General features: G+C 43.2%; 5 protein-coding genes, 2 long non-coding RNA genes, 1 other non-coding gene and 1 pseudogene across 20 annotated transcripts; 3 read left to right on the top strand and 6 right to left on the bottom strand.

The window, feature by feature from the left end:
- Positions 1-10,340: 10,340 nt before the first annotated feature.
- Positions 10,341-12,178, bottom strand: LOC128118115 (small ubiquitin-related modifier 4-like; annotated as a pseudogene).
- A 1,946-nt stretch (positions 12,179-14,124) lies between these two features.
- Positions 14,125-37,920, bottom strand: Mtfr2 (mitochondrial fission regulator 2). Of its 2 annotated transcripts, none has more exons than XM_052751149.1 (8): positions 37,795-37,920; positions 37,289-37,389; positions 27,209-27,313; positions 26,685-26,797; positions 23,310-23,554; positions 18,320-18,662; positions 17,169-17,340; positions 14,125-14,821 (listed from the first exon to the last, which is right to left on the bottom strand). In XM_052751149.1, the coding sequence occupies exons 1-8, from the start codon at positions 37,805-37,807 to the stop codon at positions 14,816-14,818; spliced, it is 1,098 nt and encodes a 365-aa protein (XP_052607109.1). In that variant the 5' UTR covers positions 37,808-37,920; the 3' UTR covers positions 14,125-14,815. The 2 variants fall into 2 exon arrangements, with proteins under 2 accessions (XP_052607109.1, XP_052607110.1); XM_052751150.1 differs by having other exon boundaries at positions 23,310-23,464.
- Positions 37,921-38,119: 199 nt separating this feature from the next.
- LOC128118483 (uncharacterized) lies at positions 38,120-42,590 on the top strand. The gene is made up of 3 exons (XR_008221237.1): positions 38,120-38,232; positions 39,516-39,623; positions 40,738-42,590. It is a non-coding gene; the product is annotated as an uncharacterized LOC128118483 (long non-coding RNA).
- Positions 42,591-43,828: 1,238 nt separating this feature from the next.
- Positions 43,829-78,629, bottom strand: Bclaf1 (BCL2 associated transcription factor 1). Of its 4 annotated transcripts, none has more exons than XM_052751139.1 (13): positions 78,477-78,625; positions 70,006-70,066; positions 66,029-66,142; positions 64,274-65,176; positions 62,225-62,890; positions 61,915-62,084; positions 59,562-59,667; positions 58,527-58,611; positions 55,375-55,550; positions 54,025-54,205; positions 52,981-53,127; positions 46,396-46,608; positions 43,829-46,254 (listed from the first exon to the last, which is right to left on the bottom strand). In XM_052751139.1, exons 3-13 carry the CDS (start codon positions 66,130-66,132, stop codon positions 46,249-46,251), a joined length of 2,757 nt encoding a protein of 918 aa, XP_052607099.1. In that variant the 5' UTR covers positions 66,133-66,142; positions 70,006-70,066; positions 78,477-78,625; the 3' UTR covers positions 43,829-46,248. The 4 variants fall into 4 exon arrangements, 3 of the variants coding, with proteins under 3 accessions (XP_052607099.1, XP_052607097.1, XP_052607098.1); XM_052751137.1 differs by having other exon boundaries at positions 64,274-65,182; positions 78,477-78,624; XM_052751138.1 differs by lacking the exon at positions 70,006-70,066 and having other exon boundaries at positions 64,274-65,182; positions 78,477-78,624.
- A 34,736-nt stretch (positions 78,630-113,365) lies between these two features.
- On the bottom strand, positions 113,366-256,757 carry Map7 (microtubule associated protein 7). Of its 9 annotated transcripts, none has more exons than XM_052751140.1 (19): positions 232,800-232,907; positions 232,028-232,167; positions 167,612-167,707; positions 163,885-163,962; positions 148,912-149,075; positions 147,468-147,585; positions 143,471-143,581; positions 139,482-139,595; positions 134,836-134,984; positions 129,604-129,719; positions 129,045-129,316; positions 126,383-126,593; positions 122,649-122,823; positions 121,664-121,765; positions 121,254-121,304; positions 120,855-120,912; positions 119,526-119,625; positions 117,227-117,450; positions 113,366-115,199 (listed from the first exon to the last, which is right to left on the bottom strand). In XM_052751140.1, the coding sequence occupies exons 2-19, from the start codon at positions 232,158-232,160 to the stop codon at positions 115,189-115,191; spliced, it is 2,283 nt and encodes a 760-aa protein (XP_052607100.1). In that variant the 5' UTR covers positions 232,161-232,167; positions 232,800-232,907; the 3' UTR covers positions 113,366-115,188. The 9 variants fall into 9 exon arrangements, with proteins under 9 accessions (XP_052607100.1, XP_052607101.1, XP_052607104.1 ...); XM_052751141.1 differs by having other exon boundaries at positions 134,836-134,960; XM_052751144.1 differs by lacking the exon at positions 232,800-232,907 and adding an exon at positions 232,575-232,793.
- LOC128118482 (uncharacterized) lies at positions 256,664-264,374 on the top strand. The gene is made up of 2 exons (XR_008221236.1): positions 256,664-256,778; positions 260,217-264,374. It is a non-coding gene; the product is annotated as an uncharacterized LOC128118482 (long non-coding RNA).
- Positions 263,539-481,324, bottom strand: Map3k5 (mitogen-activated protein kinase kinase kinase 5). The gene is made up of 30 exons (XM_052751136.1): positions 480,471-481,324; positions 411,359-411,498; positions 396,266-396,289; positions 391,859-392,052; positions 390,544-390,712; positions 389,282-389,388; positions 386,301-386,471; positions 361,324-361,436; positions 352,559-352,718; positions 350,245-350,398; positions 342,396-342,503; positions 332,398-332,447; positions 329,563-329,658; positions 325,723-325,804; positions 313,690-313,823; positions 306,450-306,577; positions 305,940-306,076; positions 301,397-301,502; positions 296,556-296,713; positions 293,603-293,780; positions 292,816-292,836; positions 285,514-285,691; positions 285,255-285,423; positions 280,177-280,362; positions 276,478-276,583; positions 273,376-273,619; positions 268,279-268,391; positions 267,353-267,465; positions 265,564-265,640; positions 263,539-264,896 (listed from the first exon to the last, which is right to left on the bottom strand). Exons 1-30 carry the CDS (start codon positions 480,919-480,921, stop codon positions 264,836-264,838), a joined length of 4,128 nt encoding a protein of 1,375 aa, XP_052607096.1. The 5' UTR covers positions 480,922-481,324; the 3' UTR covers positions 263,539-264,835.
- A 9,533-nt stretch (positions 481,325-490,857) lies between these two features.
- On the bottom strand, positions 490,858-490,960 carry LOC128118803 (U6 spliceosomal RNA). The gene has a single exon (XR_008221330.1). It is a non-coding gene; the product is annotated as a U6 spliceosomal RNA (small nuclear RNA).
- A 19,592-nt stretch (positions 490,961-510,552) lies between these two features.
- Pex7 (peroxisomal biogenesis factor 7) lies at positions 510,553-576,330 on the top strand. The gene is made up of 10 exons (XM_052751135.1): positions 510,553-511,022; positions 512,638-512,695; positions 514,102-514,252; positions 528,216-528,293; positions 528,687-528,795; positions 542,055-542,161; positions 543,487-543,600; positions 546,412-546,467; positions 563,782-563,881; positions 575,852-576,330. The coding sequence occupies exons 1-10, from the start codon at positions 510,908-510,910 to the stop codon at positions 575,918-575,920; spliced, it is 957 nt and encodes a 318-aa protein (XP_052607095.1). The 5' UTR covers positions 510,553-510,907; the 3' UTR covers positions 575,921-576,330.
- The last annotated feature ends 386 nt before the right edge of the window (positions 576,331-576,716 follow it).

The raw sequence follows: 576,716 nt of genomic DNA, 5'->3' as shown, positions 1-576,716 counted from the left end.
TAAGTTGTCTTCTGACCTCTACATATATGTAGCATGGGTGTACCCAGATACATGCACACAAATTAATGTAAAAATATACTGTTCCTTTGACATTTTGATTATGCTGTGGAGAGGTTCTTCTTTAGTCATGTGTATTTGGGGTCCTAAATCCCTCCTGCATTTGAGTGTCTATTTCTTCCTCTTGGTTGGGGAAATGTCTGCTCTCATTTCCTTGAAAACATTCTCAATGCCTTTAGTGCTGATCTCCGTTCCTTCTATCCCACAGATTCGTGGGGTTGGTCTCTTCATCATATCCCAGAGTCTTTGTTCTTTTTCATTGATATTTTTTCCTTATTAGTGTCGGAGTGTAGAAAGTTGTCAACGTTGTCCTCTACCCTCAAGTGTCTTCTGCTTGGTTGAGTCCCTTGGTGAAGCTTTCCATGTTTTCCTTTTATTTTATTCATTTTTTTTTCATTTTCAGTAGTTTCTCTCTTTTTTTGAAATCTCTTTTTAATTTTCTTCTATTTTTCTGTTTCTTATGTGTTGCTGCCTTTCCACTCTGTCATAGAGTGTATCCTCTTTCAGGTCTTTGTTGTGGAATATTACTTTAACTCTATAAAGATGTGTTACACTTGTTTATGTTGCGGAACATTACTTTAACTATGTAAAGGTGTGTTGCTTTTGTTTATGCTGCATTTGTTTAATTATGTGTTGCTGTTTCACCTTGCCTGCCTAAGGCACCTGATTGGTCTAATAAAAAGCTGAATGGCCTATAGCTAGGCAGAACAGGGATAGGCGGGGCTGGCAGGCAGAGAGAATAAGTAATAGGAGGGATCTAGGCTTGGGAGAGAGGAGAAAAAGAGAGAGAAGAGAATGAGGGAGAAAGGGAGACACCCAGGGCCAGACAGCCAGGCAGTCGACACAGAGGAAACAGTGAAAGCAGGACATGCAGAATGAAAGAAAAGGCCTCGAGGCAAAATGTAGATGAAGAGAAACAAGTTAAAATAAGTTATAAGAGCTAGTGGGGCAAGCATAAGGCCAAGCATTCATAATTAGTAATAAGTCTCCGTGTCATGATTTGGGAGCTGGTTGAAAGCCCAGAGAAAGCCTGCTACAGGTCACTGATGATTTTTACCAGAGAACTTTTGAAATCTTCATAAGGCATTTTGCCCATTTTAGCATCTTTGAGTTCAGCAGTGGAGTGATGCTCTTTTGGAGGAGTCGTGGGTGTTGTTTTTTCATGTTTCATGCACACACATGTTGCTGCTTCCTGGTTTAGCTATCTCTTCTGGTTTAGGGGAGCATATCTTTTTATTGAACATCTTACTCTTGAAAGCTCAGTCCACAGTACCATTCAGCAAGTGGAAATCAAACTACTATAACAGCAACATCACCAAATCATACAAGATAAACAATACATTTAAAGATCAATTGAAAGAACTAGAGAGATGATTCAGCACTTAAACAGCATATACTGCTCTTGCAGAAGACCCAAGTTTGGGTCCCATCTCAGGCAACTCATAACCACCTGTCACTCCAGCTCCTGAGGATCCAAAACCTTCTTCTGGTCTCTGTGAATACCTGCACTCATGTTCATATACTGACACAGAGACACAGAAGCATACATATAATTAAAAATAAAGTTAATCTTTTTAAAAAAATCATATAAAACCCTCTAATACATCACAAATGATCATAAAACTGAAAATAGGAAAACTACTGCAGGAGTGAGGAAACAGTAAATAAATAGGATAGAGGAAGAGGACAGGAAAGGGGGAGCAATGACAGAGAAGCCGTTCATCTATTAACTGTGTGTGTGTGCACATGCACACACACCCCACATACACACAAACATGTGCATATGCCATACACACACAAAATAAAACTAAAAGCGCCAGGTGGTGGTGGCACATGCCTTTAATCCCAGCACTCAGGAGGCAGAGCCAGGCGGATCTCTGTGAGTTCGAGGCCAGTCTGGACTACCAAGTGAGTTCCAGGAAAGGCACAAAGCTACACAGAGAAACCCTGTCTCAAAAACAAAAAAAAAACCTAAAAGCATATTGTCTTAGGGTTTCTACTGTTGTCAAGAGATGCCTTGACCACAGCAACTCTTATAGAGAAAACACTTAATTGGGTGGCTTACAGTTCAGAGGTTTAGTCCATTATCATCATGGTGAGACATGGTGGTGTGCAGGCAGACATGGTGCTGGAGAGGTAGCTGAGAGTTCTACGCCTTGCCCAGGCAACAGGAAGTGCACTGTGACATTGGGGATGGCTTTAGCATATGAGACCTCAAGGTTCACCCTGTAGTGACACACTTCCTCCGACAAAGCCACACCTCCTAATAGTGCCACTCCTCATGAGCTTATGGGGGACAATTACATTCAAACTACCACACATGTATAAACAAAGTTGGATGAATGAAGGGGAATAACAAATAAAAATGTTTGGGGGTTTGTCTGTTTTTAAAGGGAAAAAATAAGGAGCTAGAGAGGTGGCTTGGCAATTAAGAGCACTTTTTCTTGCAGAGGAACCAGGTTCAATTCCCAGATGGCAGCTCATGGCCATCCGTAACTCCAGTTCTAGGGGATCTGTTGCCCTCTTCCGACCTCCTTAGGCACCAGGCACAATTGTGGTACACAGACATGCATCTAAACAAAACATTCATATACATAAAATAAATTAAAACCTTCTAATTTTTTTTTTATATACATGCCTGGCATGGTGGCATATACCTTTAATCCCACATCTTTAGTCTCAGCACTTGGGAGGCAGAAACAGGTAGTTCTCTGTGAATTTGATGCTAGCCTGGTATACAAAGTGAATTCCAGGACAGCCAGGGACTATACAGAGACCTTGTCTCAAAAAACAAAACCAGAAACATTCACTAAATGTTCAGTGTTTTAAAAGTGGGGGTGGACCACAAGGGAGTCGGGGAAAGATGAAGTGTTGAGGCAGTTCTTTCTGGTTCCCTGAGAATTGGAGGGAGAGGGTTGGAGGAGCTCTGTGCTCTTCTCTTCCCTATGGTTAATGCTGTTGCTAAGTCTATATTGGCAAGGGGTCTGGGTTCACCACAGTTGACTTCACCATGTCAGTGTTTTCTTTGCAAATCAGGGGTCTCTCCTGTCACACTTAGATTTGCAGTCTGTGGGCTGGGCAGGTCCTCTCACCCTCCCAAGACCCCAGATCATACACCCTAGCAGAACTAATGTTTTGAGCTGAGGGGTGTCTCCCAAGTGTGTTGAGAGTATGGGAAGCAGCCACAACAAAGAGATGCTAGCAGCTTTGGATTTTGACGGCACCCTAAGTATTTATCACCTGCTGGAGGGATGCAGCTGTGGCTTCTAACTACACCCTTGGAACTTGGGAGTTCTCAGCCTCTCCAACATTTAGTGACAGGCAGCTGGCTTCAGAGGTTATCCCACCTTCTGTCTCTGGCTAGGAACTGTCAAAGCCCAGAATAATTCTCAGTAAATGAGATCCTCTCCAGGCCATGGTGGGCTGAGCTCTCTCCCTATGCACTTCCCAGCCTGAGACAGGGTCCTGCCACCTTCACCCTATTAGGATCTAGCCCTCCTGTTCTCCACAACTGTGTGTATGGGCCTTCCCTCCACGAGTGGATGAAGCGGGCCAAACTGAATCTTATACAGCAGGCATTTTACAATGAACCATCTCCCCACACCTTTAAACGGTTTTCATAAATAAACCAATAAAAATAAAATATTCATCCGTGACCAACCACAAACAAAACACTACTGCAAATATGGGAGCTGGATAAACACATGAGGAAAGATCTTAAGTGAGTACAAGCATTAAAATCCAGGGTATGGATGACATGTAGTAAGTAAGCAAAATGCTTAGACCATAAAAAGCATGAAAAGGAACATAGGGAATTGGTGTTCAAGACAATTACACTCACAACAGTGTGAATGAAACTGTGTTCTCTTGGCAGCTAGGATGAGTATTTCTCCCAAAATGGGGATGGTGCCTACTGCTCTTGGAATGATAGTCTACTGAGCCCTGTGGGGCAGAAGTTGATCACTTAGAACTTCTCCCAGCCACCGGGGACAGCAACCAAAACTGCCTTGTCCTCTGGTGAGGCTTCAGAGCAGTGGTTCTCAACCTGTGGGTTGTGACCCCCTTGGATATTTCATATTGGAATTTACATTAGGATTCATGAAAGTAGCAACATTACAGTTATGAAGTAGCAACAAAATAATTTTACAGTTGGGGGCTACCACAACATGAACTGTATTTTTAAAATTTTTTTAATTTAACTTTATTTTATGTACATTGTTTTGCCATGGGTGTTGGGTCCCCTAAAACTGGAGTTACAGACAGTTGTGAGCTGCCATGTGGGTGCTGGGGCTTGAACCCAGGTCCTCTGGAAGAGCAGTCAGTGCTCTTAACTACTGAGCCATTTCTCCAGTCCCAAGGAACTACATTAAAGGGTCGCAGCATTAAGAAGGTTAAGAACTCCAGCACTCGGGAGGCAGAGCCAGGCGGATCTCTGTGAGTTCGAGGCCAGCCTGGACTACCAAGTGAGTTCCAGGGGAGGCGCAAAGCTACACAGAGAAACCCTGTCTCGAAAAAACAAAAAAAACAAAAAAAAAAAAAAAGAAGGTTAAGAACCATTGCTTTAGGCCGGGCGGTGGTGGCCCACGTCTTTAATCCCAACACTCGGGAGGCAGAGCCAGGTGGATCTCTGTGAGTTCAAGGCCAGCCTGGTCTACAGAGCAAGATCCAGGACAGGCACCAAAACTACACAGAGAAACCCTGTCTCGAAAAGAAACAAACAAACAAAAAAGAACCACTGCTTTAGAGTAGTTGGATTCCTTTCACTCAGGCTGCTGGCCCTGGGCTATTACATACTGCATAACAGGAAAGAAGTATAGAAATAAATTCTGGTAAGTCACTAAGTCACCTAGCTAAAAGTTCTACAATGCTTTTTTTCTTTTTAATTTGGATAATGTCATTTTACTAACAATGTACTTTTTAAAACTCAGTGTTGCCAGGTCCACATACACACATACACACACACACACACACACACACACACACACACACACACACACACACACACACATCCTTGTAATCCTAGTGCTTGGTAGACAGGGACAGGAGAATTATGAGTTCAAGGCCAGGTTGGGATAGTTATTCTCTGTGTAAGGAAAGGGAAGGAGAAGCTGAGTACAGTAGTGCACGCCTTTAATCCCAGCATTTGGGAGGCAGGGGATCTCTGTGAGTTCAAGGCCAGCCTGGCCTACATAATGAGTTTCAGAACAGCCAGAGAGATACATAGTGAGACCCTGTCTCAAAAGAAAAAAAAAAAAAGAAAGGAAGGAACTTAAGAAAGGAAGGAAGGGAGATAAGACACAGAGCGTACAAGTGGGCATATTTCTCAGATCCTTGGCTTCCTGGGTTCTCTGTCATGGTACCCTAGTCCCTTACTCCCGGAACCAGGTAAAGGCAATAAGAGGGTATAAGCTATGGAAGATAAGAGAGGAGATTAGGGAGCAGGATGAGAGCAAATATCTTAGAATGGAACTCTGTGTTTTGTCAGTTTTTCTCCAAAAAACCTTACCCTAAAAAAATGTATCTCAGATGACCAAGGCTGATAGAGATACAGGAGAACCAACAAACCTCCACAATGATGTGCAGTGTACAGACTACAATCCCAGCTGTAAAGCTGGTTCCTCAAATGGCACAATCACATACACTAGCAAAGTGTCTGAAAAGGGAACACCTAAGGGAATATAGACTGGATCCAGTTACAACCCAACTGAGTAGACTTTAACTAAAGAATTCTGTCTAAACATTTGATAATAACAAGCTAAGTGAGAGGTGCAGTCAAGGCAAGCTTGTTTTATTGTTTTTTAAAGACAGGATTTCTCTGTGTAGCCCCGGCTGTCCTAGAACTTGCTTTGTAGACCAGGCTGACCTGGAACTCACAGAGATATGCAAGGCAAGCTGTAAAGGTATTTTACTGTGTGTCTAGGACCTAAGATGGTACCTGGAGCACAGCATCCATTTTAGAATCTAGATGTCAGAAACACAGCTGTAAGTCAAGGTAGGACAGTCCCCTATATATACACAGCTGACTTCTACATGTGCATTTGAAATATGTGCATGGCAGTGGTGCACCAATGCATTCATACATGAAAAATAGAGAAATGCTCATTCCTCCCTATTTTCCATCAAAAAGAGACTGGACCAGGCAGGTACGCAGCTGTAATCCCAGCTATGCAGGAGACACAGGCAGGAGGATTGCAAGTATGAGGTCCATCTCGACAAGATCTGGTCTGGAAATTAAAAATCATGAGATCATATATATGCAGGGAACATTATATGAACTAAGCAGGTTGTATTTATGTATTAACGAGAGAGAGAGAGAGAGAGAGAGAGAGAGAGAGAGAGAGAGAGAGAGAGAGAGAGGGAGGCAGGGAGGGAGGGAGAGAGGGAGGAAGAGAGAGAGAGAACACAAGGGAGGTTCATGAGAGGAGTTGGAGGGAGGAAAGGGAGAGGAAAAATGATGTAATTATAATTTTAAAAAATAAAAAATGACTATAAAGTTTTAAAATGACTAGGGAGACAGAGCCGTGGTGCAGCTCTTGCCTAGCTAACATGCACAAGGTCCCAGTGTTCACCTCCGGTACAGAAGAAAGAAACAGCAGTCGATGTAATTCTGCCACTGTGGGTGCTACTGTGAACATAGAACTGTACTGTCTGATGGTTCTTCGTCCTTGAGCGGTCATTATGAAGGGCAAGAGGAAATATTTCAGGACTCAAAATCAAAGGAAAACACAGCAGTACCTTCTTGGATTTGTCTACTAATAAAACAGCATCAGCACACTGATTTATGTGGCTCCAGAAAAAGAATAAGGGCTGACAGGACATTTCAGTGGGTCACAGTGCTTGTCATCAAAACAAAACCCAAGTTTGATTCCTGAGCCAACTCCCTCAAGCTGTCCTCTCATTTCCACATGTGAGCCATGGCATGCACACCTACACACACACACACACACACACACACACACACACACACGAATAGTGAAGTGACAAGGCTTTTTAAAATATTTACTTTATATCTTCTGAGTATTTAATCATAAGGGATTTCGTTGTTTTGAGTTTGGGGTTTGGGGGTTGTTGGCTTTTTTTTTTTAATATAACTGTATGACACGGTAGAACACACCTATAATCCTAACAGTGGGAGGCTGAAGCTGACATCTTGAAGCCTCTTTTTCTTGTTGTTTTTACACACACACACACACACACACACACACACGGAATGCACAAAACAACCTGCTCAGTCCATGTTACATATATGTATACATATATAATATAATATAATATAATGTAATGTAATATAATATATATAATATAATCTATAGAGAGAGATACATATATATACACACACACACAGCTCTATGGCTCAGTCACACAATTTTTACAAAGTCATTACTTCACACCGAAGGAAATTGAAGACAAAGAGCTGAAAGCCTTGGTTATCTGACATAGTACCTGAGGGTCAGTGTAGGGACTGGCTCTCAAGCCTCATGGTCATCCATGCTCCTCCCACCTAGCCTCTCCCTGTGACTTCTACACAGAGGGAAAGAAACATCCATTATAAAAAAGTACATGAACTCATTTTACTGTTTGCCATCTGAACTGGAAATCAAAATGAAAAATACAAGTGATTTTTTTTTCAGTATTTTATTTTTGAAATAGGGTCTTGCTATGCGTTGCAGGCTAGCCTCCAACTTTTAATTCTCCTGCTTTGGTCTCTCAAGCACTAGGAATACAGGTATGCACCACCCCGTTATGCCAAAATAAAGCTTGCACTAAAAAAAAACTATTATTTTATTGTGCAGTGCAGCATCTACTGGGTGGAATGCCCAAACACTGGTAAAATCCCATAAAGCATTTCATTCATTCCCCACTGATTAAGGGATTCCTGGAAGAAGACGCAGTCCATCAATGGCAGAGAAATCAGCATCTATGGTATTGTACCGTCCAGCTGCTTTAGTGACTAAATTTGACTGTAATATCCCATTTGAACAGAAAATAACAGATGGATATAAAAGTCACGTACATCTTAAAGAATACCGGGGGTGGGGCTGTAAGATGGCTTGGTGGGTAAAAGCACTTGCCACCAAGCCTGAAGATCTGAGTTCAATTCCTGGGACCCACATGGAGGATTTCACAGGTACACCACGGAAAGTTTGTAGGTCTATGCACGCACACAGAGAGACACACAAAATATGTCATTTTAAAAAAAAATACTACAAAAACAAACCTATTTCTGATGTAAACACTAGAGTAGCTTTTTTTAAACTACTTTTGATATAACTAGTCAAGGCTATGTTCATCTTCATTTAAAATTTTACCCTACCAGCTAACCTTGGATCCAAACATCTATTCAAGCAATGTGAGTTGAATAATATAATGATTTTAAAGGTACTACGAGTGACTTACTGAGATGTTACACGAATGTCCTAATTAATATGAATATTGGGGGCTGGGAATGTAACTCAGTGGTAAAGTTCATGCTTAGCAAGGCCCAGAGTTTGACCCCTAACACAAGACTACTGTCCCTGGGTAACAGTACTAATATCATCATTCTTGTGGGACTCCTAGCAGTGGAGTAGGGTGCCTCTGGTTCTTCTGCTGCTTTCGGGACCCGTTTTCTCCTACGGGGCTGCCTCGTCTAGCCTTGATATGAGGGTTCGTGTCTAGTCTCATTGCAACGTGTCATGCCATGTTTGGGTGATATCCCTGGAAGGCCTGCTCTTTTCTGAAGGGAAAAAGAGAAGTGGATCTGGGAAAGAGGAGAGGTGGGAGGGGGCTGCGGGGGCTAGAAGTAAAAGAAGGGGAAACTGTGGTCGGGATGTAATATATGAGAGGAATAAATAAAAATATTCTTAGAATTAATAAAACCTAGTGATCAAAACATTTTGGGATTAGTCTTTAGAAACCTCACCAGAGGCAGGGAGTGGAGACTGGCAAGTTAGCTCAGTAGTGATTTGTCTAGCAATCATAAGGCCTGGATTTGTTCCCCAGAACAAAAAGGGGAACTATAAATGCCTCAGAGTCAGAGTACAACACTCACTTAAAATAAATAATCACCGAGTCACTTGAAAAAAATCACACCTCATGATAACCAAACTTATTACCAGCTCCATCATCCACTCATTCCTCGGGCTTGTTTCTTGCTTGGCTACTTTCAAAAATCAAATTCCTCCTCAAAGGACAAATAATTACTCTTTTGAAGTTGTTTTCCAGAATCCGAGGCAGTTCTTGGGTAGACACTTCCATGCTCCATGAGCAGAAAAAAAACTGGGCTCACAGTAGGACTCTGACCACTAAATCCACAGTGTGGTCGGGGTATTAACCTTGCCCCCACATCCCCAGGCTAGCCTGTGGTGCTGATCAGGACCAAAGGGCCACCCTATGGCTCAGGAATGAATGGTTCCTAGCAAAGTGACACAGCCAAGGAGGTCCAGCCTTCTGCCGGCCTTAGACAATCTGGTATAAATCCTAGCCTTGAAACCTAGCTGCACAGATTTGATCAATTAGCTTGCATTTTATCTTTTATTTCCTTAGGTAAAGTCTGTTAGAAATCATAAAGGTAGTAGTTTGTTTGTTTTTTTTAAGTTTATTTCTTTTTTCTTTTTTTTCTTTTTTTTTTTTTTTGGTTTTTCGAGACAGGGTTTCTCTGTGTAGCTTTGCGCCTTTCCTGGGACTCACTTGGTAGTCCAGGCTGGCCTCGAACTCACAGAGATCCGCCTGGCTCTGCCTCCCGAGTGCTGGGATTAAACAAGATGCTTGGCTTGCAGAGAAAGCTAAGATTCATTTTGTACCCCTACTTGAAGGCAGCTTGCCCTACATGCCAACAGCTATGTGTAAAAGTGCTAGAAAACTATCCTAAGCTTTACAATGACAACAACATTAAAATTCGTGAACAAGGTAAGCAAGGATTTTGTTTTGTTTAGTTTTAGGTTTTTGTTGTTGTTGTTAAAACAACAAGAACAAAAAACTTCCTGGGTATGAAGAGCTGAGTGACCCTGCCACTAACTGAGAAGGGGCTATTTTCACAGAATTGGTACTCTGCTCCATACTGCTTCCATCTGATGTCAACCAAAACAGAACGTTGGCCGTTCAGTCTTTGCTCTGATTTTTTAAGTGCAAAAGGCTTGTGCACATATGCCAGCTTTATATGCAATAGAGTACAGTTAGGGAAGGTCAGTGAGGGGACAGAGAAACTGTACTGTGGTAGTGGGGACATGATTAGAACCAAATTGGGTCTTCCTAATGGAGAGTGTGTTTCTGATCAATCACAAAATCCTGGCACAGAAGTTTTCTCAGTAGACACCTGTCTGCTGGTAGAATACATTGGATCTTCACCCTCCTCTTCCAAGTGTACACAGACGTGTCTGCCGTCCACCTGGAATCTGATCTGCCTCGCAGACAAATCCTGTGCTTCACAACAGGCTTTCGTTAGCTCACTCAGTGGTGCCTGCCTCTTAACCTTAAACTGCGCCACAGGACCATCTGCCCTGCCATCTTCAGATTACTGAGACCACTGTTCTCAGTCTCCAGTCTTTCCCTGGGTTTCTCACTGGCCATGGCCATCCTGGAGTCTCTCTGGAGGATGCTTCACAAAAGAGGAACCACGTCCACACCGAAGGACCACACAACACCAGGGGCAGCAGCAGAAGGTGGCTGCATTGTGAATCAGGCAGAGGGTTGAGCTGATTGTACATAAGTTTTGTTTTTTTTTTTCCCCAATACTGAGTTGGACCTAGAGCCTTTTATAATGCTGGGCAAGTGCTGAGCTATATCCCAGCCTTCCTTTTCACTTTTTTGTGACAGTGTCTAAATTCCCAGCCTGACCTTGGCCTCACTCTGTGGCCCAAGCATACCTTGAACTCGCAATCTTCCTACCTCAGCCTTTCAGGCAGCTAGAATTACAGTTCTGAGTCACTAAACCAAGGGAGTTTGGGATTTGTTTTTGAGACAATCTCTTGTAGGCCGAGTTAACCTTAAACTCCTGATCCTCCTGCCTCCGCCTCTCAAATGCACAACCACACCCAATTTAGGCCCAATCCTGATAGTTTTGCATTTACATCATGACTATTTTGACAAATGGGATACCGTGTGTCAAAAGAGGTCTAACAGTGGCATATACAGATTATTAATCAGGTACCCTGGGTTCAATCCCAGCTCTCCCACTTGTTAGAGGAGTCCTATACACTTTGTTGTCTTTATCTATAGAATAGGGATAACTATCTCTCTTGAAAAGCTGTGCTAAATGAAGTAAACTATATACCTAGGAGGAAGAAAGAGTAAATAAGACCCAGCTCCTATCCTCAAGTTGCTCAGAAGAACCTGGTGGGACTGTAGAGAGTCAGGCCAGGAAGCAATTATTGCAACAGATCTAACAGCAGAAAGAAGCTCATGGTTCTGAGTGAAAGAGTAGGCAATAACACATCCACTGAAAGGCTTTAGAAAAAAACATATTGAACAGGAAGAGGAATCCTATGTGGTAGAAACGGCAAACAAAAAGACATGGGGTTGTACCCGTGTGTCCTTTTGTGGACCAAAGTTGTATGCCTCTCTTGAGCATGAATGAAGGACTGAAGTCACAGGGAATGGTGGATGCCATAGGGTGGGGGAGTTTGTCAGTGGCTCGGACTTCAGAGCCAGACTGCCTGGGTCACGAGTCGTGGCTCAGCAGCTTCCAGTGGCATAATCTCGGGTCTAGTACTGACCTCCCCATTCCTCTGAAATGAGTGTGATGGTGCCCATGAGGAAGTTATGGAAAGGACTTAACAAGTGAAAGTTCATTACAGCACTCAGTATTATGGCTAATACAAACTAAGTGTTCACTGAATGTGGCTGTTAAGATTAGTCATCATCTAACCACAATCAGGTTATGGAGGCAGGAAGCACGGTATGGCTTCCGGGGAAGGCTGGCAATAGCAGGCTAAGCACAGCCCTGTAGCTACCAGCTGTTTAAGGCAGAACTAACCTGAAGGGTCCTTGGGGAGGACAGCCAGGCCAAGGCCACAGACAGATGCTGCAGGCTGCAGCCCACCCAGAGGGAACCTTCAGCACACCTGACTCCATCACACACACAACTCCACGGCCGAGTGGGTGGTTCTTGTAGTAGGAAGGTTTCCCCGGTCCTGCCAGGCCTCTGCAGTCCTGTGGTCAGCTTATAAAATAATCACTCAGAAGCTTATATTAATTATAACCGTCGGCCATTAGCTCGGGCTTATTACTGACTAGCTCTTACACTTAAATTAACCCATAATTCTTTTTTTTTTTTTTTTTTTTTTGTCGGAGCTGAGGACCGAACCCAGGGCCTTGCACTTGCTAGGCAAGCGCTCTACCACTGAGCTAAATCCCCAACCCCCCATAATTCTTATTTATGTTTAGCCACGTGGCTTGGTACCTTTTCTCAGTTCTGCCTTGTCAACTTGCTTCCTCTGTGACTGGCTGGCAACTCCTAACTCAGCCTTCCTCTTTCCAGAATTCTCCTTGTCTGCTTACTCTGTCTATACTTCCTGTCTGGCTACTGGCCAATCAGCATTTTATTTATCAACCAATCAGAGCAACACATATTCACAGCATACAGAAAGACATCCACAGCAGGCTCTAAAATTGCTAATGCCCCACTCAGGATTAGCTCTTGACCCAGATGCTGGACTAACATCAGGGGACATGAAGGGAAGATGATCTTTTACACAATTACAATACATGCATGTATTATAATGCATGTATAAACTCTAGTTACTCAGTCAAACTTCCATCACCTTACCAAGATAAAGCTGAGATAAAAGCAAAACTTATTGTCATGTTACTCACAGCAATCCTGTGCTTTTCCTAGCAGTAAAATAGTCCTATCAAGCTTAGGAACTTGGAAGAGACCTAAAGTAATCTTGAATGTTAACTAAACACCACCACGCCTTGCTTAATTACTGACTCTTAACAATTATCTACTTGTGGGCCAGCCAGATGGCTCAGTGGGTAAAAGCACTTGCCGTTGGACCTGACGACTTGAGACTGAGCCTCCAGAGCCCTTACGAAAAATTCCTCAAAACTGTCCTCTGACCTACACATATCCACATAAAACAGGTAAATAAACAATAAGTATAATTTAATTAAAGATATGTATCTATTTGCTGGAGGAAAGTTGAATTAGCTTAATGATATGAGTAATCTTAGGTTTGTCAAGGATATGGCTATTTATAATTTATGACTCCCCTTTATATAAGCTGCTTGTGCAATTACTACTTAATCTAACCTTGTTCTGTCTATGACTTCTAAACAGTTGTCATCTGGATGTGGTGAACAGCTGCTGTCAGCCTGGGCGTGCTCGGTGTTGTACTTCCCTCTAGTGGTAAATACAGAACATTGCAGTCTTAAGGTTTTTTGACTGTTGAAATTTGTTGCTGCAGTTTTTACACACTTTATCTGTAAACTGTCTGAAACGCTTTCAGTAATAACACAAAGTTTAAATAAATAGGTTAAAATTTTATAAGTGTTTACAGTGTTTCCCATGGTTAAAATGTGGGTTGGAAAATCCATCTGCCTGGATTCAAATCCTAACTCACTATTTAAAAAGCTATGAGATCCTGGGAGACTAACTGGGCTAGTAACTGCCTCTGCCCAGTTTCTCATCCACTGAGTGGAGGAGGCTAACAAAAGCCTACATCCAGAGTATTGATGTGGGGATTGAATGAGTTAGTATATGGAAAGCACTAAGACTAGCCATAGTGCCATTCAAAATGGAGACCCTACTGTATGATGGTTTTTATTTCTAAGTTCTTTACAATCAACATTAATAAATAAGCGATGGGCAAGTTAGGCTCTTCTGAAATCAGAGAACCTGGCAAAGGGGGTGGGTGCTAAGTCCACTGACACGGACTCTACCTCCCTACTCCCTGACTGCAGCCTAGGCTAAGGCATGTCGGGAGACACGCAAATTTGTGTCATCACATTAGCATACAGACAAGGAGAGAATGTCTACTGCAAGTTATGGGTTTCATTTGTACCCCCAAGAAGCTCTAACTATACAACTACCTCTCACAAAGAAATCAGACTTTAGAAAATATAACTTGAATTGTTATAAAACTCAACCAAGTTCAAAAGATCCATTTATTGTACAATCTATTTACAAAAAACAAAACAAATAGGGTACAAATGTAATAGAAAACAATGGAAACATGCCAGGTATATGTATGTGCAAAGCCACTGCAGATAAAACCTACCAAGAGTCTACTTCTACTTGCCGTACTTGGCAGTCAGAATAGTTGATCACCTCAGGAAGTTTTAGAAAGTTCAATCCTTTATAACTAAAACTGTAACTTAATGAAAAGAATTATCTTTTGCTCACTGAAAATCTCCAAGTTACTGAAGGCCAAGTCAAGCAGATCACACCAACTTACAAAGGAGTTTAAATAGGGAACCATAACTGTGTAGGAGAGTCACTGAAGCATGTATTCCATTTTTCAGTAGCACTCACATAAAGCAGGAATCTATATACACCCAACTCTCTTCAGTAGCCAGTTAACTGCTAGATCTTCCAAACCCAGGGACCAGCATTTTTAAACACCTTTCTCAGACTGGGCACAGACAGGTCCCAGGATATGGCTTAGTCACCCGAACAGAGGTTTTGATTCTCTGAAAGGCAGCGATGGATACCACAGAGCATTTCTGGATCTGTCTTTCCAAGTGTAGGCAGAGCTTTCCCTTCTGATACCGTGAATAATGGCTTTTATATATCTGTTCTTCCCTTAGATCGCCGACTTTCTGCTGGAGAAATGGGACATCAAAACTGAAACAAAGAAGATGTTTAAACAGAAATTACTGAACTGTGAGAGAGAGAGAGAGAGAGAGAGAGAGAGAGAGAGAGAGAGAGAGAGAGAGAGAGAGAGCGAGCAGGCCAGGCCAGAGAGAGAGAGAGAGAGAGAGAGAGAGAGAGAGAGAGAGAGAGAGCGCAGGCCAGGCCAGTACGAGATGACCCTTAGAGGTTTAGTTCATTCAACAGCAAACAGTGAGAGTAAGCTATGTTAGGAGCTGGGCTCAGAGCTGAGGACTCTTGACTTATAGTTCCAGTCCAAGACTGACAGCCACTGGGGGCATCTACCACAGCAGGAGTACAAAGAAAGGCAAAACCACTCATCTCTTGGGCCAGAAATCAGAAGACAGAGCCAGAAAACGGTCAGGGTCCCACAATTCCCTCTACAAACATGTCCCCCATGACTTGACAACAGCACCCCCCAGCTGCACCATGCTGTGAACACAGACCTCTGGGAGATGCTACCCACATTCAAACCAAAGCAAGTTTCAGTCAACAACAGTGAGTCCCTACATCCAGCCTGAAACTAAGTGCTATTCATGTAAATAAAAAAGACATTTCTTCTAAAATGCTCGTGGTAAGAAAGTACTAAGAAAAGACAGGCTCGGTGGGTACAGACACCTGTCTCCAGACATAAGGATGAGATAGATCTCCAGGACCCACAAGGTGGGAAAAGAGAATCAACTTCCTCAAGTTGACACACACACACACACACACACACACACACACACAACTTTTAAATGCTTTTTAAAGAAACAACAAATGAGCATCAAACAGCACATCACAACCTAGTGATACTTTCTCTGATCCACTACCACTGGGAAATAGTCTTCCTATGCACACTGTAAAGCTCTGTAAATAAGGAAAAACTAAAAACAAAGATGCTAAGTGCTCGTTACAGATGCAGGAAGGGTTTTTGTTATTTCTTGCTCATTTTCCAAATACCTCCATCTAAGTTGGGCTGACCCACACGAGCAGAACTATGGCTACAGAGGCACTTTTCCCTTGCAAAGAACAAGCGCTACACAAATGGCAGAATTAAACCTACCTCAGACCGTCGCATACTGAAGACGCAACTTGTAATGCCACAGAGAACTACTTTTTGCCCTCTTTGTTTAGGTTGAAGGAGGGCAGGTACTTCGTTGGTTTGTTTTAGGGTACTGGGCATTGAACCTACTGCCTCATGCATGGTAGCCAGGCATGCTCTCATTTAACTAGATCCCTAGCCCTGAATTTCTTACATATATAAAACACAGTGTTCTGAGTTAACATCTGCTTAAGCATCACATAGAGCACACACACACAGTGGCAACCTTAGTTAGGGACCGCACCTAACTGGCAATGTGCCTTCCTGGAAAGACACACCCCTCCCACACCGTTATGCTATTTGAGCAGCCACAGGCATTTCAGTTTTCCAGTCTCTCTCTGCGGCAGGGCACTCTTGGGTGCCATCTACTGAGTTTAGATGTCATCCCTCCTCCAGTCCTCTTGGTTGCAAGGTTTATTCTGATGTCTGACCTCAAATAAACGAGTAGGAAATCATCCCGTAGATTACACCTCTTGATGCATCCAATAAACACTGCTTTAAAGATAACTGATTCTGGCCTGGTGGCACAAGCCTTTAATATGTCAGCATTCAAGACACAGAGGCAGAACTCAACCTAGTGAGTTCTGGGCCAGTCAGAGCTCCATGGTGAGCCTATCTTAGGGGAAAAGGTGTGTGATCCTGTTTGCTTTTCTTTAAAAAAAAAAAAAAAAACACACAAGGTTAACATCTCATTCAAATAAATAAGTCAAACCCGCCATATTTGACAGCATAATGGAGTATTCAGCATTCACATGCAGTATGGTTAGGCTGAATCTATTACACAGCTCTTCCCTAGTGCTCTTAAAATTTCAACCATCTCATTCAGACTACAGTTAGCAACATCAACTTAGCACCTACCTAGGGCAAACCATGATAAGCACATGCATCTGTTTTTTCAAATCATGTTTTATTTCATGGTAAGCTAAAAGCAAAATTGGCAAGAAAAAAAATTAGCATTAAAAAAACAAAACCAAACAAAAAACAACTAATAGATAGGCCCACCACAGCAACTCAGAAGCTCTACTCTAGCACTTGAGAGGCTAAAGGTGGAGTATTTCCCCAGGTCCCAGGCCAGCCTGGGCTACCATGTGAGATCTCACCTCAAATAAATAAGTAATAGAAAACAAACAATGTATAACTTATCCTCTATAAATACTTCAACAGAATCTGTATACAGACACTGTCACAAAGAACATACTTGAGAAACTAAGTCAATGCTTTATTACCACAACTCACCCTTGAACTTTCTGGACTAGAAAATGGAGAACACTCCCAAGATCTACTTTCTTTGTCAAAGGAATCATCTTGAAATGCAAACTTCTGCTTAAGTGCATTGGCTATTAAAGACACTGGATCCCATTGTGAACTTTGTCTTTTCCTCTTCTGAATGGGTCTACCACCTGGTGACCTATTTTTAAAAAAAGACAATCAAATACATTAAAACTTTCATGCAATTTTACCTCTTTGTTCACAAACATAACAGGAATATGAGCAAAATACATTATAATCTAATTAGTCTTTAAGAGATTTCTGCCTTGAACTGAGGAATCTAAAGAGTACTAAGAATTCAATATCAGAAAACCAAGAAACCACATGGGTTGGGGCCTCTCACAACCTGTCATGACCCAAGGATCCTCATTTTCACTGCTACAAACCTTAATTTTTAACCAAAATTCCCAGTGTAGAATTCACTAGGCAGACCAGGCTGCTGGCCTGGACCTGTGATCCTGCTTCTGCTGTCCAAGGACAGGGACTACAGGCATGCACCATGATGTCCAGCACCACTGAACAGAATTTAAAGAAATCTTTTTAAGAGCCAGGCACTCAAGAGGCAGACACAGGCAGATCTCTATGAGTTCAAGGCCAGCCTGGTCTAAAAAGTGAGTTCCAGGACAGCCAGGACTGTTACACAGAGAAACCATGTCTCGGAAAAAAAAAAAAAGAAAGAAAGAAAGAAAAAAGAAATCTTTAAGAATGTTTGAAAGGACTAGATTCCATGAAAAGTCATTTGGCTAGTTGTCCAATAATTAGATCATTCATCATTCAGTCAGTCTTCATTAAATTACAACTATTTAAACATGCTACTTCTGGAATTTTCCATTGAAGGATAACCAACCTCAGAGAAAGCAAAATGTTGGGTAGAAGGAACTACTATATTCCTAATTCTTTACAACATGAAGCAAGTATAATTAACATATCAAAAAACAGTGAAGTATGGTAAGACAATATAAGAAATAATCAAAAAAAAAAAAAAAAAAGAACTAAAGGTGATTGTCTCCCAGAGGGTGGCCACACATGCTAAGAAATAAAATATACACACCAACTCTCAATTTCTCTGAAAACAACTGATAAAATTTCAGTTCTTTCCCCAAATTCTGGCGACATACCTTTCAATGGGACGAAGTCTGACCTTGTTCATGTCCTTGAGAACGTCCAGCATGTGTGGAAGGTCACTAACTCTCTGGCTTTCGGAATGGTGGCTGCCACTCGTCTCGTCAACACCCGAGTGTTGCTTTTTCACTGCAGCTGCCGGATTACCTCTGTTGGTAGGTCCCCGTTGCATGGGAGGAAAACACGGCTGGAAAGAAAACTGAGGCAGAGGTGGTGGAGGAGGAGGAGGAGGAGAAAGTACCGATCTAGGAGGGGGACCTGGCTCCGCACTCAGCCCAGCAGCCGCTGATGAAAAGGGCACTTGTTCCACGCTGGATTCATCACTGAGGTCACAGAAGCCTAAAACAAAGTAGTCTGTTGAAAACCCAAAACCATGCGCAACTCACTTCAACATAATATATAAAATCAGTGTGAGACAAGTCACTAATGGCCTCTGGGATACAACTAAATTTCTGACAAGAGAGCAAGCCAACCCCATCTGCTGAGTAAGTCCTAGGAATGGCCATCTGAAGTGTCAGTTTGTTTCTAATCCAGTCAGGCTGTCTCAGGGCACACCCTGAAGGATGCAGTGTAAGAGGAAAAAAGTGATTCCTAGGAATCCATAGAAAATCTCAACTTCACTCTCCAGTTTTAAAAGCAAAACATTAACAACTTCTAATAACTCAAATTGATGTATCCACTCTAAAATGACATTTGAGAAACAGGTATATGACTCTACAGATGATATCCTATGATGAATATTTAACTTTCTCATAAATCTACACCTAAAGAGCTGTGAGTAAACATCCTTGCTTAAAAAGAAAGAGTAGCCAGGCAGTGGTGGCGCACGCCTTTAATCCCAGCACTTGGGAGGCAGAGCCAGGCGGATCTCTGTGAGTTCAAGGCCAGCCTGGTCTACAAAGCGAGTTCCAGGAAAGGTGCAAAGCTACACAGAGAAACCCTGTCTCGAAAAACCAAAACAAAAAAAGAGTATACTCATGTATAATTGTTTATATACCTATATAAAGTATTATATAATTTAACTATATATATTATATTGTAAATATATGCTGTATCTATTAGTATACTATATAAGTTATTTGTATATTATGTACACATAAATATATATGTAAATTTTTAGTAATCACACTTACATATAGCCTCTTACAACCAAATCTGTTATGAAAAGAAATCAGAACCTATATAGCTGAAGTCTCATGGTTTTTAAAAAAGATTTTCTTTTTATTGTTAATTATGTAGGAGGGGTATATGCACGTGAGCTCAGGTGACCATGGAGGACAGAAGAGGATGTCAGATTCCTCTCCAGCTGGGGTTATAAATGGTTATGAGTCACCCAAAATGTGTACTGAGTGTAGTGGGTAGCCATTCCAGCTTTGATGTGGAAGTTCCAACCCCCATTGAGACTTCGGCAACTGTCACGCCTACAAGGAGGGGCCAAGGGAGGCACCTGGAGACCTGAGATCTGGATGGGCTGTGCTCTCACTCAGTTCTGGGACCTTGGATGGTGAAGGTGGGCCAAGCAGAGCTCCAGAGAACACCACTGGACTGCGATACACCTTCCCCAGACCCCGCGACCTACCTATCCCTTAACTTGTAAGTTATGCCATTAAATAAATCTCCTTTTAACTACGTGGAGTGGCCTTTATAATTTCACCAACATCTGGCGCCCAACGTTAGTGGTACGAATTCTTGAAAAGACCCGAGCTACACTCGGCCGGTTGTGGTGGCGCACGCTGGTAGGATTTGCTGAAGGAGGCAGAGGCAGGAGGATCCCAGCTTGAGGCCGGCCTAGGAGGCTTGGGAGAAGCTTCAGCCTGGACAGAGCCACAAACAGTGGTGGGACCATGGAAGCAGTGGCTACTGCTCCACATTGCCAGCTCCTTCTCATCGTGTTGGTGACTGCGGTGATGCTGCTACCTGGGACGAAGGGTTTACTGCTGCTGGTTCAGAGAAGAATTGCCAGGACCATCGTGTTACAAGAGAGCATCAGCAAAGGTCAGTTTGGAAAAGTGGCAAGACAAATGGTGGGGAGAAAATGCAATGAAGATTTTCTGTTCTAAGGAAGAATGGTCATGGTTCCGAGAGACAGACATTTATCAGTCTGTGATTGCTCCAAAACCACAGAGGAGGCACAAAAAAAAAAAAAAAAAAGTCTGTAGGGAACCATGACCACACCTAACAGCAACTTTGAAATCTTCAAAAGGATGACGGGACCCCACAAAGATGATTCCACATGGACTATGATAAAGCCATTAAGCTGATTAACACCATGGAAAACTTGACTTTGGACTACAAATTGGTCAGGACAATTTCGAGATGACTAGCTGAGATGATCCAGCCTGACAGACTACTCGAGCAAGGACTTGTGACAAGCCCTGAACTTTCCTTATATGCAGAGACTGGACAAATGATACAGAACTTGACAATTAACCCAAAATTTTTCTTTTCAAGATTCCCTAAAGATATCTTCACTCCTAGAAAGCAAAAAGAAAAAGAGAATAAGATATGAGATAGATCATTGAATCTACTCTAAGAAAAAATATAAAGAAATAATAGGATAAATAGGTAGATCACTGAATCTACACTGAAGAAAAAGGGGAAGATATAAAAATGACAAAAGGTAGACTACTGAATGTATTATGAAAAGAAAAAAGAGAGAATATGGATATGATAAGATAAAAAGGGAGATTATGGAATCTACTTTTAAAATGGAACTACTTGTTTTAAATAAGATAAGTAATGAAAATTTTTTGGTCTGAGTTTATCAGATGTTACTGGACTGGACATTGTTAATATATATAATGGAGTTTTTTTGCCTGAATTTGTCAAATGTTTAATGGACTAGACATCATTAACGTAATTTTCGACTGTATATATTGTATAAACTTATTAGATAGTTTTTCTTGTATTAGTTACAAGCTTTTTAAATTTTAGACAAAAAGAGAGGAAATGTGGTGGTATTGTGTTCCCCAAAATATTGTGTATCCTAATAAATTCATCTGGGGTCAGGGAACAGAACAGCCACTAGATACAGAGGCCAGAAAATGGTGGCACTCATGCCTTTAATCCTAGCATTCCAGAGATAGAAATCCCTCTGGATCTCTGTGAGTTCAAGGTCACATTGGAAATAGCCAAGCATGGTGACACACGCCTTTAATCCCAGAAAGCCAGCCTTTAATCCCAGGGAGTGGTGGTAGAAAGCAGAAAGATATATGAGGCGTGAGGACCAGAAACTAGAAGCATTTGGCTGGTTAAGCATTTGGCTGGTTAAGCTTTCAGCTGAGACCCATTCTGGATGAGGACTCAGAGGCCTCCAGTCAGAGGAAACAAGACCAGCTGAGGATCTGGCGAGGTGAGGTTAGCTGTGGCTCGTTCTGTCTCTCTGATCTTCCAGTGTTCACCCCAATAACTGGCCTCGGGTTTGATTTTATTAATAAGACTTTCTAAGATTCATGCTACAACTGAGGACCAAACTCAGGTCCTTTGGAACACCAGAATGTGTGTGCTCTTAAGATACATCTCCAAAAGCTTAAAAAAAGACAGCTGGAAAATATAATTCACCTGAACTTGGTGAGAGTATCACCAAAAACTAAAGAAAAGCTCAAGAGATAGTTCAGCACTTAAGAGCACTGGCTGCTCTTACAGAGGACTCGGGTTCAATTCCTAGGGCCCACATGGCAGCTCATCACTGTTTCTAACACCAGTTCCAGAGGATCTGGTGTTTTATTCTAGTCTCTGCAGGCACCAGGTATGCAGGTGGTGCACATACATGCAGGAAAACACCTATACACATAAAAGAAAATAATTTTTTAAAAAATTACCTAAAGACCAGGTGCTGGAGAAATGGCTCAACTATTAAGAGCATTTGTTTTTCCAGGACCAGACTGCAGTTCCCAGCATCCACTTGGTGGCTCACAACCACCTAAAACTCTAGTTCCAGGGAATCCAATGCCCTCTTCTGACATCTGTGGGTAGCTGGCACATACATGGTGCACAGACATACATTACAGGCCAATATTCATGCACATAAAACAAATCTAAAAAAAGTTAAAAACAAAAACAACTAGACTATAAATATTCATGGTCTCAAACCTATTCTGCCCTTTCAGCCAATATATCTTTTCTTCCTCTTTAATTTCCATTTTTTTCTTTCCTTTTTAAAAACTATTTATGGGCTGGACAAATAGCTCAGTGGTTAAGAGCACTGACTGCTCTTTCAGAGGACCCCAATTCAATTCCCAGAACCCACATGGCAGACTCAAGTTCCAGGGGATATGATACCTCATACATAGAGGCAAAAAAACCAATGGACATAAAATAAAAATAAATAAGTCATTAAAAATTTTTAGAAAAATAAAAATTATTAGTTTGGGGGAATTGGTATTAGTTTTTTATTTTGTCCTATTTTGGTGTTTCTGAGAGGTTTACAAGAAGCCCAGGCTAACCCAAACTCTGGGTAGCTACAGATGAATTTCAACAGATTAATCCTCCTGCCTCTACCTCCCAAGTTCTAGAATTACAGGAGCACACACTCATGCCCTGCTTTATGCAGCACTGTGGATTTAACCCAAAGCCTCGTGAACATGAGGCAACACTCTATCAACTACCCCAAAGCCTTATTTTTGGTTTCTGAGACGTGTTCTCACTCTACGGCTGAGACTGGCTTAGAACTCAAGGCAATCCTTCTGCCTCAGCCTCTTGAATTCTGAAATTACAGGCATGAGCCACTGGGCCTGGCTTCCAATGCTTTGCTGCAGAATTAGAAAAGCTGACTTAGAAGTCATGACTTACAAACAAACAACTATCTTCACTAGTCCAGCTAGCTCTTCTATGCAGCCCTTGGTTTACTCTGAGTGACCACCAGACAGAATTCCATATGGCCATCAGCCTTCAACGAGGGATTTACTGTTGTTTATATCAGAATGGTGCTCACGTAAGTGTCAGCTCATGTCACTCTCGTGGAAACAAATCTCTCGTCCTACTCACCCGTCTCTTTAGTCTCTCTCAGCTCCACAGCTCTCTGCATTACCACAATTGCAGCAATCTGGGACCGAAGCAAAGTGAGCTCATCTTCAAGGGCAGCTATTTTTTTAATTGCAGCCTCACTTACTGGCAGATCGTTTTTCACTGGTTTGTTCTGTCTTAGAGAAGGTGATAATGGATCCCAAGTTATTTTTGATGAATGAAAAAGACCAATTTTCCCTTCCTTCTCCTTTTTCCATAGACTATGTCTGTGGGTGAAAGGAAAGAAGAAACAAAGGGAGGAAAATGTTCAATTGAAAAGGAAAAACTCAGCTACCCACGACTTTAGTCCCAGCACTCGGGAGGCAGAGGCAGGCAAATCTCTGAGTTCGAGGCCAGCCTGGTCTACACAGAGAAACCCTGTCGAGAGAGAGAAAGAGACAGAGAGACAGAGAGAGACAGAGACAGAGAGACAGAGAGAAACAGGGCTGGAGAAGAGATGGCTCAATGGTTAAGAGGACACACCACTCTTGTAAAGTTAGTTGGCTTTTTTGTTTTGTTTTCTTCTTTTGAGACAGGTTCTCATGAAGTCCAGGCTGATCTGGCTCCCAGAATCTACGTCAGGTAGTTCAGGCCCTGTAACTCCAGCTCCAGGAATCCACAGCCCCAGCGTTCACAGGCACATACTCCCTCCCCTACCACACACATGACAAATAAATCAATTCTTTAGGAAAAAGAAAACAGGGGCCTGGGACGCAGCTCGGTACAGAGTGCTTGCCTAGCATGTGCAAGGCCCCGGATTTAATCTCTAGCACACAAATATAAACAACAAGCTAAACAAAATCAGAGTACCTCTCTCTGCCCTGAGATGATCCCTAGACTCACAAGAAAGAGCACCTCACATTATAATTGACTTTTGCATTCATATATAGAACACATGGCCAATAAGAAGCAGCAAGAAAATGAGAAAATGAACCTTTCCTCAAGGTGTGAAACAAAATAGTCACCCTAGAATTGCTTTACTGATTAGTTTTAACCTTTGTGTGAGTTTATTCGGAAAATCTACATACTAAGTTCTGAAGGGCCTTGCAGTCAGGACTATATTAGGGTTAGCTTATATCTTCTAAATTTCTGAAAATTAATAAAGCAGTTTGATACATAATAAATTTATCTAGAATCTTTGACTAATTTACATGCATCATGTTAAATGCCTCTATCTGAATAGCCTAACATATAAGTCAGTACTTGCTAGGAGTACAAATACATCCAAAATTTGAAATATAGCCCACTTCAGTATTCATGGAGTAATTTGTTTCAAGAACCCTGCAGACACAAAAAGCTAAAGATGCTCAAGTTCCTTATATAAAAGGGCATCTATGCATATCCTTTGCTTATTTTAAGTTATCTCTAAAATACTTGATACCCAATACGAGACCTTTATGTCACTTCATTTTTGTAAATACAGCATAGTATCTAAAATACAACAAATTCAAGTTTTTGCTTTCAGGAAATCTGTGAAATTTTCTCTCTAAATATTTTCCATCTACCATACTTGATTTCATTGTGTAGAACCTATATGAGAACCCATGGATACAGAGCCCATATGAAAACCATGATAGAGGGCTAAATGCATAAACCTAACATTTATTTTTACATGCCTTACTTATAAGAAGAGAAAACAATATTAATATGACCCTGGCCCCTGCTGATAACCCACGGACTCCTTGACCTGGTATTGGGTTTGAATACGAACAAAGCATTCAAGGGCTCTGCTGACAACACTCTGTCCCGGAGAGCTCACCCAATTACTCACACAGCCAGCCTTGATCAGCAATTTCAGGATTTCCTACCTGGTCTGAAACCAGTACAAATACGGTAACAGAAAAACAAACACCCACTCAACATAGGTAGACCACAAAACTCCCATCAGTTCCACAACCTAACTCAAGATAGCCAAGGTCCCACTGCAAAAGTAGAAGCAATATGAAAAATCAAGACAATATGGACCCCAAACATCATCAGTACTATAGTAATATTCCTCATCAAAAAGAATCCAAATGAATCTCAAGACAAAGAATTTTAAAAGAGTAATTATAGCCGGGGCGGTGGTGGCGCACGCCTTTAATCCCAGCACTCGGGAGGCAGAGCCAGGCGGATCTCTGTGAGTTCGAGGCCAGCCTGATCTCCAAAGCGAGTTCCAGGAAAGGTGCAAAGCTACACAGAGAAACCCTGTCTCGAAAAATCAAAAAAAAAAAAAAAAAGAGTAATTATAAAGAGTTCAAAGAGCTGAAACAGAAAATAAACACCTGAATGAAGTTAAAGACGACAAAAATAAATTCCTGGTTGAGGTCCAAGAAAACACAAGCAAGTGAAATAATGAAACAATCTAGGACATGAAAAATGAATTCAACAGAGATTGAAATGTTGAAGAAAATACAAATGCAAATGAAGATGGAAATGAAAAATTCAACCACTCATTCAAAAATGGAAAGCCTTACCAACAATATGATGTGGGAGAAAACAGAGTGTTAAAGTCTGAAGAAAATATAGAGGAAATGGACCACGAAATCAAATAAAATGATAAATTAAAGAAAGAAATACACAGGAACTTTGGGAGAAATTGAAAAAAGAAAATCTGTGAATCATGAGAATAGGAGAATTCCAAGGCAAAGGCATAGATCATTCAATAAAATCATAGAAGAAAATTTCCTATAACTAAGTAAGGAGATGCCCATTCAGAGCCAAGAGGCAAGCAGAACACCCACTGGACCAGAAAGAAATTCCCCATGCCATATTATAGCTAAAACACTGAACACACAGAAAAAAGAAAGGATGTGCAACCTTCAAGAAAGAAGTTACAATTCATATAAAGGCAAACCCATTACATCAAATATCAACTGACTTCTCAATGGAAATTTGGAAAGCCAAAAGATCTTGGAGCAATGTACTTCAAGTCCTAAAAGACAGCCCTCCACCCGTGTATAACTGAGGACACCATTAATTGGACTCAGAAGATTTTATACCCACGAACACACACACACACACACACACACACACACACACACACACACACACACACACACACGACAGCATGAAATTGGGAAGAGAGTGGAAGGATATAGAAAGAGTTGGAGTGGAAAGGTGATTTGTAAAAAATAAAATGTATTTGTATATGAAAGGGAAAAATAATTTTCAAAAATTTAAATGCAAAACATTTTTTAAATATATACTAAGAAACACCTAAAAATGAGATGCCATTCTTCTATTAGGAAAATATCAGGACATACCATGTCACAAAAACAGGACAAAATTGTCCAGTCAGCAGGAACAAACTTCAGTGCACGCAGGAATTCAAGTTTTAGGCTACACCCACATCCCAAGACAAGCATATAAAATTACCGAAATCTGAGATGAACGGCTTCTTCATCATTTGCTACACACAAAACATCAGCAAAAGATGGAACCATAGGTTCATGATCATCAGACTCCTCAGAGTTCAAGTGAGGGAGCAACTAGAACAAAAGTGGAAACAAAGTCAGAGCTCCATCGGGAATCAGGGAAAACACACGTCTCATGCTTCCTCACAGTAAATAAGTTAACAGTCCAAAACGTAAAAGGGAAAAAACGCTGTAGAAATGTTACTCTACAACCTATGCATACAACATTTTCTCCCCGTGACTAATCTCATCTATCACACAGCAAAAATATTTTAAAAAGTAGGGTTAAAAACAAGCTCCAGGTATTCTTTGTACCTGTCTTTGGATGTAATTAAAGAAACAAAAACACATGTGAGATTGATTTATTTCGAGCAGTCAGTAAAGGTCCTTGGCTTGCAGGCACATTTCTTTTCCTTCTATCCTATTTTCCTGGGAGTACCCAGCATTACTTTATACCCAGGACTTAACACATGGTGACTAACTTACCTCAAAATTAGGTCTTCGACAAGGTTCTAAAGGAAGTAGTCTCCCAATAATACGAATGATACTCCGAGTTGACCCATAGTCTTTATTTGGCCAAATCAGCAAATCCTATAAATAAAGCTTTGTTTAAAATACACTCCAGCTAAATATGTTTATATATATCTAAGATGTAATAGATGTAGTAACATTTATGTACACAAAGAAAACATAATAGCATACACTTAAAGTGTCTTCCTTGAAGAATTAAACTTTATTAACATTACCTTGGAAAAAAACACTAAAGTGTGATCAGTAAAGTTTAGCATGGATACATGAGATCCATGCTAAATTTGATATCCAGAACCCTTGTTAAGAAAAAGCTGGTCATGGTGATGCACTCCTGGAATCCCAAAGCTGGAGAGGCAGAGATGGGCAGACCCCTGAGGTCTCCTAGCTAGCCAGCCTAGCTGAATCGAGGAATCTCAGGCCAGTAAGAAACCTGTCTCAAAAAAGGGAGAAGGATGGCTGGAGATGGCTCAGAAGTTAAAAGCTTTTCCAGAGGACCTAGGTTTGACTCCCAGAATCTACATGGTGGCTCACAACCATCTGTGACCCCAGTTCTAGGGGACCTGATGCCCACCCTCTGGCACACAAGTGGTGCAGAGACACATACAGGCAAAATGTACATCAAATAAAAAAAAAAAAGTCAAAGTTCTAAGGAATGAGCTGTGGCCTCCACATGCACACACATGCAAACATATTCTCACAGACTGGATACATATCTGTGGTGTGTGTGCTGGGGTGTCCACCTCCATCCCAGCACTTGGGAGACAAAGGTAGATGATCTCAAGTTTGAGGCCAGCCTGGGCTACAATAGAGCCTGGGCTAGCTCAGATATCTAACTGAATAGCTTGGAGAATGTGGTGGCTATTCTTGGTTGGCAACTTGACTACATCTGAACTAACTAAATCTAAAGGTGGAGGGCACACCTGTGAGGAAATTTTTGCTTAATTTGAAGTAGGAAGATATACTTCTACTCCAGATCTTGACATGGGAAGACACATGCCTTTAATCTGGGCCATATCTTCTGCTGGAAGTCTATATAAGGACTTGGAAGAAAGAAGCTTTTGCTCTTTGCCTGCTTGCTCTTGCCTTGCTAGCAAGTTCATTCCTTCTCTGGCATTAGAGCCTTCCTCAGGATTCCACAGTCTACTGAAGACCAGCTGAGACATCTAGCCTTGTGGACTAAGCAACATCTGGATTCTTAGACTTTCTGGCCATTGCCAGCCATTGTCACATTAGCTGGACCACAGCCCGTAAGTCATTCTAATAAAGCTCCGTTCTATAGAAAGAGATTCATTCTGTAAGTTCTGTTTCTCTAAAGAACCCTGGCTAAAACTTTATGCAGAAAAGTTCTCTCTCTTTACCTACAAAATAATTCCATCTTTTGAAGCAAAAGCTGGCAATTTCAGCTACTATGTGAGGGTTTATATATAGCCCCAGCCACTCAGCAGGCTTAGGAAGTAGGACTGTTTAAGAGTCCCCGAGGTATATGGCTAGCCTGGGCAACTTAAGGAGATAGAAAAGAAAAGAAGAGAGAGGACAGAGATAAGAGAAACGTCTGACAATTTCAAAAATACTTGTTATTCCTATTAAGGGAAAAATTAAAAGAACAATAAATCAGATCCTAAACAATTCAGAGTTGTTTATATGGCAGTTTGCATATGCTGGAAATCGGCTCTTTACAAAGCACTTCAATTGAATGTCCTATTATAACAAATATTCTGTCCTTATTAGTGTAAACTATAGCACTCTCCCATTAGCTCCCTCGTAAGAATATTTATAAGTAGCATAATCAGTAATCAGATAAATTCACAGTTTTAGAACTCAGAAGAAAACCTGGATTTCAGAATCACTGGCATGCAGAATGCGGTCCAGGTGAAAAGTTAGGAGGGTTTCTTGTACCTGTCATTTCAGACAGCACTCTCACTGAATTACCCAAACTAGCCTTGAATTCAGTCTGTACCCCAGTCGTCTTCAAGTTGAGATCTTCCGTTACAGGAGTCTTTGTTTCACTGGCAGCTCTCTCTCCTCCTTCAATTGTGAACTCTTGGAGGGCAGGCCCAGATGGCTTCTAATTTTACTTGCATCCTTTGGGGAAGTAACTATCCCCATGGATATACGAGTATCATCTCAGATGCTCTCCAGAAGAAATATATTACAAGTACATATACTAATGTATAATGGATATTTTTAAATTACTAATGAAATGATTTTACCTTTTTTCACTAGGTCTTCAAAATTTGTTATTTTTACCTATAGGAGAACTTAATTCAAATACTTAAAGTACTTAAATGTGGCATGTGGCTGGGTGTCATGGAATATGCCTGTAATCCCAATACTTGGGGTTGCTGGGACAGGACTAAAAATTCAAAGCCATACTGGCTTGTATTTTAGCATATACAAAAACCCTGTGTCAAAATTTAAAAGGAAAAGGCAGGGTAGGAACATGTCGCCAGTGGCTACCATATAAAAAAGCACACTCTAGAAGAAACGGATCCTAGATCTATTGATATCAGAATTTTGGAAGACCTAAGCATTTCTATTGAAAGTATTCTACACTCAGTGGTACAAAGTGTGCTTACAATTCCTAAGGCTCCAGGTTCAACCACACACACACACACACACACACACACACACACACACACACACACACCCCAAAAAAATAAATGAAGGCAGGGGAGATCGCTCAGTGAGTAAAGACACTTACCACCAACCAAACCCGATAACTTGAATTCAATCCCAGGATCCCAATATGGTAGAAGGAGAGAAACAATTCCTTACAGTTGCCCTCTGACTACCACACATGTACCACAGTACACACGCTTGCACACACATGCATACATATATATATACACATACATATACACACACATAAATAATTAAAACAATGTTTAAATACCTTTAAAAATAAATAGGTGGTGGAGAGACACTTAGTGGTTATGAGCACTTGAGGCTCTTGCAGAGGACCTGAGTTCGGTTCCCAGCACCCACATGGCAATTTATAATTGTCCTTAATTCCATTTCTAAGTAATCTAACACCCTTTCCTGGCCTCCTTGGATACCAATCATGCACACGTGGTGCATATACATGCATATAGGCATCCACACATAAACACAAACTAAAAATAAATATTGGACCATTCATATGCGCAGCCCAGCTAAGAACCAGAGGTCACAGTGAAAATACATAGTATCCAACTTTTGGTTAATGTGTCTTCTTGACTGGCTCTGTGGTTTCTATCCCCAGAAACTCTGGTTCCTCTAACTCTTTCATTCCTTTACTGGCCATCTTTATTACCACCTCTATGCCTGGTCCAGAGCTCTCATTTGGACTTTACTGATTTTCCTACCAAGCATGGATGTGCTGGTTAATTACTTCAGTGATAATGCTCATTCCATTCAAAAGTACTTCATACTCTTGTTGCTAATGAATAACCCCTAATTACTCTTACAGGGGAAAAACTCACAAAGTATTTTTTCAATTACAAATTTACATTGACATCACAAGCATGCTGAGTTCTCACAAGTAAACAGTTTGCAATCACTTCATGTCATGTATGTTGATCCTAAGCCAAATAAAGCTACCTCCAATATGTTATCCCCCTACACCAATTCCAGTACATACAAGTGACCTTGCCTCTATCAAAAACCCAGAACACTTCAGAGGCAGGGAGCATGGGTTGGCTGGTGGAACACTTACCTAACATCTTGGAGTTCTAGTCCCAAAAACAGAAAAACAAAAGCCACATTTCATTTCTCATCATCCAAAATCTCTCCCCACCACCTCTCATTTTTGTTCCGTTTAGGATGGAGCCCACTCTTCCTTCCCAGCTTTTGGATTCAGAGTCCCTTCCCCACCACGCTCTCCAGTGCACTAGTCTGTCACTTGGCATTTGTTTTTCAAATTTTGTTTGTTTGTTTGTTTGTTTTGTTTTGTTTTGTTTTGTTTTGTTTTTTGGTTTTTCGAGACAGGGTTTCTTTGTGTAGCTTTGCGCCTTTCCTGGAACTCACTTGGTAGCCCAGGCTGGCCTCGAACTCACAGAGATCCGCCTGGCTCTGCCTCCCGAGTGCTGGGATTAAAGGCGTGCGCCACCACCACCCGGCTGTTTTTCAAATTTTTAACCGAACTTGAAAATATACTGAAGTTAATTGTGCTCGTTAGTTTTTTGTCAACCTGACACAGCACGGTCATCTGGGAAGAGGGAATCTCAATTAAGAAAATGCTTCCATAAGACTGGACTGTAGGCAAGGCCAAGGGACATTTTCTTGATTAATGATTAATGTGGGAAGGTTCAGCCCACTATAGGCAGTGCCACCCCTAAGCAGATGGGAAAGTGGGCTGAGCAAGCCCAGGAGAGCAAGCCAGTAAGCAGCATTCTTCCACTGACTCTGCTTCAGTCCCTGACTTGACTGCCCTTGGTGGACTGAAGCTTGTAAGCCAAATAAACACTTTCATCCCCTAAGTGTGGGAGCCCACAAGTGACTCAATTTCCCAGTTTGAATCTGAAGTCTATTCTGAGTCAACAGAGTTCAAGCTTGTTGGCTCCAAGGCTGTGAGAAAGTTCTGATTAGCCCGCAGAGTCTCCTTGAAGGGCTGTGAGAAAGTCATTAGCCCACAGAGCCTCCTTGAAGGGCTGTGAGGAAGTCCTGATTAGCCCACAAGAAGAAACACACTATCTAGCTAGATGCAGGCCACTGATGCCAGCCAGAGGTACATTGCGATAGAAAATGAAACCGCCTGCTCCTTGATGCAAGGCAGGATAGACAGTGGTTGAATGCCTGTGTTATGCATTGTTCTACCTCTGTCCTTCAAGACTGTACATAAGCTGGCTGTGAAATAAACTCGGGGCTGTCCGGCATTGACCGGCAGACCTCTTGACTCTTTTCTGTCTTCTTCATTGTCTCTTCAATCCGCACACCTCTACCCAGCTACCCAGCTACCCAGCTGACTGTCGGCAGGTCCGACACCTAAGTTGGTTTTGGTAAGTGTTTTAGCACAGCAATAGAAAGCAAACTAATAGACTAACTCTAATACTGAAAAGAAATCTTCAGTACTGCTGCTCCTTCCAAATGATGCTTCTCTCCATCTCTTTTCCAAAGTTTTCAAATGAAGGTTACTGAGATCACTCTTCCCTCCCTCACATTCTTCAGACCACTCCAATTCAATCCCATCTCCACCAAAAGAAATTCTTTCTGGGGGCATGTTTGGTGTTTTTCTGTGTGGTGATATTTTGTTTGTGATCTAACAAACAAAGCTTGCCTGAAGATCAGAGTGCAGAGCTAAGCCACTAGTTAGCCATAGAGGCCAGGCAGTGGTGGCGCACACCTTTAATCCCAGCACTCCGGGAAGCAGAGGCAAATGGATCTCTGCAAGTCAAGGCCACTCTGGGCTACACAAGATTGATTCAGTCTATAATAGAGACAAAGCCAGGCAGTGGTGGCACACACCTTTGATCCCAACACTAGGGATCTCATGCCTTTAATCCTAGCTAGGGAGGTGGAGACAGGAAGTGATATGGCTGGGCAGGAGAAGAATATAAGACCGGAGGAGAAAGGAGCTCTCTCTCTTTCAGGCTGAGGAGTTGGTGAGGTAAGAGGTGGTGGCTGTGGTTTGCTCTTTTGTCACTCTGATCTTTCAGCATTTACCCCTATATCTGACTATCTGTTTGGGTTTTTAATATTTTGGGCAGGGGGAGGGGACTTTATCCTGAGCACTGATTACATCACTTTCATCCTTTCCTCTCCCCTCTCGAATTCCTCTCATGTCCCTGTCCCAAATTCATGATCTCTCCTTTAAATAGTACTATATACTAATGTATGTATGTGTGTGTATATATATACATATGCATGTACATGTGTATACATAACCACAAGGGTCCATTTAGCTTTGCCTATATGTACATGTGTCCACATTTGACCACTTGGAATTGTATAACCTATGTGGGAGTTCATTTCTCAATTGAGTCTTCCTCTCTCAGAAGCCACTGACCGCCTATAACTCTTCCTGTAGGGGTGGGACCATGTGGAACTAAGCCTGTCTGAATTGGCATGTCAACTTTGGTTTTTTTGTCAGGGTCCTGCCATCTAGCCTAGGCTAGTCTTGAACTCCTACCTCAATGGGGAGCAGATTAAATCCTAAGTGAATGCATATTGCTTATATGCACATGGTCAGGTCCAAGGTTGGAATGCCTCAGACTCATGAGCAGCAAGGCCTTCCCCTAGTCTGAGTTTGACTGGTTATAGTGCATACAGAAAGTATCAACCACAACTTCCTCCTCCCAGATAACTGCAGTCTGAGACTACTCCCCTAAAAAGAAGCCACCCCAAGATTACCTAACACACCTTTGTTCAACTGTATATAAGAAACCCACATCCTTGTCCAGCTGTATATAATAAATGCGTCAAATTTCCAGGATGCTGGGGCACTTCCATCAGAGGGCACGGCCCACTCTACCCCACCCCAGCTTTTTCTACTATGTGTCTGTCCTTTCTTCATTCCTTATGAACCTGGTCAGATCAACTCCAAAGTTAGGTAGGCACAACTCCCCTACCCCAGCCTTCTGAATTCAGAAGATACAGGCACATCAGAAATTGTTAAAGGCCCAGTAATAATCAGCAAATCTCCAACTGCTAGTCCTTGTTATTGTCTGTCTCACTATTACTGAAATGTTTCAATATCTAATGACATCTTCCATTGTTACTTATCTCCATGGTTTCAAACATCAACGGAACACAGCAAACTCCCCAATTGGGATGTTTTTTCCTTTCCTAGCCTCTTCTAGAACCATAAGTCCAACTATCTGTGGGATATTTTTTATAAGTAGGCAACATCATATTTTAATTTACTTTTGTTTAAAATCTTAGCATTTTCCCTGATACTTTCTTCTAATTCATGCCACCACCCTTATGGATGAGTTGCCATTTTGTAAGCCACCCAGGATTAAATATTTCTTACTCATATTTTATTTGTTTGTGTTTTTGAGGTAAGGGTCTATGTAGCCCTAGCTATTCTGGAACTCTCTACCATAGACCAGGCTGGCCTGGAATTCAAAGAGATCCACCTGCCTCTACCTCCAGAGTGCTGAGATTAAAGATGCAAACCATCACATCTGGCTCTTATTCCTACTTTTAACACCATAAGGACAAGAATTATATATCGCTCCTCTGTATCACTTACAGAACCAATACTATTGTGCTGTGGGATGCCTTTCTGTATGCTGTAAATATGTATTGCTCTGATTGGTTGATAAATAAACTGCATTGGCCTATGGCAAGGCAACTTAAAGGCCGGTGGGAAATCCAAGCAGATACACAGAGAGAAGAAAGGAGAGGAGGGGGAGATGCCAGCTGCCTCCAAAGGAGCAGCAAGATGCCAGCAGACCGGTAATACCACAGCCATGTAACAACTTATAGATTAACAAAAATGGGTTAAGTTATAAGAGCTAGCTAGCAAGAAGTCTACCATAGGCCATACAATTGGTAATTAATATTAAGCCTCTGAATGATTATTTTATAAGCAGCTGAGGGACCGCGGGGCTGGACGGGACCTGAGAAAACTTATGTCTACACTATTGAGATGCACATGTTCAACTCAGAGACAAAATTAGATGCATAATTATCAATCTTAGAGTCATCTTCTCTCCCTCGGACTTATTCTAGGTTTATTGAATTTTTGTGTTCTCATACTACATATATACAAACAAACTTAGTCATAAATTATCTTAAATAAAAACTATTTTTTTAAGCCGGGCGGTGGTGGCGCACGCCTTTAATCCCAGCACTCGGGAGGCAGAGGCAGGCGGATCTCTGTGAGTTCGAGGCCAGCCTGGTCTCCAAAGCGAGTTCCAGGAAAGGCGCAAAGCTACACAGAGAAACCCTGTCTCGAAAAAACCAAAAAAAAACAAAAAAAAAAATATTTTTTTAAGTATACAACTGTAATTCTGTGACAGTCAAGTCCACATTTTACTTCCTGTGGTGATTTGAAAGAAAATGGCCACCAAAGGGAATGGCACTATTAGGAGGTTTGGCTTTGTTGGAGTGGGTGTAGTCTCGTTGGAGGAAGTACATCACTGCAAACTGGCTTCGAGGTCTCATATATGCTCAAGCTACCACCCAGTGTTTCAGACCACTTCCTGTTGCCTGCAAGCCAAAATGCAGTACATTCAGCTACTTCTCCAGCACCATGTCTGCCTGCATACCACCATGTAGCACCATGATGATAATGGACTGAACCTCTGAAAATGTAAGCCACCCCAGTTAAACGTTTTATAATGTTTAAATGTTTTATAAGCATTGCCGTGGTCATGGCGTCTCTTCACAGCAATAGAAACCCTAAGACACTCCCTTTGTTGTATCTCTTATTGGGCTTTGAAAAGAGATTACTAACCACCTTGCCACTGTTTTTAAACCAAAACTATCAACGTTAACCTACTGCACACTCATCTTTCTCCCAGCTACAGAGAAGTAACAAATAAATGTTTACATAGAGGTTTTCTCACCCAAATGGATTGAATTTAGAAGCCTTGCTCATTCTTGCCAAGTGCTCTGCCACTGAGCCGCTGATCTGTACACCACTAGCCCTGCTTTATGACTTTTTGTTTGGAGGTGCAGTCTCACTAAGTTGAGTTGCCCAAGCTGCTCTTCAACTCACTCTGTAGCCTAAGGAGACCTTGAACTTGAGATCTCCCACAACTAAGATTACAAGACTGCACTACCAGGCCCTGGTGTTAAGTTGTTGTTATTGTTGTTCCCTATCTGCTGCTGTGATAAACACCATGACCAAAAGCAACTTAGGAGAGGAACAGGTTTACTTGGCTCAAACTTCTGTCCTATTCAGGGATACTACTGCTGTGATGGAACATCATGTCCAAAGGCAAATTGGGGAAAGGGGGAAGCTGTCAGGACAGACACTCCAACAGCAGAAACCTGGAGGGAGGAGCTGATGCAGAGACCATCGAGGAGTGCAGCTTATTAGCTTGCTCCACCTACTCTCTCTTATAGAACCCAGGACCACAACCTCAGGGCTGGGCCCTCCCCCATAAGTCACTAATTAAGAAAATGCTCTACACACTTGCCTATAGCCTGATCTTATGAAAGCAATTTCTCAATCAGGGTTCCCTCCTCTCAGATGACTATAGCGTGTGTCAAATTGACATAAAACTAGCCAGCACAACTTCTCAGTCCCAATTCATCATTGAGGGAAGTCAGGCAGGAACCCAAGCAGAAACCACTGTCCCATGCTCAACTACCTTTCTCATACAGCTCAGAACTCATCTGCCTAAGAATGGTGTCCTTCACAGGTGGCTATCAACAGTAAGGATAATCACATAGAGACAAGGCCACACAGGCCAGTTTGATCTAGGCAGTTCCTGGAGGGTCCCTCTTCCCACGCGGACTCTAATGTCCAAGATGACAAAACTACCCAGGGCAGAAAACATGTTCAAAATGATGCACCAAAACCCAACCTGAGGGTGTACATCTGTAATCCCAGCCCCTGGGAGGTGAGATAAAAGGATAAGGACAGCCTGGTCTACAAGATTCCCTGGCTCAAAACAACAATAATGAGACCGAAGAGCAAAGTCAGCAAAATCCAGACATTCAGCCTGGGCTACACTGTTGTATATTTACAGCATACATTAAGTTACATCATCACCTGTCGCCAGGTGCCTTTCCAATGTCAGCTATGCAACAAGTGCACCCCTTAAAAGTGCACCCCAGGCACAATTTGCTATCTTGCCTCTCTTCTTCCTCCTGTTTCTTCCGTCTCTCTGTCTGTCTGTCTGTCTGTCTGTCTGCCTGCCTCTCTCTGTCCCCACTCCAGCATGGCCTTTCACTCTTGCACGCTCCCCCTCCCCAAATAAACGTCTTGCACTAACCCTGTCGCACATGACATGTTTGCTTAGTGGCATACATTGACAGGGCCCGCTGAAAGGTACCCACTTCGCCCCTCTTTTTTATTTACCATTACATATATGATACCCTGTCTCAAAAAGACAACGAGGCCCAAAAATAAAGTTAGCAAAATTCATTAAAGACATTTACCTGGTCTACAGGAACACCAAAATATGCCAGCATGTTTCTTAACAGATTCAGCATGAGAGACATTGGTGAAGCAAGTTCAAGGAAATATTGTTCGTTGGTACCTTAGAAGAGAAGTTATTATTACTCTTACAATTAACTGACACGTAGATCGCACTAAAGAGCCCAAAGAAACCTTTCATGATGTGCTACACCATCAACTGACTGCTCCTGAAGAGCTTTCATTTTGAAGGAAGAGGAAGAGAAAAAGAAAGGGCACGCGGTGTGTGTATGGGGGGGAGGGGGGGGAGGAGAACACTAACAATGAAATTTTACTGTTACGTTAAAACCTTACAGTGTTTGTCAAGGGTCCCTGACAAGTCAATGTGCGACAGCCAAACTACACGGTCCCGGGGGCTCTGTCGCCCCCGGAAGCCTTCAGAACCGCACCGCCGCTCCTTCCACACCCGCCCCTCCGTCACCGACCGCGGACCGGAAGCCACGGGTCCGGCGGAGCCCGAGACACTCACCCTCCCGCTGCATTGCACGCCGCCAGGGCGCCCGGGAGCCCCCCAGCAGCGCCGCCACACGGGCGCGGGTCCGCCGCCAGGGCGGGCTCTGAGGGTCCGCACCGCTCGCACCCGGCCGGCTCGCCGCTTCCGCCTCCAGGACCAACTATCAAGCTCCGCGGGCCCGGACTCGGCGTCTGTCCCCATTGGGCGAGACTAGAGAACGCCGCTTGTGATTGGAAGGCCAAGAACCAATAGCCGCCCCAATGGGGCGCATGCGCAGAGTGCATTCCAGCGGTAGTTGTCTGGGTACTGCCGCATCTTTGTGCCTCACTCAGTCCTTTGTCGAGAAGGCATTGCCTTCTACACTTACCGCAATGGTGACATGCCTTCCCAGCAGTCGACGGATTCCGCCAACGGACTTGCGGGTGTTTGGTCATTCTGCGGAAATACCTAGCCGTAAGCTAAATGCTGGAATTGCTCATGTTGAGGCACAATATCCAGTCTAGTTTGTTGTGTACCTGTATTTAGTGTGCGCGCACGCCCACACGTGCACATGCCACAGAACCTTTGACAAATTGTCAAAGGACAGTTTGTGGGAGTTGGTCCTCACCTTCTACTATGTGGGATCCAGGGATTAAACATGAGACCTTAGGTTTGGTAGCAAGGTGCTTTTCCCACAGAGCCATTTTCGCTGGCCCTAAGACAAGACTTTACACCTTTACATTTCAAACTTTTGAAAGCTAGTGAAAATCAAAAAGGTTCTCATTAAATTACAGCCCCCCCCCAAAAAAAACTGTTTTTTGCATTGACAGTAAAACATAATGGAAAGAAGAGTGCAACACACTGTCTTATGTATCTATACTGCTACAATCCAATCCAAAAATTGATATTTAATTACAAAACTTCAGTTAAATAATTCTAAAGATTTGGCATGCCATGAGGACATGGCATAAAGTTCTGAAAAAATCTTAAGGATAATACGTTTTTTCTGATTTGTTAGGAATGTTCTCTTAATCCTAATTTTAGTTGGTAACAATAAAGCATCGATGTGTAATTGAAATATGTCAAGTGATCTAGAATAGGAAATCCAAACTAGAAAAGGTGCAGCATAAAGGAACACAGAACTTCTAAAAAACATCCAACCCAGACTACATAAATACTCTGGAAGAATGTGTTGTTTTGCTTCTTTGGTAGTTTTTGTTGATGATGATGGTTTGGTTTTTTGAGACATGATCTCACATTAGCAAAGGTTGAACTGAAACTGCTGCCCTTGCATCCTGAGTGCTGGGATTATTTATGGGTCAGATCAACACAAGTCCTTGAGTCTTAAGTGTGTGATGTCTTCAGCTGTAATAGGGATGTACCTTCAATTTCTGAGAGGCAACTGAGGGCAACAGCAATAGCCTAAATAGTTTTTGGAGTCTCTTATATTCACCTGACCAACAACTTGAAAGGACACTTCTCATGCCTGGTACTGGGATTTTTATTGGGTTTTTTATATAGCTCTTATGGAGACCATTATCACTCCAGTGGCATAATCTCACTTAAACTATATAGTTTATGTATGCATATATACTCATTGTATCACATGTAAATTTAGTAAATATAAAATGATTCTGTATGGCTTTTATTATGCTTAGTACTATTTATCCCCCCCATCTCCTCCTGTATTAACTCCCTACCCCTTCCCAACATAAAGCTTACCACCCCTCCCCACCATTTCTCCTTTCTCCCTTCAGACCACCTCTATCCTGCTCAGTTGCAAAGGAAGGGGAGAGGGAGGTCATGATCCCTGGCAAGCAGCCATGGACAACCTTGAATGGAAGAAGCTGTGCCAGGGGAAGCAGGTAAGTTATCCCTGTATCTGAGCCATTAGGGTCTAGTGGGTCTCAAGTCCCCTAATAACTTTTCTTTTTTAAGTAACCACTATCAGGGTTAGAGAGATGGTTCAGCAGTAAGAGCACTGGCTGTTCTTCCTGAGGACCCAGATTCAATTGCCAGTGCCCACGTGGCCACTCACAACTGTCTATATAGCTCTGTGTCCAGGGGATCCAACACCCTCACATAGACATACATGCAAACTACAAATGCACATAAAATAAGTTATTTTAAATTTTCCTACATTTGACTTTATACCAATGTTTACATACATGTTATGTATATGCACCATGTGCATGCCTGTTGGACCCCTTAGTATTGTGTTTATAGATGGTCATGAGCCACCATGTGAGTGCTGGCAACTGAATTCAGGTCCTCTGGAAGAGCAACTGTTCTTTACTGCTGCAATCTCTCCACCCCTCACATTTTTACTATAAATCCTATCAACTAAATATCTTTTTCAATTACAAGCAAAAGTTTATTATTTTTTAGTAGCTGGGTACTGGCACAGGCCTGTAATCCCAGCATCCAGGAGGCAGAAGCAGAATGGAGGTGAAGACTATCCTTTGGGACACAGAGATCTTGTGGCCAGTCTGGGTTACTTTGAGTCTGTTCCCAAGGTTTTTATTTGTCTTGGTTTTGGTTTTTTGTTGAAGTGTCTCACTGTATAGTCCAAGCTGGGCTCAAACTCACGCTCCTCCTCCTCCTCTACATGAACTCTTTATTCACCTCTTAGTAGCTGTGATTACCTACCTGTTGGAACACAGTCCAGGTTTGGAGTCGTATTAGAATTCTAAGTGCTTGTGGGAATACTACAAAGAAAATAAGAGTCTTGTCACCTGTTTCTTCAAATCCCAGAACTGTTTTTGGAATATTTCCTTGTGCCTCTCAGGTGCACTGGATAGGATATGCATTTATGGAAAAACGTTTTTACCACGTATGACTCATCCTTTTGATTGTATACAGTGTCAACTCATGAGAACTTTACTCATGTGATTTCTAAGCCTGAGGATAAATTGCCTGGGGCTCCAAAAAGTTGGTTATTGCATGAGATCCCATCTCATTTCTCTGCTCCATTTTCAGGTCCCACGCCTCTAAAGCAGTGACACTACCCAATGACCAGCACAAGAGTGGACCCCACAATATTATGTCAGAGTGGGGAAGAGGTTCATGATGCCCTGTCCCTCCCTGAGGATCTGCAGGCAGGCAATTAAGGAGTTGCTGAGGGAAGGAGGGATTTTCTTCAATAGAATAGCCATTGGTCAACTGTCCATACTGCTGTAACATTTTTAGTGTTTTGTGTTTATGTGTACCACAAGCTTGCAGGAGCGCACATAGTTCAGGGGATGGCATCAGACCCTTAGAGACTGAATTACAAATGATTATGTGCTGTCATGTAGGCAGCAGGGACCAAGCCCCAGTCCTCTGCCAAGAGCAGTAAGCTCTCCTAACCTGAGTCCTCCCCAGCCCCTGCTCCAGGACCTTTAAGCCCACTGATTCACCAAAGTTCCATTACCAGCCTTGAAAAGTCAACATCCACAGTCATGGTGGCAGCTTGGCAAACCTGACAGGGGAGAATGGATACAGAGGGCCTTCAAAACCCAGGCACAGAAAACTCATTACTTCCTCCTATCTGGAGACTTTCTTCTCAAAATTCCTCAAGGCTTACATACATTCTTTTCAGGATTCTTTTTGCAAAGACTCCTAGAGCAAATCTGCACTAACAGCTGTCACAATTCTACCTTCAACTCCGTGTTTCCTTTCACTGGAAATGCAGTTAAGTCCATTTGAAGCATGGCAGTCACCAGAAGCATGTACCTAGTTTATATGACAAATAGAGTAATGCTGTATTACAGTGGAGCCATGCTCTTCCTATTTGGACAACAGTAGCAACAGAAATTGGAACAGAAACTGTTCCTGGAGTTATTCAAAGTTGCAGAGATATGGTGAATCAGGCCAACCAATGTAGGAACGGTTTCAAAATCAACTCAACTCATGCCAAGTGAAAGTATTCTATGTCCATTCAAACACAGCATGTTACAGAAATAAATTACATGTGTACTCTGAGGTGCTCTACATGAGATGTTTGCCCCATGTCTCAAGCATTTAAATACCTGATTCCAATTGTTGGCTGCCTGGGGAGGCTTAGGAGGTGTGGCTTTGATGGAGAAGTGCGTCACTGTCAACTTTGAGATTTAAAAACCTTACCTCTGGCCATCCCTGATTCACTCTCTGCTTCCTGTTTGTGGCTCAAGATGTAAGCTCTCAGCTCTCTGGTTGCTGCCAAACTTCTATGCCATGAGAATGATAGGCTCCTGAAACCAAAAGCCCCAAATAAACTCTTCCCTACTGTAAGATGCCTTGGTCATGGTGTTTTATTGCAGCATCCAATATCAAACAGATACTACTCCCAATCTTGTAGAGCATGTGTCAGGATCTAGTGTTCAAGAAACTACACCTAGCCACACACATTAACGACAATGAATTGTCTTGCCTCCATTTGCCGTCCCATTTAGCAGTTTGGTTTCAAAAAGCCAATATTCTTTCTTGAATTTAAAAAAATTAAAAAATTAAAAAAATTTGCTTCTCTAGTAAACTTAGGGTATACCCACAAAGAAAATTTTAAATCAAACCCAGAAATTCAGAAAGCTAGCCAGGCCTCGAGTTCAAGGTCAGCCTGGGAGATAGTGAAGCCCAAGCCACCTTAGGTGCTATAGTGTAAGAACATCTCTAAAAACAACCTGACAAATGGAGCATGCTTTTACGCAGAAAATCCATAAAAAGTACTGTTTTAAGTTACTAACAATATGACACATCCTTTTTTACAAATGTTTATTTCCCTATCAAAGATTTTTGTTAAGTCTGCAATTTGTCAGAATGTTCCAATTTAAACCAGGCATAGTGGTACACATCTTTAGTCCCAGCACTAAAAAAAAAAAAAAAAAAAAAAAAAAACTGATCTAGAAATTCTAAGACTGCTTGAGCTACACAGCAAGACCTGCTTCAAACTTTAAAAGTTTGTAAACGCTGTGATTCCTGGGCCAGCAAGGAGACGGGTGGAGGACAACTGCTGCCCAGCATGACAAGCTGGGGGGGGGGGGGATGACACACACACGACACTGTATCCTCCCTCAAGCCATATCTCTGACCTACCTCCACACTTCCACACCATACACATCTACACACAAAAGTGCTGGAAGGTGGTCAATTTTTCATAATGGGGAAATGGCTCATGGGTTAAAGTGCCTGCGGCTCATTCAGAATCAAGTTCAGTTCCCAGCATCCACATCAGGTGGCACACAAAACTACCTACTCTAGAGGATCCAATGCACTCTTCTGGCCTTTGTGGGCACCACTACCCACCCCTGCAACACACACAAAAAAAACATCTATCCAAATAAGAAATCTTGTAAAAAAATCAATTTCCACTTCAGTAACAATGTTTTAAAGGTAAAGAATTATTTTGTATTTCTTTTGTATTTCCAGTAATTTTTAAGAAAATTTCAATTGTAGATCTAAAAGATAACAACTTAAGAAAACAACTCAGTTATTTTGTACTCTTTAGAGGAGGGGGTATGACTCAGTAGAGTGCTTGCCCAGCATGCGCAAAGCCCTGGGTTCAGTTCCCAGCACAATATAAAATGTGGCTGATTTTTTGTGAAAAAAAAAAAAAGACAGCTACAGCTCTGGGTGACCTCAAACTGATAGCCCTCAGTGCTAGGATTAAAGTTCTGTGCGTTTTGGCTGTGGTGTATGCCTTTAATCCCAGCACTCAGGAGGCAGAGGCAGAAACCAGCCTGGTCTACAAAATGACTTCCAGTAAAGCCTCTCTTACACAGAGCCTGTCTCGAAAACCCAGCCAAACAAACAAAAAACAAAAAGTTCAGTGTCTTTTTCTTTTCAAGGACTTCTCTTTGATGACTACTAGCCTGGAATTCCTGTGTTTTCCAGTATGGCTCACTAAAAACTACATGCATTCTCATCTTCCAAGGAAAAGAAAAGTGATTAAGACAGTTTTGAAGAATCTTTAAATAAAAAACATTTATCAAACCACATACCAAGTTTACTACACTTGAGTTGATATTCTAAATTCTAGAAACAGGCCATAGAAAAACAGCCGAGTAGAAAGTACACCCAGGAACAGCCTCCCAATCAGGTAAACAGACAACAGCTATTACCACTTAGGACACTTTATTGGCATATGACAATTTACAAGGGTCCCTGTTGAAATATACACCACACTTGAATAAGAATCATTTAGCCAGCTACATTCATTCTCATGGGGTAATATTTTCCCTCAAATTATAATTTAATTCCCAACACTGATTTTTAACTGTGACAAAAGGGAACAATACCAATTTCAATCCTTGAAATAGAGTGCAACTGGAAAAGGCTTTGCTTTTTATTAAAATGCCTAAGATGTTGAAAAGCATACACACCTAAGAACTGAGTCATGGCCTTCGGAAACTGCTTTTTTTTTTTCCTGGAAAAATCCTTTGGTTCATTTGTATTTCTTTTCTCTGAGCAAAGGAAGTACATTAATGCAGCTACTAACAGTTATTTTCCTGGCACTTATAATCAAGCAGCTCTACCAAGAGGAGCCATCTAGCTTTGTAACATGTCATGAAATGAGAAATAAATAGTGATCTCAAAAAATACACACAGGCTGCTTTATGTTTGGCTCTGAAAAACAGAAGATTCACAGTGGTGTTCTACTGCAGAGTTCTTACCACCATACTTTACTTTAATGTAGTGAGATCTTCTTTCTTAACTTTAAAATGAAAGTAATCAAAGGTTACAGCATTGCATTCGCACTTAAAATATAACCTGTTACTCCCTATTAAATTATTTTTCAGTAAATCTACTACTTTTCTTTGTTGTAGGAAAAAGTAAAGGTAAACATGCCAAGATTTGGTGTATAACCAAATAACTGTTAAAAGTTAAATGTATTCATATAAAACAGAATGGTATGAAAATTGTTAGGGAATTAAATACATATTGCTTTTATATTTTTTTTTTTGCTTTTATATTTAAATATTAATCTGAACAGGATGGTACTAATTATGTCCAGATTGATGTAATAAAGTTGCTTTGCAGATATTTTCTGATTTACTAAATAATTCCAGATAGACAATTAAGGGGAGAAATCATGTGATACTGAGTGAAAAACTTAAACATATCACATGTTGACTTTTTGGTTTTAATTTTGTTGCCAATAGCTCTTAGCAAATGTCACTAGATATTCAAAGTCTAAAACACATTGTAAATCATCAAAACAGAGAATGAAAGAGCCATACACTTACAAGTTTTAAAAGTTTACATTAATAGCATAAGCATTATCTCCTTTAAATGCAATGTGGCTGGTTTAACATGTTTAGAAAAAAAAAAATCAGTCTTAGCATGAACTTTACCCCTCCAAGGGCTATTAAATAGCAAAGATTATTATCTACCTCTTTAGGTAAGGTAGAGTACTTGAAAAGAAAATGGTCGTTTTATAAACTTAAAATAATGGGGGAAGGGGTGGAGGTCAGATCAATGATACAAGGTTCCTGACAGAATCTTTTATTGGTAACATTAAGAGAAAACAAATTATTTAACTACTAAACAGTAAGTTGGATCTACCTAATTATATGGTTAAATTATGGACTAATCTACAGCTGTTCAGAGTATCCAATAAATATGTAAGCTATTCAATCAGGTACTTAATGACTGACTGCACCAAATTATGCTTCAGGAATAGGACTCCCAAGTTTTGCTGTTCTTGTTTTTTAGAAAATACAACCAGGGCTGTGGAATTAGGATTTTTACTTACACTGATAATACAAACCAGTTTCTCTCTCTCCTAGGTGGCTGGTATCTAAAACCATGACTCAAACTATCAAATGAGAATGAAAGAGAATATTCAATTTTGAATTCATACAGGAAAGGCTCTTAAAATGATTTTACAGGCCACTGCTTGCTTTCAGTAAAAATACCACTTTCTCAAACCTTCCTAACTTTTAATAATTTGTACTTTTTAGCTATTAACAAAGCTATTGTCCTTATATATTTGCTGAAGTGTGAAACTAGTTTAGCAGAATAGCAACTTTTGTGGTAGTTTTGAAAATTAGTCGCCCTACAATGTAGTGTGTTCAAATTAAAAAAGATGTTAAACAGATGTGTCCAGTTAAACAATTAGTGTGGTCACTATAAACAACGCCTGGTCAAGGTTTGTGTGGATTTGTGTGGAGCTGACGTTCACTTCGGAATCAAACGTTAACAAACAGGGAGGCAAGAGAATCAGAGCTGTCCAGAGCTGGACTTGACCATTTCTTATAGACAAAGCAGAAATACAATGCATGTAACAAAAACAGTCAAAGGTTTTTAAAAGTTGATAGTTACAAATATGGTACGGAACATTTCCTACTTTATTTCAATACAATTTTCAACATACAGTCTACTATGTTTCCAAGGTATTTGAAGACTTAAAACAAAATTTCTATAGACTACTTGCAAACAGTAAATTTTAAGTAAAATGTTTACATTCTTATTTGAAAACAAAAATCAGGTTTAAAAAATGTGTGTCAAGTTCTGCTCTCTGTTGCAATCTTCAGACTATTCCTAAAAAGGGAAAAAGAAATTAGAGGTCAATGAAGCTGTGAGTAGTCAATGTTAATGATAATTATTTTTACAAGCTGATCAACTGACTTGCCTGCCACGCTCACACTAAATCAAATCTGTCCAAAATCAGAGAATGTCTACCTTTTCTTCTTTGCGTCTGTCCTTCTTCTCTTCATTATTTTCCATGGTCTCCTCTTCATCTTCAACAATCCCGTCCCCTTGGTATTTGTCATGAGTCCATTTTGGACTGCTACCTGATTTTTTGAAATTAAAGCGCCCTCTGCCGCGTTGAAAAGTACCACGACCTCTTCCTCTTTTGGCCCAATAATCCACACCATCATCTCTGTCATCATGCTATAGATAGGTTTGAAAAGAAAACACATCAATGAAATGGCTTTCTTGTTAAGATATTAATTAAAGTCACACTGCAAGCAATGTGATTCAAAAAAACTTCCCCACAAAAATATCATAAGGACACTACAAAAGCCAGAAAATGTCACTGTAATACTATAAGTAACATTTATTACATGTTATATAAATTATGCCTAGCAGGAAAGATTCTAAAATTCTACACTGAGATTTAAATCTAGATGTGAATATACATCTATCTGCAGCCTAGGCGTTTGAATGGTAAATGACAGCAGAGCCCCATGGCAATTTATCTCAGCTATTTTACAGAAAGTATCGAAGCTATTACATTCCAACTTAATTTTTCATTAGCTGTATTTAAATTGTTACTCTCCAACTTACAAACTGTTCTATTAAGCAAAACAATCTCCAAGGCTGAAAAGTACTTGTAAGTTTATAAGTAAGTATTCCCATTCCAAAATACAATACAAAAGGCCAAAGGTCTCCCTAACTCATTAATTAAATCTGCCAATTGTAAAATGTAAAGCGAGGCAGGATAATGGCCCTCTACAAGAAAACAAGCATAATGCAAATGTCATATTGCACAGCCTTTTAAGTACTTATACTGAGCAACTACCCAATTCTCTAAAATCTTTTAAAATGTGTCACAAAGACTTGATTGCAAAACAGAATAAGCCTTTATGCATAACCATTTTGTAAAGATGAACTTCTTATGCAACTTAAAAATTGGAAATATACAGGCAATTATTAAACTGTTTTAAAGAAGAGTTCTAAACTGTTAATAACTAGTATCTTGATAGCTTTATCAAACCAATGAAGATTGCTAGGTGTGCATGATTCCATAACTTCTGAGCTCAACAAAATGTTAGAGACATCAGAAAAGAGTCATTCAAAACAATGTCTATAATTACATTGTTTCATGCTCCCTCATGGGATTAATACCCAAATTTTAGAGCCTTTTTTTTCTAGATGTGGCATTTATTAGTTCTTGAATTTTAGGAAGAGGTGAAGAAGTTCTGGAGAAAACACCTGCCATTTACATCTTCAACAAAAACTAACCCAATTCTCTGAGAATTTGCCTCATTCTAATTCAAAGACACAGCCTAGAGGGAGCACTAGAGAACAGAATCAGTAAAAAAAATACTGGCTCAGTGTCTGAGAAGCAAGAACTCAGTGATTCTCTAGTGCTTCTAGGTATGGTAAGACACTGCTCTGAATACATGTACTCATTCATCCAATCTTTAGAACCAGGTATGCTGTTGACTATCTACTCCTTCCTATCCTATAAAACACCAAGAAACCAAGAAAAATGAAAACTCTTACTGACCATTATCTACAGGCTACAATCCCCACAAATCCTGGGGACAGTAAATGAATATATCAGGCAACTCAGAGTAGAAATGGGGGGAAAGGCAGTAGCAAAGCTGGGTGCCAGCCAAATTAGCCATTCCTTAGATACACACTCATCGGAAAGTTGAAGTAAAAAGAAAGCAGAACCTCAGGAGACTACGATGTTTCCTTCAGAGAAATCCTAACAGGAACTCCGGGAAATTATGGAGACTAAGCACACTCTTTTTTCTCCTTCTGCCATTTTCATGTGTGTGTGGCATGTGTTATGTATGGGTGCTTGGCCAAGGGTGTGTGCATGCCTGTGGAAGGCGTGACTAAAGCTGGGAACATTCTTGACGGTTCACCTTTTTCACTGAGGAAGGAAGGGTCTTGCAAACAGACCCATCAGTGTGGTAGCTATGGCTAGGAGAATCCCTTATCTCCACCATGGAGGCAGGAATTACACACCACAAACCCAGCATCTGTATGAGCATCTGGGGAATTCCAGCTTAACCACTGAGCCTCCTCCCCAGCCACTCAAAACAGTCTCAATTTTCAAATTCTTACCTTCAAAATCTCAATTTCCTAATTTTAGTCATTAAACTTTTCAGAGGTGACAGTTAAAATGGCTTTTGTTTTTGAAGGAATCTATAATGGACTGAAGCTCTCCTGTATCCTCACCTCTCCCCTAACACAGTTATCCAGGTAAGGAGACCTATAATCCCATTCAGGAGACAGGAATGACATTTTAAAGTTAGACTGTTCTGCAGCACAAAATCCTGTCTCGAGCTCCCCTCATTAGTTTAAAAAGTTAAATTTCAAAAGTGACTCCCAAACCTGACCCCTCCTCCATCCCTAAGCTCCTCACTCTAGCAGGGATTAATCATTTACTTTTCTTCTGAGAACTTGCCCTTTTCTGTATTTTCCCACTTGTTCCAACGACTTGTGTTCATCTCTCAGGATCTACCTGACACTAGTCTATTTCCTACAATTCTTATTACCGATTATCACACCTCTTCAGAAAGCCAAGGTTGGAGGTAAGAAACAAGCATTACTGTAATTCATCAAGGTAGTATGAGGTCCACAAATCAAAAATTCAGCTTAGAGCATAGTGCACAGACTCAAATACTAACTCCATTCTTACTAGCCCAACGGTCAAACTTCTGAGTAACTTTATCCCTCTTCATCTATAGTACAGCACAGTCTCAACTCAGACAGACTTTTAAACTTTACATTTTTTTCATGTCTGACAGTAGGGTCACTATGTAGCCCTTGCTGGCCCCATGTTTGTGTCTACCCTTCTGCCTGAATGCTGCGATTGCAGGTATGCACTGCCACGCCCAGCTTCACTGGTACTAAGCATTCAAATTCTACGGGGTTAAAAGTTCTACACTGGTATATTATTGTTAAAGAACCCAAAGAAATTAAACCCCATCTTTTTTGAACTGTTATTTTTGCTGGTATATCTATTCTTAATACAGTCTAAAGTCAATGTACATAAAATGAAAAATATTTGAAATTAAAACACTCTAGTGAGCCAGGTGGTGATGACATATGCCTTTAATCCTAGTACTCAGGAGGCAGAGGCAGGTGGATCTCTATGAGTTCAAAGCCAACCTGGTCTACAGAGAGTGTTTCAAGACCACCAGGGCAACACAGAGAAACTCTGTCTCAAAAAAAAAAAAAAAAAAGAAAAGAAAAGAAAACTTCTGGTAAATCCAAGCTGCCATTTCAATTGCTCTTAAGTACCAAAATAACTTTTAACCATCAGTCTGTGATATGTGTATACATATATTATACAGATCAAAACTTTAAAATTACAACCCACAACAGGGCAGCAGTGGTGCATACCTATAATCCTAGAACTCCAGAGGCAGAGGCAGGCAGATCTGAGGCCAGCCTGGTCTACAAAGCAAGTTCTTGAACATCCAAGGCTACACAGAGAAACCCTGCCTCCAAAAAAAAAAAAAAAAAAAAATTAAAATGACTGCCCACAACAGCAACAAATTATCACCATTTATGTAACTAATTTTTTTGGTTGTTGCTTGTTTCTTTCGATACAGTGTTTCTCTGTGTAGTCTTAGCTGTCCTGGAACTTGCTCTGTTGACCAGGCTGGCCACAAACTCAAGAGATCCACTTTGCTTCTGCCTCCCAGAGTACTGGGATTATAAGTGTGCACCACCACACCCATCAAGTAACTAAATTCTTAAAATAACACACTAATAAAATTACTGCACATTATAAGACAATCTAAAATGCCTATGTCCAAATTGAGACAGCAGATTCTGATAAGCAAAAGAAAGTCTGGTCTAAATTCTATCTTTTGGTTGAGTACAGCATCAAACCTATAATGCCAGAACTCAGGAATAAGCACAGTAAAATCAGGAAGTCAAAGTCATCATCCAGTATACACCAAGCAGGTTTGAGACCATGTCTCAAAAATACACTAGGTTTTGAAACTGTTAAAGGGGTGTAATAGTAGTATGCCACACACACTCCTTTATTCCCAGCAGTCAGGAAGCAGAGGCAGAGAGATCTCTGTAAGTCTGAAGCCAGCCTAGTCTATATAGAGAAACCCTATCTTAAGAAAAGTAAAAAGACCTAATGGTTACATATTTACTAGTTAATGCTTATTCTCTCTTAACTTTCTGATCCCTCAAACTTGAACTATTTTTGTCTGGCATTTTTATTACTCTTCATCCGATCTTTTAACAACATGTATCCTGTGTGAGCTTATCCCATCTTTAATGGTGACTGTCCTATGATGATTCCTGGATCTTGATGTCTCTCTAAATCTTCATTAACAACTTTCCACTGGATTTACTCCTGCTTTCTCCGATCACTTCCAATTCAACACGGATAGGGAGAATTTAATTTTCCTGAAAACTTTGTCTTTCCTCTAGGTTTTGAGTTACACTACACCTGATCAAATTATTTCCAAGTTCCCATTAAAGTCAGGGGTGGTGGGCCACAACTGTAACCCTGGCCAGCATTTAGGAAGCTAAGGCAGGAGGAGGCCAAATCAAGTATGAAGTCAGTCAAAGCTCCACAGCAAGGAAAACCTTGCAGGAAATGCTTTAAAAGCCTTTCAAATGCAGACCCTTGGGTCAGGCAACTGCTACCTCCCTCTTCAATTGCTTTCATTACTAAAATACTATGGACTACCACAATCCTTCTTGTTTGTTTGAGGTTGTTTTGTTTTGTTTTCAGGACAGGGTTTCTCCGTGTAGCCCTGGCTGTCCTGGAACTCACAGACAGATTCTCTGCCTCCTAGTGATGGGATTAAAGGCATGTGCCACCACTGCCAGCCCTACTACAATCCTGATTCCTGGGTTTTCTCAATTTTCCCAAACATATTTATACCAAAAACCTAACCCTTTGACCCTTCTAGTTTGCTCAGTCTACCTGGCCATCTTTCTGTTAGGACTCAAGACAACTTCTCTATAACTCTCCTAATCAGCTCAGTGGTAAAGTCACAAGAACTCAAAGTTTCTTTCACTTACTTGTCCTGAAGCCCCAAACTAGGATTTTAAACTAGTTGCCTTTTAAGAAAATTAAAATAAAAGAGTAATTTATAGGTTCTATTTTTTTCTTAAAAGATCACAATGCTTAATTTTAAAACATTTTTTAGCCAAGTGTGGTGGCATATGGTTTAATCCTAGCTCTGGGAAGGCAGAGACAGGTGGATCTCTCTGGGTTTGAAGCCAGCCTGGTCTACACAGTGAGTTCTAAGACAGCCAGGGCTATGTTAGACCCTGTCTCAAAAAAATAAACCAAAAAAAAAATGTATTTGTGGTAAGTGCACACGACCCCACAGGTACCCACAGAAGAGGCTAAAAGGGGGTGTCAGATCCCAAGATATGTTTATTGAGAATTCAACTTTGGTCCTCTGTAGGAGCAGCAAGTGCTCTTAGCCACTGAGCCATCTACCCAGCCATTTATGATCAAAATCCAATGTAAATGAGTCTTCTTCTAAACCAATTCATCAATAACTGAATCACACACCTATTATTTCCAGATTGCTATCTCAAGTTAGTAGTTTCTCAGCAGAGAACACGAACTGAATGACTGTTAATCATCCTGCATTTAAAAGTTTATAGAACTTTTCCAAATTTGGGGTCACTGATGTAAACAGGAAAGTAGAAATCCATTTAGAAGAAGTGTACTGATGATAATTTTCCAAACAGATTCGCTTCAGAATAAAGATTTGGCCTCTAATTAGGCAAATCTGCTATGGACACTCAGATTTGCTTGCCCTCTAAGCCCATTACTATTTCCTTACTTGCTCTCAATTTTCGAAACCAGCCCCAAAACAAGACTTCCCTGAAAAACTATGACAAAAACTAATACTTCTGGTAAGTTTTGGGACCTTAGCATCATCTTTCTCTACAATACAGAACATACACTCTTTCTTATCCCATGCCGAACTCAACACAATTACCATACTATCTATAGCTCCTTCAAGACCAATAACCTCCTATGTTACCCTTGAAAAACTATTTGGACAGGAAAAGCATGTCCATCACAAGCAAGGATGAAAGCCAGCATATCTAGCAATTACATTTTTCAAAACTTGTTTTTCCTATTATTCCAAAGAATTTTGAAAACCTTGAGATCCTTCATTACAAGAATTGTGACAAACATTACTTTTCTTGTCTTTAAAGTTATGATAGAAAATACAATTTAATTAAGAGGTTTCTACACTTAGAACTGTCTTAAGACAGATATGAAAGAATTAACTACGGTATGTTTTTTCTCTGAATGCGACAATCAAATCAGGCATATTTTTAATTTACCTTCATCGGCCTACTGTATGTGATGTTAAGTCAAGCATATAATCAGAACTAAAGGGACCCACATCTGACTCAAAGCTTCAAACAATTTAAGTAATGGTATTAGGAGAAAAAAAAATGTTCGCCCACATTACAGTGAAATCTCATAATGGTGAATATCTGTACTGAAATGTATTCACCTAGGATGTTTTGAAAATAAACGCAAACCAAATAAAACAGATTTCTAACACCCACCAAGAAGTACTTCTTGCTCTTTGGGGTATATTCTGGATCCCATTCCTCTTCCTTCGGTCTCTTTTGAAAAGTAGTATTTGAGTTGTTTGGACCAGTATTTGTCCCAGCAAAAACTCCTCTGGCTCTTCCTCTGCCTCTAATTCGAAACTGATTAACATTAACAAAGCTGTTTAGTAACGCAATCAAAGGTATTTAGTTACATGCAAACTCTAGATTTTACTGCAGTAACAAAAGCAAAATGTATGTGTGCATGTGTGTCTGACCACCTGTCTGTCTTCACAGCCACTGAGGATGAAAAGGGTAGCCATTTTATATTATACCATAGGCCTACGGGAAGTTGAGTAGATTAAGAAAAATAATATATTGAAGTATAAGATGTATTTTCATGACCTGGAACTAGTATTTTTAAACTATGATATAGTTAGCCCCCCCCTTTTCACTAGCCGAAAGTTATCTAGTTCCTTTGAATTATATCACGAGAACCCCAGTTGTTTAACCACATCTGTTACCCTATAAGAAATGTCTTCCTTTCCCTAAATGACCTAGTGACTGTCGCAACATCCAACTAGATAAAACTAAAGATAAAAGTATGGATGGGAGAAAATACCCGACCTTTAAGCCTGTAAGTTACAGTAACCTTGTAAAACATGGAGATAATGCATGCTATGTAGAATCAGGAAAAGTGTAACTGGTACACAAATAAGCAAGGACCTGAATAGGCAAAAACGAAAACTAATAATACAGAGATGAGTAGATTTGACTGTTTTTAAAATAGGTTTTTTCAAACTAGTGATTTAATAAGTGAACTTTTTAAACTGTTACTGATCTGGAAAAAACAAGTATCTGTTTATATAGATGCTTCAAGATCTCAAAATGGCATTTCAGAATGAAGATAGTATTTCAAATACCATTTCATTTCTCAAGACTGATTCTGATTCTGACTTTGGATAAGACGGCTAATAATCTACAGGGTATATTTGATTTCCCTTGTCACAGTTCTCCAAGGTAAAGCCTCCTGAATGATCAAAGACAACTATGACTTACAAAGGTTCCTCGAGGTCTGCTAACTCCTGCAAATCCCGAGTAGTCTTTCATCTCATGGTGAGTTTTAAACTCTTCTTCTCTTTCTTTCTTACTCTCTTTTTCTTCTCGAGAGCTGGGTGAGGAAGGGGATGCTGAAGAGGATGACGATCGAGAATGGTCTTGCTCTCTACCTTTGTGTTTGCTGAAAAATAAAGAAAAAAATGTGCTTTTTTTTTTAAAAGACAAAGAATTCTTTAGAATCTTATGAGGAATGTTTTTAAGTTAAAAAAAAAAAACCTATCCCCTTTAAATTATACACAAGTAAAATCGGGTGTAAACTCTGACAGTCTATTTCCAATCTTCTTCAATGGTTCTTTCACATAATTAACAAACACACTAGAGCCTACCAGCTAGACACTGGTAGTTTGCAAACGTCAATGATGCTCAGTTCTTCATTACATTAACTTGTAATCTTTTCTTATTTTAATAAAGGAAAGGAGAGGGGGTTTCTGTTGTTTGTTGCAGTGCTGGGGATTGAACCCAGGGCCTGACACATGCTAGCTAGCTAGGTAAGTACTCTACAACTAAGCTACAACCCAGACCGAAAATGTTCTCGAGTCCAAGTTTTAAATGACTGCAGTTTATATACACCCTGAGTAAGAACAGTTTGTACGGTTTGGGCCATAGCATCATGATAGAAATAAAAGGCACATGACATTACAAATAACAGTCATAAATTTAAAAACACAAGTAAAATCCACCATTTACCTAATGAACATCAAGAAAAACAATTATCTATAATACATTGTATTCCTACATTTGACTTTATGATGATCAAATTTACATGATTCTAATGCAACACCCAAAAAGGTCATACCTGCAGTAACTCTTACCAATGCTAATAGTATCCACGGAATTATAATTTTCAAAGACTAATGCACAATCCTATTTCCTAGTTTTTCCTCCCCCCCATCTCTCCCATGTTAAACCACTAGATATCACTTTAACAGTCTTGTACTCTGGGTGTTATGAGTTGAAAAAGTGCGGAATCAAGCATAACGAACCAGTTCTTACACAAACTGTTTCTAGAAATGCACTGCATTGAAGTCCAACCTCCTGATGTAGCCTGGATAATAGGACACATTAATTTGTCATTTTTTTTTTCAGTGTTAGCTTGCTATTCCAAAGTTTTTGTCCTCATCCACCATAAGCCGTGTAAAAGACAAATACATTTTTGCTGTAAAACAAATAATTTTAATTGTTTAAATTTAAACATTCGATTACATAGTCAAAATTGAAAGCAATTAAGCTGACAATTATTAAAGGCTAATTAGAAGCTAAACCCTAAGTCAAGACAATTTTAACAATTACCTGTCATCTTTGTAAGATTTGTATTCCTTGTAATCTTTTGGAGGTTTTTCTTGCTTTCTTGATCCACTAGATTCCCTGGAGCCCTTGGAATCACCCCGTTCTTTACTTCTTTCTTTACGGCGACGGTCAATGTCATGCCGAAGATCAGCTGAATCACACCTTAATTTTTTATCTCCCTGTAGAAAACACATGTAAAATACAGAATTCAGGGTGGAAACAGAAATGCAAATATACATGCAGCATTACACCAGGTTCTACTGCATTTTAGTATCAAAAACCAATGCATCATTTACAATCATCATCCTTGGAATTTTTTAAAAATACCTATTTTTACTGAGCATTTGTGTACATACACTAGAATTAAGTTACTAAAATCCTTAGATTTGTGGTATTTATTCGAAGCAATCTATAATAATCTTCCAACAACAAAGTGATACATCCTCTACTCAGAGAATCATGATTAACGCTCATTCTTCCAAACAGCTTTTAGGAAATAGTTGAACAGTGTCAAAAGTTATCATCTATAGTTGCAATGTGGCTTTCAGCCTATGATCTTGAGATCCTGATGTTAGGGGACTCATTAACCAAGCCTCATTATCATCAAGCTCTTCTTCTCAGATAAGTTGATAAGCCCAAGAAAAGATACTTCAAAATTAGGGATTCTGTAGTTTTCATGACATGCAAGTGGAATTCAATTAAGAAACTGAGGTTGAACAAAGGTCAAACAAAGTCAAACAGATATTATTGGCAATCCTGTACTCAGTGTATCTTGGGCCATATACTGCCCTTTCTCAATTCAGGTATTGCAACAGACATTAGTTTAACTGGGTCACAGTTCACCTCCTCCTTGTTCCATTGCTTTTTCAAATACTATATAATTTAGGAGTTGAAAAGAGGCATCTAGGAATGAAGAGAAATTATACATCAGTAAGATGCTAAGCAATGTGGACATCCTTGACATTATTCAACAATGAGAAGTATTTATTCCGGGAAGTCTAACTGTAATAATCATAAGCATGAACAAACCTGAAATATATATATATGTATATATGTATGCATTTCTCAATGTGATAAGTACTGCTCACCAATTTGTTCCTAGGCTAACAAATCTACTCATAAGCAAAGCCTTCTTATTCACCTGGGTATTACTAACTCCACAAGAAACAAGATAACCTAAGGGAAACTACTTTGTAAAGTTTGCTAAGCATCTAATTTCTTATTAACATGTTATTCATTAAATTAAGACAGAAAGATGGAAAAGCCCTAGTATCATGTCCTCCTAATCACCTATCACTTCTCTTTCAGACCAAAATTTAGTCTGAGTACTAAGAGGAGAAAAATACTGTCAGAGCACAAAGACAGAGTGAACTGTTGGGGAAATTAACACAATTAACACTTACTGAACCTAAAGTATTAAGGTCAAAAATTTTTTAAAAAGTATTAAACTGGTTGATTCTTCAGTCCATTTTTCCAAAACTGTTATCTCCTGTGCACAGACATCACCTTATCCCTAAATCTAGAGTTCAAAATCAATTCAGTCAGTATCACACCTACTGAAAAATCTCTATACTGGAAATGTCAGTAAGTCCTACCAACAGAAGTACAAACAATCCAAGATAGCCCAATTACTCCACAAATCCACAAAACAGACATACTATTTTAATTAGGAAAGTCAAGGTTTAAGATGCTATTTTCCAACCAAAAAAAAAAAAAAAAAGTTAAAAGAAGCTGGGTGGTTGTGGCATGGCATACACCTTTAATCCCAGCACTCAGGAGGCAGAGGCAAGCGGATCTCTTGAGTTCAAGGTCAGTCTGGACTAAAGAGAAAGTTCCAGGACAGGTTCCAAAGCTACACAGAGAAACCCTGTCTAGAAAAATAAACGAACAAAAAGTTATTTTCCAAGCCAGGAAGTGGTGGCGCACACCTTTAATCCCAGCACTTGGGAGGCAGAGGCAGGTGGATCTCAGTGAGTTCAAGGCCAGCCTGGTTCACAAAGTGAGATCCAGGACAGCCAAGACTGTTGTTACACAGAGAAACCCTATCTCAAAAAAATAAAGAAGTTATTTTCCAAACTCTTAGCATTTTCAAAATAGAATTGATCCCTTCCTACCTCTCCTACATATTCCACTACTTCGTAGACAGTCATATGAACTAGTGTACCTAATAAACGTCAACTCTGAATCCTCAGAACCCACGATGACTGCACTGCACTCTCACCACGCCCCTGGCTTCCTCACTTTACCTGTAGGATCTATACAGGTTCTTTTCAAGTTTCAAACCAAATTCCTAAGTAGTCCAATAGAAACAAGAGTTCACTTAGCAAATCCATTTTTAGAATACCTACTTCTTTTCTTTCTCATCACGTAGCCACAGCTGGCACTTAACTTATATGTAGCTCAGATAGGCCTGGAATTCAGAGATCCACATGCCCCTGCCTCCTGGGTACAAAAAATAAAGTTGTATCCAGCCTAAAGTGCCTATTTCTTTCTTTCTTTCTTTTTTTTAAACTGGAAATATTTTTTGCATACAATATATTCTGATTATGGCTTCCCCTCCTTCTACTCCTCCCAGTTCTTCCCCACCTCCCCTCCATCTGGATCCACCCCCTTTCTGTCCCATGTTAGAACACACACAAGTATCTGTTAAGACGGAAAATAAAAACAAAAACAAAACAAACTGAATTAGGACCAAAAAAACAGAAAGAGCCCAAGGGAAAAAAAGCCTATTTCTTAAATCACATAAAAACCATGCACTAGCCAGGTAGGATGGTACACATGGGCAATCTAAACGTTCAGGAAGCTGAGGCAGGAGCATTGCAGTGAGTTCAAGGACAGCCTGGGTTGTCAAAACTTGCTACCCTCAAAAGGCCTAACAGCATTAGGGTAACGTCTTTGAAGAAACAGAAATACAATTAACTTTAAGGTACACTCAAATTCTGACTCATTGATCTCACCTCAAAACCTCATAAAAACCACAATATAATTTATATCACAATGTTTATAAACTTTACTCACCAGTCCCTATTCTTAGGGCTGACATTATCATTGATAAGCATTTTCAAAAAGTATTCTTGGTTTAAATTACAATCCCATAAATATAATGCATTTACAAATTCTAAAAAGATAAGCAAGTATACTTTAAAAAAACATACCTTCTGATTTTCTTCTTTAAAAACTCTCTCCTCCCCTGCTAAACGGGTATGCTTCCTCAGAGCACTTGGAGAGATGTCAATCCTCCTTAATATAAAAGAAAATGTATTTTAAGTTTTAAAATTTACTTTCTGATTCAAAAGGAACAGTTCTACCCATTGTTGGAGGGTACTAGACAATTATGCCTCTTCTAGAGAAACCAATTTGTCACTTTAAGTCTATTGATTTAATTCCTAAAACAAAAAATAAAAATTATAGATATTAAAAATCAATGAAAAACTAGATATGGTGGTAAATGCCTCTAATCCACAAGTCGAGACAAGAAAGTTTGAGTTTGAGGCCCACATACACCACATGAGTATGTGGCCAGCCAAAGCTCCGCAGCAAAATCCAGGCTCAAACACAAAACAAACCAATTAAAATGTTTTGGGTGATGTTTATATATAAATGATAGCAGACCTTTTAAGCATTGTTATATTTAAACCACGAAAAAGGGAAAAGTATTCTGATAATTTTAAGTAATCATCATGCAATTATAACACATTAGTATATTCAATATTAATATTGCTATTAACATTCTAATAAATTACTGGTTCTAAGAGTTCTTATAATTTCATGTATTTGGTTCAATTTTTCTGTGATTCTGAACCTTTCTGTTTTAAACTCTTATTAGTTAAAAACTTCTCAATGCTTCTTTAGGAGCCATCAGCCACCAAAATACTTCAGCAACTAAGCAGCAGCAAGTTAAGAGACTTTTTTACCACTATCCTGTAAAGTAATCTGTAGATGAAATACTGATGTCTAGCATTAACTAACTTGTTCCAAATGCAACAAAGTGCCAGAACCCAGACTGAACACAACTGGCAGAAATATTCATGCTTTTTCATTATAAACTCTTCTGCTTCTCAATTTTTAGCTCACACAGACTCAGCAAATTCAAGGGTTCTTTTAGGTATTCACTCCCCAGCCCCAGACCCCAACCCTACAGCTGTTTCAGTCCTATAGTGTGATACATGCAAGTTCCGTCCTGGACCCACCTGTGGATCTCAGGGCTCTTCTGCCGGTTACTATGTTCTTCAGTAGCTTTCTGGTATGACGTGAACCGCTCGTTTAGGGTCACTGCAGGTGACTTGAAGTATTGCTCTGTTGATTTAGGAGAAACACTGCCGAATTAGGAATCTTAATTTTAAGGGGGGATTTTCATTTGTGATAGAAGGGCATGGAGCAGGTGAAAGAAAATAAAAATACTCAAGAAAGCTAGCAGAAGAGAATCAAGTGTTTAAAATAAAAATTCCTGCTCTCTGTTACTTCCTTTGTACCTCAACACATGATTTCAAGGGCCTCACAGGTCCCTGTCAATACTAAATACAACCCCAAGACAATTAATAGATTAATCAAGACTTTAACTCCATGCTGATAAACTATTTCCTCAAACAAAACAAAAAACCATAATAGGTGGTATGTCCTTAAACCTGCCAATTAAACAAAGTTGTCTCTTCAACTAATCATTTGCAGAAAGCAAAAATAAAAGAAAATAGTATCAATAGTTTGAGTAAACTAGTAAAATTATTTTAAGTATGATGACATATCAACAGAAATGGCTTTACAAAAAAGTGAATATTGCCATTCAATTGGGAAAAAAACTTTGAAATTGATTTACATTCACTAATTCCTCCAAAAAAAAATCTGGCATCTTGGCAAACCTGACAACACATAGGATACGGTATCTTTCTTTAAGCAATTTTTAAATGAGTAATAACAATATTGATTAGTTTCTACACCAGTTGAAGATACACTGTAAATGTAAAAGAGAGACATATAGAGTCATGAACTATGAAATGTTACATTATGAAGCAAGCTATCTGCTTAACAGGTCAACATACATCTGTGTCAACTTACCGCCCAATATCCAGCACATGTCTCATAACCAATCATTACAACTTGAAACGGCCACTACAAGGGTAGTGCCTCAATCATAATTCCATGAAACCCAGGAATTTGAGCTAGCAACTCAGTTTTTATGCCATTTTTGCCAGGAAGACAGAAGATTCAACTTTGCCTGTATCTTTCAACAGCTATTTTACTTTGAAACATGGATTTTGCCATTTCAAAACATATTCCAGGACCTAGTTACAATGAAAAAGAAAACATCACTGGGCATTTTCAGCTCTATATAAAGTAAGAGCTGTTCAGATCGGTTGCACAACACCAATTATGAAACATAACTACAGATCCTCTAAAAAAAAGAAAAAAGAAAAGGAAAAAGGAAAAAAATGTATCAAAATCTGATCTCAAAATTCAACAAAGTGTGGAGACAGGTCAAAAAAAATGTTGAAAAAAAGAAAAAATGTTAATGCTTCCTAATTTTATGTGCCACAATACTATAGTCATAAAGGTCATACTATGGTTCACAAGCTTATCTACAGCCGAACAGCAAGATTCTCTTGTTACCATGCTGACTATAGCCAAAAAGAAATTCATTAACTATTACTCAGTATAAGGAATGTGAGTGACAAATTTCAGCTATTGTGAGTTGTTCATGCGACCAACTTTACAAAAAAAAAAAAAGAGAGAGAGAGCAAGACCAACAGCCATCAAGTTTCCTGGAAAAGAACCTGCTAAACACAAAATAACCAAAGCAAAACTTACCTAATTGACCCTACACAAAATTGTACCCTAACACCGTTGAAATTATTAGCAGCTTTTAAACTACAACTACACACTGGTGAAAATATGATTTCAGCTACAATGAACCCTTTTATTTTTTTAGAACCTAAAGAAATATCTTATTACTCTATCTAATTCATCATTACTCATATAATCACTAACACAGTTGTAAATTTCTTAAGCTTTTACTGCTTTAAGAATTCTTGACTATTTTAAATAAACCAAGAGAACTGAAGTATTAAATTAAGTAGCACAAATTTAGCAACTATTTTTCCAATGCCTCAGATTTCTGTAAACTGATTACAAATTCTTGTAATTGTAAAATAACAGAAATAATACTGCCTAGAGTTGTTATAAACTTATGCATTATGTGTCACCAAGTCATAGGCATACAATGACAGTTCATCTTTAAACAGTCTTAGTCTTCACTTGACATGCAGTATGACATATTTAAATTTCCAGCATTAAACAAACCTGTATTCTACTTTGACATGATACAGATTATTGTGTTTTAACTTCAGTCATTTGATCATTTTATATTCATTAGTCTCAATGCTAACAACACTGGTATCCGCTCTACAAAATATTTCCCAAACATTTAATATTTAATAGTACTGATACATCATACCTACTAGCTCAATTAACACAGCTATTATTCAACTTAACTCTTTATTTTGCATGCAAGAAAAGTTCACTTCATGATACTAAATATATTAAGCATACCTTTAACATGATGAACCAAGGATACAATGTGTTGTATAAATGACTCTGAAGTGCTTTTGCTGGCCTGAGGCAACTTAATGTGGTCAAAGATGGATCGGAATTCTTGCTCCTTCTTGACAGAATGGACAAGCGTACTAGCAAGTAGCCTGTCTTTAGTCAAGGATGCTGGCCTAGAATATATCAAAAACAAACACACATACACACACACACAAAATACAGCATTGGTTGAATGTGTAAATTCCATGTTCAGAAAAATAATTTTACCCTTAACTACCTCTAGATTACTCACTAGGCAGCAATGTGGAATTACCTGTTAGAATCATCAAGAGGAACAGGTGCCATTTTGAGTTTGACTTCGGGACGATGAGAGTCACTGGCTATCATTTTGATCCTAAGCGGGCTCTCCTCTCTGAAGATAGACTTTTCTCGGGTCTCTAGATTCTTGTGTAGAGGGGGACTGTAATCAAAGAGGTCTTTGAGCTTTTCAGACTTTACCTGCTCAGGTGACTGTGTTTCTTTCTTTACTGTTATTCTTTCAGAACCTTTGTCCTCTTCCTTGTGCTTATCCTTTGCAGTGCTAGGCCTTTCCACTAGGTATCCAGTCTCTTTCAGTTTGTAAGTTTTTTCTTCTCTAAATCCATCACTTTCTCTATTGCCTTTTAGTGAAACTTTGGACTTGTACTTGGGTCCTTCCTCCTCAGTATTCCGATGAGATGAAGTAGCAAAACTTTTCCCCTGATCAGCCAGGACCGATTTCCTAAACTGTCTATAATCCTCTGTCTCCTCTGTGTCATCCCCTTCGGAATCATTGAATTTCTGTTTTCCGGACTCTTTATCACTGAAGTAGTCTAGAACTTCCTGGTCTTCCCAATCTCCCTCTCCCCTGCCTTTCTCTGACCCTTTCTCCTTTGGAGCCTCTTTATCCCTGGGATTACCCCTATCAAGCAGGAACACTCTAGACTCTTCATCTGTGAACCTGTGAACGAGAAAAGGACAGTAACTCTGGATTGCATTCACTGTAGAAATTTGCATATTTAAATGTGCTGTCCAACGAAAGAAAATCATCCTACTAAAAAGTAACCTCTTTTTTGTTTTTTGTTTTTTTTTTTCCAGACAGGGTTTCTCTGTGTAGTTTTGGTGCCTGTCCTGGATCTCGCTCTGTAGACCAGGCTGGCCTTGAACTCACAGAACTTTGCCTCCCGAGTGCTGGGATTAAAGGCGTGTGCCACCACCACCTAACCTTACTCTTAAAACCATTAAAAGCATTCACACAGAATATATACTTTTAAAGGTCCCAAAGTCTAAGGTAAAACTATCCTCAAAAACGTATTCTCTGCAGTCACCTACCAGAAGTTTACACTAACAAATCAAAATTGTAAGCTATACAAATACCTACTAAAATTCAATCTGTATTGATGTTCAAATTTTCAGATTTCACTTTTTATATTTTGCAATAGGGTTTCATGTATCTCAGGCTAGTCTCCAACTTTCTATGAAGTGGACACTCTTGAACCTCCCGCCTCCACCTCTCTATACTAGGATTACAGGTATGTACCTACCACATTTGCCTTTTTCTATCAATATAAACAAGAGAGCTCACAGACACTTTAATAATATTAGGTTGAATCAGTATTATACTCAATCACAAAATAGCTCGTGTAAAATTTACTCTAAAAAATAATGACTTCTAGAAATAATATAAGCTAATCATCAGTCCAGTGAAAAGTTCTAGGTTGCACAGTAAAAAAAAAAAAAATCATGAACAGCATATCTGTTCTACTTCCTCACTTTTCAGGTCAATCATATTCAGAATCGAATTTTCATTAACTTACTAGCATCTCTTTCTGTGATGCTTGAAAATATCATTTAAACAAAGAACTTAAAATGTCAATAGACTCAATGAGAAATATCAAGATGTTTTTTCCAAGTCAGGCAGAATTCACTAAACACTGACAGCTGGATTGTATTTTCACATAAGAACATGTAATATGACCACACTGTCACATTCTAAAGCAAAAAGGAAAAAAATCCCTAACACAAAATTGTTTGTTTTGAATATACATCATTAGTTATCTTAGCTACTTAGTTTTTCCTTGTTTATAACTAACTGTGAACTGACTGAAAATGGCTAACATTAAAACCTTTCCTTGTTTATAACTGTGAACTGACTGAAAATAGCTAACATTAAAACAAAGACTAGAAACATCACCAAAACAATTAAAACAATTCAGAATTATCAAGTAGGAACAAGTACAAAGATTTAAACATATACCACAAAGCTATTTTAAAATCATTACTTAAAAAAATGTTTTTGAAATCATTACTATGATAATATAAATGCCCTACTTTGGGTTCTTACCTTTTTAAAAACTTTCCTGTCTTTGCTGTTTCCTGATCTCCTCCATCAGGATAGAAAGAGGACCGCCCCCTAGATTCCTCTCTTGGAGCATTCTGTGGTGTGATTGTCTTTGCAGGGCTTCTTCGTGAAGGGATATGATGAATCGGACTATTCTGGGAAGGACTATATCGACTAGACCCATTTCCAACGGAACCAGATCCAGACCTTTCGGGACTGTGCTGAATGGAATGTGAATGCTGAGAAGGGGTATTTTTGGCAGAGTGGACTGTACTAAGCATGGGGGCATCTGAGCAAGATGAACTCTGACTGGGTGGTGTAGCAATAGGCGAAGGACTATGAGGTGATCTCGGACTATTATCATAAGCTGAAAGGCCAGGCCAAATATCCCCAGATGTGGCAGATTTATTAAACTCATCAATAGACTCAGATGGATCATGTTCAAATGTATCCTTTGGTTCCTCCTGGGATTTGCTTTTCAAAGGACTCTCTTCTTGGGGTTCCCCTTCAGCTTTTTTGGTTTGTTTTTCCTGAGACCCTCGTCTTTTAGAGACAGGAGATTTGCTATATGGGGACGAAGAACGAGATGATGATGATCTTGGAGACCTAGAGGATCTGTATGACCGGCGAGATCTGCTTCGGGATCTTTGAGAAGAAACGGATCTTCTTTTTGGACTCCTGGAACGTGACCGACCTCGTCTAGGACTCCTAGAATGCCTTCTATTCCAGACAGGTCTATAGCCACCTCGATGGTATCTACCACCTCCTCCTTGATAATACCCTCTACCCCTTCCTCTGTACCCATAAGGCCGTCTCATTCCTCTATTATTCCTGTAATCTCGACGATAATCTCTAGAATAAATACGATCTCTACTACGAGACCTTGAATATGTCCTGGAACGAGACCTAGAACTAAAAATGAAATAAGTATCAATTTAAGAAAAATAAAGTACTTCATTCTACCATTTTAGATACATCAGGCTGATTAAAACATATACATACAAGGTACAATTATAGATACTTAAAAACCTCATTTGTATGAAAGTTTACTGTTTCTGGCATGTTTAAAGCTTGTGTCCAAAGTACACAATGACAGTACAATTATAATAGGCCTTGGGAAAGTAGGCATAGGAAATATGAGAGAGAATATCAATATATGCAACGGAAGATTATATAACACAACTAGGCTGACACTAAAGGTCATAGTGTAAAAGAAATTTAAATGGCACCATCAATTGCTAATAAGGAAAATGAAATTATATACAGTGAAATGCCACTGATATTCAGCAAAGCTGATTATTTAAAACAGAAAAATTATGAACTAGTATCAATTCTCAATAGGCTCTCCTTTCTGTGCTATGGACATTATTATCTGAAGAAAAATTAATCATTTTTAAACAAGAGAAAAAGGAAATCATCCTTTAAAAAAACAGACTCAGAAAGGGAAAATGAGAAAACAATAAATATTATGATTCAGTGCCAAAGAATTCTTAAAATATCCAGTTCATCTCTTAATATGGAAAAATATAAAGAGGCTCATCGTGTATTAGCACAGTACAGTAAGGATCTCAGATCTTGAGTCACAGTTGATAACTGGGTTACAACTTGGACAATTCTCAATTTCAATTCTAAATGAGGATAACAAATCCAATCCGTGGAGTTTTACTGAGAATGAAATACATTAATGGAGTTAGCACTATATACTGTATTAGTAGCCACTATTTCATTAGTCAAAGCACCAGAAACACATTAATTCACCTGTATCTCTTCTTTCTAGAATGTGATCTTGATCTTGATCTAGAACTAGATTGTGATCTAGACTTTGATCTTGAAGAATGCGATCTAGAATTGGAGCGGCCCATTTCTTTTCTCCTAATCAAATGAAAAGGAAAAGGGTTAAATCAAATGAAAGGGAAATAGGTTAAATCAATACAGATAAAGATATTTTGATATTTATTTCCTGATGTCACCTGGATTTTTTCAATCATTACTGTTTTCAAATGAATACTTATTTATAAAACAGGTATATTATCTCTAAATAAAAGTTTTCACTTGCATAACAGATACTATATACTCAAGATAAAATATTTCTATGAACTAAACACCTATGTGCCTCAATCCAAAGACACTAACTATAGAAGTCAGAAAGAGCATCAGTGAACAGTAGTGTTACATGTTTTTCCATACTCAATACAAAGGCCTACCTACCTCACCTGTAAAAAGATAAAATTATATGAGTATTGCAGAAAAGAAACCTGAAAATAGAACATACAAATGTCACAATACAGGCTAGAGAGATGGCTTAGTGGTTAAGAACACTGTCTGAGATGGGCAGGGCTGCATCAAGGAGGGAAGTGGATACAGGGTCCCAACCCTAACCAAGAAGCTATCTACAACGGACACCGCCAAGCACAGGAAAAATCAATTTTCTCCAAAGGAGTCTCAATGGGTGTATTAATCAACTTCAGGGCATGTCCAAAGAATACTTGACCAACACAAAATGAACTCAAGGGTATTTCTGCAGAGTCTACAGTGTAGACTTTTTGTCTCATTTTGCTTTGGCTATTTTTTTGTTTTAATAGTCTTTTGCTTATTTATTTTGATTTGTGTTTTTGTGGGAGTGTTTTTCCTTCCTTCCTTCCTTCCTTCCTTCCTTCCTTCCTTCCTTCCTTCCTTCCTTCCTTCCTTTCTATTTTTGAGTAACAAAGGCTTGGTGGTAGTGGCCCACGCCTTTAATCCCAGCACTTGGGAGGGAAAGGTAGGTGGATCTCTTTTGAGTTCTGGGACAGTCAGGACTATTAAAGAGAAACCCTGTCTCGAAAAACCAAGAGAGTAAAAACAAGGAAAGTCAGGCACTAGAATCTTAATTTTTCTAAGCACTGATAGAATCAGACCTCACTAGATACAGAAATCAGCGGCAGTACTGATTTATAAAATGTGCTTTTCCTTAAAAAAAAAAAAAAAAGTGAAATCATTGCATGTACAAACCAAATGTCACTATTTTAATTTTTCAATGATTCAGAAGGAAACACACACACGCAAATACACACATACATACATATATATGTATATAGTCTTAGACTTTTAAATTTATTTTTGCCATATAAGTTGAACCCTAAACAACACACATCATAGACACTAAACCCCAGGCAGTCAAGCTTCCAAATACAATCAACCTCTGACTGCTCCAGAACTTAAATACTAATAGCTTACTGTTAAGTTACATGCTGTATGCTGCATTAAAAAATGCAATAGAAAATTTATTGAAGAAAGCTGCTCACATGAAGATATCAGTATTATAGTGTACAACAGCAACAAAGTAACTATGAAATCATTATAGTATGTACTAGAGTTAATGAAGTCACTATTTAATGCTGCGCCTTTATATTTATTTGTGTGTGTGTGTGTGTGTGTGTGTGTGTGTGTGTGTGTGTGTGTTTGGTTTTTCGAGACAGGGTTTCTCTGTGTAGCTTTGCACCTTTTTCCTGGAACTCACTTGGTAGCCCAGGCTGGCCTCGAACTCACAGAGATCCGCCTGGCTCTGCCTCCCGAGTGCTGGGATTAAAGGCGTGCGCCACCACCGCCCGGCTGTGTGTGTGTTTTTAAGACAGGGTTTCTCTGTGTTGCCCTGGTTGTCCTGGAACTCGCCTGTAGACCAGACTAGCCTCGAACTCAGAGATCTACCTGCTTCTGCCTCCCTAGTGCTGGGCTTTAAAGGCATGTGCCACCACCGCCCATCTGTATTTGTTTATATTTTTCAAAAGCAAATGAACCTGTGCATTATTGTCATAAATCTTAACTTGCATATATTTTATAGTGATAAAGAATTATCTAAGCATTTACATGCAAGTAACTTTTTCCATTTTTTTTTTTCAATTATTTCTAAACCACATGGTCTACACATCTTTTCAAACTGCTACAAAGTTTTTAAGCCATCCATGTAACTAACTCTCAGCCAGGTGGCAGACCTGCACTCTCAGGTACTGAGAAGGCTGAAGCAAAAGGATCTCAATTTCAGAGCCTAACCAGGATAATGTGAGTTCAACACCAGCCTGGGCTACTTAGCAAGCCCAGAAGAGGAGAAGAAAAAGAGAGAAGAGGGTTAATGATACATAGAGCTCTGTAGTAGAGTACTTGCTTAGCAAGCATTAGGTTCTAGGTTCAATCCTTAGAGTAAAATAAAAATAAGAACTGAGCATGTAATTGCTTCACATGCATAAGGTATGGGGTTTGTTCCCCAGCACTTAAGAGGGGGTGGGGCAAACGGAAAACTAAGTTCATTTATTTAAATTTTTGATCTATGTGTATGGATGATTTGCCTTCATATTTGGTCTCATACATGCCTGGTACCCCCTTAGGCTGGAAGGTGTCGGGTCTTCCAAAACTAGAGTTACAGGTAGTTGTGAGGTACTATGTGGGTGCTGGAAACTGAACCCATGTCCTCTGGAAGAGCAAGCAGTAAGTACTTTTAACTGCTGAGCCATCTCTCCAGCCTCTATTTATTTTAGTGTGGGTATACAATGTGTGTGTGTAGATGCAAAAATGCCACAGTCTACATGTTAAAATCAGACAACTTTATAAAGAGTTGCTCTCTTCTTGTTCCACTCAGTGGGTTGAACTGAGGTTGTCAGGCTTCCACAGCAAGTGTTTTACTGCTAAGTCATCTTATCTCACCAGCTCAAGTTCAATGTTAGTCAAGGGCCAATTGTATAACTTTCCAAATTTCTTTCTTTCTTTTTTTTTTTCTTTCTCCTTTTTTTTTAGTTTTTTGAGACAGGGTTTGTCTAGTTTTGGTGCCTGTCCTGGATCTCACTCTGTAGACCAGGCTGGTCTTGAACTCAGAGATCCACCTGGCCTGCCTCCCGAGTGCTGGGATTAAAGGCGTGCGCCGCCACCGCCCAGCTAACTTTCCAAATTTCTAACTTATTAGGCAACATAAGTAATCATATCCATAAAACTCAATTTACTAATCTTGTAAGAGCCTGTAATTCTCCTATATTTAAATCTTAACTCTCATTAAATAATTCTGAGGGCACTTATTTATTTAGAGTTTGTTATTATAAAACAATACTAGAGTACATTATGGAAGATAATAAGTTGAGCCAAACATGGGGGCACAGGCCTTTAACCCAATACTTGGGAGGCAAAGGAAGGTTGATCTCTGTGAGTTCAAGGCTAGTCTGGCCTACATAGTGAGCTCTAGGCCAGCCAGACTGGGGGGAGGGGGGAGCGAACCTGTCTCAAAAAAAACCAAAATAAAAAATGGAGAGGTTTTGACCTGAGCATGATGAGAAAGGAGTGTCATCACAGCACTGGGTATCCATCAGGGCTACAGAACAAGACTGTCTCAAAAACCGAGGGGTGGTGGTGGTTTCCTTTTGTTTTTAAATGGCACTTTGTGTCCTGAGTCTTAGGAAACACATTTATAGAAGTGGAAAAAGCTAATACACAATGGAAAAATGAAAAAAACAGTTTCCTAAAACTAACTCAAAATCTGAGTTTACAGAAAACACCCCCACCCCACCCCCAAAAAGAAAAAATGTTCCAGGCAACTTTGTTTGGTAGCACTAGGGGCTAGACCTAGGGCCTTGTCGTATTAGGCAAGCACCTACTTCTTGAGCTCCATCTCCAAGGCCAGTTTGCAACACTTTGAATCACTTCATCTGATTTAGGTTGGCAGCCAATTTTCTCAAGTAAGTCAAAAGTAAAACCTATAGAACATGAATGTCATTTACCTTGGGCTTTATGCAGGATCCAGAAGTCAGTGATGTCTCTAAGATACTGCCAAGATTCTTCCTGTAGAGAATGTTACAGGAAATTAAATTCTGAATTCAAATTCCTAGCAAAGATTTTTTTAAAAAAAGAGTTTGAGTTTATGGTAAACTAGATATGCACTACTTATAATGCATATATTAGGAGGACTAGCAATAAATTACTTAGCCCAAACCTCCACTCTGGCCTCTCCAGTACTAAAATACAGGCATGCGCCTTGCCTGACTTAGGAAACAGTAAACTTTTATCATAACAATTTACCTAAGCTGATCATGCTGGGAAATAATGCTAGCACTTGCAAAGCGAAGCAGGAGGATGGTGATTCTGAGGTTAGCCTGAGCTATGGAGTACAGCCTATGCTAGCTATGTGACAAAGAGACCAGAGAATATGGCTCATTGGTTAAGAGCACTGGCTGCTATTCTGGAGGACTACTGTTCAATTCCCAGAACCCAGAGGGTGGTTCATAACCACCTGCAACCAGTTTCAAGGGATCTGCACCCTCTTCTGGCCTCCAAAAGCACCAAACACAAACCTGGCGCAGACCTAAATGTGGACAAAACATAAAATAATTTGACCAACAACAGTAACACCTACAATCCACAAATTAGGGCAAGAAGGCAAGAGTCAGTTTAAGTTCATCCTCAGCTACATAGTGAGTTCCAAGCGCCTAGGCTACATAAGATCCTACACAACCGTCAAAACCAAATCTTTCTAGACATAATGCAGCAAAGTGTCATGTAACTGAGAGCTCATTTCTAACTGTGCCACCTGACCTTTAGGGAACAAATGTCACTGCACCAGGAGAATCTCAAAATCATCTTCACATATGAAAACAAAACATGTAAGCAGCCTGGAGTTAATAGTCATAATGCTATATTTTTCTAACATCTACAACAGCTCTGCTTATTTTGTTTTTTGTTTTTGTTTTTTTTGTTTTTTGTTTTTTTTTGTTTTGTTTTGTTTGTTTTGTTTTGTTTTGTTCTGTTTTGTTTTTGCTTTTCAAGACAGGGCTTCTCTGTGTAGTGTTGGCTGTCCTGGAACTCATCCTCCTGCCTCTTCATCCTGAGTGTTAGGATTAATGGTGTGTACCACCACAGCCCAGCTCTGCTCATTTTCTTAAAACTTCCTATTATCTAAAACCGATTTTAAAAAATTCCTTCAACTGCAACCACAGTAACTTATGCCAAAACCATTCTTATACAAGTATCAGATTAACCATCTAAGAAAGAGGCGGCAATGACAGAGTCTATAGGGAATCAATACTCCTAAGCTAATTGGCCATTACTATGGAAGTAAATTTAATGTTATGCACACACTTATCAATACTGAAAAGGTTCCAACTTTGTGAATAATATACAGAGATTATCAGTTATATTCAAACAAAGGTCCAAAACCACTAGAACAGAAATTGCTCAGATTCTTTTATATTTCTTGGGGCAGGGTGTTTGTTTTTGAAGGCAGAGTTTCTGTGTAGCCCTGGCCATCCTGGAACTCACTCTGTAGACACTCAGAGATCCGCCTGCCTCTACCTCCCAAGTGCTGGGATTAAAGGTGTGCACCACCACCATCACCAGAACAGAAATTAAACTAAAGAGTATATAACTGTTGTTAAGAGGCCAGCACATAAATAGATTTGAGTTACATATACTAAAATAAAAATCCATGAATCTTACTATGCAATAATCAAATTTAAAAATGCTATTTTGGAAATACAAAGAAGAAATAGCACAATTAAATGTGTCAATCAATAATTGCATCCCACAAACAGTCATTGCCCTTCACCTGGAAAGATTTAGAAAGTAGTGAAACCAAAAACCCAAGTGGACTTTGGCACAAAACTAAATATATTTTTAAAGTTTGTACAAGTTAGGTTTTTTAAATACCGAAATCCCCAAGTAGATTCTAGGAAAACTTAACTTTCTAAATCGGTTTCTGTGCTAGAGCGACGCAGCAGAGTGAGTTTGAAGTCCTTGCTGGGCTGGCACTTCCCGTGAGTTGAATCCCAGGACCCACCCATGTAAATAGCTAGCGAGGTGGTGATGCACACCCGTCCTCTAAGAGCTGGAAGGCAGACAGGAGCCCCAGGAGATCACTGTCAAGTCAACCCAGAGAACTGCTGAACTCTAAGTTCCATCAGAGACTTATCTTAGAAAAGAAAATTGAGAGCAATAGGGAAAGACACCCCACCCCCACCCATACACACATAGGCGTGCACAGCCATACTCATTGATGCCCATACCACACACTACACATAAAACTTTATTCTGACTTAGAAGTCATTATCACTGATTTCATCACTAGAAATAAGAATTTTAGCTAACACTTGGCCTAAACATTTCCAAACAGCTAATTTCAATCTGTATATTCATAGAATCAACTGCCAAGTTTCTTTAATCCAAGTCATGACTTTTTTTAAGGTCCAAGAAAATGCACTAAAAAGAGAAAACTGAGGAAAAAATATGGACTGCAGACTGCTGAAACCAATGAGCATATTGCTTGTTCAGATACATTCATGAATTCACGCCAACAATATGTGACATCCAATGGTCAGTATCAAAGACTACCATGCCAAGGGTTGGACACGTGTACTCTCAGCAATGGAGAGGGTGGAGAATCTTAAATTCCAGGCCAGCCTGAGTTACTCAAGGGGATGGGAGGAAGAGAACATCAAATGGTGACAATTACCACACTGGAGGGCTGAAAAAAAAGCAAAAAAAGGTGATGTGTTAACAGGAATGATCAGGAGAACTTAGATAATGAGGTACCATTTAAGCTAAAGACAAGAAAAGCACAAAGACCTCGAAGGTACAAGGTTCTAGGCAGAGATCCAAACTTGACCTATTCGGAACAGAAAGGGTAATGAAGCTGAAGCACTGAGATGAAGAGTTGAGGGTCTTAAGTCAAAGGACATGTAGAAATGGAACACATTTAACCGCCTCCAGTAGGCCACAGCACACAACGTAATTCCACGATTTTCTTTCCTTGTGTGATGTATGCATGTGTGCATGCACGCAGGTGCAAGGCCAGAGGCTGGAATCAGAATGTCTTCTCCAATCAGTTCTCCACAGAATCTCATCACCCTTTAGACTGAAGTGGCTCACAAGCCTCTACCCGCTCCTACCTCCACTCCCTCATACTAGAATACAGGCCTGGCTGTTCAGGTGTGTGCTAGGGATCCAAACTCAGGTTCCCGGGTTTCTGCAGCAAACACCATACAGAACTGAGCCCCTCCATCAACCCCACTCCACCGCTGCTGAGGTTTGAGGAGAGTCCTAATTATCTGATCTACATTTTCGGGTGCTGCCGTGCAGAGGATAATAACCTAGAAAGAACAAGTAGACAAATTGGACAGTTCAAAGCTAAATATAATAGTTATCTAGCCGGGCGGTGGTGGCGCACGCCTTTAATCCCAGCACTCGGGAGGCAGAGCCAGGCGGATCTCTGTGAGTTCGAGGCCAGCTTGGGCTACCAAGTGAGTTCCAGGAAAGGCGCAAAGCTACACAGAGAAACCCTGTCTCTAAAAACCAAAAATAAAAAAAAAAAAATTAAAAAAAAAAATAGTTATCTAGAAAAGATGGTAGCAAAGGGCGGAAAAGACACAAGTCCAGAATTTAGTGTCAAATTATACTTAACAACATTCACATACTTGTTTGGAGTACAAGAATATGAAAGTAAGAAAAACTGATGGAGATCCCAAATTCTAACAGTCTGATACGTAAGCATCTGGGAGAAAGACGTGTTGGTAAGAAAAACAAAGAGAAATGTTTGTGGTTTTTCGGGTACACAGTCACAGACTATAAACAGAACCTGACTGAATTCCAGACCTCGAAGTCTGTGTTTTGGTCACTGCACTAACAGGTGCCTTTACGGGGCTAAAACTCAAGCACCAAATTTTCAACTGCCAAACTTCCCTCTACTTCTAACCAAGGCTGCCTGTTAAAAGACTCCAATTGTAAACAGAGAACAAGTTGCCTCATGAATCTTTAGTTCACCACAGTAAGGAACTCATAAGAAAGTGAGCCAAGTTTTGTCTTTAAACATGAAATCATGCCTGCTGGTGGTGGTAGTGGTGGCGGCAGCAGCACAGACTTAATCCCAGCACTTGGGAGGTAGAGACAGGCAGAGTTCAAGGCCAGCCTGGTCTACAGAGTGAGTTCCAGGCAGCCAGGGCTACACAGAGAAACCCTGTCTCAACAAAACAAATTAATTGGTTTAATTAAATTAAATCCATAAATGTCTTAGAACTCTTTTTTTTTTTTAATGCATAAGATTGGCGAGAAAACAAGTGATTAAAGGAAATGTTCATCAAGCTTGGTGACATGGGCTTGTGATTACAGCCTTTGGGAGGCATGACGGACCACAGGATGAGGACCAGCCTGGACTATCAGATGGAGAGATAGAGATTGGGGGGGAGGGGTAGGTAAGGAGAGAGGGAGAGAGAGAGAGAGAGAGAGAGAGAGAGAGAGAAATTTTGAGATTAGATAGATGATAGATAGATAGAGATAGATAGATAGCTAAATAAGGATTGATTAGATATAGACATATAAGGCAGACAGACAGATAAGTCAATCAATTGATCATTGATCTAGGCATAACAACACAATCTGTAAAACCAATCTCTTGTCCCAGCACTCAGGAGGCAGAGACAAAAGCATCTCAGCAAGTTCTAGGTCAGCTCAGTCTACAATGCAAGTTCTAGGATAATCAGGGCTATTCAATTAGACCTGTCTCAAAATAATTTTTTTTTAAAAATCTAAATAAAGCTGCTCAAAGTAGATTCTTTGTCTTGTGATTTCAAACTTTTTTGTTTTTTCGAGACAGTTTCTCTGTGTAGCCTTGGATGTCCTGGAACTAGTTCTGTACACCATGCTGGCCTCAACTCACAGAAATCCACCTACTTCTGCCCGAGTGCTGGGACTAAAGGTGTGCATTACCAGCAACCAGCTGATTTAAATATATTTAAGCTAAGTCTATTTAGCATACTAGGGCCCAAGTTTAAGCAAATTACTGCCATTCACATCTTTTAAAATCTGAAAAATACATTGTATGTATGTATGTATGTATGTATGTATGTATGTATGTATGTATGTATATTAGGTTCAAATACAGGCTCACTCATTAAATGACAACTCAACATTAGATAAGTTAATCTCTTTCAGGTTTTAATTTCTATAGGTATAAAAAGATATTTACAAGTTTATAGCTAAATAATAAATAGAAAAAGCTAAAGTAACTCACTGGCACATGGTGTATGCTCAGGCATTAGTTATAATTACCGGTTAACCTTGTTACAGGTTTTCTGCAGGCTATCCATAAATTTACTTCAAACAACTCATCTATTTAAGAGTACTCCTATGTTTTCAATACAGCATTAACAAGTATTCTAATAAATTCATTCCAGAAACACTTAATAAAATGTTTGGAATTTTAAAATGCTTCACAGAATGGACAAAAAATATTCAACAAAACACAAAATTCTGAAAATTAGTAAGCATAACCAACCAGAACATGGGAGTTTTCTTACTTTTTTGTTTGTTTTTTGAGACAGGGTCTCTCTGTGTAGCCCTAACAGTCCTGAAACTCGATATATAGACCAAGCTAGCTTTGAACTCCCAAGGGCTGAAATTAAAGGTGCAAGTCATCATGCCTGATTCACTATTTTACTTTTGTACCAGACACTTTCCATAATTAAAAGTGAAACGGGTTAGTCACAAACTTTTAGTCTGTTCCAGCTACTTATCACCCGCCCCCCACCCACCCACATTTTCTTTAAAACATGAACTAAGAACCACAGTGCATTCTAAACCAAGTTGTGCTACACTCCCTGGCTCATGTGGTCTTAAGTTTTATACCATTCTGGACTCCATCTACGAAAGTGGAGACATAACGGATCAAGTAAAATTGAAGTTTTAGAAATCACTAAAACATTAAATGAATGTAGGTTAGTACTATTATTTATGAAGTTCATGGTCAGACTGATTTTCAAAAATCAAGAGTCAAAAATATTAAATGATTATGACTCAGAGGTAATACTCATTAGTATTTTTAAGAATGTTTAGCCAGGCAGTGGTGGCACATGCCTTTAATCCCAGCACTCACGAGGCAGAGACAGGCCAGCCTGGTCTCCAAAGCGAGTTCCAGGAAAGGCGCAAAGCTACAGAGAGAAACCCTGTCTCGGGAAAAAAAAAACAAAAAACAAAGAATGTTTAAGAAGCTAGATACCATATCCTCCAACCCCTTACAATTACTACCCAGATATACACTGGTCTGGATTCTCTTATTAACAAATCAAGAAAGTTACACAGCAGATTTCAGCTAGTGCATAGTGTTCAACTAATTTCAAATCCAACGATCCTTCTTTTACACCACAGATAATCTAATGCAGCTTAGTTTGCTCCCCATATAAGCTGTTCAATAAATCCAACTAGATGCAAGGCTATCACTGATCAGTACTTTCACCCAACCGGCTGTCAAGTCCTGAAATTGTTTACAAGATAAGGTCAGCTCTAGGGATGTGGAATGAGCTCTGTCGACAGAGCTTTCCAGCATGCACAAAGCCCTGGGTTTGATTCCCACACGGTAACTGCGTTTGGTAGTAGCTCAAGCCTGTTATTCCAACACAGATGAAATCTCAGCTGTTTGTATGAACTACGTAGGGACACTCTTTCCATCACGATACACTGAATTTGGTTAGGATGACACAAAAATGCAAATAAACTGCTAAGTCTTTTCTATGTAAAGGTCCTTCATCGCCTAACAGTACCAACTAATCCAGTTAGAGCTATCTAGAATGCAAATTCAGTGAAGACAAGAAACTTTCTTCAGCGTCTCCCTTTTAATATAAAACAAATATCTGTGGCAACAGGGTGTAAGTCTGAAGTGACTAATGCTTTTCATCAGTTCTAGGTGCATTTGCTTTCAATTTGTCTTTTTCAACTCTAATAAAAAATAAAAACTACATAGTATCCCAGAATTTTGGTTTTTTGATAAAGGGTTTCTCTGTGTAACGGTCCTAGCTGTCCTGGAACTCACTATGTAGACCAGGCTGGCGTCAAACTCAGAGATCCGCCTGCCTCTGCTTCCCAAATGCTGGGATTAATGCTGGAATTAAGGGCTTGTGCCACCACCGCCTAGGCCTGATCCTCGAATTTGACCTGATAAACCTAAAATGCTGGGTATTGTGTTGAACGTCTATAACCCAAACACATAAAGAACCCATAGTTTGAAGCCACTTGGGCTCATAAGGGCCAGTTTGGAATACACAGACCCAATATTCTGGCCACTCCTCAGGTCAAGAAAAAAAAAAATCTTAAAACTCAACAGGGACCCGAAGTAGTGACACAAAACTGTTACCCCACCTCTCCCGAAGCTAAAGCAGGAGATTAGCTGAGAGTTCGAGGTCAGCATGGGGCCACAGAGTTATAACCTCAACTTCTTCCTCACCCGTTTACCCCACCAATCACCGCTGCCAATGTCCCGAGTAAATTTCTAAGGCGTGCCAACTCTTACCAAAAAGGCACGTCAGCGCTTGTTATTACTGGAGAATGGGCCCTTCCTACAGGCACCCGTTAGGACCCAAATTTCACTCTCGAAAACACTAACTAGGCACCGACTGCGACAGTCAAAAGTGAACGATTGTCCCAAACAGAGTGAGTTGCTAGGAAACCAAAACGATTCCCCGTAAAAAAAAAAAAAAAAAACTTTCCCGCCAACACCCAGGTGCTGGGCGGTCGGTTACAAACAACAGAGCCGAAGCCTCGATCTGGAAACTTCCACCGGGCCTAAACTGACATGTACCCTAGAGGCGAGGAAAGGCAGCTTGATCGCAACGCAGAAAAGTGGTTGATCCGCCCGCTTCACTTTGTCGCAGGTCACCGTTATTTTATCCAAGCCCCGGAAGCCAGGCCAGGAAGAAAAGACACCTCCCCCGCCCCCCACGCCCTCCCAAGGCCAACGACAAGCCGGCACCCAAGCCAACACACGCGGCCGCGTTGCCATAGGCAGGAAAAGAAAGGAAAAAAGGCACGCCTGCGCAGAACCCCGGGCCGGGCGCGCGCAGGAGTCCCGGGCGGAAAGGTGGGGGGAAGGGTTGCAAGGGAGTCTGCGCACGCGCACGGGGAAGGCCGCACGGTCTCCGGACCCGAGCCAGCCAGGTTCGCAGCCCGGCCCGCGGCTCGCACAGCTCCCCATCCCCCCCCACCTCTGCGGCCCGTGGCGCCGTAAAAAAAAAAAAAAAAAATTAAAGTCATAAAATAAAAAGACACTCAAGAACTGATGATGATGATGATGAAACGCACACCTAACGGCACAGGGTCTCCCCGATTCTCCTCGCCGCCGATCCGTCGCCACGCACGAAAAAAAAGAGTTATCACTCCCCAACCCTCCTCTCTCCGCGGCTCTTCTGAGTCGCTCCGAACGCAGCGCAAGGCCTACCTGACACGCCGAAGCACGAGTTTCGGGATTTCCTCTCCGTGGTGAACTACACAGCGGCCATTTCCCGACTCCAGGAGGAGACGAAAACCATAGAGGTAGCCTCGACGCGCTAGCTCGGCTCCGTCACTTCCGACTTGGGGCGTGGCCTCCAGGGGCCCCGAAGCATCCCGGCAGGCCCCGCCCACCCTTCCGCCCAGGCGCGGCTCGGCAACCGCGGTCGAGAGGGTGCCCCGGGGCTTTCTGGGAAGTCGCGGGGCCGATCTCGCGCGAGGACGTGTCGGTGTCGCCTTGCGCCGCCTGCGTCGGAGCTACGTATCCGCCGGGTGACCCGGCCTCGTTCGGAGGAGCTCCTAGAGCGGTGAGCTGGCCTGGGGCATTCTGAGACGCCTATCCAGAGCACGCCAACCGCAGGAAAAGGCCGGCAGGCCCACGCAGCTCCGTCCGCAGACCCGGAAGCGCCCGCCGCGCTTCCCAGACTGTTCAAGGGCTAAACGCACTCGTAGTTGGAAAACCGGACGGCTTCGGCTGTCTCCGGAGTCGCATCGTATTAACTCGGCGTCCGGGCGGCTCCGGGGACAGGCTCAGGCCGTCCGGGCGATTGCGTCATGGGATGGTTCCTAACTTGCCAGACGCCAAAGCCTGGGGTGAACAGAACGGTGAAGGACGCGAAGCCTTAAGTCTGTGCCGACCCGGAAACCGCACACCATGACTCGATCCGCCAGAATCGTGAATCTGTTTGTAAATAGGCGAGCCCGGGTTGATTGGAAACAGATTACAAAGAAAAAGACCTTGAGCGCGTGTACTTGCTATTCTTTTCAAAGCTGGGCTACGTGAGGGACTAAAACCGTTACTGCTTTGATGTTTTAGGACTACGTTAAATTGATTAAAGGATTTCAAGGTTGTAATTAGCAACCTGTCACTTAAATTCCGCATTAGAGTTTGATTCTGATACTTGTGCCTGCGCAGGGCAGTCCCTGCTCACAATCCGAATTGCCAGCTAAAAGTGGGAGTACCTGACTTTATTGGAACGAATCCTGGTTTCGAGTGTGTTTTAATTGAGCAATCTGCTTCTCATCCGGCTCCCATTCTCAAGCAGTGAGAGCTGCGATTGTGGCGTATGCTGGACTCTGATGGGAGCAAAGCATTTAGCAAGTAGGAGTTCAGAAAGTATTTGTCAAGTAGGCGAACTGTATTTAAATGAAACCAACAAAAGCCCTAACCGTTGACAGCACAACTTTTATATTAATGAGACAATGAATGCTAATAGGTCTTAATCTATTCAGAACACTAAAATCTAATCACTTTGCAGCTACAAGTCCTCTGCAGTTCTATTATAAATATGTTGAAAAGTCATCTTTTCATCTGAGGCACTATAATTTTTTTTAGAAGGGGCGGGGGGCCTTGAACCCAGGGCCTTCCTGGTACATGCAATGCAATTGCCTTACCACAGAAGGACACCTTCCAACCCTAACTTTGATTTTAAATAAATCAATGTACTACCAAAGAATGAAGAAAGACATTGGAACAAATAATTGAATTGAGGCCCTGTACAGGGCTCAGCCAGTAAAGGAACTTGCTGCCAATCCTGATATAACTTGAATTCAATCCCTGGCACTCACATGGTAGAAGTGTAACAAGGCCCCAGACCTTAGCACAACTGACTCCCATGGTGGAAGTACCATTCCGGCTGTAAACCTCAGCCTGTAGACAGCACCACTTGCCAAAACTAAAACAAAGGCCTCATCCAGCGAAGTCCATAGTTGTGGGAAAGTCTCTAAATGTACTAACCTTGCTTTCTGGCCTCTGTAGTTCCTCTTCTGGCTAACTCATCTTGTTAACTAAAGTATGTCAACCCAGGACATGGTTTTTGTGCTCAAAGCTCCTCCTGAGAAATGCTTGGGACTCCGCTGGATCCTGAACACCCAGTGTGGTCACCAGCCGGCTAATAAATGACTTTCCGTTGCCTTAAAGCCATGTCTGAGCAGTCTTCTCTGGTGACTACCCCACAACAGAAGGAAAGAACAGATTCCTTAAGGTTGTCCTTTGAACTCTACAGGGAGCGGTAGCACATACCATACACACTATACACTTAGGCACACACACCAAAAAAAAAAAAAATTTTTTTAAAGAAATAAAGGATGAATTAGATCCATTTGATATCTAAAAACTTTTTTTTAACCAAGCTTCAGGTTCTTGTTTAGATACTAATTTAAACATTCTAGTGTTTGATTTTATTTTTCAAAACCTGAAATGTCACTATTATCGCTCCATTCTTTGTAATCAATCTGTTGCTTTCTGTTACAATACAAAAAAAAAATTGAAAACAGCATAGGAGGAAAAAATCCAGATGAGAATTTCATAAATGAGCATTTCATAAAAATAGAAAATTATTCCCAGAAGAAATACAGATAGTAAAGTTGGCAACTTTACTAATATTCAAAAGAATGCTGCGATAATATTTTATGACTAATAGATTAATGAACTTTATGGTGTCTGCTTATCATCAGCTACACAACAGCTTTGTAGCTAATTTGAGTTCCATGAGACTGTCTCAAAAAAAAAAAAGGATTTGGCCTACTCTATGGAGTCACCATTGATACTAACAAACCCCAATAATTTTTCTTAAAATATACAACTCAAGATTGACCTTATGCGAATAATCCTATTATTTTAAAAGACGATTGGCCTAGGAATATGAGTCAGTGGTAGAGCACTTGCCCAGCATGTTCTGGTCCCTAGATTTAATCTCTAGCAGAGATGGGGAAGTATCAGTCTCAACGGAGAGACAATCTGTAGGGGTCAGCATACACACCTGAGAACCAGTGATTACTGAAACCTATTATCTAGGTGTTAGAGGTGAACTAGGATTTTCTACAGTAGCAGAATTTATAGAATGAATATATAGAGAAAGGGGATCTATTAGAATGACTTACGGTCCAGCTAATCCAACAATGGCTGGCAATGAACAGAAAGTTTAAGAATCCAGAAGTTGCTCAGTCCATGAGGCTGGATGTCTTAGCTGGTGTAGCATGAAACTTAAAGAGTCTTATTAATAAAAACAAACCCATGGCCAGTTATTGGGGTTATTCAGTTATTCCAGAATGCTGGAAGATCAGAGAAGCAGAATAAGCCACAGCCTCACCTCGCCAATTCCTCAGCTGATCCTGTTTCCTCAGACTGGAAGCCTCTGAGTCCTCATGCAGAATGAATCTCAGCTGAACTGCTACTCAAAAGCCTAAAAGCTTAACCAGCTCTAGTTCCTGATCCTCATGCCTTATATACCTTTCTGTCGTCACTTCCTGGGATTAAAGGTGTGAGTCACCATGCCTGGCTGTTTCCAGATGAGTTTATTAAGGTGCACAATATATTGGGGATAATGATAAGATAAAAGGTAGATTTTTGGATTTACTAAAAAAAGAGAATATGAATATGATAAGATAAAAAGGAAGATTATTGAGTCTACTTTTAAAAAGGAACTACTTGTTTTAAATAGGATAAGTGATGAAAATTTTTATCTGAATTTGTCAAATGATAATGGACTGGACATTGTTAATGTATATAATGGAGTTTTTTGTCTGAATCTGTCAAATGTTAATGGACTAGACATTGTTAATGTAATTCTTGACTATATATATTGTATATATTTATTGGATATAGTTTTCTTGTATTAGTTATAAGCTTTTTTAAAATTTTAGACAAAAAAGGGGAAATGTGGTGATATTGTGTTCCCCAATATATTGTGCACCTTAATAAACTCAACTGGGGTCAGAGAACAGAACAGCTGCTAGATAGATATAGAGGCCAGAAATGGTGGCACACACACCTTTAATCCTAGCATTCTGGAGGCAGAGATCCATGCGGATCTCTGTGAGTTCAAAGCCACACTAGAAACAGCCAGGCATGGTTACTCACACCTTTAATCCCAGGAAATGATGGCAGGAAGCAGAAAGGAATATAAGGCGTGAGGACCAGGAACTAGAACTGGTTGAGCTTTTAGGCTTTAAGTAGCAGTTCAGCTGAAATTCATTCTGGATGAGGACTCAGAGGCTTCCAGTCTGAGGAAACAAGATCAGAAGAGGAATTGGCAAGATGAGGCTGTGGCTTATTCTGCTTCTCTGATCTTCTAGAATTCACCCCAATAACTGTCCTTGGGTTTGTTTTTATTAATAAGGCCTTCTAACAGTTCATGCTACAAGCTGGTCTTCAGTAGACTGTGGAATCCTGAAGAAGGCTCTAATGCCAGGGAAGGAATGGGCTTGCTAGCAAGGCAAGGGCAAGCAGGCTCTTATATAGGCTTCCAGCAGGAGACAGGGACCACATTAAAGGTGTGTCTTCTTGCCTCAAGATCTGAATTAAAGGCGTGTGTCTTTCTGCATCAAGATCCAGATTAGAAGTGGATCTTCATACTTCAAATTAAGTAAAAATCCCTCACTGGTGTGCCCTCCATTTTTTAATTTTAGTTAATTGCAGAGGTAGTCAAATTGACAACCAAGAATGGCCATCACAAGAGGGTTACAAAACAAAACAAAGTATTTCTACCTTTGAAACTCAAAGGTGCTCTATAGATCAGGCTGGCCTGGAACTCACAGAGATCCTCCTGCCTCTGCCTCCCAAGTGCTGGGATTAAAGAATGCACCACCACCATCCGGCTTAATATATTTTTTAAAAGGCAAGGCTGGGGAGATGGCTCACTGGATAAGAGCACTTGCTGCATAAGTTTGAGGACCTGAGTTCAAATCTCCAAGACCCACATAAAAAGTGGGACACAGTCTACCTGTGACCCCAGCACTGTAGGGGTCAGTCTAGTTCCAGGCTCAGTGAGACCAAGGCAGGGACTGATGGAGCAAAATACCCAGCATCCTCTTTTGCTCTCCCTCTATGTGAGTGCATGCACACACACACACACACACACACACACACACACACACACACACACACACACACCATATCTCATACATCTACAAAAAAAATAAAAAATTTTAAGATGAAGTATTTTTATTTTAAAGAGGCAGGGCATGGTGGTGTGTGCCTGTGATCCTAGTACTTGGGAAGTTGAGAGTTGAGGCAGGAGAAATAAGTTCAATGTCAGTCTACATGTTCAGAAATGGAGACAAAATATAAATGATACCTACTTCTATATGAATAATGTGCTAACCATTTCACAACACTTTTGTTGTATATACATTCACCAGTGAAATGTAATTATTATCTCTGTTTTGTTCATGAGAAAACGTCTTTCAGGATTGAAAAAGAGACTAAACAGCCAATTATAAATCTACAGGCTTTTAATCCCAGGACTTGGGAGACAGAGACAGGTACATCTCTGTGAATTTGAGGCCAGCCTAGTCTACATAGTGAGTTCCAGGACAACCAGATCTACATAGTGAGACTCTGCCTCCAAAAAAAAAAAATGTAATAAAATGTGATTTGTTATGTTGATATCTGGCCAATCAATCTTTTAATTACACTTTAGAAAAATTACAAACCTGACTTTTTTTTGTTTGTTTGTTTGTTTTGGTTTTTCGAGACAGAGTTTCTCTGTGTAGCTTTGCGCCTTTCCTGGAACTCACTCTGTAGCCCAGGTTGGCCTTGAACTCACAGAGATCCACATGGCTCTGCCTCCCAAGTGCTGGGGTTAAAGGCGTGTACCGCCACCACCCGGCTACAAACCTGACTTTTTAATGTGTACAATGATTCCATCTTTTTTTTTCTTTTTTTTTTTGGAGACAGTTTCCTGTAGCGCAGTCCGGCCTGGGACTCACTGTCTAGCCAAGGATGGCACTGAGCTCCTGCTGCTTCTGCCTCCGACTCCCAAGCGCTGGGGTTATTGGCATGCTCGCCACACCCAGTTTATTTAGTGCTGGGATTGAACCCAGAATTGGAAATCAAATAATTATGTGTGTTCCTTATGAACATACCTCGTGAGATTAGGAGCATAGAATCTTAACATTCTTGAAGTTACTCACAGTGGACTAGAGTCACGGCTGTTCATATATCTGTGTGTAAATGGAGGGGGAGCCTTTTATCCCACCTGTTCCCAAATATCCAGAAGCCACTTCCCAAATTCCACACAAAGGCTTTTATTAATTATAAAAGCTTGGCCAATGTCTCAGGCTCATTACTAACATTTCTCTTATATTTAAATTAACCCATTTCTATTAATCTATGCATCTCCACATGGCCCATGGTTTACCTGCTTTCTGGCATCTTGCTCCTTTTGCAGCTGGCAAAAGGAGTCCTACTCACCCCCGACTCCACTCTTCTTCATCTCAGTCTTCATTTTGATTGTTCTGCCTAACCTTATCCTGCCTTGCCATAGGCCAAAACAGCTTCGTTATCAACCAATGAGAGCCACACACATTCACAGTGGACAGAAGGATCATCTCACAGCATTTCCCCTTTCTGTCTAATCAAAAAGGAAGGTTTTAATCCTAACACAATAAAACTATATACAATAAACACTATTATCAAGTATTGTCGAGAAGAAAGGAAAGGTAATAACCTTAACAAAAACTAAAACTACATACAACAAGAACAGATATCAAGTAAGAAACACATTCAAGATGTTCAAACCATAGATAACTGGAAAACTCATAGAGATTACTCTAATAGTTGTCCTTTCCTGAAGAATCTAAGTTTTATGCCCAATATGTCTTTAGCTAATATTTGGGAGGACTGTAACTGTAACTATCTAGTCTTCAATTCCATTAAAGACTCCAGAAGGATGCAATGTTACCTAATGACAGGGACTTCAGGCTGCCTAGATAGTCACCCAAAATTTCTTTATAATGTTGAGGCATCTATCTTTGGCCTACAGGCCTAGCATATCTGACAGACTTTTTTCAGAAGCAGGACATTTTGAAGGACTGTCCTATCTTGTCTTGGCAAAGTTTGGCAGTCACTTTTTTGGATCCTGCTGGTCCAGTTTGGACAGTAACTATCAGCAATTGAGGCAAGGGCAGTTTCTTTGCCCACATGGCTAGCTTTTGCCATAAAGGAAACAAGCTCCAAATGGAGTTTCTTCCATGTCCATCATCCTCTTTGAAGTAATTGTTGCTGCCAGTAACAGACATGACTCATTATAATGAAAAGCCTTAGGTTATTAAACATATTACATGCCATATTCTGTGGGTCTTTGAAGTGTTTGAAGATTATCTATCTAATTAAAATATATCTTTGTATACCTAGAAAACCTAACATCGACTATAAGTTTGACTATTATAGATGACTATTAATCTGTATATTTTAATTATACATTACATTTTTAAATGAGCTGCAGAAACACAATACCTTAAACAAGAGTAGAAATATACATACAGTATAACAAAATTGACTAATTTGTATCAATAAACTAAAATCCATACCAATGTAAAATATTTTGAGATCAACAGTTGTCTTTTGGATTAAAGTAGATTCAATATTTTACCCTTTTTTCCATCATAATACTCTACCCCTTTTCCTATCATTTCTATACCAATCGGTGTGTTCAATAAGCATTTGTTCAAGTTTTTTTTGTGTAAAAAACTATGCTGCAGCTACTGGAGAATGAGACTACCAAAATCAAGGTAAGATTTCTGCAATGGGCTGAAGATTTATATCACTCACAAATGGCATAAAAGGAAGCTCCCATGGTAATATAATGATATTGGGGTAGTACTTAAGGACAGTGATTAGATCTTGAGAATGGCACACTCATGAATGCAACTCAAGTCTTTATATATATAAAAAAAATTCAGAGAGCTTGTGAGCTCTTTCCATATTTGGGGACACAAGAAAGTTGCAGTCTACAAATCAGAGGGGGATTACACTGGCACCCTCATATCAGATATCGAGGCTCCAAAACTGGGAGCAATGTTCATCTTCTGTTCATGAGCTGTAGACGAATTTCTAAACAGTCTTATTAATAAAGAAACACAGAGCCAAATACAGAGGTAATAGACAAAGAGATCAGAGCGAATAGCCATGACTAGACTTAGCTTACCACCACACAGTAGCTTCCACAGAGAGCTTCTTCCTGTCTAAACTGTGTTTTTATTGCCTTCCTGTTCTGCCTTCTCATTGGCTCTAAGCCCAGTCACATCACTTCCTCATTACTGCCTGTCTATATAGACCTCCAGGTCTCTATGGTTAGTACTGGGATTAAAGGCATGTGTCACCAAGCTTAGCTGTGTCCTTGACCACACAGAGACTCTGCCTGCCTTGTGATCAGATTAAGGGTGTGTGCTACCACCACCTGACTTCTGTTTATGGCTATGACCTCTGATCTCCAGGCAAACTTTATTACCATGCAAATAAAATATCACATTTCAGCACAAATAAAATATTACCATGTGGCCTATGGGAAATTTTCTAGCAGCCCAAACAGACAAAGTCAACTTACGTTCCCAGAGATGCAAGATGAGAGGACTGGGTCAATTAAGTAAATCCACAGTGTTCTGCACTCTCACAGAACATTGTGACATATGTAATTTCAGGGTGCCATAAATAAAAACAATATGCTAACAGCAAACTAATTCACGATTACTTCTTTATTTCAACATGCCTTTATAGTCGGATTTTTCTCTAGGCCACCAGCTCACAAATAATGACATGGAGACTTATTAATTATGAAAGCTCAGCCTTAGCTTAGGCTTGTCCCACTAGCTCTCATAACTTAAATTAACCTATTTCTATTCATCTATGTTTTAGTATGTGTATTTTTACCTTTATTTCATTCTGTATGTCCAACTCCCTTCATGTCTTGTTGGTGTCTCCCTGATGTCTAGATTCATGTCAAGTTTTCTCTCCCTGCCCAAAGTCCTACCTACCTATCTCTCCTGCCTAGGTATTGGCCATCTAGCTCTTTATTAAACCGATCAGAAGGTGCCTTAGCCAGAGACACGTCTTTATAGTATAAACAAATATTCTGCAACATGCCTTGAGCTAAAAATATGAAATTAAATTGGAATGCCAAGCTCTAGTTGTTAAATAGGGTAGGAGTCCCGTGGAGGTCATTTATCATGACTTCCCAAGCATCCTTAAGTCCACAAAGTGAAGATGCCCCTCACTGTCCACAGGAAGTTCTCAGGAAAGAAGATGGAGGGAAGGAGAGAGGAGGAAGAGGGGGAGGAGTGACAGCAGCTATTCCTCTGCTATGTTGAGAAAATTCTTCAAAGTCTGTCACAGTGTCCCTACATGCAATGCCACATGAAAAAACGCAAGTGTCCTACACTCCTCTCCCATGTTTACGGGCAAACCATCAAGACCAAGGTAACTTGTCAGTAGCTCAGAGGACTTTGAGAATTAGGCAAACATGTCCTTCATTTGGCGGCTCCACCATCAGGCATGTGGCTCAATGAACAGATAACCAGACTACAGGTAGCTCATGTCCCCATCTGGGTCCCAGGCTAGAGATCCCGATGAAGTACGGCCTCTCCATACTGCCTCCCTCCTGAACACCTGTCAATCTGTCACCCCCACTATAACTTGAAACAGTTTTAGCTGACAAGATTATATACAGCAGTACTTCCAATTTCATAACTGCCTTAGTTAGGTTTTCTCTATTGCTGCTAAAAAACACCATGACCAAAAGCAAATTGGGGAGGAAAGGATTTATTTGGCTTATACTTCCACATTGCTGCTCATCACTGAAGGAAGTCAGGACAGGAACTCAAACAGGGCAGGATCCTGGAGGCAAGAGCTGATGCAGAGGCCACGGAGGAGTGCTGCTTACTGGCTTGCTCAGTCCAGCTTCTTATAGAACCCAGGACCACCAGGGTGGCACCACCCACCACACCGTGGGCTGGGTCTTCCCCTGTTGATCACTAATTGAGAAAATGCCTTACAGCTGGATCTCATAGAGGCATTTCCTCAAATGAGGCTCCTTCCTCTCTGATGACTCTAGCTTGTGACAAGTTGACACACAAAACCAGTCAGTACAATAACATTGAATATTCTTTTTTTCTTTAAATATTTATTTATTTATCATGTACACAGAGTTCTGTCTGCATATATCCCTGCAGGCCAGAAGAGGGCACCAGATCTCGTTACAGGTGGTTGTGAGCCACCATGTGGTTGCTGGGAATTGAACTCAGGACCTCTGGAAGAGCAGTCAATGCTCCTAACCTCTGAGCCATCTCTCCAGCCCGAATATTCATTCTTTTAAAAGATTTTTTTTTTTTTTTTTTTTTTTGGCCAGGTGGTGGTAGCGCATGCCTTTAACCCTAGCACTTGGGAGGCAGAGGCAGGTGATCTCTGTGAGTTCAAGTCCAGCCTGGTCTACAAAGTGAATTCCAGGACAGCCAGGACTTTACAGAGAAACCCTGTCTTGAAAATAATAATAATAATAATAATAATAATAATAATAATAATAATTAATAATGCTGTCATCTAACTACAGTATGTTGTCCTGTGACAAGTAATCATCACACACACCCTTCAATGTTAGTGGAAACAGTAGTTCTCAAGCCTGATGTTATAACAGACATACCGGTGAGTTCTATTCAGTTGTACAGTGTTTTGAATGCAATGTACAACTGATGTAGTGTGCTATACTGAGGGGCTTCCCTCCTCTTCCATCAGAGGAAGGGTGCCATCAGTCTTCAAATGGTCTGTGGGCCTCCAGCAGCAGCCTCATCTGGGACCTTAGAAAAACAGCTTCGTGGTTCTGCCATTGAATTGTTGAATCAGAGACGCTAGAAGACTACAGACATGGCTCCATAGTAGAATGGTTGCCTCGTCCACAATATGTTTAAAAATCACAAATCCCCACTGCAGCAAGAAAACAGGAGGAACTCTGGGAAGAGGCCTGGGCCTCCTTGATTTAACAAATCATTGAGGGGAAAGTACCCTCGAGTTTGAGGACCTCTGAAATGGACCCGTTCCTTGCTGATGACTTGGCATTGGAAATAAGCTCAGCAAAGAATCAAATGAACTTTCAACACAGTAGGTTAGGTTTATTACTTCATAGACAGAGTCATAGTCATGGTAATAAAAGGAAGGAAATCTGACACCAGGGAGGAAAACATGTTCCCATTAGCAGTTGTATATCCTTAGGCAACTTAAAATATGAAAGCCTCCAAGGTTGGCCCAAGCAGCCACTGGTAGGGCCAGCTGAACTGAAATCTGAGCACTGCCCTCATCCCCAGTGGGAGTACAAAACCCCCCGCTGCACTTCAAAGCCAACGATGTGTGGAGAGGAATGCTACTTTAAGCTTCCATCCAGGTTTCAAGGCAACAGTAGCAGGAAAAAAATCCACATCAGGAAGTTCTCCAGCAGGGAGAGGCAGAGGGAGAGTGTGGGTCACCCGGCTAGAGAAGGGGCTAAAGGGGATTGGGGAGGCTGACTGAGACTCGGGATAAGGAGATTGGAGCAACATAAGAGACCCCAGACCCTGGAGGGTTTTTTGTCTATGTCATTAAAAATCACAAATCGCATCTCACACCAATTCACACAGCTTTTGGAATGATCTTATAATGGGAACAAACTGCTTAGAATGCTATTGTGGTTTGGACCGGGAACTCAAGGGACGCCGTTCTCATTCTGGGAAGGCAGCGGTAATTGTGATTATAGGCTGGCTTTCTCCACTCACCTTCCGATTTCAAGCTGGAGGTCCATCAGATGATTGCTCCCGATTGACTCTCGTCACCTGCAATGTCACTTTGTTCTCAGAGAAGAAGTGGGATAAACAAGAGGCATGCCCCCAGTGCCCTTACCCAGCTAGCTACGCAATACCTCTGCGGTCTCAGTACTCAGGGCTCAATGTGCTCTAGAATCTAGTGCCTGAAGTGGCCTTGGTACAGAACACACCCAGACACCAAATTCTCAGCACAAAGGAGATTTGTTGCCCCAGAGGCATAAGGTGGGGGGCGGGTGCAGCCCCTGGATCGGGCAAAGACAGCAGCAGGGATCTCTCTGCAGGAGTGGTTTTTAAAGAGAGAAAGGACCAAGTCTGTGTCAGGATGAGTTGGTTAAGTCCTGATTGGACACGTTAACCAGGGTAGCCAAATAATGAATTTTGATTGCTGGACCTTGGTGTTTTGATTGTTAGACCTTGGGGTTTTAGTCAGGCATAAGGAAGTGGCCAAATACAGGAACAGATCTTGGGGGTTAGCTTTAGGAATGTAATCTGACACTTTAGCCAGGGAGAGGGAAGCGGGGAGGGCAAGACCTGCTGGCACTATGCCTGCCATGCTCGGGCCTGTTAGAGAGCCCTCCAGTGCCAGCTGAAGGTGGGCCTGGGCACTCTGAAGGGGGTGAGGCTTGTTTTGTATTGTTACCAAATTAGATTTTCTTGGGGCTGAAATGAAGTGACGGGCATTGGAAATTCCAAGAGAACATTCACATATAAGGTTTACTCCAGGCCGAATGCTGCCTTTAGGAAGTGGACAGATTACACCCCACGGGCTAAACGAGCCTGTAGCCTGTTTTGTAAATGCAGTTTTATTGGAACACAGGCTTATCCATTTATGTATGGCCTATGTCTGCCTTTGCGTCAGTATTGTGTACTTTCGATAGAAAACACATGGCCCACAAAAGCCTGAGACATAGACTATCTGGCTGTGATAGTTTGAATAAGGATGGCCTCCATAGGTTAGTATATTTGAATGCTTCGTCATCGGGGATTGGCACTTCTTGGGAAGGATTAGGAGGTGTGGCTTTGTTGGAGGAAGCGTGTCACTGGGGGTGGGCTATGGGGTTTCAAAAGTCCAAGCCAGTCCCAGTGTCTCTCTCTCCTGCTGCCTGCGGATCTGGATGTAGAACTCTCAGCTACCATACCGGCCTCCATGCCGCCATGCTATGCCCCCCATCATGAGGATAATAGACTAAACCTCTGAAAGTGTCAGCAAGCTCCAATTAAATGTTGTCTTTTGCTAAGAGTTGCCTCGGTCAGGGTGTCTCCTCACAGCAACAGAACGCTGAATAAGACACTGGCCTTTACAGAAGCAATTTGTTGGTCCTGCTTTACAGTCAACTCTCAGCTCCGGGTCTTGGAAGTCACCATAGTTCCGCCATTCTCAGGGTTATTCTCTCAGCACAAGGATCTCAGTTATGATATGGTTTGCCTCTGGAGTGCCCTGAAGGCCCATGTACCAAAAGCCTAATCCCTAGGTGATGGAGCGCTGGATAAAGGGTGGAATCTGTGGAGGCTGGGTCCAGCGGAAGGGACTTTAGGATTTGGTGACCCCAACCTCTTCCTGCCCCATTCTTTGCTTCCTGGCTACCGTGAAGTGAGGAGCTTCGCTCCACTCTATTTTCTCTGCCTACCTCAGACTTCAAACAACAAAGCCAATTGACCACGGATTAAAAGCTACGAAACCATAAACCCAGATAAGTCTTTCTTCTAAGTTGATTATCTCAACTGTATTTCCTGGTTTTGTTACCACAGCAAAAGGCTAGCACATTACATGTGCTGCTGTTACCCACCAGTCAATCTCTCAAGGTTTCTTCAAATGAGTTCTGCCTCTCCTTGCCTAAGTAGCTTTCATCACATTAAAACTCCACGTGAGCCGGGCGGTGGTGGCGCACACCTTTAACCCCAGCACTCGGGAGGCAGAGCCAGGTGAATCTCTGTGAGTTCGAGGCCAGTCTGGTCTACAGAGTGAGATCCAGGACAGGCACCAAAACTACACAGAGAAACCCTGTCTCAAAAAAACAAGAACAACAACAAAAACCTTCACATGAGATGCTGGAGAGATGGCTCAGAAGTTATGAGCACTTGGTACTCTTGCAGAGGACCTGGGTTCTGTTCCTAGCAACCCAAAGATGGCTTGCAGCCATCCTTAACTCCAATGCAGGGGGATCTGATGCCCTCTTCAGACCTCCATGGGCACCAGGCATGCACGTGGTGCCCATACATTCAATCAGGCAGAACACTTGTACAAGAAATAAATCTTAAAAAACTGTTTTACACTCCACTTGATGTTCACTTCTATTGAAAGGGGAGAAGGGGCTCTTTTTTGCTTCTTTGCTTCTCCCAACGGTGGCTCTGTCTTCTTGGCACCTCCAATGGATTATTATTTATATTCTCACTGGTGTTCATCTCCAGCTTATCCATGTTCCACATCCCGAGCAACTGGCAATAAAAATACAGATGACCCTGTCTTGATTTGAATGTGAAGTACCTCCCATAGGCTCATGTTTTGAATGCTTGGTCTGAAACTGGTGGCATTTTCAGGGGAAGTGAATCCTACCCAGAGGAAATAGGTCACACGGGTCCCTAAACCTCCTCTGTCTCATTTCCTCATGTGCAGAATGAGGCACAAGGTGTTCCTCTGTCACACAGCCTCGCACGTGGAGCTAGGCAACTATGAACTGATGTACAAAACCACAAGCCAGCCGGGCGGTGGTGGCGCACGCCTTTAATCCCAGCACTTGGGAGGCAGAGCCAGGTGGATCTCTGTGAGTTCGAGGCCAGCCTGGGCTACAAAGTGAGTTCCAGGACAGGCGCAAAGCTACACAGAGAAACCCTGTCTCGAAAAAACAAAAAAAAAAAAAAACCACAAGCCAAAATAAATCATCGCTGCTTTAAATTCTTTCAGATGATTGGTCACAGCGAGGCAAAAGTCGCACTGCCCCCCACCCCCGAGATAGTTCAACTTATTCTTCTTTTAAAACTTTATGATGATATAGCTTTATGATGATGCATTGAGTAGAAACCGTGCTTCACTCCGGAGTCAATTGGGTCAGTAATGTCCAGTCCGATCCTTTCTCTCAATGCTGGCTAACAGCAGCAAACCAGAGTCCCAGTCCAACTTGGGGTCACAAAAAGAAGCGACACTCTGCCGTGCGCAATGTGCCCTGTCTTCTTTTGGATACAATTATTCAATAGCGTGCATGGAGACACAAAATACTCCATTTACAGTAGCCTTTGTATCAGGTGCCTTTGCCCAGCTGTGAGCTACTATACATAGCCTATGCATGTTTAAAGTAGACAAGAGAGGCTAAACTATGAGGTTCGGGAAGTTATACAACTTAAATATATTTTCAACCCACCATTGGTATAGGATGTTACTCCAGAGGTTACAGAGTCAAAGAACATTTGTATTGGTTTTTTTTTCTTCTTCTTCTTTTTAAGACTTGGGGCTGGCAAGAAGGCTCAGTGGGTAAGGTGCTTGGCACCAAGGCTAATGACCTGAGTTTGACCAGGACCCTCATAGAATGAGAGTACCAGCTCCTGAAAGTTGTTCTCTGCCCTCCACATACATGCTATGGCACCCACCCTTTTCTGGCTTTGAACTTGTGGTTGTCATCTAGCTTCTGCTTCCTGAGTGCTGGGATGACAGCTCACCCAGCTTCTGAGCATTGGTGGTTATTTGTTTGTTTGTTTGTTTGTTTGTTTGTTTGTTTGAGACAGGGTTTCTCTGTGTAGTTTTGGTGCCTGTCCTGGAACTCGCTCTGTAGACCAGGCTGGCCTCAAACTCACAGAGAACCACCTGGTTCTGCCTCCCAAGTGCTGAGATTAAAGGGGTGTGTACCACCACCCGGCCCCTATTTCTTTTAATTATTTTTCTTTTATTATTTTATGTGTATGGGTATTTTGCCTGCATGTATGGCTGTGTGCCATATACGTGCAGGACCCACTGAGGTCAGAAGTGGGCATTAGATCCCCTGGAACTGGAGTTAGAGACAGTTGTGAGCTGCCATGTGGGTGCCGGGAATCGAACCTGGGTCCTCTGGAAGAACAGCCACTGAGCTCTCTCTCTAGCCCGCTGTAGATTTTTTTTTTAAGGAATGAGCACACACTAACCTCAGTAAAAACTTTAATTCCCTCTACCTCACCTCCCACCTTCCAAATCAACCCTACTTCGCATGTACACAAGCCTGACTTTATACACATTTTACTATATGCTGTAGTTTGAATATGGTCTGTGCTCCCTACCAAATGCCCACAGGAATTCAGTCCCTAAAGTCATACACTAATGGTATGAAAAGGGTAGAAACTTAATCCAGCAGTGGTGGTCGGTGGTGGGACATTTGGAAAGTGGTTAGATTTTGGTAAGGTCGTAAGGATGGAGCCTCCTTGATCGAATCCTGGTGACTTGACATGAAGAGACAGAAACCAGCACTCACATTGGACAGGCGTGCTCTCTGTCTCTGGGCCACGTGATATGTGCGCTGTTGTAGGACTCAGCCAGCAAGAAGGGCATCGTAAGAACTAAGCCACTGTGAGCAACATGCCCTTGGACCTCCAAAACTGGGAGCTAAGCTACATGAGCCTTTTTTTCTCACAAGTAGCCTTGCCCAGGTCTTCTGTTGTAGTCATGAACAAGACTAATGAATCATATAAGTGTATTTATGCACATTCTGCTTTCTGTTAACTTCCGTGAGGTAAATGCTTTCATTCGGTGTGAAATCTTGTTTCATCACTCCACATTTGTAGAAACTCAAATTCTTTTTGGGTGGAACATTCTGGAAGTACTAATCCCCGATCCTGTTCTGAAAATACTGCAGAGAGCCATTTTTTTTTCTGCTCCTGCAAACACGTAAGACAACTGGTAGGTAAGTTGGGTTTACATTCATTTTTATATTCAAATTATGTATTAGGTATTCAAAGCATTGCATAATTTTTAGGAATGATTTCAGATTTTGTTTTGTTTGGTGAGGGGCTAGGATTTGAACTCATGGACATACACATGCTTTTAAGTATGCACTCTACCCCACTCCCATCCCACAGGATGGTTATTTTCATAAGCTACATGGAATGAGGTTGATGTAGAAGGTTCTAGAACATTGCCTTCTTACAGGAATTCAGGTCTGGGAGAAATATTTATATCTTTTTCTTTTAGTTTTTTCTATTCTCTCTTTTCTCCTCCCCCCTCCTCCTCATCCTTTTCTTCGTCTTCCTCTCTGTGATAAACCCACAGCTTTTCACCAAATACTCGGCAATAATTCTTCTTGGCTAAACTTCCCTTCACGGAACAGAGTTTGCCTCTGGTTAAATTCTTGCTGAAGGCGAGTCACGGCATGGCAGATCCATTTGTATTTCCCACAACAGGCTCTGTGGTGCAGCCAGGCTTGGCGGCACATGTCCCTGCCAGGCAAAGGCAGAGGCGGGAACACCGGAAGTTTAAACCTGGCCCGGGCAACAAGCAAGACCTTGCCGTGGGGGAGAGGTGATCTGTTGTGGAGAGGGATGTCATGTCTTACCCTAAGGGAGGCCCAGGGCTGATGGCAGAGGGTCAGGTGAACTCACAGTCTTGGGTGTAAGCAGACAAGGGGAGGGGAGATGGACGCAGGAGAGAGGGGAAGGAAAGGCAGCAGTGTGCTAAGGGCCGGTACTGTTGTTGGTATTTTATTTTTTTTTAACTCTTCGTTTTTTGGGGGCCAGCCACCCAGCTGCCAAATAAATACACGGAGACTTATTATTTCTTATGAATGCCCAGCCTTAGCTTGGCTTATTTTCAGCCAGTTTTTCTTAAATTATCCCATCTACTTTTGCCTCTGGGCTTTTACCTTTCTCTAGTCTATATACCTTTCTTTCCTTCTTACTCTGTAGCTGGCTGTGTGGCTGGGTGGCTGGCCCCTGACATCCTCCTCTCCTTCTCCTTTTCTCGCTCCTCCCTTCTCTTCTCTCCCTCTATTTATCCCCTCGGCCTGCCAGCCCGGCCTATCCCTCTCCTGCCTTGCTGTTGACCATTCAGCTCTTTATTAGATCACTCAGGTGTTTCAGACAGGCACAGTGACACAGCTTCACAGAGTTAAACAAATGCAGCATAGAAGAATACAACACATCTTTGCATCATTAAACAAATATTCCGCAGCATAAATGAATGTAACACGCCTTCAGCTAATATTCCACAACACGTTACAGATCGGTGAGCCCGCACCCAGTGTACTTGTCTTCACATGCATTGCTCATGTCCTTTTCCTTTCACTTTCAAAACCATTTTTTTAAAAAACATTAGGCATTTTAACCTTTCTGATATATAACATATATGGCCCGTCTTGTCGGTCAGAGACTTTTACTCTGTAAGGGATTTGTGCTATCCCGTTTTTACTCACATTATAGCATGTCAAGTCTTCTTTTCCTGAATCTCGACTTCCGGTCATTGTCAGAGCCCTTACCACTACTCCAAGGTAACCATAAGTCCCCTCAAGTTTTCTTTCCGTAATTGTGTGGTTTTACTTCTTACATTAAATTAACGATCCATTGGGAATTTATTTTTCTATATGATGGGAGAGCATAAGTCAAAATTCTATTTTTTTTCTAGATGACTAACCAGTTGTCCCAGCACTATTTATTAAAATCCAATATTGGTCCCAGTAGTTTGAACGCCACCTTTATCATAGAACAGTAATGTTTTGAGGTGCTTGGATTTTCGTCTAGATTTTCTGTTTTGTTTGACTGATGTACCTGTATATTCACATGTCAACACAGTATTGCTTTACACATACAGGCTCTATAGCACGTTTTTCATCTGAGCAGGCTAGCAGGCTCTCTCTCTCTCTCTCTCTCTCTCTCTCTCCTCTCTCTCCATATATATAATACATATGTTTCTAGGATTTATTCTTGCATATTTATTTTCCACACAGAATTAAGTATTTGTCTAGCTTCATATGAAAGCTAGGATTAGGGTATATGAGGAAACAAATTTACAAGCCGGAGAGGGCTAAGGTGGTTTTGACGGCGACGCATCCCACTCAAGTGTGACGGATGTCCCCTTTCGGTAGCCTCTTTCTGCAGAGTTGGGAGGTTCTCCTCCGCGTGTGTCTCTCCAGCTGGTTACTTTGTGGGTATATTCTTTTTGTGCAGAGGTCAAGAGCAACCCGTGGGAGTTGGTCTCTCCTCAACCACGTGGGTCTGGGGGTTAAATTCAGATCCCCAAGCTCCTCAGTGAGGGTCTTTACCCACGCAACCAACTTACCAGCCCCTTCTCCCTTTGGAGGGCTCAGTATGTAGCGCAGGTTCACAATCCTCCTGCCTCAACCTCTAGGATTATGTGCGTAGGCCACCAAACCTGGCGTCATATTTGATTTACTCTATTTAATTACTTGGTCAATTTCATCATTGCTTCTGTACCATCATTTACTGGTACCTCTGTATCACAAATGTCTTCTTTTTTGTGTGTGGAAATTGTCAAGTTGAGTATTACCTTTGTTTGAAAATGCAGTTAACCTAGAAGAGTCTGAACAAAGAGAAAAAATAAATGTGGTGGGCTCATTCCACCTAAACTCTGATCTCACAATGAACCAAAATTATGTTTGAAGGGGTTAATTGTTTTAAGGATGGACAAGTAGGTCTGCGACCAGAATAGATAGCCTGGTTAGTCCTCTGGATAGTCCCATGCATGTGGGATCAAGTGTCTTCTGATAAAGTAGGCAGACAATCAAGGCAGGGAATGAAATGAAAATGTTGTTGAACAAATAGCACTGACTACTTGGATCCCTGTGTGTCCTGGCTAGTTTTTTATGACACCAGCTCGTGTCGGCTGAGAGGAGGGAAACTTAATTGAGAAAATGTCTCTCTAAGATGGGGGGCTGTAGGCAAACCTGCAGAACATTTTTATCATCAACCTTATCTGAAGTTATTCCGGGTGGTAACCTAGGGGATTTACTATAGTTGGGTACTTCATTGTCGATGTGTCCACTTGTCATACATTGTTACTCAGATCTTGCTGATGTGGTTATCTTATAGTAAATGCATGTCCTTACTGAATTCTAAAGCCTTCTGAATTTGAACGTATATGAACGAGACAATTCATATGAAGTGGTTAGCACAGGATCTGGCTCACAGGAAGCCTCATCCTCAGTTAACGCCTGCTGGTAGCACTGTTGCTGTGGACCCATCCACCATGAACACTGCCACTGCAATTATCGTGATACGTGACAGGAGAGTCCAGAAAAGCGACTGGACACCAAACAGGGACTAGTCAGCTGGGTGTGGCGACTTGTAACTTCAGCATTTAGGAGGTTGAGGCCAAAGAATTATCCCAAATGTGAGGCCAGCCTGGGCTACCGTTAGTTCTAGGCTGTCCAGGAATACGTCTAGAGACCCTGTTACAAAACACAAACAAACCCAAGAGGAATTAAAGTAATTGCAAGGACAGAGGTGTAAAGGACTTGTTCGGTGTCCACCGGTGGCTCTTCCCAGCATTCACAGGGAGGTGGTACTGTGACTCACACAGACACCTGTGAGATGCTGAGACAAGGTCAAGGGCCTGTCAGGAAATGTGCCGTCCTTCTCAGGTGGACAGAACCGAGGGCTTTCTTTACCATGTGTGTGTAGGAAGGTAGCCACCTGTAATACAGGAAGGGAGTCAGACCAAATCCTGGATCAGTTGACACAGTGGTCCTACCTTCCCATCCTCCAAAACCGCTGTCATTTACCATAGTAGCAGCCAGAAAAGGCGAAGATAATTACAATATTTACACCCGCCTCTTCCTGTTCATCCATTATAGGCCTGGTTCAGTGAGTTCAGTTGTTTGAAGTGAACCCTATTGTCAGTCTTGGGAAGCCAAAGGGCCCCTTCTGGTATTTTTTTTTTTTTTTTTTTTTACTTCTGTAGATTGATTGGACCCTAGCCTAGCATTGCAGCCTGATTAGATCCAAAGCAGGGAAGCGGAAGCCCTTACCTCGAGCAGCCTTAGTGAGGATGGTTTCTGCTGGGAAGGGCTGCAAGCTAAAGCTGTGAATGAGAGTGAAACGACCAGACATGTCATTGTCTCTGCACAATTCAGGCTGTCAATGAGCCTCAGCAGGCTGAGAACTGGCTGAGCTAGCTTCCTGATGGCTCACTGGCTCCCTCTTCTGGAGATGTGCGGGTATAGCCGTTCCTGTTCGATTAGATCTGGTTGTTTTTTTTTTTTTTTTTTCTTTACAAATCCTCATCGCCCTTCTCATAACTGGAAGTTAATATTGACACAAATGATAAAATTGATTATGTCAAAATATTGCATCTGAAAGTTAAAAATACTACACTCTTTTTTATGTCCTTTTTTAGAAAAACAGATAACAGATTACCCAGAGTCCCACGCTGCTCCCTGAGCTCTTGCACTTTAACAAGATTATTGATACAAGACAAATTAAAAGAAAAACAGCAATATTTCCACTTACCAGAAACTAATTATTATAAATTACAAATTGGGTGCTCTATTGTTGGTTTTATTTGTTTTGAGGTAGGGAATGCAGCCCAGAATGGACTCAAACTCCAGGTACTCTTGCTTCAACCTCCTGAATGCTGGATTACAGGTATGTACCACTGTTTCCAGAAGAAAAGAAAATCTTTTGGTTGTTGGCTTTGTTTTAGAGTGTGTGTGTGTGTGTGTGCACATGTGCGTTTCAGTGCATGTGTGTGCATGCTCATGTAGAGGCCCAAAGTTGACGTCAATGTCTTCCTGTATCAGTCTCCACTTTTTTGCTGAGGCCGAGTTTCCAACTGAACCGAAGTCTGCCAATCCTAGCTCGGCAGCTTGCTTGCTCCAGGCAAGCGCTTTATCCACTGAGCCATCTGCCCAGCCCTGGTTTTTGTTTATTTGAAACAGTGTCTCACGTAGCACAGACTGGCTTTGGACTCCCTGTGTGGCCAAGGAGAGGCTCCAACTCTTGATCTTCCAGCCTCCACCATGCCCAGCTGGGAAATTAAACAGCAAAAAGAAACCATTTATAACAATATTAAGAAATAACAAAGATCTAACAATCTAAAGAAAATGTATGAGACTTTTAGCCAGGAAACTAAAATACTGTGAGAGAAAGTAAAGTTTTAATAAAAGAAGTGATAATGCTGCTTTTGTTTTGTTGAGACAGGGTTTCTCTGTGTAGCCCTGGCTGTCCTGGAACTCACTCTGTAGACCAGGCTGGCCTTGAATTCACAGAAATCTGCCTGTCTCTGCCTCCTGAGCATTGGGATTAAAGGTATGTTGCCACCGCTGGCAATATGCTACTTTTGTGAACCAGAAGATACAATATTATAAATTGATCAGTTCTTCTCAAATTTGCTCAACATTCACTGTCAACAAATAATGCATTTTTACTGAAGCAGCCATACAGAGAAAAAGGATTTTGTTGTCTACCCACATTCACCTGGGGAAGGCAAACTAGGTCAGATGAAGGTCATTTAGCAAAGCCACTGAATTGTAAGTCCCTAGGAGAGGCAAAGGTCTGAGGGCCGCCTGATGAGCAGTGTGACAGTGGTGTGTCAGGATAAGGTCTCGGTATGTGACACAGGCTGGCTTTGAACTTCCTGTCATCCTGCCTCAGCATCCCAAGTGGTGAGGTTATAGGTACACTCTGTGATGCCTAGCTTCACAGTATGGTTCCAGTGAACAAATAGATTAGTGTCCTTATAAGAAAAGGAAGCATTCAGGGCTCAGTCTCTCTCTCTCTCTCTCTCTCTCTCTCTCTCTCTCTCTCTCTCTCTCTCTCTCTCTCTCTCTCTGTCTCTCTCTCTGCAAGCCTAGACAAAGGCCTTTATCACTACCAAACCTACAGAACCCTGATCTTAGACATCCTGGCTTCTAGAACTATGATGATTTTTTTAACCACTTAATATATGGTATTTATATACCATATATAACTACGAGTTGACTAAGATGTAGACTCACATGAGAAAGGTAAACAATCAAGATCTTCAGAGAAACTGCATGCTAAGAGCATGAAGAGATCAAACAGCGAGTAGGAAAGCCGGTTTCTTTTGAGACGTGAAGACTGGGTTGTGGGGAGGGCGTATGGAGGTTCTTTGCAACTCCAGAGACACTCTGTTGTGGGAGACTTTCACGTGAGTGTTACATTGAAAATAACTCTAAACTATTTAAGTTGATTTGGAACGTCTGTTTAAAAAGAAAGCCATACAACTGGAGCTTCCGGAGTCCTGACTTCTGGGTGAGCAGGACTCGGGAGAGATGCTGGCCAAGCTCAGAGATGCATAGCATTTTCACAGCTGCTGCTGGCTGTCTCCGGGGTGGCCTGACATGGGAACAGAATACAGAGGTCCTCTGGCTGTTTCCTGTCCTGATGGGTGGGTGAAGCTGTGGGGCACAGGCACAGGCGGCGGAGAGGTTCTGGGTTTCCACTCGGGGTTTGCTCTGGCTGCTGGAGGACCTATCTGAAGCCAGGTCACCCCAGCCTGTGGCTCCTCTGCTCGGTTTTTGCTGAGGTAGCGGTGGCCTAGTTGACCACTCCCTTGTGGCAAGACAAGAATCCTAAAAGGTGTTGGGAAAGGAATTTCCTGCACACTCCTGTTTCCTCTGGGGAGATGACATGCTCACGGGCTGTCTCACCGAAGAAGCCATTGTTACAGAACGGTGGCTTATCTTTGACATGTGGGTTCCAGGGTCCCTGGCATCTGTTGGATAGATAGATAGATGTACTGGGGTTCTGGTCAGCATTGTGGGCATGTTGCTGTGGAGTTCCTGAAGGTAGTTGAGGTGCTTCCAGCTGTGGCCTGTAAAAATACACTCTCGTTTTTGAAAATAAAGATTTTCATGCCTTGTAAGAAAAGTGTGGGGGGGTGTTGTTGGCGGGTGGGTGGGTGTGGTGGTGCCAGCTTTTAATCATAGCACTTGGGAGGCTGAGGTAGTGGGTCTCTGGTCTGCACAGTGAGTCTTAAGACAGCTGGACTACATATTGAGACCTTGTTTCATCAATAAATACATAAAGCTGAACTTTGTATTTGACTATGGTTACTATGTTCCTGTTACAATACAAAAGATTATAAAAAAAATACTGGACGTGGGCATGGGGTAGGCTATGGCTTACCTAGCATAAGCTAGGCCCTGGAGCCGATCCCTAGGAACAGAAAACAACAAAACATACAAAATCCTAGGCAAACACAGAGGAGGCTGTGCTCTCTGTCCAAGATAAAAAACAAAAAACCACAACAAAACCATACCCGTCAAAGGCACCCACAGACTCCGACTCCTGTAACATCTCTCTGGGTGACGGACACAGCGGCTTCCATCTTCCTCTTACTATAACAGCAGTGGAAACAGCCACAAAGGTAATAGCCAATTTTCCAGTCAAGCACTGTTGTGAATGTTTCCTACATCTTGTCTCATTTGGTCCTCGTTCACCCTAGGAGGCCCATCCCCCATTGGGAGCGGAAGAACGGGGATGTTCCTGGTGTCGTCAGTGGGGATGGAAGCCATGGGGACTCATCAGCACAGCAAAATGTTGTCTCTCAGCTCTTCTGCCTCCTACCCAGAGGATGTTCCTGCCAGGGAGGTTCCAGGTTCCCAGCTCTTCCAGATCCATGTCATCCAGGAAGGAAAGGCTCTGAGGCTCTCATCATAGCCTGGGCACTTCCAGCCCCGCCCACAAACAAGAACTGAAAACAGGACGTTTATGTCTGAAAAGGACCATTCCCTGGCCGGAGTCCAGATCCTTTGCCATTTGTAAACCTTGGGCTTAAATCTTTAGTGAGCAGATGCCTTTTTTTTGTTTTGTTTATCACCCCCCCCCCACACACCCCGCAGGTAAAAGTTACTGTATCTTAATCACTTGATAACTTATTTTCTTTCTGGGTTTTTGAAAATTGCTTTTGCAAAATGAGCTGAGTGGGTGTGGGCTAGGGTATGGATGTAATCCTAGAGCCCACTGGGGCTGGAGAGGTCAGCTGTGGCTACACACCTTGTCTTAAAACAAAACAAAACAAAACAACAGTCACAACAAAAAAACCCAAACACGCCTGGGGGTGGTGGCCCAGGCCTTTAATCCCAGCACTCTGGAGGAAAAGCAAGCAGATCTCTGTGAGTCTGAGGACAGCCTGGTCTACAAAGTGAGTTCCAAGTCAGCCAGGACTACACAGAGAAACCCTGTCTCGAAAAATAAAAGCAAAACAAAACAAAAACACACAGGAAAAAGATTGCTTTTGCATTCAGTTCTGCAGCTGTTTAGAGCTAGACACCACAGAGAGAGGATTCTTTCTGTCTGGAATTAAACTGAATATTTATATTAATTTAAAATATTCTTTTTGATTAACCCACAGGAAGTCTTGATGAGACACTTATTTGTGAGAAGGGGTGAAATGGAATAATAAATATTGGGTAAATAATGCAACATTACAAATTAAAACCAATAAAAATTAACTGCAGAGTATAGAGAAGTTCAGTAAAATTTGACGTGTAAGGGAGGAGAGAGAAGAGAAAGAAAAGATGAGGGCGAGAATAAAGGGCACAGGTTCTTCCCTTGAAATTAACCCTCAGAAAGCCAAAAGAGGCCTGGAGAGACGGCTCAGGAGTTAAGAGTTCGTGTGCTCTTCCACACAGGACAGGAGTTCGGTTCCTGGCACCCTCTAAGTCCAGCTCCAGGGGATCTGATGTGTCCAGCCTTCACAGGCATCTGCACTCACATGTTCATACCCACACAGGTGCACATAACTGAAAATAATAAAAAATAATCTTAAAAAAAAATAAGACAAGGTGTGGGGGAGATGGCTCAGAGGTTAAGAGCACTGGCTACCTTTCCAGAAGATTGGTTTGGTTCCCAGCACTCACATGGCAGCTCACAACCACCTGTAGCTCCAGTTCCGGGAGAGCTGAAGCCTTCTTCCGGTCTCCAGAGGGCACCAGGCACACACACACAATGCACTTATACACACACAGACAAAACACAAACACACATAAAATAATTTAAAAAATCTTGATAGCTGGACAGTGGTGACACACATCCTTAATCCCAGCACTCATGAGGCAGAGGCAAGCAGATCTCTGTGAGTTCGAGGCTAGCCTGGTCTACAGAGGAAGTTCCAGCCCGGCCAGGGCTATACACAGAGAAACCATATCGAAAGAAAAACAACAACCACAAAAACTTAATAGAAAAGAAAACAAAGTGTACTCTAATCAGCAGCAAACTCACCTTACAGGACTGCTAAGAAGTGTCATCACCCACATCGGATGTGGCTTTGGGGGATTTGTTAGTGACCATCACAAATCTGTTGTCCTATGGATCCACTGACGAGCACAGATTTTTGTCTTTGAACAATTTACACTTTGGGGTTGACAAATGCCTGGAATCTCAGTACTCAGGAGACTAAGGCAAAAGGATCATGAGTTTGAGTCTAGCCTGGCCTACATAGCAAGTTCCAAGGAAACCCAGCTCTACTGTGAGACCTTGTTTTGTAAAACAATACAAAATTTAAAAGAGAGAGAGAGAGAGAGAGAGAGAGAGAGAGAGAGAGAGAGAGAGAGAGAGAGAGAGAGAGAGAAAGGAAAGACTACATAGGAACACACAATTGGAATATCAGGTGTCGTCATGTAAGGGCAAAGAGTCAATTGCTTTCTATTTCAGGCAAAAGCTTGAATAACACAATAACTTCTTTCATGCCTGCTTTCTGTAATATATTTCCTGGGAGGACAAATCCTGCGTAGAAAAAGCCGTGATAAGGAGGACACACAGCATTCACAAAGATAATAAGCTGTGTTCAGAAAATCCCCGGAGTTAAAATGAAGGTTGGAAAGCATTTCTCTCCTAACTATGTTTCCCTTAATCCCATTTTCTATAGCCTTGAGTAGAATTAGGCCTCCTCAGAGGGAGCGACAGGAGGAGACATCTGAAAGGGGGGAAGCCGGGCAGTGAACAGTGGGTGCCAGGATTTCTTACAGAACTGCTCTGTCAGCCTGTGAGACCTTTTCCAGCCAGCAGCTAGTGGAGCTGCCATGTTAAAATATCACGGAGTCAGCGGAACATTCTGGAATAAGAGAGTTCTCTTTCCTCAAGGGAAGGGGTGGCTGTTTGCTTTTGCTCCTGTTTTACCAGGTACTTAGATTAGATGAAAATTGTCTAAATTTGTTATTTAAACACACCTGGCTCTAGGGGTCCAATCTTGAGTCAACATGTGTTTTACATTTTTGATACCTACACAGAACTGTAGGGCCCCCACACACCTAGGTTCTAAATTGGCTCTGGCTATAATCATAGCTTCATTTATAAATGGTAAATGGCTCTCCTAAAACCCGTCTTGCAAAATAGTGAAAATGAGAAATGTAAATGAAGGGCTTATGAGACGGGTTATGGTGCAACACCCAACATGTATGTCATGATTACTTTTATTTTTCCTATCCAGTAAGATATTTATATGTATATGTATGAAGTGAGTCCTGAGCCTTGAGGTCTGCTCCCTTTCCAATTTTGTTGTCATTTGTCCTTTTGGCAAAGGTAAGAGCAGGTAGAAGCATGGCTGAAAGATATAGAGAGGTTCATTAAAATTCTTTGTGCTGGGGGCATGGTGGCACATGTCTGTAATCCCAGAACATGGAGGCTAAGGCAGGAAGATTCTGGGTTTGATACCAACCTTGGCAACTTTGTAAGAACCTGTGTCAAAAACCAAACCAAAACAAATGAAACGAAATTGAAAATAAAAAAGTCATCTTTATAAATATGCTTATAGAGATACCTGGGAAAAAAGAAAAATAAAGATAGAAATGAGCTTGTGCATCGCTTTGTTGTTATTTCATGATAATTAAGTTTATCATTTTTTGTGTGTGTGACACAAACTTCTTTATTGCTACCTGATTATACAGACACAAGGAAATACAATGTCTAGGCTCAGAGACTCACTAACAAAATAAGGACAATTCACCACTGAGCATTACTATGCAGATCCTAGGGACTGGCAATCATTTAGGACAGGATAGGGAAGTTTATCATTATTAATATGATTTACTTCTGGTGCTATTTGCCATTAAATTTTCCATGAACAGTGTATATATATATAATATATATGTATATATTAGCTAGTAATGCTTTGATGGACCTTGGAGCTTAAAACTATATTTCTGTATTTAGTGCATGTGTGTGTGTACCTGTGCAAGCAACAGGCAAATGTGGAAGTCAGTGTGTAACTTAAGGGACTTGGTTCATTCCTTCTATCAGGGGGGTCTCAGAGATGTCCCCAGGTTGTCCTCAGGTTGTCAAAGGTCACCACTCACTGGACATCATGTTGGCCTCGTTATGAACTAAGATTTTTGTTTGTTAGTTTTTGTTGTTTTGTTTATTTGTTTTTGATACATATCATGAGAAACAAGGAAGAAATCAGATTAGGCATATTGTAGACACCACTTGGGGACACATTAAAGCACTATGCCTTATATACAAGTGATTTCTGTTTTTAGGCATCCTTGCTGCTTATGGGAGACAGAAATATATCTCAATGTGAAATAGAAGCATAAAAACTTAAATTAGTCAGGTGTGGTGGTTTTTTTGTTTTTGTTTTTTCTTTAATCTCAACACCAAGGAGGTTGATGCAGGAGGATTGTTACAAGTTAGAGTCCAGCTTGGGCTACATAATGTGAAATGTCTAATTGGTCCCGATGGGTATAGGTGACGCCTGCCGGTCTGTGGATGGTTCCCAACCCTCAGAGAATTGTTCTGGGTGAGGTGGCTGCTGCTGCTGCTGCTGTTGCTGCTGCTGCTGCTGCTGCTGTGAGCCAGAAACACCCCATCACCACAGAGGTTTCTTTCTTTTCACCCAGAGAAGGCTTGCAAATGGAGAACCATTTTATGAAATCTGTGTCTCTTTACAAGATCCATACCGTTCAGCTTCTGAGGAGCTTGGGAAAGGGAGAAAGAAGGGGAGCAGGAAAGAGAACACACCAGACAGAGCCTGAGGCTTTTGCACAGGGCCTGTCTCTACTGGGCCTCTCTCAATGCTCACCCAGTTATATCCCCTGGGTGGTTTGAATTCCAGAGAAATTGAGGAGCTCTGTCTCCATGGGAACGGCAGGGAGAACGAAATGGGGAAACAAGTTAATCCTTATAGCCCATGACCATTGATTTTGTATGTGCGCTTTATTCTTTATGTTATTCCAGGGCCAAGGTAGGAGGAGGCATGCAGCTCTCCTGGATGCTTTCATTCTCAAATCTATTTTTTATGCATTCTCTTCTCAGCACGAATAGTGACATTGGTTATGGAGGTTTGTGTCACTCACTGTCCTTTGGCTGCATCTGGAAGAGGGATCTCCTAAGACTAGCTAAAGTCTTCAATTTCTTCATCTCTGAAATTTGAATAATAACCTTTATCAGGCGTTGGGAGGATACAAGAGAGGCCACTGGGGCCTGCCCAGAGGATGCTCTTAGCAGAGATGGTCGTTGTTATGCATATTGCTGCCGACTTTCTGCTTAACCGTAATCATTCTCATTTGATGGACAGAGAAATAACTTGGAAATATGAAACAGAAGGAATGCCGGATGTGGCGGCACACACCTCTAATCCCGGCACTCAGGAGGCAGAGGCAGAACAGCCAGGGCGACACAGAGAAACTCTGTCTCAGAGACACCCCTCCCAACCCCCCACGGGAAAAGAAAAGACAGAAATAAAAGGAAAGTAATCATTTTTGGCATAGTCTAGTGTTATCAACATAGTTTAAGTCTAGAATTAGCTGCCTTATTTGGCCCTAAGAAGCATAATGAAGGATCCTGTTTTCATGGCCTTATTGTATCGATGTATGCTTTTAAACATCTTGTCAAGTTGCCCGTGCCGTTTCTGCTTTATTGTTGTTTCTATTTTATTTTATTTTATTGTTGTTTCCAGGCTGTCAGACAGGCAGATTTCCTCAGCCTTGAGAGCCTCCGCTCAGAGTACACACACCCACCTACAGGAAAGCCCCTGCCGGCACGGCCTGTTTGTTTTGTCATGGCAACCCTGTCACTTCCATCTGGAGAGTGAGTAATGATGTCATTATCAAGAGAGGGCCAGGGAGCACCGGGAAGCGGTGTGAGCCGCAGGATGAGGGAGAATTGCATTGTCAGAGATGGGGACCAGGAGAGGGGCCCTCAGCAACGGTACCCAGACGGCCTTTGACGGGAGAACTGAAGAGCCGTATCTCTGGGGTTCGAAGAAAGAATGCTTGAAGCTGCTTCAGTTTGCTGGTGTTCAGTGAGGCTACAAAGGGCTCTCACGGTCTGGTGGTTCTTTTAAGTCTCAGGGACAAAGTGTATCATGGTCTGGTCAGAGATCTGCTGACTAGAGATGGAGGCAAACCAGAGCTGTCGCAGGACATAGGCTGCCCGTGGGAACCAGGCAAGCGCTCTGGCGGCCTGGAGATCTAATCTGTGCCCGGAGCCCTTTGAAGAGTAACCAGGCCCTATTAATGCTTACCCCGAGGGACAGGCACAACCAGGGCTCACTTCAGTCCAGGTAACTATGGTCACTACTAGAAAGACACGGAAGTACGCACTTCCTAGTTTCCTCCCAAGAGAGTAGCTGACAGTTTCAGCTCCAGGAGGGCTGCTGTGGACCAACCTCAGCTGAGACGTGGGTCAAAGTACCAGGTAAGGCGGGCTTTAAGTCAGTTCAACACATCAGCCCTGGTGAAGGCATCACACACACACACACACACACACACACACACACACACACACACACACACACACAGAGAGAGAGAGAGAGAGAGAGAGAGAGAGAGAGAGAGAGAGAGAGAGAGAGAGAGAGAGAGAGAGAGGCTAGATTTTAAAAATCACTTGGGATGATTGCTAAGACTTATAACTTCAGGCCGACATTCACCACCATGCTAAATGAATCAGTTTCCAGAAAAGCAGCTAAGAAGGGTGTCCTCCAGAAACCCGGTGCCAAGAGGGTGCCATCCATCATCCATTCATCCATCCATCCATCCATCCATCCATCCATCCATCCACCATCCATCCATCCAGAGCAATTTGTTCTTTCTACAAATGAGTGTAGTAGAGCGGCAACCAGCCTGAACCAGCCAGAGGTGGGTGAGAATTCATAGCCCACCTCTGCCGCTTCACAGTTGCATGTCTCTAGGGAAAGTGTTTAGCTCCCGAGGCTCCTGGCTTATTGGGAGGATGATTTAACACATATCAAGTGGGCTAGTCCCATGCACAGACTTCCACAGAAAGAACCCATTGTTCCTGCCTGATTTGTTGTAGCTAGCCATTTCTGCGAAGGGCCATGGTTCCTTTTAGAGGGGCAGGCTTTAATAATCACTGTCCAGGTTCTACGCTTGTTCATTGTCAGTGTCAATACTTGAGTCATTTTGTTCTCAGTAGACAGAGCTAAGAGATAAATGCACTCACACACATATGTATACACAGAGATCCAGTATCTGAAACAACAGCTCATATCAAACCTCCAGATTGATTCAACACACAGTGGTTCATCCTAGCCTCTGTCCTTCATTATCTCTACCTAAGAGGTCCGGCACTGAGAAACCTGACTCCAGTTATCTACATATTAGCTTATTTGTTCATTCTGTTTCTGAAGACAAACAAGATTCAGCCTTTTTCACTTTTTATTGTTTTTGAGTCTATCACTAATTATCTTCCCACGCAACAGGGCACAGAGAAAGGCCATTTCTAAATAAAGCCAGAACTGAAGTGCTCCATCCTTCCCTTGTTGACTGCTCTGGAGTCCACTTGCTTCTTCCTCCAGCAGGCTCCTGTGAGCACGGCTGATGATGGTGACTTCTGGAAAAACGGCATCCCTGGTGTCAACAGGACAAGTGTTAAAGGATGCCTCAAATGTACAGAAATAACAAGTAACTGTAATTCTTGGGAGAGGCTGAGGGACAGGTGATGATAAACTATAACAGTAACATACAGTAACACCTGAAAAAGGGTTAGGAACCCTAAGCTTGCTACACTGTCTCAAGACAATGGTTCTTTTTGGCTTAGCTCACCTGGTAGAAGGCCCACAGTGGGCATCTCATTACAGTGCTTATGGCATTTAAGGATACTGCTAGAAAGTGAAAACAGTGACATTCCCACCCATCAGTTCCATCGAGTACTAATCTGCTTTCTCCAAGGCTGTCTTCCACAGGCATCTCAAAACTGTTTTATCATTTATTGACCAATTACTAATGTGCTTAAGACTTTACCATTCAACTCTAGTTACTGAGATGAGCATGTTTCCCATTTAGAGGGAAAAAATGTAGGAGAAACACAAGTGCTGTGGAATATTACTTTAAGTTGTGTTACATTTGTTTATGCTGTGGAACATTTGTTTTAATGATGCAAAGATGTGCTGCATTCTTTTATGTTGCATTTGTTTAACTCTGGGAAGCTGTGTTACTTTGCTTGTCTCCCCCCCTCCCCTCCAGCTGAGGACCAAACCCAGGGCTCTACCACTGAGCTAAATCCTCAAACCCTTCTTTGCCTGTCTAAAACACCTGATTGATCTAATAAAGAGCCGAACAGCCAATAGCTGGGCATGAGAAAGGACAGACAGGGCTGTCAAATAGAGAGAATAAATAGGAGGAGAAATCTGGGAGGAAGGAGATCGAGGAGCAAGAGAACAAGGAGATGAGGACACTATGGGCCAGTAACCCAGCCACCCAGCCACCCAGCCACCCAGCCACCCACGAAGTAAGAGTGAAAGTAACATATACAGAAGTAAGAAAAGGAGAAAGCCCAGAGGCAAAAGGTAGATGGGATAATTTAAGGAAAACCATCTAGAAATAAGCCAAGCTAAGGCCGAGCATTTATAAGTAAGAATAAGCCTCTATGTGTGGTTTATTTGGGAGCTGGGTGGCAGGCCCCCCAAAGAACAGAGAGGCAAAAGAGTAAAAGAATAATAAAAACCAACTACACACAAGAAACTCACCAAGCTGTCTGAGGCTAATTAGCTTCAGACCTGATATCTGACCCAAGCAGGGCTCCAGATGACAGCTTAGTCATTTTTCCATTTCTCCTTTCTTCTGACCCTCTCTCTCTACTGTCCTGCCAACCATCAGAGAACTGATCATTCAAACAGGATTCTCTGGTTACTTTCTGTTTTGTTATGAGTGTTGTTTGCACGTTTGCAGGCCAGAAGAGGGCACCAAATCCCATTATAGGTGGTTGTGAGCCATCATGTGGTTGCTGGGAATTGAACTCAGGACCTCTGGCCGCCAGTGTTCTTAACTGCTGAGTCATCTCTCCAGGCCATGGCTACTTCTTTTAGCGCATACTTTACATAATTTACATTTCTTCTTAACTTTCTTTTTTTTTTTTTTAAAGATTTATTTATTTATGTATACACTGTTCTGCCTGCATGTCTGCCTACAGGCCAGAAGAGGGCACCAGATCTCATTACAGATGGTTGTGAGCCACCATGTGGTTGCTGGGAATTGAACTCAGGACCTCTGGAAGAACAGCCAGTGCTCTTAACCTCTGAGCCATCTCTCCAGCCCTCTTTTTTTTTTTTTTTTTTAAGATTTATTTATTTATAATGTATACAGTGTTCTGTCTGCATGTATCTCTGCAGGCCAGAAGAGGGCACCAGATCTCATTAAAGATGGCTGTGAGCCACCATGTGGTTGCTGGGAATTGAACTCAGGACCTCTGGAAGAGCAAGCTCTTAACCTCTGAGCCACCTCTCCAGCCCTTAACTTTCTTAATCTTGGCACTGATTGCTAAAGTGACTTACCACTGCTAAGACTTGTAGTCAAATCTGTCAGACATAAAAACCAGAGTCATCAGGAAACAATTAACTTGCAATCAACACAAAACATCCCTTCTGGTTACATGATACCCTTTTCTCCCACATTCCTCAAAGCCTTCAAAGTGTCTCCGCCAAACAGTGAGGGGCCAACCAGGTGTAAGGAAATGACAACCTAGAATGTCTCTTGATGTTTCAGTTGTGAACCATCAATGGCTGAGCCATCATCTTGCCAGCCCAACCTAGAATATTTTTAAGTGTCCTTTGGTTTTCATACAGGGAGGAAGAGAGGATGTTTCTTGAAAGCTAATTTTCAAAAACACGCATTTGCTAACCTGATCCAATTTTACAGCTCATTGTGTGTTTTAATGTTCAACACAGAAAAGGCTTTTAAGAGTAATTGATTTCCATTGGTTAAAAGGGGGAGGGGCAGAGACTGGAGGATGGCAATTTGAGGCTAGTGAAACTGTCTCATAGAGAGCGATCACAAGAGTGAGCAAGAAGAAAATATGAACGGAGCATCCAACGACATGGTGAGACTATCTCTTTAAAAACTGCACTAAGATATATGAACTTATCGGTGACTGTTAAATTTAATATGCAATAATTTGATAATTTGGGTTGTAGTGACAGCACCTGTAACAGCAGCCTCAGAGTTTGACACAGAATTGCCATGAGGTCAAGGCCAACCTGGGCTAAACAGTAAGACCATTTTAAAGAAATGTTTTCAAAAGTCACAATGATAAACTTTGAATGTGAGCTGGTGTGGTAACCCACTGTAATTCCAGGATCAGGAGCCTGAGGCAGGAGCATGATGAGTTTGAGATAGAGTCTGTGCTACAAAATGATACCCCATTTCAAATAACACTACCCCCCACTGCAAAAAAAAAAAAAACAAAAAAAACCATAGAAGTCTTACAATGCATATTTATGCACATGTAACTTAACTTCTATCTTGCCTTGCGAGTCCCTTAGATAGCATGTGAAATATCAGATTTATCATCTATGTCAACCGCAGTGTTGGTTAGCATAAGGAATATTATAGGTTTTTCCTTGGTGAATGCAGCTTGAAAGGGAAGCAGTTGCCAGGAACACTGTATGGAGTCAAAACGCTTGAAATGAAGTTTAAGAACCTAGCAGATTGTGTAAGCTAATGACTTTTAGTTAGAATCTCACATGAGTCTTTCCGGAAAGACGCTGGTGGGAGCTTTTATGGACACGGAAGGGACTTGCCCAAGCTGCCAGAGGCTGTGCTTGCTACTTTGTATCCCTGTGAGTAATTGAATTTGTTTCAGGTAGTGAGGAGGTGCAGGAGAAACATCCAGGTCTACCCGGTAGCAGCCAGAAGCTCCTTTTAAATGAGCCTCTGATTGGGGAGTGACCAAACTGACCTACACAGTGTGCAGGGTGTCGAGTGTCAAGAGCAACTAAATGCCACGCAAACCTATTCCATGGTGAGGGTTACATGACCCTCAAGCACGCCACTGAAATGGAGTGCCCTCCTGAAGACTTCCTTGAGGTCTTCAAGAGCTGACAGAAAGCAGCCCAGTCACTTTAAAGGTCAAACTCACTGTCTGGCAATGTGACTCTTAACAAAATGTAATGAAACACAAGCACCTTTAATTAAAACTTGATTACTTAGCTTTTAGTTTGTTAATGAGTACACCAGCTTAAATATATAAACATATAAAGACAACTTAGCCAAAACACAATGCTTACTTTGAATTTTAAATAAACCTATCCCATACAGGAGCTGGGGGAAAGCCACTGAAATTAAAATGGAAGGTAATTTGAAGACTCAGGAATTAACCATGGGGCAGAGGCATAGTTTGGTAGTAGAGTGTGTGGCCTCATGACTGGGAGAAGACCTCTCTGCTGACGGGATGTGTGTGCACCTGAACCAAGTTAGAACATGTGAAAATCCTAAAGGTGAAACTATGCCATAGATTTTATTGGTGTTTCATGTTTGATAGACTTAAATAAATAAAACAACTTTGTTGAACAGAATTTTTTTAATACAGTATCTAGATGTACATGGACAACCAAAGAATAGGAAAACCCCACAAATTAATGTTTTAACAAATTACAAACTGTTGGTAAAGATGATGTGCTTGGATTTAAAAGAAATAATCCAATAGATGAATAACCTCTCATTAAATCTTGTAGATTAATCATTCGCTCTTTGTATAAAACCAATACATCATAGTGGTAGAAATTTATCTTTCATTAACACTCCACATAAAACCATTTCCCCCAGCAGTCCCTTCTTCATTTCTCATTAGTTGTCTTTGAAGTGGGAAAATAAAATTGAATTTATATTAGCAAATGAAAGTGCAAGTTTGTACAGCTAGGCTCAGCAGCAAAAGTGGAGAATGACGACAAGAAACGAAGAGCTGACGGACGCCACACAGACCCAGGACACCCACGAAGGTCCTTGTCCCACACACAGTCGCCACTCCAGCATTTTATCACTGCTCTGAAACGAGCAGAACCAGACTCTTTTTTGATCTAAAGAAACAGTAAATATTTATCTCCCCCCTCCCCCATCATTTGTGATCACGTAAGGCAAAGAGATATAGTCCCACCGTCACTGGGGACAGCAGCAACACGCAGACTTCAGAGATAGCCCTGCATCATCCTAACATTCTCCCACGGCAGCAGACGGAGTGCATCTATTAGAGCAGATCTGCAGAGTTGTCATTGTTCTAATTTATTTATCTGAAAAAAAAAAACCTTTTTATAAATACATTACTTAAGAGGACAGCAAATTATTTTCTTGCTCTGAAAAAAAAAATGTTTTCACATTTTCAAACTTGTTGGTATAGTTCTGTAAAAGGAGTCCCAAGAAGACTGTGGCAGCTGGGTCTGCAGGATGCCCATGTACAAGCTGTGTTTCCAAGAGCCCGGTGGCCTGACCATCTTCTGCCTCTACAAACAGTGTTTGTAGTAACATTCAAACAAATAGGTTTGCTTAAAACAACCCCGTTCACTCTTACTTGGAGAGTAGAGAGGTACTCATTTTCAAGTATTACATTGTAAAAGGTATTTTTATTTTTGCCAATTTTATATATTGAAGTTTAAAAATTAAAAGATCTGTGTGAAAAATCATGCTTTGCCAGTCCATTTCTTTTATAGTCAAGTGCTCTTTTTTTTTTTTTTAAAGAATGCAGAAAAATATTGATTTTCTAAGAAGGAACACACTGGAAAAGCCACCTCAAGGTATCAAGATTAAGGAGCATTTCTTTCTATTGGCGAAAATGATTAGAAAAGCTGCCCAGTCTGTTGTCTTTAGCTGGCTTTAATAAGTCTTTTCAAAATCATGGTTGAGAACTCTTTAGAAAACTGGAGGGAGGTGGTCCTTTGGAGCCTGAAATTCCATTAATTGTAGAAAATGTTTGCTTTGGTTCTTCAGAGGAAATGTTCATATAACTTCTACATGAGGAGACAGAAAAGAAAAGAGATTAATACAGATTCATCTAAAATCGCATTTACAGAATACAATGGCAATATCTTATATTTCTAAAAGAAAATCACCATGACTTTATATATAGTATCATGTATAAGGATATTGTGGTGCTGGAAGTATGGCTCATACATGAGGCTCTGGGTCGATTCTCCAGCACCACAAAACCACCAAAGGTAAACAAGAACGGGAGAGTGTGTTGGGGTTCGTAAGCATATTTAAGTTAATGCCAGTACTAGGAAAAATGCATGCCCTTTCCATTCAGTTCAGGGAATATCACTGACTCAGAAACTCCATGCTTTGATCATTTAAATCCATAACGTCTAAGAAAACTACCTTCACTTGTCTAGCACCCTCAGTGTTCAATGCTTAGGGCTCCAAACTTCAGTGGAGGATGAAGGAATGGTTATCAATAAGTAGTCACCCAAAGGACCGCCACACCACTCATCGGAAGCTAGACTACTTCCCAGGGAGAGGCAGTGGGGGGGATGGACGAGCACGGAGAACGGAAGGACAGCTAGCCTAAGGGACGGTTTAGAACATGGGAAGTGAAGCGGAAAAGCAGCTGGAAGTTTTTTCTTCCCAGCACATCTGGGCTGTGATATCAGGAATCAGGACCTGCCGCCATGTTTGTTTCCACCAACAGAACATTGAGCAGGCTGGTTCTGAAGGCTGAACCATCACAAGGCCAGACCCCAGGGGGCAAGACAACCATTTTCACAGCCTAGAGGATGGTGTTTACTAAATAAAGCCAGTAATACCCTAGAGGAGAAAAGAAGGTAAGTTTCATTTGGGGACTGGCTCATCAGGGGCCTCTGCACTCATTAGAGTTAAGTGTTCACGGGCAAAACAGTGTGAGCACAGTCCCCTCTACTGACTCCGTTTCCATATCTGGAAACAGTTGGAGCACAGTCCCCTCTACTGACTCCAGTTCCATATCTGGGATTCGGCCAGTTCTCTCCCTAAGCACTAAGCACCGTCTAAAGAAATGCTGGTGAATGTGATCTGCTGGGAAGGTGGGTAGACAAACCCAGGCTTGTTGAGATAGAGATCTAGGCCTATTCTACTCATTCCTGACATAGCTGGGGTTGTGTTATGGAGCCAGCAACGACCACCGAATTAGAAATATTTGATATTGCTGCTTTTTTTTTTTTGTTAATTTTTTTTTAAGATTTATTTATTTATTATGTATTCAACATTCTGCCTCCATGTAACCTTGCACGCCAGAAGAGGGCACTAGATCTCATGATAGATGGCTGTTGAGCCACCATGTGGGTGCCGGGAATTGAACTCAGGACCTCTGGAAGAGCAGTCAGTGCTCTTAACCTCTGAGCCATCTCTCCAGCCCAATATTGCTGCTTTTTGTTTTGGTTGCCAGAATGGCTGTTGTTCTTTTTGCAGGAAGACCTCGGGTCAGCTTGTCGTGACGCCTGCATCAGTGAGGCCCAGGCAGGCTCAGTAGTCACGAACAAGGAGTGGAAGACCGTCAGGCTCTGGGAGACCCTGCTTCAGAGTGCTGTTCTCACTACGGCTCTCCTCACTGTGGTGTGTTGTGTTTTAAAGACAGTAGCAACATATGAACCAAGGCTACCAAACACAAGTGAGAGAGAAACGGCAAGAAAACCCAAGGCAGTCTCCATGTACTGAAGACCTGAGGAAGAGGGGCAAAGCCCAGCCTTGATTCCAGGGAAGAAGCTGGCCCAGTGGCGCATCAGTTACAGCAGAGTCTAGTTCAACATGAAGCCTCTCTGATGCCTGGCACCCAGTGCTGCTCGACAAGGCTGGCGGATGGATGCTCAAAGGGTGATGCAGATTGAATGGGAGGGCAGAAAGGGCCTGGAAGTTGCCCGAAGCAACTCAAAAATCCAACTTCTAGGACCCATGTGCAATCTTTTCTACAGTGGCTTACTTGTGCTCCCAAAGAACAAAACAACCATTCACCCTTTCTTGGGGACCAGTCCCGACAACTTCAGAAGGCGGTTGAAGACCAGCTCACCTGCGGTCTGTTGTGTCTGCACACCATCTACCTGAGGTAGGGGCCCAAGCGTCCCTTCGTCATTAAAGGCCAAAATTGGTTTCAAAGGAATTTCTGGGTTCTCATTGTTGGTGACATCTAATCTGGATGCCCTTGAGCCAACAGGTAAGTTTATAATTTCTTCAAAATTTTCATTTTGCACAGACATTCCATTTTCATTTGGCTGTTTTTCCGAAATCGGAGAACTGGGGAACGTGAAAGGTCAGAAGTAGAATGAGTTAGAATTAAGCTTATTTTTAGGAAAAAAAAAATATTTTAAAATAATTTTACCGCTTTGAAATGCACCAGGAAGTGAGGGCCACAGGGATTGCTCAGCAGGTGGGGGGCTTGCTGCCGCATGATGCAAGCCTGATGACCTGAGTTTGCTCCCCAGAATCCACACAAAGGAGGGAGCTGGCATTACAGAGTTGGTTCCTAGCCTCCACCCGTGTGCCCTGGCATGTTGCCCCTCGATAATAATAAATATACAAGATTGACTGAACACAGCATTATAACAAATGTGATGGGGGGTAGGGGAGGTGTGACAGATTTACATCTTAGATTTAAAAAAGCTTCTTTGTTATAACACTTATCACATAGGACAATTTGCTGGAACAGATCACTAACAAAAGAAACATGCTACAATGTCCTTCATCTCTTCTTCTTTTCTTCTTTTTTGGAGACAGGGTGTCTACATATAGCCTTGACTATCCTGGAACTTACTATGCAGACCAGCCTGGCCTTGAGTTCACAGAGACCTCTTCTTGGGATTAAAGGTGTTCACCACCATGCCTGGCTTTCAATTCTGTTTTTTTTTTTTTTTTTTTGAGACAGGGTTTCTCCATGTAGTTTTCATGCCTGTCCTGGAATGTGCTCTGTTGGCTGGCCTCGAACTCACAGAAATCTGCCTGGCTCTACCTGGATTTAAGTGCTGGGATTAAAGGTGTGCACTACCACCGCCTGGCTCTGGCTTTCAATTCTTAAAGAGAAATGACATTTATTTATTTGTGTGTGAGCATGTACATACACATGCCATGTGTGCATGCAGAGGTGCAACCTACAGGAGACAGTTTTCTCCTTCCAACACGTGGGTCCTGAGGATGGAATCGGGTCATCAGGGTTGGCGACGGTCACCTCTAGCTGCTGAGCCATCCTGCTGGTCCCAGCCCTTCAGCTCCATGTGCTTCTGGGCATGGTGGTAGATACCTATGGTCCTAGCACTCAGAGGCTGAGGCAGGAGGATCTCTGCAAACTTGAGGCCAGCCTGGTCTACACTGAGTTTTAGGCCAACCAGTGTGAGAGCCTGACCCCTATACACTTCTATGTGCTTTCAGTGGGGATTCTGTGACGGAGAAAGAAGACACGTGAGGAAAATGGCTAGGCCTTGACAAGAATCCCGCCAAGGATGTGATGGGCACGGAGGAATCCTTATACATGGCTGATGGGAATGTAAATTAGTTCTCATTGTCTCTGTCTCTCTGTTTTATTTATTTATTCTTTTTTTCTGAGACAGGGTCTCACCCTGTTCACTCCGTAGGCCAGGCTAGACTCAATGAAATGAAGCTGAGGATAACCTTGAACTTTGGATATTCCTGCCTCAATCTTCTAAGGGCTGGGTTACAAGTGTGTGCCACTGTGTCCTGCTGCTCTGTGTGTTCTTCTTCGTTGTTGAGACAGGCTCTCACTCTGTAGCCCAGGCTTTCCTCAAATAAGCAGAAATCCAACTGCTTTAGTTTCTACATGTTGGAATTACAGGCATGAACCAACCATCATACCTGTTTCGTTTTTTAAACAATCTTGCTATGTAGTCCTGACCTGCCTCAGCTTCCTTCTTAAGTGCTGAGGTTACTGTACCTGGCTTTCCGATATATCAAAAATACTGGCATTCAAATACTCTTAGCACAGGATGAACCGACTCCCTCCCCTTCCCCTTCCCCTCTTCTCTGTATTAAGCTGACCAGTGCTTTGAGCTCTCTCTGTAGCCTAGGCTAGCCTTGCATTTTTAGCCTCCTGCTTCAACCTTCCAAGAAGCAGAGACTGCCAACCTGCACCAGTAGGGCTGGCTATAATATCCTTCAACAGTCACTCCAACCTCACCATGAAGAGTGAAGCAAAAAGCGACTTCCCTTTTCTTACTGAGAGTTACAAGCTCCAGAAAAAAACTAAAGAGACAGATTAAAAATAAGCGTTCCAGTTAAAACTCTGGCGTTCCACCTGGGGGTGAAGACAGTAGTGCTTTGCACTCTATATGGCAATAGACAAGTCCTCGGTTTTAACTCACCTCTCTGTGGTCACTTCTGATTGCTGTAAGGTGACACCACGTGGGCTGTCTGCAGACTCTCCATGTCCTGGAGAGTTCATACATGGTAGGGACGACACCTCTGTACACAGCGAGGAGAGCAAACGTTACTAACATCCTCCAGTCAAACCCAACCCCTAGGAACCAGAACTTGGATAGACGACTTGACTCCACAACTTCCTACCTGTGGGACGCCGGGCAAGTCAAACCCTAACCCTTCCAGGATAACAGTACCTGCCTGGCAGGCTACTGTGGGGATTAAATCCTTTAACATGGGCAAAGTTCCTACTGCTCAGTGGACTGCAAGGCAGAAATAAATGTCACTATTTTATTTTTTTGTTTGTACTAAGTTAGTTCTGGACACACACACACACACACACACATTTCACAAATGGAAGGCCACAGTGTGCTGCTGTCCCAAACTTTGCCACCAAATTTTCTACTCGATGTTGGAGTCCAGCTTAAGGCGATGTTATTGACATCTGACTCAAATCTAGGATGGGTTCAATTCAAGTCTTATAAACCTCAATAGCCCGTATCAGTGGTAACATTCTTGGAAATACCACCTTATGCAGTGGGGGTGGGAGGGTGGAATACGCGAATGGCATGCGTGAGGCTGTAGCTGAGGCTGTGGGTTCAGTTCTGAGCAAAGGAAAACAGGACTGAGATAGGCTGAAAACGCCACCACTGTGAGTGTTCTCCAGACTGATACAGCTAGAACACAGTCGCCAAGCAGGAGCTCTCCACCATCCACAAATCACACACAGAAACAAAACCAATCTTAACTCGACAGGAGTAGAAAACTAAGCTTAATTTCATTTTTATTTAAGTCATCCTTTCTTTTAAAATCTCCAAGAAATAATAATCCGCCCAAAGACCACAGTATACGAACAAGTTACAATGAAACCAGACATCCTCTTCTGGCCTCTGTGTGTGCACACAGACACAGACATACAGACATGGACACACAGACACGGACACACACAGACACAGACATACAGACACACACACAGATATGGGGACACACACACACACAGACATGGACACACACACACACGGACACACACAGACATGGACACACACACACATGGACACACACAGACAGACACACACGGACACACACAGACATGGACATACACACACACACACACATACACACACACACACACACACGGACACGGGCACGGACACATACAAATCTTAAAAAACTCTTTTTGAAGCCCTCAGAGGGGACATGAGTGTAGCCCCCCACCCCCCACGCTGATCTCCACGGTAACATTTCACCCGACTTGAATTCACTGGTAGAAATACCTGTCTCTCCAGTGAGAACGCCCTTGGTTATGTCACCGTTTCTTTGTTCAGTGGTTTTCTAGAAAAAGGAGAAAATCAGTGTAAAAATTTAAAATTGAAGTTCCCAGTGGTGGAATGCTGCTCCCTGGGCACCTGTAAGGACCTGGGTTTGACCTCCAAGGGGATGGGGGTATGAAGACGAAAGAAAGGGAGAGAGAGAGAGAGAGGAAGGTAGAAAGAAAAGAAAGAAAGAACAAAAGAAAGAAAGAAGTATCCAGAATAGTTACTGCTAGTGCGGCACAGGGAAAAGGAGGCAGGAGGTGTAGGATGTTCAAGTTCATGTTCAGCGAGGCCAGCCTGGGGGACATGAGACCTCGCCTCACAGAACACAAGAGGAGCTAGAAAAGGCCCTGCCAGCACCTTGTCTGCCGTCTCTGTCCTCCGGGTTCTCCTCATAATCTCTTCAAGTCTCTGCAAAGAGAACACACGAGAGAGGGGATGAGATACAGGAGACCAGCCAGCCCGACGCATTCCGGTAATAACAGAAGTAGCGGATTATTAAGACGTGGAGAAAGTGTAATTCAGAGTTCTTCATCCTAACTGGAGTTATTAACAGAGGTTGGAGCCATTTTAGCTTCTGTGGTAGAGGTAACTGCTTCGAGGAAGGCGGAAATGGCAGCTTTCTTGGAATTAATACTGAGGGCCATTTCTCAGGCAAAGGTAGAACATTTTGTTCCTGACCAGAGCTCTGGTGTCTCGGTCTTCAGGCAACCTGAGATCCAGGAGGGAAGCGGAACCATGCCGGCTCCAGGCTTCTGCCCCAGCCCTACCTTCTTCCTCTCCAGACGCTCCTGCTCTTCTTTCTGGAAATGCTTCTCCCGCTCCTGCCGGGCCCTCTCCGCCTCCTCACGGGCTCGGGCTTCTTCTTCTTTCTGAAAACAAGTTGCTTCTGCTGCTTATCCCCAGGCTGGCTCGCCTGCAACCCAGCTCCCCACACTGTCAGGCAGAGGCAGGTGGAGGCCACGGTGGTGTGCGATCCCTTACTCATCTTGGAGGTGTCCCGTCCCCCACTTCTGGAGCAGTGGACCTTGCGTGCCTTGCACCTGCTTAGCAGCTCTGATCATCTGGGAGCAGCCCCCTCTGGGGCAGCTATCAGTACATGCTTTATACTCCACTCATCTGCGAACAGTCAGTCTGGGGCAGGGCCCACACCGGCTTTGCACCCCACTCATCTGCAAACAGACCCAGTCTGGGGCACGGCCCACACCATCTTTGCACCCCACTCATCTGCTGACAGACTGTCTGGGGCAGGGCCCAGACCAGCTTTGCACCCCACTCATCTGCTAACAGCCCTAGTCTGGGGCGCGGGCCACACCGGCTTTGCACCCCACTCATCTGCTAACAGACCCAGTCTGGGGCAGGGCCCAGACCAGCTTTGCACCCCACTCATCTGCAAACAGACCCAGTCTGGGGCACGGCCCACACCATCTTTGCACCCCACTCATCTGCTAACAGACCCAGTCTGGGGCGCGGCCCACACCGGCTTTGCACCCCACTCATCTGCAAACAGACCCAGTCTGGGGCACGGCCCAGACCAGCTTTGCACCCCACTCATCTGCAAACAGACCCAGTCTGGGGCACGGCCCACACCATCTTTGCACCCCACTCATCTGCTAACAGACCCAGTCTGGGGCGCGGCCCACACCGGCTTTGCACCCCACTCATCTGCTAACAGACCCAGTCTGGGGCACGGCCCACACCAGCTTTGCACCCCACTCATCTGCAAACAGACCCAGTCTGGGGCGCGGCCCACACCTGCTTCTGCACGCGCTCCGCCTCCTCCCTCGCGCACCGCTCCCGCTCCTCTGCAGCCAGCCTCAGCGCGAGTTCTTCTTTCTCCCGCGCCTGCTCCGCTTCCAGCCTGCGGGACTCTTCTTCCCGGCGACTTCGCTCCTCAGCCATCCTTCGAGCCAATTCCTCTATCTTTTGTCTGGGAAAAGACAAGGATGAAGGCACATGAAGACACCTGTTTGAAGAGAGGCTGGGGATGCAAGGGCAGTGGTTCAAAGATCTGGAGGAAACCCCCACTTTGGCTACATTCTCCCACGGTCACGGGACAACGCTTGCTCTTCCTCCCTCTCCAGCTTCAGTCTGTAGTATACAACCACTGACATTTTGGGGACTACTTGCATTTTCAGAGGGATCTACAATTCATCTTTTAAAGGGGGGAGACTAGAATACCTGAATGTAGGTGATTTTTAGAAATAACCACTAAGTCTCCACACCTCAACAAGAAATCATAATTTAAAAAAATTATACGTGTATAGGTATTTTGCTTGTATGTGTGTCTGTGCACTACATGTGTGCCTGGTGCCTGCAGAGGGCAACTTGATTCCCTGGAACCAGAGTTACAGATGGTTGTGAGCCACCATGTGGTTGCTGGGAGTCCAACCCAGGTCCTCTGGAAGAGCAGCCAGGGCTCTTAATAAGCCACATCTCCGGGACCAAGGAAACCTTTTAAATGAGATAATAATGTTTTGAGCCAGGTCAGGAGGACAGGCCATGGAAACTTCCCATGGAACGAAGGGTGGGCACAGCCAATAGGGTGGCCCTAACCAGGCCTGAGGTCCTCCCCACCTTTGTCAAGAACAATCGCTGACATCAGCCTTATTAGGTGTCCAGTCAAGCAACCATCAGAGTTAGCTTTAACCATCAATTTGACAATGAAGACCTGAGATAGGAGTCCCTCAATGGAGTCACTGTCTAGATCAGATTGGAATGTGGCTTGTCTGTGGGGGACTGTCTTGATGGTTAATTATGTAGCAGAACCTGGTCCTCCGCAGGCAGTACTGCATAGGAAGGCTGGCAAAGCGCAACCCTGTGAACAAGCCAGCGAGCAGCATTCCTCAGTGGTTTCTGCTTCAAGTTCCTGCTTGAGCTGCTGCCCTGGCTTTCCTCAAAGATGGACCATGACCTGAAAGTGTAAGCCAAATGAGCTGTATCCTCCCCTAAGCTGCTTCCGGTTGGAGTGTTTTATCAGAGCAACAGAATGAAACTAGAACACCATCCCTGGTTGTGGTGGTTTGAATAAGAATGGCCCCCACAGGCTCATATGTTGGAATGTTTTGTTATCAGAGAGTGGAACTACTTGGGAGGGATTAGGAGGTGGGGCCTTGTCGGAGGAAGTGTGTCATTGGTGTGTGTAGGGGGTGGGCTTGGGGGTTTCAAAAGCCCAAGCCCAGTGTCTCTCGCTCTTCCTGCTGCCTGTGGATCTGGATGTAGAACTCTCAGCTAATTCTCCAGCACCATGTCTGCTTGTGTGTTGCTATGATGAGACTGGATTACATCTCTAAAACTGTAAGCAAGTCCTAATTAAATGTTTTCCTTTATAAGAGCTGCTGTGGTCATAGTGTCTCTTTACAGTAGTAGAATACTAAGAAAGAAGTTGGTACCAGGAGTGGGGTATGCAGAGATATTCCTTCTAAGGTGAAGGATAAGTTACTGCACCTGGCCCCTCTTACCACCAAGAAAGAAGCACAACATTTAGTGGCCTGTTTGGATTCTAGAGACAGCACATTCCCTACTTGGGTATGTTACTCTGGCCCATATACAAAATAACTTGGAAAGCTACTAGCTTCGTGTGGGGCCTGGAACAGAAGAAGGCTCTCCATCAGGTCCTGGCTGCTGGGCAGGCTGGTCTACCACTTGGACCATATGATCCAGTAGACCTGATGGCACTTGAGGTGGCAGTGGCAGACAGGGATGCTGTTTGGAGACTAATAGACTCCTATAGGTAAACCACAGAAGAAACTTTTGGCATTTTGGAGTAAGGCTCTACCATCATCTGCAGACAACTAGTCCCTCTTTGAAAGACAGCACATGGCCTGCTATTGAGCCTTAGTGGAAACTGAACATTTGACAATTGGGCCATCAAGTTATCATGCGACCTGAACTGTCTACCATGAGCCGGGTGTTATCGGACCCACTAAGTCCTAGAGTAGGATGTGCAAAGCAGCAATGTATTATCAAATGGAAGTGGTTAATACATAATTGAGCAGGTTCTGAAGGCACAAGGAAGTTACATGAAGAAGTTGCCCAAGTACCTAGGATTTCTACTCCTGTAACAATGCCGTTTGCTGCGAAGTATGCACCTATAGCCTCCTGGGGTGTGCCCCATGGTTGGTTGACTGAGGAAAAGAAGAGCAGGGCCTGGTTTACTGATGGTTCTGCACATTATGCAGGTACCACCTAGAAGTGGACAGCTGCACCATTACAGGGGATAACCCTGAAAGACTCTGGTGAAGGGAAATCTTCACAGTGCGTAGAACTTCAGGCACTACACGTGGTCACACATTTTGTTTGGAAGGAGAAATGGCCAGATGTGCAGTTGTTCACTGATGGGCTATAGTTGATGGACTGGCTAGATGCTGAGGGACTTGGAAAGAGCATGACTGGAAAATTTGTTGAAAGGCATCTGGGGAAGAAGTATGTGGATAGATTTCTCCAAATGGGCAAAGGATGTGAAGGTACTTGTGTCTCATGTAAATGCTCATCACAAGGTGACTTCAGCTGAGGAGGAGTTCAATAATCAGGTAGATAGATGACCTGTTCTGTGGACAGTTGGCCTCTTTTCCCAGCCATCCCTGTCACTGACCAATGGGTCCATGAACAAAGTGGTGATGATGGTAGAAATGGGGGTTAGGCACAGGCTTGACAACACAGATTTCCACTCACCAAGTCTGACCTGGCTACAGTTACTGCTGAGGGCCAGATCAGCCAACATCAGAGACCAACACTGAGCCCCGGATATGGCACCATTCCCCAGGATGACCAGCCAGTGACCTGGTGGCATGTTGATTACACTGGACCACTTCCTCCATGGAAAGGACAATGCTCCTTTCTTACTGTCCTCACTGGAGTAGATACTTATTCTGGTTATGGATTTGCCTTTCCTGCATGTAATGCTTCCGCCAAAACCGCCACACTAGCATATATCTGACAGGCAACTTTGGGGCAGTTAAATACCCTACCCAGCTGAGAAGAGTCTTATCCGAAAGAACACATCTGTCAGTATTACTCATCTTTACAGTAATGCAAAGATAATGAAGAAACTTGAAGGCTGGAGATGTGTTAAGTACAAAAGCAACTGTACCTTCACTGTGCTTATGGATCTGTAAATGTATCTGCCTGTGCATGTGCACATACATTTTCCAAGCATTCAGAGAACAGAAAGGGGTACTTAAAATGTATGCGATTACTTGAATTAGATATGACACCTTTTCCTCTCTTTAAACCTTTGCTTATCCATGTTGGTATATTGCTATTAATAAGAAAATTTGATTTTAAAAATAGTTCGGGGTGGAGGTGTAGCTCACTTGATAGAGTGTTTGCCTAGCATGGACAAAACCCCGGGTTCGATACCCAGCACCAAATAAACCAGGCATGGCGCACGACTGTTGCATCAGCACTCTGAAGAGGGAGCAGGAGGGACGGAAGGTCAATGCACCATCGCTGGCTACCGAGCAGGCGAGGGCACTGGCAACCATTACCTCTCCAGCTCTTCCTTCTCCCTCCTCTCCCTCTCCTCCTTCTCCCTCTGCTCTCTGGCTAGCCGCCTCTTCTCAGCCAGCAGCCTCGTAGCCTCTTCTGGGTCAGTGGTGCCCGCAGGAGCCTTAGGCACAGCAGCGACGGCCACAGTGGATGACGGTGTGGAGACCGGGGCCGGGGCCGGAGCTGGAGCAGGGGTCGGGACCGGAACAGCTGTACAAACAGGCACAAAGAGAAAACCAGATGGGACTGAAAGACAGGGAACGAAACCCCAAACTGGCATTCCCCACGCCCCAGGCCCGGGGCTCATCCTTCTCAAAGAAAAGGGAACATCGACCACCGCGTGTTCTCACGGTTTCCCTGTCTTCTGTCTGTCTGTAGCCAAGCAACCGGAAACAAAAACTGCATGTGTAAGTGAGCCGTCCAGTCACGCTGTCACCAAGTCTTGTTTTTACAGCAGTTAAATCAGTGAACAACATCTACCAAACGTGTGCTGGGAGCCTTGTGTTAGGGTCTGTGGGAAGCTTTACTCTGAGCAAGATGAAGATGAGGTTTTCCACTTGTCTTCTATCACATGACAAGTGTCCCTATGCATCCCTATGCTTTGGCGACTTTGTTACCTGAGTATGAACGCCTTCTAATGAGCATCCTTGGCACCCAGGCCACACGTCTAGAACTCGGGCCAGGGAGGTGGCAGGTGACGCCCACTAAAGAGGCTCCTTTTATTTTGATTAATTAAAAAAAAACTTTTTTTTTTTTGACACAGCATTTTATGTAGTCAGGGACAGCCCAGAGTAGCATCCAATTCATCATCTTCCTGCTTCAGCCACCTGACTCTTGGGATCACGGGTGTGCACCATTCTATTTTGCTAAGAGTTCTCTTTTTGGTCAGGTGTGGTGGTGCACACCTTTAATCTCGGCACTTGGGAGACAGCCTGGGATATATGAGACCTCGTCTCAAAGAATCTACCCGGAGCTCTCTCGAGACCTGAAACACGGGGGAGCAGCAGCCTTGTCGGGGCACGCACGCTAGCTGCCCGCACACATCTGGCCCCAGGAGTGTGTGGGGCAGAAGTTCTTCAACTGGGTTTAGATTTAGGAAGATGACTGAGGATGGTACTTGAGCGGGCCTTGTCATGACTGGACATGACAGCGTGGCACCAGAGCTTCACGCTCTGGCACCTGAGACTTCACGGCCCCCCCGCCAACACCTCTCTTTTTAGGCTTACTCAAGCCACAGAGCCCTTTTCCTCCCTCCTCCTCCTCCCTTCTGTTCTTGGGATTGAACCTGCAGCCTCACACATGCTAGGCAAGCACCCTCTCACTGAGCCACGCCCCCAGCCCTTCGTATACTTTTTATTTCAGTCTCGTTAAGTTGCTCAGTTGGAGTTTGAGCTCACTCTTCACTTCAGACAGGCCTTGAACTTGAGAGGCTTGTGGTTCGGTCTCCATCACAGCTGGGGTTACTAGTAAGAAACGGCTCGGTCCTCTCATTAGCATGTTGCTGTTTAGGGTTCCCATCTTCTCCGTCAGGATGAGGCCAGCACTGCGTTTTTCTTCCACTCTAACATCCAACTTGTTCTGGTTCTCGTCCTCAAACCCCAAACTGTATTTTTTTTTTTTTTTTTTGTTTTTCGAGACAGGGTTTCTCTGTGTAGCTTTGCACCTTTCCTGGAACTCGCTTTGGAGACCAGGCTGGCCTCGAACTCACAGAGATCCGCCTGGCTCTGCCTCCCGAGTGCTGGGATTAAAGGCGTGCGCCACCACCGCCCGGCTCAAATTGTATTTTTATATGAAAATATTTCAACAAGAAAATACCGAATTCCTAGTTCCAGGTGATGGCAAACTTCTGAACAACATGGATTATCTCACAGAAGACAACCATTAAGTCTCCTGATCTCTGTTGGATGGTTTAATCCTTCACCTCATACTCTGATCCAGGAGATCTGAGGTAAGGCCAGGGATCTGTAGTTTGAAAAATTCTGGAGGCGATGGTTTAAAAATATTTTTAGAAATCCTCTGAAAATCTTTTCAAAAATACAGAGCAGGCTGGGGAAGTAGTTTGGAATGTCTGCCTAGCAATGCTCGAGTCCAAGTCTGACACCCAGGACCTCACAAAACCAGTCCTGGTGTCATATACCTGAAATCCTAGCAACTTGGGAGGTGGAAACAAAGAATAAGGAATTCGAGGTCAGGCTGAAGAGACGGCTCAGTGGTTAAAAGCACTGGCTGCTCTTGCAGAGGACCAAGGTTCAATTCCCAGCACCCACATGGTGGCTCACAACCACCTGTAACTCCAGTTCCAGGGGATCCGATGCCCTCTTCTGACCCCCACAGGCACCAGGCACACATGTGGCACACAGATGTACATGCAGGCAAAAGATTCATATAGACAGAAAAATAAAAATAAAAATATTAAAAAAAATGTTCAAGGTCCTGTTCGGCTACACAGTGAAGTCATAATACAGAGCGGTGGAGGAGAGAACGAGGAGGAGAGAGGAGGCGAGAGAGGAGGGAAGAGAGAGCAGAGGAGAGAAGAGAGAATGAGAATATGAGGTTCAAATATCCAGTAAGAAAAGAAATAAAGGTTAAACAAAACGATGTCTGCAAAGGGTAAACAGAGAACGCGAGCCCACATCCCAGCACCAGAGGGTCCACGCTCACCAGGGTCAGTTGGCTCCACGGGTGTCCCCTCTTCAGCCGTGACTTCCTCTACCTTCCCTAGGGGTGCTCTGCCCTTTACTGAAGGCTCACTGGCAACTTTCTTCTCGGGGTCTTTCTTCTCAGGCTCCACCTTGACTTCTCTCTTGACAGGGCGGATGTTGCCAGGGGAAGAGGGACGGGCCTGAGTAGAAGTAGCTTTGACTGAGCCAGGAGGCAAGGAGGATGCTGGTCGAGGTGTGCCAGGCAAATGAGGCATGGACTTGGATGGGAGCCTGGGTAAGAAATGACAGGGACAATGGGTGTGTCAGGACTGGCTTACCAGAACCCAGAACACCCCACAAGCGGAAGCAGACGCTTAGAGAGGAGTACTTTTCTGTATGTGGTAAACGCAGACAAGGAGCCCCTCAAGAGGCCCAGTTCAAAGCTCCCTTTTCCCTTAGCTTACAGGAAACTGGTTATTTCTTAAGTCAAAGGCGAGTGATGTGAGCACAGTAGACAACAAGGACAGAAGCTAATTCTCCAGTGTGACACACCCACCAGCTTCCTCCCTCTCACTCACCAAAGGCGGGCTGGAGCTGGTGATCTTGCTTTGGGATTAGATGGAGACAGAGTCCTTCGGAAGCCAGAGGAAAAGTGGAAGGGGGTGTGTTCTCTTTCTCGATCTCTTTTATGGCTCTGGGTTCAGAGAAACTCAATAATTAAAATTTTCTGAGTGACATAATCATACTCAATGCTATCCAACAACAAGCTACAAGCCATCTAGTGTTTTAAAGAATTTATTTAAGACAATTTCTAAACCATGTCATACATACATATACATTCCACTTGGAAAAGGCCCCCTCTTAGCTCACAACTTTACGGTATAATTGATTAACACAGAAGACATGAAGAAGGTAGATCCAGATGGATGATTTGAATTGTTTTTGTCAAAAAGGAAGGGGTTGGAGGGAGTAAAGGAAAGGGGGAAATGATGTAATTACATTATAATCTCAAAAAAAGGGGAGAAAATAAATAAATAAATAAAACATAGTCTTTAAAAAAGCACCTTTACTGTCTAAAATTACCTGGAGTGAATTTACCTTGTCTCTCACATGTTAAAATGAGAGTCATTTACTTTCATTTTAAATTTTCTAAGTTTTCCTTTTGCCACACTGGGGATCGTACTACAGGCTTCATACATGCAAGGCATGTACTCTACCACTGAACCACACTGCCAGCCCCATGTAAAAAAAATCTTTAAGCACATCATTCATCTACTTTTTTATTCTTCAGCAGTTTTCTTCTTCTAGTCTAGAAAAGACTATTGCTTAGTCATTAAAGAAAAGTTTACATGTCTGTTATTTCAGATACATGGTGGTTCCCTTTCATGTGGCTACTGTAGACAAGTCCTTATATAAGGCTGTCAATCTCCCCAAGGAAAGTGGGGCCAGGGTGAGGAAGTTTAGGCTACTCCTTCATAGAAAGAGATCTGACAGTGAGCTGACACATCAGGCCTCCCCTGACGGCTGACTAGGAACTCAGCCAGCCAGAGATCTGGTCTACCTTACAAAGAGAAGCTTGGGGAAGCACTCTGAGAGTCTAAAGTCAATACGGAAGAAGTGGGAGGTGAAGGGTATGAGGAGAGGGAAGGGGAAGCCTAGACATGTGTCTGAAGACTCTCAAGCTGAGGGAGAGAGGATGGAGGAGGGGACAAAGTTGGAAAAAAGAAAAAAATGGGAGGAGCTGAGACTGTGACCTGCTCTGGGTGGCAGGGAGGCTGGCTGGGCACCTTTCCTACAAGAAGAGTCACAATGCTCCTCTTCCTCCCCTTTTGTGTCACTTCTAATTCCTTCCCCCGTCTTCCTGAGAAGCGTCCCAGCTCACTGACTGGCTGCAACTGGCGGACACATTTCATGTTCCCACTGTCTCTGTTGAGTTCCTACCATAGGAGAACTGAAGACAAGAGGGACCTTCCCATGGTGTGGGGGCCAGTTCTAGATCATTCCAGTCGCATGGCCACCCTCTGTCCCATCTTGAAGAGCAGCCGCAGTCTCTGGGTGGTAAAGGCTGCAGCCACCAGATGGGTCCCTCCTGAGTGGTATACAGAAGCAACTACGCCTCTGGGAGACTGGAGCTAGGATGGAGGGCCCACCTTTCTTCCTCAGGAAAGTGCTAACGTACCAAGGGAAGTGCTTTCTTCTTCCTTTTAACATATATTTATTTATTTGCTTCTTTCTTTCTTTTTTTTTGTGGGGGTGGGTGGTGGTGGTTTGAGACAGGGTTTCTCCGTGTAGTTTTGGTGCCTGTCCTGGATCTCGCTCTGTAGACCAGGCTGGCCTCGAACTCACAGAGATCCGCCTGGCTCGGCCTCCCGGGTACTGGGATTAAAGGCATGCGCCACCGCCGCCTGGCTTATTTGCTTATTTCCTTGTGAGTGAATATATGTTGAGAGTCGGGAGTCGGTTCCGTTTCTGCCACGTGTGTTCTGGGCACGGAACTCATCTCGTCACACTTGTGAGCAAGCGCCTTTACCTGTTGCCAACCCATTTCTCAGTTCTTTTTGTGTATATACATGTTTTTTTTGAGACACGATCTCTGTATTATGTAGCTCTGGATTATCCTGGTACTCACTATATAGACCAGGGTGGCCTTGAGCTCACAGAGATCCACCTGTTTCTGCCTGGGAATAAAGGTGTGTGCCACTACAAGCAGCTTGTAAAAATATTTTGATTTGACTTAAATCAGATCAAGGAGAGCAGAGTGGGAAGGTCAGAGAGGGCAATGCAATGTGAGGAATTTGGGGCTGACTTTGATCATCTGGGTTTCCTGAGTCAGGGCACGGGAAATGAACCTATGTTCTTGACTGTCTTTTCATCAAGGTGACACTGAGCTGGTGACTTCCTTCTCTCTTCTTGACCACCAGGGGCCATGAAGGCCCAAACTGGGATTGGTCCTTCCTTTTCCAATTCTTCTGTTGCTCTTATATCCAGCCACCTGTTTAGACATCACACACACCAAGGCACTCCTGGTTTTCATGCTGGTGTGAGTCTCTACCATCATCTTTCCTCTTAACCCGCTCCGCAAAGCTGAGAACACACTCAAGCTAATTGGCTGAGGACCAACGTGCAGGGACCTTACAATATCTGAAAAAGAACAAACTGAAGTGCTCACATTTCCTGATTTTAAAATATATTTCAAAGCGGCAATAGTTAAAACAGTGTGGTACTGGGATATATACCCAGGCACACAGACCAATAGAATAAAGAGTCTAGAAACTGTAGAGCCTAGAACCACACAACAGGAGAGAACAGTCTTCAGCAAATGGCACCAAAGTATCGTATGTTCACAGGAAAAACAATGAAACTGGATCCTTCCTTTACACGACACACAAACATGAACTCAAAATGAATTAAAGATGCAAATATGAGTCTTAGACCTGTAAAAAGGGGCTAATATCTAGAAAAGTTTCATATCACGGGACCTGTTACTAATTTATGGACCCAAAGCATAGGCAACAATAGGAAAATGGACAAATGAACATCAAACAAAAATTTCTATAGGTCAAAAGCCATAAAAGACTGAACAGGCAACATGTGCTACAGAAGAACAACACATTCACAGAGTCTATCAGATCCGGAGCCGTTATCTGGAATAAATAAATAACTCCCACAATGCAACAGTTCATTATCTGATTTCAAGTGGGCCTGGGCTGGTGACGGGGTCAGCGGAAAATCATTTCTCTTGCATATGCAAGGCCCTGAGTGGGATTATCAGCCACACACACATACAAACACAAAAGGTCTAGTAAACAGCTCTCTAAATGCATATACCAACTGTCAATACATCTGTGAAAAATGTGCCATGCTGCTGGTCACCAGAGATGCAATAAAAATCATAATGAGATGCCACTCACATAGACTAGATTAGATATTATAAAACAAAAACAGGAAATAGCAAGTATTGGCAAAGACGTGGAGAACCTGGAATTGTGTGTGATTGTTAGGAATGTAAAATGGTAGTCACTATGCAAAACAGTATGGCACTTCTTCAAAATATAATATAGAATTGACATGATCCAACAATTCTAGTCTTGGTGTGTGCACGTGTGTGTGTGTGCGTGTGTGTGCTGTGCCTACCCATGTGTGGAAGTCAGGGGCTGATGCCTTCCCTCAATTATTTCCCCACCCTCTATTTTGAGATAGGGTCTCTTGCTGAACCTGGAGCTTGCCATTTCAGCTAGCCGGGCTAGCCAGTGAGCCTGTGGATCTACCTGTGTCTATACCCCAATGCTGAAGTTATGGAGTCCGAAGGCCTCACTTGTCTTTTATGCTGCTGTCTGAACTCAGGTCCTCACACTTGCACAGGAAGCACTGTACACACTTGAGCCATATCCCAGCCCGTGCACAAACACTTCTAAAAAATGAAATATTCAGTTCCTTTACATCATTAGCTGCTTTCCAAATATTCAATATAGCTAACCAGTACTGGATCCCACGGTGCAGATCTAGAAGTCACTTTTCTGACAGTAGTAGTCCCCTAAATATTTGACAGTAAGGCAGTAAGAAGTCTAATTGGTCACACAGACCGAGGAAGGCATGAACAGACATAACCAGCAAGGTTCAAGAGAAGACAAACTTGCCCTCAGCTAGTCATAGTCAGCCTTCCACCCTACTTTTGGGAAGCGCTAAGATTCTTTTCTGGAAATGAGCAGCACCCCAACTGCTCTGTAGCTGCCACTCTTTGTCCACAGCCTGGATCTCCACAGCATCATGAAGCTAACGGACTGAAACTTCACAGACATCCAAAAGTAGGTTCACCTTCGGCAACAGGGCTGTAAGCCTGTCTCAGTTAGGACTCAAACGCCGATGCCTAAAGGGCTCCTGAGAAACTTTCCTGCAGGCAAAATCATCAAGTTCTCACAGCCCCCAAATCCACCTCTAAGCAAAAGCTTTGCTCTGTCTAGCAAGGTTGTTTTGTTTTAAAGGTTCTAGCCTCTCATGACAAGGGTCATAGTATCCTGCCGGGAATGCAATGACATGTGGTGGATTGGGGACTCATTATGAGTGAAGTCCAGGGTGCAAAGCTGTAGAACAATGTCTGCATCTTCCGATCACGGTCAAGAAGCACACAGTTTAAACAAAGATGAGGAAGGGTTCCCAGAGACACACAAAGGACTGTACTTCATTTCCAGCAGGCTCAGCCACAAATGTGCCCAGTTACCTTGTCAGAAGTACCAAGGACACCTACGATCCTTCACTTTAGAAACCTGGAGTGTATCACTCATTAGCCTTTCAAGAGTGCCTACTGAATGAGGAATGCTTCTGAGTACTTCTCTTCACCGTGTTTTAAGATATGGGCTTTGACAGGACTAGACAGACATCCATATCTGGTTCTGAGTGAACCACCTTCAGAGTGAGTCAGCTTCTGGAAAGGGCTGGCAAAAAAGGTCAGGGCAGCAGGCCAGGCCCACTGCCCTGCAAAGGCAACTCAGTTTCTGACTTCAAAGAGTATTCTAACCACTTATTTACAAAAATGTCCCAGCCAAAAAGACTTGCCACTCATTTGTACTTTTGCAAAGAACAGTTTTATCCTCAAGTTTAAATATTTAGGGAGGAAAAAAAACAAAAAAACAAAACATCCCCAAGTGGAGAGGCAGTGAGGGGCAGGAGCACACAGTCAGCTGGGTTTATAATGGGTGGGATGGTGTGCCGCCGTCAGCTGGTCTTGTACCCAGAGTACACCTCAGGGCAGAGCCTGCTTGGCACAGATGCGGACCGACTCCCAGACACCAGCATCTCCATCCACTACTCACCGCTATTCCGTGAATGGTCTTCCTTCGTGCAGAGCCCTCGGGTGGTGTTACAAAGAGCTTTGGCCGATCCACTGCGTTTCTAGAGTGTGCAGCTTTGAAGGGCATGATGATGGGGCTGCAAGATGCTGAACGAGGACAAATGGGGATGACTAGAGCGCAGGTGATTGGTTTTACACACAAGAGTGCCAGAGGAGCAGGTGAAGAAAGCCAAAGGCAGGAGCAGGGGAAGGGGCAGAGCGGAGATGGAGAGAAAAGTAGAGAGAAGACGTTACTACCTAACGGCACCCGGCCCCGTGTTCCTCAACTCTCCTTATATCTGTGAGTCCGTGAGGTGCCCAAGTGAGGACCTGGAACATAATGCTACTTGTCTATTTCGGTTATGACTAAAGACACAGAAACAATTCAGCCTTGTATGACTACGAACCAATAGTTCTGCTACAACCCTGTATCAGTGACGTCATTTTTATATGAAGACTGGTTCATGAACAGACTTTTCCTAGTTATGTCTAAAATGGAACAAAAGTTGAAAGGAGGAAGCATACAGGCAGGCAAGTAAGTCTACAGCTGTCTCAAGAGCCAACTTCAGGAGCCAGTGGGGGAAAGTGACTAAGGTCAACTGTCTCAAGAGCCAAGTTCAGGAGCCAGTGGGGGAAAGTGGCTGAGATTTAAAATGTGAACTGATCAAGTCTTACCAGGTGTTCAGACAGGGATAGCTAATAATGGCCAGAAAAGAACTGATTTATTCATTTAAAGGCAAGCCGATACATACTTCTGTCCCGCCCTCCAAAGCCAAGGCATAGAAAATACAGGGAGACAGGATGCAATGATTTAAAAATGGCAGGAAGAACATTAGTGTTAGGATGGCCACCACTGTGGCTGACTCATGGGTAGCAGTTACAGTTTTACTAAGGACAGGATTTTTTTTTTTTTTTGACCACTCACCTTCTAAGGAACATTGACATTTATCAAGTCACTGTGCAACAGTAGGTTTAAGGAAATTTATTTAACATTACACAGGTGCCAGAATTTCAGATCTCATTTAAAAAAATCTTGTTTTCCATCAAAAATACAGTTACTGAGGATAATGCCATGTCCTTGAGCCAGATTATAAAATTACTTTATGCATCCCTAGTTCCTGTACCGGTTCTTAACTTTTAGAGACAAGGGCTCACTATGCATTTGTATTCCCAGGCTGACCATGAACTTGTGGCAATTCCCCTGCCTCAGCATCTGGAGGAGTGCCGGGATTACAAGCGTGCACCAGCACACCCTGCCATCTTTTCGTTGCTTGCCCTGCTGGGGATGAAATCTTCCTACGACCTTCGCTGAGCTGTACTCCAGCTCTAAAGTGCATCTTTACCAGTAAAACGTCTCATACCATGCCTCCCGGGATCTTCCGGCTGTCACTGAACGGTGAAGGCAGTGAATGGACTGCAGTGGAAGCTGCATGTGTCTGAACAACCCCCTTATTATTATAAATATTACAATAAACTGAAGTACTGCTATGTCCTCAGTTCTCTTTCTGAGAACATGGGAGTGGACGCAAAGCTTTACTTCTGACTTCTAATGGTGAATGGTGGACTTGTACTTTTGAGGAAGAAAGGTCTCTTGTCTTTGTTTGTGGTGACCCCAAGGGACAGTACTGGAAAATAACTTTGTTTCCTTAAGTGCCACAAGGCACGTTCATTTCCCAGACAGGGAAGGGTTCATTAGTGCAAAGCTTTTCCAAGTCAATCAAATACACTGCAGAAGCCATGTCCTCCACAGGGCATTCCTGGGGACCAATGATCAGGAGAAGAGGTATCCGGTGCCCAGGCCATGTTAGAGGCTATGAACCTTGCCCCAAGGTCAAGAGCCCCTGGAGGATAGGCCTGCTCTGAGGTCAGGGCTGACACTGAACAGGGAACGAAACAGAAACTGGACCTGGTCTTCCTGCAGTGTAAAGTGAACAGTTTCATGAACGTTTGTTGAGACCATCCTAGGATGCAATCTGATTTCATCATGTCTTTTCACGTATTCTCCATTGTAGAGCTGAAAAGCATTAAATGGAGGTAGAAAATATTCCCTGCTCACCATGTGGTCCTGACTACCTTGGAGTTTGCTCTGTAGACCAGGCTGGCCTCAAACTCAAAGAGATCCGCCTGCCTCTGGCTCCTGAGTACTGGGATTGAAGGTGTGTGCCACCCTATGTGGCTTGAGACTATCCTTAAGTCTACCTGACGTGTTCTATTTAAAAATCCTCAACCATAATTGTTCAAGAAATACTTTCTGGCTAAAATAAACACTAAAATTCCAAAGGGATTAAATTCTGCACATCTACCACTGAAAACCTGAAACCTGCAAATTGAATAATCTCATTCTTCTGAGGAAACAGTAATACATACTTTCCCTACCCCATGAACGTTCCATGTTCTGCACAGTTTGATTAAAAAGGATGAACCTGCCTTGAGAAAGTTTCCACTACTCCTGGAAGTCCAGAGTACATTCACCTACCCTATCAAGCTCCTCAGTGGGAAACAGTGAGCACAGAGCAAAGCCAGTGCAGTGCAAGTGGCTGGGAACCAGAACATAGAAAACTCACACAGTAGAATGCTAACCTTTATTAAAGCCTACCACGCACATCTCAAGGGTTCTGATTTGCTTAAGCCTGACCTCTCACAATCATGAGCATATTTTTCAGGTTCTGGAAAACTATGGGCCTTGGGAAAATCAACCCAAAGTAGTGACTGCAAATGAGAGGTCTAAGATGGGGTTCCCAACACCCAGGAGCTTTATTGCTTGCTCAGGGTTCTGGGGGTGGGGAGAGGGGAGGTCCTGCAAACTCTGAATACCTTAAGGGACAAGGGTGGCTGGCTTAATCTACTACTGTAATCCTGGCTATGGATATAAGCATCTCTTCTGCAATGGCAATAAGATGAAGTAAGGAAGAAAACTAAAACGGAAAGAACATAATCAGGGAAGTCCATGGAAAAATCAAGATGACACTCTGAAAAGACAACTAGAGGACATATATTTACATACATAATTCCAAATGGAAATCTTCATAAAAACCAGGTGCTCTTCATCTCATGAAATATAAGCTGTTAGCAATGCAATAGGTAATAATAACCTAGACAATGTACCAGTAAATAGCCAACTCAAAGTTTATATTCTGTTTCTCACTGAAATCAATGACTGAAATGTAGCAATTAAATAACATAGAATAGAAAGGTCATAAAATAAAGAGCCAATCTGCAGATAAAAAGCACCCCAACTAAACGTAACAAAGAAGGGAAGGGGCCAGGAGGGGAAGTAATGAGCGGGAATGAAACGGTGTGGGAAGTCAAAGAATTGCCAGGAGTCAGTGCTGACGGGAACAGCAGAGAAAGACAAGTTTCCAGTGCTGGAACAAGACGACACACAGCAAGGATCCAGGAATGTGACGGCCACACACTATGGAGTGTCCACAAACAGGATGGACAAACAGCCTGGAAGATTCAACATGCTGAGGACTGCCTTCATCACTTGCAAAGAAGTATGAAAAGCATGCCACAAAACAGGCTATCTTGAGATGCTACACTTTTTCCTTCAGAAAAAGTCCAGATGAAGTGTGAGTGCTGGGAGGGAGAGGCCCGCACTCTTCAGTGTCTCCAAGTGGCCTGGTGAGACATTTATAGCCGCTGCCCTTATCTCCAGAAAGAGGTGTTGAGGATGCCCAGGTCTGTGGTCTTGCCTGACTCACACAGGATGATGGCACACTTGTTAGCTCACTGGGTACCACAGATGAGAGTTACCAGAAAAATCACCAAGAGGTTTATTTGTGCAGCAGACTAATGTGAATGAAGAGACAAGGCATTTTCAAAGGGAACTTTTCAAAGAGGGTGTGCAATTTCCTAAGTGCAAAGGATGAGGGGCTGCTAGGCTGGTTCCACAGATACGCCAACTGTGCCCAGAGAGAGTTGGGAAATCTAAACCCGTCACCGGGACAGAGATGTTACTCAAAGCCTGGATGGATGGATGGTTCTTACCAACTGGATACATTACACTTAACTTTTCATTGGCCTCAATGGTTCATTCTGGCCTATTCTGCATTGCAAAAAGTTTTAATGTAACAGCCAGGATTAGGTATGTTCTATATTGTTTTCAATGAATGTAACAAGTAAGTGCATTTCAATTAGCCTTCTCAGCTCTTCAGGGCTTAGAAGGTTCCAGCTCCTAGGTTACGTACACAAGCCTGGAACAGGGGGGAGAATCTGCTGTACTAAGAAACTACGTGCTTAAGTTGGAGGTGGGCGCTGATTTATTTCCAAGCCTGCAGAGTAGTATTAAATATTAAATTATATCTCCTACCCTTGGTCATCTGTCGAGACACAGGGGCAGACAGAAGAGTAGGTAACTGATACTATTTTTCTGCTGATCTTACAAATAGACGGAGGCCACCTGATCACGGTGAGGGGCGTCATCTGCCTGCCTGGCGTCTGGTGTCCAGATAAGATGCTGCGGTGGATGCAAAGAGGAAACCATGCCAAGAGCACAAAGCCAACACCGAGAGAGGGAAGCACACACCGGGGGGTGACAGGAGGTGGGGTCAGATGAGCGTGGGAAGAGCAGAGAGCTTCAAAAGGAGGACTTTACCTCACCGGAAAGTTGTGCCCGGACGACTTTACCTGTGTCTCCAGACAAGGCAGCTGTGCTTTTACTTCTGGCCAGGAACGAATGTGTGGGCGTCAGCAGTCTGTTTACAACGCTGCTCTCCCAGGGACTGAGCTGCAGACGGCGAGCTAAATGTCACCACATAAGCAAGATGTTAGGAACACTGCTTCCTGGGTCCAGAGGGTGCAGCACATCATGCCTAATACCTCCACAGGCTGGATCTTTGAGACAGCCCGGGGGTTCTCCAGGGAGGACATGTGGCCATGAGTCAGGGCAACAGGATCCCCACCCCGAGGGGGGCAGCTATTCCATGAACACTGTCTTTCCTCAACACTTACAGCAGGCTCTAACGGGGCAGCTGGAATGGATTTTGCTCATCATCTTTGTTAAGCGAACAATAGGTCTTGGATCTGCTACTATCAGGAACTCATACCGACAGTATGAGTGTACCTATCGGATGGGCATCGTGACGGGCAGGAGACCGATGGGACCCATCTCTGACACGGCTTCCTGTACATCTTAAAGAATCAGCCTCATTAGGGCTGGCAAATAAATGCTAGATTTACATAAAGGACTGTGAGGGCTCTGTCAAACTATGAGGGATCGCCCTGAACTGTTTAGGGTAATTGGAGGGAGGTGAGCTATAACAAAGTGAAAGGAGGCTCATGCAAAGGTCTGTATGGGGTTCTTTTGACCTTTCCACTCAGCAAGCCAGGCTCTTTCGGGTCCCTGTTTGGCACAATATAAAACTTTCGGCTGAGGATCAAGGCTAAAGCTGAAGGAAGACAAAATTAAGCAGAAATGCTAAAGTCCAATAGAACTATACACCTGAAGATTATTGGTGATGTCTGAAGACTTTAGAAAACAAACTGAAAACGACACAATGACGGATCGGTCCCCAGCTACCCAAATTTGCCAAGGCCACGGTTAGAAAATGATGAATTTGTTTACATTGTTAGCGTCACTAGTGACGGCGCACCAAAACACAGAAGGTATGTTTGAGAGGTGCCAGTGAAGAAGCCTGCAAGTTCCTACAGATGCCACCGCAAGAAAAAGATCACACACCACTCTTCTAGAAGGCCTTCCCATGTCACTCATGAAAGTCTTTACATGCCATTTCTTAGAGGAACCATACTTTAAACTCTAGGGGATCTGGTTTAGATTATAAAAATCGTATACTGCTAAATACTGCTCTACTGAAAACAGTTGTTTCTCTGCAGGGAATTCTCCAGGGCTGGGATTACAGGTGAGTGCTGCCATGTCTGGATTTTTTTTTAAATTCTAATGAATTAATCTATTTTTTATTTTTTCCAAGATAGGGTCTCACTATGTAGCTCTGGCTGTCCTTGAACTCACAGAGATCCACCTGCCTCTGCTTCCCGAGTGCTGGGATTAAAAGTGTGCATCACCACGCCTGCCTGTGCCTGGATTTTTTAAGTAGTTTCTGAAGGATCTAACTCAGGTCCTCACACTTGTGTGGTATTTTACTCACACAGTCATCCTGATCCTCAAATCACAAATATTTTTAAAAAGGTAGGTCATAGCCCCCATTGCGTTTGGAATGTCCGGGAAAGCACATTTGGGGGAAGTGACTATTTACTAAGGAACTTGACAATAGTTCAGTACATTTAATAAGTCGTAGAGCTGTCCAGATACACGCCAGCCATCAGCCCTGGTTCAATCTCCTATCAGCTTTAAGGCTGCTGCTACAGGCCAGAGAAAGCTCACCCAATTTAATAACACTGCACAGGCTTTTTTGACATTTATCGATAAAAGCTTCTCGTTGAATTTGATAAGAACTCTTTCTAGTGAGACAAGGCATAACTAATGTGCAGAAAGAGCTGGCAGAAAAGCAGTCTCACTGAAGATTTTGCTTAACCAAAACAAGCAAACAAAGCCTCCTATATCATGGAGCCCCTTCCAGCTCATAGGATCTGTTAGACCAGGAACCCACTCCCAGCTCTTTGGATGGGGGCAGCAGAGCAGAGCTGATTCCAGACCTCTCCCTCTGATACTATCACTGTAGCTTAATCTTCAACTCCGCAGCCCTGGGTCTTGCTTGATTCAAGGGGAGTTTCCTGGCTCCAGCTACAGACTGGTTATTGAGATCTATTGGCCCTGGCATCCTAAGCCTACTTCTAATTTAGCCAAGAATGCATATCTCGTTGTGGCAAGGCATGGTTATAATCTCAGTACTGACAGGCAGAAGGATTGAAGCAGGTTCGAGGTCAGCCTCGTCTACATACTGAGTTCCAGACCAGTCGGGGCTACATAAGTGAGACAAAGAAAGCACATGTAGGGGTCACGAGGGTGAGCAGTGCAGGGGCGACAGACAGAGCAGCTGCACGGGGAGGGGCTGCTAACCTCACCTCCAGTCCCTCTTGATAATCATTACCATGCGCGTCATTAAAAGTTAGAGTCTTAAGCGCTGAGGTACTTAAACAACCCAAATAGAATAGACAGATGGGCTACCCGATGCATCTTAGTCCCCAAACCACATTACTTTAAGAAAATCCAACCGGATACAACAAGCAAAGTTTTTAAACATAATTTTATTTCTAACTGACACAGAATTCAGCACTTTGAATCCTCAGAGACAGGACAGGCATCATCCTGCTTATAGCCTGTCTCCTTACTCTCTTTCTCCTTTGCCTGGAACTGCAGGAGGCAGGAAAGCAAGGCTTAACTTAAGAGTATTCTAAATCCCTAACTATGGTTTGTCTCAGACCCAGGTTCACAAAAGTCTACAGTGCTGGGTAAGTGATCACTTTAAAAGGGAAGGGACGTGAGCGGACAATGTAGGAACAACATCCATACTGTATCTACAGCTTAATGTTCTACTAAGGGAATGAGTTTGAAACACAAGTCGACCCTCCCCCGAGTGCACTTGATCTCATCTGCAATAAAGCATATTTATGCAGGAAAATTTAATCGACAATAAATTAACATGAGTAGCCCCTAAAACTTGATTACATGCTAATATCAATGCTTTAGGCAAATTTAGCTTAAAAAAGGAAGAGTTTGGGTAAGTAGACAAGAATAAGAAATTGCTCAAACATTTACCATTTTATAAAATAATATCAACATTCACATAATATTATATATTACAATGGTACCATAACAATACAAAATACAAAATACATGAACTGACACACACAGAACATGCACACATTACATTCTTAGTAATGACTAAGACATGACACTTTCCAGTCCCTTAAAAACATACTCAAAATCACCATATTTTCTTATTTTTAAAAAGTATGTGCTTTTTTTTAAAATTACACAATAATTCTTTGGTTTTATTTAAAATCGTCTTAGTTATTAAAACAAGGAGCTTCTCTTAAAAGCTTGATTGTTTCTTCTATGATGTAAAATGAAACTTTCATTTTATGAATAACTAAACATTCATGTACTGTAAATCCATAGGACGTAGGAACTCAAAACTCATTTAAGATTTTGGCTAGAAGGCCATGATTGTTCACCTGTTCGGGAGGCAGTTACGGTGAGGACAGTCTTAAAGTTTGGTCAGTCCCTCAAGATTGAAATGAATGGACAGCCAACAACCAATCACACATGTAAGAAATGTTCAACCAAATGAGAAACAATTTGGTAAAATGAAACTGCCATCATGAATCACTTAAAGTTTTCTTTCGAAAGCCGGCACCTAGAACTCCCCACATCTGGATGATTGGAAGAAAGCAACTGTTCAGAACAAGATTATCTGCTCTCTGGAGGGCAGGTAGGTGATTTCATTTGCTAAGGGAAGCACCGCTCTGCGCTGCTAAAAGCACCATTCAGCCACCGGCTTAACACGAGAAACGCTCTCGTCGCACGCACGGCCAGGGACGCTCAGCCGCTTATTGCTTTTTTACTCTCAAGTTTTTTCTTCCTATTTAAGAAATGTAGGGAGAGCAACTTCAGATGCTATTTCCAGCTGTGCACATCCAGAAAAGAAAACATCAAGTGAGTAACAGAACAGGGCTTGTTTTCCTTTTGACTGTACCTCTATCTGGAGAATTTAGCAAAGTTGCAGATGAGGAGGACAGCCGCTTGCTAATGACAGGATCAACATGTTTCGAAAGATTCATGGTGGAGACTGACCGCCTGTCGGGATCTAAAACAAATGGAGATAATGCTAATTGACAGCCGGCATGCAGGATTGCAATTGTTCAGTGGGGAAAGGAGAAGCAGGACTGGAGGTGGTCAGCATTATTTCTAGATCTTCCGGAACAGCACAGTTTTCTACGTGGATGCATTAAAGGCTAGAAATAAAACTCATTTTTTCTTAAGCAATACTATAAACGTATAGTTCACCAGTTTAAACCCAAGCATGTTGTTCTAACATGAGCTGATGGAGGCAAATTCAGGGCAAGCCAAAGGCTACTGCGCTGGTGCAGGCCAACTGTGAAGCAGAGAGGCCCCGGACAGTGGGTGTGGCCAAACACACCGCAAACCTGGGGTGAACGCACACCAGGATCTGCTGCTGACTCGGGCCTCTATCTCAGCTACCAGGAAGCTAGCCCAGAACCATACATTTGAGGCCAGCCTGGGAATCTCTGCAAGCGCCCACTCCCTGCCTTGATTTTTTTTCTTTTCTTTTTTTGATAAGGTCTCAACATAGTCTGGCCTGGCCTGGCCTCAGACTTACTATGCCGTTGACCCCCCAATTTAAGGGACTGCAGGTGCACACCACTTAGTACAAGTCTGTCTGTCTGTCTCCTTTCTCCCTTTTTCCTGCTTCCTGTTTCTTTATCTCTCCTGGGGGTTCAACCCATTGTTAGGTAAATGCTCTACAACTGTATCTGCAGCTCTAAGACTGTCTCCAAACAGAACATAAATAAACGAAAAGAGTTCAGTGGCAGTTAGCCAAATTGTGCCATGGCTCTGGGTTTGATCCTTAGTGCTGGCGGGGGTGTGTGCTCTAGACCTCAAAAGTGGACTCAGTACATAAACTTCCCAACAGAACTGGCAGCAATAAATCAGAATTCTAAGTCAATGAGTATTATCGTTAAAATTATCCCGTAGGCAAATAATTTAAGGATGGCTTCAGAGTTCAAATCAGAAGGGAAACTGTCATTATAAAGGCAAAAAAAAAAAACCACCCCAAAATCAGTTCTGTTAATTTGTTATCAACACAGCAGAGACAAATCACAGTCTTACTCATTAGTAAACTCATGATGTCTGAACAGATGACACGAGATAAAAATGTACCCATCTCCCTGAGTATCTGTCAGCAGTGTGTGGATGCCCACATCTACAACGGCTGAAATTAAAGAAGCGGTGTGTGTTTTCTTCTAGTGGCCAGTGGAAGCGCAAGAGAAATGTTCCCACTGGTCTAAATAATCTGGGCAGTAAGTATTTTTTAACGAATTTTGCCCTATAGCATAGCTATTTTGATGATTATCTATAATCTACTGGCAACAACTCATTAATGAGACATGAATTTTCAACTGGGGTTAAATTTTACAGCTGGAATATAACGACTTTTTTTTTTTGGTTTTTCGAGACAGGGTTTCTCTGTGTAGCTTTGTGCCTTTCCTGGAACTCGCTTTGGAGACCAGGCTGGCCTCGAACTCACAGAGATCCACCTGGCTCTGCCTCCCGAGTGCTGGGATTAAAGGCGTGCGCCACCACCGCCCGGCTAACAATGTTTTAAAAAAGAAAGAAAAAATGACCTAACATGATTGCTGTGACCTACATTTTCACTTATCTGATGGGGCTTGGGCAATGAGAAGAAATAGAAGTATAGAGGGGAAATAGTAACAGGCTCACCCTGATGATGACCATGGGTGCGTCCTTGAGGAAGGATGAAAGCCATGTCCACATGACTCAAGAGCAACACTTCCCGATGTTGTTTACACGCTAAGCTTTGGCTGAGGGAACGGTGTCTATACTAAGCCTAGCCTCTGGTATTTCTCAATAGGTTACTAAAAACACTTAGTTCTATTTCCTAGTAAGTAGAAAAAAGAGAAAATGAGCTGGACAGTCTTTTATCCACCCAAATAGTGTGAATGGCAAAAGTCTTCAGCTCCGGGACAGATGGTTAAAGCCATGGAGGCATGCCATAGTGTGTCATCTGAGACAATTCCCATTCATTTCTTCTTCTCACTGAATGGAAAACAGTTTCACAAAAGGACTGGTGATTTTACAAATAAAATCGTTTTCATGGTAGTACTAGCTGATGGACCAGTGGTCAGACAAGATGCTAACTTTGATGGGGACCGTTTCTAGGCTTGGAGACCTTGGCATGATTGGCAAGGCTTAGGGGCTGGCTTCTCACAGGCACTGCCATGAAGAGAAGGTGATAAAATTGAGCAGAACTGGATGTCTCTCTCAACACCACAGGAGATCACCCCAGCCTTTGAGAACGTCAACAAATCCCAAATCCCAGTCACTTCTCACACACACGTCTCTTTTTTAGTATACCAGCTGCTTGCTCCAATCCAGTCATTATAAACCTGGGTTTTACCCGACAGCTCAGAAACGCGTCGCTGGCTGGACTGCTCTGCACGGCAAAGGAGAGAGCAGGAATTAAGGTTTAGTAGCTTTACTGCTTCTCAACCATGTCTGACACTGCAGAACAGACCATTTCTATCATATGGACAGGAAGCATGAAGCTCAGTAAAAGAAAAACATGGTCATAAAAACATTCATCATGAGCATTTTTTCTTCCTGGAACATCCATGAAAACTATTTCCAAATGAAACGTTGCATACAAACTTGTCATGTTTATGATGACAGATTTGGTGTGTGCTCCATCACAGGTGGTAAAGAGACATGGGGGAAAATGTGCTTCTACGTTTGGTTCAGTGTTACGGGAAAATAAACTGTGGTTACGAAAAACAGTAATGAAAAAACCCAGCAAACAAGCAAACAACAATTCAATTACTCAAATAATAGTAAAGTTGTTTATAGGTACATAGCATTAATAGCTGCAGGAGCTATTAAATGCATGCTTTTGATTATAGATGATTCTTAGCTAAAAGACATTTAAATAGGCTTTAGTACAAATGACTTAAAGAGAAAGCAAGCATGCCATGTGTAATTATTTCAACAGCTTTAAGTCGCCTGAGTCATAACATCACACTTAAGAAACACTGTGCCCATCTCAGATCTAGGTTTACGTGATAGACAGCGGGCATGCGGGATGACTAGGGTGGTGATGGTTCAGTTAGCCACGAACTGGTCCTCAGTCTGAGGGGCTAGCTAAAGCAGGCAGGCGGCAATGACAGGGATGTCTGTACCAGCTTTTCTGGTACACCCCCAAAGCTGTGACATGGTGGTCCACACCTGCTAGATGGAAAAGGTGAATAATGACTCAACAAACCATCTGGGGACAGAATGTAAGACATGATTAAAAAAAAAAAAAGAGAGAGAGTACCAGACTCACACAAATGACAAAGAATTAACATACTATGTAAGCGTTAAGGTGCATTGAATTTACAGTACAAAAATAAATCTTTTGCTAAGTTCATATTTCAATATAATTTTCTGTCCACTCAAGGAGAGAGGTAGCGTGGACACTCACTACTATTTCTAGTCTAAGACAGCTGCACATGTCTCTACAGAACATCAGGGCTGCACATGTTAGCGTCAGAGCACACATCCACATAGCACTGACTCTGACCCAGCTACACTGCTCAGATTCGGAGGAGGAGAAAGTGACCTGGGTTAACTTATCCCACAGCCATGAAAACCTCATGCAGATGAGTCACTAACATAGTTCGGACTGGCGAGTTTTAGAAATGCTGTGTAAGTTTCATTTCTAGGGGACTCTGCAACCCCAGCAGAAAGGAACTCGTGCGGAGGCAGAGAGGTCCTTGGGTCTTACCTCCATCACCCTCTTATCCTCAAACAGCGGGGGCATCATTTAATTATAGTTTAATGATTTCAGCAGAGATTTCGGGGGGGGAAAAAAAAAAAGCAAATGCACTTTTACTGTCCAGGAAAAAACCAAACCAAACTGGGAGAGGAGACTTGAAAGTGGTGCCTGTATTTACCTGCGCTGTGGATGGTGGGGCTCCCGTGGAGAGGGGCTCCCCACGACCACCGGTTATATTTCTGCTTTGGCTTCTGGCTCCTTTCCATTGTCCGTCGTACAACAGCTTCATGGCGTTCCTTTTGTGGGACAGAAGAGCCAGCCGTTAGGTTTAGCTGGGTGAAGGTTCCACAGCTTCAGGCAGAGTGGAGTAGACTACCGAAATTCTTGCCCTACTATATTGCTGTCATAATCTATTTCCTAGCTTCTGTACTTTTTCTTAAGATCGGAACAGTAACAATCTTTGGACAGTTTCTGCAAGCATTAGTTCCTCGTTCAAAAGCCTTTGTATATAACAGACACTCAAATAAATACTTCCCTCCTGGGTGTGACGCTTTTGCCAACACACAGAAAGGGCCACGGCAGTACAGGTCTTCATTAAACTGATATGCAACATGTGTTTTTATTTACTTTGATACATGTTATGTAGTGTCTTGCTAGCCTCAAACTTGTGATCATCTTACTTTAGCTTCCTCACTGCTAGGACTATAGGACTATAGGTGTGTACCATTATGACCCACTTAATTGGTGGGATTTTTGTTGTTGTTGTTGTTTGGTGTGTGTGTGTGTGTGTGTGTGTGTGTGTGTGTGTGTGTGTGTGAGAGAGAGAGAGAGAGAGAGAGAGAGAGAGAGAGAGAGAGAGAGAGAGATACAGATTCAAAGTGTCAGGACCTTTTGTATACTAGCAAGTGCTTGGCCCCTGTCTATATCCCCAGCCTCACATGGAGCCATATTTAAAAACTGGAATTCAGAAAGTGAGGACACAAAAGCTTTTCTTCTCCCCCTACCCACAAGCAGAGTGAATATTAAGGAAAAGTTAGAACGAACTCTCAAGAATGGGAGGGCTCCAAGAAAGGAAAATCTCCTTTTCTTTGTGGCATGGTACATAGCCCAGGCTAGTTTTGAACTTGTGGCAATCCTACTGCTTCTGTTTTCTGAGTGTTGGGATTACAAGCATGTTCTGCCTCACCTAGCAAGGATGCTCGTGGCTTCCTATGCTGTACAATCTTGTGTAACTTACTATTTTGAGTATAACCCCCCCACCCCCACCTTTACTTATTTATTTTTTTTTTTTGCAAAACCTATGTACCACTTATTTAAAGTTTGAGTGAGTGTTAAATGAAGTGGATACGTGGAAAGATTTACCTACATGGAAATGTTTACAAATGGCAAGGCCCTACGGAAGCCCACATGGGGATTTCAGCGCTTCAGTACAGCTGAATAAAGCATGAGTGAGAATTGTGCTTTGATGAGAGGCATGAGTACCCGAAGTTCCAGCAGCGACACTGATAACCAGTCAGCTTCTGTCCCCCCAGCCTCTGCTCCCCAACACCGCAGCCATCTTTCCTGCTGACACCCAGCACTGCGGGAGCCGGGGCACCTCCCTCCACAGAGGGGGTCCTCACCTTGTCCTCCTCCAGCCTCTGCCTTCGCTTCTCCTCCACCGCGGCCCTCCTCCGCTCTTCCTTCAGCCGCTGGTCCTCCAGCTTCTTCTTCCGGGCTTCCAGGTGCCGTTCATAGTGCTGCCGGGCTCGCTCTTCTCTTTCCAGCCAGACGATCTCTCGTGCAGCTTTGGGGGCAGACAGGGAGAGCCAACACAGGCAAGCTTAGGACTTGACTAGTGAGTGCTGGGTAAGCGGTCCACACTGACAAACGGGCTCTATTTGTGTGGCTGCAGCTTGGCCTCGCTTTCCTCACTACGTCCAAGACGTGGCCCCGAATCCCGTTCTTTGGGAACACGGACAGATCCCTGGTTTGGTGTCGTGGCTTTATAGCATAGACCGCACGCACTGATGCTATTGTGATGCTCTAGGATCGACAGTACCATGTCCCTGTCTCTTTTTAAACTGATACCCTGGGCTGGTCACATGGCTCAGCGCATAGACGCAGTTGCCAATGCAAGCCTGACGACCTGAGTTTCATCCCTGGAACCGGCAGTGGGAGGAGAGAGCAGACTCTCTAAGGTTGTGTGTGCCTGCACGCTGCTCACACACACATCACACACACACACACACACACACACACACACACACACACACACACACACACACACACACACATACACACCACCATCACAACGACAAATTAAAAAGTGCGATATCCTGCCAGGCATGGTGGTACACACCTGCAAACACAGCACTCGGCAGGCTGAGGCAGGAGGATTACCAAGCACTGAAGGCTAGCCCAGAGTACATAATAAGCCTGTTTCAATTAAAAAAAAAAAAAAAGATTCTCTCCCTCAGCCTCTCCTTTCCTTCCCCCTTCCTCCCTCTCTCTTTTTTCATTCCTTCTTTTTTACTTTTACTTTTATTTTTTTGAGTTTGTAGTCCAAGCTGGCTTGGAACTCACTATGTAGCCCAAGGTGGCTTTGAACTCATCACAATCCTCTGCCTCAGCCTCCTAAGTGTTGAAATCACAGGGGGAAGCCACCATACCCAGCAATAACTACATTTCTTTCATCACAGCATTGGTTCTCTGGAAGTACAAAACAATGTGGAGAAAATAATTAGTTGAGAAGCGATGAATTAGGTGCCTCACAGGTACGTCACAGTGAGTCAGCTAAGCCAGGAGAGAGAACAAGAGGCCGTCTTTGGCACCCAGGGAGGTCACAGTGTAGTTAGATAATGCCTAGCTCCATCAAAAGCCAGAACAATGTTAACTTCTAAAACATTGTTGACAAGTCAGAGGGATGGTCCAATCAGTCAATAAAGTAGTAGCTTTGCAAATATAAGGCCCTGATTTCTTTCCCCGGCACCCAACCTGGGGGGGGCTGGGACAGGCAGAACCCTATATTAACTGGCCAGCTAGCTTAATTGGCAAGCTCATTCTGAGAGCCCTGTCTCAGAAACATGGTGGATGGCTTCTGAGACACGACACCTGACACGCACCTCTGGCTTCCACACTTGTGCATAAATGTGTGTGAACACCTCCACCCACAACACGCACCTCCAAACACACCCCCTCACACACAAATACACACGAGGAGCCAAGAACTCCAAGAACAACTGGGTGGCGGAAGACTTTTTTCTCCTTTATATATGTGCTTTCCCCATTTTAGGAGGCAAACTGATCCTCAGAGCCATTTTCTTTAATATGGTATTTCCTTCAACCATGATAACTAAAAATCCATGTGTTATTAACACTGTAGGTGACAATGTCCAAGGAAAATGTGGAACATAAAATCTTTATCTAGATTTTTGAGACAGGGTCTTATGTAGCCCGTGATGACTTTGAATTCCAAATCCTCCTGCCTCTGCCCCAGAAGTACTGACATTACAGGCATGGACCACCACACTTGGGTCAATGCTTTTTGTAATTCTGCTTCATTAACTATTTCTCAAAGTTAGTCTTCTGAGGATGGGGACCTTCTGCAAGAACTGAAGTGGCTCGCTGTTGGTAGAAGGACAAGGACAACTCAAGGGGAGTCTGCCTTGAGTCGTTCGGGTCAGTGAGGAGTCAGGCCTCCCCCAGCAGCTCTGTGGATGAGGAGTACTTGGCCCTGAGCTCGGCCATTTGGATTTCAGTCATCTGATCAAAAACGAGGAAACGAGTTTTCAAAGCTCCTTCCTATATAAAAGCCCACAGTCCTAGAGAAATTCTCAGGCTCAAGTTAAATATTGACTTTAAGAAAGAACATGTATGTGCACTCAATGCAACACACACTGAAGGAATAAAGAGGGACACTGTGAGAAGCCATCTTGAAACTTAACAGGTGCACACAGTACTCAGGTATATAGTGTTTGGAGTTTTTACTTGAGAACACATTACAGGCAAGTTCTTAGTGATACTAGACATAGAATGGTAGGTTATAGTGGTAGATTTTTTTTCTTCTGTTTTTTGAGACAAGGTTTCTGTGTAGCCCTGGCTGTCATGGAACTTGCTCTGTAGACCAGGATGAACTCCAACTCAGAAATCTGCCTGCCACTGATTCTGAGTGCTGGGACTAAAGGAGTGTGCCACTACACCCGGCCCTATAATGGATCTACAAGGTGAAATGACTGTCTTCCTCTTACTGTGGAACCTGTTATATCCCATTTCTATCTCCACGAGACATGTATACCATTCATATCATTCCAGAGTGTAAATATTCTGCTCTTAACTTTTTCTGCTTAAAGTCTCTTAGAGATCTTCTCATATTAAAATAGGAAAACCCAAATCTAACTGCATTTTTAATGGCTGTATAGCATCTTATCATTTATGCACTGTTCAAATAAACAATCACCGCTTGCTTGATAGGTTATCTGAAACATTTTTAGTTTTTTTTTCTTTTAAACTAATTCACACTTTGAGTGATGCCATTGTGCTAGCCACAGATCTCTGTAGATGGGTGGGTATGCCACGCAGAAGCAGAGCTGCTGAGTCAGAGGGAATACTTTAAAAATCTGAAGGATCCCAGGTTGGGGAAGTGGCTCTGTGGGAATATGTTTGCACAGCATCTGTGAGGCTCTGGGTTTGATGCCAGCATTGCGGGGCAGTAATGAAATGGAATAAACATTTGTGACTAATTTCTTCTTTAGATGCAGACTCCTCTGACTGCCCAGATCTTGCCTGCTTCCCTTGTCCTGTTCTCAACACAGCCTCCTGACTCCAGGCAATCTGAGCCGTGCTCTGCTCTCCAGCAATGTTTTCCCTCCTTCCTATTCCGGTTCAGTCTCCAGCTAATCCACTCTCGAAGGCAGCGACTTCTAACCTTCCATGTCCTAACGTCCTTTGGAAGTCTGGGTGGGGGGAGCAGGAAAGGGTAAAGGCATCTAGTTAGAATTCAATCGCTGGGCTACAATCCTCATAGTCAGGGTTACTAATAACAAAATGATGCTCGGTTACTTTTTGGTGGTGCTGGGGATAAGTAATTTATATTTCTAATAAACCTCGCAGGTAGATCTGAGACAATCAGTCCTCTGATGGCACGTGAAGAGACCTGCAACATATGATCTTCTGAAGGGCTTTCTTGACATCTCCCACAAGCTTTAGCATTTCCTAGTCTCCGGTTTCTATGTAGCAAAAGACAGCCCTCCTCCCTTCCCCACTCCTAAGTTCCACACTTGAACACATCCAAACGTCTTAAGAATTACTTCCTGGTTCACTGTGAACTACTGATTGGCTCACCCAATCTTGGTTAAGTTTTCTGGAACGAGTTCTATCAGAGTAAGTTGTGGGGAAACAAAGGAACTCTCGTGTTATGGGGGTTAAAATATAATTATACTTAAAGCAATGAGAATAGTTCTCTGGAAGAGTTCAGGAAAACTGACCACCATTTCAATTAAGAAAATGAAAGGCACTCATGGTTGTGTTACAAACCGCAAGATTTGACATCAAAGTGATTAATTTTACAACAAATAATCCTTTGAAAGAAGAATTTCTCTCTTCTTTGAAAAATGTTGGGGCTGCTAGGGGACAGACTGTAGCCTGGCATATTCATATTAGGGAAGCACTCCCCCTCGTAGCCACAGTCATCTCTATAGTCCAATCTTTTCCATCTCTGTCTTTAACAGGAAGTGGAGACCCTATTGCAGGGCTCCGCCCCTCCCCCAAGCCCCCGCCCCTCCCCCACGCCCCCAACACAACAATCGTCTGTAAACAGTCATACAGAGAACAGGCAAACAATGTTGGAAAAGCAAATATTACTTTCTGGTCATCTTAGAGCCTGCTGGTGAGTGCCAGGATGAGCTGCTAAGTGCAGATCATGCAACCTTTTAAACTGAAGGGTAACATAGGTATTCATTATTTTAAGAATTTAAAGTATATTTATTATGAATTTTAGTAATTTAAACTATTACTTAGTTTGAGGTCACACATTTTTTTTTTCAGTAAGAATTTTGAACATAAGGAAAAAAATTGTCGGGTGGTGATGGAACACACCTTTAATCCCAAGTACTTGGGAGGCGGAGGAGGCTGATCTGTGAGTTCGAGGCCAGCCTGGTCTACAGAGTGAGTTCCAGGACAGCCAGAGCTGTTACACAGAAAAACTCTGTCTTGAAACAAACAAACACGAAAAAGAAAAAGCAATCATCTATTGCTAATAGACTGAAGTGTGTCCCCCAACTCCACATTCTTGTGTTAAAGCTCTAATCCCCATCCCCAGTGTGACTGTATTTGGAAATAAGTCTTTTAGAAGGTAATAAAGACTGAACTAGCTGGGCATGGCGGTGCATGCCTATAATCTCAGCACTGAAGCTAAAGCAGGAAGACCACTGTCCCAGGCCACTGGGCCATGCAGAAGGGCCTGCTTCAAAAAGCAAAAATACAAAATAATAAAAGTTCAAACGGGTCCCTAAGGAGGGGAACCCTTATCTGATAGAATGAGTGGGTTTTGTTGTTGTTGTTGTTTTTTGCTTTTTGTTTTTTTTGTTTTGTTTTGCTTTGGTTTTTCAAGACAGGGTTTCTCTGGGTAGCCCTAGCTGTCCTGGAACTTGCTCTGTAGACCAAGCTGGCCTCGAACTCAGAGACCCACCTGTTTCTGCCTCCCAAGTGCTGGGATTAAAGGCATATGCCACTACTGCCTGGCGAATAAATGTTCTTTTAAGAAGATATAGCAGAGCTCTCTCCCTCTCTTTGTGTGTGTGTGTGTGTGTGTGTGTGTGTGTGTGTGTATAATATGTATTTTTTTAAAAGATTTATTTATTTATTATGTATACAGCATATATGACTGCAGGCCAGAAGAGGGCATCAGATCTCATTACAGATGGTTGTGAGCCACCATGCAGTTACTGGGAATTGAACTCAGGACCTCTGGAAGAACAGTCAGCGCTCTTAACCTCTGAGGCATCTCTCCAGTCCAATATGTATTATTTTTATCTTTACACTCTGTGTGTGCATGATGCGTTGGTGTGGCAGGTACCTTTACCACTGACCCATTTTCATGGCCCATTCTTTTCTCTTTTGAAGCCTGTGCTCAGAGGAAGAGCCTCATCAAGCAGGCATGGACCCAAACACTGATCTGGGCATCCCTGACTCCAGACTGTGAGAAAACATAATTCTGATGCTGAAATCACCCGCCAATGGAATTCTGTGAGGGCAGCAGCTCCGGATGGCCAATAAAGCTCGTTACATCTTTAAGTCCTCAACATTTAACTTCATAAAGACTCAGCTTTATAACAGAAGAGCATGTCCAGACAAACCATAAAACACTGTGAATATTCACCTTTCATCCTTTGAAGTTATATAATTCGTTCCTAGTCCACAGGCTCTTAAACTAAAAAGAAATGGATGCCACCTCCCAAGCCTCTTTAACAGGGACAGGAGCAAATCAGTTCCACCTGAACTGCTGCAACCAGGATGCTTCAATGGCACAGTAAATGGGAACAACATGTCGGTGCCATATAAAACAGAAACTCACTATCAGTTCGGATTCTATTTAGAAATTGCACAGTACCTTTTGCCAAGAGGATTTAGGATGCAAAAAGGTAGTGGGGTAGACACACAAGCTCACAGGAACTTGAACCTACCCACATCCTGCCCCTGAGCAGCTGTGGACCACTGGACAAGTGATGATGCCTGGGGTCCTCTTCCTGAAACTAGTCCAGCACTGACTTCCTGACAGGACGGTTGGTGAGCTCATGGTAACAGGCAGAACACTTGGTACAGTGCCATGCTGCGGTGTGGGTCCAACACGTGGAAATCACAAGGCTGTGTGCTGATCCTGGTAACTCCTGTTCTACTGCCACAGACAGCACTCAGCTACTAGAAGGATACGGGAAGGAGGAACCCGGAGTGCTCACAGGCTGGGTAGACACCCCACCCTCGCCCATCACAGTCTGGGACTGTCCTGGTCCTGCTGAGCAGGCTTCTATCTAGACAGGTGAACGATGTATTTCACTGCTGTATGAGGAGAATGGAGAACACACAGATGTCATCAACTTCTACAACATATACAGTCTTGCCTGTTTCTTTTTTTCTTTTTTCGTGCTAGGGTCTGAGCCCGGGGCCTTATACTCTATCACTGGGCTACAATGCCAACCTGAATTTCAAAGTAAGGTGCAGAAGCATTCCCCGTAATGATGAGTACCAGAATAGCCAGTAGTGCCACAAAGGGTCAAAACGGACAGGGATAAGAACATACTGTATATATACTATTTATTAATATGCTATTAATACTTTGAAATCCTGGGGAAATTAGCTGATTTTTAAGTTAGATAAAAAGTATACAGTAATCTCTAAGATATATGTATTATGTGTGTGTGTATAATTTATTTATTTGTTTTGAGACAGCACCTTGCTATGTATTTTAGGCCAGCTTGGAACTCACTAACTCAGATTGGCCTTTGCCTCCCCCATGCTGGACTTATAGGCATGTATCACCATACTTTGCTTTGTTTTCATTTTGAATGTGAAGATTTGAATCAAGCTGTGGCTCCAGCTCACTGGTAGAACTCTTGCCTAACATACACAGGGCCTGAGGCTTGGTCTTTAATCTTCATAGTGTTTATTCCAACACTTGCTGCAATTGTATACAGTCAAGTAAATGCCTTTTTTTTTTGGTTGTTGCAAACACAATGAATATAGGCAACAATTCTTTGAAGGAGATGTAGCTTAACTGAGCTCACTGATTCTGAGAAGGGGCCTGAGGGAAGGGGAAAATAAGAGAATCTAGAGTAGGGGAGTAAAATTACTTTCCAGGACTTAGAGCATTCATGTAGGAAATACTTAACTCATTTCATTTAATAGGGTTGGAGTTTTAGCCTAGTGGTAGAGTATGAATATGAAGCCCTGGATCCAGATCCTAACACACACACACACACACACACACAAGAGAAACTGAGGCAACAACACACGCTGCAGAAGTTAATGACTTTTGAAACAGAAAGGAAATGATAACTAACAGCATAGAAAAAGCACTCAGAACTTACAAACTGGCAAAGAAACCATGAAATGAACAGTATTTATTTGCATCAAACCAATCCCCACTTCCAAATCCTGCACACTACCCCTTCCTGTAAAAGGAAAACAGAGGAGGAAAGGTTTTTAAAATGCTGCAAGAATCTGGGAATGCTGGAGATGCCCCTAGTCTTTGGGAGGCTGAGCAAGTGTATCGTGAGTTCAAGGCCAGACTGTGCTACATCCGGAGACCTTGTTTCAACCCCCACCACATTCTCCCCCCTCCCCCAAATGGTAGATGGAATAAAATCAATCCTAAATTAAGACCGAAACTTTTTTTTAAAAAATGAGGCTAACTCTCAAATAACCAGACACGCGGTTTAAAAGACTCAGCGTATAGCTCCTTTACCAGTAACATGCTTGCTGGTTATGCAAGGCCCTGGAAGTGATCTCCAGGCTACCAAGAAAAAGGAATAAGCAACAAAGAACTATAAGACTAATGAAAATAAAAATGTAGTAAGTGAAAATATTACTACTACAAAGTCGGCTTGGAATTGAAACGAGAAGATCCAAAGAAGTTAAATCATGTTCCCAAGATCACGTGGTGCAAAATCCCAGAGCTGGGATTTTAATTCAGCTGATTCCAAAGCTTGGAATCCGCCTGCACGTTCTCACCTCCCCTAAAGCAGAACCTGCTCCTGCTTGTCTTCTCCCATCGGGCTCCTGGGAACACTGTGTGAATGCGAAGGCTCCTCCTCCGTGGCTCCCCTCAGAAGCCTGACACTGGACTCTTTGTCACACCTTAGAGAAAGCTCTCAGATCCAGTGTGCTCTCCCTAACCCTCTTGCTGGTATTGTTCACTCTCCTGCCCTTCTGCACTGGACTCTCCTTTTTCTTTTACTTCTTCACATCTACTCTACCAGCTTTCCTCAATATACAAATCTAGAGAAACCGTCAGCTCCCTGAACCCTCACTGCTGCTGACCCGGTCCAGATCTCTCCTGCCTGGTGGTCTGGCGCTCAAGCCTCCTCCTGTCAGAAATCTCTCCTGGGTGTCAGTCTGAGGGTTCCCCAGCTCCATTCAGACAATGTCTGTACCCAAAGTGTCACTCTGCTCCTGCCTAGTCTAGTGGATCCTTTAAAGCATGCCCTGGGGTCCATTCCTAGCATGGAGGGGTTCTGTGGAGAAGGATGGATGGACAGGAGGGAGGGAGGGAGAGCTGAAAGACTCTCAAGCAACGTGACTTACATTGCTTTGATGAATGTAATTCAAAGCTTTCCCACTTGTTTATATACATATGGGATTTCACTCTGTAGCTTATGGCCTGGAAGTCATTATGTAGCCCAAGCTGGTTTTGAGCTCAGGTTAATCCTTCTGTCTCAGTATCTCAAGTGCTGGGATAAAGCTGTCTTTCCCTTTAACTGTAATTAAGAGTATGCAGCTGACACCCACAACAACCCCAGAACACTGTCTCCTGTCTGAGGGGGCTTCCCACTCCGCCTGTTTCCCTGTGCTGGAGGGCTAATGGAACCGAGGTGCTGGAATAGCAATTTACACATGTGAAAACCCTACAGCTCTCCCCTTGTGTGTGGGGAGAAGGACTCGTGATAAGGAAGCAAGACAAAGAGAAAGTTCCAGAAATTCTAATCTGTGTTTAGCCTCTGCTTGACCAATGGCTGACCTCGGAACTTCTGGTTACCATCCCAACCCTAATCTCAGACGCTCCTCAGGGGATGGAAGCATCGTCCTCTCCTGGCTGCCTCACAGAGCCCTCCCAGGAACCACAGACATCCCTCTATCTGCTATTCCTTAGGTCAGAATAATCCGGCCTAGAGTGCCCGGCACCTAGTCACGTGACTGGCCACGCCCCTCCTTTATCATCATCGTCTGGAAAGAGGCTCCGCTCGTCCTTTATACGGACCAAGTCATGTCCAGGGATTATCTTCACAGCCCTGCTCTCAGACCGGCACTGCTGTGAGACGTGGAAGTGAGGTAACCCGCTCCGTATCTCACAACAAACTCCCGACCGTCTCACATGGAAGCAGCACAATGGGCCATTCTGGTAAAAGGTCTGGGCTGGAACCTCTCCGGTGACTAATGTTCCTCCTCCACACGGGGAGAGACAGGGAAGATCCCCATTACTCAACGCCACCCTTGGAATTAATTTATCATCTGCTCACAAGAATTCTTACTGCCCAGGTTTACGATTCTTTTATTCTCACACTTAAAGGCAAAGTAAATTCGGGAGTAAAAAGGTGAGCTGGTCATCTGGTTATTCACTTGATCTGAAGACCTCACTCAGATCCCGTTTACCTAACTCACTCACAGACGAGCATTTAGTCTTCCAGCCTGAGCCCCATCCTGACACAGCTGCTCTGGTGTGTGCTAATGTCCATGTTCCTCCCACAGGAGGCGTCTGGTCGCAAAGTTGTCTGGTCTCAGAGCTGTCTCTTACCCACACGCCAGTCTAGGAACGTCTGTATGTTCACCAGGAGCCAGGGGTTAGGCGGCCAGTGCTGAGACTGATCACAGATCAGTCTGTGATCTGGATGGGAGGCTGCCTGTAAGGATCGATGCCTTGATGCTGACACGCTGCCCCTCTCAGGTCCCCATCCTTTTTGTGTCTCCCCCCACCCACTTCTTTTGGAACTAGTCTCTGAGGTCCCCAAAGCTTCCCTCACAACAAAACTGCGCTACACATCAGAACGGGTTTCACACACGGCTCTAGTCAGGGTTATACCATCACTGAGGGTTTGCTAATTAATATTAATTTGCTTGTCAGTGTTTTTGAGATGAATGCTCTATACCAAGTTGAAATAATTTATCTCTCAATTGTACTCACTAATACTGCTGTCCCTGAATTGATAACACATTAAAATTAGAAAGAAAGAAAAAAAAAAAGACCAAGTGATAAAGCTATGGCTGGAAGTCTAATCTAATTTTCTCAGCTAATTTAATTGAAATTTGTTCCAAAGCTAAAATCATTTTTGTATCATTGTGTTTTTTTGAAAATACATTCTGATAGATCTCTTAGACAGCTTTAAACTTAGCTGCAGAAGCCAACACTAATTAAAGAATTATGAACTCAACAAGAGCTGTATCAATGATAACATATATTCTGTAATAGTCTTTCATCGTTTAAAAATTTTAAATTGCATTTATATTTCACGTGTGTCTAAGTGTATGTGGTACATTCATGCCACAGTACACACGTGGATTCTCATTCCGCATTAGGAGCGTTTACGCACTAAGCTGTCTCCATCCCTCTTCCCTGATTTTATAGGATGGAGGAAAGTCCAGACAGCCCCAGGTGAGAATAAAAATATAGTCACATAAAGATTTTGGTCTCAAAGGGTCAGGGGTGTAGTTCAGAGCTAGACTGCTTACCTATAGCATGTACAACAACCTAGGTACCATAACAACAATAACAGCAAGAAGACACACACACACACACACACACACACACACACACACACACACACACACACACACAAAGATTTGGTATTTGAAAAAGACAAAATAATTAGCAAATACTAATTTGTTATCAGTGTTTTTGAGATGGACGCTCTATGCCCGGCTGAAATGGCCATTTATCTCTCCACTGTACTCACTAATACTGCTGGCCCTGAATTGATAACACACTAAAATTAGAAAGAAAGAAAAGGCAAAATAATAAAGCTATGTCTGGAAGGGCAAAGTCTAATATAATTACCTCAGCTAACTTGCCAAATTACCAAAAGTATGCCAAAACACTTGAGAAATTAAACCTAACACTTCAAACTCACTCTATAGTATTTTCAAAAAGAAATGTGGAGGACTGTTTTTTTGCCAGTGAACACGGAAAGGCTTGTGGTTTAGCCTGGCAAATGCCACAATAGGTAGAAAATGTGGTGTTTTATTTAGAGGCTTATCCTATGTCTGAAGGAAACTTTTCCATGTGTTTACTTGTTTGTTTTAAGATACAAGAATTTTTTCCTGGAGCTGGGGAGATGGCTGAGTGGTTAATGTTTGTCTTGCAGAGAACCCAAGTTCAGTGCTTAGCACTCACATCAGGTGGCTCACAACTACCAGCTCCTATCTCCAGGAAATCCAGCACTCCCTTCTAGGCAAATCAGGCATCTGCACTCACGTGTTCACTGATGCAAACGTGTCCCCACACTTTTTTTTAATTAATCTTTTTGAAAAGCCTTTTCCTACCTACTGCGGTGCAGCACTTGGGAAATGAATGAAGGAAGATTAGAGATTCAAGGTCATCCTTGTCTACTAGTAAACTCAAGGCCAGCCTGGGCTACATGAGACCCTGTCTCAAGCAAAGAACCCGTCCCTCAAAAGAAAGTTTTTAATTGAATTTAAAGTGTGTAAAGTTTAGTCCTGTTGACTCAGTGTCTGGGGGCTCTGTAAGGTGAATCAAGGGGATGTTTTCAGTAGTAAACAACACAGCTTAGTAGGTGATTTCTTATTCCCACAAAATATGTTGAGCATATATGTTCTAAGATATGCTTTCCCTCGTGTTCAGCTTAGGTGGCTGGGTTTAAAGCAGATGTGGTGACTCTCACTTGTAATTGCAACACTCAGAGCACTGAGGCAGGAGGAGTGCTGGGAGTCTGAGGCCAGCCTCAGCTGCGGAGAGAGACCCAGGTCAAAAACTCTAAAAACAAGCTCTGTCACAGACAACAGAAAACACCTGCTGCCTTAGGAGGAGAGATGTGGGAACCATCAACATCACCTGAGAGAGGGCTGAAGCCATCAGAACAAAGACCAGGACAAAGACATTGCTCCCTAGGTGGAAAATAAATAAATAAAGCTTGGAAGGGAGACAGCAAGAGAGACACAGAAATCAAGAGGGCATTGTAAGGAATGGCCTAAATTGATTTAGATGGAGTGATTGAGGAAACCACTTACAAAGCTTTTAGACAGGGAAAGAAAAAAAAAGCTTTCTGAGAGCATATGCCCCATGTCCAACCAACCAACAGAGCAGTCTCACACAGGCAGGATTATACCGGATTTTATACGAAAAATGGAAGGATACTACTGTAGAAAGAACAGGCCAAGTGACACAATCTGACCATGAAAACATTAAAGCATGACTCAGACATTAACACAGACAATATTAACATAAATATTATTCATACTAATAGACCCTGCCTACTTGCCCACCAGTAAAAGCACACCATGCCCCCGGAAGAAACCACCCAATCCTTTCCTCTTGACTCCAGACTATGCCTTTAAAAGATCTGGACTGAAAAACAAATCAACAAGAAAAAAATAATAACTTTAAAATGATTCAATGTTAATTTCGACATATATCCAACAGGAAATAATCATTGGCCATTAATTTTTTTACAGTTCCCTCTTAAAATTGAAATATTTCCATAGAGGTAGCACTACAAGGTTTGAAAGCATGGTAGAGTTGACATAACCAACCTTTTTGTTGTTTGTTTATAATGGTGCATATTTCAAAGGTTTTCACTCATTAAAAGCCTTTCATTTTGAATACCCCCGTGCAGGCCGACTTGTCTAACCCACCTCACTACCAGGGTGTGCACCGGAGGGGGTGGAGGCTTAACGGCCACCGCAAACCTGCTTTCCAGGAACTGCCCGTCTGCAGGAAACCCTGCAGAAAAGCCAGGGACAGTAGGTCCAGGAGGAAACAGCGGGCTCAGAGAAGCGGCAGGGTTTGATTATTTCCCAGCAAGTCAGTGAAAACATCTCAGCAGCTATGGCGCGCTGGGCCTGTCGTCTCAGCACTAAGGAGGCGGAGGATCCCAAGTTTGAGGCCAGCCTGGGCTACATAATAAGACCCTATGTCAGTAAAAGAAAAACCAACCAAAATGGCTGGCGGGATGGCTCAGTGGCTAAAATGGTTTTCCACGGGCCCGAAGACCTGAAGGTGATTCCCAAAACCTACACAAAGGTAGAAGCAGTGAACCAATCCAAAAAGTTGTTTTCTGACCTCCAAACAGTCAGTTTCACTTGGGAACACACACACACACACACACACACACACACACACACACACACACACACACACACACACACACGAGAAAAAAATTAAACAAAAAAAAATCAACAAAATTAAAAACCAAAGCAACAAATGGAATGACATCATCATCTTGCTAGTGAACCAAGTATGAGACACAGGCCTCTGCTAAAACAAAGTCACCAATGTCACCAGGCCACGAGTGCCACACGCACTTCGGTTCTTGATCAGGAACAGTAAAAGGAAGGGGCCAGAGAGGCTGGGTCCGCCAGTGGCTGAACTAGCTCTTGGAGACCACACACAGCTGCAGCAAAGCACAGGCCGATTGCTGCAAAGATCTCAGGCCCCAGACCGCCTTAGTTTCAAAACATGTACACACTGTAGACAGCTAAACATTTTCTTTTCAAAGCACATAAGGACCCCTGTTTGGCAATGTGGCATGCCCCTCCCTGCTGAACTGTACTGATGGACTCTGGGGGAGGAGAGGCAGACACTGCCTTTAGCTGTGCACCTACAGATGAGCTTACCATGCTCTATGCTCTATAAGTGGTAGCAAACGCTTGGACACACAGACAGCTCTGGTTATACTAATGGGACATGCACGCGCACGCGCACACACACACACATACACACACGACATGAATGTGGGAAAGGAACTTGGGGTGGTACAGTAGTGGTGTGAGGAAAAAAAGGGTGAGGGGTTAATAATTGAAATGCTATCTATATAAAACTGTCAAAAATAAAAGTAAAATTAAAAAAACTGCTGTTGGATAGAAACCATAAGAACACTCAATATAAAAGTTCAGTTCTGGGGGCTGGGGAGATGGCTCAGTGGTTAAGAGCACTGACCGATCTTCCAGAAGACTTGGGTTCAATTCCCAGCACCCACATGGTGGTCCACAATCGTTTGTAACTCCAGTTCCAGGGGATCTGACACCCTCACACAGACACACACGTAGGCAAAACACCAATGCACATAAAATAAAAATAAATCATTTTTAAAAAGTTAAAAAAAAAGTGCAGTTCTGAAAAAACCAACAGAAGGTATCAAATGAAGGAAGGGTTGGTTGGCACTGGCCTCCAAAGCCAGTGTTCTAGAACACGGGACTGTTCCTCCTCTGAGTGCTAGGCTGCCACTTCCTGGTCAGCCAGTCTTGTGACTCAGCTCCCCAGGTGGCTGCCGACCAACACTGGAGCTGCTGACCTTTCACGAGGGCCTCTGGTGACAAGAGGAAGGGCTGGGACCTTGGCATCAGGTCTCTGCCTTTCCTGTCCGTAAAGTCAACAGCAGGATTATTTCCATGTGGACACCAGGAAGAGTCAGGTCTTATACCTTTGGACTGTTTTCCCTTTTCTGGTTTGGTAGACTGTGGAGGACTGCTATTTAGTGCTACTCCCAAGCTTAGCTCACACACTAGGTGGCTTCACCAGCCACCAGCCAAATACGCACACGCACACAGAACAGCAGGGACGTTACAGTGATGCCCACTCTCTCGGTGTTAAGTGTCCCTTGTCCTAGAGCACTGAAGTTAACCTTTCAGCAAGGCCATCACTCAGCAGACACACGCAATGCTGTTTGGACTACCTAGCTGCTTTTCCCGTTCCTCACGGCGTTCTCGGGCCAGGCGCTGCCGATCATCAACCCGGAGCACAGGCGGAGGGTCTGAAATGAGATAGAAAGTAGGAGAAGAGTGAATTTAAAAAGTGGTGAAGCGCAATCATTTACTCTAGCAGAGGACCTGAGTTTGGTTCCCAGCATCCTCCTGGGGTGGTGGTGGTGGTTCACAACTGCCTGGACTCCAGCCCCAGGGATCTCAAAGCTCTTCTGGCTTCCATGGGGACTTGCTCACATGGACACATATCCACATACAGAAACACATATACATATAATTAATTTTTTTTCTTCTGTTTTTTGAGACAGAGTTTCTCTGTGGAGCCCTGGCTGACCTGGAACTCGTTTTATAGATCAGGCTGGCCTTGAACTCAGAGATCCTTGCACTACTATGCCCAGCCTACATAATTAAATTTTTAAAAATTTTATTGAAATATTAATATTCTTATGCTTTGTTATCATTACCTTCCTGAGTGTCCCCAGGTATTTTTCTTCTATTTTAAAGCATTAAGGAGCTGGGGGTAGAGCTCAGAGGTAGTGCTTGGCTAGTATGTGAAAGTCCTTGGTTTCGATTCCCCACACCATCAGAAAACAACCAAAAAACCAACAAACAACTCAAGTAAAATCGTGATTTTTCTGAAGCCTTTTGATATTTTCATCAGATAATACAATATTTATGTCACTAAGCTTTCAGATTTCTATTATTCTTATCAAATCGGAGCTGCTTACACTGTGGTTACGACCCCTCTGTGGGGTCATGTAACAGAAGGCGAGCATCATGAAAACCTGGGCAACAGGGCAAGTCTTCTGGACTCACAACAACCAAAAAATGAATTCAAAACCAAACGTGTAACGAACCATGGTGTTCTTGGTACTGCGTGCTGTGCTGTGCGCCATGCGCTTCTGCTGCAGCCTTGGTTGGGAGCACACTCCAGGGAACACTGCCTGAAGTGACTCAGCTCAGACTCGGGACTTCTGTATGGTATGAACTGCAATGTCTTTACTGTATGTGGCAAGTTTCTGCTCGAGCCAACACTTCATGGTTTAATTACAGAAAACGAACTTAATACTTTCCTACGGTCATTCACCAGCGCGGAAGCAACAAGTTGATACATCTTTGGACTAGGTTTTTGTTAGACTATTTGTGTGTTTGTGTGTGTGTGTGTGTGTGTGTGTGTGTGTGTTATGCATGTGTACATTAGTTCATGTGTGTGAATGCACGCATGTGCTTGCCATGTACATATGAGGAGGCCAAGGACAGGTGGAGGTCTTCTGTCACTTTGTTCTTTTGGGACAGGGGATCTCAGTGACTTAGGACTCACAAACTAAGCTAGGCTGGTAGACCAGTGAGTTCCAGGATCCATCTGTTTCTGCCTCCTCAGTGCTGGGATTACAACGGCGGACGAGTGAGACATTGTGGGTTCTGGGGAACTAAACAGGTCTTTTGCAAGGCAAGCACTTTATTGAATAAACCATCTCCTCAGTCTTCAGATTCTTAATTATTAGGAGGTTTCAAATGTTTCTGTCGGATGATCCATCCCCACCTCCAAAAGTCATAATTGTGAAATCAGAAAGGGCTATGTGGCCTTGCCCAGGCAATCTGTCAAGGGTCATCCACGGAGTGGGTGTGCTACTATGCATTTTTGATGAAAGCAAATACTATTTTGAAGAAAAGAAAAACAGAACTAATCGAGGTAAAATTAGAAGAAAAATGTTTGCTTTGTTACTTAATGTTCCTTAAATTTGAGGTTTATGCACTCCTACAAACTAGCAATATAAAGGTTGAAGGTCAACCACAAAGGACATTATGGTAAGTGTTTTAGAGAAGTTACTTTTAAAAGTACACATACAAGTTCTGTTAATGGTATCATTCTAAAGATGTAATCTTCTATCTTGTTTTCAAGCACATCCCACATTTCACCCCAAATTTTGAAAGATGATTTTAATAATACAAATTTATGGTATGCCTCTCCTATGCAAAAGGAACAATGAGAAACCCAGGTCATATGAAGAATTGGGGGTCCTAAGGAGAAGAAGTAATTCTTGAATATACAATACAGTGCTTCCCTTCCAGATGACCTTTATTTTTGTTATTTATGGCTATTTGTGTGTGTGCGCGCGCGCACATGTCTATACAAGCACATGAAGGCCAGAGAAGAACACCAGGTGTCTGGCTCTATCACTCTCCACTTTATTCTCTTGATATAGAGTCTCTCACTTAGCACCCTGCCCCCCACCATATTAAAATAAATACAATCTAAACAACATTGGAAAAAAGGGAATTTCCACTTTGGGTTGGGAGAGAGATAGTGTCACAATGCTTGCCTAGCATAAAGTAAGGCCTTGGGTTTGCTCTCCAGCACAACAAAAACAAATAAACAAAACCAAAAGGAACTTCTACTTCCATAGAGTGCTCACATGAAGATTAGGAGTTCAAGGTCTACTAGAGTAAGTCCCTTGGGGACACAGTACCCTCTCCAGTCCCATGCACAGAGAAACCTCCAAGAAGTACAAGCTGTTGGCGGGAAGGTGGGCTGTTGGCGGGGAAGGTGGGCGGGCAGAGGTGGCTGAGTAAAGGGAAGACCTCTGCCTGCTCATTAGGATGTGGCTGATACTGCTCACGCAACAATATCCACTTCTGTCTTCCTCCTAAATGACAAGCCAGATTTATCTACTTCGATAAAGATGCTTTCCACATGTCAAAAAGACAAAACTAAGTATAATGGAGACTGTTTTGTGAGCCCGGACCCAGGCATTTCTGTCTGTCTTCTCACTGATGCACGGAAGTTGAGTGGTCCGGCTTGAATAATATATGAAGCAGGTTTCCAAGAACCTCGGGGACTCTCATCATCATTGTGCTGCATGTTCAACTTGCCCAGGAGCCACACGGTGGCTGTGGGACACTGGGAAGAAGGTGGCACTGCCCGTTCAGATGTTTGTGTTATGTTTACAGTTTGTTTCTTTGTGCCGCTGAATGGAACAGATCATGAATCACAGCGATTACATGAAATTACTCTGTAGGTCAGTTACGATCATTGCAGGGATACGAACAAAGGCTTACTACTCTCGTGGGTGTCTTCGCAAAGATGTGAGTGGGTTTTCAGAAAAGTCGCAAAAGAGAGATACAATAATGCTGGGCATTCAGGCTCAAAAATTGTGTTATAACTTGGCTTCAAACATAGCTCCTTTTAGAACGGTGGTTCTCAACCTGTGGGGCATGACCCCTTTTGGGTTCGAATGACCCTTTCACAGGGGTCGCCTAAGACCGTTAGAAAACACAGGCATTTACATTAAGATTCATAACGGTAGCAAAGTTACAATTATGAAGTAGCAACAAATATAATGTTATGGTTGGGGTCACCACAGCACGAGGAACTGTATTAAAGGGTCGCAGCTTGAGGGAGGTTGAGAACCACTGTTTTAGATGCTGCTTGATAGTAAATGAATGTGTCCATGAAGGTCATCTCAGTGACTATCAAATGATTTCAAAAGGCTTGTGTTTTCATTTCCATTTAAAAGAGTGAACTCTAAGGCAATTGAGAAACTTTACTTTTGCATCACAAATCTATGTGAGAGGGTTTTGGTGGCCAGGACAGGACCAACCACTTTTAAATTCTACCTTTAGTTTCTACGTATCATCATTTGTCCGAGGCTTTTGAAATAACCTTGCCCTTCTCCACACAAATGCCCAATATCTTACCTGGCTTATTTCCTGAGTGGTTGCTATTTTGTCCTGAAACTGTAGAAGCGGGGCGGCTGGGAGTTTTCTTTTCTTGTACTTTACAGCCATCAGGAGCTACAGAGTGAGACAAAAGGAGACATTTCATGAGTTCCTTAAAACTTATTCACAAGCATTCAATCATTCAGTGTTTACCGTTAACCTTTGTATCAGGTAGGAGGCTAGAGTCAAAACTACAAAGTAGTAGTTACAACTCCCACCCACAAGGAACGCACTGCTCAGCAGAAGAGACCAGTCCTGTATTAATGGCATGTTCCAGGGCCCAGAAGGAACTCAGCCTTGCTGTCACATTTCATACAGAAGGCAGTCTTCAGGAAGCACTGCCTGAAAACTAAGTCTTTTTGCTATTGTTTTGAGACAGTCTTGGATAGTATGTATTGGGTTACCCTGGTGCTTACTATGTAGCTCAGGCTGGCCTCAAACTCAGAGAAAATCCTCCTGCCTGGGTGCTGAGGTTATAGGGAATAGTCTTTGAGCTCTGTTCTTAGAAATGTCAAACAATAGCCAGGCGGTGGTGGCGCACACCTTTAATCCCAGCACTCGGGAGGCAGAGGCAGGCGGATCTCTGTGAGTTCAAGGCCAGCCTGGTCTACAAAGCGAGTTCCAGGACAGGTGCAAAGCTACACAGAGAAATCCTGTCTCAAAAAAGCAAAAGAAAAAAAAGAGAAAGGTCAAACAAGGAATTTAAAAAAGTCCACAAACGTAACCACGTAGATCACCAAAAGGGAACCAGGAGATAATGTATACTAGGGTTTTGAGAAAGGTGCCGGCCCAAGTTCAACTCAAAGACAATCAACATTATTTCGTCTCCAGTGCTGGGTATCAGATCACTGTCTCACAGCTGCTAGGCAAGTGCGCTAGTCGGCTGCATCCTCAGCACAGCAAAGGCTCTTATGCAGGGACTGTATCCTAGAACAGCAGCAGAGGGCACAGATAACAGGCGTCTCTCTGGTTCTTAGAAATACAGGAGGCTCCGCGTCCGGGACAGCTGTTTCACACAAATTACTTGACTGAACTGGTTTTCAGAGGATGTTTGCTGCAATTTCAGAAACCTTGTCCAAACCCAAGTCTTCCTCTTTTCCTGCTTCTACGGCTGCTCCACCTTCAACCCTGACCTCAGTTCAGATACTATTTTCCCACTAAACAGGTCCAAGCCTTTGGAGTCCCCCCTGGCTTCTCTTTTTTCTCCCTACACTGGATTCATTAGCTCTTTCTGATTTTCCTTGAAAAGCATCTGACCTCTTGTGACCATCTCTCCACCAAGTGTCTTCAGTCATTCACTCTTGGCTGACCTCACCACGGTCCCTTCAGTCTGTCCTTACATCGGTCATCACCTGAGAATACTTCAGACCCTCCCTCTGCTCAAAACTCTCCAACGACACCTCCCACTCCACCCAGAGGAAAACCCAGGGTCTCTACCATGGTCTGGAAGGTACAGTGTGCTTAGGTCTTCATAGGGTAGCGCTTCCCAATCTGCTTTGCTCCAAGAGAACCAACTGCCTCCATAGTCCATCTCAGACTCTGAGCATGTACTCCCAAACCCTTCTTCCAGATGGAGTCAGCGTCTGGGTCTGTGCTTCACTTTCTTTGTGTCTCTGCTCAATTGTGACATCAGAGTCCTCTTGGCCTATTTAAAAATGGCACTCAACCGCTCCACCCTAGCCTGCCTAATTAGTCCTCATCCTTGGGCATCTTACTATGATTTCCTTTTCTAAGGGGACAGAACAGGACATTATCTAGAAAGCAGGGTTCCATCTGATCAAGGGGTTTGAAGCTAAACAGTGAGGTGACAATTACAGTTCATGACGACTAAGTTTAAAAGAGCTTTCCAGACGTGTTTCCTCCCTGCCCCCCCTCTTCTCTCTCTCTCTTGTTCTCTGAGATGAGGTCTTGGAGTCCAGTTTGGCTGGACTGTGCTCATAATATAAGCCAGGTTGACTTCTAACTCATGGCGCTGTCCCTGACTTAATCTTCCAGGTGCTGGAATTTCAGGCATGTACAACTAACTACACCTGAGGAAAAAATGACCATATCTACAAGTGGATTGTAGAGACCCAATCTCTGCCCTTTGAGCGAGGCAAATGCTAATTTTTTGTGGCTATATTTCAATTACATGGGGAATTTGCTAGCTGGGTTCAAACAACCTCTCTGCCTTAAGTGACAGCTTCGAAGATAAACACTGAGGAGTGGCTTGGGCTTTCTACACTGAGTTCTTTTTTTAAACCTTACTTTCTGGAAAGCTTTGTAAAGGTTCTTTCTGCATCATCTGAACCATGAGTTAAAACAAATGGCCCTTAAAAGAGGAAAATGATTCAGTAGAAAGGGCTGACGATGTGGCTCAGTGGTAGAGCCCTCACCTTGAGTACAGTAAAGGCTTAGTTAGCATCCATCTTCAGCACCAGTGGCGACGAGGATTCAGTAGAATGGGCAGATAGTAAATGAAAAGTTAAATAGCAGATGGCCTTGATCACGGGCTTCTAACAGCACTTGTTACTTAAGGAAACTTTACTTAAGCATCCATTTTCCAGTCGGAAAAGGGTAATGTTGTGTAGTGCATACCACGGTGAAGGGGGTGGTGGTGGTTAACCCAGGGTAAGTGTAAGTGGACCAGGACAGGCCCTGACACTGACCCAGGGAAGCAGCAGATGTCAGGATGGCTCCACAATACTGTTCCATGTGCACTTATTTCAAAATCATGTGGCCAGTGGTCACCATGTAGCAGGGGACGCCCAGACCGACTAGGGTTGGTCTACAGCCTCATAATTAGAGAGGCAGCCCCTGAAACATCCACACTGGGGTGTCATGGGAACGTCTGTTGTTCACTGCAGTAGAGCAAGCCTTTCCCTCACGTAGTAAGTTAATCTCTCAAAAGTGGCTCGTAAGTAATACTCAAGTAGACGTGCCACAGGGACTGGGAGCTAGTGGCGGATGATTTTTTTTTTAATACTGTCATTACCAGCACATAACATGCTGTTTAAGAAAGTCTCACTAACCCTTTCCTTTTATGTTACCATCTTGAAGTTTTATTATTAGAGAAAATGGGCAGATTCCTAGGAAAAAACCACAACTGTTGGCACACACACACACACACACACACACACACACACACACACACACACACAGTTTGCACATTATCATGAAGGCTACTTAAACTTTTTCTGCATTATTAAGAAAATCATGTATATACACAAAGTTAAATGTACTAAAGAGAGTGTTCTACTGAGCTGGTTTCGCCGCGCATGCCTGCAATCCCAGCACTTAGAGACTGAAGGAGAGAAGAGATGACTGCAAATTTTCAGAAAAATGATCACTTCAATTTTTAGATAACTAGAACACAACCGCACCACTGGTTTAAAAATATATTTCATACATTTTCATCTGTTTCTTGCTTGGCATCATCACCCAACATCATTCTATTTTTCTATGATGATTGACTTTCTTTCTTACAATAAATACCAACTCCGGCTGAGTATTATATCAAGGCCCACAACCGTGTTCGGTGTGAGTCGTGTTTCTGAATAAGCCCCAAGAAAAGCTCCCCTCTTCTGTTTGGTTCTAATTTGTTTACTGTACAAAAAGCCAAATGTCAAAGATAAATTTCATGTTCAACAGCCTTAGGCATCAGGGAAATGAAGTGAACGTTGTTACATGGAGGCTGGTGGTGTGGTCCAGTGGTTAGAGCACTTAGTGTGCGGAAGACCCTAAGTTCCCAATTCTGCAACAACAATTGAAAACAGCAGCGACAAACCTCAGGAATGGAAACCAACTACATCGAGACGGCATCTCAGCCAGCTAGCATGGCTGCCCCTGAGAACACAAAGACTGGGGCTCGTGGCTAAAAGCATTTATTGCTTTTGTAGACGACCTGAGTTTGGGTCTCCAAACCCCGGTTGGGTGGCTCTTAACCACCTGTCACTAACTCCAGCTCAAGGGAACCCAACACCCTGTTTTGGCCTCTGCAGGCCTTTGCACACACGTATGCACACCCTCCCTGCCTCCCTGCCACATATATAATACAGACATATATTTTTTTAAAAAAATCTTTAAAACAAAATCTCACCAAAAACGAGACTGGGTAAAGTGCCCATTGTGCAAGCCCGGGGACACAGGGTGGAGGTTTGAATGAGGATGGCCCCAAGAGGCTCAGATATTTGAGTGCTCGGTCATTAGGGAGTGGCGTTACGTAAGAGACATTAGGAGGCGTGGCCTTGTCGGAGGAAGCGTGTCACTGGGAGTGGGCTTTGGGATTTCAAAAGCCCAAGCCACGCCCAGTGTCTTGGCTCCTCCTGCCCATGTTCGCCATGCTCCCGAGGGCTGGGTTACAGGCCTACACCACCATGCCAGGCTTGAATCATCAAACTTTGTGCTCCGCTACCACACGAGTCCATGTTTCATCAACTATTTCTTTGATGATTATAGTAAGAACAAGACAGGCAGACCTGAATTGGATCCGAAACCTGGTTCTCATTTGCTAAGTGACAGTTGGCTAATGGGGACATACTGCCTACACCACCGAGGTACTGGGAGGATGAACTGGGAAGATACGCGCTAACAATTTACACAACTCTGTCACACGGAAAGTTTGTTCAGGCCTTTCTCCCAACTTTTACACCCTTCCAGTGCCTGGAGACCTCCACGTCAGCAGCGGATTTCAGAGTCATCACCTTTTGTGTGAATCCTCGGCATACCACTCAAGCTAAGTCTCCCCATTTCCTTTTGGAGAGAAAGCAAAGAGACGCAGTGCTGTGAAAATAACGTCTAGGAAGGCACCCCAATGCCTTGCCGGTGGTAAATCACACGAAGTCATTTGGCTCTTTCCCTATTCCCTGCACACTTAGGAAACCGGCTTTCTCTCTCCTCGGAGCTGTGGGGAAAGGAAACATAGACCAATGTGGTGACCCTGTTCCTGGGGAGCAGGCAACAGATGTGACAGGAAGGCCTGGTCCAGCGCGGGCTTCGAAGGCGTTCAGCTCAGCTATAATCACCTCCCAGGGGCCCCTGCAGACACTGAACACGTTGGCATGGTTTTCAGCGTATGAGCTGGTCTGGGAAAAGCCAATAATCAATCTTTCTGGAGTCTGACAGAGGATCTTTTTCTAAGACTTAAAAACCTTTCTGATATCAAGTGAAAAAATAAGCCTTAAAAACCTCAATCATCATAATATTAAAAATAAATTATTCATATTTATTTTAATAGTACAGGGAATTTCACTACAGAAGAACAACATGGGGTTGGAGAGTTAGCCCAGGAGTAGGGGGCCTTGTCTACCACATGTGAGGCCCTGGGTTTGGTTATCAGCATTACCACCATCTCCCAATAAAAAAAGGCAACAAAACCAAAAACAAAGCAAAAAATTCACCAAACAACAAAAAACGATGAAAAGAGAAATTTATCTTCAGCTTTCCAAAATTAAGAAAAATAGAAACTCTTAGAAAACTATTAGACAGGGCTGCACATACAATCTTTAAATGTATTGGTAGGAAAAGAAAACATTTTAAATGACTCAGGTGATTTTTCAATATTGTTTACTTGCATCTTTTCCTCATGTTCAAACAGGAAAACTGAGCCATATACCATGACTGATGCTCAATAAGCTTTTGCCAGCCTTAAGAAACCACGAACGATCTTCCTGCTCCTTTAAAAGCTTTATTCCATTAGCGTCTAAATGAGCATGCTGGAGGAAGGCCAAGAGGAAGCATACAGACAAAGTGCCTCGTGGCCAGCCTTGGGACAGTCTCCCTGATGGACTCAAAGCCAAAATACGGAGGCAGCAGGCACTGGGGGCCGTCGTCCACTACAGACGGTACAGCTCCAGACAAGCTGTGACTGAGCCTGCACAGTCCACACCCGCTGTGACTTCCTAGGTTCCTGGGATGGCCTCTCTCTGCAGGTCCTGGGGGGTTTCCATGCTTTGTTTCCACTTTTGAACGTAAGACGTGATGGAAGTGCCTTCCTTTCAACAGCTTGATATAACCGGTCTAATGAGTGAGCTGCTCATTTGGTAAGAATTCATATTTTACAGCACATTAAAAAAAAAATGGAACTGGGGCTGGAGAAATGGCTCAGTGGTTAAGAGCACTGGCTGCTCTTCCAGAGGACCCGGGTTCAATTCCCAGCACCCACACATGGCAGCTCACAACTGTCTGTAACTCCAGTTCTAGGGAATCTGACACTCTCACACCAATGCACATAAAATAAAGTTAAATAAATAAAAAAAAGTGGACCTGGAGAACAAACCTCGGGCCTTGCACTTGTTAGCCAAGAGCCCTCCCCTGAGAGAAATCTAAGCCCTTGGTTGAAACAGGGTCTCAGGCCAGCTTTGAACTCATGATCCTTCTACTTTAGCCCTCTAGTCCTGGGATTATAGGCATACAACATCATGTATGGATTTAGTTTTGACTGAAACAGATCACAAGAAGCCAGATGTGGGATTTTTCTACTTGTGGCATTAGTCAATGTTAAGAAAGTTTAATATTTTATCAGACGAGACTCAAAAATCAAATGATCAAGCAAGTATGTGAGGAATTATAGTGCCACTGTCCAAACACAAAGAGAATATTGCCTGCACTGTATGGGAAATCACATGGCCATTACAGCCCCAGCTGACGGCATCCGTAAGGACAGAGAGGGACAGAGGGACAAGCCTGTCCGCCTCCGAGACGTGCAAATCCCATCATCTCCTCAAGTCAGTCGCCAAATTTGTTTTGACAATTGGGTCTAAAACAGCCCAAGAAACAGCCACCTAAGCTGAACATGAGGGAAAGCGTATCTTAGAACATATATGCTCAACATATTTTGTGGGAATAAGAAATCACCTACTAAGCTGTGTTGTTTACTACTGAAAACATCCCCTTGATTCACCTTACAGAGCCCCCGGACACTGAGTCAACAGGACTAAACTTTACACACTTTAAATTCAATTAAAAAACTTTTTTTTTTTGTTTGAGATGGGGGTCTCATGTAGCCCAGGCTGGCCTTGAGTTTACTAGTAGACAAGGATGACCTTGAGCCTCTAATCTTCCTGCATTCACCTCCCAAGTGCTGTACCGCCGCACTAGGTAGGAAAAGGCTTTTCAAAAAGATTAATAAAAAAAAAATTGTGGAGACATGTTTGCGTCACTGAACACGTGAGTGCAGGTGCCTGATTTGTCTAGAAGAGAGTGTTGGATTCTCTGGAGATATGAGCTGGTAGTTGTGAGCCACCTGATGTGAGTGCTAAGCACTGAACTTGGGTTCTCTGCAAGACAAATATTAACCACTCAGCCATCTCCCCAGCTCCAGGGAAAAATTCTTGTATCTTAAAATAAACAAGTAAACACATGGAAAAGTTTCCTTCAGACATAGGATAAGCCTCTAAATAAAACACCACATTTTCTACCTATTGTGGCATTCGCCAGGCTAACCCGCAAGCCTTTCCGTGTTCACTGGTGACTTAGCTCTCCAGCAACAACGCCCATCACAGTGTTGGCTGCTACACACATTATCCCCGTCCCTCAGGAATTATGTGTATGACTACGCAAAGTCCAGGGCAGAGTACACGAAGGGAAGAGAGCCTAACCATGGGAAAGGTTTCCAGTTATCACGAAACAGCGAATCAGAGTGTAATTATCACCAGCGAAGCGTCAACAGCTGCATACAGTTATAAAATTAGATGAAATCAATTAAGCTCAGTCTGTAATTAGAAGGAACTATCTAAATAACTTGGAAAAGAGAAATAATTAGAATCCAGCTTCATTAGACTTTACTTAGTTTAAGCAAAGTGAAAGGGGTGGTTTTTTACTATCCCAGGATAGTGATTTACTTCAAGGAAAATGCCAACATTTTACAGACTTACTATGCCAGTTACAAAACAGGAAAGCTTTCACACTTAAATGTGAAAATGTAATCAAAGTAAAAAATGTACAACTCCTGGAAATAGCCCTCAATAAACAGTGGGCTCAGTTGAAAATATTAGTTTGGAAAAAAAATTAAATCCTGAGTATTAGCTGGAAGAGTTTAATCAGTGAAACTTGTTGCTCAGTAACAAGAATTGTTATTCTTCTGTAATAAATCAGTAAAATATTTTAAAAATTCTTACATAAATTTCACACAAACTTGACGAAGATTGAGTGGTAGGTAGTGAAAGACAAATTTCATCCCAATTCATGTCGGTGACCACTAAGCTTTGAACTTAGCGATGTAAAATTACAGGTCGGCGCATTTCCCCGTGCCGCGGCCATTTCCACACCTGCCACTTTGTTCTGGACTCCCACTGGACCCTCAGCCTCAGCATCTCCCCAGGTATCCACAGTAAGTCTCCTTTTGTTTCTTTTTTGCAGCAGCACTGTGTTCACCAGAACGCGCCCTGGCCCCAGCCTTACCCATGGTCTGCATTCCCACACTAGAGTGGTACATTTGTCACAACTGGCGCACCGATAGGGACATCATCAGCATCACACGGCCACACTTCACATTACAGTTCACGCGGCACAGATCCACGGTCTTTCATAAATGCATACTGGTTTGCATTCACTGTCACGGCAGCGTACAGAATCCCATCGTAGTTAGCTCAATCCGCTCTCATGGATTGTCTCAAGCTATTCTTAACACCATCACTTGTTTTCTTTGATTTTGACAACGCTGCCACCTCCCCAACACTACTTGACACTGTAAAATAACGTTTTCATTAATTCTTTGAGGATTCATACAATGCTTTTTGATTCATGTTCACCTTCTCCCAACTTTTCCCAGATCCATACCTCCTTACCCACCCAACTTCATGTACATCGCCCACCCCCTGCCGCCAGAGAGTCTTACTATGTAGCCTAGGCTCCCCTGGAATTTGCACTGCTGGCTAAGGCAGAAATAACAGAAGAAACGTTTGGTTATCTTCAGTTTTGGCACATAATTGCTCCTGATCCCTTTCCACAGGCCTACACTGTGTGCTCTGTGACTTAGGTATTCCTGCTTTCTATCAGAGTCAAAACCCCAGTCAAGAGCACTGACTTGAGCACTAAGCTGGATAATTCTGGGGTCCACTCAGGCTCCTGTAGACACACCTTGCCATGTAGGAAACTGACATCTGCATGTAACATGAAAACGCAGGAACAAAGAATGATCAGCACAGGGTATAAAATCTACCTTGGGTTGACTCCAAAACTGGGTTACATTCGTCATGCTTTTTCTTTAACAATGGCTCTTATATAGCCCAGGCTGGCCTCTCTATGTAACTGAGGACAATTCCTGAACTCCCAATTCTCTTGTCTCTACCTCCCAAGTTCCTGGATCACAGGTACATACTACCATGCTGGGTATCATCATGTTTACTTTTCAGACTTTCTGGAAAACAACACGCTTGGGCAGTCCAAGGGCCTGAGAGAAGACACACTGTCTGGGTTTTGTCTTCAGAGTTTTAGACAGGGTCTCACTACTGAGCAAAGCTGGACTGGAGCATTCCTGCTGCCCTTTCCTCCTAAGTGCTGGGCTTGTAATTATGTGGTTATACATTCGGCTTTTTCTGGTAAGAGAAACAATAGGGTTTGAGTTTTGATGCTCTGTCCTGTTGACAATTTCCCTCACTGCTTTTTAAGACTTCATTCACTCATAGTATTTACTTCATTCACTCATAGGTAAGCATACATTCTCTCACAGGTAAGCATACATTCACTCACAGTATTCACTTCATTCATTCACAGGGGAGCATACATTCACTCACAGTATTCATTTCATTCACTCAGAGGTAAGCATACATTCACTCACAGTATTCATTTCATTCACTCACAGGCGAGCATACATTCACTCAGAGTATTTACTTCATTCACTGATGGATTCATAACAAAGTCACATTTTACTAAGAATCAGAGAGGTCTAGATTTCTGCGGATCATATGCTAGAAGCTAGAGCTTCATTAAAATCACAGAAACCCCACTTGTTCTCTCTTTCTTACCCCTTTGCACCTCACCCCTTGCTTAACTAAAAAACTCCAGGTGGAAAGAGAAGCTGAGAGTAGATGGGAAGTAAATGTTCCAGCCATGGTCTCTACCAAAATTCAGGCTACAGAGCACAGCTGTTCGAGACTGATCTGTGTGCTGCTCAGTCTGAACGGTATTAACCTGTGTGCAGTCAAAATGAGTCATGTTGACTTCGCGTCCAACTGTACTGTTGATAGGCCAATACCTAAAATGTAGACAAGATTCGTGAAATGTGTAATAACACTCAGCAAGCCCCATGGCTTTCTCTATCATCACACCAACACCTCCCCGCCCCGCCTCGCCCCTTTCCTTTTCTCTTCCCCACTAATTCCACTTGGTTCTCATGGAGGCTGAGGCAGAAGGTTCATTGTGAATTCAATGGTAGCTTGGGCTACATAGTGAGTTCCAAGGCAGCCTGGGGTATAATGTGTGAGAGACCCTGTTTCCTCCTGTTACCAAGAACAAGAAGAGAAAGAAAACAAAGGAAAGGAGGAAGGAAGGGAGGGAGGGAGGGAGGGAGGGAGGCAAGAGGAAGGGAAAGGAAACGAAAAAAGAAAGCAAGTTTCTAGTATAGAATTAAGATATTATTATGTTACTAACTGAACATCCCCCTCTCTCCGCATTTTTAACAGCACAGACCTGAAACAAATGCAGCCCTGGAAGTCAGTAACAAAGCTGTAAGCTTGGGAGCCAGAGGCTGCCGTGGACATGTGTGGGAAGCGGCCGGCGGCTCCACTGACAGCACTGAATCAGTTAGTAACCACTTTGTTAGGGTGGCCTGCTAGCCAGGTGGGCAGCCCAGCTCGGGTGGCTAGCGTAGGAACTTGAAGGCCAAAGCACACGCCCTGTGCTGCCCAGCCAGCCGTCCTGTCTATGTAGCACACAGACAAGTACGAGAGATGGGAGGTGAGACCTGGACAGTACTCCTGTATGCACACAGCAAGATGTATAATGAGCAGGCACCAATCCAGGTATTGCCACCGTGATAATGGCACCGAGGTTAATGTCTTCCAAACGAGACATACGCAGGTAATGAAAACAGAATGTGGTAAGTCCTAGGAGGAAGAGGAGCAAGGTTCTGTTGGAGACAGAGACAGATAACGGGGAGTTTCCGGAGTACAGGACACCCACGCTGATTCTAGTCAATGAGCAAGCGCTGTACCCAGGGAGAGGGCGCCACAGACAAGAGAAGGAGAAGGTTTGTCCTGGGTGGCACAGGAGGAGAGAAAAGGGCAGATTCACAGCTTTCAATCACCCTGGGAGAAAACCTGCCACGTTCCTTTATAAATGAAGGGTTATTACACCTTTCTGCTTTCTTTTGCTAAAACACTGAATATTTACTTGCTTCAAGGAGGAAACTAGACATTTTATATGTTACATATTTGCTGCTTTTCAATTTTAGGATATGAGAAAAACCCTTCAGGTTCCAGAGTAAAGCATCAGTTAAGACCAGAGAAGCGTCATCATGACGAGTTAGGGCAGAGATCCAAGAACACAAGTCTGTTACGTGCAGGAGGGAAGCTCGTTATAATGACCACCTTTGATCTGAAAAGTTTTTAAAATTTCACTAAAACAGACAAACGGTGAGAACTAGAAGTTTATATCCCCGCTTCACAGAGTAGAAGGGGAGGGGGAACGTGGGTAACTCAGGGGACAGTAAGTGATTTGGGGGGAAGATGAACAGGCCCTCAAAAGAAGAGCTGCCCTGGCAAGTGGTGGCGGTGGCGGCGGCGGTGCACACCTTTGATCCCAGCACTCGGGAGGCAGAGCCAGGCGGATCTCTGTGAGTTCGAGGCCAGCCTGGGCTACAGAGCGAGCTCTAGGACAGGCTCCAAAGCTACACAGGGAAACCCTGTCTCGAAAAAACAAAAACAAAACCAAATAGCTGCCCACCCATGACAGTGTCTGGGTGTGGCACCAGCTTCCCGTTTTCTCCCAGGGGTAATCCAGGGTTAGTATTCTCTCCCTGATCAGACACCCGCCAGAGCTCATTTTGAAGGATCTGCTCTCAGGCAGATAAAGAAAGCTCCCCTCTTTTTGTTAATCCCCAAGTATCTACTCGGTCCAACTAATCACCATGCAGGAACGGCATGTCTTAGGGGTAGTACTTCCTGAAGCCATCAGCCTTTCTTATGTCGCCTACAGAGTGGATTAGCCGAAGGTCCACAGAGTGAAAGCTAGTTCACCAGCCCACAGAACTACGGGGAGATGGCAGACCCATTAGACGGTGGGCCTCACCTCACTAAACACAGTTCATTGGACGACTGTCCCGGGAGAGCAAACTATAAACTCTGCCCCTTCCTGTCACGGGCTCCCGCTTTGGGGCAAGCAGTTTGCTTTGCTGCAATGTATCGTGCCACAAGACCAAAAGCAATGGTGCCGACTGACTGACTGATCAAGGCACAAACAGCCTGAAGCCTCGGAAACCGGGAGTCAACAGGAAACGTCCCTCGTTCAAGTATATTATATTGGTTGTCTTGTCACAATAACGGATTCCTGACTAGAAGACACCCAGTCCGCTGGTGGTACTGCATCTGTGCTGTGGTAACACAGTACTTAGATTTCAGGATACGAAACAGGGAGCACCGACGAGGTTGATCCAGAGCGACACTAAGATGAACGCACTTCCCACAATCATTTCCTCAGTGTCTACCGCTGGTGCCTTTTGGGGCAGCTTACCGATGGGTCGTGCTGTTTCAACACAAGCAGGAATCATTCGTATCTTGGCAAACCTCAGGAGAGCCATTAGTATCTTATGCTGAAGACCTGTGTGCAAGGATGTCAGAAACTTTTATGGTCCCCCTAGAACTGCCACCTCCTACCCTAGTTTCTTGCCAGGGTATTCTGAATCAAATACAAACTTTTGTTTTCCCCTTTAATGTCATACTTAAAATAGTTCTTACAGATTAAGCCATCAAAGCACATCTGTTTCTAAAGTGAATTGCTAGAGGGCCCCTAACACAGAGAAGCTTCGAGGGTCCCAGCCAGACCAGCCGAACTACAATCCCCATGAGGGAGCCTTGTGTTTTAAAAGGCTCCCCCAGAGCATTCTGATGCATTTAGCACCACTGGATTGCAGAATTTAGTTCAATTTCACATTTTTCATTGTTTAGCAAAAAGGACTAGTCTGGGCTTCCTGGATTAAAGAGCAGTTAGTGGCTTCCACGGTCCCTAAACCAGCAGCCTACAAAGTGGGTGTACATAGTCTTAAGGCCACTCACAGGCCTTCCACAAAAAGACTTCAATGATTCAGCACTTTCACTCTTGGTAATCTGGAAACGTCACTCTGGATACCTTCTCAGGACATTGAACAATGCATGAGTTCAGACAGAACTACAAAGCCAATAAAAGCATGCTTAAATTATACTTAAAGGTTATCAAGGTATCAGAATGCTCACGCTATAGAATTATATTTGCTTTTTATTAACCTATGAAAGTGCATAATCTAGGGGCATGTGTAGTAACTGCCATGATTTCAAAGCAGCCACCAAGTCACCCACTTCTTCTGAGCTCTCAGAAGCCATTATAAAATGGAATGGAAACACCTGCCACCTGTAGATGCACAGGCCACACACGCCTGTCACCCACACTTGAAAAGTGGCTCTCAGTTTCCAAGGGGAATTTAGTGAGCAACAGATGTGACTGCTTTCATTCATGTTCACAAGGCCTCGGCTGAGCCTTGTCTAAAGCAGCCTGCACACGGACAGCTTTAAGGCAAACTCAATTTCAGATTCTTTCCTAAAACCTTTCCCCTCACTTTGTAGCCCTGATTCCTGCTTTGAATGAAAGGTGCACCTCTGTATTTCATGGTTCATTTTTCAGGCTGTAAAAAACCTCTGGAGCGGGGAGATACTGCTCCTGCAGCAGGGCCCCTCTGCAGGGCCTCACTCTGTACAACTGTCTTCTGTTCCTGCCCCTCTTAACACATCACCACCCCAGGGTACAAACTAATACACATGATCTTAGAAAAAGTGGAGGCAACCCCCCCCATTCCCAGATTTTAAGTATGATACGACAAATCAAAACTTCAAGGTTTTGATTCAAATGCATTCACATCATCTGTACATTATGTAGTTTTCTAAAATTATGGCCCTTGAAGTCAAACTATTTTAAAATAAATAATGTTGGAGGTCAATTTCTAAATCTATGAAAAGGTACAGAGCTTTATTTTTTCAATTTAAAAAGAATTTTTAAGGTTTTTAATTTTATTTTCTGTGCACGAGTGTTTTACCTCATGTCTGTGCATGTACTGTATGTGCATCCCTGGCGTCTTGTAGAGTTGAGAAGAGGCAGTAGATCCCTGGAACTGGAGCTCCAGCTTTGTGGTCTTTATCTTAGAAAGCACCCAGGGTGCTACCTTTAGGTACTGAGGCCTCACGGGAGGACCTTAGGTCATTGGCCCCATGGCCTTGAAGGCTGCCTTTCTCTTGCTTGCTGGCTCATAAGTTTGCTCTGCTCACAGTCACCCTGTGATGCACTGACAAGTCAGAAGCACAGAGCAGTGAGACCACTAATCTGAGATTAGCAACTCCAGAATCATGAGCATCAACCTTTACACTTTACACGTATTACACTTTATCTGTATATCATGAGCATCAACCTTTACACTTTACACGTATTTACACTTTATCTGTATATTGGATATTTCCTTACAGTAATGGGTCACAGACTAACACATTTGGCTTAAAATCTTAGGAACATAAAACACAAGAGTCCCGAGGTTCGTGGAGGAAAGGAATGGGATAGTATTGTTTAGTAGGCATACAGTGTGTTCTGTAAGATAAAGAGCAGGAAGACATGGGGGACGTTACAAATGAATATATTTAAACCAAATACCACTAGATTGTGAACTCTGCTTAAAACTGGTTAAGATGGTAAATTATAAATGAATGTATATTTTACCACAGGTAAAATCTTGGGCTAGGAAGATGGCTCAGTAATTAAAAGCACTGGCTGTTCTTGCAAAGGACCTGGATTCAGTTCTCAGAATTTTTACTTGCTTCAAGGAGGAAACTGGACATTTTATATGCTACATATTTGCAGCTTTTCAATTTTAGGATATGAGGAAAACTCTCAAGCTGTACAGTAAAGCACCAGTTAAGACCAGAGAAGCGTCACCATGATGGCAAGGTTCACCACGTACAGCCAATGTGAACATCTTAGAGATACCTGGACCTACTTAGGGACATACTTACAGTGTGCTTTGGGAGGACTGGGTTTCCTGTACTATTTACTTTCCAGCTCTGGTTTTTTTTATTCCTCAAATGCTTCAAATATACAAAACTGCACATTGCCCTTTACAGAATCCTGTAAATATTTTTAGAACATAGAATATCATGAATAATTTTAAGAACTGAAGGTTTCTGGACTTTTTTTCATAATTTTTAAATTTGAATAAGTAGAAATGAGTTAAGAAATCTAATATTTGAATTAATATTTATATTTTGATTTAAGATACATACATCTTAAACTGTAATACTTCTTTTTCAGGTGTTTTGGACAGGGTCTTGCTATTCAAGTTGGACTACTTATGATCCTCCTGGCACACCTCCTGAGTGCGGGCATAGTCGTGTAGCAACAAGCAGGCTTTAAACTGTAATATTTAAGGCCAAATTTAAAGCCCCAGAGACTGGCGGAATCAGTGATATTATTTTGAAAGAAAAAAAAATGCCCAAATACTTGGCACTTTAAGAAATTTGAAAAAGCATTCTTGTATTCTTGTAAATTTATTTTTTCCAGTATTAGGGATTGGACCCAGGGTCTCACGACTCTTAGGTCCACCCCTGAACTGTAGACACATCTGGTCCTCAAATGCACTTTTATTTTTGAGACGGTCTCATTTACGGAGCTCAGACTGGCTTCAAACTTGTGATCCCCCTACTCCAGCCTCCCTAGCGCTAGGACTGCATGTCCAGCCTACAGATCCCTTTTTCTCAACTTAAACATTGTACTTCTTGTCACTGTGTGAGGGTTTATGTGTGCACGACGTGTGACCGCTGGCACACACACGTTCCACAGCACACATGTGGAGGTCAGAGGATGACTGTGTGGAGTGGCTTCTCTCATTCCGCCTTTACATGGGTCCCAGGGATTGAACTCAGGCCATCAGGCTTGGTGGCAAGTGCTTCTTACTCTGCTGAGCCAGCTCATCAATGGTCCGGGTTCTTTCTTAAACAACGACTTCACATAGCCCTGTGCTGCTAAAACACAGTGACGTGAAAATGCTGCCTTCTCCCAAGAAAAGCAAGCAAGCCAGCCTGGGAAGGCATAAGTTAGCAGCTATTTTGAGCGTATGAAGGAGTAAACTGGTACTGGGAATTAGATAACAATGCTCTGTGGTCTTAGGGAAAACACTGCACACAAATCTAGCTTGAAATGAGGTCCTTTAAACAACATGATTATATAAATGCCTCTACTGTGACTCTTGCTTCTTAAAAGGCTATAATTATCTAAGGATTATGAAATCTGATGAAGGGCTCTCATTCTACAAAATGGTATCATAGCAACACTTGACAGATACATGACCCAAGGTAAAGAAGAAAGGGAATAATAAGCAACCCTCTTATTAGTGGCCAAGAAAAAAAAATGTTTTCTTATCTTTGAAAATGCTCCATGCATTGAAGGGTGAACGTAAGAGTCCTTCCCTTATCTGTCTACTCACAGAATGCCTATACACAACATGCAAGGCTCAGGGGCGTGATGGTGGGCAGAAGCAGGCAGTATCCTTGCTCTCATGGTACCCATGGCTATAGAACACAGATGTTAGCCTCATGAGCATCCTAACGAAGGGCATGCCCACTCTGGCGTGGACCTGGCAGGGGAAGAACACAGCTTTATGGAGGGAGAAGGCGAGAGAGGAACGTGACTATATGGTGCTGTTGTGAGCCATGGAACATCTGTTAGGGCTTTCTCCCTTCTCACTAAGACATGCTAACCAGAAACAACTTACAATCCAATGTTTATTTCATAGAGTTCTTTTTTTAATATCTTAAAGTAGGAATATTCCCTTTATAATATTATAAGTATATATTTAAAACAATGTAATTTCTACAATGAAATAACTTCTACCGAACTGGTCAAAATACTAAATATTTACTAATTCAGAACCAACTGAATACTTTTGATTTTTCTTTCTTTCTTTTTTTTTTTTTTGGAGACAGGGTTTCTCTGTGTAACACTGGTTGTCCTGGAACTCGCTCTATAGACCAGGCTGGCCTTGAACTCACAGAGATCTGCCTGCCTCTGCTTCCCGAGTGCTGGCATTAAAGGCATGCGCCACCACCGCCCAGCTCCAATGGAATATTTTCAACATTGTTATCGTAGTCATCAGCATCAGCATCATCTGTGATGGGGTCTTCCTAAGCGGTTGAGGCTGGCCTCAAACTCTTGAGCTTGAGGGATTTCCCCTTAGCAGCTGGAGCTGCAGCCCATTTGGCCAGCTCCTAAGTCATCGGTAAGAAGCACTTTTTGATATATACTGAATATATACTATTCTGTGTTTTGAAGGTGGCTGATGACAGCATTTAGAACACACAAAGCCAAAACACTGTTAGAGATAAGAATATGAAACCCCAGGTTTGTTTTTTTGGCATAATGATTACATTGGACTGATAATTTTGGTTAACAGTAGACCTGGAAAAGCTCTGGAAACAGGGAAGTTTCCTTTAGCAAAGAAAAACCTCTAAAGGAAAGCTCCCTGCTCAAGTGCCTCTTCTCTGAGCCAGAAACTCCAAATCCAACTGGCCTCACTCCCATTAGCGTGCACTTCCTGAGCAGCCCAGCTTCCTCCTTCCGCCTTCTGCCGTCCCTACACCATCCTTCACAGGCAGGCACTCAAAACAGGTTTAGAGTGATACTAGCCACGCAATGTGTCTGTGGGTCATCCACGGACGTCCACGTGCGTGGTATGCTAGAAGAGGTGTGTTTTCCTTTTAATCTGTCTTTTGTTAAAATGACCTCAGAAAGGGGGAAGGAAAGTTTATTTATCTTCCTTTCCTGTGTTGGAAAACTAACAAACAGCTCAAAATGCACGGAGGTAAAAACCTTTCTCTTTTTCTCAAGGGTATAATTTCAAACCATTCTGATGACAGCTATTGGCGGTAAAACCTGTGTAAGACATTCAGCATATTTCAACAAAGTTAATAATTGATGAACATCCTATGTCATTAATTTATAATAAACCCAAGCTGTTTCTGCATCTTCAAATGCACTGCTTAGGATTCTGCCCTAGAGGGAATTAGTTGAAGACGACAGTCTTTGGATTCCTGGGTTTGCACTGTCATACTATACCTTCTGAAGACAACAGCCAGTGTTGAATGTTTGGGGTCTGGAAACTCTTATTCGAGCTAACTACTCTCCGTAGCATGTAGTAGAATACATGCTGCAATAAGAGACACCTCCTGTTAGCTACAAACAGGAGAACAATGTGTAATTATGATGAATTGTGTACGATTGGACATCAGTATTCCCAACATCTTTTAGTGAGTTAGTTTGCTTTTCTTCATGTTGGTTTGGAGGTACTGGATGCATGAAATATTTTGACAGAGTTTGTTAAATAACATGAACTTTCAAAAAAAAGTAACTGAGTAACACTGAAGAAATACTTTCCAAGTGAGCACTTAATCTGTTTATTACCAACAAATACAGAACAGGCTATTTTTTTTTTTTTTGAGATGGCATCATGCCATGCAGCTGAGGCTCTCCTGGTACTCATTACACAGTTCAGCTGGCTTCAAACTTGATCCTCCTGCCTCAGTTGCTAAAGTGCTAGGGTTATAGCACTATGCTATGTCATCATACCCATAATTTTGTGTTCACGGAGAGGAGCTGGCTCTTCTTTTAGATGTGTGAGACTTTGTAGTTGTTATCTGTGTGTGGATACAAATGTATGTCTTCTTTATTGTTAGTTTAGAACTTTGGAAAACATCAGCAGAACTGTTTCTTTTCAATATTTTACTTGTGTATTTAAGCAGCAGTTTCTGGGGAGTTCTTTACCTACTAGGCACACAAGAGCCCTGAGGTTCTCCCCAAACTGCCAGAGACTCTATCAACAAGTCCCCTTTGGTCTACTTAGTTCCAATTCTGAACTACAAACGTTGAGCCATTTCCCACCCATCAGAACCCACCCTTCATTTGGCCAATTAAGCCCATCGCCATTAACTGCTGATAGGCACGAAACCTCAACCTTATTCACACTATCTATTCACAACTTAGGAGATCTTTCCTTAATTACTATTTATTCAAAGAACCACTTATAAGTACTTGAGATATTAAGTTTGGTACAAGGTGGTGGCTCAGGCCTGTTACCTCAGCTCAGCACTTGTGAGGCTGAGGCAGGAATAGTACTGTGAGTTGTGGTCCAGCCTGGCTTACAGTGTGAACCCTCGTCTCAAACATACACACAACCAAACGTTAAAAAACCCTGGTCTGTGGAAGGGATGTGGAGGCTGGTCCTACAACAGCTCAGAGATGGCTTATATTTGAAGAGTTCAAATGTTGGAGGCCTGGTCCTCATGTACGGTTAATGAAAAAACAAAACAAAACATTCCATATATGTTCAGTACAGATGTAATTGCTTTAAAATATATTTTGACCTGTAATGGGTTGAATCCTCAGATGCAGAACCCTACAAATACAGAGGGTCAAGTATATATGAAGTGACGAATACCTCCAACCATCAGGGAAATGCATTCAAATTATGGTGGGATATCATCTCATACTCACAATGTTTTATTATAAAGAAAAATCACAAATGTTGATAAAGATGGAGAAAAACTAGAACCCCTGTATACTATTTAATGGGTACAGCTGTTACAGAAAGCAGTATGGAGGTGCCTCAAAAAAATTAAAATACAAAAAAACAAAACCCAAGCAAGCACAAATACCAGAACCAAAATTATGGCCTAGAAGAACTGAACTCAGGACCACAGAGAGAACACCTTTGCGCTCACATTCTCCCCACACGGGACCGGGGCCAGAGCATTGGCACAACTTCCATTTAGTGCTTGAATGGACAGAGAAAAGAGGGTATGTACATACATACAAAAGTCTTAAAATGACCATACGGTTAGAAGGCAGCAACAGATAAGCTCGGGGGATTCTCCTACGGGAAATGTTTGAGTCACAGGACCAACTGCATTTGATGCACACAGCAAACTCAGAGGCAGAGAGTCCGCTGCCAGGGACCAGGGAGAGGAGGAGAGGAAGAGCTGTTATTCATCAGGTTTCAAGTTTCAGTTGTACGACGACGTGGATCAGTTCTAGGGATGTGCTGCTGTAGAACACCGCACAGAGCTAACAATATTGTATTGTACCACAGATATCAGGGGCTGCTCTTACATTTAATGTTCTTGCCATAGTTTAAAAACCAAAGTGAACAAAACCCAGGCTGGGAAGCTGGTCATTGGTGGTAAACCTGCCTTGGTATAAGAGTTCCATCCTCAACACCACAAAAAATAAACGATAATCAAAATGACAGTATGCTAATAAAAAGGAATTTAGTAATAGCTATTCAGATGTTAAAAAGTACAATCCCTCTTCTGAAACATCACCTTAAGGAAATAACCTAAAATATAAAAGATGGTTTTATATCTACAGATGGTCTATTAGAACAACTGGAAAAAAAAAACAAAAGTAACAATAGTCAATGGGGAAATATCCCTCCATGGATTATTATGTAACCAGTAAAATTAAAGCACTTGGAGGCAGTATTGTGGCTTGTAACTAGCTCACAACTCTGCACACTGATGCTGAATGGATCCAGGAAGGCTCTTAAGTCTGCACTGTGGTGACTGGACTTCGGATGGGCAATGTTTCTTTTGTGTTTCCATCAAGGGTTGTATAGTGCTAAGGCATATTTTGATAACTGAAAATGAATCTGAGAAGCAGTGTTGTTTTAAAAAGACAACTGAAAAATCAACGCACCCTTGCCTTTTAAATAGATGCCATCTCCTAAAACTCCCTCACATCCTAAAAGGCCAAAGGAAACCAGTCCACTCCATGGGGATTTCTGCTCTTGGTATGCTGGTAGTTTTGCTTTGATGTTCTGAGATAGGGTCTTAGAACTCTTCATCCCCCTGCGTCAACTGCACAGCCCAGCCCTGGGAGTCCAGTGGGCAGCATGGTGCCCCACCCATCCACTGTGTGCCATTTGGAAAGTGTCCCATTTCCTGTTGGTTAGAAGGCTCTTCCCTGCTGTCCTTACCCTCCCAAAGAAGCAAATTCACAACCTGCTTGGTTGTAACTTACGGACCCTGGCCTTAGGCACTCCTGCGGGAGAATTTAGCTCATCTATAGCTGTTGGCTGTGAAATTGCTGAATAGATAGCCTGACAGACACCACACCCAAGATCTGTTTTGGAATTTAAATTTAAGAAGGATCAACTGCTGTAAGCCGGAAGCACAGTTAATACAATGAGGAACACAATCCTTCCGGAGGCACCGAGAGAACACATCACTTGATTTCACACCCACGGTGAAGGTATCGCTTAGTTTCTCCCAGAGGACTTCAATCAGGTGATGTAGGTTATAGATGGCAAAAACAAAGGATGTATGAGAAGTCTAAAACACTTACACTCTCACATGACTGAGAACTACTTCAGTACCCAGGCTCCATCGGGCCACTAACACCCATTGTGTACCTTTAAACAGATTTAACATATCTTTATCAATCTACTGAAGAATACTTAAGAAGACTCCAAGCTCCACATTAGGTAAGGAAGAGCTCTCACATATAGAAAATGCAAGTACTTAAATACCTTTTCTTAGTTCTTAGTGATTTAATTTCATTTAAATGTAGCCAACATCTTTGAATGAGATATTTGTTTTTTTATATTGACCATAACTTGACATCACACTATATTCTTTGGTTTTGGGGGTAAGATGAGGTTTCACATAGCCTAGGCTGGCTTTGCGTTCTCTACATAGCTAAGGATGACCACGATCTCCCCATCATCTTGCTTCCACTTTAAGTTGGGAATTTTGATTATCAGAAAAATACAACAAAACAGAGCTACACAAAGTAAGAAGCCTTCTCATTGGTTCTGGGGATCCACCCAGGGCTTCCCACATGGTAAGCATGGGCTACACTCCTAGCCTTAAGAAGTTTTAAAATGTTACATAAAAATGTTAATCTTTGACTTTATAAGGGTTGTTACAGAAAAACATGAAACCTTTGCATTGTTAATATTAGATCAAATCAAGTAAGCAGAAAGATTAAACATTAACTTTTACTTTCTTGACCATCATGTTACTTGCTCCTTGGTCATGTTATTTTATTCTGTTTTTGAAGACATTAAAAACATACTTGTATAAGCTAATAGATTACACGCAGAAATGGTTCGTGGCATTACCTTTAAAAACCGAATAGGACTGAAGAAAAACAAGTTCTCATTAAGAATCATGTTTTTAAGAATTCCTGTGGATGTTCTGAAGTAAGACACCAACAAGCCTAATTATTAGTATCATGGAATTTATTTATACACATGTACCTCTCTAATACATGAGCAGGCATTTTTGATTTTAGGAGCAAAATCTCTTTGGTATTAAAAAAGCACAACTGTTCTTATTCATGCCAAGTAACCATGTATTAGTTGTTCATGAGTGTTAAAAATTTGAAGGTTCGAAAGACCTGTCAGTTTACAGTTCAATAAAAATTTTATGTTACCCTGAGGTTCTGATATGAGAAACAAATTACAGTGTTAAGTTATTATACAAGGGCCTGCAATTCAGCAGTCAAATTTCAGTTGAGAGAATATCCACTAAATACCGACTCAGTAATATGCTATTAGAACAGATTAGAGGCTTGGGCTGCATGTATGATTTGCACCCTAGAAGACAGGTGCTAAGTCTTGGAACTCAAGATGCCACACACCTTCAGGTTATGTGCCAATATGTGCCACTGCCTTGTCACCCCTCCCTGTTGATTTAAATCTCTTCCCTTCTCCTTTATGCTACCTCATTTCTAGAACACGCACAGAGTCTTGGGTTAAGCTCCAACAACTGTGGCTGGGCAGCAGGAGGATTCAGGAACAACACACATTTCCTAGAAGAAGAATTTTAATGTCTGTCCTAATTCACCCCTCCCAGACCTCACTCCCATTGAGTATTTGTGTGTTTTGCTCTGGAGAAGTAAATTAAATTACATTTGACCTAGCATACTTTGAAGTCTTGGAAGATACAGGTCAGTAAACGATGGCGCTTGACAATTTTACTGATGTCTGTTTGTTTTGTTTTGTTTTGTTTTTCACAAGTCTAAATATCATCCAGCTCAGAAAAGTTCCAGAAAAGAAGTGTCTCAGGCTGGGTACGGTGGTACACACCTCTTACCCCATTACTTGAGAGGCAGAGACAGGCGGATCTCTGTGAGTTTGAGGCTAGCCTGGTCTACAGAGTGAGTTCCAGGACAGCCAGGGCTGTTACACAGAGAAACCCTGTAAACCACATACACACGACAAGACCAAAAGTGTGGTCTCTTCTATGTCTCTGTCCTTTGGAACTAGGGAGGGATTCACTAATTTACAAATGGATTTGGGGCCTGCTAGCCTTCCAGAAGCTACCCAGTGAACACAACAGACAACCCCCTTGCCTCGCTGAATACTGAGGTGGTGTGAAGTGCTGTGCTCTAGGGTTGCCCAGGGAGCAGCAGGGAGGCAGTTTGTTCCGAGTGCTCACTCATCCCCGACTGCCCCTTTCCAGGGCTGTTCTCCCACCCGTGTGCACACCCATGGCTGAGCGGCTGGGCTCCGTGTGGGCGGAGGGAGGTCATGCAGAGCTAAGCCTGGGCATGCCCTCTCTAAAGAACTGGTCTCACACCAATGCTAGAGTCAATGGAAAAGCCAAGCTTTCCTGGTCTCTACTTCATGTCACACCAAGAGGTGGGAACTGGAACGGCAGGAGCAAAACCCAGCATCATATAAGAATTTATCTATGACATAAAGAATTCTCTGGCTTAGTCTCCCCCCCCCCAGCCCGTTTGAGATTTACCTGTTGGAGGTTTCTCCTATTTCTGTGCTCAGTAACCTGTAGTTCACCGTATCTAAATGATACGAAGCCCATTGCTTATTCATCACTGTTTTATTCCAAGACACAAAAACTCTATGTAGATCTGCTTTATCTTTTCCAGCAATGCTAAGGGTCAGACTCAGGGCCGTGAACACAGTGGGCAAATGCTCTGCTCCCGACACCCGCCCTGTGTAAATATACTTTCTTCTTGTGTAGAAAGCTGTCTCCATAAAACACACTCAAGGGGCAGGAAGAACTTGGAAATCATACAGGAGGCATTTTGCTTTTCTCTAATGTATATGGAAGCCTAAAACTCTGAGATGATTCCGCTGTACAACATCGACACACTTACAGAATATAAACATTTTTGTAATTGTGATTGATAATTTTTCTGACAGCTCAAATTAGTAAAGGTCAGAGCTAAAAGGCAAACTCAAATCAAACCTCAAATCTATTAAAAAATGCTGTCCTGAGTCTATATTTTTTAACCACAAAATATAAATAACAATTATTCAGAGTATGAGTCATCTCCTAGTGGTTGCTGGAGATCGGTAACTACATAAAATTCATGTTTTTCCTATAGCAAGTGTTTCATAGTAAATATTATAAACGATGCACACAAAAATGTATTTAAAGGCAAACAAGTTCTTCCTTACTCTCAAAACTTAAGCCTGATGAACATCTACTGGAGAAACTACTGGAGAAGAAAATAACGTGATTAAAAACAACTCTCCAAACATGAAGTTTTCTCTGTAGAGCTCATATGAAATCAGTGTTCACGGGCCAAGACCAGGAAGGCATTCTGGTAGGAAAAGACAAGAGGAAAATGCAGGCCATGTTTCTGAAATAAAAGGAAGGAAGACAGTGGGAAGCAGGACAAACGCAACCCTTTCCGTAACAAGAGCATTCTGCAAATGCATTACTCAACACAGAAAAGCAATCGTTTCCCCCGAACCTCCTGATGTGATCCCGGGGGAGATATGAGGAGCAGTGAGAAATCATCAATAAATTATAGAGCACGCTTTTCTTCAGACAACGGCCTAACGGCATGTGTGGTCTGCTGTGGGCTGCAGTTCCTTAGGGAGACCCTGCGAGCTGGGAGGGCTTCCGTCTGGTTTCTGTCATAGAAAGCAGCAGTGGCGTGGACAATGATGGAGGACCGTGGGAGCTACCACACGGCTCTGGGACATGACAAGTACACTTGCACCATTTATATAACGCAGCAAAGATAACTTCGAATCCTACTCTGCTTTCTAAAAATATCAAAACCAAATAGTTCTTTCTCGTTTCAGCACGCAGATCTATTAACAGCATCCACCTGCTAAACATGCTAGTTTGTCAGAACTGGCTTAGAGAACACTAAATTCCTATAGATTCTTATTATTAAAGTTTTCACAAGACGTCGAGCGGGGAAACTTACAGTCCATCTCAGCATCTTCCATCCTAAAATCCCTTCTTGAATATGCTGCACCATATCTGCATGTCTCCCTCTTCTTGCTCTGTGTCCCTCAGCCAGGCAAACACCAATCGGTCAGTGAGCGGCTGTTCAATCACACTAAGAGTCTCTCTTACAGCTTGGGGTACACCCGGGAGCAAGCCAAGGGGTGCTGAGACCTCTAGCCAACCTCACAGCCCTGTTTTGAAACAGTAGCCCTGCTCACTGAACCATGTCAAAGCTCTGTTCAAAAGAGTCAGTGAAGCTCACAGGAGCATGGGCTGCAGGCTGGGAGGCCTTTCCTGGTTAAAAAAGAAAAAAAACCTGCCTGCAGAAACACCCCAGTCTCAGGGATTCATTGGTGGGGGGGCCCAAACACGCTGTACATGAAGCACATGCTAAAAAAAAAAAAAAATGAATTTGTTGATCCAAAACACCTATGTATCGTTTTCTATTTCTCCAGGCTTTTTTGCCTTTTGGTTTGGGGACGCACTAACAATGGTGTTTTAAATCCCCCAAGGTTCTGATTAACTCTGTTCCCAAACCAGAAGCATTCAGACTTGGTCATGCGGAGAAACCTCTGTTCTTTCTCTCCCTCTGCTGCTGAGTGGCCACAGAGCCACGGAGACACTGCAGGAACTGAAGCTTAGCCACTCTGTTCGAAGACACGATAAAAGTCCCCAAAGGGGAGGGCGAGGACCAAGTGATACAAATGCTGAAGCTCTGGAAATTACTTCTGCACTGGTTATGTATGTGCAGGTCCTGAGAATCAGCCACTTTCAGTCAGTGGGGAGTCACAGGGAACTCTGGGTTCCATGTCTCTGCTGTCATTTTGCTTTATCTTTTAAAGGGGTTCCCCTCTTTTAATTTTTTTTTTTGTTTTTTTTTTTTTTGTTTTTCGAGACAGGGTTTCTCTGTGTAGCTTTGCGCCTTTCCTGGGACTCACGTGGTAGCCCAGGCTGGCCTCGAACTCACAGAGATCCACCTGGCTCTGCCTCCCGAGTGCATGCGCCACCACCGCCCGGCTAATTTTTAAGATTGTATTTTATTTTATTTTTTTCCCGAGCTGAGGACTGAACCCAGGGCCTTGTGCTTGCTAGGCAAGCGCTCTACCACTAAGCTAAATCCCCAACCCCAGATTGTATTTTAATTACAACATTTCTCCCTCCCATCCCTTTTCTCCTTCCAAACACTTTCATATGCTTCTTCCTGCTTCCCTTTAAATTCATGGCCTCTTTTTTCATCAATTGCTTTTGCAAATATAAGCTGTTGAGGCCATTTCATGTTACTTATTCCTATGTTTTCAGGGCTGACCCTTTGACACTGGACAATCAATTGGTGTGCTTGGTGTGCTCATTCCCTGGGGACGGCCACCTCTCCCGTTCCCAGTTTGACTCAGTTGTAAAGTGCTTGCTTTTAAAAACGTCGTGTGTGTGTGTGTGTGTGTGTGTGTGTGTGTGTGTGTGTGTGTGTGTATGCTACATGGGTGCAGGTGCCTACAGAGGCCAGAAGAGGGAGTCTATCTGTGTTCTGTGTCTAGTGGTTGTAAGCTGCTCAGTGTGGGTTCTGGAAACTGAAGTCAGGTCCTCTGCAGAGCAGTATATACCCTTAACCCCTGAGCCATGTGTCCAGTCTCTGCTTTTTTGAGGCAGCAGCTCACTATGCGGTCAGGGCTGAACTAGCGCTTGCTATATAGCCCAGGCTGGCCTTAAATTCACGGAACTCCTACTCCTGTCAATGCCGTGCTGGGATTATAGATCGGAACCCCGGTACTGAGCTTAATGGAGAGTCACAAGAGAAAGCTGACACACACGGTGTGGAGTCCAGAAAACTTCGACTAAAAGCCATTATCCTAATGAATTAAGTTAGCTACGGGCTCAATTTCAAATAGAAAATACAGGCTTTTACAAGAAGAGAAAAATTTTAAGTGTCTTTAAGTGACATGGCGGCCCCAGTAAGAGGTTGGATACCATGGTTTCTATGATGGACATCATGGTTTCTACGATGCACGAGGCTCAAGTACCCGTTGGACTTGGCAATGGATCCTTTCTAAAGCCCTTGACAGTACAGGTTACCCACCAGGAGCTAGTGGAGCACCAACTTGAGCCCTGCATCCCAAGAGCCTCGGGGCCCACAGTCACAGCTGCTGCTCTTCCCCCGGCTTCTTACACTAGCAAAAGCACTTGCATAATACAGACGAGTTCTCTGATAGAGGATTTCACAACCCTGGTGCCGTTGTTCTTAGCCTGGAAAATTCTGTTATGGATAAACTTAATGATGATCTATTTGGGGTCAAATGTTATTCTGAGAGCTTTACACACGTGGGCTGATCTGACATCACAGCAATAACTTTATTATGCCAATTCTGTAGCTGAGGAGCCTGGGCAACACAGAGATGAACATCCATTGAAGCTAGTCTTAAATGCACAGACTGAAACAATTTCTGGTCAAACAATACTGTGGAAAAACTGTATGTCCGCTGACCAGGACTGCTTTAACAGTACTGTCTAACGACCACTAACACTGCGTTAGATACTATAAGAGATGTAGAAATGATTTAACGTTCAGGGAAAGACATGCATGGAGTATATGCAAATAGTAAAGAAAAGGACAGAAGGGTGTGGGGGCACTGGAGGGTCCCCTGTAAGTGTCAGGCTCTTTAGAATTCTTTCTCTATGCTCTAGCGCAGCACGTGCCCTTTAAGTAAGGAGGGGACGAGCGCCCAGGAAGCATTAGGCCAGGGTGGTCTGCTGATGGGACATGACTGGTGCCACTAGGAGAGAAGAAAGGGAAGGACAGGGGAGGGCATTGTGTGGACACAGTGCTCCACTCTTGCCCGAGAACAACAGTGTTTTAACGAAATGGTGATGCATTCACGCAGCAGAGCAGCTGCCGCTCAACAAGAGGACGGAACAAAGGGTTTTCTGTAAGACAAGTGGCTCCAGAGGTGTCTTTGACGCCCCGTACTTGGAGCTGTGGCTGCTGTGAATGGTGACTCACCCGAAGCTGAAGAGGAACTGTCGTGGAAAGAGGTGCAATCCTGGCTCCAGCCAGCTAGCCTTCCTGTCATTTTCTCAAGCTGAAAGGCTCTGCTTCTCATTCTATTTTTTTTATTTCATTTTCAATGTATTGCAAAACTATATTAATGAATGATATCGACCGATGAATAAAGGTCAAGCTGGTAACTTACTACTTAGAGGAATGCAAATCACTTAAGTGGAGGTTAAATGTACACAAATCCCAATAAGCTACGAGGAAATAAACATACATTTACAAGTAGATACCATATGATAGCAAATACACCACCCTAGCAAATACAAAACATGGTAAACATTTCAGAGCAGGTGTTGATGGATGACCCTAGGAAGAAAGTCTGAGGAATCTATGGGCTTCTTTTTTATGTGCTCATCCATTTCCTGCCCACTGCCTCCATGCTCTCCCTATGGTCAATAGGCCTCAGCTGTAACTTGGTCAAGTTCATGACCTATCAGCACTCTCCTCCAACCCTAGCTTGCATGCTGTCCTTGAGATGGGAGGGAGCTGTTGACATGGTAAACCATGGGAACAGCATTTAGTATTCTCTCACTGAGCCCCCAACTTACCCCCTTCCCTTTGTTTTTCCATCTTAACTTTTGGCCACCACCAAACTGGTTTTTACACAAAAGGGATTCTATTTGGCCAGGAGAGCTCCAGCAGCACTGGCTTGTTCTCCCGCCCCAGCTTTCCTGACATGCAGCTGAGAAGTAAATTTGTATGTTTCCGTGTATAACATAATAGCATGCTTATGCACACTGTAAAGTGATTGCCACAATCAAGCTAATTAACACCTCCATCGCCTCACGTTCGTGTGTGATGGGAATGCAGGTCTCTCCTAGCGAACTTCAAATACAGGATCCTCTTTTCCCATCTCAGTGAACGGCAGGTTCCCAGAACTCATAATCAGTGTGTGCCCTTCCACAAACATCTCCCCATTTCCCTGTCCCTTGCTTGTGTGTAACAAAGCTTCATGCCACAGAGATTTGTGGGGTCCTGCATCCTTTTGTGTTCTACAGAGAACAGAAAGGGGAGGGATTCAGGGACAGGGACAGTAACGAACATGTAAAGGAAAAAGACAAAGACCCTGGTCGTCCTCCCCGGTGACTCAGATCACATGGACTGGTCAATCCCTTAAATCTTGTCCTAGTTAGCTTTCTGTTGTTGTGATAATGGCCAAAAGCCACTCAGGGAGGAAAGGGCTTACTCAGCTGTGAGTCCCAGTCCCAGTATATCACTGAGGGATGGATGCTAAGACAGAAACTCAAGCAGGGTGGCAACGTGGAGGCAGGAACTGAAGCAGAGGCCACAGAGGAACACTGCCTATTGGCTTTCCCCCCATAGCTTGCTCAGCTTGCTTTTTTATATAACCCAGGCCCACCTGCCCAGGGGTGGAACCACCCACAGTGGTTGCCCCTTCCCCCCTCCATCAATCAAGAAAATGCCCCACAGATTGGGTACAGGCAAACTGATGGAGGCATTTTCTCAATTGTGGCTCTTTTTTCCCAAATGACTCTAGCTTGTGTCAAGACAACAAAAAACCAACCAGCAAATCTGAAAATGACATTTTTATAAGAATTTAATGTATTTATTCTTGTAGACTTTAAAGTATTCACATAAGAAAAATAAACTAGGTTTGATTGTCACAATTACCAGAATGATACAGCTTAAGCTTTTTGGTGTTTAGTAGAATCTGATGTTTAACAAATCATTAGGAGCTTGGCTATTAGCATTTGGAGAGGCAAATATTGAGAAAATGATTTCACATTTTTTTTTTTTTTTTTTTTTTTTGGTTTTTCGAGACAGGGTTTCTCTGTGTAGCTTTGCGCCTTTCCTGGAACTCGCTTTGGAGACCAGGCTGGCCTCAAACTCACAGAGAACCGCCTGGCTCTGCCTCCCGAGTGCTGGGATTAAAGGCGTGCGCCACCACTGCCCGGCGATTTCACATATATTTTATTTGTAGTTAGAGAAAAGAAAAAACAGGGACTTGTTTTGTAAAGAAATGTATTCGTTGAGTGTTTTTTGCTTAAAAGTGAAAACCTATATACCTCTACTAGTCACAATTAAAGGACCCCAGCCAGGCAGCCAGGCAGCTGTTAGTGCCTGCAAACTGGCTTTCCCCTTATCAGATTGTTCTAACTTGACCACACCCAAATTGCTCCTAATCTCAGTATTAGTTTAGGAACCCCACAGCACCCTAATTTCAATGTCATTAGGAACCCCACAGCATCCCAATCTCAATGTCATTAGGAACCCCACAGCATCCCAATCTCAATGTTAGTTTAGGAACCCCACAGCATCCCAATCTCAGTGTCATTAGGAACCCCACAGTATCCCAATCTCAATGTCATTAGGAACCCCACAGCATCCCAATCTCAATGTCATTAGGAACCCCACAGCATCCCAATCTCAGTGTCATTAGGAACCCCACAGCACCCCACTCTTTCGGACCCCCTTTATCTTGACTCCTCCTTTCCCTTTCCCTTGTGCTCAGGAAGTCAGGGCAGCTTTGGAAGGCACCTGTCTGCAGCAGCTGCTGTGCGGTCCAGCCCCACGCTAACTCCGTGTCTCGGTAGTTGCCCGATTCTCTCTTTCCCTTCAGGAAGTTCGCAGAGGACACAATTCACAGCCCTGGCAAAGGGCACTGTTGGGGGGCCCAATTGTGCAGTACCTCGGACAGTGACAAGAGCCCCAGTGCTTTGTCATTTACAAGAAACTTGTGGATTCATTCAAAGGTTTGCTTTGAGGTTTTTTTGTTTTGTTTTTGGCCATGTCTCATTTGACCAGGCTAGTTTCCAGCTTGCTGGATGGCCAAGGCTGGCCTTGAACCCCTGATCCTTCTGTCTCTACCTTCCTGGGTGCTGAAGTTACAGGTGTATGTCACCATCCCTCCCCGTTTCCCCTCCTTCCTCCCTTCCTCCTAACAAAGTCTCGCTAAGGCCTCGAACTCATCATCCTCCGGTCTTAGCCTCCTTGAGAGCTGCGTTTGCAGGTGTGAGCACTAGGTCCAACTCCAGAAGTGTTTTCTTCAGAAAAAGGAGGTATGAGCTACTTACTTGGGCTTTTTGTTTTTTTGAAATCCACTCTTACACACAGACTTCAAATTACAAAAAACAACTGCCTTCATGTCTGTACTTCACAGTAGTGACCAAAGCTAGACTTCTGTGAAATAATCAAGGCATTTTTATTTTGTACATGACACCTTTCTACCACGCCTGTGACCATGCCTCCCCAGGTTTCTCTCTACTTTGATTGCAGGCTTGCCATCGCCAATAACCAGCTGTGCTATGGGATAAGTACACTGGCGTTATTTAAAATGACATTATACAGACTGAGCCTGTTATATTTAGGAATATATGTGTCTATGCATATACATATACTCGTGTAACAACAATTAATGAGGAAAAGGACATGAATTTGAAGCAGAGCAAAGATGGGTATATGGGAGGGTTTGGAGAGAGGAAAGGGAAGGGAAAATGATGTAAATATAATCTCGAAAGCAATGTCAAAAAAGGTGTGTGCTGGAAGCCAGACAGCTTACTAAACAACCAGGCAAAGCAAGCTGCCTGGCCAGTTGGGATGATTTAAGTCGAAACTGCTTCCTTCAATGGGAAGGGTTTCTGCCATGATTCCATTTTCCAAGCACTTCCAGAGGATTTTAAGAGGTACATTAGATCTGAGCTCTTTACTTTGGCGTCACATCTTCCAGGCTAATGACAATGTATTTCAGAGGGGATTTTACTACACGGAGGATTAGTGGCAAAGCCTGACAGCTGGAGTCCCATGTTAGCCCAGAAGAGGAACGAGGACCATGACCTACTTCAGAAAGGGACAGTCGTTAATTTCTTCAGCTACCAGAATCCCCTTTCTACACAGAGTGGATGCTTTAGCGGCTCCATCCTGAGTGTCATGATTCTCCCTACTCTTCTTTCTACCTGGACCATTTCTTCAATCAGCTATGTTAAACCTCCCAGATGCTTCTGGACCCTAAGCCAATGGCATCTCCCTGCAGGAAGCCTGCCCGGATTCTCCGGGCAGGAAAGGCTTTCTCTCTTTTTATAAACACACAAACACATTGATTAATCTTCCTTCAGAGCCTCTACATGGAAAAGCTTTACTCCAAATTACAATGGCCTACTATCCAGTGTATTGTCAATTTCCAGTAATATGGAGGGTTACTCTTCAAAAAATATCAAGTTAACAAATTCAAATGTGGAAAATAAAAAATATAAATGGGCACAATGCTTACAATAAGCTACAATTTCAGTTCAGGTACAAATACCACAAACATTTTAGTATATGCCCATACAGATTTTTTTTTTTTCAAAGATCCATGTGTATGATACAAAACCCAGAATCTTCATGCAATACTATCTTGGAATCTATTTGGATAGTTTCTGTGTAACAGGAATACTTCCAAAACACCTTTCCTAGTGGCTACACAACACTGAACTGTAAGGAACCACCCTAATTTATATAGGACGCACCCCAATTCTGGATTATTTGTAATTTTATAATACACCTACCATAGATACCCAATGAACTGTGAAAACTTGAAAGGGGTCTCACTGATCAAATATGAGGAAACTTTAGCATAAAAATATGTAATTAGCAAAAAAGAACTATAACTAATAATAGAAGAAAATAAATATTCATTAGTGCATACTGATAAAAATAAAAAGAGAAGGGGAAGAAGGTTTTATGGCAGGAAGCCAACTAATAAACGTAGAAAGAATAATGAGTTACCAAATCTCCCCTTGGCATCCAACAGAATAGTAATTACTCCAGGAAAGAATAATTGATGCTAAAAACTCATGGGTGAACAGATGAGGAAGGGGAGCACGTTGTCCAAGCCTCAAAATATCTCCCCACAACAAAATAACTACCAAACAAAAGCTAGCTACTTGATAGTGGAGAAAAATCTAGTAGATACTCTATAACCCGGTGAAAAGGTTACTATCCCCAGGACTGGGGCAAACCCTGCCTCCAGATATGGCACATGCCCAATTCAGTACCACTTTCATTCCTGCCCACAGTACAGAGCCATTAGCCAAATCCCAAATAGAGATACCACCTCAGAAAACTGGCCTAAATGCTTCCAAGGTTAGTGTGTTAGTAACTGCACGGAAAGACCCCGAGGAAGTATTAAAATTAGAGACAGGACAGCACAGTGCATAATCCTGGGTTTTCATCACTGGGACAAACGGTGTTACACAGTTGTGTTTTACTGGAGCTAGTTTACTGCATTTGAGAAATATAATATGCCCAGAAGACTGTTCTGGTTTTTTTTTTTTTTTTTTTTTTTTGACAATTAAAAGTACATCTTAAAAAAAAAAATCTTAAAAAGCTGAAGTCTTGGAACTGGAGAGATGGCTCAGCAGTTAAGAGCACTAATTGCTCTTCCAGAGGTCCTGAGTTCAATTCCCAGCACCCACATGGCAGTTCACAACTGTCTGTAACTCCAGTTCTGAGGGATCTGGAGCAGACATACATGCAAGCAAAACACCAATGCACATTAAAAGGAAAATCACTTAAAAAGAAAAGTTAAAGTCTTTGTGTTTAGTTAATTTTGGTGTGTGTGTATGGTTTACTTGAAACATTTTTTTATAACAAGTTAAAAAAATTAACAATGGAGGACTCCTCTGGAAGAGCAGCTGGTGCCCTTAACTGCTGTACCATCCATCTCTCCAACCCCAACGCTTTAAGAGAGGAAGGTAAACAGGAAATCTTTGTACCATTCTTACAACTCTTCAACTTTTCCTGAGGCCTGAAATGATACGAAAATGGCTTAAGTTGAGGCTACTGAATCCCTATCCATTTCTGATCTAAAACAAAATGAACGCAACTTTGGGCTCTTTCATATACACAGGAACATTAATGAAAATGGAAACAGAATCGAATGCAAAACACTCCGATTAATATTGCTCTAAAATAAACTAGAACAGCGTCTCCAAAGCAGAAGACAGAAAAGGAACGTGAGTTTCTCATGCATTCCTTTCTCCTCAGTTAGAAGCAACTTGTTATAACCCCAGAGGAAAGACTCAAATCTATTCTTTCACATAGTGTACCGTCTTCAGATGTTTTAACTTTTACCTTTACAAAATAAAATCGATTTGGTTTCTGGTGGGAAAAGCAGTGAGTCCTAATTTCAAACTAGTTAAAACTAAGTACGAAAAGAAAGCAAAAAGAAAGCAACCGGAGGAGGAATTGCTTGGCCTGTGGTAGAGGGGAACCCAGATCAGTAGACAAGAGCTGGGGTAGTTTCAGAGAGCAATTCCCCCACGAGGAATCAACAGACTTGAGAATCTTATTCCTATCTCAGACTTAATCTTGGAAGCTCCATCTCTAGCAAGGTCGGTTTGCCCTCCTAGAACCAGGATGGATCCCACATCAAACATCTTGAGCCAAACAAACACTGGCAATGTTCTAACACAAAAGCAAGAAGAAATATATTTTATGCTTTTTTTTCCCATAAGGTAAAATAAAAGCTAACTAAATGTTCATACTGAAGAGAACACTATAATAATCAGAAACTGTGGAACAAAAGCTACTTTTGTTGGACTGTAGCACGTTACCATATTATGAACGTCAGCATCATCTTTAATAAAACAGTCTCAGCCCCACTCCATTTCTTCCTCCTTCCCCAAACAGCCATTTCAGCATGCTGTGGATGGATGGTGCATTGACTGCATTCCTTACTCACTAAGTTAATAAACTCTCCAACAATTGGTGAATTCCTTAGCTTTCCCCGTCCCCCAGTACCAGGGATCCAACCAACCCCGTTCCTTGAATAAGATAGGCAAGATAGGTTAGATAGCCTCAGCTTTCCTTGCCAGTATCTGCACATAAAAAGGACTGAAGGCATTTTGTTATGTATAGGATGCATTTAATGTACACATCTTTATTACAAAATAAATCTAACCACGTACAATGATTCCTGAACTGCAAGCATAACCAACATACCTTTAGACACTTAATGAAAGGCTCCAGGCCTGCCAAGAGTATGTATGCTCTGCGTCCAAAAGGATGGAGTTCACATATTAAATGCACTTGGGAGATGGTTTGAATCATGTCTCCTCTTTAAAATGTGACAACTAGATAACAATGAAAACTTGAAGAATCCTTAAGGCAAGCAATTTTATGAGGTTCCCAACTTATTTGAATTCTCTACTTTTTTTTCTTGCAAGGATTTACTATCCTAAGTAGTTATGGGAATTCTTTGCTTTATTATTATTATTATTATTATTATTATTATTATTATTATTATTACTTCAGTCAGGGCCTCGTGTAGCCCAGCCTCGTACATTGGATGATGCCTGGAACTCTTAATCTTCCTCTTACCTGTATTTCCTAAGTGCTGGGTTTACAGGCACGCACCACACCCACCTGAAAATATATTCTTAAAATTATATTATTTACAAGAGTCTCTTTTAAAACTCCATTTACATTATATAGTTTCACATGATTTCCCATAAAATCAACACAGAGCAGCAGTAAATTCTCCTTCTTAGTCAAATGTAACCGGCAGAAGCACACTAATTGGAAATTTACGGGAAATCTAATTTAGAGGGTCACCAGATTGCCTCAGAAGAAGGTAACTAAATTTGATGACTTAATAATCAATTCCTCTTGCTTTTGGGGGCTTTAAATATAAATCCATAATGCATTTTTAAAGATGGCAAAAATAGATATTACACTCCATTAGTAGGCTCCACAAGTCTGATGTGGCTCAACATTTTTTTCTCCCATCTTCCTAGAACTTCATGAGATGGCGAGTAGTCTAATGGACCAATTAGGGGGGTAAGCCATCATCTCCCATTCCCCTGTGCTTAAACGAACCTTTGCAGGAACATGCACAACTGGCTACAAACGCAGATGCTCTCTATGAAGCCCCAGATGTGGGGACAGCACCCACTATCCACTCAATTCATTAAGCCCAATGGGAAAGTCAACAAAGGCACATAGAAATCAAGGAGATGTTTATTTGATTAAAGTGGCATGGAGAGAGGGAAGAAGGGAAAAAGCACTCAGTGCCTTCATAAAGCACCACACTAAACAACAGTGACCGTCAACCGGATGGAGGAAAGCCCCAGAGACAGACAGGAGGCTCCCAGAGGGGCTGGACCCACCCTGCACGCAGGAGCATGCTGCTGTGGTGGCTCCTATCTGCTTTCTCTTCTTTCTCCTTCTGCACCAAGTTTTCCGAATAGCAACCATATGGGAAGCATCTGCAGGTTTTCTCAATTTTAATTTTCATAGGCAGAAGAAACACTGATTAAAAATAGTCCAGAGCCTGGGAGAGTCGCTGCAGACTGACCTAGTTAGAACTGGCGGGCTGAGTGCATCTGAGCTGGGCTAATCCTCCCCAGCTTCCAGGCTTTAGGGTTCATCAGCTCTTAGGAGTTTATAGTTTATAGGTCACTTGCTGTTCGAAACCAGCTTTCTGAGGGTCTGACCACTGAGGGCCATCCCAAATCAACTCCAACAGCAACAATTTAAACAAAACCCTGAAACAGTAATAAAATTGCTAATGCTGACATGAGAAAGCTATTTGTTATACATGTGGACAGAAAAGGATAAGTATTCTTTATAAGAATAATATAAGTACTCTTTATTCTTTACAAGAAGAAACACTTCTCAAAATGAAATGTCAAAGGGGGTGGGAGTGTAGTTCAGTGGGAGAGCACTTACTTAGCAAGTGAGAAATAAGGGGTTTAATCCCCAGTGCTGGGGGAAAACAAAAAATGCCAGAAGAGATAAACATTTGTGCAGTATGGAAAAATGCCAATAAGCATAAAAAATGCTTATCATTACCACCAGTCAAAAAACAATAAAACACCAGGTCTTTTCATAGGAACCTCAAATGAGAGGGTACTTGTCAAAACTACTCTATGTCTCAAAAAAAGCTGTTGATACTTAGTGAAAAATGGGAACATTACATATGTAATGATATGCCAACTTTCTACATAAATATATGTACAGTTTGTAAAAGCCAGAATAATGCACACAAATTCTGACGCAGCTACCTAAAAACAGTAGGAATATAGATAGTTAACTTACAGTTTTAATCTTTTCCTGTATTATTCAAACACACTGGTGTTCACTGATACTTTCTCACTAGAAAAATGCATTTTCAGTTTTAAATATTTAGGTACAAACAGGTGAGAAGGACCTGGAGACTTCTGTTCAGGATTTTGTGTAGCCCAGTTATTAATGAGGACAGACAAAATCTTTAAGCTATGTGGACACTCTGTGAAGGCATTCACTTTATATGCTAATGAGCAGAGGGGTGACTCCTCTGTGAAAAGGCATATTATTAAAAAAAAAAAAAAAAGGCATTCTCCATCTCCACCTTGGAAACAAAAACAAAAACAGAACTCCCTAAAGGCAAGTCTTATGTCAAAAGGGCACTTAAATTTCAATTTTCTACTATGTTCACATTCAACTAATTAAAACACCTCAGAAGACAATAAAGTAATAAATAGTTTCTTCTAGGAGAATAACTGATACATTGATTTATGATATTTGCCACGTGAGGTCCTTAATGAAGTTTGTACATGCTACTAGAAATACCTCATAATGCTCATAAGAATGCAAACAAGGCACAGGCAGTTTATGCACGATGGTCTGTCTGCTTCTACCCCATGTGGATCATGTTTTACCACACACACACCCTTTTTTTTTTTTTTTTTTTTTTTTTAAATTTAACAACTTATGACTTTAACAGGAATGGATTTTAGTAGGTTCCAAGTTAAGGTCTCATCTCTATAAGGGCAAACTATCAAGTTTTATAAGATGAAATTTCAGAACTAGTCCTACTCCCCCTGGAGGAGGGGGGTGGAGGGTGGGGGGTGGGGGGTGGGGGGTGGGGGGGTGGGGGGTGGGGGGGGAGACAGAGACAGAAACAGAGAGAATGAGAATGAACGTGTATGTAGGACAGACGTCATCATCTGATGTCTTCCTTAATGACTCTCCATCTTACTTGTTGAAGAGTCTCTGACTTCCCCGGGAATCAACTGACTCAGCTGGCCTGTAGCCCATCCACGCTGAGCTTCTCCTGTGTGTCTCAGCAGTGCTGGACACACAGGCACTTGTTGTTATACCTGGCTTTTGGCTTTCCTGTGGGTGCTGCGGATCTGAACTCAGGCCCTAGTGCTTGTACAGCAAGAACTTTACTGAGGGAGCTCCCCGCCCAGTCCTCAGAGGGACCTTCAACCAGAAGAGCTTTGCCTCTGGAAGTGGCCAGCCAACCTATATCACTAACATCAACAATTGCTTGCTTGCTTTCTACTCTTGCCTAGGACCTCAACTCAGTCCTTCCTGTCACTTATTTACTTTGCTCCCTGAACACCCTGAAGTCTCCTCATGGCATCACTAAGATCTCCAACATCAGAGTTCTCACCATGAGGACCCTGATGGTCCTTCACAGACCCCATGGAGGTTTCTTGTCTTCCACATGGATAGACACAAGCGCTTTAGATGCTAGCTGCAAGGAAACACGAAGTCCCCCCTTAGGAGAGGTGAGAGAACCCCAGCACTTCTTGAGGTCATGGTGGCTTCACGATTTTAGGAAAAAAGTGAAGGATGGTGGTGGGCGTGGGGAAGGAGGGATTTAGCTATAGCAGTAAGAAAAAAATTAAACCACAGTAATAGGAGACCACAAAGAATAAGACTCTTGAGAGAGAGCAACAGATATCAAGATCTGGAATTAGTTGGGCTAGGTGGCACACATCTTCAATCTTAGCACTCAGGAGACAGAGGCAGGTGGATTGCTGAGTTTGAGGTCAGCCTAGCTTACAAATTGAGTTCCAGGACAGCCAGGGCTACACAGAGAAACCCTGTCTCAAAAAACTACACCAAACCAAAAGAAAACAAAAGATCTGTGATTAGACAGGTAAGAATATTTAAAGCCAGGAATCTCATAACTTTAAAAATAAGATGATTTACAATAGATAAATGATATCCTCAACGAAAATGTTACATTTTCAACTAAAAGACAAATAATAAGTTGTTCCTTCTGTCAGTTTCCTAATTTGATGACTTTAATTTTATTTCCCATGTTAAAGTTGTGAAAAACCTAGTCACAGTTGCCAAGGCAACCACAAAACACTTTAACAGAATTAGAACAGCAAGCTCATGCCATTAAATTTGGGATAGGCATCAATTACACTCCGAGATTCATAAGACACCTCTGATTAGGGGACAGCCAATCATGAAGACATTCAATTCCACTTCCAGATATATTTGTCCTCATAAATTGGCAAGAGATTATCTTAAGAGCTTGAAAGAGTAAAAATCCTATGTCTTTAAAGACAAGCACAAAGAAAAACGTGCTAATCGTAAGCCTTCAAGAATCACCTCTCATAATTATTAATCCTGTATTTAACACTTTCTGCTTTTAAAATAGAATGGGCACAAGGAACCTAAGGAGCCAAGAATACAAAATCACTAGAAGATTCTAGAACATTTTAGTTGAAAGTCATTATCAGGTCTCATGTATTCTTATACAGGTTGAGTATCCCTTATCTGAGATGGCTGGGACCACAAATGCTTGAGAATGTGGATTTTCTTTGGATTTTGCAGCACACACACACACACACACACACACACACACACACACACACACACACACACACACGATATGTGGGCAATGGGACTCACGTCTAAACCTGGCATTCATTTACACTTCATAATCCTCACACACACACTACCTGAAGGTAACTGTGTTTTGATAGTGATCATCACATGAAGGACAGATGTGGAATTTTCCACTTGTGGCACCACGTTAGAGCTCAAAGTGATTGTGGATCCTTCTGGACTTTGAGCTTTCTGATTAGGAATGCTCCATCTGTATTTTGTTTTAACCTTCATGTTGAGACACAGTGTGACCTTGTTAGCAAAACTTCACTGATGCACACTGTCGAGGGCAAACTCGGCCTGTCCCAGGAGGAACAGACGCTGCTCCTCGGGCGCTCACGTTATTCTCGTGGTGTGTCTCTTGGTTTTGGACATTTGCCTCTCAATAATTCTTCAAACCACCAAACCATCTACGAAGTTGACTATTTTCACCTTTAATTATCAAGCTGATTACAATGTAATATTATCAATCATTGCATGGATTGTTTCTTTCAGCTATTTACATTTTACTTTTGTAATATAAAGGGAAAATGAAACCCTCACGTTGATTTCAGACATCAGCAAACAGCGTGGTCTTCCCGAGTCTGAGGCGGAAGCCATCTGTGTGGGGTAAGTGGGATGCGCTGAGCTCATTCTATCCCCACACAGCTACCTGTACTACTGGGGCCATTTCAAAGGCACAGTCTGATAATCGGTGCTTCTGTGGGTCTGGATGAGCAGCCATCCCACTACAGAGCTGCCCAGCAGGCCTGTGCCTTGTCTATGTTCCCTCTACAGTACCAACCTTGTCTGCTAAGCACCCCTTCTGCCCCTCCTCCCCATGGCCGTCCCTTGTCCTCCCCATGGCCGTCCCTTGTCCTCCCCATGGCCGTCCCTTGTCCTCCCCATGGCCGTCCCTTGTCCTCCCCATGGCCGTCCCTCCTCCCCATGGCCGTCCCTTGTCCTCCCCATGGCCGTCCCTTGTCCTCCCCATGGCCGTCCCTTGTCCTCCCCATGGCCGTCCCTTGTCCTCCCCATGACCGTCCCTTGTCCTCCCCATGGCCGTCCTTTGTCCTCCCCATGGCCGTCCCTTGTCCTCCCCATGGCCGTCCCTTGTCCTCCCCATGGCCGTCCCTTGTCCTCCCCATGGCCGTCCCTTGTCCTCCCCATGGTTGTCCCTCTTTCAGATGCCCCCTCCATGCTGCGAAGACTCTGGACATTGCTACTGGTTAGGACTCTGCAATGCTTTGCACATTAATGACATTTCCGAAAGTGAAGGTGTTAGCTGTATAAACTCTCGGATTATTGAGCCTGGTTTTATCAGGCAGAATTTTTTTTTTAAGTAAATGGATTGATATTGTGATATTTCGTGATATTGATATCACGAAAGCCTGAAATTTAAATACATTTCCTCAGTTGTGCTTTGTAGACTGAACAACATTCAATTGTCATGTTGGGTCAAAAATCGCTAACTAGGACGATTTCTTACGGTTCAATCTATTATCTGACTCAGTTTATGCTAATACTTCCTGGTGCCAGGACGAGTGGCTTGTACAAAGGCAGATGACAACCAGTAAGCCCCCTGTTCCTGGGACAAAGCTGTTCATAACTGGTGGCCCAGATTTGCTACCCTATGGTGCCTGAACCCAGCCTATCAAGTGCTGTCCCCCAGCTTATCGTGGCAGTAGGCAGCTAATGGTCCTGACACAACTCACAGACAAGGAGAACTCTGGAGAGGGAACTGTGTTTGGGTGTGCAAGGCGCACCATCGGTGACTATGAAAGGCTATGAGGAGTCAAACAGTGAAAGTACAGCTTAAAATCTCCCCTTTCCCTTACTGTTCTTCCAAACAGTTGATTAATCTTTGTTTCTTTTGAGACAGGTATCAAAGTAGCCCAGGTTGGCCCAGGAGTCAATATGTAGCCCAGGTTGGCCTGGGAGTCAGTATGTAGCCAAGGATGATTCTGAACTCCGCAGTGCTGAGATTACAGGTATGTGTCACCTCCCCTGGCATTCCCAAATCATTTGTAAAACCTGAGTGTAGCATTTTATTTAGCAGGTTGTATTAAATAAGCAGACACCCTAGATTTAAGTATAAAATTGAAGCCAAAAGCAAAAGCACTAAACGGATCCACCTGTGGTTCTCTCCACGACTGGCTGCTCTATCTGCCCTCGGATCTGATCTGAAAGAGGGCACTGTTGGGGAAACAGCAGAATGACTATGCTGTGACACATTTGTTCTGTACAATCAACAGTCACTCAGAACCCCTACAGAACTAAGAGCTCTCTCAGTATTCAACAAAGCTGCTGGGGGGTTGGGAGTGGCCGTGTAACGTCTCCCCTGTCCTCATCCCTAACCATGGAATCCATATTCCAACAGGAAGTGGTTAGGACAGGTAAGCAAATAACATATGCAGAGATCTGTGCTCCAGCATAGGAAATAAATGACACTCACACAGCCATGGTGTCTCCTTGTCAGGAACACAGACTAGCAGGCGTTCTTACACTTGAAGCTTATATTCATTTGTTACTGGGGATTGAACTCAGGGCCTCATACACGTGAGCACACTGGATCCTCATCTCTCTGTTTTTGTCTAAGATGTCATTAAATTCTAAGTGTAGGATGTATTCTATAGTGAGGTGACAGACTGAAACACAACTGCCACTGAGAAGCTGTTTATTTAAGCCTTGAACTTCAGATCATACGTCTCTGGAATTGGAATGGTATAACCTCTCAAGTTATAAATAATTAAATAAATAAATAATTAAACTTTTTAGAGTTCTTAATATCTTATCAATTTTATTTGTACTTTCTGGTTTTGGGGGCTGAAACCCTGGCATGGAGGGTAACTACAGCTAGCCTATCATGCAGAAAAGGAAATCAGTATTTGCTGGGCTGAGTTAGTAGAAGTCAGCACTCGGGGTATATACTTTCCATCTCACTGTGACTTGGGGGGCAGAGGAGAGAATCAGGGGCAGCTGCTACCACGAAGGCTGCATTCGTAGGGTGTGATGTGATGTGCTAAGGAGAATCCTGACAGTCAGTGACAGACTTGGTGGCAGTTATAACATTAAGTCTTTTAGTTAGTGTAGAAAGTGGATTGATGTGTTCAGCAGACATGTTTCACTAACATTGTCGTTGGGATTTGGAATAAGATACATAGTTTTGCAGAGAGATATATGACTAGGCAAGATAGAAATATTTATATAGGAAAAAAATGTTAAACCAATCCTTTGGAGGCATAACACTGTAGACGTACTTAATGCCACTGAATCATACACTTAAAGATGTTTAGGGGGTAAGCTTATGATCATACATATCATATGTACTTCACACACACACACACACACACACACACACACACACACACACACTCACACACACACACTCACACACACACACTCACACAGTCATGTCTTCTGTCTAATAGCTCCCCTGAACATTGAGGCCACATCTAATTGACAGGATTCTTTCATTACTGAGTAGTGAGGATGCCCCCCTCATAACAGTGGGCCTAGGAAACAAAACCTGGGGTGACTTACTTCACACCACCTCCAAGCCCTGTGCATCAACCCAGCAGATAGAACATGTCCTGAAGACCCTGTGGATGAAGGGATCTGACACACAAGGAGGACTGTCCCTCATGTCCACAGAGACTATTGATAGAAGGCCAGGCCATCACACATAGAAGAACAGAGAGAAATAAGGCAAAGTGCTTAACTTAATAAAGCTACTGTCCTAAAACTCCGCCCACAACAGCTCAAACCCCAGAAGCCGATGTCCCGGAAGTCCCATCTCCCTTCAGAACGGCCCTGAGCTCTTCTTTATTTATCACTGCATCTCATCACTTGTGCATACCCAACTCGCTCTACTCTCCTCGAGCCTCTAGGACCCTGAAAGCTTGAATATAGGAAATTAAGTTCAACTTCTTCCAACAAGAGAATGATATAACACCTCTAACTTATTCCAGAAAAGCCGTTTGTAAATTGTTACAGTTTTTCTAGGAGCTCTGAGTAAAAAAATCAAGCACACACACACACACACACACACACACACACACACACACACACAGCCCTAGGTTTCTGGAGTTACATGGAATGTCACCACAGAGTTAAGCAGTGGGCAAAAACTAGTTCCCACGCATAGGTGCTCTCCATCATATTAAAATGCTGGAGAGGATTAAATAAAAATCTCCAAAATTTCAAACACACAGCCAAAATTCTGGCATAAGGAAGGTGCTCATTCAATGTTTCCCTGTTTTCTTCTCTTGTGAAGACCACTCATTTGTTTTACATGTAAGTTGCTCCTTTTCTCGACCTCAAACTTCCATACACTCATCCTCTGTGCCTAGTACTCGGAAGGCCACATTGCTAGGGAGTGGTGAACACTAGGTCCGTGTTCCTGGACCCTTTCTCCTCTCGTTATTTCTTCATTAAGACCTAGATAGCAAGGGATTCTAGCCTTTTCTTGGGAGATATGCAGGTTTTGTTTTGAGACAGGGTATTACTCTAGTCCAATCGGAACTGGAGGTCTATATGTAGTCTAGGCTTTGAAGTTACAGCAATCTTCTTGCCTTAGACTACAAAGTGGATTACAGGTGTGTGCCATGGCACCTGGCCACATGTGCTTTAGGATATAATTGAAAGCTATAAACCCTTTTTCCTGTGTATGGACACAGGAGCACACTCACTGTGCACACACACACACACACACACACACACACACACACACACACCCCTAGTATATTACTTCATATCTTTGATCTTTTGGATCACAGGAGTTTTAGGAGATCCCTCTTAAGATACTTTGCCAGAGAGAAGGGAACTTACATTTAGATCCTTACTCAACAATGAAATCGAGCTGCCTTTTAGAGGAGACCCAGGGAGGCTCTGCTGTCCATCACTGCACGCCCATGGAATGGAGGTACAACAATGAAAACGGTGCCTACATAATGGGGAGCAGACACGAACGGGGACACTGGGCTCTGCCTGATACGGGGGCTCGGTGTTAAAGGGCATGCGCACCGTTCCTGCCAGAGCATGCTTGTCTATGGAGAAGAAATGGAATGAGAATGTTCTAAGATTCGAGGGAGGAGGGAGGTAGGGTCCAGTTTCAGCTAAGAGGAAACAGACCAGTAAAAGAAAAGATGCATGGCTGTGTGGTCAGAGGGGTCACAACTCATTCACCTGTCACACTTGACTTGGGCAGCTGTACTTATAGGAAAGCATATATAAAAAATAGGTATCATGTGTGTATATAATAAGCAATAAGATTTTGTACATAAAAATATGTTTTAAAATAAAGGGCCACTGACAGACAGTACATGTCTCCACTGCATCTGAATATATGAATGTGATAGAATTTGACCTCTATTTTGATCAAAGATGCCAATCTATTAACGAAAATGCATTCAAATAAAAAAGCAAGGAGTGTGAAAAATCATCTAGACTAGCAAAAACACTTTAGTCAGTTCAGAAAAGATTTATTTTGAAGCTCCCAGCAAATGGAAATGTCAATCATTTCAGCAACTTATTTGATCAGCTCAGCTGAAGACCCTCAATAAGTTGACTGCAATGGCAGAGGATGGAATCGCTGAAGGACCATGTCCTAGAAGCAAACCGTAAAAGACAAGCTTCTTTTTATTACATGCTTTAGAAGGCTGCATACAAATAAACACACTCGGGATGGAGCGATCATTCCATGGTCAAGAGGACTGGCTGTTCTTCCAGAGGACTTGAATTCATTTCTCAGCCCCCACATGGCAGCCTAACAATTGTCTCAAACTCTAATTTCAAGGGATCCGATGCTCTCTTTGTCTTCTGGGGGTAGCAGGCACATACATGGTTCCAATACCCACATGCAAGCAAAACACTTGTACACATAATGTAAAAGTCAGCAAATCTTAATTAGAATAAGCACATTCGAGGAAAATGTATACTGTGCAGCACATTGGCTCACAGGTCTGAAATACTTCCCCATCAGCATCACAATATGATGCCCAAGGTCAGGGAACATTAGCGGCTGTGGCAGATGGTTCCAATCACAGCTTCTGCTGAGTCACAGCCTTCTTTGAATCTGATTGGCCACTCTTCCCACCAGGAAGTAGGGCTTCTTCTACTCCCTTAATCAGGACTGGACCTTGTATTGTACATGGCAAAGTAACCATGGGCAACTTCCAAGGCTAGGTCCGAGAGGGACCTGGTAGCACCTGCTGGCTGTTATTCTTCTGCAATATTTCCCTGAGAGGACAGAGGTCAGAAAGCCCTGTGGAGGAGGACAAGGACAGACCTGCTGACAGTTACCAGGAATTACCAGGCCCTCACCAAAAGGAACCTGAATGAGCACAGGCAAAACCAGGTAGAGAAGCACTATGCCAAACCACAGGACACGCCTGGGTTTTGGAGTGGCCTGTTGGGCAACAGTTAACTGATGCGGTCACATTAGCAGTGTTTGAATGCCAGTGTTAGGAGGGTAAGCTGTATCTCCTTTAGGCCTGCCTCAGTTTTTCCAGAATGCCTCATGCTTCCCTTGGGCATGATGTGTCAGCTAGATGGCACTGAACCAGCACACTGGGCAGGTGCAAAGACTACCAGGTATGGAAGCAACCTCCCGGATTGGATGAATGATGGAACTCTTGGTGGCCCAAGAGATGACTTCCAGAGTGTCTTCCTGGGCTTGCAACTCTAAAAACATACACATTAAAAAAATGATGTGACACGTTAGGAGTTAAAAACAACTTTCAATATGTACTACAAATTATTCAGTAGCCTTACAATGCAGATAAAGTTTTGACATTCTGCCCCTCTGTCCTTCCTGTTGTCCATCCTGCCCTCACTCCACTCCATGCGCAGCTTGGGGTATTGCATCTTACGTCATCAGCTGTGCTGGGGACTATGTACCCTCCTTTAAAAGCCGGACGCGGGCCCCCACCCTGTCTTTCTCTCTCTTTCTCTCTCTCTCTCTCTCTCTCTCTCTCTCTCTCTCTCTCTCTCGCTCTCGCTCTCGCTCTCGCTCTCGCTCTCGCTCTCGCTCTCGCTCTCTCGCTCTGCTCCCGCTTCCCTCCCCCACCAGGCCTGGCTCTCCTCTTTCTCCTTCCCCTGTTTCCCTCCTAATAAAGTAGTTCTGTCGTGACCATGACCTTTCCACACACTAACCAGCGCTGCCACCAGTGCCGTTTACCTATCACTTCCCTCTCTCCCTCATTTATTTTGAGACAGGGTCTCAAACTCTGTAGCCTAGGCTGGCCCCAAGCTGGCCTGCCTTGAAAAGAGATCCTCCTGCCTCAGCCTCTGGGGTGTTGATATTACAAGCATGCACCATTATACCTGGCTCTGAATTTATCTTTTAAAAACAGTTTAACCGGGCAGTGGTGGCGCACGCCTTTAATCCCAGCACTCGGGAGGCAGAGGCAGGCGGATCTCTGTGAGTTCAAGGCCAGCCTGGTCTAAAAGCGAGTTCCAGGAAAGGTGCAAAGCTACACAGAGAAACCCTGTCTTGAAAAACAAACAAACAAAAACAAAAACAAACAAACAAAAAAAACCAACCAACCCCCCCAAAAAACAGTTTATACCAGGAAGCGTGGGAGTGATGTAGGTGCATTGAGTGCTCACATACAAAATTCTCAAAAAACTGTATTTCTATCCATAAAAACTCAGTTTATAGCCAACACACCAGTGGGTATTGAGCACTTAGCCAGTGTGAAGAAATGTGTTAGGGGTTTGTAGTAACATCATGACTCTCCCCGGACGGCCGCCTCACCTTCCTTGCTGTGTAAGAGTCTCCCTGTTCAGGTCCAAGAGAAGTTTCTAATCCACTGCAGGTCTCCTCAAAGGGCCAGTTAACACCCACAGAGAACTATAAAACTCAGAGCTGAAACCCTACTTCCCAGTACTATATAGTCACCAGTGTGGCTATATTTGGAAACAGTGCTTCAAAGAAGTAACTAAGGTCAATAAGGTCCTAGGGGCATGCTTGGTGTCCTTATCAGGGGACATGAAATCACTGATTGGCAGAAGTGAGAATCCGGGACAGACCAATTAACAAATGGGCTCCCAAAGAAGCCATCCCTGTAGACATGTTGATAGACTTCTAATCTCTAGAAGAAGGAAACAAATTCCTGTTGTTGAAGCCACAGATTGGTATTTTGTTATGGCAACACCAGGACAGAGCTCACCCCCAGCTGTGGAGTCAGAGCTGTCCAGGCATTCTGACCGGACAGACCTCCAAGTAGGAACCGCCTGAGGGCACCCTCCCTCATGCTCTCACCAGGTCCCCGCCTCTATTGAGAAAGGGTCTTACCATGCAGTCCAGCTGGTATCCACTCAGTGTCCTGATACCAGGGTTACAGCTGCCTGTGGCCATGTCATGTGTTTTGTGGCATTTTCTCTGCTCCGACCTCCTCTTCGGGACAGCTACTCTAAGGCTTGATGGGTCTTTCACTTTCAAGGAAAGAGGTTTCCCTGCATTCTGTCTGTGCACATGCCGTTTACATAGGCCAAAATCTCATTCACAGTTTACTTGTCCTAACACGCACGCGTGCGCGCCGGTTCACATGTGTCCTTTTCTTTAACCACGCGATAACTCTGAAGCCAGTGCTTGTTGTCATCGACATTTGACAAGGTTTGAGGGAGACAGGCTCAGAGGTCACATAACTTGCCTGAAGTTACAGCTGATAACAACAGCAAGAGAGCCAGAAGCGAGCCCAGAGCCTTCCAACCCCAGGGACTGTGTCTTTACTCATTACACTCAACTATCTTCCGATCTAGGCGAAGACCGGAGGGGAGGCTCAGCGGGCCTGGGCGGGAAGGGGCCAGGCCTATGGATGCTAGGCTTGGGCTCTGGGAAGTACGTCAACGTCCTTTTCTGTACTCTGATTTTACAGTGGGAAAAGTCACGTGTGCGTTTAACGCTGCTCAACTGCATACCCTTCCCCTCGGATACAACACCCGGGGAAGTCAGATGTGGCTGCAGGTGTGGTTATCAACCTCTAATGTACCACTGAGACCTCCTCCCTGAGGAATTCTGAGGAATTCCCAGGATGTATCCAGAGACCCGGGAGCTGAATCACAAGGTTGCTCCAACTGACAGAAAGGGGTGAGGCCTGCTGTGGTTTGGGGGCTTTCTCCTGGCAAGAGGGAGAATTTGTCCGCTTTCTCTTGGCCCTTTACCCCCCAAGGACTGTTGTTAGTAGCAAAAGGGAAGGTGACTTTGAAGTCCTCTGTGGTGCAGTGGCTTGTAAGATAAGGAGTCTGCCTCCAGGGCTTCTGCTTTCTTTTGAGGGAGATGAGAAGGACAGGAAAGGACATGTCACCCATGCTAACTGAACTTTCAGAGTCTACGGACGGGTCTAGCAAGGAGTTTAAAATGGGTTATAGTTCAAAAGAGAAAGCAGTTAAGGAATGCCCCAAAGACAGCTATACTTTTTGTTGTAGCCAAAAGCTAACCTGCCAGTCTGGAAGCACAGATTGTGAGTTAGTCTGTTTTGTGTTACTATAACAAATTACCCAAGGCTGGATAACTCACAAAGAAAATAGGTTATGTGGCTATTTGAGGGATGGAGTGCCCAAACAGCACGGTGCTACAGATTAGCTATATAAAGCATGTGGTACACGGCAAGAATTTGGTTAAGTATCGGCAAACATCACACTGAACAACTATTCTGATAAAAATTCCAAACGTCTCAGGTTTCACACATCTTCTGGGAGAGGCAAATTATTGCTCACAATCCTGTGTTGTTTCTTCAAAAGGTCTTTCTTCTCTTAAATCCTGCTCCATGGAACACATTGCTAATATTTGATGTTTGTTAGTCTCTAACATTTACACACATTTATATAAGGAAGGTTTGCCTAGCTGCTGCCTAGAGCTGTCTCAAGTAAACATGCTGTCAGTGATGTTGGATCACTTTGGAAACACAGTGATTCCCTTTAGTTCATATAGCAATGTTAAGAGATACCATCTTTTTGGGGGTGCACACTATGATACCAGTACTCAGGAGGCTTACACAGGAGAACTGTGATGTCTGGACCCAACCCTGGCTACATAATGAGGCCCCGTTTCAAAAGGAGAAAAGTAGAAACACTGTAGAACAGTGGTTCTCAACCTTCCTAATGCTGCGACCCTTTAATACAGTTCCTCATGTTGTGGTGGCGCCCCCAACCATAAAATTATTTTGTTGATACTTCCTAACTGTAATTTTGCTACTGTTAATGAATTGTAATGTAATATAAATGCCTGATATGCAGGATATCAGATTTATGACCCACAGGTTGAGAATCACTGCTATGGTAGCACAGGGCTCTGCGTGGGTAGTTAGTGTCCTGATGCCCACACCTGACTCTCCTCCGTTCTCCTGGGAAACACAGCTTCACAGCATGTGGAGCAGTGCGTGCTGAGCACCACAGGAAAGATGGCTCATGGGGTAGACTGGGTACTAGAATGGAGGACCTGTTGTTTCGGTAGCAGTAAAGGACCATTAAGTGAAAACTCCGAGTCAAGAGAATAGATCTCTCTGCCCTGAGTAGAGACCTAACATTCTAGTCAGACAGGGTCAATGACGTGGCTAAAGGACCTCTAGGAAGGTGGGCTTGCCTTAAGCCATGCTGAAGAGTTAGGGAGAATAATTACCCTTTTAATGGGATACTGTACACCCTCTCCACACTTCCTCAGAGCCCCTTCAAACCATGAAGCCATGAGGTTCTGCTGGGTCTGTCCATATTTCTGAATGCTCAGGTGCTATTTTGACTTTTCTCTGTATCTTTCTTTGGGATGCTGTTGTACCTGTTTCTCGAAACCACCAGAGACCACCAAGGAGCCGGTTTCCAACGCAAGCACATAAGGGTCCTTTTATTCAGGTTCAACCTGGACCACCACATGGCAGATGGAAGGGAATGCAGCAGCGGCCACAAGCCCAGGTGTAGAGGGTTTTTATAGGGAAAAACCACAAGCAGGAAATTGGCAGCTGGGATTGGGTAGAAGGGATATGGCAAGGTGATTTTTTTGAAACTATTGGTCTAGACTTTGGGCGCGAAACCACATTTGAAACCATTGGGTTAGACTTTTGGCGGGGAACCACAACCTGCTAAACAGGATTATCTGGGCTGCTCAGCAGGATTATCTAGATATCTTCAAGGGCCTAAACTGCAGACAAGATGTCTGCAGAAGGATACTGCTCGGTATCCATTCCAGTTGTCATGGCACATTCCTGAGGTCCTTCCTGGAACTGGGTACAGCAGGTGGTCTGAGATGGTGGCCTTTCCCTAAGGTAGAGCCTGTAAAGTCAAGTCTAGGTCTTCACAATGCCGGCTAGAACCAAGGAAGCATTTTCTGGTATTTGGGTTTCCCTGCTTTCTCTAAAGGAGCCTCCACATCTCCCTATGTTGGATCTGCATGCCAGTACCTCAAACAACATGACCTTTTCCCTTCCTTCTTCCCGGGCAGCTGATAAGATTTACAGTGTTAGGACCCTAGGGCCTTTTCTTTTAAAGTCTAATAAAATTGTCCCAGAACCTTTGTTTAAGTCTATTCTTAAACTATTTTATGAATGAGACCAAGACTCTCGAGAGGGGACCCTGATTTCCCCAGCAGCATCTGGCAATCCAGATGGGACACCCCAAAATTCACAGTGACAATGTGAGCTCATTAGACATCCTTAAGGAATGCCTCCAAATTGGGACTAATAACCTGCAAACAAGAACCGAGGCAACTTAAAACTGGGAGCACACAGACCCGTATTCCCCGTCTGTCTGGTTAGGCTGAGCGCAGCTCCCGTTCTAGGAGTTCAGACTGCACCTTATTGATGCAGAGACCACAGAACATTGATTTTTTTTTTTTTTTTTGTACAGTAAAGCAACTTTCCTTTTCCAGGAAAATAAGACAGTCATGTGTATGTGTGGCTGGGCTGAAAGCAACATTGAGGTCTTCAGACTAGCTGTCTACACAGTCCAGCTTCCTCTCAGTGACGAAAATAGCCTCCATAGTAATAAAGAAACCCTCAGTAACACAGTGCTACCTCCTGGCCTTTAAATTATTCATGCTAATGCCCCGAATTTGTGGAATTTATACTTTACACATGCTAATCAAGCCCAAGGATTACATGAATAATGGAAACCCACAAACGATTAGCAAATCTGATTTTAAGTACTGTTTTCAACACGTGCTCTCCTGAGGAATCTCCAAATGCTCGCTCCTCCTTTCCACTTAATATCCTTCACCCTGAATGAAATTTTGGTAGAAGTAATTGGATCAGAGCCTGGCTTAATCTGCATACTTCGCAGCCTCTCTGCTCACCTGATAACAGTGAGCTTTAGATGAATAGGAAGAAGTAACAGGCAGGAAATTAAAAAAGTCCAGGTACACGAACTGGAGTCACTATTTGGAGCAGGATCTGAAGCCAGCTCTGGCCAAAGCCACCAAGGCAAAGCTGTAAAAACTGCCTTCCCTCAAGTCCCCCACATCTCTCAAAGACAGTAAGTTGAAAGCCAATGACCAGTGTGGTGGTTTCTCCTGCCCTCCTCAAGAAGAAAAATATCTCAGTGGTCCTGTCATTTCTGTTACTAAAAAGAATTTATAGGAGTCAATGCCTCCTATTTTTGTTTGTTGAAATCAAATACCATTTTATATCTGTCCGATTCCTGAATCAAAGTGTCTGACGACATGGAGCCTAAGTGAGGATGTGGGAAATGGCTCCTCTGCTGCCCCGGAGTAAGCACGCTGACCAAAGCATCCCAGCAAAGCATTTCTGCACATGTCAATGCACACACCACCCACTTCCAGGAATGCACAGAGGCCCTAGAAGTCCTTGAAAGGATACAGAGTGGAGATTTCTATCAGCAACAAGATACGAGCCAAAACAAAGCTTCAGTCAACTCCTCCACCAACTGAGGATGCAGATGCACAGCCCGTCACACCACAGAACTCTAGGCAACAGTCAACACTCTAGATGGGAGAAGCAGCACAAACTGCAAACGGACAGACAATTCGGTATTTATAGATGTGTGCACGTATCCAAGACACAGAAACGGCCGGGAAGGGTAAATATTGTCCCTCCCTGGGACCAGGAACTGGGGAGATGGAGGCACAGACAGAAGTTGACTATGGAAGGATACAGGAGAAAGGATGGCACTAGCCATCAGATATTATATGTACACACACACACACACACACACACACACACATATCCCATTATTAGATCTTTGACGATAAAGTGTTTAAATATGTTTAATATCTGAGGTCATGAGCATGTGGGTATTTATTAGGTTATCTTTTCTAGCATTTTTCTTAATCATTATAAATTATAACCCCTCCTCCCCTTTAAGGCCAAAGACACCCAGGCTGAACATCCCTAACAACCAAAGGCCGAAATCTGAGATGCACACAGAGGTGGATTCCCGGGGGTAAGGCTCTAGGCCTTCGGGAACATGCACTCACATATATGAACACTTGTAGCACACTGCCTAGGGCAGGACAGACACATCAGTGCTTGCTGAAGTCTGTGGGCCTCAGGGAATGGCCAGGTTCATGATATGGTAGGCGGAGTGGAAACAATTACTAGCACAGCGCTGGACTGCTGAGCGCCTGCATGGGGTTGAAGTAAAGGCTGTGCAGCTTCAAACACGGTACGGCATTTAGAAGGCCGTGGGGAGGAGTCTGAACTGAACCGGATTGAGAGAAAATGCACGGAGTTGGTCAGCGATTACAGGTGTTGATTAAGTGGCTGCTTTAGAGTTCTGTTCATAACTCATGCTATTATTAATGTCGTAGCATTCCAAACTACCAGAGGTAATGGGAGGCTGCAGGATAATGACCACCAGCACATGCAGATAAAGCAAAGGATTAGGGCTGCAGACTTACCGGAGAATTAGTTGTAACACATTCACGAAAAGAAAACACAGCTCCCCAAGCAAGCCTAGGGTAAGAACTCACAGCGTTGAGCTTTTGAAACCTAAGGTCTCAGTTGCCACTTTGCATCTTTATAATGCTGACTGAAAGGTCTTCCCACAAAGAAACCTGTTTTTCTAGGTCTTAAAAAAAAAATCTGATGCCGAGATGGCTTTATGAAAGAGACGCATGAAAGGTGACTTCCGAGGGTGGCTTAATGAGATGCACTTGGATGGGCAGGGACAGGCAGGAACGCCACTGGGTACACACTGGAGTTTGCCAACTTCGCAGCAGCTCCAGATCTCTTTCCAGGACATTTTCTGATGCAGAGTAGCCAGTGTGAGTGGGGGTGGGGGTGGGAGTGGGCGTGGGAGGGGGAGTTTAAAGTCACTGGGGATTTCTTATGTCATTTCTCACTGGCCTACAACGTATGCTTTTCGACCTTGATAGTGGATTCCAGTTGCTCAAAAGGAAAGCACACGCTAATAAGAATTCAAACATGGTCATGATTACACATCACCAACTCAAAATGAGCATTTCGTAATTAGCTCTGGTACGTAAAGAAATATGACGGTAGAATGCACCAGAACCTGAAGAAGGTAAGTTACAATAGAGTCTCAAGACCATAATATTGTCTAGTTTAAAACCAACGAATCACCTCCACAAGAAGGCTAGTGGGCAAAGGTCTTTCATACAAAAAGTCACAGTAGTAACAACGGGCAGGGTAATGATCAATCTGATGTCTGTCTTTTGCCAGGTTCAGAACAAAGTCCTGGCCCTGGACCGTCCAAGCCTGTAGAACCAGACTTCCTTAGCTGCCCTCCCCCATCCTTTCCGGCTTGCAACACCCAGCCACCACCTATGGGCCAGAAAGTCTGGGACTGGCTTCTACAGGGCATTTCCCTAATGGCTTAATGGAATAAGAAAAGGTATCAACTGGGAAACTGAGGCCACGTGTTCTAGAACTACTGATGATAAATGTAAAAGTCTGCTGGATATGTTCCTGCCCATTTTAAATTTTTTATTTGTGGTACCTGTTCACACAACCAATATCGGGGGAGCCTCGACCGCACCAAAGCTTCTGTATTAGGGTGCTGGAGGGCACAGTGTGACTTGAAGAATGAGACATTAGCAGTGACTCAGCAAACAAGCACATAATTTATAATTTGGTTGGAACAAAAGGAACAAATTCACGATCAATGAAACCTGAGACGTGGCTTGGGGAGGTCCTTATGAAAATGACCTCGGGTCAAGTAGGCCAGGATCAGGTACAGCCAGAGGAAAGGGGAGGAGCAACAGGGGGCCACACAGAAGAGGGGAGCACTCTAAGGAAAGCCAGATGGTATCCAGTGTGCACTGCTTCAGAACACAAAGACTGAGTCGCACACACGGTAGATGGTAGCAGGTCATCTAATTGGGTGCTTTACTGTGGAACGTGTCTGAGGTACTTTGTGCCAGCTGACTAATGAATGAAAGAAGACTATCACAGAGAAATAAGTTCGGAAGTAAAGACTGGCATTAGCCATGCAGGGCACAAGCGTCTGTGACTAAATGCGCGGGTAGAAACCTGCCAAACATTCCCATCATGTGACAGGCACGTCCACACACACCTTCATAAGGGGAAGGGAGGACTTGAAAATTTTAAGAAAAAAATTCCTTTGAACACTCCAAGATGAATCATTACTTTTGTTCCCTGATCAAGAAAGACTAAGAGTTTGCCATTAATTTTAAAGAATAAAAAGTATACTCCTTTTATTGTATTTGAAACAAGTGAGGTGATCTGACCTAATGTAGTAATTTACTTCCTTCATTAAACACCAGAAAATTACAGGGTACTTCATGAGTAACCTACCTGACATCTAGTACTTTTGATCCACGTGAATAAACACAGAACAAGGATCCAGTCACACAGGGCCATTGCAAGAAAATTACTAAAAACTCCTCAAGGCTGGGTGTGGTGGCACATGCCCTGAATCCCAACACTCAGAAGACAAAGGCTGGGGGATTTCTGAGTTCAAGGCCAGCCTGGTCTACATCCTTAGACACTTTCCTTTACACAATTTACACACAAGATAAAGGTAGCAAATTCAACTAGGAGAAACATCTCTACATAAACACACTGAGTAAGCTGTAGAACCAATCAACAGAACATGTCTGAAGTGAACAGAGGGCTGGAGAGATGGCTCAGCAGTTAAGAGTACATACTGCTCTTGCAGGGGACCCAAGTTCAATTCCCAGCATCAATATCAGGCAGCTCACATGGCCAATAACTCCACCATGAGGATCTGATGTCTTCTAGCCTCTGTAGAAGCCTACACACATTTTCGCATATTCACAAAGACACATACATAGACACATGATTAAAAATACAGTGTTTTGTAGAAACCCAGCAGTTCTCTTGGATCTATGGCCACTGCACACTTGTCAGCCTGGTTAAACTCCTCCTAGCATCCTATTTTCCCACCATAAACTGTTAGGTCCCCGAGAAAGGTGGGCCTTGAAGCTGTATAGTTCTATATGGGGCATCAGAGCAACTGTGTACACGGAAAACTTCTTTTTTTTTTTTTTTTTGGTTTTTCGAGACAGGGTTTCTCTGTGTAGCTTTGCGCCTTTCCTGGAACTCACTTGGTAGTCCAGGCTGGCCTCGAACTCACAGAGATCCGCCTGGCTCTGCCTCCCGAGTGCTGGGATTAAAGGCGTGCGCCACCACCGCCCGGCATGGAAAACTTCTTTTAATAGTGTATTTTAAACAGATTTTGTGCTACACTGTTCAGGAAGATTTTTAAGGGGGCTGATGAGGGTCTCAGCTCTCCAGCTCCATTCTAAGCCATCTCTTGATGATGCTTGACCCCTAATGTTGGAAATAACTCTGCTAGCCACACAGAGGTGGCACGAGTCTCCACAGTATTGCTCCCAGTGGTTTTAGGACAGATGCTATTGCTGAACTCGGTTACTTTTATACCTTATTCCTACTGAATAAGGCCAGGGTCTTTAATTAGGATGATTCTAGCCCTTCAAATCATATATATTTAAGACTGAAACTGAACATTTTCCTTCACCCATCCTCCTAAACTCCAGTTCAATCCCATATTCCACATCAATTCCAGACTCCACACTGGACTTGGGGTTGTAAATTCTTTGGAATCTAGAAATAATTTATATTCTCACTAACAAACCTTTACTGGGATGAGAACCTCAAAACAGGCCTTGAATTCTGTAGTCAGCATACATGGAATGGCATTCTGGTCAATACTTCAAATGCAATGTCTGCTGTTCGTCTGCGACACACTTTAGGCCTCTGGCTCTGGCTTGGGATGCAGTGGGGTTATTACTTGCCTTTGGAAGTTAACACAGAGGATATCCCAGATAAGCCAGGCTCTTCCTAGATATCCAGAATTTCTGAAATTTGAATATAGCCTGGGCTATGTAAGTGCTTGCCTCAATAAACAAACTAGGAAACAAACAAGAAACCAAATAAGACACAACAAAAAATGAAATATGATAGAGGTGCCAGCAATTCATCTGAAATACTTCTTGGAAACAACAAATGAAAGTTACTCCTAGAAGCACTGATATTAGTAGACATAGGAGACTAAATTCAAGCAGACTATAACTTTCCAGTAAATAGTGTGGAAAAGTTACAAGCTGGAGATTTCTAAGCCAATATTTAATTATTCTTGGTTCCTATGATTTGAGCAACTGTCTTTTAACCAAATCTATTTGTTTAAATAGTATCTATCTATAAAATAAATTGATCATTTACAGGCTGAGCATGTCCTCTTGAACATATCGACATACAGTGACTTCTTCCCTAACACAGAATGCCTGGGACACAGCTCAAGACACTTGCTTTACAAATGCTTAGAGACTCCACAAAGAGAAAACTATAAATCAGATATTGTCATCCTTGCTCCAACACTTTTTATGCTTATACAAACATTTTGAATAAATATTACATTTAGGGCCTGTGGTAGTTTCCATGTAACTGGCCCCCATAATCTCATAGGAAGTGGCACTATTAGGAAATGTGGCTTTGTTGGACTGGGTATGGCCTTGTTGGAGGAAGTGTGTCACTTTGGGGGTAGGCTTTGAGGTTTCCTATGCTTAGGATACTGCCCAGTGTCTCAGTCGACTCCCAGTTGCCTGCAAGATGTCCGACTCTCAGCAACTACTCTAGCACCACATCTGCCTCCATGACGCCATGTTCCCTGTCATGATGATAATGGACTGAATCTCTGAAACTGTTAGCAAGTCATCCCAATTAAATGTTTTTAATTGTTAGAGTTGCCATGGTCATGGTGTCTCTTCACAGCAATAGAAACCTAAGACAGGAACTCTTAAGCAGATGAAAGTTATGCCAATCAACTTGACATCAACAGTTGTCATAATAGGGAATATTATGTAATAGGGAATCCTTATAATAGAGAATTCTGAAGTTACTGTTTTTCTAGAATACACTTCTGCCTCACTAACTGTTACGTTTTCCTACTAAAACCGTTTACCTTGATCTGAAATGGCCGAGAAAGGACACTGGTAATCGACAACGGTCATGTCCAACAGAACGAGAGAAGGGAGAAGCAGGAAGATGTGTGAGGACAGGAGAGAAGTGCCTTGTCCCAAGACTCTTGTGAACACAGGCTCATGATTAACCAGGACGGGGAGGCTGGCAGTGAGAGGGGAGGGTTCTTAGAGGAGTCTTGTGAGGAAGGGAGGTCTGGAGGGGAGGACATCTGATCTGATTTCAAATCACATGTTAGAATATCTGGATAAAGAAGAAAGCCAAAGGGGGTGGAGGGAAGACCCTGAGAAGGACACAGAGGAGGAGAATGAGGGGGCAGGGAAATGCTGGGATTTGGGTGCAGCTAGGGCATGGAGTTTGAAGAATACAAGGGAAGAGAATGATGAGAAAGGACCAGATTACAGGAGATTCACGTCCAAGGGTAAGGAGTTTGGGACTTATTTTTTTAGGTCAAGGGCTTTAAAAGCAAATGGCCATGGCAATGTAGCAACAGAGGCAGACCAGTTGGTGCACATTCTATTATGGAAGAAGGTTAATGGAAGCATGACTCCTCCATGTGGCAGCTGCCAATTAGCGCTTGCTAATTACCGAGGAGAAAAAATGACCAGGTGTGGCATGCCTTCCAATTTTTCCAGGTAGCCTGGTTAGGTGTGTTTTTTTTTTTTTTTTTTTTTTTTTTTTTTTCTCCCCGGTCAAATTAACCTAAGCCAGATTGGCCAGTAGGCAAGCTCTAGGCTCTAGGGTATTTTCTTGATTAATGATTGACATGGGATGGTCCTGCTCACTGTGGGCAATGCCACCCCTGGGCAGATGTTCTGGGGTTTATAAGAAAGCAAAGTGTGTGACCAGCAGGAGCCAGGTAATAAGCAGCATTCCTCCATGGTCTTTGCTTCAGTTCCTGCCTCCAGGTTCCCACCTTGAGTTCCTGCTCTGACTTCATGACAGACTGCAACTGTAATTGGAAATAAACCACTTTATTGTATTTGGTCAGTCTTTATCACAGCAACAGAAAGCAATCCAAGACAGAAGGGAAGCTAAAAAAATCCAGATCACTGTGAAAAAAATCTCTCTAAAGGGAGGCTTATTAAAAAACAAACAACAACAAAAAAACCAGATGCTAGATGAAAATACCTACAGATCAAAGATGGCTTTGAATCTCAGTTATGACATTGTCCCGGCTGGAGCATCACCACCGAGAGGCTCCAAAGCCTGTGAGCTGAGAAGACCTGCTGTCACAGAGGTTTATGTCACAAGGCGTGGAAGCAGGCCGGTGAGAATCCATCCAGTCACAGATAAAGCTCTTCATCTTTTGAGGGTGGTAATTTTCTAAAAATCAGTTATTTGGAGTCAAGTCTCACAAATAAAGTCAGCACTGGAGTTGGAAGCCAATCGGGTTTATATAAAAATCAGGCTGAACCAGGAGTGGGCACACACCTGTAATCCCAGCCCTTGGGAGCAACAGGAGAATCAGGAGGAGTTCAGGGTTTTATTCAGCTCCACATTGAATCTGAGGCCAGCCTGGGCTGAGATCCCATTTCAGACAGACAAATAAATAAACAAGGAAACAGACAAAACCCAGGAATATAAAGTCAAAGGAGACAATACTTCAGATGGTCCACAAATGGCAGAGAAGTCACTATAAATGAGAGGGTACACGGTGTACTGCAGCTGTCATGCTTTCAGGGAGACTTGGAGCCCTGGAAATGACCATTCATTGGAAAACACTGTGTTTAGAACTAGGCCGTCTTCTCCTCTCCCCACCCCCCAACAACCAAGGCAGGGTTTCTCTGTGTACCCTTGGCTGTCTTTGAACTCATAGAGATCCGGCTGCCTCTGCCTCCCAAGTGCTGGGATTAAAGGTGTGTGCCACCACTGCCTGGCACCAGAACTACTTTTTTTTTTAAATTTATTTCATTTGCATTGGTGTTTTGCCTGCAGGTATATCTGTATGAGGGCGTCAGATTCCCTGGAACTGGAATTACAGACAGTTGTAAGCTGCTATGTGGGTGCTGGGAATTGAACTCGGGTCTTCTGGAAGAGTAGTCAGTGCTCTTAATGACTGAGCCACCTCTCCAGTCCCCTTGATATTACTTTTAGAGAAGCCTTTCCTGCCTTGGGTCCTGTGTGTGCTTCCAGATGTTTTTCCGTCCTTAACCAGATGTTTGGGATAGGCTTCCAGCCTCTGCTGTTGCTCCTGCTTCAGTCTGAAAACTGCAGGCTAACTGCTTCGTCTTGGGCACATCATCCACATTTCTGTTACCCCAGACCTTTCTCCTGAGTCCCCCTCCTTTCAATTTTCACTCATATTATTGGCCGTATTTGTCTTCCTCTACTAGACAGTTAACACTTCTGAGAGCAAAATTACTCAATTATCTTTGCATCACAACACATCTACAACACCCCAAAAGAATACTGCCACGGCGAACAGCTAATGAACATTGGCTCAAAGAAAAAGATGTCTCATTACTTCATAACATGCAGTGCTTAGAAAAATTCAGCAAGCATGCCTTGGAACCTAGCAAAGGCATTTACTTACAGCAGTACCTAAAACATTTCACCCAGGCATGCCAGAGGTCAGCATTTGGAGGTATACAAACAGCAGTATCAGCCTAGCTTGCTCCAATATTATTTAAATGCTATGTGTCAGCAACTGTAAGGCATGTAAAGCATGTGCATTCCAATTCCAATTCTATGGACAGGTGCTTGCTGCTCTAAGAACTGATCTTCTCCACTCACTGACCAAACTCCCAGCTCACTCCATCACGTAACTCAGAGGCCACACTATCTAGGAGTCTAGAGGCAGTCGCACTGTTCATTCCTGTGAGAGCCTGGTGATGGTTACTCAACAGTATATACACCTGAAAAGACAGTACTTATCGCTAACCAGGGTAATCCTCGCCAGAAGCACTCAGCTTAATGAATTCAGATAGCATGGTTCTTTACTCTGATAATGACAGAAAAGAGGTATTAGGCATGCAAACCAGCATTTGTGCACCAGGTCCAGACATGGTTGATTGATTAGGCTGTGGAGTGGGAAGAAAACCAAACTTGATTGCTTATCTTAATAGTCACACATAAAGGACAACCTGTATCGTCAGGTTTGTTTTGGAAACAGAAGCCCGATTAAAAGTTGCAAAAGATGACATAATACACAAGAGCAAGTGTAAGGAATACTTGGTGGAGAAGAAGGGATGAACTGTTTATGCAGGCTATGGTGTTCTGAAAAACTTTGGAGGTTTCATGACACGGCTTTTAAAATTATTATCATCATCATTATTATTATTATTATTATTATTATTATTATTATTATTATTTGAGACAGGTACTCATGCAGCACAGGCTTGCTTCAAACTCCCTATGTAGCCAAGGGTGGCCTTGAACTTCCGATTCTGGGGATTACAATCATGGGCCATCACACCCACACCCAGTTTATGCTACGCTTGGGACTGAACTCAAGACTTTATGCATGCTAAGCAAATACTCTGCCAACAGAACTACATTCCCTGCCACCTTCCCCAACTCTTTTTGTCATAGTCTAGGCTAGCCTTGAATTTCACAATTGCTATATAGCTGGGACTGGCCTGAACTCCTTATATGTCTGTTTCTACCACAAGACCTAACCCTGTTTGCCACCAGGAGGCAGTGACGATGGAGGACACAGAGACAACACAAACACAAGTCTATGTCACACAGTATGTGTCCATAGACTAGAGCTATGCGGTACTATAAATGGCCACACGTGGTGACTTGAGTTTAAATCAACTAAAAATAATAAATCACTTTCTCAGTTGTGCTAGCTTTATTTCGAGTGCTCTGGAGCCATACATGGCTAACGGCTACCACACTGGACAGTGCAGAAACAAAACATGGCTGCCAGCTTTCCATGAGGCAGAGCTGGACTAGAAAGTGGACATTTCTATCAATAGATGCCTGAAGAGGAACTTAACATCAGAGCCAAAGAATTACTCATTAAGCAGAATCGGAGATTATCCAGAATTATTCACGGGCTCATTTGTTGCCTGTGGCACAGATTAGAGACACATAGGGATGTAAAGGAACTCTGGTCATCCTTGTTAGAATGAAATCCTTCCCAGGCACCGCCACATCACTCCCAGCATCTTTTTTTTTTTTTTTTTTTTTGGTGTGCATGTGTATGTGTGTGTGTGTGCATGCGTGCGTGCACGCGTGCGTGCATGGGTGTGAGCAGACATAAAAAGGTACAAATGGCAGGGGATCAAGAACTTCTTGATTTAAGACTCTTGGTGTGTAAATTGCCAAAACCCAAACATCCTTAGAAATTCCGACTTTTCCTTTTCTCCTTTTCTTTTAAATAAAATATCCAAGGGCAGCTTTTACTTGGAAGAGAATTAAAACAACAACAACAAAACAATAACAAACAAAAAAAAAACCAAAAAAACAAATCAAACAAAACCAAACCAAAGATGGAGCCAGGAAGAGAAAGTCATGAAAACTACTGAGCACAAAATTGTCAGCTATCCTGAATGACTGTTCCAGGACACTTGAGGAAAGGGCCGGAGTGTCTTGACAAACACACCGCGGGAATACTTCAACGCACCTGCATTAACCTTAAAAGTTCCCAGCTCCTCAGAGGCCGAATGATCTGCTACTAACCTCGTGAAGCGTTTTCACTGACAGTGGCGGCGCAGACAGGCTCAACTGTGAACTCCTGGGCAAATCAAGACGCATTCCCCTCTACAGCAGCATTGAATTCTGAGGCCATTTGCTCTTCACACAGAAGCCCTGACAGTCAATAGAAATCAACTACAGAGATAAGAGTCTATTTACTAAAGCCTCTGTTTTGAAAACCGGAAGCAAAACGTACTTCTGAGTTTAAAGTAGACGGTGTCCATTGTATTTACCAAAAGCACCACGATTCACTTAGGATCTGGGACTGAGAAGGCAGCGGTGGCCAGTGGATCTGCTTGCAATCCTTCTACAGCTGCTTAATCATTTGTCCTTGCCAGGCTGTGCTGACACTCTGAGCCACACTATGGAAAATTGGATAATATCAGTGATAGAATTTGCCACTGACAGAATACAAGCTAAAACTTAATCAGCTCATAAAAAGAACAGAATCAGTACCACATCTGCTAGAGAGCTTGCATATTTTGAGGAAGGCGGCTATATGAATCAGGATGCTGGAAAACTCACGTACGAGCCTGAAAGCCCTTCTTCAAAAATGCATGAGAGTGGCTATGAGACAAAGCCTCGGATGACACCGTACATGGGACTTAAGCCTGGCCAGCTGCTACATGTCACAAATGGGAGAAGACACCACAGGACGCAGATCTCTGTTTTCTGGATCCGGCATGTGTACACTGTTACACCAGTGCTTAGCAGCAGCCATCAGCTACTGGACGCCACAGCACTCGCACGGCTCCCTGGCTTTCCCCTCTGCCAATGCTGTGGAACTTTGCTTTCTTTCTCCCTCCGCATCTCAGTAAAAGAAACTCAGAAGCATCCTCATCCTCTGCCCATGGAGAGGGTGCAATGTTTACCACTTTACCTAATCCGTCCTTCTTACAGAGAAACTCATTTCACTAAAGTAAATGGAAATGATCCGATGTGCCTACAGGAAGGGAAGGGTATTGTTCCTTTAAACCCCTCAAAGTCAAATTTCTTTCCCTTGATGAGGTCAGAGTCACTGGTCCCTGTTTAAATGAAGGAGTGGACATAAAAAAACATTATACTGGGAAAACAGTTTGGGTCTTAAGCAGCTGATCTGAAATCGACTAAACCTGCAAAAATGATTCCCAATTCATCATCCTCCACCTTATGGGGTGTGTTAACGCGACCAGCAAGCTGTGTTAGGTTATGAGTACTCCGGAGAAGCAGGCATCGTAAGTACAGTTCGGAACCTGTGCTATAAGCAGCGTAAGAAACAGTGCTGGGTCCGGCTCCAACCAAAGGGAGGGTGAATGCATACCTTTGGGTCTTCTGGAATTCCCATTCTTTTGCTGTTCATCTTCCTCATTAATGGTGAATAAACCAAGGGGAATTGGCCTTGCATGGGTCTTCTTCAGTCTCTCTTGTCGGATAGCTGTAGCTGATCCAGGCATACCGCTGCTACTTGTTCAACAATTATATTAAAAATATATGCTTATGTAATTGCAGCTCCCAGGAAGCTGCTAGCTCCTAAGCTGCCGGTTCATTTGAGCACTTGTAATAGATCCTATGGGTAAACAGTGTGCAAACAGCTGACAGATACTACCAGCTACTTGGCAACTGAGGCCCTGCAGCTCCCCCTCACCTAGCAGCAGCCCCCTCCTACTTACTCCCCGCCCCCCAGGCACATGCGCTGGTAAGTAAACACTCTCACCCATGCACACACGCACGCACGCGCAAACACGCAAACACACACACACACACACACACACACACACACACACACACACACACACACACACACACCCCAGGACGACTCTATTAAAGGCGTGCAGGTTCAGATGCCTCCCTCCCTCCGACTGCCTAACCTGTTCTGGAATCAGATCCCAGCTTCTCCTTCCTGCTGTGGTACTTTCCCCAGCCGCCTTTGGCTACTGCACAGTGAAACATTCGGCATACGGCAGAGGGCAAAAGACGACCTGCTGCCCGCTGCGAACAGTTGCCCTGACAACCCTGACATAGGCTGATCAAGAAGGGCAGGAGCAGCTCCGTCTCCAGCTGCCCTAGGATGCAGAGTCCTCCTCGGAACTCACCAGCAGAGGCTAGGGTGCAGTGGGAAGCCACTGTGTGGCTGGCTCCCTCTTCCTCTGGGCGGCAGAGCAGAGCAGCAGGATGGGTGGAGGAGGAGGAACAGAGTTTTGCCTGCACAAGCATCAGCTAATTCTTCAGTAAGGAGCGTGGAGCTCTCCTTCTTTCCCTGTGTCTGTACAGGTGTTGCCTTGGTGGCATCTGTCATGATGTACATGCACATTGCTTTGTATTCCTTTTCAAGGTGTTTTCAACTCCACTATAAACTGTCTCAAGATACACTGGTTTTTAATTAATTAACTAATTAATTAATTAATTTTATGTGCCTTGGTGTTTTGGTGTTTTGCTTGCATGCATGTATATGTGAGGGTATTGGACCCCCTGGAATTGGAGTTACAGATAGTTGTGTGCTGCCATGTGGGTGCTGGGAATTGAACTTGGGTCATCTAGAAGGGCAGTCAGTGCTCTTAACCACTGAGCCATCTCTCCAGCCCCAAGATACACTGTTTTTATTCACTTTATTCATGAGGTCCACTAGTACCACATCTCTGAGACCCTCCATGAAGACCAGATATGGAGACTGCACCTCTTCCCACTAAAAACCACAGTATGGGACATTCACTTTGCAAGTCACATCTAAAGGACAGAAACCAAGCTACCAAGGGGCTGGGGGTCCCAGCTGCATCAATTATACTGCACGCAGCACACCCCATCCCAATGCCCAGCAGCACTGCTGAGCAGGTCTCAACACTAGATACAATTTCAGCTCTTTTGAACTCTTCTCTCAAAGTCCACAGCCGTATGATTGCTGCTTCCTTCTGAAATAAGTTTTCTCATTTTAAGACTGTCCGTTTTGACACTGCTCAAAAATTTGGACTGTATAAAAAACTAATAAATAATTTTTACGACGAATAACATTTCAAAGATGCCAATTGTTAAAATAAGGGGGAAAGGGGCTGTTTTTTCTTTTGCCTTTTAATCAAAATCAAATCTATCTAGAGAGTCAGAAGCAATCCTTTCACCCTAAACTACTCTTCAACAGTTTCTCAGTGATGAAAAACTTACATTATCCAAGATTCTAAGGCCAATCCTTCATGTGAAACCAACTTTGGGTATTGGACCGCGTTCTCAGTGCCTGGACAGCTTTTCTCTGGACAGCTGGGGTGATGACTCCACTTACTTCACGGAGTTGAGGGTAAAGATTAATGAATATACTAATACCAATAAGAAGTGGGTTATAACTATCGACTGTTACTATACTTTGTATAGTAACCAACTTGTAACTAGTACATGGTTTTGCATTTATTTTCAAGGTGTTTTCTACTCAACTATAAACTCCCTCAAGATACACTGTTTTTGGTCACTTGCATTGCCCAGCCCATGGCTGGGTATAATGGCTAGCAAATCCCACCGAAATGAATAAATCCTCAAAAATGAATAAATCCTCCAAAGGCTTGGGGATTTAATTAAGTTAATGCACATTCAGATTAGATTGGTGACTTGAAAAAAAAACGCAATGAAATATCATGTTAACCTATGTGCTATACCTTTGGACAAAAGTAGAATGTGGTTCTGTTACTTTCAAGGTAAGTTCACGAGGCCTCAAGTGCTTAACGAGGATGAAGGGTAACAGCAAAGCAAAAGCCACCTGGAGTTTAATTTGTCCACATAAGACAACAAATTTCACCAAGAAGCTCCATGTGCTAGAGGTACCGATAAAGTGATTACAGGACATAGGACCCCAGAGCAGACTAGAGCCAAGTCATTACCCACCAAGCCCAAATGATGAGTGGTTTTCCTTTTGTGTCCACGTCAGGGGGATACTCTCCAGTGACAAAGGTTGGATTCTTCACTCTCTAGTCTGAGAGATCTTGACATACGATTTGTATCAATGTGTGAAAATCACCTAGATGAAGACTTCCGTTTTCTTTCCACACTCTAAGCTATTCTTGACAACCTTTACTGGAAAAATGGAAGCCTGACTGAGGGGGCCCAAAGTCACCTCCAAACAAACAAACAAACAGTGAGTCCACGTCAAGGGACAGAGCAGGGAGCCACTGACTGGGAACACACTCAGCCTTATCACAGCAGGTCATTGGAAATGTCACTGTGGTTAGTCACCACAGCACCAAGAGGAGCTATTGCACCTGACTAACAGGAAATGGGCGCACAGAGGCCAAAGTCAAACAGCCAATTGGGTCACTGCGTCAGGATTAAACTCAGGCCTCTTGCCCCGGGAGTCAGACACTTTTGTCCTGGTGCCTTATGAATCCTGACTCTGATACCAGCTAGGTCTGCCACAGCCATGGCTGTGATCAGTCACAGGGAAGCAAACAGCCCAACATCAAATAATGATAATAGTTTTCTCCCTACCCGTTAAGTACACGTTTTCTCATTTTCTCCTCCTCCTCCAGCAGCCTGAGATCAATTTGTTAAATGTTCCAATCCCTGACATAGGAGTTTGCTCTTGCACAACCCCAGGAATACTGAGGCTTGATCTCTCTTCATTTAAGACATACAGACATTTGATATCAGTTTCTTTTGTGAGTATATGGGTATGTGGTATATTCGTGTGCTCACTCATGTGGGCGCATGTGGAGGCCAGAGGTTGACATGAAAATGCTTTCTTCAAACGCCTTCTTCCTTCGTTGTGACTCAGTCTCCCACTGGACCTGGAACTCACTATCTCAGTTACACTGGCTAGCCAGTGCATTCCTGGGAGTGCCTTCTATTCTCTCACCAATGGGGCTAAAGACCTGGGCTGCCATGGCCAGCTTTTATGTGGATGTTGGGGGTCTGAACTCAGGTCCTTACGCTTGCACAGCATGCATTTTGTCTGGTGAGTCAGTCATCTCTCCAGCCTGAGGTCAGGTTTTCAACTGTTTCAATCCAGTCTTTAACGGATAGAGCAGTTTGCATGTGTTAGGACTCAATCCCTCAGGGGCATAAAGTAACTACCACCTTTGTTCTAACTCCTTTGGCCTTTCATACTTTGGCTCTCAACAAGAATATGAGAAGGGGGAACGGCAAGACCTTCGATTTAAAGACTCCTCGAAGTAAAATGGGTACCACTCAGACCTGACCCCTGAACCCCCTCCTCCACTATTCCTTCTCAATCAATTAATTAGAGACAGGATCTTGCTATGTAGCCGAGGCTAGCCTCCTCCTGCGCCAGTTGCCCATGTTGCAGAGGATGGCACCACAGGAGTGTGCTGACACACATACCCTGCTGTACCAACAGCCATTTCCAGTTAGATGTGGTCTAACTGTCCTTGCATATCACCTGCTGACAGTCTCTAGTTAGTCCCCGTGGGGGAAAGGGCATGTTGGCGTCAGTAGGTAAGAAGATTTGGCCAATGCTTTCTTGAATTTGTTAAAATCATGTGTTAATAAAAGGCTTTGTATAAACTTAGGACAAATGAAACACCGCCTCGTGAAACAGGGCAGATTTTACAACTAGACCAGCATTATATTGAAAAACAACCCTGTAATAATCGTAACATACATGTTCAAAAGTTTAAAACAAAACAGGGTGAGGTACGATGGATGGCCCATGCCTACAATCCCAGCACGTGAAAGGCTTGGACAGAAGGCCCGAGACATTGAGAGCACCCTGGGCTAGTTAGTGAGGCTCTGTCTCCAATAAAATAAGTAAACACAATGGGACTGTGAATCCTGTCACTTTGTCCTCTTTCCCCAGCTGGCTGGGCCAGCACCTCTGGCCACGCTCTAATTCCTGAGGTGGGAGAACAAGGGACAGTCAGACCTGTTGATACCTGGAGAAGGTGATCTCAAGATGTAGACCTAGCTGTAGCAACACTATAGGGCGGCTAAGCACATGGAACCAAACACATATGCACACACGACCTCACACAGCGGCTAAGCACATGGAACCAAACACATGCACACACGACCTCACACAGCGGCTAAGCACATGGAACCAAACACATATGCACACATGACCTCACACAGCGGCTAAGCACATGGAACCAAACACATATGCACACATGACCTCACACAGCGGCTAAGCACATGGAACCAAACACATGCACACACGACCTCACACAGCGGCTAAGCACATGGAACCAAACACATATGCACACATGACCTCACACAGCGGCTAAGCACATGGAACCAAACACATATGCACACATGACCTCACACAGCGGCTAAGCACATGGAACCAAACACATGTGCACACATGACCTCACACAGCAGCTAAGCACATGGAACCAAACACATGTGCACACATGACCTCACACAGCGGCTAAGCACATGGAACCAAACACATATGCACACACGACCTCACATAGCAGCTAAGCACATGGAACCAAACACATATGCACACACGACCTCACATAGCGGCTAAGCACATGGAACCAAACACATATGCACACACGACCTCACATAGCAGCTAAGCACATGAGCCGAACACATATGTACACACGATCTCTTCTATGCTATAAGCAGAGATTTAGAAAATGGCAGAGCCCATGAATGGACAGAAGAATCTGCCTAACCAGCGAGAAGTATACCTACAATTTTCCTTTCTAAAAGCCTACTGAGCTTTTTTTTTTTTTTTTTTTTTTTTTTTTTTGGTTTTTCGAGACAGGGTTTCTCTGTGTAGCTTTGCGCCTCTCCTGGAACTCACTTGGTAGCCCAGCCTGGCCTCAAACTCACAAAGATCCACCTGGCTCTGCCTCCCGAGTGCTGGGATTAAAGGCGTGCGCCACCACCGCCCGGCCTGAGCTTTTTTAAAAAACATGCTGCGGAGGGGAAAAGCCTAATTTAGACTATTCAAGGACCACAGTTAAAAACAGAAATTATTACCACTGGGTTAAGTGGCTGCCATTGGTAAATTACAAGGTCTATATATGTATGTTATTTACTTTTCCGTAGAGCCCAAAAATATCAAAATTCTTTTCCATATCTGTTTTTATTAAATGAGGTGATTAATCCTAGAAAACTACCAGACTTAGTAATTTTTAAAATATTTGATATGTTTCCCCCTCAAGGTAAGTAGTAATTTGCTTCCAGCAGGGGTTTTTAGAAATCCACACTTGAATGCAAGTTGAAAACCTCAGATAATTTGAAAGTAGCAAGGCTGGCGCAAGTTGACAGGGGATCAAGCCACCCCCCCCCCCCCGAGGAACAAAGGGGGCCAGCTGGCTCTTTGCCATTTTCATCCTGGAAGTTAAGGGGCTCCTCAGAGTTTCCTAGGATGCTGCTGCTTAATGGTGGCTTCTGGGGCGACGAAAACACAACATTCGGCCATCATGCCACATTGCAGCTTCTAAGAGGCACCAGGAAAGGCTCAGGGAGATGTGGACCCTTTGAAAGGAAAATCAAAAGGCAGGTTTGCTTTGATCGTCTTTATGTGACCACATGAGAGGAGCAGTAAGTACTACACTAGGGGTGCAGAGCCATCAGCCAAGAAGTACCAGAGCCCCGCGGTGCCCTTTACATTTCTAAAAATCTTCATTTCGCATTAGGCACTTCATTGCCAACAGAGTGCATTTCCCTGTTCTACCAGGACCAAAGTTTAACCTCTAAGATTCATTTCTATGGCTATGAGGTATATGCTAAGCTTCCTTTAACCCTGAGTTTCACTAGGTAACTTGGGAATATTATCGCATTATTAATATGAATATCATTATATTATATTACTATTATTAGGAATATTAATGCCACATTCAACTTTAACCTAGGATCATGTTAGAATGCTTCTAGACCTCTTGCTCATAATTCTCATTGGTGATACTTTACGGACATACATTACATGGATTTCTGAACTCCTTAGTAAGAACTGTGTATGTAGGGACCTCTCCTCTTCTTAGGATAGATATCCAATTTGGGGGGGCTGGGGAGATGGCTCAGCACTTTATATATATTTTATATTGTTTTTGCAGAGCACGTAGTTTTGATTCCCAATATCAACATCAGTCACTCACAACTGCCTTTAACTCCAGCTCCAGGGAATCTGATGCCCTCTTCTGGACTCTGTTGCACCCACACTCACAGGCACATACAGAAATGCATTTGCACACACAAACCTATAATTTAATAGTAATGATAACAGTAACAGTAAATCCTTGACAAAAGGGGCCAACCTCACATATAGCAAAATGAAGACCCATGGAGCTGCAACAGCACATGGATGGCCAATGGGCTCAATACACATCATCAACGTGAAGAGGCAGTTAGGAAATCCTCACGATGCCAAAAGGTATCAGCAGATGTGCAGCACACAGAACAGAACAGTCCTTATTTCCTGGTCTTCATACTACAATGGTTCTGAAGAAGATGCTTCAGATGGGATGATAAAGGACAGCATGTTCAGAGGAAAATACCACAGGACTTACAAATATTCCAGGTCACAGCACAGCAGTGGAGGTTTGTTTGAGAAGAAGCGCTTCCCCTGAGCATGGAAGGTTCAGGAATAATAGAGTTAGTGTTAACATATGGAGGACTTTCTAGTCCATCCCCCACTTCCTTGGTGACAGGATCCCACTTTGTAACCCATGTTGCTCTGGAATTAACTACATAGTCCAGGCTGGATCATGAGAACCCATGACCCCTTTACTTTACATCTAGAGTTCTAGGATTACAGACATACCACTCTGCCTGGCAGAATTTCTACTTCTACTGTATTTTTGGGAGACAGGACCAGGACCAGTGGCTGGAAACTCACTGTATTTCTTACCACTGTGGGCACCATGCACACGGGCAGACCTGGGTGCTGATGTTAGTGATGATGCAATGATGAAGTTGATGTGCTGTGTGTGGGCTGAGCTTTCTGGGCCCCCAGTTCTTTACTAACCCATGTTTCCTACGTGGTAAGGATGGACAGCAGAGTCATATACCCGGGAGGAAATGGGCAAAGAAAAACCAAGGCTCAGACAAGCCCTTCCTTGGCTATCACAACTCTCTACACCTACCGGTAAAAATGAACCTTACATAGTTTTATTTTGGAGGTGAATGCAGCTGGATTGCTCTACCCATTCCATTGCCAGTCCCTGGGGTTTGGGTCTTAGGGCTAAAGAACAGAATAATGGACACCCACTCTCCTCCGGCTAGGAGGCAGTTATCCGAGGCCAACTTCCGCACCTGTGACGCCCCTCATCTCTTACCCACCTTCAGGAACCCACTAAAAACACGAGGAAGACACACAGCGCTTTCCTCGATGGGACGATTGATAATGGGAGCATTGCTGTGACTATGAGGCTTGAGATGAGCTCCAGAGGCTTAGCGGGGAAAAGCTATACAAATCATTAGCAAACCAAGGCACTTTAAAGACACTAACCACTCTGTCCTCAGCTCAGTGAAGAGCTGGTCACATCACAAACAATGCACTCAACATTCACTCCAGAGTGTTCTGAGATTTTCCCTCAATCCCAACCCTTGCTGCTTAATCACCCTTCCTAATCTTTCTCCTTAAAACTCCCTAATAACAAAGCCAGCAAGAGAGAAGATTTTTTTTTCTAGGACAGCCTTAAGGGCCGGGGATGTAGCAAAACCCAGAAAAAGAAGGCTTGGTATTCTTTCCTTAATCTCACAAATCAGAATGTATTTACAAAATTTATCACTTAAGAAGTAATGTAAATGATTTGCACAAATCTTGGGAAAAACTTGATTGGAATGGGGGGGCAGTGTATCAGCTCAGATAAACAGAAACACAAGTATCTTTGGTTCAACACATGAAAAACACGTGTATGTATGTGCAAAGATCTGTCTTAAGTAATGTTCCTTAACTGGACCTGAGTAGACTGCAACTTGTAGGGCAGGGTTTCTCCCCTTCAGTGTTGAGACCGAATTCCTCTTCCTAGAAATCTAAGTTCCGGCTGTTCAGACTTACAACAGAGTGGGCCACGCCTACACATATCATCCAGGGGATATCTACTTAAAGTCAGGTGATTGCAAAGGTCTATCAGAGCCCACAGACCAGCTGGCATGACAAAGGTCTATGTGTCTGTCAATGGTCATAATCTTCACTGAGTAGAATGGATACTATTTACTCATATAATTTCCCAATACAGTAATACTCTTCAAATGATGAGCATACAACTGGGATCAGGATACTTTGGACTGGACCTCTCAAATCCCCTTTTATTTTTATAAATGACCTCCCACTGAGAATCCAATAGTGCTATGCTTAAAAGTATTAGCAAATAGATCATTTCTGTCATTTTGAGAGGTAAGCATTCTGGTTTTCTCAGTATTAAATGGAATACAAAGCACACATACACACACACATACACACACACACACACAAAATCACTCCTATCACAAAGTAAACCCACTGTCTCATTTAGAAACTCAAGTATATAATTTTGTGGGTAGGGTACTGGAAGGTCAAGTTGAGGACAGCACGTTATTCTTGAGAAGGAAAAAAAAAAGTGCATGAAGGGTGCAGCTGAGGAGTGGGGGAGGGGGGGTTGCACCTGCCATGCTTGCACTTGGGAGGCTAAGGCAATTCAGTTTGAGTCTGAAAGCCGCATGGGCTGCAGTGTGAGACCCTGCCTCAAGGATGAAAAGCAAAAAGAGACAGTTTGTGAAGGGTTGCCTACTAAACTGGAAACACCTATGAGTGTGACAACTGGAACCAATTCCGACAAAAGGAAAGAGACACGGTTCTCCAGGATTGTTCTCAAAGTGGCCCAGAGGAAGCAGTATCTAGCAGAAAGGCCAAGTGATAAAACCCTGGCGGAGTAAATCTGGGGCTCGGTCCACTTTCAATCAGTCAGAGCAACAGGTGCAATTGTGAGCAGCCAACCCGGACGTAAAAAGCCTTACGTTAAACTGTAAGATAAGACACAGATATATGGGTGGTTTGGGGGGAAGGCCGGGGGTGGGAGGAGGGAGGACAGGGGGATCCATGGTTGATATGAAAAACGATTAGACAATCTCTTAATAAAAAGAAAAAAAGGTCTGGAGAGATGGCTCAGGGGTTAAGAGTGCTGACTCTTCTTCCAGAGGACCCGAGTTCAGTTCCCAGCACCCACAGGGCAGCTCACACCTGTCTGAAACTCCAGTTTCAGGGGACCCCGACACCCGTGGCAAAAACACAAATGCACATAAAGATAAAATATATTTAAAAAAGAAAGAAAAGATACAAATATACGTAGGATTCAATTGAAAGCTGCGATGCTTTGAAAACCTTTACAAATGGAAAGCAAAAAGGATTCTAAATGCACTTACTTAACTCTATGGACCAGACATTATTACCAAACCAGTACATTTGTTGTTTGTTTATAATAAACACCTTTTCTCTTTGGTTTGACTGAGCTAAAGCCATCAAGGTTTTAGGGGGCGCCTAAAGGAGAAGAAAAACTCCTCAGAAAGAGGAGTAGGTCGCTAAGCACTTACTGGGCCCCCACTTTACCTCCAAAGTCCTTTCACTTACCCTATCCACCATCTAGGTCCATGCCATGCACATTTTATTAGGGCACACTTCCTAAAATACCCTAATTGTACTATTAGACTTTTTATCATGAGGCAAAATGGCTACACTCTGTTAAGTCAACTAAATCTTTGACGTGTTTTGAAAGCTGTTCCAGACACGGTACATTGTTGTAGTGAGGGAATTAAACTCCCTTTTCTCCTAGTTACCTGTCACCAGTTTCTACAAAGGTCTGGAAGAAACACTCCTCCCTGCCCAACCCCACCACACCCTTGAAACAAGAGGATTCCTAGTCCTTTAGCACCCAGAGAAAGGCTTTATCCAGCTCACTGGAAAAGATCTTGCTTATAAACAAAAGGATAGGTGTTTGCATAACCCAAAGTTGTAGATTATAAAAATATTGTAATACTGAATGTATGGATACTGAACAACCTGTTCAGGAATATAGTTCCAGACAGGAACATCTATAACAGGAAATGAGGAAGTGATTTGGGGGTGCTAAGGTGATGGCTTAGTGGGCAAAACACCTGTCATGCAAGTGTGAGGGCCTGAGTTTGAATTCCCGGAATCCATGTAAAGGCAGACGTGGTAGTGCATGTCTGCAAGGCCTGCGCATCGATGGGGAGACGGGACAGGTGAACCACGGGAAGTTCATGGGCTAGAGAATCCAGTAGTCGATGCAGAAGGAAACAAAAACCAAAACCTGCCTCAAATAAGGTGGAAGTTGAGGACAAACACCCCAGATTGTCCTCAGACCACATGCCACATGGCAGGCACATGTATGGATGTACATACACACGCAGACTCGTACTTCAAGATTTTAAAGATTTATTATTCCTATTCTATGTGGATGGGTGTTTTGCCTGCATATATGTATGTGCACCCCATGTGTTCCTGGTACCTCCAGAAGCCAGAAGAGGTAGCAGATCCCCTGGAACTGGAGTTACAGGCAGTTGTGATCCACCGTGTGGGTGCTGGGAACTAAGTCCTCTATAAGAGCAGCCAGTGCTCTTAAGCACTGAGCCAGCCCACTAAGATTTTTTAAAAAGCAGTTGTTACTGTTTGGTTGGTGGCTGGGATCAAATACAGGGCCTGTACATGCTAAGGAAGAGTTCATCCCCGTGCTCTACTCCTGGTCCTGAATACTTAGTAAAGCCCAGTCTTTCACAGTGGTCTGGAAAACTCAGTTCACAGCTGTCTGAACTCCACCCCACAAGTTCTCTTCTGAACCATTTGCAGGATTCCGAGTAACCTTTTGTCCTTTCTTCTGACATTTCACACATTTCTTCTCTCCTTCCAAATTGTTCTGAAGACTCACTTTCTCTTATGTCCGACAATGCATCCTAGAAGACCTTTGAGATACTGTCTTTAATTACATGAAGGGTTTGGATTTCGAGTTCCACCGGCTGTTTGATGGGTGGGACGCTATTCCTGCCCTCTATGCGCCTGTCAGCAAGCAGCAGATATATCCTGGACTAGCTCAACTTGAAGTGAGTTGCAATGGAATCCCTGACATGGAGTTTAGGCCCACGGAGGACTGACTGTGAAATGCTAAAGCATGGTTCCGTTCTGGGAGCTGTCACTGGATTATCTGGTTACAAGGTTTTGCTATCTAAAGTCACGTGAATCTTACGGCTCTCCTGGACTAAAACAGCTCCATCCCCTGCTTCTCAATACTTCGGAATACTTTCGTCTGATGGCAGAACCATCTCTTCTTGCACTATGGTTCTGTCTGGTGTCTGTGCTTTACGCAGAGCATTGGATATACAGACTGTATCTTCACAAGGAGGCTTGAAAGTATAAAGTCACTGTTAGAAAAAAATTCTGCCTTTATTCTTAATGCTGAGTCTATTGGTACATAATCAACTATCATTTCCTATAACACACTGTTACTGAAAAAGGTTACATTTTAACACTTCACAAGTATCATGAAACACATCAATCACCACAGAGGCTACTGTACACAAACCCTGAAGGAACTAGTTAGAGAACTGAAATCAAGTCATTTCAGGAAGTGACACATTTTTAACTTTGCTTAGTTGTTATTTATTTTTTATATCGAGATATAAAACCTATATTACACATGACATTTCCTAAGGGAGAGATGCACCCCATACAACCAGGACAGGCTTTTGCAACATAAGGAAGTTTCTTCTGAAACTGGCGACTTTACGAAATGAGATCACTAGCCGGGCGGTGGTGGCGCACGCCTTAAATCCCAGCACTTGGGAGGCAGAGCCAGACGAATCTCTGTGAGCTCGAGGCCAGCCTGGGCTACAAAGTGAGATCCAGGCCAGGCACCAAAGCTACAGGGAGAAACCCTGTCTCGAAAAACAAAAACAAAACAACAACAAGAAATGAGATCACTTCCTGCTGTCTTCAGTTTCACACAGGTACTGTCTGAAGAAGCCAAACTGTCTCATGCTTCTCCTGAAAGCCTGGTGGAGAAGAGCTCCATGGCCTCCCTCTTTTCCTCACAGAGTGTGCATCTACTGTGTGTGGGGGGAGGAGGGGGGCGGGGGGGGGGGGATGCTTTAGCTGGGTCTGGCTGGAATGTGCCCCTCCTCATGGTCCAAAGGGAACCGAAGTCTATCTTCATGGCTTAAACCAAATGAACTTCTGTAGCAATAATATTTTAATAAAGAACTTAAAAATAATAAAATCACTTTGTATAAGATGGCAGTAAAATGAAATTGAGCCGATGGGTGCCGACACTGGTGTCTGACTCAACGACACGACACAATCTCAGTGTCCCGCAGACTCGTACAGAGCGATCTTCTAGTGGAGCACTGTATGATGTTTTGACAGGTGAAAAGCTGCTTTGAGACGCCTTTTATACCTGGCCTTACCTGGGGCAGTGAGATCACACAGTCACAATTAGCTGAGTCGGCATCGCATTCCAATGCCCTCACGATGGTGAGCTCACCGATTCAAGGAGAACCTTGCCTCAGGGAGAAACTCAGCATGTCAGGGTATGCCCATCTTTGCACGGTGACGCGGTACCAGTCCTTTACAATAAACACTTCAAACCTCACTGTGTCAGGGATTATTCTACATATTAACTGTTTCTTCCCTGAGAGGACAGTATTACTGTCTTCAGTTCTAAAAGAAATACATTAAGGAAGAGAATGGTTGCTTGGGTGACTTGTAAAGATCCCACAGGCAGTAAGCAGTGGAGACCCCAGCATTCTTGCACCAAAAACTAACCAGTATTATTTATTCCTGAGCAGTTTTAGCTTTAAGAGCAAGGCCTCGCTTCATCCTTGCAAGATCTGGCATCACATTAAATCATTTTCAGCATAATCTTGAGGAGAAATCAAAGACGCTCTCTTTTTAGGGGTCAGTTCTTTTTATTTTGGTCCTAGATCTTATGACAATGCACACAAGGTTAAGCTGCCAGAAGGAATGGACCAGGGATGCAGGAACAGACCAGGGATGCAGCAGGTTGGCCCCTGCTTCAGATCGCAACAGATGGCTTTGCAAATTCACAGAAACAGACACAAATGCAACACAGGAGCCCCTTTAGACATTTCGGCACATAAAGTGCCCCAGTGTCAGGTATTAATTGGAGGGGATATCTGGAGTGTGAAGACTCCTGCAGAGAAAAAAAGCTCCATGTGAAAAGAGCAGGCATCCACTGAGCCTTGAGCACCACAGCACCTGGTGGGAGGGAGACAGAGGGAATATTCGCCTAAAGGCCATCAGCATCCAGTCTCACAGGAGGACCTCGGGGAACAGATGGAGGAGGTCATTCATACCCGTTAACTATTTATAGATGACAGAAGAGCCAAAGCTGGAGGCCACAGGGTGACCAGCGGCTTCTCTGGGAAGAGAATACGTGTTTTGACAAAGTGCCATCTACCCACTCCAAATTAACCTTTCCCTTTTTTGAGGGGAGAAGGAGGAAGACAGAGTGAAAACTAAAGGAAACAGAAAAAACAAAAACAAAACAAACAAAAAAAACCCCAAAGACCATTATATAACATTTTGCCTAGCTTCACATTTATATATAAAAGCACACAAGTGTGCCACCAAATATGTGTATACTTGTCCACACAAATATACTCAGCTCCTTGGAAAAAACAAAAAACAAAAAACAAAAACCCCAAAAAGTGGGGCAGTGGTGGCACACGCCTTTAATCCCAGCACTCGGGAGGCAGAGGCAGGTGGATCTCTGTGAGTTCGAAGCCAGCCTGGGCTACAGAGTGAGTTCCAGGAAAGGCACAAAGAAACCCTGTCTCAGGGGTGGGGGTGGGGGGGTAGGGGGTGGAAGGGGGGAGAAAAGAAAAGAAAAAACCCAAAAAATGTACTCAGCTCTATTTTTATATCTATATTTCCTTCAGAAAGTTTTGGGGTAGAAATGGAACAACAGTCTACAACCTTCAGGGTAGCAGCTGTTACGATTCTCCATGTGGTCACTGTACACGAGGTCCACCTGACACCTTCAAATTAAACCTACCCAGACAGTCAAATGGGTGAGCACGGGAAGTGGGCTGAAATCAGTTCTCAGCATGGACTGCACACAGGAGCCCCCTGGGGAGTTTTAAACCCAGTGCCATCTGGTTCCCACCTGCAAGGTTCTCTGATAATTGCAGGGGCACCCTGGGAGTTCTAGGTCCCCAAGTGATTTTTAACTCTTTGCCAAGACTACGAACCGCTGGCCTGAACCAATGGTGCTCCAGCACCTGACCTTGGTCATTGTCTCAACAACAGGGACCTTCTACCCAAGGAGTAAGCTTTATTCAAATGAGCCCCCTAGGGCTGTGGTTAACATGTGACTGGGCTGCTTTAGAGCACTGGCCTCCAGTAAAAACTAATCCAGCTGGAAGGCAGAATGCTGTCAACCGGGTCCTGTCTGTGGCATCTGCCACACAGAAGACTCAGGCCAGGGGCTTCTGAGAAGCACAGATCTAGATTAAAATCTTGAGAAGCAGCCAAGCTTCCTGAAGTAGGAACCCATCTTATTCACAGCCCAATTATTATGCATTTCGGCGCCATCCAGCATGGTTTGGAGGAAGGGTTCGTCCTAGAATTTCACCTTGAAGTATGAACTGACCCTAGAGTCTAGCTTCTTTTTATATTCAATGGAGTGTCAATGACACATGCTTTGTCCACAGAAGGTTATGGCACAGCACAGGATGGTTCTATTTACCAGAAAGCCAACTTAAAAATTTTGGTAGCAATTTTTATAAAAAGCCGCAGAATTTTAAGATACCTCGTATGGTGATATTCTAAACTTAGAAACACAGATTTTACCAACAATGCTGGTAGTTTCCCATATGGCAAACCACTCCCAAGCTCCCACTCAGCTTGCTCTCGAGCTGCTGTGCCCACCTGCACTATCTGGTTGGCTGTGCCCACCCTTCTGGGCATTTTCTCATGCAGGTGGGTTTCCAAATAAGTTAGCCCACGAAGTAACGGGTTTCACTTTGGCCTTTCCATACATATATGTTATTATACTCTGTCTTTATTCATCTGCTGCGCTTAATCCCCTACCCACCCCCATTTTGCTGGTCCCCCTCTTCTCCCTAAGTAGTCCCCACGCTTCTTCCATGCCACATCAACTCCATTGTCCCCCACCCCCTCTGGATTACTTCTTTTCACTCAAGGTCTCCTACGCAACCAGTTTTTTGAAATAGGATCTCATGTAGCCAAGGCTGCCCTCTCACTCACTATGTAGCCAAGGCTGGCCTTGAACTTCTGATTCTTCTGTTCTCATCTTCCGAGTACTAGGACTACAGGGATATATCTAAGTAAGCCCCGCTTCCATTTCCATCACACACACTCTTAAGTCTAAAGTCAACATATGAGAGAAAATTTTATATGTGTCTAAGTTTGGCTTATTTTGCTTAACAATATTCTCTAGTTCCACCCATTTCCCTGCATATGTTATGATTTCATTTTTCTTTATGGCTGAAAAAAAAAAACATTGTGCATACTTTTTTTTCTTTCTTCTTCTTTTTGTTTTTGTTTTGAGACTGGGTTTCTCAGTGTAGCCCTGGCTGTCCTGGAACTTGCTGTGTAGGCCAGGTTGGCCTCAAACTCACAGAGATTCACTTGCCTCTGTCTCCAGAGTGCTGGGATTGAAGCCATGTGCCACCACATCCTGCTGGGCCACATTTCATTATCCACTCATCTATTGATGGACATCTAGGCCAGTTCCATTTCTTAGCTATTTTGAATAGTGCAGCAATAAACATAGACCTCATAAATAGCTTTGTAGGAGCAACAAAGAAGCAGATTTATTGAATATAATCGTCTTATTTATTTTTGGTTTATTTTTCTAATGTACTTGTTTTCATAGTGTCCAAAACACATTTATCTGCAAATTAACATTCAAAACTTGGGGTGCAGCTCAGTAACAGAGCATTTGCCTAACATGCAAAGGGCCCAGGTTTGATCCCTAGGTCTTCAGAAGAAAGAAAAAGGCCTGGAGAGAAGGCTCAGTGACTAAGAGGGCTTATGAACAATTATGAGGACCTGAGTTAAATTCCAAGTATCCGTGTACAAAGTTGGGTGTAAGGCAGCTGTGAATGTGTGCACTTATAATGCCAGAGCTGTTGGGGACAGAGATAGAAGAATTGGGGGTGGGGGGGACTTGATGGCAGTCAGCTCAGCTCCACAATCAATGAGATCCTGTCTCAGAGGAATAAGTTACAGAGTGATAAAATGGTGCAGCCATGCTCCCTGGCCTCCACAGTCACATGCACACACATGCACAGGTGGACACACCTTATACATCTGCACCCACCACCCTTACACACACCATTCTCTCTCTCCCTTTTCTCTCTCTCTCTCTCTCTCTCTCTCTCTCTCTCTCTCTCTCTCTCCCCCTCACACACACACACACACACACACACACACACTCACACACACACACACACTAAACAGAAAAAATTATGAAAGAGTAAAAAATCAAAGCAGCACCTAATAAAAAAATAAAATTCTTCAACTGGCTAATCCTCAAATTTAAAAATATACTAAGGAGAATAATACTTAGCAAAACAGGTAAAAGCCAAATGTCACTGAATTTACATTGCAAACAACTCCACCGCATTGTAAGGATAACTAAGGAGTTAGATGGCACCATCACTAGAGAATAGACAGACTCTGAAACTGGAGAAGAACAAGTCTCAACACCACAGCACACAGACCTGGTCCCTGAGAGGGAGAAAGTGTCCAGTGACAGATCCCAGGGCACTGTGAGCACACCGCATAAACTGAAAATTAGTACCAAGTATTCATCTTCATAACACAGTGTGCCCCAAGAAATAGGAACATATCACAAGACAAGGTGTATAACCAGTATTTCCAGCTTGCTTTCTTTTTCTTTGTCTAGAGACAGGGTCTCACTATATAGCCCTGGTTGGCCTTGTACCTACTACGTAGATTCGTGAAGATCTGCCCACCTCTGCCTCCTGAGGGCTAGGATTAAAGACCAGCATCACCACGCTAGGCTATTCACAATGTTCTAACAAAAAAGCTCCTTCCAAGGTCTAGGGATGAGAGTACAGATGTACTGGAGAAGTGAACTGCAATGGGACGTGTTGTGTCAGAGTGCTTCTTCAGCTCATAATCTCGGAGCGTGGGCTGCATAGGAAGTTAGTAAAGTCCACGGGGATAAAGAGAAAAGGAGACAGAGCCAAGGTAAGAGCCAAAGGAAGACTCAAGGGCTGGGAATGCAGCCAGTGATCCATGCCTGACAAGAACTGCAGCCCTGAGTTCAAGCCTCAGAATCCCATAACAACAAGAACGACCCGCCAAACAGAAACTCCACAGGACCTCAGTGGAGAGGCTGCGTTAGCATCAAACATATAAATATCTCACGTTGAGGTGACTACAATTTACTCAAAAAAACTGGGTGGAATGGCTAAAATGAGCACCATCCCATCAACACAATATACAAAAGTGGACAAGGACGCAGAGCAATTGTTTCACATATGATGCTCACAGAAAGAGAAAGCTGTACAGCCACCCCGGAAGTGTGGCAATGGCTCACAAAACTGTACTGGAGACAATAATGTGTTTGTCTTAAATGAAAACCAGTAACACAAAAACCAGCATATAAATATTTGCAACAATGTTATTCCTCCTGCAAAAACCTAGGAGTAACCCAATGTCCTTAAGTGGGCAGACGGTGAAGTACTCGGTGCCTCCTCCTCCTCCTACTTATCAGTGGCAGACAGGGAACGTTACCAATGTCCGTCACAGTGTGCTCAAATCTCCAACACAGTAGGCCAAGTGGAGGGAACACTGCAAAGATTACACTATTTACTTCCACCTCTTTTTTTTTTTTTTTTGGTTTTTCGAGACAGGGTTTCTCTGTAGCTGTGGCTGCCTTGGAACTCACTTTGTAGACCAGGCTGGCCTCAAAGAGATCCACAGGCCTCTGCCTCCTGAGTGCTGGGATTAAAGGCGTGTGCCACCACACCCAGCTGTATCGTCTCACTTTTAAGACTCTGGAAAAGGTCAAAGCGAAAGATGCCAAAGAGACCAGTGGGTGGGGGAAGTGAGCCCGAGGGAGCTTGAGGGTGACCGAGCTCTTCTGTGCACCCGGTTATCATGATGGCTCAACAGCTAATCATGTTAACTGTATACTGAAACGAAAACAGTGATATGCAAATTAAAAAGCAAATTTTAAAAACTCCTCCACTTATCGAAGGATTTTCAATGTACTGATTTTCTCTGGCAACCTTTACGGAAAGGTCTACTGAGCTATCTTGTCTTCCAAACTACTCGAATTAATTAATTAATTAATTGCTTCTAATCGGAAGCACCCTGACTTTGGGACCAATAACTGAATTCCTCTTCTAGGAGTGATCAGTGAACACCTGAATCCAAAGCGATGGCTTTAAAATTTCAGTCTTAGGCCGGGCGGTGGTGGCGCACGCCTTTAATCCCAGCACTCGGGAGGCAGAGCCAGGCGGATCTCTGTGAGTTCGAGGCCAGCCTGGTCTCCAAAGCGAGTTCCAGGAAAGGCGCAAAGCTACACAGAGAAACCCTGTCTCGAAAAAAACAAAAAAACAAAACAAAAAAAAAAAAAAAAATTTCAGTCTTAGAAAGCTTGGCCCTTTTTGTCCCTCTCGGGCACCCCTCACTTCTCTGTCTGCCTTGGCTGGCTCTCCCATCTGCAGTTTTTCTCTTGGATCTCTTCCCCACGCCTCCAGAGGATTCAAGAATTACTCTCTCCTGGAATGGCTCCCAGACCTGACCTCTGATTTTCTCTGTCTATCTATTTGGTATCCCAGACCTGACCTCTGATTTTCTCTGACTATTTGGTATCCCTTCTGTTGCATCATGTATAAGGCAGACCCACACACACACCTTTTGTTGGAATTCCTGGCCACTCCCCCAGCTACGTGACCACGCATGCGCTGGCAAGATGCTTGGTCATCCCAGGGCCTTACGTCCTACGAACGGGTACGCTGGGCGATCACTCAACCTATGCGCATGTGCGGCATAGCCCATATGCGCATGTGCAGGGGGAACCTATAAAAACGCGGGTTCCATCTATCCCTTCTCTCTCTCCCTGCACAATCCTCACTAGGCCTAAGCACATCCCCTCTGCTCTCCTTCCACTAATTAACTTAGAGTGGGTTTTGTCGTGCCTCGTGGCTTTTCTCTCACGGTATACGGCGCCGCGTAATAACTGACACTTTTACTAAAGCCAAGCCCCTGTTCATTTAATACGTTCATGTCAAGATTGAACCAATGAACCAAATTCCAAGTATAACACCCCACGTCACCTCTTTACCTTCGATCATTTGATGTGTGCCCGAGAGTCCGGAATGAACTGTTCCCCTCTTGTGCTCACTGCTGCGCTAGTGCCTGCCGGGATCTCTCCAGGGACTTGTGATTTCAAAGTTGGCCCGCACATCACCTAACTCTCTCCTTTCCTCATCCATCCTCTTGTCTACATAGCTACTCCAGAAGGAAGCCCTCCTTCCCTGTTTCCAGGACAAATGTGGCTCCTCTGTCTTCTAGACAGATGTCTCTCATATGCTGTTGACAACTGTCCCAAAGCAGCAGAGCCCTGAGGAGGTTGTGTCCCTGTGAAAGGCACAGCACAGCTCTTTTGCTAAAATAGGCAATCAAGAGTCACAATTCACTGGCACAGAAAATTATCTGATTGACAAAGCGTTAATCAAGACACACTACTCCCTGCCCACACAATACTGTGCCAACCTCTTGGCTCAACCTTTGGCCCTTCCATGGTTTGGCCTCAATGCACCGTCATTGAGGATTGATTTTCCCGGACACTTACTTTGAGCCTCTCACATCTGTCTTGTCAAGATGACGTACCCTTGGCTCTTCTCCACACTAGTATCTCTGTCTCTATCTATCTACGCATCATTTGAAGTTTAGGTACTATCCGTGGTAGGTGCTTCTGGATGACCACAGCCAGAAGAGATCCTTCCTCCACTGAACCCCTCACAACCTGTACATAGCTACCTGTCAATTTCCTTACTAAATTTAAGGACCTTCCAACCTCCATAATTTTAATAACCAATAGAAAGTACACATTCTTGGTCAAATTATCCTAAGTCTCAATATTTTTAGTTCCTGTACTAACATAACAAGACAACATATTCTTTTAAGCTCATTGAATCATTTGTTTTCAGGTATCATGACACAAGTGTTTCAGAATTCTTTAAAGACCATGCCAATGTAAATTAGTGTTTCACACATGCCTAAGTAGTGACAGCGACATGATTGCTTCATGTTAATACTTCCCTCTGCTCAGCGCAGCTCTCAACCTGTGGGTCACGAACCCTTTGGGGATCAGATGACCCCTCTACAAGGTTGCCTAAGACCATCAGAAATATCAGATATTTACATTATGATTCCTAACGGCAGCAAAATTACAGTTCTAAAGTAGCAGTGAAAATAATTTTATGGTTGGGGGAGGGGTGTCACCACAACAAGAACTGTATTAAAGGGTTACAGAATTAAGAAGGTTGAGAACCAACGACTTGGCAAGATGTGATGTTTGCCATCGAATAAAGGACTTCCGGGTATGAGGATCTGGGGTTTACATCACAGAACCACCTGAGCATCTACTTTCTAGGTTTATTAGCAGACATATAAAACTAGGCCCTTCAAGCTAAGTGAGACTACAAAGATCACTCTTTATTTTGGAAAAATTCACAGAAGAGACATGACCACAAAAAAAAAAAGTAGAAAAACCTAAGTTCTCCCACTAGAGTCCAGCTAAGAGAGAACTACAAACCCGATTCTAGTTCTAAGTAATTTCTTCCAAAGAGTGGCAACGGAATTCACCAATTATAGGCATTAATTTATTCCTTTGCCCATCAAAGTTTGGGCGTCCTGGGTTAATGAAAAGCAGTGTTACATTGAACTCTGTAGTATCTTTTTAAAGGAGGCTGGCAAATGGGATTTATTCTATGCAGTCACTTTCCATAGCTGCGAACATGAGGAGAGATACAATTTGGAACACAGAATCTGAGCCCCGATAGTTCTGTGATGTGATTGCCTGTGAACTTGACTGCTCAAAATAATATTCTTAAAAAAGGGACTTGACATCCTCTAGTGGTGAAACACAAGTTTGTTCCCAAAGTAATTGCATTTTTTAGTTCTGCCTTCCTTTTGAATATGGAAAGAAAAATATTACAGTGAACTGAAAGAACTGCTCATCCTCAAGAAAAATTAATTTTTAAAAGAATATGATCACAACTCTTGAGCAAAAGCTAAACATATATCCACAGAAGTGTTTTTGAATGTTCCATTTATATAGTACTCTTTAAATAGGTACTATGCCGCCAAAGTTCAATCCATCTGAGCCATACACGTACGAATACACGGGCCTGTAATCTTGAACATATCACAGGTATTGTTTTTGTAATAACCCTAGATTTTAATCTGAAGAGCCCTTAAATTACAACCTTTGCACAGAGACAAAATTTAAAAACCACTTAAGGTTGGACTCTACTCGAAATAATTATCTAAAAAGGAAACAAAACAAATGCTTGGAGAAGTGTGTTGTCGTGTGTAGCCAAGAAAGATGGCACAGAGACAGGTAACGTAGGACTTGGGAAGGTGAGGGGGTAAGGCAGGAGGAGCCTAAAATTGAGAGCAGCCAGGAATACATGGCAAGACCCTGTCTCAAACAAACAAAAAACAAAGAAAGGAAAGAAAGAAATGTGGCATTTTGAGGTGGTAACTTCTGCCTCTTTGAAATAATAAAAGACGGGCCTACATGCCTCTCTCTTTCAATAAAGAAATGAAATCCCGTATAAACCAATGGTTTAAAAATAATGGAGTGTTTGAATGTGTATTCGACCTGAATTTGATGGATAGGACTCACATGGTGGAGAGAATCAAGTCCCACAAGCCGTTCTAGCACAGGTCTGTTTGAATACTAACAGCAGAAATAGAAAAATGGGGAAAAATACACAGCCAGAAATATAAGACTATGCACACCCATACCTATGTTGGTCATAGATAAAACACGCTTATTAGAAATTTAAATTTCTAGGCAAAGGTGTGGGGGAATTGTTTACTAGAAGGAAGTAATAGCCAAAAAAAAATCCCACTTTTAATGAAAGGGAGTACTTCAGCCTGGTGGGTAAAGACACTTGCTGCCAAGTGTGAGTCTGATTCCCAGAACCCAAATGGAAGGAGAGAACCAACTCCTACAAGTTACCTTCTGATCACCCACATGCATGCTGTGGCATGCACACAACCCCCTCTCACACACACACACCCGCCCCCCCCACACACACGACGTAAATAAATATAATATTTAAAAAGAAAATATTTCAGTGACGCATGGTTGACTTGCATAGGAACTGTTAAGACACACGGCCAGTTCATTCCTTAACGCGATCGGGCACTGGATATACTTCAGTGGCAAGTTTGTTTCTGTCTCAACAAGTTCAATGCAGATCTACAAAGCATTCAAGGACAAACTCATGCCTATTAAATCACTATAACAATTTTTTTCCCCCAGAAGCTGTTACTTACCCATGCCTTATTCACAACCAAGCATTCCCTGAATTGGGGCGCCTGTACAGTTCCCAGCTCATCAAGTTCCCCAAACAATTACTTAGGCATCTCTCCTCCACCCAAACCAAAATAATGATAACCGATCTTTCAAACACAGTAAGTCAAAAAGTCAACCACCCTACAGGATGTAGCTCGACTTGGAAATAAATTCAGGACACTTTGTCCGTCTTAAACTCAGGTGTAATTCATTAGAGTTTAGGTACAATGGCAGATCCGTGATGGGAAAATACTGCTAAGCCCAATGGATCTTGCATGTTAAAAATAAGCATGCCCTCTAAACCGGTATGTTGGGGTGGGGATGAGAGGTGGAGCGATTTTTTGCATTTAGAAAACAATTGCTTCTGGTGGTGGGTGTGTAGAAGCAGTAACAGCTTGCTCCAGCGGGGTCTGCAACTTAACATTTCTTTAAAATAACAAAGCGCCTCCCGCCCCCATCCCAAGTGTAGGAAGGTACAAGGAACAGCTTACTGGCCAGGAATAGAACGGGGGCGGAGGGGGGGGGGGTGGAGAGCGCGGGGGGGGGGGGGTGTTAGGAAGGAGGGTATGATTTGCCATACAGTCCCCGAAGACGAAAAACAAAGTCACGAGGAGGGGGAGAAGGGAAAAAAAAAAAAAAAAGTTGGCTTCATAGTATGGTGAGATGGGCGCGAGTGGGAAGACATTCCGAGGGTGTGAGCCATGTCCCTGCGTGTCCGTGGTGGCGGTGGCGGCGGCGGCGGATCGTCAATACCCGAGGCCTTGAGGGTCAACCCCCCGCGGCGGAGCCAACGCTCCAGCTCTGGCTACCGGCGCCACGGGAGGAGCAGAAACTCCGAGGAGTCGGTGGGGCTGGGAGATCGGTGCGATCGGGGCGAGCTCGGGAGCCGGGTCGGCCGTTTCCCCGGCCCGCGGGCCGGTTCCCCCCCCCCCGCTCCCCGGCCCCGTGCACCTGGCCGCGCGCTCCCGCCGCTCGCCCGCTCGGCGGCTCCGGGGGGGGGGGGGTCTCACGCCTCCCCGCGCCCCCGACCCCCGGCCTCCCCGCGTCCCCGACCCCCGGCCTCCCCGCGCCCCCGACCCCCGGCCTCCCCGCGCGCCCCCGACCCCCGGCCCTCCCCGCGCGCCCCCGATCCCCGGCCTCCCCGCGCCCCCGACCCCCGGCCCTCCCCGCGCGCGCTCACCAGCCGCGCGCCCCCGGCCCTCCCCGCGCGCTCCGGCCTGCTTCCACCTGTTGTGGCCCCGCGGGCGCTCGGCGGTGCCCGGTCGCGCGGCCGGGGAGGGTCGCTGGCGCCGGCAGGGTGTGTGTGTGTGTGGGGGGGGGAGGAGGCGCGGAAATCACGCCCCCGCCCCACTCTCACGGACGACCCCCCCCCCCGCCTCCCGCGACCCCCCCTCCCGTCTCGGCCGCGTCGTCACCTGGGTCGCTGTGCGCAGCGCCGTCGCCGCCCCTGTGGCCGCCGTCGCCGCCAGCTCCCTGCTCCGCCATGGTGCTCCGATGACGCGCCCCGAGAGCCGCTCCGCCCTCTTCCTCGGCTCCGCTCCCGCCGGGGCCCCCGCCTCCCGGGGCCCGCGGCCCAGCCAGGTGAGCGGCGGGCGGGCGGCCTGCGCGGGCGGGGCGGGGACGGCGAGGGCGAGCGCGGGCCCGAGGCCGCCGGGGGCTCGGCGCGCCCCCTCGTGGGCAGGTGCGGCTCCGCAGGCGGCGCCCCGACGGCCGCGGTCAGAGCGGTTCCCGCAGAGCTCCGGGTCCCTCCCCCGCCTTCCCAGCCACCGTCGCCCGAGGTCGCCGCCGCCGCGCCTGAGTGTGATGAGAGCGTCCACCCGCGGCCCCGGTGCGGCGGAGGCAGGCGTTCGAGCGCTCTGTTCCCCTTTGAACTCGGAAGCCGCCAGGTCAGGGTCGGCCTCTTGGGGACCGGAGTTGGTGGTGACAGTCGCCCAAGGAGAGGAGGCCACGTGGGGGAGCCGAAGTGCACCGTCTGGATCCCACGCCGGGAGCCCCGGCTCCCGTCCTGCGCTCTGGCTTTTCACCTGGCCAGCTGCGTGTCGGATGAGTCCCAGGACGACGCACGGTAGTAGTGAAACCTGCGTTGACTGGTGTGGCTTTTCTTAGTCTTGGTTTCCGATTAGTAGTAAACTGCCTTGTGACTCTATCTTGCTTAGAAGGACCAGGAGCTTGGGGAAGGCGGTTTTAAAAAAGAAACATTAGCAACTGAGAAACAAATTTCTGCCTGCGCAGGCAAAATAAATGATAAGCAGCAAAATGCTGAGGGGGTGCTTAAGTAACCTACAGAAATGGAAACAAAAGAAGGAACAATCCGAAGGAACACGGCAGCCAACCAATTCTGCCTTCACACAGAAAGACACGTCCCCACCATTGGTTAGCTGAACCTAACCAGCGAGCCCTTTATACTTTGAAAACCCACATTTATATTTTGAAACCCCACATAATGTACCGGGGACACTAAAGCATGTCAGAACAGTGTCACCATACTTATTTGCAAAAACTGTCACTCCAAGGCCAAGATTGGACTGAATCACTTCATTTATAGGTTTTTTTTTGTTTTTGGTTTTTGGTTTTGGTTGCTTATGGATTTTCCCAAAGCACCATGCCTGTAGTGGAAGAGGCAAACCGATCTTTGAACAGTGAGATAGATGAACATCATATTGAAATCAGTCTTACTACATTTTCCGTCAGTACACAGAAAGCCCCAGGTGAGCAGAGGAAGCTCTCAAGAGAGAGCTCGGCTTGGGCCTCAGTAAAGATGTTTTACACATGAAGCCAGGAGAGTTCAGGACACCTGACTTTGAACACCAGAAAGACTCTCTCTGCTGAATGTAGTTCGACTATTTGGCAGACCCCTGGAAAAGCGAGGTGATTTGATTTCAGCCTTTGACTGACATTAAGTACAGAAGTCAAGACATTATTTATACTAGGTGTTTCTATCCCACCTTAATCCCTGAGGCAGGAGGGAGCTTGAGGTCAGGCTAGACTAAATAGTGAGACCCTGTCTCAAAACAGACAAACAACAAATCAAAAGAGGTTGTTGGTATGTGTTTGTTTGGTGGTAGCTGATCTGGCGTGTGCTTGTCCGAACTCCCATTCTTCATTTGTTCCAAGTTCGTTCCAATAAGGACACCAAACCCTATACACGCAAGGCCTTGGACAGACTCCTAGTTCCAAGCCTACTTCCGTGTCTGCCACACAGTAGACTGTGAATTCAGGCATCTGTTAAATGTCAGATGCCACCATACTGTCCTTCAGGTTGTCCTTTACTGGGAACACAGGCGCCATCTGCCTTGAGCTCTCACATCCAACTCCAAAGTTTTCCTGACTCCCAAGGTTCTCCTTTTCAGGGTGGAGCTGAGCCTCTGGCTCCTTCTGTTTCCCCGGGATGCCTCTCCACCCAGGGCGGTGTGATCCCGACAGTCTATTCTCTTGACTTTCCATCTGCCTTCACGTGTTTTGTTCAACAAAAGTAACAGTATGGACTCTTGAGACATAGTTATTTTAAAAAAAAGATACCCAGTTTTTCCTGCTCATCTGTAGTGGCTTTCTGAGTCACAATATCCAGTTGCCGAGTGTTTTTCAATCAATGGTTCCCCCTGACATCTGGGTGTTTTTTTGTGTGGTTGGCTGGCTTGGGTTTGGTTTTGTTGGTGTTGTTTTTGACGGACTCTTGTAGCCCAGGCTGACCTCCAACATTATGTAGTTGAGGCTGGCCTTGAATTCCTGAATGATCTGTTTTCAGCTCCTGGTTGTTGTGATGGTAGGAGCACAATAACACTCCCTCTTACTCTTCCCCTCCACTTCCCCCTTCTCCCCCCCCCCCACTCTCCCCCAGTCCTCCCTCCACATCCCCCCATCCCCTAGACAGTTTATGGACTTGATCCCGCATTATCCTCTACTGTCTCATCACTAACTAGTTCCCACTCATTCCTCAGACTCCTCTGTTGACCTGGATCTCCCCCTTGCAGTTGGCTCCCGAGATCTCAGCACCTCCCAAAGTTTAAGCCACCGCTCTCCTATCCGCTTTGTCGCTCATGACCCCCATGTATGATTAACTCCACCATGCAGACTCTCAAGTCTAGACTATACACTCCCGACTCAGTACCAGCCTTCTCCAGCACTGTCTTTAATTGTGTGTGTTTGTTCAACCATGTCTGCGCGTGTATGGATGTGTGGAGATCAGAGGTCAACCTCCGGTGTCCTGCCCACCTTGTTTTTTGAGGCAGGGTCCCTCCTTTGCTTTAGAGCTTGATTCTAGGCTGGCTGCAGAGCCGCCAATTCCTACCTCCCCAGTGCTGGGGTTACAAGCACATGGCACCACACCTGCCCTTTTTTTTTTTTTTTTTTTTTTTTTTTTTTTTAATGTTATTCTGGGAATTGAACTCAGGTCCTCAGCTTACAAGGCAAGCACTTCACTGACTGAAATCTCTCTCTAGCCTGTTCTCAATATTCTCTGTGCAATTCTATCATTATACTCTATGAATTCAATATATCCAGAACGCTTCCCACTCACCGAACTTCTACCTTTGAATCTCTCTCTTATCCACACAGGCTCGGCATTTATCCCATCCTCTCTGTCGTCATCACCGCCCAGAGTTTCCTGATCTTTACCATTCACTCACGCCACCCTGACTTCCTACTAGCCTGACTGGTGCCGGACCCTCTTTCAGATCTGAGACAGGCTTGGAACGGCCCTGTTCAGTCAATTCCCCTTAATCCCCCTTACACCCTGTCACTAGGCTACTAATCTTCTCAGACTGGACCACTTCACACAGCCCTCCCACTCGACCACTTCACACAGCCCTCCCTCCTGGCTCAAACCCTTTAATAGATCCCCTATTTCCACATCATTTGATGTTAACATCACTCCCTCCCCATCCCCACTCCCCTAGAGTCCCTTCACACACACACACACACACACACACACACACACACACACACACACACACACACCCCTGCTAACTTTTGCCACTAGCATGTGACTTCCTGCCTAATGGATTTTCTCATTTTCCTCAGAATGCTCCAGAGCCTCCTCGTTAGCCGGCTGTCTGCCCGCGGTGATTGCCCGGACCTGACTATCACCTCTGAAAGGCCCAGGTTAAGATCCTTCCCCGACAAGAAGAAATGTGTCCCCCTGCCCGGGCCCAGTAGGCCTACCCTCTGAACTTCACTAGCAGACGCTGGGTTTAACACTTGCCCAACCCGTGAAACCTGGGGAGATTTAGGGCAAATTTGGGTCTTCGATCTGATGTCCATTTTTGCTGGCAGGGACTTGGTCTTCTGTGGGTGTCTCTAGGGGGTTTCCATAGAGTCTGGAACTATGAGTTATCGTAATTGTCCACAGGCTGAAATGTCCTTGCTGACATCGTATACACTATCTGCATTTTATTTCTCTTCTACGGCGCTATAGTGTCTCACACGTCATAGCCATTCAAGTGGGTGATGTTCATCTTTGTCAGACTCCTTTATGCAGTGGCCTAGCAATGAAGGGAGCAAGGTATGCCACGGCAGAATTCAGAGAAAGAGACAAGGATGTTGTTAAAAACAAAAACAAAAACCACCACTGGATCCATTTCTGGAAAGTCCAGTTTCTCTCTCTTACAGTACCGGCACCACCATCCCTGCGTAACTCCTCTGCCCTAAACTATATCCCCAGGCTCGGCTTTCCTGTCTTGAAAAGCTTCTTGATTCCCTCTGGCGGATGTAGCCATAGCCCTTCCTACACTTTTGAGTCCACTTCTGACAGCGGGCTTGAGGGGCAAGAACCTCGTCTTCACTCACATACCACAACATGTACTGCCCAGCATTTATTATTTACTTCTCGTGCTGGGTGTATGATGTGTGCGGACTCAGCTTGCACACACGTGTGGAGCGCAGGGGACAACTGTTGCATCACTTCCCTCCCTCCACCTTTACACGAGTGCTGGGGATTGGTAGATCATAGGCTACCAGGCTCGCACGGCAAAGCACCTTCACTCACTGAGAAGAGCAATAAGCAATCTTTTTTTTTTTTTTTTTTTTTTTTTTGGTTTTTCGAGACAGGGTTTCTCTGTGTAGCTTTGCGCCTTTCCTGGAACTCGCTTTGGAGACCAGGCTGGCCTCGAACTCACAGAGATCCGCCTGGCTCTGCCTCCCGAGTGCTGGGATTAAAGGCGTGCGCCACCACCGCCCGGCTCAATAAGCAATCTTAAGCACTGAACTTGGCCCACTGTTGTCAGGGACAAGGACAGAATCTCTAGTTAGTGGAAAAATACAGACCCCCCATAAGACAGGGAACTAGATCATCTTACAGTCAGGTTGCCTAGCAACAGGACATTGAGGCAGAGCCCTTGACCCTTTCACCCTGTAAACATCCTATACAAACATCCTGTTAGCTTGCCCCACCTTATGCAGATGACAGCTTCTTGCTCCCCCCACCCTGCAGGAACTATATAAACCCTCTTGGAGAAAAATAAAGTTGCACCTTGATCAGAATCTAGACTTGGTGTATTTCCTTGTATCTCCTGTCCCTATCAGTCTGTCCTTAGGGTGGTCGAGAACCCGTTGAAGCCCTGCGGGCAGGGCCCACTGTCAGTATTTAACAAATGCTTTCTGAATGAGAGACTATCCCAAGAGCAGGCAGCACCTGAGCTCTTATTATACCCTAAGCACTAAGTACCTTACCTGTGTTGTCCTTACTGGAATCTTAGAACAACCCTTTGAGGAAGGCACACGATTTCCCCATTTCACAGTGGCGGCAACTGAGACACAGAGATGTTGTGTGATGTTTTATTTGTGTTTCTGACAAATAAAGCTTGCCTGGAGATCAGAGGGCGGAGCTAGCCACTAGTTAACCATAGAAGCCGGGCAGTGGTGGTGCACACCTTTAGTCCCAGCACTTGAGAGGCTCACACCTTTCATCCCAGCACATGGGAGTTGGAGACAGGAATATAAGGCAGGTGGAGACAGGATCTTGGCCCCCATTTGGTCAGAGGATCTGGAGAGGTAAGAGGTCACTGGTGGCTGCTCCTGTTTCTCTGATCTTTCAGGTTATTACCCGGATATTTGACTCCTGGTTTTTATTGATAAGACCAGTTAGAATCACATTACACAGAGAGGCTAATTTGCCAAAGGTCACAAGTTAGGAGAGAGCTTTCCTCTGGGATAGGGAATGGTTACGGTCTCTACACTTAACTGAAGCCACCATCTCCCTACCATACCTATTAGAGGGGCTGTTTCCCTCTTTGCTTTCTCAGAAATGAGGTGTGATTTGATGATGTTAATTCACCCATGGGGAATTTAAAAAGATGTGCCTGATCCTTTTTTTTTTTTTAGATTTATTTTAAATTATGTGTATGTATACATGTCTCTGTGTGCATATGAGTTTGGGTATCCATGGAGGCTGGAGGCAGATTCCCCTGCAGCTGGAGTTACAGGTAGCTACAGGCTGCCTGATGCGGGAGCTGGGAACCAAACTTGGATCCTTTGGAAGAGCAATAAGCAATCTTAACCACCGAGCTACTCCTCCGGTCCCAAGGTACCAGCCGGGTCCTTCAGGTGGCAGATCACTATCTTTTTGTTGTTGCTAGACTTGAACTTAAAAGTCCTACACAGAGCTAAGCTAGTACTCTGTGATATTACCTAATAAGTATCTAGGTCATTTGAACATGAATCTAGGTTGAGAAGCCCTGGCACAGTGATGCTAAAGGCGTTCCCAGTACAAACCTCTCATGAACCTTAATCCACAACGGAACGACCTCCTTGTGTGTATGAAACAAAACGCTAACAAAAGCCTGATGGTGACTTGGGAACATATTGTGAATTATGAAGGCTCAAAGCCGGGGTCAGGGGTGGAGGATGGGGAGGCAACAGAGACAGACACTAGGGGTGGGGGAAGACCTAAGGAAAAAATGATATGATTGAAGAGTTGGTTGAAAATGGGTAGCTTGCTGGGCAGTGGTGGTGCACGCCTTTAATCCCAGCACTTGGGAGGCAGAGGCAGGCGGATCTCTGTGAGTTCGAGGCCAGCCTGGTCTATAGAGTGAGTTCCTTCTATACAGAGAAATCCTGTCTTGAACCCCACCCCCACCCCCCCAAAAAAAGAAAATGGGTAGCTTGATCCTATGTACATATAGTATATAAGAAGCATTTAAAACATTGGAATTAACGAGACAAACTGTGTCTGAACCTATTTTCTTCAAAATCTCCACTAAGGCGTCAAGAGACTAGTGACCTGTCCAAAGTTTTAAAGTGTTTTAAAGAAGTGTTTTAAAGTCCAAAGTGTTTTAAAGAAGATCAACCCTGTCACTGTCCAATAAGAAAATATTCAGGAGAATATTTCATATATTCAGATGCACTATATGATGCATTATACTTTTATTTTCACATAGAAATAAAGACCATTTCTATTATTGAAGACTTTTGTATGGGTTAAACCGTGGTACTCGAACACCTCTTCATTGTTTCCATCCTGTGTCATAAGCACATTCTTGTGTATGTCAGAAATTTATGTATCCATCCATGAGCTTCAGATCTCATCCTGTTAATGTGGGAAGGCTCATAAAAATATAAGATTTGGCTCAAAGCCTCCCCAACTATGGGACCCACATCAAGGAGACAGAAACGAAAGTGCTGTCTATTAGGATCCTTCTTGCAAACCTCTCAGATATGGAGTGGTGTCTACTTTTTCAAGGTAACGTGGGGTCTTGGGAAAAATACACCGAGGTTTTACAAATTTTCACTTTTACCACTCTCTTGCCCCCCTGTTGTCCCCAAGGAACAATCCAGATCCCAACTGTCTTCTCCTTGTTTGAGTAGAGACAGAGTCTACTTAATATCATAACTGAACAACAACAGCAACAACAACAAAACCCAACTAAATTTTAACCCAGTCATTTAGTTCATCAGCACAAAATAAGAATGTTCTGGACTTTATCAAAGTAGCATGTTGGCCATCTTTTTACTTTCTGGGTAAACATGTCATAATCGGTAGCTTTAGAACAAGCTAACATCACCATGAGCCAGGCATGTGCAACTGGTGTAGTTCAGTAGTACAGAAACACCTCCAACAAACACACTCCGGGCCAGAAACTTCAGTTACAAAATACAGTCAATATGACAATCAGTACACAGAGTAGAGACCATTACTCTTAGATTCTGCACACTTAAAAAAAAAAAAAAAAGAACTTTATACAACGATCCAAATTATGCATTTCTGCTCAGGTTCTCAGGGTACATCACACACACAGAGAACCCTTAAAGAGCTGTGGTCACATTTTGGTTTTGATCCAGTGGTACACTGTCACCCGAAATGTCCTGCCTGTTCCACGATAAACATTGGGGCTGAAACGCAATAGCTGCTGACTTAAAAATATCTCCATCAAAATGTGCAGACTAAAACAATCCTCGGCATTAGGATTCTCATTAGGATTATTTTAAGCCTTTATGAGGAGTCCTCAGGAATTTTGTAGAAATAGAAGTCAGGAAATTTCAGTGTGTTTTGTCTTTTTTTTTTTTTTCTTTTGACACGAGTAAACAAATACTGGATTTAAAGTGCAGCTTCTTTCTCTCCTCCCTTCAACTCGCCCTCCCCTAAGGAGAGCAGTTCTGTGTTGATGTTCAGAGTCTCCGCTGGAGGTTAAACCAGTGGCTGGCCCTCAGGCACGTTTGTCCCGAAAGTCAACGATGGCCTTCCACAGCGTGCACAGCATCCCTCCCCTGTTGAGAGACAGAAGAACAAGCTGACGGGTACTGTCCCCTGGAACTGCCCCTGAGACAGAAAAGGGACTTCTGAGCTTTCAGCTCCCTCAGTGGGAGCACGAAGATCCCAGGCATATCAGGCCTTATGTATCCTGTGTGCATGGTATGGTCTCGCCACACCCTTCACACCTTCCCTTTCCATTTCTGAAAAGACCAAGGTGCAAAACATGGCCTGACATTTTCAGCATTCTTGAAATGTGTCTTTACAGAAAGGGCTGTCAGTTACGGATCTACTTGGGTTGGGAGAGAAAACTGTCGCGAGGAATTGTACCAGACGATACAAAGTGCTCCAGCTGGTAAGCCAGCAATACATCTACGGCTCATCATGGATCATGAGCTAAATCAGAGCATTTCTTCACGGGCGCCTTTGGGTATTTGCATGCATTTGGTCTGCAATATTATTTAAGAAATCTCTTCCAGTTGATTGCCATACACTTATGAGAGTTCCCCCCGCAAAGAGCCTGGCCCAACTAATTCAGCTTACTCAGAGGGTTGAAAAGCAGACACAGCCCTTCCTGAGCCTGCCAGGCTGGTTAGAGACCCTGCAGGGCAGGAACCCAGACTTCCTGTTCTCAACCCAGGGTTCTTTTCCTTCATGACAAGCATGTAAGGGGGAAAATGGTACCTTAGTCTGAGGCACTTCAGATCGTCACGTGTAACATAGTAGAGAACATCCACTAGTGTGTAATCCTCAGCCAGAAACTGCAGAGAGAGAAAAGCACACGTAGAATAAGATGCTTCACGTACCTTTAATGAACAAAGGCCGTCCACAAGACAAACACTGCTAATAATTAAGCATGAATCTAACAGGAAAGCCACAAAAAAAACAACCTTCTGGGAGTATGAGAGAAAAAGCCTTCTGATTGCCAACTTAGAAAGAAACACATCTGTATGATTCCCATGCTTACAGATTAGGGAGACTCGGGTTTAATCTCATGCGTCATTACGAAGGCTGCTTGCAGCTAGTGTTCTCATTGAACGAGTCTAGTGTTCCATAGCTCTGACTGTTCCCAAGTAGATCAACAATATTCTTGGGGCGCTGTTGCCTACGCTCAGTCTTCCAGCTTACTTTTTCATAGCCAGTAACAGGGGCTTTCCTGCAATTCACTGCAAAGTCAGTCCTGGAGGTGAGCGGAGCTTTTCATTGTAAAGCCGATAAAAGGGACGAGGAGTTAGTGGTTCATTACTTACTCCCCCCTTGATTGTGATTTGAGTCCAAGAGGACCAGTGTTTTGGAGAACTTGGTTGGGTGTATTGTTTTCTCTTAGCAAGAGAGCTATTTTAATTTAGTTAGCAGTAAATTGTTAAATGGAGATTTCTAAGAAGACTCTAAATTTTACGTAGTCCAATATATTGTGAAAAGAAAATTTTATTTTAGTTCTTTTAAATTGTAGGTATAAAGCTGAAGACAGTATAGAATTATTAAGAGGTCATTTATAGCAAATGGGAACTATTACATCTTTTAAAAATAGAGTTTATATGTACATTTGTATGTGGGTATGCGCACAGAGTACAGGTGTGGCTGAACTCCAGAAGAGGGCACTGGATCCCCGGGAGCTAGAGTTATAGGTGGTGAGCTGCCGGGTGTGGGTGCTGGGAACCAAGCCCAGGTGCTTTACAGGAGCGGTACACACTCTTGACTGCCGCAACATCTCTCCAACTCTCAAATAGTATGTCTTAATGTGTATATATGTTATACATGTAATCTCAAGCCCAGTGCTCTTCACGCCAACTATAAGTCTATGATGGTAAGAGAGGAGTTAGGTTGTAATAGATATAAAGTGAGTTGTGTAGAAAGTATTTCTGACCTAAATTCACCAGCTACATCTACTTTTTTCAAGTAGCAATTAATAGCCACTGTGTAGTAGAGACTAATAATGTTGCAGAAGAATTAAAAATTTAACAGAAGTAGCAGCAACAGAAGGCGATTTTTCTCAAGTTCTAGCTCCATTTGTTCCTTACTCTTCCTATTTTCAGTCCATAAACAATAGCATCCTTAAGGGTTATGGACAAAGGTGCATGTGTCTACCTTACCTCTTGCCTTTATACGTCTCGTACCTCACCCTAGAATGTACTGCCTTTCCTTGTCTGTCCTGTCCCCATATACACAGTTGGCCTAGTTTATAGTTACATGCTCCTTTAGACTCATTCATTGTCCTCTGGGAGAAACACACACATACACACACACCTGAAAACTTTGTGTCAGAATTTGCTGGTGTAAGAATTTTTTTTTTTTTTTAAAAATCAGTGGAATTCATCTATCTCTGCTAACGTATGAATCTCAGGAAGGCAGGACTATGTCTGGACTCGCTTAGCGGTGTGACCCTGTGCCTAAGGTACTTGGGACACAGTAAACACTCATCACTGTGTAGAGAAGTGGGATACCATGGATCCCACAGACAGTTCCTCTTTACCCGACTTATAGTGTCCTCATCAGCTCCGTTTTCCCTCAGCCAGCTGGTAAGTTCCGAATCTTCAGTGGTTGGACCAGGACAGTGCAGGCGGCACATGGGGAACCCAGGGATATCTAGAACCAAAATTGGGAGAAGTCTTGAGCTTCCCGTGGAAATTTCTGGCTAATTTGCAGACTGTCAGAGAAGAAGTTAAGATGGGCTGTATAATGACAAGCTACTCTCCTCGTAAAGGGAAGTCAGAAGTAACATTATACATACTTTTACATGAAATTGGTAATTTCTTAGAATTAACTTTGCATACCCAAATTATACCTTGTATTTTTCATGCAGCTAAGATGAGCAGTTAGCAGAATACTCTACAATTATAATCTCCCCCCCATTTGTAATAATACAAAAGAGCCAGATACCTGAACAAAAAAACTATAGATACAACTTCCTAACAATTAGCAAACAAGTTCACCTATACGTTCTCATAAAACAGATTTCTTTATTGTTTCAACCTATGGCATTTTTCTTACTGTCAGCTTATCCTATTTAAGTCTCTCCAGATCAGAAGGGAGAAAAGCCAGGATATGCTGAATACAAATGCTAAATTAAAAAAAAAAGTAGCATTGTTTTATTCGGGCAGTCTGTGAAGTCATTAAAAAGAAAGAGTGAAGTGGCAGAGATCAGTCTTCAATAATACATCATCAATAATCATCATCCCCGAGAGAGTGACTGTGAGCATGCAGTTTTACTGTGCTCACAGAAGATGAGCAGTTACTACAGTTAAGAAGGGGATCCTCACAAAGACATTCCGTCCGCTGGTCGAGGGAGGACAGCTGCTCACGGAACTATAAACTGCCTGCCGGCTCCCGGCCTTCTGTGGCGGCCTGGTTGAGCAGGCGTGTCTAGCTAGGACTACTTTGAAAGTCTCTGCTGCTCACCTATCGGTTGGGACTTGAGCTTCAGGTGTTTGATTTCTTGGTCTTTCTCCTCAATAGCTTGATGAAGGAGTGCTTGTAACTCTTTCTCTTTCCGAACTAGCTCTTCAAGTAATCTGCAGGAGAGAATCAGATCGGTTGATGGACCGATAAAGCAGGAGAGAAGAGTGATATGGTCAGCCCGGGTTTCTTTCTCAGGCTACAGTGAGCGCAGAGATCTGACAGAAACCAAAGACTCAGGGCTGGGTCAGAGGGCACGTTTACAAGCTCTCAGTCGATGGTCATGGAGCAGATCTATGGAAACTTGTAATCATCCTTCTCTTTTATTTATTTATTTATTTGTTTGTTTGTTTGTTTGTTTATCTATCGAGGTAGGATTTCTCTGTGTGGCCCTGGCTATCCTGGAACTCACTCTGCAGACAAGGCTGGTCTTGAACTCAGAGATCCACCTGCTTCTGCCTCGGCTGGGATTAAAGGCGTGTGCACCACCACTGCCCCAGCTGCCATGTTCCTTCTTAAACTATGAAAATTAGGTGAGGACTTAGGTGAGGCTGCCTCTTATAATATCTGGCACCAGACAAGGGCTCAATAAACGTCAGTGGTTATTGTTGCAATTGTAATCAGTGCTGCTATTTTCTTTCTGACTTCTGGGGGTGGGTGAGGCTAGTAAAGCATTTAAAAAGATAGCCGTGTTCTTTTTGGTACATTCAGTTCCTGCGGTGGATCTGGAGTATCATTTTTGGATCATTTTTTTGGCCACATACACATTAAATAAATCTAAAAAATAAAATACAAAATTATTAGCAAGTCCTTTAAGACAAATTACTGCATGGCCTGTAGCTCTCAGCAAGCCATCTCTGTTCCATTTTCTGACCATTGATAGATTTACTTCAGGACCAAGTACGGCCAAACATCTGTGTGTTTCCGTTGACACGCTGTGTAGGCAGCATGCTGTAACTGAGAGATAAGCCTGGGTCTGTGGACTGGATCAGCCACACACTTCCTGTATTCACCTTAGACATTTCCCAATGCTTCTGGTTTCCAGTTTTCTCGTTTGTTAAAAGGAAGTGGAAAACTTCTAGAAAGAACTGCAGTGAGAATTCCATGAGACAACGTAGGTAAAATACTAAGCCCAGGAAGGGCTTCCTATTTTGAGCCCCAAGACCTGCTCCATGCAGGACCTAAAGATGAAGCCCTTGTGAAGGAGAGGTCATTGTAGACTTGGTAGCAGAAGTGAGGACCAAAGTGAGGGACAGTAGGAGAGAGAGGTGGGTTGAAAAAGATACGTAAGCAAAGACACCTACTGAGAAAATACTGTGCACACTGGATGAGCTTAACAGCATGGACTGAAATCAAAGGATTCACCGGAGAGTTTCTATCCACTCCAGGACCTGTGACCAATGTCACAGAATGGGAAGCAAGCTCTGGGTAAACTTTTAAATGGGCGATTTTCAGTCTGGAATGTGTATCTTTGTCTACCTTGCTGATTTATAGACCCATAGAAAAGTGGCAGCATACTGCTATTGTCTTCTCAAAGGACATGGGCATTTTCCCCGGAGCTTATTTAGGCTGTGCAGTTCCCTTTCATCTTTAAAAGCCAGAACTTGACGTTGTAAGCACACCTGGCTAGGCCACCTCGACTGTTCCAAGTCCAGCTTTAAGACCATTCACCCGAAGTGTGTATGTAGCCCATGCGTTTAGTATCACCACATGCTAGTTAGTAGGGAAATAATATGTAAGGCTGACATGGTATGGCAAGAAACTACCATGAGGGCAGTTTCCTAACTCAGGTGTGCACAACTGTCAGGCAGGCTGGTGGGCAGGGAAATTAGATAACCAGCCAGTGACTTCTAAGTTCATTTTAAGAGTCCTTGCAAGAACTGAGTTTTCGGAACATTTTATTAAGGGTTTACTTGAATATAAGTGACATGTATATTCTAAAGCCATCTGCTTTCTTTCTGTCATCTACAATTACTAACAAACTAGAATCAGGAGCTAGGTATAGCTGATTTAGCTAATAATTATAAGCTTACAATTTTGTGTGTCGGGGCTGGAGAGATGGCTCAGCAGTTAAGAGCACTGGCTGCTCTTCCAGAGGACCTGGGTTCAATTTCCAGCACCCACATGGCAGCTCACAACTGTCTATAACTCCAGTTCCAGAGGATCCACACCCTCTCACAGACATACATGCAGGCAAAACACCAATGTATACACAATAAATAAATAATAAAAAAAGATTTTGTGTATGTATTTGTATGTGTCCATGAGTACTGTTGTGGGGGGGGGGTTAAATTCAATGTCATGTGTCTTTCTCAATTGCTCTTCATGTTATTTCCTGTGTCATGAAAGTTCAGGGTGTCTCACTGAACTTTGAACTCATGGATTCAGTTAGACTGGCTGGGCACCACACCCCAAGGATCATCCAGGCTGCGACTCCCCAGTGCTAGAATTATAGACATGTGCCACTGCATCCAGCTTTCATGTAGGTGCTGGGACTGAACTCAGGTCTTAATGCTTGCATGGCAGACCATCTACCTCTTCAGCTCCTAAGCTTAAGATTTTTAACACTAGAGCAACACCTTTTCCTAAATATAAATTTACCCACATTTCCTCTCTCTCTCTCTCTCTCTCTCTCTCTCTCTCTCTCCACACACACACACACACACTTTGTGTATAGCTGGGTCAGTGGGGCTTGAACCCGGGGCCTTGTATATGCCAGACAAGCATCCTGTCACTGAGCTATACTCCCATAACAACAGTCAACTGAAGGTACGTGTAGGTGGAGCCTATAATCCCTGTACTTGGGAAGTGGGGGCAGGAAGATCAATGGCATCCTGAGCTACAATACTGAGTTTAAGGCCATCCTGGTCTACCTGAGACCCTGTATAAAAGGACTGAAAGAAATTAAATAATATTTAACTAAAAGCATAAGAGGACTAGCACAGACATTACCAGTTCCTGTTTTATGCTTTTACTAAACCATCCTTCCTTCTTCAAATTATTTGTGAAGAACACATTGCCCCTTCTCTCACTTTTCTGATGGCCATGGGAATCTGTGGGAAATACTACTAAGAAAGGAAAGAGGAGCCGGGCGGTGGTGGCGCACGCCTTTAATCCCAGCACTCGGGAGGCAGAGCCAGGCGGATCTCTGTGAGTTCGAGGCCAGCCTGGGCTACCAAGTGAGTTCCAGGAGAGGCGCAAAGCTACACAGAGAAACCCTGTCTCGAAAAAACCAAAAAAAAAAAAAAAAAAAAAAAAAAAAAAAAAGACAGGAAAGAGGAGGCCAGTGGTCCTTAGATGTCACAGATACAGCTGTCAGCCTATAAAGTAAACACATGGATGCGTAGATTATTACAAAAAGGTAGCTAGGTGGTAATGTAATACAGAAACATGCAAATCCGTCTCTATAGAGGTGGGTAAATTTTCAGAAGCAAGGCTTCAGGAGGAACCAAAAGGACCTCAGAAAAGACACATGAGGATGTGAATGAAACAGCAGGGAGCCCGGGGCTCCTGGGAACTGTAGATGTCATAAACATGGTAGACAGAAGACAGTGCCAGATGATGAGCACAAGGCATGGCAAAGGAGAGAAGGGACACACGGACACACACACACACACACACACACACACACACACACATACACACACACACAAATACACACACACACACACACACACACACACACACACACACACACACTTCTAGGGTGTGTCTAGAGAGGCAGGTCCTACCGACATAGCCAGGGTGGGCAGACAGAGGTCTGGGGGGCAGGCAAGCTGATAGACTGGCTCTTTGGTAAACAGAACAGCTTTCCTACGGAATCACTCTGACCAGAAACCATGGGTGGGTAGCGCTGGAGCAGCACAGTAACTGGGAAAACCTCCTCCTCCAGAGAAGAGAACAGGGGTTCCCAAATCAGCTCCCGTCAGGACTGAGTGGCAGGGTAAAGTGAAGTGACTAAGTATGTAGGCACTACAACAGATGGGTTGTTAAAACCCGGCTACCGCTGGAGAAGAGGGAACGAGGCAGAGCTGGGCATCGGAGGACAATGTCACCAAATTCTGAAATGTCTCCCTGAGAAAACCATCAAAGATAAGTAGGTGTGCATAATCCTAGGTTTCACATTGAAGCTTAACTTTTAAAAACTGAAAACTGCCTGGCGGTGGTGGCGCACACCTTTAATCCCAGCACTCGGGAGGCAGAGCCAGGCGGATCTCTGTGAGTTCGAGGCCAGCCTGGGCTACCAAGTGAGTTCCAGGAGAGGCGCAAAGCTACACAGAGAAACCCTGTCTCAAAAAACCAAAAAAAAAAAAAAAAACCCTGAAAACTTACCATACGAAAGGCGTTACCTTCTGTGCCATCTATGAACAACTAGGTCTCCAACTAAGGTTTCTAAATATTTGAACATCTTTTATTGATTCACTAAAAAGTTTTCATTATGGACCCAGAGCCATAAAGTCGGTTTCCCACATGTCAACTGGGGCTGGCACAGGAAGCTGTAAATCATAAGGGCTCGGACTTTGAACCGCGCCAACATCTGCAGAGAACAGGCCGTACCTACTGCTCATTCGACAATTGGATTGAGTGGGTTCTATGGCACCAAATTCTCAGCGACAAACCCCAGACAGACCCTGACATCCTGCATCCTGTGACAGGACAGTCACAGAGGTGGCCGGTTACCTTCAAGCTTCTGAATGCAAAGTTTAGTTTCTGTCCTCTGAGCACGAGATCTTTCCCTGAAAGAACTAGGTATCCCAAATCATGGGTGCTCTCTGTTCTCTCTCCTCTGTCTACTGGCAGGAACAGGCTGCCCCGAGCCTGTGTCCCAAAGGTTCATGAGATTACAACTCAGTTCTTCTGTCAATTCCAGGGCACTTGGGGCAAAGCAGCAAGCAGATGCGTGCTTGACCTGCTAGAGGTAGAAAGTGCCATTTCATGAGAGCTAAAATCAGTCTCTCTTGTTTTTATAAAAGAAAAGCAGCTAACTTTCTATGCTGGGGTGACAGAAGCATCCATGTGTGTTCTGTGGGCCAGACTTTTAAAGTAGACTCACTTTTATAGAAATAAGAAAAAAGAAACCAACCCACACCCCCACATTACCTATTAGTTTCTATTTTCATCCTTCCAAGCTGCACATTCAGAGACCGGTGAGCGCTCTGGGAGTCGTGAGATACAGTGGAGCTGAGCGTGCTCACTCCCGAGGTAGCCACTGCATCCTCGATGACCGCCTGAGGTCTTCGGACCGTTGGATTGGAAGGGGATTCCTCATGTTCTTCTTCGACATCCAAGTCTTCCGGATCAGCCGTGTCACTCTCGGATGCAAGGCTAAAATGTGGCCTCAACTCTACACGGCAAAATAGAGTATTAACCAGTTAGACTGACTCAGTCATTGCCTTTGTGCATTAAGATGCATCAGCTCCCAATGCAGGCCATCCAAACTGCTCTTTCAAGTGACGATGAACTTCAGGGCATTTGTTCAGAGTTCTTCCAGGGGGAACTTAAGCAGCTCTAAAGATCATTCTTAATGCAAGAAATAGGCCTGTGTTATCAGCTGTCTTTAACTTCCTAAGGCCATCCTGGTTTCTATGCTCAGCAGTTCTCTGTCTGGTCACCACTACACTTGAGAAGTAACAAGAAATACTTAATGTTCCCAGTGATCAGCCAGAGAAAAGAACCAAGGGGCTCCCGCTGTACTCTGTTCTGTGCGATCATTTTGGAACAGGAAGATTGAACACTTTTGGAACTTTTATTTTGAAACAACTTTCCAATAACAGAGAAACTACGTAATACACAGAGTGTTCCTTTGTGGCTATGGGAAGCTCACCCCAACCTTAACATCTCATGGGACTTCAGAACTGCTGTCCCAACCAGGACATTAACACGGACATTATGAAGTCTCTCACTCTCTCCCTTTCTCCTGCTCTCCATCCCCCCCACTTTCATTTTGTAAAAACAGGATCTCATTATGTAGCCCAGGCTATCTTTATAGACTCAGGGCATTCCTGCCTCGGCCTCGCACGTGCTGGGATGAGAGGCTTGCACACAGCATACCCCAAACTGTCAACAGTTTTCCTGGTGAGTCTGTCCTGTTTCGATGGATGTTCTATTACGGCAGCTCCCCTGGCCTCCTCCAAGCTGTGACTGGTACTCCTGTGCTAACTCTCATGCCTTTCACTTCTTTGTTTTATCTTGTTTGTCTTCGTTTTGTTCAGGCAGGGTCTCTGTAGCCCAGATCGGCCTCGAACTCAAGATCCTCCTGCCTTAGCCTCCCAAGAACTTCCCACTTTTGAGGACAGCTGTTCAGATATTTTATAGAATGTCCTTTACTTTAGGTACACTTGACAAACTGTCATGATCAAGTAGAGACTGCATCTTTGAGAAAAAAAAAAATCACAGACATGATGCTATCCCCTTCTTGTGCCCATCATATCAAGAGGTGCGTGATGTGTGGGTCTTGTTACTACTAGTGATGTTTTCATTGGTGGAGGAAGTCTCCAGGTCCCTCCACCACAGTTACTGTTTTCCCTTTGTAGTTAGTAAACACCTTGCAATGAGAGTCACCACCCAGGAGAACTGTATTAAAGGGTTGCAGCAATCGGAAGGTTGAGAAGCACTGTGATCGAGGATGGTGTTTAGAAACTACAACTTAGGTCCTCTCAGCAGACAGATACTAGGAAACATAGGTAGTAAAGATGCTTTATGCACACTTGCAAGCCAAGCAAGGTATCCTTAGAACAGAGAAGGAGTTCCACAACTTTGAAGGATTCACGTGATTTAAAATTGGTGACATTCTAAAATATTTCCTATTGATCCTTTAAGTTTCTCTTTCCTACTTTTAGAATGCAAGTATATAATATTCTGCTTAAAAGTTTTTATTACTGAGTAAACTGTCCAGTTACTGCAGAGGTTTGCCTTAGAGAGGGAAGACACTCCTCACTCACTTTACAAACCTTGATTCATCAACATTAGGCCTTTTGTGTTTCATTGCCAATATAGCTGGGGTGTGTTTAGGCCAATGATTTCCAAACCCAGCCATGCATCAAAACGGCCTGAGAGCTTTACTCAAAGTGGATTTCTATAACTAGAGTGTGGAGGATCTTTTCAGAGCCATACAAATATTCTCTATGATAATCTAATGGTGGGTAGACATCATATATCCGTACAAATCCATAGATTACACAGCTCTATATAAATGGTGACTATGACAGGCTAGTACAAACTCATCAAGTGTAACAAATGTGCCTCTCAGGTAGAGAATGCTAATATTGGGAGAGGCGAGCAGAGAGCACACAGCAAACTGCACCTTTCCTCTCAATTTTTGTAATTGATCTAAAACTTTTTATTTTTTATTTTTTTAAAAAAATCCAATTCCTAGGCCTCAACTCCAGAAGACTGTTGCCAATTTGGTCTGAGATGGACTTCAGAGTTGTGTTTTTTTTTTCTCTCAACACTTGGGAGATTGAGAATCACTGCTTTAAGAGGTGACAAGCATGTTTGTGGGCACAGGAATCTACCCACTGAAATTCATAACTATTTGGGGCATCTGAGAGCTTCTAGTTTTTCTTCATGGCCAAGAGTGCTGCTCAAAACGAATCTTCCGCACCTACAGTGAATGCTTTGTTTGGTGTATTGTTGTGTATTCGGAATGTACTAGAGACATGTTATCTGGCGGCTGTGCTGGTTTGAATGAGAATAACGCCCCCCCACCCATAAACTCATGTATTTGAATACCTAGTCTCTGACTGGTGACACTATTTGGGAACGCTTAGGAGGTGTGTTGGCCTTGCTGGAGGAAGTGTGTCCCTGGGAGCAGGCTTTGGGAGGGCAAAGACTCGGGCGACTCCTAGTTTGCCGCTTCAGCTTTATGCCCGGGCTTCAAGATGTGAGCTCTCGGCTGGCTGTTTCAGCTACCACGCCTGCCTCCCTGGCACGCCTCCTCACCATGATGTGATGGGCTCCTACCGCTCTGGAGCTGAAAGCCCAGATAAACCCTTCCTTCTGCAAGTCGCCTTGGTCATGGTGGCTGACCACAGCAAAAGGAAAGTAAGTAAGACACAGTGGCTTTGAAATGATTTTTTTTTTTAAAAAGGCAACCAGTGTTCTTAAAAACACTAAAGAAACAACAGAAATGAAATGGCAGGAGAAGAGCCACCTAACATACACAGGCGCTAATTATTTCCATAGTCATTAACCATTTCTGACCTGGAACCAGGATGGTAATGGCTGTTTGCACAGCCTTCCGGATGATACTGTCCAAGGCGAACATCCAGTGCGGCTTGATGTTATGATTCCGGAGAACTTTATTGACCTGAAAAAAACAGTGACCTTTAGTCTCATTTCTTTCTATATTATTTATTATTATTATTATTATTATTATTCTCCCCCTCCAACTGTTCGTGTGTGTGTGCGCACATGCATGCGTGGGTGCATGCTGTGGCATGCATGTGAAATCAGAGGACAGCTTGTGGAAGTCAGTTCTCTCCTTCTACCATGTAGGTTCCCAGTATTGAATCCAGGTCATCAGGCTGGGGCAAGCACCAGGCCTCGTCTACATTAAATTTTAATTGCAAACAGTCCAGCTGATCTAAGCACTTGGGTGAACTATCTACAAAAGCAACTAAAAGCCTTCATCACCTTGAACTATAAATAACATCTTCATGTCACTAGGACACAAACATTGCCACTTCAAATTCAAATGGAAAGCCAGGTGTGCTGGCACACACCTGCAACCCCAGTGCTTAGGAGGCTGAGGCAGGAGGATCCTGAGTTTGAGGCCAGCCTGGGCCATAAGATCTTGACTCAAAGAAAACAAAAAGAAATAAGAAAATAACCAACAAAAAGAAAATCTCTCCAATGAAAACTGAGCACATTTCATTTAGGTCAGTAAGTTGTTTGAGTGGGAAGACCTCTGGTGAAATGGACAATGCCACATCTTAGGTACCCAGGATGGTTGGTGGAAGGCATAAAAGCAGGGAGAATTCAAGGGGTTTTCAATAAAGATAAACCCTGCCCTGCAATGTTCTGACTGCCATTTGAAATAATCAAATGCTTAAGCACATTGATGACGTGGAAAAAAATCAAGGGGAGAAAGTAGAAATTAGCATTTGTGTACTGCCTATGCCTTGCCACAATCGGGGTCTCCTCCCCCCCACGACCCCCCCAATGGTTGCTGATGCCTCTCCATTCAGGGGAATTGTCTGCTAGCATATTCCAGAAAGTCAAGTCACACAATGCATCTTTGTTGTCAGGATAACTTTTTACAATGACTGGTAACGTTCTACCCATTGAAATAGACACACGCCTGACCTTTCTGTCCTTTTAAAAACTATTGTGAAATACACATAATATAGATTTCCAATATTAATCATTTTTATTTGATCACATATGTTTTAGAAATATAAAATTTATGTTTTTTACCACCTGAGGCACACGTACCCCCACATTATTGTGCTGATGACCTCGCCGTCCATCTTTAGAGCTCTCCACCTTACACAACTGGAACTCGGTACTCACTCAGTGTAAGTTCTCACTCTTACCCAGCAGTCCCTGCACGCCTGGCCTGTTTCTGTCTCTGTGGTCTAAATGCTTTAGGTACCTCACTGAAACCAAAGCATTCGGCTTTTTGTGACTAGCTTGTTTGGCTTAGTATGACATTCTTTTTTTTTTTTCTTTCTTTCTTTTGCTTGTTTTGTTTTTTGAGACAGGGTTCCTCTGTGTGTAGCCCTGGCTGTCTTGAAACTCGCTCTGTAGACCAGGTTGGCCTCGAACTCAGAGATCCACCTGCCTTTGCCTCCCGAGGGCTGGGGTTAAAGGCGTGCATCACCACCACCTGGCAGCATGACATTCTTTAGGATTCATCCATGTTATAACCCGTGTCAGAATTTCTTTTTTTTTTCCGGAGCTGAGGACCGAACCCAGAGTCTTGCGCTTAAAGTGCTCCTGCCACTGAGCTAAATCCCCAGACTCGGAATTTCTTTTTTGTTTTACAGACCGAACAATGGCCGGGTGGTGGTGGTGGTACACACCTTTAATCCCAGCGCTCGGGAGGCAGAGCCAGGTAGATCTCTGTGAGTTCGAGGACAGCCTGGTCTACAGAGCGAGATCCAGGACAGGCACCAAAACTACATAGAGAAACCCTGTCTTAAAAAAAAACCAAAACCAACCAACCAACCAAATAAAGACTGAACAATCCCTTTGTATATCCTGTGTGCATTAACTTTTTAAAGACAAGCTTTTGTCATAACTAGTATTGATGGACTCTACTGCGTCCTGGTTGACAATGGCATCTATGGAAACAAGGCTATGGTTAGAGACCCTGGTGGAAGCTGGGAAATGGTGACTGAGCTGCAAACTCGTGCCAAGAGCTGGAACAACAGCCGCTCAGCCTTTCCCTTGGTCCAGTCTCATCAAAATCACCTCATTTAGCAGAGAGGCAGTTTGGGGACTTCCTCATAGTGGTTGCTCCCAAGGAAATGAACTATTTCTTGGACCTCGCTTGTTTCAGGAAATTCTTTCAGCCTGACTTTGAAACGCTTCCATGTCTTCAGTGGATTGACCTGCTTATGTGACTAACTGGTATATCCTTTAGGAAACTGGAGTATTTCTCTCAAGAGGGGATCTTTTATAACCGTGCCCTGCCCCTACACAGCTCCCTATTACACAGTATATTACCCTCATTACACAGCGTACTACCCAATGAGAACACTGGACAGGCAGTGAGGAGAGCAGGAGGGAGGGAGTCGCATGGCTGTGTCCGACCTGGGCCCAAGGCCCAGGATTACAGCTAAAGAGCTCTCACTCTGAGTTCCACAGCCAATTTGCTTTCCAGCCTCTCACCCGGAAGCCAACATGTGGGCAAACACAGCTCAGCTAAACCATTTCACTCCCCTACAGATGGCTGGGTTTCCACAGCTGCGGTGTACGCATGCCTGAGCATTTGATATTAGTGATAGGATCTCAGTCCAGGGAGGGCTCTTGTTCCTGCCCATCCTACAGCAGGGAGACCCTACAGTTTCCACTCAGAATACCAGTGGCCGCTGAAGGGTGAAAATTCAGTTTTGAATGGAGGATCACGTGTTACTTCAAACAGAAATGTCAAGAAACCTTCTACATATCGGATCGATAATACATGAAGAGCTAATTAATTTTTTAAAATTTAAATAAAACCATACAGTGTGATTCCACAGTCACATCCCAGACACCATTAAGATACCTTTTATTTCTGTCCTCCGTAACCCGTGTAAGGGTGTCTGAGAGCGGCTTAAGGTACCTGGGGCACAAAGGTCTACAGAGAAGCCTTACTCAAGAATAAATAACGGGAAGAACTCTGAACCAGTCTTACACAATGGCTTCTAGTCTGAGCATCGGCAGCGGTCTCTTCTTAGATTGTGGATTGATTTTCACCCGTCAACTGCCTGTACTCTGAATTATATTCCTGGCTAGAACATAGTGAATACTTATGAAACAAACCTTTTAAGCATGTTCTATATGGAAACCAGAGAAAAAAACCGTGTTGGGGGCAGAGGGGAGGAGTCACCTATTCAGGAGAGAGCATTCCCAGGCATATCAGTGCATTTCCCTCCATGGCCACTAGATGGCGTTTCTTGTACGGCATTGCCAAAAAACACACGACTAAAGTGCACTATGCTTCTGAGGTCTCGCAAATAAATAGTAATCCACCACATGATCCTTAGGAGAAACGCAGCCATGGGAGTGTTTGTAAGTCCTGTTGTTTTCCGTGGTGGTTAAGCTGTATGGGTCTCTTATCTCACATCTGTCATCCAAAGAGAATGGAGTTTACTGAATAAATGAGAGGGTGCAGAATTTAAATTGTATCCTATTTTTTATAACTAACACTTAGCAGAGTCTATGGAATTAACAACGGCACAGTGCTGCACTTACCGCATCCTGAAAGCCGAAGAGGACCACCTGCACCTGGTTGATGCCGTGGCTGTCGAAGTCCAGCTCCAGCTTCAGCTTTGACAGGGTGGTGGCTATGATTTTTCGGTCAGTGGACCTCACAAACTCTCTGAGGCTCGCGATGAGGGTTGTGATGTGTTCCCATTTCAGCTTAGGCTCTTCAGCACCCTGAAAATAGAGCCCATGAGGCCTCAGTTACTCAGGACTGGACACGCCAGCCATGAGCTTCCCATTCCCATCGTCTTCTCTCAGAAGAACTAAGCTCCGAAAAGACCTCCTGCTAATGAAAAAGAGCACGTTTTGAACTCTGTGGCTCCTCTCAGCCATCGCCACTGACAGAACTAACCAGCCTTTGGAGAAGCAGCACTTAGCCCTCACACTGGTCAGTAGCCAGGACACAGATAGGCAAAGCTTTGCTCACACGGAGATACGTTGAAGTAGTGAGACTCCCGTTCTCAGAAACTTTAACTGGACACCAGAGTGAGATAGAGACACTGAGCCATACAATCTCAAAGTCTGCCCTCAGAAAGGTCATAAAATAGGGTTCAGGAATGCATCCGATGCACCCCAGGGAGTAGATGCAGGGGAGCTGAGAAGGACAATAGGTAGGGAAAAGAGAATGCACACTACAAAGCCAGCAACAGCCAAGCAAGAGGAAAGATGGAGCCCGGGAGCTTTAATGGTCAAGGTTCCTCTCTGCCAGGCTCCGCCGGGTACCAAGGGGCCGCTTCCCTCACGGCTGTGTCTATCACAACGTGTCCTGGGTCCTTCCGTCGCCTTTAAAGTCAATTCCTTGTCATAAAAGGGGCCCGTCTCAGATACCACCATTGGAGCCATTCCTTAACAACTGAGTAATTGGTTATAAAAATGGACAAGAATAATGCTACATATTTAGATAGATTTCTTTTTCTTTTTTTTTTTTTTTTGTTTTTTTGTTTTTTTGTTTTTTTGTTTTTCGAGACAGGGTTTCTCTGTGTAGCTTTGTGCCTTTCCTGGAACTCGCTTTGTAGACCAGGCTGGCCTCAAACTCACAGAGATCCTCCTGCCTCTGCCTCCCGAGTGCTGGGATTAAAGGCGTGCGCCACCACCGCCCGGCTAGATCTCTTTTTCAAAGTCAATTTTATTTATTTTACTTTGAGCAAGGACTGAGTCTTTTGAAAAGAAAGCCAAATTTGGGGCTGGAGAGATGGCTCAGGGGTTAAGAGCACTGGCTGCTCTTCCAGAGGAACTGAATTCAATTCCCAGCAACCACATCTTGGCTCACAACCATCTGTAATGAGATCTGGTGCCCTCTTCTGGTTCTGCAACGAGAATACTGTATATGTAATAAATAACTAAATCTTTTTTTTTAAAGCCTAATTTAAAGATGCCATTGATCCTCATTTAACTTTAAGAACAACAGAATTTTTATTGAGCGCCTTTCTATTTCATATTGTATTTTCTTACTATATTATTAAAATTAAGTGTCTCCACTGGGCCAATAAAATTCCAATTATTAGAATACCATGAAAAAAAATCTTCAAAAGCACCAGTGACTGACGTCTTTGTCTCCATGTACTCTTGGTTTGGGAGCCGGGTTCCATGTTTCAGTTCTCATGAGAAAAGTCTAAATCGAAAGCCTAAAGGCCGTCATTAAAGGAAAATTTTAAAATTACACGGAGAACAATTATACGCTTTGTTTTTTTTCTCACCACAAACTAAATGACAGCCAGAGGGGAGCTTCACAGGCAACCTCTAACACCAGAAAAATATCAGGAAGGAAAACCGAGTTCTTCAGACACTGGAAGTTCGGCTCAGGGAAAAATCAGCTGCAGCCCTGCCAACAGCTTGGCCAGCAAGCATTTATTTTTGACATCACGTTTTTTTTTTTAAACTACGAAACAAAACAAAAACATGTTGCTTCTGGTTTCTGGATGTGTGTGTGCGTGCTGCTGTCCTATGAAAGAATGTTCTCTGCTCTGGGAAATGCTTCCTGTCTGGGCTACTTCATCCACTTTCTCGATCATTCTCTCTGTCCTAACGCCAGCCCCTCTGTGTTAACTCTCGAGGGCCTTCCTTTATGAGCACGTTGTGCTGGGTAAATGTGGCTCAGAACAACAGAAGCATTTGGCAATGAGCCTTCCCCAAGCATTCATAGGTTTTCTGCCAAAGTCCTCTCTCTGGTCTTGTGTGTACAGATGTGTGTGTGTGTGTGTGTGTGTGTGTGTGTGTGTGTGTGTGTGTGTGTATGAGAGAGAGAGAGAGAGAGAGAGAGAGAGAGAGAGAGAGAGATGCAGATATGCACACATGTCAAGGCCACACATAGATATTGGATATTTTCCTCTATCCCTCTCTGCCTTATATTACCTCAAGATAAGGTGTCTCACTGAACTTAAAGCTCGCTCTTTCTGCTAGGCTAGCTAACCCCAAACTCCCAGGATGCTCCACCTCTGCTGGAGTTCTAGGCCTGTCTGGAAAAGGTGGCTGTTAATAGGACAACCCTTTAGTACTGGCATCCTGAGGGATGAATGCGCACACGCATGAATAATGGCCAGAGGAACTGTTTAGTTATGATTGTGGTACTTCTAATAAACAGCTACCAGTTTTTTTTCCTTCTTTTTCTATTAGAATCTCAACTTCAGTGACTTGCCGAGTTATAGTTTTTTCTCTGTTGTATCCCCTGCACTTGGAACAGAGCTGGCATTTAGTAGATGTGCAGTGCTCGCTGAGTGACCGAATGAACGCCATTCATGCCCCTGCTCCCTCCATCTAAACTTGGCTTTCCCTATCTCAGTCTGTCCTACACTCAGCTCTTGAATGGCCCCCATGGACACATCCGGCATCCTTGACAACGACCCTATCCCCCTACCTAGAGGCCTGGCTGCCTCTCACGCCGGAACACCTGTGGCCTGGGCCTCAGGGTCACTGCTTGAGACAGCTTTCCACTAGGACCACATGAGGTGTCCCTCAGAAAGTACCGGAGGCATCACTTAAGCTCTCCCGGTAGCCAGAGTCTTTATCGGCACACACATCGCTCTTGTTATGGGACCCAGAAGGTGGATATTAGGGGATTCCTATGGTGACAGAATGCTCAGGCTCAAGGAACAGCACGGAAGCCTAGTGGGGCTCTCAAGATACAGTTGGAGCTGAACAGTAAGAGCCAAGAAAGACAGCCTGGCTCCACGTCTCTCCTGATGAGAGACATGAACAGGCCAACTGTTGGACTGAGACACAGTAACAGTCTGGTCCACCCCTCTACCATCTTTGCAGCCATCTCCCCAGGACCTACGGAGGAAAGAAGCCATGTGTAGTCCACAGGAACCACAGCCATGAGCAGTTCACACAGATTAGGGAGGGCAGGAGGTCGGGTCCCTGATGGTCACGGGAGTAATAGAGGATGACACGTGTCATGTTGAGGACTCACTGTCTATGGGAGGAAAGCTTGCGTTCACATGAGGGCTGAGCTGCGGCCTACTGTGCTGGAGCTCCTATTTTCTCTAGTGCATATATGGAGAGGAAAAGTTTCCTTGTGTCTGTAGACAGAATCCCAGGAATGTACCTCCCCAAGAGTGGAACTGTGGCCCCTGCCGCTAACATATACGGAAGGCTTAACTCCTTAGGGAGATGTTTGGGAGAGACCTCTAAAGGTTTAAACTAGGGTTAAAGCAGGTCATAAGGACGGAGCTTTAGTCCACCTGGTCTGGGGTCTTCATAACATACGGGAGAGACACTGGGTTACTCATACAGAGAGAAGGGCATATCGGGGTACATGGAGAAGACGTTCATCAGCAACCTAGGGGACAGTCTTCAGAAGACAGTAAATGTGCCCACATCCTGACCTTTGACTGTAAGCCTCCAAACAAATTTCTGCTGAGTAAGACACCTGGATTGTAGCATTTTGTTATGGCGGTCCTAGCAAGCCAACGTAACAGGGAAAGAAGTTTCTTTTCTTTTTTCTTTTCTTTTCTTTCTCTCTTTCCTTCCTTTTTTTAATTTTAATTTTTAATTTTTTTTTTTGCACATAGGCATTGTAACATACCACACAGTTGCTCATTGCTGCCAACCCCACCCCCACCCTGGGTGAATATAGTGACCCCAATAAGCCAGGGTTCTGTAATACCCAGTGACCAGAGAAGCAGCTGACAGCCTCGAGCTAACGTCAAAATCAGCAATTCACGTGGCTTAATCCTTGTTTGTTGACTGTGTGCATGAACAAATGAACCAAGAGCAAAAGAGGCGTGTCGGGACTGGGTGGAAGTTCATGAACATGAGAACCCGCTTGTGCCATCCAAGTGGTGGATACGTGCGCGCGTGGCCAGGGAGTTACGCACACTAACTTGTTAATAAAACAGCGCACACATGGTCGCTGTGGGTCTATTAGTCTCAACATTTCACTGTTTCAATCAGGGCTGTAAAGACCTTAATGCCATCAGTTCCTCTCTCAAAAAATACAAGAACAGGAAGGAAGCAAGAAGGGAAGAGGTGAAGGGGGAGGGAGGGGGAGAGGGTGGGGAGGAAGGATGGGGGAAGGAGGGAAGGATAGAATGGGAATGGAGAGCAACAAGCAAGAAAAAGAGTAAATAACAATAACATTGCTTTCAACATACAATAATTAATATTCACAAATATAGTTTCTACATTTAACGGTTTTTTGTTTGTTTGTTTACCCTAGAGGAGTTTTTTTTTTTTAAATTGTTATTTTTTTAAACAAGGTCACCCTGTGCAGCCCAGGGTGGCCTAGAATGCACCATTCTCCGGCCTCAGCCTCTCAGGGGCTAGGACACGCAGCACGCGGGGGTGTCTTATCGTTCAGAGTCCCTACAGGCTCCTCACACTTCAGAGCATCGGCTACAACCCCATGTCGTGAGGACACAGGCAAACATCTGTAGAGCCTGGCCAGGGTACAGTGGCATGGACCTGTATCCCACCTAACCAGGAGATAGAGTAGGATAGCCTGAGCCCAGCCTGGGCAAACACAGTGGGAGACTATCTTCAAAAATAATAATAATAATAATCAAATTAAATGTACAAAAGACGGCGTCAATCTCCAGGAAGGGAAGTGCCCGCCCGCCATGCTTTACCTGGGCCAGAGACTCCATCAGGTTTCGCACCACCTTGTCCTGGTCTTCTGTCAGGATCCTGTGGAGGGTGGCCCGTCGTTCGCTGTCCTTTCTCAGCATAAAGAAGCCGGAGTCCTTCTCCTCGGGGGAAGGCGGCGCGCTGTGATCTTCGAAGTTTTCGTCTGGAATGCTGTAATAACGGGTGCAGCGTAAGCCCGGGCTGCCTTCCTGAAGCGACCCACTCGCAGGGTACCCCCACACAAAGCAGTCAGCTCTTTACCCCAAGAAGAGTGTCCGTATCCCTTTCCCATCCTTCTCTCCGCAGGACTTGGCTCGGGTTTTGAAGGAGAAGGGGTCCACCTTCAGCTCCGTGTCAGGAGAAACAGAGCCATACTCGCTGCTGCTGCTCGTGTCTTCCACCAGGACAGGGACCGGCAGGGAGATACTTCTAAGATACTCTGTGACAGAAGAGAGAGAAGGGAGCAAATGCTTTAAAAACTTCTCACATGCTGGCAGATCTGCGAAAGAGACCAGCATCCTTCCTTCATCATGGCAGTGAGTGGATGAATCGTGCTCTGTAAGAAGCTGGTCATGTGATCACGATCCTTGCCTTACTCAACACAACATAGGTAAGTGGGTAAGGGTTCAGTCAGAAAAGGGCCTCTTGAACTCTGCAAGGAATGTCTCCCGGGGTGGAAAAACCAGGCTGCAGGCTCAGCAGGTCCTGGGTTCTAATCCTATTTTAATGGATGACTTCCATTGACATTTACAGGTCTCGGTTCCCACATCTGGAAACAGAGATGAGATGTACAACTTCAGGCTGTATCCTCACAGGGGTGCAGGTGCACCTTAGCATCTGCGGCTTCTATTGAAGTGGGAAGGAATGGGATGTTATGGGTCTAAGCAACAGGTGCCAAGCCTGCTTTACCTAAGACAAGTATGCTGACTGCCACACGCCATAGCGGCTTGAGGATGCATAAGAAAAAGCATTCTTTGCCAACAAAACTTTGGAAACCAAGGGACCAAGTGACCTCTTAGGCCATTTCTAGTTGCTAGACCCTAATTCCACGGCAAACAGAGGGCAGTTTCTGCTTTATTTTGGTGGAGACTAAGCATGATAGGATCTCCCTGTATTTCATTCCGCACTGGTTTTAAAGACAGTAATTTTTGCCAGAAACATCTTTCATGTCTCAACACTACAAACATCTCTTACTAAAAAAGGCAAGTGTAAAGTTATAAAAAAGGAATCTGTGGTTGCTTGGAAACCTCTTTTCACTTAATTTCTCTTAAGCTGGGTTGAGCTGAGATCACCCAAGTCTCAAAGGCAGTATTTGATCAGTCAGTGGTGGCCCTCTCCCACGGTTCACCACTACGCAAGTCAGCAGTCATTAACAGGGGTGGTGGCCATGGACCATGGCACAAACACACAAATCCCTTACTCTTCTCTCTGGTTCACAAGCATCTGGAAGCCAGAAAGCTGTTGTTATGGGGAAAGAAAAATCCTGGCAAAACTAGGTGAGAACGGGTTCATCTTAATTTAGAATTCAAGGTTAAAATCCATCACTTCAGGGAAGCCATGGCTGTCCACGACCCAGGGAATGATGCTCACAATGGGTGGGTCTTCACACCTTAATCATCCCAATCAAGACAGTCTCCTGCAGATGTGCCCAATGGACAAACTGATCTAGGCAATCCCTCACTAAGACTCTCTTCCCAGGAGGTTCTGGATCATGTCGAGTTGACAATTAAATCAACCAACAATGGACCTTTATTCTGCCTTCAGGTTGTCCGGGTACTTTTAGATTCTGGACTTGAATGCATGTATGTACGTGTGTGTGTGTGTGTGTGTGTGTGTGTGTGTGTATGTGTGTGTGTGTATCTGTCTGTGTGTGTGTGTGTCTGTGTGAGTAATATTGTATGTTACACATATAACAAAAAAGAAAATATATGAAACTATGCCATAATATTAATGGTAGTTCCTTCTAGAAGATACGATTTAGGGTGATATACTTTCCAAATTTTCTACAATAAACAAGCATTTTGTATGTGCATGCAGGTGTATGTTTGCAGATGTGTATACATGTGTTTGTGCATATGTATAGGGCCCAAAGGACAAACTCCAGTATTGTTTCTCAGGCAATGTTTATAACTTATTTTATTTTTAAACACAGGGTCTCTCACTGGCCTGGACCTCACCTGGTAGACCATCGAACCCCACGGGATCCCCCTGTCCCTGCCTCTCCGGTGCTGGGATCTCAGGTGTGCACTGCTATGCCTGCCTGACATTTTTTTTTTAAATGTATGTTTTGCCAAGCACTATACTGACTGAGCTGACTCCACAGCCCATGTCATGGTTGGCTTCCGCTGTCCATTTGACACAAACCTAAAGTGGCCTGGCAAGAGGGAACCTCAGCTGAAGAATGACCTAAGTCAGATCGGCCAAGGACCATGTCTGTGAGGCATATTCTTAATTGCTAATTGAGGGAGGAGGACCCAGCCCACTGTAGAGGGTACCATCCCTAGGCAGGTGTGCCTGCCTAAAAGAAAGGGAACTGAGCAAGTCAGTAAGCATCAGTCCTCCACGGCCTCTGCTTCAGCTCCTGCCTTCAGCTCCTGCCTTGGCTTCCTTCTGTGATGGACTGTCACTAGTAAGTCAAATAAACTCTTCCCCAGTTGCTGTTGGTGTTCACCACAGCAACAGAAAGCAGACTAGAAGAGCCCCTGGATATTTTTATGGTCGGCAAAACATTACCAAAACGGTTTCCACAAGCAGATATTCATTAGGTAACAAAAGAGCTTCGGTGAGAACTTCACTGAGCTGGGTACTGGTGGCACATATGGCAATCTCAGCACTTGGGATACTGAGGCAGAAGGATGCCAAGGTCTGGCCAGCCCAGGCAGGTGCAAATGTATCAGTCGGTAAGACTCAATTCTTCCACAATAAAGAAGGAACCAACACTGTGGTCACTTGTATTTCCAAACAGAACTGATGTCTCGGTAAAGAACAGATCAGTACTGTTTGTACCACCAGGTAAGGCATTCCTATCCTGTGTTTCTGTAAATGTTATTTGTGGGATGCGCGTGCATGTGTACAGAGAGGGACCAAGGCCTTAAGTTGTCCAGTTTTTTGTTTGTTTGTTTTGTTTTGTTTTTTAACCTCTCTGGTCTCATCATGTGGTTCGAGTAGCCAGTTTGTGCCCTGTGAATTTTAAGGTTGCTATGGATACTGGTTGCGTAAAAGGAGGCCTAAATCTAAAAGGATTGTCTAAATGGGGTAAAAGCATACATGTTTAAGGGTGGAACCCAGGGCTTGACATTCATCTTAGGGTGAAAAGGACTTCTGTGGATCCTGCGTGCAGTCCTGGCTCATCCTCAGCCTGAGGCAATCAATCCGTGCACCTGGTTCTACATTGCTTCTCTCATTAAGGCCAGCCTTATCCTAGACTATTTGCTCGCTAGCCAACAGGACTTAGTGCCAGACCGAAGAAGGGGTTAAGATGAGAAATCCAAATGCCCCCCCGAAGTTTCTGTCCTCCAAAACCGAATGGATGTGCATGCTATTTACATATCAGTGAGAAAGGATGCAAGCTGGAGGGAAAATTCTTGTTAGTAGACAAAAGGTATTATTTGATTACTCAATTTGCAAAATGAACAGGGCAATTGGCTATGAGTCTGGAGTTCAGAAGATGTTTGGATCCAAGGTGTGACCTCAGTCACCCATAGTTTAGATGGAATTTAAAGCATAATTTAGGGAAAGTCAGGAAAAGAACACAAAGCACAGTTTCACAATACTAATATTTTATAGAAAGGGCAGGGGGGCAGCAATGGAGAATGATGAGGAACAGTCGTAAGATGAGGGAATGGATGAGGCGTCAGAGAGGCCCGCACAGGGCATGGCTGAAACAAGAAAGAACAGCCTTTTGGGCAAGGAAGCTCTGAGACATGGAGAGAACAGAGAAAATTCTTGTTGAATTTGTCTCCAGGGGTCTCACTGGCAACTTGAGTCAAAGCAGGTTCAGAGGTCAAGTGGAAGGGCAAAGGCTAGACTCCCAGGAAGAGAAAGCGGAGATCTGGACGTACTATCTGATCATGACATAAATCTGTGGTGGTAGAGGGGAGGAGAAAATTGAAGAGCTAGGCAAGGGGATTTCAGAGGGAGATCAGTTCATGACAGAAGCCACCAGAGGTGAGCAGATGGGTCTTATACCAGCTGGGGAGGCTGAGGGTAAAGGACCAACCTGGGCACCCGGCTTTTGACGGATGCTTCCTGTCCTCAGGGCTGGGAAGTAGAATGAAAAGGGTACTTGGGCATGTCCATTTACATGCTTGTGGGAAAATCTATTCTAGATTGTTTGGCTTTCTTTTTCATATTCTGGAGCTCTGCAGGCCTGAGAGGAAGAACTATGCTTCCACAGGAACAAGCTGACAGGCCTTGAAGAGCATGGAGGCCTAGATCCCAACTCAGATATGGACATACTGGGTTCTCAGACTGTGGAACAGAACGGGGAACTGGGAAGGGTTTCCAGCCACTAAAGGCATTACTGCCAATACTCTGCCAAGTCCCACGCGGCCTGTGGCTATGGGGAGCTGGCTGTGGAAATCTGAAGAGGCTGTGTGAACCTCGCCATAGACTGCTCTCCTCAGAGGTGTGTCTCTAGAGAATGATCTGCATCACTAAATTTTAGGAGTTGATGGGAAGGAGTGTGAGTCCAAAATCCCCCAAAAGACAGTTTTACCAGAAGGCCAGGGACAGGTTAGGGAAGGGGCAGGTGGCCCATCTGGGGATGGGACCCAGATTGCTGAGAATTTCCATTTCGGGGAGTAGGGGGCTCTAATGCAAGGAAACAAGGCATGTTCCTATTTGGGGAAAGCAAGAATTTGCTGAATACAATTTCTATGAGGAAATCTCAGATTAGAACAGCTTTCCAAAAGCCACAGGGACCTTCTGGATTCTTCTCCTCTACGACAATCTAGGGACAAGCTCCCTCCAACCCAAAGCTTCCTACCCAGTCAGTCTGGCTGTCTCCAGTTGCCCAAACACCTCAGCTTCTTCAAGAGAACCGGAGTCCGGGCTACGCTTCCAGACCAGGGGAAAGGCCAGGCATCTCAATGATTAGCAAGCACCCAGTTAATCCCAGCAGAAGGACCTCAGTCTGAGTCACTTCTCCATATAGGCATCCACCTCTAACTCTCCTTGCTAGAGAACCCGTGCTATTGAGTAAACCATCTTCCACTCAGCTATGAGAATGATAAACGCTTTCATCATCCAACACGGTAGCTAGAAGCCTCGGATGATTATTTACATTAATGTTTAAATAAAATAAAGACGAGTGCCTGAGCCACAGGCACCGTGTTAGGATGTGGGACAGACATTTGGTCTAGTGGCTGATGTGCTGGATGGACAGCGAAGACACAGGACCTCTCTGGTGTTAGAGAATTATGGACCGCTGCTGGTTGGTGACACCATCCCAGATTAAGCTCTCTTCCTGGTTCCCTGCTGTCGTTGTTAATTCTTTAGTATTTTGTGAAGAGCCTCTTGGGATCTGAGCCCAAACACCACGTCCCGCCTTGTCCCTTCTGCGTGCATGCTAACCGCCAATGGTGCCGAGCCTCCACGGTTCTGAGGGTAGAGGCTTCCTGGAAGGGGAGTGTCCGTGCTCTAGACAGAAACAGGTCTATGGTCTATAAAATACCCTTGAGGAAAGAGGCGTCTGGCCGTCTATCGTCTAGAAACCCGGTCATGGTCACAGATTTATTGGCAGGAGGCATATAGGTCACAGGAACTCCAGAGAACAGTGAGACGGCACTTTTGCTCCTGGTTTAATTTAGCACACGTATCATGCTTACTAAGGAGGAGAGGTAAGAGTTGGTGAGTCTTGACATCTGTGCAGCTGAGATTCTCAACAGTCTCCTTGGGGGTTTATGGGAGGTCCCCTTCCTTTGAGGTCCACAATCTTGATCAAGTAGAAGGGGTAGATAATCTCCAGGAGGGAGAATTCAGAGGATTCAGGAGGTCTGAGGAGGTTCTAACTGGAGAATCAGGAAGGTCCTGAGGTCAAGAACAGGGGGTCTGCAGGCTGGGGGCTACCATTCTCAACAAGCTGGGGGGCGGGGGGGGGGGCTGAGCAGAGGAGGCCTGGGCAAGCAAAGGAGAGCAGCAGTAAGAGCAACCACAACTGCCTTTAAAGAACTCGAATTCGTCACACGTGGTCTCATTTCATTCTCACAACCACATTGGAGAGTAAGTCACGTTCAAGGCCACTCCATCAACAAGGGAACCCAGACCTCACCCCATCGCTCATCCACTGACTCTCCAAACATCTTAGGAATTTATAATGTCTTAACTAGAGTTAGACTAGAAAGCTAGGGCAGAATTACGATGAAACGCAGAAGGAGAAGACGCGGGAGCCACAGCTGAGCGGCAGAGGTGACCCTCCATCTCCACACTCAGTCTGAGGCACATGCTCACTGAGAAGGCTTGGGTAGTATAGCTCCTTAAGCGAGCCCAGTTGAGTTCACAGAAGTTTACCTATGTGCGACGGGCATGGTTCCCGTGAATGAAAACCATGGCACGTGGAAGCCACCAAACAATGCCAGACTGAGCGGCTGGGCAAAGCTCCAAGGCTCTTCCAGGACATTATTTTAGTCTCAAAACCAAATCTGGGAAGTAGGGATCATTACCAGCAAGGAGTGACAAGCTGAAACAAGTGAGCTTTTTTTTTTTTTTTTTTGCATGTCACATACGAAAAAACAAAAACAAAAACAAAACCCTGACTTCTGTGCAAAGCAGGTTGCTCAGAAAGCCAAGCAGCGTTGCAGGGTCTACCTGGTGAAAATGCAGGGGCTGCCTCCTACATCCCAGGATGCCTGTGGAGAAAGGAGGTATCACCGTAAGCCTGTCTCTAGGCATCTGAGAGCCCAACCCTAACTCAGAACCACAGAAGAGAAACTGGAGTGACTGAGCCAGGGACAGCCTAATGAATGGGCCTCTGCTCTAGGCTTCGAGGCACCGAACAAGCTGCAAAGACCCACCCGTGCTGACCTCCTGACCCAAGGGACACTGAGGCCACGTGTACTTCCATCCACCACTCATCCACAGCCACGTTCCTTTCTTTACTCTTCTTTGAGATGCTCTCTTTGACTTGAGAGCAAACGCCACTTCTTGGTTATGATTTGCAAAAGCTGACCCAAGGGAACAGAACCACGGCTCTCGGCCCACTAGAGCACATGTATTGTCCTAAGATGCCAGAAGAAGGTAGACGATATGGACATTTCCCAAGAAGCCATAAGTAGCCAACTGGTTCCGAGGAAAGAAGACACTTCACCCCAATGATGATTTCAAACACAGTTACCACCCTGCCCTCAGGGCAATAATCCAGGACTCCTTCATGGAGGAGGGGGTGTTTCAGCAGCAAGGAACCAAGCCAGGCTCACAGCTGCATGAATCCTTCATGCTCAGAAGCCTCCCAAGTAAGCGAAGAGCGAGGGGGAGGCTGCCATGGGAAGTATGGAGCGTATCGCAATTTGTCAGTTCTCAGCCTAGTGGGAATGGTTACAAAACAAAAACCAAAAACCAACTCACCATTAGATCCGGTCGAGAGAGCTGCAGAGAAAAAGAAAAAGTGAACAGCATAAGCACACATGGTTTTATTGTTAAACTAGGAAGTCAACAAGAAGTGAGTGTTTGAAATGGGATCAATGTCATTTCCAAGTATTCATCTGTCTGTCCTTATCCAGCATAAATATCCAAATGCCAAGGACAAATGGTTTCTTTACTTGGTTTTTCTCCCTTAAATAAATTATGGAATTACTGACAAAAATTCACTTATAATTTATACCTAAGTTTTATACTTATAATTTATACTTTAAGTTTTAATTAACCAGTCCACCTATCTTCCTTATTCCATCCTTTCTTTCCTCCTATTTTTGATATTTATTTAGAAATATATTCCCGGAGAGGTGGCAGGTATTTTCTACTGCCTACAATTAAAAGGTCATGTTACCCAGATGTTTGAAAATTTAACAGTCTTGTGATATCCTATAGCCTGTTAGTAGCAACCTGGAATTTCAACTCTGAAGGACTCAGTTTACCTCTTTCACATTGTGAAAGTCCCAGTGCTAGAATGTACCAGAGCCTGGTACAGTAACTATAATCTATGTGATGGAAGATCATCACGCACCAGGTCCTAGCATTTTTGAAACTGATAGTACCATGACTTCTGGATACAGAACCCAGTGCCAAGAACAATATGCTGTTTATACCAATTTCTAGGGATACTGAAAACAGGTGCTTACTTAGGGAGACATTTTTCCTTTTAAAAACTTAAGATTTAGAGTCGGCCCCACACCCTCTTCTCATAACAACATACCTGAAAGCTTGGGTTGTGTCTTTTTCTTTTTGCTGGAAACTTTTAAGAACTCGTCAATAAGCAAGTCATTAGCACAGGCTCTCTTGTCAGGGTCCGGTTCAAAACACTTCAGTATGAATGCCTTGGCCTCAGCAGACATGGACTCCGGGATCTCTGGGTGGACCTTGAACATCCCCACCTGAGGCACATTCAAGAGCAGACGGAGTCTCCTGAGCATTCGCATTCTCATTTCTCTCTCTCTCTCTCTCTCTCTCTCTCTCTCTCTCTCTCTCTCTCTCTCTCTCTCTCTCCCTCTCCCTCTCCCTCTCCCTCTCCCTCTCCCTCTCCCTCTCCCTCTCCCTCTCCCTCTCCCTCTCCCTCTCCCTCTCCCTCTCCCTCTTCCTCCCTCATACCCCTCCTCTCCCTTTTTCTTTCTCTCTGTTGAAGGGTGCCAGGGATGAAACCCAAGGCTTCATGCATCAAGTGTCCTGACACTGAGCTGGATCCCCAACCTGCCTGTGCCTTTTCTCCAGGTAACTTGGCATGCCCTTTCTGTAGCTTACAGAAGCTTACAGTGTGTTTTTGAAGGATGTAGGAAGAGTAACTAGCTGACGACACTGGCATTACAAAGTAGTAAGACAGCCCTTCAAAGCCTGAGAACTCATTAGTGTACCCTGCACTCAAAAGAAGACACTCTGTTGCAGTCACTGATTCGCTCAGAATAGTTACACGGCAGCTCCTGCGCTAGAGTTTTTTCCGTTTACGAATCTCACCGAATCCTCTCAACAACTCGGTGGATTAAATACTGTCCCTCTCACACCAGTGGGGAAAATACGCTTCTGAGAGGCTGCGTCTTGACGCGTTTTGCTTAAAGCCCACGTTCTTTCCCCTCTTACATAACTTGTATTTCCCCATCGCAAATCACCAGCGTTAAGAAATATTTAAAAGCACTTTGAAATTAAAACATGTTTCATATCGCAGTTAGCAGCTACTTCTTACTATTAGTATGCAAAAAAAAAAAAAAAATGTAAAGGAGCACGTGAGACGGCTCATTTAAAAGGGCCTGCCCAGCGAGCCCAGGACCCGAGTTGTGATTCCTGGAACTCAAGGTGGAAGGAAAGGAGTTGTCCTCTGGCTTTGACGTGCATGGGTCAGTGAGCGTACACACACACACACACACACACACACACACACACACACACACTCTTACACACGTGCACAATAAAATAAATGTAGTGATGTTTTCATGTAGTTTTGATATAACAAATGTATAAATAATAATATATTTGTAATAGCCATATAGCCTTTACTCTGTGTTAAAAATAATTCTAGCTGGGCAGTGGTGGCGCACGCTTTTAATCCCAGCTCTCGGGAGGCAGAGCCAGGCAGATCTCTGTGAGTTCGAGGCCAGCCTGGTCTACAGAGCGAGGTCCAGGACAGGCACCAAAACTACACAGAGAAACCCTGTCTCAAAAAAAAACAAAAACAAAAACGAAACAAAACAAACAAACAAACAAAATAATAATCCTAGGTGCTTTGTACAGATTAGCTCTCATATTCCTCCAGAAATTCCGGTGAGAGACAGTCTTTTTCTCCCCATTCTGTACTTACTGAGGATAAGGAGTTAAATAACCTCCTTAAGGAGGTCAGGGTAAATGTTCCAAATACCCTGACCATCTTGAAGTCTGTATCAGAAAATGGTCCGTCAGTGTCAGAGTCTATACGATCTAACCTAAGACAGCATCAGACAGTATCGCTTCCCATGAACATGCAAGGCTGCCTTTCAATGATGGAAGTGTGCTACATTGTTAAATAATAACCATTGCACTATGGATAACGAAGTAGCATTTCTTCCCAGCACTCTAGGGACATCCTAGAGAATGGCCAGAGACCAGCCAAGAGAAGAGAAAGACACTCTTGCCTCTCACTGTTCTTGCAGGTTCGGATGGCATTCTGGGGTTTTGCTTTTTGTTTGTTTTGTTTTTCCTTCAGTGCTGGGGGTGGAGCTCAGAGGGAGGGGTAGAACTCTGAGCCTCCTACATACATTCTTCATGTTCCTCTCAATGGCGGTCTGTCAGCTTTTCAACAAGCTTCAAGTAGATCACACTTTGTACAAACATGGAAGGTACGTAAGAAACACAGGGCCCTCGCAAGAAGCCACATGCGGATGGAGTGAGGGCTGAGCTGTGGCAGGCGACTTGCGGATGGAGTGAGGGCTGAGCTGTGGCAGGCGACAGGCTGAGGGTAACGGAGGCTCAGAAGTCTCTGCTACAGGGCAGGCACAGAGCTTCGCTTCCTGGGAAACAGGTAGTCTGGCTGGGGCAGGCTGAACACTCAGGCACGACATTGCCTTATCCAGACCTCAGACTTCCAAATCTCAGATCCATTTCTATATCACTGCCCTCTACACTGGGGTGGGGTGTGTTCTCACTTCCTAGAATTACTCATTGATAAACACACCAAAAGAACAGACATATGAAAATAAGGTTGATTTACTTAAGACGGATTCTTTAAACACTTGCGGTAGAGAAATAAGGAAAATAATTAGATTTAACTTCTAAATAGATTTAAATGTTGTTTTGTGAATTCTTGTGTGTGTGCATGTGTATATGTGTTTTGAGGTGCTATGGACTGAACCCAGGGATGCTAGCAAAGTGTTTTACCACTGTGACAGATCCCAAGCCCCCCAAAATGTTCTTATATTTTTCCTGCATGGAAAATATTCACACTATTTCCCAAAGAGTTTAGAGTCCTGTGTCATTTATACTGTGCTGTAAAAGGGTACATTGAGTCTCAGTTTAGAACCGAGAAAACCAAGGCTGAGGCACGGGTGTGGAGAGCAGGGTGGGGAGAGCAGGTCTCCCTGAACTTGACTGTATCTCACCATGTGTTTCCTTAGGCTTCCTTCCTAACAATCTCTGACATTCATACATGCACAAAACATCCGTACAAATCTTTATCTATGATATCTGACCTTGAACATGGCTGCTTGTGGCTCTCCTAGTTCATAAAATGGTGGTTTTCCGGTGGCCATTTCGATGATGGTGCAGCCCAAAGACCAAATGTCTGCAGCTTTTCCATAGCCTCGTGGTCCTTTATCGATGATTTCTGGTGCCATGTACTGCAGGGTTCCTGGAAATAATGCAAACATATTTTTACTTTAAAGGGGAAAGAATGATACCTAATGTCCATTTCAATTTTTCTACATAAATACGACAGCTAAAAAAAAGTATGATCCAGGTCTTGATGTCTCATCTTTCTTTGGGATCCAGTCTTCTCTGCAGTTAAGGAAAGCAGAAATGGAAGTGTTTATAACAGATCTTATCAGTGAAACAAACGGTTCACCAATAGCATCTGGTTAGGAGTGGGGTGTTCTCACTCTTAAAGTGGTATACGGCTGGCATACCCCTCTAAGGGATGCCGTAGAGGCTTCTGACCACAGCTGTTTGTCCAGAACAATAGGGAATACAACACTATATATTTCCGCATGCAGTTCCTCCAATATATGAAGGCTCCCATTATATGAACATTCCCAGAGAAGATCTAGTTGATTCACTGATCTCTTTCAAGCTATAGTTCCCAATTCTCGAACGCAGTATTTGACTCATGCTTCCATTTTGGAGATCACTATGGTAGGTGAAATAAGCCAGGACTATGACATATTCCGGTCTTGTCAAAGCTGAGGGCAGAGGAGTGGTTATTAGAAGCTGGGGGAAGTAAGGAGGTGAGAGGGATAGGTGCAGGAGCTCAGTCAGCACTAAGTTATAATCCAAAGGGGAAAAGTTCTGGTTTCTGCTCCAGAGCTAAGGGACAGGATGTAGCAATGATGTGTTCTATGTTAAAAAACAAAACAAAACATAAAAACTAGAAAGGGGACTCTCATGCTGTCACACAAAGAAACACTTAGATGTTTGAGGAGACAGATGTGCCACACTAAGCAATATATGCATGTATTTAAACATCACATGGCACCCATTAATTGCACAATTCTTCATGTTTCAAGGGGGGAAAAGCCCATAACAACAGGGATACTGCTCAGTAGCATATTGTTTACTTAGAAGATGTGTGAGTCCTAACACAGACAAAAATAAATAGGAAAAAAAAGAGATCATTTTTACTTCTTAAATCATGCCAGCACCAAGATTCTGAGAACTATGATGAAAAATAATCTATAAGCTTCTGGAGTATGTGATTCTGCATATCAATATATACAATTCTTGCTGTGGATTTTAGTGACAGATTTTTAACACAGTGTTTCTCAACCTGTGGGTTGTGACCCCTTTGAGGGTTGAGTGACCTTTTCACAGGGGTCCCATTATTAGATATCCCACATATTAGATATTTACAATTCGTAACAGTAGCAAAATTCATTACAGTTATGAAGTAGCATTGAAAATAATTTTATGGTTGGGGGGGTGGTCACCGCAATGAGGAAACTGTTTTAAAGAGTCACAGCATAAGGAAGGTTGAGAACTGTTGTGTTTCAAACTCATGACAAAGGGCTGAGGTGCCTATTTAATATATCAAATTAGACCTGGTCACCAGGTTCTCCCAGCATCCCTCAGTCTGTTACGGGGTATGGTTGGCATACGCAGCCCTGCGATGCTGAACTCTCCAGCCCAAGGGCTGGGCTGCCCTTCCCCCAGAGGCTATTTCCTATATAATCCAGACATTTTGGTGACCAGCTCCTTTTGTACCTTTGCCCTCCTGGCTGCTGCACCTGGTTCTCCTCTCTTTTCTCTCCTTTCCCTCTCTTCTCATGTGGCCCAGTTCAAGGTCATGCTCACCCTGGACTCTCCCAGATGTCTCTCCCTTTTATCTACAATAAACTTTCTCCTCCACCATCCCTAGGAGCAGCCATGTGTAGTAGTGCAGGTCCATAGGGTTGAGGAAATTGGCTCAGACCAGTAGCCAAGGCATGCACATAATGCAATCCTTAAGAGCCAACCTGGAGTCTGCCTGAGGACCTAGCAACACTCGATGTGATGTCAGAGTTCCTGATTGTGCCCAGCCAATGAGGGATGACCACACAGACTGGATGCTGGGAGGAGGGTATATAAGGCCTTCCCTGTTGTTGAATAATGGAGTTTGTTATTTGCCTTCCACAGACTCCCGGTGTCTGTACCATAGACACCCTGCCTTCTCACCCCCTCTCCTGAGGGAGCCGTTAGAATCCAAGCAACAGCCATGCCCTTCCCTTTTTTATTTATTTATTTATTTATTTTTCATCCAAGAACCACTTTTAATGGATCAAAGACAGGTCGTGAGCCATTATCAAAGACAAGCCATATGAGTGGATACGAATATGCTGAAAGGGGGAGATGAGGGAAGGGGCTGTGCAAAGCCAGGCAGCTGAAAGGCTGTGGTACGGTAGGGACGGGGGAGTGGCAGGAGCCCTTGGTCCTAGTTCCCACCTTGTGTAGCCCAGGGAAGTACTCAATGCCATAAGGAAATGCAGGGAAGTCTGCGCTTCCAATGCTGAGTGAGCAAGACATGGGGTCTCAAAGTCACTGGGCTCCAACGCAAATCACGCCTTGTCCAAGGTAAGGGCTGAGGCTTTGTTTACGCCCAATGGCAGCCACTGAGGGCTCTGGTTGATGTTTTTAAAGCATCCCTTGGCTGCAGTGCTGAGGCCCAACAGGAGGGGGCAGGAGTGGAAGCAGAGAGCAGGAGGCTGTGCAAGACAGGTGTGCCAGGAGAGCCACAGCCCTGGACCGGTGGCTCTGGACCGGTGGCTGCCCATCCATCCCCTTCTGGACATATTTGGATGATTGGACTGCAGCGTGAGAAAAGGAGCCAGGGACAACCCACAGTCTAGAGTGGCCCTCAATGGAGATGGGGCAGAGTGTGGGTGGGAAAGGTTTGAGGAGCAGGTAATTAATTCCACTTAGCATGTTAAGTCTTGTTCAAACCTCAGATCTCTTACTAACCAGTTCTGTGACCTTGGGCAAGTTATTTAAACTCTTTGAACCTTAACGTTCTCACCATAAACCAGGATAATGATACCTCATGATTAGGTTTATACAAAAATTTCAGTGCGTATAATGCACTGTGCACCCAAGCAAAGTATACAGTCAGTGCTCTATAAATAACGACCACCACTGCCTTTCCTCTCACTCAAATCACCAAGAGGTGAAACAGAGCCAGCTCTATATTCGCTAGAGGTGATGAGATACCTTGACCCCTGGTGTCGAGAGGACCAAGGTCTGCACGGCGTGGCTCTCACATCAGCACTAGAGAGAGATCTAAGATCCTTAGTCCAACATCGTACATGTCATACACCTTCATGTGTGGCCAGGGGAGAGTTACGGGCCTGGGGCCCTGGTGAGGGCTTCTTCCCTACAAGGCCTTGGGGATTACAGACACGTTTTTTAAGATGAGCAGAAGTTATGAAATCAACATCCTGTCCAAAACCAACATGGAAGTAGGGATTATCATCTCCCGAGTTACAGCGTCTGGGCAGCATTGAAACCGCCTCTTGCCAAGTTGAGGGAGGAGGAGGTAAGCAACACAGGAGCTGCTGGCAGGTTTGAATTCATCTTAAAAACACATTGTAAATACGGGTAATCCCGGGTCTGAAACACACCGTGTGGCGTGTAGGAGGGGTGCTGCCTGGGGATCCGAGCGACACACTGACAGAATGTTTCCCTCCACCTTCCTGCCTCTCCGGCTACCAGCACAGATGGAAGGCTAGGTGGACAGGGAGATGGGCCGAGGGCTGAAGGCCGATGACATGCACAAAGGGTGGGCTGAAACCCTGTGCCCCATCATACACAAACTGCCACGACCACCGGAGTCCTCCCGTTTCTCCCCACCAATGTCCCTATGTGCAAAATGGACCCCTTTCTACCTACCACAGTGGGTTCAGAAACGGGGACAGCTGGCCATTTCGCTTTACATTAAATCAAAGATTAGTCATTGTGTCTCTTTAATTTTTTTTTTCCTTTTTGGAATTCTTCCCCCCCCCCCACCCACCCAACATAAGATTGTTATTATTTGGGAATTTCATACAATGCACCTCGATATGGTAACATAAACATTTTTGGTTTTGCTATAGCAATCTCTCCATCTCTGGCCCTGGGCCACCTCCCTTCTCTAATAACAAGAGAACGGAACACTTCTGAAGAGTCAGCACCTGAACATGGAGCAGAGATGCGTTTGCAGGCCCAGTGTCTAATGAGCAGTCATCCCTCTGTTGAGTTTCCTCTTGGCCGCCTTCACCTCTTTGGAAACTGTCCCCCCACTCCCAGGACTTTTCACTAGAGGCAGCTCCGTCTCTGTGCGTTGCCTAATTTCTCATCCCCACCTCTTCTGAGTGGATGAGTCACTTCCTCTTTCTGAATTGAAATCCTAAGGTTATTTATAATGTGGAGTAGGGGAATTGATTCCTGGGAGAAAATAGACTAGGAAAGAGGGAAATGGGAGCCCAGATAGGAAGTGATTTGGGGATGAGTAAGACTCCGAGAGGCTGGGCGAGGGAATGTTTGTAAAGAAAGCAGCACGGGGTGGGGGGGGTCAGAGAGGCTATAAACCTGGAGGAAAATGGACAGGAAACAACACAAATAACAAGCTGGGAGTGGAAAGTTTTCTTCAGTGGCATACAACAGCAGACGGAGCCACTCACAGAAACCCCAGAAGGCAGCAAGGGCAAGCCAGAACTTCTAGAACATTTCCCAGTGAGCAGCGGGCAATCCCGACGACGACGTTAGTGTTCGTGGGAACACTGACTGGGTTCATCTCTCACCTTACTATGCTCAGGCTCAGCAACTGCGTCTTTAATTGTTCAAGATCTGTATCATTAGTGTAAAAACTTGCCTGTGAAGGTCTCAGTGCAGGGGTTTATGCCAGCCAGCCTCTTTGATGTCCCGAAGTCAGAGATCTTGAGAACACCGCTGTAGGTATTAATCAATACATTGTCACCCTAGGGAAAGAATACTCCAATCAAAATGTCATCTTTTGCAGATGCTGTTTGTGGTTGACTTAAGCCTAATTAAAAAAAAAAAATGCCCTCAGAACAAACAACGACATCCATCCCGTGTTCTTCGTTAATAGTTTGTCTAAATAGAGAATTCTTTTCAATACAGGATTCTTGGTATAATTTTTTATTTATGTGTTATCAATTGTTTATAATTATCTGTTCAGGTCACAAGGTCAAATATGGCCTCGAGGGAAAGCTCACTACAGTTTACACTTAGCCTGGGTTACCTGTGTGCAGCATCTATATAACTGATAACTTTCTTCAAGTCCCAGTCCCTTTATTTTCTTTTCTGTGTTGTTTTTGCATTTCTGAGGATGTCTGAGTTGGCTTTAGGGTTGTAGGTCACTAAGCAAGCAGGTACACTAGGAACAGACATAGTTTTGGGAGAATGCTGCTGCCCATTTAAGAGACCAGCAAAGTGGTTCTTTTAGTTTTGGCTAATACTCTTGAAGACATTTAGAAGAACTCCCTTTTTTTTTTTTTTGACTCTGTGTAGCCCTGGCTGTCCTGGAACTCGCTCTGTAGATCACGCTGGTCTCGAACACAGAGATCCACCTGCCTCTGCTTGTGGGAGCTGGGATTACAGGGGTGTACCACCAGAGCCCCGGCATCACTCCCATTCTTTTAGGTATCCCATAGTAATCTCTGTTCATTACCATTCTAAATTCTCAGTCCTGAAGTATCATGTTTGCTGTTTTCCCCTTTTGAACATGTGATCTCTGCCTTTAAACTGAACACAGTTAGGATGGACACCTTAAATCAGGCATGCTCAGACATGTGCTGGCACCTTCCAATATGAATATGTGTGGACAGGCTCCCTAAGAAAGTGCTCTCTTTGTTCAGGAGGCACACCCCTTTACTCAGAGTAAAATAAACAAACAAACAAACAACAAAACCTCTCCATGGTTGCTCTAAGCAATGAAGTGTCCTTCATTTTTTATATCCTGGCTGCACTATCTGGCTTTGTGGTCACCAAGAAGTGGACGCACGTTGTTTGTTTACAAAAGGAGCACACTTTAAATAAGGCAGGCTCGGTCAAAAATTCATTTGTTTTTGCTAACAGAGAACACAGGCAGAAGTACCCTACGACACACTGAGGCAGGAACAGATTTTTCTGAACAGGACTTCACGTGCCCAGGAGTTTAAGCCCAACAAGTGACAAGTGGGACCTCACGAACTAAAAAGCGTCCGCACAGCTAGAGAAACAATCAGTGAAAAAGGAAGTCCACATAAGAGGAGAGGGTCTCTGCCAGCGACACAGCTGATGGAGGACTAATATCCAGAATATCTGAAGAACTCCAAAATCAAAGTTAAAAAACCAACCAACCAAACAAAACCAAAACATGTAAACAAATGACTCATTCAAAAAAAATCAGCTTGGGATCTGAACAGAGTTCTCCAAAGAGGAAATGAAAATGACTAAGAGATATCTCAAAAAAATGATCCTTGTCCCTAGTGACCAGGGAAAAAAACCAATGGAAATAACTTTGAGATTTCATCTTTACTGGTCACAACAGCGAAGTAACCAACAACAAACACTGGAGGGCGTAGGGAACCCTCATTCACGGTTGGTGGGAGTGCAAACCGGTGCGGCTACCATAGAAATCAGGATGGAGAATTTCTCAAAGAGGTAAACATCTACCATGTGGCCCAGTGATATCGCTCCTTGGCATATGCCCAAAGGTCTTCACTTCCTCCTCCACATATACCTGCTCAGTCATGACTGCTGCTTCTCTAGTCACAATAGCTAGGACATGAAACAACTTAGATGTCCTTCAAATGAGAAGTGGATAAGGAAAATGGGGCACATCTACACTGTGGAATACTATGCAGCTGTAAAGAAAAAAGAAATCATGAACTCATTCAGGTACGTGGGTGGAATTAGAAAAGATCACATCGAGCGAGGCAACCCAGACCCAGAAAGAGGAAAGTCCTATCTGTGTTCTTTCTCATCTGTGATCTCCAGCTCCAAGTCTTCAGATAGGAATACATAACCGAGAATAACCACAGAAACCAGGAGAGTAAAAAGGAGCCGTGGCGGGGTAGCCAGGGACAACAGGAATGTCGGGACACATGTGATTTGAAGGGTGAAATGGAAAAAACAGGTGGGCTTTAATTGGGGAGGTGGAGGGAGATGAATACAGGAGAGAGGAGAGTTAATTAACAGTAGGGATGTGTGAAGAAGTCATAAGGAATCATATTATTATCTAGCTACCAAAATAAGATAAGCATATATATATATACATATATATATACAGATACACACATATTTAAATGACATTTTCCCATCTGGGCTGACAATGCTCTCCCACAAAGCCATACGCTATCTAACAAAAACCCAACCATCAGGCACGAGAAGCACCCTTCTGAGTTGTGGACCAGGGTTGTTCAAGAGACTCCCAATACACAGCTATTGCCAATGCCCTTGGTTGCCCCCCAGAGGCTGAAGGTAAGTCTCTACGGCTGAACATACCATATACTTAGGACACAATACCTAGAGGATCCAAGCCGGTTCTGACTTTTGAGCCTCCTCCATGAGGACTAGCTTTCATTGTACCAGAAGATGCCATGTGGGCTTCCAAGGTAGGGAAGTAACCGAGAGTTCTCCTACCCAGATATGATGCCCCGGAACCCAAACAATGACCAGCATGGCATAATATCCTTAAGGATGCACAGTGGCATGCATATTTACTGGTAACCAGCAGTTCTCTGATTAGACTTAAGGCCAACTCAACAAGAGGAAAATCATGCTTGGCACTGAAAACCTAGCCAAGTGCAAAAGGCTGGTGAAGTCATGGATCTTGGAGAAGACCCTGTAACTACCACTTTATTAAACCATCCTACCTTATAGCTGCATTCTAAATATTTATCCTTATGCCCCTAGAAAGGTGTAGTTCTCACTTCTCATCAAAGAAATGTCTCATTGCAATAGACAGAGACCATTTTAGAAAACTACCACTGATCAAAATGCTAAGAACACTGACCCAATGATACAGCTAGAACACAACTCCTTCACCAGAAACTCAAGGGTCATAGCAGAAGCAGGGGCAGGAAGATTGTCAAATCTAAAGAACAGGAAGTGCCGTGAGATGTCCTCTCCTAAAAATGTCCGAGAAGCTACTATAGCAAGAATTGTTAGAAGGTCTTATTAATAGAAACAAACCTCGAGCCAGATATTGTGGTGAACGCTGGAAGATCAGAGAAGCAGAACAAGTCACAGCTAACCTCACCACCTGATCCTGTTTCCTCAGACTGGAAGCCTCTGAGTCCTCATCCAGAATGGGTCTCAGCTGAACTGTAGCTCAAAAGCCTAAAAGCTTAACCAGTCAAATGCTTCTAGTTTCTGGTCTTCATGCCTTGTATATCTTTCTGCTTTCTGCCATCACTCCCTGGCATTAAAGGCTCACTTCTTGGAATTAAAGGCGTTGAGTCTCCATGCTTGGCTGTATCCTTGAACAGATGGACTTCTGCCTCTGGAATGCTAGGATTAAAGGCGTATGCTACCACTGCCTATCCTCTATGTTTAATATTGTGGCTGTTCTGTTCTCTGACCCCAGGTAAGTTTATTAGGGTGCACAATATTTTGGGGAACACAATACCACCACAAGCTACACCGAGGGAGTCTCATCAACATGGCTCCTTAAACAAGACCTGAACAAGCAGGACACCAAAAGACATGTTAGTACAGAAGGGGGAATCTCATGGGGTGTCAGCTCCACACAAAGAACTACAGGCAACTAGCAAATGCTCGGAGCAGAAGAAATAATCCTCCCCAGGGAAGTGTCCCCACATCAGTTATCCAATACCAGTGGTCAACCCTGAAATCCAGTAACATTATATATGTTGAACAGATTATATATTTAGGAAGATATATCTCAACAACTAAAGAAATGGAAGCCATGAATTTGAGAGAGAGCCAGGGAGGGTACATGAGAAGGGTTGGAAAAAGAAAGGAAAAGGGGAAAATGATGTAATTATATTTAATTCATTTCAAAAACAAAAACCCAAGCTTATTAGTTTTAAATTTTCTTTTTCAAGAGAAACTAAAGTTTTTTTTTTTTTTATTTTAGAAATTTGTATAAGGATTAATAGGCCTGGCAGCTCCTCAGGAAGAGGCCAGGTCCTGCTTGGCTTGGGAGCACGGCACTCCACCCCACAGTGCTCCTAGGAAATACCACCGAGTGGCAGCAAGGTCTACTGGCTTCACTGGGTAAGAAGGCTGCTCCTCGTGGAAGACAACGACATGAATATAACTGCAGTGTTCCGCCAAGTCGCCCTTATTCCCCATTCACAGTTAGCGCTCAGAACACAACCTGGTACTTTCAAAGAAAAGGACCACCCAGGAAGGACCCCAGCAGGATGAATCGTGGTGCACCCTACCTTTATATCCCGGTGAACGATCTGATTGTCATGAAGGTATTTTAATCCTTCCAATATTTGCTTTGTATAGAAGCCAATCGTTTGCTCGTTGTCTTTTAACGGGCCCCACTTGGAACGAAGGAGAGCAGAAAGACTTCCTGTAAGATAAGAGAAATGGTGGGCTCTTGACAGCATATCAATAACGTGACACAAAGTTAATCTAGACTGCATTGGCTCTTCGCAGTAGGTGAGAAACCACTCCAGTTACCTGGGCTCAGACACGAATATGAAAATATCCCTATTCTGAAGGCAGTCATTATCAACTCAGTCTAAGTGAAAGGATGCTCAGTCTTTAATCCAAGTCATGATGACGGAAGCTAACACGGTTTCAGAATTTCTTTACTATCTGCTGATCAGCATAAAGGTAATGTCACCTGTGTAACATTTAACATGAATAATTCCATTCAGTTTAGCTCTTCTTCCAGGCCTTGGAAATTTGCATTTCTGAAAGGAAGAAAAGCGTTATCTTACCTCCCGGGACTTGCTCCATGAAGATTTTAATGAAGCCGTTCTCACTGAAGGAGCCCAGATACTGGACAATGTTTTTGTGCTTCAAATGCTTGTGCAAGGCAATTTCTTCATGCAGGGGCTGAGAGTATCTGGAAGATGTGCAAATATCAATATGCTGAGCATTCAGCCAGACTTCAGAGTATTAATTTAAGCAATGCACACTGAAAATGCCAGCTAACTGGTGCCCATAAATAAAACCAAACGGCCACCTAAACCTTTGACCATCTAAAGCCTTTATTTCTTGTAAACTCTGTGACAATGTAGCTGCAGCTTGACCAGGAGAGAAGTATTAGATACTGTTCAAAGCTCCTGGCGTATATTAACTCATTTCTTTTAACTAAATGTACTGTTAGGGATGCCCATTTTACGACGACCCAAGATCATAAAGCTAGTGAGAGACTTAAGCCATGAGTCCAGGGGATTAGATACCATCCACAGAGCCCACTGCCCATATTAGCAATGGCATCCTCTTCTGTTGGCTTCATCAACATAACTACTATTCCAGGAGGTTCTTGTCCAGGAAGGCAAAAATTTAGTGTTCATCCCCAACTTCCCCAAGGCCAATAAACTCCTTAGTAGAAACCACAAAACCATTTATAGGCTAATTTCTTTCAGCCCACTGATTCAAAACCCTCACCTTCTGAATCCACAAAGCCTAGCATATCATGATTTTTGCCTGACCAGCTATACACTAGAGTTCAAAATCATATGCATATTCTATATGACTATCAAATTCTGAAAGTGTTTCATATTTCTGAAATAGCACAGCACTTCTGATAGTTATATGAAGTACTGTAAATCTTACAGACTTTGAAGAAGTCTACGATCAATGAGTACTTACGTAGTCATTACACAGCTTGTCAAATAATAAAATTTCAACAAATCAACTTGTAACTTAATTTAATTGGCTTTCATTGGTAATTCATGATAGCGTCTGGTCCAAAGAGACCAGACGCTATCATGTAAACTGGATATGGCAGAGCATGCTGGATATGGCATGTAAACTGGATATGGCAGAGCAGCCCAGGTTTAATGTAGTATAAGCAGGAATGAGAAAACAGCATGGTGTAAAAAGCAACTGGATTACTTCAGGTCATTGTCCTTGCATGTGTCTAAGTGGAGAGAGGAATGTCCTTATTCTGGTGACTTAGACTGGCTGGGCTCCTTTGACCAAGTGTTTTTTCTTCTAGAAAAACTGGCCCATTTGGGAATTTGACTACCATCTCTCTCTTGATTTAGAGAAAGGTCAGATCTTACAAATAAAGAGATTAGGTGTAGGTGACATCAAACCTGGAACATGAATGATTCTATTTTGATCTGTTGCAACCTAGTATAGGCAGACCAAATCAACAGCCTTCCGTAAGCTTTATTTAATAAACTAAATATGCTTGGGTATCAGTAACCATAGATAGCGATTCAATGTTAGTCTCTAACACACACACACACACACACACACACACACACACACACACACACACTCTTATACAGTAGAGGCTACCAGCATGAGAGTCTTTAATTATACTAAAGCATATTCAATGCAAACTGGATACCCCCGACTTGCTTCAGGCACCCTTAAGGAATGTTCAGATCGTTCAGTGACAAATCCAGCTAGACAGCCTGGAGCTTTTTAGAAGGCAGTAACAAACAGTAACATCCAGTGTTGAATGGTGCTGTCTTCATGCAGCTGTGCAGGGTAAGTTCTAGCTCAAGCACGTACTTTACGGAGATCTAAATTCACTTACTTGAGGTACATTTTTATAATCCTTTTGAGATAAATCTTTATAATAATTTTTAAAAATTTTATAGTATTTCTCAGAAAGCTGGCCAGAAACAAAGGAAAAACTCTTATGTCTCAGACCTACCATTCCCCCCCCCTTTAGAATTGCTATAGGAGTTCAATGGCAAGCTTTAAAGTGATCCATCAACAGTACATCAGCTGGAGACAGCAAGAGCACGTTGATATGGGATGAGTTGAAACAAGAACTATCAATATGCGGTAGTATCAATTGTTTGGTAGTGAATGAACCTCAGCTGTGAAGACAACGTCGCTTCTGGAGAGATGGAAGACACTTAGAGACAAATTCATGATCGCCCTTGACATGCCCTAGTGGCACAGGCTGTCTCCTTCTGCAGATTCAGATTAGGATCACCAATCTGACATTAGCAACTGACTCACTTCATCATAAACCAAAGGCATCCTACCTCCTGACCCTCTATTGAAAATCAAATTACAAAGGTCTACAGTTAAGGTTAAGAGAAGCAAGCATCCAAAGCCCACTATTTAAACCAAGATCAAAACTTAACAATACTAATCAAGAGTCCAGCTGAGCTAAGGGTAAATACTCCTCTCCAACATGGAGACTGTCATAAACACTCAGCAGTTCTCTCCAGTCTAAGTGCAAGATATACATGAGGATGAAATAATCACCTTTCAGGTCAAAAAGGTGGGCTACAGTCAGGTGGTGGTGGAGCATGCCTTAAATCCCAGCACTCAGGGGGCAGAGGCATGTGGATCTCTGAGTTTGAGGTCAGCCTGGTCTACAGAGTTCCAGGACAGCCAAGGTTACACAGAGAAACCCTGTCTTGAACGCCCCCCCCCCCCCCCCCCCCCCCGCAAAAAAAAAAAAAGAAAAGAAAGTAGGTTAGGTTACATTAGGAAAATTGCAAGAAATAGAAAAAAGGAATGATGTCATCAGAGATACTCCATATACTTAGCTTGGAAAAAACTTACTCATCTGTAAATTTCTTCAGGCGCTACTGTTAATCACCTAGGTTAGTATTTCCCAGCATTATTTTGAGGTGTGTGTGTGTGTGTGTGTGTGTGTGTGAATATATGGCCCAGGCTAGCTGGCCTCCAATAGGGCCCTGTTGCTCCAGTCTTCTGATTGCTGGATTGCAGGTGTGCACCATCACACCTAGCCAGTTTGCCTCTTCTAGACAGTGTCTTACAGACTACTCATGTCCAGGAGTAAGTACCCTTAGAGGTTCTGGATGAGCTCGGCATCTTTAAAAGTTCCCCAGTTGACTGATATACAGCAGCTAGATAGAGAATTTCGATAGAAATGAATAGTTCAGGGATGTGCAGAATGCTAGTGGGGAAAGTCAATCTGTGATTACCAACCAGCTAGGGAGAGACTGAAAATGCTGTTAGACCCATAACTTCTCCCAAAATAAACTCTTTTTAGAATTGGAAGGAAACATAGAAAGGACTTGCTTAGAGACGGGCCAGGGCCTAGTACATGCTAAGGCAGTGGTTCTCAACCTTCCTAATGCTGCGACACCTTAATGCAGTCCCTCATGTTGTGGTGACCCCCAACCATAACATTATTTCCGTTGCTACTTCATAAGTGTAATTTTGCTACTGTTATGAATTGCAATGTAAATATCTGATATGCAGGACATCTGACATGAGACCCCTGTGAAAGGGCAGTTGGACCGTAGGGGTCCTAACCCAAAGGTTGAGAACCACTGTGCAGCTATAACTCCCAACTCTAAGTAAGTGTTGCCGCTTTGGGGGTTTGGTCCTGGGTTTCGGCACTAAAATGTGAGTTTTGCAACTCTGGGGGGAAAAGGTATCCTGACTACTTGGGCAGTCAGGTGACACCTCAAGCCTCTAGGACAGCTCAGCCCTGGAGGTATTCCGGATACCTTGAGCTGCTAGGACAGCTCTGATGGCTGGAGCTGCAATGAGACAGTTCAGCCCTGGAGGTCAAGGTATCCTGGATATCCTCCAGCTGCTAGGACAGCTCAGCCCTGGGAGGGAAGGTATGCTGGCTGCTCGGGAGACTCAGGCCTGGAGCTGCTAGGACAGCTCAGCAGAGAAGGGTATCCTGATTATTCAGGAGTCAGGCTATACCTGGTGTGGTGGGGATGATCTCCTCATAGGGTATAGCAATCCTGCTTCTCTCCTGGAGAGACGCTACAGCTGAGTTTTGCTCAGCCCCCACTTAAGGGGGCTTCCTAGCAAAGCTCTGCTTCTTCGGCCTAAGATGTTGCTTCTTTTTGCTTCACTCTGCAAAAGGGGAAACCCCTGCAGAAATGTAGCAATCTCCTCCAGAAAAGTGTTACTTTTTCAGCTCCCCCTTGCTCAGTCCCCTGAGGGTCTCCTCAGCAAGGTTCTTCTGTTCAGCTCCCCCTTGCTCAGTTTACTCTGGGACGTCTTAGCCATCTTCTTCTCTGTACTGGCGAATGAAGATCTTCACACCCAAAACTCTTTTGAGAAAGAGACTTATTTGGAAAGGAGGAGTCCAGGAGAGTGGCTGCCTCTGCCACAGTGGAAAGAAGAGCCCACAATTAACCAGGCAGAATGTCTTGGGGGTGGAGTCAACAGGGATTGGTTAGTTTTCTTCTGCTCAGGGATTGGTTAGTTTTGTGGGTTAGGGGCAGAGATGGCCCTGATTTCAGAGCCAAACTGTGTTTCTTCCCCTGGTTCCGGGCTCTAGGGTCAGAGTGAGTTTCTTTAGCCAGCCCTGTTTCCCTACACCAACTACCAGAAGAAAGCATGGTTGCTGTTAAAATTCTTCCTTGTGGATGGGGATTTGGTGTACTTCACTATGCATCATTCACACCCACCATCATACTTCAGTAATTCTCTTACCAAAAAAAAAAAAAAAAAAAAGATGGGGACTGACCATCTTTTCCAATAGAATATCTAGATTCCTTCTAGGGCACATGGCTAGAAATACCTGTTTACTCTACCTTCACACTAGCACAGTTAACAAGAAGCTACCAGCACTGACTGTTTAACAGAAGGGCCTGCCATGCGGGTATTTTTAAACACGTACCCTGACTGTATCATTATGAATAGGAACCCAGGGCATTTTGTGGTTAGTATGCTTCATGTAGATAATAGCATTTGAATAAACCTAACGTATGAGACCATTTTAGAAGTAGATTTCTTCCAAGTGCATCCTGAAATCCATCTGGGGAGTGAAGGAGGAATGTGGCTAAAGCTTACTTTAGCAATAGGGTAGTGACAACTTATTTAACTTTTCTGTGTTGTTTTGGCCACGTTGACCTTGAGAGGCCTGTAGATTCATAAGTGGAGTTGGTACACGGGTTACCCAGGGAGTTCAGGGGAATGAGCACACCTCTCATCACGGTCACTGGAGGGTGGTGAGGAGGACAGTCAAAAGAAGCTCACAATGGAGCTTGCATTAAAATATAGTCATGGAGGGGTAACAAATAATGCATTTTCATCTTTCATGATTGTAGGAATGCTGCAGAAGGCCTAAAATAAGTCATGAGCCGGAAATACAAGCTGGAGAGAGGAACCGCCAGTTGCAGACACAAAGCCTCAGGGAGTAAGTACCCCAGGGTAGACAGCAACAGGAAATCCCGCTATCGGAGCTACTCGGTTCCCAGAATGGCTTTTTTCCTAAAGGTGAGTCCATCGTCTGCAAGGTGATGTATATACAGTTGGAACTGTTTCTTCCAATATTCCTTCTGGCCCTCTTCCTTTTCCCCTCGGTGACCCATTAAGCATATCTAAGTTGTAGCTGTTCCATGGCTCCCAGATAGTCTGTCTACGGCTTCTTTTTAGTTCCCCACCCCACCTCACCCCCTGCTTTTCAGTTTTGGAAGTTCCTATCAACTTGTCCTCAACTACATCCCATCTCAGGCATCTGTCGTCACTGTCACGGTGTTTCCGACTTCTAGCAGTTCTTGAGTTCTTTCCTAGAATTCCTACATCTGTCCGCGTATGCTCTCCACTCTTTCAGCCAGAAGCCGCAGCCTCTTAATCCGTTGTTTTAAATCCCCAGTCTGCTAACGCCAACTTGCCATATCCGGTTCTGGCTCTCAGACATGTCAATGTTCTTCCAATTATGTTTTTGCCTTTTAGCATGCCTCAAGATATTTTTTGGATGGTAAATGTGATGTTTTGGGCAAGAGAATCACAGTAAACAGGGCTTTACTGTGTAAAGCAGTGGGCTGCGGTAAGGGCAGGGGTGTGAGGGCAGGGATTAAGAGTGCTCCCTAGGCTTGTGTCTCAGTCACTGAGGCTGTGTCCTCAGCTGCTGGGTTGGATTCTACAGTGTTCTTCGCCCACATTTGGTCAGGCTTTCTGAGAACAGGCTGCAGCTAGAGTTTTCCTGCCTGGCCCACAGTCAGGATAAATCTCTCTTACCTGCCAGTCCCACAGCTGCTCAGACCCAACCAAGTAAACACAGAGACTTAAATTGGTTACAAACTGTATGGCCGTGGCAGGCTTCTTGCTAACTGTTCTTACAGCTTAAATTAATCCATTTCTATAAATCTATACCTTGCCACGTGGCTCGTGGCTTACCGGCATCTTCACATGCTGTATGTCATCGTGGCGGCTGGCAGTGTCTCTGACTCAGCCTTCCACTTCCCAGCTTTATTCTCCTCCTTGTCCCGCCTATACTTCCTGCCTGGCCACTGGCCAATCAGTGATTTATTTATTGACCAATCAGCAACAACAGGCCTTGAAGAAAAGAATAAAATCCTCTGACATATTTTAAAATGGTTTCCTTTCCTCTTCCTGAAACAAACACAGCAGATTTTCTCTTATATTCAAAATGAAGGGGTGGTAGAACTCTACAAAGGAAAACTCACTTAAGAGTGGGGTTGCCCCTGAGGGGGGGTCCCCTGGGATTCTTAACCCTCTGACTCCTCCACACTGAGTCTCCAGCAATTTGTTAACCAGAGTTCAAGTTCTCTAGCCCACACTGGTTCCCACGGAGGTTCTGCCCCAGTGACTTGTGACTGTCTGAATTTGCCGCTTCTCTATCTTCCTAGTACAGGGAGCAGTTGCCTGGCTTTCCTGATGGAGCTTAAAGGGGCTGTCGGTTTCTCAATTTGTTCAGAGATCCGCTGGCCGGAGGAGCGGGATGTTGCAGTTCCCTACACGGTGGATTGGAAAAAAACTATGGCTGTGCTGCCTCTCCATCTCCCTTTGTTATGGACCACCTTGATCCAACAAGACCCACGTCCAACACATACCAGGCCATCCTCTTTTCTGCTTTTTGAAAAGCCACTCCCTTCCCAGCTAGAGACACGCCTCCCCCCCAGCACGTCTTGTCTGAATCACTAAAGGAACAGACCAACCTGAGATGGCACTAACACGATGGCGTTTCCAGACAGTTCCAATCATTAGACCATCACCAAGTATTTTTCTGCCACACTGTTGACAACCCTGAGTACATCAGAACACAGCTTTTATCAGCAACCGTGACCATACCTGCTATCTCTCTCGGGGATCTCCTTAATGGCAATTCTGACCTGGTTGCTCAGGTCCCGACCTGCGTAGACTATCCCGTAAGTGCCTTTTCCTAACACGACTCTGTCGCCGTTCTCATCATATTCGTAGTCATACTGTAAAAGGTGACGGGGGGGGGGGGACGACACACAGAAGATTGAAACATTAGTTGAAAGTGACATTTAAAACACCATTTGAAAAGTTTGCTAGTTTCAGGCAGGGTCTTGTTATAGAAATCAAGTTGACCTTGAATTGACCATCCTCCTGCCTCTACTTCCCAAGTGCTGGGATGTCAGGTGCTATCAGAAAATACCAGGTCTCTTCACAGACACTTTCCTTATTTTTAAACAATGGCTTTACAAGTGAAATGATAAGGTGGACTTCTTAGGGGAACAAGAGTAAGTCGTATAATACAGATGTCATGAATACAGAAGGAAGAACCATGAGCGGGGAGGAAGGGACTATCAAGTATGAAGAGGAAGGTTGGGGTTATCCACAAACAAACGGTAATGACCGAATGATGAGAACATCACAAGGAAACCCCTTATTTTATATGCTAATTAAAAAATTAACGGATAAAAATAGGGAAAACTCCAAAAACCATTTTTTTAAAATGAACAACTCCTTTAAGAATAAAAAAAACAGACACTGTCAACACAAGGCAGGTAGCATGTCCTTGTTTGATAGTGCGTATGACAAACACCATGTAGATTCACAGTTGAGGGTAGGACAGCGCTTCTCTAGGAGTCCACACATAATCCTTCCCCCTCGGGGTCCCGATTTTCACCCTTGGCCTGGAAATCTGTCAGTTTCCACCGCCTCTAGCTAATCCTGCCCTGTTACTCAGCTAGGGTGCTGCTGAGGCCCGTCATATACTGCCGGGACAACAAACCACTGAAAGGCTCGAGCAGGAGCAAAGCCGAGGTTTCAGCAGTTGTGGATGGAAAAGTAAGGATTCTTTTTATTTCAGCATCAGTCTCCCAAGATGAGGTGTTTCTGTTTGTTTGGTGGGTCAAAAGGAGACGAAAGAAGAGACAAGCACTCCCAAGGAAGGAAGTGGGCTACGGACCCGGCGCAGAAGCAAGACTCGGAATACCCCAAAAGGTTCTAAAAATGAAAAATAGAGGAAACACTTGATCCTTTATGTAAAAAGAAAACATGTACTGTCCCGAGCCCCCAAGGGCCATGCGGATTGGTCCAATCTGGAAACTGGATCAAAGCTAATGGGGACAGAGAACATTTCATAGAGGCCACCTCAGACCTGGAGGCGGGCCCATCACAAGGTGCAGCACGCAGAAAGGCAAGACTCAAGCCCTGGACAGAAACTGCAGCATTTTAAGATCCGCCAGTGATCAAGCTGTTTCACCGGAGGAACCCAGTAAAGGGGTACAGACAGGAGGGAGAGCCCAAGAACAAGGCCCCTCGCTATCCACAACTGCCTGGAGTACAGAGCTGCAACAGATTTGCCTTATGGAATGGTCTCTGCTGTCTGCTTCAACAAAGAAAATGACTTCTTACATCTAAAAGCTAGAAAAAAATTTAAATTAAATTATTTATTTTATATCCCGACCGGTTTTCCCTCCTTCCTCTCCTCCCATTCCCTCCCCTACTCCCCTCTGCAACCCCTCCAACCCACTCCCCTTCTGTTTCTGTTCAGCAAGGGTCAGGCATCCCATGGGTATCAACAAAGCATGGCATATCCAGTTGCAGTAAGACCAAGCACTCCCCCTTGTATTAAGCTAACAGATGACTTTTGTTTGAGACAGGGTCTTGCTATGTAGCTCATGTTAACCTTGGGCTCATCATAATTCCTTTGTCTCTACTTCTAGACTATTGGGATAGATTACAGGCATGTACCACCATACCTGTAAATACCTAGCAAACAAATTTGAAGTAGAAACTCTAATGGCTCAGAAACTGAAAAATATTACATAAAGATATGAATTGAGAAAGTTAAAAATAAGAAAGGATCAAACAGACTAGAGAGATTTGTAACAACTAAATGCAACTTCTAGAAACTGGGCCATAAAGAGGCGATAAAGATAAATTCACACTCAGATATGAGACAGGAAAATGATAAACTACTAAATAAAACACCAATGATGGAAAAGGTTATAAAAAGAAGCATGGGGCCAGCAAGGTGATTCAGTGAACACGGGTACTTAACGGTGCAAGCCCAAATGACCTGAGTTCAGTCCCACATGGTGGAAGGTGAGAAAACTGACTCTTAAGCTGTTCTCTGATCTCCATTCATGTGCAACTGCATGCATTCTTGGGCATACACACTGTGCTGGCTAGTTTCATGTCAACTTGACACAAGCTCATGCCATTGAGAGGAAGGAGCCTCAGTTGAGAAAATGTCTCCATAAGATCAGGCTGTACACAAGTCTGTAGAGCATTTTCTAAATCAGTGATCGATGGGTGAGGGCCCAGCCCATTGTGCATGGTGCCATCCCTGGGCTGGTGGTCCTGGGTTCTACAAGAGAGCAGGCTGAACAAGCCATGGGGAAGAAGCCAGTAAGCAGCATTCCTCCATGGTCTCTGCATCAGCTCCTGACTCCAGATTCCTGCTTGAGTTCCTGTCCTGACTTCCTTCTGTCTATGGACTATAATGTGGAAGTGTAAGCCAAATAAAACCTTCCCTCCTCAACTTGCTTTTGGTCCTGGTGTTTCATCACAACAATACGAACTCTAACCACAACATATACATGCTAAGTAAATATTAAAAAGAAGCAGGATGGCACGCTTCTCCAATTCTAAGCCTGGGAGGTAGATCAGAAGTTCAAGATCATTCTCAGAAACAAGGGGTTCAAAGGTCATCCTGAGCTACAAAAGATCCTGTCCCAAATAAATGAATGAATGAATGAATGAATAGGACAAGTGATCAACACAGGCTGGTAATCAGATTCTGGGGACCCAACAGGCCATTTGGCATCAGCTCTAGGTTGCTTTCAACAAGTTTGAAAGCTCTAGTTGAAGGCAGTTTGGTCATATCTCTCAGACAATCACTCTGAATGGGAGTGGGCAGAGCTCCATCATGGACTCTTCTCTCTTAGGACACAGGTCAAATTCGGGAAAGAAGGTGTCTGTTCTCTTGATGGCAATGTTGAGCATCCACTATGAGGTGCCTTCCTATGCTGGGAATGCATGCCCAATGCAGAGATGAAGGATAGCCTTTCTAAAGATGATCAAGGAAGTCTGCCTAAGAGAACAGGAATGTGAGGGTGGGGGTGGGACATGTGACAAGCAGCAGGGAGCATCTAGCAACCCAGACCTGGAACATGAAACAGGGATCTGGTAAAGATGTAGTCAGACTAGCTCAACAATACCAACGAAGGAGTTCAAGTCCCACACCCGATTCCTGTGGTCTAGAATCTGGCAATGCTGTGCCGTGCTGGCTGGGATCCCACCAACCAAGACCACTAACAAAGACGTTCAACTTTGCCATTGTCCCTCTCAGAGGGGACAAAGAAACAAACCTACATACTAGACTGAGAACCATTAACACTTTGTAGGATTATAGGGCTTCAAAACTTAAACAAACGAACAAAAAAAAAAAAAAAAGACATTGAAATCACCTTCCTCACCTAGAAGAAGACTGTTATGATCACATCAATTTACACATGACCAGAAGTCTCTTTTTAATGAAAGCGTCAGGGTTGTAGTTTAACGCTGTACCTTCAGCACCAAGAGTTTGTGTCCTTCCCACTACCCATGTGGGGTGGTTTGGGTGAGAATGGCTTGCATAGGATCATGTGTATGTACGCTTAATCCTCAGTTGATGAACTGTTGTGGAAGGGCGAGGAAGTATGGCCTTCCTGGAGGAGGCATGGCCTTGTTAGAGGAGGTGTGTCATCGAGAGTAGACTTTAGGGTTTCAGGAGCCCACACCAGGCCCAGTCTCCAGTCTCTCTCTCTCTCTCTCTCTCTCTCTCTCTCTCTCTCTCTCTCTCTCTCTCTCTCTCTCTCTCTCCCTGCGATCCCACCAACCAAGACCACTAACAAAGACGTTCAACTTTGCCATTGTCCCTCTCGGAGGGGACAAAGAAACAAACCTACATACTAGACTGAGAACCATTAACACTTTGTATTATTATAGGGCTTCAAAACTTAAACAAACAAACAAACAAAAGACATTGAAATCACCTTCCTCACCTAGAAGAAGCCTATATGATCACATCAATTTACACATGACCATGCTTGCAGATGAGGATGTAAATCTCTTAGCTACTGCTCTAGCACCATGCCTCTCTGCTTCCCGCCATGATGGTCACAGAGTACCCTTCTAAAACTGTAGGCAAGCCCCCGATTAAATGCTTTCTTTTATAGGATTTGCGTTTGTTGTAGTATTTCTTCACAGCAACAGAACAGTAACTAAGACACCCTGCTACAGGGAACCCTATTACATAGAGCTTAAAAAGGCGTATTGATTTTGTTTTCAACACTAGCATCCTAACGATGTTCCAGTGTGTTGTCTGTTCCCACTTAACACCCCCTCACCTTTTCAAACACATGTCTGGTAACCTTGACCTTTCAGACTCCAATCTTTCCTTCCCTTACTCCCTACATCAAAGCCATTGACAAATACTATGAAGTTTCCTCTGTGCAGACTCACAGTGCCAGGGTACATCTTTGTCCTGATGCTGGTGCCTCAGGGCAAGCCTTATCTTAAAGTCTCCACTAGTCCCTGTCCCCCACACCCTTGTTGCTTTCTTCTCTAATAAGTTTTCCCTAGGAAGATGTCTCTGAACTTTTGAACCATCCCAAGTTCCAAAGTGACCTTCCACGTTAGGATTGCCAGTTCTGCCTTCTTGGCTCCTGGTTGTTTTCAGGGTTAGACGCAAACTCCTTGGCACAGCATGAGCATCCTTCAGGCCACTTACTACCTATTTCCTGACTTTTCTCCTCAGTCTCCTCCAGTGGGGATGACTCCAGAAGCGGCTTTTCCCACCTACAAAATTCTACCTCGAGCTGCGGGCCCAAGCTCCTCAACCGTTCATTGACTTCTCAAGATGGCCTGGGGTGCTTCCACAGCTTCCTGCTCTCCCATTTGCTCACTGTTGTCACTGTTTTGTTAGGGACTGAACCCAAGGTGGGGTGCATGCCAGGCAAGCCCTCTACCAAGGAGCCCTTTGAGCCCTCTGCTCACTCCCCATTGACCCTGTCTTCCCAACTGTTCGCATCCTCATGGCTCATCTAAGAGTTACTTGGCCAGCGGTGGGCGCTCAGTAACTAGCTGCTTGGTAATTAAGTTAGGCTATAGTAAGAACTTTGAAAACCAGGTGGCAAGTCATTTGGATTCAGTATCAGGTTGGGAGGTAGAAACGAGAGGGTCAGAAGTTCACGAGCAGTCTTGACTATAATCTGAGGCTAGCTTGGGCTGTGAGACCTTGTCAGGGGTGGGGGGAAAGGTTCAATATTAGTTCAGTTTTGGTTGCAAGTGTATTTGCCACAGGGATACTGATTTAGCCTACAGAAGAATATATATGTTGATGGTACTAGTCGACTTTGAGTTTCTCTCAGGAACCTAAGCATACAAAGACTATTTTTGTTAAAGCATGTCCTACTGGAAAAAAAAAGCCGTCATAAATAAAAATCACATCTTGTAATAAAAACAGTAAGATTAAAATAAACGACCTCAATGGCACTTGCTGTTTTGATGCTTTATTACTTATTTTTCTATTCGTACAAAATAAAGACATAAATCGAAAAGGCAATTCTGAAAGGGAGCTGAGATGGGAAGCTGGCTGTTGTGTATGGACAGGGAATTATCTACGTGATGGACAGAAAAGAGAGCACAGAATGGGGGCTGGGTACCCATTAGGGCAAGGAGGGGTCAGATGATTGATGGCAACGTTGAGCATCCACTGTAAGCGCTCAGAGCTATATTAGACAATACTCCTATGTAGGTGCTTAATCTAGGGATGAAGGATGTCCTGTCCAGGGAAATCTGCCTGAGAGAAGGGATGTGAGACTGGAGGACCTGAAGCAAACATCAGGGATAATCTAAGCATCTTGTTAAATGACAAATATGGAAAGAAAAAAGTGGGTGGGGGAAAGCAGGAGAGTCTTTTAAAGGCAGGATTACACTGCTTGTAAATTTTGTATTCTATTTCTATGGCAATAGGTTAGCAAGTCAGGTTGTTGCTAAGGGAGACAGCAGCTGCGTTTCAAAGCAACAGTGGGAATCCACGTAGAATCATTCTTTTTCTTGTTGACTGTCCAGAACAATCTAAACTGGGATGGGAATAGAGCTGGCATAGAGGATGTGAATGATAACAGATCGCTGATTCCCCCAGTCCTTGCACTGGCATGGGACCTACAGGGAAAGGACCACCTTTTTAAAATCCACGCACTTTCCTCTGAAACTTCATCACATCATGTAAGCAGTCACCTCATGGATCTTAGAAGCTTTTTTTTATTAGTTATCAGGTATACTGTCTCCTTAATAACCATGAAAATACATGAATAACCATCAATAGCATTAACAGAATGTCAAATACAGTAGGTACCAACATCTTGTAGAACACTTCTTGCCTCTCTCAGCTCCTCACTGAATTACAACCAGGTAAGGGACAAAACTCAGGGCCTCCCCCATGTCAGGCAAGTGCTCTACCCACAAGCTACACTCTCAACCCAAGAAGCTATTTTTGAAGAAACTTCCTTATCTCCCTGTGTAAAACTGCACCCCTCACACGTTGTAATTCCCCAAGTCCTCTGCTCTTTGCCCCTTAACACTGAGCACTACCATCCTGTACATTATATTCATTCATGGTGTTGTCTTTTTCTCCCTGAAACACTGGCTTAAAGACAGCGGGGATCAATTTCTGTTGCAGTCACCGCTGAATCCCTGGAATCAACTGAATAGTAGGGGACCAAAATTTTCTGACTGGATTAATGGGATCCACTTGGTCATGACAATGTAGATGAAGATTATTTTGGACTAAAATATTGAAGCAAAGAGCAGCTATGGGACAGGGGGTGGGAAGGGTGGGGTGAGGTTCTGCTGACACGGCAAACCTCTTTTTAAAAACAGCTCTTACAGTTTCCCTCAAAGGGAGACAAAGCATCCCACGTACACGAGAAACTGCATAAACAAAATTGTCCAAACGTTCAGTGTGTTCCATCTGTGTTTCACTGTGCTTTTTCCCTTGAAGTCCTAGCCCTCCTTCCAAGATGGACGTCAACAACTAACTCTAGCTGTCTAGAGAGTCACTTCTGGGTATGTTCCATCTCGTCCATTGATCACCATTAAAGCTTGTGTCTTCTGTTACCTTGCCTTTCATCAGCTAATGTGCAGGCCCCCAGGTACAGAACCCAAACTGGTAGAGGAAAAAGATCAACAGAATGAATAAATAGCAAGCTGATGTTGATCTTACACCACATCTCAACAACACTTTAAGGGATATTTTTTTTTCCAGATACCTAACTGTAAACATTTAGATAGGTACAAAAAGAGAAATGGGATCATAAAGGAAACAAACCAGTTTGTCACACAATCATTCGAAATCGATTTAAAGTCTCTGTTGACCAGTGTTTGTGAGGCAAGTCAACAGAAAGAGGAATGGTAAGCTCTTTCATCACCGTGCAGGTGTCCGAGGCAAAGGAAAGCGTTCTTTCATGGAGCTTGTCCCCGCTCCACCTACAAGTGGCCAACTTTTCTTCATGTTCACTGGGGACGATGGAGAGACAAGTTCACAGAGTATGCTGTTCTGACGCCTCGGGCCTGTGCCAGTTGATGGGTAAAAGAGAGGTCTAAAGACGCACTGGTGCGCGCGCGTGTGTGCATGAGGGGGGGGGGGTCTTGTGTTAGCTTTTAACACTCCAGGGCACACTGCTGAATGATACATAATACAGTGGGCAAAGTCAGGGCCGAAAAGCAGGTAAAAATGCAATGGAAACAGAGCCAAGTGAGAAGCGGGAGAGTTTAAAAATAATTTAAAAAGAAACATGCCAGAAAGAGATGGTTTCCAACAAGACAGCTGCAACCCTCATCAAGTCCAGCCACTGGGAAGCTTATGGCACTGCTAGGCCACAGGGTGGTCAGAGAAGCTATGTAAGAGAGAGTTAGGGACATCGCGTGACACAGAGACCTCCTCGTTGGGTTTGAACATGAAATTATCCCCATGGGCTCATCTGTTTGAACACTTGGTCCCTGGCTCATAGGATTGCTCTTGCAGGATTGTGGAACCTTCTGTAACTTTGCTGGAGGAAGTAGGTCAGTGCAGCAGAACTTGAGGTTTGATCACTGATCACCACTTCCTGGGGTAGTCCATCACCACTTCCTGTCTACTCTCTGCCCCTTGCTCCCACTGCCCTGTCTTCCTCGTCAGAATGGACTGCATCCCCTAGAATTGTATGCCCCACCCCTCAAAAAAACCCAACTGTACACCCCAATGGACTCCATCCCCTAGAACCCCTTCCCTTAAGTTGTTTCTTGTCGGGTGTTTGGGCACAGCAACAAGAAACACAATGCATGCACTCCTTCTGCAAAGAGCAGCAAAAACGTGTTTCACTTGGAGAGCCCCAAGATTAAGTCTGAACTGGAAGTCTCTGACGATGAGAAGCGGGAAGGCAAAGAGGGAAGGGTAAGCGGCCGGGGCGGGGCTGCTCTTGGGTATCTGGACCAGATTATGGGGCAGGCGCTGTCACTCTGCAGGATGTATTAGAAGGCAAGAAGTACAACACGGGGATTGTAGGCAGTACGTACTAGAACCTTAACGCCAGCTCTACTCAACCGCCTAAAGACTTCACTGTAAACCAACACATTAAATTACTAAGGATATGAGCTCATAACCCTTCCATAAAAAACACAGCCTTGAGTCAAAACGCATGGCCCTGAATCAAAAGGAAATATTGTTGTGTAAAGATAGAAAGGTCCTCTGAGACATGGCATCATGCTATCTTTGAAAGAGTTGTACAGTTCGTACGAATCTGGACAATTATTTCAAACCTTAAAGCTGAGAAAAGACAGTCAAGATCTTCTTGTTCAATGCTAAGGGATGGGATTATCTTAGACAAGCAGGGGTATAAAACAAGGCTGATTACTGGCAAAAATTAGAACCAGAACTCAGGGCTCTTGTCTCCAGTTCAGAGATCTCATGGGACTAGATTTGACTCTCTGAACAGGAGAAGTCTGGTCCCTAGCCAAAGGAGGCTATACCCATACCACCATTTGTTACTGAAATCAGAGCCGGGTGGTGGTGGCGCACGCCTTTAATCCCAGCCAGCACTCGGGAGGCAGAGGCAGGTGGATCTCTGTGAGTTTGAGGCCAACCTGGGCTACAGAGTGAGTTCCAGGAAAGGCACAAAGCTACACAGAGAAACCCTGTCTTGAAAAATCAAAAAACAAAAACCAAAAATCAAAAAAAAAAAAAAAAAACAAACCCAAAACTATTAAGGAGCATCTCCTGGTCAGCCATCTTCTTGAACATTTTCAATTTGTTGGGTTAAGGCAGCCAAAGGCTTTATGAATGATTGAATTCCAGTTGAAGTAAAGACAAAGTAATTTGTGCATACAAATCTCAACCATTGTTTAAAGAATCTCTAATAAAATTCTTCTTATACAGGATAGAGGTTGAGAAAAAAAGGAATTATTGTTTTTTCATACACGGGCTGAAGTTTGAAGTCTGAAGCTTGAAGTCTGTGGTCAGGAAGTGAAGGAATTCATTTTAACAAAGCAGCATGCTAATAAAACCATTTAAATAGGAAATGTCAAAATTATTTAAGAAATATCGTCAAGTATGTATATTGGAAGGTTATATACTATACAAAAATGTAAGTTAAGGCTGAATGATATGTAGCCATGGCTAAGAAAGGACACTGAGAGGAAGAACCCAGGTGGCTCTCAGCATCCTTCAGCCCAGAAGAGGACTCTTAACCATTCATGAATGCTATGCTAATGGCACAACTGTGATGGAAAGAGGTACAATGGTAAACTGAGTCCAAACTCTCAAAACAAAAGATGTTTGAATTCTTGGGCAAGGCTGAAAAGCCCATTGAGAATATCCTAGAAATCATTCTCTGCCAAAGAATTTAAATTATTCCAATGAGACTCAAGGGACAGACCTATAAGAGTGTTTTCTACTGCAAAAGCTTGGCATGCCCAGGCTTAGTGGAGAAGGGTGCATTGGGAGAGTTGTGATGAGTCAGAGCATCATCACACATGCATGCTAGTTTTTGATAGGTCAGCTGATTTAGCAGAACCCTCTAGATGTTCCTAGGAAGAAACATTAGTATCCCACTCCTTATTTAATGGGTCATGGTGCTTTTGATAGGCTTGCCCAGTCAGGAAGGGCCTTTCCTAACACCTACCCCATATGCTAGTACTGAACAGAGTTCTTTGCAACGTGATCTGCTTCTCTTTTACACAACAAAAGACAAGGGTAGACAAATTAATCACAAATCTAAGGTAATTAAACCTAGGCTATGTGGTGAATACAGTGAAATTAGTTCCTACTCCCCAAACTGGTGGTTTAATCAATCACAAAGCAACCCTGTCTAACTATGGTAACTGTAGCCTGGTTACAATACATACATATTTTTGTTGAAATATATTTAGTTCCTCAAAGGAAAAAAAATGAAATAAAAGGTAAATGTTGCTAGTTTCAAAAAATAGAAAAGTCAGCAACGTGTGGCATTGCAAACTATTTTATGAATTTTCCTGTCTACCCCTTCAGAGTTTTACTTTGGTGATCATTCTCATTAATTTTACCCTGACAGTTGCTTTGCATCAAGTGATAGTAAATCTAACACAAATAAAACAGATGGTAAGGGTCAAAAGAACACTAAAATAGGGCTTGAGAGATCTAGTTCCAATACACTCCTTTGATCCAAAAATCTAAAAGTACAGAATGCAAAAGACATACAAATAAGTATCATTATCTAGTACTTCTATGACCAGCAGGCTAATACATTGAAAAACTATTTTTTCAAGATCAGACGTATCATCTTTGTATAGCTTCAAGAGGCATAGGGCTTCTTTATCAATATAAAATTTATACAACCATTAGATAATCATAAAATCTAACCACAGATAGCATTAATGGTTAGTTAGCCAATTAAAATTTTCTTTCAACTGTTACTGAGTAACAGTTTATTTTTTTAAGTTCAGTGAATGGGATGAAATTATCAAAATGATCTAAAAAGTATATATACTGATCATAGGTTTTAGTTTATAGTTTCGTCTTATTATTTTTCTTCAGTTTCAATGTTAACGTTACTTAACATGTAAATTTCAAGATGGTGGCAGCGCCACACACCTGTAATCCCAGCATTTAGGAAGTAGAGGCAAGAGGATCTGGAATTCAAGGTAGCCTTGGCTACATAGTGAGTTCAAGGCCGAACATGTATAGAAAGTGGTAAGAGATTTCATCATCTGGAATCTTCAGTGAGTGTTTTTGTTGGATTTGAACAGAGCCAAGAGGAGACTATTTAAAAAGAAGTAAGGGTTCTGTGGCCCATGCTTTGAGGTCAGTTAACTCCTTCATAGCCAAGGCACAGTTAGTCACTATCAGGAAAGTAAAATACGACAGCTCAGTTCCTGTGAGGAGGAAGTGACCAGTGTTTGCTTTTAAGCTATTTTAAAAGCTTTATTACTATTCTTTTTATTTATGTGTAAGTGAGCATTTCTGTATGAGTGAATGTCATATGTGTGCCAGTGTCTGCAGGGGCCAGAGGGTGGCTTGGGATCTCTGGGAACTGGTGTTACAGGCAGTTGTGAGATGCTGGACATGGGAACTGAACACAGGTCCTCTGGAAGAGCAAGATGCCTCGAATCACTAAGCCATCTCTCCAGCTCCTCTTATTAAAGGAAAATTTAGACTCTGATCAAGTGTCTCCATGCTTCCCATCATCATTTAGTGATGAACCTCATCCCTCATATCTTCCCATCCCTTATCCCTCCCCCACATTCCCTCCCCATCCCTCATCCATCATCTATCCCCATCCCTCTTGAAGTCAGCTTTCAATTGCTCATTTGTAAACATGTAAAATGCATGTTTACTCCAGTCATTACCTCCAGGGAGTCACCTTCACAGTCCCCTTCCTCTGTGCCTCTGCCCTTCTCTTCGGTGATGGTATTCACCATTTCAAAAAACCTACAACGAGAGTTGGTATTCATCGTACACGCAATGTTAAATGCACATGCTTCTTTACTTCGCTCAGGAAACCCATCATAAGCTGACAATATCTTAGGTGGAAAAATTATTTGGGGCACTAAACCCATCAAACATCCTCCCTCAGCCCGGCCTGTCTCCAGCGTGCTCAGAACTTATATATCAGTCAATGGAATGGAGTAGTCGTGGAACACAAGCCCTGTTTATAAAGAAGTACCGAACAGTCCATGTATCTTCGTGACTACGATACCTGTATCTAACTGGCAGCCCAGCACAGATCAGTGTGTTGGTTGATCACCCTGCTGAGGAGCAAAAGGAAGAAGCAACAAAGCAACAGGAAGTGGAATTGCCCCACGGGGCTAGCCTCAGATGGAATCTGATGAATGAGTATCACACTCTCGGTTCTCTAAACTGGAAAGGCCTTCAGCCTAGCCATTGTAAGTAAATAGATCCCAAATCGACTTCAGAGCAGAAATCAAGAACCAAGAGGCTTTAGGCAAATTAACCATCAGGATCAGTCTGTGTGTTTTAGGGGGCTGTGGGGTGTAGGGGTAGGAGCGCAAAAAAGAAATCTCAGATTGGTAGGATTTTTGTCGAATTTCTGACTGCAAATAGTAGTAAATGTAACATGGACCTGGAACACTGAGGCTAGACAAAGTCATAGAAATGCTGAGAATGTGGACTTGGCTATCAGATCAAAATGACAAGTTGCTATGTGACCTTAGGCAAGCTCTTCCACTCCTCCGGGTGCTCAATTGCAAAGCAGGGGATATGCCCATTTCAAAGGCTGGGAAGATACTTAGACCAATACTTGCAAAGACCACTGCATTCCTTAGCATTACTGTTGCTTTGTTGATGCTATTGTTGTTAAAACCAAACCAAACCAAACCAAAATAGATGTATCTGGATATTTCAGAGTGTCTAGTGTCTGTAAGTTTGATCTCAGTTACTATATCTTCTGCCTAGGCACTTCAGTATTATACATACAGGTCCTATAAATACAGTCTGAGACACGGATGTGAACTAGGCAGACTGGCTTATCTCTGCTTTGGTGACAGAGTCTTCTCTCTGTTTTTCCTTCCTTTTTTTGTTGTTGTTTTTTGTTTGCTTGTTTTGCTTTCAAGACAGTTTCTCTGTGTAGCCCCGTCTGTCCTGGAACTTGCTCTATCGGTTGGCATCAAACTCAGAGATCCTCCTGCGTCTGCCACTCGAGTTCTGGGATTAAGGTGTGCACCACCACCCCCCAGGAAGCCACCGCTCTTTTGGTGACATTTTAAAATGCTTGTTAAGATTTTATTTCTGAAGTCAGTTTCAGAGCCAAGTGCTGTGGGATGTTTTGTATGGCAAATGTGTTGCTCTGATTAGTCAATAAATAAAACACTGATTGGCCATTGGCTAGGCAGGAAGTATAGGCGGGATAAGGAGGAGAATAAAGCTGGGAAGTGGAAGGCTGAGTCAGAGAGACACTGCCAGCCGCCATGATGAGAAACAGCATGTGAAGATGCCGGTAAGCCACGAGCCACATGGCAAGGTATAGATTTATAGAAATGGATTAATTTAAGCTGTAAGAACAGTTAGCAAGAAGCCTGCCATGGCCATACAGTTTGTAACCAATATAAGTCTCTGTGTTTACTTGGTCGGGTTTGAGAGGCTGTGGGGCTGGCAGGTGAGAGAGATTTGTCCTGACTGTGGGCCAGGCAGGAAAACTCAAGCTACAGCCAAGCAATGTAAGTGAGGAATAAATTTGTCCCCTACCCTCTAAGCAAAGTTGAGGTCAGTGGTTCACATATGAATTAAGGGGCACACTGTATACATGGGCTGCTGGCTTCATAGGCAGGGCATGCTACATGCAAGGCTAAGCACACGGGCAGTGCTGTGGGATGTTCTGTATGTTAAATGTGTTGCTCTGATTGGTTAATAAATAAAACACTGATTGGTCAGTAGCCAGGCAGGAAGTATAGGCGGGACAAGGAGAGAAGAGAATTCTGGGAAGTGGAAGGCTGAGTCAGAGAGACGCCGCCAGCTGCCGCCATGAAAAGCGAGATGTAAGGTACCGGTAAGCCACGAGCCAAGTGGCAACTTATAGACTAATAGATATGGGTTAATTTAAGAAATAAGAACAGTTAGCAAGAAGCCGGCCACAGCCATACAGTTTGTAAGCAATATACGTCTCTGTGTGTTTGCTTGGTTGGGTTTGAGCGGCTGTGGGACTGGTGGGTGAGAGAGATTTGTCCTGACTGTGGGTCAGGCAGGAAAACTCTAGCTACAGGGCAGAGCAGGCTATCATGTGATGACTTTACCTATTTCTGTACCTCATTTTATCTGTCCATCCACTCATGTATCCACCCACTCAACAAATACTCATTGAACATCTAGGGCCAAGAACTCTTCTGCCTAATGGGAACCAATGAACAAGGGCTATTTTGGAGTTTGCAGCAGTTTACAGAGCTTACTTGTGCCTAATTTCTTTTATTATTGAGAACAGTTTTTTCATACAATATATTTTGATCATGTTTCCCCCCCTCCCCCAATTCTTATCCTCCATTCCCATTGCACATTTCTTGGAGGTCTATGGCATGAAAACAAAACAAGACAAGATCCCATGATTGATTGGAATAAGAGTAGACTCTGAGTAAGACTGAATATTAAAAACAAAAAAAAAGTTAGAAACAAAAGTAAGGTCAATTAAGAGGGAAAAGAAAGGAGAAGAACTTTTTAAAATGGCTTTACAGTTAAACCTGAGAGCCTGAGATGAAGACACACAGCTGCCATTAGTGGAAACTATTCACTATGACCATCGTAACAGAATGTAACACAGTGGGATAGCAGTCCACTGTATACAACAGGAGCATGGATTCGAATTCACCTGTGCCTGGGTCAATTCCTCAATTTTATCCTTAATGGTTATATGATTTTAAGGTAGTTACCTCTCAAAAAAAAATCTATTCTTCTTCATTTATAGAAGATGGAAATTATACCTATCTAATAAGATTTCACTAAAGATTAAAACTGATGTCATGATGAGCATCAAGATAAAAGCAAATTACTGTTTACTGAATTAGCATATCAGTCATTTATTAGTGCGAGTATTTGAAAAAAGAACAACCCTCAATAAAATTTAAGTCCAGACTGGCTTTTGCCTACATTTTGGCTTCTAAGTGATCATTTATTTCTCTTCTACCTTATTGCCCATCACTGTGTTCTAATATGAAATATTTAACTAAGTAAGGGAAATATATCAGGGAGAATATGTTCATAGATTTTTGGGTTATCTCTTCTACCGGTATAGACCAGATCCTAGGATATGTGCCCACCAAAGAATCCAGTATAATTAGTCTGGAGTGGGGCTCAGGTACTTATTTACTGCTTACCAGGTAGCTCTGCTAGGCAGTAGGGGTAAGAGTGTCCATTGCAGACAGTAGTGAGTTCATGCTAAATGATCTGTTTGTGGAAGATCTGGCACTCATCTACAATAAGTAAGCATTTTAAAAATGAGGTGTGGTATTAAACAATTAACCAGTACGCCTTAGCTAATGTTTTATTTGTGTAAAATACACTGTGACTAAGCAAAGTTTTGATTTGTTAAATAGAAATCCTAAATCCAACACCACACGCTTATAAAGGAGAATTAAAAATAAAGCGGCTGCACACCTGCCTCACCACCAATTTTTCACAGAGGCCACATGTGCTGTTTTACTTAGTGAGGACAGCCCCTTCCACACAGAATGGCAAATGTGTACCTTTTACAGTGAAGCTCTGTGCAGAAGTAGATTTGGAAATCATCAGAATTGTGAAGCACGTAAAGAAAACAGCATCGTTCTTCAAACTTGGAGATACTGAAACAGACAAAACCCCACTTTATTCAGACCAACACCAGCACTTCCACAGCTCTCTAATGAAGAATCAAAATAAATGTTCGTTAGAGCCAACCCTGCTACGGCATCATTGTCATTTATAACAAGAAGTTATAAACAGCACTTAACTGATATTCCCCAGGTCATAATACTAAAATTACATATTATTCCTACTCATCTTTGCAGAACAGGTCTGCTTTGGGGTGCTGGAAATACATATAAGCCACATGCTTCTTTGGCATGGAAAGGAGCCCTGCCTGGCACAGCCCTGACCTGTGCGTTAAGAGAAGCCCACATCCCAACTGGCTGACTAGCCTCGGCGACTCTGGGCCTGTGGGATGTGTTTTCAGAGCTGGGAAGGCAGTTCGTTCGGGCAGCAAAGTTGCTGTACTAGCTGTAGAGATTTTAAAGGAGAGTGGAGCAACGTGAACCAGCACTTGGTGTGGACCTCACAAGTCCTTGACTTTAGAGCAGTGATTCTCAACCTGTGGGTCACTGACCCCTTTGGGGAGGGGTCGTTCGAGGACCATTGGCAAACACAGATAATTACGATTCATAATGGTAACAAAATTACAGTTATGAAGTAGCAATGAAATGATTTTATGGTTGGGGGTCACCACAACATGAGGAACTGTATTAAAGGATTGTGGCCTTAGGAAGGTCGAGAACCCCTCTTTAGAGCAATGTGAACAGTTTTGAGTTGGTAAATTAGGGCACGCTAGTTGATGCCAGGGGTTGGCCAATGTTTTCTCTAGTGGACCAGATAGTAAAATATTTCAGGTTGTACAGGCCAAACTACTCAGTTCCGCTCTTGGATCACAGAAGCCTTAGATACCAAGGAGCCTGTAGCCATTGTCTAACAAAAGTTTACCAATAAAACAAGCAAAGGTCCCCATTGGGCCCATGAACATAACTTCTCAGGCCATTTGCACCTGCTACTTCTTCCTCTTGGAGTGCACAGGTTCATTTGCTTTTTGAGAACGGTCTTCCTATGTGCCTTAGGATGCCGTCAAGCTCACCACAAAGTCCAGACTGACCCTGAACTCATGATCTTCTTGCCCTAGCCCAGTGAATACAAGGATGACAGGCATGGGCCAGCATGCCCAGATTTTATATTTTCAATCTTTGAAAACTGATTCCAGTCATCACCTAAGGCCCAGATGCAACCCTTTCCTCTCTCGCTTTACTATTTCTGCTCCAGACGGAAGGATCCCTCGTGCGTCTCCTCTCTGAATGTATTTCTAGCACGTCATTGCTCATCTCACGTTACACGGTCACCAGTTGTTAGGTGCATGTTGACTCTTCCCACGTGACTGTGAATGACTCAGGAGGCTTTGCCACTTCTACATCTTCAGCCGAAGAGGACTCAGTCTGGCACACAGCTGGTGCTCAATAAATGCCATGGGCTTGAGTGGGCCACATTTTCAGGAGCTGCGAGGCAAACTGCTGACCTACTTGGATTGCTCCTTAGCTTGTCATCCTTCCTTAATAGAGGAGGAAGCCAGGAGAAGCTGGCTGTCTTTGAAGTCACGGACCAGAACTCGAGTTTCCCAACATGTAAATCAGCCGTCACCAGATGGAGGCATTCTATACCCACGTCATGAGCTACAAGAACTGTAAGGAAGGGCTGCCAGGCCTAATTAATAAGAGCCAAATCATTGTAAAACAGACCCGATGAGGCGAGATGCACAGTTACTGTACTAAATGGGTTGCCAAAAAAAAAAAAGGCAGCAGTAAATACAGAGTACCTTGCTAATGAGTGGTTGAAGGATTAAATATTAAGAGTGTAAGGCTTTATTTGAGAAGGTATTGATTGGACAGTCATGAGTCAGACTCATAATCTCGCTTGTTCCTATTCAGATCATTCATGAGGTAACAGGTAGTTCTACCAAGCAAACTAAAATTATCGGTGACTCACTGCTCTACCAGTTCATGCTCTAACAAAACCAATTACTGTTATTGCAAAAGCAACAGGATGTTGCACAACCAGGCTGCAGAAGTCTGTTGTCTCCCATTCCCATTATACGTATGTGTGTGTGTGTGGGGGGGATAAACAGTAGTAAACACAATTTGGCTTGAAAGTTGAATGAGTTGGTGTGGAATAGGCTTCTAAGATGATAAAGTTCCAAACACTTAACTGCTGACACCGCATTCTAACCGCTGACCTTATTCCTAATTCCTAGGAGAGGGCATTTTTTTTTTTTTTCTGAGCCACTGGCAATATGACAAGGTTTTAGAACTGAACTGAAATTTGTCACTGTGACCTCACAAACACAATTGCATCAACAGTGACCTTGGGGAAAAATTTCATGAATTCACTACTCATATATCATCATCAATACTAGATCCAGGGCATAGCCTTGGAGCTGTTCTGTAGACCTCCTGGTCACCTAAAAGATAGAATACCATCTTATACTCTTAACCAAAAGTTCACCCAGCTGGAGAGGACGTCCACATGGCTCCCTTTTAGCCACATGTCGACTCCAGGCCACAGTTCACATTGAGCCCGGAGTGATGAACGTGGGGTCAGTTCGAGGATCCACGATGGGGAGGCACTCTTTTACAACAGGGGCAGAGAAGCCGATGGCTGAGTCTTTACAACAAAGAAGGATCCCTGAAATGTTTTTCCAGTTGAAATTATGATGTAAAGTCCTATCTGGGCTATGAATATTTTAGGAGAGAATGTCTTCTAAATACACAAAATGTCCCGGGGAAACGTACCTTACTCCCCTGATAGAGGAAGCACTGAAGTTCCACTCATGTATACCTTTCTGGAACACAGGAGAAAAAGAGCAACAGTAAGAATAATAAGTCGTCCACACGGAAAATAACGTCATAAAACAATTCAGTTTTACTATTTTATTAACAGTTATTTTTCCCGATGCCTAATTCTTCATGAGAAATAAATTATCATATGGAGCCTGCAGTTCAGTCTTGGCTCACAAGGGTGATGTTTTACGTAATAATTCCTTTACTTCAAGACCACAGCTTTCAAAAAAAACCTGGAAGTCACTGTCATTAAATGTAAACCTTAATTTCAGTTGTAACTAATATCCTTTAGGTAAAACCCAAACCAAAACAACAACAAAAAAAACTGATTGAGGTAATTAGATTGTAACAGTTTATTTTCTTTTTGTATTCTTGCCAATTATTTTCCATGTGCATATGTATTTGTGTGTTTGGGTACACACGTGTGAGGTCTGCAAGCACATATATGCAAATGCATGTGGAGGTCAGTGGATAGCCTCACCTATCGTTCCTCTGGTATCAGTCACCTGGCGGTGATTTCTCCATTGGCCTGGAGCTTGTCACTTGAACCCCAGGGATCTGCTTGTCTCCACCTCCCCAGGTCTGGGAGTGCAGGCGCAGGTCACCTGGCCCTTTCTAGGTTGGTCCTGGGAGTGGAGCTCGGCTCTCATTTGTGTCGAGCTACACTGACCGTGCTGGCTCCCCAGGCTGAGCAGTATTTATTTTCTGAGAAAAAAACCCCAACTGATCTGAATAAAGTCTCTGTTGTAAGGTTTTAAAATAATTATTTCTGAATTATCTTTTCCCTTGGGAATTTGAAAGAGGGGGCATATTCTGGAGCCCAGTCTGGCCATGAACTTGCCATCTTCTTACCTCAGCTTCTTGAGTGTTGGGATTCCAGAAGTGTACTACCACAGCCAGCCTGGAATTAACTTCAGGTAAAATTTTCAACGGAACTGGTCATTGGTGTATTTCTTTTTTTTTTTTTTCCAGAAATTAATGTGTGTGTGTGTGTGTGTGTGTGTGTGTGTGTGTGTGTGTATGTGTGTGTGTATGTGTTAGAGTATACATGCATGTACAGAGTGTCTTTTACAACTCTAAGGGATTATTACCTAATTTATACAAAGCTTAATATGCTAATAATGTTTGAACATAAAAACTGGGTTATTATGTGATGGACAGATATGGGTGATTCACAGAGTCCGTATTTAAAAAAAACTGAAAATTTAATCTCTCAATTATGACTAAACATATCATAATAATGATCAGATAATTGTTCTTAGATTATTTTCCCTATACAAATGTTTGGAAATCCCAACATCTCCTGAACTGACACATTAAGACTCAATGAATGGGAGATTCTTGTACTTAGGCCTACCTAACCCAACTGGTATGGGACCTGCACGCTAGTTCAGAGGGCCATGCCCTTTACCCTGGTTTTCAATTATTCCTCTTAGCAAAAGCTAACTCCACGGTCCATATCCTAACCACTCATGTTTCTTGATGAAAGAAGGCTGCCAGATACTCTGTCATCAAACTCACAGTTTTGGGTAATTATTCAGAACATCCAAGCCCTTTTTTTTTTAAACTTTGCTAGACAGTCCTGTAAAAATGACTCAACAGGATTCAATTTCTCTTTTAAATTGTCAGTCAGATGCCGAATTGAACTGACTTCCTTTACCAAGCACCCAGGTGATTGTGCCTTCTTCAGGAGTCTCACAGCTAATTAGAGTTAACTTCTTCTACAGAACTCTGGGTGTATGAAAAGACCCACGGGTTGGCTCTGAACTTACGCTAGGCAATCAACAATGTCTCAAGCTCTTCCACCAAACTAATGACCTTACATCTTGTGACCATCAACAATGACAAACGTCATCAGTCTTGCTAACACCTATGACAAAGCCTGCCTGGGATTCTTTAGGTCTCCCCGTCTGGTCTCGTCCTTTAATAAGGATAAAACTACCCTAATTATTTTCTTAACTATACCCTCAGTAAAAATTATAATAGGAATAAAAAAATGTTTGGCCACGACATAAAATTAATAGCATGAGAAAACCACTAGGAAAGCAAGCTCTTACCCACTGCTATGAGGTTGTGGTCTTGGCTGGGCTAGTGAAATGGGGCGCTCAACTCTGCAGCTCTGAAGTGGCCCAGAGCTCTTCTCTTGGCAAAAGCAACTTGAAAAGCTACAATTCCTATCCACAGCTCCTAAATCTTTGCTAGGGCCATACAACCAGGAGTGCAGACAGATGCTCTCAAGTCTGATGCAAATTACTCAAAAGCCAACGTTCGAGCACCTTATTGGGATTCGAGCTGAGTCAGCACACAGCAAGTTCTACCGTCACGAGATCCAGGGAAGGAAGACAGAGTAGAAAGGCCTGGTAGAGAGCCGAAGGCATGACCGAGTCACTAGAGCACCTACCTTTCAAACACAAAGATCCAAGTTTGATCCTCAGAACCCATGTAAAAATGCCAGGGAGTGGCAGGTCCCATGCAATCCCATCACTGTGGAGGCAGAGACAGGAGTATCCCTGAAGCCCGCTGCCCTACCATTCTAGCCTAACTGGTGAGTGCCAAGCCATTCAGAGACCCTGTCTCAAAGGAGGTGACAGCACTCATGAGGATGCCACCTGAGGTTGTCCTTCAGCCTTCACACACACACACACACACACACACACACACACATACACACACATACGTGTGTACCGATACATACATGTGTACTGGTAAACACAGGAAATGCATATATACACATATGTTAAAAATAAAAGGCCACATACAAAATAACCAAGTACTAGGCAGAGCCTTCACACACATATACATGCGTGTGTACCTGCACACATACATGGACTGGCATACACATGAAAATGTGTATATACACGTACCTAAAGAACAAAGGAAGGCCACATATAAAATAACCAAGCACTGGGCAGAGGCAAATTAAAGTTGCAGCCTCTGCTCTCAATCGGACATGTGGCTTCTAACGTCTGTCAACCTCAGGTCAGTGTCTCAATAACTGTATAACCCAGAGGCTTCGCTGCTGAGCTGTTTACTGCTCTCACAGAAGGCATCCTTACCTCTAAAGCCTGCTACTGAGCTGTTCCCCAAGACCATGGTCAGGATTGGAAGTGGGGAGGAAAGCAAATCCAGCTTGGAGAGTGTGCAAAGCAGCCAATGAACACAGCAAGCTTAGACACAGGTAAGGTGAGGCCCGCAAACCAGGTTATCTATAGCCCTGCTCTGGGAGAAACCAAGGAGGGGTTTCCTGGATAGACTGGGCTGATTCAGTAGGAAAGGGGCGGAACGCTTCCTGAATATCTGGTTCCTCCCAGACTGCCCTGCCAGGACACCTTTCATATACAGCGCTCTTCAGCTCAGGGCCGCAGGTGCAGCCACTATACTGCAAGAAGCCCTGCCTGCATGGCGAGAGGGACTCAGACCACAGGGAGGCACTGGTGAGCTGCAAAGGGAATTACAAGGGTCCAAGGATGTAGAGTTGGAGTGATTAACTAGCCTCAGCAGACCCCACACCATGTCTACCTATTTGGACCAGCACACCGCACTGTTTTCTAGGAACTGGTCCATTCTGGATCCCGTGCCCCAGCCAGAGCAAGAATAAGAAGTAGGAAGTAACAATGAGGATGACAATAATAATTTAATAATTACACTCCATCAGGCCTTATTGCTATCTGGGGTAATAGCTGTTTCTCCCTAGCCCCTTCTCCTCCTTCAGAAAGCCATCTCAGAAGTCCTCAGGATAGGGAATACCATGTCCTTATTGTTTGGGCTGTTTTATTTGGGATTTATAGCTGAACGTAGCATGAATGGGCGAGAGTGTCTACCTGAAATTCGGTAAGAATGCTCCTTCACACAGTTTACATAGCCTCTCTACCTGGCCACTGGCTAGAGCTAGGGGGCAAGAGGGCAGGTAGCCTTAAATGAGGAAGGGTCCCTGCCAGCCACACTAGCGATTGAGGAGCCACAACACAGGCCAACGGCTGCTTAAATTCCAACCCTAAAAGGGAGGGATTTCAAACAACCACATAAAATACCCTGCATGTGGCTTCTTTGGAGCTAGGTTTTTCTTCCATGGTACCCATGCAGATTTTCCTCAAGTATGGACTCTAAACAGCAGACATCTATGGGAGAAACGCACATGGCTGGGATTCATTAGTTGTGCCCCACGAATGTAAAGCAGCTCTCCAAGAGTCCTGGGAATTGGTGTACAAGGTCTGAAAGTTTCGGAAAATTGCAGTATAAAGAGTATAGTCTGGAAACAATACAACAGCTTATTCCATGCTGAGCAGGTAAAGAAATAAACATGACAAACGAAAAGCAATATTCTCATGTCTAGAAAAATTGAGACATTTTGTGTCATAATCCATTTCCTGCTTACCATAAGATCAATTAAATCGGTTGTTGACTTATTAATTATAGACTTAAGATTGGTAATAAAGGTTTTTATTGCTTGTCTTTCTTGCAGTCTTACCATTTCTGTTGTTAAAAGGTAGAGAAATGGATGGTGATAGTGAGTGCAGTGTACATAGAATCCACTTACAACCCAGAGGGGCACTGGTTTGCAAAAGCTTAACTTTTTGACAAGGACAATTTAATATGAAGATTATAGAGGATGGGAAACCACAAGGGCAGTCTGTGTGCCTCAGAAGACAGTGAGAAGGCTTGAGAGATGGCCTAATAGTTAAGAACACTTGCAGAGGACCCAGGTCTGGTTCCCAGAACCTACATGGTGCCTCACAACTATCCCTAATTCCAGTTCCAGGGGACCCGGGATCCTCTTCTGATCTTTGTGGGCACCAGAAACATGCCTGGTGCACATGCATGCATGCAAGATGCTCATAAAATAACAGCATTTTTTAAAATAGTGGGAATAGGCACGGGAATAATTCACAGCTTGAGCCAGTAACCCTTCCTCATGTACTCAGCTACGTCACAATGTAAAAGTTGCCTCTAAAACTGTCACAGAGATTAAGAACACTTATACCAGAGAGACTTCACTGAACAGAGAACCTCTCTGAAAGAGCTAACAAAAATGACTAGTTGGAAGTAGAACTGTTTCCAAAAGTCTCTGGCTCGCTGTTTGCTCTCTTCCTGTCTTCCAAACTCGATTGGCTCTGCGCTCACTCTCGGGGCCGCGTTCATCACTAATCCCTTTAGCCACATTCGGATCCAAGTGTCCCTGGGTAACCTTGCTCTTCTTGGTCAAGCCTCTGAAACTCTCTTCCAGTCGTGCTCTCTCCCCATTATAAGAACGCGCCTGCATCTACTCTAAAGGGCTGTAAGCAAAGCATGGCACTGTAAAGCAACATGACCAGAACACACATGTAGTCAGGTTGATTACGTTCCATTTTCTCTATAGGTGTTTGCAGGTCATTAGCTCCAAGTACCCGGGTCCAAAATGAAATTCCTCTACAACTCACCTTTTCCTTGTAAACACCCTACTGCAGACTTTGAGCCCTCCCAACATTTCCTATTCCCTTTCAATTTCTCCTAATGAGTGATTGAGTCATACATTTTTTTTTTCCTTTTCAAATGGCCTGTCACTCCGCAGTTGGGATCCCAATGTCCTAGTCTGCTTTCTCTAGCGACTTCATTTCTAGCTCTTTCCTTTACTAGTCCTTTCTGTGACCCTCCAGGTCCCAGGATTCCCTAACTCGTATGTCACAGTATAACAAGTCTTAACAGATACACTTGTGACATTATTAACACATGTTCTGTGCCTTTAGCCCTGTGCTTGCTGGAGAATTCCTGGTAACTACCTCACGTGCTCTCCTCAACCACCCCATAAGGTACCATGATTGTCTTTTCTCCATATATGGAGGCTACAGGAAGAGTTATGTGGACTGCCCAGGTCACCCAGGAAGCAATAGATAACAACAGCCTTCACACCGGTGCAGCTCCACTCTGATCCTGTTCCTGGCCACTCTGGGCTACACTCTTGCCAGCTCTTAGATTTTAAGTAGCTTCAATGACATACTGCTTCCTACTGGCACGTGTCTAAATTCTCTTTCCTCACTCAGGAAACAAGTTATGATTTTTTTTAAAAAAAAGATTTATTTATTTATTATGTATACAGTGTTCTGCTTGCATGTATGTCTGCAGGCCAGAAGGGGGCACCAGATCTCATTGCGGATGGTTGTGAGCCACCATGTGGTTGCTGGGAGTTGAACTCAGGACTTCTGGAAGAGTAGTCAGTGCTCTCGACCTCTGAGCCATCTCTCCAGCCCACAAGTTGTGATTTTATACCATCCTGCCTACCAATGTATTTCCCACCGGCGACACCACATCCCCCTGGTAAGCCGAAAAATGCCCCTCCTCACCCCCTGAACTCCCCATGCTCACATTCGTTCACAGTGCCTCTGTTGGAATTTGCTCTATTCTCCCAACCTGAGATCATTCCTTAGTCCTATCCACAACCAAAGCCCAGACTTCCGAGTCCTTTCTGAAGCCTCCCAGAGACCTCGTGTCCTACTCATGGTTCCTCAGTGACCTTCACAGACCAAAAGTCCAAAAGGTCCTCCCCACAACCCAGCATGGTCCCATGAGCCACAGAAGTCCTTATAGTCAGGAAGCAGGAGTGTCACATGATCACAGGTCAGAAAGCAGGAGTGTCACATTGATCACAGGTCAGGAAGCAGGAATGTCACACTGATCACAGGTGTAGGGTGACACTCCAGGGGAGGACTCACTTATGTACTAGAAATGTTACTGATGTGGGTGTCTGCCACTCTCCCCTTACAAAGTGATGAACGTAGAGAATGTCTTAGCTGCCATAAAGTTTCTTATCAAGGCAGTTTCCTTTACGAATAAGTTAGTACTATAAGAAAAGACAATAATAATACCTTTTGGGATTATCTACATTAAAGGCTGGAAAACTAGGCCTCATAATAATACTGCTCATGGTGGCGGGTCCTAGCATGTATAAGGTCTGTTTTGTTGGGTGAAAATCCCATAGTTATCATAGTTGCCTGTTGTCAGGCAAGCTATAAAAGTCCAGTACAGGCAGTCCACAGCTCTCCTACGAACGTGGTAGCGGGGCCAGTGTCCCACAGGCTGGATCTGAGAAGGCCACAGTTCTGAAAGAAGCTTCTTAGAAGCAGCTGCAGACATACTTCTGAAAATAAATCACTGTGCACACTCACACGGCGATTTCATGCTATCCGACATTCAGCATATCTGCAACAACACTATACCTTATCAGACTTAACATGACCAACTTCATTCAGACATACAGTAACTTACAATATCCAGTACAAACAGAATGTGGGTGCTTCCGGGTAGCTGTCTTGGTCATTTTAAACACAAGGCACCTTTGGCTCTGTGACAGGTGACTTGTTGCTGTTTTGATAGAGGTTATAGGGTCTGTCTGTGACTGAAATTTGGGAAAGGCTTAGCACAGCTGATGTAAATACCCCAGAGCATGAGTTATTCTTCCTTTATTATAGACATGTTGTATGGATGGGCCTGCTGAACTTTTGACAATGGTGATTAATGCAAGTGAGTTCTGACTAATCAGGAGGGACACACAGAGTGGAAATCCAGATTTTCAACCAGTTAATATCACTCAAATGCTGAGGGTTCAAGGAGACATCCTTTGAAAACTATGATCCTTAGGAGCCCAATTTAGTCATAAAGTCAAGGACATAATGACTCTTCATCAGTGACTGTCACAGAGTCATTTAGTACACCCACACCCTTTATTAAACTTATTCTGAACCACAGCTACACAACAGACTCATACAGCGATTTTCATAACAATGTTTGTGTGTGCCCAGGACTCACTCGGAGCATAACACAAAAGATCACGACTTATGGATATCTTGTAGGCTTATCCAAGAGGTAGCTCCGTCGTATGGTTTAAAGAATGAAACAAGGTTAAATTCTGGGATTTTAAAAATAGAGGTCAGTCCTAATAGTTAAAAAAAAAAAGGCAGTCATTTTAATAGCGTTTGTTGTTATTAACCTTAAAGTATTTGTGGTGTTCATTATATATAGTAAAGGGCTCTGTGACATGCGCTCTGTCTACATCACGTCACACACTGTTCACAATTCATAGTGGGGAGGAATGGGATTCATTAGGCTCAGGTTGCCCTGGAATTCACTGTGTAGCTGAAGGTGGACTTGAATTTATGATCTTTCTGCCTATACCTCCCAAGTCCTGGGATTATAGACACGGCATCAGTGCCTGCTCCCAACAGTCTTTTGAGGTGGATGTTGTTGTAGTTGCTTTATTATTATTATTATTATTATTATTATTATTATTATTATTATTATTACTATTATTGCCCCTTCTGCAGATGAGGACAGTGCAGTTTAGGGATCCATGTTGTGTAAGAGCAGTGATAAAAAGCTACACAAATTCAGGCCTATTAACTTAAATAGTATTGCAAACTCATACCCAGTTCATGCTTTATTTTGCCCTTATCACCTCTGCATATATCTATAGGTTTCACTCATCAGTTTATTGCCTCCCAAGGGAGAAAGTAAATGCCATGAGAGGCGGAGTCTTACTCATCTAGTATAACATGCTTTCCCTGCTGCTTAATACAGTGCTTAGTAGTGCCTAGCCAACATCTGGGAACAAGTGAATGAATAATATTTAAAGAAAAGTAAGACTACTTTGGGAAACAATTACAGGGGGAAAAAAATCCCTCAAATAAACTTTGTCCTAAGATTTCTTTCATATCTACACCTTCTCCTGCTGCTTGGAGAGGCCCTCCCTCAGGCTTTCTGTTTTTTAAGAGTTTTGGTACATGCATCGGAACGGATAAAATCATGCCTGGAATCTCAGTACTTGAGGCTGAGGCAGGAGGACTGTTAAGTTGAGAAGTCAGCCTAGCCTACAAATAGAGACCCTGTCTCAAAACAAAGAACAACAAAATCTGAATGAACTACCAACACTCGAAGGCTGATCACATGCTGCCAGAGCCATATAAGGGGCGGGGGCGGTCTAAGACCTTTCTGGAATCAAGCAGAAGTCGATCCTACCTTATTTTACACAGACCCAATTGAGTCAGTGCTAATCTGAAATTACCAGCTCTTTAGATAAACAAGCAGGCAGATGCAAAGGTAACTATAGCGGCCCCTACAAATGCCTTTAGTCTAACAGGCTTCCTAGAATTAAGAGACATGTTATTTATAACCTAAGTTTTAAAACTTATTTCTTGGCCATAATTGTAGCATGAATCTTAAAGAGTCTTATTAATAAAAACAAACCTGGAGCCAGGTATTAGGGTGAAGGCTGGAAGATCAGAGAAGCAGAACAAGCCATAGCCACTTCACCTTGCCAATTCCTCAGCTGATCCTGTTTCCTCAGACTGGAAGCTTCTGAGTCCTCATCCAGAATGAATCTCAGCTGAACTGCTGCTTCTCGAAAGCCTGAAAGCTTAACCAGCTCTAGTTTCTGGTTTTCACACCTTATATACCTTTCTGCTTTCTGCCATCACTTTCTGGGATTAAAGGTGTGAGTCACTATGCCTGGCTGTTTCCAGTGTGGCCTTGAACTCACAGAGATCCAGATGGATCTTTGCCTTAGGAATGCTAGGATTAAAGGCGTGTGCTACCACTGCCTAACCTCTATGTTTAATATTATGGCTGTTCTGTTCTCTGACCCCAGATAAGTTTATTAGGGTGTACAATATTTTGGGCAACACAATATCACCACACATAATTTTGAAGAATTACTTCATAACTTAGTTTACAGCATGAATTTCTAAAACAAAGAAATATCCCAATTTTTAGCACACTTAAAAATGGTGATACTATGTATAAATCTGAATTATTTCAAGTATATCCTATTAACTGATGAAACTCATATCTCAAAATTTAGTGATGTTTATATTGCAGCACACACTTATGCCAAGATAAACATGGTCAAGCTATTTCTTCTTCATTAACACATTTACTGAGGCAAGACTAGAAAGGTATAAAGTCTTATCTTAATTGCGGTTTACCTTGTCATCAGGAAGCACGTGCCAAATAGATATTGTCTTCTCCTCCACTTCATTGTTGATAGACAGGTAAGAAGGCTGGTAGATTTTGGTTGGCTCTAATATTAATACCTAGAAAGAATAAGGCGAAGAAGCTTGCATCAGAGACAGCCGCTACTGTAAATCCAACACCATGTGGAAGAGGTCACAGAGTCAACAGCTAGAGAAATCGTCTTAACCTCTAATGCGTCCTAGGAGCCTTTTGAGTTGCTCATGATACACAGTTATCCTAAGGCCCAGCAATACATCAGCTTTTATTGCTAACGGACTGGAAGTCATATTTCAAGGTCCATAGTTCAGCTATCCCTGGAGAACTTACTGGTGCATTTTGGAAAGCTTCAGCAGGCATGGTAATTCATGCTTCTAACCATGGCTCTTAAAGAGCTGAGGCAGAGGATCATCGCAAGTTCAAAGCCAGTCTGGGTTACACTGTGAGTTCCAGGACAGCTTAAGTTATAAGGCAACATGCATACCTCATTCCCAAAGCTTAAATTAATCGTCTTGTAATGCATCTGCTATTTCCATTAAAATAAATGTGTCAAAGAATGGCAGAAATATGATAAAACACTTCCGTACACCAAAAAGGTTCTATTTCTAGAATAGAAATTTCAGATTTCTGCTGTCACACTTTATCATAAGGAGCTAGTAGTATGGTTCTTGCACCCATAAAAATGGATTTATAAATAATTTGGGATTTTGTTGAAAGAGTTTTATATATAAACCAAAGAATCAGATATAGATATATGAAATAATAAAAATATCTTTGCATTGCCTTCAAGATAAAACTGGAATCTTCAATAAGAGAAATAAAATTTCCTCTTATTTTAGAGATATATGAAGGGCATGTGATAAGTGAGTTGAGAATCTACATTGAAAAGTTACATGAAAGAGTTTTATTATTACTAATACTTCATACCAAGCAGGAATGACATCAATATACCATACACTCCCTAATTTTTAGGCTGTGATAGCTTTTTTTTTTTATAGACCTTTAAAGACTATTTTTTAAATTGAGACAGGGTTGTGGAACCCCAGGCTGACCTTGAACTTGCTATGACTTTGACCTTCTGGATCATTTTGACTCTGCCTCCCGGGAGCTGGGATCACAGGCCTGCACCACTGGTTTTTGTGGCACTGGGGACTGAATCCAGGGACTTGTGCATGCTAGGCAAGCATTTTACCAAATGGGCTACATCTCCAAATCCAAGACCTAAATTTTTTTGTGCAGTTAAGGATGTTTAGAGGGAAGAAAGAAAAACCATTACTTCACTAGAGAGAAGCTGGGATGGTTCTTTGTACTCTGCGGAAGAAAATTACATTCAAGTAATCATGACTCAAGCAAGTTTACCAGATAAAACTGGAGAGAAAAGCCTTCCTAGGGCTCCGCCATCAAGAAATAACAAAGTCCCAACACACTAAAATATACAATGCCACCTGAGCAAGGAGGTGCAAGAATATGGGTCAGAAAACTGGTTCTCTGCCACATACCAGGAACCCAACACATTCATTTCCCTCTAAGTTTACCCTAACAGAACACTTATGTAACTTAATGTACATAGAAATAGAAAGCAGGCAGGAAAACCCTCAAATTTTTCTTTACTTTTTGAGTATAAAAAGCTTTTAGAGCTCACCAATTGATTTCTTGATCAGGCCTTTGCTATGAAATGAGAGGCTTTACCACAAAACCTCTTACTGGGTGAACCAAGGCTCCAATTCCAGTCAGTCAAGCTCAGTGCTACTGATTAAGACTGAAGACTGATTTCCAAGCAACACTGTAGAAATGGCGCTGTCACATCTGAATGTTTCGGGATATTGAACTATGAAAAGATGTGTTGTTTACATAGTTGTTTAACTATGTAAAGTTGTGCTGCATTTGTTTATGTTGCAGAATATTTGTTCCACTGTGTAAAGATGTGTTGCTGCTTTTTTAAACCTTGCCTGCCTCAGGCGCCTGATTGGTCTAATAAAAAGCTGACCGGCCAACAGTGAGGGAGGAGGTGTAGGCCAGACTTGCAGGCAGGGAGAGTAAGGAGGGGGAGGAATCTAAGCTTCGGAAAAAAGAAAAGAAAAAGAGACACCAGGGAGACTCCAGGGGCCAGCCAGCCAGACACGGAGGAAGCAGGAAAGTAGGACACACAGAAGGAAAGAAAGGTAAAAAGCCCTGAGGCAAAACATAGATGAAGAGAAACAAGTTAAATTAAGATAAAAGAGCTAGTGAGACAAGCCTAAGCTAAGGCCGAGCATTCATAATTAATAAAGCCTCCCTGTGTCTTTATTTGGGAGCTGGTTGGTGGCCCTAAGAAAATTCCAACTGCATCTGAACAACTCAGTGTTTCAGATACTAAAACAAGCAACAGAGAATGAAAGATGGGATCCCCAAAAGATCTAAGGTTTCTTCACCAACAAATGAGAGCCCCCTGCTCCCCGATTCTATGGGCACATGATTTCAGAAAAGCACGGACTCAGCTGAACTCCCTCTCCTGTTGAACTATGCCTTTACTGCCATCCCAAAAGCTTCTAATAGATAAACTCTGAACTATGTGTTCTCAGCTTGGGACAGAGAACAAAAACAAGGTTATCATCGTCTAAAGTCTGTGGAGCCTTCGATCTGCCCTTGAAATGTCAAATTAGGAGGAATCTATGGTGTACATAAAAGAGCCCCAGAAAGGCCGAGGAATGGAGGGGAGAGGGGAGGAAAAGGAGATGAGGAGAAAGGGATGGGGACAAAGAAAGAGGAGACAGGAAGAGGGATCAACCAAGAAAAAGGAGGCAATGGAGCAGAGTAATGGCGCTGAATACAACTCCCACGAGGTGTATACTCTGGCTTTCTCTTTCCTGTCCCTCATACTGGTCAACGTTACAATGACTGCTGACTTCACTTATCTGAAGCAGGAGAGCAGGGCAAGGCCTAACAGAGTAGCTATGAGCAGGCCCTGTCTACCTAAGTCTCTCCGAGCCTCGGAGCACCAGGCCCCTCCCGGCTCCTGACGTTAGATGATAAGTTGATGGTCTCCAGGCTTTGCAAGGGAAAAAGCAACCCTCCCTCCCCATTCTCCTGAAGGAAGTAAGGAAAGAGGGTAAATCAAACAGAGTATAAATAAATAGGACCCTGCAAATCATTCCACAAACTTTCCAGTATCTTTTGATCATGTTTATGTTTGCTTGTTTGTTTGTTTTTTCCTTTGGATGAACTATGGAATGACGGAAATGAGATAAATGGAAACAAGCCCAGTATACACTTTCTTACGTAGTCTCTACTGGGTTCTAGACCAATTTTATAAAAGAATATTGTGATCACCCTAATCAAGCCCACCAAAGTCCCCTAAGCATGAGCCACAGAGGCTGCTACTGTGAGGACAGGTATTACAGTGACTGATACAGCACCACTGACCAGACCCACAGCACTCTACCACTGACCAGACCCACAGGACTCCACCACTGACCAGACCCACAGCACTCCACCACTGACCAGACCTACGGCACTCCACCACTGACCAGACCCACGGCACTCCACCACTGACCAGACCCGCAGGACTCCACCACTGACCAGACCCACACCCTGTTTGGCTTTTTTAAATGTTTGAGACAAGGTTTTATGAAGTTGATCATGCTGGTCTCACACTTTACATTCTGCCTCAACCCCCAGAACCAGTGTGCATCACTCTGCCTAATGTTGACCTCACATTGTCAAGGCCTTGGGTAGAGTGAGAATTAGAAAACTATGATTTTTGATCTCAGTGTAAAAACAAAGCATAGGAAAGCAATTTTGAGTTTTCAAGTTATAAATTCTGGAGTAGGAATGGAAGAAATAAACACAAAACACTCTATTTTTGTCTCTTCAAAAACAGACAGCCACAAATAAACCATGAAGTTTCCAGAAGAAATGGGATTGCTGCAAAACAAACTGCCATAAATGAGTCTGCCAGATAACATGTGCCTTTGTGCCTCAGCCCACAGAACACAGTGGCAATACCCATGGAACACAGTGGCAATGCCCATGGAACACAGTGGCAATGCCCATGGAACACAGTGGCAAGGCCCATGGAACACAGTGGCAATGCCCATGGAACACAGTGGCAAGGCCCATGGAACATAGTGGCAATGCCCTATGGAACACAGTGGCAATGCCCATGGAACACAGTGGCAATGCCCACAGAACACAGTGACAATGCCCACGGAACTTGATTCATGAAACAGACCTTGTTGAAGTCCCCATGGTCACTTCCATAGTCTGTCTCAACCTCCCCTACCTAGACAATTTTCTAGAATGCCTGGCAATTCTTAACGCCCACCAGCAAAATCTAAAATGTTCTTGTCCCTGTACATTTGCCAACTGCAAAACTTCTATTTATTTGAGTCCAGCAGACGAAAAACAAAACCATTTCTCACCTTAATGTGTATTTTCTTGTCTACTTAGTTAGGTTAATCAATTACCTTTCCATATGATTACCTTCTTTAACTTTCATATTAGTCATTTATATTATTATATTAAATATTTTTCTTGCTTGATAGTTTTCTATTTTGCATGTTTATGGTGGTTTTTTTTGATGAACATTTCCTTTTCTTTTTTTACAGTTCAACACATGATAGGCAAGCTCTCTACACAGTACTACATCACCAGAACCCCATCTTGTATGTGTACATACCTATTGGTGGGTGTCTCTGTGTGGGTTCATATGTGTATTTGGGCAATTGTTGTATACATGTGTGCATATAGCCTGAAGACAAGATCAGCTATGTTCCTTAAGAAAGGCCATCCACTTTAAAAAGTATATATATTTTTGTTTATGTGTGTGGGTGCTTTGCTTACATGTATGTCTATGTGTCTCGCATGTGTGCGTTACCCATGGAGGCCAGAAGAGGGTGTCAGATCCCCTGGAACTGGAATTACAGACCCTTGTGAGCCATTATGTGGGTGCTGGAAATCAAACCCAGGTCCTCTGGAAGAGCAGTCAACGCTCTTAACCAATGAGCCATACGTATTTCCAGCCCCCACCTTGGTTTTGGAGAAAGGGTTTCTCACTGGCTTGGAACTCACTGAGTAGACCAGGCTAGCTAGTCAGTTGATCTCCCTTATCTCTGCTTCCCTGACACTGGGATTATAAATGCACACCATTGGATCGAGCTTTTTTTTCTTTTTCTTTCTTTCTTTCTTTCTTCCTTTCTTCCTTTCTTCCTTTCTTCCTTTCTTCCTTTCTTCCTTTCTTCCTTTCTTTCTTTCTTTCTTTCTTTCTTTCTTTCTTTCTTCCTTTCTTCCTTTCTTCCTTTCTTTCTTTCTTTTTTTTTTTGGATGTGGGTTATCTAGGCGGAACTCAGGATACCCTACCTGCACAGCATATACTTTATGGACCAAGCTCTCTCCCCAGCCCTCCCCCATTAAAAAATGAAATCAATTAGGATGAGATAATATTTTCTTTGAGGAACTAAGGGTCCTTTCTTAAGAAAGTCTCTAAGATGGACATGGTGGCATGTGCCTATACTGCCAATAGTTTTGAAGCTGAGACAGGAGAATTTCAAGTTCGAAACCAGTTCTGGATACACAGGGAATTCAAGGCCACTCTGCTATGCAGTGAGGTCTTGCCGCTCACCCAGTTTTTTGTTTTTTGTTTTAGATAAGGGCCGGGGGGTGTCCCTTAGTGGACACTTGCTCAGCTTTGAGTCTCACCCTCAGTCTAGAAAAGAGAAGAAGGGAGGAAGAAGGAAGGTTTAAAAGAAAAGGAAGTCTTTTTAACCTGGAGTATATAATCTCAGAGCTCCTCAACCTTTCCTGGGCCTTTTTCTTTATTCATTTACTTACATTACAACAGATTAACTAATACTGTACTCATTTAAATGAGTCTGAAATAGTGACTATGAACGGTTTCCTTTCATGCGGTTAGCCTATCACATCGTCAACAGTCAGCAGTGCATTAAACTCTGAGGAGTGAGATCTCTTCTTTCACCACCATATTTATTGCTACTCGGAGCCCCAGGGCAAGCTGCCAACTCACTCCAAGATAAGGATTTTCCTGGGCCACACCTTATCTAGACTAGGAAATAGAGCAGAGTGCTTTAGCATGAAAGGCTTTTCAATTAAGAGTCTTACTGAGCCCAAGGCTTCATGTGGAAGTCAGAGCAAAGCACGCTCATTCCAGCAGTGGATTTAATTTAATGAAGCTGATGATCCTATCAACAAGAACTAGAAATTGGGGTTTATGAAAAGAACTGTCACGTCCCCTGAGTATGGAAGATTGAGATCGAAGAGTTCAAACAAGAGATGTAGTACCATTTTGAGATAAGTAATTTGCATACAAAGCCAGTGGCTATTAAGTCCTGGATTGGATACCACTGCCATATTACTTTTTTTTTTTTTTGGTTTTTCGAGACAGGGTTTCTCTGTGTAGCTTTGCGCCTTTCCTGGAACTCACTTGGTAGTCCAGGCTGGCCTCGAACTCACAGAGATCTGCCTGGCTCTGCCTCCCGAGTGCTGGGATTAAAGGCGTGCGCCACCACCGCCCGGCTTACTTTTAATATGTGTATCCTGAGTGCCGTAGGATGGGGATGCATTAGCTATTAACATGAAGCATGCATTTTTTTTTTATTAATTTATTTTGCAATACAATTCAGTTCTACATATCAGCCACGGATTCCCTTGTTCTCCCCCCTCCCGTCCCCCTCACCTTCCCCCCAACCCCCCCCCCCCCATTCCCATCTCCTCCAGGGCAAAGCCTTCCCCACAGACTGAGGTCAACCTGGTAGACTCAGTCCAGGTAGGTCTAGTCCCCTCCTCCCAGGCCGAGCCAAACAATCCTGCATAGGCCCCAGGTTTCAAACAGCCAACTCATGCAATGAGCACAAGATCTGGTCCCACTGCCTGGATGCCTCCCAAACAGATCAAGCCAATCAACTGTCTCACCCATTCAGAGGGCCTGATCCAGTGGGGACCCCTCAGCCATTGGTTCATAGTTCATGTGTTTCCATTCATTTGGCTAGAAGCATGCATTTTTAAAAGGGTGTGTGTGTGTGTGTGTGTGTGTCTGTGTCTCTGTGTGTGTATATATATATGTTTATGTCTATGCCTGTATACATACACACACACACACACACACACACACACACACACACACACACACACACACAGAGTTTGCTAGGAACCAGACAAACTGCATTGAAGACCAAATGGCAAGTCATCGTTTTCTAGAGTGGCGGCGTTGGAAACAGTGATTGCTCCACGGGCCTATGTGGCCACAGGGCAACTCTGACCCACCTGGCTTCGAGTGGTTGAGACAGAATTGCAAAACAAGTTAGCTGATAGTTTCGCCATAACAATGCTGATAATCCTGATGTCAGGGCAACAAGACTGCAGTATTCAACAACAACCATTTGTCTGGGCTCACGAGCTGATAATTGTATTGCTTTCCAAGCATGCCTCAGGACTTATCATAAGGAGCAAATCAAATCCCTACCCCCAAACATCAAGATGTGTCTCATTGCTCCTGTTTGAAGAGTCGTTATTTTGAAAAGTCAACTAAACTAGGCATGGTGGCACAGGCCTGTAACCCCAGCACTCGGCATGCAGAAGGCTGAGGCAGGAATTGAACACCAGTTTGGGCTACTTTACTGTATCTTAAAATATAAAGCAACAATAAAGCATTAAAAAGAAAGCCAAAACAAGTCAATCCCTATAAAATAAATATGCTCACCAAGTTATATATGCTAGGACTTAGAGTCTAAGAGTCACTCACATCAGGACTGTTAAAATCACCCTGCCAGATGTTCCTTAAAGACAGGAAGTAACACAGAACTGAACTTAGATGCAAATAAAGGTACTCACTGGAAATCTAACGACAGTAACATCTGTTTTTGTGGCCTCCACCAGGAAATCCATCCAAAAGTCCACGAGTTCCTGCTTGGCCATGGGCTGCTCTGTGGTCAGTTTCACAAAATGCTTATATATCAAAATTGTCTCCACAATAGACTTGAGGTACCTGAGAATGAAAGGACATGAACGGGACAGATTTAGGCCACCTCCTCCCCTCAAGCCCGTTTTGACCCCACAGGTGTTCTTTCTATTCTCTGAGTACACTTGGATCTATAATTTCGTCTCCACACTTACCAAACATGCTTCACCATGTGCTACAGCAGCAGGAACATGCACATGCTTAAATCCCACAAAACTTCAGCAAAGTATGTATTTGAAACATAAGAAAATTCAGGCTTAGAAGGCTTAAGTGAATTGGACCTGGGGCCAAACAGCTCCCTAAAACATGTTTTTATTTGTTGGGCTTGGGAATCAAACCCAGGACTTGTGCGTGCTAGGCAAATGCTTCAAAACCGAGCTACCTTCCCCAAAACACATTTTAAAAATGTGTGTGTGTGTGTGTGTGTGTGTGTGTGTGTGTGTGTGTGTGTGTGTGACTATCTGTAACACATGAGTTTTAAATGCCTATATTCAACTTGAGGACAAGGTGAATGTATTGGTTTTTAAATACGCCTCTTCAAGGAAGCTCTCCAAAATAGACCCTTTGGAAGAGATTGTTTTACTCTGAGCCATTGAGCTCAAGTATTATACAAACATCCATAAGCCTAAGAAGACAGATGGTACCTCAGAAGAAAAAGGGAAAAGGAGGAAGAAGATAACTATGCAAGATGGCGACTATGTAAGCACTTTGCAGACCACAGACATAGAAGTTGACATTACATAATCAGCATTATTGCGTGGCTGCTTTACTACTGCACAGAATGGCGTCTGCTTTCTTGGTAACAGAAACCAGAATACCTAAAGCCAGGTATCTCCACTTCAGTCTCTTCTGCCATCAGAATAGTCATCAAAAAGAAATGGCACATGTGACTGAACATAGCACCCGCATTTATGGGTTCATTTAGTGCATGCCATTTACTCAAAGCCCATTGTGGACATGCATGAGACTGTCAGTACAGCCCCTGTCCTCAAGCTGCACACAGTGCCATGGAGACAAATATAAAAAGGCATAATAACACTATGAACAAAATGAATGGGGATCTACTTAAAGAGAGATATCAACATTGACAGAGGCACATGAAGGACATCAGAAACAGGAAAGTGGGATGGAGGTGGGGGTGGGGTTGGGGGTGGGTGGGTTTGAAGGTTTGAAGTCAGCCTCCTACTTAAAACATGTGATGTATGAGCATCCCCCCCAGGTGGATGAACAAGAAGGCTGGAAAAGGCATCATTAGGCAAGTGCTAAATCAAACGTGTAAAACCACAGTGCGGTGCGTTCATTATACAGAGAGCGGCACGAACCCCAGAGCAGAATGAGAGCAGGTCTGGGAAGGCGGAGGGTGAACCTTGTTTCCTCTCCATTTCAATGGAGAGGAAAGGTTGGGCTTGTTTTTTAGAAGGAGGCAGGGATGCCGTGGAGGAGGACTGGTTAAAAGAGAGCTGAAGATGAGGGAGCCTGGAAGAAGCCAGGAGGGCCTTAACACGGCCGTCAGCTCCGGGGACGTGGGCAGTCAGAGCCTGCTCTAGGAAGGGACTTTCTTAATCTTTTCACATCTTTACCCCAATGATTGGTCACCACATGTGTTGGCAAAGTAGAACTAGCATTGTTTTTAAAGTAGTCCAAAATGCAGAAGGAGTTTTGTGTATGTCTCTCCCATACTATACAGACAATGATGAGATTTGGCCGTCTTCCAAAAACAGTCTGAAATTTAAAAGCACACACGTATTGGAAAACACTCCAATGTATCTGTCCCACTAGGATTGAAACAGAGTGGAAACCAAGAATGAGAACTCCCAAACTGAGATTGGACCATGAAGGAAACAAAGCGCACGCATTTGGAATGGAGTCCAGAGAGGCTGAGATGAATATCTGGTCTCAGAGCCGGGGTGCAGGTCAGATTTGAAGGCGGAGACTTTGCGGCCTCCTCACAGTTCACATGAGTGACATTGGTTGGGCTGGCCAATGCACCGGAAAAGCTAAGTGACTTCCTCAAGGTCACCAGAACTTTTACTTCAATACGTTTTCCTTATGAAAATTTTATTTTTCCTAGAGACTCTGGATATCAGCCTAAAATAAATAAAATGAACTAAAAGTTGTAAAACTGAAGAACAGTGTGAGGCTGTCTATTAAACACAACTGCATGAGCACATGAGAGCGGATCATTACCACGCGGGTGTCTTCAGTTTGAATAGCTTTTCAGATGCTTGAATGACTCGTAGATGGTCATTGGCCAGGACGCTGGCTCCCAGAAAAAATCCAACTTCCCAGTAGCTCTGGAGTTTTTCCAGGTTCCCCTTTTTACCCAGAAGGCTGCTCAGCTTCACCCCTAGGACATGAACAGGAAGCAGAGTGTTACATCACAGGTCGGCAGGGCTGACTTCTCCTTCAGTCGTGAAATTCAGTGCTCATTGTCCCAAGAGATCAAAATAGCTTTAGGTTTTTCCTTACTAATGTGGTTCACACTCATCGTAAGGACAGAGTACCGTACTAAACAAAACATACACGTGAAGAAAGCAAAAATTATCTTCTAAAAAACGGTATTTATTTTTATTTTATGTGTATGACTGCTTCGTGTATATGTACGTGCATTGTGATTCCCTCAGAGGTCAGCAGAGGGTGTCAGAGCTCTGGAACTGAAATTATGGATGGTTGTGAGCCAGAGTGTGAGTGCTGGTAACTGAACCTGGGTCCTCTGCAAGAAAAACAAGCGTTCTTAACTGCTGAGCCATCTCTCCAGCCCCAACAAAAACTATATTTAATTGAAAAACCCAAGAGTCATTTATGTACCGCAGTCTAGAATCTTCATGTATTCGCATGGGTATACATATAAGATAAGGAAATCCAGGAGACTGTTCTGTAAGCCCCTTTCCTTGTTATACGATGGGTTATGAAATGATTGGAAAGGGAATTTTCTTGTGTTTTGTAGGTTGAAAAATCTATCACTAAACTGAAACACAAATGTGTGTTTGTGTGTGTAGTGTGCATACACATATACACACATTATATATTATTACTTATGAACCTATAAAGCCAAAGGCTCTAGGTAGCACCACTCATTAGTGGCATCCATTTTCTCTTTGCTACGCTGGGAAGGATTTGCCCATGAGAGAGAGGCCTGCATTCTACAATTACAGTCCCCGCCCATTAGTGCCACTGTCCAACACGGCTTGAGAATATAATGGGAATTCTCCAACTCTGCTCAACATAATTTTGCTTGTCTATATTCTTTACATTTTATTATACCTGTCTTGTATTAGTTGTACATCATATTGACTTGCTTAAAATATATATCCTTTTAGAATTGCTTAACACTATAAGTATCTGTTACCTTAAAAATGTTTTGAAGCCAGACCTAGCTGCTCATGCCTATACTCCCAGCTTCTGTGGAGGCGGCCAAAGTACCACAAGCTGAAGGTTTGCCTGGGCTGCAGGCTACAGAGCAAATTCAAGACCAGCCTCGGCAACTTAATGAGAGTGTCATAGAGTAAGATAAAAGGGTGTGGGGTGAGGGAATAGTTCAGAGGTAGAGCACATGTGTAGTACATGTAAGATTCTGAGTTCAATTTCCAGTATCACCAAAAAAAATTTTTTTTGATATTTAAAAATAAAGCAAAAATGTAGACATCTATCATTGTAATAGGCTACAGGGGCATGAGGTCACTCAAAGAAAGTACATTTACTGCTCATTAAAGATTCATTAATAGAAGTTTACTTATTAACTTATAAACTTCTGTCCAGTTACCATACAAATAATTCCTGTCTAGTGGTACATATAATCCCCAAGATTTGTGACCTGTTGAAACATAAACCAGCTTCAAAGAAAATCAAGTGTAGAAATCTTATCCTAATATTTCTTGTTAAGTTGTTTATTACTTCTTAAACGTTCTTTAATTCAGACATATATATATATATATATATATATATTTTTTTTTTTTGAGACAGTGTTTATCTATGTAACAGCTCTGGCTGTCCTGGAACTCTCTTTCTAGACCATGATGGCCTTGAACTCAGAGATCCACCTGCCTCTGCCTCCAGAGTGCTGGGACTAAAGCTGTGTGCCACCACCGCCCGGCCCAGACATACAATCTTATTTAAGGTTTCCACAATAAATGGTTTAGATAAAATCATTTACCTATGTCTATTTTATATTTTCTGAGAGTAATAATTTTACTATCTTGAAAAATATAACTAAAACAAAGTAATCTTTAATTTTGAAGTTACTTTTTATTATATAATTCACTGAAACCGTAAATACTTCAGGGGAGAATGAACATTTGGATGATCTTCACATTTTGTGAGGATAAATTAAAAAGGGAACAGCTTTGCCACCAGAAAGTTTCATAAGTTAGAACCAGTTGCACCTGCATATGCAAACACATCACAGATCGTTGATCTGGACATACCAAAAAAGTTAGAAAAGTGGGCAGGAAAAATGAGACACTAAAAGTGTGTCTACTCATCTTGGTTGGAAATGAACAACTTTTCATTATGTTATACTTCCAGAAAAATAGTGAAGTCTAGATGCAATCTAACAGAGAGCCCTACTGTCAAACTTTCAAATAGTGACTATGGAAATGCTTAGATGTAAAACTATAATAGTTACAATCAAATTCAGCATTTTTGTATCCAGAAAGTCATTCCAGGGTAGTGATATTTAGCTTTAACCGTGGCATAAATCTGCCACATGATCATGACACCAGCCTTTCAAAATTTGAACAAAAATTTTTTAAAATTATATTTATACTTATTTATAATATTTTATACTTATTTACTTCAGTGTGTGTGTGTGTGAGAGAGAGAGAGAGAGAGAGAGAGAGAGAGAGAGAGAGAAAGAGAGAGAGGAGAGAGAGAGAGAGAGAGAGAGAGAGAGAGAGAGAGAGAGAGAGAGAGAGAGAGAGAGAGAGAGAGAGAGAGAGAGAGAGAGAGAGAGAGAGAGAGAGAGAGAGAGGAGAGCGTGCATGCACATCAATCATGCTCATGCCACAGTGTGCATGCAGAGGTCAGAGGACAATTTGGTGGAGCTGGCTGTCTTCAACCATGGGAAATCTGAAGATCAAATTCAGGTCGTCAGGCTTGGTGGCAAGTACTCATACCCCCTGAGCCATCTCATCACCCTCAAAATGTATTATCTTTAATTAGAGATGGTATTTTAGCACATGAACATGTCGTAAAGTATTTACAGAAGCACAGATGGGTAGCCATGTTTTATTATATTCTTGTATACCTAGCTTTGTGCACGTAATTGTGCACACACCTATGGTCCCAGCACTGGTAAGTAAAGGCGAGAAAGTTATGAATTTGAGGCCAGTCTGGGCTACATACTAAGATCATGTCTCAGTAAAATAAAACACGATTGGAAGTACCAAGTAGACATGATAATTCTCATAACGGCCAAGGCAACGAACAAGAATATTGGGATTTAGCTTTTTACTTGGAACATGTCAACACACAATGAGCAAATCTCCCATCTCCAACAAATCAGCACTTAGAACTCCATGAGGAGGAAGTAATTATGTTGTTTTTTTTTAAGCCATTGTGACTAACTATATTTTCATATTTGTGTTTGCTTGCAAATGAGCTTGTATTTTCTTCAGTTATGATGCATAAAACTTGTTTTTACATGACACTATTAAACTTTTAAGATTAGTGTTTAAAAACACGGTTCTAACCTGTGTTTGCTCAGGTGCATGTGTGCGTAAGCACACGCACATGATATGTAAGTGTGTATGGAGGCCAGAGAACAACCTGGGGTGTTAGGACCTCTGAATAGGCTGGTTGGGCAACAAGCCCAGGAGATCCATCTGTCTTTGCCTTCTCAGTGGTGGGGTTACAAGAACACACCACCATTTCAGCTTTGATTTTGTTATTTACTTATTTATTTATTTATTTACTTACTTACTTACTTATTAGTTTTTCTCTGTGTGGCTCTGGCTGTCCTAGAACTCCCTCTGTAGATGAGGCTGGCTTCGAACTCAGAGATCCGCCTGCCTCTTGCTTCCCGAGTGCTGGGATTAAAGGCATGTGCTACCATGCCCTGCTTATTTTTATTTTTATTTTCTGCTGTTTAGTGTAGCTTCTGGGAATTGAACTCATGTTTGCAAGTCAAGCACTTGACTGACTGATCCCATCCCCCAGTCCCTCTAATGATTTTACGTTTATGAGACCTTTCTCATGTGCACTTAGACATTATGGATCTTAGCATATAAAAGCTTATCTGTATTTAGGATATTTCCATAGGCCAGCGCTTCAGAAGTAGTATTATATACTAGGTTCTAGGCTACAACATTTTAACTTCCTAGGTGCTGGGAGCACAGGTGTGTGTCACTGGAACACTGGAACATTTTTAAAGGTCTTTATGTATGATTGCTGATGTCATTACACCAACTGTAATTCTACCAAGTCCTTACCAATAGAGCAATTTTTTTTTCTATGTAAATTTTTTTTGGCTGAAGTTATAAGGAATGGGTGTTGTATCCTTATTATTTCATATAACTTCCCATCATTTCTTTCATCAAACTGTCTGCTTGTGTAGTTCAAATTTTAACACATCTCTCTTTAGAACTGGCTGCTTTGTAAGCACTAAGGGATTTTCAATGTAAAGGTTTTATCATCATATTTTCACCTGGTGCTGTGACTAAATTCCAGGCTGTTTTAATGGAGAACTGAGGACGCAGAGATCTGACCAAACACTCAATAGTTGCCTAGCACTGAGCACTTTAAAAATGCTGACTCTTTCAATCCCCACAGAACAACAAGGCAGGGAATATCTCCCCTTGCAAAGAGGAGCATGAAGTCCAGAGAGGCCTGGCAGCTTCCCAAAAGGCAGTGATTGGATGCTTTCATTTGGGCCTCCTATTATGAAGAATTTCAAACATACACAGTTAAAAAATCTACTGTAGGAAGGGGCTAGGGACCGTAACTCAGCGGTAGAGCATTGGCTTAGCATGCACACTGCCCAACACACACAGAGAAGCAAAACAGATACACGTGTGTGTATGCACACATACACAAATATGTACTACAATGAATGACCAGTTTTGTGGCAACTGCGAACATACTGCTATTGTCCCAGATTCTTGATTATTTTTTGCTGAACTTTTCAAACTAAATTACAGATATCTCATGTTTAGAGATTATAAGGAATCTAAACAATTCTTCTATAAAACTTTTCCCACTAAAACAGCAATTCCCTAACATTATATATTAGTTTGTCCTGACTCAAATAAATCCTCTAATTATTATCTAAATGTCCCCCATAGGTTTTTATTTTCATAACCAAGGTCCACTAAAGGGTCATTTAATTTCATTTGGTATTTATGACTCCAAATACCTTTTAATCTACCTAACCCAGCCATGTTTATTTTCCTATGACACAGATTTATTTATTTTCCTCCCAAAGCAGAGATGCTGTCTTATAGAATGTCCTTGTATTCTGGACCTGTCCACTGATCTTTCATAGTATTGCCTAATTTATTTCATTATCTCTCATGATTCCTGAATGGATAGTGGACCTTAAGCTTCCAGTTAAACATTTCTGGTGAGAATATTTCACAATATTTTACATGTCTGTAGCTGAAGATTCTATTAGTCCCTTTTTTTTTTTGCTATAAAGAGTATGGATAGTTTACTTAGACCACAAGTTTGCAGGTTGAAAGTCCAAGGTCAAGGAGCTCCATTGATGCAGTCTCTTGGCTGTATCCCATTATGGTGGATGTCAAGAGGGAACAGTTAAATGATGATGCAGGGATGTATGTATGATTCAGTGACTAGACTTGCTCTATCTTGTGTAACAACTCACTTACTAGGAGCTGATGAAGGCCCCCATTCGAACAACCTTGATCCTTTCTGAAGACAATGAGGACTAATAGTCTTCAGCTACAGACATGACAGTTAAGAATTATTTCTTACATTAAAGATTTCAAACGTAAGATGATAAACTGGGGAAGGTTCGGATTTAGTGGTTTTCTTACTATACTTCAAAATTTAATTTTTCCCTCATTAGAAAGCAAAGAAAGGGTATTGTAAGGACAAATATGATTATTATAATAATTTATTATATAATAAATAATTCAGACTAATTCATATGTTTTAGGATATCAACACAATGAATGGAAGACATAAATTTAAAATTTTTGATTAGAGAATTAATGGAATAAATAAAATTATATCTTTAAAATATGCCAAACATGCTATTAGCTTTCTTTTCCTTGTATACTATTTAATATTGTTATATTCGCTTATTAATTTATTTGCCCAAGCAATTTTTCTTGAAAGTACACATAGTCTAATCTTACGGTCAACCCATTTTTGATTGGCATAATTTATGACTGAATGAAATATAACCTAGAATGCTGAGTATCATTTAATGCAGGTATAACATTTATATTTTACAAGATAGTATTGTATAAGCTTCAAACTTGGCTATTATAGCAGCTAAAATTTACCATCAAGTCAAGTTGTAAGTCTTGATACGTGGTGAAATCTCCAAATTTAAATAATTTAATATTTTGTTGTGCATGTCTCTGTGTGTGAGGAGAGTGCATATGTGTGTGGGTGGGTGGGTGGGTCTGTGTGCACACACTCATATGGAAGCAGGTGGTCAACCTCTGGTGTGGTTCCTCAAGTGCCATTCATCTTAGTATTTGTTTATTTTTGAGATAAGGTCTTTTGCTGGTCTAGAGCTCACCAAATAGAGTAGGCTGTCTGGACAGGGAGCCCCAGGACCGCAGCTGTCTGTCTCTACCTCCTCAACAAAGAGGACTACAAGTGGCCCATCCCATCAAGCTCTCTTATGTGTGCAGGGGTTGGGGGTGGTGGTGGTCAAAATCAAGTTTTCCTGATTGCACGGCATGTACTTTGCCAAGTGAGTTATCTCCCCAGCCCAGTTTCCAAAAATTTAAAGTCAACCTCATATTTTTAAATGTTTGTTCAACATATGTTATGAGTTCTTCTTGGAATAAAATACAGTGTTTACTTTGTGAAGTCACACTACAGTTCTCCCAACCTCAGCGTGTTGACCTCATCTACACACCACTTAAAAATGAGACCAAGCATAAGTACACTTCCAAACCACTATTACTACTCAACCTACAGATGCAAATCAGTGTCGAATCCCATAAGGACTAAAAGGCCCTAACAAAACTTCATCTGTCTTCCAGAGTCCAGCAACAAAATGTTCAGACCACTGATGCAGAGGAAGTTTGGGCGACGACAGAGTTTTTAAATCAAGATGCAACATTTTAGTGCCATTTCTAAAAGGCACAAAGTTGTTCATTTTCTCTGATTTGGTTATCAACCAAAACCTTATTTCCCTTGATATTAGACAAAAGGGTGAAGTGACCCAGCTAACGCATAATGTAAAGCATAATGGTGCTTTGAGCCTAGGGCATCTCAGCAGTGGTTGTCATTAGATGTTATCATCCCTTGAGCCCGGGACTCTACTCACCTTCAAAAATATCTCAGAGCCGGGCGGTGGTGGCGCACGCCTTTAATCCCAGCACTCGAGAGGCAGAGCCAGGTGGATCTCTGTGAGTTCGAGGCCAGCCTGGTCTCCAAAGCGAGTTCCAGGAAAGGCGCAAAGCTACACAGAGAAACCCTGTCTCGAAAAACCAAAAAAAAAAAAAAAAAAATCTCAGAACAGCACATGATGGAGATCTTTCAAAAAGCATGGGATTTGTTTTTCCTTAGGAGTATAATTTTTTTTTAATTTTTTAAAATAGAAATTTAAATTTCCTTAGAGATACTTAAACCATTTTCAGTTTAAAATATTAAGAAAAATTTCTTTTATAATGAATGATTTAATTAACCTAAGTGTTTTTTTTTTTTTTCCTCTTGTGGAAAATAAGGCCCAAGACTTCTATGGCTGTGGTAATAATTCCTCCAAGAGCTGGGAAGGTCATTAAGGAGGGGTTTAACCATTCACCAGAATAACATCTGGTTACCACAGAAGATATTCTAGGATCTAGAATCTTATAATTTTTTTTTTTTAAAAAAGGCTACCAAAACCTAAATTGAAACTATTACTCAAAACTGATTCACAAAGATGTGGATCCTAATTTCGTTAAATCCCAAAAGAAGACGAGCCGATGAAGCACTGTTACAGGTATAGGAGCGAAGGGCGCACTCTATCAAGGCTAACAACTCAGAAAGAGTCTCCGAGGGGCCCAGTTACCACCCAGAGTGTCGACTACTCTACTGTTATTCTTGGGGCTTTGGAGCCTTCACCCCCCACCCCCACCCCCACCCCACCCCCACCAAGAAATCACAGGGGCATCTGGGTTTGGGGCAAAAACAAAAACAACCAAAAAAACAAACTAGAAGTCAGCCAGTTAGCCTGCCTGCCTGCATTCCTTCCTCCCTCCCTCCCTTCCCTTTCTTCCTCCTCCTCCCTCCCTCCCTCCTTCCCTCCTTCCCTCTTTCTCTTCTTTCCATTTGAATTTTGTTGTCTTGAGACTCACGTAGCCCAGGCTATCCTTGAATTCACTATGTAGCTGAGGATGCTCATAAACTCTTGGTCCTCTCCCCCTCCCCCTCCCAAGTGCCGGGCTTAAGGGCGGGCATCACCATACCCCACAGTCTCTCTGCCTCTTGTTTTTGTGTGAAAACACCAGGAACACACTGTCTTAAACATGCCTGATATTCCACAGAACTAACTGGACCTGGGACCTGGGGACTGCGTGAAGAATTCATATCATCAATATGAGTTCTGAGTTGTAACAATGTGAACCAAGAAAAAGATAAAGTAAAAAATGTGAATTATATCCCAATACTAAATTCTGTACAATAGTATGAAATTCTGATCCAGGGGATCTACTGGCCCCATCCACCCCAAATTTATATTCGATATAATAAAAAGCACAAGTGTCTTTTCCTTTGCACTGACTTTGGGTCCAGTCTCTTGATTCCTTCTAAAAATATGAAGCTGCCGTTACCAACTTTCCGAAGCTCAAAGGAGGATTCAAACTGGTGCCCAGCCGCCAGCAAGAGGACTGCGTAATTAATTCCTGACTGTAGTGTTGGCTCAGACTCAAATGCCTTTTTGAACCTAAGGGAAAAAAAAAACACAAAAAACGAAATGTACAAGTTTACTTTCTCAATCATGAAACCCTGGGTGTGCAGTAACTTCTGTTTGCATAACTCCAGTGCCCAAGCAAAAAAATATTCCATTGGCTTCCACCCCAGAATCTAGTGTGCTATTAGGATTTAATGCTTAAGTAACTACATATTCTTGACGTTTCAGCTCCTCTGATTCCAATACTTGACTCGTCCTCAACCTAATGACCCTTCTTTTTAAACCTTTCTTGTCTTCAACCATATCTACCAGAAATGTATAAATATGTGTGACAGAACTTTTTAAATGCAAACTCTGGACATATTTTTTTAATGGCTTAAGATACACAAAGCCTTGAGTAGTATCATCTGGGCAACACCCTGAAATGATGGTTTCCATGTAAGTAATAGAAACAACAACAAAACATCAGTGACAGGAAGAAATTTACAGAGTCCAAGGTTGTGTTGCTGCTGTACACTAATTTTGGCTGGAAGGGCACAAAACCATTTTCTGAATGTTCATGTGCCTGAATGTCACGCTTGGAAAACACACCCACACACAAAAGGACCAGTGTGTGGATATCTGTTGCCATTTTCAAGGTAACACATCCTAGGGGCCATTTGAGAGATTCCACACATGGAATAGTAAGCAGGCAATGATATTAATTATTATTGCATTTGGACACGAAGAAAAGTACAATTAAACATTCTTGTCGCCAAGAGAACCAGCTAGAGATGAACAAATGAAAAATGGAATCTTTATTAAAAAGAAAATCAGAATGAAGAAAAGTAGACTAAATTCCTAGGCTAGTCCTAATAAATGACCATGCGAAGATACATTTTAAAAAAGATTGCAAAAGGAGAAGTACATTATAGAAGCTATTCTATTTAAATCATCACTGAAAGACGGGAATAGCAAAACTGGGGTGGTAGGCAGAGCAGTATATTTATACTCTTGGCTTTCATATGTTCTTCCTATTTCTCATAATTTAAAATAAGTTAAACATTAAATAAAAACACATCTTGTTGAATGTTAAAGATCCTGCATCTTCCTTAAGGGGCTTACTTTTAAGGAGAACAAATGTCTAAATACAAACAAAAAAAAACCCCAATTATTAATCTTCATCATTTGGCTCTATTAGATAAATATTTGCAGACTATAAGAGGAAATTCCAGCTACACAAAATATTTCTATCTTTTTAGAAATACAAATATTTCCATTCTAAATGGAAAACCAGGGTCACATCAAGGTTAAGTCATAGCTTACAAGTTCTCATTTATGACTTAGAGGTCTTTGTTTTTTAAGTGGACACTTAAAAAAATTTTTTTAAAGTGTAGGAAAAGTGAGAAATCAAACATTGCTTTCTTCAAGTAATATCAAACCACAAAATATTGTTCAACCAAGAACCAAAGAGCGTGGGCGATCCTACCCATGATGGAGTATAACCCTTGAAAACCATGAGCCCCAGCAAGCCCTTCTTCCCTGAAGTCGTTTCTGTCGGGTATTTTATTCACAGCAACAAGAAAACTAACCAATACAAGAGGGGAAGGGATACACACACACAAACTATACTTTTATATATTTTGGAGATTGATGAAAGCAATCATAAAATCACTGAACTAAAATTCGAGAAAAAAGACCCCAAAAGACAAATAGTATATACTTGCTCTTATATGTGGATGGTAGCATTTAAGCACTTGATAGGCATGCCTCAATCCATCCAACCACAGAGGTTAGGTGTAGAGTGAGGGACTAATGGAGAGGGTACGATCTCCCAAGGAAGGGGAAATAGAATACATAGTTATGAGAGACAGGGGTGGGGGAGAATGCTGGAGCAAGAGCATTAAACAGGGAGGGGGGTGGAAGAGAGAGGTAAGAGTAGGAATACAGGGAGGTGCAGCTAATAATAAGGGTCATTTGAGGGATGATATGGAAACCTACTCCTGTAGAAGCTTCTTAAAATGTATACATATATGGAAGAAATTTAAATGGACTCACCAGGTATCAGGGGAGACAATGCCTTAACTAGACATCTTTCGCCAAGTAAAAACTCCAGTGCCAGGAATGGGCTGCATCGAGTTGAGTTGTTGGCCAAAGGGGCCCCTTGGAAACCTCTAAACATCTCAGGCTAATGCCAAGGCTTGTGGTTGCTCTCCACAAACTGATGGTAAGGTCCTGTTGCTGAAGACTGCATTTACATATCTCATTGAACACAGAGAAGTCGCGCTGGTGTCCACCCAGAGCTTTCAGCCCTACTGACCAGCGCTCATGGTACTGGAAGGTGGTCTGCATGCTACCAGAGGAGGGAGGCAGACACCAACCCAGCTATAAACTCGGCCACCTACAACAGCGACCCGCACACATGATACCCTGGTGCAGTAGCAACACAAATGTTGGAGGAGTTACCGACCGCTTTCTGGCTGGATTTAAGAACTACTCCGTCAGATGGAAGCCATGCCTGACACTGCTCGGGTGGGCAAAACCTGAGACTAGACAGGGTATGGGCCTAGGGGAAAATCAAATACGATTGCTCTGCTAAGCGAAAAATAGCAATAAAATGACTCCTAATGGCATTCTGCTATAGGTCAGTGCCTAGCTCAGCCATCATCAGAGAAACTTCCTCTTGCAGGAGGTGGGAGGAAACACAGAGATCCATAAATGAACCATGTGAAGAGACTGAGATACTTTGGAACAGTCAGTCCTAAATGGGATGTCTTCACCAAGTCCCTCGTCTAGGGCTCAGGGAGCTTTGTAGAAGAGGAGGCAGGAAGACTGTAGGAGTTGAGGGGACGGATGACTCCAAGGAAACAGTGTCTTCCAAATACACCAGGATGGAGGCGCATATGAACTTACAGTGACTTGGCAGCATGCCTGCACAAGTTCAAACCAGATGGATTCCATCGCGGTGCTGAGAGGGGGAAGTGGGCACAGGCTTGCACTGCTAACCAAGCTATCTCCAACCGACATCTGCTTGCAAAGGAAAAATTAGTTCTCTCCAATGGAGTCCCACTCAGTATATTAACCACACGTGAGGGTAGGTCCCATGCCCAACAATAGATGACCGTCATAAAACAAACTCAATGGCATCTTTGTAGACTTTGTCTCATAGTACTTTGTGTACTGGCTAGTTTTATGTCAACTTGACACAAGCTAGTATCCTCAGAGAGGAAGGAGCCTCAATTGAGAAGTTGCCTTCATAAGATCTGGCTGTAAGGCATTTCCTTAATTAGTGATTGATGTGGAAGGGCCCATCCCATTGTGGGTGGTGCCATCTCTGGGCTGGTGGTCCTAGGTGCTTTAAGAAAGCAGGCTGAGTAAGCCATGAGAAGCAAGCCAGTAAGCAGCACCCCTCCATGGCCTCTGCATCAGCTCTTGCCTCCAAGTTCCTGCCCACATGAGTTCCTGCCCTCACTGCTTTTGATGATGAACTATTTGGAACTGTGAGGGAAATAAACCCTTTCCTCCCCAAGTTGCTTTTGGTCATGGTGCTTCATCACAGCAACAGTAACCCTAAGACACTTTGTTTGGACAGTGTTTGTCTCACCGGCCTTTTGCTTGTATGTTATAGTTTCTAATTTTGGTTTTTTTTTATGAAGAGCATGTATGTTTCCTATGTTCTTTCTTTATTAAAGTTTTTATTTGTTTGTTTTCTAAAGAGCAATACAAAGAAAGGGGGTGGAACTGGGTGGGTGGGGAGGTCAGGGGGTTCCTAAGAGAAGTTGGGGGAGGGGAAACTGTGATCAGAATATATTATCTGAAAAAACTTTTTTCAATTAAAAAATGATGTCATTCAAAACAAAAGCTGAAATGTGCACATCTCTAAAGTAAAATAAAACCCAATTCTGGAGAAGGAAGTGCTCTGGAAAGAGCTGGATTGCTGCTGATCATGAGATCAGGCTCGTCCTGGTGTAAGCAGATACTCTGCCTATTTGAAGGTCTATTTGAGAGAAATGGAACTAGTGGAGTGCTTGATAATTGTACAGGTTGGGAATGTGAAGGAGCCTCAGACAATACGGCTGAAGTTTTCCCACAGGACATACACTGAAGGATGGATTGGGTTCTATAGGCGCCTGGAATGGGGCACGCTGGGATGGCGGAGTGAGAACTGATCCCTGGTAACGTCAAGTCCCACTAAGTCAAAGTCTCATTAGGCAAAGGAGCCTGGAATGAATACATAAAAGCTATCACTCTAGAAAGATATTACTGGAGTTAGGGAGATATCTCAGCAAGCATGAGAACCTGAGTTTGGACTCCCAGCACCCATATAAAAATCTGCGTGAGGCAGCACACATGTATAACCCCAGTACTAGGGAATGGAAACAAGCAGATACCTGGACCTCGTTAGGCAGGCAGGTTAGGTGACTCAGTGAGTTCCATGTGCATTGAGAGCTTCTATCTAAAAAAATGAGCTGGAAAAAGATTGAGGAGAATACCCTAGGGTGACTTCTAGCCTTCACACATACACATTGTATATATGCAACTGAAGGCACACATACACAGACATACAAACATGCATATACACCACATACATACATGCATACATTGAATAAATAAATAAGGAATTTACTAAAGTTTGGAGTTGAATAAAAAGCTAAATCCCACATCCCAAAATGTGGGACAAGAAATCTCTCATAGTGTTTAAGGGATCAAGAGGTAGACCTTCAAGACTCTCTGCCAAAAGTCAACGATGGTCACAGCCAAGACAAGGACAAAACAGGTAGGTTAGGTCAACCCAAGCTGCACTCAGTCACGGTGCAACTCAGCTGCATTTGCTGACACCAGCAGCTTCTTCAGCTACATGCTCTGAAAGAGAAAACAACGTGATTTCCTAGGACTTTTAGTCCTAATATACTTCTGGAATGCAGAACGCCTGGTGCGTAATGAAGAATTCGGAAGCATGCAAAGAGTCGAATCACGTGAACCCCTAATGAAGAGTCAAGACAGGCAAGAAAGGCTGATGCACACACAATCTCACTGTGTCTTTAAGATGCAGCCTTTAAAACGACTATACAGGAGGTAAAGAAAACGGGAAAAGATGAATAAGTGAATGAAAAGAGAAACAATCTCAACACAGAGTTGGAGTCTTAAAAATACCCAGTGATCGGGACCTAACGTACTCCACGCATGAAAACGAAAATGGGCTTTAAAAGACACTAAACACAACAGGAGGCAGTTTTGGTGAAAGAAACAAAACAGCAAATAAAGTATTTAAAATGAAGCAGAGGGAGAAATTAGAAAAGAAAAAGGGAAAGAAAAAATAAAAAGGCACTGGAGACATATGGGGCCTAGTTAAAAAGCCTAACATATGTATTCTTACATCCCCAGAAGAAATGAGAGTGGACACAGAACACAAGAAATAGCTCAAGATGTGGATAAAAATATTCAAAAGCTGAGGAAAACATCAGCCCACAGACTCGGGGAGTTGAGAAAAATTCAAGAAGAATGAAATAAAATTGTCCAGATGCTGAGACCAAAAACACACAGAGAAAAAATATTGAGTCAAAGGTCATGCTTTGTCACCCAGCTGCTATCAACTGTGGACACACGAGACCTTCCTGCCTCAGTGTCTCTAACCAGTATGCATAACCCCACCTGGTTTATGAGAGAAACCTTGACGTTGACCAGAGGGAAGCTACAGTATAACTCAATGGAGGAGCCTTTATCATATATGACTAGAGCCTTGAGAAAGAAGGGAAGGAAGGGGCAGGGGAAGGGAAGGAGGGGAGGGAAGAATAGAGAGAAAAGAAAGTTGGCCAGGGACGTCTAAAGGCACAAAACCCCCAACGAGTGAGTAAAACTGGGAGTTGGTTTTGCAATGCAGACAACAGAAGCCAGAAGAGACGTAACTTCATAAGTCAGGGTAATAAAGCAGATGCTTTGAGACAAGCCAAAACTGGAACTCACTACCCGTTGGTCTACACCACAAAACCACAGAGTGGTTTCGGACCAAAGAAGAGCGATTCTGGTTGGAAGTCTGTGGTGGTATTTTACTTGTACTGAAATGTGATTTTAATTGTATGTTAATAAATAAAGTTGTCTGGGGGTCAGAGCTATTAGAGTCATAGCAAGTGCATGGCGTCGGTGGCGCACGCCTTTAAGGACCTGGAGGGTGGTACATTCAGGCAGTGACGAGGCAGTCACATGTTTGGGTTTACAACCAATGACAAGGCAGAACAGGAAGACTTTAAGGACAGACACACAGGAAGTAGGTCCCTTTCGGAGAGCTCTCTTGGCTGGAGAGGATCCCTGAATCAGGAAGGGTGAGGCTCTTAGCTCTGACCTCTTGGCTTTCTTCTCTGAATTGGCTCTGTGTTTCTTATTTTATAAGACCGTTGGTTACATCTACATTTGGCGCCCAACGTGACAAGAATCCATTAAAAACCGCTTAACTTGGCTTGGCGGCAGGTCCGGTTTCCCGCCAGGGCGGCCGGCAGGTCCCGTCTCCCGCCAGGGCGGCCGGCAGGTCCCGTTTCCGCCAGGGCGGCCGGCTCCCTAGCCCGGGCCCAGGTCGGCTTGGCCTCAGGCCAGACTAACTTTGAGCTACTTGCTTAAAGCCGGTGCTACAGACAATTCAGGCCTGCCCTGCCGAACAGGGCCCCTGCCTGTAAAGCCAACACACGTGGTTGGAGCTTAAGGTAGCCAGAGCCAAGCCTTGACTAGGCTCAAGCAGGAACACGTGGCTGGATTCAAGTTCTTAGGCAGAACTTGTGGCTACGGTTCTTGCGTGTTCTCTCTCTCTCTCTCTCTCTCTCTCTCTCTCTCTCTCTCTCTCTCTCTGGATTCACACCTCGGACACTAGGAGGCTGTTTTGAAATTCCCTTGGATTGGTACTGTTCTACGAGGACTCGGTAAGTCACTTAACATATCGAATATTTTAAAGGAAACTATTTAAAAGAGAAATTTTTTCCACATTTAAAAAAAATGGGTTTTCTGTGTTCATTGGAAGAAAATTGGGCTTTGTTTGCAATTTTAGACAGTCTGACAATGGAACAGCTATATGAGAAGATTACTGTTGACCGAATTATGCTTTTTATTACTATGCTTATTCTCATTTTACAATTTAAAAAGATAATCAATTTAAGTGCCAGGATGACAGCTTTAGAAAAACTTGATAAACCTGTAAAAACTCAGACAGAAGAAACTAACAGTGAAGTTGCTTCAAGATTGGATCATAGGGTTACAGAAAGAAAGCCTGTGTTCACACAGTCACCCTTAGTTTGTCCAGTAACCATACAGCAGTTGCCTGATCAAATGACTACACAAAATATTTGGGCTCCAATTGAAATGTTAGATTTACGAAGGTTTAAGGAGGCAATAGTATCTTATGGCATGCATTCCCCATATGTAAAGCAAATGTTAAACTCTTGGTCAACATATAATAGGATTGTACCACAGGATTGGCAGGAGCTGGCACAAGCTGTTCTTGAACCCAGTCAAAGGCTTCAGTGGCTAACTTGGTTCAAGGATGAAGCTAAAAACATAGAAAAACAGTGGAGGGATAAAGGAATACAAGTCTGCCAGGATCAGCTTATTGGAGAAGGTCAATATGCTTCAGCACAAGCACAATGTTTATATGATATCCAAACCCTAATTTTATGTCGAACAGCAGCCTTGAATGCATGGGACAGAGTTGAGGAACCAGGAAAAAAAACTGAGTCATTTACAAAGGTTGTACAAGGCCCAAAAGAATCTTTCACAGATTTTTTACAAAGACTGGCTTCAGCAGTAAAGAGAATGGTCCCGGATTCAGAAGCTAGTAAGATAATAATTGAAACTTTGGCCTTTGAGAATGCGAATGCAGCATGCAAAACAATAATCAGGCCATTAAAGGCAAGATCTGCACCTTTGGAAGATTGGATTAGAGACACGGTTAATGTTGAAGCTCATGAGCATGATGATACGTGGGTAGGAGAAGCAATTTCAAGAGGTTTGAGGAATGTTAGATGTTTTGGATGTGGAAAGCAAGGACATTTGAAAAGGGACTGTAAACAGGTCATTCCTAGAAACAATGTTTCTTCAAGGAACAATGGCAACAGACTGCCCCTTCCTTCTGGAGTATGCAGAAGGTGTGGTAAGGGAAAACACTGATCTACTGGTGTAGATCAACAAGGGACAGACAGGGTAATCCTTTGCCTCAGTCTTACACTAGTGGAATTCAGGTGTTTCTGGTACATGGACTGCTCTCACCCAATGTGAGGTTGAACTGTCGACCTTGTGTACATCCTACTTCACAAATGAGTCTGTCAGATATGCTAAGCCTATAGGCTGAAGATGATGCCCCAACACTGTGGAGAAACCTCAGGTGACTGTCCAGGCAGCTGGCTGTTTCTGTCAACTCACAAATTTTTTGGAAGTTGCTTGCATGCACTTTCTGTTTTTATTTTTGTTAGCTAATATTATTTCCTTCTTGGGTCTCTGAGGGAGTTGAAGATTAGTTAGTTATAGTTGAAGGTTAGTTAGTTATAGTTGAAGATTAATTAGGATAGAAAGTGAATTAGATACATTTTGGACTTAACAAAATAGGATAGATAATGAAATTATTTTCTCTGAATTTGTCAAATACAAATGGACTAGACATTGTTTAGACATTTATTACTTGTATATATTGTATATAGTCATTGTACTTTTGTATATAGTTTTTCTTTTGTTAGTTATAACCTTTTTCTTTTTTTTCCTTTTTATTAAAATAGAAAAGGGGAAATGTGGTGGTATTTTACTTGTACTGAAATGTGATTTTAATTGTATGTTAATAAATAAAGTTGTCTGGGGGTCAGAGCTATTAGAGTCATAGCAAGTGCATGGCGTCGGTGGCGCACGCCTTTAAGGACCTGGAGGGCGGTACATTCAGGCAGTGACGAGGCAGTCACATGTTTGGGTTTACAACCAATGACAAGGCAGAACAGGAAGACTTTAAGGACAGACACACAGGAAGTAGGTCCCTTTCGGAGAGCTCTCTTGGCTGGAGAGGATCCCTGAATCAGGAAGGGTGAGGCTCTTAGCTCTGACCTCTTGGCTTTCTTCTCTGAATTGGCTCTGTGTTTCTTATTTTATAAGACCGTTGGTTACATCTACAGAAGTCCTGAGTTGCAGAAAGAACAAACACCAAAATGGGCAAACACATGACTATATAAAAACTCAATTAACTATAGCATCTATTGACTATTTAAGTTTCCTTACTAGGAAAAGAGTGAAATACAAGTTAAGATGGTAGGTGTAACTCAGGAGTCCTTTTTTGTGATAGGTTGGTAGTCAACTTTACTACATCTGGAATCAACTAAAACACAAACTCTAGGCATGCCTGTGAGGGACTTTCTTCTTTCTTTCTTTTCTTTTTCTTTTTTTGAGACATTATTTTTCTGTGTAGCCCTGGCTATCCTATAGACAGGAACTGTCTCTGTAGACCAGGCTAGCTTCTAACTCAGAAATCAACCTGTCTCTGCCTTCTGAGTGCTGGGATTAAAGGTGTGTGCCACCATGCCTGGCCTGTGAGGGATTTTCTTGATCTGATTATTTGAGAAATGAAGACCCACCTAACCCGGGCCCCATCTTCTACTAACAACCCATATAAAAGGAAGAAGGAAGCTTTTGCTTTTTGCCTGCTTACCCTTACTCTTGCTGGCAAGTTCATCTACTCTGTTGCTAAGGCATTCCTTCACTGGTTTTTCACCTACTTCTTTGGGATTCCAACACAGACAAGATGAACAGCTAGCTTTCCAGGAATCCTTCAGGACTCCAGTGTCAGACTGGGTCTGCTGAGACATTCAGTCTCATGGGCTAAACAACTACTGGATTCTTGGCCTTTCATTGTGAGACATTGTCAGAATATCCAGACCACAGCCTGTATGCCACTCTAATAAATTCCACATATAAATATGTATACATATACACACATATATGATGTATACATACATACACAGAATGAATACATACATGCATACATATAGATACACACATATACACATACATAAATTCATTCTATCAGTTCTGTTCCTTTACAGAGTCTGGATGGATGTAATACTGTAACCACTCGGGAGCTACTAAAGGAATGTAATAAGAAGTATTACTAAAGAGCTAATGAGCTATTAGAGAAGACAATGTAATTCTCAATTATTTTGTTAAAAAAAACCATACAGGCAGGAAAAATAGAACAAAGAGCACATGAGACAATGAACAGCAAGACGGAAAATGTAAGCCCCGTTTTCAGTTACCATATTAAATGTAAATGACTTAAAATACAAAGACTCCCCAAAGAGAATGAACAAGAACAGTGAAGAAAGAAAAAGACACAAATACATATATTTTAAAGAGATGCTTTAAGTATAAGGGCACAGGTAAGTTAAAAGTGCAATGATGTATACAGACGTGATTATATGTATTAATATCAGAAACAAACCAACTTCAGTACTAATAGTCTTACGTGCACCTATTAACATTGCTTCCAAGCATACAAGACAAAAATTAATAGAACTTAAAAAAAAGATAGAGGAGTCCATAGTAGTAGCTGGAGATTATAAAACATTCCATGATGGTCAAACCCATACACAAAAATAACAACAAAGGTATGGGAGACTTGAATAACACAGTAAGCCAGTTTTAATCTGTCTTATCGGAGATGCTGCACCCAACACCTGCAGGCTTTCTTCTAGGGCAGAAAGGAGCTCTCAACAGTTTTAAAAGAACTGAACTCATGCACTGTGTTCTCTCTCATAACCTCACTAAAATAGAAAGCAATAAAGAAAGACACAGTTGGATACTGGACAACCCACTTCTGAAGATCCCAGGAGAAATCGCCCTGGCAATACATTCGAATGGAACTATACAGTAAGCTCGATATACTGACATTTTTGGGGTGCAGAACAACTTATACTTTTAAATGCTGGTGTTGGGAAAGGAACAAGATTGGGAAAAGAAATCAATGCCCCAAGCTTCCATCTAACAAAAAGGGCTATCTATTACCCCTGAAACAGAAGAAATGCTTTTTTAAAAATCAATGAAATACAAAGTAGATATGCAACTTAAAACTCAGCAGTACTGAAAGTCGATTCTTTGCAATAATAAATGGAAAGAGCCCTAAGCAGAGAGTTCAACAGAGAATGAAAGAGTGGGAGAGAGGAGAGGAGATAGGGAGGAAAGGAGGGAAGGAAGGAGGGAAGAAGGGAGAGAGGGAAGAGGGGAGAGAATGGGAAAGGAAAGGGGGGAGGAAGAAAAAAATGTTGCTATGGTAATGGAACAAAGAGGGACATGGTTACAGATCTAATACACACACTGATACTAAACAGAATCAAAAGATGCTTCTGAGTGGACAACACTATGCCAAAGAGTATGACACATGTGGGTGAAAAGAAAATACTTCTTGAAATCCAAATATTAGCGTGGTACAAGAGAAAAGGAAACCCTGGTTCATCCGCTATGTTTCAGAATATCGATTAATGACGAGAGATTCTGCTGTCTTTCCCCCGACTAGAATGTGAGCACCAGGACAGCAGAGACTCTGTCATCCCTGCTGGCGATGAATCCCCAGGCCCTGAGTCATCGGGACCCCCGAATCAGTGCAGGTGACTACACTCAGCTGTACCATGAAGAACCAGAGGTAACGAGTGATGGGCACAGCAGATCATGCAACGGACAGAAGATGTATTGTATTGACTTCTGTTACTGCTCTCGGTCCTCATTTCCTTAAACCATCTGACCATGAAGTACAGCCTAGGACAGCATCAAATCAGTGGTTTGCACATCATCTCCCCATGTCATAGTTTAATACTGTTGGAATTTATTACGTATTGAGGACATTTATTTATAAAGAATTGATTTTCCCCACATAACACCTTGAACAGGAAGTTAATTTACAGCTCGGGAAGGTTTAGTTTGTCCTAAAGAAGATGTATATGATTCTCATTACTAAAAAGTTTATTGATTAGAAATCTCAGTCATATAAACATGTAGATGACTATTACGAGCATTTGTATTTTTGTATTCTCTTGTTCCTTGATGTTAACTCTATTTATATATAATATGTATGTATATTAGTTTTTAAACTTTTAATAAATTCGACAATTTCATACATGTACAAAGTGATTTAATCCCCATCCCCTCTAGTTTCCTTCCACCCTGATAAACCACCTCCAGCCTCCCTCCCATCCCTGTGAAACTGCCCCCTCCACCATTCCCTTCAAACATTCATTCTTTTTGGGATCCATCGAGTTAGCGCTTATTTAAGATTCAACTTGGTAAAAGTACACATGGATGCTAAAATAATGGAACAATTGCAGCTGAAGCTGAGTCATGTTTGAGTAAGCACACTGCTCGACGGTCCTAACTCATGTCCGTGCCACATTTCCGTGTCAGGAACTCAGCAGCGGGTCTGGCCCACGCCACTCTGCTCTCCCTCTGAGACGTGGCCTAAAGGAGCAGCTGCTGGTGCAATGGCCAGGGGGAAAAAAAAAATGCTTACATCACAACCACAAATGAGTCCCCCATGTTAGAAGGCACACCCATCAAGGCATGCATCAAGCCCAGGAGCCTGAGGTAGGGATGTGGGCTCTTCCCACAGAGAATGCTTTTAATAATAATATAATACGGCACCTGTGACGCAGTCCACCAGAGAAACCTGCGGTAGACACCAAACTACTAAGAGGAAGTACAAAAGGAGCAGCCTCTCCGATGGTTGAGTTCTTCCTAGACAGTGACACTTGGGGTCCAGTATTTAGACTAGATACTAGACTGTTTAAAACCAGGGAGAACTCCTAACGATAAGGAAGCTGAAGAACAGAAATGGTAAGTCATGCAGTGTGGAAGTGATCAAGTAGCAACTTGACCTTGTTCTGCTGGATTCCAAAGCCTGAGCCTCCTTCCCTTTCACTGTCTACCCTTGGTTTGTATTTTAAAGATTATTTTAGTTGCTTTTTATCATATCTTTTTGGTGTATGCCTGTGCAGGCACTTGAATAGACTTGTGTGCATGTGGGTACACTTGGGGAATTCAGAAGTCAATGTCAGGTGTCTCTTAAGACATTATGAGACAGAGTATCTCACTGAATGTGAGGCTCACTGTTTGAGCTAGAATGACTCAACAGTAAGCTCTAGGAATCTGCCTGTGTTTACCTCCTGACTGCCACTGTGTCTGCTTCTCAAGAGGGAACTAGGGATCTGAATTCAGGTCCTCCTGCTTACGTGAAAAGCACCACAGTCAGGACCATCTCCTTGGCTTCTTTTGGTTCACATAATTAAAAGAGAGGCAAGTTGGACAGGAAAACTTCAAGTGAACAAAATCAGAGAAAACTGCTTTCTTGTTAAGGAGAAAGTTTATGTCTTCTATTGATATTAATATAGTCTAGGAAATCAGAGTTTCTCAACAAATATATTTAATCAGTTCCATTTAGGCTAAAACTAAAATTTAAGAAGAAGTTGCTACACCAATACTACCAAAATATGCCCATAAAATATACCAAAGAAGGAAGTTATACATTGCTAACATCTTCAGAATCTGATCAGCAGGAAGATAAATGAACACACCCTTATGCAAAGAAATCTACAGAGGTTAGTAGTGAAAATTTTTCCAGAAAGAACTAAACTGATGAGCCAAGAGTAATGTTAAAATTGAGGAAGCTTCTGCCATAGCTTCAGCTGTCAGCTTGGCACAGACTCAGTTACCTAGGAAGAGGGAACCTCAACTGAAGAACTGCCTAGACCAGACTGGCCTGGGGGGATGTCCCTGAGGCTTTTCCGAATGGCTAATTGACGCAGGAGGACCCAGCCCACTCTGGGAGGCACCATCCCTAGGCAGGTGGTCTTAGGCCGTGTAAGAAAGCCAGCTGAGCAAGGCAGGGGAAACAAGCCAGCAAGCAGCATTCCTCTGTGGTTTCTGCTTTGTTCAGCTCCTGCCTCGGGTTTCCCCCTTGACTTCCCTCGATGATGGATCCTTTGCTCCTCAAAGCTGCTTTTGGTCACACCATATCACACCAGCAGAAACCAAATCAATGCAACTTCATTTGGGGGGGAAAAAATTAAAGAAGGAACTAAACAGTCACATGTTAAGAGAATTTCAATAATATTTGAATAACAGCATGAAGTTGCTCCCGTTCCTGCCACCCTTTATGTTTTAGTACTAAGTACTTGTTGAAAGGGAGCTAATACATTGTACTAGGTTCAGTTCCGTTATTACATTTGAGAAGCAACATTCTGCATCTAAATGCAGTTACATCGTAATTACATTTCAGATGAATCACTTCTCATTCATACTTGCAAAGGAACAGAATCTGTTCAAAAGCTCCCTTTGATTAGCACCGTTTGTTGACTGACTGCGAAAGAGTAAAGCCCTTGATTGTAAAGTGAGTAGTGTTTTCATAAAAAAAAAAAAAGTCTCTGTGCACGTTTTCATCTTGGCTGAGACGGTCCGCAGCTATCAAGTACAAACAAGTGTTCTTGACGTGCTTATTTCTAGCTGATGAGTGCCTGCATTCCAGCCAGGAGAAACTGCACTCAAGTTCCACTTAGCTGTCCCTTCTCTTCGTTGGTGACATAACAGCTGTGATTCTCCTGATGAGACATGGGTAATTAAATTAGAATTTCAGGCTCCTTCGTGTCTCTAGAGAGACTTCTGAAATTATCACCCATGAAATTTCAAAGGCAAAGCAGAACAGCACGTGTAAGAAATGACTGTAGAGTCACTTGCTGGAGTGACCTGGCGACTGGGGGACAGCCCTCTCTCTAAGTCCAACTACTTACACACTCATCCCTTACAATAGAAATTTCAGAGCAAGGATTTTAAAAGCCCTCAACACTATTTCTTCCATCCATTTATATAAAATCTTTTCTTTTCCTGAAAAGAGAAAAACCATGTTGTTTTATAATCTGCTTTTTAATTTGATATATCATGATACGTGTCATCAGAAACATTTTTCTAAAGCCACAATTTCCTTCTGAGTATGTCCATCCAAAATAACTGAAATGGAGATCCCTAGAGAGATAGCTGTATATCAATATTCATAGCAGCATTGTTTACAATGTGCAAAAGACAGAACCAACCTGTTTGTAGAGGATGAACAAAATGTGGTAGGTACATATAAAGAACTATGATTCAGCCTTTAAAAGGAAAGGAATGCTGTCATAGGCTATCACATGCATAAACTTTGAAAATAGGATGGTAGATCAGTTACCATAATCACACAGCAAAAATGAAGTACCTCCAATAGAGTCACAGAAACAGGAAGTAGAATCGTAGTTCCCAGGGGCTCGGATAAGGGAGGAATGGATGTTATTTAATGGGTGTAGAGTTTCAGTTTTGTAAGATGGAGAGAGGTCTGTGGATGGGTCGTGGTGACAAATCACACAGAAGTAAGAATGTCCTCGATGCTGGGGAACTGTACTCTCAAAACTGGCTCAGGTGGTAAATTTCCTTTAAGGTATATTTTGTGTCATCACCGTCAAAACAAAACACACACACACACACACACACACACACACACACACACACATCACACACAAAAAAATCCAGCCCTAAAACTTTGAATGAACGACAGTCCACCTTATCAAAATGCTATCCTTCATTTTAAAAAACTTCTTTTTGTTAACATTGAGGTTTCTTATTTCTTGTTACCACAAATTCACTGTAGTAGATGTCACTATAAATCAATCTCTTGTTTTGTATCTGCTATTTCTCTAGGATACATTCAAGATGACATCACTGCATCAAAGAACATGAATTATTTCAGAGCTCTAGATGTGCAATGCCAAACTGCATCCCAGAAAGGTCCTGTCGATTTATATTCCCAAGACCAGTGTAGGAGTGACTTTTACATTGCACCTTCATCAGAACAGTCTGATCTCTTTGCCCCTTTGCCAAGAGATAATGAAAACAAAGTTGAATGTTTTGATCCTCCAACAATTATTGAAGTCAAAGAGGCCACTGTTATTGATTGGCTAGTCCAACAATTGCATTGTGGTTATAGAAAATAGCTGTGGTTGTTTGGCCAGCTAATATCCTTCTCAAGAAATACCAAAATGCTTACACAAGCCACCCAGGGCTTGTGGTCCAAAGAATTATTTTCTGAACTGCATTCGCAAATCTACCACATCTGAGTCCCACTTATGCATGACAACTTCACTGGAAAGACTATAACTGATAAAAAATAAATAAACCGGCCGGGCGGTGGTGGCGCACGCCTTTAATCCCAGCACTCGAGAGGCAGAGCCAGGCGGATCTCTGTGAGTTCGAAGCCAGCCTGGGCTACCAAGTGAGTTCCAGGAAAGGCACAAAACTACACAGAGAAACCCTGCCTCGAAAAACCGAAAAAACAAAACAAAACAAAAAAATAAATAAACCAACCAAACAAAAAACACCAAGCAAAGAATTAACACCAGATGCACAATAAATCCCAGTAAAATTACATAGGAAGCACAAAACTATGGCAACACAAGTTCTCCAAAACTCATCAGTCCTATAGTGATGTCATCTAGGAGAGTGAATTAGATGAAATCCCAAACAGAGAGCTCAAATGTATGCTCAAAGACACAAACAAGACAGTGTTCTGAGCCAGTTGTGCCACATAAGAATTAAGTACGACTATTTCATAGTTCTTTCTTTGTAGATAAGATCTTAAAAGAGGCATGGTGATAATCCTGCCAATTAGTACTTCTGTGGCATGGTGATCTGTCCTCTTGTCTTATAAGTAGTACAGACAAGTCAGGTAGATGGAAGGGCTGCTTGCATAGGTTATGTGCAATTACCATATCATTTTATCTAAGGACTTGAGTCCCCATGGATTTGGATCCTTGGGTGTCTTGTAACTAATTCCCCATGGATACCAAGACATGAATGTAGTAACATTATCCCAGTCAACCTCAAGGGCTTTAGTGAACAAAACAACAAAGCCAATGACCATGAAAAACATGGTAAACAATCTTTTCTTTTGTAATGCTTCAATCAGCATTGGAATGAAGATGTGGATCCATTCCAACCTTATTCTTTGTGTCACATCACATTCAAAAACCAGAGTCTATTGTAATGACAAATCATATTGTAGAAAATTAAAAGGAAACAAAACTCTCCTTTTTTTCTTATTTTGTATATCTGAATCTCCAACTGAAGCCCTCAGAAAATAGTTGTGTACTGGAGTTTCCCCAGGGCAGGAAGAGGATGCCATGCACAGCCCTTGCATCAGGTGATATACATATGGGAGGCTGGAACTTCCCCCTTCCACCATGGCACAGAAACACTGCCATCCCAACTGCCTGGGGGCCTCTTTTGTTGAGTTGAAGTTCTTGTCCTTAAACTACTTTCTATGGTGCATGGATCACAGTTTATTCAAACAAACACAAAATGATTCAGGCTATGACTCAAGGCTTGAGGGACAGACTGCTTGCTATGACACTGAATTTTTTTTTTTTTTTTTTTTTTAATCTCAGCACCTGCAGTAGACAAGGGAAGACTCAGATGATCATGACTCAAGAAAGAAGGTCAGTTGAGACATCAGGTTGGGATGGAGGCCCCAGGGCAGGTGTAATGCTGGGCACAGCTGATGAGGTACTCGGGTAAAATCAGCAGTGCCCTTTAATGTCAGAACCCCAATGGGGCGGTTTTCATTCTCAACAGAAAGTGAGGCAAGAGTCAGTGTTAGTGAGAAAAGGGCACACCCTTCAAGATGGATTGAAACAGTAAGAAAATGCAACAGCTAAATAAATAGTGTACAAACATTTAAAAATAAGCCATTTAAAGCGGGGCCAGTCTTAGTATCTAGCAGGATAAACAGATAGGACAACTCTCAAGGGAAGTTATGGGCAGGTACTCTGGTGAGGTGACATTTTCCTATTACCAAATAAATCAGGACATGATACAAGATCAATTCCTAAGGTCTCCCACTGAGTCTACTGACTTTCAACAGCCTTCCCTATTCTTACAAGAAAACTCAGAGGTAGCTTAGAATGTAATCATAAAAACACACATCTTTGGCTGGCCCTCAAGGACCTTGACCACAAAGCTTTCCAGAAGACAGCTGATCTTGGGTTAAACAGGAAACATGAAAAAGGAACCAGCAAAACTGAAACCAAACCAAAAGAAGACAGAAAAATCTCTGCTTTCCTTAAGTGAACTTAGCACAACCTTGCTGTGTCTCTCGGTAGTTCAAACTCCTGTTTTCTAGAGAGGAAATTCTTCTACTTTGTGCCTGATGCACGTGAATTCACAGACCATGAAGACCAGGTGTGTGCGGGCATTATTGGCACGCTATCTCTGCCATATTCAAGCATTTATCCCAGGCTCAAAGCTTCCTAAACAACTGCTTCTAATCCCCCTACCATGATGAATCTTCTAATGTGTAAATCTCACAATAATAAACATGCTGTTTATTACATCACTCTTTTGTATCAGGAGAGGGGGGGAAAACTTGGCTAAGAGACACAACAAAACTCTTTGCATTATAGGAATCATTTGAGGTACAAACTCCGAATTCCAAACCACAGCTTCCCATGATGCTCCAGGAAATCACTGTCCTCTTAGTTTTACCCAGGCTCTCAAGGCATTGCTGTGTTTATGGTCTCCCTCTAAGCCACTAGGATGACATAAACTTTAACTATGATTATTTCAGCTTCCCATATTAACACTGTGTTATTGGCTATCAATTAGGACCCCCTGAAGAGTCAACTTCCTTTAATATACATACAGGCAGAGACATACCAATATAGTTGTATGCAGAAAAATATGCATTAATTGGTGAATATTTTAGGACTAGTAAGAAGTGCAAAAGGACAATATAGGCAGTGCTTTGATACAGCCTATCAAATGAAGTGTATTACATATACTTAAAATTGCATGTGAATCACTCCCAGATCTCATTCAACTTCTCCCTCTCTATTGGTATCCATTATACGGGACTTGGAGATTATGATACCCATCCATATATCTATAACTCTATATTTCAATAACATTAAAAACTCCAATAAATAACACACAAAAAATTGCCACTTGCTTATTTTGGTTAAACACACACACACACACACACATACACACACACACATACGTATATATGCGTATATTAGTACTAGAACTCAGGGCCTCATTTAAGCATACTACCACTGAGCTACACATCCTCCTGTCTCTGTTCATCTTTTAAAAAGACTTTCTATGCCACAACATTCTCTAAATATATTCATCTGCTGTATCTAGAGTCAACAAGTTGTTAACTTCTCTGGGTAATGTCAACATCTCCAGGTGGTTATAAAACTGAATAACCACCCAGCATGTGATTGGTGCTCACATTTCTTTATCATCCTTGCCAAAAATTGATATTGTCAGATAATAAAATTTGGAAAATTTGAATAGTATAAATTTGTATGCCATCATTTTGGCTATAAAAGGCCTTTATTTTTATATGTTTAAAATATTTGTTGGACATTTGTAATTTCTCTCTTACAAATGATCTATTTATATCTTATGCTCACTTAAATTTTTTTCTTAAGTAATTTTAGGCCAGGCCATATATATTGAATACAGTCCTATATGGATCATATGCATTGCATATCTCAGACTTATTTTCTTCACTTTGTTGGTACCTTTTTTTTTTGGTTTTTCGAGACAGGGTTTCTCTGTGTAGCTTTGCACCTTTCCTGGAACTCGCTTTGGAGACCAGGCTGGCCTCGAACTCACAGAGATCCGCCTGGCTCTGCCTCCCGAGTGCTGGGATTAAAGGCGTGCGCCACCACCGCCCGGCTTGTTGGTACCTTTTACATTTATTCATATATTTATCATTTTCAGGGCTCTATATTCCTTCCTACATATCCAAGTTTCCCTTCATGCAAAAGAATTCCCTGTAACATTCTTCTAATGAAGATTGGCTGTCAACAAAAGACATCGAAATTTATTTGCCCAGAACAACCTTCATTTTACCTTCATGTTTGAGGGAACCATCATTGGGCATGTATCCTCTGTTGACCTTTCCTTTCTTCCAGCACTTTTCAATGCCATTCCACTGTGTTCGGGCTTCCTTAATGAGAACTATGCCCTCTCCTTTAGAGAATGTAGCTTCTATTAGTCTACTCTTAGGACATTTTCTTGCATTTCTGATTTTTAACAGTTTTACTATGATGTACCAATAGAGGCTTCCCTTTGTTTAGTCGGCGAGTGTCTTGCTGGGCTGTCTAAACTTGTGGGGTGAGGGTGCATCCATTTACTCAAACTGGAGTAGCTGTCAGCCATTAATGCTTCCAATCTTTTCCCCTCTTGAACTTCAAATTAAAAGTTGTGTTAGATGCAGCGAGGCTCTCCATGGGTCATTGAGACTATTAATTTCTTTCTCAATCTTTTTCTTCCCTCTGCTCCAAGCCAATTTTGAATAACCTATTCTCAAGGTTATTGACTTTTCCTACATTATATCTGACCTATGTGCTATTTGTCCTAACCTATGATATTTAACTTTTAATATGGTATTTTTCAGCTCTAGAATCTTTGTTTTTTTTCCTTTTCACATCTTTCCATCCTATAATTTATCATATTACTGTTCATTGTAGTCATCTTTTCAAGTATATTCTTTAACATTTTATCATTGTTTTTATGTCCTTGTCTTCTCACAGTTCCAAAATTTGTCTTGCCCATAAGTTGGTTCTTTCTTACCTTCCTTTCTCCCTCTCTCCCTTCCTCCCTCTCTCCTTTCCATCCTTCCTTCATCTGAGATGGGGTCTCATGTAAGCCTAGGCAGGTCCCAAACTCACTGTGTAGCTAAGACTTAGATTGAATTCCTGATCCTGCTGTCTCTGCCTCCTGAGTGTTGGGATTTCAGGCATGCATCCATCACCATGACCAACCCCATGGATGTGTTTCTATGCTTGGCTTTGCTCTTGATTATGGGTCATACTTTTCTACTTCTTCACATCTTCAGTAACTTTTCACGGAATGATAGATATGTTGTAAAAATGGATATGTTGCTGAGTCTGGATTCTCTCTTTTCTTAAGAGTTTGATTATGTCTCAGTCACTGTTCTATTGCTGCGAAGAGACATCGTGACCAAGGCAACTCTTATAAAAGGAAATCATTTAATCGGGGCTTCTTTATAGGTTGGTACATTATCATCATGATGGGAAGCAGACAGGCATGGTGCTGGAGCAATGGCTGAGAGCTTTACATGCTGATCCATAGACAGCAGGCAGGGCAGCTGGGGGTAGGGCAGACTGGGCCTAGCATGCGCTATTAAAACCTCAAAACCCACTCCTAGTGACAGACTTCCTCCAACAAGGCCATACCCAATCCTTCTAATCTTCCTCAAATATTTCCATCCCTGGTGACTAAGCATTTAAATATATGAGTCTGCAGGGGATATTATCACTCTAATCACCATATTCCACTTGTTGGCCCTATAGGCTTGTAGCCATATATCATAATACAAAAGCCATTTAGTATAACTTTAAAAGTCCCCATAGTCTTTCATAGTATCCACACTGTTCAAAAGACCAAAGTCTCTTCTGAGACTCAAGGCAATCTCTTAACCCACTATAAAATCAAAATCAAAAAGCAGATCACATCCTTCTAACACACAATGGCACAGAACATACATTACCATTACAAAAGGGAGTAAATGGCCGGGCGGTGGTGGTGCATGCCTTTAATCCCAGCACTCGGGAGGCAGAGCCAGGCGGATCTCTGTGAGTTCGAGGCCAGCCTGGTCTACAGAGCAAGATCCAGGACAGGCACCAAAACTACACAGAGAAACCCTGTCTCAAAAAACAACAACAAAAACAAAACAAAACAAAACAAAACAAAAAAACAAAAAGAGTAAAGGGAGCAAAGAGGAAATATTGCACCAAAGCAAGATGAAACCCAGCAGGGTAAACTCCAAATTCTGTGTTAGATGGCTCTCCCAAGCTCCTTCCAACTTTTTTGACTGCAACACATTTCTCTCTTTGGGGATGGTTCCACACCCTGCCAGCAGATACCTTGGCAGGTAGCCCAGGACTCTGGCATCTCCAACACCTTGGGATCCCCAGTGCAATCAGGCTTTACCCTTCACGGTGTCACATTAACAGCCTCTCCAGACATCCATGCAGGGACTCCCCGGACACACATCTGGCCTCAGTGACTTTCCTCAAAACCGGTGGAGGAAGTCCACAACCCTTTACTCCTGTAACCTCCTCGACTCTAAAGCCCAAATCACATGGGCAAAGCTGCCAAGTTCTTCTGCTTGCTAGAGCTGGAACCAGCCCTACTCCTTGAAAACGTTTGCATAAGCCTTCCATTGTTGAAGACTAGGAAATCCCCTCAGACTGTTTCCTTTCACAGGTTGCAGACACAGTCAATACTCGGCTGTCTTGATATCCCCTCTGCCAGTGACATTAATCCAAAATTCTTGAATTTGGTCTCAGGCATATTTGTAGAACAAGGGCAAAAAGCAACCACACTCTTTGCCAAAATATCACAAGAATAGTCTCTAGGCTAGCTGCTAATATTCATCCCCTGAGAAACCTCTTGAGCTGGGTCTGCATAGTCCAAATCTCCCTCAGCACTACTGTCTCCCATGTTCCTACTAGGATGGCCCATGAAGTCCCACTTAGAGCATTCAACACTTTTCCAGTCCCAAGGCCCAAATCCACATTCCTCCAGCAACAGGGTGGTCAGGCTTGTCACAGCAATACAAGTTGGTCCCTGGTACCAACTTCTGACTTAGTTACTGTTCTAGTGCTGTGAAGAGACACCATGGCCAAGGCAAATCTTATAAAAGAAAGCGCTTAATTGGGGGCTTGCTGACAATTTTAGAGATTTAGTCCATGATCATTATGGCAGGAAGCAAAGAGGCATAACACCGGAGTAACAGCTGAGAGGTTTATATACTGATTCCTAGACAGTAGGCAGAGAGAAAGAGTAAGAGGAGGGGGGATAAGAGGGGGAGGGGAAGGGAGAAGGAGAGAGAGGGGGGGGGAGACAGAGAAGGGGAGAGAGAGAGGGAGAGAATGTGTGTGTGTGTGTGTGTGTGTGTGTGTGTGTGTGTGAGAGAGAGAGAGAGAGAGAGAGAGAGAGAGAGAGAGAGAGAGAGAGAGAGAGAGAGAGAGAGATCTAGCAAAGCCTGGTGTGGGCTTTGCAAACTTCAAAGCAGGCCCTCAGTGACACACTTCCTCCTCCAAGGCCACATCTACTCTAACAAGGCCACACCTCCTAATCCTTCTGGTCCTTCTCAAATAGGGAGCTTATGGGGGCCACTCTCATTCAAACCACCAGAGGTTGCAAGAGGCAAATAAAGCATTGGTGATGTTTCTTAGCATATGGAGGCTGGGCTGTAGTTTGATTAGCACCACTCTGTGATGGTCTTAACTTCATGAACTCCCTTCATGCTAAAGCTTGGCCTTTTAGAGTTCAGTTGAAAGTGTGAGATCCCCTAACCCAGTGACTTCAAACTCAAAATCCTGTCTCCTCTGCGGTGGGCAGCTGCTGAAACTTCGTGCATCTCTAGGGCCTTAGGCTGCCACTTTCCTCGGAGGTTCCTTTCGTTTCACTCTGCACACATACTCAGGGGTCAGCCAAGAAGGAGCGCACATACAGATTCTGGGTCTCCTCCCTCTGTGGCATGCTCATTACTCAGGGGTTACTTCTAGGAACTCTGGCCACTTAAGACTTTGATTTTCTATTTGAGCTCCAATGGTCCCCTGCACTACAGTCCAGAGAGGGCTCTGGGGGAAGATTCAGCTCATGGAGCTCTCCAGGTTCTGGTCCTCTGGTCACTCTTCACTGCTTTCTAACTTTTCCCAACAGTTATAACTGTCATTGGCAGGAAGATCAGCACAACAGAAGCCAGTTGGTCCCTCCCCAAAGCCAGAACCCTAAGGGAGCAGCCGCACATTTCAACAAGGCCCATTCTTCAGAATCTTTGCTTCTCTGCTTTTGTTTGGGTTCGCTTGCTTGTTTATTTAGCATTTTAAAGCCTTGTTTAAGAAATTCATTCCTAACCCAAACCCATAAACATAATTTATAGATCTTATACTAAAAGTGTTTTCCTTAACACATTTTTTGTGTGTGTGTGTGTGTGTTTGGATCTTTTGACTCACTTAGAATTAAATTTTTGCAATTCACTTAGAATTAAAGTTTTATGCACAGAGCTTAAGAAAGAGGTCCTGGGCTGGGCTGTGGCTTAGGCTTGCCTAGCATAAGTAAGGCCCTGGGTTTGAACCCTACCTACCACCAGAAAAAAATTAGAAAATAAAATAGAGAGCGAACTTCATTTGCTTTTCTGGAGAGATAAATGCATTTCCTAGCACCACTAATGAAGTGCCATTCCCTCCTCTGGTTCATTAGCTTCGTACACCCTGTCATAAACCTAGTCTCGTGCATATAAACCACTCTGCTCCAGTGTTTCCCTTGCCCGGGCTACAGCCGTACTACAATCTCATTATTTTAGTTTTATAGTGAGCTTTATTGTCTGGTAGTGCAAGTCCATCCATCTGTTCTCCAAAATTGCTTTGCCTATTCTTGGCCCTTTTTCTTTCAAGTAAACTCTAGAAATCAAATCACACGATAAACCCTGCTGGAACAATTAAAACCTTTAAAATATTAAGCTTGCTTATCCACAAACCTGTATGCTTTATCTGCTCCTTCAAATCTCTGGATGTTTTTCTATATTTTTCTCACAAAATTATATTTTGCTTTTCATGGTATACATTTCAAATCAAATTAATATCCTTTACTTTTCCCATCTAATTTAGGCAAACTCACCCTTCCATGTTAAATGAATTTCATAAAATTGTGCACTAAAGTTAGAAAATCGAAATTTAGCTCAAAATACACAATCAAAAGAACAGAAAGAAAATGTTCTCCCGCTCTCATCTGCATGCAGTTTTATGTACCACGGACTCTGGGGGTGAGCAGGTAATTCCCATCCACCAGTCTTACCAAGATGCTCCATGGTCCCTGCTTTCCGTGTCGGTGAAATTGGAATCCAAAAACATGTCTTTGTAGATTCGGCCAACGAGGCAATACATATCTGAAGCAACTTGTCCTTCACTTTGAACCATGGGGATCATGATGTCAAGGGCTTTTGCTCTGTCTCCAGGGAGATTTCTCCTAAAGTAGAGAACATTGTTTCCATAGAGATCACAAAAGCAATTATAGACCAATCGCCTTTTAAAAATTCTATTTTATCTATTGATTCGCATCAGTAAAGTTCGGCAGAATAAAAACAATTCGATTCTGAGGTTCCTCTATGAACTTTGCCTCAAGCTGTCTTATCCTAATGCATGTCTACTGGGTCTATCAAGGATCTCTTGTGAGTTGCTTTTCTGATCAATATGATGGACTTGTACCTACCCATCTAGAGTCCTAATCTCCCTGATGCCTATGAGCAGGCTCAAGTTGGTGGAATAGTAAAGTACGAACTCTGTGACCTTGAATGGAGCATAATCAACTACTTCAAATAATGAGAAACTCTGTACATTTTTCAAAGGCTTTTCTTCCAAAACAATGAGCAAACTAATCCACAGATAATACCAAAATTCAAATCCATCCAATAGTTGACTGGTTTCTGTATGTGGTGAGCATCTAAAGAAGTTGCTTTATGTAGTTTGCATGGTACTGGACTTGAATATGAAGCCTCAGGCATGCTAGACAAGCGCTCTACCACCGAGCTATGTCCCTAGTCTTTTTTATATGTTTTTTTTTTTTTAATTTTGAGGCAGGAACTCACTGAGTTATGGAGACCAGCCTTGAGCTCCATGTAGTTCATTTTTAAGTAATAGGTGTAGATAATTCTCAAAACCATACTTTACATTTCTTCAGTGATGAAAATAATTATGCTAAGTGAAAAAATAAGTCACAAAAGGCCACCAACAATATGATTGCACTCGTATGAAATATTTAAAATAGCAATCAACAGAGATAGAAGGGGATTAGTGGTTGCCAGGCGCAGGAGGATCTGGGGTGTGGGAGAGGTGTGGTGACTGTCACTGGGCAGGTTTCTTTATAGGGTGAAAAAAATTCCATAATTTGTAGAATGACAGTTATATAACTCAATTAATATGATAAAATCAAAGATATATGACATTTTAAATGAATAAGTTACATGGTATACAGATACATTTCAAATAAAATTATTATTTTAAAAGTCACATGTATTCTCATATTCTCAACTACTATTTCAGATCTTTTGCTCATAAAACCCCTCGTCACCTTCTGTACTAAACATCTTGAATTTAGAATATTGCTTTATACAAATACACTTTTCATTCCATTGTATGCTACTTTTGGAAAGAGAGACAAAACGCACAAAGTAAAATTCTAAGGCATCCATAGAATTTTCTCACTTGGTTTCAAAATACATTTTACTTAAAAACAATAAAAATAAAAAAGGGATGTGTTTGAAAACTGAGCAGGTAAGCCCTGGAGGTGTCATCTTTGGATATAAAGGGTGTGTAACAAATGGGAGATAAAAAGGGCTTTCATTCTACACTTGCTGGTAACGTTGGCAAGTTCTCCAGCTGGGCAAAGAAGGAACCATAGACGTTCTGGCTGAGCATCATGCTGGCTTTCTAGAGAACAGCATGTGTCCACTGGGAGCCATCAGGGACAATTAACTCAATTCCAGTGGGCTCAGCTGTAAAATGAGGGAACTCAAGGCGTATATGGCACACAGTGAGTGCTATATAAATTAGATCTCCCGTTCTTTTATTTTGTTTCACATCATTTTCTTCGGCAGCAACATGTACAGTCACCCCTGTCGCCAGGAAAGAGGAGTGTAGCACAGCTCGGTCATTTTTGGACCACTCAGGACCCTAGCTCCATCCATGGTCAGCGCACAGATGACCCTCCTCGATGACTTTCGCTGGGAATCCGACCTGAGGTGTGCGATGACATAGACAAAGGCAAAGCAGGACACGGAGAAGCTCTGTCAATGGTGACTCAGACAGGCGTGTGGGCACTGAATTTCAAATGTCACCGGCCGAGTTTCGGTCATCACTAATCGTGTTCACAGCAGTCCTGGGGAAAATGGTCTCTGACTGAGGACACCATTAACTTCCTCATAACTATCCACACACTTCAGCTAGTCATTGTGTGAAGGACCATGTGATATTGAGGGAGTCCTACATGTTTGTAAGGTCTCAGGTGGGTTCAATCAAACGTTCACTGAAAATATGTGGGGAAATGTCTATATTGAATATGCATAGAATTTTTTCCCCTGAATAGTTCAACATAACAACCATCTACATAGCATCATATTGTGTTGGATATCACAGTTACCTAGATATGGCTTTAAATATACAGAGAATGTGTATATGTTACATGAAATACCACACCATTACGTAAGAACGTGAACAACCTTTGGATTTGGGTACCTTTAAAAGGTTTTAGAACCAATTTCCAACAAATACCCAAGAACAAATATACTTGCTTAAAAGTAGTGCCATATTGATAAGATATCGAATGTTATGAAAATATAAATAGCAAACACAAACTCTGTCAGAGAAAAAATAATTGTAAAAATTTAGATCTACAAATAGTACAAAAGGTTTTTACTAATAGAGAAAAAAAGACAGACACACAGACACAGACACAGACACAGACACACACACACACACACACACACACACACACACACACGGAGTGGGGGCAGGTATGGGCTTTATAGGCTGGCAATACAAGCACTCAAAAGATGCAAGTGCGAGGATCGAAGAGTTCAAGGCCACCCCGAGATACACAGTGAGACCTTGTCCCCCAAACACAAACAAAAACCAGAAAGAAATCAGAAGGTATGCTTTTAGTATTCCACATGGCTAAGGTAGAAACAATACGCCATTCTAGCTGGGAGCAGCTGGGAAGTTTTGGGACTCTGTAAAGAGCAAAACCATCATGTCGGTGCATCCCGGAAGGGACTCTCTTACCTGTTCAGTGCAAACGCGTAATGAAACTTCACGTGGTGATGCGAGGCCAGATCGAAGGTGGGCAGTTTCTCTAGAGTCTCTACCAGCTTCACAATGGAATCGTAGTCCTTTCAACAAAAAGAACAGCACAGAATTATACCACTAGGAGAAACATCCAACAACCAAACAGCCAGGCACCTGAAGCTGAGAAAGGGATTAAACGCAAAGTTAGAATCTGTTGAGACCTTTGAAAACCCAAGAAGCAACTGCTGTGTCTCTCCTAAGAGGTTCCTGTTACACGGATGTAAGCACGACAGATCCAGGTCTGGTATTTGACAGAACCCAAAGAAACAGAACAAACCACAGGAACATGACTGGCTCTTTTCACACAGCCAGGCTCCTGGTGCACAGGGACAGGGAGCAACTGATTGGGCTTCTGTCGAAAGTAGAAAAATGATTTCATCTTATATGAGTGAGTTCCTCTAGCCATGGGCTCAGTTCTCCAAGTACTGAGCGTCTCTCCTGGGTGAAGTTTTACATGGGGCCAAATGTCTGGATACGGAGTTACCTGCATTTCATACTACAACCCTAAGACCACATCCTTCCCTGGGAGATATTCTTCTACTTTCCAGAACTTAAAAAAACCTAAGACATATCAGTAGAAATGATACAGTATGTCAGTGTGTCATGTGACAGGCTTTACTACTATTTTACAATGAATCAATTGCATATTTTTTTAAGATTTATGTATTTATTATGTACATAGAAGAGGGTGCCAGATCTCATTACAGATGGTTGTGAGCCACCATGTGGGTGCTGGGAATTGAACTCAGGACCTCTGGTAGAATAGTCGGTGCTCTTAACCTCTGAGCCATCTCTCTAGCCCAGTTGCATATTTCTTGCTCCTGGCATGATCGATGTCAGTAGCATAATTTCAGGAAGTAAAATATATATTCAGAAAGCACTAAGAATTTCTGCTGTTTGCCAAAACAAAGCTCTCATCGGCTGACTGACAGGTGTGCCCAAGTTTCACAGCAGAGAACTGGGCCTCCAAGAGCTGGGTATGTGAGCAATTTTGAGGAAGAGTAAATATGCGTATGTCATAATCCCTGATAGCTACCATGTGTGAGTCTCTTCCATTCATCATGAAATCACGGGGTGGAAGGTTATCAATCAGGTCCATGCAGCAACATGGATTACTTATTAGCTGCCTGAAACTCAACACCAGCATCCCTTCCTCCCCCAGTATGCTACCCGAGAGACACCTTGAGCGTCATTCTCACCTGGATGTCTCGGTAGGAAAGCAACAGGTTGATGACAATGTCTGCTGTCAAAACTTCAATATTGTCCACTCGCTGCCGAATCCTTGCCAATTCCGCTGCCAATTCTTTACCAGTAAATAGATTCCGAGCTTTCCTGATATCATTGAGTATAGATTCCCGGAAATACTGACTGGTGGAAAACCATACATTTCAAAGAGTTAACTCTAGAAAACAATTCAGTGAAAAACAGTAGTTTTATCAGGAAATATATGATATCTGTCCACGAGTAGTTTTTAGCTCATTAAGATGCACTGAAGGAACATCTCACATATTTGGCATTATTAAGAAATTTGGGAGGTGGGAGGCCATGTATTTCTTTCTGATTTCTGCCATATTTCAAAAACTGTCCAAACTCTATTTTTCATCTTGCTATTTTGCATGAAAATTATCTCAAATAAATTAGATATGCCTATGATCTGAATATAATACAACCTTAACTTTCTGGCTCAGTATCATTATCCACTAACAGAAACAACTAATTCTTCTTCCTTCTTCCTCCTCCCTCCTCCCTCCCTCCCTCCTCCCTCCTCCTCCTCCTCCTCCTCCTCCTCCTCCTCCTTCTCCTTCTCCTTTTAAATTTCCATTTACTAGGCATGGTGGCACATGAGTTTGAGACTACATACGAAGTTCCAGGCCAGAAAGAGCCATATTGTCTTGAGAAAATTATTTTACATATTGCATGTATGTGTGCTTCTGTGACTGCCATGTTACAAGTGTGGCAGACAGAGGACAACTTTATAAGGGTCCCTCTTTTCCTTCCAGCATGTGAGTTCCGGGGACTGAACTCAGGTTGTCAGGATTGGCAGCAAAGTAGTTGCCCAGCTACCTCACTGGCCCAAAGATTATTCTTAACTAAACTATGTTCTCAGCAAGTTTTGCAGAGTTCTGGCCCCTTTATACTGAAAGTCCCTGGACATTTATTCTGTTGTAGCAATAACAGACCTCTCTCTCTCTCTCTCTCTCTCTCTCTCTCTCTCTCTCTCTCTCTCTCTCTCTCTCTGTTATGAAATTTTATATATATATATACACACATACACACACACACTTTTGTCATTACTATGACACAATTAATAGATTGGGGGCCGAGTTGTTCATAAACCAAGTGAATGAGGTTGAACTTACGAACTAAAACCACACGTACTCTTTTTAATCCTCCACTCAGGGGACCCCAGACATTGTTTCCTGGCTCTTAACTAGGACCATGTGACAAGATTCACAATTAACAAAGCAGAAGAGCACCACACGGCCATCACCCGGTGTGGGTGCACGGTGTTACCTGGAGCTCGCTTGCGCCACCTTCAGAAGCTGAACGAAGCGGTCCACCAGGGGTAAGCAGATGGGCCCCAGCAACAGCTCAAAGTTGGGCTGCATGAGCTCCGTCAAGCCCTTCATGAAGCTGCTGTCACAGCAGTAGACCTTGTTATGTGGCGTCACCATGTAAGGGACGAAGGTGTAGTTCCCAGTGCACATCTGTGGAGACAGGGGGCACCGGGCAATGGGGAGCTTGTCTAGGGACACCACACTGACCCCCCAAAAAATAAAAATAAAAAAGGCCAGGGCCTACTGCAGTGACTAAAATTATTATTTTAAATAACAATTCTGAGAGACATGGGAAACAGAAAAGATTCATTTCTTATTTATGACCCATTAAAATAGAATTTTTCCAATTTCCTTAATTGCTCACTTCAGTATCATTAAGATTTACACATGATGAAGTATCTCTTAGCAGCCATTAAATATGTATGTACCGTCACACACAGCCACCAGGATACATGCTAAAACAAGAGTAACTTAAGCACAACTTCCATCCTTCAGGGAATCGGAAACTCAGTCAGACACAACACAAGGAGGGCAAAACACCGAGAGCCATGGTTAACAGGCTTCCCTGGGGAGGCAGAGCAGGGAGCAAGGCCAGCATACAGCGGCTTCCCTCCAGGTCCATACTGCCCTATCTCCCGCTCACCGAGACCCGAGACTGTCACAGCCCTAGCTAGTCCCCCTCTACAACGAATCTCGCATTTGCCTGTCCCCCTCTTCTCTGCTAATGCTGAGGTCCATGCCCCTTCCACCCGGCTGAGTCTCTGGAATTGCTTTTCACTGGCTTCCCTGGCCTGCTCTCACCTCCACACTGGCCAGCCGCCACCCTCTCTAACCAGCTCCCAGCCAGTCTTTAACTCCTACGCCCCGTGAGTTCCTACAGCTGCATGAAGCCCCCCCACCAGAGGGCCTGTGAGGAAGGTGAGGCCTTCACCACTGTCCACAGGAGCCTGACCCCTGCACATCCTGCCCTTTGCTAGCTTCGGCCTGTGCCTTCTTCCTTCAGCCACTGAGACCTGGGTTGACTGACCCAGCAGTTTCCAGATTATGCCAAGTGAGGGGATACTCGTGCCAACAAAAACACTGATGGGAAAATGATAAAGGGAACTGCACTGTACGATCCTTGGTAAGCAAATCTCACTGTGGTTTAGGGCCTAAGGAAGAAGGGACCAGGGGCAAGCTAAAGATTTTAAACTAGGATTCTGAGCAGCGGGAATCAACAGAGGATCCAGGGCAGGAAAGACAACACCAGTGGCTGTGCTGTGCACTCTGGCATTCTGGGTAGACAACAGGATGGATGGAAAAAGCAAGAGCCAAGATTTAAGGGAAGGAGGGAGAAAGCTGTGTGGCCAACCAGACCAGAGCAGCAGCATTGGAGAAATAGTAGTATGAGCTCAGCACCTAAAGGAAGGATCGGCTGGCTCAGGGAAGCAGTCCCATATACACAGGAAGGAGCAGAAGGAGCCAGAGGTGAATCCAATGGCGCTTCTTGCCAAGAATGGCTACTTCAATAGAAAGCAAGACTTCAGCCTGCAGGTCCAGACTCCCTGATGAGCAGGTCCAGACTCCCTGATGAGCACGCAGCTCTCTGAGGAACTTCGGGTAACAAACCCCACACAGAACCCAATCTCCAGCTCAACTATAGGAAGACACTCAAGAGATTGAAATTTTAGTGGGCTGGAATGGGATGCTCACTTTGAAAGAGTATGTATTTCCCAGATCGAGAGACTGGGAATGGAAGCAAAAAATTTCCACAAGGGAATTGGGGTGTGTGATGGGAATATAAACACAGACCATGTATCATTTGATATAGGTGGATGAAACGTCAGGTATCTCTAAGAGAAACCCCATAGAGAAAAGTGCACACAAAGGGTTGACCAGTAGGCTGGACATGAGACAGATGCCATTATCGCTCCTAGAGAGCACTGGGAATCCCAGCCTCAAGAGTACATGGAAAGTATGTGTTCCCTTACGTTCTGCCCTAATTGGCAAGAGCGGACATTAACTTAGTACTTGCATGGAATAGGGCAAGCATGGCCCCACTGTCACCACAACCTCAGTGCTTACATGACTGACACAAGAAGAGGCTACTGGCTCCATTTCCCAGGCATGGTGACACACAGCCTTAGATCCAGCTCCTGATGTTGGATGTCTAAGATTTTAGCCCAAACGCTTTCAATGCAGAGCATGTGGATGCTGCCAGGCTGAGTGGGGGGGGGGGGGGGGGAGGGATTAACCTTCTCACATGACCTTCACAGGGTGGTACACCTGCTCTCCACCCAATGTCACCTTCCCAGGAACCTGCACGAACTAAGCGACAGATCACTGCAAGCGTGAGACGTGACAAATGCTTCTATGGCCAGATTTAATGATTTGTGAAGCGTGCTATGCTTTGAAGCACCGGGACGTGAGCAGGGAGGCAGAAATGAGCCTGACTCTGTTAAGGTATGAGAAGGACTTCCAGAGGTGGAGGCTTGGGTTTTAAGTCAATTCAAGGTGTCCTTCACACAACGGTGGGGGTCCAACCAGAAAGACCGAAAAAGCAACTGTCTTCTAGGATGCTGCCAGGATCTCAGAGCACAAGCCACTCAACTTAATCCTTTGACTCAAGTCACTGCCAAAGCAGGAAAGAGAGACAAGGGTGTAACGTGATGCCTTTTTTTCCCCGTGTGTGTGTGTGTGTGTGTGTGTGTGTGTGTGTGTGTGTGTGTGAAATCTTGATGCTCAAAACCTAAAACCTATCCTTGATCTTATCCAAAGCATAGGAAAGCCACCAAAGCCTAGTCTTACTCTAATAAATTATATCTTTGTTGTTGTAAAAAATTAGTAGTGCTGATCTTGCTTTTCAATCTTTAAGAACCACATGAAGGGACATAAGTGTGTGTGTGTGGAAATGGAGTGAAACATCTGGAAGGAAACGGCCACAGCATTCAAACCTGCTGAACGAGGTGCGTACAAATCAGTCTTTCAAAGGACACCCGGTGCCCGGATCACAGCAGAACCTAAATCAATGGACAACTTGCTCACAAAGTATGCGGTCCTCTTATCCTTCCCACCCTTCAAGCTTAGGAAATGCTAACTCCTTTGGTGGACCTTGATATAATAATGGCCACCATCTCTGCAGCAGGGCATGTTGCCCTGATTTCCTAAAATGTATCTGTTTGAATGTTTGCTTACTTGTCTTCTTCCGCAGCTAAACTCTAGCATGCCCACTTTTTCATCTCATGCAACAGTTACTATAAATATGACTGTTTTCATCCTCTCTCTTTCCTTCCTTCCCCCTTCACCCCTCACTCCCTCTTCTCCCTCCCCCCCCCCTTTCGTCAGGGTTTCTCTGTGTAGCCCTGGATGTCCTGGAACTCACTCTGTAGACCAGCCTGGCTTCGAACACACAGAGATCCACCTGCCTCTGACTGTTTTCATTCTCACCCACTAGTGTGAGTCTCCTTGGTAGGCACCAAGCCCAGGGCCTGGCATACCGTTCACGTTCAATTAATACCTACTAAGTAAAATGTGTTACACTGCATTGAAGCATGGAGAGGTAAGTGCTCATTTCCTGTTGAGATGTGAATGATAGGAGTTTGTAGTGGCAACATTATCCACACTGCAATGAGTCTTCCTCAAGGTGAAATGCCAACCAGATGTTTTAAATTTTCTGATCCAAGGGGAAAACTATCAATTGCAATGATAATCTCATCATCTCATGGGAAATCACATGCGGTCTTAGGTCATATATTATTTTCACTTTAAATTGTAGATGCATATCTGTTTTAGGGTTCTTAAACACTGCCTACTTCCTAAGATAAAATGCTCAGCCACTGGCCCACAAGGCTGCTCTCATTTCTTCTGTAATAGTACATTTTTCATACAGTCTTTTTAAATTTAAAATTTTAAATGTTCCATCTCTTTTCATGTTCATTTAATTCTGTGTGAAGGGGTAGCATTCTGTAGTGTGATCTCAAAGAAGACTTCAGTGCTTAGGGACGGGGCAATATGTGTTATATATATTTATAGATTATGCCTATATGTATATATCCATATATATATAAATAATATATACACACATATATATTGCTTTGTTATATGCCTATTACTATCAACTGTAATCCCATAACATTGAATGTACTGTGAAAGTTTTTCCTAAAACATAATCATATACCCAAGAAGCAGGTATTAGTGTTATCTCCCATTGTTATAATACTCACTACGATGGACTAGAGAACATAATTGTGTTTATATCAATATATGAGAAGTTCTAAAAAGGACTAAAAGTAATCTGTGAAAATTTAAAAAAATAACAGATTAATTAATGGAAAAGAAAAGATTTACATTTACACATTTTTGGAAAGTTGAGCAAAATACTCACAGTATTCTTCTGGCAAATGATTTCCTGAAAAATAAGAGAAAAAAATACTTAGCAAATGTTATAATAAAAACCAGTGGTCCCCTTTCAAGTACTAACCAGGCCCAACTCTGCTTAGCTTTCAAGATTAGAGGAGATCGGGCACATTCAGGATGGTATAAAAAACAAAAACAAACAAACAAAAAAACCAGTGACCCTTACTGAACTATGGCGTGCAGGTAAATTTGTATTAACATGTGCATTAGCAATCAGAAATGTCAGAGAAACATTGGAAAAGCATTTAGTCAGAAATTATATATTTAGTCTTCTGCACCTGAGAAATTTACAATCTAAGGGAGATAAGACACACACAAGTGTTGTCCACAGTTTAGTAACAACAACACAAGCATGTACAAATCCCCTAACAGAATAACCCAAAACCTACTTCTGGAGAAAATATATGTAGTGAATTACCTGCCCCAGCATTAGCTCTTTGAGAAAAACATTAAAATGTTTGATTTCCCTAAGTATGGCTTCTCTCACAGCCTGGGGGAAAAGACAGACCATATCATGTCGGGCAGCTGGAAATAATAAAGGGCATTTTGGCTAATGGCAACCTCACACATAGATAATAAGGACAAGGACAAAAGTAAGTGTAATTTAGGTATTTTTCAATGGGACGTGTAATGGGATAACTACACCATGTGGACAATATCCCTTTCTTCTGGGTTGTAAGGAGTCAGCTCCTGAAAATAATTTAGATGTGCAGCTTTCCACACCAAGCTTTGACTAAAAGGTATCATCTCCCACTATCCCCATTATCCCTAGGCATCACAATAACTAGAGACACTGGGGAGAGACTCTGGGAAAGGCTGTGGTATTCTAGCTTCACTGGTAGCGAGGAAGTCATGATTTAGAAAATAGAAAATGGGACTGCATATTAGGAAAGACGGTATGTAGGTTGTCATGGAAACAGGAAATGTAAGGCATTTGTGGACTCTTTCTGGAGAGCCCATCTGGCTAAGGAGAGCAGCCAGATCCAGTAAGGTGAGAGCCAGAGACACAGAGCCTAGCAGAGTGGCCAGCATGGCCAAGGGTAGCCACAAAGAGCTTCAGCTTTGAGCAATATGTAAGGCTTTTTTTAAATATTTAGGAATAGCAGATGAGAAAAAAAATGATAGAAGAGGAAACTGTACTGGGCAGTGCTGAGCGGTGTGAGTGTGTGTGTGCGCGCGCACGCGTGTGTGTGTGTGTGTGTGTGTGTGTGTGTGTGTGTGTGTGTGTGTGTGTGTGTGAGCGTGATCTTCAGTACCTCACCATCTTGTTAATACAAAGCCCATGTAAGCCAGACTCAGACTCAGAGTTCTAATCCTAGCACTGAGGAGGCTGCTTCAGAAGGTTTGCTGCATATTTTAGGCCAGTCTGGGGTACAAAGCAAATTCCCAGGCATCCTGGGCTATCGAGTTAAGACCTCAAACAGACTTGCTTACATTTTAAAAGAATGTAAGAGCCGGGGGTGGTGGTAGCACACACACACTTTTAATCCCAGCACTTGGGAGGCAGAGTCAGGTGGAACTCTGTGAGTTTGAGGCCAGCCTGGTCTACAGAGTGAGAATAGGCACCAAAACTACACAGAGAAACCCTGTCTCCAAAAAAAAAAAGGAATGTAAGTCTGGGTGAATTAACATGCACACACATACTCTGTTATGGTTTGAATGTGAAATGCCCCTGACCAGCTCGTGTGTTAAAACACTTGGTCCTTGGGGGTGGTACTGTTTCAGGAGGCTGTGGAACCCGTAAGACAATGGTTCTCAACCTTCCTAATGCTGTGACCCTTTAATACAGTTCCTCATGTTGCGGCCACTCCCCAACCATAAAATTATTCTTGTTGCTACTTCGTAATTGTAATTCTGCTGCTGTTCTGAATTGTAATGTAAATGTCTGATATGCAGGTTATCTGATATGAGACCCCTGTGAAAGGGTCGTTTGACACCCCATAACCCCAAAGGGGTCACAACCCATTGGCTGAGAACTTATGCTTTAGGAGGTAGGGACTAGATGGAAGAAGTCAGTCACTGAAGGTGAGTCTCGGGAGTTATATTCCACTCTGTCTCTGTCAGCTATCTATCAATCAATCAATCTATCTATCTATCTATCTATCTATCTATCTATCTATCTATCATCTATATCTATCTATCATCTATATCTATTATCTATCATCTATCTCTCTATTACCTATCTATCCTCTATCTATTTTCTATCATATCTCTATCATATCTCTATCTCTATCTATCTATCTATCTATCTATCTATCTATCTATCTATCTATCATCTATCATATCTCTATCATCTATCTATCTATCTATCTATCTATCTATCTATCTATCTATCTATCTATCTATCTATCATATCTCTATCTATCTATCCACTTTTTTTTTTATCCACCTCTGCACTTGCTGTTGTGAGGAGTCTCAGCCTCACACTCCTACTGCCATGAACTTCGGCAATGACGGACTGTCCCTCAAATCACAAACTAAAATAAATCCTTTTCCCGGCAATTTGTTTCTTCTTAACTATTTTATCCCAGCAATAAAAGAGGGAACAACCACAAGGGACTCACACGTGTTAAAAGGCAGAAGAAAGATACAAATGGCATAGGGTTTGGTTTCTCAGAGAAGATAGTCTTTTTAAAAATGATTTATTTATCCTTATTTTTATGTGCATTGGTGTTTTGCCTGCATGGATGTCTGTGTACCGGGTGTCAGATCCCCTGGAACTGGAGTTACAGACAGCTGTGAGCTGCCACATAGGAATTGAACCCAGGTCCTGTGGAAGAGCAGTCAGTGCTCTTACTTAACTGCTGAGCCATCTCTCCAGCCCTGAGAAGATACTTTTATAGAACTGGAGGTCAGCGAAGAAGATGGAACAGAAGCTGAACTGTGGAGAACAGAGCAAACCACAAAGGCAATATGGGAGTGGGTGGGTATCCTGGCTGGAGACAGATGGAACTTAGGGGCTCATATAAAAATCAATAAATGCTACCATTGGGAGGAAGACAGTTCCTTCGGAGCCATATATAGAAGAGAGAATTAAAGAGGCATTTGAGAAAGACCTTTAATATAATTGAACTAAAGAAGAAAGTTCACTGTGACCCAGAAATAAGAAGAGAGTGTTATCTGAGATAAAAGTGCTATCTTAGTAAAAAGGACTTTCAGCAGTAAAACAAAGAAGTGCGTTCTGTAACCACTTCGTGATCAAATGTAGTTTGTTTCTTTCTTTTTTTTTTCTTTTTCTTTTTTAGACAAAATATCAATGTAACCGAGACTAGTCTCAAATTCACTATGTAGCCAAGGATGGCCTTGAACTCCCGATCTTCCTGCCTCTACTTCTGGAGTGTGCCACCACACCCAGTTGTGTGTGCTAGGGTTTCTTGCACACTAGGCAATCACTCTACCAACTGAGCTGTACCCCGAGTCCCCCCCCCACCCCCACCCCAAGAGTCTTTATGCTGAGGGATTTTGGAAGAGTGTACATTGTAACTCCAGAGACAGCGAACACCGTAAATGTCCATCAGTTAGAAACCTGTTGAATACACTACAGTACATTCTCCTGTCCCTAAAACAGGAGCTACTTTTCCGCGGTCCCTGCTTTGCTCCACCAGACACAGAACTGGAAAGGGCAGGGACGGAAGTGACAGTGAGGCCCGAGGAGCCACAGTCTCTGGAACATTACCACAGCCTCCACTGGCCGGAGCCAACGTGCCCTTCTCCCACAGAGCTGCTCTTCCGTGCCCTCTGCCGTCATTTCGCATCATGCAAGCGCGGTAATAAATTTGGAACTCCGTGATGAGTCAAAGGAGGTAGGACTCATCGCCCTGATACTCACCAGCTGCGTGTGCCCGAAATTTTATACCTTGGGGCTCATTTCTTAGCCGTAAGAACATCTTTTCTGTCTAATCCAGAAAGCGAGTACTTAACGTGCCTGTCTCGCTGGATCATAGGTTAAAACTAAAGGACGTAAACTTGTGAAGCCATCCGAAGTCCCTAAAAGCCATATGCAATAGGAGCTATTAATCATATCAAACAACCTAACTCCTACCTGTCGGATACAGGGATGCTGTGCACCCGTGTTGTTCATGATTATGGATAAAACAACTTGAGGATTCTTTACCTTTCACTTCTAACAATCTGTGTCAAAAATCAGGATCCAGTATAGCAAAACCAGAAAGCAATCACAAGGGACATTCTGTGTTGCCTCCTCCTCCTCCTCCTCCTTCTCCTCCTCCTCCTCCTCCTCCTCCTCTTCCCTATCATCTTTTTCATGTTCAAAAAGTATCTCTTGATGAGATAACTCTGCTGTAGGTACGCACATTCTTCCAGATGGGTTCTGAGTGAGGTTTTACCCACACATCATTGACAACTTCTTAACACAAACTTCACTTTGCACGGTGCTGCTATTGCTATCATTAACTTTTCCTTTGGCCACCAGCTACCTCCTTCAGTAACCCCTCATGGAACCAAATTATTTTAGTGCACACTGATATCTCTTTTACAACTATATTGCTAAAAAGTTATAGGTGTAATAATTTTCTGTACGGACAGTCACACTTGACATAGGAAAACAAGGGTGATTTGAAAGATGAAGGACCCAAGGAGGTTGATGGGTTGAACTGCCATAACGATCAGATTCTACAGAAAGGACCATTGTAGAACAAACGAGATGGTTTGCTCTCTTCCTCTTCTGCTCTTTAAGATGGTCAAACTCACATCCTCTAGAAGGAATCTCTCCAAATGATGACAGTGGCTGGTGTCAATCCAGGGATACAATGGCACCTTCCAGCCCAGCTTTTCTTTTCCCTTTGACAGAGGCAATGGGAGGCGAGATGGGGTGGGCGGAAGGTGGGGTGGGAGTGGATGTTACAAAGGAAACGGGGAGTGCTGTTTGAGTCAGTCTGCAGATAACGCCTTAGATGATGCGCCACTGATGAGTTCCTATCGATTTACGATGCTCAGAAAATCTCCACAAAGCCCCGGTGTACCTGCCTCTCTGTGCTCTTCCCCCAAACCGCCTCTTTCCACAGTTGGATAAGGAATAATTACAGCTCATATGAAAGTAATTCTGAAATAAGTAAAATGAGGAAAACAAGAGTTTTCTCTTTCAACATCAACAAAAGGACTTGCTGTGACATTCTTTTTAAGTGTATGGGAGGAAGGGTTTCCTGTGACATAGAAAGTGTATGGGATGAAAGGCTTCCTGTGATACACTAAGTATATAGGACATAGGGCTTCCTGTGATACAGAGAGTGTATGGGATGAAGGAGTTCCTGTGATATAGAAAGTATATGGGACATAGGGCTTCCTGTGATGTAGTAAGTGTATGGGATGTAGAGTTGGACCTGGATGAGGTCACAATGCCAATTTTAAAACAGCTGATGGTCCATGCAAGCGTTTGTCAGAAGGGTCCATGGGCGGTGCTGTGGACTGCTTCCACTTCACTAATTGCAGGACGATTTCATAGGATTACACTGTTAAGTGACTTAAAGAAGCTTTAATGAGTGAGTACTTTGTACCACCAACTACGTCGGTACATTGTAAGTGCTGGGGAAAATCCATTAGTAAGCTAAGTGTTATATGCCTTTGGAAAAATCAAAGTTTAGTTTCAAATATATTAATTTTTAATTAAATTCCAGAAAGACAAAACTTTAAGACAAGGAAGCAGTACTGTAAACTGAAAGAAGCGCATTTTTACAAGTTTCAAAGCATTTTGGAATCCGAGCAGCTTTGCACAGTACAGATAAGAATTTAGTTTAAACTTAAAAGTATTTACAATAAAAATTATGCTGATGTCCTAATTAACTACAAACTAGCATAAATATCAAAATGTATAATATGGATATCATAACTCTTTCAAAACATCTATTTACTTCAGTTACATGTAAGCGTGTTATCAGAAAACCGGATTTGACGTCCAACTTCATATACAAGTTTTAAAGGAAATTGGCTCTATCTGTACCTGCAGAAAAAAGGTCACAGGTCAAGTTGGCATAGAACTGCTTGAAGGAGCAATCATGGTAGTCTGTGGGTCGTTTGCCCACCAACCCCACGGTTCCCCAGAGTTTTCTTGAGTGTGAGCAGCAGGAAATATTAGATAGAAGGATTTATTGCGGAGAATCTTGTGGAGATAAACAGATAGAAAATAAAGGATAGCCTCAAGAGGGCCTGGAACCTATTCCAACGGGCCCAACTGTCTCTGCCCCAGGGTTTTTATAGAGACGCCAAGGGGTGGAGCAAAAGACCTCTTCCCCCAGCACAGCCAAGTGCAGACCATCTCAGACACCTGCACTCAGGCCCGTGGTCCTTCCTAATCATCCTCTATGCGGACCTGCTGGGTAAAGCCACGAGGAACCCGAGAACGGGCTCCCACAGTAGTCACAGGTCATCCACACTGCATGCAGCAGGATCTCCTTGATTACTAATATTCCAACACTGATATCTATATTTTGTTCATCCACTCCTCCATCAACATCAAAACTGTCACTCCCACTTTCCTGCTATCATGAACAAGGTTGGCTAGAATCATGGGCACACCGACACTTCTTTCATGTCTTGCTTTTAGTGCTTTTGTGTACATATCCAGAAGTAGGATTGCTGGACCACACTGCCGATCTACTTTTCAGTGTTTTAAGGAATGGCTCTGCTGTGTAAAAGCAGCTGGTTTTTAAGAGAGGACTTAATGACGTTGCTACAAATTGGAGTTTGTGCACGTGCGATTTCTAGTGTCGCTTCCTAGAGAGACGCTGATCAGATGCCAACTAGGAAATACTAAATGCACCAGGGCAAGGAGAGGGTGTGTGGCACCAATGCGCATGCACCACAGCCAGCAAAAACAGTGTGGGGGGGTAAGCACACAGACAGGCTCCATAGACAATGGGCTGTTAAGGAAATCCCCATCTCTAAAGCGCTTTCCAGGCAATGGCTTCAGAGAAAAATACAACCGAATTTCTTGACTAAGGGATAATCAGCATAACCATCACATTTGGCACAAGATGCACTGCCATCGGCCACGCGCACACCCCAGTCTGGAAAAGCACTTCCTCTCCAGTGGAGCAAATGGGAGATGAGCAGATGCTCGATTCAGAGAGAGAAAAAGATGCATCTGAGACTTCCAGTCACAGCCAGAACGCGAGGGGAAAGAAACTAAAAATATTTGGGAGTTCAAATGCCCAAAATGGATGCAAATGGATGCACTTATCATGGCGTCCATAGAAAGCAACAAGACATATAAGAGCATTTCCTTCAGAACAGTTCATTATCAAGTGTTTCAAGTATATAAAAAGTCTCCCTCACATGCCTACCACCTAAACTTATGTTACATTAGAGATGTAGTTGATGGCTTCTCACTCCTCAGTTTAATTCCTCTCCTCTTCCCCAAAGAGGTAATTATTCTGAATGTTGTTTGTTATTCTAAGTACGCTTCTATCCATTCATAATGTAAATGTGTGTTACTGCATTGTCATGCACATCATTACATTCTGTATAGCTGGTATGATGCCATAAACATTTAATATGATTTCCCATATGACTATGGAGTATATTATGTAAATGTGTAACACTCTAGTTGATCCACCTTAAGTGCTCTAGAATATTCCATTAAATGACTACCAAAAGGTATTTAGTCATTCTCCTACCAGATATTTACTATTTCTTCCGAGGAGAAGGGAAATTACCTACCATGTTACATAAACTTTCTTGATGGTATTTCCTTACCCATGGGAGCCAGGTTTTCTACAATATTATCCCGGGTCAAAACTGTCCCATGTCAGCATGTTTAACATTATTAGACATTGCCAAGTTGCTCTTTTAAAAGTTGTGCCAATATACCTTGCTGCTAGGTGTATGTTCATGTCCTACTTATCACAGCCCTGCCATCTGGATTACAAGTGGTTTTGTTTGTTTGTTTTTTTGTGTTTTTTTTTTTTAATTTCAGTTTTGCTTTTGGTTCAGGGCTGCAGAGGCAAGCCCTCTGCCACTGCTCCAGGCCCCAGGAATCTATCAGAGCTTTTTTAACTTCCAACCATCTGGGGCTACACAGCAGTATTTTTTTTTTTTCCGTTAGATCACATGTGGTGGGGCATGTCCCCGGATGAAGGGAAGGAGAAGAAAGACACTGAGCACAGGAGTTTTGTCTTAAAAGAATTTCTAGTGATGAAAGATATGGTTGTTGGGACTCAGAGAAACAATATCCCAGAGTGGTACTGCCATGCTGAACAGTCTAAAGTAAAAGGCATCTCAGAAGCTCTTTCTGACCTCCTCCTGTCCATGGTCTGTCTGTGTCTGTGTGTGTCTGTCTGTCTGTCTGTGTGTCTCTGTCTCTTTCTTTCTTTCTTTCTTTCTTTCTTTCTTTCTTTCTTTCTTTCTTTCTTTCTTTCTTTCTTTCTTTCTTTCTTTCTTTCTTTCTTTCTTTCTTTCTTTCTTTTTCTTTCTTTCTTTCTTTCTCTGTCTCATATCCTTATGTATTTAAAGGCCAGATCCTCTAGCAGATTAATGAGCAGGCAGAAAGACTACAACTGGCACCACATGCCACATTCAGAGCCCAGGTGAACTATGAGCCAGGTTAGTGTCTGTTCTTGGGCCTATTTATCTCGCCTTAAAATCGGTTTTATTCATGCCCTGGGATGTAGCTCAGTGGTAGTCACTGATGTCATGACTTGAAGTCATTGGACTGACACCTGACTCAGGGCTGGGGAAGTGCCTTGGAGGTTAAAGGGCTCACCTTGCAAGTGTGAGGACCTATGGTCAGGTCCCCACAAACCTACATAAATGCCAGGTGGGCACAGCAGCCCACCTGTAATTTCTGTCTCTAACTAGCAAGGCCAATGATACTAGTCAACACTGGGTTTCACTGAGACACCCTACCTCAGTGAACAAGGTATCCCTCCACCTTGGACTTTCATATGCACGCTGCACCTATGTGCAAGCACTTACACACATGTGCACAATGCAAAGACATGCATACACTCAAGCATCTCTCTCTCTCTCTCTCTCTCTCTCTCTCTCTCTCTCTCTCTCTCTCTCTCTCTCTCTCAGAGGAAAAAAAATACATTTGCTCCTCCTCTAAAACTGGACATATCTCCTTCCCTCTCTCCCAGGAAGAAAGCACTTAGCTTCAACTCTTGCCCCTCTTTGACTTTACACTCGGTGATCCTGAGTGCTTTGCACGTCAGCAGATGAGTGTGCCCCTCCTTGTAATCTGTTGTCTGTTTCTTTTGGAAGTCTCAGTTATCCAACTGTGGGAAGATGGGGAGGAACTTCTTTTTGAGAGCATGCATCGGCACCACAGCCAGTTAGTTAGTGGAGTCCAGACATCTGCTGCCACTCACCACATTATCCCTGATCATTTTATTTTTTTATTAATTAATTTATTTTTCTAATATCAGCTTGATACCGTACAAATTCTTATACTAATAGAGAAATGTTTCACTGAGGCTTGCCCAGTGATTGAGTAAAACCAAAACTTATTATAAGCCACAGTCATCCTAGGTCCCCCCTCCTATGTAGCCTCCCTGGTTCCCTGGATTGCAGTCTGATTGTCCTTTGCTTTATATCGAGAATCCACTTATGAGTGAGTACATACCATGTTTGTCCTCTGGGTTTGGGTTACCTCACTCAGGAAGATATTTTAAAGGCACGAAATAAATCAGAAGGTAATAGTTATTAGCATCCCATGTTTTCACGGAAACATAAACTTCAGTAGAGAATCTTGTCCCTAAGTACTAGTAGGTACTTGAAGTTCTCATGAGATTTAAAGAAAATTGTGAAAATGTTACAATCCCAAAGAAAGAGTCAACTTCCCTTTCTTAAAGTGAAAAGATGTTTTAAAACTAGTTTATTTCTCATGGGTATATTAACCACAGTTAAGGATAGGCCCCATGCCTATCACTAGAGAGCACAAAATGAACTCAATGGTATTTTTTATAGCCTTTCTGCCTCATATGGCTTCTTTTAGGCTCACTGGACTTTTTCTTGTACATTATGGTTTCTGATTTTGTGCTTTTATGGGGTTTTTTTGTGTGTGCTTATTCTATGTGTGTGTGTGTGTCTGTGTGTGTTTCTAGTTTGTTTATTTTGTTTGTCTGTTTTCTAAAGGAAGAGAGAAAGAAAAGGCATGGAGTTGTGTGGGTGGGGAGGAGCTATAATAAGTTAGGGAAGGGGAAACTGATCAGGATATACTTTATGAAAAATTATTTTCAATAAAAATATAATAAACAACTATACATGTTACCACAAATACATGACATGATGTGATTCTAAATATTCCTTCAAGCCATTCAGCCATAGATTTTAAAGAATTTTTAGTTTCTTTTCATTAGTTTTTCAAGGAGCCTACATTTTTAAGTTTTTCTTTTCTATGACTTCTTTTTGAGAATTCACTGGCAAGTAGAAATTGCTGCCTCACATAGTAGAGCTGACCTTATTGGCAGAGGAGTGGGTGAGCCGGCCCTGAGGGTGTGAGAGCAGAACAGCTGGCCGCACCCCCCTTGCCTGCCATGTGGTGGTGAGGGCGAGGGAAAGATGCCCTCCCCTTCTTGCCCCTGCCACCCGCGCGGCAGGCAGGTGAGGGAGCCGACCCTCCCCCTTACCAGCTGCAGCACTCAGGAAAGTGAGCCCTGTACCTCGCCTGAGAAGCACCGTGGTGCTGACCCTGTTGACAGGGTGCGGGTGAACCAGCCCTGAGAACATGAGCTTGGAAGAGCTGGCTCTGCCCCTCAGCTGCCATATGATAGTGTGGTTGGGACACACACACACACACACACACACACACACACACACACACACACAGCTCCTCACCTCCTGAGCTAGCCCTGAGTTCTTAAGAATAAGAGAGCTGAGCAAGGCATCCCACCATAGGGAACTGTGGTTGGTATGTAAAATTTAAAAAAAAATTTTTTTTAAATAAAATACATTTTTTAAAAAAAAAGAAAGAAAGAAAGAATGAGAGAGCTGTCCCTGCCCCCTCGCCAGCAGCAAGCAGCACTTGGGCGAGGGGTCCCTGCATCTCACTTGGGCAGCACAGTAGAGCTGGCCCTGATGGTGTGGGTGAGCCAACCCTGAGGCCAGGAAAGCAGGAGAACTGTCCCCACCCCTTGCTCATCTCTGCAGAGGTTGAACTAGCCGGGGCAATGCCGGGGAGCTCACCCTGGTGTTGGGGATGGGGGCCAGCTGGCAGGCTGACCAACCCTGCAACTACCCAGGCCCAGAACCAGGGCTACGAGTTGGCCCACCCCAACACGGATCTGCTCCAGCACATGTAGGGGTCCTGCAGATCCAAAGCTGCAGGGCAAAGATACAGGACAACAACAACAGAATGTCCAAGAGGAGGCCCGGTGAGGGCCCAGCATCAATCGTGAAGCAGAAACCAGAGGCCTCACCCCAGACCAATGACTCTTTGCAATGAACACCTGCAAGTAAAGATATATAGACAAAAGAGTTTACTGTGTGACTCACTGTGTCACACTACAGCTTCCATGACGAGATTTTTCTTTCTTTTTTTTTTTTCTTCTCTTAAATATTATTTCATTTTATTTGGGGGTGGTTTGCAAGGGGAGAGGATGGATACGAATGGATGGGATGTAGCAGAAATCTTAGATGGTCTTATTAATAAAATCAAACCTGAGGCCAGTTATTGGGGTGAATACTGGAAGATCAAAGAGATAGAACAAGCCACAGCTAACCTCACCTGGCCAACTTCTCAGCTGATCTTGTTTCCTCAGACTGGAGGCCTCTGAGTCCTCATCCAGAATGGGTCTCAGCTGAACTGCTGCTCAAAAGCCTGAATGCTTAACCAGGCCAAATGCTTAACCAGACCAAATGCTTCTTGTTCCTGGTCCTCACGCCTTGTATATCTTTCTGCCTTCTACCATCACTCCCTGGGATTAAAGGCTCGCTTTCTGGGATTAAAGGCGTGAGTCACCATGCTTGGCTGTATCCTTGAACACATGGATTTCTGCCTAGCTCTGCCTCCCAAGTGCTGGGATTAAAGGCGTGTGCTACCACTGCCTATCCTCTATGTTTAATATTGTGACTGTTTTGTCTCTGAACCCAGATAAGTTTATTAGGGTGCACAATATTGTGGGGAACACAATACCACCACAATGGGAGGATGAATGGGATCGAGATGTATGATGCAAAAGACACAGAGAATAAATAAAAAGAAAGTTTAAAAGGAAACAAAGGAAGTAAAAAAATTGCTGCCCCAACACAGAGAAGCAAATGAAAATGAAGCAGGTTCAGCTGCATTTTCCTTGGTGTCTAAGGCACATATGTCAGGGAGGCTGGAGAGAGCAGGAACCACTTTCTCATTCCATCTACCCCATGAAGAGAGGGACAGGCTTCCTTGTTTTATTCGCTTCTTCCATGATAACCTAATTTTAAATTGTTTGTTTGTTTGGTTGGTTTTTTGAGGTAGGGTTTCTCTGTGTAGCCCTGGGTATCCTGGATCTCGCTCTACTGTAGACCAGGCTGGCCTCGAGCTCAGAGATCCGCCTACTTCTGCCTCCCGAGTTCTGGGATTGTAGGTTTTACCCACCACCAACCAGTTGAATAGTTGTTTTTGTTCAGTGCAGCTCTACTTACTGGTGGGAGACAGTAGGGACAGCCAACTCACACTTATTGTTAACCACAACATAAAGAAATATAGCTAAGTGGTAGCCGGCACAAGCGGCAGCTTTTCTCGGGAGCACAGGACTTTTTAGGACTTAGAAAATTGGGAGGCTATGGAAACTGCTATTATTTCCATTCTTTGAAACTGGACTCTGGGGTTACCTAGCTAGCAACAGACTAAATAAGAAATCTGGACTGTGATGACCAGAGTTCAAGTCCCAGAACCCACATTAAAAAAAAATGTGATAGTACATGATTGTAATCTCAGCCTCATTAGGAAAAAACGGAGACAGACTCATTCCTGGGGCTTGCTGGACAGCAAACCTAGATGGCTTAGCAAGCTGTAGGCCAATGAGAGACCCTTTTTTTTTTTAATTTTTCTTTTTATAAGGTAGAGAATTCCCTGAGGGTGTCCTCTGGTCTTCATACACATAATTATAGCCATCTGGTATTTGCCAAAGACATCAAAAATACACTGGAGAAAAGACAACAGCTTCAACAAGTGAGTAAAACTGAACTCCTATCAATCATACAATACAAAAATCAACTCCAGTGAACCAAAGATCTCCATGTAAAACCCAGAAAGAGTTTGATCCCAAGACAAATGAAGACCAAGAATGAATGAAACCATCCCACTCTCACCAACCGCTAATATAACAAAAGTCGGAAAACACAGGTACAGACTAGCAAGCAGCAAGTCAAAGAGCGAATCCAGATGAAAACTAAGCCAAGGCTTCTCAAACGATCATTCTCGGTGCAAAACAGACTTAGGCCAAGTGGGCGTGAGTGTGTTAGGACTGTGCCGGGCTCTGCCTCTCATGTCCAGAACAATGAGCATCTGGCAGGCAGTTAAATGTGTTTACTTAATGAAACTCTGTAGGCCACTCAGAGGAAACAACGTTGCACATAAAATGCGAGTTTGTACTAAGATTTTTGCATGGATTTTTAGCTGGAGGCCTTGATAGAAACTGCCAAGCCCCGAGATTCTGGATTCCAGGCTTCGTCTCCCAAGGCTGACTCTGGTTTGGAAAGAGGGAAACGAGAAAAGGCTTCATGAAGCTTGCTGCAAGTTTCACAAAGGAAATGAGTGATCTCGGAACCAGCAGCGTTCACGGGTTTTTACAGCACGCTTTTCAAATCACCGCACAGCGTACAATCATTTGCTTGGCGAGTACCCTTTATTAGTTTTTCTCTGTTGTTTTTGAGACAGGTTCTCACTATTGTAGCCCTGGCTGTCCTAGAACTCACTATGTAGACCAGGCTGGCCTGGAGCTCACACAGAGCCATCTGCCTGTGCCTCCTGAGTACTGGGATTAAAGCTGTGTGCCACACATCTCATGTGGGCAAGAGCCTTTCAGTCAACCATGCTGGATGGAGGAAATGCCTTGATACTGGTAGTTTGCCTATTAAAGGAGAAAATGATACCACAGCAGGTTGAATTTTACAGAAAACAAAGTTTTCTGTTGTCTTCTCCCACCTTAGTTGAAATAATGCCCAGTTTTATGGGCATTATGCCCTGAGAAGGTCTATGGAAAGTACTTTCAATTAGCAAGCATACTTTTAGTTGGAGCCAGGTGGGCACAGGGAAGTCCCCAGTGGTCTGGCTAAGCTTGGCATATCTCATATGATCTTTATCAAAGGTATGGACCGATGACTTCCTGTTTTGAGTGTTGTATTATCGTAGATGCTTGTTTTGTTCTTGGCATTTTGAGAATGGATCTCTTTCTTTGTAGCCCAGGCTGACCTAGAACTCACGATGTTGGAATTCCTGGCCACTCCCCCAGCTACATGACCGCGCATGCACTTACAAAACGATTATTCCAGGGGTTTAGGTCCCACATAATCTGTGCGCTGCGTGATTGCGCAATTTGCGCACACAGCGCTCATGCGATCTATGCGCATGGGTGGCATAGCTCCATAAACCCATATGCTCATGTGCAGGGGAATCCATAAAAGCTGGTCACAGACTCCTCCTACCTGCATGTCTTCCATAGGTCTAAGCACATTCTTTTCTGTCCCCCATTCCCTAATAAACCCTGATAGTAGGTTTTGTTGGGCCTCGTGGCTTTTCTCGCAGAGTAACGGTGCCGCTTAATGAATAACATTGCGCCATCACATAAAACCAACACACGATCCTCCTGCTTCGACATCTTAAGAGCCAGGATTACGGGCACAGGCCACCAGGATTGCTACTGGTGGGTTCCTCCTAACACAATCTTACTGGCTGAAACTTGACCCGGAACTCAGAAATCAACCAAGTTTTTCTACTAGTGTATGATCACACTTTTATATTCAATTAGAGAGACCTCACGAGGTTTCCGGTAATCCCTGCCCAATTACCCCCCTAACAAAAACAACTTTTCACAAAGGTAAGCTACTGAAAATGTTTCCGATGACAGGAACGAGGTCCCCTCACTGCTGCTGTTGACGTTAAATGATGAGTGAACAAGGGTGTTACCTTCAGGGACTGAAGAGAGTCGGAGTTAGTATCACAGTAGAGGATGATGTTGTTGGCCATACTGAAGCTTTCTCTCACCCCAAGATGGTAAAATAAGGATGGCTGCCGGAAAGCATCGCTCATCTCCACCACAGCGATATCTGCAAACAGAAAATAGAGTCACCAAAAGATGACGCCTGTGTCACGCCCAATAAGCACATTTGGGTTTTAATAACTCAGTACTCAAAGGAGGAAATGAGGAAAGAGGGGGATTTTCCCTCTTTGTTTACCACTTAATTTTGAATGCAGGCCTACCGGAAGTGGGTTTTTAAAAATTCAACAAATCTGTACTTTTTTTTTTTTTTTTTTTAACAAGAAGGAAATCAAACAAGTATTTCAAACCATGGAAAGCCTGCAATGGTAAGCAGCAGCAGCTGAGGCTCTGCTTAAATTTCAGGGTTACAACAAGGTAAGCTTACAAGTTAAAAGGAAACTACTAAAAGACCCACAGACTATCGCAGTCACCAATGAGATCATTTTTAAAACACAAATTCATTAGTTAGCCCACAACTATCTTCAAAATGAATTATTAATTAATATATGGTCAGTTTGTGCTGATTTCCATCAAGAAAAAACAAGCTGGAGGTATAGAACATTGTGACTAGGAAGAGCAACATAATCACAGATGCAAATATTCCAAAATCAACCACACCTCAGATCAAGCAACAGCAACCTGATGCCAGAATTAGGAAACAGTGTCACAGGAATGAAATTGAGATTACTCTCCAAACTCCTTCATGCGTATAAAAAAAAATTTATAAAAGAAACTAAATGGGATGTACCCAACACGGAGGGAGGCATACAGGGATGAAACTAAGTCTGAGTTGGGAGGCTGAGAGAAGAGGGAACATGGGAGGGAGCGGGAGGGCAGAAGGACATACGCGATGTGAAAGCATAAAGGCAGTTCTGGGGGTCCCGATACGGGAAGGGGGAGGGGACCGGGGGTCCCGGCAGGGGATGGGGGAGTGAACCTGGGGGTCCCGGCAGGGGAAGGGGGAGGGGACCTGGGGGGTCCCGATACGGGAAGGGGGAGGGGACCGGGGGTCCCGGCAGGGGATGGGGGAGGGGACCTGGGGGTCCCGGCAGGGGATGGGGGAGGGGACCTGGGGGGTCCCGGCAGGGGAAGGGGGAGTGAACCTGGGGGGTCCCGGCAGGGGAAGGGGGAGGGGACCTGGGGGTCCCGGCAGGGGATGGGGGAGTGGACCTGGGGGTCCCGGCAGGGGAAGGGGGAGGGGACCTGGGGGTCCCGGCAGGGGAAGGGGGAGGGGACCTGGGGGTCTCGGCAGGGGAAGGGGGAGGGGACCTGGGGGTCCCGGCAGGGGATGGGGGAGTGAACCTGGGGGGTCCCGATACGGGAAGGGGGAGGGGACCTGGGGGTCCCAGCAGGGGATGGGGGAAGGGACCTGGGGGGTCCCGGCAGGGGAAGGGGGAGGGGACCTGGGGGTCCCGGCAGGGGATGGGGGAGTGAACCTGGGGGTCCCGGCAGGGGAAGGGGGAGGGGACCTAGGGGTCCCGGCAGGGGAAAAGGGAGGGGAGAGACGAAGCAGGGAAGATTCTCAATAAAAATAAACTTTATTTGAAAATTGCCATAATGAAACCTAAAATTTTATATGCTAATAAAATATGCTAATAAAAACTTAACTTAAAAATGGTCATATATGTTCTCACAGAACAATAAAGTTGTCTATTACACACATGTGTTGATCGTTTCAAGCATATTGGGGAGCCACCCAAAACTATAAAGTAGAAAAACTGCTTAGAAAGAGGGCAAATTCAAAATTTAAGGCATTGAAAAATAGCCCAGATATTCCCTAGGTATATTCATGGAAGTAAAAAAGTAGCTGACACAGTACACACCCAATTAATTATAAATCATGGTCAAGACTACTTTGCTTTTCTTTTTCTGCTCCCTGTCACTTCTCGCCATCTTTCTTAGGAACATTGATTTGTGAGTTAGAAACCCACCATACTAGAAAAAGGGCCTTCCATCGCCCATGTAACTGAATGTAAGAGTAAGACAGGAAATAAATAGAAGGTCTCTCTTTCTCTTTTCTGCAGTGCTGGGGATAGAACCTGGGACTTCAAACATGCAGACTCTGACTTACATGGTGAGCTGCAGTTAGAATTCGCCATTAGTAGGTCAGACACAACAGAGGTGAAGGACCCAGATTTACTGATAAAAGAGTTGCTTCCAAAGCCCCATCCCTCAAAGCTAACATGGACTGTAAGAACCCTTAATATAAACCATGTTTACCCCCCGCTTTGGGGACCCTTTGGGGACACATCAAAAACCAACACAAGAAACAGACAGATCATCAAATTCCATTCCTGCCTCCAACATGGCTTCCTCCTCCCACAGTACAAGCACTCAACAGTCAGTCCTACATCTTTAAACAGAGGGAGCCTACGGTGGGGCCAGGCAGGATGGTGGATGATGAGAAATAAGATATTTGAAAGAAAAAAAAAAGGCCAATTAAGTTAAAGTAATAGAAGGGGCAGGAGGCTTCCAGGGAGAGACTCTGGGATTTGACGAGAAAATGAAAACACTGTAAAAGGTTTGCCGACAGACGGAGGAACTAGACATTAGAGATCAATGATGAAAGTAAAATGGGGTCTATTCATTAGACCTGAATATTGAAGAAGGAAGAGATCCAACTCAAGATGCTCTCCAAGACGTTCAGAAGTACTTATTGATCTGATTTTAAAAACCCAGTAATGCAATATAGTAACTCAGAAGAAGCTTCGCTTTTTCCTCTTTTAAATTCAGATGGGTGACTTGTTTTTTATTCTGTAGGATACAGAATATTCCCTTCCCTCCAGCTTCTCCTCTCAGGTTCTCCTTTTGCAGTTAACGCTCCAAGCCAATGCCATCCCCTGGTGACCGCCATGTGATTGTTGTTCCTATAATTTTGCCTTTTCCAGAACATCATCAGAATGAATCATACAGTTTGTACAAACCATTCTGGGTTTGACTTCCTTCACCTTGAAAGATGCATCTGAGATTCATCCATAGATGTCTTATTCACCGGTTAAAGGACATTTGAATTGTCTCCAGGTGGAAAAACTTTGAACAAAGCTGCTATTCTTGTAATACAAGGCTTTCTACAGATATGTTATTTGTCTTAGACAAACACCCAGAAATCTGGGCCATATGGTAACTATATGTGTTAACTTAGTAGGAAAATGCCAAACTTTTTTGCCAAAGTAACTGTATTTGGGAGGCAAACAGGTCACAAACGACAAGCAAACTGCCTCAGACTCCAATAATCCAACCCTGACTGCTTGAAGACTGACCCAATAACTTCTAACGCTTCATGCAAACATCAACGCTGAGCTCCTAATGACTCCTGGTGCCTCACTCTAAACAGCCAGTCTTAAGAAAGACAAACAGTGTTATGAAATTACTACCTAACAAGATAGTAAGCACCCCCACCTCTTATCACTAAATACTGACCTCACACAAATGGCCAACTGTGGTGGTCTGGATGAGAACAGGGCTCATATGTTTGAATGCTTGGTTCACACTTACTGGAACCATTTGGGAAGGATTAGGAGGTGTGGCCTTATTGGAGGAGTGGTGTCACTGCGGGTGGGCTTTGAGGTTTCAAAAGCCCAAGCCAGGCCCAGTCTCTTTTTTCTCGACCGCTGCTTGTGGATCAGGATGCAAGCACTCAGCTACTACTCCAGTTCCATGCCTGCTGTCATACTTCCCACCATGACAGTCAAGGACTAACCCTCTGAAACTACAAACAAGCCCCCCATTAAATGCTTCCTTTTACAAGTTGAACATTGCCTTAGTCAGTGTTCTATTGCAGTGAAGAGACACCGTGACCAAAGCAACTCTTAAAAGGAAATCATTTAATGGGGTGAAGGTTGGGGCTTGCTCACAGTTTCAGAGGTTTAGTCCAATATCATCATGGCAGGGTGCTTGTAGGTAGGTATGTAGGCAAGTGCTGGAGCAGTAGCCACGAGCTTTACATCTTGATCTGCAGGCAGAGAGAGAGAGAGTCTGGGCCTGGTGTGGGCTTTTAAAACTTTAAAGCTAGCCGGGCAGTGGTGGCACATGCCGCTCCCAGCACTCAGGAGGCAGAGCCAGGCGGATCTCTGTGAGTTCGGGGCCAGCCTGGTCTACAGAGTGAGTTCCAGGAAAGGCTCAAAGCTACATAGAGAAACCCTGTCTCAAAAAACCAAAAAAAGAAAAAAAAAAAAACAAAACAAAACAACAACAAAAACCCGTCTAAGCTCACCCCCAGTAACACACTTCTCCAACAAGGCTATATCTACTCCAAGAAAACCACATCTCCTAATTCTTCTAATCCTTTCAAATAGTTCCACTCCCTGGTGACTAATCATTCAAATATATGAGCCTATGGAAGACCATTCTTATCCACACCACCTCAGTCATGGTGTTTAATTCCAGCCACAGAACGGTAACTAAAGCACTATATTTTTCTAAGTGCTAAATTCCCTCTATTCCCTCCCAGGAGAAAAAGTCTCTCTCTCTTCCTCTTTGAGAATTCACCTCCAGTTTCTGTCTCTCCCACTATGTATTTTTTTTTTAGAATCTCAGTGTGTGTGTGTGTGTGTGTGTGTGTGTGTGTGTGTGTGTGTGTGTGCGCGCGCGCACGCGCGCGCTCAAGTGCATGCATGGAGGCCTGCACCTGCCACTGCACATGCAGAGCTCAGGGGATAAAGCTGATGTTGGTCCTCACTTTCCACCTTGCTTGAGAGACGGTCTCTTGTCCGGCGCTGCCTATACCTGGCAGGCTAGCCTGTGAGTGCCTACTCCCGTCTCACTGTGGGAAGGCTGCGATCACAGATTTGTATTCCTTCACCGCGTCTGGCTTGACACAGGTTCTGGGGGATCGAAACTCGGGTCCTTACACCTGTGTGACACTACCCACTGAGTCATCCCACCAGCTCCATAATTATTTATTAAAACTTCAATCTCAATTCTGGTCTGATACATACGTCTACCACCATGCTTTGAGCTTCCCATCCCCAGAACGTTTCGGGGGGCCTGACGGAGAACTCTCTCTTTGCCTCCCTTGACCTCTCTTCACTCTTTCTCTTGTAGCAGTTGGCTGAGCAGCAGCGACTGAAGATCTCTGGCTGGGACAGCGCTGCAGCGACATCCAAATGCCTTGGAGTGGTGACAATGGACTACTGTCACCACGTCACAAGATAACACGTTCTCACTCCGTTCCATAAGGAAAGCCTTACTTCTCTCGCTTTCTTGAAGGACCCTGGCCAAGACTACCTTTCTGTAAGGCCTGAAGGTACTAGAAAAAGGAGGAATGCCCAATACAGTCCACAGGTTAACGGGAGCCTCCCTCCTTCTCTGCATGTGGCACTGTGACAGCCGCAGCTCATCCAGGGCAAAAATCTGCACACCTGCCTTGAGGACTTCCTTCCTCCTGCCCCTCCCCTCACTCCCTGTCTGAAACGTGCCGCCCGCCGTGCTCTTCACAGCTGGAGGGGGTAGAGCATGTGGCCGATGGTGTTTGCTATGTGCGGTTGCCCTCTGCTTGCCTGACTTCCTGATCCGAGGGACCAATGGGTACCTGGGCTCTCTCCAGGTCAGCGAGTCCTCTCTTGCATGACTTCCTCGAAGCCAGTTTCAGTGTGGACCTTTCATGGTTCATGAGATATGACCAGCCAACCAGACAGCCGGACCTCTGGAGTCAAATGAGGTTTCACCTCCACAGGATGGAAGGCTCCTTCTTCCTCTGGGGACTCCCAGAAAGAAGGCTGTGTGCTGAGTTTCACTCCAGACAACAGGGAACCCGTGTTGCCTGCCACAGAAAACGTCGGGCGAACAATGCATCTCAAGGAGGACCCACAAGGGGTCCCCTGCCTTTTATCCCCATTGACTCACGCTGGGATACATTATCAAAAACTTAGTCGAAGTTTGATGAAGGTCTAGATCATCAAGCAGTTCCTTATCCTACAAACGAGCCTCAATTCTAGAGCTCTGCCTGCCCGATCATTTCCTGGTAACCAGTTTAGTTCTTTAACCTAAGTCTTCATAGGAAGCCTTGATCTACCCTGGCTAGACTTTCTCAGTGTTTAGGCATGATTGTGTTGTTGAGATACAAATTCTCTACCTTGCTTCTACTAAGAGTATACTTCGATTAAATGCAAATATGTTATATGTTCTTTGAGTTCCTAGTTAGAGCATTCCTAATAGTTAATCTCATTTAACCCTCTGGGTCAACGTAACACTGTTGATCCCAGTTGTTAGCTTGGGTCTATGAGTTGATATTTTTGTTTTTATGTAAGTTTCTGTGTGCCACCTATAGGTATTATGTGATATGTGCATATAAAAAAGTTCCCCGCCTTTAATCCCAGCACTCGGGAGGCAGAGCCAGGCGGATCTCTGTGAGTTTGAGGCCAGCCTGGGCTACCAAGTGAGTTCCAGGAAAGGCGCAAAGCTACACAGAGAAACCCTGTCTCGAAAAACCAAAAAAAAAAAAAAAAAAAAAAAAGTTCCCCAAATGCTGTATAAATAAACAGATATACACACAAGCTTAGCCTAAAGTCCTTTTAATTCATACGACTTAAACAAATCTAACAAATTATTTATTTGAAGTTTTAAAAACAGAGATTTTACTGAGCCTATGTGGACACTGACACCAAATAATTTAAATGAAACATTAGAGAAGTACGACCGAATAACTAACAACTTAAGTGTTAATAATAAATATGTTTTGAAAAAAAAAGAGTGACCAGGAGTATCCTACATCTGGGCTTTTAGGATTTTAAAAAATATCCAAATTACACCAAGGATTCTGTATAAAGGAATTAGCAAGTCTGAGAAAATAATATAAAAAGCTATAGGCATGAAACATTTTTTTTTCTGGTTAAAAAATTATTTTGGCCGGGCGGTGGTGGCGCACGCCTTTAATCCCAGCACTCGGGAGGCAGAGCCAGGCGGATCTCTGTGAGTTCGAGGCCAGCCTGGTCTCCAAAGCGAGTTCCAGGAAAGGCGCAAAGCTACACAGAGAAACCCTGTCTCGAAAAACCAAAAAAAAAAAAAAATTATTTTGAATGAGAAGAGATTTTTATATTTTATCACAATAATAATTTACAGCTTCTACAGAGTGTCTGAACCCTTTAACATCTTCCAAAACAGAGTCTTGAAGTCAAATTTTCTTTTAAAAGCTGTCATACAACTATATTTGAACCTACTATGCATCCTCCAAGATGGGTATAACTGACCTTTCTAGAGCCACCCAGCCATGCTTAAAGCCAAAACTAATGAGGATAAAAAGGCTAAAACGAGCGCAATACTTTGTCTCTTGCCCCGTTATCAGCTGGGTCTCAGGGGACCAAGGGCTAAGGAGACACCTCTATAAGACCAGAGAGGCCTCTTGATCAGAGAGAGGTCATGGAGACCTAGAGGCAGGACTCTGATGAAGATATGCTCCACAAAGAAGAGAGGCATTACAGAGAAAGATGCCCGCAGTGATTCCTGTGGTCAGCAAGACCTAACCCTCCCTCCCCCCAGTATAGAGACAATTGCTAGAAGAAAACTAAAGGAGCAAAGGGTACCTCCAAAGTCCCTAAAAGAACGCCTAAGGAGCCTCACTGCCTATAACAAAACCGAAGTTCAGCTTTTGGCTCCCTCTATGGTAAACACAGAACAGGAATATATAACCCCAAAGTAATCAATAATATTAAAAACTAAAATTTGACCAGCCTCAACCAGGATTCTCAGCCTGACATGGTTCAACTGGAAACCTGATGCCCTTCCTAGCCCTCTACAAAAACAATCATTCAAGTAACCAACTTTAGTCAATTTACAAACTTTACCTGGACCTTGACACTCTCAACAGGAAGGCCTTCATTGGGTTTCATATTTCATCAGGCTTCTTTCTTTCATACTTCAGACCTTACTATAAAACCTTACCAAATTTTAAATTCTGCTACCTTATTGCCAGATCCTCAACCTGGTTACATAATGAAATATGGCTTCTAAGAAGGTGCTATATTGCTGGAGTGTCTGTGACAGTCCTGTGTAGAAACCACTGACCTGTGGCAATGCTAGATGGGATCTATAAAACTCCCCACTTGCCAACTTGAAGCCACAGAGACAAGTTCTATGGTGGCAGGATATAGGTTTTTGTAAAGTAGAGAGCCTCGCTGAGGTCACAGCATCTGGATTTCAGGAAATTCCACCTCAGACCAAAAAGCAAAACTCAACACCCTTCTTAGGGCCCCCCAGCCAGGGACATGAGGTTTAATATTTGCACAGACTTACCCCAAGCTTGCCAAGTGAAACTGCTGGATATGTACATGAAAGGATTTAATGCTACACCCTGGCCATACAGACATGGTTAATTCTGGAGCCAAAACTCAGTAGCTGTTCTATCTGCTTTCCTGTATAAGTTTTAGACTAGGCTGGTAATGAATGACTGTATATTGACAGTATAACGACAATCCTCCTGAGATTTGCTTGGGACCATGTCTTGATATGGTAAGTCTCTGAATCTGAATATGGAATATCTCTTTATTTATTTAATTAGTATTTTATAATTTTCAATATATCAATCCTACACACCTATATATACACCAATATACCAATCCTATATTAATTGTCAAATTAATATATTTCAAATTTTGGTGCTATCGTAAATGATACACGTTTTGAAATTTCTAATAGTTCATTGTTCATATGCAACTCCACATAATGAAACTAAAGTATGCACAGTGACTTCTTTGTTGGTACATTCTTTGGGTTTTCTACGCAATTGTGTCATGTGTAAATGACAAGTTTTTTGCTTCCTCCTGCCCAACATCAATGCCCTTCACATCTTTTGATTGCTTTTTCCTTAGCTAGAGTTTCCAGCAACATAGCACCTTCTCAGAAGCCATATTTCATTATGTAACTTGAAAAATACCTTTAAGACAACCTTCTGGCTCTGATGGGTAACTTCTCACCAGGAGGCTACAAACAGGTGGAAACCATCTTCCTTGGGAAGTGACCTGAGGACAGCAATCTGAAGGAGGGTATCACGACAAACAAAGGTGACAGACAGCCCGCACTTCCCAAAGCACACGTACAGGAGGGGCCATTCATCACTGTGCATCACCAACACACGTTTCGTACTTGATATGTGTTAAGTACAGGATGCTTTCAAATCTGAACTCAATTCACCTTGAGAACAGACCTTGGCAGTAATTAATACTAGTGTTTGAGGGCACCTGATACAGAGACTCTCTCTGCATAGACTGACTAAAAGGCGGAAGCACCAGGATTCAGATCCATGAATCTGACTCCCGAGTCCACACTTGTAGGTCTTCCCTGAGTGACATCTTGCACCTGCAGGAGATGGAAGTTCATGACCTTAGAACACACCTGAGATGAAAAAGCAGAGTAGAGGACCAAGGCCGCCTCCTCCTCTCACGTGATTCGTGAGCAAATGCAACCTCTCTCTCCCTCCTCCCTCCCCCTTCTCTCTGAGCTAGATTCTCACTGTGTAGCCCTGGCTGGCCTGGAGCTTGCTATATAGACCAGACTGGACTTGAACCCACAGAGATCAGCCTGCCTCTGCTTCCTGAATTCTGGGATTAAAGGCATGCACCACCGTGCTTAGCCCAGTAGCTTTGAATTATCGCCCAGTTGAGTTCTGTGGTAATACTGCAAGCGGAGCTGCCATGTTAAATAACCCGAGACAAGGCCAGTCATTCTGTTGCCATGTTAAATAACCCGAGACAAGGCCAGTCATTCTGAGTTTAGACAAAAAACATCTCCAAGATTTTTACTTAAAGTATACTTTGTTTCTTTGTACTTGTCCCAACTGGGTTAATGTTAAATGGAGCATAAAATTAGGTTCAGTGGTAGATTATTAAAGCATAATGAAGTTCAGGGCAATAACAAATCTGTGGAGCCCAACTGCACTTTGATCATCAAATAACATGATTCAGAACATAGGAAGTTTGCTTTTCTCTCCTTTCATTGAATTTTCCCTTTCATAACACAGTATCTGTTAGTTAAATATCTCACATGAGTCACTGCTGCTTCTAAAACCCAGAGCCGAAACAAAACAAAACAAAACAAAACAAGAAACCATTAACCTCTCGTTACTTTTTAGCTACTCAATAGATTTTTTTTTTTTTTAAATATCAGGTCACTCATGACAAAGCAGGAGTCCGAGGGCCAATGCGGCTAGTACGACACAGTCTATAGGGAGCTGGCCCCCAGATGCCACAATCAACAATAGCGTTTCCAAGTTGTCACACAGAACCTCCCTATCCAACCACCATGGGTTAATTCCCAAGGCAACGCATTAACTCAACTTAATTTGACAAGTATCCTGAATACCTATTATACACACACGACTCTGTTATCTGTGATGTATTATGAAAGTTAAAAGGAAAACATAGTTTTGCCTCCTTTGCAAGGGGTTAGAAACACACATTGGCAAGGGCTGATAAAAAAAGTTGCAGGCAGCTGGCACTGTGGAAAAATAAATAGGGGCACTCAAAGGTTGGAGCACTCCGTGCCGTGTGGAGAGGTGAAGCACACCGCTGTGAACAAGGCATTGTCTGCCTGGAGAACTGGAGAATGGTGTACCACAAAGAGTGGACAAAACAGCATTCCCAGCCCGTGAAACGTAGTGGAGGAGACGCCAATGAAAAGGAAGATACCAGAGGCATGGTCAGAGAGAGATACAGAAAAACAGGACAGGAGGCCAAGCCTTCCCAAAGGATGGAGCAAGAAAGAGCCCCTAAAGAGCATGCCATCCCACAGAGACTCATCCTTTCTTTGACTCTTGACAGATTATCACTTGCATTCCATTGGTTTTTGTGGTGATATACTGTGTACCCTAATAAACTTGCATGGGGATCAGAGGACAGAGCCAGCCACTAGATTAGACACAGAGGCCAGACAGTGGTGGTACACATGCTTAATCCTGTCACTTGGGAGGCAGAGATCCGTCTGGATCTCTGTGAGTTCAAGGCTACACTGGGCTACATGAAAGAAACACCTCTAATTCCAGCACTTGAGATCTCATGCCTTTGCTTTGGAAGCACACACACGCCCTTAATCCCAGGAAGTGATGTCAGGGCAGAGAAAGGTATATAAGATGTACAGAAACAGGAACTCACTCTCTTTAGACTGAGGATTTCCTAGAGGTAAGAACTTGTAACTGGCTTGTTCTGCTTCTCTGATCTTTCAGCTTTCATCCTGATATCTGGCTCTGGGTTTTTTTTTTTTATTATAAGACCTTTTAAGATTCATGTGACAGAATTTTCCCATTTTATGAATAACTTGATGCAAACTACAACCAAACCATTTTATGGAAATTTCTAAAATGTCACTTAGGATCTGCAAGCAGTGTCCCAGGAGTGTTCTGAAGACTCGGTACGTCACCTTTCGAAAGTAACAAGCATACAATACTGGGAAACTACAAAACCCCCGCTGCACATTGAGAATGCTGGAATTTCTGTTAGAATTCTCAAGATGGAAAAAAGAAGAATCTACCACTGTCCTGTGAAAGTATCGACCCCTCCCACAGTCACTACCCACGCAGCTGTGGCAGCAGGGCTTCAGTCCTTTAGATATCACTGGGTCAACTCTGCCATGTAGAATGATGCACATTCTATCAATGGTATGTTCGTCTACATTCCCCTCATCACCAAACTCGAACATGCATAGTGAGTCACACATTCAACATCCTCTCTCATTCTCTCTCTCATTCTCTCTCTCTCTCATTCTCTCTCTCTCTCATTCTCTCTCTCTCTCTCTCTCTCTCTCTCTCTCTCTCTCTCTCTCTCTCTCTCTCTCTCTCTCTCTCTCTCTCTGTCCTGGGGACTGAACCCAGAACTTGAGGCATACTAGTCAAACACTACCGTGGAAGTATATCTCCATCAATGGATCATTTTTTTTTTTTTGGTTTTTTCGAGACAGGGTTTCTCTGTGTAGCTTTGTGCCTTTCCTGGAACTCACTTGGTAGCCCAGGCTGGCCTCGAACTCACAGAGATCCGCCTGGCTCTGCCTCCCGAGTGCTGGGATTAAAGGCGTGCGCCACCACTGCCCGGCCTGGATCATTTTTTTTAAGATTTATTATTTTTATTTTATGTGTATGTTTTGCTTGCATTTATACACATTCTCTGTGTGTGTGTGTGTGTGTGTGTGTGCCTGGTGCCAACAGAGGACAGAACATAGTGCTGGATCCCTTGGAGGAAGAGTTAAAGATGATTATATGCTGCCATGAGGGTGCTGGGAACTGAACCCGGATCCTCTGCAAGAACAAGTGCTCTTACCTGGTGAGCCATCTCTCCAGCCACCCACACCCATGAATCATTCCTATATTGCTAAAGGAATGAAAATGGAATCTTCCCAACCCAGTCAACTCCAAATTTGCTTAGTTAATAATGTGTCATTATTAGATTCAGGTCATTTGTTGTTGCTATTGGTTTTTACCTGAGAAGTGAGGCCTGGGAGAGATGCTCAGAGGGGTGGCTGGCACCTCCAGAGGTGGCCTTTACAAAGGTGGAGAGGTAGCTTAGCTATAAAGAATTTGCCCGTAAGCGTGACAGCCTGACTCCTGTCCCCAGGATTCACATAAAAAATCCAGATATGGGCCGGGCGGTGGTGGCGCACGCCTTTAATCCCAGCACTCGGGAGGCAGAGCCAGGTGGATCTCTGTGAGTTCGAGGCCAGCCTGGGCTACCAAGTGAGTCCCAGAAAAGGCGCAAAGCTACACAGAGAAACCCTGTCTCGAAAAACGAAAAAAAAAAAAAAAAATCCAGATATGGCAGCACACACCTGGAATCCCAGCTCTGGGGAGGCAGAGACAGGAGGATTCCTGGGGCTCACTGGGCAGCCATGCTGTCTAAATCAGAGAGCTCCAGGGTCAGTGAAAGGCTGTCTCGAAAACCAAGGTGGATATCGGTGAGGGAGACGCCTGAGGCTAATATCTGACAGCCACAAACACAGACACACATGTACACACACATAGAAACATGCACACATGTATACAACAACAACTGTATAAAACTATTAGGATTTTATGGGTGCTAAAGACAGTAAAGATTCTATTAATGATAATCATATGCAGCCATTGCAAGAAATGCTCAGAGGAGGCCCTTCGGTCAATTTAGCATAAAAACATTTATGAGCTGGGCGGTGGTCTGCATGCCTTTAATCCCAGCATTCAGAAGGCAGAGGCAGGCAGATCTCTGTAAATTGGAAGCCAGCCTGGGCTACAGAGTGAGTTCCAGGAAAGGCTCCAAAGCCACACAGAGAAACCCTGTCTCAAAAAACAAAACAAAAAAAAAATTATGAAGACAATGTGAATAAGTCAATATCTGATAATGAAGACTTATATGAGTCTTTCTCCTAGAAATGATCTTGAAGTCAAATTTATCGAAACATAAATAGAAAGCCAACATAAAGAAGTTTGCCTTGATTCTATAATCTACCCATGCCCATGAGTTTTAATTAGAAGTATGCAGGATCAAAGCTGTACTTGAGAGCATAAACCTACACTCTGTGGGTGGATAACAGACTAAAAAAAAAAGAAAGAAAAGATGAGAAGTCGTTTACGAATCATCCAGAAGAAAATGTGCCCCTTAAATAAGGCAGAAAAATAAGGGGGGGCGGGTAGACTTTAGGGTTTGGGTGAATACAGGCAAAGAAAAATGAAAGATGATGATTGGAACCCAAATAATTAAAGATGATAATTTGTCATGAACACAGAAAGGGACACAAAGCAGAAACTTTTTTTTTTTTTCCTGGAACTGAGTTTAGATGAACTCACACTAAATGTCAGACCTGTGTATGTATGTATATGTACTGCTAGATGTTATATATACACGCACACAGTGTGTCTATATGTATTGTTAGACGTTATACACACGCACACATGCTGACAGCTACCCCTGAATCTCAGCAGAAAGATTAAAATCAGAGGGAAAGATTTACGTGTCTCCGTGACAGGTGGTAATAGAAGCAGTGGGTGTAAAAGAGAATGTCAAGTCAGCACCGAACAAGATGTGAAGTGGGACTCAGGAATTCCCCTCCTTGTTACACGTCCAATGGAAACACAGACACATAGTCACCAAAAGACACGTAATGAATGTTTATAGCAGCCCTGTTCGGAAGCCATCGACAACAGAAGTCAAAAAAAAAAAAAAAAAAAAAAAAAGGTGCAACCTAAGGACATGGGTGATGGACAGCAGTGACAGCCCTAAAGGTCATATAGTGAACACCAAGGGGATGGGAGAAGAGGTCAAGGAAGGCTTTTCCCTGGGAGTGCTGGGGAGGTTCTGCTCTCCACCTGGTGCTGGTTCCTTGGGCATGTTCTATAGGCAAAAAACAACTCATCTCTGGCTAATCGTTTTACGCAGAATGCTAAAAGACAACTCTATGAGTTTCCTTGGCCACTGTAACAATATACCAAAAACTTGATTGCCATGAAACAACAGAAACTTCTACTGTATTTTGCAGGTCAAAAGTCCAAAATGGAAGTGTCAGAGGGCCAAGGCTTGGGTTGTGTGTGCATGCAATGTCAAAACTACCCTCTGCATCTCCTATCAGGATATTTAGGGTGGCATTTAGGATCCACTCAGATAATCCAAGATGATCTTAGCTCATAAGCCTTAACATGCTCACAACTGGAAAGACCTCCCCACACCACCAAATAAGTTAGCCCGAGAGGGTCTAGAATTTTTCTGCAGATGATGGGGCAGCTGAAGAAGAGATTCAGTTGCCACAAGCATCAGAGAGACGTCACATGATGAAGAAGGTGAACACAACAGAATTCAGGGTGTTGGATGAAATGACAGAGGTGATGAGGACAGATGCATCTCCAAAGGATTATTTGCCAAGATCTTGAGTAAGGATGTTTAGTAAGAGAATGAAGATCTATCTTAAGGGAGAAGGATTTTAGTGTTGGAATAGTACATTTGAACACCGGCAAAAGATTAAGGCACCAAAGGAGACTACTGAATGTAGATGGCTAATCTCTGTTCTCAGAAGAGACCGAGGGCGTGGCTTCTGTGGCAGAGAGGGCAGGAAGCGAAGTATGACAGGGCAAAGACAAGAAAATGACACAGTGGAAGGAAGGATATTGAGGTCTTTCACTTCAGCTGGTGATTTCTTCCTGGACAGAGAGCGGGGTCCTTCCACAGAGAGAAAGCCCCAACCAGGAACGGCTGGACCCACCTGGACCCTGAGGGCATGACTGGAAATACGACCAATGGTGGCCACCTGAGCTTCCACGCATTTCATTTGCACTGAGGGGAATTTATCAGTGTTTCTGTCACTTTTGAGAGTGGCAGTGGTCCCACGGCAACAGAACAAGTGTGAACCCAGTGCCCTGGGGACCTCCAGACCCTATTTTTTCCTGACTCTCATGTGCTTACAAGGAAGCTGGGTACAGGAGCATGAATTAGAGAAGCTACAGACTAATCAGTTTCACAGAGCTTAACAACCAGAGACTAAATGAAGCCTGATCCCGGCATAGAAAGTCCAGCTTCACAAATAATTATTCGTAGTTATAGGTGGATGGGGCTGGGTTTGACATTATGGGAAGAATCCTTCCCGTGCTGAAAAAAAAAAAAAAAAAAAAAATTTGAGCACACAACATTGATGGAACCCAAATTCGGTCTTCAAGGAATCTTTCATACCAGCTCACAAGGAAGCTAGATAAGCCACAATTGCATCTTCTAGTGTGTCCCATATAGTTTATGAAGGGATATTTTCTGTACATATGCACGCTCATGTGTATGTGTGTGTGTGTGTGTGTGTGTGTGTGTGTGTGTAGGACATAATTTCTCAGGCATTATGTCCTTGTTTTGGAGATAGAGTCCCTCACTGACCTAGGGGTTCACTAAGTAAACCAGGCTGGCTAGCCAGAAAAACCCCAGGACTTCCTGTCAGTGCCTCCCCACTACTGGGATTACAAGTATACACCACCATGCCTACCTTTCACAGGCACTTTACTGACAAGCACCGGTACCGAAGTGATACTTTAAAGGTCACACGCATGACAGTCCCCTATACACTACTGCTTATGAAAAACACAAAATTAGTTCTGTTTGTTTGTTTGTTTCCTAAGACAGGCTTTCTCTGTGGAGCTCTGGCTGTCCTGGAACCTGCTCTGTAGGCCAGGCTGGCCTTGAACTCACAGAGAGCCACCTTGTCTCTGCTTCCTGAGTGCTGGGATTTAAGGTGTGTGCCACCATCACCTGGCTTACAATATTAGGTTTTATATGAGGGCATGTTATTCTCTTTCCAAGTTAAAATTGGGTCTAACCACACATTCATTTATTTATTTATTTATTTATTTATTTATTTATTTACTTTTTGCTATGGTTTCACACTGGCCTCAAACTTCCTCCTACCTAACTAAGCCTCTCAGATGCTTATATCACAGTTATGAATCACTACATCTGCCTAAGAATTTATTTCTTAATATTACAGTAACAATAGATTGAGGAATGATTTAAAAGGAATATATAGCATTAGATGGGTGTGGTAGTGCATGCCTGTAATCCTAGTACTCAAGACAGAGGCAGGCCGATGGCCATGAGTTCAAGGTGGGAATGGGAAGATAGTGAAAATCCTAAAATCCATTATAAGGCAGGGAACGCCCTCTACATCAGAGGCAGAAATAGGGTAATGAGGCTTCTGCAAACTGCTGTTTGCTCCTCGGAATTCTTACACCTCCTGAAGGTATTCTGGGCTTGAATCATCATCACAAATCCAGCTCTCTGTAAACTCATTTCATGCAGTATATTGCAGCCCTAAGTAATTAATCTTCCTTAAGACACTGAAAAATCTAAGCAGGCTATTTTAAGAGTTCGATGTGCTTTTGATTGTAGCTGAAGTGTAGGTTGTTTGTGTCTTGCCTTTCTCTTACAATTTTAATTAAATCATTCAAGACCATCTTCAGTCATGCTTCAGTGAGGTCTCAAGCACACAGAGAACTGTGTAACTGTAAGAATCTTACATGGGTACCCCCACTCCCCACGCAAACCAAGTATTGGCCCTAGTGATTGACAGCTGCCTCGGTTGCATGAACTTCCAGCAACCGTCTGGGAAGAAGATCTGTTTCTCATGGATGTACATCTTGAGCACATTCTCTTTTCTATCATTCTAGACATTCACAACTTCTTCACAGAGCTATCGGAGAGCAGCCAGAGAGAACGTTCACATCCCCTGACTGCGTTCTCCAGCAAAAATAGCTGTGGCCATTCCATCACGGTTGACTGTCTTGATTTAAATATTTTCCGATCTTTGGTGAAGGAAAATTTTCTCACTCTCGTTTATGTGTGTTCTGTTTACATATCATAGCGATCCAATAGCCACAATTCAGACTCTAGAAAAACAGATGGGAAAAGTGATCCGGTTTTACTTTTTATTTTATTTTTTGTAGTTATGGGGGAGAGGAGAAAGAAACAGCAAATTAAAAGATTGAAGGGACGGTGTCAATTACAATGCAGATCTTATTTGGATTCTGCTAAAACAAACTATGAAGTCATCAGCTTTGCGAGACAAAGCTCTGAAAATGGACAGAACATCTCACAACATCAAGAAAACAACTATTTGAATGGGGCTGGAGCGATGGCTCAGCAATCGATAGCATTGGCTGCTCTTCCAGAGGACCCAGTTCAATTACCAGCACCCACACAGCAGCTCACAATTACCTGTAACTGCAGTCCAACACCCTCTTCGGGTCTCCAAGGATGCTGCATACACGTGCTTCACAGACACACACGTAGGTAGAACACCCATTATACATAAAATAAAATGAAAAAAAAAAAAAAGAATTGTTCTAAGTGTCACAAGGTACTGTGGTAGTAAGTCTTATCCTTCAGAGAATAAATATGTAACATGGTAATTAAATGCATGCATGCTAAAAAGGAGAGGTGGTGTCTAGCTACACACAGTACATGTATTCTTTGTCCATCCATAAGATTATAATTTCTACTCGGGCAGTGGTGATGCATACCTTTAATCCCAGCACTCAGAAGGCAGAGGCAGGTGGACCTCTGTGAGTTCAGGGCCAGCTTGGTCTACAGAGCAAGTTCCAGGATAGCCAGGACTACAACCCTCCCTGTCTTAAAAAACCAAAACCATATGTGTGTGTGTATATGTGTGTGTGTGTGTGTGTGTGTGTGTGTGTGTGTGTGTGTGTGTGTGTGTGTGTGTATAAAATGTCTGGGGCTGGGGGTATAGCTCAGTAACAAGGTACTTGTCTAGCACACATGACAGGAGGTAAACAAAGAAACCTGGATGCACACTGCCTATCTGGCAGAGAAGGCTGGGCCAGCTTGGAGGATCCCCTGCTTGACTTCATCCCCTGTTCTCATAAGCCTCGCAGGATCTCAGAGGTGTGAATGATCACCAGGAGTGCCAGGATGCTCGAGGATTCCAACAGTATCAGCAACAGAAGCTTCTCACCGGGCTTCATCCAGGTGCCAGGAGGTACCTGCTCCTTCCCTTCTGTCCCAGTTCCTCTCAACACCTAGTGAGATTTACACACCTTCTCCTAATGGTTCTGTAATTCTGACCCGACAGACGTGTAAATTTGATTCTGCCAGGATCTCATTCCTAGCGTAGGTGTTGACAGGCCATTTGAGTTCAACCATTCCTTGGGGGAGGGTGCTACACTTCTTTTTTGAGTATGGCAGATTAGGCAAATGGATAGGATTAAAACCCTCCATTGCCAAATAATCTCTTTACAGCTGACAGACTGACCTCCCTAACTATAACAAATTAGTTCTTTTACTCCCAATGTCAACTAAGATTAATTTGTCTTAAGGAACCCGCTTTCCAGGAAATTTAATGTTACTCTTTAATTTAAAAGATGGGCACAATTATAAAAGTGACACTTGAAAAGAGAGTCATCCACCTAAAAGACCAGCCATGCGGAGGACAATCAGGGAGGAAAATGTCTTTGGCGGATCCCCAGTGGGCCAAAGGGCATGAGCTTGCACCACAGACACCAGTAGAGCAGGAAGAAAATACCCAAGCAGCCCCTGCCATGGGTAGCACACTAACTGTCCTCCTAGGGCGCCTTTCCAGGCCTCCCTGTCACGTGGCTGTGGAGGAGGCTCTGTGGCAATCCCGAACATCCCAGTCTGGAAATACTCCATCCTGCTCTCACACCTTGTTTATTTAACAAGCTTTTATTGTTTATACCATGAGAGATACCAGTAGGGGGCTGGGGCGGGGGGCGCGGGGGGGTGGGGGGCAGTCAAAGGAATTGGTAGCAGCTGTGGGGTGAGTCTAGTCTTCACGTGAGCGAGACAGCTGGGTCCATAGCACAAGTCCAAAGTCAAATGAAATTTACTTACAGGGCACAGAACAAGGGGGTGACTGACTGGTTCTGAAGAGAGAGTCTGAAGGAGGTATGAGGAAGGTACAGCAGGACACGGGGTTGAGTCAGCACAATGACATTGGGAAGGAAGGACAGGTCCCAGTGTTTTAGGACTACATGATGCAGGAGTCTCTTCCTCCACCATCTGAAAATGCGTACACACGTCACCCTCGATGCATGAAGAAAGGCTTGCCACCTGTCCGGCTGCTCTAACTACAGGAAGTTGACGGGAGTGAAGTTGTACAATCATTTTGGGAAACTTATTTCCAGTATTGCCTCTTGCTCTTGGGAGGAAAGACGCTGGTTTTTACTTGTGCCTTAAATACGCCTGAACTTACTATTAAATATATTCTCTTTCGAGACCCATCACCTAGATACTCATAGCTCTCCAGGAAGTTTGTGTCCATTCTCTTACAAAAAGAATCCCTCGCCTTGCATCCTGTAAGAGTGCTTGCCTGTCTATTCTGGGGGTGAGAGTGGGGAAGGAGTAAATGCCTGTTTAACCGAAACACCTTGGAGAAGTAACATTTGACAGTAAGGGGATAACTTTTAATTCCTGCTCCTAAAACAAGAGAAACAAACAAAGCAGCCACCTCCTAGAACAGCCCAAGAGATTCCCCCAAAAGGCGAGTCCACACCACAGTACCACATCAGTGGGAAGGCTTCAGAGGCATCGAGGGACAGACTGCAAACTTTCCAAAGGTATTAACAAAATTCACTCATGTGAAAGAGAGTTTACATGTCTCCTGAATTCCCAGCATTGTTTCTCTCTGCCTAATTAACCATCAGAAACAAAGCAGCCAGCAACAAAAATGACAGTGAGCATCACTGATGTGCACTGGGAGCAATCTGCTGTCAGACTGAGTAACTGGAGGCCACATCAGCTCCAACACATGGGGGACCAGTGTAATCACCAGCTCAAACCACGCTCATTAAATCTCTACTACAAGCTGGGTCTTAGGGATTCAAAATAAACCAAACAGGTACACACAATGTGATTTATGCCCCCAGAAAGCTGAAAAGACTGACAGAGAGCAGACTATCAAATAACCATGTAAAAAGAGAAGCAAACAGCTGTGGGATGTCTTTCTGTTTGCTGTGAATATGTGTTGCTCTGATTGGTTGATGAATAAAGCCGTTTGGCCTATGGCAGGGCAGGATGGAGCCAGGCAGGAAAATCCAAGGAAGATAGTGAAAGAAGAAAGGAGAGGCAGGGGAGACATTACCCCGTCATCTAGGGAGCAGCATGTAATGGCACACAGGTAAAGCCATGGAACACATGGCAACATATAGATTAATAGAAATGGGCTGAGTTTAGTTATAAGAGCTAGCTGGCAAGAAGCTTGAGCCATAGGCCATGGCCATACAGTTCGTAATTAATATAAGCCTCTGTATGTTTATTTGGGTTGGAGCAGCTGCAGGACCAGGCAGGACACAGGAAAACTTCTGACTACAGCAAATTGTGGTAAATGTGATGAGAAGACACTGGGCATTTTGAACTGCAAAATACAGATCTGACTGGTTGATGGGGGCTCCCCTGACAATGTGACCAAATCTTACACAGTTGCAGAAACAAAGAGTCATGGGAAGCAATGTACCCCATCAGTAGGCAGGACTGGTCAGATATTACTAATAGTCAAAGTGTACCTCCTGCAGGGAGGGGTGCAACTGGCTGGGGTCTCCCTGTCCAAGCCCACACTTGTAGCACGCGGCAAGCAATACCGGGAGCCCCGGCCTCAGACCCTCAAGCTCACACTTCTGCCAGATGAGATGGGCTTATCGACAAGGAGCCCTTAATGACTATTAGTCATTGCGGCAGATTGAGCCATGGGCTGGGAGGCACCCTCCCACCTGACTGTCACCGCAGGGACCTGTCGACAATAGATCATAGATGAGTTTCTACTCTTCCTGATGACAGGAGCCGTGTAATCAGCAATTTCAGTTTCACTCTTCTCACAGGGACTTTTGGTGTTCTGACAAAAATCTGTCAAGGGCATTTTCCAGAGACTCTGACGCAGGGACACAGCCAGCACTGCAGGCCGTTTTAAGGTTTGGAGAGCAAGTAGTTACACGATCCCAGAAAATGTGAGGACGGCCAGCTAAATGCATATCCTGGTCTCCTTCATATAGTCCCAGAGGTCTATGATGACATTACGTCAACCTAGCCCACGGCTATCTCTAGGTGAGTCTCCTTTGGCTCTCCAGTATCCCCACTGGGTTCTGAGCAATGAGGCGGAGGCTGCGTATTAACTGCTCCTCCAAGGGACAGTGGTAACAGATGCCTGCAAAGGCCTAAAACTCAGTAAGAATGCTCGACACGTTGTCACCCAGTACACCTGTCTTGACACAAAGAACTCATCCATAGACCGGTCACATTTCTTCCAGACAAGCTGGTTTTTGTTTTGTTTTTTTTTTTCCAAATCTCACAGGCCCAAGTAAGAAGGGATATTTCATAAATGGTAAAGGATGACCTCACCAGCTTTTACAAGGTCAGCCCTTATGCACCTTGGAGTAAAAGGCATTCCATTAGGTGCAGCTTTTCACCTTGGCTTTGGTCAGTGCCCTGCAGTGGGGGAGGGGGTGCGAAGCGCACCTGCCTCTTTTCTCTCTTAACACTCTTTTGCCTTTCTTTGTTGGCTCTCTTCCAAGAGTGTACCTTTGTCCTCACGGATGTCTGTTCTGTATTTCTCGTGTCTTATTTGGAAACACCCATGTCAAGGTCCAGGGTTTTTTGGGTTGTTTTTTTTTTTTTTTTTTTTTTGTGTGTGTGTGTGTGTGTGTGTGTGTGTGTGTGTGTGTGTGTGTGTGTTTCAGACATCCACAAGACAAAGTGGTTTTATAAGTTAGACCATGTGTTCCTTGAGTTCTGGACTGAAAGTCCAAAATACTCTTTGGGAACTGGTTTAAGCCAGATGGCCAGTTCCAGACTGTACGCTCCCCCAGTTCTTCGTGCCCACTGTGATTTATTTCAGAGCAACTCAGACAGAGAGGGAAAAAAGATGGAGAAAGAAAGTGAGAGGACCTGGGACTCCACCATCCATAATCCCATTAGGAACCAAATGGTGTGTTTCTAAGGGTTCCGAAGTTATGTGCTGGATCACTTTAGAAGAAGTATTACACATATTGTTTTCTTAAACTGTTCCATACCCATTCCTTTGAGCATATCATCATAGACAAACCAGACTATTAAAACAAGCTTGAGTACTAAATAACAAAGTAATTTTCCACCATTTATTTGGATCATTTTAACTTTGTGCAAGCCCTCCAGTCTTTTATTATGATTATTTTAAAGTAAGAGATCATTTTAAGTAGTGGATGTTTTTCACTCCGAGAACCACTGCTGTGTCTTGATGTTGGATTTCCAGCAACCTTTACCCCCCCTCACTGTAGTATTGCACATGTCACCCTGTCAACAGCGTGGCTTGGTTCTGTACAGACAACTGAGATGGCCATAGCAATGTGACTATTAACAAAATGCATAAGAGAGTAAAGCCACATCCAGGTAAATGATAAAAATTTAATGGTTTCACAGTTAATAGCCCTGAAAAATATAATGTATCTAAATACGTATGTGTCTTTGACTTAGAATCCCATTACTTTGGAGGCTGAGACAGGAGGACTGCAGTGAGTTCAAGGCCAGTCTCAGTAATATAGTGAGATTTGTTTTAAAGATATAGATAACATGTTTATACGTAAATATGTTATATCCAATCCCCATTGTCACAGATCATAGGTTGCTAAAATGATTGTTAATTATCAAGTGGAGACAGCAGACATTTTGGTGCATTTCATTCATGCATTATCATACATATACCAATAGAGTGCGGCAGGAAAATTACTATCGCTCTATAAGCAATGCATCAATAATAATCGCATCTAGTGGCTACCTTACAGCCGGGGAAGCCCAAAGAAGCTGTTTGCAATTGCTACTGAATCAAAAGGCTAAAGTCTGTGCTCAAATTGCTACAGAAAAGCTATGACTAACATTCATAAGGAACGGTGGGTTGGCAGCTCTCCAGCTTAGATTAGGAGAAGGCAAGGGTCGCACCTCTCACTGTTCCTGTTAACATCACACTGAAACCCTAACTAATGGACTAAGACAAGCGAATGGAGGTCATACTTATCTTACAGAAGAGCTATATCCGACAAATTTGAAAACAAGAGTTAAAAACACTGCAATTAAAATATACATCCAAGCTAGCGGTGGTGGTGCACGCCTTTAATCTCAGCACTCGGCAAAGCAGGTGGATCTCTGTGCGTCCGAGGCCAGCCTGATCTACAGACCTAGTTCCAGGACAGCTAGGGCTACACAGAGAAATCCTGTCTCAAAACAAAAGAAAACAATGAACAAAAATGTGCGTCCAATAAGCCTAACCCTATGAAACATCGTGCCTTCATGATCTACCTTAAATAGGATCAGAATACATCAATCAAGTTGGGCAAAAGCATCTCTTCATAAAAACAACTTTATAATAAATTACTCAATATTTCATATACCACATTCACTACTATACCTGGACAGAGTAAAGCCAGGATGGTTCTATACATGTGCACTGTTTAGAATTGAAAATCTTAGATTGAGTCATTATAAGTTGGGGACCATCTGTAAAAGGCACACTGATTAGAAAGGAGGAAACAAAACTTGTCTTTATTACCCAATATGATTATTTTCTCCAAAGAAATTGCCAAGAATCAACCAAAAGACTTATTAGAACTGTGAGTGGTCAAAATAGAGATTCAAAATTAAAGGTTAACATACAAAACCAACTATATGCTTACAACAGCAGAATTTGAAATTAAAAATACATTATCAATTATGTTATCACCTCCCAAAATGAATTTGTGTGTTGTGTGTGCGCATGTTCATGTTGGGGTGACTGCCAGTACATGTGCATGTGCACATGCGTGTAGACTACAGAGGTCAACTTCAGATGTCTTCCTCAGTTTCTCTTCACCTCAGTCTTCAGACAGTCTTTCACTGAACCTGGAGCTCTCCAATTTGACCAAACTGTCTGGCTAGCAATCCCCAGGGGTCCTACTGTCTCTGCCTCCCAGAGCTGGGATGATAAATGTGTACCACTCTGTCTGTGTTTTTAAAAAATCTAGGTAATATTTTCATTAATTCTTTGAGAATTTCATACAAATTACTTTGGTCAGATTCACCTGCCATGCCTTCCAAATCTATCTCTTACCTCTTCTCCCCTTCCCAACTTCAGGTTCATATATATATATATATATATATATATATATATATATATATATATATATATATATATATATATATATATATATCCCAAGTCCAGTTTGTACTGCCTGTATACTTATGGGTGTGGGATCATCCACTGAAGCATAGTCAACTCACCACGGGCACCTTCTTAGATAAAGCTGGCTCTCCCTCACCCAGAAGCTATCAACTGTCAATAAGTCTTCAGTTAAGAATTATGCCTTGCGAGCCCCTTGCCTTTCCTTGCTAGAATGTTGACTGTGCCTGGCTTTTTTAAGTGGATTTTGGGGACACCAAACTCAGGTAGGTCCTCATGCTCACACAGTAAGCTCTTAACCAACTGAGCTTTCTTCTTAGTCCTCAAAAAAAATGAATTTTTGTTATTTGTGAGTCTAACAAAATATGTATAAGATCTATATAAAGAAAACTATGAAACTATTATAGAAGATATCAAAGAACTAAATATGTGAAGAGGTAGGTGGTCCACGTTCATGGACATGAGGGAGACTCAAGATTGTCAAAATATCAGTTTCCCTCTATTGATGTATAGGTGGAAGAAAGTAATTTCAAGCAAAATCTCCATTAAGTTACCTTGTGAGTTTTGGCAAGCTGATCCTAAAGCAGTGGTTCTCAACCTGTGAGTTGTGACCCCTTTAAGTCCAAAGAAAATATCAGATATTTACATTCCTATTCATAACAGTAGCAAAATGACAGTTATGAAGTAACAACGAAAATAGTTTTATGGTTGGGGGTCACCAGAGCATGAGGAACTGTATTAAAGGGATGCAGCAGCATTTGGAAGTTTGAGAACCATTGTGCTAAAGTTACATAAAGAGACAAAGGACTTGGGATGGCTAACACAACAGAAAGGGAAGCATGAAGTTGAAAAACCGGCTGTTCTACTTTGCTTCTCTGTCGCTGTGATAAACACCACAACCAAAAGCAACCTGAGGAGGGATGGGTTGATCTGAGCTCCCAGGTTACAGTCCATCATCAAGGGAAGCCGGAGGCAGGAAATGAAGCAGAAACTGGGGAAGAATGCCGCTCACTGCTCACTTCCCTTGCTAGTGGTCAGCCTGCTTTCTTAGATAACCCAAGACGACCTGCCCAGGGACGGCACTGTCCACAGTGGCCTGAGCCCTCTCCCATCAATCATCAATCAAGACAATGGCCCCACAGACATGTCCACAAGCCACCCTGACGGAATTCTTCAGCTAGTCCTTCTTCCCAGGCATGTCAATGTGACAACCAAATTTACCTACTGCGTTCGTTGGCTTTACTCAAATTCACAACTTACTGTGAAGTTACAGTAATCAAACCAATGTGATCTTAGTGAAAAACAAAACAAAACATGAATTGGTGAATGGAAGAGATCAGAGAACCGGAAATAAGTCCACGTGAACAGAATGAGCAAAAGCTGGATGATGGAACAATTTCAATAAATGGAATTATTTTCAATAAATGAGGCGACAGCAACTGCATTTCCACATATAAAAAGAAAGTGGATCTAGATACAGACCTTACACTCTTCAGAAAAACTAACCCAAATGGATCATAGACTTAAATGTAAAGTGTACAACTTGAATCTCCTGAAAGATATTACAAGGGAAGAACTAGGTGATCACTGACAGACGGGGCGGTCACTTCTTAAACAGGACACCAGAGGCATGGTCCACAAAAGAAAGAACCGTCAGGATGCATCGGAAGACTTCTGCTTTGGCCAGACATGGTGGTGCACACTTTGAATCCCAGAACTTGGGAAGCAAAGGCAGGCGGATCTCTGTGAGTTCTAGGCCAGCCTGATCTACACAGTAAGTTTCAGGTCAACCAATACAGTAAGATCCTATTTCTCAGGAAAAAAAGAAAGAAAGATAAGAAAAGGAAAAATAAATAAAGAAAGTCCTTCTGATGCCAATGAAAAAGCCAGAATCAGAACACAAACCACAGAGGAGATATATTTTCAAGAGACGTATCTGACACAGAAGAGTTGGGCAAAAGTTTGCAAAAAAAGTTAAACCCCCCAAAGAAACCAATCAGACTGAAAAGCAGAGCGCACACTTGAACACACTTTATCAAAGATGATAAACAGATGGCAAAAAAAAAAAAAAGCACATGAAAATTTAATCAATAGCTCCTGACCCGAGGGCACCGCAAATGAGATAAGAAACAGCGAGACAGCACTGAATGGCGTCAGGATGGACCGCCAGCAGCATGAACGGTGAGGATGCAGAACCACAGAAACACTCTCCTGGTGGGAGGGCAAGACGGCACAGCCACGCCCAAGACGGTTCGGCAGATTCTCACAAACCATACTCTGTTATTTAGAAATCTACATTGATCCAACGAGTTGAAACTTACTCTGACAAAAGAGAATAACCCTGCACACAGATGTCCACACCCGCTACATTCATAATTGTCAGAACTGAGAAGCAACCGAGATACTCTGCTGTAAGTGAGTGGGTAAACTGTGGCACACAGGGAACATGAGAACGGGGTTGTCAAGCCATGAGAAGATATGATAGCATACAAGGAATAAATGCATATTACTAGGTGAAAGAAGCCGGCATACCATACAGTTCAGTGAGATGTCCTGAAAAGGGTATGTTGAAGAGATGTAAGAGGCTCAGTGCTTGCCAGCAGCTAATGGGCCAAGAAGGGTGAACAGGTATAGCACAGAGGATTTTCAGGGCAGTGCAGCTCTTCTGTATGGTACTGTAATTGTGGGTATATGACATCATACATTTATCCAAACTTGTAGAACTTAACCCAAGAATAAATCCTATTGTAAGCTATGGATTTGGAGCAATAATGATAAGCCAGTGAAAGTTCATCAGTTGTAATGACTGTCACTCTGGCAAGGGGGTAGGTAGTGGAAGAGGCTGTATATCTATAGGAATAGGGAGAGAATAAGAATGCTCTTTTTGTCTTTTCTTCTTTATTGCTATGAAGTTAAAATTGCTTCAAAACATAATGTACATGTGTGTATACAATATATTCAAAAACGAATCATATATATACTAAAATCACACACACACACAGACACATACACGCACATCTCCTTCCTGCCCCCCTCCACCCCAAATCTGAGATCATTGTCTCAGGATTACTAGGAAGTCTGCTGACAATTTAACAAAAGCCAAAGAAGCACTCCCAAGGTACATCAAGACCACGCTAAGAGTAAGATCCAGCCCGGCCACCCATCCAGTAGCAGAAAGCCTCCGGGCACCATGCACCCCAATGCACACAGACATCCAGACCTTGTGTCATGCTCACCAATGCCCACACCTGGGCCACCTGGGCCGCCTGGCTAGAGAAAGTACACTTGCAAGGAAGGCCTCGTCATGTAAAAGCATGATTCCTGTACAGTCTGAGGTACACACTGCAATCAGAGGAACTCCAAAAACCACAGAGCTCAGTCCTCACCTAGGAGATCCTCGTACACAGGGCATAGGGGAGGGAGTGTGAGCAACAGGGTTTTGTTTTGTTTTTGTTTTAGAATCAGGTGACTCTACTTTTCACTAAGTCTGAGAACCCTCTGATTTGGAAGCTGCCTGAAAAATGCCCACTCATCCAGCAACCGCACAAAGCGCAGGCTGCCTACTTCAGCGTCTGGATCCATCATCATGCCCCTTGGATATTTTGTCAACAAATATTCACTTTCACATTAATGGAAACAAATGGCTGCTCTTCTAATGAAAGCCAGTGTCAGCGGTATTTGGATGGAATCTAATTCTCCCCGTTCACAGGGCTGGCAGGACGGCAGCTGGCATGCACTTGCCAGTTAATAAATCGCCTTTTGAGCGATTTAATTGGAGTTTTTGCCTGGACTATGTGTTCTGTTTAGAAAAGTTTCTCTAAGTTGGTTGAACAGATGATGACTTTCCTCTTTTTTATGCCAGATTATTAAAAATGCATTTCATCTATACACAAATTTGAGGGAAGAAAAGTGGCTTCCTTGCATTTTCAATTTTCCACCACAAACACAAACACACTTTCTGATAATGAAATAGCACTGATGTGAACTAGAAAGGTTTTGTTGGGGAACGCAGTGTTAAATGGAAACTCAGCTCTGTCTGTCTCCGGCTCCTGGATGAATAGGAGTGGTGGGACCTTTTCCCTAAAATGGCTTTTTCTCTTTTGTTTGAGCTGAGAGGACAGGAAAACCTGGGCTCCCAGCACACCTACGATCCTGACCATTAAAATCACAAAACCTGTTCACAAAGTAGAAACCTCGTTAGTCACAAGCCTGGCTCTTGTTCTCACCCATGCCTCATTTTTTTTTTTTCTGCAAGCATCTTGTGTGTTTTTGCTGCTTGCTCTCTCGGTGCTATGTGCAGGGAACACAGGAAAGATCAAACCTACATGTGCCATTTGACCGTAAAGACATACATGACCTGTCCTTTTCTATAGCCAGTAATTATACACACACACACACACACACACACACACACACACACACACACACACACACACACTTTGTATATATATATGGGCTTCCTGGGAAAGTAAGTGAATCTCTCGCCTTCCTTCCTTCCTTCCTTTCCTTCCTTCCTTCCCTCCTTTGTGTGTGTGTGTGTGTGTGTGTGTGTGTGTGTGTGTGTGTGTGTGTGTGTGTGTTGGCCACAGGACAACTTCCAGGGGTCAGTTCTTACCTTCCATCTTGCTGAGGCAGGGTCTTTGTTTGGCTAATGCACTGCAGACTCCAGATTCGCTGGCCCTCCAGCTTCCAAGGCTCCTGCTCAGCAGTAGCAGCGCTGGGATTACAGAGGCCTGCCACCACTTGAAGGTTTTAAAATGTGGGTTCTGTGGATCATACTCAGGTCTTGAGGCTAGCACTTTTTCCCCGATCCCTCCCACGATGTCTTTATCACGTTCTAAATTACCATGATATTTTTAAAGTTGCCTCTTTCTCAAACCTACACATAAGGGAATCCATGCAAAACGTCTAGTAAAACTTTTGAGTGGACAGAAAACACAGTGGTGTTCATTTGTCGGTCCATGGAAAATGATACACAGAGAAGAAAATAAAAACTGTGATGGCAGCAGAACTAACTATACACTATAAGGTACAGCTACATTAAAGAGTTATGAATTTCTGAGTGCTGTTCCACGGAAATGTTTGACAACAGTCTCCTTAGATTAAAGTTTGATGAGATAGGTCTGAGGAGGGGGCTCGGAAGGTAAGCATGCTTGCCACCAAGACAACCTGCATTGGATCGCCCAGGTCCCACACGGTGGAAGGAGAGAATAAACACTCACCAACTGTCCTCTGACGCCCACATGCGTGACATGGCACATCCACACACATATAAATAAGTGTAGTCTAAGAGAAAATAAACGAGTGAGGAACTGAGCGTCACAGATGGAAGACAATACACAGTGGAGAGTGGTATAGCTAACAACCCAGAAGCAGACAGATACCACCTACACCCAGAGAGAAAAACATGCTGGGTGCTAAGACAAAACTGACATCAACACTGAGAAAAAAAGACACAACCTGAGTCTGCAGAATACTCTCTCTCCTCTCTCTTTCTCTCTCATCTCTCTCTCTCTCTCTCTCTCTCCTTTTGCAACAGAAAAGGCGATGAGGATTAGGATCTGGAAGATGTGGAGAAATCACCAAGGGTCCTTTCTCATCACCTCTCTGCAGCAACCCTGGTGGCCTTGGTCTTGAACACCTCTGTGTTGGGGGATAATCCTTTCGTACACTGTGAAGATGTGTCTCTGCCAAGGCTCCTTTGGATGGGTTTAATAAAGAGCTGAATGGCCAATAGCTAGGCAGGAGAGGATAGGCAGGACTTCTGGGAAGAGATAGGAACTCTGGGAGGAAGGGAGGTGGGGTTTGCCAGTGAGATGACTTGGAGCAAGTTGGATGCATAGTATGGAGGAGAGGTAACAAGCCACACAACAGAACATAGATTAACATAAATGTTTTATTTATTATTATAAAAAATAATATAAATATTAATTTAAGTTTTAAGAGCTAGTTGGGAACAAGCCTATGCTAAGGCCAAGCTTTCATAATAAATAAGAAGTCTCCGTGTCATTATTTGGGAGCTGGTGGTACAAAGAAAGTCCTACTACATCTCTGTGTTCTAAGGATGGACATATTCCATTATTAGAATATTCAAATTCTTTTAAAAATATTTTTAACATAAAAGTAAAATATTCTTCTCTCTAAATTCTTTGTAAAACATTTTTGTGCATGTGCTTGTGTGAGTGTGTGTGTGTGTGTGTGTGTGTGTGTGTGTGTGTGTGTTTATCCTGGATCCCCCGAAGCTGGTTACAGGTAGTTGTGAGCTACCTGACAGGGGTGTTGGGAACCAAACATGGGTCCTCTGGAAGATCAGAAAACACATAACCATTGAGCCTTCTCTCCAGCCCGTCTCTAACATTTATTCGTCCCAGTGCTAGAGAGCTATCCCAGGGTCTAACACATGTCAGGCAGGTGTCCCACCACTGAGTCACATCTCTGCCTTTCTTCTTCCTTCTTAGTCATTGTCTCCATTTCTGATTTCTTAAAACAACACTGAACAAAATCAAACAGAATTCCCTTCCCTCCAGAAACATTCTGACATTTCAGAACAATGACCATGGCATCTCTGGCAGGTTCCCCTCCTGGTTACAACACCTCTGGTCCTTTCTTTCTCATTGAACATGGCTACTTTGGGTATAATCTGGCCCGGGAATATACAAGAAGCCAGTGACCAGTCCAAGGGCTTTCTGGAGAAAAGCAAGGCAGAGCTCCCTCTCAGGACGTAACTCCCGATGTAGCCTGCATACTGACCGACTAAGCATCAAGGTGGAACCTGGTGGAAATGTGTGACACAGGCACAGAACACTGTGACCTACTAATAGGTTATTAGTCTTGTTTAAATGTAGTATACCAACATAATGAGTCAAAGAATGTGTAGGAGTTTATAAGGTTAAAAAAAAAAATACCAGGGTGCCTTGGTTTAAAAAACAATACAAAACAGGTTCTAATTCAGTTGTGACAGGCAGGAATGATAACAACCTGCCTTTCTCCTGAGCATCCAGATGATTGACAGGCATGATGCTGGTACAGTGGTGACACTCTGAGTAGCAAAAGTAGAGACTATTATCATGACATCCTCAAACAATAGCCACAGTGGAAATGCAAAGGAGGGGGCGGGGGGGGGGGGAGGGGGAGAAATTAAGAGTGGAGTGTGACTCAGTGGGACTTACCTGCCACATGTAAAGTCCTGGATTTGAATCTAACACAACACACACAAAAGGTATCAGCATATTATCAATCCACAGAAAGGGTACAAGGAATGTTATAAGCATGCTACAAGGCAAACCAGCCAGGATGACAAGTTGCTATATCAATAAAAGCAGGTCTATCAGATATACAGCGATTCTTTGGCGGTCAAATGTCCATTACCATGAACAAATCAAGAGAATTCAAAATGCCAAGTTTCTAAAAGTCACATGCGTGTGCATTTCTTGCCCTAAAGGAAGAAATCCTAAATAAAGCAGGAGTTCCTGAATCATGTGTAAGGGCCCTGAAGTTGCACGTGCATGTACAGAATATTCACAGTTGTCTATGTTTCATCTTTACCCAGATGTCTGTCCCATCTTTCTGCACCAAGTATGAGTACCTGATCCAGGAAGCTTCTAGAATATATTTGGACAAAGGAAGTACTTGGGAAAATGTTAAGACTTACCATTGTATTCCCACAACTGGATCTTGCAACTACCCCTTTCCTCCCCTGCCAAAAAAATTCTGGGAATCTGGGAATCTTTTTTTTTTTTTCTTTTTTTTTTTCTTTTTTTTTTGATGCTGGGAATCAGAGGCCAGAAGAATGAGAACAATGAGGAAGCTGGTGGGGAAATCTAGGTAGGTTGTGAAGCACTGTCCCTCCAGGATTTCGGGAGATACCCAGGGCTGTTCACACAGAGCAGCTGAATCTGTGCCCTGCCGATGAGCATCCCCATCCCAACTTAGTCTCCAAAGCAGGACTCAGAGAAGAAGCCCATACCTCTCTCCATAGCATACTGACTGGGCAAGTCACAGGATTCTGTGTTTTCAGCCTTTCATTAGTTACTAAAGAATAGTTCAGCCGGGCGGTGGTGGCGCACGCCTTTAATCCCAGCACTCGGGAGGCAGAGCCAGGCAGATCTCTGTGAGTTCAAGGCCAGCCTGGGCTACCAAGTGAGTTCCAGGAAAGGCGCAAAGCTACACAGAGAAACCCTGTCTCGAAAAACCAAAAAAGAATAGTTCAGGGCTGGAGAGATGGCTCAGGGGTTAGGAGCACTGGCTGCTCACCCAGAGGACCTGGGTTCAATTCCCAGCACCCACATGGCAGCTCACAACTGTCTATAACTCCAGTTCCAGGAGATCTGACACCTTCACACTAATGCACATAAAATAAAGTTAAATAAATTATTTGAAAAAAAAAGAGTAGTCCAAAAATCTCTCTGGTGGGCTTCTGAGAAACAATCTATGCCTCTCAGGACCAATTGTTGGAGTTCATGTTGCGCTTGAATGTTTTTGTTGATAAAAAACCAACACGGCCGGGCAGTGGTGGCGCACGCCTTTAATCCCAGCACTCAGGAGGCCGAGCCAGGCGGATCTCTTCTGAGTTCGAGGCCAGCCTGGGCTACCAAGTGAGTCCCAGGAAAGGCGCAAAACTACACAGAGAGACCCTGTCTCGAAAAACCAAAAAAAAAAAAAAAAAAAAAAAAAAACCAACACATTAAATGACTTCTTTGGCAAGACTATGGACCTTTCAACAAATTCAGAATGTGTTGATTTCAAGATGTATTTCTGAGTTGGAGAAATGGGTCAGTGGTTAAGAGTGTGTACTGCTCTTGCAGAAAACCCCAGTTCAGTTCTCAGCACACACATCACCCATGTCAGATGGCTTATAAGGCCTGTACCCTAGTTCTAGAGGATCCAACATCCTTGTATGGACTCCCTGGACATCTGTACTTACATAAACAAAGACAGACGACACACACACACACACACACACACACACACACACACACACACACAGAGTGAGAGAGAGAGAGAGAGAGAGAGAGAGAGAGAGAGATACAATTTTTAAAAATCCTTTAAGAAAAGCATTCTTGAGTCTAGACTTTGAAATTGGGCTTCTTTGTTTTTCAACTGATGGAGAAACTTGCCCCAAATCTGTCATTCTTACACATTTCATCATCTTCCTCCTCCTGAAGAAAGCTGTACCAAGTCCCAGATCTGCAGTATGTTTACCCAACTGTCTCCATCTTCCAAGACTTAACTGAAGAACGCAAAACTTCCCACTGATGGTCTACCAGGAATGTTTTGCTAATGTATTTCAGGAACTGTTGAAGTTCCAAATTGTCATGCTATAACTTTTCAACTATGCTTGTCAGAATGATGACTCAGAAAATGTTCCTCTCTTCTGGGACTCCTGTTACATCAAATTTTCTCATGATTTCAAACTCCAGTGAATGGATAGCCTTTTTTCACTGTTTTTACTGCCCCCATCCCCTACATGCCTTTTTCTTTTTTATTGTCTAGTCCGTGTGTGTGTGTGTGTGTGTGTGTGTGTGTGTTTGTGTATGTGTGTGTGTATGTGTGTATGTGTGTGTAGAAATCAATTCTCCTCGGGGTCTGTCCACTGTTCTGGCCTACCACCCTCATTTTCGATTAGGTCACCAAAATACCTATTATCCTGAATTCCTACATACGTTAAATGTTTATTTTGGGATTACAGCAACATCTACCTGAAGGTGAAATCACATATTAGTCAAAGGAACTGAATTCCAGGCTGCCTTGCTACAACCCATAGAGAATTTGTGAAAGTTGGGACACACTAGCGTTGAGGAACCACTCAAGAAATCATGAAAAAGCTTCTAAATATAGCTAGGAGAACTTGGGTCAAAGCAAGTTCAAGGTTCAGTGAGAGATTCTGTCTCAAAAACATAAAGTGGAGAACAATTAAGGAAGATACCCAGAGTCAACATTTGGTTCCCACTGATCCATGTGCGTAAGTGTGCAAGTGAACACACACATGCATGCGTACATACACCACACACACAAACATAATACACAGACAGAAACGAACATACTATAAAGAGCTGTGTGTTCCTTCCTTTTGTCCAGTGAACAGGAAACTACCCAAACGTCCCCAGATACGGAAACTGCTGGCAATGACAGCCCACAGGTGCAGAACCGAACAGGCCTTTCTCTCTCACTGAACGATCGAGCTGCAATGTGTAGTGGAGTGTAAAGGCACGGATTCCGCCCAGAGAAGTTCTGCACGCTGCTTGCAAAGAGAATAACAAATCGTCAAGCTTCTTGTCGTCTGGCCTGGAGTGTTATTTCCCAGCCCAGGCTGGAGGGGATGTGGTTATACAGAAAGTAGATTCGGGCGTGCATTCTTGTAATCTCACCCACCAGATATGTAAAACATCGAAAACATGCCGACTTCAAAAAGGAAGGCCAAGCCACCCCTACTTTCAGGAGGCTGCCACCCTTGAAAATGCAGGTGGATTTTCAGTTTGATTGTGGCTTGATGCAATCCCAGTGACCATGGCAATCCCTTGGGCACCTAGCTAAAACATCTCCGGCATTATTTTAATTTAAATTTATCTTTCTCAATGTTCTTTTTTAAAAGAATTTTATTTTACAACCATTTTCTGCCTCCCTTCATTCTCCCTCCTCTCACTCATTCCCTTTCTCCTTCTCACCATTCATTCAAGCCTTCAACAGTAATTTAACACTTCTGCTGGTCCAGGCAAGGTTCTAAGCACCGGCAGAGGTGAGATGATCATGCCATAGCCGCCCCTCCTCTTAGAGACGTTTCATTAGAGGGTGAAGAGAATTTCAAAGAACTCCCCTGTAATTTAAATCAGCCAGGGCCACTGGAGCAATGTCTATGGTGCATGGAAAGCAATGAAAAGAGAGATGATACCTCCCTGTAGAAGAGTGACGGGAGGTCAGAGGTCAGAGAGTGGGTAGCCAGGAGCCGGGGAGCTGGGGGCATGACTTCACCCCAGCAAGAAGAGGAAGGATGCTCCAGACAGGGAAGCACAGAAAAGCAGCGTTGAAAAGTGCAAACGTTCAGCTGGTTAGAAGAGCAGAGGGCTGGGGAAGGAGCAGGGAGAGACCAGACTGCAAAGGGAGTGAGTGGGTCGGAGCGCACAGACGGGGCTTCCGAAGTCCAGCTCCGCTCTCTCCATCTGGCCCAAGCTCCTCCCAGACCTCCGCTCTGATACTATTACCTCCGCGCCCTCGCCAGCTCATCTACAATCCCTTATTCTAGCCTACCTCACCACCGTGTTGTCACGGTCTGAATGTGAAATGTCTCCCACAGGGTCCCCAGATGGTAGCACTGTTTTGGGAGTCTGTGGAACATTCTGGACATGGGGTCTAGCTGGAGGACATCAGGCCATAGGGGTAGACACTGAGGGTTACAGAACCAACCCGACTTCCAGTCTGGCCCTCTGGTTATTCATCAGCATCATGTGAAGACACTGCTTCTGCGAGCTCCTGCCAGCACAGACCGTCCAGGGTCCACCCACACGCCTTCTCCACTGTGATAGACCGACTCCTCTGACCCATGAGCCCAAAACCCCTTTCTTCCTATAGTTGTTTCTGTCAAATATTCTACCACAGCAGCAACAGGCACTGTTTCTTCCCCATCACACTCGTTCCAGGAGGGAGTCACCAGAAATGTATTCTCTGATTGCTCATTGCGCGACATCTTTCGAAGACACACCGCAGTATCCATAAACGCTGTACAAAACAACATCTACCTAAGAACTGTTATGTCTGAGCTGCCATCCCATCTAAACAACAATAAAGACCTTTATTACACTTTTGCTATTAATAACAGAATTCTTACCATGCAAGTCTGTGAATCTAGTGTTAGTTCACCACAGTGCTAGTCACCATGGATTTGTTAGAAACATCCCAGGAAGGGACCATAGATGGAACTCGGTGACAGAACACCTGGCCAGCATGTGTGAAGCTCTGGGTTTGGTCCATTGTCATGGTAACATACAGAAACATCCAGTATGAGGGCTGTGAAGGGCAGGGCAGGGATCCTTCTTGGACTTACCAGGTTATAAATGACAAGGAGATAATCTGTGGCATCAGGGGAACTGTAGACAGATTTTCCCCAAATTTAAAAGGACTAGAAAGCACTTGGGTATGCTTGTTACAATACTGTTTTTTGTTTGTTTGTTTGTTTGTTTGTTTGTTTTAAAAAAGCACAGTGCGTTAATTACCTTAAGATTCTCTTGACTTAGGCCTAAAGGTTTGCACTATATGCTTATTCACTCTTCTGGAAATATTCTATTCTGTTTTGTACAGGCATTTGTGCTAACTCTGAGTGAGATATAAAGAGGAATCAGACCACAAAGAACTTTGTAAATAATAGGATCTCTCTGAAGGTCCCCAATGCCCCAAGACAGTCAAGAAAGGTACGTGTGAAGATGGACGGCCTTTCATCATGAGAAGTGTTAACCTGGCCTTGATATTCAGAGACACGGGTCCTGTAGGGAGAGAAAATCTTTCAAGGCAGATATGACAGACAGTGAAAGTTACTCCTAGGAAGTAGGAAGCTCGATTTGGTGAAGAAGAAGGCATATCAGGAAATTCAGTTTGAGAAAAGCAGGGTTTAGGGGACATCAGTATTTTACATCAGCACAGTAACATGTCCAGGAGGATGCTTCCAGAAGAACTCTCAGGTTCTGGGCTGATGAGGAGGAAATCTGTAAAATAAGGAACCCCGGAAGGTCCTTCAACAGCATTAGGAAAAGGGACAAAGGACGGTTGATAAATGGCAGCTGTGACTATGAAGGAGGGAACAGAGGTGTAGTCCCGAGGTTCACCAACAAGATGGAATGTCTTCACATGTGGAGAAAACCATTACATCATTCACTCAGTTGCCTTTGGGATCCCCTCCGCCTCCAGCCACTGATGGAGAAGCCATCACTGTTACTTCCTGCCCAGGCTATATCCTTGTCTTTGTCAATACTACCCATCTGGCTTCCTAACTGGCCTCTCCATATCCCCTTTGCTGTATAATGGTCATGTTGATATCTGTACAAAAGTGAAGTTGGTAATGCTATTCTTTTTCCTGGGACAACTTTTAGCATCTTAGGAGGACGCTAGGGACCTTTGAGTTTAGTCTCTGATGCCATCCTCACTTGACCTCCTGCCTCTCTCACAAGCCTCTTACACTGGCTACTGCTGGCTCATTACCCACAATTCTGTTCTGCCCGAGAAATGCACCGTCCTCATCCTTCATACTCTTGGCCTCAGATCCGGACTGTGCCCTTTCATAAGCCATGACATATTACTTTGCACAGAGCTTAAACAAATGAAAAGCTGTGTTCCAATGACTATTTCTCTGGACAAGTGACTTCCCTTCCAACCTGGAACTCATTGTATCTACACAGATTGGAATAGTATTTTATATACACAAGACTCTCAATGGATGAATGGATGAGAAAAAGAGTAAGAAACAAAAGAGGTCACTGAAGCGGGGACAAAATACCACAGTTGAAAGACAACCTAGAAACACGGGTCTCAAAGGACCTTGAAAGACATTAAAATTGAGGTTGACCAAGATGTTCCACAGATTTTAAGGAGGTAGACAAGAAGCAGAGTAATGAAGAGGGGCTGGAAATAATGCATCTTCATAGGCATTGCCTAGGAGCTGATCGTGGGATGGTACAACTAAGTCAGACACATGGAAATTACCTCTTTTGAAACATACAGTGGGCTCGTTGAGGGGACTACCCTCGGGGTACCCATCTTTGTATCCCAGGTTCCCTAAAAGATGAGAGAATAGTACTTCAAGATAAGCGAGTTCGCCAGTTCTGCTCTTTTAAGGGGACCGAAGACCAACACCCAGTCTCCTGGAGGCCTGAAGTCCTTGTTGATTCATCAGGAAGCAGTTTCTATTACAACAAGGTGCTAGAATCTAGATCTCGAATGTTCTCTGAGGCCCCTATGCTAAAAGGTTGGTCATTTTGCTGTCATTTCTGAGATAGTGGAACCTTTCAGAATGGGCCCTACTGAGTGACTAGGCAGTAGAGGTGTGCCTTTGAGGAAAATTGTGAGGCCCTGATTTCCTGCTTGATCTTTTGTTGTTGTTTATTTGTTTGTTTTCCTTTCGGACCATGAAGTAAGCTGTTTTGATAGGCCATGTGTTCATTATACCATGATATGCTGCCTTGCCATGGGCTCAACATCAGCAGGGCCAACCAATCATGGCCTTGAACCTCCTAAAACTCTGAGTCCAAATAAACGTTTTTCCCTTTACAAAGTTGATTATCTCGGGTACTTTGAATAGTGAGGGAAAGCCAATGTGTGGGACAAAAGTTGTCTGCAGGAGTTAGGTGAGGAACGGGAGCCAACGAATGGAAACTACATCTTTGAGAATTTTAGTAGAGATGTGCCAGCCTCAAGTGGGCTGATGCATCAGTCCAGCACATGCAAATAAAGAAACTCTGTTCCCTCTTCCTATGTATCAGAATCACCCTGGGACTCTCCCAAGAGATTCTCCTTAAGGGTGTGCATAAACTTCGTTGCCAGGGTCACTCCAGGCCATTGGAGTTTTCCAGGGTTGTGAGGGTCTTCCATTGAATCAGTATTATGATCAGGTTTCAGTGCTACAGAAGAAATGGGTAGAAAGGATCATTGGTTTGCTTTGCTCTACACCATGCAGGCCACACAGTCTAGAGAGGTCAAGAATTCCAGCCTGGTTCAGCAGTCAGTGTTCTTCATGGGGCCCTGAGGCAGAACACTTGAATAACCAAGGGCTACCTTGCCTTGCTTTATTTTCTGACTGTATACCCACCTCTTAGACCTCTTGGGAAATTTCGAGTCAAGACAGTGGTGTTCCTTAGCAACCTAGCCAAATACAACTCAAACAGCCTATCAGTTTCAACACAGCCTCCAAGAAGAAGGTCAAGGCTTTAGAAAAACAGGGTCAAAGGTGCTGTCTCCATCTTAGGAAGCAAAAGTTTATAGGAGCGTCCTCTGACTAGTCAGATACCCACACGCGTGTGAGTAACATGCTTATACTAATCATTCTCCAGATTCATTGTGGCTACTGGGTTCACGTATTTGAAACGGAGGTCCAGTGGATATGAACAAGAGAACTCTCTATATATCTTAGAGAACTGTTTCCAAATGATGCAATATGTAAATGCATGTTAGATAATAAAATGGGGAACCAGAAAGCGAAGCATTTGAAATAATAAAGTGGTGGCAGGAACGTTACATAAAAGTATTAGAATTAAAGAAATAGTCTTTCTATTTTAATACCAGCAGCCAATGTAAGATTTCTGTGAAAAGATCCTCAGTACATTAGGTTCTTTAGTAATTTAGCAACAAGTACTATTTTCATTTCCCTCTCACTTAAATATACTGCAATTTAGTGTCATTATATCATAATAAAATTTAAATAATCATCATTTTTTCTTTGCCCAAGCATTTTTTCCTTACTTATCATTTTAGAGCACCCCAAAAAGTTATTATATAACAAACTCTTGCAGTTTTTCAGTCACGTTTATTATTTTAACTAATTTTTATTCTTTATGATATCCTATGATATGTATTTTAATGTCTCATAACTTCACATGTGATGAAAATTTAACTTAAATAAAAATTGTCCCGGAATCTATAACGCCGCAACAGCTCTCTGAGACATTCTTCTAGGACTCTGCATTAACAACAACAACAACAATAATAATAATACCTTTCTTTTAGGGGTGGATAGTGGAAGTGATATAGAGATCACGCAGATCAGGCTAGCCTCCAAGTTGCCATGTAGGTGAAGATATCCTGAAACCCTATGCTTCCACTTCCCTAGTCCTCAAGCTGTCAACAGTTACACCACCACGCCTGGTTTATGCAGAGGCGGGGACCAAACCCGAGGCTTTGTGAATGGGAGGCAAGTACTCTGCCAGTTGAGGTACAGCTCCAGCCCATAATAACACCCATTTGGGGGCTACAGAGAGGGCTCAGCAGTTAAGAACTCTTGCTGCTCTTCCAGAGGACCAGAGCTTAATTCCTAGCACCTATTATGGGTTTCTCACAACTGCTTCTAACTCCAGCTCCTGGGAACCCAAACATCTCTTCAGGTCTCCATGGGCACTCAAGGGGACAGGCGCATACACAAACACAGATACACATACATACACATAAATAAAAATAAAATAAAGCTTTTAAAAAAAAAGTAACACCTCTTCCTCATTTTTAAAAAGTTACAGGATTCACCCACCTACTCTGTGTTTACTATTGCCCCGCCAAATAATTTTACACTTTGGGCAATCAACTCAGATACAGAGGTCTTAGAAGCAATTTATCTCCCTCCCCCATCTCCCTTGTCTATGTAGTAGAGAACTCAATAAAATAAGAGAGACTATCAAGAAGCAACTGAAAAATCCAAAATTTAAGGGCTTTGTTTAAATAACCAATTACTAGATGTAAGTGTATCCTATCTTAAGAAATAAAAAATGTGCCAGTCATGGTGACACACTTTTAATTCCAACACTCAGAAGGCAGAGGCAGGTGGATCTCTGTGAGTTCGAGGCAAGTCTGGTCTACAGAGTGAGCCCCAGGACAGCCAGAACTATATAGTAAGACCCTGACTCAAAAACAAGCAAACAAAACAAAACAAAAACCCCACAAACTTGAAAAGAAAAAAAAAAGGCAGGAAATAAAGGGGTGGTTTGAGCAGGGCATGGTGGCACACATCTTAATCCCAGCCCTTGCAAGGCAAAGGCAGGTAGGTCTCTGTGAATTCCAGGCTAGCCTGGTCTATATCTTTTCAGGTCAGCTAGGGCAACATGGTGAGACCCTGTCCATCCTGCTAAAAAAGTGTTTTGAACTTTTAGGTATTATATGTTCACAGCAGGAATTCTGTTTCTGTTTGTACTTATTGCATATAGACATGTGAAAGCAAATTGTTACTCTGTGTAACTTTATTTCCTCATTCATTTGATAAGCATTTACTGAATAAATACTGTGCACCAGGTACTCCTCTAAACAATACGGGACAAAGGTAAATAAGAAGTTAACCACATTTCCCCTGTGGGTAACAGGCAGAAAACAGAGACAAAAACCACGCTGTAACTAAGAATAACACGATGTTGGGAAAAAATCCTGAAAAGAATTTCCTCAAAGAATCTTTACATTGAAACTACACAAAAAGTCAATTAAAAGTCTGGAGAGGAAAAAAAAAAAATCTATACCCAAAATGTCCCCTATTTCCCAAGAACATGTTCTGTCTACAATTCATAGCAAAATCCCATAGAAGCTTTGAGAAAGAAGTGAAAACATGCTAAAAAAAAAAAAAAAAAAAAAACACTTCTGCATTTTTGACTTGGGCTGGGAATGTGGCTCAGTTGGTAGAGCGCTTGCCTAGCCAAGAAGAGGCCATGGGTTCTCAATCCCCACCACTGCATAAAATGGGTTTAGGTGATACAGAGGGTACCCAGGAGCTAGAGGCAGGAGGAGCTGAAGAGGTGGAGGTCAGCCTAGGATACCCAGGACCCTTTCTATAAAACCATGGCGAGAGGGTGGGAGGGATGGAGGGAGGGGCGGAGGGAGGGAAGGAGAGAGCGACGGAAGTCTTTGCAGGGAGGGCTTTGCCTAACTTTATGTGGGATATCTGAAAGTGCCAAGCAAATATAGTAACTTTGTTTTGTGAGGAGTAAGGCCATTGCTTGACTTTCTGAATTCTGTTCTTACAGACACAGAAGGCAACAGACAGGATGCGCAGAGTATATTCAATTAGTCCGGATGCCCTCTGTCATCTTGTGCAAGAGCCTTCTCATTTACCCACTCAGTATGTGCCACGCGCACACTGAGATGGTATAAGCATGCGCTATCGCACCTACTCGGCATAAACCAGTATGCAGGCAATGGTGTTTAATTGTCATGAGTCTGGATTTTTCTTTCTTCCAGAAACGATAAGACTTCAAAGCAGCTACAGCCTGCAACTCTGCACTGAATTGCGAGGCGCTGTCACTTCCTACACTGGTTAACTTCCCCTTTAGGCCACAGCAACAACAGAACAAACAGCCAAAGACTTCCTGAGTTCTTTTTTGTTTGTTTATTTGTTTGTTTGTCTTTTGTTTTTCCGAGACCAGGTTTCTTTGTGTGGTCCTGGCTATCCTGGAACTCTCTCTGTAGACCAGGCTGGCCTCGAACTCACAGAGATCCTCCTGTCTCTGCCTACTGAGTGCTGGGAGCAAAGGTGAGCGCCACCGCCACCACCCGGCTGATTTCTTAAATTCTTACATGATATATTGTTGATAGAAAAATCATGTCTGCTGGAGGAATTTAATTAATAGCATTATCTGCTACTGTTTACTCATAAGTATATTACACAAGCCCTCATAAACAGAATTAGTGCCCTTATAAAAGACACCCCAGAGAGATACCATGTCTCTTTTGCCACCTGTGGCTGTAATTAGAAGACACTGTCTGTGAGGAAGCGGCCCTCATCAGACACCAAATCTGCCAGCGCCTTGATCTCAGACTTCCCAGTCTGTAGACTGTGAGAAAACCTATCTGGTTCTATGCCACACAGGCTATGGAAGTTTCCTACAGAAGCCCCAACAAGCTCTGACCAACACGTCAGAGGATCACGTGTGAACACTGAGGGGACACAAGGAAGAAAATGACCCTAACCCAACAACACACGCCTCATCGAGAGGTCAGCATTATGAAAAAGTGGACTTCAGCTAGGATACTGTGAGAGGCAGGGAAGGACCCCCTCCAGGCTGCTGTGCCAGGGGAAGGCTCTCAAAACACTGACCAGCAGGAGGCAACTCCATCCAGAAACTGCAGGAGGCAGACTCTAGAAAGGAAGGACCAGTGCATCTAGAATCCTCCGGTTTCCTAAATTGCTGCTTCCAGCAGCCACCAGCACAGTAAAATAGACCCCTAAGGGGGGTCCAGGTGGGGGAGGATGGAAAGACTATACACAGAGGGCTGTTGCAGGAGGAATGGAAAGACCCCTGCTAACTATCTGCTCAGGGAAAAGCAGGCAGGGAGGAGGCTGGGCCTGGTCACAGGGCCCTGCATGGTGGCCTAACTAAAATGTAGTCCTTGCCCTTGGTCAGGAGCCAATGAGAGCAGCTGAGAGCAGGATGCTGCTTGCAGGGTCCTTTCAGAGCAAGCAGCTCCTCAGCTCAGAAGAGAAGCAGGGGGAGAAAGGTAGGAAAGGCAGCCACCAAGAGCCCCCCTCCCAAAGCAGGAAAAACCCAAGACTTGAGGCACCGGCCCAAAGACTGTAGCATCTTCGAGCCAGCCTGCAAACCTACCCCAAATTAAAAAATCCCTAGGCAGGGTTTGTTCACATTAGGAAAAGGAAACAAGATATTTGAAAATTCTCCCACCCCTATACAATTCAAAATCAACGATCTTAAAGAAAGTCATGCAAATATCTTTCGTTTCTCATCTGAGCGGAGACTCTCACTGCCATGTTTGGAGCAAGTGACAAAAAAAAAAGAGAGAAAGGGAAACACACTGACAGCCAGCCTGAGGAACGTTGAAGAAAGAGGGAAAGGGAGTTGGGGGTGGAGGTGGGAGGAAGCAACAAGAAAAGCCTAGCTCTGACTTGGTGCAGTTCAAGCTGGAACCATTCTGCTCGCCAAATAGAAGCAGCACGGCTTTTTTCCCCAATGTAAACAGTGCGCTTGATAGGACGTGCAGCCAAGAACTGTCCGGTGTTTGCACATGACCCTCAGGTGTACCCCAGCCAAAGATGAAGGAGGAGGGGCTGGCTCCCATTCCTAACTGCTCCAGCCTGCCAATGGAACGCACCAGAACTAAGACAGCGGGTGTGTGAGGGTAAGGCCGGAGGAGAATTTAGATTAGGAAAATACTCAAAGGAAAATAAACTGGCTGTGTTTCCAAAGCCAAGTGGGATGGAGGGGGGCGGGGGGGGGGGGGGAGACGCCCTGAGGTAAAGAACCTCCCGGACTCCTCTTTATCTGGAGACTGATGCTGGCGGCAAAGCCCTCTGGGAAGGCAGGCTGTCTGCAGATTAAACCAGACAGTGAAAACACAGAGTCTGCACTTGACCCTCAGGGAAGGCCTCTCCCGACTCCCAGACTCCTGAGGTTTCTACCACCATTGCTACCATCAGGTCTCTGAAAACCGCCACCTTCCCCGCCTTGCCTGTTTCACAGGGGGAGAGAGGTAAAGGTGACAAATTAGCCCACTTCCCTGGGGGTAAACTAGTATATCATAGATGCTTTTTCAAACGGCAATGATCTCTACTGTTTTGCGTTAGTTGGCTGAGGAGCCGTGGTTCTCAACCTCCCTGCTGACCCCACCCCACCCCCAACCATAAAATTATTTTTGTTACTCCATAACAGTATTTCGCTACTGTTAGGAGTCATAATGCATCTATCTGATATGCAGCCCCTGGGAAAAGGTCATTTGACCCTAGAGGGGGTCTCGACCCACACGTTGAGAACCACTGACTTAGAGGCAGCACTTTGTGCATCAATAACATCTTTGCAAGTTTTGTCCACTGCCTTCATCTCACGTATCAGCCAGTGAGAATGGCAGCTGTCCCACTGATGTTCAATCATGTCACCCCAACAAACAGGCTCAGACATTCAAGGAGTAGGGTCAGCACATGAGCCAGATACTCTTCCTTAAACGAGTCACCGGTTCTGCACTGTGACAGCGGGCTGGTTGGTTTTAATTGTCAACTTCACACAACCTAGAATCATCTGGGGAGAGTTTCAAAGAGAGACTGTCTACACTGGGTTGGTCTATGGACAGTCTGTGAGAGATTGCCTTCATTAGGCTAATGGCTGTGGGAAGACCCAGCCCAGGACGGAAGCAGGGGGTGCTGCACTGTATAAAAGCACAGAAATTGCTATGTGTGTGTGGCGGTGCACACCTTCAATCCAGGCCCCTGGGAGACAGAGACAGTAGCTCTCTGTGAGCTCAAGGGCTGCCTGGTTTTCCATAGTAAATCCTAGGCTGGCAGGCGTTGCCTGGCATAGTGAGACCCCTGCTGTGTGTGTTGTTTTAAAGAGAGAGATTGAGCTGAGTACAGCAAGCAGTCGTTCATTTCTCTCTGCCCTTGACTGTGGATGGGATGGGACTAGCTGTTTGATGTTCTTGCCTTGACTCACCATGCTGGGCTGTCACCTGGAATTGTAAGCTAAATAAAGCAAGCTCCTTTCTCTCCCAGGTTTCTTTCTGCCAGGGTTATTTTATCACAACAGAATCGAATCTGGGAGAGACAATAACTTTTCTACCAGGCCTATCTACAGACACTGAAAATGTATAGAGGAAAACCGTCTTCCATATTCTGTAACGGCTCTTACTCTATTTTCAATGACCACTTTCTAAAAATGGAATGATGCCTGTTCTCAAAACCATGGCCTCAGTTTCCCCACCGTGACATGGCTATGACGTGGCCGAAAAACAGGATGAAAGCTATTGACCTGCTTGATCGGCCAGATGCATTTGTGCACATCTGGCTGACATGTGCAAGAACTTCAGACCGTGACAAAGGTTTCTAAAGACGGCCACCATCAATCCTTTACCCCTCTAAGTGTACATGCCTTCTCTATCCCATTGAGGCATTCTCCTTCCTTAGACTCCAGGTTGGCAATGTGACTGCTCTGGTCAGAGAGAATGTTGCAGAAGGAATGGTCTTAAAAAGTTGAGATCGACTTGAGATAATTGACAGCTTCTACTTCCTTCCTTCTTCTTGGCATGCTCACTCACAGGATGCTTTTCTCAGGGGGCATGTGTGAAGGCCAATGTAGTCGTATGGAAAGGCCATATGACAGATATAGGATGGGTATCTGAGGCCAGCAGACGGCTAAATCAGCACCCAGTCATTGCAATGAGCCTTCTTGGACGCTGCAGCCCAGGTAAGTCTCCAGGTGATTATAGACCCATCAAAGTAGGGACACACCCAGGAACCCACTCAACCCATTAAGTGTGACAGATAACAGACTGCTGTGTGAAGCCACTGTGTTTTCTGTGGTGACAGAACAGCAGAGAAATGGAACAGAGACCTCCTCACTAAAACATACATGTTGGTCAGGACAACATTGGCTTGTCTTCTGTACATGTTTTCCTCTGTCCATCTTCCCAGCAGTGTTAAAATGCAGGCTTTCTCCCTCAATGACCTCAAGGATCCTTTCTCAAAAGGATCCAGAAGAGGCAGGACTGAAATTCAGAGCGAGCCTCCTGGCTCCAGATAGTAGGATTTTCCCCCTTCATGGCAGATGCTGGGACCAGTGACTCTGTGGCATCAACTCTCAGCTCTATGGAAGAGAGATCCCTGTCTGCGTTGGAACCACTATGACCAGGTTGGGTTCCTATGTGACATCCCTCTACCATTTCAGCCACTAAGGCCTAATGCTACTGTTTAAGTCTTGAATGTCCCCCCACAAAGACCCCAGGTTGGAAATCTGACCCTCAAGCTGTGGCACTACTGGGAGCTGGTAGAATCTTTAGGAGATTGAGGCCTAGTGGGAGGCAGTTAGGCATTGGAGGTAGGGTGGTAGAACCCTGTAGCCTCCCACTGCTTCTCTCTTATTTCCCGTCACCATATGGTAAACAGGCTTCCTCTGCCATGTGTGGCCTTGCAACAGGCCCCAAAGTAAAAGGGCCATTCGACCATGCACTGAAACTCTAAAATGGACTCAGAATAAACCCTCTCTCCTTTTGTATTGATTATCTCGGGTATATTTTACTACAATATAGGAAAGTTAACAAGCCATGGAGGACTTAGCATATTATAAAATTAGGAATTTGAAATTTGATCCCTCCTCAACATTTTTCTTTAATTTACAGTAATAAAAGTACATTTAAAAAAATAATAATAAAACAACTCCTTGCAGATTATAAATCAGGTAAGTCTTGAAATCCTTATTAACTTGGTGGTCCATGGCCTACAAGATGGCCTGAAAACTCCTTACAGGCATAATCACATTTAACTTCTCAGGAAGCCTGCAGGGCAGTAACTGCCTCTATCTCCACATTGTAGATGAGAAAGCTTGGAACTCTGGGAAGGAGCTCAGCTCCAAGCACTTGCCCAACATGCACAAGGCCAGAAGATTAATCCCCAGCAAAACAAAACCCAACAGCAGCAGATAAAAACCCAGTGGCTTAGAGAAACATGAACGCAGGATCAGTAACCGGCAGGGCCAAGATCAAAAAACGGAAGTCTTCCAAATCCAGCCTCGGTTTTGGTCATTATATAACACATGGCTTCGATTCTCTACTAACAAGACTTTTTTTTTTTTTGGTTCTTTGACCACTGGGGATACATGTGGACACATTCAAGAAATAATCTCTGTCCCCAGAGAGAGCCATCTGGGCCACACAACAGGTCATAAGATAGGCAAGAAACTATTTGATACAGTTCCAAAGCATGGGAACTGCTCAAGCCGAGCCAAGAGCCAGCCCTCTACCCCATCCCAGCAAGCAGAGGCTGTCCGAACACCTTGCCTGCAAGTCTGCACCAAACTGCTCGACGGGACCGCTTCTGGGTCGAGGCTCGTTTCCTTTTAGTACAAGATCAAGCAAGAGGGAGCAAAGAAACATTGACCAAGACGACCTCTGGGAACACCGCAAGATTTGCAAACAAAAATCGCCGGGCACCGCTGGCCTCACGGCCAAGTGGGTCAAGGGAGAGTCCCTGACAGCTCTGTTCTCCCCACCTGCTTTGCCTCAGTTTACCCATAGTGCCCAGGAGAGCTGAAGGGCCCTTCAGGTTTTCACTTATCGCCTTCAGCAGATTCATCAGCCCACAAATGGGTTTTAGGGCACAGGGAACTAGGACCTCTGGCTCAGCAAACTGGACAGGTTGTTATTTGTGATTAAAGATGTCTGGGGCTGTTTAAAGACTTACAGAGCAAAGGCACGCCACAGTGCTATCCTAAGTTAAATAAAACATCTCAGAGAAAGTCTCACTAGACTAAATTAAATTACTTTTTGTTGTTGTTGTTTGAGACAGGATTTCTCTGTGTAGCTTTGGCTGTCCTGGAACTCACTCTGTAGACCAAGCTGGCCTCGAACTCAGAGATCCACCTGCCTCTGCCTCCTGAGTGCTGGGATTAAAGGCATGTGCTGCCACCACGGCTCGGCCTAAATTAAATTTCTAATAAGTTCCAATTCTTCATCTTCTATCTGAATGTTAAAAATGTAGCCTTCAAAGCACCAGGCTAACCCACTCACTTGGGAAATAAGAGTTCTTTTAGAAAGATGACAAGCTAATAAGTATCTTAGGGGAAAATTAATTTTCCATGGCTTTCTCCTTGTAAGAATCTTATTTCCAGCCAGGAACCATGGTCTTGGGAAGCCAAAGCCTGAGGATTGGGGATTCAAAGCTGGCCTTGGCTATACAGAACAGAGGATTGGAGAAAAGATGGAGTCTGTACTAAACACGTACTATGTTTTTCTTCCTATGTGAATGGCTTATGTAGCATTTATATTGCAGTGGGCATTTACACTATGACTTGAAGATAATGTAGGATGCTTATAACTTACAGGGAAACAAAAGTACCATTTCATACACGGGACTTGGGCATCCTTGGATTTCAGTATTCCTGGATGATGGAGGGCTGCAGAGGATGTCCTTAAACATCATTGTAAATCTGTACTGGAATTTATAATAGTTTCCCACTCGACAAAAGAGCAGAGGACCTAGACCCTGCTAAAGTCACCCTTAAGGCTAGAAGAAACCTTGGGTGTTTCTAGGTAGCGGGCTCCTTCCCTGTCCTCCTGTGGTGCCGATAGCACCAGAGGTGGAGGAAGCGTCTTCAGAAACCTTTCAATGCAGTGCGCCTTTCCCTGTGCAGTGTGTGAGTGAAAAGGGTAAGGATGCTGATCCCCAAAATATGGGGAAAACATCAGCAGCAATTCATATGAGGATTCTTTCTGATTGCGTAGCTTCTTTTTGCAATGGGCAGAAACGTAATGAATAGGAATGAACGGGCACAGCTGGTAGCTGGGAGTGTCTTCAAGTTAATCTAGGGTTTACTTAAGTATCTAGTCAGAGTGATCGTCCGCTCTGGTTAGGAAGCTGAAGGAAAGAATAAAAAAAAAAAAAATGAAGCAGCTTTGAAAAATATAAACTGTTTCCACTGCAGACTTATAAAATGGGAAACTGAGCAAAAAGATCTCACTTTTAAAAAGGGAGTAATTTGTATACGTAGCCGGCGCTACAAGCAATGAAATGTTTCAGGTAAGCTGAGAAACAGATTTTACAAAAGCACGTAGCTTCCTGGCCCTGCTCCTTAACTTTTAAAAGCCTGTGAAGTCTGGCCACTGGGGACAGAGGAAAATAAAACTTAGCGGGCCTTAGATATCTCTTTCACTTCCTGAACAAGTCCCACACGTCTATAAACTGAGTCCCGCCAGTAACAAAGTCCTAAGCTTAAGGTGTCTCACCGTGGGTTCAAATACACCTAAGTCATCGAGTGGCACCAGAAAAGCAACTCTACTTTAAGCCAATTAAAATTAGGACGAAATGCTCAGGGGCTGTAGCTTAGAGGTGGAGCACGTGCCTCGCATGCATGGCACCGTGGGTTCCAGCCCCAGCACCGCCAAAATAAATCAAATAAGGAAAACAGCGACTTTTGCTCGCACTGACTACACTTTACAAAATAAAACAAGCAGGAAAACCGGGGCATTTAATCTGGCTTGTGTACATCTAGTACTATCTCCACCTCACTCCGAAGATTCTGGATGTAGTCCTTGGAAACTGGTATTCCACGTTCTCACAGAGCAGGGCGTGCTGACCTTGTCCTGTCTCTTGGGCACAGACAAGGGCAGGGTGAGCCAATGCACGTTCTGCTGAGAGCGGTTTCTACTGCTTCTGCAAGACGGCCTTCCCTTTTTGTTCCTGTCACAGATACACTTGTTCTTTAACTGTTAAATTTTACCTTCTTTAGTATTAGTATTAATATTAGTATTAGTATTAGTATTAGCATTAGCATTAGCATTAGCATTAGCATTAGTATTAGCATGTGTGTGAACGAGAGGGGGATGGGGAGAATGGCACAGGCCCAGTGTCTAGGGCAGAGGATAACTTTCAGGAGCTGGTTCCCTCCTTGCACTGTGTGATCTGGGCACAGGACTCAGGCGGACAGACTTGCACAGCAAGTGATTTTACCAGCCGCGCCATCCCACGGGCTGAAAAACACACTTTTCCAAATCACATGCTTCAGCTTATTCCCAGCAGTCAGTCGGAGCCCTCTACTCACACCTCACACTACTCACTTTCCGGAAATTTCCCTGACCAGAGTTATGACTGTAATCTTTAATTCCAGTTATTTCTTTTAAACAACATTCAACTTGGGCTTTAAACAACATTCAACTTGGGCTCAGCAGGTAAAGGCATTTGCTGCTAAACACACACACACACACACACACACACACACACACACACACACACACACACACTTCTAAATAAAATGTAACAAAAAATTACATGTATGTAAACAGAAAAATTCACTAATGAGCCCCTGCTACCATCTGATGCTGACTGCCTCCCCAGAGTGCTGCTATTGGGCCCCTTTAAGAGGTGGGCCGAGTGGGAGGTTTTTAGGTCACCGGGATGTGCCTTGGAAAGGACTGTGGGAACCAGGGCTTCTGTTTCTCTGAAGCTCACGATGGGAACAGTTTTGTTCAGTTTTGAACAGGCCAAAAAGCAGCAGGGCCACTCCATATGGCCTGGAACTCCCAACATGTGAACCACAACATCTCTTCCTCTTTATCAGCTGATTGGCTCAGATTTTTCCATAAGAAAAGAAGACTGACTCACACATCTGATGGTGTCTGTGGGATTCTCTCCCTTCCCGAATGTCCCCCTTCTCTCGTCCTGAGACAAGGGTTTCTCTTTCTCATAGGTGAGGCTTCCCTTTGTCCAACTTGGGATTCTCGTTGGCTCTAAGTATCCTGTCACATGACTTCTTGTTGCTCGGTCTCTCCCTTGTGGAGACTTCTATCTACTTCCATGATTTAAAGTGCCTGCCTGTTACATACACTGATATTAGCCTTCAAAACCCTAGTCAAATGTCCCTTCCTAGCCGAAATCTTAATCCACACCCCCAGAATCCTCCATTTCCTCTCTTAAATTACTTTATATAATCCTCCAGTGTAATTAATAACTATATATATATAATTTATATGTAATATGTAATATATATATATTTGCAAAGCCTGGTCTTGCATATCAGACTTTGGGCCCATTAAGAGAGAGAGTGGTGTTATGTTGGAACCCACCTAGGTTTCCAAGTGGCTTTACTCAACAGGTCTGCATAAGAGGATGATTGGACCACGGGCCTGAGTGCAGGTGTCTGAGATGATCTGCACTTGGGTGTGCTAGGGGAGGAGGTCTTTTGCTCCACCCCTCGACATTCCTTTAAAAGCTCTTTAGCAGAGACAGTTGGGGCCTGATGGATTAGGATCCAGGCTCTCCTGAGGCCATCCTGTGATTTCTATCTGTTTCTCTCCCCTCTAAATTTCTATCTAATATTTCCTGCTGTTCCTGCTCAAGAGTACCCAGGGGAAAAGTGGGGGTGGGATGGAACCCCACAATGTTACTGACTTAAGTGTCACCTATAGATTGATCACTAATATAGAAGACCTGGGGATGCCAAGACTCAGGAAATGTGATCTTTGCTGATCATACATTTAAGCAAGGAAAGCCGACACCAAAACCAACAGAGGGCTAAGAAACAGAGAGCTTGCCTAACCGACCCAAGGCTCTAATACCATGTGCTAAAAAAAATAAGAGAAAAAGAAAAAGCAGTAACTAAAAGACAAGTGGGGAAGAAAACAAAATCCATGTGTATAAATAATAATTTATAATATTATTTGTAAAGTGCATGCTTGTGTGCCAAGCATCCAATTGGATAGTACAGAAGCAGAGGCAACGGATGTTACAGAGTTGGTCCTTCTTAGCTCTGTAACATAGGATGCAAGACTTAGGCAGCAATAGCTGTTTTTCAGCTGTTTAGTTTTGTTTCATTTTGTTTTGGTAGTTGAGATCTTTTTAATATATATATTAGACTTTATTACACGTATAACAAATGCTATTATGCTTGTTATATTTATATATACTATGTATTAGTATATATTATTATGTGTGTCTGCACATTCACGAGAGAATGGGAACATGCACTCCACAGGCCATGTGCAAAGGTCAGAAGACAACATTTGGGGAGTCAGTTCTCTCCTCCCAGAGTCTTTCTTGTTTCTATCACTGAGCTATGTGTCCTTCAGGGTACCCAGCCGGCACATGAGCTTCTGGCCAATTCTCCTGTCTTTGCCTCCCAGCTCACTGTAACAGAAGCTGGGGTTACAGATGCACACACGGCATCCAGCTTTTTATGTGCGTCCCAGGGATTGAACTCGGGTCATTGGGCTTTCATGGCAAGCATTTTTACCTGCTAAACCATCTCTCCCAGCCCCTTGTTTTGCTTTTTGAGACAGGGTCTCTTATGTAGCCCAGGATGGCTCTGAACTCCTGCTTATGAGCAGATGTCACCATACTCTGCAAAACAGCTATTTTTCAATGTCTCACAAAGAATTAACTCTGCTTTGCATACTGAATCCTAAAAGGAAATAAACTTACTTAGCAGCTTTGAGAAAAATCAGGTTTAGAGGGAGTACACACAGGCTCCTATCCAAAACATGCAATCTAAAAATTACGTGGCTCTTAAAAAGAGAACAAACACAGCAAGGTAAATAGTTCTGTGATTATTCTTAAATGAAAATGGAGGCTGGGGTCACATTCATAAATAGCTTTGTGATATGCTGATTCAGGAGGAAATTCCACCGTGACCACATGACAGAGACAGACAGACAGACAGACAGACAGACACACACACACACACACACACACACACACATACTGTGGTTCAAAGCCTGGCTAAGAGGCTCTTCTGTGGATAAGTGAGACACTTCCAAGCACTGAAAAGATAATTCTCATAAGTAAAGATAAAGTCACCCGCAGCGTCTACCTTAGCCCCAGTCTCAAGTTAATCTCCCAGCGTTGAGACCACATTAGATCTCGAAGCACATTAGGCCTCAGAGTCTAGCCTAAGTCTTACTTTATGCTCTTGGAAAATCTCAAATGGAATGTGGCTTATCCTCTGGCACAGACCTCTTCTTAGGCAATGCATGACTGTCTATCTGTCTCACAAGTAAACCAAGAGCACCCCAAAGAGCACGGAGTTTCAAAACAGAAAAGTGAGGTTTGCTCCATGTGTCTGCTTTGCAAACTAATTCCACTGTGCCTGATGGTATTTTTTTTTTTTTATTTTAGGGGAAAACAAAAACATGATCCAAATAGCCGTACCCTGGGAAAATGAAAGCATGATAATGCACAAATGTAACAGTACAAGTTTGCCTCCCAGTTCCCAAGCCAAGTCACGACACGATGGTAATAGCTTTTAAGCATGAACAACTTCCTGCTTCGAGGATGCTCCAAGACTCTACAGCCAAGGGTGGTGGGGCCTGCCTAGAGTCCCAACACTCTGAAGGATGAGGCAGGAGGAGTCAAAACCAGACTGAGCCACGTGGCCTGGAAATAAGTAACGAGAAGAGCCATTCCAGAAAATCAGAGAGTATCCATCGAGAAGAATGTTCACTCTCTATTTAGCTAGATGAACATTACTCTGATAATAAAAAAATCTTCACTATGCAGAGCTCTGTAAAGCTTGGAAACTGGGGGGCGGGTGGGAGGGGCTGTACTCTTTGTTGCTATTTACATGTCACCAAGCCATGAGAATATGTGACTTAGTGTTGCAGGCAATTAGCAGGTAGGTCAAATCTTCATTTTAGTAACAAATAGATGTAAAATTTGACGTAGAGGAGTGTCACTCTTATGATATCAAGGTTTAATCTTCTGAAAGGTATCATCAAGAGACCCAGGCAATGGCAGTTATAAGTAATACTCCATGAAGGTTCCTTCGCCTCAGATACCTACTAATTCATCAGCCTGGAGTTGTCTGCTACTTGGCTGCCTTTTGGTGCCTGAAACAGAGTAAAATTACAAAATGATTTGGTCTGAACTTCTCTAAAGAGAGCCATGTTAGCCCATTTCTAACCCTGTCATTAATAAACACCGGAGAATGTTTACTTGCTACCAGCTTTGAAATCCTCTTGCAATTTTCCTTCTTAATTACTACGTCTTTGCATCTAGCTTGGTTCTTCAAAAGAAAGTTTAAAAAAAAAATCAGTGTGGATTTTTGTCATTTAAAAAATCGGTCTGAGCCGGGCGGTGGTGGCGCACACCTTTAATCCCAGCACTCGGGAGGCAGAGGCAGGCGGATCTCTGTGAGTTCGAGGCCAGCCTGGTCTACAGCGCGAGATCCAGGAAAAGCGCAAAGCTACACAGAGAAACCCTGTCTCGAAAAACCAAAAAAAAAAAAAAAAAAAAAAAATCGGTCTGAGGGACTTGCAAGAAGGCTCAGTAAGGAAAGGGTCTCAGCACCTGAAAATTCAAGCTTGGAGACCCGAGTATGATCCCCATGACTCATGGGAAGGTAGCGGCAGAGAAGCAACTTCACATAGTTGTCCTCCAACCTCCACGTGTGTGCTGTGACATGTTTTCTCTCTCTCTCTCTCTCTCTCTCTCTCTCTCTCTCTCTCTCTCTCTCTCTCTCACACACACACACACACACACACACACAAATAATAATAAAAAATTTGGTCTGATAAAAGCAAAATTAATATTGATGAAACAAATGTGCCACTCATGTTAAGATATGCTAAACGGGCTGGTGAATAAATTTCCTATAAATTAATGGTAATGAAGAAGAAGCCTACGTGTCTGTGTGAAGACTTCATAATGCTGACAACCCATAATAACCAGACTTCAGAAGCAACAGAGAGAACTGCCACAATGGTTCTCTACCTTCTTAATGCTGTGACCCTTTAACACAGTTCCTTGTGTTGTGAAGACCCCAACCATAAAAATTACTTCATTGCTACTTCATAACTGCAATTTTGGTACTGTTATGAATCGTAATGTAAATATCTGTGTTCTGATGGTCTGAGGCAACCCCTGTGAAAGGTCATTTAACTCCCAAAGGGGTTGTGACCCACGGGTTGAGTGAGAATCATTGTCATCAGACAGAGAAGGGTCTAGAACTCTGCCAGGAACCTAGGCTAGCACTTCCTTTGAGATTTCATTTCAGATTCACCAACAGTCAAGTGTACTTTAAGCACAGAAAATATTTGGCGGCACTGGTTTGCTTGGCAAGCAAAGGTAAGCCGACTGTTCTGTCATAACTCACGTACGAGCCTAACACTGCTCTCTGATTCCATGGGTCACGCCAAGTGACTTGTCCCCCAACCCTGCTTCGCAGCTACCCACACATACCCACACTAAGAAACGCAGTGAGTCTGTAATCAAGCCTCCTGCTTAGTTAGATGGTCTACAACCCCCTTCTTACCCTGTTGTTGCTAAATAGTAAACACTCACTACACCCCAGAAACCAGAAATTCTGGGGAAAATGAAATTCTATTGTCCAGAACCAAAGACTGAAATTTTCACCAGATCAACCAAAACTAGTTTCCCAAGACAATTCTTCCAAACCTAGGCTTTGTCACAGTGAGCTTAACATATGTCAACTCTATACACATGACCCCCAAATAATTTCAAGTGTTACTAGAGAGTATATCCATAAAGCTGTTTAGCCCCAGAGACCACCCCAAACATTATAAGCTATTGTCACATAACACTCTTGGTTACCCTCCAGAATTCCACTGCTAAAGACACCACATATTTGTGTCATAGAACACAGCAAAATGAGGCTGGGATGGACCCGGAAGTTTCAGCCCCACTGGCCAGTAGTGCTAGACAGTGGGTGCTAGGCAAGTTACCAGAGAAACTCTCTGGTTATCCTCCAGCACAGGGTTGTTTAGAACCTTCAGACATAGAGCATATTTCTGCCTCACTAAAATAAAATAAAATAAAATAAAATAAAATAAAATAAAATTACATATATATTTGTGTGTGTGTGTGTGTGTGTGTGTGTGTGTGTGTGTGTGTGTGTGTGTGTGTGTGATTACCAATATGGCCTACTATTCCTAGCTTTTTAACTGGGTGCTATGGCTTGAACTCGGGTCCACATGCTTGTCTGGCCAACATTTTACTGACTGAGCTCTCTTCCCAATTCTTGCTTTTTCTCTTCTCTTTTCTTTTCTTTTTTAATGATGCAGGGTTTTGCTGTGCCACCCAAGCAAGTCTTCAAACTTGTAACCCTCTTGTCTCAGTCTCTCAAGTGCTGGTCACCACACCTGACCCAGTAACTCATTATTTAATGGGAAAACCAAATAGTGTGTGTGTGTGTGTGTGTGTGTGTGTGTGTGTGTGTGTGTGTGTGTGTGTGTGTATTACAGATATAGAAACTGGATCAAATGAGGAGTCATACCAGATATAGATACACAGATAATCAGAAAAGTAGAAATGAATTTGCTAACAGATGAAATACTGGTCAATACTGTGTAAGACAGATCTGTAGGTATAAATATTGGAGTCATGTTTTTCTATAAAGTAGAAATCAATTGAATCTCTACCAAAAGGTATTCATGTGTATTGCTCTGGGGAAAGGAAACATCTGCATTTCTAGCAGGTGTGCACATTACCCACTGACACTGCCTAACAGCCGAATCCATAGAAGGACAATCTAAGGAACACTCACCTTTCAAACAATAATTAATTCCCAGAGGATGGGTGATAAAGCCCAGCCCTTGAGTGAAAGGATCCTAATGCTCTCTCTTGCCCACATTCATGTCTTTGACAGTTTCCTGGACTGAAGGTCAGTCGGTCTCTCCATCTCTATGCTTGTCTCCTTGTCTGACTTAAAGCAACGGTTGCTTCCTTCTGTCTGCTAACCCCGCTATCTGAAGCTGATCCTGCCCTGAGAAAGCCCTAGAACACGGTGCTGTGGCACAGGCTTCTAATCATGGTGGGAATCATGGAACCATTGGAATAGCAGGATATCTGTCCCCAAGGTTTGGATGTAGTAAGAGATACAGGCTCTGTGGCAATAAAGCCACCAAGAACACATCAGGATGATTCTTATAGAGCCTGGAAACCCAGATTCATTATTATGCTGGGAAACCACCGTTGTTATCAATGGCAGCCTTGGTATTCTACACAGCTTCAGACAGATTTATTTATTTATTTTTTGATTGAAAATAAACCTATTTCAGAGGACGTGTAACTGCTGTAAAGTTCTACATGCCAAAGACATGAGTCTGGCCTTATAATTTCAGGCAAGTCATACCCAAATAAACAACATGATTGCTGGGTGCTGCATGCTGTGCTGGATGCTCTACACGTGTGATCTTACCCAATCTGTAAAAGAGCTCCAGGAGGCAGATGGCATCATTTGAATGCCACGTTACTGAATAGCTGGGCCAGAATGAGAATAGTAAACAAATAAAATTTCACTTAGATAGTAAAAGGCAAATACGGATTGGAGACATTGTTGATGCTGAGCCACAACTAAGTTATGACTTGTGCATAAAAAAAAATGAAGCCGAGGGCCGGTGGGATGGCTTAGCGGGTAAAAGTACTTGCTGCACAACCCTGATGACCTGAATTCAATCCTTGGAACCTGGAGATGGCGGGAAGGAGAGAACCAACTCTACAAAATTGTCCTCTGACCTCCACACATGGACCCTGTCACATGTGCAGTGTAACACAGAGTTAGATAGTTAATTAAATACCTGACATATATGTGTAGGTTGTGGTTCTATGGATTTGAAAAATCACTGTTTACAATAGAACCAAGTAGGACTTCCCATGAAGAAAGAGTTTTCCCAGGAAGGGAAACTGACAGAGTGGGAGCGTTCGGCTTTCTCCTGAATGGCTCTAAAGAGAAGAGAAATAACCCAGGTGTGCCCACATGTTTCACAGCTGCGGTCTTTAGGCAGAACCTACATGAATGTCTGAATGTCTGCTGCACCTTCCTGGGACTCTTTTTCCTACTGAAAAGGTTTGCAAGTCTGTTTATTTACTTTAGTGGTGCTGGGACCAATCCCAGGGCCCCGTCCATAAGAGATGGAGGCTCTATCACTGAGATACACCTCCAGTCCCCGAGGTTGTTTTTGGCTATTACTGTTATTTCCAGTTAGCTGAGTAGGGAGGAATGTGGAATATAGGGAATTCTTGACCTCCTCGGCATCAGTTGTTCCCATGGAAACAGTCACACATTATAAATCCTCTTACTCCCAAAGACTTAGATCTTCTGTTTCAAAGTTCTCCAGTGTATCTACTGTCTCAGTCAGTTAATAAAACCATCAGAACTGAACTACTGGGCAAGCGTTATCAAGTCAGGGATAAGCCAATCAGACTCAGAAACAGAACTACTCAGGAAAGCGGGAACGGGTGATGATCGGAGTCCATCTCGGTTCATCATTCCACAGAATAGCTTCTTTGCTCTATCTACATCTCTAATCCCTCTGACTCTCACACCCAGAATCTGGCTCAAGACTTGCCTGGGGAGAAAAAAAAAAAAAAAAAAAGCCTGAGCCCAAGCAACTGGTAAACCAGCATTTGGCCTAGGCTCCTGCTTTTTTTTTTTTTTTTTTTTTTTTTATTTTATGTGCCTTGGTGTTTTGTCTGTGTAAGGGTCCCCTGGTCTCCTAGAACTGGAGTTACAGACAGTTGTGAGCTGCCATGTGGGTGCTGGGAATTGAACCCGGGTCCTTTGGAAGAGCAGTCAGTGCTCTTAACTACTAAGCCATCTCTCCAGCCAAAAGTGCTTTTTTTTTTTTTGGAGACAGGGTTTCTCTGTGTAGTTTTGGTGCCTGTCCTGGATCTCGCTCTGTAGACCAGGTTGGCCTCGAACTCACAAAGATCCGCCTGCCTCTGCCTCCTGAGTACTGGGATTAAAGGCATGTGCCACCACTGCCCGGGCTCCTGCTTCTTTTAATGGTATTGATAGAAAACTGCCAGTTGGTGTCATCAAACTGGTAAGTAGTCACTGACCAGAGTTTAGTGTCACTACCACGGTTCATCCTCACAGTGATGCTATGACCATCATGGACTAAGACGTTAGACCTGGTGCTTTCAATGTTGGTCACTGCAGAAGACACCTCCAGTGAGTGTTTGGCACACTGCACATATACCAAGTGTTACAGTGGGAAAACAACCAGGGTTATTAGAAAGGTGGGAAGATTTGAGTCCTGATCAATCACTTGACTAATGCTGACCAGGTCATGTGTCTTTAAAATACAGACAACACACTGCCGCATCGATCTCTTCTATTCAGCTAGGAAGATGGTCAAAAGGGAATGACCGCCGGGCAGTGGTGGCGCACGCCTTTCATCCCAGCTCTTGGGAGGCAGAACCAGGCGGATCTCTGTGAGTTCGAGGCCAGCCTGGTCTACAGAGTGAGTTCCAGGAAAGGCACCAAAGCTACACAGAGAAACCCTGCCTCGAAAAACAAACAACAACAAAAAAGTGAATGACATAGCACTGAACATCCTACTTGGATTCTGACCTGGCCACGTGAAATCACCTAATGTACCAGTGTGACCAAGATATACACAGAAATGCCACCGTGAGGGGTTAAGCAGTGGCCGCCGGAAGCAGGAATGATGACGACGACAGTCCTGGCCCTGGTTCTCCCGGCTCTAAACTATGCCTTTCACAATAAACAGATTGCAAAGCTTGACTACGATATCAAGAGGCATCTGAGCTGGGTGTAACGGTGCGTACTGATCATTCCAACACTGAGCTGAGACAGGAGGATTGCCGGTGTGAGAGGGGCTACAAAGTTAAGACCCTTCTCAAAAAAACAAACAAACAAACAAAAAAAGTTGTACAATAGCAACCGGTGCTCTTAACCCCTGAGCCATCTCTCCAGCCTGAGGTCAAGTTTTACGTAACAAATTGAGATAACCAAGATTGTTTTTAAAAGTGTGTGTGTGTGTGTGTGTGTGTGTGTGTATGTGTGTGTAGTATGCACTTGTTAGTGTGAATGCATGTACGTGGGGGAGGATACATATGCAGATATCCATTTGGAGGTACAAGGTTAACACAGGGTATCTTTCTTCCATTGCTCTCTATCTTTGTGTTTTGAAATAGAGTCTCTCAATGAAGCTCAAGTTCATTGATTTGTCTAGACTAGCTGGCAGTGACGTTACAGATCTGCCTATCTTCTCCCACAAACTCACCCTCCGGCACTGGAGTTACAAGAATCGGCCACCACACCTTTACTTCCCCTCCCTCCCTTCTCCCTTCCCTCCCTCCCCCCTCCTTCCCTCCTTCCCTCCTCAGTGTGGGTTCTGGAGATCTGAGCCCAGGTCCCCCTGTTTGCACAGCAGGCCCCTTACAAACTGAGTCATCTCCCAGGCCCCAATGTAGTCAAGATTTTTAAATGAGGAAGAGTTTTCCGGCTTAGGAAATACTTGGTTTCGTATAGTTTGTGGTCAGTGAATGGATGGACGGGCATTCCCTGATACTTATATGAGGGCAGCTCTCCCGTGTGTCGGTTGAGCAAGACGTTCACAGGTATGAATGAAAGAGGTAAGGGTGCAAGAAAGTACTGACGGGCCAGGGCATTTTCAACTCCCCGTGTGAAGGAATCCAACTTCCTGAATGAGCGAATCATGTACCATGGGCGGGTGCTCTCCTCATTGATGATTTCCCACTAAGAGAGGGGGTTTGTTTGGAAGGAGAGTGTTCTGACACTGTGTGTGTCTGCGTTAGCACTAAGTCATCGGGGCCTGCCCTGCTATGCAGCGGACACTCTTCATATTTCTCTGTCTCTCCCTGTGTCTCTCTCTCTCTCTCTTTCTGTCTCTCTCTGTGTCTCTTTCTCTCTCTCTCTTCCCTCTTGTCTCCCCTAAGACAATCACCACGGTGTAGCTTGTGTTTTTGTTGTTGTTGTTTTGGGTTTTTGTTTGTTTGTTTGTTTGTTTGTTTTTCGAGACAGGGTTTCTCTGTGTAGCTTTGGAGCCTGTCCTGGAACTCACTCTGTAGACTAGACTGGCCTCGAACTCACAGAGATCCGCCTGGCTCTGCCTCCCGAGTGCTGGGACTAAGCGTGTGTACCACAACTGCCCAAGGCAGCATGCTTTTTGTCTCTTAGTTTTTATGCTTTTTTTAAAACGTTAATATAAAAATGACAGGAGAGGAGAGAAAGAAAAAGAATGGAAGAAAAGAAAGCCTTAGAGTCCCTGACTAAAAGAGCAGTCCCCTGTGGTTGTTCCGATTTGGACCGGCGTTTGAGGAGAACAAACTGGCTGGAAGAAGCCCTAAGAAAGCACACGGAGTTGGTACCTTGTTGTGGAAAGACCTGCACACTCATTGGGCGTGATGCTTAGGAATTCCCACTGCACCCAAAGAAACTATGACCCAACTGAGCCCCAAGCAGGAACTAAACAGGGCTCAAACCAGGCCTCTGAAACAGGAAGGAGGGGATAGTCCCTGTGGCTGTCACAGAGGAACTGACCTGTAGCGGCCAACTCCCAGGAGACTGGCACTAGCCAAGAGCCCTGGTGAGACAAGCCAGTGCTATGCACTCCACGTAGGTCTCACCTAGAGAGGGAACCCACTCGGGCTATCAGCTGACAATGTCTCAAGCAGGCCAGGCCAGCCAAGTGGAGGAAAGAAACACGATCATAGGAACAGGAAGCAAGGCCAGTTGTGACTATCTGTAGTTGGCTATTTTGGGTAAGAAATGGGAGCTCTAAGAAGGAATCAATTTTTTTATACTAAGAACTTTTCTTTTTAGATGCACACGCACACACACACACACTTTTTCTTGCAAAGTTCCTACTACAAATCATTTAGGAAAATCATTTCAAGTAGCCAGTTATTCCAGAAACCAAGAGGCGGTACTGTGCTCCAGGTTTAGATGAGGCAGCAAGAGCAGACCCAATGGCACGCCAGCACAAGAAGAAAGCGTGTGTGGGTGACCACAGGGGCTATTCCTTCTTAAAGTCTAACAAGCCAGAGCTGGGTAGGTAGGTCGCTTGGTTTCCATGGACTTAACCATTGTTTCCTCTTTTGAAAACTGTCCTGAGGCTTATCTCTCTACAGAACTAGAGTGACTGAAAAATACAATGAAGCTGCGGGGCAGTTCAGGCCAGAGGCTGCAAACACTAACTGCTGTGTTGATGGACAAAATGAAGTCTTCACTTACCCGTGGCATTATGGGTGAAAAATGAGCACTACTGAGTTTGTCCATACCTCTACTAAAGCTGCGCTGTAACTGAGGAAGATCTTTTACTCCTAACCCTAATCCCCCTGCCTCTACCTCCCAAGTGCTAAGATTGCAGGCTTGGGCCACCACACTTAAAGAGTTTTCTTGTGGCTGTTATCCTACTGTTGTGTGGATGGGTATGTGGCTGTTATCCTCACTGTTGTGTGGATGGTGTGTGGTTGTTATCCTCACTGTTGTGTGGATGGTGTGTGGCTGTTATCCTCACTGTTGTGTGGATGGTGTTGCTGTTTGGAGCGCTGGAGACCAAACTCAGATGCTTGCAAATGCTGGCTAAGTGTTCTAGCATGGAGTTATATTCCCAGCCCCTACCTAATTTGGATGAGTGTGTGCTTAAAATTTTTAAGTGTGTGTGTGTGTGTGTGCGCACACGTGTGTGTGCATGTATATGTGTGTGTGTGTGTGTGTGTGTGTGTGTAGTGTGTTTACCTGTGCTTAGACATGTAGAGGTCAGAGGTCAACATCAGGAGTCTCTCTTTATTACTCTCCATTTTGTGTCTTTGTGTTTTAGGATGGGAGTCCCTCACTGAACCTGGAATACGCCATTTTAGCGAGATTGGCTAGCCAGCAGGCCCCTGCAATCCTCTTGTCTCCAGTACTAGGGCTACAGACTCCCTTTCCCACACTCAGCTTTCATGTGGATTCGGAGGATCTGAACTCAGGTCCTCAGACTTGCGAAGCACGTACTTTACCCACCGAGCCGACGCCCTAGTCCCTGATGACCTAATTTTTTAATATAAAAATATCTTTCCTTTTTAAGAACATTATATTAAGTTGTTGGGTGTTTTTTTTTTTAATCTTCCTCTATGTTATAATATCCTTAGTTGGAAAAATAAAGTGTTGGGCAAGTACATTTCAGTTCTCTTGAGTTTTTTTTTAACTGGTTCGTGGGAACCACTGGTTCATCAGGAATACACACTTCATCTTCTCCCTCAGAGTGAATGGCAATACTTACAAAATCCGGGCTGGACTTGAAAGCAGAAATGCAGAAGTCAGCAGCGAGACTTTCAAGAACTCTCTCGGTCTAAGACTGAGGGGCACAAGGGTGGTGTTTTATTTTACCAAACGAAACTGGAAGTCCTAAGACGGCGAGCTGGAGGCAAACAGAGGCAAAGCCTGGAAAGGTCAGATGGCACTCTGGCAGGACAGCCCCAGGGCCACTTTTAGCGCAAACTCGATTCCACTGAAAACACAATGTGGATGAAAATAGCAAAGCCAAGTGCCTAAAACTTCAGCTAGCACATGCTTCCTTCCGGCTCCCCACTATGGCTACAACATGAAGCAGCGAGCAGGAGATTGCAATCTTCAGCGAGTCAGGCTAAGAGGAAGGCCCCAGCAGATGCAATAATGGCTCACGGCAAGGAAAGGGGAAGTGGGCAGTCCATCTAAACCAGTGCCCACCAAGAGGAAGGCAGGTGGCTTCGAGCCAAGCAAGGTCCCTAAGCGTTACATCAGCAGCGAGTTGAAGGCCCTAAGTGGGTTAGGAGAGGAAGAGCGCTGACAGAGGTGAAAGTATTCCTACATCTTGCTGGCATCTCCTCTTCCATTGGAGCATCCTTCTTTTCCTGCATCCTCTCTCTCTCTCTCAGCCCCTCCCCTTCTCCGAGTTGATGCTCCTCCTATCAATGGACAAGATGCATCAGAGCAAAAGCCACTGGTCTAAGACTCATAAAAGTATATCAAAACCCCAGTGTAAGGGATTAGAAACATCACTACCTGAATGTTTAGAGTAGCGAATGGGTTCCATATGCCTGAACTAGCAAGACAGGCATCTGGAATCTGCCACCTCTAACACTGATGCTGAGAAAAGGTGTGTAGCAATCGGAAATCGTTTAACCTGAATGGATCTGTACAGCTTCTTTATGGCCCAGTATTTTCATAAGCAAAATAAAGAGACAGTGGAGGCCACTCCAGCAATACACATAGAACTGGTGCCCACTAAGTGTTTTTAAGAGCTGGGAATGTTGCTCAGCTGCTAGAGAGCTTGCCTAGTATGCACAGAGTCCTGGGTTTGATCCCCCGTGCTGCATAAATGGGGGGCTGTAAACCCAGCACTCAAGAGATGGGAGTTAGAGGATGGGAAGTTCAAGGTCATCCTCCACTGCATAGTAAGTTCAAAATCTGAGCACTGAAGGTCTGTCCACAAAGGCAGCACCTTGTATCACTGCCACCTGTAACCTTTACAGGCTTTTACGGCCTACCACACAAGGGGCTCGGAGCAGGTGTGGTTTAGGTTGGTATCTACCATCTCTGAGTGAGACTCACTTATGTATAAGGCCATAACTATCTTTAAGACACATAAGTGTTTTTCACAACAGCACTAATTAAGCATGAATCAGCTTTACTTGACAGAATAAGAGAATGACAAATATAGTCCAGAAACAAACCAGAATAAATAATAATACAATCCAGAATCCAGTGAAAACTTTCATTCCAATGTATTCTTCAAACAGACACCAGCACACAAAATAGGGGAAGCTCTAACAGTACCAGCGCTCCTTGTTCCGTTATTCATTCTACTAAGCTGAACTACTTGGGCTCCATTCTTCCTTTCTAAGTGCCACCACTCAGGCTCTGGGCTACTGCAGCTGAGTGGCAGAGCTGCCATCCCACATGAACAAAGTGGGATTTCCAGCACTGGAGAAGAATTAACAACAAAACAAGACCCAGGTCAGGCTGTCCTTGCTTATTCTCCTATCTGGTGTCAGGTGCCACCTCCTTTAAAAAACTACCCTTTGACCCCGCAATGGTGGAGCACACCTTTAATCCCAGCACTCGGGAGGCAGAGGCAGGGAGATCTCAGCCTGGTCTGCAGAGGGAGTTCCAGGACAGTCTGGGCTACACAGAGAAACCCCTGTCTCAAACCAAAACAAACAAACAAACAAGCATAACCTTCAATGAGGCTGGAGAGATGGCTCAGAGGTTAAGAGCACCGGCTGCTCTTCCAGAGATCCTGAGTTCAATTCCCAGCACCCACACGGTAGCTCACAACCATCTGTAATGAGATCTGGCACCCTCTTCTGTGTACATAGTAAATAAATAAATCTTTGGAGAGAGAGAGAGAGAGAGAGAGAGAGAGAGAGAGAAACTACCCTTCAACCCACCTACCCTAGCTCTGAGTGCTGGGAATCTGGCTTCTGATTGACCCTCCCACAGGCTCTGTGACTCTGTGACAGCCCAGTCACAGGCTCCACCTTCCCACACTCTCTGATCTCCTCAGGACCAAGGACAGGCCATAAACAAGCAGTTACAAATCTCTATGAGGTACAGTGAGTCATTTGCAGTAATAATACTGAACATTTAAAGAACAGAATAGATCATTCCAACCATCTACTCTCCTAAAAGTTTAAATGACTCACTCAAAATCACAGAAGAAACAGGACCAGAATCCAGACCCCGAAGCTCCTGTTCCCAAACTCATACTTTCTTGCTTTCACAGATACACTGAATTCAGAGGAATCTTAGACATTTGATTCAGTTCTCTCTCCACCTCTGCCCTGGTGAACTTTTCAAATAAAGAAACCCTACCAGAAGGCACAAAAAGTCTTTCTTATAAGTATATGACCCAAAGCAGAACTGGATAAACACTTAGCCCACCTGGAGGGGCCATGCCCTGTATCATCAGTATTCAATCTCCAGGTGAAGGTAGGGTAGGGGTGGAGAGAAAGGGCCCTGACCCAGGGACCTGCAGTTTCTGTGCCTAGCCAGCCTGTGAGCTAAAACTGTCAACTAGTACAGTGTGATCATCCACACCCATACTCTCTTAGCTTGCTTCATTTGGTTTTGGTGTTTGAAAAGGAGTCTCATGGTGTAGCTCAGGCTGGCCTTTGACTCCCTGGCTGATAGCTCAGGCTGACCCCCAAACTCTCAATGGCACAATCATTTCTTAAGAGACTGTTTATGATGGTTCTCACAGCAGAGTTGGATACCTGTGAGAGAAACTTGAAAGATGGCAGAGTCTCAGATATTTACTATCTGGGCCTCTGACAGAAAAAAAAAAAAAAAAAACAGTTGTCCAGCTCCAAGAAAGGAGAGTGACCACTCTCTTAGACATCAGGGGAAAACCTAAGTTTGACTACTATCCAAGCCCAAAGCCTTCGGGTTAGAAAGACCAAGGGGTTAAGACAAAACTGGCACCAGCCTCATTCCATCACTGCCTCATGCTGAATAAGGTATCTTCTAGCAGCCTGTCGGCAGTGACCCACACCTTTAACCCCAGCACTAAGGAGGCAGAGGCGAGTGGATCTCTCGGTGAGTTTGAGGCCAGCCTGGTCTGCAGAGGGAGTTCCAGGACAGCCAGGGCTATGTAGAAACCCTGTCTTGAAAAACAAAACAAAACAAAACAAAACAAAACAAACAGACAGAGATATCTTCTAGCTGGACAGAGACTAGACTCAGGCCTGTCTAAGTTGAAAGAAACAATGGGTTTCGAGGTTGGCCACTGACAAGGAATCCCAGAGCACATCCTTTCCCACTGTTCCTCACTGCACCTAAAGTCTCTGAAGACCTTTGCCAGCTCTTGATTCCAGGATCCCGCAACAGAGTACTTCCTTTGATTCTAATAGCCAAGGTGCCCTACATAAAGGCAGCCAGAGGCCCCTGTGAACTTTTAGCACTCTGCACTGACCAGTCACTGCCTACGAGTCCTAGGGCCAGCGATAGATTGGTTAGTTATCCCACCTGGTAAGTAAGGAACAGTCTTTTTCCCAGCCTGGCCACAGGATTAAGTGAGATAGAGTTCCAATGTCCGTGCTCTTCTAACCTTTCTCCCTTTCGAAGAGATGGTATTTGGACTAACAGAGGAGAGCCTTGTTAGGAAAGTTTCCTTCATATTAGCTGATGGTTTAAGATTTTTTTTTTTCCGGACTCCTAGGAAAAATATGCCCACTCTATCATTGCAATAAAAATAAGCTCAAGTTTTTATTTGGCTTTCTTCCTCTCATATCATTTGGTTCTTTGAAGCTCCTTCCAAATTATAATCCAAAAATAAGAGCGCTATAATTTTTAGAAAAGTTATGTTTATGTAATTTTTATAGCTAGCCACCCCGAGCGAGAGCCAAGCTATAATATATTATATTCATGTTCAGTTATGAAGACACAGACTGTTTAAAAAATACCCCAAACCAGAAACTCCTGGTTTATTTAGTCTGGCTTTCCCTAACATGAAGTTCTTCTTGTTCTTAAAATATTCAGCTTTGGCTGAATTCCAAAACAGACATAAGCCTACTTCAGGTGTTTGGAAGAAAGGCTGTAAGAGAATTAGATTGAAATATAAGACCCGCGATCACAAATCTAAGAAGCTTACTGTTTTTGAAGAGACAAAGCCGCGTTTCCCACCACCACCATTAGAAAAATTAGCACGTCTGTTGACTTGGTTTCACTGGGTTTCAGTAGCACGTTGCCATTCCTGACATTTGCTGACAGACGGCTAATCGGCTAATCGCTTCAGTCAGGAGAACGCTAACACTTTCTGAAATCTGAAATAGGCTAAGAAGGGAGACATCTCCCTTCCACAGACTATATGCTAGCAATCACTTTAATGGCCAACCGAATCTGTCATTAAAACAGCATAGGAACTCTTTAAAGGATGTTAAACTATAAACCCTTCCAAAACCTACCACAGTATATGGGGGTAGGCAGGGTGGTATTTTTTTAAAAAAAAAAACTGGTTCTTTGGGCAAAATTCTAACAAAGATCAAACATTTGGTGTAGTTTTACTCTAGGATGTAGTTATCTGACCGTTCAAATAGGTAAGAGGATGGGAAATCCAAGTCACCGAAACCTGAAGGTGAAATGAGTTGGGCAAGGTCAGGCCATGCTTTGAAAACTCACACACATACACACGCTGCACGCGGCTGACTGCTTGGCATAGGGCGTTCCGCACTCCCCAGAAGGCACCGAGAACAGCACAGCACCTCGGAGGGCCACAGGTGTGTGTAGAAGGAAACCTAACGATACTCTGACTGGCGAGAACTGATTGAAACAATTATCTCGCAATGCTGAAAAGGTGTTCCTCAAGCCTTGGACTTGGACCCAGGGGCTCCACCGCCGGGCAGCGAATAAATCAGCGAATCTCCCGCACAAATACAGTCTCCTGCACCAGCACACCCTCTCTGCTAGGAGCGGCGGGCGCCGGGATAGTCCCGCAACCTCTCTGGTGGCTCCCAAGGCGCGTGATGTAAATAGGAAGCTTGCTTCCCGCCCACGAACAAAACAAAACATTCTCCACGATGACGGCCAGGGGAAACACCTCGGCGGCCACGGCGAGGAAGCTGCCACTCACCTGCGTTGTAGAAACGGTCCAGCACGGCGGTTTCCCCGAAGTCCAGTTTCCCGAAATGCAGGGTCTCCAGGGTGGCGCCCACCGCCTCGCACGCCTCCCGCAGGCTCTGCAGGGCCTCGCTCTCAGCCACCACCAGCTGCCCCTGGCTCGCCTCGTTGATCACATATGCCACGGTGGTCCTCCGGCCGCCCCCGCTGCCAGAGTTGCCCCGGCCTCGGGTGGCGCTGCTCCCGGGGGTGGTAGTAGGACACCCGGTGCCAGGAGCGGCCGCGCTCTCCACGTTCCAGAAACTGCCCGGCGGTGGCAGAGGCAGCTGGCTCGGCTCGCCCTCCGCTGCCGTCGCCGCTCCTCCTCCCCTCCGGCAGCTGCCGCCCTCCGGGATGGTGCAGAAGCCCGCGGACGCAAAGGGCGGCACGGAGAAAGTGATGCCCTCGCCGGCTTCGGTGCCCATCTCTGCCTGCCGGGCTGCCGCGGCAGCGACCCCGGGGTCCCCAGCCCAGACGCACCGCCTGGCCAGCCACAGCTCCGGGCTGCTCCGCGCACGCCGGGCTAGGCAGCTGCCATCGCGCGCCGCGCCTTCGCCGCCGCCGCCGCGCCGCCGCCTCCGCTCGGGCGCCCTGTCCCCCGGGGCCACGCCGCTGCCCGGAGGCGGCTCGCCCCTCCTCGGCGCCTCCGTGGCCACGCCGCTCGCCCGCTGCAGGGTGGAGAGTCCACGGGGTGGGGACGCCAGGCGCGGCGAGCGGGAAGGGACCGAGCTTCCTCCTCTTGGCGGGCGGACCAGTCGGCGGCCAACCTGCGCGGCCGCTGGCGGCTCAAGGGCGCCGCGCTCGGGGAGCCGCGCGCTGTCGCCGGCGGAGCGCGGGCCGGGCGAGGGCGCCCTCTGGGTGCCGCGCGCTACCTGGAGAACACCTTACGCGCGGTGGGCGGGCTGCCCCGGGGCCGCGTCCCGGAACCGCGGTGGCCGCACCCGAAAGGACCCGCCTCCCTGCTCGGCGGCAGCTCCCCTGCATCGGCTCCGGCGCCTCCTCCTTCCTTCCCCTCCTCTTTCACCGGATCGCCGCGCCCTCCGAGTCCCAGCGTCGGTCTGGCAGCTCCTCGCAGCCGCTTGTCGTCTCGGCCACCCGCCTCCGGCCGCCCACTCGTTTGCAGCACCGAGAGCCAGGGCCCGCCCCTGGGGAGGGCGTTGCTGGGAAGCTGCAGCCTGGATCGAGCACACTGCTCCCGGACCTCAGAGAACCTGCAAAAGGGGCTGAAAAAAAAAAAACAAAACAAACAAACAAACAAAAAACCCGGGCGCGCACCCCTGCGGGATGGTGCTAACAAGTGTCTCTAGCTTGTACTCTCCGGGTCAGCCCACCGGGCGGTGGCAGCGCTGGGCACAGCCACCGCGCCTCGCACGGGTCCGCTCGTGGGCCGCGCGCACTCGAACCGCGTGTGGCGCTGGAAGCGCCGGGGTGACCCGCGTGCCGAGAGGCGGGAGGATCCCTACTAGCTCCCTAGAGCCCAGGCCTCAAGTGGAAAGTGGTTTATAAGTGACAGGGGCGCTAAATTTAGAAATGGTCGGCTAAATTTATCGTGGCAGCTGCTGGTACTTTTCGTTGTAAAATTTCCAGTGGCTTACGCTGTTCTCGTTAATGAGTAATTGATTAGCTTCAGTGCTGAATGATTTCATATGCTCGTTTAAAATCCCCTCCCCCCCCAAAAAAATGCCAGATGCTTAACATAGAAGATGCGTGGGAAAATTATCATCCAGAGTTGAGAGACGTTGATTTGTTTCCTTTTTTTTTTTTAAATTGAACCACACACACACAAGAAATGGGTTTGAGCACAATCAAAAAGCTCGCACTTATTTTGAGAAGCAAAACCAGATGTGTAGATTCCCAGAGAACTCTTCCAGAATGCTGTGCAGTCGTGTTAGGAAAGCCAGGGCAAGTTGGAAGAGATAAAGGATTTGGATTTCCTAACTCGAGGTTAGTGAGTCAAATTATAAAAGAAGAAACATGAAAACTCCGTGCCAAGCTCCCCAAAGCCTTACTTGGTGCTGTTGTGTAAGGGGACCTGGGGGAAGCAACAAATTCAGACTACAGCAATGTCCAATTCTTAAATGTTACAGCGTTTTATTGATAGTTTCCAAACAATAACATTTTCCTTTTTGTGACTTTATTGTACTCCCCAAACCGTGGAAGCCTGGGAGGCTCATCTGCCACTCAAGTTCTTCTGAAGCAGTCACTAAGTTCATTTCCTACCGAATAGCATGGTCACCTCCTGTTTATAAAGTAGTAAGCACACATTGCCAGGCTGCCTTACAAGTGCGTCTTAAGTCTCCCATGTTTCGATGAGTCCAGAGGAAACAAGCCACCCAAGGTCAACACCAGATTGGGTTCTTTTCCCCGCACCGTACACCACAGCCAGGCTTCCTTACCTATTAAAAATGGAACTAAGTGAATACTTAATACCTGTAAGGGCAAGTATTTTGCAACATAGAAATAAAAATAACTTCAGGACTGGTATTCAAAAATCTAAAAGGGAAACATTATACACTTGATAACAAAATCTTTCCATGGCAAATGTAGCGTAAAGTAGATAAATAAAATGTTATCTGCGACCGATATCCCAGTCATGAGTTTCTAAAAGTAGGAAAAAGATAAAAATATCCTTTTTCAAAGTTGTGTGTTACTTGTGTCTGCCTGTGGGTGTGTGGGTGTGCCCTCAGAGAGCAGGCGTCAGAACCCCTGGAGCTGTAGTTACAGATAGTTGTGAGCTGCCTGATATAGGTACTGGGAACTAAACTGTGGTCCTCTACTAGAGTAGTAAGTGCACTTAACTAATAAGCCATCTCTCCTGCCCCTAGAAAATTCTTTAGAAAGAAACATAAAGTCATATACAATTCATGATCATGGAAATACAGGTAACTCTTAACCTATCTAGAAAGAAGCCCTGCTCTATTCACAAATACAAATTAAAAATTATGCTTATATAACCACTTTTGCTAAAAGTATTGGCAAACTTCCTGAAGTTTTACAACACACATTTTGAGACTGGATGTAAGAAAATAGACACTCTCATTTCTGGTGGAATATAAATAATGAAGATAATGAGTATGTTGGCACATGCCTATAATCCCAGCACTTGGGAGACTGAGCCAAAAAGATCACAAGTTTGAAGCCAGCCTAGGCTACCTAGCAAGGTAGGCAGAGGCAGTCGGACTTTGTGAGTTCAAGGCCAGACTGATCTACAGAGCAAGATCCAGGAAAGAAGCAAAGTTACACAGAGAAACCCTGTCTCAAAAAAACAAAACAAAAACAAAAACAACAAAAAAAATACAATTAAAAAAACTGTAAAGAGACATTGTTAATATCTAGCAAAATTACATGTACATTTATGCTTGACATAGAAATCCCACTTATAAAGATTTATCTCAAGAGTTGAGGACATGCAAGTGTCTGAACCAGAGTTGGGAGCCCCTCCCCCATCTCCAGCACTTAAAAAAGCCAGGCACACAGTGCGCCCCTGAACTCCCAGTCCTGGGAGCCAGGAGAGGACAGAGACTGGTGGGTCCCTGAAGCTTATTGCCTGGCTAAATTGATGAGCTCCAGGTCTAAGGAGAGATCCTGTCTCAAAAAATCAAATGTGATCTGGAGAGTGATTGAAAGACACTTAATAGTTGACATTTGACCTCTACACACACTTACATATACACCCAAATACGCAGATGCACACACAAAAACATGTTCTACCAGTGTGTGCGTGCAGAGAAAGGAGAAAGAGAGAGAGAGAGAGAGAGAGAGAGAGAGAGAGAGAGAGAGAGAGAGAGAGAGAGAGAGAGGAGACTACATTGTTACTGGAGTCCCCACCCCTGTTTTTTCTAGTTTTTTTTTTTCAATGAGTAGTGAGAAACCAAAGCTACATTTGATTTCCTTAAGAAAGTGGCAGCATGTTGTCTACAGTTTGTTCTTTTAAAATACTTTTATCGCTTCTTCGAGAATTTCATGCTGTGTACTTTGATTATATTCATCCCCCATCACTTTATATTTTTTTTAAATATTGCACTATCCGCAGAGAAGGGTAAGGAAACAATGGGGAATGAAAGAGATGAACCTCCTGATGAGAAGGAATGTCTAGATAGTGATGTGGCAAACCGAGGTCAGCAGTCCTCCAGGATACACAGAATGACTACAGTTCTTCCAGGCTGGGGCAGTTAGATTCTGAGAGAAGGAAGCCAGGAAGAATTTCAGGAATGTGTGTACAGGACTCTCTAAGTCTTTTGGTGACTGCTACTCAGCACATGTATAGGATAAAATGCTTCAGATCAGGCAAGAGCCACCTCTGGGCCCAGCCTAAGTATCAGGGGGATCTAAAATGAACAAATCCCTCAGCTGACACAGATCCAGGGATAACTAATGCGCTATCCTACCCTCCCTTAGCCAGGGTAGAGACCTCACAGAAGACATGTAACATTCGAAAGAGATCCCCAAATGCGGAGCATTCTAAAGGGCATTTTAGGTGCGGCGTAGATTAGCTTCAAAACCAGAAAGTTCACCCCGAAATAACTAATTGCTTATCAGAAAAATCTAATCAGAAAATCTAAGTTTTGGAAGAGCTATAACAAGAGTATGCAATAGGTAAAATACACATGACTTGTGCCAAAGCTCCTCGAACAAAAACAAAAAAATCATGACTCTTAATAAAGAGAAAAATCAGCAAAATACAATCACAGAGGGGCTGGAGAGATGGCTCAGAGGTTAAGAGCACTGACTGCTCCTCCAGAGGTCCTGAGTTCAAGTCCCAGCAACCACATGGTGGCTCACAACCATCTGTAATGAGATCTGACGCCCTCTTCTGTATACATAATAAATAAATAAATCTTTAAAAAAAATACAATCACAGAAAGGACTAGATGAGGTAGCAGAGACATCAATACAGTTGTTGGTTATTAAAAATACAGGATGCGCCGGGCGGTGGTGGCGCACGCCTTTAATCCCAGCACTCGGGAGGCAGAGGCAGGTGGATCTCTGTGAGTTCGAGGCCAGCCTGGTCTACCAAGTGAGTTCCAGGAAAGGCGCAAAGCTACACAGAGAAACCCTGTCTTGAAAAAAAAAGAAAAAAAAAATACAGGATGCAAATGAGGGCACAAGCATATTGATGAGAAAAACAACACAGAACCACATGGAATGGTGTGGGAACAGTTTCTAAAATTTGTTTGTTTCCTTCTTTAGTCTCAGTTTGAGTTTTTAGAGACAGGATTTCTCTGTGTATGTAGCCCTGGCAGTCCTGGAGCCCACTCTATAGACCAGGCTAGCCCAAACTCAGAAATCTACCTGCCTCCTAAATGTTGGATCCAAGGCGTATGCCACCATGCCCAGATTAAAATTTATTTTTAATTAGATGCAATTAGCAACAGATTAGACACTATGGAAGACCCAATCCGTGAGCTTGAGTAGTAGAAGCAATGCATAAGTACACATACTTATTCTATGTAAAATTTTACCTCAAGATCTCCTCTAAGTCTTACACAGCTCAGCATGTGATTCTGACTTACATCCAGAAGAATCGGGCCCAAGATTCTAGTTAGGAATTTTCCCAGCAGAGTCACCCAGGACACAATTCCCACATGCAGTACATGGTAACAATGCACCTGAAATGTTACCTACCAGCGAAGCTCAGAGACTGGGTACCCAGGAATTCACAAAGATTCCAGACTCATAAGGAAAGCAAGTGCCCAGCATGAACCATGCCCTTTGCACAGTTTAGGCACAGCAAGCTATTTTTAGCAGGGGATGAAGGAAATGCTCAGAAATCCAACCTTGAACACCGACCTTTCTAAGAATAGTAGGTCTCAAGTCTGCTACGTTGACTCTTCTCTGAATTTTTCCAAGCTGTTCACCATGGATATGTGTAGTTTACTGGAGTCACTTATGATTTAATAAAGCTGTTTTCCTTAATAAAAACTGTATGAATAAAAATAAAAACAATAACTGGGTCATCGAAACATTATGCTGGACAAAAGATAAGAATAACAGAAACACACATATTAGTAGTATGGAACGTAGAAAAGACAAATACAACTCACAGAGACAGAAAGTGGGTCAGTAGTTCTCCAGAGGGGGCAGCCCAGGATGTGTATAATGGATTTGTATAATGGATAATTAATGTACAAAATTGTCGAATAACTTCATTGAAGTAGTTACATGGGAGTATACATTTTTACCTATTCATTGGAGTATACACTTAATTGGGCATGATGGTAGGTCTGTAATCCCAGCATTCACAGCAGGGGTGTAGAATCACGCGTTCATGGCCAGCCCATGCTACACAGTGAGTCCCAGGCAGTGGTGAGAACTGGTCTCAAAATTAATTAATGAAAGTTTGTTTATGTCATAGTATGGAAAAAACTCAAAACAGTGGAAAGGGAGGGAATAGGTAGAGAAGACATGAATAAAACATTTCTTATTTTGTAGATTGTGACTTTGGAGTTATGATACTGTTATATGCAAATATAACAATAAAGGTTAGAAAAGCAAGATCTTAAAAAAAAAATAAAACAATACTAACTAACCTAGGATATGTCTCATTGATAGGTCAAATATGGGAGAATTTGAACAGAGATAAGGACAATAAGTCCAACTAATTAAAACACGCTGTGCACATTTGAATTCGTGAATTAATAATGAAGCTACAAAAACTAATTGGTTAAACATGGATAACGTGGGTGAACGGGCGAGAAGGGAAAGAAATTGAAAGGGGGGTATTTTGAGGCAGTTGGAGGGGGCTGGGGTAGATATGATTGCATATCGTATTTCATTGTGTACCTGTAAGAAATTCTCAAAAATAAAGAGAAAGTTAAAGAAAAGATGGCCACACACAGAGAAATTCCTTGCTGAATATGGATATATGGCAGGGAGAGGTTAACATGCTCGTCTGTCTACTTTTATTCATGTTTAAATTATTCCACTCTAAGAAACAAAAATACTCTGGAAAGATTTTTTTTAAATACTTTTAAACAATAGAGAATTTTATCATAAACATGCATGGGAAACTGAATGCCTACGACAGATTAATTTATATTGACTTTAATTTGTAAAGTCATTGAATTTCAAACTCAACTAACTTCAGCTTTTGACAAACAGACCCTAAATTTTTCATGATAGTCAATAATTAAAACTGACCACTATAATAAAGAAAAGTGAAAAGGACGGACTTAGTCTATCTGAGAACAGGACGCTCTGTGTGTGTGTGTGTATGTGTGTGTGTGTGTGTGTGTGTGTGTGTGTGTGTGTGTGGGTGTGTGTGTTTCATATATGTATATATACATAGAGAGGAGACATATTTAAATAAACGTCAAAAACAGTAAGTTATAATAGGACAAGTGTAGGTTTTAAAAAACAGTATTACTTGAGTAGAAATGCATAATGCTAAAGGGAAAAACATGGAGAAAAAGAATTCAGAGTAGTTAGAAAATACATTTTCTTCCAAGGAAGAAATAGAGAGACGGATAATCAACTTCTTTTCTCCTGGCATGCTCTTACGTAGAGAGATGTCACTTACCTGACAGCTGATATTTACTATGTTCTATTTTCTTGATCAACAACATAAATGAGGCCAGTATAGCTTAGCATTAACAACGCTGCATTTTCCTTCATTTACTCTCCTTGAGAATTTAGCTTTCTCTTTAAACCATTCTGGGTTTTCACAGATTTTATCTCATTGAAACAACCAGAGGCATCACTCTCTATTTTTAAGTAGTATTTTTAGTTATTCTTTGAAATTTTCATACATGCATATGATGTATCATGAGCATATCTACCCTATACCCCACCTTCAACTCCTGCTAGAGTCCTCCCCAAACATCACCCTCCCAACTTCATGTCTTCCTTTGTTTGTTTTTATAGCCCACTGAATCAAATCAGTGCTTCCAAAGTGCGTTCATCAGCGCGCTGTCCACTGGAGAATGGACAACCTATTAGTGTCCACACTGCCAATAAAATAACAGTTCTACTCTTAGCTGTTATCAACTGCCAAGAGCTCCTGAGCTAGGAGTGAGGCCTCGGAAGCCCCTCCCCTATCCATGCTGGATATCTCAATGGCTTGATGTTATGGCGGTCTTATACAGGTAACCATGGCTCCTGTGAATTCATGTGTGCTACAGCCAATGTCAAGTCCAGAAGAGCATCTCCCTGCACTCTACCCATGCTTTGGGTCTTACATTCTTTCCATAGCTCTTCCATGATATCTCCACCCCATGCCCGCCACCTCCCACCCCCGACCCCTGATCCTTGGGGAGGAGAGTTTGCTATGGATGACCCATCCTAAGGCTGAACACTTGTAGTCATTTATTCTTAGCATTTCCACCATTTCCGACTCTCTTATAGGCACGGTTCTCTTTTTTAATGTTCAAGGTCTTACCACAGATAAAGACGCTTGCTACCAATCCTGATATCCTGAGTTCAACTCCCACGAGTTGCCCTCTGACCTGCACAGGTGAGCCATGACACATGTCCTTTCTCCACAAAATAGATAATGATAAATAAATGTAATTTTTTAAAAAATTAAGGCAGTGGTGGCACACACCTTTAACCCTGGCACTCAGAGGCAGCCAGATCTCTATGAGTTTGAGGCCAGCCAAGACTACACAGAGAAACCCTGTCTCAAAAAACAAAACAAGCAACAACAACAAATCCTTTAAAAAAAAAAATAAAGAGACAGTGTAATGGAGGGAGGAAAGAAGGAAAGATTAGAGTAAAAAATTCAACCTCTCAGATTTCTTTTTTTTTTTTTTTTTTTTTTCTTTTTTTTTTTTTTGGTTTTTCGAGACAGGGTTTCTCTGTGTAGCTTTGCGCCTTTCCTGGAACTCGCTTTGGAGACCAGGCTGGCCTCGAACTCACAGAGATCCGCCTGGCTCTGCCTCCCGAGTGCTGGGATTAAAGGCGTGCGCCACCACCGCCCGGCAACCTCTCAGATTTCTTAAATCACTCTTCTGCCAATGATAGGGCAGAGTTGAGTAACAGGGTCGATCTGCATCTTTGTAAAATCCAAGACTTCACTATTAGAAGAGATTCAGAACTGCATCCCCCTCTTTCTTTGAAGTTCCTTGCTTGTTTTCCTGTCTTTGAAGTCTCAATTCTTCTCCCACGCACTATTAAATTTCCTTCTGTTTCTTTGAGCTTACAACAAACTTCACCTTTTAATTCCATACAAATGCATTCACAGCCACCCTTTCTGAATGAAAACAGTTTCCGGTGAGATAATCATGCCCCTCACCAACTTTCTGTGAAAGCATGCCTGGAGTGTGCAAGTTTTAGATGATCGACCATGCGCCCTGTTATTTCCAATTCAATAGACTTCCAGAGTTAGTGTGATTCACAACATTCCTCGCCTCTTTTTGGAAAGAATTGGAACTTTTACCTGTAAAACAAACGACCTTATACTTTAAACCCAAGCCTTAACATTTATAAATATTTAAAATCTATTGTCAACTCTCTGCCTGCTGCTTCCCTGGAATTCTTCTGTTCAAATACAGGCAGTTCTATTATCCTGTACATTCTAGGCTCATTCTGACTTCTAAGATACCCAGACTATGCAGAAGTGGATTTCAGGAAACCTGGCCTCTCCAGACCAGGTGTTTTCTATTCATTTAAGGTCAGGGCAAGCTGGGTGTGGTGGCACATCCCTTTAGTTCCAGCACTTGGGAGGTAGAGGCAGGTGGCTCTCTGTTAGTTCAAATTCCAGGACAGCCAAGGTTATGCAAAGAGACTGTCTCAAAAAAAAAACCAAAACCAAAAAAAGAAAAGCAGAAACAAAAAAGGACTGGATAACCTCTAATGTAGTGCAGCATTTTTATAAGGCACATATTCTGGTCATTCTAAGCCCACTATTTCAAGAACATTTTCTGTGGCCAGCTCCTCTTCAAAGTGGACAACAGTAAGAGCCCCCCCCTCCGAAAAGGGGTGACCCTAACTAGTGTTGTATGGCCATGCATAGATGGGGGAACCATATACGCTACATGAAACCGAGCCTTGGTCTTAAGCCTGGGCTTGTGTACTTATGGGTCCACGGAGTAGGTGACAACCCCAAGAGAAAAGTCAGAGGTGTGAGCAGAAGAAATAGATGGCCACTGCAGAGGCTCGAGGCTGCTCCTTGTAGCTTTGAGGAAACTGCTGGCCCTAACAGTTTCGAGATGAATTCCCATAACATTACTCCCACCCACTTTTCCTTTAGCCTTTGTGACACTATCAATATTTCCTAAGTTCTCAAGTCTTAAAGCTCACAGGAGAGACTGCTGTGGTCTCTAGGCCTACTACCCAGCATGAACAGGACTGGATGAGAGTCAGCGGAACACTTGAACGACAACAGCACTTCATGTTTATGTTGCAAATGACTTTTTTTTTTCTTAAATATGGAACGCTACATGAATTTGTGTGTCATCCTTGTGCACGGGCCATGCTAATCTTCTCTGTATTGTTCCAATTTTAGTCTATGCTGCAGAAGTGAGCACGCAAATGACTTTTTAAAAGATTTATGTTTTATTTTCTAAATATGTATACATGCCTTTCTGTGTCGGTGCTGTGGGATGGTCTGTATGTCAAATGTGTTGCTGATTGGTCAATGAATAAATCACTGATTGGCAGTGGCCAGGCAGGAAGTATAGGCGGGACTAACAGAGAGGAAAATGGAGAGAACAGGAAGCTGGGAGGGGAGACACTGCCAGCCGCCATCAGGACAAGGAAGATGTAAAGTACCGGTAAGCCACAAGCCACGTGGCAAGGTATAGATTAATAGAAATGGATTAATTTAAGCTGTAAGAACAGTTAGCAAGAAGCCTGCCACGGCCATACAGTTTGTAACCAAAATAAGTCTCTGTGTTTACTTGATCGGGTTTGAGCGGCTTGGGACTGGCGGGTGAGAGAGATTTGCCCTGACTGTGGGCCAGGCAGGAAAACTCAAGCAACAGTCGGGGTATGTGAATGTAAGTGTAGATGCCTGTGGAGGCCAGAAGAGGGCATCAGATCCCATGGAGCTCAAGTTACAGGCAGATGTGAGTTGCCCAACATGGATGCTGGGTACCTATCTAGGTCCTCTGCAAGAGAAGTACTCATGTGCTGAGCTATCTCTCAACCCCCCACCAATGAGTTTTGACAGTCTTATCACACCAAATACAGTAATTATATTTTTATCATGTGTGTGAGTACAATTCTGCCTGCCTCATCTCTTAAGTGTTTGCACATCTCAATTGGAGTCCCTTCTACCTTGAGCCAGCCCATGCAGTAGTAGAGAAGGGCCCTGAAAATAATGTGGTTCCTATTGTCGTGGTCATTCCCATGCTTCCTGACAAACACTTTTGAGAAAGAACTCTGGGATGTTTGTCTCACGGCCAGTCTTCTCATTTGCGCTCTGTGCGCTGCTGCTACCTTGGAAGGAAGGCTTTAAGAGTTAAGGGGCTAAGTTGGTGTATTCTGTTTCAATGAACAATTATTCAGACTTTGCAAAGGAAATATTTTCAGTATTTTCCCCCAGATGTTTATTGAATACTCTAAATCCACATTAATTTTTAGTTGGGCTCTTTATCATTCATCAATTATTTCTCTGCTTGTTTATAATTCCTTCTACATGCCTTTTAAGTTTGGATTGGTTTAACGGGAATATGCTGCACATTCCCTTGAAAACAAGACACTTAACAATTGGCATTAGCAAACTCTTCATTTTCTGTTTATAACTTGTGGCCTTAAGAAAAAATGAAGAGAAAAACAAGCATCCCCTTCGCTTAAGTGAAATGGCATGTTGCTTTTTGTATTTAATAATTATTTATTGGATTTTATTTAATTTCTGTGTAGATTTGATTAATATAATAGTATATGGTCATAATATTATTACTTTTTACTGGTGCTAATAATAGATAAATGATAATTAAATTTAGAAAATACTCACAAAAGCCATAGGTCAGAGAAAAATGTTTTAATTGTGTCGGAGCCTGCTGACAGTCAGCTGGGTAGCTGGGTAGAGGCGGGCAGATTGAAGAGACAATGAAGAAGACAGAAAAGAGTCGAGAGGTCTGCCGGTCAATGCCGGACAGCCCCGAGTTTATTTCACAGCCAGCTTATGTACAGTCTTGAAGGACAGAGGTAGAACAATGCACAGCACAGGCATTCAACCACTATCTATCCTGCCTTGCGTCAAAGAGCAGGCGGTTTCATTTTCTATTGCAATGTACCTCTGGTTGGCATCAGCAGCCTGCATCTAGCTAGATAGTGTGTTTCTTCTTGTGGGCTAATCAGGACTTTCTCACAGCCCTTCAAGGAGGCTCTGTGGGCTAATGACTTTCTCACAGCCCTTCAAGGAGACTCTGCGGGCTAATCAGAACTTTCTCACAGCCTTGGAGCAAACAAGCCTGAACTCTATTGACGCAGAATAGACTTCAGATTCAAACTGGGAAACTGAGTCAGTTGTGGGCTCCCACATAATTGAAATTTCAGTTTACATACATAATATATGCATAATGGTATAGCATAAGGAAGTTAGTAAAATACTTTTGAGTATAGATATAGAAAAGTTTAAGTATTAGCAAAAAAAGGTCTGAGAATAAAAGAATGGAATTATGAGTCTAAAGAGAACAAGAAATGATACTATTTTCTAAAAGTTAAATTCAAATACTTATACAAACTGTTAAGTAGGTATCTCTAAGCCTTTGGCATGCAGATGCTCAGAGATAGTGCCAATGATCTCTACTTCCAGGGATTTTTATTTGCATAAATCCCATCACCCCCATGAAGAGTGTGGGTTGGGTTGACATAATCACTTGCTTATAGAGGATACAGCAAAGAATGGACAAGGCTTCCACGATGAGGTTATAGAAACCCTTTAATGTCCTTCTGCTCATTCTCTCTCCCTCCCTCCCTTCCTCCTTCCCTCCAGGAAAAGCCATTTGCCATGTTGTGAGCTGCCATGTGCAAAGCCTTATGTGGTGAGCAACTGAGGGATGTCTCTGGCCATTTAGCCAGCAAGGAACTGAATCCAGCCAACAATGGCGTGCATGAGCTGAGGCAGTCTTGTCAAGCCTGCAGATGAGAACAGAGCCCTGCCCCTTGAGGCCCCCCTGTGACAGAGTGGGTTTTTAATCCAGAGACACAATGAGACAGTACATGATTGTTTCCAACTGTTAAGATTAGGGAAAAATGTGTCACACGGCAATAGTTAACTAATACAATAGTAGTATCCAATGGCTATTGCTTTTAGAATCTACTGGGTGCATTTAAGAACAATACACAGTTTTTATTTCCTTTTAAATGACATTAATTTCCAATAACCTTGAGCTTTTGCCATTTTTCAGCTATTGAAATTCCCAAGGAAATATTTTAAGGGGCAATGATATGAGTTGGGTTAATAATTTCTTATTATAAGTAAAACTGAGCAAAGGAGAATCCTCATTTCTGAGTGACTGTGAAGGAGGCTAAGAGAGAATGGGACCTAGAAGTTTCTCTTTTCTACATGAACTGAGGATAGTGATTAAGCCAACCTAGGAAGCACACAGCCCCTACCGACTGAGAACTCACAGTTAACTACACCTGCCATTTAGGTAACCACACAGCCTTTCGAGATGAGATTGTCAAGGCGGAGCTGTAAAGGAGCCGACTGATTATGACCTGTGTGAGCCTGCAGAGGAGGTGTCTATCCAGCATCTCCCCAGCCACTTAGACAAGGCAAGGGCCATCATGACATATGATCAACAGCTGAGAGTCGACCTGGAGATGTCAGATTCTCTCCATCACACACGCACAGGACTTAGGTTTGATCTCAGGTCTCCGACTGAAGCCTTCTTCTCTTAGTGTTGCCTTTCCATAAAGCAAAGGGGGGCAGGAATGTATATTCTCCTACATTTACATTATATCAGCTACCCGAAGTTTTAGTTTGGGTGGGTTTTTTTCTTTGTACCTATGAATGAAATAAATATATTTCCTATACCAACAATCTTATTAAGAATCCAATTTCTTACTGCAATAAAACATACATTCTATAAAATTTGCCATTTAACCCTTTTAAGTGTACAGTCTTGTGACATGTACGTTTGCACTGTTGTATCACCACCACTGTTCAAATGTTTCCAGTTCTTTTGCATCTTATCAAACAGAAACTTCACACCCATTAAGCAATCTAACTCCCCATTCCCACTTCCTCCCAGTTGTTCCAGTCCCCAGTGACCCTAGGTACTTCATATGAGTGAACACACACGCAGTATTTATTCTTTCCTGGCTGCTTTATTTAACTTAGTATAGCAACTTCAAAGTTCATCCATTGAAAAATATCTTTCACCTTAAGTCTAAATAGCATCCCACTATTACATACTTATTACATTTCATTTATCTGGTCACTGCCTGTCACAGTCTACCATAGCAAAAACTTTGTAACAGGGTAGTTCATAAACAACATTATTACTTTTCATTCTTCTGGAGTCCATGATCAAGATCCAGCAGATCTGGCCGGTGGTAAAGGCTCACTTTTTGATTCACAAACAGGTGAACCTGCTTACTGGGTTCTCATATGATAGAATGAGCTCTCTCTCTCTCTCTCTCCCCTCCATCCCTCCATCTCTCCCACTCCCCCTCTCCCCCTCTTCAAGGCCACTAATCTTACAATGATCCTACCTACTGGTATCCTCCATCATATCGATGGCTAGACTCAGTATATGAATTTGGGGTGTAACAAAATAATTCAGACCACGTCGTCTGCCAGTAGTCACTTGGATTGCTTCTACCTTTCTACTATTGTGAGCAACACAGTGCTAGACTTGCAAGTCTCTGAGTTCCTACTTCCAATTTTGAATATATACCCCAAAGTGGACTTTTAGGATTATGTGGTAATTTTTTTTTCTTTTAAAGACAGTGTCTCACTATGTATCCCAGGCTGGTCCCCAGCTTGTAATCCTCCTGCCTCAGCCTCTAGGTGCTGAGATGACAGAAGTGTATTCCCATGCCCAAATCTATTTAATTTCTTTTTGAGGAACTGCTATATTGTTTTTTTTTTTTTTACACTGGCTGTACCATCTTCCACTCCACATGTTCAAAATCCTCTAACAAGGAAGTGTAATGGACAAACAAGTGACGGGTGACATACAAATGAGCCCTGTAGACAATTGTCTCCTAATTGTGGACTCTTAAAGCTTGAAGGGCCTCTAAAGCCCATCGGCATAAGTGCTCATCATGTATTTGAAGATAATGTTGGATGGTTTAAGATGATGGCTGGAATCCTCTCTATCAAACATCCATTAAAGGTTTACTGCATACCCAGGACAATGTTGTCCAGGGCTCAGAGGACGAAGGAAATCATCCATTCTTTTTTTTTTTTTCTTCTTTTTAAGTTTTTAACCCATAACTACCACATGCAGCCTTAAACATGACAACCTGTCAATTTACTCGTGCTCATGACTCACCTGCCTGGAAACACGGCGTATTTCAATTGTTTTGCTTCCAGTCAGTCTTTATAGGAGGGATAAACTAGTTTTATAAAACTAGGTAGCTCGGTAAATGTCTGCAACTAGAATACTCATGAGGTCGCCATGGCAGCTATAAAAACGGAACAACTTAAATATAATTGCATATCGTTTACAGAAACCTGACATGTGGCCATGCCCACCTGCATTGTTAGTTTATTGTTTTCCATGGTGTTGGTCAGTTTTGGAAGATATGCTCTAAGGGGCAATGGATGTTTATACAAAAATGGTTTCTACTTCAGGTCAACAATGCCGAGAACCCCTAAGTGGTAATGAGGCTAGACAATATATGGGCATATTCTAGCCACGAAGGAAGTTTTTCTCAGTGAAGCAGAGAGGTTTGATTGGAGTCTAGGTTATAACGGATGGAATAAAGAGTCTCTCTGATAGGCTTGAGTACCTTGGTGCCTCCCCTCTTCGGTATGATTTCTAGTGAGAGTCCCAGTGACAGACAGCAGGTTCACATGTTAGTCGTCTTGGCTCTGCAGAACCTTACAGATCAAGCGACATTGTGCCTAAAAACCATTTCAAAGTGTTAGGGCTTGAGTCTGAGATCTCTCTTGTGGGCATGTGTTTTGGAATACTTGGTCCCCAGCCAGTACTGCTATTTGGACAGACTTCGGAACCTTTGGCCCGTGGCGTGTAGTTAACAAAACCGTCACTGGAAGCCGGCCTTTCAAAATTATATGGAATTCTGGTTCTGGCCCGAGCATTCTGCTTTTGGGTCGAACTAGGCCCTGAGACCTTGTCTTCCCTGCCATGATGGGTGGTGTTTTCTGAAGCCATGAGTCAGAGTGAACCTTTCTGCTTCCTTGAGGTATTTGGTTGCTCTGATAAGAATAAATGACCCAATTGTCCTTTTCCCCAGGCCTCAGAGTCAGAAGTTACCCTGCCACCAGAAGCCACTTCAACCAACCATTCCACATCCATGTCGTTTCTTCCTAGAAACAAAAATAGATAAGTACATTTTAGGCTGGCCCACACTGCAGCATTGGGGATGTGTAATTTCTATTAGGCTTTCTAAATACGTAGCGTAGTTTGTCTAACGCTGTTTAAATTTCAAGACTCCCTAGCTGGAAATGGTTGCTGTAGCCAACCCTTTCCATTTTACAAAGGAAGAGACCAAAGTCTAAAAATGGGGAATTAAAGACAGAATTGAGAGATGAGGAGCATGTTGAGACTGAGCCCCAGTATTCTTTGTCCTGTAGGCTGTTACAGCACTGGCAACTGTCTTAATCTTCAACCTGATGTGCGAGCATTTGTGTGCCTCCATAGATAGATAGATAGATAGATAGACAGACAGACAGACATATAAATAGACAGATAGATGATAGATAGAGAGATAGATGACGGATAGATAGATAGATAGATAGATAGATAGATAGATGATAGATAGACAGATAGATGATAGATAGACAGATGATAGATAGATAGATAGATAGATAGATAGATAGATAGATAGATAGACAGATAGATGATAGATAGACAGATAGATGATAGATAGATAGATAGATAGATAGACAGATAGACAGATAGATGATGGACAGATAGATAGATAGATAGATAGATAGATAGATAGACATAGATGATAGACTATACAGGGAGATACTTAAGATAATACTAGGAAATCATTCCACACATCTGATATTCAGGGCTATTATAAGTGAAGTAAGAGGAAACGTTCTTTTGCTCTTTGTTATTTATTTATTCATTTATTTGATTTTTTGAGGCAAGGTTTCTCTGTGTGGCCCTGGCTGTCCTGCAACTTGCTTGATAGACCAGGGTGGCCTCATACTCAGAGACCTACTTGCCTCTCCCTCCTGAGTTCCAAGATTAAAAGCATGCACCACCACACATGGTTTGTTTGCTTGTTTATTCATTTATTTTTATTTATTTAGATTAAAGGCATGCCCCACCATATATGGTTCATTTATTTATTTATTTATTATTTTATTTATTGAAACAGGGTATCATTACGTAGCTCAAGCTGTCCCCTAACACACTACATAGTCTAAGCTGGCTCCCAGATCCCAAGTCCCGATCTCCTGCCTGAGATTCCTAAGTGATCACACTATAAACATACATAATAAGAGCAATCCTTTGGTGATCCATTTATAAACAAATAGGGAACATATTTCTAGTGTTGGATTTCAAGTAGTCCTTTACTTCCACAGAAACCCTTAGCATCCCAGAACTCCCCCTCAGAAAGTACAGAGAGCAGAAAGAGTGTGAAGCAAGAGAATGGAGAGGCTGAGGAAGACAAGAACTTTATTTCTTAATTTTCTAATCATTCCCAGTTGTCCAACATTTATGGTATGTTTACTACATAGGGAATATTCTTCGAGGCGTCAGAGACACAAATTAGAAACACAGAACTTTGCTTCAAGGTGCCTGAAATCCAGTGTGGGAGTAGGGTTTTAATAGCTATGTGTTTAATCATTTATACTTCAGAAAATCTCTCAGGTGAGATGGAGTATTTCACAATACTATAATCATGTATCCCACAGCAAGGGGGCATGCAATATCTCGGAGCACCAACCCCACCCCACCCAACCTGACTGCTTCATGGCCCAGAATTACTGTAAACAGTTTACCCCAGCTGGCCCAGCCTCTGTCCTTCCCAGGCAGGCCACACTATTTTTAGCTTAGACTGGATAAACCTTCCCATATCACCCTTTGCCAATGTTCCAGCTGTTTGATGGTTGCTTACTTCAATATTTCATTAACCCCTATATAGCAAATTCAAAGTTCTAGAATTTCCCCAGTTTATTCTATAAAACTACAGTAGAATCTTTAGGTATTGTACCGGGCTATCGCCATCCCATGGCAGCATTACCTGAATGCATAAGGCCAAGTCTTTCGCATATTAGTGTCTGGTAAAGCTATCTGCCTTCAAGAAACATAGAAACATGTTGCGTCCACTGACTTCTGTTTTTGTTTTTGTTTTCTTAGCTTTCTCAGGTTCTATGGAAATTTGAGCCCCATGTTGGGCACCAAAATGTAGTTGTTGTTTTTGTTGTTGTTTACTCTTTACTCTTTTTGGGGGGCTGCCATCCAGCTCCCAAATAAATTACACATGGAGACTTATTCTTACTTATAAATGCCTGGCCTTCCTAGCCAGCTTTTCTTTTTCTTTCTTTCTTTCTTTCTTTCTTTCTTTCTTTCTTTCTTTCTTTCTCTCTCTCTCTCTTTCTTTCTTTTCTTTTTTTTGGTTTTTTGAAACAGGGTTTCTCTGTGTAGCTTTGCGCGTTTCCTGGAACTCACTCCATAGCCCAGGCTGGCCTCAAACTCACAGAGATCCACTGCCAGCTTTTCTTAACTTAGATCATCCCATCTGCCTTTTGTCTCTGGGCTTTTATCTTTATCCTATATACCTTTCTTTACTTCTTACTCCATGACTTGCTGTGTAGCTGGGGGGCTGGCCCCTGGGGTCCTCCTCCTTCTCTCACTCCTAGATCTCCCTCTCCCCAGATTCCTCCTATTTACTCTCTCTGCCTATCCTTTCTCCTACCTTGCTATTGGCCATTCAGCTCTTTATTAGACCAATCAGGTGTTTTAGACAGGTTCACAGCTTCACAGAGTTAAACAAATGCAACATAAAAGAATGCAGCATATCTTTGCATCATTAAACAAATCTCCCATAGCATACAAAAATGTAACACATCTTAAAATAATGTTCTACAACAGACTACATGTAACAGAAATCCAAATATAATGGAGGCTCAAAAGATACGTACATTTTCTTCTCGTGAAAAAGGGGTCAAGGTTTGGTCAGTCCTGGCCTCCACTCATCTTCCCAGCTCACCGAGGCTCTTGACTCCTCTGTTCCTCTTTTCTCAGCCCTATTTTGTAGTGTACCTCCACAGAGTCACCTCATGATTGGAAAAATGACTCATGTACCTAGTGACTGTGTCCACATTCTGGAAGCTTCCTTTCTTCTCTCCTTGCTGTGACCTGATAAGAAGCATTTTAAGGGAGGAAGTGTTTATTTTGGCTCACAATTCTAGGGGATCATTTTCTTGTGGCAGGAAGACAACAGCGGGCAGGAAAGGCATGGCATGAGGAACGGGGGACCAGCTGTGCACGCTGCACCTGAACGAAGAAACATGAAGTTGGGCTGGTCAGCCAAACCTCAAGTCCTGACTCCAGTGATCTACTTACTCCAGCAAAGCTCCTGAAGCTTCTACAGCCTTCCCAAACAGCACCTACAGTTGAAGATCAAGTGTTGAAACAGATGGACCGATGGAGTCAAGATTACATTCAAGCAACATCACTAGGCACTGGGAAGTGAGGCAGAAGAAAAAGACAGAAAGTTTGGGGGACACAAGGAGGAAAATGAGCCCCTTCACTCTGGAATCTGACACCTTTGTCAGCAGCCAAGCAAGGATTCCAGCACAATCAACAACAGTTGGGGGCCCTTTTCCCTTCCTAGCCATAAATCTAGTTTTTGAGGAATCTTATCAGAAACCACATTTATGGCAAAAGGACATGCACTAAACTCCTTATGCAACTAGTGGTTTCTGATTTTGCCTTATCCCATCATAATTCCATACATGGCATCTCTGAACACCCTCCCTACCATGTATCAAAAAATGAAGAGGAGGCAAAGAAATTTTCCCACCAACATTTTGAGACATAACTTGAAGTCATTGAAGGCTAATGTTAGAATGGTTGGTTATTCTATCCCCACACTTGGGGTACTGGTTGATTTTAGGTCAACTTGACACAAGCTAGATCATCAGAGAGGAAGGAGCCTCAGTTGAGGAAATGCCCCTATGAGATCCATCTGTAAGAAATTTTCTCAATTAGTGGTCAAATGGGGGCGGGCCCAGCCCATTGTGGGTGGGTCCATCCCTGAGCTGGTGGTCCTGGGTTCTATAACAAAGGAGGCTGAGCAGGCCAGGGGAAGCAAGCTAGAAGCACTCCTCCATGGCCTCTGCATCAGCTCCTGCCTCCAGGATCCTGCCCTGTTTGAGTTCTTGTCCTGATTTCCTTCAGTGATGAACAGTGATGTTCATAAGCCAAATAAGCCCTTTCCTCCCCAACTTGTTTTTCAGTCATGTGTTTTGTCACAGCTGTAGAAACGCTAACTAAGACACTCGGGTGGGTCTCACTTTCTCATAGTCTCCCTTGGGAAGCACATACTCCCACTTGAATATGTCTTAGTTTTTTTCTAAGTGTCTCTTTCTCTTAACTCTTAACATAGGCTCAAAAATATGTAATATATATATATATATATATATATATATATATATATATATATATATATATATTTGGTTTTTCGAGAGAGGGTTTCTCTGTATAGCTTTGCGCCTTTCCTGGAACTCACTTGGTAGCCCAGGCTGGCCTCAAACTCACAGAGATCCGCCTGGCTCTGCCTCCCGAGTGCTGGTACTAAAGGCGTGCGCCACCACCACCCAGCGTAAAATATATTTCTTAAAACTATCAATTCTGCTTCATAAACTGGCTAGTCCTGAAATGCATTTCAGCACTGAAACCACAAGCCTTGGATAGCCTGAGTGGAAGTCCCTAAAAGTCTAGGCTAACTCTTCAGACTGCTGAAGGGTGGCAGTGTGGAGCTGTGTCTCTGTCCCCATGACTGGAGGGAGTATCAGCAAGAGGTATCCCTGCATGCTGCATCAGCTCCTTGTATGGCAGGTATCCTAGAAACCCTTATCCACCCATCTACTTACAAAAGGGATGTTTGTTGGGCGGTCTGGGAACTATAGTTTTAAACCCGGCACATGTATGAAATGAGCAGTTGAGGGGGTTCTTATTAGAAAGGAATGGTAGTGTGGGTGTGACAGACAGCATTCTTTGGCACTGGGGTTCCCTTTTTGTGAACCCTCACCGGTCTTTCCACATAAAGAAAAGTAAGAATCAGTGTGTTAACATTCTTTTCTGATATGGACACCGGCATATGACCCACACTCTTATGATGTCACCTAACTTCACTTAGTGCCATGTAGGCCCTGTCTCTAAGTACAACCACACGGAGAAGTAGGAGCTTCAATGCATGAATCTGATGTAGGGAAGGGGGCAGTGTCTAGTCCATAACAAGTAATGGTCGCTGTGACAGCGTAGCAGAAAAGCTCTACACACTGTGTGTCAATTTCATGTCAAATAGCCACATTTTTAACCTAGACTATTCAAATTGGGTAGTTTGTTTATAGTAAAACCAGATTAATTGCTCCATGCTTTCTTGTTTTAATCATTTCTCTTAATGCTTTTCACTTTCCTGTTTTTACACTTCGGGCTATTAGGGTTAGGTGCCTGGGGCGGGTATTTCTTTCAAAAGGTATATGATCTTAGAACATATAACTTAATACCCACTATTCAGTATTTTTAAGGAAAAAAAAACTACAAATAACTGTAGCCATAGTAATTGACAGCAGTAAGAATACTTTTTCTTATATTTTAAAAGAATTCTAAGTGTGTGTGTGTGTGTGTGTGTGTGTGTGTGTGTGTGTGTGTGTGAGAGAGAGAGAGAGAGAGAGAGAGAGAGAGAGAGAGAGAGAGAGAGAGAATGCCATGTGTGTGTGGGTACAGAGGCCAGAAGAGGGCACAGGACTCCACGGAGATGGAGTTACAGGTTGTTATGAGTAGGCCTGCAGTGGGTGTTGGGAATGGAACATGGGTCCTCTGTAAGAGCAGCAAGCTCTCTAAATGCTGAGCTATCTTTCCAGCCTCTTTCTATTTTACGTAATTAACTTCATCAAATTACTAAAACTTCAGGAGAGAAAGCGATCTCAACTTCACCAGGCACCTGCTCTGTGCCTGGCATAATCCTAGGTCCTTTGCACCTTTGCCTTAGAGACTAATTATTAAATCCATTTACAGGGGAGGAAGCTGAAGGGGAGTAACTGACCATGTTGTCCTGATGGTTAGTGGTGGAGCCTACTTTTAAACCCAAATTTGCTTACCTCAAAAGCCTGTTCTTAGCAATATTATTTGGGGTAAAAAAAAAATGCACCAATCATTTCCAGTAAATTTGGAACCTTCTGTGTTGCTAAAAATATATATGATTAAAAATATAGCTCGAAATGGAATAATATCCAAAATTTATTATAGGAGTTTCAATTGATATTTGCTTGTGGTATACACTTAAAAAGTAATAAAAGAATACAGGGACTAGTAAGTCTTGTTCAATTTTGACTTTCAGTGGCTCCATCCTTTTTTTTTCTTCCAAGACAAGGTTTCTGTGTGTAGCCCTTGCTGTTCTGGAACTCACTCTGTAGCCCAGGCTGGCCTCGAACTCACAGAGATCCGCCTGCCTCTGCCTCCCGAGTGCTGGGATTAAAGGCGTGCGCCACCACCGCCCGGCATCTATTCTTCCTCCTAGAGAAACTGAGACATGTTTTCCTCTCGAATATTCTATGAACTTACAAGCAGACCATGTACACACACACACACACACACACACACACACACACACACACACACACACACCACTTTTTCCTTTGGAAAGCAAAATAAAAAAAAAAAATTGAGACTAAGTCTCATATAAGTTCAGTCTGGCCCTGAACTCCTATGTAGTGGAGGAAACAGTCACCTAGGCGGGCTACAGTTAAGAGGAGGTTCTCTTCTATATTTTTTTTAATGTGTTATAGAATTCTTAGCTTTAGGGTTGGTGGAGGCTCCAAGTCTGTCTGCTTAGCTACACTTTCCAAGAGTTTTATCTGGTAGTCAAGCTGATGTTAGGTCAGATAACAGAGGCTGATAGTAAAGTGTGATTGAAAGGAACAAAAGTTAGCTAGAGATGACTTTGGCTCTTTCTGGACTATTCCATCGCTCTGCAAATCATGATGTTCTAGACAGCCAATGTCAGCCTGCAGGCTCTGAATGATAGGTACGACTTCTTCAGAGACGTCATTTCACACATTGCAGTGTCTAGGGACAGACAATAAGAAGGAAAATATCTCTACGTGGTTGGTTCTGGCATCATTTTGTCCCTTAAATGTTTTCTATAGAGTGGTTAAATCTTCAGGTTCAGAAGACAAGGATGTAGGAAACTAGTTACATTTCCCTTTTTGAAAATTGGGACTCAATTAAAGGATCTGGAGCGAGAAGACTCACTTCTCATTGTTTGCTTCCCAAATATTTATTTACCATATGCCTGCATTGTTTTCTTAAAATAAACTTCTGTACATCCTTGATATTTGGATGACTATCTCAAAAACAGATAGTAGGATTTTAAAGAAAATCAATCAACATACTTTCTTTTAATTTTTGTGGCAACATTTTGTTGTTTTTAAGGAGGATAATTTTCAACAGTATTTGCTTTGTTAATTAAGCTTGAAGTTGGGGATGTCGCCTACCATGACTTCCCCACTGAAAGGAAATGGTACCCTGTTATCATTGAGGCACAGGATAAAGCTTGGCTACCCTCTGGTGGGCCTAGTTTGAATAAAAATATCCTTTCAGTATGGCAAATTTTCTTTATAGCAAGCCTTAAAGTTAAAATAAAAATACTTTTTAAAATATTAGAATCCACCATCCTTATTTTATAGATAGGAAAATACAACCCCCAGTGGCAAAGGGTCTTTTGTCAAAATATAAGCTCTTCTGCTACTCAGTCAAGCCTCCTCCACTATAAAGCTGTCTTAACATAATGGTTGTATTATAAACAGTCTTATGCATCCAATTTGCTACAAAGGGGAGATGTTCTATGACTTGAGAAAAAAAGGAAAAATAAGAAATGCAATTGTAATTCTCATAGACTTACGACAAATGCTTTTTTTTTCATATTTAGAAATTCAGTTTTAGAGTTGGTTGGGATTTCTGGAAGTATTCAACCTTGATGGAGAAGCTAAAGAAGGCAGAGTTTTCTTGTAGGATAGGAAAGCAAGACCACGCCTGCGTAGGCGGCTGCTTAAAAAACAAACCAACAACAAGTAATGCCGTGGGTGCAAAGAACAGAAGAATCTTTCAGAAGAAATCCGTGGGCAAATTGTGTGAGGGAGGCGCAGAAAGGGGAGTTCATTTTGTTTTGAAGCTTCTTGAATGTTTTCCCACTGAAAGGTAACCGAGAAGAACAGGCAATTTCCGGAGAAGTTGGTAAACAATAGATATTTGCATAATTCTAAAACTTCTTAGTTGACTTAACATTGTCATCAGAGGTTCTTCTTAATGCATCCGACTTTTCACAAGATCATTCTTCATCTTAAATACCTGCAGACAGAAAAACTTCAAAAGAAAAGTATAGGGAAGCCCCACATTCCTTTTAGTACAGATTTACAAACGTTAATATTTTATTGGATTTGTTTTATCTTTCTAGCTACCCTTATATTATCTACCTAGCATTTTAAATGCTTAAGGTGAAGTTGCAAGATATATATGTGTATATATGTATGCATGTATATGTACACTCATATATGTACTAAAAACATGCCTACAAAAATAAAACTCAATGAACACGGACAGGAAGTTAACATAGATGTGAAAATACAATGAATACTGTTGTTCCTTGTGCCCGTGACTGTGGACGGAGTGTGCCTTCCTGGTTCAGGACCTCTCTGAGAAGCTTGACTGGCATGAGTTGCCGTATCTTTGCAGAAGGCTTTAATTAATAACAGTTCTTTACTTTTTTGTTTGTGTTTTTAAAGATTTTACTTTTTTTTAATTAAGTGTATACATGTGTATCTGTGTGTGAGTATGTGTATGTGAGTCCAGTGCCCACGAAGGGCTAGGAGAGAGTGTCAGATCCCATGGAGCTGAAGTTACAGGTGGCTGTGAACTGCCCGAATGGAGCTGAATACTGAACCAGGATGCAGTAAGCATCCTTAACCTCTGAGTCATCTCTCCAGCCTGTTCTTTTTGTGTTTGAAACAGGATATAGCTATGTAGAACAAGCTGATCCTGAACTTTCTCTACAGCCCAGGAAGGCCTCAAACTCCATCCTCTTCTCCCAGTCTGCAACATGCTGGTATTCCAAGTGTGTGCCACTGAGTCCAGCTAGACTCTTAATTGACATGTCATTTATTTTTGAAAAGGACAGGCCAGTTACTTTGCTCTTTTACCTGTGAGTTCAGAGATCCCTTTATGTGATCAGAATAACAGTTTAATTTGGGACTGAACGTGCCAGTGTCTGTAAACATGAGTGGCAACAGTCTTCCTGCTGACACTGATTCAGGATTATGTAAGCCACCCTGTGTCATCCTTGAAAACAGCACGTAGGGAATATAAGTGAAGTGATACTGCATCCACTGGACCTTAGGTTTCCCTGATCACAAAAGTCCTTGAACAGACATACATATAAATACCTCTCTTGAACATAAACTTCCAAGATGACTCAAGTATTAGATGTAGTGTACTCCTTGTCTAATAAAAGTAGAATAGCACTAGAACTCAAATTTCAACCTTAACTAAGAAAGCTGATAATTAATAGTTGAAAGTAAGCCTGCTGGCTCTGGAGCTTGTACTCATACCCAAACTGCCAGGTGAGGAATCCAGGTCTGGTTGTTTCCTCTGGTTCTAGCCGGAAGATACCACATAATGCCCAGGCCTTCCAAGGCACAAGTGATGCCCTGCACAGACTATCTTAGAGTGGCAGCCTGAGACGTGGGGTGTCGCTCTAGGTAGTGTGTTTGCTGAGTGTGTAGGAGGCCACGCTCCTGCTGCCTTCCCCAAACAGAATTCCAGCTTGCTTTGGAGCATTCGGTCCCTTTAGCAGGTCCAGTGTCAACTTCCGTTTTTCTAAGTTCCTGCCAGAGCTGAGCACTTCTCTCTTAACGTACTTTTCTTCTCAGTGCTGGAGTCAGCATATGAGAGTCACTCAGAGGAGCATTTTATTTTAGTGTGTGTGTGTGTGTGTGTGTGTGTGTGTGTGTGTGTGTGTGCAAGTGTATGTGTGTGCACACGTGTGCAGGTAGCCATACTGATAGACACAGGGAGGTCAGAGAATGAGATCAGATATCTTTCTCTGTCACTCTCCACTTTATCTCTTATGGAACCTGGAGCTAGACTGGTGACTAATAAGTCCCAGTGATCCTCCTGTCTCCACCTTCCATAAAGTTTCACAGTTTTTTTTTTTTTGGTTTGGTTTGGTTTTTTCGAGACATGGTTTCCCTGTGTAGTTTTGGTGCCTGTCCTGGATCTCACTTTGTAGACCAGGCTGGCCTCGAACTTAGAGATCCTCCTGGCTCTGCCTTCCCAGTGCTGGGATTAAAGGCGTGCACCACCACTGCCCGGCTCACAGTTTTTTGTTTTTTTTTTAAGAGCAGATTTCTGGGCTGGGCGTATAGCTGGTTGTAAGTTAGAGCATTTGCATATCTTGAGAAGGTCTGGGTTGATCCCCAGCACCAACCAAACAAACCCGGTGTCCGATTTCATCCCCTGAGATTGTGAATGAATATGCCCCTGGTGTGTCGTAAGAATCTGCTTTATGAAAGTCACCCCACAAGATTCTGAGGCAATAGAGAGTAAGATTGTGGGGCTTGTCTGGTTTGGAAGTGAAAGGTAGCATAGGTCCCAACCAGTCCGCCTCTACATGTTTATTATCCTGCTGTTATGGATTAATAATTGATCAACATCCTTTAACATTATACATTAACAGAACCACAGGACAACTAGCATATTGTGTTTTCCTATAGGTTCACTATTTTTTTCCTTTTTTCAATTAGGTGACCAGAGCTTATGTGGTCCCTGCCTCCAGGTACTTGGAGGACAGGCACAGAAGCTGACCAGAGCTTATGGTGAAAATCTGTACTCACTGAACAAGCGCACTGAGGTGTCCTTGGGGAGGGAGAGCTTAAGAGATGACTATGTGATGGCAGTGACAGCGAAGAGGTTGAAAGGGGGCAGCCCAAAGTGGGAAGTGACAGTGACAGGGATTCATGGCGATCTCAGGTTCGTGGGAGCACATTGGCTGCCTGTATCCAGCAAGACATACACGTGCACATTCACACATGCACTCAGACTCAATTGGGGGAGCTGTCTGAAGACAAGACACTTCCCCATTTGCCAGGTCCTGTTTTAATTACTGGAGAGTGAACAACATTTTCATCCTGCCTTTATAAACTTTATAATCTAGGTCCGGATTCTAATGTGGCCCCCTTTGAATGCCAAGAAGCCTTGAACAAGGGGAGACTGAATTTTCTAACAATTTAAAGGGATATGCCGCCTCCAGCATGACCTGGTCCCAGAAACCTGACTGGGGCAGTGAGGGAATGACGAAAGAACAGATACCCAGACACACTTACGGGAAAGCTGGAATCAGGTCAGTGGTGATTGCTCTGCTGGGGATACTCAACAACAGCCCAGAACCTCAACCTTTTGTACGCACAGGAGGAGGAGTTAGCTGGTCTCTGTAGGAAGGTAACACAGGCTCTCATAGGAGAGCAGTCTCAGGCTGTAAACATCCGGGAGGCTGAAGTGACAGTTTTGCTTGGTTTTATAAGCACTGGTTAACCACTTGTAAACACTCGTACTTGCACACACCGTCAATGTTCACACTCAGGCCAGAGGAAGTCTGTGCCATCCCTCCTAGCCCCTCTTGGGTAAGGCTGTGCCACCTCCCATGGGTATGAGGCACTGGCGTTCTTGACATGGCCGTGCCCATGCCAAACAACACACATTCACTCAGGACTTCATCTGTTCTTTACACATTTACTCAAGGCTTCCTTGGATCTCCACAGGGATGGATATTTAAATTCCTTGAAGAAAATATAGAAATACTCCATTTCTTAAGCATCTGAGTTCCTGATAGCAAATTCTTATCTGCTGTGATCATAATAATTGCCTTTTTTTTTTTTGGTCTACTATGCACTCAGAACTGCTATGGATAGAGATACCAGGCACTCAGCACTCAGCTAGGTGTTTACATAGCTTTAAGAAGCCTGGTGTGTCATTGCCTAATAAAGATCCACTCATTAAGCATTCAAATCAACATAAGAAGATAGTGTGCAAATCCTCCCAGCTTGAGCAGTATTGTTTTGGAGGGTGGGGAGGGAGTTGGGCTATGGCTTCTCTCTATAGCCCTGGCTGTCCTGGAACTCACTCTGTAGACCAGGCTGGCTTCAAACTCAAGAGTTCCACCTGCCTCTGTTTCCCAAATGCTGGGCTTAAAAGCATGCACCACCATGTCTGGCTTGAGCAGTATTCGTAAACCAAGTAAGAAATGAGTTGACAGTATCCATCTTATCCACCTTGTGGATCTCTTTAACCTTCTACAGCTTCTCCACTACCAAGCTTGTCGTGTGGCAGAGTTTCCCCACATTCTGTCTATAGCCCTCTTCCCTTTTTATACCATTCTCTTCCTAAGTGAAAACAATAATCTCCACTGCTTAAATATTATCTACATGCATTGCCAAGGCTCCATTCAAGCACTACCCACAATCTACGCTCAACATGTTAACTAGAGTTTGTTGTCTTCTCAAACATGCTCCTCCCCACACTGTACTTATAAACAATCCCTGGATCAATGTAGGCACTACAGTAAGAAAGTTGGGAACCATTTCAACAGTTTGTTTTCATTTGACTCTTAATCTCACCCTCTATACCTCTTTCCATAATTCTCAACCAAACACTACCACTCCATCTTGGCTTATCATCTTCTCTTGAATTATTGCTAAGGTCTCTAAATGGCACTCCCTCACCAATCTCTGGTCTTCACTTAGCGTTGCTAGTGAATGAAAACTCACTTAACGGCCCACATCTGAAAACTTGCACAGTCCTCCGTTATTTAAACTGCAGCAAAAGCCTCATTTCTTGGGCACAGTGGACAAGACTTCATGTTGGAGCACAGAACCAGCGTTTGACCTCTTTGGATACATAAAGTGCCATTCACCATGCCCTCTGTCCGCACGCTGAGTCCTGATGGCTCCCATTCCTGATGGATTTAGGTCTCCTGGATTTTTCACATTTCTCCTGATCCCACAACGGCCTCCAATTTTTTACTTGAAGAAAACACATCTGTATGCATTCACCACAGATGACCTCCTTTCAAAGCTTTTCCTGCCCCCCCAAAACACCCGTATATATTTATCATAGCATCAATAGCATTTTAATTACAGTTAATAGTTTTCATGTCTTGTGATCTCTTGAGTTCAACCATGAACCCCAAGGGCTTTTGAATGCTAAAAGCCTTGCACTGTGCTTGGTGTGTGACTTGGTCTGTGCAGATTGCCTGGTTTAATATTAACAACAATCTCTTTCACCCTTCAGTGTTTGGTTTGGCAAATTACACATTCATGTTCCACACTGCACATGCTTGGCAAGCGTTTGAATGAATGAATTAATGAGCCCAAGTTTTCCTTAATTGCCCAAAGATATGAGCACTGTGCAACTACATAAACCTATAGACAGATAATTGCACATGATAATAGTTCTTTCCCTTAGCTTCAAATTACCCTGGGCAACATAGCACTCTATTCGTTGTCTTTGGACTCACTAACTGATTTCAGAGTTTGTTGTGGCTTTTGTTTATTTTTAATTTTTTTTTGTTTTTTGTTTCTGTTTTTTTTTTCTTTTTTCTTTTTTTCGAGACAGGGTTTCTCTGTGTAGTTTTGGTGCCTGTCCTGGATCTCGTTCTGTAGATCAGGTTGGCCTCGAACTCAGAGATCTGCCTGGCTCAGCCTCCGGGGTGTTGGGATTAAAGGCGTGCGCCACTGCCGCCCCGCGTGGCTTTTATTTTGTAATTACCCGGACAATGTCAGAATAGCAATTTTTTAAAAGTTCAAGAAATTATCCCCTTAGGTCTAGAATAAAGTCTAGAGGGCCAGCTGATTTCAGCGAGGGCTAATCGGTGGAATTTTGCCCAAAAGAAAAATGGCCTCCTGGGCGTCAGCTTCCTTTTCTATGTGGCCCAATCAAAACCTAGGATCCCGGCCGTCGGCGTCCTCACTTCCGCCTGGCCTTCCTGGACTCCTAAGTCCTCTCCGAGAGTCGCCGCGGAGTGCTTCTTCCTCGGGACTGTTTCCGCAGCCTGGGCGGGGAGGCCGAGTGGCTGCGGGCGGGCAGGATGAGCGCGGCGCGGGCGCTGCGGGTGCCGGGCCGTCACGGCTACGCCGCCGAGTTCTCCCCGTACCTGCCGGGCCGCCTGGCCTGCGCCGCGGCGCAGAACTACGGCATCGCGGGTGAGCCCGGGGCCGCGCCGCCGCCGCCGCCGGGGCGGGCGCGGGAACGCGCTTCCGGGCGCGCGCGGTGCCGCCCGCCACCGCCAGGGGGCGACAGAGGGCCGGCCCGTCCTCCTCGGTCCCCTTCTCCCCACAGTGGGCGTCTGAGCCCAGGGGAATCTCCAGCTTGTCTTTCCTTAAGGAGGATGCATTTCTCAGCGCTTGGAAGGTGGAGGCAACAGAGTCACGCGTTCAAAGCCACCTTCAACTTCTACGTAGGGAGACTCTGACCCTGTCTTTAAAAAAGACTAGAAAAGTACTGTGCTCGCCTTTTGTTATCTCATGGAGAATGGAGAAATTTGCAGAGCTGTGCAGACGCCCGAGCCATAGATTTAGCCTTCTTTTAACTCGTACCCCATCTGTTGTTTACACAATGTGGGGCAAACCATTGCATAATGTCAGTGATCCGTAGTATTTGTTTTGTCTACTGTAGAAAAAAAATATGATTTCTGAAAATCAGTGATAAAGAACTTATTTTCTTATAGTTTTGACCATTAGCTCTTAGGGCTTGCATGGTCAGGTTTACAGTCCTTGGCCTCCGGTTAGGATGAATACTTTTAAGTCTCTTATAAAGGTTCCTTATAAGGAGTTGGTATATTTAGGATTTTTTTTTAGAGGTGTGTATGTGTGTGTGTGTGTGTGTGTGTGTGTGTGTGTGTGTGTGTGTGTGTGTTTTGCTTGTATGTATGTCTGTGAACCACAGCCATGCCTCCTAAGGTCAGAAGGGGAGGTTCGAGGAGGGTGTTGGATCCCCTGGAACTGGAGTTCCTGATGGTTGTTAGTCACCAAGTGGGTGCTGGGACCAGAAACAGGATCCTTTGCAAGCAGCCAGTGCTCGTAAGGGATGAGGCATCTCTCCAGCCCTAGAATTGGTATTTTTTCTTCAGTCATGTTTAAGTGGAAGAACTTTAACACCTTGCAAATGAAGCACATCTTACTGATCATATGAACTCAAAGCTTAATTCTTTCAAGACTCTAGTAACACATGGGTGTGCATGTAAGCTTAATTCACTTTGATCAGATATTCGTAGAGTCCAGGGTGGGGTGGGGTGGGCGGTCATCAGGGGAGAGAAAGAGACATTAGTTTTTTTTATCAGAAAGAATTAATTGCTGGCAGATAACTGAAATTAACACTGTTTTAAACATTTGGCCAAAGAATATATGGTATTTCCACAATACTTTGTCTCAAAATGCCACGTTAGATGTGTTTTACATGTATCGGCAAGGCAGGAGCACAGTCTGGGGAGTCTATAAGCATGAGGTTTCTCTTCTGTTAGTAGAGATGTTAGCATTAACTTGAAAGGTTTGTGTGCCTAGCACCTGGCCTGTTTTGAGTTGGCACTTGGGTATTTTCCCCTATGCTGGTATCATATTCCAGTCAGGCCAGATTAGGTAAGTTGAATATTCAATGATTGAAGCATACTGCGTAACTTGTAGTCCTTTTGTTTATGTGGTCACAGTTATTTTAAGGGACATTTGTGGTAGTTAAAGCAGGTTCATACTGCTTCATACTCTATCTTAGATGTGTCCTGGAAGCTTCAACAGCTTGACCTTATTTTTTGTTTTTTCTCTTTAGGCTGTGGAACTCTATTAGTGTTGGATCAAAATGAATCTGGACTACAGATTTTTAGAAGGTAAAGTGTCTGTCTTTTCTATTGCTGTGATAAGACACCATGATCGAGGCAACTTATAAAAGAAAGTGATTAATTTGGGTTTTAGGTCTCAGAAGGTTAGAGTCTGTAATGGCAGAGCAAGGGCATGGCTACAGGATCAGCTGAGAGCTCACGTCTTGGTTCACAACTAGGAGGCAGAGAGATGCATGCTGGGAATGGGGCAAGTCTTTTGAAGTCTCAGAGCCTGCACCCAATGGCACACTTCTTCCAACAATACCACACCTCCTAAACCTTCCCAAACAGTTCTGTCAGCTGGGGATTGAGTATTCAAACGTATGACCTGTGGGGGCCATTCTCCTACAAACCTCTATGGTGGCTCTAATAATTATTAAGCTTACATATATTCTCAATCTCTGTCAAAGTCTTAATACTATTCCCCTTTGAATATTTGCTACTAATAGGTTTTGATTTATGATATGAAAGAAACTTTTGCATTGGTGTATATAGAAATGATTTTTTTTCTACTTGGCTTATGCCACGTTCTCAAGCTTATTAGTGTCCATTTAGAAGTTGCATATTTTGCGGGGCGGTGGTGGCGCATGCCTTTAATTCCAGCACTCGGGAGGCAGAGCCAGGCGGATCTCTGTGAGTTCAAGGCCAGCCTGGTCTACAGAGCGAGATCCAGGACAGACACCAAAACGACACAGAGAAAAACCAAAAAAAAAAAAAAAAAAAAAAAAAAAAGAAAGAAAAAAATCGCATATTTTAAATTTAAACAGTGAGCTAATCAGTGTAGTGTGTGGCCCACCCATCTTTGCTGTCTTAATATCATTTAGCTTTACTCAAGCCAGAGCTAATGCCCATCTTGTGGATTGCCCAGTGTTTCTCTTCTCTCTCTATCTGTCTTCCATGTTGATTGATGGACTCATAATGCTTCATCAGGGTTAGTCAAAGGCAGAGAAAAGAGGTTCTGTTAGAAGGTGACGTCCTGTTCACCGCCCAGGTGAAAGATTTATGCAATAAGTATCATACAGGTCAGAGGAAAGATTTATGGGAGTATTTAAAATTATTGGTCTCGGTATTTTGAAGTGCTTGCTGGTGCATGCTGGGAGTCACAGGCTACCGCAAGCAGCAGGTGTGACAGCATGCCCTCGGTAGTTAGCATCGCATTAGTGGCTGCAAACCTCCTGTTAGTTTAGCTTTCTAGTTATCTACGTGCACTTCCCGGGCCATTCTTCCTGCCTTTCCGAACCTGTTTCTGGGAAGAACCTGCTTTATTTATCTCTTGTGGTTTTGAAGATCAGATGAGATAATGTGTGTTAATATACGTGGAAAACTAAGGAAAAAAACTAATGATAAACTTGAGATTGTTAATCGAATTCTGATCGGCAGTTCATGTATTTTTTTTTTTTTTTATTCTGGTGTAGCTTTGACTGGAATGATGGATTGTTTGATGTTACCTGGAGTGAAAACAATGAGCATGTCCTTGTCACCTGTAGCGGTGATGGCTCACTACAGCTCTGGGACACCGCCAAACCCACAGGGCCCCTCCAGGTCTACAGAGAACACACTCAGGAGGTAGGAGGGGAATCTCTGGGATGACTGCTTTCCTTTCTTAGACTCTGCTTGAAATCTCGTTGGGAATGAACATGGGGAAATGTTTTCAGGGGACAAGGGTAAGCTTTAATGTGTCTTGTTCATGGTAGATGTCACTTACTATTTTATTATTCAAACATTAAGTAGTTCTTGGCCTAAGACAAGACAAGAAAAGGTCAGGCTCCTCACTAGGCAATACCAGTGCCTCCAGCAGTATACTGTGGCATCGTTTCCTCCACAGAGCGCCCTGGTGTTCCTTATGCTCTGTGAACACGCCTCCCATGCAGCGCCTTAAGAGAGGGTGGGCGGGCAGCTCACAGGCCATGTCATGACTGTCCTTACGCCTCACAGAGACTCAGAATACATTCAAGTGGCAGCATCAAATACCAACCAGGAGGCTGAGTTTACTAAAGGAAATTTAAGATTCATTGTTTTTAGTGTGTGTGTGTGTGTGTGTGTGTGTGTGTGTGTGTGTGTGTGTGTGTCTGTGTGTGTGTGTCTGTGTAATATGGGCCTAGGAAATAGTTTAGACTTTCGAAGAACCAAACTGCATGCGGAAGTTTTAAGGAATGTGATGAAGACATTCTCTCTTGGTGTTTGACCTTAAATGTTTTAACCTCAAAGTAGCAACGGAGCCTTCAAATGCAGCCTTGAAAATGTGCTCTCAAGTTTTTACCTATGCTTATGCTTGTCTCATTGTGGGCCTTCAGTAAGTGTTTACTAATTAGATGGAAGAACATTAGTGTTTTGTGATAAAAATTGAGCTATGTGAGCATCCTAGATAACATTGTATGTATGGTTACAGCTATTTTAAAAAATCAGTATTCTACAGTTATAGCTATTTAAAAAAATCGGTATTTCTACAATTAGTTCTAAAAATAACAAGTGCTTTCTCTTACTTTCTTGTATTGGGATGGCTCCTTGAGTAGTGTGCTGGTAAATGACCATGGTTTTAGAAAATTCCCTGGGTAATGGCAGCTTTGGTGAAGGAGGAACTTGGGTTTCAGGGTGTTCAAGGAAAGAATCCCTCAGAGCAGCAGGTCCCAAACTCAGACATTGTCAAGTTCCATCAGTTTGCCGACAGTTTTGTTGTTATTTCTTGGATAGGGGCTCTTATAGCCCAGACTGGCTTGGGGTCACTGTGTCACTAAAAATGACCTTGAGCTGGTGGTCTCCCTGCTTCCGTTTCCCAAGGGCTGGCATCACAGCTGTGAACTGCCCTGCCTTATTTTGCTTTTTCTTATACAACTTGTGTTACAAATAACTCAATGATTTAACTTTCTTTCTTTAGAACTATTCTTTCCTCTCAGGATTTTTTTTTCCACAATTTGTTGCCTTTTATTGATTATTTATGTAAATGATAAGATGAAGGAGTAGATCATGAGGTAAGATCTAGTTACAGGAAATGGTGTGCCTACTTTAATGTTTTTCTTTATCTTTTGGTTTTTCGAGACAGGGTTTCTCTGTGTAGTTTTGGTGCCTGTCCTGGATCTTGCTCTGTAGACCAGGCTGGCCTCGAACTCACAGAGATGCTCCTGGCTCTGCCTCCCAAGTGCTGGGATTAAAGCTGTGCGTCACCACCTTTGTCTTTAATTACTATTTTGTCTGCTCCAAAAGTAATAGTCATGAGCCATTGGGTTCACAGCTATATATATTCATTTGTTTTTAATGTTAAAGCAAATATGTAATGAATGTATAGACCATTTTCATATAACCAGTGGTCTCTGTATATTCTCTAAGAAATTCTGTATAGAATGTCCCTGATGGCTGATCACCCAATCTTTATGAATTTTTCTATTTCAGGAGCTAATGTATTTGACTTTTAAATTGTCTTAATAACGGTCAGAAAAAGTGCATCTCTTGTGCTCAAATCTACTTCCTATAGCCGCCAGTTCTTGCTTCACACCCTTCTCTGAAGAGGTGAACCTCAGCCCACACCTTTTTCCCCTGGAGAGAAATTTTGGAAATAGCCATCATGTCCCTTTGGTTTTCCCCTTTAGGAAACCTGGCATTTCTTCATCTTGTCCTCAGGTGACACTACCTCTCCCCTTCTAGAATGCTCCTTTGATACTCCTCTGCCTTTTTAATGTCTGCATTTAATAGATTCTGAAATGTCGTGATCGGTACTCCACAGTCTTGAGCCTTTAGTTCTGGTAACATTTTCTGAAGTGGTCACACAGCTTCCCTAACCATGTCGTGTCCCAGTGTGGGGTTACTTTGGGGTCACAGAGAAAGCACCTAGATCTTTGGTATGTGAGCTGGTGTTGAATCTGTTTACTTTATTCTCTAATTATGAATTGTTTTGTTTTGAGTTGAAGACATACTTTGTTTTGTGCTGTGTGTATGTGTGTACTATTCTAGATTGTTTTCCTCTCATAATTTTTAAATGTTAAGTTTTATTTAGGTATGTATTTTATTGGGGGGCATGTGTATTATATATGTGCATGCGTGTGTTTAAGTGTGTGGGAGTGGCACATATATTATTTGTTTGAGTGTGTGTGCATATGTATGTGTGCAACATGTATGTTATGTGTTCAAGTGTGCGTGTGTGGGCGGCATGTATGTTGTGTTTAAGTGTGTGTGCAGAGGCCAGAGGGAGGATTCTGGTTGTTCTTTCCTATCACTGTCTTCCTTATTTCTTTGAGACAGAGTGTCTCACTGAACTCAGAGCTAGCCTAGCAGCCAGGAGGCTCCAGTGATCCTCCTGTCTCTGCCCCCCACAGAGCTGGGGTTACAGGTGCACAGCCACACCTCACCTTTTATGGTGTCCTGGGGATTAGAACTCATGTTCTCATGTTTGTGCAGCAAGCACCCACTGAGCCATCTCTCTAGACCCCTCAAGGTAACTTTTGATAAACATTTGTATCAGAACACGTTGGTTGTTAGTGGCTCTTACAAATTTATTGTTTGATTACTACTATTATATTATTACTTTTACTGATTTGCTTGTTTATGTGAACCAATAGCCTTTTTAGATGTTTGTTTCAGTGCACACTCATGTGTTGATACTGACTTGTGTCTTAGTGTGGGCCGCTGTCGAGGAGCAGGGTTTCTATGATTAGTACTAGAATATGTAGTAAGCCAAGAAAACTCACTAGTCACCTACACCAAGTACTCGAGGCAGAGAAGCTTGTAGACAGCAGAAATCTGTCAGAGTTCTAGAATTGAAGTCCAAGGTCAGAGTGCCACAAGATCAGGTTCCGCCTTCTTCCCACTGCAGACGTGATCCTGTTGTCTCAGTCACATGATGGAAGAGGGTGAAGAATCCCTAGTTTTGCTTGTTTGATTGTTTGAGGTTGATATGTTTCTGCCTACACAAAAGGCCAGGGCAGACCAACTTAAAAATAGATAAATGCAGGTTTATTGGGCATGGCTCCTGGGTGGGTTCACTGGTCCTAAAGAATGGGGCCAGATAAGTCATACCTAGGCTAAGACTGGGAGATTTTATAGACCTTAGGCTAGGGATGATGATGATGTACCAGCCAGGAGCTGGGACTGTGCCCAAGTATGGGCAAAAGCTAGGTCCTAGGCGGGCACTTGGATGTCATTCCTTTGTTCAGAGTTTTCTCATCATGGGTGGGGTGAGGAGAAATAGGGCAGATGAGGTTTCCCAGATTGTGCAAGGGAGAGTCAGGGTTCCAGCCCAACAGAGGTAGAGTCTTATTCTTAGCCCTGTAGACCAGGCTGGCCTGGGACTCACTAGGAAGCACAGGCTGGCAGTCTTTGTGGCTCTGTTGGCCCTGTTTCCCAAGTGTTAGGATTATAGTCCTGAGCCACCATTCCTGGTGGGAATCCCTTTTGTAAGGACACTCACCCCATTCATGAGGACTCTACCCTTCCTATCTAGCTACCTCCTAAAGGACCCACCTCTTCACATCAGATTGGTGGCTATGATTTGAACACATGAGTCTGAAAGTGGCTTTCTAGGTGGGTGCAGAAATACTTACTGCAGTTCCTCCCTCTCAGTTTGCTAATACAGTCTTAACCACTGAAAAGTGGCTCTCCTTGCTGAGTAGCCAGGCTTATCTGTTTGCCGACTCAGCCTCCCCACTTCTCCCCGCCTCTCTCTCTCTTGACAGTTTGGTCCAGGCTAGCCTGCAATTCCCACTGGAGCCCAGGGTGACCGTGAACCTCTCATCCTCTTACCTCTGCCTCCTGAATGCTGGGATTGCCGTCTGTCTGGCCATGGCCAGGGGATATGGCACAGGAACTGGAACTCAGGTCCCAGGGCCTCATGCGTGCTAGGCAGACGCTCTACCAGTCGAGCTACATCCCAGCTTTGATTTTTAATTTTTACAAGATGTGTAGTTTTCAGGTGCTTATAAAAACTGATCTTTGAGCTGAGTGTGCCACTGTTAGTACTCTGTCACAGAGAAATGGCATTTATTTATTTATAGTAATAATGTGCCGTGTAATTTAAGTCTTTAAAATGTGAATTAATAACATCTATCCTTTGATAATGACAGAAGCTAAGGTATATATATATATATATATATAATGATGGATACTAATAAAATATTAATATAGAATAATAATCAGTCATGTATTTAACACTAGTGTGGTCCCTTTAGACATGTTTATACTTAAAACTGCACAAAAGATTTCTCCACAAAAGAGATTTTTTTTCCCTTTTCATCTGTTTCCATTTTTGGTGATGCTGGTGATAAACCCAGTTCCCTGTGCATGTTAGACAAGCACTTTACTGCTGAGCTATACTCAAGCTTCTCTCATTCTCTTTTAAAAGATTGTAATAACTATAGGAAAAAATCAGCATGATATATTTCCCTTTGCATATTTAGTCACAGTTGGCCATTTATTTCAGAGTAGATCGCTACAGGTGGATTTTAGTAGACTTTAAAATGGCGGTTTAAAATTCAGAGACTGAGGAGAAAACTAGCTTCCAGTTAGAGAGGCGCCGATCAGTTTTCTTTGTTTGGATTTTACAGCCAGTAGGATGTCGCGTCTGCCATCACTGTTACAGGAGCAGCAAGTAGTATTTTAAAATCTGTGCTGTATTCCGAGTGCCAGCATGCCTGTCCCGGTAATGTCTGAGACGCGTATGATAATCCAGTAGCTTGGGGTCATGCGAGCAAACTGACTCGCTTGGTTTGATGGAGCAAGCAGTGCGTGTGGTACATTGGTGGGAGAGGAGTTGGGAAAGTGAGTATGGGTCATTTCCCAGTGCAGCCCAAGTATAGTATGGTCCTATCTAGTGGCTACCGACTGAAGAAGCAGATATAATCCCCCGCTTCATCTGCTTCAGCTGCTAGCTCTTAGATAGGACTCTACTACAATTCCGACATTTGAAATGTCCAAGTTTAATATGAAAAAGATGTGCACAATACTTACCTTAGTTGTTCTCAAACTTTGCTGAACGTTAAGCATTGCCTAGGATGCATTAAAATGTTTTCATGCTCAGGTTACCCTGTCTGGGGTGTGGGGCAAGTTGTCAGGGTTAAAGAGAGCCCTAGATGACTCCAGTGTGCAGCGCTGTGAGGAAATCAGCGCTTTAACTCCGTAGGCATGCGATTCTGCTGATCCTGATGTGTTTGCTGCCCAGTGTTTTAGAGATTATAATAGAATGCCAACTTAAAGGACCTTTAATAGCCATGTGGGTTAGTGTTAACTATGAACTCGACACAGCCTAGAGTCACCCTGAAAGACCTAGCATCTCAATGAGGAGTTATCGAGATCAGAGTGGCCTGCAGAGGATTGTAGAGCTTCCAGCCCCTGGTGGGCAGCACTGTTCCCCAGGCAAGGGGTCCTGAGCAATGTCAGAGGAGAGCAGCAATCGAGCATCAAACGCTTGGTCTCTCTTCACTCCCGACCGTGACTATGATGTGACCAGCTGTTTGAGTTCTTTCCTGCCTTGACTGCCTTGAACCGATGGATGGACTGTACCCCGGAACTGCAGGACAAACCCTTCCCTCCCCGATGTTGTTTTTTGTCAGGGTGTTTTTCACAGCCACAGAAATGAAACCAGAACCTCGTTTTTATTCATATTGCATTTATCCAAACTCAAAACTTTCTTTTAAATGTCAAAGAAGAGAAAATGGTGCTTTTAACTAGATAGAAACTGTAACAAAATGTTTGAGTAGAGAAGGGTTTTCATGCATGATCATTGCTACTGAATCTGTCATCTTTCTCATGTACTCAGTGTGGGTGTCAACACTAGAGTGGGTTAGCAAGGGAATCATAGGTAAGAACTAGAACTCCATCTCCTGTTGTAGAATCCGTTAGGAGACATATGTAGGAGAACTCTTCAGTCTTTACATTTTTTTTTGACGGAGTCTCTGATGGGTGTCTAAGTTAGGGTTTCTATTGCTGTGAAAAGACACAATGACCTCAGCAACTCTTATAAAGGAAACATTTAATTGGGATGGCTCACTTACAGTTTAAGAGGTTCAGTTCATTATCATCATGACAGGGAGCATGGCAGCATGCAGGCAGATATGGCACTGGAATAGTAGCTGTGAGTCCTACATCTTGCAGGCAACAGGAAGTCAACTGAGACACTGGGTAGTATCCTGAGCATAGGAAACCTCAAAGCCCACCCCCACAGTGACACTCTTCTTTCAACAAGGCCATTCCCAGTCCAACAAAGCCACATCTCCTAATAGTGCCACTTCCTATGAGATTATGGTGGCCAAATTACATTCAAACTACCACGATGGCTGTGTAGTATAGGCTGGTCTTGAAGTTACTATGTAGCCAAGAATGACTTTGAACCCAGGACCCTTCTATCTCAGCCTCTCAAATGTTGTGATTATAGGAATGTGTCACCAAGACTGCCTTTATTCAGTCTTATTTTATAACTATATATGAAACTGGAAATTATTTTTAGTGTTTTTTTTTTTTTTTGTTTGTTTGTTTTGTTTTTTGTTTTTCGAGACAGGGTTTCTCTGTAGTTTTGTGCCTTTCATGGAACTCGCTTTGTGGATCAGGCTGGCCTCGAACTCACAGAGATCCGCCTGCCTCTGCCTCCCGAGTGCTGAGATTAAAGGCGTGTGCCACCACTGCCCGGCTTATTTTTAGTTTTGTTATAATCTCATATAAAGTTTATCTCATGGAAGAATTATTTTAAGATATAATACTTAGATTTTATATAAGAAGAATATAGTTTAATAGATACAGCCATATGGTTTAAATTATTTACGTTATTTGTTACAAATATATGCTATATATTAATTTCAAAAGAACCGATGGAAATGCAGTTCTAAAACTAACAATATCAGTTGCATGTAGATCGAGTGGGAGAAAAAGGGCACTGATAAAAAAATGGAAGTGAGATTCCTCTAATTATAACTTATATTATAATTTTACAAAATTAGAAAATGTTTGACAAAATTCAAAATCACAATTTAAAGCAGGACAAAAAAAGGTAATACTAAAGAAATGACCTAGGGCCTGGTAGCCAACTCCATAGTCAGGTATTGGAAATCATTCTTTCCAGTGACTTTAAAAATATGGTGGTGTGATTGCCATCTCTGGTGTGGTATGTCTCATGAATGGAAAGATACTAGAAAGAAATTTTAAACCTCATTCAGAAAAGTCAGTGTTGTTACTCTGAAAGTCTCATCTGTGTATCATAAGATGATGCTTAACAACAGTCATGCCATTGAAACCAAACATTTTACTGTGAGAGAAAAAAGGTTTGTGAATAAAGAAGATATATAGGACATTTATCTTAAAATTGGGGGTGAACTAGCTGCGTAAACTTGTGACTTATTTTTCCTCTGTTCAAAATGTGTATTTTCTGGGTCTTTGCCCTGTAAAGAGAAGCACTCCCTCCTCCTCAGCAGTGAGCATCCTTAGTGCCTAGAGAGCAGCTTCTAACTAGTCTTCCAGCACATGCAGTGGGCTTTGGAAAAGTCACTAATTCTAGGACTGGATAGGAGTAGACACGAGGAATCTAAGACATCTTGTGTCAGAAAACAAGAAAGCTATGAGAAGACTTTGGAGCCATGCCCAACGTTGAGAAGAGATGATTTGAACGGTCTCTCTGTGGCCAAAGATCACACAGTCTGAACATTGGCAAGAACAAATGAAAACATTGAACATGCACACACACACAATCGTGTGTTGTTTTCATTCATGAAATGGTGATAATCAGAAGAAAGTCACCAGTGTTAAAGATTAATAGGGTTGCCCACTCATTTTTTCTTACCATTAATGAGGAATCATGACAGGTCTTGCCTTCTCTGTAGGAATTTGTTGTGGAACAAATAAGAAGTTGATTAGAAAATTCCTTATAGTAGAATCCTGTGAAACATGCAGAAGGAATAGCAGCAAATTGGCACTTAGTGGCCTCTAATGAAATAGTGACTCTGAGGGAGGGTCATCTGCAGATGCTAAAACCATCAACACAAGATTGAAACATTCTCTGAACAATCTAGGATCACAGAAAGTGGGCCAATCAGAAGTTATATGCCTCCTGATTCAATAGGAAGCCGAAGCAATTGAGCTGAATCCGATTAAGTCTCCAGATCTAACTTCCAATTTCAAGGAAATAGGAAGTGTGATGGACTGCCATGAGGAAATGGTCACATCCAGCGTGTGGGGCCTTGTGCAGGTGAACAACTTCATTCCTTCAGCAGATAGAGGTCGTGGGAAGGTGGGAGAGAAAGCAGAATGGAGAGGGGCATGCCATCTTAGCCTAGAAGGGACTCAACAGCCACGGCTCAGGCTGTACATGCTATTTTTCTGACAGTCAGAGAATTACAGCTATATACTACTAGATGCTGTCAGGGAGCCACTGTTAATCTTGTTAGGGATACATAAGACCTGTGCTAAAGTTGAAAGCAAGTCTTTATCTGCTGAAGTACTTAGGAGTGAATTGATCTGATTGTAAAATATTCTGGCCACCAGTCAGTCGGTAATGGAAACAGTGAAGAAGATGAACAAAATGATGGACAAAATATTGACAGCTGGGAAATACTCTGTAGCTTTATATACACTTCCAAATTTCCATAATGAAAAAGATTCAAAATGTGTCCTACAGCAAAAGAAATATAGAGCCCCCTTTAATCACTCAGTAATTAAAAATCACTGTTCTTTCCTTTGTATTCATGTGGGTAAGTGAAAATTCTGGGCAAGTTCCCTTTGACTATTTTAATTAAGTAGACCAACTTACAAAGGGCACTGCTTTAGGGCGGATTACCATGAGCTCTTGGGAGTTGGAATCAGTCATAAAATACATCCTTTCATACTGGTTTTGATGAAGTGCAGCTTTGGTAAAGTGGCACAAAATACTGCCAGTGACTTTTGGTTTGTTTTTCTCTCCTGTTTTGCCAGTTAATTTATTCAGTGCCAAGAGTGATTTCTTAAGATAGGCCTTTATAGTGCCCTGCTTTTAAAACTCAAACTCAGATACTGCACATCTTTTCTTTATTTATATTTAATTTGACTGTTTGCTATGGCCATGCTTCTGGTGGTGGTGGAGGGGGGAACTGGGGACAGAGAAGAAACAAACGAGCACACAAAGACTAAGATGTGCTTCCAATCAGGGTTGGTATGCATTCCAAGAGCTCCTCTTAGCTCTGCTGAGTGTGAGGTACCGGCTTGGCCCAGCTGGGAAAGTGAGCAGGTCTGCCACAACTTTGTCCTCTGGGGTTCTTGCTTGCCCCATGAATTGACTGTGACAGGGCTGAGAGTGGACACAGTGCTGCAGGTGAGGAGACTTGTCTGGGAAGGGGCAGGAAGAGCATTCCTGAATCTGAGGAGAATAGGAATGCAGAATTAGACAGAAAAGGGAGAGCAGCAGAGTAAAAGGCAAAGCAGAGATGATGGAGGCAGAGAGGATGGAGGCAGAGATGATGGAGGCAGAGATGATGGAGGCATGGGCTTGGGACATAGCATTTGGCCATTGAGTGAAGGTAAATGGGAAGGCATCGCTGATTTCTTGTGTTGTTAAGAAATATTTCATATGTGTAAAATATATGGAAGATGCAGAAATGGTGCTTTGGACACTTAAATATTTACCATGTAGCTTAATAAACAAAGCGTTAGTTATTTTCAGGGAGTCCCCTGATTACCTCTTCATAATCTTTGATTCTCCATTTTGTCTTTGTCTTTCCTTTTTCCCAGAAGCAACCACTTTGTTCAGTTTCTGTTTACACTTTCTTTGCTTACATATGTATGCGGTCCAAAGCCATGCATAGTTTTGCATGATTTTGACCTTTGGGCAGTACAGATCATCATGGATGAATCTTACAGAATGCTGAGTGAAACTGAAAAGCTGCAGAGGCCACATAATGTTGAAAGGCTTTGGACAGGGCAGTGACGTTAATCTGTACTTAGAAATATGCTTTCATGCGGGCTGGACAAAGGCTGGACTGCATAAAAACAAGCAGGAGTGGATGGGGAGGGCAGTCAGAGGGCTGCTGTTCTCTCGAGTGGCAGCTAATGGTTGATGACAGCCGCGTCAAGAAATCAGCAAATTTAGGCATGGCCGCTAAGACGGTCCCTCTTAGTTTTTGGCTCTCTGTCCCTGGAGGGAGGGCAGGCTTGTCCCTTGCTTCAAGTCTTTCCCTGCTCCCTCTCCCCAAAGGCTAATATTTTATAATGCTCAGGCCTCTGCTGGGCAGGTTCTTCCCTGCTCACTGTATTGAGAAGTAACTGGCTGCTCTTGTTAAGTCTTAGTATTCTGCTCTACTTTTCTTCATAGTTTATAGAAAATAACACAATTTTATGTTTATGTATTTATAGGTTTCTTCTCTTACTAAAGTGTAAGGTTCACCAGGGCTACTCTCATCTGGCATTCCATCCATCTCAGCTTCATGCCCTTACTTCTAGGTATTAGTGTCTATTGACAGGATGAGTGAATTGACTTGAGGCTAGTTCAGTGGAGCCCAGAACTCTCTTTGCAGCTGTATCTCCAAGTATCTCTCAGACTGTGAATTGTTTTTAGAACTTGAGGTCATGGCCCATTTGTCCTAGACACTCAGAACATGTAGTTTCATATTATCGTCCTTCCTCCGATCTTCTGCTTTATAAATACCATGCTCACTCACAGTTGCCTGAAACCTTGGTGTTGTCTTTAGTGTTTCGTCGTTCTAATCCCTGGGTCCTGAATCTTCCTATTTATATATATTTTTTCTCTCCTGAGATAGGGTCTCACTATGCAGCCCAGGCTGGCTTTAAACTCATGAGTACTGCCTCTACCTCTTGAGTACTGGGTTCATAGGCCTGTGCTACCATACCCAGCCTCTTTATGTCTTTGGCAGTATCTCTGCCGAAGTCACTGATTCACCTCTGCTTTTTAAGCCTGGGAACATTTTAGCCAACCCCATGTTCTGCTGGAGCCTGCTTTTCTGAGTATCAAGCCAAATTTTCCACCACAGTGCTTGTCTTAGTTAGGGTGTCTATTGCTGTGAAGAGACTCATGACCACAGCAACTCTTACAAAGGAAAACATTTAACTGGAGTAGCTTACAGTTTCAGAGGTTTAATCTATTATCATCATGGCAGGGAGCATGGTGGTGTGCAGGCAGACATGGTGCTGGAGAAGGAGCTGCCTGTTGATATGCAGGCAACAGGAAGTAGACTGGCTCACTGGGTGTGGCTTGAGCATATATGAGACTTTAAAGCCTGCCTCCACAGTGACACACTTCCTCCAACAAGACCACACCTACTCCTACAAGGCCACTCTCTTTGGGGGTCATGTTCTTTCAAACCACCACAGTACTCCTTTTGTACTTAGGTCTGTTTTAAATTTAAATTTCATTGGATTGAATTTTTTGCGTGTGTGGGTGTGCATCTGTGTATGAGTTCATGTCAGAGTTGGTGCACATGCACTTAGAGGCCAGTGAACGATCTCTGGTGTCACTGTCTGCCTTACTTTGGGGTTGTTTGTTTTCTCCTCTTGCATGGACATTGGCAGTGGGAGGGGTGGACTAGGGTGAGTGTGAGGCACTCAGGATGTTCTGTTAATGCAATTTGTTTGTTTGAAAAAAACAAAACCAAAGCTGGCCTGTGGTTGTGAATGCCTTTAATCCCAGCACTCGGGAGGCAGAGGCAGATTGATCTCTTAAGTTCCAGGCCAACCTGGTCTACAGAGTGAGTTCCAGGACAGCCAGCTACATGGAGAAACCCTATCTCAAAAAACAAGCAAAACAAAACAAAACAAAACCCCCAAAAAACAAAACGAAGTACTTTGTTTGTTTAGTATTTGAGACATGGTCTCACTATGTAGCCTTGGCTGACCTTGAACTTACTATATCCACTCATTTACCCCCACCAATTTTATTGAAGTATAGTTAACAAATACATATAATTTATATTTAATGCAAACAGCAATGTTTTTAGGTAAGGCATATTTACCTAAACACCGGTATGCCCTGAATTATGATTCCCACAATAAAGTTAATTAAATTAATCATCACTTAACATAGTGACCATTTTATGTGTGTATGGAGAGAACATTTAAGATCAATTTCCTTAGCATCTCTTAGGCATATGTTTTGATTAATTGTTAATATGCTGTGCCTTGTATTGCTAGAATGTATTGATTTTGTAACTGAAAGTTTACCTTTTGGCCAAAGTCACTTCTACCTTTATGCCCCCTAGCCTCTAGCTCCCACTGTTCTAAGTCTGACTTATTCGGATTCCATGTCTTAGCCACTGTTCTATTACTGTGAAGAAACACTGTGACCAAGACAACCCTTACAAAAGAAAGCTTTTAATTGGGGACATGCTTATGGTTTCCGAGGTTTAGTCCATTGTCATCATGGCAGGGGCCATGGCGGCATGCAGGCAGGCACTGGAGCAGTAGCTGAGAGCTACATCATGGTCCTTGGGAGGGAGAGATTGGGCCTAGTGTGGGCCTTTGAAACCTCAAAACCCACCCCTAGTGACACTCTTCTTCCAACAAGGCCACATTTCTAATCCTCTAATCCTGTCAAACAGTTCCACTGCCTGGCAAATAAGTGTTCAAATATATGAGCCTATGGGGGCCGTTCTTATTCAAACCACCACAATGTCTTAAATGACAAAACATCAACATTTAAAATAAAGTCCAGATCAGTATTACTGATGTTTCCCCTGCAGCCACTTCACAACAAACCCCAAACACTGGTATTTGCAACTCATATGCAGGAGGTAGAGTTTTAAGACTCAAAAAAGCCTGCTGGCTAGTAATAATGATAAGCTCAGGTCTATGTCTGGACTACTCTCATAAAGGATAATTAGGCACATATGTCATTGAACGCAAGTTACAGTAGCAATGTGTGTATAATTTATTGTAGAAAGTGATAGAATGAAAATTGTAAGCTTTCAGATGCCTTATTTGAACTAGTTCACTGAGATGCAGGAGTGTGCATTGGAGTAACACTGCTGAATCACCAAAGCTGCCTGCCAGGGGGTCGAAAGGCCTCCTGGCTCCTATGAACATTTGTTCTGCGGAAGGCCAGGTGGGGAGAGTAATTGAGTTAATGCTTTCTGGTGAACACCGGGGAAGCAAGCTGACTTTCTTGTCTTTTCTTTTCCTTTTTTTTTTTTTTTTTCCAAGACAGGGTTTCTCTGTGTAACCCTGGCTGTCCTGGAACTTACTTTGTAGACCAGGCTGGCCATGAACTCACAGAGATCCACCTGCCTCTGCCTCTGAGTGCTGGGATTAAAGCCTGGCTTTAAGATGGCTTTCTTATCTGCTTTCACATTTCTTTGTAATGATCAGTTGGTGGATTTAAAGTGTGTACAACTTGTCTTGGTGAAGAAGGTTTGGAAACTGTAGACTTCTATTAAGGCAGAGTGGAATCAATCTCTAAGGAGTGAGCATGGGAGAATGGACGGGATCACCTTCCTGTTTTTCAGACACCATGTAGAAATGGGAAGCACTTCATATTTTAATACAGTGAGTTGCAGGTTGACACTGTTATAAAGTGCTAAAATACAACATTTAACTTGATGCTGTTTTGCTTTCTAAACATTAGGAATTTTTGTTTTTTTAGGTGTATAGTGTTGATTGGAGCCAAACCAGAGGTGAACAGCTTGTGGTGTCTGGCTCATGGGATCAAACTGTCAAAGTGGTATGTCACCAATACTGCATTTAAAAACAATTAGTTTCCTTCCAAGCTCCCACTGAAATATTTTATTTTCTAAAATATTCTGTAGCTTTAAATGTGATCAATTGATTTTCTTTTCAAAAGTATATATTAAAATGTTTATCAAAATTTTAAAAAATGTCGTCGTGGCTACAACTTAATAATTAGCTTAGTAGTGATTATTTTAGTCCCTTAGAGACCATCTTATTTTATGGAAAAATAAATCCTAAAAATCTTTGAAACCTATGTATCTTACATGTGTATATCAATGTGTATGTTATTTATGTCATACTTATACATATAGTGCTGTATAGTCTATATAAGAGTGTACATTCATATTTACCTTTCTTGAGTAACGATCTGCTTGTTTATTCTCAGTGGGACCCAACTGTTGGAAATTCCCTGTGTACTTTTACGGGGCACGAGAGTGTCATTTACAGCACAATCTGGTCTCCCCACATCCCCGGCTGCTTTGCTTCAGCCTCAGGTAAGTAATTGTGATTTCCCAGAAGCCTTATGGACGGGCTACTGTTTTGCCATTAGGTGGCGCTGTGTCCTCTAGATTCAGAGAAAATGAGAGCATGGACCCGTTTGGTATTCTTAGGATATTTGATTTTTTTTTTCTTCCAGAGTTTGGACATGCTGAGCATGTACTGAGCTACATCTACAGCCCTTAGGACCTTTCTTCTGTCTGTCTGTCTTCTTCCTTCCTTCCTTCTTTCCTTCCTTCCTTTGGCAAAAATTAGCAGAGAGCTGAGTCCCAGCTTGTGTTTCAATGAATATAGCCCTTTTACAATAAATGTTCAGGTTCTTTTGGTGTGGACAGATTTGTGGTTTATAATGTCACAACAGATTTTAAAATACATTTGAAAGAGGAGGTTTGCTTTTGTTTTTGTTTGTTTCAGAACACTATTAACCTATGAGATGCAGGTTAATTACCAGGCTTTTTAACAAGTAGGTCGAGTTTGGAGCTGAGATACATGGCTTGGTGAATGAAATTGTGTCCTTGGCTCACAGTTGGTTAACTAAAGCCATTTCAGTTAACCAGAGCACCCAGGGAAGATAGAAGAGAGACAGGTGGGCACGCTACAGCCCTCAGAGCCAAATGACTCAGGCAGGTTTTGTAAATAAAGTTTTATTGGAACATAGCCACATCAATTCATTTGTGTATCATCTGTGGCTGCTTCCATACAGTCCTAGCAAATAAAGTAGTTGTTACAAAGACCTGATAGCTCCCAAAGCCAAAATATTTGCTTCTGGCCTTTTATAGGAAGTATGTGTTGACCCCTGGAGCCTTGGGAGAGAGAGAATTAGAAGCTCTTCTGCACAGTGAGTTGTTTAGAGGAGAGAAAGCAGTAGCTAGAGAAGGAGGTGACGAGCTTCCAGCGTTGTCTATAACCCAGCCAGAGAGGCAGCAGCTGGTACAGCTAGTGTGCCTTTCGTGCCAGTACATTGTATCAGTGTCCCGAGCTGCCGAGTTATGATGTGGCTTCATAGAAGTAAAATCCACAGAGACCCTTTGTTCATGTCTTACATTGTAATCCTAAAAATTAAGAAATACCCACATTCCCTAAGTTCTTGGATTGTTGTTCAATTGAAGACAATTAAAAACCTTTAGGTAATTTTGTCCATTTAGATTATGTAATTTTTGAGATTCTAATAGTAAGTGATGGTAATACCTTTTTTGTTGTTGTTTTCAAGACAGGGTTTCTCTGTGTAGCCTTGGCTGTCCTGGAACTCACTCTGTAGACCAGACTGAACTGCCTCTGCCTCCTGAGTGAGTACTGGGATTAAAGGCGTGCACCACCATCACCCAGCTGAAATGATATCTATGTGTGAAAGTATCATTAATTTAAGAAATGCTTTATTCCTTGATAAAAATTACCAGTATTCTTTTCTGAAGCAAAGAGCAGCTTATAGAATGAGTCAGCTTATAGAATGAGTACTATTTTCTCTAAAATTTCTGAGCTTAAATCCTAGCTTTCTTGAAAGTCTGTTATTGAAATGAAATGTTTTCCAAAATATCAAGTTTTTTGGAATGTGTCTAGTGATACACTTTTTCTAGTTCCATTTTCTTTTCTCTTTTGAAGATCTAGTGTAATCTGACTTTCCTTTGGGCCTCCAGCTCACAAATAATGATACGGAGACTTATTATTAATTATGAAAGCTCAGTCTTAGCTTAGGCTTGTACTACTAGCTCTTATAACTTAAATTAACCCATATTTTTATTAATGTAGTTCTATTACATTAGGTAATGTAATGGCTTTTACCTCTCTCCCATTTTGTGTGTCCGACTTGTTCCACTTCTCGATGGTGTCTCCTACCTCCTCTTTCTCTGACCAGAAGTCCCACCTATACCTCCTGCCTAGCTATTGGCCACACAGTGTATGGATATCCCACAACATTTATGCCTTTTTGTCTAAATAAAAAGGAAAGGTTTTAACTTCAACATAGTAAAACTATATACAATAAGAACAATTATCAAGTAAGAAATACCTTCACAATGCCCAGTTCATTAGTATTTGGTAAGTTCAAAGAAAACTCTCCATTATCTATACTATCATGGTGAGTTCAAAGTTCTGTGCCTGATTTACTTTCTATCAAAACTGTGGAAAACTTTAACTATAACTACCTAATCTTCAACCCCATCAGAGACCTGAAAAGGATATAATATTACCTGATTTAACAGGAAGTGCAGAGCAAACAACCTCCAAAACTAAGAAATGGCAGAGACAGCTAGCTGCCTGGACAGTCACCCAAGGTTCCTCTGCAATGTTGGGCCATCCATCTTTGGCCTACAGGCCTAGAATATCTGACAGACTTTTCTGTGAAGCAGAAATTTTGAAGGACTATTCTACCTTGTCTTGGCAAAGTTTGGCAGTTGTCCTTTTTTGTGTGTCTTGCTTGTCCAGTTTGACAGCATTCTGTCAGCAGTTGAGGCAAGGGCAGTTTCTTTGCCCACTGGCTAACTTTGCCACAAATGCAAGCAAACTTCTTTATGGAGGTTCTTTGATGCTCATTATTCTTTTTTGAAGTAAATTGGTGCTACCAGATGCAAATGTGTCTCACTGTCATAAAAAAGCTTTATGTTATTATAGCATTTTAAATGCCATATTCTGTAGGTCTTTGAAGTATGTGAAGACCATCTACCTATTTAAAATATATATGTATATGTTTGACCTTGAAAACATACTTAACATGACTGTAAGATTGATTGTTATAGATGATTAACTACTAACCTGTATTTCTTTATTATTCTAAATAGCTTTTAAGGACTAGAAATTTACAGTACACTGTTAAATGAGGAGCATAGGTACAATACCTTAAACAAGAGTAGAAACATATATACAGTGTAACAAAAGTGATCTTAAATTTGTATCAATATATAAAAATCCATATTAATGTTAAATATTTGAGACTAGTAGTTGCTTTTTAGTTCCAAAGTACACTCAGCAATCAACCCTTTTTATCCCGTTTCTATACTATATTCCACCTTTTTCCCTTCAGAAAGAGATCCCTGAATCTAATCTCCTTTGTTCAGCCTTTTTTTCCTGATCATGACCAATAACAACTTATAACCAACCCCCCAAACCATGACAAACATCCATAACCCACCCAATGATCAAAACAATCCACCCCACCTCTTGGGAATGTGGTCGTCATGTTCTCTAGACTACTTCCTGTTGTCTGGGAATGACAGCATCTTTAGGGGACCTTGAGAAAATTGGGATAATGGTCAATCCTGGGAGAACTAGCTGTATTCTTTTTTGTTTAGTCTTTGTGTGATGGGTAAATGTAGAGGTTATCTGAAGTCTTGCCTGGAGTAGTCTGTGAGGCTGGACCATTTCAGCTAGCAGCTTTGAAGTTGTTCTGGACACAACAGAGGCCTTCTGAGAGGCTGAATCACCTGGGCTACTTGTCTTTATCAGTGTCTGGTACTTTTTTTTTTCTGAAAACACATAAATTTTTAAAGGTAACATATATGTCTGCATTAACACAGTATGGAATGTGCAGTGTGCACAAGTCACTTAAAGATGATTTTCTGTTTTATGTTTGAGCAGGTAAAAGGCATCTGTTAACTTTCTGTTTGTTTGGACTGTATAACCAAACCTCTCTCCATGCCATATGAAGGGATGACATGTAATAATAAGTCATGAGGATTCTGTACCAACAAGACATGTCTCATCCAGTATCAGAGCTGTTCCCATAGTAGGAGCAGTACATATGTCACCGGTCTTTCTTGGTTTCTTTTTTCATGTCTGTAGTCAAGATTTTCAGGAGGTCTCCTCCAGTCAAATCTGGTCTTTATTAATTTTGAAGAGAACCATAACTTTTTGTTTCCTGTGGAAACAAAGACATAACCTCTCCCCCAACGCAACATATTTTTTGACTTCCAATTTGAAGTTAAGACATTCTTAAAATATATAGGTTGATTTAATTCAGCAATTTCCATAATCCAGTGTTTCTCAGCAGTTATTGATTTTTTTTAAACAGCTCTTTTTAAAAAAGATTTATTTATTATGTATGCAGTGTTCTGCCTGCATGTATGTCTACACACCAAAAGAGGGCACTAGATCTCATTATAGATGGTTATGAGCTACCATGTGGTTGCTGGATATTGAACTCAGGACCTCTGAAAGAGCATCCAGTGTTCTTAACCTCCGAGCCATCTCTCCAACCTGGCTATTGATTTTTGCATATTAGCATTTAAAAAATTCAAAGTCAACAAAACGCCATATAGGATCCAGCCACTCAATGTATTTTTCATCTTTCTGTGACTTATTTTTTTTGTATTGCTTTATTCTTTAAAGATTTTATTATTTTTAAACTATTTTTTCTATGACTGTCTATACTCATTTTTCCTTTCTTTAGCGTCTAAACACATTTTAAAAAATACTGTACCTTTTTAGAGGCTTTCTGTGTCTGGACTTGGCTTTACTAGGTGCCTTCAGTGTTTTCTGACCACATGAGATAAATCTTAACTGCCATGCCAGCGTGTGACTCAGCTTAGCGCATGGTGCTGGTATGTGGTGCTAGCAGTTAGCTCCAGCCCGCAGGCAATAGCCAGTAGTTGCACATCTGTATGCGAGCACTTGCCCACCTGAGAGACTGCAGGACTAGGAAGCTGTATCTCGCTCCTTGTCCAGAACTTTTCTTAGCTTTCTCAGGACCTATATTTGGATATTCAAGCCTCCACATTAAACGCCATTTGTAACCAGATTTTTCTTTGGGCCGCTAGCCAGCTCCCAAATAATGACACGGAGACTTCTTATTAATTATGAAATTTTGGCCATTAGCTTAGACTTATCCCACTATCTCTTATAACTTAAATTAACCCACTTGTATTAATGTGTGTTCTATCACATGGCATTACCTCTCTTCCATCTCGTACCTCTTGTTTTCCTTCCCATGTCTCCACGTCTCCGCCTTTCTCCTCTCTTTCTGCCCAGAAGTTCCACTTACACCTCTGCCTAGCTATTGGACATTCAGCTCTTTAACCAATCACAATAGATCTTCACACAGTGTACACGTATTCTACAACAATCTAGAGATTGACCAGGGCATCATACTTACTAGGCAAGCAGTCTGCCATTAGGCTAGAGCCCCAGCTATTTTTTTTTTTTTAATACAGGTTTATGTAAGCCTGGCTGGACCCTGAACTCCTGCTCCTCCTTCTTCCAATGCCAGGTTCTGTGTGGTGCTGAGGATCAAACCCAGGGTTTCCTGTATGCAGACGAGCACTGTTTCAATAGAGCAGTGCACTCAGCTCTTCAGTTTTCTCTAGAGCTAAGTGTGGTTTTTCATCTCCCTGTGGAGATGCTCGTGAGGCGTGGCGTATATACTGAGTAAATGGTGGCAGTAGTAGTGCACTTAATTTGAAATTAAAATATAAAGCCATGTATATAGCTTGATTTCATCATATTTAAAGCTTTTAATTTAATGTAAATATTGTAGGTTTCATGCTTGCTGTGAAACAAATCTGTAAGCTTATTCTAATGGTTCAATTCTAACAGTTCATTCTAATGGTTAGAGTTTTTCCATTTTGTATTTTTACCATTGCTGAGAAGTCCTAACATAGAGGGAGTTAAAACTCTTGTAAGGATGTACATTGAATTGAAATTGGTATAGCTCCCTCTAAAGAAGGACCACCTTGGCTTTATGTCCTCTGGTTTCTGAGGGATCGTTTCAAACCCTGAATGAATTAGGGATACAAACTATACCTACCTCAAAACGAACTGAAGGATGCCTCCCTTCCATTGAAACTGGGAATTCTAATTTTTAATGTTTAAAATATAAATTAAATTTAACAATCGTAATTTTTTATATATGGAAAATGTTAAGTAAAAATTCTGAATTAGTGGTAAGTTTTTAAAGATTCCTTTTACCTTACTATTTATGTAAATTTGTTTATTGTTATTATTTAAAGTTCTAAAACGGCCTTTATTTTTCCCCTTCACGCTCACACGCGCGTGCTCACGCACTAGATTTAAGCCCACTCTACCACTGAGTTATACCTTCAGCCCATTCTTTCAAATGAGTTCATCCCATTTCTACTTTTTGTGGTTTTGGGGATTGAACGGATACAGGTGCATTTATTTAACATCTGTGTCACAATTATGTGAATTAGCCCGTTATTTGAGCTGAGTCACCTTTACCTCCTCCTTTTCATTGGCCTTTGTGTAGTCTGGTATATGTAATACTGACTGTGGGTATTGTGGGTGGAATAGTCAGTGTTTGATACTGAAGAGTCAAAAAAAATGTCTAATCACAGCTAACCATACATTGTAAATGAGTAGTATATAAAAAGCATTTTAAATCAACAGACTGACCATTTGACTACCTATATAATTAACTACCCTCCTCTGTTATGTTAGAAATAGAAGTAGTGATCATACAGGCCAAGATTTCTTTTGGTTTAAGTTTTTTGTTTTAAAAGGGTCCAAGCAGCCAGGCAGTGGTGGTGCACACCTTTAGAACCAGCACTCAGGAGGCAGAGGCAGGCAGATCTCTGAGTCCTAGACCAACATGGTCTACAGAGTGAGCTCTAGGATGGTCAGGATTACACAGAGAAACTCTTTCTTGAAAGGCAGATGATAATGTATTTGCTGCCATGGGTGCGATGTCTGGGACTAGATCTGGCTTTGTAGGCAGAGCTGGATTTAGGGCTCTTTCTTCTGTTCTAGAGTTGGCTCCAGCATCAGGTGATGGAAGACAGTAACTTCAGCCCCTGCATTAATTCTGACTTCCACCCATGCGATTCCTCTTAGACACGTAAGAAGGTTTTACTTTCTGTCATGGGTGCTAATGGGTCTGTGTAGATGTTCCCTAGTGAGTCACTGTACCTGGGGAAAGGGGATGTGATGTTTGGATTCATCTAGAGCCAGCCTCAGTTCTTGTAGTTGAGAGTAGGAAATAGAAGGTGATGCCCAGAGTCTGTGTGAGGAGGGTGGAGCGAGTCTTGGCTAGGTGAGAGTAGGTAGATCTATTATAGGAGCCAGTATTCATTCAGATGACTATACACTTGAGGCTTAACATAAATCAGTGGGATTTGATGAATTAAAGTAAGTACTGGACTTGTAATCTGTAAAATATGTTCCTTAAAACAAAGAATTTTTTAAAACCTTTCCTGTGAAGTTGGATACAGTAAAGCTATTGTAGAACACATTTGAAAGTTGATTTACCAAAAATGTTTGCCATTCTTGTAAATTATTCCTTCATGCTAATTTTCAGTCATTAGCCTGCTAAATAAAGTTGAGAAGACTTAGGCTGGGCGGTGGTGGCGCACGCCTTTAATCCCAGCACTCTGGAGGCAGAGCCAGGTGGATCTCTGTGAGTTTGAGGCCAGCCTGGTCGACAGAGAGAGATCCAGGACAGGCACCAAAACTACACAGAGAAACCCTGTCTCGAAAAAACAAAAAACAACAACAAAAAACCAAACCAAAACAACAACAACAACAAAAACTTTTGAGAAGACTTAAAATTATCAAAAGGCTTTATGGTATGAGAAACAGGCATGGTAATAAAACTCTTGATGTACCTTAGTCAGAGCAGTCAGGCCAAGTGCTAAACAGATTTTCTTTGTGTATGTGTGTGTGTGTGTGACAGAGAGAGAGACAGAGACAGAGAGAGAGACAGAGACAGAGAGACAGAGACAGAGAGAGAGACAGAGACAGACAGAGAGACAGAGACAGAAAGAGACAGAGAGAGAGAGACAGAGAGAGACAGAGACAGAGAGAGACAGAGACAGAGAGAGAGACAGAGACAGAGAGACAGAGACAGAGAGAGAGAGACAGAGAGACAGAGAGAGAGAGAGACAGACAGACAGAGACAGAGAGACAGAGAGAGAGAGAGAGAGAGATTTATTTTGGGGTCATCAAAGTCTCACTATTTAGCCCGGACTGGCCTTCAGCTTGCACTCTGCCTCCTCAGCCTCCTTAGTGTTGGGACTACATGGGTGTGCCACCACATGTGACTACTTGTCTTGGTTTTATATATTTCCCGCAGCATCCATGCGTTCTCTTCTAACTAAATGCCTTTTGTGGCTGAACACTAAAATTCTTGATTATTATTATGCAAGATGAGTGAGTCTTATTTACTAGAATTTAAAAAACATTTGCGGGTTCATTCTGATTTCTGAGACATTGTCAGCTGCTAGTTCAGTGACTGCCCACTGCTGCTGGGCACTGGAGAATCAGTGATGAAGATGGAGCTCCTCTGCCCAACTGGAGCCCACCTTAGTAAGAAAACAGCTCTGAAAAAAGGGAAGAAGAAGAAGAAAAAAGAGGAGAAGAAGAAGAAAAAGGAGAAGAGAAGAAGAGGAGGAGGAGGAGGAGGAGGAGGAGGAGGAGGAGAAGAAGAAGAAGAAGAAGAAGAAGAAGAAGAAGAAGAAGAAGAAGAAGAAGAAGAAGAAGAAGAAGAAGAAGAGGAAGAAGAAGAAGAGGAAGATGATAAATGGTGTGACATTCCTTTGAAGGAGTTAGTAGCAAGGACTCTGGAGCCTGGCTGCTTGGCATCCAGTCCTCTTCTCCTCTTCTTCCCTGTCACGTGGCTGTCTTTGGCCGTGCTCTTTAACCTGTGTCTCTCTGTTACTTCTAAAACATTGGTGGTGGTAGTGAATATATCGGGAGGTCGTTATGGTGACTCAGCTAGTGTGCATCAGGCTTAGAGACACTGTCTGGATGCAGGGGAAGGACCCTGGGAATGAGACCTCATTTGATGATGTGAGTGAGCACTCAGCTTCTGGAACTAGAGTGACTGACTCCCGAGGTTGGCAGGCCTGGTGAGGGATGCTTCCCTGAGGAAATAGTGTCTGAGCCCCTCCCTCATGAACACGTGAGAGTGAGGGGACATGGAATGTGTGGTGACAGGGTTGCCTGAAGAGCATCCGACTAGCCTTTGTTGTATCCATGCTGCCACTGAATGAACAGCCAGTGCCCATCTGAGAGCGGTCTCTAAAGTGGCTGGCTCTAGATTTTTGAGTGTGCGGTTATGTAACAACACACACTAGCCTAGTGATTCCACACCTGCTGTCACCACGTCATCCGGGCAGCTTCAACAGCAGCCGAGTACCGAGCCTTCCTAGTCCTGCTGAATCAGAATGCCCTTGGGGAGGAGTGAGTTTGGGGTGTTCTGTAGCTGAATCCAGTGATTAGGCTGATTTGGGAAGCGCTTCCTAGGCTTGGAACAGCTCTGTTGGAACTGCTGGATTAATGGTGTATTTCTGTTGATGTAATGGGAGCTGCCATACTGGGGTTCATAGACACATCTCCATCTGCATTTTAAAAGCCTACAGAGTAGCTTCAGTGCTGAGTTGAGAGAGAACATCTTTGCTCTGAGACCCTTACTTACTTTCCTTTTTGTCTGTGAGTTGTACTATGGTCTTAAACAGTTTGCTTTGTCATCCGGCTCACGATAAAGCCCTGCTCATAAAACAAAGCAAAATCTCTCATAAAAATCATCTCTATCACAAAGCTTATGACAGTGAAACCCAAGGGAATTTTTTCTTTCCTTTTTTTTCTTCTGAGACAAGGTTTCTCTGTAGAGGCCTGACTGTCCAGCTGTCCTGAAACTCACTCTGTAGACCATGCTGGCCTCAAACTCACAGAGATCCACCTGCCTCTGTCTCCCAAGTGCTGGGATTAAAGGCTTCAGCCATCACTGCCCAGCTTAAAATACTATTTTTTAGTGGGAGGGCAAATGCTTACATCAACAGTTCTCAACCTGTAGATCGTGACCTTTTTGGGGGTTGCATGTCAGATATCCTGTATATCATATATTTATATTACAGTTCATAAGAGCAAAATTACAGTTATGAAGTAGCAATGAAATAATTTTATGGTTGGGGGTCACCACAAGATAAGGAACTGTATTAAAGGGTCTTAGCACTAGGAAGGTTGAGAACCACTGGCTTACATGATAAACAATCATGATTTATTTTTATATCTAATTCTGTGGCACACAAATAGATCATTCAAGTGTCTAAAATAACATATTTTAAGATAGTTCATAAAATTATAGCATTTAGGGTATTCCAAGAATTTAGTCATCTTGGGGTTTGGGAGATGGCTTAGTGGGTAAGAGCATGAGGACATGAGTTCGAATCCCTAGCACTCATGTAAAAAACCAGGAGTGCCTGAGTGTGGCCATGACCCCAGCCTTGGGGAGACAAGGGGACCCTGAGAGTTCATGTCAGCCAACCTAGCAGAAATAGCAAGCATCTGGTTCAGGGAGAGACATTGTCTTACAGAATTCAGTCACAGGGAAGAAGGAAGACACCTGCTATCCTGCTCTGTTCTCCACATGGGTGTGCACTGGGCTGTGCACCTGCAAACTAATGTGCATGCACCACACACACACACACACACACACACACACACACACACACACGCACACACACACACACCCCACATGGCAGGTGTGGGGAGGGGTTTGTTACCTTCAAAGTTGTAGAGTATTTGTAAAAATAGAAATTTGTTGTCATTAGCTGTTAATACCCAAAGGGAAGAATTTGGGGAGCACCAGATCTAGGCTTGTCTCCCATAGCAGAGCTCTCTCAGGACATTATGTTGTCGTGTGATTCTTGATGGTTATATTAACACAGAATCCATGTTTATAAACTGTGGGACTGAGAGGAAGAATATTTGTGCTATTTCTATAAAGAGGATTCATGTGAAGTAAACTTTCTTTTGAACCATGAAAACTAAATTATTGTTATTACAGACTCCGTATAATTGCATAAGTCATAGCCAGGCCTGAGTGTGGGTTCCAGCTGGTTGTTAGATAAGCCTCATTCTACTTTAAGAAAAAGTCATATTACATCTGACAGGCATCTGGTGTTTCAATTAAATTCATTTATTTGGGGCCCAAAGTGCTCTTTTGGTGTTCAGTTCACCTCGTGCCACATGTTGAGCCTCCCCACACTTCCTGCTGTGTGGGCTTCACCTTGGTACAGATGGCACTTCCTCTTCTGCTGTGTCTGCTGTCAGTGCAGGCCTGCAGTTTGTGAGACGCTGGGCGTTCAGGTGGGCCTCTGGCCCCACCCTAACTTCCTCATAAATGCCTGGATGACAGCGAACGGCCAACAGCCTGGAGATACCGTCTTAAAAAGCCAAACAGTCAGAAAACCAGTGTACGTCCTGGTGGCTGGAAGAGCTGGGCATGTCATTGCACCGGTCGGCTAGAAGGTCCCTTTCTCACCCAGAAACAGTGACGAGGGCAGAGTGTCAACTATAGACAGCTGTCAAAGAAGTAGGACCCTGACATCTACAGTAAGGGCGGTCAGCCTCCTTAACTGCAGAGAGAGTGACCTAAAACCAGGGCCTTTAACAGGAAATGCTACCTGACTGTGGTATCAGAGAAGTAGAGGAGCCGTTTACACAGGCTTTGGTGGTGTTCAGTCTTACACACATAGAGGGCGCTGTGTAGCCTTACGTCTGCAGTTTGAGTTTTCATAGCACACCTTTGTAAGCAGCACCAGTATAAAGAGGTAGAATTGTACCAGAGGACCCTTACTTTCTGCTGTCCCCAGGATGACCATATTTACCTCTTTTCTTTTCTTTTTTACCTTTGAGGTAGGGTTTCTTTGTGTACCTCTGGCTATCCTGGAACTTGCTTTGTAGACCAGGCTGACCTCAATCAAACTCACAGAGATCTGCCTGCCTCTGCCTCCCCAGTGTTGGGATTGAAGGTGTGCACCCGCCTGGCCATATTTGCCTTCTAATGACAGGTATTACTGAATGTACACACCCATGCCCACTTTCCCTGTGCTAAAGTCACTTCTTCACATCCTACTCTGCACTCATGGTCATGTGCTGGTGCTTGAAATTAACTCACACACTTAGGGAATACAAGCCCATTGGACTTCAGATGGTGGTTTATTCACGCTAAAGCGACTTTATGGTTTCCAACCCAGTGTTAGAAAGTTTGGAGAAGTTAGTGAGCATCACTTGGCATTCAGTAGAAGCCTCAGGCTGAATCAAATGTTTTCCTCTGGGACTGGACTTTTCTAGAGGCAGAAATTTAGGGAGAATACTATTTGCTCTCTCCATAGTGCTGTCTGTGTCTCTTCACCTACAAGTGATAGAACTAGATCTGCCCCAGGTCTCTGAGATGTGCTGAAGGCGTAGCTCAGTATGGGAGTGATGCCCAGACCACCCACTTTGTATTTCTGCTTCATAGCCCAACTTTCTCCATGTGGTGAGAAGCTTCCAGACGATGTGCTTGGTCAGTTCGGTTTTAAGAGAGGAGATTTTGAAAAACTTGTAAAATAAAATTACGTGTTTGTGGTCAGACCAAAGAGAGGGCAGGGGCAGGGGGAGCTGATTTTTTTTTTCTCCCATAGTTTTTTTTTTTTTAAAAAAAAAAGCAAAACAACTAAACACTCACCTTTGACTGCCAACTAAGGTCCAGGTCCTTCTGGAGCCGTAGGTCATTTCCGTGTCCCTGGTGTGGAGGGCATGTGCTGTCCTTGGAAGAAAGGTGTGGCTGAAGACCAGACACTGACAGCCATGTCAGTACTGTAGGCACTGAGGGCTGGGAGAGACCCAAGAGATCGTTGAATCTGGCTCTTTGGAATCCTGAAACAAATTCTACTGGCTGGTGGTAAACTGGAGAGAGTGATTATTTTTAGGCCCATTGAAGATATTTGAAGCTCTCACATGTACCAGAACTATTCCCATTTGGTACATTCAAATTCATTCTTTCATCCCTGCCATTCTTAGATCCCAAAATATTACTTATTTTCATCCACCAAAGTGACTATGCATTTAAACAGTGCCAACCTTATTTTAATAATGCAAAATATAATAATTTGGGGGCTTGTTTTTCCGAGGAGAAAATTTTTCCTCTAGCTGCTCCATTAAAATGTAGCACATATAAAAACCTGAAGGAGCTGGAGGCATGGTTCAGTACATTGTGTACTTCTCATGCTTGAGGCCCTGAGCTCGCTCTCTAGTACCAACACAGACACAAACAGATACTCTTAAGGTAAAATCTTCTCCATTTCGGCATCTCATTGTGAGAGTCAGATTTTCCTCTTTGATGTAAAAGCACTACCATGGTATTACTCTAAATACTCTATATTTATGGCTCTACACTGTAGTTCTTATGCATTGTGATGGTTTTCAAACATGTCCAGGTGCAGGATCCTGACTGTGGCATATTTCCACTTGACTTGCCATGAGCTCGCTCTTGTGCTGAGCACCCAGGTGGGGTGCGGAGATTGACCAAGTCTTCCCTTTCTATCAGGTGATCAGACTCTGAGAATTTGGGATGTGAAGACCGCAGGAGTCCGAATTGTGATACCAGCACATCAGACAGAGATTCTGAGCTGTGACTGGTGTAAATACAATGAGGTACAGCGTGGCTCCCCACAGAGCGCTCCTCTGAATGTTAGCATGCCCCTTCATCTGTCTTGTTGATGTGGGTGATGTTTAAATTCAGTCCCTGTCACTTGTAGTGAATGAGTGGCTGGCCTGCATTAGCATTAATTGGACCTAAGTGCTCCTAAAACTGGCAAAGTAAGGAATAGATAGTCTTAAAAGTTCAACAGTGCAGCCTTTCCTGTGTCTTTTGGAAAACTGCTTTCCAGTTGATGTGAAGTGTATGTGTGATTGCTCTTAACCCTGCTCCTCCATGGTTTGCCCTGACTTTTTTTCTTCACATGTCTGGTCAGGCTGCTGAACTGTTTATAATACAATTTTCAATTTGACAGTCCACCAGTTTTTAGGATTTTGTTTTTTCTTCCTTTTTAAGCCAGACGGTTTTCATGCTTCTGTAAGATGATGATGCCCATGTGAAACTTTTTGTAAAGCTTCAGTTAAAATATCTGAGTGTAAGAATTAAAAGTAGGAATATAGGAATGGATTAAATGTGTTAGTATACTATCTATATGCCTCAAGAGGCTTTTTGGTTGAAAACTAAAAATACCTACCTTGTTTTCTCTTCCCTAGCTTTGAATTAACTTGTGAAAACTAAAAGAATGCCACACTGGCAGAATTCTTTAGATAAAAAGAAAGAAAATATGTATATTCAATAGAAGTATTTAGGCTTAAAAAAACAAACAAAACTTAAACACTTTGCTTTTTCAAACAACTCTGAGTCGCCTCCCCCCACCATGTGTTTGTTTGTGGGGGCACATGCGTGGTGTGTGTGTGTGTGTGTGTGTGTGTGTGTGTGTGTGTGTGTGTGTGTGTTTACTGAGGATTGGACTCAGGATCTGTTCGTGCTTGCTAGACAGACGTTCTATCACTGAGCCACATTGCCAGCCCAGCGTCTTGCCTTTTAATGCCTGGTAAGACCTCAGCGCGTGTTTAAACCTCTTAAAGAGAAAGACTGATTTGTCACAAATGTTTTAATCCCTCATGTATCTATTACTGCTTGAAAAGATAAGTTAGAAAATCTACACCACTCTTTGATACTTTGCCTCTTTCTCTTGTGTATGGTGTTCTGTCTTATACATTAAACGTATTTAGTGCCTTTCCTCTCAAGTTCTATATTTTTGCTTTTGCTCTGAAATGACTATTTTGGTTCCTTTCTATGCTTGTTGTTTAACTTTAAAAAATAGATCCTGGGTCTATATTTAACTTCAAAAGTGTGTTACTGTTTTGAATGGGAATGCCTTAGAACTGTTTAATTGCAAAGATGTCATAGTTGTGTTTTGTTTCTGAATTGTTTTTAGAACTTGGTGGTGACAGGAGCAGTCGACTGTAGCTTGAGAGGCTGGGACTTAAGGAACGTGCGACAACCTGTGTTTGAACTTCTTGGTCACACGTATGCTATTAGGAGAGTGAAAGTAAGTTTTTATTTGTTACCACAGACTGAAACATAAGCCTCAGTATAATCGGTGACGCTGTATAAAGTACTTGGGGTGAAGTTTATAGTGCTGACGATCAAGCCTGGGGCATTGCATAGGCTGGGCGGGTGCTCTACTACTGAGCTACAGCCACGGCTCTTAGTATTCTGAGACAGATAGGGTCTCAGTGTGTAGGCCGGGTGACTTCCCAATCATAGTCCTCCTGCCTCAGCCTCCAAATTGCTGGTATTTTTGATTCTTTCTTATGTGTGCTTTTATTAGCCAATTAATGATGATATTAGAAGCTAAAATCAGGTTATACATTTGAATAAGCTGGGATGATGTAATTTTTCATAATGTTGTATTATCCAATTGACTACTTCTTTTAACATTATTTTTAGCTGTAGTAGTTTATATTTAGGGTTTATATGTTCATAATTGCCTATTCATTGAGAGTATGTGTTTGATGATAGGAGAGATGCTAATTTTTTCTCTGACATGATGATGTATATAAAAGCTCACAAATGAGGGGTGTAGAAACTTTCCAGTCTGTGCACAGAAGACAAGCTAACTCTTTGCTGCCGCCCCAGTAGGTATGCCCCTCCATTGTAAGGGAACGTAACTCAGTGCCGTAGCTCCCAGTCAGGTGATTCTGCTGTGTTACTGGCATCTCCTTCCTGATTATCAAATTTTTACACCAAGAGCTACAAAAAGTACTTGACATTTTTTCAATATGATAGTCGTGCATTATCCCTATTTTAAATATTCCAAATTATCAAGTTAATATTTTAAATTATGTTAGCCAATATAGTACATGGTAACATTTTACTTTCGTTAGTTTTTAAATTTTTTTATCTATTCTCTGAGAATTCCATTCATGCATTCAGAGTATTTTGGTCATATCTACTCTTCCTCCAACTTTACCAAGACACCTGGCACATCTCCTTCCCAACTTCATGTCCTTTCCCCTTTTTCTTTCTTTCTTAATAACCCACTGAGCCCAGTTGGAGCTGCCTCTTGTACACGGGTATAGGCCATCCAGTGGAGCCTGGGCATCCTACCAGAGAAAACTGACTCTCTCCGCTCAGCAGCCATTAACTGACACTAGCTCTCAGTTAGAGATGGGCCTCATGAGGCCTCTGCCATCTGAGCTGGCGGGTTCTCTGTCCTGGTCTTGGGCATGTCTTCTGAAGGCAGCCGCCGCTGCATGACTCCATGAGTACCACAGCTGTCGTGGAGAGGACGTCGTTTGACAGCAGGCTTCCCCAGCCCCAGCTCCGACAGTCTTGCCGTCTTTCTTCTGTGTTCTCTGAACTGTGGTAGAAGGGGCTGAGGAGACAGAGCTCCCCCTGTTTGGGCTGAGCAATGCATAGTCACGTGTTCTCTGCACTTGGGTTGTCAGTTTCCGTGATAACCACCATCTACCGCAAAAATAAAAGGAAGCTTTCTTATGTTTTTAATAATGCTCTTAGATGGACAAGTTTTACTAGTAGAAAGATTTTTTTTCTGTGTTTCAGGTTTTTTCTGAGACCGAATTAAGGTAATGCCAACTGTGTAAAATACTGTCTAGGTGTAGTTATGGGGGTTGGACTGGGACTCAGTTGGTAGAGTGCTTGCTTAGTATAGAGCCCGGGGATCGACCCCCATTACCACATAAACCTGGGCATGAAGGTACGTGTCTGTAATCCCAGCCCTTGGGAGGGAGAAGCAGGAGGATCATGAGTTAAGATGATCCTCTACTTCTTAACAAGCTGGAGGCTTGGCCTAGGCTGCCTGAGCTCCCCCTCCACCAGTGCAGCTGTGTAAGTGTGTGCAGCGGTTAAAATCAGTTAAAGCCTGTGGTTAAGCTCCGTGGCAGAGTACTTCCTCAGAGTGCATGAGGCCCTTCAATCCCTAGGAGCACACACTATACATAAGTCAAAGCAAACACCCACGAGATACAATTGCAATGACAGTCAGTTGGTTGTTTATCATCTATGCGGATGATGCCACTTCAAACACCGGTGTTGTTTCAGGACAGGAGTTACTTAGGGAAATGGACGGAACCCACAGTTTCATGGTGGCAAGGCGGGTGACTTGAACTCCCTGGGGTTGGTCTGGGGTTATGGGGCCTGCAAAGCAGCTTGCTCATATCGCCTGGTGACAGGTAAACCAGCTCACAGTCCCCACATCTATGCCTGTAGCTCAAAATTAGACAGTGAGCCCCCATGTCCAAAAGATCACATAACCTCTCCAAAAGTCCCACCAACTAGGCACCAGCTCTTCAAATGCAGGAGTCTGTCAGGGACTTTTCCCATTTAAACTGCGACACTGGACTTAAAATTAACACTTTTATCCTTGGTATCATTTTTCATGAGCTATGAGATATAAATAACATTGAATTATTTTAAAATTTATATTTAACATTTAAGTGATTATTTTGCTGAGAGTGTATGAACATCAAGTGTATTCATATAATGGACAAATTCTGGAGTTGTCTATCTATATACTACCATACACTTCAATTCCCTATATTGATAGAGTCATGTTTAGGTAGCTAGTAAGAACTTGTATTTATTTATTTTTTTCAAAATAACAGCACTTAGGAGTACACGTTACAAATTATCTCTATGGAACTTGAAGGATTTTCTTTGGAGAATGTAAAATAAAAGTTTTGCTCTAAATGAATACTCAGAAGGTCAAAGTGAGTATGTGCAGCCCAGGAAGGCACAATTTGAAGTGACACTCCTGGGTATGTCCCGGTTGGTTGTGCTTATGGCGTGTCTGTTGCTGCAGCAGCCTGTGACCACACCTGACTCTTTTCTCCTGCAGTTCTCGCCGTTCCATGCGACAGTGCTGGCCTCCTGTTCCTATGACTTCACTGTAAGGTACCGAGACTTTAAATACATTCTGTGTGCAACATCAAGTAGCATTTGTGTCTGTGCAAACCTCGTGTGCCTTCTCTGCCTTTTCCTCCTGACTGGTCACTCTGTACTACGTCCTCTCTTCCTGTGTGCTCTAAAGTCAGTCTTGGTCTGTGTGAGGATCTAAGCATTGAGCTTACACTGGCCTTGTTGTGTTAACCCCCCAGAGCTCCTCCCCCTTCCTTCTCAGTCAGTGTTTGATCTGGCAGGATTTCTATGACAGTCTTCGTGTAGTGTGTCTTTCCGATAGAACAGATTGAGGCGGTGCCAGGAGAGAAAGTACACGCCTCTAACTTGCTTGTCTGGATGGAGCCCATGTAAGAATGCAAATGGGCCGGAAAGGTGGCTCAGCAATTTAGAGCACTGGCTGCTCTTCTAGAGGACCCAGGTTCAATTCCCAGTACCTACATGACAATGCACACCTGTCTGTAACTCCACACAGATATATATGCAAGAGAAACAACATGAACATAAAATAAAAATAAATTACATATATTTTAAAAAAGAATGCAGACAAACTGGGGAATAGATTCACATTATAGCCAGGTTGGGGGCGGGTGTTGTTTATTGGTCTTGCCCCATGTCACAGGTCTACCTGTGAACTCCATGTGCAGCTGAGGATGACATTGTACTCCTGATCCTCTTACTCCTGCCTCCCTAATGCTGGGATTGAAGGCATGAGCCACCACACCCAGCCACATTTTGTTTTTAAATGTTGTATATAAAGTAGTAAGGCATGATTACAGAGTTTTTAGTTTGTAGTGATACTGGAGTTTTTAGAAAACAGCATCAGTGGACAGGAGGAAAACTTGTCGCCTGCTTGCCATCAACCCCAATCATTTCCAGACTGAAACTGTGGATCTGTCGGTCACCCGCTGACAGAGTTGTGTATGTGGGTCTTAAAGTCCATTAACTTACTGATAATCGAGTCTGCAAGAGTGAATGAGCTAAGTGGAGATGAGTGTGTGGGAGGCTGAGCTTTCAGTGTGGGAGGACACTGCTTTCAGTGTGGGAGGACACTGCTTTCAGTGTGGGAGGACACTGCTTTCAGTGTGGGAGGACACTGCTTTCAGTGTGGGAGGACACTGCTTTCGGTGTGGGAGGACACTGCTTTCGGTGTGGGAGGACACTGCTTTCGGTGTGGGAGGACACTGCTTTCGGTGTGGGAGGACACTGCTTTCGGTGTGGGAGGACACTGCTTTCGGTGTGGGAGGACACTGCTTTCAGTGTGGGAGGACACTGCTTTCGGTGTGGGAGGACACTGCTTTCGGTGTGGGAGGACACTGCTTTCGGTGTGGGAGGACACTGCTTTCGGTGTGGGAGGACACTGCTTTCGGTGGAGTTAACGTTGGTAGGAAGCAGGGTGCGTTCCACTGGAAGTAGGAGGAGACTCCAGAGCAGTAGATCACAGAAGCTGCTTGGAAAGGATCGCCAAGTGTGTCTGGTGTCTCAGCCTGGCTGGGCAGGATGCAGAGGAGACTCAGAATCTTCTCTGTCACATCTTGTCACTGGTGTGACTCTAGGGATTTCCAGATGAGGATCTTGACTTTGGATTTCCAAAGTTTTCTGTGTCTGAAACTGATCGCCTTCACCAACTGAGGTTGCATATTGATCTTTTGATGATCTTGTTGCTAGTCTTGTAGAGCAGTTAGCATGGTGGGTGTTATGTTGAAACTATGATGTAGAGTTATTTTAGTATGTAGCATGCAAGTTTGTGTTATATTTAAGTATGTGTACGTCATATCTAACAGGAGCTTTAAGTCTTTTACTTGTATGGTAGATCATGTCTCAGTAGGTCATAAAAGTTATAAAAACTAATATGTAATCTCAGGTCGTAGACTACCTGGTGCTTTAAAAATTGTTACTACATTTATTTATATGCATGTGGGGGACACATGTTTGGAAATTAGAAGACAACTTGGGGTTCCTGGGAAGACCCAGGGATCACGCTCAGATCAGGTCATAGGCTTGGGTGCACGAGCCTTCACCTGCTGAGCCGTCTCAGCAGCCCCGTCACAGTAAACTATGTAATGAAGTTGAAGTTGAGTCAGAACTTCAGACTTTATAAAAAATGCTCCATAAAGATATGCCTTGTCTTAGGCTGGTTCTGCTTACGATTTTTATTTTATTGTTGTATGAAAGCAGTGTGTCTTCAGCAGAAACTGTACTTTGCATTTTAGCTCTTTCTGGACTAGCAGTATGGTCCAATACTCTCTTTAAAAAAATTTTAAAAATACAATTTTAGTAGCAAATATTTTTCTTTTTAATTAAGATTTTCTTAAATTAAAATATAATTACATCATTTTATCCCTTCCCTTTCTTCTCTCTAACCTTTCCCATGTCACTGTCACATTTTCTCTCAAATTGATGACCTCTTTTCTTTGATTATTACTGCTACATGTATGTAAATGCATAGACATATACATACAGTCTGTTTACTGTGACTTGTGAGGATATAACTTTAGGGCTGATCACTTTGCCGATCTTCTCTTTCAATGCTGGTCAGCAGTAGAGAGCCAGAGCCCCTGTGACCCTGTGACCTCCTGGAGGAGCAGACACAACAGCGCGTTGTGACCTTAGGAGGTTAGGTGGATTCAGAATGTTAAACACATTTTCACCTTACCGTATTTGCAGTTTGTGATGAGTTTGCCAGGATATAACCTCGTTGTGATGCAATCTCTTTACATTGATGTTTCTAAGTTTCACTCAAGACATACTAAGTCCAAAGTGCTTCCTAGAGGGGCTGGTGGGACGGCTCAGCAGGGGGAGCCTGCCACCCAGCCTGATGCCCGGAGCGCTTTCTCTGGGACCTGTATGGTGGAAGGAGAGAACCAACTCCTGTAAGTTGTCCTTTGACTTCTTCATATAAGCCGTCCCCAACAAAGAATGACTTGTAATAAAAATTAAAAATGGTTTATAGTGCATTCTTTATTATCATCGGAGATTTCAGCGTATTACTTGTTTCCTATTAGACTCTCCGTTAGGCTAATTCTTTACCCTGCTAAGCCAGATTGCTGTGCTAGCAATACATAAGCATGGTTTGAGATTTAAGTGCTTGTCTTTTATTTCATACCAAGTATATCAGCCATTTCATAAACAAAATCAGCAAGTTAAGTTTGTGGTGTGTATGACAACCTAAAAAAGCCATCCAGTGATGATTTTTTATTAGAAAGATCAACATGCTGGCTTCTGTGTTGTAGCAAATGTGTGTCAAGTAGTTACATTTTCATAGTTAAGCTAAAATGGTCGTTCTAGCCTCAGAGTTAACACTTTAGATTCTTGATATTTTCATAGATATTCTAACCTTTAAAATATTTCTTTATGTGGCCTTCAGTAGTAATAAATCAAACCAAAACTTAATTTTTTTAAGATATATATTTTGGCAAGAAAAATACGGTAAGAATTTAATGCTGTTAATATCAAACTGTGTGTACTCATGTTCCACATGATGTCTCTCTTAACCTAGCAGTATCAATGTTTGAGTCCTTTACAGTTACACAATTGTATAGATGTTGTGAATGAAAACAGTCCCCACAGGCAAGTATGTTTAAATACTTGGTCCCCAGCTGGTGGAACTGTTTGGCAAGAACTAAGAGGTGTGGCCTTGTTGGAGGAGATGTGTCACTGGGGACAGGCTTTGGGGTTTCAAAACCCTGCAGCATTTCCGGTTAGCTCATTGTTTTCTGTTTGTGGATCAGGAGGTTAGCGCTCGGCTCCTGCTCTAGCACCATGCCTACCTGCCTAATGCCATGCTTCTGGCCAGGATGGTCATGTCCTCCAGCCCTCTGGAATTGTAGGCCCCCAACTGAATGCTTGCTTTTATAAGTTACCTTGGTTAAGTTAGCCCAGCAATAGAAAAGTAACTAAGACAGATGTGTGTAGCCTTAAAAGTCACAGGTATTTATATGTCTGCTATTATCTATCAGGCATTGTAATCGACAGATTGAAGTATGTGGCCGAGGAAATGTATAGTTATTTACAACTTTTATTTTGTTTTTAACTTTTCTTGTTGCTGTGATGAAATACCTGACAAGATACAACCACAGGGAAGAAAGGTGTCTTTTGCTTTACAGTTAGAGGAAGTACAGTCAGCATAGCAGCAGCAAAGTGGGCCAACGGTTCACATTGTGTCTACCAACAGTCAGGAAGCCGAGGAAGGACAGGAAGTTCCTGGAGCTAAGAAACCTTAAGGCCTGCCCTAGCACCCCACTTGTTCCAGCTGCTCTAGCGAGGTCCCACTTCAAGGCCCATCCCAGCTGGGGTTCAAGTGTTCAGAGACATGAACCTATAGAGGACAGTTTACATTCAAGCTATGGCAGAGAATGATTAAAAAAAAAGGGGGGGATTGGAGAGGAGAAGCAGGCTTCAGCCTGCCAGTTTTGTTGGTATAGTAAGAGATACGTAGTCACAGATACAGATGGAGAATAATTGAAGACATCGTCGTAGAATCATTAGGGATGGCATGTACTGGAGTGTCCTCATAATGGAGGCAGGCCGTCTACTAGCCATATAAACTTGAGCAAGTTACAGGAAACTTTGTGGCCTAGATTCCCATCTATAAAATAGAGATGGTGGAACATAACAGCATGGGTTGTTGTGATGACCCAGGAACTGACATACACAGATGATGACACACTAGGTGCTACCTAAGTGTCCTGCTGTCATCAGCCTTACTGGCGGAACTGGTGGTCTTGGGGCCCCCTGTCTCTTTGAACTTAAGGCCCATCTCAACTCTGTCTTCAAGGGTGAAGTAGTCACTTATTGTAGAGAAGAAAAACGGTCCACACTTGGCCTGCTGATGCTCTCTCCCCTTGGAGTTGGGAGAGAAGTAAAGCCGGGTGGGGGGGGGTGGGGAGGTGGGGTAGGGGATAGGAAGTCGCAGAGAGCCAGTCTCGTCCCTCCACCCCCTTACTCTTTGGAGAAATTAGCGAACACGCTCTGGGCTAGACATCTCTGATGCGTGGCTATTGGACCTTCGAGTCAGTTGACTTGAGATGAAAGGCTGCCTCCTCCATTTGCTAGTCATGGATTAAAGGAAATGATACCTCCTTTGTAGGAATGTTGGGAGGATTGGATGAGGGAGTACCCAAAATGTTCTTGGCACATTAGTGTCTACAAAATAGCAGATGTTCTAAATTAGATGCAAATAATAATGATAAGTTTCCTACTTTAAAATGTAAGAACCTCAGGCAGACTAGAGGTGTTAATCATTCATGCTTTACCTAGTATTGCATTAATAAGATAGTTATATAGCTCAAAGCCACTGAGGAGCCACATGAGTAGGACTTTGATTGCACTGTGAAGGGTAGAAGTGAACCCAGCGGAATCGTGCAGGGGAACCAGAATGGGTCGTCATGCAACAGTGAGTAGGTACAGCATTTTACTCAGATCCACAGCTATGGGGCCACTTCTGGGTTCATACTATTTGAGTTTGTTCTCTAAATTACTATATATTATGTACAGTTTGGTTAAAGAACCTCTATGGAGACAACATGATATAATAGAAATAGAGAGTTTACAATCCTAGAGTTTTCTATCACCAAATATATTTTATATGTATATATAAACTGTATACATTCTCTATACTTAGTTATATAGTTATACTTAGTTGCTAATATTTATTATATAGTTAATATTTATTTGGTAGACTTAAACTATATACTCAGTTATTTAATGTGTAACTTTATTTAATTGAGTTATATCTTTTATGCTCCATCTCCCCCAGCCTTTATGTCCTCCATAATGTTTTTATGACATTTAAGTATCTTTAAATAGAAGCTGTACACATTGTATCTGGCACATACTAGACATCCAATAAACCTGAGTTTTCTTTTTTAAATTTTGTACTTACGTAGTACCATTTCACTATAAATGTATATTCTAATATTTATGATTACATGTATAAAATTTATAAAAGCTAATGAAATCACAGACACTCAAGACACAATGCCTGAATTTTTAAATGATGTAGCAAAAACATTACACACACACACACACACACACACACCCCACTATGTAGAGAAAGGACGCTAAGCAAATAGGGTTAACTTTTAATAGTTGGTGAACTGGATGGATATATGGCATTCATTATATCAGTCTTTGCATTTTTGGGTAGATTGGTAATTCTCAAAAACACTGAAGGAAAAGTAAAATATTTACTCATGCTAAATATGGTACTAAAATGTTTCTTACTGGTGCCTTTTAATAGTATGACATGATATTTAATTTGGAGTAAGATAAGGATCGGTTATTTTACTGCATAGCAGGAAAATGATCTTTAATTGGATTGTACTGACTTAGAACCTGGACAAAATGCATTACCCACCCAATCCCTTTTATCGTTGTCACATTCACTCATGGGCTCTCCCTGTCTCTCACCAGTGTCAGCTCTGCTGTGGCTGACGGCCTTCTTGATCCTTGTGTTTATTAGCAGAGATTTCCAAGGCAGATGCTTCTCTCGTTCCCCCTTCCCCTAAAAAAAAGGTCAGCCAATGTAAACAGACAGTATAGCTGACTATGTACTCTGTCTCACAAGGCGTTCCTTTCCGCCTTACCTAGCCCCTTCCCCACAAAAAAAGGTCAGAGGAAGCAAACAGCTAAGGAATGGGCCGAGTTGCAGCTTCTGATGACTGTCTTTTAAGACAGTTTCTGATTCCTCTACGGTTTTCCTCACCTGGCTAATGGTATGATGTTAATTGTTAACCTTTGCAAGTCCTGTGACTGAGTTAATAAAATGATCAAAGATGTGTCTAAATGCTACACCTTCGAGATATGCTAAACATAAAGACCTCTGTCAGCCAAGCACATTTCCCCATGTTGCAGCACAGTTTGATAGACTTCTCTGATAGAAGTAGGGTATCTCAAGGTAGTTGTCTTCGGCTTTCTTTTTAAAAAGGATACCTGGTCCCATATTTGTTTAATTCTTGCAAGGACACTTTAGTATTAAATGCATTTTGTGTTAACAGAACATATTGTTTGATTCCAGGATAGGATCTGTGTATTTTATTGTTTATCTCTAGCAATTGGGATATGCTAAATAAATGTTTACAAATGTAAGTGAATTTAAATTAGGTGGAAAATTATGACAACTTTGGTCACTCTGATTATAAAAGCTCACAAACATGATTTCACTTTAGTTATGTTTGAAGTAGTCATTAAAAAATGGAATTTAATGCACAGCATTAAACATTCCCTGTTTGAATGGGAAAATGTTTTGAAGGAGAAATGGGGCTGTTTTGTCGTGTTCAAGTTAGAGCTGCTTTGATGAGAGGTAGAGCAGCCCCAAACCCTTGGGGTAGTTACACTGGTGTCCCCATCAATACATTGGAGTCGAATGCAGGGATTTTTTAACTAAAAAGTAATATGTGATATATGCTAAGTTGCTATTTATTTCCCATATGACATGTACAAATCCTGTGTCAGTTATTGCCATATTGGAAAGTTCTTTTCATGAGGTGAACTGTAACTTGGTAAATTAAATGCTAAGTAAAAAAATTAAAGTAATTTCCTATAAAATGAGAGAACATACATTAGTTAAGAAGAATTTGTAAGCTTGGCAGTGGTGGCGCACACCTTTAATCCCAGCACTCGGGAGGCAGATGCAGGCGGATCTCTATGAGTTCAAGGCCAGCCTGGTCTACAGAGCGAGATCCAGGACAGGTACCAAAACTATACAGAGAAACCCTGTCTCAGAAAAAACAAAAACAAAAACAACAACAACAACAAAAAACTTGTGAGACTTTTGGTTTTAAGTACTGTGCTTTTTAAGTACAGAATGTTTTTCGAATTCTTTAATAAAATGCTTCTCTTTAAGAGTCACCCAAGTGCATGTCTAATCCACAGCTAATGTAAGCACATGAATAGATGGGGAGGCAGGGAGGGATTAAGCCCTGGCGTGGAGCAGTGTGAGGCGCTGCTCTGAACTCTGAATTGTGCTGATTAGTTCCAATGGAAAGTTTTTGGATCTTGACAGCTACTTTGCATTTAATTTTTAAGAGTTCTGTTGTGTCGTTTCAATAAGGCACTGAAATAAACTTGGTTGGGTATGTTTTCTCTAAGGATATGTTGCCTTGTCTCATTCTATAGAAGGAAGTAAATGACGTACCTGAAAATGAAGAAAAGGTTGAGTATATGATTTAGAAAGATAAAGTCAAAAGTAAGGAAGAGAAGAATTGAGAGTGATTGCCTCTGAAGCGAGGGGGGAAGGGCTACACGGGAGACTGCTGCTCCATCGGGGACCTCATCTGTGCATTGCAGTTTCTAAGAGGTGTGGAGGTGGTTGAGCAGGCAGCCTTGCTTGGTCTTTCCTCCTGCTCACTATTTGCACAGGAGTGAGCCTGTTTACTCAGATCAACTGGGTTCTACACGTCAGCTGGTCATAGTTTAATATGCTCTGAGAACTCAGGGCTAAATAATTCACCCTGACTGAGGTCTGTACTGAAACCCCAGTCTAGAATATGGATTCAACTTAATGGGGTGAACTATAAAGAGACTGTGTGCACTAGTTATTACCTGTTTTCATCTGACATTCAGCAGTTTCTGTCTTTCTATTATGTAGGCATGTGTGTGCCTGCATGTACACATGTGTGTAAACCAGAAACCCCTTACAGTTAGTGGGAGGGGGGAATGCTTCTTGAGACCAGAGCACAGCAGGAACTGAGGCTACTTTACTCTGAATATCTGCTGCTGCTGCTGCTGCTGCTGCTGCTGCTGCTCTCAGCCCCTTTGGGACTGATTTTCTTTCTTTGCAGCACCTCTCATGACCTGTCACAAGAAAAGAAACAGCATTACTGGTCTGCTTTTTCTGTGTTTCTGTCCCTTCCTGTCTCCTCCCCCATGTCTGTCTGTCTCCTCCCCCATGTCTGTCTGTCTCCTCCTGTCTCCTCCCCATGTCTGTCTGTCTGTCTCCTCCTGTTTCCTCCCCCATGTCTGTCTGTCTCCTGTCTCCTCCCCCATGTCTGTCTGTCTCCTCCCGTCTGCTCCCCCATCTCCTCCTGTCTCCTCCTTATCTCTGTGCCAGTGTCTGCCAAGTAGGGAGTTAAGGCAAGAAAGGAGACTGACCGTAAGCTGTGCAGACAGTTTGCACCTTACAGCTGGATGAATTCATAGCTATGTAGCTACAGAATGAGGACACTGAGTATTTCATATGGTAGAGCCAGGAAGTGGTTGGAGCACAGCTGGACAGGTGCTACTATTTAGGTGTGATGCTCCAAAACACTTGTTCAACAGCATCATCTGCCTGTTTTTCTGAGAAATTCTCAGTAGCCCTGGTCCCTACTTTTCCATAGTAGTTAACAGTCCAAATGTGCAGAGGCTGTTCTTATGACATTATTGATCAAGATTCTGATATTGATATTATTTCATAAGAAGTTTTTCCAATTTTCTCTTCACTAAAATATTTATTTAAAATTGAGTCTCACAAAAGGTTTCATGATTCTTTATACTAATAAACAATGAGCTCTAAGAGAGCTTTTCCTTTTCCTTCCTCTTGTTGAGATGTGGTGTTCTTTATGTATCGTCCCGCATGCCTGTGGCTTACAGCCATGAGTACTCCCAGAGCCAGCCTTCCATCAACCTAATGGTTTTCTTTAATTTGTCAAGTACTCTAGGCTGCATGCTGTGTGGTTCCTGGGCTTGATGCTTACTGTGATGAATTGGAGCCTGCCTCTTGAAAATATTGATCTGATTAAAGTTTTAATTGAAATATTATAATTAATTCATTTTGATAGAGAAGCTAAGTCTAGAATTTTCATTGTTTCACCTTGAACATTTGTAAACATGGTGTAGCTTCTGGATATTTGTGGCTTTTTCAAAGTCATTTTTGAAAACTGTTGAGTAGTTTTCCAAAATTAATCATTAATTTATTTTACATTACAAGGCAATTAGAGCTTTTCAGTTTTAAACCTGATTTTTGTTACAGTTATTAGTTCCAGAAACAAAACAAAAGAAAAAGCTAAATAGCTTTCCACTTATGCAAATCAGTAAGCATTAGATACTGATAAATATTTCTGAGTGGATGAATTTTTCCTCTTCGCAAATTGTTTTGCTAGGCTACAGTTTTTATTTTTAAGCTCCCTTAAAAGTGATAAGACTATTAAAATACTGGGCCCATGACTTCATCATGAGTCTTGGTGTTGGCTTTTATGTGCCACTCAGCAATCAACTTCTTTTGATTTCTAGTTTTCTGACATTCACCGCAAACAATGGAATTCTCTGTGTGACAAAAGGAGCTGACCAGTTGAATTAATGTAAGTTAGGGGGAGGCAGCACAGTAGATGAGAGGATGGAGTGAGTGCTTGCAAAGATATTAGAAGAGGAAAGACATTTGGGAACTCTGTCATGGGAGTTCACACTTACGCTGGCTCATCATCCTTTAGGGTGTATGTTTTGAGCGCAAGTTGTTTGGCTAATGGAGTTCTGACATGGGCTTTAGCTTATAGGATTTTCTATGTAGTTTGAGAAGGTAGGAAGAAACTGAGTTGGTGCAAGATGCAAGCCCATTGAAACCTTTAGAATGTTAACCAAAACTGTCTCTAGAATCCTAGACGGTGCCTACATATGATCTCCTGAACTCCCATGATTGATTAGAAAAGCTAATGGGCGTGTTAGTAGAACGTGTACTTTGGGGCTGCTGTTTATGAAGTATGGTGTCAAGGATCACAGGATTTTCCATGGCTTGTTCCCCTTAGCTGTGAAATGAACTTATATCTGTATGTACCTTGAAATTTAGGTAATGATCAAAAGCAGATTTGCATGTGTCTGTGTGCATGCGTGTGCACAGGTGGAGGCCGGAGGACAACTTCACGTGTCTTTCCATAGGAACCATCAACTTTGTCTATTGAGACAGGGTCTCTCAGTGGAACCTGGGTCTCTGAATTAGGCTAGGCTGGCTGCCATTGAGTCCCGTCTTTGTCCCCTCGATGGCTGGATTACAAGCACACACCACCATGCCTGGCTTTTTATGTGGGTGCTGGGGATGGGACTCAGGTTCTTATTCTTGCATGGCACACACTTTACCAATTAAGCTTTTTCCTCAGACCTTCAAAAGCAAGTTTATAAAACAACACAAAAACACCATCCAAACTGCGCTAAATGAGTAATCTTGATGGAGATAGATTAAGTAAAGTGGGAAACTCAGTCTTGTATCATCTTAATTTTTTGTTACTGAGAAGGAAGAGTTAACATTGTGTTTCATTGTTTTCTAGTAATAATGTAGAAGATAGCAGCCTTGTCTATAGTTTGCTAAAATAATTTACTTTAAGTAACAGTATTACCTTGCCTCTGGTAAAGGGTCTTTGTCCCTTCCTAGAATTTTGCTGGAGTTGCAAGAGTGTGAATAAATTCTCACCAGTGGCAGCCTCAGGAGGGACAGGGATTTCCACAGTACCAGCTTGGGGACGGCAGCCTGGGACAGCAGCCTGGGCATCATTTGGGACTTGTTTCTTGCACAAATTCTTGAGCAATTCCAGACCTTCTGAATTTGTGTGTAATAAGTTCTCCCGGTGATTCTGATGTGAGTTTTAAGTTTGAAAACCTCTGGTTTAAAAATCAGTGATTCAGTTGTTGGGTAATGCCCCCCACCCAACATAGAGTTTGGGCTGTATCTTATACTCACCTGGAGAGTCTCTACAGGCCTACAGCTGGGACTTACTTATTGATTTTTTTTTTTAATGTCTCTTCTCAGTTGATTTCAGTGTAGCCAAGGTTAAGAACCACTGCACTGTTGGCTCTTCCTTCTGCCCGAAATTGCTGTTGGTGTAAGGGGGACTTTATCATGTCTGTTGAAGTACATTCAAGAAGCCTTGTTTTAAATGGTGGTTCCCAAACTTAGTTCACTGGGCCCCAGCATTCCCTAAGATAAGCTTTTCCTTGATGACATCAGTTGGAATTTTCAGGCACAGATTGGAGGGATTTTTCTGTTTCTGAGTGACTGAAGTATTGAATCCGTGGTCTGTTATTTGGGAATCTATTATCTGGCAGTGGAGACATTTACTTTCCATCCATTCATGAGTATTCTTTGGGTGTGTGGGGGTCTGTGGAGCACACACTTTGTTTTTCCGTGCTGGGAATTGAACCCAGGGCCTTGCACATGCTGGTTTAGTGCTCTCACTGAGCTGCATGCCCAGCCCATGTCAGACACTTTATGCATGCAAGAAATAGAAAGAATAAGACTCTGTCATCCCTCCATTCAAGGGGCTTAGAGGGCACCAGAGAATGACAGATCTGTAAGTTAATCCATAGAACCCAGAAACATGGGGATCATTCTGAATTTCTTTGTTCCATGAATCACCCCTTTATTCTATGTAAATATCTCTGCAGTCCATCACTTTGTTTTCATCGTTGCTGTCCTGAAATGAGCCCTCGATGCTACCAACTCTCTTTAGACTACTGAGCTCCCCAAACTCACTTTCTGCAAGGAAGTTCATTTTCTCCTAGTGGCCAGAGACATCTTCCTTCCTCCCTTCCTCCCTTCCTCCCTTCCTCCCTCCCTCCCTCCCTCCCTCCCTCCCTTCCTTCCTTCCTTCCTTCCTTCCTTCCTTCCTTCCTTCCTTCCTCCCTCCCTCCCTCCCTCCCTCCCTCCTTCTCTTTCTTTTTTTGAGACAGAATTTCTCTACATAGCCCTGGCTGTCCTGGAACTCACTCTGTAGACCAGGCTAGCCTCAGACTCACAGAGATCCACCTGCCTCTGCCTCTTGAGTACTGGGATTTCATCCGTGTGCCACCATGCCTGGCCCCAGAGACACCTTTTAAAGCAAAGCCAACTATACTACATAAAGATGTCACTGGTAGATGACTGTCTGAGTTATGGGACCTCTTTACTAGCTTTGTGATATTAGATTTGTAAATTTAGACTTTTCCTAGTTGGATGTGGTGGTATATGCCGGTAATCTTGGGAGCTGGGAGATAGAGGCAAGAGGATTATGAGTTCAAGGTCATTCTCACCTGCACAGCGAGTTCAGTGTCAGCCTGGGCTACAAGAGGCATCCTGACCCTGCTAGCTTCTTGAGCCACAGCTCCCCTTTCCCTGTTCTAGGCCCCTTTTTCTGTCCTTGCCCCTGTCACCTGCTGCCACACTCCTGCTGACCCAGGCAAAGCTGCTCCTCTGCTTTTCTGCTTTCTACCTGACTGGTCCTTGGCCTTCAGATCCAAGCTCACTTTCCCTTACTCCAGCTGTCATTCTTACATATACTGCATTGTCTTTAGGGAGGATGGGGCACATGTCATTTTTGCTGCCATATGTTTTGATAGCTTTTATATTTATTTATTCTTTATTTTCATCGCTGGAGATTGAACCCGGACCTCACATGAATGTTAAGTGCGTGCTCAACTTCTGAACTAACTGCCTACTTTGGCAATTAAAAAGAAAAGGAGAGGCAGTCCATCAGTCTACTCCATTGACTTGTGAGCTGAAGGAAGGCCCAGCCATGTTCCTTTGGCTTATGGTGCTTAGCATCATAGCATCCATATCGTGGGACCTATAGACTGTTGATAAATTATTAAATGAATAGAAAAGACCTGGGACATTTTATGCTTATTGTTCTCGAGACTACTTGGCCACTAGCAACACAAATGGAGGAGACTGCAGTGGTACTGTTTAAAGCTGGGAAAATACAGCTATAACTGATACATGGGCAGTACACTGAAAAGAGCCTAAACAGGTCCCTGTCCTTTTTTTGTGTGTGTGGTGGCAGAGTCATAAAGAATTGACAGCTAACTCATAGGCTGTTTTTGGTCAAGGGGAAGGGTGAGGTTTTAAGAGTATTTTGTTTTTGCTGATTTCATCTCTTACCTAAGCTTCAGCAGTGTTACTATAGATATTTCAGATTACATTTCAGGGAAACAAAGTAGCTTCTGCTTAATTCTTGAAATAGTTTTGATGTTCTATTTAACAGTGCTTTATACTTGCTTTGTTACAGAACTGTGGAGTCAGAAGGCAAAAAGCTACTTGTAATATGATCTCCAATTTAAATGAAAAATGTTCTACAGTTCTGTCATATTTTAATCATTGGAGTCTTGTCCAGTATTTACTTCCCATCAGAGAGCTTAAATAGTCAGTGATTTTATCAGCCTAGAGACAAAAGGGCACCAAGTAGTGTATATGCTGCACCAAAACAAACATTTCACTTGAAAACAATGTGCTTTATCTGCCCAGCTAATGTCTGTGGGCTGGCTTCTACCAGAAAAGGGCAGGGCAGCCCCTGTTCTGCTGCGGTGAACCCTTGAGTCCAGGACAAGGATGCAAGAGAGGAGCAGGCTTCTCACAATATTGCACAGTGAGGAAACCTGGAGAAACACACACTTTGCCTCTCATAACTCACTGTTTCTGGTGCAGCTTGAGTGGAGATAAGTGTAGCCATTCTGGAAGTGTGCATACTGAAATATCCACATGGCTGCTATTACAAGTATTTCTTTTCCTGTGGCAGAGGACTAAGGGAAGTAATACAAGTATTTCTTCTGTTATTAAAAATCTGTTTGCAATTTGAAGATAAATTATAGTCTGATGGCATACTGCCTCATTTGTCTTCTCAGTGTATTTAGCTTGTGAGACTTACCACATTTAATGATATTTTTAAAATGCATTTTAGTGTACAAACATTTTTTAGATTATATTATTTGTGTGTGTGTGTGTGTGTGTGTGTGTGTGTGTGTGTGTGTGTGTGTGTGTTTTAACTCTCCTAACTCCTGTTTCCCTCAAGGTTGAGAAAACTGAAGCTTTAGAAGTGGGGTCATCTCAGCGCATAGGAGGCTAAGGCAGGAGGATCAGGAATTTAAGTCTAGCCTTGGATGCATGAGCCAGCCCAGGGCTACCCTGGGCTACACGAAACCTTGTCTCAAAAACCTGAAGGGAAACACAGCAGTAGAAGAGGGAAGATACTAGAAGCCATCCTTCTCCATGTTTAGTAAATCCCTTCCCAGTTGGCCACTATCCCACTTACTGGATCACAATCTTCACTTAATTTACCCAGGGTTTCTCAGGTATGCTCTTGAGATGGTTTTTGGTGGTCGCTTGCTTGTTTTGGTGTTATATTTAGGGCTTTTAGTTGTTTTTACAATTGTGGGAATGTCTAACATGTATTTTGTTTGAGGTTTTGTTTTGTTTTGTTTTTTAATAAATTCGCAGACCCTGATAGATATTCCTGTAGTTACGGTAGCTGTGACTAGCTTTAGAACTCAGAGGCCTTTAAGGCATGTTTCCTTGCATACTGAGCGCATCTGAATCGACTTGGTTCAAGTCTAAGCCTCCTCACACTTGTAGCCCATTTTGATGGCTCCACACACACGTCCTTCTTAGGCATTTTCATTTTCACGAAGCCCACTCTTGGTGTCACGCAGCATTACCTCAACTGGCTCACAGCAGCAATAACAGAAATTGTATTCTGGGTACCTGTTTCTTTCTATTATCTTTGAAAACTTCTAATATAGGAAGCCAATTGTTGCAGTTTATATAAAGATGATTTAGCTTACCCAATCTACTGAAATAACCATAAATCCACAGCTCAGAGAGCTAGGTATCTAGATTATGTGAGCTGGCCACTCAAGATCCTTTGGGTGATGCCATTGACTGACAAGAGGCAGCTGGTGACACATCTCTATGTACTGAAGAGGTCTTAATAATATTTTTCATTATGTAAACATAGTTTACACATGGTCTATAATTTCCCAAAGGAGAGTTTCTTCCTGAGTGATCGATGAACAGTGTGCTTGTAGATGCAGGTCCAGGGCCTGATGATATGTTCCTTTCCTGGGGGCTGCTAGAAAACTTAGCCTCCTGAAGTGTCTCCCTGTCAAGTACATATGACTTCATGGGATGGATTGTTATTTATTAATCTCATTGAAAGTTCCAACTTACTTTCCTAGCTTTAATTTTCCCTTAACTCATTTTTGTCATACTAAATGCATATTTTAGAAAACATTATGAGTGTTTGGAACATTGTGGATATATGCAAAATCATCTGATTATTGTCTCAAATAATGCAAATCAATGTATAACTAGTTTTTAAAAACAAAACTGTACAATTACAAGTTTATTTTTGCTTATATAAACATCATTAAGATTCAGAAAATTTGATCTTGGTACAGTTCACTGTCTAGGAACAAGTATGCAGAAGCAAGAAAACTACCATTAGCATTTCTGAGGTCTGTGGCTTGTACCCTCAATTTATTTTGAAAAGGCACCTTTTCAAAAGTAAAATTTTCTCCCTAAATATCCTGTAGCTCTCGGTAATCAGATAAATGAGCTATTTGTTCAGTGTCTCTCTGGTCCCCACACAGGAGATTATCCATAGCAACAGTCCTTTTCAAAACTTAATAGTGGCAGCGCTGTGTTTATTAGGGAAATAATACCACCAGGTTAAACAAACCGTGACTGTTGGTTCTGTATGTTTGCTCTCTTTCAGAGGGACCAGCCCAACCTTCAGTGTGTTCCATGTTGTACATCATTAGACAGGCTGAATTAGGAGATGATTCCTAGGATTCTGAATGTGCTGTTTTTTATAACATGTTTAGAATAAATAGAAAGATGTTAAGCAGATAAAGCTGTGGAAAGCTCAAGTACTATTTTATGTATTGAAAATAGAGCAGATTTTCTGAACAACAGAAATCAGAGCTGTATTATGGTAAATATTGTCATTCTCAGTTTATAAAGGAGAAGTAGAATATAAAATACTGGCTTGACTCTGGAAATGGCATTGATGGGGAATCTCTAAGAAAGGCTACGCCTGAAAAGAGTCTCAGCATTTACAGTGGTGTTCACAGAGAACAGATTCATTTTAAAGAAACCAAATTACTGTTGAAGTGTAAATTAAACCTAAGTGCTTTTCATGCTACTTGTTAGGAAATGAAATAGAATTTAAAAATCACAGAATGAATGGTAAGCGTTCATCTGATCCAATACTCTTGCTTTCCAGACATGATTGCTTTTAAAAATCCCTATGAAAGAAAGCAGTGTCTCATTCCAAATGGCCTTGTAGAGTTTAACAGTTTATTTTCTAAACAAAACCTTTTCTGAGCTTTCATTTCACAAGCTATCAAAATGAGAACACAGTAATGTTTTAAAAACTTGGCAGATTGGTAATCTGTTTTGTTCTTTGATCTAATAGAATGCAATACATGCTTTCCTTATTAGATATTTTATGTAAATCAATAGTGGGGCCTGCATTTATGAATTAGTTGAGCCTGTTGTGATAAAAATCTTTTCTATGTCATATACCTACTTGCTAATAGAGGTGTTTTAGACTTGCATTTTCTTTTTCTCTCCTCTCTCTTTTCATTGTCACAGATTCTGGAATTTTTCAAAGCCTGATCCGCTTCTGGAAACAGTGGAACACCACACAGAGTTTACCTGTGGCCTAGATCTCAGTCTCCAGAGCCCCACTGAGGTAATGGGTACAATTGCATGGTTTTTCTATCTGCACAATTAGCAAGTAGCTCTCCATGTGGAACATGTAGCCCTCAGGGTGTCTCCATGTGGAACACTTGGCCCTCAAGGTGTCTTCACATGGAACATGTGGCCCTCAGGGTGGCTCCATGTGGAACATGTGGCCCTTAGGGTGCACTCACTCAATTAACCTGATCTTTGCCTGTGAGTGAGTGCCGAAAGGATGAGGAATAGAATGTGCAGAAAAGAGACTCCAAGCCTTCCTCTTCAACGTTTGCCAAGCCGTTTTGGAGTGTTTTCTCATCGTTGAATTGTCATAGGTAGTCCGTCTTGTTTGTCATTGATGATCTTAGATAATAAAATGTGGGCAGGGAACATTTGATTTCCTTGACAGGAAAAGGAACCTTCCCCACAAATGCCGTGTCTAAAGTGCCTCTCCCTGAGGTAGGAGGAGAAGGGAAAGAAGAAGGGGAGTGTTCTGTCCCAGAGCTTGGCAGGAGTCAGGAGCTTGTAGTCCTGGCCTCAGCACTAAGCAGTCAGGTGACTGGCAGATTGTTTCTCTCTGGTCCGTCACCCTCATCTCCACACTCCAGGCCCAATGGAGGCTTCAGGTGGAGAGCCAAGGAGAAGAGAATTTCTGTTTTAGTCAATAAACTTGGTACTTTTCCTCTTCTGTCCTCTTGAGAACTTGAGGTATTTTTTCAGAGTTCATTTAAAATCATATAGTTTTCGTGTGAGAAATTGTAAAGTCAAGTTGGGAACACCATCACACAGGAACGCCATCACATGAGTAATCCGAAGCTTGATAGCACAGGCTGGGAAGGGTGTAAACGAGAAGCGGTGATGTGTGGGTGGGGCTCAAGGCTGGGTGAAGAGTTTGCCTTTGTGCTAAATTTTCAAGTTAAAAAGAAAATCCCACTTGTCATTACTGTATATCCACCTTGAAGTAAGCACACAGCCTTATTCTATTTTAGGAACTTGATGACATGATTCTAAGTTTAAAATAGTCCCAATAAACTTTTAAACATTCAAGTTACCACTAAAATAATTGTTTTAAACTGATTTAATAACCTATCAAAAAAAAAAAAAGAAAATGGAATTGTCCTTAGTGTAAATATAATATGTTGTAAGTGACCTAGCTCCTTTTCTGAGAAACATTTATTATTGCTATTTTTAAAGAAGGTAATTGCAGTTACTTGCTATTCTAATTTTGAAAAGGCTGTAATGTATCATTGAAACAAAGCAATACCAAAGGATCAGGTACAAATGTACATGGAGTATCCATTGTTACAGAGTTTTATTACCTGTTCTCTGTGAGACCCAGCCAGGATTGTGGTGGCACCTGCAGTTCCTATGTCCTTCGTTGTGGTGGTTCCTTCCACCTGCCTGAAAAATAGCCAGTGTTTCCTGGAGCTCCCGTAGGCTGGGTTATTAAAAGGGAGTGACAAAAGGTTTATTAACCAACCACAACAGTAAGAGATTATATTGCAAAGCCATCTATTTGTCTATAGCCTGGCAATTGACGTGTGTCAATACCTTTGATTAACCAAATTCCATTTATATTAAGAAAGTATAGTTGCTATTTGAGAGCAGCTAGGAGGAGTGGAGAAGCAGAGATCTTTAACTTGTAACCGACAGTTCAGATGTGCCAGACATGAGACCCTAGAAATAGGAGTACCTGCTCTCTCTCTCTCTCTCTCTCTCTCTCTCTCTCTCTCTCTCTCTCTGTCTCTGTCTCTCTCTCTCTCTGTCTCTCTCTCTCTCTCTCTCTGTCTCTCTCTCTCTCTCTCTGTGTGTGTGTGTGTGTGTGTCTTCTCTTCTTTCATTTTAACAGTTCTCTTGCTGGTTAAACTATTCTACAGTTAATGGCTTAAAATAATTGTTCTATTTGCTCGCAGGTTTGTGAGTCAGCAATTTGGGCCCATCAGTTCTTGTGCTGGTCTCACCTGGGGCCCTCCCATGGTTCCTGACAGCTGGCAGCTTAAGTAGAGCAGGGTGACCTGTGGCAACCTTATTCACATCTGTCTGTCTGGTAATGCCAGTTGCCATCTGGGCCATGAGTCCTTTGTAGAAGCCCAGCTTCATCTAGCCATAGTGTGCTTCCAAGACAGCAAGGGCGAAAGCTGCAAGGCATCTTGGGACTAGTCTTGAAAATCACATACCACTGTCTATGACTCAAGCTTTGAGGAGCTGGGAAGAATTTGTAGTTATATAGAGTTTGCCATGTTCACCATTGTTGATAATTTTGATGTCTCTTAATTGTCCTCCTTATAATGTGTGGCCAAATTCCTTGGTTGCAAGTCAGTGCAGTTTTATCCTTTGTTCCTATTTTATTCTCTTAGCAAAGGCCTCTCCCCTCTTAGAGCCTTCCCTAGCTGCTCACACCCTCTGTGGTGTGATCTGAGCAATGATGGGAGCTCACCGACTGCTCTCGGGACTGTGTGAGTCACATCTGTAATCCTTGTTCCTTTTAGTGTCTCCATTCTTGAAGATCTGAAAACAGCTCCAAAGGCATTCTTACACCACTTTCTTCTCAGCGGAGTGTAAGATCTTCTCTTTAAAGGCTAAAACCTGACAAATAAATGTCTAGGGTCGCTCTTTAAGGACAATTGCTGAGACGTACTCTGTGTCTTCCCTTGTTAACCAGCTTAGTTACCTTCATTTAAGACAGTCTTTCTTTGATAGTTTTCTGTCTGATCATGAGTCACACAGTCCTTGCATTTTCCCTTTCTTCCTTTATCCTTATTCTGTCTAAATGGGAGAGCCCTTTTCTGTTGTTAGGTCTGTGATATTTGGCCTGTAATATGCCCACTTATATAACTGAAATTCCTTTTATATATTAATTTATCTTTAGAACTCCTGACTTTGTGCTCTGTGGCATCAGGCCTGATCTTTTGGAAGCTCATTGATACTTTGACAGAGTGTAGACCAGGTAGATTTAGGAATCTTTACACATTCCTTCCACAGTTCTTTCTCCCATCAGGATATTTTAACATGGACATTATTAGTTCATTTTAATAAAAATTAACTATTTTCTCATGATGAAATTCAGGCAGTTACATTTGGAAGATTGTCTGTGATCTTTAGAAAGAACTGCTAAATAAATATTGGTGTTTCGGTCATTAAAAAAAGAAATTTAAACTTTTAATTTGAGTATAAGCATTCTAGTTTGAAAAATGCACTTGTCCCTTACAAGCATGAGGTCCAGGATTCAGTTCTCCAAACCAACAAGCAAACACGTTAAAAATGACCTAGGTGTTTGTGATTCATGCCTGTAATATCAGCACTCCAGAGGCACAGAATCAGAAGGTGTGCTGCAAATATGAGACCAGTCCATATTACATCACGAGACTCTATCTCAAAGTCAAAGAACTACTAAAATGGAAAACATGCTCACCCAAGAAAAAGATGAAGTGTCAGAGTTACTACCAGATGCTCTACGATTGGAGTGTGGATACCAAGGTAAGGGTTGTTCCTTGAACTTGGAGACCCATGTCTTCCTCTGAGTTATACTGGACAAATGTCAGATATCTCCCATAGCTTGTCACTTCTTTCTTCACTTACCAGGATCTTCTGCTGGCCATACTTAGCTTTGTAGTCTGTTACCTAGTCAAGCTTTTACCATCATCTTCCTGGAACTCCCCAGTTTGGACAGTTTGAGGTAGCTGATGTTCTAGCCAGTGACTGTGTTCTGAGTGAGTTGAGAGTCTAGGAAGCAAATAGCATAGATCTGTCCTGTTCAATCTGTCTCCATAGTTCAAAATCCAATAAGCATTAAACACCTGGCTGGAGCTAAGAGGCTGTGGACGTCAAGTGGCCTGCCAGAGCTGACAAGTTCTCCGTCTATATAGTGTTGACAAATGTGCTGGACAGGTGGCCCCAGAGTTTGTTAAACATCTGGTTAGTTTGTGTCAACTTGGCACAAGATAGACTCATCTGGAAGGAAGCTCTGTTGAGAAAATGCCTCGGTCAGATTGTCTGTAGGGCATCTTTTGGATTAATGATTGATGTGACAGGGCCAAGCCCACTGTGGGCAGTGCCATCCCTATCAGGTAGTTCTGGGGGATATAAGAAAGCAGGCTGAATAAGCCACAGGGAGCCAGCTAGCAAGCAGCCTTTGTCTATGACCTCTGTTTCAGTTCCTTCCTCCAGGTTCCTGCCTTTGGTTCCTGCCCTACTTCCCTTCATACTGGACTACAAACATAAGCTAAAATAAACCCTTTCCTCCCTGGAGTCACTTTTAGTCAGTGTTTTATTACAGTAATAGAAGGCAGGACAATGCATCAGCTGATCTTGGCCTCTCCCTAACAGGGAGCTGGGCAGCAGCAGCCTGTACTACTTCTTGCTGGTGTACTTTATCTTCTCACCCCTTCAGCTCTTCTGACACTCCTCTTGTGATGTCAGATGCTCTTGTTCTTTTTGAATAGTCTAGTTTTCATTATCCTGCCTCTTCTCCCTCACTGTGTCTCGGGGAGGCAGCTTCTAATCTCCACCTTCACCATCTGCCTTTCATCAGCTGCAGATACCCTGCCCAGGCTTTCCCATCTGCTGTTTAAAGGCTACCAGTTAGTCTTCTTTCTTAGTTTTGTTTCTTGAGACAGGGTTTCTCTGTGTAGTTTTGGTGCCTGTCCTGGATCTTGCTCTGTAGACCAGGCTGGCCTCAAACTCAGAGATCTGCTTGCTTCTCCCTCCCAAGTGCTGGGATTAAAGGCGTGCGCCACTACCTCCTGGCAAATCTTCTTCCTTATGTCTTTAAATGTGTATCCAGTTTCTTCCTTACCATCCTTCCAGTAACAGCTCTTCTCCAATATTCCCATTTTTCTTGTAAGTTAAGACTTCTAAGTTGTAATTTTCTCTTAAGGGATAACTCATCTTGGGGCTATCATTTAATCCTGTTTTAGTTATTCCTGACTCATTTCTCCAACCACTTTCACTGTGTAATCTGCCTTTTCCTACCTGGGTCACTGGATTGAAAAGCCTAAGTAGAAACCTATGGCATCATCTGAATCCACTTGTTTCTCTGCATCCCATAAGCTCAGCTTGGCATCACCTCTATGATTCTACTTTACCAGTGTCTCTGAAGCATGCAGGATACTAGAACATGGAAATCCTATCACTTGACTCGGAAGGGTTAACCAGCTCAGGTCTAGTGCTTGTCTACACTGTTGAGAGTGTGTTAGTTAGCTCTGTGGTACAGTGCTAGTGGTGTGCTACAGACCAGTCTTAATCTGAAGACCCACAAGTTAAAGTTGTCATTATATAATCTTTGCCTAGAAACCTTCAGTGGTAGTCTTCAGAGCAGCATCTGAACTGTTAATGTTTGTTTCCAAGATTTGTTATAAACCATGTTCCTTTCTATTTTTGGTTCTTACTTTCTTATGCAGCCCTCTTGCAGACCAGTTGCATTTTATTGTTTGTTATTCCTAAATTCCCTCACTGTCCTCCGCCTACTCTGCCTTTTGCCATCTAGGATGATACTATTCTTTCCTCCATTTCTTCCCTCCTTCATTTTTTTAATTTAGAAATAATTGTTTTAAGTTTAAAAAATATTGTGTCAGCTAAATGTTTTGATGCTAGAAGCTAGATGCTAGAATAATGTAAAGTACTAGGTATTTATGTGCTGTGTGTATTATATGAGTGAGTGAGTGAGTGAATGAATGAATCCAGCAGATTCTTCCAAGCATATTAGTCAACTCTTTACTTTTGCATAAATCCCATAATGATGAACATGAGGCTCACGAGGCTAAGTGTCTCAGCTGGCCCGATCTTGTGTGGAAAGCCTGGAGGATTCCTAGAGAGCTGCTGGTCTTCCGTCTGTCTGTGTTGGAAGCCCTAAGAAGCTGATGGTTCTATTATCAGCCAAAGGATGCAGCACATCAGGATGAGCTTGCCAGCAGAGTGAGAAAAAAAGCAATCCGGAAGCAGCTTCCCTTTCCTTGTCCTTTGACCCGGGCTGCCACTAGAAGGTGGTGCACGTTTTTAGGGTGGGTCTTCCTCTTCAAAAAATCCTTCACAGGAGTGTTAATTGATTCCAGACTCCATCAAATTGACACCAAGAACATCACATGGGAACGGATTTTCCAAAATCCGTTTCTCTACATCTTTCTGTTAGTTCTCCTCATTCTTGCTAAGGAGGCCATATGTCATGCAGATAATTACAGAAGATTGAGCAAGTTTCCCAAGGGCAAAAGTAATTGCCCACAAAATTGAGAGAAAATAGTATAGTGATAAATAGGACATGGAAAGCTTGTCAGTAAAGTAAATCTCTTTATGAATCCTTGGTAATTCTTTATTCCACGAATGACCACATCAGCTTATCTGAGATGAATTGCTGTTTCAGTGGCATGTGCAAACATCTTTAGTAATTAATAAAATCAGAGATATAAGTCACCTAATGCTCACATTTGCAGTCTGCTCTTTCCAATGTTGTTTCATTTTCTACAAGCCGAATCAATCCATAGCACCATTAGAATTAAATGTGAACTCTGGTTTTAATTACTGTTTTATTTATTTATTTTGTTATCTATATGTATGGATGTTTTGCCTGCATGTATGTCTGTGCACCACATGTGTGCATGGTGCCCACAGAATCCAGAAGAGGGTGTCTGATCACTTGAGACTGGGAGTGAGCTGCTTCGTGGTGCTGGGGACTGAACCTGGATCCTCTGGAAGAATAGCCAAGCTGTTAACTGATGAGCTATTGCACCAGCCCCTGGTCTCTGATATCTTATTTGATACACCAAAGATGAGTGTTTGTCATAAACTCGTTATTGAACACATTTGTTTCATTCAGATCTTTGGGTCTGTGTAGCATGTTACCTAGTAGTTGGCACACAGGAAGTGATGAAATAGTCATCAATATCATTGATTTCAAGCATTCTGTCTGTAGTAAAGTTTTGATGTATATGCCATAGCTATACTTAGCTAGTATTGATAAATAATTCATTTCTATTCAGTTTTTAAATAATGCTTCATTGAATGTTCTAAGGAAATTGATCATTTAGTACAATAATGGATATTTCTTACTTTTATAGCATAACATATTTTTTAAATTAGAAAGACATATTTTAATGCATAAAAGTAAAAGTAAGATAATTAAAGTGGAACTTACATGGCATAGACCATAAATCCTTTAAATTATTTCACTACCTTGGAAGGTTGCAGGTTCTGAAAATAATGAAAATGGCTTCTCTTTAATTTTACATTAAGTACATTAAGTAGCAGAAGTGTAACATTTTAACAGATTACCATTTTACCTCTAATGGCGATAATATCAATTCTGAGTTCTTCTGTATTTGGGGCTCAGGTTAAAAGAAATTCGCAAGCGCTAAGGGGTGTGTTAAGGAATACATTTCCACTTGAAGCCCTTGGGTGGTGGCTGTGGAACCTGGAGGCCCTTGCCTTTCAGCATGCACATGTACATTTAGCCTGGAAGGAAAGTGGGTCAAATGGAGACATGCCTTGGCAGCCAGCCCTCAAGAAACCCTGGAGCATAGTCAAGAAAAAGAAAAAGGTCTTATGTCCGAAAGTTAAGATTTTCATCAGAAAATTAGTTGCTGACTCAGAGCTGGAGGTTTGGCTCTTCCTTCAATCTTCTTTACCCCCTGTCCAGACATTTCCCTTTTCCCTCTGTCCCTGGCCCAGCAGACACCTGCACATGCTTTCGGGCTAATCCTCCACGTTAAGTATAACTTAGATAGTTTCCATCTATATATGAATGCTGTCCTCTAGCGTACATCCGTGTTCTTGGCTGGCACAGAGCTGTGCAAGTCTCGTGATGTACTCACCTCTGTCTGAAGCTGATATTTCCTCTAAAGTAGATTTTGGCTTTTTGTTAGTTTGGAATTTGCTAAATCATTACACATTTTATTTGGCACTGTGGGCTAATATACAGATCACCACAGGCCAGTTAGAACCCAACAGAGTACAAGTATTATTATATAATAAACCTCAAATAAGATAAATAAAAACATTAACTTGTATTAATTTAAATTATTGTTGGTAACAGTTGTTATTATAGCTTAACTCGTTGGTAGCGCCTCCCCATGTCTTTGAGTTCTGATTCTGGGTTTAGCTTCTGCAGAATAGGAGGAAGAAACATAGGCCTTGGGTGCTTCGGGGAGGACTGGTGGGTTTGTTTAAAGACAGTTCATGCTTTATCTCCCCCCCCCCCCCTTTTCTAAGACAGAGTCTGGCTGTACTGTACCAGAACACCATTAGATTCACAGTCCTTCTGCCTCTGGGGTTACAGTTCTCTTCCTTATCTAACTTAGATTTTAAATGAAATTATTGCATACATTGTTTTCCATTACATCAGAGACATCCATTGCTAACCTTTTCATCAAGGAAGGAAGAGAATTCTTTCCTAAGTATATATGAAATCATTCTGATAACATTTGAAGTTGTTGGGGAGAGGCTATATACTTTAACAGTTTGTTTTGTTTTGTGTGAAACAGTGTCTTATGTAGCCTGAGAGTTGGCCTTGAGCTCAGTATGTAGCTGAGGATGACCTTGAACTCCTGATCTCCTGCCTCTACCTCCTGAGTGCTGAGAGGTGTCATTATAGACATGAGCTGCTATGCCTAGTCCCCAAATTTGAGTTTCTTTTAGTCAACAACAAAAGTTTCTACAAATAAAGTTCTCCCAAAAAAACTGTCTTACTTAAGTGCCAAAAACCCAGTTAAGAAAAGTGTTATACATTGTGTCCTGTGTCTGAGGTTTCCAGTCCCAGCTGCATATTCGACAGTTCTGCAGAGGACTTTACCACACAGCTGGAGAATGGTCTTCATTTACAGTTTCGAGGTTAGGAGTTGAGAATCTTGAAATCACTGATCCCTGCCTCCTCAGGTGCATGCTCCATGTTTCTTCTGATGTTTGAAACCTGTTGAGGACTTTGGTTTGAAGACTCTCAGCTGTGTATCAGCCCTAAGTAATGCTGATCCCAGGACCACACTTGGAGAACAAGGCTGGGGTAATGGGGCCAGCTCTAAGACCCCATCTGGTGCAGACCTGTGCAGGTCCTATGCATACTGCCTCCATCTCCATGAGTTCATAGGTGCACCAGCCCTGTTGTGTCTAGAAGGCCTTGATTCCTGTGGTGTCCTCTATCCCCTCTGGTTACTAGACTCTTTCCTTCCCTTCTGCAGAGTTCCCTGAGCCCTGAGGGGGAGGGATTTGATCCCTTTTAGGACTGAGTGTTCTAAGATCTCTTGTAGTAGAATATTTTAAGATGTGTTACTTTTGTTTATGTTGCATTTGTTTAACTCTGTGAAGCTGTGTTACTGTGCCTGTCTAACACACCTGATGGTCTAATAAAGAGCTGAACGGTCAATAGTGAGGCTGGAGAAAGGACAGGCAGACCTGGCAGGCAGAGAGTATATATAGAAAGAGAAAACTGGGAGGAGAGATCAAAGATCTAGCAGCCAGAGAAGGAGGAGGACTCCAGGGGCCAGCCACCCAGCTACATGGCTTTGCCACGGAGTAAGAGTAAGATTTACAGAAGTAAGAGAATGAGGAAAAACCCTGAGGCAAAAGGTAGACAGAATAAGTTAAGTTAAGGAAAGCTGGCTAGAAACTAAGCCAAGCTAAGGCCGGACATTCATAATTAAGAATAAGCCTCTGTGAGTGATTTATTTGGAAGCTGGGTGGCGCCCCCCCCCCAAAAAAAAAGAACCAAAAAACAACAATCTCTCACTCTCTGTATAATGTCTGGCTATGGATCTCTGCATTTGTTCCCATTTACTGTAGGAGGAAGTTTCTTTGATGATGGCTGAGCAAGACACTGATCTCTAAGTCTAGCAGAATATCATTAGGAGTCTTTTTATTGCTCTGTTCCTGTAGCAGAACAATAGTATTTTGTTTCCCCTAGGTCCCTGGCCTATCTAGTCTCAGGTTCTTGGCCACCCAAGCAGAGTGGGTATGGGGGTCCATCTTAGGACTGGGCCTGACATCAGATGTTGGTAGGTTACTCCCACATGCTTTCTGCTGCTGTTGCACCAACACATCTTGCGGACAGGTCAGTCTTACAGACTGAAAGGTTTGTAGCTATGTTGGTGTTTCTCTTTCGGGAGCGTGCAGAGTACCTTCCTAGACCAAAGATCCTAGAATGTAGGGGTGAAGGCTCTGTGTAGTCACCAGCCTGACTTCTCCATGTTCAGAGAGTTGTGTGGGTGTTGTCTCCAGCAATGGGGCCTGGCTGTCAGCTTGTGGAGAGCTGCCAGTAGCTTTGACTATAGTCTAGGTTGTTTGGGGGTTTCCTGGGATGCCTTTGGCTAAGGACTCAATTAGATTTTACTCATTCCTGATACTGGAAGCTTCATTTGGTCAGGAGAGATGTCCAGTTGAGGCTGTGTTCTCCCCGTTATTTGGCAGTTTCATTTAGATTGCTTTCATGTATGTGTACACATTATCGGAAGCTTCTACTGTTACTAGTTTCCACACCACTCCTCAAGTGGGTTTAGCTGTCCCTCCCTTCAATAATGTTTTTTTTAAAGAATTATTTATTATGTATACAGAAGAGGGCGCCAGATCTCATTACAGATGGTTGTGAACCACCATGTGGGTGCTGGGAATTGAACTCAGGACCTCTGGATGAGCAGTCGATGCTCTTAACCCCCGAGCCATCTCTCCAGCCCTCAATAATGGTTTTTACTTTAGAAGTCTTTGTTTGTCTTTTCGTCAGCCTTTATTATGAGCAGTTTAAAAATACTCTGTAGGTTGGTCACAGCTGGGTGCTGTGAGATACTGCAGTCCTCGGGGTAAAGGGAAGCAGTGTGCTTCCAGCAGCCATCCGGGTACTGATGGTAACTCACGAGAGGCTCCACAAGGACCACGTGTTTGATACCTTTGTTTACCAAGAGGCCACTACTGTACCATCCATGGAGACTCAGGGGCTTGTCTTTTTCAGTAAAATACTGGAGTTTTAAACCTCATTTTAATTATAAACATGTTTCAATTTGTAGACCTTAGTAAATGGTTTAACTGATAGAGGAATGCCATAATTATTTGCATTGATTTGAATGACTGTATAATCCCTTATCATTAAAGTTTTCATCTTTCTTGTACACTATTCAAGTATAGTCTTAAGAACATTTGCTCATTCAGTGGCCCTGACATTTGTTAATTATTATGAATCGTGACTAAGTAAGAAATCGGATTGAAGAGGAATGGATTGGGATTCAGGAACATAATTTATAGATACTTTGTATTCAAAACCTAGGTCTCATTTCTTTGAATCTTTTTTTTTTTGTGATATAGTTGGTGTTTCCCTGACAGTCCCAACATTTGAAAAACATATACCTAGGAGTAAATTAATATTTGTGCCCTACAGTGTCAAATCTGACTTTTAAGGTTAAGCAAGTAATGCTTGACAATTTGTCTCTTTTGAGGGACTGTTTTTAGCAGAGTGTTTGAAGTGCTGGTTGCAGCTCTGGCCTACAGTTGGAGTGCCATGGCTCTGTGAAGGCTTTAGACACTGGCGCATGTGCTCCGGGTCTCTAGAGTGTGTTCCGGACTAACCTCAAATGAGCCGTTTTGTCATGAGAAGAACTCTACCTTGTCCGTCTGTCCACACCAGCTTATACGTTCTGACTTGTATTCACATCTTTCTGAATATTGTTCCCATGATGCCTTAGTGCTCTCTCCCTATGTCTTTACTGTCAGAAAAAACATTAAACTGTCAGTTGAGCAAATAGTCTCATTTCTCAGGCTTCAACATTGTCTCAGGAGACAAGGGATTATGTAGCTCTCCAGGAGTGCACAGGCAGCTTCACTCAGTTGGAAACAGTCCCCAAAATGTATCTTTAAAAGAGAAATAGAAACAATAGTTCAATCAGAAACAGATCCCTATGTATTTTATTTAAAATTATGCTTCCTAGTAAATGACCCACATGCTAAGTGATGGGATTTGCATCTGCTGCCAGCTTTGAATTGGTTCGCCTGCATGTTTTCTGACTTTGCCTGTGTTTTGTAGGTAGCTGACTGCTCCTGGGACGAAACCATAAAGATCTATGACCCTGTTTGTCTCACGGTTCCTGGTTAAGAGATGCTGCTCTGGTCAGCCACTGGGATGTTGACCGAGGAACGACTAACAACAAAACATTAACTACTGAAAGGATGGAGATTAGGCCTTTCTGTGTACTCAGATTTCAGAATTTTCAAACTTACATCAAAATCAGATTTAAGGCAGCTGCTAAAGACATTGTATCATATTATAAGATTGGTACATAAGCCATATTTTCTGTAATCCTAAAGAATAATTATTGGTATGATGTATCTTGTCATGTCTATTAAAGTGTTATTATCTCTGTATTGTAAAATGGACTAAAATATGGGAGGTTAGTAGATGACGTGGACAGTAATATATTTCATTTTTAAATTGTCATTTTAAATGTAAAATATAACCACTCCTATTGATAAAAATCAAAATAAACTGCATTTCTTGATCATTCATCATTGTGTGACATCCTAATGCGGTTGCCTTTTAAAAATGTATTGTGTATATAGATATACTTTTGTATTTAATGTAGATATAGATGATGTTCATAGATGAGCTCTAATATGGCTTGACATTATTTGGTAGTTATTTATTGAGCATCCACCATTGGCTGACATATACACTGAGTGAAATTCTCTCGGGGGATGATGCTGTGCCTTAAGCTATGGAATCCTGTGAGTTAACAGCTTACTTTTGAATTTGTATTCCAGTCCTTTTAGGTACTGTATCCATGACATTTTTTCTCTTCCCACTTCTCCACCATCAAAACTTTTAGCCTGGAGTGGCAGCACACACTATAATCCCAGGCTTTGGGGAGCAGAGGCAGGAGGATTGCAAGTCT

The sequence above is a fragment of the Peromyscus californicus genome, unplaced genomic scaffold (genome assembly GCF_007827085.1).
Source record: "Peromyscus californicus insignis strain IS unplaced genomic scaffold, ASM782708v3 Scaffold_22__1_contigs__length_63687245, whole genome shotgun sequence".
Classification (NCBI taxonomy): Eukaryota; Metazoa; Chordata; class Mammalia; order Rodentia; family Cricetidae; genus Peromyscus; species Peromyscus californicus.
The sequence above is the reverse complement of the archived record's forward strand: the minus strand, read 5'-3'. Positions and strand labels throughout refer to the sequence as shown.

Coding starts and splice junctions, on each gene's coding strand:
- Mtfr2 (XM_052751149.1), bottom strand. Junction 18,663..23,309: donor GAGAGAGACTAAAGAGACGG/GTGAGTAGGACG, acceptor ACTTTGTTTTAG/GCTTCTGTGACCTCAGTGAT. Junction 17,341..18,319: donor AGACTTCGTCCCATTGAAAG/GTATGTCGCCAG, acceptor TTTTAAAAATAG/GTCACCAGGTGGTAGACCCA.
- Bclaf1 (XM_052751137.1), bottom strand. CDS start 66,132: ATGGGCCGCTCCAATTCTAGATCGCATTCTTCAAGATCAAAGTCTAGA. Junction 58,612..59,561: donor AAGAGCCCTGAGATCCACAG/GTGGGTCCAGGA, acceptor TTTTATATTAAG/GAGGATTGACATCTCTCCAA. Junction 53,128..54,024: donor GCAGACCTCGAGGAACCTTT/GTAAGTCATAGT, acceptor AATGTTAATCAG/TTTCGAATTAGAGGCAGAGG.
- Map7 (XM_052751140.1), bottom strand. CDS start 232,160: ATGCCTGGATCAGCTACAGCTATCCGACAAGAGAGACTGAAGAAGACC. Junction 129,720..134,835: donor AGACCATTCACGGAATAGCG/GTGAGTAGTGGA, acceptor CTCTGAACCCAG/AGCCATAAAAGAGATCGAGA. Junction 121,766..122,648: donor CGGAGCGCGTGCAGAAGCAG/GTGTGGGCCGCG, acceptor ACTTGTTTTCAG/AAAGAAGAAGAAGCCCGAGC.
- Map3k5 (XM_052751136.1), bottom strand. CDS start 480,921: ATGGGCACCGAAGCCGGCGAGGGCATCACTTTCTCCGTGCCGCCCTTT. Junction 411,499..480,470: donor GGACCGTTTCTACAACGCAG/GTGAGTGGCAGC, acceptor TTCTGTTTGCAG/ATATCGCTGTGGTGGAGATG. Junction 306,077..306,449: donor CATGGAGCAAGTCCCGGGAG/GTAAGATAACGC, acceptor CTTATCTTACAG/GAAGTCTTTCTGCTCTCCTT.
- Pex7 (XM_052751135.1), top strand. CDS start 510,908: ATGAGCGCGGCGCGGGCGCTGCGGGTGCCGGGCCGTCACGGCTACGCC. Junction 514,253..528,215: donor ACAGAGAACACACTCAGGAG/GTAGGAGGGGAA, acceptor TTGTTTTTTTAG/GTGTATAGTGTTGATTGGAG. Junction 543,601..546,411: donor ATGCTATTAGGAGAGTGAAA/GTAAGTTTTTAT, acceptor TTTCTCCTGCAG/TTCTCGCCGTTCCATGCGAC.